At 40.6% G+C, this 471,471-nt stretch overlaps 27 protein-coding genes, 2 long non-coding RNA genes and 8 other non-coding genes across 54 annotated transcripts; 13 read left to right on the plus strand and 24 right to left on the minus strand.

Annotated features, from left to right (window-relative positions):
* Positions 1–9,814: 9,814 nt before the first annotated feature.
* si:ch211-51c14.1 (protein kinase C and casein kinase substrate in neurons protein 3) lies at positions 9,815–27,108 on the minus strand. Of its 3 annotated transcripts, none has more exons than XM_049561314.1 (10): positions 26,863–27,108; positions 23,018–23,083; positions 16,013–16,169; positions 15,570–15,805; positions 14,351–14,506; positions 14,054–14,229; positions 11,467–11,587; positions 11,250–11,320; positions 11,028–11,107; positions 9,815–10,774 (listed from the first exon to the last, which is right to left on the minus strand). In XM_049561314.1, exons 2-10 carry the CDS (start codon positions 23,075–23,077, stop codon positions 10,665–10,667), a joined length of 1,167 nt encoding a protein of 388 aa, XP_049417271.1. In that variant the 5' UTR covers positions 23,078–23,083; positions 26,863–27,108; the 3' UTR covers positions 9,815–10,664. The 3 variants fall into 3 exon arrangements, with proteins under 3 accessions (XP_049417271.1, XP_049417270.1, XP_049417272.1); XM_049561313.1 differs by lacking the exon at positions 26,863–27,108 and adding an exon at positions 26,396–26,796; XM_049561315.1 differs by lacking the exon at positions 26,863–27,108 and adding an exon at positions 26,403–26,795.
* A 4,009-nt stretch (positions 27,109–31,117) lies between these two features.
* On the plus strand, positions 31,118–33,284 carry LOC125879382 (uncharacterized). Its single transcript, XR_007447861.1, has 3 exons — positions 31,118–31,384; positions 32,173–32,217; positions 32,890–33,284. It is a non-coding gene; the product is annotated as an uncharacterized LOC125879382 (long non-coding RNA).
* LOC125880223 (small nucleolar RNA SNORD88) lies at positions 32,015–32,106 on the plus strand. Its single transcript, XR_007448035.1, has one exon. It is a non-coding gene; the product is annotated as a small nucleolar RNA SNORD88 (small nucleolar RNA).
* Positions 32,717–32,808, plus strand: LOC125880222 (small nucleolar RNA SNORD88). The gene has a single exon (XR_007448034.1). It is a non-coding gene; the product is annotated as a small nucleolar RNA SNORD88 (small nucleolar RNA).
* LOC125880224 (small nucleolar RNA SNORD88) lies at positions 32,985–33,074 on the plus strand. The gene has a single exon (XR_007448036.1). It is a non-coding gene; the product is annotated as a small nucleolar RNA SNORD88 (small nucleolar RNA).
* Positions 33,285–34,663: 1,379 nt separating the features above from the next.
* Positions 34,664–133,839, minus strand: shank1 (SH3 and multiple ankyrin repeat domains 1). The gene is made up of 27 exons (XM_049561711.1): positions 133,453–133,839; positions 106,243–106,812; positions 87,799–88,002; positions 86,888–86,959; positions 85,862–85,970; positions 82,559–82,713; positions 81,578–81,745; positions 79,406–79,522; positions 78,364–78,441; positions 77,593–77,659; positions 77,129–77,298; positions 75,493–75,614; positions 73,743–73,891; positions 71,299–71,412; positions 69,286–69,361; positions 55,915–55,997; positions 55,658–55,782; positions 54,348–54,483; positions 54,155–54,235; positions 50,542–50,550; positions 50,204–50,230; positions 50,035–50,091; positions 49,704–49,819; positions 48,395–48,518; positions 44,192–47,702; positions 41,751–42,641; positions 34,664–38,112 (listed from the first exon to the last, which is right to left on the minus strand). Exons 2-27 carry the CDS (start codon positions 106,759–106,761, stop codon positions 38,025–38,027), a joined length of 7,368 nt encoding a protein of 2,455 aa, XP_049417668.1. The 5' UTR covers positions 106,762–106,812; positions 133,453–133,839; the 3' UTR covers positions 34,664–38,024.
* Positions 133,840–142,198: 8,359 nt separating this feature from the next.
* kmt5c (lysine methyltransferase 5C) lies at positions 142,199–157,971 on the minus strand. Of its 2 annotated transcripts, none has more exons than XM_049561215.1 (9): positions 157,623–157,971; positions 156,441–156,573; positions 154,691–154,856; positions 154,334–154,443; positions 154,038–154,201; positions 152,131–152,150; positions 151,744–151,880; positions 151,445–151,605; positions 142,199–148,808 (listed from the first exon to the last, which is right to left on the minus strand). In XM_049561215.1, exons 2-9 carry the CDS (start codon positions 156,551–156,553, stop codon positions 143,437–143,439), a joined length of 6,243 nt encoding a protein of 2,080 aa, XP_049417172.1. In that variant the 5' UTR covers positions 156,554–156,573; positions 157,623–157,971; the 3' UTR covers positions 142,199–143,436. The 2 variants fall into 2 exon arrangements, with proteins under 2 accessions (XP_049417172.1, XP_049417171.1); XM_049561214.1 differs by having other exon boundaries at positions 151,433–151,605.
* An 8,525-nt stretch (positions 157,972–166,496) lies between these two features.
* On the minus strand, positions 166,497–178,115 carry ppp1caa (protein phosphatase 1, catalytic subunit, alpha isozyme a). The gene is made up of 8 exons (XM_049561465.1): positions 177,957–178,115; positions 177,554–177,663; positions 169,815–169,946; positions 169,353–169,583; positions 169,155–169,259; positions 168,838–169,061; positions 168,413–168,547; positions 166,497–167,445 (listed from the first exon to the last, which is right to left on the minus strand). The coding sequence occupies exons 2-8, from the start codon at positions 177,606–177,608 to the stop codon at positions 167,329–167,331; spliced, it is 999 nt and encodes a 332-aa protein (XP_049417422.1). The 5' UTR covers positions 177,609–177,663; positions 177,957–178,115; the 3' UTR covers positions 166,497–167,328.
* A 3,311-nt stretch (positions 178,116–181,426) lies between these two features.
* cldni (claudin i) lies at positions 181,427–185,373 on the plus strand. Its single transcript, XM_049561176.1, has 3 exons — positions 181,427–181,568; positions 183,211–183,343; positions 184,058–185,373. Exons 2-3 carry the CDS (start codon positions 183,212–183,214, stop codon positions 184,556–184,558), a joined length of 633 nt encoding a protein of 210 aa, XP_049417133.1. The 5' UTR covers positions 181,427–181,568; position 183,211; the 3' UTR covers positions 184,559–185,373.
* Positions 185,374–185,425: 52 nt separating this feature from the next.
* On the minus strand, positions 185,426–194,998 carry coro1a (coronin, actin binding protein, 1A). Its single transcript, XM_049561175.1, has 11 exons — positions 194,857–194,998; positions 193,375–193,578; positions 191,190–191,312; positions 190,902–191,031; positions 189,272–189,453; positions 188,191–188,310; positions 187,469–187,573; positions 187,237–187,382; positions 186,930–186,987; positions 186,606–186,821; positions 185,426–185,795 (listed from the first exon to the last, which is right to left on the minus strand). The coding sequence occupies exons 2-11, from the start codon at positions 193,570–193,572 to the stop codon at positions 185,703–185,705; spliced, it is 1,371 nt and encodes a 456-aa protein (XP_049417132.1). The 5' UTR covers positions 193,573–193,578; positions 194,857–194,998; the 3' UTR covers positions 185,426–185,702.
* Positions 194,999–197,112: 2,114 nt separating this feature from the next.
* paqr4a (progestin and adipoQ receptor family member IVa) lies at positions 197,113–208,430 on the minus strand. The gene is made up of 3 exons (XM_049562116.1): positions 207,339–208,430; positions 203,923–204,141; positions 197,113–201,995 (listed from the first exon to the last, which is right to left on the minus strand). The coding sequence occupies exons 1-3, from the start codon at positions 207,610–207,612 to the stop codon at positions 201,562–201,564; spliced, it is 927 nt and encodes a 308-aa protein (XP_049418073.1). The 5' UTR covers positions 207,613–208,430; the 3' UTR covers positions 197,113–201,561.
* A 5,956-nt stretch (positions 208,431–214,386) lies between these two features.
* Positions 214,387–223,621, plus strand: LOC125879733 (perforin-1-like). 4 transcript variants are annotated; one of them, XM_049561767.1, is made up of 5 exons: positions 217,817–217,948; positions 219,651–220,227; positions 220,350–220,488; positions 220,587–220,798; positions 220,901–223,621. In XM_049561767.1, exons 2-5 carry the CDS (start codon positions 219,695–219,697, stop codon positions 222,051–222,053), a joined length of 2,037 nt encoding a protein of 678 aa, XP_049417724.1. In that variant the 5' UTR covers positions 217,817–217,948; positions 219,651–219,694; the 3' UTR covers positions 222,054–223,621. The 4 variants fall into 4 exon arrangements, with proteins under 4 accessions (XP_049417726.1, XP_049417725.1, XP_049417724.1 ...); XM_049561769.1 differs by lacking the exons at positions 217,817–217,948; positions 219,651–220,227; positions 220,350–220,488; positions 220,587–220,798; positions 220,901–223,621 and adding exons at positions 214,387–214,953; positions 215,084–215,222; positions 215,334–215,545; positions 215,742–217,096; XM_049561768.1 differs by lacking the exons at positions 217,817–217,948; positions 219,651–220,227 and adding an exon at positions 214,395–214,953.
* A 350-nt stretch (positions 223,622–223,971) lies between these two features.
* On the minus strand, positions 223,972–247,214 carry LOC125879347 (uncharacterized). 4 transcript variants are annotated; one of them, XM_049561181.1, is made up of 26 exons: positions 247,189–247,214; positions 242,569–242,670; positions 240,625–240,672; positions 239,856–239,882; positions 239,267–239,326; positions 239,144–239,176; positions 238,502–238,576; positions 238,257–238,340; positions 237,296–237,325; positions 236,964–237,008; positions 236,523–236,573; positions 234,022–235,080; positions 230,382–230,444; positions 230,223–230,270; positions 230,086–230,121; positions 229,349–229,402; positions 228,146–228,181; positions 227,976–228,035; positions 227,611–227,655; positions 226,615–226,656; positions 226,346–226,405; positions 225,714–225,788; positions 225,321–225,353; positions 224,980–225,018; positions 224,404–224,460; positions 223,972–224,189 (listed from the first exon to the last, which is right to left on the minus strand). In XM_049561181.1, the coding sequence occupies exons 2-26, from the start codon at positions 242,633–242,635 to the stop codon at positions 224,185–224,187; spliced, it is 2,232 nt and encodes a 743-aa protein (XP_049417138.1). In that variant the 5' UTR covers positions 242,636–242,670; positions 247,189–247,214; the 3' UTR covers positions 223,972–224,184. The 4 variants fall into 4 exon arrangements, with proteins under 4 accessions (XP_049417138.1, XP_049417137.1, XP_049417139.1 ...); XM_049561180.1 differs by lacking the exon at positions 247,189–247,214 and having other exon boundaries at positions 242,569–242,708; XM_049561182.1 differs by lacking the exons at positions 234,022–235,080; positions 247,189–247,214 and having other exon boundaries at positions 242,569–242,708.
* Positions 247,215–254,250: 7,036 nt separating this feature from the next.
* Positions 254,251–256,398, plus strand: LOC125878961 (cytochrome c oxidase subunit 6A, mitochondrial). Its single transcript, XM_049560505.1, has 4 exons — positions 254,251–254,409; positions 254,742–254,817; positions 255,137–255,279; positions 256,154–256,398. Exons 2-4 carry the CDS (start codon positions 254,742–254,744, stop codon positions 256,241–256,243), a joined length of 309 nt encoding a protein of 102 aa, XP_049416462.1. The 5' UTR covers positions 254,251–254,409; the 3' UTR covers positions 256,244–256,398.
* Positions 256,399–256,521: 123 nt separating this feature from the next.
* Positions 256,522–264,357, minus strand: armc5 (armadillo repeat containing 5). The gene is made up of 7 exons (XM_049560501.1): positions 263,379–264,357; positions 263,261–263,291; positions 263,010–263,120; positions 261,235–262,132; positions 260,328–261,136; positions 259,545–259,677; positions 256,522–258,996 (listed from the first exon to the last, which is right to left on the minus strand). Exons 1-7 carry the CDS (start codon positions 263,769–263,771, stop codon positions 257,499–257,501), a joined length of 3,873 nt encoding a protein of 1,290 aa, XP_049416458.1. The 5' UTR covers positions 263,772–264,357; the 3' UTR covers positions 256,522–257,498.
* A 236-nt stretch (positions 264,358–264,593) lies between these two features.
* si:dkey-66i24.7 (uncharacterized) lies at positions 264,594–266,374 on the plus strand. The gene is made up of 2 exons (XM_049560503.1): positions 264,594–264,815; positions 265,131–266,374. Exons 1-2 carry the CDS (start codon positions 264,722–264,724, stop codon positions 265,733–265,735), a joined length of 699 nt encoding a protein of 232 aa, XP_049416460.1. The 5' UTR covers positions 264,594–264,721; the 3' UTR covers positions 265,736–266,374.
* A 1,102-nt stretch (positions 266,375–267,476) lies between these two features.
* On the minus strand, positions 267,477–269,895 carry LOC125878957 (uncharacterized). The gene is made up of 3 exons (XM_049560502.1): positions 269,361–269,895; positions 268,451–268,682; positions 267,477–268,332 (listed from the first exon to the last, which is right to left on the minus strand). The coding sequence occupies exons 1-3, from the start codon at positions 269,667–269,669 to the stop codon at positions 267,614–267,616; spliced, it is 1,260 nt and encodes a 419-aa protein (XP_049416459.1). The 5' UTR covers positions 269,670–269,895; the 3' UTR covers positions 267,477–267,613.
* A 783-nt stretch (positions 269,896–270,678) lies between these two features.
* On the minus strand, positions 270,679–276,019 carry elob (elongin B). The gene is made up of 4 exons (XM_049560504.1): positions 275,932–276,019; positions 273,743–273,877; positions 272,413–272,521; positions 270,679–272,208 (listed from the first exon to the last, which is right to left on the minus strand). The coding sequence occupies exons 1-4, from the start codon at positions 275,932–275,934 to the stop codon at positions 272,096–272,098; spliced, it is 360 nt and encodes a 119-aa protein (XP_049416461.1). The 5' UTR covers positions 275,935–276,019; the 3' UTR covers positions 270,679–272,095.
* Positions 276,020–277,401: 1,382 nt separating this feature from the next.
* Positions 277,402–284,567, minus strand: zgc:153292 (uncharacterized protein LOC100003014 homolog). Of its 2 annotated transcripts, none has more exons than XM_049562242.1 (12): positions 284,225–284,567; positions 283,067–283,268; positions 282,844–282,876; positions 282,583–282,695; positions 281,425–281,536; positions 281,210–281,242; positions 281,073–281,105; positions 280,741–280,974; positions 279,499–279,602; positions 279,031–279,196; positions 278,874–278,936; positions 277,402–278,688 (listed from the first exon to the last, which is right to left on the minus strand). In XM_049562242.1, the coding sequence occupies exons 1-11, from the start codon at positions 284,287–284,289 to the stop codon at positions 278,892–278,894; spliced, it is 1,140 nt and encodes a 379-aa protein (XP_049418199.1). In that variant the 5' UTR covers positions 284,290–284,567; the 3' UTR covers positions 277,402–278,688; positions 278,874–278,891. The 2 variants fall into 2 exon arrangements, with proteins under 2 accessions (XP_049418199.1, XP_049418198.1); XM_049562241.1 differs by having other exon boundaries at positions 277,403–278,675; positions 284,225–284,565.
* Positions 284,568–284,846: 279 nt separating this feature from the next.
* Positions 284,847–289,750, minus strand: rusf1 (RUS family member 1). The gene is made up of 14 exons (XM_049560850.1): positions 289,426–289,750; positions 288,320–288,397; positions 288,118–288,232; positions 287,996–288,041; positions 287,833–287,865; positions 287,627–287,732; positions 286,575–286,676; positions 286,215–286,285; positions 285,920–286,104; positions 285,757–285,814; positions 285,609–285,673; positions 285,392–285,505; positions 285,230–285,295; positions 284,847–285,125 (listed from the first exon to the last, which is right to left on the minus strand). Exons 1-14 carry the CDS (start codon positions 289,573–289,575, stop codon positions 285,040–285,042), a joined length of 1,275 nt encoding a protein of 424 aa, XP_049416807.1. The 5' UTR covers positions 289,576–289,750; the 3' UTR covers positions 284,847–285,039.
* Positions 289,751–295,542: 5,792 nt separating this feature from the next.
* On the plus strand, positions 295,543–299,116 carry LOC125879380 (uncharacterized). Its single transcript, XR_007447860.1, has 3 exons — positions 295,543–296,052; positions 297,437–297,645; positions 298,184–299,116. It is a non-coding gene; the product is annotated as an uncharacterized LOC125879380 (long non-coding RNA).
* A 149-nt stretch (positions 299,117–299,265) lies between these two features.
* On the minus strand, positions 299,266–312,308 carry prr14 (proline rich 14). 2 transcript variants are annotated; one of them, XM_049561227.1, is made up of 11 exons: positions 312,200–312,308; positions 310,758–310,786; positions 310,482–310,591; positions 308,623–308,785; positions 308,471–308,536; positions 307,830–307,870; positions 304,525–307,485; positions 304,278–304,419; positions 303,564–303,673; positions 302,088–302,156; positions 299,266–300,542 (listed from the first exon to the last, which is right to left on the minus strand). In XM_049561227.1, exons 3-11 carry the CDS (start codon positions 310,577–310,579, stop codon positions 300,251–300,253), a joined length of 3,942 nt encoding a protein of 1,313 aa, XP_049417184.1. In that variant the 5' UTR covers positions 310,580–310,591; positions 310,758–310,786; positions 312,200–312,308; the 3' UTR covers positions 299,266–300,250. The 2 variants fall into 2 exon arrangements, with proteins under 2 accessions (XP_049417184.1, XP_049417183.1); XM_049561226.1 differs by having other exon boundaries at positions 310,482–310,661; positions 312,200–312,301.
* A 1,514-nt stretch (positions 312,309–313,822) lies between these two features.
* Positions 313,823–318,968, minus strand: cd2bp2 (CD2 (cytoplasmic tail) binding protein 2). Of its 2 annotated transcripts, XM_049562121.1 has the most exons (7): positions 318,879–318,968; positions 318,492–318,570; positions 316,675–316,804; positions 316,298–316,455; positions 315,632–316,214; positions 315,462–315,547; positions 313,823–314,112 (listed from the first exon to the last, which is right to left on the minus strand). In XM_049562121.1, exons 2-7 carry the CDS (start codon positions 318,564–318,566, stop codon positions 314,002–314,004), a joined length of 1,143 nt encoding a protein of 380 aa, XP_049418078.1. In that variant the 5' UTR covers positions 318,567–318,570; positions 318,879–318,968; the 3' UTR covers positions 313,823–314,001. The 2 variants fall into 2 exon arrangements, with proteins under 2 accessions (XP_049418078.1, XP_049418079.1); XM_049562122.1 differs by lacking the exon at positions 318,879–318,968 and having other exon boundaries at positions 318,492–318,865.
* Positions 318,969–323,555: 4,587 nt separating this feature from the next.
* pheta2 (PH domain containing endocytic trafficking adaptor 2) lies at positions 323,556–328,626 on the plus strand. The gene is made up of 4 exons (XM_049560619.1): positions 323,556–323,973; positions 326,151–326,239; positions 326,352–326,655; positions 327,395–328,626. Exons 2-4 carry the CDS (start codon positions 326,159–326,161, stop codon positions 327,802–327,804), a joined length of 795 nt encoding a protein of 264 aa, XP_049416576.1. The 5' UTR covers positions 323,556–323,973; positions 326,151–326,158; the 3' UTR covers positions 327,805–328,626.
* A 6,516-nt stretch (positions 328,627–335,142) lies between these two features.
* Positions 335,143–339,179, plus strand: mylpfa (myosin light chain, phosphorylatable, fast skeletal muscle a). The gene is made up of 7 exons (XM_049560620.1): positions 335,143–335,293; positions 336,049–336,147; positions 337,501–337,576; positions 337,666–337,770; positions 338,171–338,249; positions 338,345–338,393; positions 338,850–339,179. Exons 1-7 carry the CDS (start codon positions 335,291–335,293, stop codon positions 338,949–338,951), a joined length of 513 nt encoding a protein of 170 aa, XP_049416577.1. The 5' UTR covers positions 335,143–335,290; the 3' UTR covers positions 338,952–339,179.
* Positions 339,180–340,148: 969 nt separating this feature from the next.
* Positions 340,149–352,653, minus strand: LOC125879850 (TBC1 domain family member 10A-like). Of its 2 annotated transcripts, none has more exons than XM_049561956.1 (10): positions 352,181–352,653; positions 350,091–351,119; positions 349,155–349,254; positions 348,932–349,039; positions 347,401–347,507; positions 346,664–346,778; positions 345,314–345,379; positions 345,043–345,232; positions 344,166–344,320; positions 340,149–344,020 (listed from the first exon to the last, which is right to left on the minus strand). In XM_049561956.1, exons 2-10 carry the CDS (start codon positions 351,101–351,103, stop codon positions 343,091–343,093), a joined length of 2,784 nt encoding a protein of 927 aa, XP_049417913.1. In that variant the 5' UTR covers positions 351,104–351,119; positions 352,181–352,653; the 3' UTR covers positions 340,149–343,090. The 2 variants fall into 2 exon arrangements, with proteins under 2 accessions (XP_049417913.1, XP_049417912.1); XM_049561955.1 differs by having other exon boundaries at positions 350,091–351,122.
* A 1,459-nt stretch (positions 352,654–354,112) lies between these two features.
* hsd3b7 (hydroxy-delta-5-steroid dehydrogenase, 3 beta- and steroid delta-isomerase) lies at positions 354,113–365,110 on the minus strand. The gene is made up of 6 exons (XM_049561960.1): positions 364,873–365,110; positions 362,776–362,931; positions 359,972–360,080; positions 357,871–357,970; positions 357,145–357,307; positions 354,113–355,107 (listed from the first exon to the last, which is right to left on the minus strand). The coding sequence occupies exons 1-6, from the start codon at positions 365,030–365,032 to the stop codon at positions 354,695–354,697; spliced, it is 1,101 nt and encodes a 366-aa protein (XP_049417917.1). The 5' UTR covers positions 365,033–365,110; the 3' UTR covers positions 354,113–354,694.
* Positions 365,111–370,084: 4,974 nt separating this feature from the next.
* setd1a (SET domain containing 1A, histone lysine methyltransferase) lies at positions 370,085–393,742 on the minus strand. Of its 3 annotated transcripts, none has more exons than XM_049561950.1 (21): positions 393,710–393,742; positions 392,043–392,187; positions 391,439–391,537; positions 391,070–391,340; positions 390,405–390,541; positions 389,939–390,195; positions 387,853–389,569; positions 385,845–386,834; positions 384,625–384,792; positions 384,229–384,313; positions 383,996–384,138; positions 383,802–383,835; positions 383,463–383,655; positions 383,267–383,310; positions 381,759–383,062; positions 380,275–380,623; positions 379,899–380,080; positions 375,086–375,196; positions 372,759–372,878; positions 372,361–372,498; positions 370,085–372,209 (listed from the first exon to the last, which is right to left on the minus strand). In XM_049561950.1, the coding sequence occupies exons 2-21, from the start codon at positions 392,178–392,180 to the stop codon at positions 372,036–372,038; spliced, it is 6,654 nt and encodes a 2,217-aa protein (XP_049417907.1). In that variant the 5' UTR covers positions 392,181–392,187; positions 393,710–393,742; the 3' UTR covers positions 370,085–372,035. The 3 variants fall into 3 exon arrangements, with proteins under 3 accessions (XP_049417907.1, XP_049417909.1, XP_049417906.1); XM_049561952.1 differs by lacking the exon at positions 393,710–393,742 and adding an exon at positions 393,370–393,696 and having other exon boundaries at positions 389,984–390,195; XM_049561949.1 differs by lacking the exon at positions 393,710–393,742 and adding an exon at positions 393,370–393,696.
* A 3,174-nt stretch (positions 393,743–396,916) lies between these two features.
* On the minus strand, positions 396,917–403,893 carry ccdc47 (coiled-coil domain containing 47). 2 transcript variants are annotated; one of them, XM_049561957.1, is made up of 13 exons: positions 403,783–403,893; positions 402,117–402,415; positions 401,882–401,983; positions 401,354–401,528; positions 401,109–401,230; positions 400,962–401,027; positions 400,724–400,825; positions 400,522–400,632; positions 400,292–400,377; positions 400,127–400,185; positions 399,934–400,043; positions 399,670–399,837; positions 396,917–397,588 (listed from the first exon to the last, which is right to left on the minus strand). In XM_049561957.1, the coding sequence occupies exons 2-13, from the start codon at positions 402,405–402,407 to the stop codon at positions 397,508–397,510; spliced, it is 1,473 nt and encodes a 490-aa protein (XP_049417914.1). In that variant the 5' UTR covers positions 402,408–402,415; positions 403,783–403,893; the 3' UTR covers positions 396,917–397,507. The 2 variants fall into 2 exon arrangements, with proteins under 2 accessions (XP_049417914.1, XP_049417915.1); XM_049561958.1 differs by lacking the exon at positions 403,783–403,893 and having other exon boundaries at positions 402,117–402,427.
* Positions 403,894–405,338: 1,445 nt separating this feature from the next.
* dcaf7 (ddb1 and cul4 associated factor 7) lies at positions 405,339–410,518 on the plus strand. Its single transcript, XM_049561961.1, has 7 exons — positions 405,339–405,715; positions 406,038–406,196; positions 407,507–407,618; positions 407,714–407,832; positions 407,920–408,129; positions 408,306–408,423; positions 409,287–410,518. Exons 1-7 carry the CDS (start codon positions 405,578–405,580, stop codon positions 409,457–409,459), a joined length of 1,029 nt encoding a protein of 342 aa, XP_049417918.1. The 5' UTR covers positions 405,339–405,577; the 3' UTR covers positions 409,460–410,518.
* A 1,185-nt stretch (positions 410,519–411,703) lies between these two features.
* On the minus strand, positions 411,704–411,775 carry trnac-gca (transfer RNA cysteine (anticodon GCA)). The gene has a single exon. It is a non-coding gene; the product is annotated as a tRNA-Cys (tRNA).
* Positions 411,776–412,319: 544 nt separating this feature from the next.
* On the minus strand, positions 412,320–448,858 carry kcnh6a (potassium voltage-gated channel, subfamily H (eag-related), member 6a). Of its 2 annotated transcripts, none has more exons than XM_049561954.1 (16): positions 448,327–448,858; positions 444,636–444,866; positions 441,800–441,949; positions 441,380–441,483; positions 440,307–440,616; positions 438,192–438,394; positions 426,312–426,737; positions 423,708–424,125; positions 421,995–422,194; positions 420,307–420,559; positions 419,515–419,708; positions 418,790–418,889; positions 418,403–418,690; positions 417,575–417,755; positions 416,773–416,980; positions 412,320–413,801 (listed from the first exon to the last, which is right to left on the minus strand). In XM_049561954.1, exons 1-16 carry the CDS (start codon positions 448,400–448,402, stop codon positions 413,520–413,522), a joined length of 3,624 nt encoding a protein of 1,207 aa, XP_049417911.1. In that variant the 5' UTR covers positions 448,403–448,858; the 3' UTR covers positions 412,320–413,519. The 2 variants fall into 2 exon arrangements, with proteins under 2 accessions (XP_049417911.1, XP_049417910.1); XM_049561953.1 differs by having other exon boundaries at positions 417,575–417,758.
* Positions 417,482–417,553, plus strand: trnac-gca (transfer RNA cysteine (anticodon GCA)). Its single transcript has one exon. It is a non-coding gene; the product is annotated as a tRNA-Cys (tRNA).
* Positions 420,961–421,032, minus strand: trnac-gca (transfer RNA cysteine (anticodon GCA)). The gene has a single exon. It is a non-coding gene; the product is annotated as a tRNA-Cys (tRNA).
* On the minus strand, positions 421,710–421,781 carry trnac-gca (transfer RNA cysteine (anticodon GCA)). Its single transcript has one exon. It is a non-coding gene; the product is annotated as a tRNA-Cys (tRNA).
* trnac-gca (transfer RNA cysteine (anticodon GCA)) lies at positions 441,984–442,055 on the minus strand. Its single transcript has one exon. It is a non-coding gene; the product is annotated as a tRNA-Cys (tRNA).
* Positions 448,859–455,701: 6,843 nt separating the features above from the next.
* LOC125879852 (glial fibrillary acidic protein) lies at positions 455,702–464,539 on the minus strand. The gene is made up of 9 exons (XM_049561959.1): positions 463,951–464,539; positions 461,996–462,056; positions 461,804–461,899; positions 461,535–461,696; positions 461,302–461,427; positions 458,910–459,130; positions 458,772–458,815; positions 458,218–458,300; positions 455,702–457,997 (listed from the first exon to the last, which is right to left on the minus strand). Exons 1-9 carry the CDS (start codon positions 464,469–464,471, stop codon positions 457,956–457,958), a joined length of 1,356 nt encoding a protein of 451 aa, XP_049417916.1. The 5' UTR covers positions 464,472–464,539; the 3' UTR covers positions 455,702–457,955.
* Positions 464,540–471,471: the final 6,932 nt, after the last annotated feature.

Here is a 471,471-nt window from a genome sequence, read left to right on the forward strand (position 1 = left end):
CTGAGAAGGCTGGGTTTATGGGAGGGGCACCACCCAAATATAGAGAACCTGCCAAATGCCAACGGGTGTGGGCGAGAAGGCTGGCCTTTCTGATGTGTGTCTGCACATGTGGGTGGGTGTTTGTGTGCGTTATGAGGATTTCTAGGATGTGTGTAAAAGAGTACATATGCCTGTTCCTGTGTGTGTGTGTGTGTGTGTGTGTGTGTGTGTGTGTGTGAGCTTCTGTGCACATAATCTGCAGGCAAAGAAGATACAGTGGAAAGAGATTACGCAGTAAACATTTTGACGTTAAATATATGAGTTTAGGGAGAATAATTATCTGCACATTACGCATGGATGGATTACTGAACGGGACTATGGAGAACAGGCCCAGGGGCCCAATTTGTTAGGGCCCCCCTAGTCTTCACCTGCAAATTGTGACTCAAATTAACACATACCACCCAAGAAGAGACGCAGAAAGACCATAACAAGATGCAAGGGAACTGCAAAGAGACAAATAATAACTACAGAAGAGGCAAAACAACCAAGAAGAAATTCAAAATGAATGAAAAAAGACTCAAATCACTAAAGACAGACACAAAATAGTGCCTTAAAGAGACACAAAACAACTACAAAGGGACTAAATAAATACAAAATGGGGCAAAACAACCAAAAAGAGACATAAAATGACTTCAAAGAGACACAAAATGACCACAGAGACACAAATTAAATATAATGGGGCAAAATGACAGACACAAAATTTGCAAAATGACAAAAAGGTAAAAGAGAGATAAAAAAATGACAAATAAAGGACACAAACTGACTACAACAAAAAAAGATGCAAAGGAACTGCAAAGAGACACAAAATAACTACAAAAGGAGCAAAATAACCAAGAAGAAATTTAAAATGACTAAAAAGACACAAAACCGCCAACAAAAGACACAAAACTACATTAAGGAAAAAATTGCCTCAATGAAACACAAAACCACCCAAAAAGACAAAAAATGACTCCAAAGAGACACAAATTAAAAACGAAAGGGGCACAACAACAAAAAAGAGACACAAAATAACAACAAAAATGATGCAAAGGAACTGCAAAGAGACACAAAATTACTACAAAAAGGGGCAAAACTATCAAGAAGAAACTCAACAAGACTACAAAGACACAAATGACCACAAAGAGACACAAATTTAATACAAAAAGGAACAAAACAATCAAGAGACTGAAGCTGACAATGAGACACAAAACCACCAAAAAAACACACAAAAGTACTTAAAAAAGTACCTTTAAGAGACAAAGAAAGACTACAAAGCAACAAAATAAACACAAAAAGAGGCAAAAAACCAAAGTAAGAACAGACTCAAAATGACTACAAAGAGAAACAAAACCACTAAAAATACATGAAATTACCCCCCAGAAACATGAAACTACCTCAAAGAGACACAACGTGACTAAAGGAACAAAATAAATACAAAAATGGGCAGAAAAAGACAAAAGATCAAAATGATACAAAATGACTACAAAGAGACACAAAAAGAGGACAGCAGAAAAAAGGGGCAAAATCACCTTAATGTCTGTGTGTGTGTTTCCAGTGGGAGAGGTGGTGGTGGTTTTACATGTATGTAGTTGTATATAATGTTTTATAAATTAAGATTTACATTTTATATTTTGTAGTATGGCCTTTGTGTTACTGTTTCCTTGTGTATTTTTTTCCTATGTATTTTATTGAATTATTTCTTGTCAGTTGTTTCACCACCCTGAGGGGTTTAGATGGTTAACCACACCTGCCATCATAGAGCTTGTCAGCCTATTGGTGTGCATTATGTGTAAATATAGGTGGTCATAAACATTGTGACCTGACAAAGATCCATGTAGGGTCAAAATGTTGTCTTGATTAGACTTCTATTAATTTGTGGCTGTAGGTTGTAGGTGTTACTTTTTTCCTTCAGGTACATTAGATAGATGAAAAGACATTGTTGAAAACTGGTCTTAAAGTGAAGGTTTGAATTTTCACCATGCCATGTGTAATGTGAAAAATTTCTGTTTATTTGGTTTGGCACTGAACTCACTCATCTCTGTCTTTCAGATGTTTTCCAGTTCAGGGTGAGTGGAGCGACAAAGTGAAAGATGAAGCGACAAACAAAGGCAGGTGATGCGCAGAAAGCCACCGGAGAGAGGAGGGGGATGACTTGGAATGGGAATTGCGAAAACATAGCGCAGAGCCGAGTGAGAGCCGGAGGAAGGTTTTTGTTTGCTACGTCTCACATGTTTGGTTACTCAAGCTAATGAGCAGCAATTAGACAGCAGCCAATTAACTCTGGCCATCAGACTGAGACCGAGGGAAATGAAAAGAGGAGGAGCGAGGAAGTGAGAGAAGGGGAAAAGAGTTGAGAGAGAGGGGAGGGAGAGGAGATAGATGGGTAAATGACCTGGGAATCACAGCCGCTGTTATCTGCCAGAGATGTTCACGTGTGCATTTGCATGCAAATGAGCTGTGTGCGTGGCTACTGATGGGATTGTGTGTGTGTGTGTGTGTATGTGTGTGTGTTCCAGCAGGGGGAGCTGTGTAGGCCCATGTCACTGTAAGTGCTCTACATGACCATCTGGCTCTCACCGTCAGACTGGATGCTGAACTTACGCTTAACTCTCTCGCTGCCAGCATCTCCGTCACAGCTATACGATTAAAAAAAAAACAGATACCACCTTTGTCTCACTGAGGACAGTTATAGACAAACACACATTTGGTCGGTATTATAATATGAACTGAATGATTGAACAATTCAGACCACAGAATCTAGAGATATAAATGATTGATGACAGATTGATGGAGACGCTGTGTGACTCTGCATCTTCTCTAGCAACCAGTATGCTGACCAGATTGTGTATCTGCTTCAGGCTGTGGAGGGAAGAAAGCAAATGGTTAATTTCTCATTCTGACTGCTGATGCAGTGTTCCAGCTGAACCCCTTTGAGAGCCTCTCGCTCTCCCTCACACACACACGCGCGCACACACACCTACAAATACACGCTGTACTGTAGTGCTTGCCATTCTTCTGAGTAGCCCGTTGCCCTCTCTTTAATTAGGCTAATTGAAATGCGAGAATAACCATTTTCTTGATTGCTCATTATTTTTGGGCAGTTTAGAATAAAAAGCATGCTTATATATTCAGAGGCCAAGGGAGGCGGTCCTAACTCTCTCCTTGGTTGACCCTGTTGCTGATGCAGATGAGTTTGGCCCTTGCAGGATGGGGTCTGAGGACCGTGCCCCTGGCCTTGGCCAGTCTGCAGCGTAGCCTAAAGTCCACTTACTCGCTGTACCCAGTGACTCCGTGCACTTTTGGCATTCTAACCAGTACCTTGCGTCTGCATTTCCACAGGGAGCACCTCCCCCCGGTGGCCTTAGTGTTGTTTAAGCAAGAAAGTCAAGTGGGATTTTCCAGACATCCTTGAGACAAATTGTGAGGGACTGTTTGAGCTTAAGAGCACTTGGCAGGTCTACAGGTGGTTGGGCGGCTTTCCCTGTGTTCTTAGCTATTCTGTTAACCCCCGAGCAGGCCCACTGTCGGCCCTCAGCTGCGACAGGAGCCTCCCCAGGGCAGCTTGGGCTTATGGAGAGCAAGAGAGAGGATTTAAGGGAGAGAGAGATGCCAAAGTACATCTGGAGCAGGGAGCTGGAGAGCATACAGTATGTGTGTGACAACCTGAGAAAATGTTCATATGTTTTGTGTCTCCCTGACAAGGAGGTGAGTCATTTCTTCAACACACTCACACATAAATACCCACATATTAATGCACCCACCCAACCATGCACACACACACACATATATACACAAATACAATCTCACACGCACACATCCAGTTCTGACTAGACTGCACGGGGGCAGATCACATGCTCATCATTAGCCCTGCAGAACCGGCTGCAGCAGTGTACAGTAATGTTCACCTCATGGTGGGGCTTCAAACATTTATCTTATGTACACATTACACACATACGGAGTCATTTGCCTTCGAGGAGCTGTGTGATTTCCTCATTAACTTCTTGAAATGTAATGAGTCATTGAACCAAGTTCTGTGGCTCTGTTAATTATGGCCCCGTTTCAGCAGCTCTCTCCATGGCAACCTAAAGTTCTGCCTGTCACCACATGAGAGATGAGGGAATAAAGACATTTTCCCATTATGCTGCCACCCCAGCGTGCATATTTCTCCTCAAGACAGGCCTGCCGAGGGTTATGCTGCTGATCTTTTAGCTCCCTCTGCTGGAGAACAGGATAATGTCAAGCAAGTTGTTTTCTTGTAGCAGGATGCAAAAAGATGTGACTCAGGTGAGTGATGACCATTGACATTAGCAGTAAAGATCAAGCAATGTTAGCATAAGCAGTACAATGTTCTGGGTTCATGAACACTCAGGAAGTCTTACGTGATCAATAAATTTAAGAGGTCAGTGCTCCTGCATGGAGAGTGGATGTCCACATGTTGACCTCGCTGAAATCAATACCTGAAACTGTTGAGCAGTTGGTATTTGAAGCTCCGTGGCATCAAATTGAATATCATGAGGCTATTAGCATGCAAATGAGCCATTTCCACTCATTATTGTTCTGACAAACAAGCGTCTGTTAATGGGTGTGTGTTTACATTGCACCTACAGTATGAATGAGCTTGAGCTAATGAATTTAAATGAGCAGAGTTCAGAGTAGACTTTAGTGTGGGGCAAACGATTCACTCTGAAAAGTGTGATTGGATACGGAAAGTCAAAATGGATGTTAACAGAGCATGTCAGAAGTAAAAGAAGTGGGTGCACCATTTAAATTGCAAAAGTCTCCTTCTTTCATTAGTGCTTGTACCCTCATTAAACCACTTGCTGTCCCTCAGTTCTTGCTCTAATGTCACATTCATACCAAGTCCCATCTGAGTTGGGCAACCAGGTGCAGCCTGACTTATTTCTTCAGAAATGTAGAGTTTGGGTCGATGATGGGCCATGTCATTTTTTATAACAGCCAAGTGATGTCAGCGACAGCAGCCGTACTTGAGCTAGTTTATGTGGCTCGATTCCGGGGGTGTCATTCATAACGAGTCTCGACTTATTGCTCCCAGTGTGCTGGGCCAGATCATTTTGGCTACCTGAGAAGTAGAAGAATTTGGGTACATGATGTGAACCGCAAAATTCACCTTCTTTCAGTATTACTCATACCCTTTCACTGTTCCCTTGTAAAATAACTGAAGCATTAAAACCACTTGCTGCCCTTCAGCTCTTCCTCTAATGTGACAGAAAAGACATTGAGCCCTGGACACAGATCAAATTTCTGCACAACCAATTACAAGCTTCTGTGCTGTGTTTAAGTGGCCCACAGGTGAAAGTGCCAAATAAAATGTCTTGAGAGAGCTCATAACTTTCACGCTGTTTGTTTCTTATCATGTCTTGTTTAATTTCTGCATTCATCTAAGTACGAACGAGGGTCACTTTGATCATGAAAGGCTCATCCCTCACCAGCAAAGAAGTGCTTCTTTGAAGACGATCACTCAGGATTTGCTGTGTATTTACTGATAAAACCTTTTTTCTTTTAAGGGGTCAATGGACCAAAGCCAAGACAGAATACAGTCAACGCCATAACAGAGCTGGCAGGACACTCCGCTGCGGGAAACAAGCTCTCAGGTCATGGACTCGGTTTGTCATTCCCTATAAATGAACTCTTCAGCTTGTTGAAAACAAGATGAAGGATGACTCATGACAAAGTGACTTTTTCCCACTTGCCAGTCGACCAATGCCTGTGGCCTTTGTGCCACTTCTCTCACTGAAGTGCATTTTTAGGTGTCACGAGGGGTTTAGTCATTGGTGAACTCCTTTTTGACGGATTGTTCCAGGCGAAGCTGCCTGTTCATTCCTTGCAGCAGCCAGCTATCTCTCAGTGTAGTCAGGGCATGCTTAAATGAAAGAGGTGAGCACCAGGGATGATCTATAAAGACCTGCAATACAGTGTCTGTTCTTTTCATTTCACTTCACTTTTTAAAGTGGCTATAAAGTTAAAGTTGATGATTGATATCGATACATGATATTTAATTGATATTCTTATGATGACAATGGTAAAAGACAATGTAAATGTGAATGTGTAAGGGTTTCTCATTGTGATGAATCCACAGAGAATTATAACCAAAATCTGCACCTCTGTTCAGCTTTATATAGCTTCATATTGAGTTTCAGCTCATTGTTTAGCTGTCTGGCTGCAACTTGACTGTTCTGGTCCACAGTGACAGCTCAGTGGTGTCATTTCAGGCCACAGCAGGCTGCAGTTTTCAGCGAAAATCTCTAAATACCAACTGTACACTACCGGCTCAGCAGCAAACAGCACACAGACACAGAGACTAGCTGGTGAACACAGCAAAGCATTTTAGCAGCTTAAGACCCAGATATGTCCCTCAGGATACAGTAGAGACCAAAGGCATTGTAACGTTACAACAACGCTCAGCAAGTTATTTTTAGTAAAATTGTTTTAAGCATGGGTAACTGCACTGGGTTATCTCACAACTGAATCTGGAACATAACTTTAGCTGTACGTGTAGTCAACTCATCTGACTGTAGGCTAAGTTAGCAAGTAAACATGACGTTAGCTAACATTACTTGGGGCTATTTAATTAGGATGAAACAGGGCTGTAGTTCTTGAGTCTGTTCTTGGTCTTGTGCCTTGTGGATTTGATTGTCTTGGTCTTGGGCTTGGCTCTTGAGAACTGGTCAAGCAGTCTGGCTGATAATTTAGGATCAGTTTTACAAGTGCTTGCCTGATTTTACCGACATCATGCGTGGAAAGAAAGCCATTTGCCTCTTCCTCTCAAGCATTGCCTCTGAGCTTAGCAGTTGCTGCCACAGTCCACTAACATTAACATCACTTACAGTAAGTCACTAGCTGACTACCTCAGCTAGATGGCAAAATGTCTGTGAACTCCACCCTAAGTACATTTGGTTTCCCGAGCACATTTCCATATACTCTGGACTCAGGCTTGGCATGTCTGGTCCGCCCTTGGACTTGGCCTTGACCCAGACTTGACTGGACCTGGTCTTGGACTTAACTTGGACTTGATTAACTTGGTCTTGACTATAGCCAAGGAATGAAATGCCATAACATGAAAAAACATGATTAAACGTAACATGTATTAAACTTTAATACATTTTCCTGCTGTGAACATGATTTCTGCCTGAGTCACATCAGATTGATTTTCATCTGGAGAAATGGTGGCTGTTCAACAACGATAAAAACAGCTCTCATGATCCCAAACTACTTTATGACATCATCAGAATCTGTCACCTTGTATTGTTGGACTTACATTCACTCGGTGACCAGAAACATGACTCCAAAAGGCACATTTACAGCTTGTTTCCACTGCCCCCAAATAGCTAGAAAATCAGTTATTGCAGATGTAAGTGAAATGTTAATGGCCCTGTACAAGAGTATTTTTTACATTATATGGCCATTTGTACTAGATTAAAGCATCTGTTTCTCCATCTTTTGAAGGTTTTCCAGTACTTGGTTGGAAATGTTACAGGCAGCAGAGGCAAGCATGTCAGAGCTCAGCTGAGGCTGTCTTTACGATTGCAGATCAGTCTGTGTCTGCTACAAGTACCAAATCTGTCATCAGGTGAGGAAATTCCTTCCAGGGTGACATCATTATTTCCATTACTCCTGTGGAAACAGACATTCCTACGTACTCCTGTCTGTTTGTATTTACTGCAAAATTCTGTGTGTGTTTGTGTGGACTGTAACCATATACCAGAATTTATCATTGCTATAGGCCGGCTCAAACATAAACACTGTAGGACACTTTGCTTGGCTGATGGCCATGTGTTGATGTCTGACTGCATCTGACTCTGTGGTGGCATCAAGATAAAGAGCAGCGTTTGACCTGGATACAGTTCTCTTGACACAGACACAAGGCTTACAAGTGACTGTTGTGAGTATGTGTGAGTGTGTGTGTGTGTGAGAGTGTGACAGTACTTGTAATAACATCCAAAGGCTGGACTTCCAGAGGATGATGCTATAGTGATTCACAAACTCAGACACACGCGTACAACAGCAATCTCTCCCTCTCTCTCTCTCTCTGTCGCACACATACACATACTCAATAATACTTTTTTGTGTGTAACAGTTTCAATTTTATTTCCAAAAGACAGGCGGTTTGCAAAAAAGGGATTGTTGGGAGCAAATGAATAGTTTTTACATGACAAATAAAGACAGCACACACAGAGATACTGAAGAAGGCTCAGGAGAAGAGGAAGGCAAACCAGGCAGTCTCTGGAAGCCCTTTCTTTACTTCGGTAAAGATGCTCTCCTGGATAAGCATCATACATACATACATACATAGCGCCAGATGATTACAGACAGACAGGAAAACTATTTGTTCCCCAGTACTTATCTTAAAGGAACAGTCTGACATGCTAAGAAATATGAAAAGTCTGGCGTCAAACTGAGAATCTGATGAAAAAGCATAATATCAGTTACATCTCTAAACATTCTGTGCAGAGATAGCTTCATGCCTGGGATGTGTTTAGACCTGGGCCCTGTTTGTCAAAAGCATCTTGACGCTTAGATGATCCCGAAATCAAGATCATTTTGGCCTTAAGGTGTTCTTGGATAATGGGTCCTGGTTTAAGACTGGCTACAGGGAGAAACTCCTAGCCCCGCTCCATCAAAATTGACAAAATGAAAAATGCACTGTACTTATATAGCACTTTTCTACGTTAGTCGGCAGAATGCTCCACAATTTTCCCCTCATTCACACAGCTGGTGGTGGAGATGCCACGCAAAGTGCTGGTCTGACTATCAAGAGCAATTTTGAGGCACAGTGTGAAACTTAATGTGAACTGCTCTTCCTCCTGAGCCCCAACCGCCCCAACACATGCCAAACTTCAGAGTTATCTTATTCACTCATAATGTCAGTAATAAGGCACAACAAGGTCTCCAACTACAAGAAATTAATTAAGTGGAGGCATAGAAGGCCACAACCGACTGTAATCAGGGGTAATGCCAAGTCCATCATTCACTATCAGTACCTTAGAGTGCATTATTGTCATTGTCTCGCCAAATGAAAATATCATATATCATATTTTTTGTGTTCCAGATGTTTATGGGCATGTTTATGACACAGCTCCAAAAAACGCAAACATTGCAAGGCGAAAAACAAGAGTGAGTCTGGGTTGTCCTTTACTTTCACTTTTGCTGGTGAGCGTGACAGACAGTCCTGCATAATATACCTTTAAATTTTCCATTTATTTTTAATGTTTGTGATGTAGCTTTAATAAAAAACTATTGTTGTCATAATTACCTGAACAGTAAGCATTTTGGGTGCTTTTGAAATACAGGGTTATAACAAGAAGCTTTTGAACGTTTTGTTTTCACATGGATGTCTGAGCTGCTGTGTGCAGTCTCTGGGTCAGTTTGGCAGCTCTTAGGAACATGGGTGCAGATCTGATGACAAGTTTGGGAGGGGCACAATCAGTTGTGATTTTTTTTTTAATTGCACGCGTGCAAATCATGCCCACAGAGCACTTGAGATGGCCAGCATATGTCACGATTTCATAGAGGCTCATCACCATCACCAAGTCATTCAAAAAGCAGTACAAAGAGAATCATATGCTTACCTTTACTGTTTATTTCTCTTAAACAGCCAGTAGTACATGAGGCCAGCCATCACCCTCCTTTTTACTGCTTCACTGTTAGTTAATGCTACTTCTAGTTTCAGGGTCTCAGGCATGTTATGTCCACTCACGTTCTCATCTCTCGCCTCTCACAGATTCCCATTTCTCCTCATCATCCCCCACCCCCCACCCCCCCCACCCCCCACCCCGGGATCTGCACCCATGCTTAGGAGACCTTTTAAATAATTGTCATAACATAAGTTTTTCATATAAAAATATTGATTATATTGGATACAAAATAAGACCGCAATAGAGTACCTGGAATGTGTGTTGATGCTGCTAGGGTAACAGTTTCCCCCTGTACCTGACGCATAAAGATGAAACTAATATCAGTCTCCTCATCTCATTGTGAAATTGACAGCAAATCATATTCCTAAAAGAGTTGAACTGTTCCTTTAAACCACAAAAACAGAAGAGAAATACAGGTCATATAGCTACCTACTTCTATCAAGCTGACTCCACTTGTGCTTTGCTGCTTTGGATTAATTATAATCACAGTATTAGCATCACTTTCTTCATATGTTCAGAGGCTTTGTGAGCATTTTAATAGCAATGTGTTGAGGTGCAAAGAAATAAAAACAGCTCAAGTACAACGGCAGTCCTGTAATGCAGTTTCAGCACCAAATGGCTATGTGTACCGTAAAAGCACTTTTAAGCACTTTTTTTTTTTTTTTTTAACATTAAAGCATTGTTTATCATATGGCTTCAATACAAGTGGTCTATGCATACTGTATATATATTAAAACATTTCTTAAAATCCTTCAAGAGATTACACAACCTGGATAGCTTTAAAAGATCTCTGTTTGCTAAAATATTCTCTTAAGTGTGATCATACTCTCATCACAGACCAGCAGAACTTTGGCTAACAGCTACTTGGTGTTGTTCTTTACAGCATTGGTTTTATGTTTCTGACATTTAGACGTTAAACCGGGTCGTGACTTCCACAGTGAAACGAAGCATGTGATGTAACAAGATCTTTCGTTTTCGGCCTAGACGTGCTAACTACACCACCTCGACATAGTTGGCTGGGTAAAGCCCCTCACCGCCGCCGTCCTTCATGCCCCGACACCAGCCCTGATCATCCTCATCCTCGATCTTCAAAAACTCCTCACCTGCAAGGACACAGAAACTTTTAAATTACAGTTATTTTGCCGATTAACTAAAATGCAGATTCATTTCTCTATTGATAGTTTGGTCGACAAAATGTCCCAAGACTGCAAAAAAGGAACATAACAGTTTCCTGGTGCTCAAGTTGACGTTAACCCATTTACAATAATTTCACATGGTAATATAGACCTTTGCACACTGTTTATAGTTAATGCAATACACAGTACATTCAGCATGATTTGTAGGGTGTGTGTTTACCTGCTTTAAATGACAGCTCATCTGTCTCTTGGCCAACATAATCATACAGAGCTCTTACTCTCACCCCTCCTATCATCACACTAGAGGAAGAAAGACAGAAAGAAGAGACAGAGAGACAGATGGTTGTCTGATGAGCCGTGCACCAACAGCTACACAGCATCAGATCACAGTGAAAACACAAACTTGAGCCAGAGATTTTTTCTTTTGGATAAATTAACTCACCTCCTCTCTATTGTTTCTTTCTTTTCTACTTCTTTCTTCCCTTTTTTGGTTTTCTTCTCAGGTGTCCATTCCTAAAGGAACATGTAAACAAAATAATGTAATAACAAAAAAAAAACAAAAAACAATTAAATCAGAACAAAAAACAGCCTGTGAAGAATTGAACTTCACATCAATTTGGCTAGTGGAAATAGCCAGAGACGGACAAAAAGTGAAATACCTCAAAGTGAGGCCAATCAGTGGGCATGCCCGGCCCGTGAGTGTTTTTCCACCAGCGGAGGTCCTCGTGCTCGTCAATAGCCATCAGTGTGTTGTGGAGCTCATTGTACACGGCCCTCACACTAAATGAGAGGTGGAGAGTAAATGAGAAAACCCAAAATTATACACATCCAAACCGACCTGTAATCCATTAGCCATTACTTATTTAAAAAAAAAAAAAAAAAAATTCACTTCACATTTCATCCTATTCCAGCATTTACACGGCAACCAACAATTCAACTATTTCTTACTCTTCAACTGAACCCTGCACAGAGCTAGTTTCGAACAGCACAACCCGAGGCGCGCTCAGTTTGGTAGTTTGGCAGACCGGGGTGTGCTGAGATGGGTGTGGCGGCGCAGCAGGGGGAGGTGTCGACAGATCCAGCTTGGCGCAGTGACAGTTTCGTGCCAAAAGGCTTCGCCAAAGGTGCGTTAAAAGCTCACCAGCTGAAACCAGGTCTACTGTCAGCGCAGGCGGAGCGCAGACGGTGTAAGCCGAAGTTTGGCTGACCGGCGAACCTCACAGGCAGGTTTCCAGAATGTCAGGCACATTAACGATGCAATAAATACCCAAAAAAACACTATCCAATGCAACTATCTGCAATCAGCACATAAATGTATCTCTATATCGACTGTCCCGTCACATCTGATGTCAGATCAAAGGGGATTGGCACGTTTGGCACGCGTAATGGAAACCCAACCTGATTTGATTAACACAGCTGCAAACTAATGAGTTCACATCCCTCTCAGCCAACCACAAACAGTCACAGCATCAGATAGGGAGTATATATTCAGCATCTGTCATCTTAGAAAAGTCAAAAGAAAAGAAACAGAGTGAGACTGCGAGAGATAAAGAGAGCGCGCGAGACAGAAATGCAACATTGATTTACAATTGTGGTGACCTCCTCCCGGGCTACCTTTGCATCACCAGCCCATGGAGGTCTTGCTTGCAGTTTCGTATATTCGGACACTGCGAGCTTGGACCTCCCGGACCAATCAGTTTCCTCCTGGGAGAAGTTTGGCCGTCTGACGCTGCTGCTCTCTTCTGCCATGGCGAATTGAGTAAACTCTCATCACGCCTTCGCGCAGCGCATTTAAGGGCGAGGAGAGGGGCTCATTTGATTGGTGTGATGTGTGTAAAACCCACTCCACGTCTTCTCTCCTCCCTCTTTCCGACTTGCGCAGGTAGGAGGGACGGAGGTGGGAATGAGGAGTAGCGCCAGGCGCACGGTGTGCCAAACTTGCAAAATCCGTCTGGCCACACCCAGTTGGCGAAGCGCAGGTGTGCTGCGCCTCCACCTCGCCCAGTCTGCGAAACTAGAGGCCTAAGAATCATTGTGTTTTCTTTACCTCAGAACCAGCGGTTTATATCTACATACAGAGCAGTCCTCTTCCGTGGAGCCCACCATGTTGTTTCTACAGTAGTCCAGAACAGACAAACGCTATTTTCCTGTTTTTGCATTTCCACATAGGCCACTGTAGGTCTTCTACACACTTGGCACACAGGAGGAGTTTCAGTTGGTTGCAATGTTGCAACCTCACCACTATATGCCACTAAATCCTAAAAACTGTCCCTTTAAAATGCTTTTACTTCAACTGATATTTCCCATTTTTGTTATTGCTTAGACGCTGACTTCCACTGATATTTCAGCTGCTTTTCACCTGTTTTCAGTTCTACCTATTCAACTGTTGGCTCAACTACTTTTGGCATTTGCATAAATACATAATAATTCAACATAATTCAACTGCCCACAGGGCTTGAACTTAAATTTCAAATGCTTTCAGCATTCGGCTTTCTGCTCATACACTTCAATACACACTTCAAACCCTCTCAGTACTTTAACTGAAACTTACATTTTAAGAGATTTTGAACATGTAATTTTCAGTATAAACCAGCAGCATAGCTAAAACTCAGTCAAAAAGAGCAGTCCCGCTTCACTAAATACCAACTGAGAGAAATTATTTCTGTCCTCTGGTAAATATTTTGATTTGGTTTTTTGTTGTTAACATTATTTTCTATACTAAAATAGTCAATCAGCTAATCATGCATTGTGAGAGTTTTCTTAAAACGCTGTGAACAAGGCTTTACAGTGCATCAGAATCTGGGCATACTAAACACAACATGCAGGAATGCTGGAGGTTCCTCTAATGTTTATAGTGTAACTAAAATTTATTGAAACTTCTAATTGGCACATAATCCGCTCAGAGCATTTTAAGTAAAGTGTTACCCCAAAATGAAGCAGATTAATAGAGTATATAATTTTCCTCATCTACCCTATATCCCCCTGTGGCCCCTGCAGAGTTTATAAAGTAATTAAGTTGCTGTCTTAGCTATTATTTCCCTGATTAGAGCAGAAGTGAGTCACCGAGAAACACTCATGTGCCATATGTAGGCAAACAGCTTTTAATTAGGGCAAAATTAAGCCAAATGATTAATTTTTACATACTTAGCTCTCACTGCAGTGCTACCTGTTTCACCACACTGATCTTCAGCTGATCATAAGAGACAGCACTTAACACACACACACACGCAGGACACTGTGGTTCACCTCTCGTTGTTGGTGATGTCCAGGTGTTTGTGGATGGAGAGAAAGGCCTGTTTGAGGAAGACAATCCTCTTGCGCTCCTCGTCCTGCGATTGGTCAAAAATGGACTCCATCTCCTCCATGTAGCGTGGAGCATAGCGGTTCACCTCCTCAAGGACTTTCTCATAGCGGGCACGAACCTGTAACCCATTTAGACACATCTTTAAACACAGCTCAGGCACTCACTGGGTCTCATTGGATTTACATATTAATACACACTCACACAGAGGTATAATTGATTATTAGGGGTGCTATCCTTACCTTCTCAGCCTCCTGTTGAGCCAGCACTCTCTCCTCTTGGATCTTCTTCTGTTTGTCAATGGCGACGTCCGGGTTTCCCTGAGCATGTATCTCTCGCTCTCTGGCTGCTTGCTCCTTACGACTCACTTTGTGGTACGCCCTCCTGACTTTATCCAGCTGTGAACAAACCAAAACATGTATTATTACATACAGCTGTGATCAGATGAGAAAAATTCAGGACAGCGTTCACAAAGGAAGGTGTGCCTGTCTACTTCCATTCAAAAGCAATTCAAACTGAGATGCACCTGGCTTAAAAAAAGCATCTTGCCGATGCCCTGAATAAAATAATAGTGCATTAGCTCTCTGGAGTCTAAATATAGACTTTGAATTGAGGCCATTTACTTAATGACTATCCATTTGTGATGCTGCAGTCAGGTTTAGTGTATGAAGTATTGATTCCCTGAGGGGCTTGTGTATATTTTTAATGCAAATATGTTACTCTGCTTTTGATGGATGTCCTCGTGTCCTTAGCTGCTCTCCAATGACAGAAAAGCAGATTGTGTACCTACAGATGTTATTTTATAGATCTTATTTTGTTGTTAACATTTAATGTAATCAAGAAAAATAATTTAAAACCAAGTCTTCGGGGGCTGTACTGTAAGTATTTTTTCTTCCACATATTTCTGTTTGCATATAACACACAGTGGTGGCACGGTGGCGCAGTGGTTATGATTGTCACCTCACAGCAAGAGGGTTCCTGGTTTGGACCTTGGGGTGGGGGAGCCCCTCTGTGTGGAGCATGAATGTTCTCCCCATGTCCTTCCCACAGTCCAAAGACATGCGGTTACTCTTGGCCATAAGTGTGAATGTGTTTTTGTATGTGTGTCAGGCAACTGGCAACCTGCACAACACCCCTCAGTGCAATTGTTCCCCCTTTGAATTATCCTTTTTCTATTTTGTTGAATTAATGCCAGACTATGGGGTGCTATCCCTAGAAAAATAAAAATGTTAAAAATAGATGCCTCCCTTTTGGTTTCAGATTTTTTCCTCAAAGGAGAACACAAATAATTTATGGAGCAGATGCTCTAACAGACAAAAAAATGCAATGTCATCCTTGAATGTGACTTTGACGTCCCAAAGTGAACCCTGATTGTATCTACTTTATATCAGCGTTTCAGACTAGAGCTTTAGATCATCAGTATAACACTAAACCTTTTTTTTAAATCTAAAAAATTCAGACCTTTTTCAGCCTTTTGGCCCACGGCTTCTGAGCACGTGCGAAGCCCGTCTCGATGTCCTGGGACTCCTTGAAGCCTCCAAATAACTTCTTGTGGAAGGTGTCCTTCTGCCAGGTCCTGACCCGGTCTCCATCCTCCGACACCAAGGAGCGACAGATGGAGGCATGTAAGGAGGCCAGCCGGTCAGCTGAGGACAGAAAACACTGCCAAGCCTTCACGAGAGACCCATATAAAGGGCCTGAGGGAGGAAGATGAAGATCAGAAAATCATAAATCCATATAATTTTCTTTGCGTTTTAGAAACAATGCTGGTGACCAGCCACTATTTACATAAAACAATAACAAGAACAAACTTATTACAATCTCTTACCACAAAAAGGGGAATTTATGATCATAGTTTACAGGCTGTAGACAAAGCTAGCTGGGGATGCAGCTGCAGTACTTACTGGAGTCCACTACTGGCTTCCACTTGTTGCTCCATTCACTGAGCTGCTGGGCGTACTGCCTCTCCACGCGAGCTCTTTCTTGGAAACACGCCACTATGTCATTACAGGCCTGGAAGGCATCTTCTGTTCGCTTCACAGTGGGCTGATAGTTCCCAGGCTGCCAGGACACAAAGAGAGAGGAAGATCTACTGTTCACACAATATAAACACAGAGAGGAGGGAGGTTTAATGGACTTTGTGCTTTAAAACCTGAAACTTATACCCAATAACATAATCATTTTTTGGATTTAAGAGGCCAAAAGGGGCTTATATTTTTTGCCAGTGTTCAATAATACACTCTTTTAGTTTCTTTTCTTTTTTGTTCCACCATTTCAATGCCAGTGAATACAACATTGTGCATCTGCTCATAGTTTATTCCTGGCAGACAGGCAACAGCACGAAGACAGAAAACTCATTTAGACAAACTCATTTAGAAACTAAAACTGAACACTTAAACAGTTCACGCCAGCATGACTCTTTTACTCTTACTAGGCTACCGTACTACTTCTACTACGACAGATACTACTGCTCATCCACTTTATTCCTAGCCTGGTGATGCCTTGAATGCATTATGGGTGTGATTTCTGGTGCCAAACTGGAACCAGCATTTTTCAGTGGTAGCCTAATGGTAATGATAACATGGACAGCACAACCAGTACCAGAGCGCCGCAGGGAAATTTTAGAGCATGCTAAATATTGTTAGTAAAATTTCCGTTAACAAACACAGCAGAATTTGCTCAATTTAAGCCAAATTACTTTTGAAACAAAACTGTTCTATGCTTGCAGTCTTTATGCTAAGCTAACAGACTGTTGGCTTCAGCTACATAATAAGGCCCCGATCACACACACAGCGCACTTTAGCATCCTGGGGCGGCTTTGTTATGTTTTGCGTTTTTGCAGAAGCACCCTGAATGCCTCAGGGTGAAAAACACTTAAGCAAACTCAAAGCAGAAAAAAACAGGTGACATAATTAGCATTTTTTTTCCCCATTGTCCAATCAGGTGAGCTGAGTGGTGGACCTTCAGTTGTGGCAATGACAACAAGTAGTAGCATACATGGTTTGTGTGAGGCTAACGTTAGCTCACTTTCAATTTTGCCCCATAGCTGCCAGACATATCTGAAGAAAAACTGTAGCCTCGACTACTTTCTAAAGTTTTACCAACCAAAATTAGGCCGATAGACAGCAGATTGTCAAACTGTCCCTGACTCATCCTAAAATGAGCCTTGAACTGACCATCATCCAGGCGCGACACCATCTGTCATCTCTTTTTATGCAAATTTTATGGTACAGATCTGTGAGGTTATGTCACTGCACAGGCTGTTCTCATAAACTGTTTGTACGTTTTCCTATTAAAGTGATGCGCCTAAATTCGTACATATCCCATGTATTTTGAAAGGTTGTGATCACGTGACCAAGGCGCTGACAGGAGTAAACAAGGATGCAATCTTGAGCAGTCTTGTAAGGAGGCAGGCTGGAGTGGTATATAGGTCACAAAAATGCAGACTTTCCCCTAGAGATAGATAGCAAACTTATATATTTTAAGGTATGTTCTCACCATGTTTGTTTCCCTTAACATAATCACAGTAACTGTACTTGCCTAAACCTAACCTCTGTGACTTTATGTTAATATAGTTAGGGTACATTAAGGTGACTGGTTGACTAGCAACAATTAAAAAATGATGCAAGCTGCAAAAAGCGCTCTGATTAAGGCAGGCTTAAAAAAATAAAAGGGCAATGCAGTGCATTCATCTTACTAACCCTTATTGTTCACGCTTGAGAGCGATATGGATCTTCTCATCCAACACTCGGCGAGACAGTGATTAAGCATATTTCCCAAAATGTTGAACTATTCCTTTAATTATTGCTCTGTTCCATTCAGGTGTCCCAGACAGTTGTGTACAAATCCTTAAACTAGAACCGGTACAGCTAAATGGTATGTAGCCATTAATAATGTTATTAGTCACACCTTTCTAGTATAAGAGCTGCTACCTGTTCAACATTTGGTCTGTGTCACATTCTCTGATCCGTCAGTCATAACAAGTTACAGCTTGTATCCTCATCCACAGCTGAGACACTGCTGCAGCTGTCTAAGGTCAACCCCCACGTGCCACAAGTGACACTTTACTGGCTTTAGGTTTCCTGTGGTAAACTCTAATGCTGACAGCAGCGTGGGGTGTGGTCCGCGGACACGAGGACGAGGCCCGACCATAAAAAGCCAGACGGAGAGGGAGAACAAGAGGGCAGCAGAGGCAAGGCCCTGAGTGTAATAACATATCTGAAGCAAATGTGTTGTTTGTGGATGTGGTATTTGGAAATCTCTGCAATTTTCCTGGCAGCCGCCGTCAGCTCCTACTCAGCACTCACTCCTACTCTCTTTTTTGCTTTCTGTCAGACTCTATCTGTTAGTCACTGACACATTTAGCCAGATGGTTGAAAGTCTCTGGACACCATATATGCTGTCATGTTGTGTTAAATCATCTGAGATAATGCACTTATTGTTAATGTCATAAAATCAACATAAAGTAACAAGAAAGAGACAAAAGTGAACAGAACTTTCTCATGGCTGACATTTTTCACTTGTCAAACACAGGTGTGGGTCTATCTTATTATTGATGCTAATACGTTGTGCATGCTTTTCATAAAGACTACAGTCACAGTACCCCGTGTGAGGCTTTTCAGTTCCTTGATGCTCTATGATCCATCTTACTTTTTCTTTGGCAAATTCTCTGAAAGATGATATTTCAATCTTCACAGTAACAGCTGCTCACTCTCAACTGTGAGCAGACTTTTGCTTCCCAGAGTACTCCACCAAATACCTAGTTCTTTATTTTTTTCCGACTACTGACAAAGTCTTTGAGCCTAAAGGGAGTCTTAATTAGTGGTTAATTAAATGCTGCAACAGAAAGGTCAATCACTTAAGTCTTTATATGTCAAAACATGTCAGTAGTGCTAGCAGCAAAGGTAAGGCAAATATATTTTCTGCTAGAGGTGGCTATTAGGTGTGGGACAAAATAGTGATTTAGGAATATATCGTATTACTTACTCTTGCAATATGATATTGATACACTGACTGGCGTGAAATATCAATATATTTATTTAAACATGCAGGCACTCTCTGCAAATTTGCCTAATCAAATTCACTACTTTATGACTCCTCATAGAGGGGCTCATCAAATGGATGAGGGTGAAGTGAAGTGAAGTTAATTGCAGTGAAGAAGAAACTCTAATAGTGAAAAGTCAGAGTTGGACAGCGGATGAAAACTAATCAGAGAGGCACAGTCATCTTTCAAGTCGAAAGTGTGGCCCCACTTTGGCTTTTTTTTGTAATCAATAAATTACGTGATATGCAACAGCTGTCTTGTGAAAGTAAAGCTCACAGCCAACCCAATGAACATGCATAGCCATCGGATTCATCATCATCGTGATAACGTTGCGGAGAAAACAAATGCCATAAGTCAGCCTACAATGTATACAGTGTGTGTGCGTGTCTTAAAGAGGCACTAAGCTGAGAATCTTTGTAGTTTTATTTGTGCATGGTTTCATTTCAGTTGTCAAATTCTATGAGTGGCAACACAATACAGTGAAAAATTCATAATTTCTGATTATTGCCTTTTAGGGATATTTTTTCTTATTCAGTTACACAAACATTGTGATGTATCATAGATGATTGTCTTGCGATGTATCAAGTATCTCTGAATCACTGTATGGTGATACCATCATTATCGTGGTAGCAAAGTTATTGTAATAGTATTGTATCGCTGTGATTTCCACCCATAGTGCCTATATGGTTAGATGAATCAATATGCAGGGCATCTCCATTAAATTATACAGTTATTAACATTTCTTATTTCAATTACACATATTCTTTTCAAATTGAACTACTTGTGTGACTGTAAATGTTTATTTTAAGGTTTCATTTTCTTTACTTCAAGTGTCACGTGGTCGTCATATAATTTAGAAAAGTTTAAAGTGCGCCGCACGTGCTCTGAGACTGTAAAAGTGATTTATATTCATACTAACAGCCTTCAAAGAAAGCGCAGCACTCAAACGTGCTTTTAATGAAAAACTAGTTTCCTCTTGCCCTAATCAGAATCAATTGGGGTACTTCTCATCAGTGACCCCCTGTTTCTCCCTCTTTCTCCTCCTTCCTCACTTTCTTTCATTCTGCCTCTGTTGTGGTTTGCACTGACTCTGCTCACTCGTCTGAGAATTAAACAGAAACAGCTGAGGAATCTAGTTTGAGGCCAACGGCAACGCTGCAGAGACCCAGTTGGCCAATCTCTGAGGCAGATGCAAATCCGCTACTAGAGAGTCTGTCCAAGCAACAAAGCGCAGTATCAGAGAAAATGGCCACGGGCCCCCATTGAAAAATCACATTTCACGTATATAACTGATCCAATCCAGACTATAAAGCATGTCAGTGCACAGAAAGAGTGCCGGGAACTACTGGCAGAAGTAGAACACCATCAGCATCAATACTAGCAGTTATTGAGCTGGTAATGGTTGCAGCAAAAAAGTACTAGCAGCAGTAGTAGCAATGATACCAGAAGTGGTAGTAACAAGGGCACCAGTGATAGCTATAGTAATAGTGGTTAGAATAATAATAATAGTAAAGAAATAGTACGAGTTGGAGTAGCAGTAATGCTGATAGCAGTAGTAGTAATAAAGTAGTAGTAAATAGTAGAAGCCAGCTTTTATATTTATGTCTTTCCAAAGTGCTTTTAAACCAAATATAGATCAATGCACTAAACAAAACAGAGATGCTTCACGGCATTAAACAACAGATTAAAAGAGCACCTGACAGAAATGTTTGTCTTAAAAAAATAAAGAGGCCAATCAGTCCAGTCAAACATTTACAGAGTCTGAGTCACAGATTTAAAAACACCATCATCTTTTCTTATAACTCAAAACAGCAAAGGGGACTTGTTTAGAGAGACAGCATGTCGGTGATCACAGAATGTCTATATATAATCAGTAGTAAGTAAAGAAGGCAGTAAGAGTGTAATATGGCATCCAGGAATGAGCCCAGCAGCATGTATCTAATGTGTGACTATAGTACACTTGTATAGCCGACAGAATGCACCGTAATTGCAAATATTTTAAAGTGCTGATGACTTTGCTAATCCAAAACAAAAGAGCTTAAGTTTGCAGTATAATGACAGACAGCCCTTTAGGTATGGCGGCGGGATGACACAGACGAGAATTGGCCTGGAAACACATCCAACACAACAGGAGGTTGCCAAAATTACAGGAGGGGAGAGATGAAAGTGGGGCAGCACATCGAGGCCAACGGGAGACAAAGCCAATATTAAAGCGGCAGCGCAGCGCACTCAAATTAGATAGTGGGCCACTCTGGATGTTGGAAGTGTTTACAGCTTTAAAACATGGTGGCGAGGCAGAACTGTGTCGAGTAAACAGAGTGCAGAGCAGTTCACAACACAGAGAAGTTAAGTGAGGTAAGTTAGTGGAACTGAATAGGAAAGATTTGGGCAAGTATTGTTTTACTGTCAGTGTAATCCATCATGTGTTATAATGTCCTGTGAGTTACTGCTGTAGATGGAACAATGTATATCCTTGCCAGAAATAGCACTGTGGTTATACCAATACATGTTACACGCTATTTGATAATACAATACTACTCTTAAAGGTTACCTAACGCAATGAGGAGAAACCCCCTTTATTTGATATACACAGAAATATTTATTTTTTTCAAAACCCTGTCAAATATACTTCTTTTGAGGTACTCCTGCACCTCACTGGATTGTTTACAGACATATCATAACACGCTGTCATGTGTGGCAATGGAAAAAAAGTGGGGGAAGGGGCGAGGAACAAAAGGGTGCTCTGTTTCCCGAGGACACCGGTATGCAGTACAGGGTTAACAGTGTCCTGTCAATAAGATACTGCACTGAGGGTCTGAGCTCGGCCCTAGGTTTGCACTTACTGTAGCAGTCTTTGTTCTGCAAGTAAAGTTCACCACTTACAACGATCTAAATCTGTGGGGGTTTTCTTGACTGTGGTTTTATGCAACATTATGGTCGAGATCTTATTTTAAAAGAACAGTTTGACACTTTGGGGAATTTGCTTGTTCACTTTCATGCGAGAGTTAGATGAGAAGGTTGATACCGTTCTCACATCTGTATGGTAAAGCTATAGCTGGTTAGCTCAGCACAGATAACAAAATCAGCCCAGCACATCTAAAACTCACAAATTACGTCCGCCAAGAAGATTATGTTTTCAGTTTTTCTGGTTGTCAGCAGTATAACAGAAAAAATGTCCAGGAAACTTGGTGGAAGGGTGTAGCATGCATGGGACAAGGAGGGACCCATTACATTTTGAGACAGGGTATTTGGCCTTGATGGAATGCCTTTCTAGTAAAGACTTGTCATCAGTAGAGACTTCAGGAAGTCACTGTCAAAAGTTTCCTTTGAGTCACTTTGGACAAATTGTAAAATCAGGAAAAAAAAGGTGAAGGATCTCTCATCTCTTTATATGAACTGACCATTTTTCCTTGTCCAGTAGAAGAAAGTACAAATTAAAAACATCATGCAGCAGTGCTGTAGCAGAACAATGATGTCGCAGAGAGCAGTGAAAATGGGAAAAACTTGTCCTGGATCCCCAGAGATGCGGCCCCTGCGCTGTACAGTCTACTTTGTCGAGTGAGCACAGACAATCAAATACCTAATGAGCTGAGCACTATCACAAAAACCTTCCCGGAGTATGGTTAACCCAAGCAAGGCGATTCAGAGTGTACAATGGTTACTATTCACATTTAAAAATGAAAGCACAGCCTTGTTCACACTGATACGCAGCCTGAACGACAAAACTGTTTAGTCTGTTTTGACAGGAAGGTCATCGAGACCTGAGAGACCAGGGGAAAAGCTGTCTTGTGGATCAGTCTTTTTCTCTCTCTCAGAGGACAAACAGACAAAGACAGAGACGCACACACAAAACACGTGGTCTTACCATCCAGAAGCTGCGACTGCTTGCATCTTCAGGGCTGTTGTCTGATGGTAGCGTTGACATCCTGTTCTGTGAGAGAGTAAAGAGTGTATGATTAGTTCAGAGTGGTGTCACTCTGCCTTGTAATCTGCACACTGACCTTTGTGTAATCAGCTTTTACGTGTAGATAATGAAAGCTCTGGGGCTTTGTAGCTACAGTGGAACAATAAAATGTTATCTGAGTCAGACATATTGTATAAATACACAGGCATAGATTTCAGGGGGATGCAGTGGATTTGTCCATCTCAGTATCTAGAATATAGGCCTATGCACCTGACAAAAAACACAAAAGTAGATGATTCCTCCAGAAATGAATGCAGTAAGGGCATAAACTGGTGCATGAGAATTCACTAGAATGCAGGAAATGAAGTGTTTTTCCTGGTGGGCCCCCAAACCCTCCAATGTTGAAATAAAACATGCATCTTTGTACATTTATAATTGTAAAATGAGCCATTCTTAAAGGATTGTGAAGACCATGATGTTACATTTCAGTTCAGCAGATGTGATCGCAATTAGAGAAAGTATGCGACTCATTATTTCTAGATTTTATTCTCACATGATTTTGTCCTCATCTACATTTTGGACAGTTTGATATATCATTTCAAAACCACCAGCAAATACCCCACCACACAGTGCTGGACCGAGGATATCCGTCACCCTAAGTAAGGTTCCAGTGCCCCCCTTCCAACAAATAAACAACTTAGTTAACAAACAATAATGCAATAATAATAAAATAATCATTTAAAGAAACAGTATGTGCAAATTTCATCATCTTCTTTCTCTAACTCTAATGCTGTCCACATACACTCCACTCCTCCACCTATCAATGCGCTAGCATGTTCTGGCTGTGATGATCACTCACCGACGAACACATTAAGGTGAACTGCACTGCCAGGACTAAAGGTGCAGCAGCCAAAATACACATGTCACGGTCACGTCATATCACATCACATAGGTAGAGCTGAGAGGGGATTTTCACCTGCTATACTGACTCTTTGTCTTTGCAGCGTGTGCTTGCTGCCAGCTGTGTATTGAGTTTCACCAAGTGATAATGCAGTTGTTAGTGCAGGCTTTGGAGGCGCACACTGCATTAACTGATTAACTGGATCGTTTTAACTGCATGACGCATTGATTTTATTTATTTATTTTTTATTTAAATGTGAAAAACACAAAGGGTTGCTCTACTGCTTCGCATTGCCTCTGGTACAATGACATATTCATTTATATCATTTTTTAAACAGGTTGTATTCATTTTTTTATGTAGGTTTTACTTGTTGGAGGACCAAAGAGCTGCATGTAAAGAAGAAAAAATAGACTAGCTGCGTAAAAATAACGTTGAGCAGCATGCCCGTGCAGTGGTCAGTGTAACAGTTTCAGTTGATTATAATGGATGTACTCTGTTGTGAGCCATGGCAGACATGTCCTGTGTATTTTGGCTGTAACCCTACTACAGACTGACTGTTAGCCTTACATCTTTGGGTCATTTTGGCCCTATGTTCAATATTTTTAAATCTTTTTATTTTTTAATTTTCTGCCTATGTTGCTTTTAGCAAGATCTACCACTGCCTCTCCATGAGAGTCAGTGGAGAACCACATTTTCCATTAAGAAAACATATCCTTTCAACTTTTTTTTTGTGAGACATGCCCCTCAGCACTGTCAGAGGGAATCAAGAACCCATCACTCATAATCACTCATGGTACAAATGTGTTTATTTAAATTACTTTTAGAGTAGATATTCAATCATTAATGAAATAGTTGATGTAATGGTGGATGTTAACATATTTTCGTCATACAAATTAACCATGAATATTTAGATTAGTTTAGCTAAGGCACTTGAGGTTACATCTGCAGAAGTATCCCCTGTCTTAGAGGTACCTCTGGCTGGGAGTGACTGCTATAATGTACAGTATATCTATTTGAGGGTCTGTAATATGAGAGTATTTGATATCCCTTCAGATAAATGACTGGTGCCAAGATATAGAGCAGGTGCAGAGTGTCAGAGACTGAGTCATATAATGGAGGTTCTGTAAAGCCATTAAAGAGTTGTAGTTGCTGTTGGAAGATGACGGTACTGTAAATTTGAACCAGGGAGTGTACAGTAAATCGAGGCAGCATCGCACATGCCATTATAACAACATGGAGTATCCTCTCCCAGCTATCCCAGCTTTGAAACATGAGCCATCCTAAAATAAACAGAGGTTAAAGGTCGACACACATCATTCGCACTTGCTCACAGACGAAACACCGGCACACACTCAATCTGCAGTGAGCTCTGTCTGAAGCAAAATCAACTGATCTACATAAAGGATTTGGAATCTTTGACTTTTACTTCTCACTTTCAAAAACGAAACTTTTCCAGTTAAATATTTAGACACACAGCAGTTTTGCCTTCTGGTGTTTCAAACCGTCGCTATACCCGGAGCTGAACTCCACCCAGACACAGCCTTCATGTCTTGCCTGTTTTTCCTCCCTGCAGTCATCTCTCCCCATGGCTCTGTTAGGCGCACAATTAGATTCAATGATTTTCCTCCACATCCTGCTGTTCACGGGGCATCACATGCTCCACTAAGAGCATCATGCCATGCCTCTCCCTGCCTGGGTCTTCCTCAGCTTGCTTTTGTCTCTGTCTCTGCCGTGAGGCCTTGTAGATTGCACAACCCTGAGTCCTACAGGAGGTCAAAAAAATAATGAATCGCCTCCCTTTTAACCTCTGACCTGGACTTCCTGTCCTCCCGCTGGCTGGCTCCCCTCTGGATATGACTGTGTCCGAGTTTTCAGAGGATCGTGGGGGTGGGGCAGCTCTGCTGTCCCTGCCTGTATCAAATCATTTGGTGCATTCCTGCAAATTTATCTAAGAAGTCCCCACCTTCATGACGCAAGCAAACTCCTGAGTCTTAGCTGTGATCTATTTGCATGCCTCTTTATAATATAATTTCATAGTCTTTATGAGCATTATGAGCTGTCTGCGTGGAAGAGAAAGTGTGCTGTGCAACTCTATCTCTACTGGAATCAGTTTGATGGCACCAAATGTCATTTGGTAGACTTTATAATCGATTTAAACATTCTCTGAAGAGCTGGGATTGGCCTCAGATTTGATGTATCCTTAAATAACCTAAGTCTGAAATCTTTAAAAATATATATGTAAAGAAAATGAAACCAAAATTATAGTTATTAGAGCTTCAGTGGAACTTCAAACTGGCTTTCGGTGTTGTCTCTGATATTTCTGAGGAATATATTCCTAACTTGCTGACTTTCTCAGAGCCACAGAAGTACAACAGTACTGTAATATGTATCATGTACTTTCGCACTGTCTTTTAAAGTAAGTATATTATATAACTTACCATCTACCAGTACAGATGGAATTCCACCATGGGTCCTCCAGACTCTAAATCTCTTGGCAGGTCAGACAGGAAATTTGTTCCCCCACTTTTCAAAAGTCCTGCAGCAATCCAGTAACTTGCGTTCCCCCAGTCTTCCCAGCATCTAAAACTCTAACTCTCCATGTCAAAAACTTTATAACTAACTAAAACCTAATGTAATTTGAGTTGTAAGATCCCATCTGGAGCTTTCGACCGACCAACTCTTTCACCCCAGTATCCTGCACCCTCTCTGGCACACACACATTCACTCACTCCTCCCCCTGTCCCCGTTTCATCTGTCACACATAACTCACCGCACACACACATTGCATAGAGGAAATATATAGTAACAAATGAACACACAGAGCAGAAATAGGAGCTCAATCACTTCATCAGACATCTCTGAAATGCAACTTACACAGGCACGGAGGGCGATCAGAGTTCCTTACCTCTCTAAATGTTGGGGCCCTCTCTGCTTCAACCCCCTTTTGTTTGGCAGCTTCAGACTTCTTTTTTCCAGTCCGATCTTCGTGCAGACTCGCAGTCTCTTTTTCTGTCTCTGTCTTGTCTTCTTTACACTTCTCCTCGTCTTCTCCAACCTTAATTTTCCACTCGTTCTGGACACTGCTGCTCCTGCTCTTCCCCTTTCTTTGGCCCACTGTTTGTGTCAGATGAGTTGGCTTCTTTTTTTTTTCTCTCTCTCTCTTCCCTCCTTCTCCTCCCTCACACCCTCCCTCCCTCTCCTAGTCTCTCTCTCCCTCTCTTCCTTTCTCTATCCAAAACAGCTGCAGGAAACTTGCTCTCTTGTTCTTTGTTCTTCACCACTTGTTGAATATCGTCTCTTTTTCTATTTTGTTCACTCGCTTCACCTCCCTTGGAGTAGCCGTGATGATATTTGCTTTATTATTTGGTGTTTGTGTATGTGTGTTTGCACGTCTAGGTGAGTCAGACAATAGCTGAGTCATCCAGCCAGAGTCTGTGTACGTATGGGTGTGTATAAATTGGCCCATTAACTGTGTTTTACTATTTTACAAAGAAGCGCGAAGCAGCATGACCAGATAAGGAAAACTCCATCCCCTTGTGCTTGTCTTTATACCCCCTCTTTCCTTTCCCCCCAACACTCCCCCGGGATACTTCTGCAGGCCTGCCTCCACAGCTGGAGGACACATCCGGTGTGTGCGTGCATGTGTGCGTGTGTCTGTGTTAAAGGCAGAGATTCTTTGAAGTCAAAGACCCCTGAAGAAGAATTGTTCACACACTCACATATCCTGCTCTTGCCTCATGCTATGCTGCACTTGTGAAACTTTGCCATGCCAGAACATGTCATGTAAATAACTACACAGCTGTTATACGTCGCAGAAGTTTACGCCCAGCTACAACCTGCTCTTAGGAAGAATCAGTAATCCTGCGTTAGTAATCCTATAATCAAATCTGGAAGGATAGTAGACAGATATGACAACACTGTGGGATCCTGTGATTAAAATGATAATAGGCGTAAGAAACAGAAAATGTCAACAAGTGGAAGATTCACCCTGCAGCAAACTACTGTGTAAATATTAGAGTGACTCCAACACCACTTCAGCCTTCTTCTACTTGTCAGTTTCTCAGATAACGAAAGGCAAAGAAGCCTGAGATATTTCAGTAAAGTAGACACATGTTTACTTTATTATGTTGCATCGCTAAGGAAAAAATGATCTCAGTACAAAGACACTTTGTTGCTCTTACAACAAAATTATGCTTTACTTTGAAGCACTCCTTTTTATTGTATATAGAAAAGTGAAAAAAGTGCATTATAAATAGTGTTGTTTTTTAGATAAGTGCACTCAAGAACATTAACCTTTATTATTTGATGGCCTTATGACACCAGATATCATAAGGCATAATCTTAAATCACCCTTTAAACAACTGGGTTCCAACTGATCTAAAATGATCTTTAAAAAAAATATCTCTCATCTGCTCTCACATCTGCATGTGTTAAAATTATTGACTCCGCCAAGCCTTCAACCATGTGTAATTGTGTTTAAAATTATTTATTTCCAAGATTTTGACATTCAAAGCACAGATCTGCTGCACAAACTTCTGTACTGCATCTGTGAGGATGGATTCAATGCAAGACAATAAAAACAGGTAAGTCAAAATGTAAATGAGCTCACTGTCATCCTTGATATTGTGTTTAATTCAGGTCATATCATATCAACTGATCACTTTGAAACAGAGTTCACAGCTCTTATTTCAAATATTGAGGCAGATTTAAAGCCCATACTTAAAGCCAGATAATCCGTCTGGTCCAGGTCCAACATTGCTTATCATTTTGTAAAGGTGTTTTCTAGGTCTAAACCTGTTTTTTTATTTTCATGATTTTCACCCAAAGTGCTGTGCCCCCCTGTGGTCAAAGTGAATAACTTCTTTTTTCTTTTTAGTAAACATGTGTAGTAGTGTACGGTGGCAACTAGAAGGAAGAAATACACATGATTTTAAATGAACATGTCTGGTTCATTGATTATTTGCATTTGTGCGATGAAAAGGTAATGCCTCATAGACTATCTGTGCTGTAAGAGGGTAATTCATGCATAAATGCACAACACAGCTGTCATTTTAAAGTGACTTTCCAATTCAAAAAGAAAAATTTTGTAAAATGTGATAAGCCTGTAGCGTTTCACTTTTCTCTTGCCTCAATTAGGCCTGACAATAGAGTGGTGCAGGAATGAGTCGCTTAACACTGATGATGTGTTAGCATTTCATCTCAAAGTCAATGGGATTTTTGGTTAGATGCCTGAAATAAGGTCTGCAAGTGTTTGTCGGTTTCTCTGTGACGTCAGTAAATACCCCACTCCTAAATTTTGAGGCCTCATGTGTCCTAAAAAAAAGGCGGTTGCTAGCAAGAAGCTAAATGAGACTACAGAAAGTCATCATGTAGGCCATGCGGCTTTTCAGACTCAATGTTGTGGTGACATCAAGTCATGCAACCATGGTGTAGTTTGTTTATAGCCCATGTTAGCATTTTACTTCTGGTGACTGCATTTATGCTTACAAAAATCCTAAAAGTGGTGTTCATTTGTGAAGATTATTTTGCTGAACAAAACTTTCGTTTGCCACAAAGTTTGTTTTTTTTTTTTCAGTAATCCAAATTCCAGTAGGAAAGTCCTATCCGCCTTTTGATGAGAAAACCAGGGCAATGCTAACTTCAGCGTCAGCCTGCAGAAAAAAGTCATCCCTGCAGCACTCTGTGTCAACACTTGTGTAATTAAAATTCATATTATCTGTCTTTTGTAAATGTTTAAGTTTATGAGTACCATAGGGAAGTACTATGTTGTGTTGTGTTCAACCTATCTAGTAAAGTGCAGTTGCTGTTCCTCATTGTAACCACTAGAAAAAAGAAAGATTTGTGATTGTAACACACAGGTTGTTGGGCTCATAGGCTGGGTTTGTGTGCAGTAAAGGTGCATTGTAAAGCTGGAGTTATACTTACTTTAACTATGCATTCATGTGCGCATGATCCTACATCCTTTTGGACCGTAGGTTGCGTACTTCCTTAGAAAATAATGTGACACCATGTCCACGCAATGCAATGCACTCTAGAACAGTAGGGGTGAGAAACCTAACTGTCGTTGTCACGTCCTTGATTCAGGGGCACTTACAAACCATCTACAATGGCATCAGTGTCTTTTTTTTTTTTTGCTATGATCTTAGTATTAACAATGGTAACCTTGTTCAGTGTCGCCATAACGCAAATCAGGAGGGTTCTTTATGGTCTGGGTTCTCTGGTGTGCCCTCAGGTGGAATCCACCAGTAACACACATAGTACTGTACATAGTGTGAAAACAACTCTATCCATGATGCAGCAGGTTGTCTAAGTGAATGCATGGTTACAAATCAAGTATATCTCCGGCTGATGAAGCTAATTTGTGAATAAGTTTACAAAACAACAGTGCTTGAGAAAAATGCTGTAAGGTTTGTTTAACCTGTTGCTCCTCTCTTTTCTTTTACCTCAATTCAGTTCTGACCCATCTCTACTTCTTGAGTATTTCTGTTCTGACCTCTCATGGTCTGCATGACTACTTCTGTCTATTGTAAATGTTTTATTTTGGAAGTATCATAAATGTGGTGCGTTTGACCTTACTAATAGCATGTAGTTGCCATTTGTCATTGTAACCACTAGAGGACCTTTGTCTTTTTCTGTTACCTCAAGTTGGTTCTGAAATGAGTGTGTTTACATGAACAAGAATAATTATGATCAGTATTTTGGAGTACTCTGTGTTTGAGCATGTTAACACCATATTCCCTTTAAGAAAACCTGAATATGCTAGCTGAATGACACCAGGATGTATACGGGTAATGTGAATAACCCAATATCTCTGTGCTCATGTAAACAACATATTCCTAATATGATCACAGTCAGGCTGAGCCTCATAAATGGGTTTTTTATTGGTACTTTCAAAATATGACATTAAAAATTTGTAGTCAAACAAAATAAAGTAGTATTTTTTCGAGGTGATGATTTTAAAATAACATATTTAGAATGGTGAAGTCAAACACAATTAACATCATATTTTTTCCGGTTGATACTTTCCAATTGCATTTAAAATTGACCTGTACTTGCGCAGTGTGGCCACCAGAGGGCAGCAATTACCTCTTTTTTTTTTAAGCATCCCTGTGTTACCTGTTATTTGTTTGGTGAAGCCTCTCTCTGGGTGTGAAGACTCCCTTTATTGTGCATCTAAAGCTGAAGCTGACATCTTAGTTTACTCATCGAGTTATTTGAAAATGGCAAGTAAAGTGGATGATAATACCAGGCCCCTGAAAGGGAAGCTGGAGGTGAAGCTCAGTTCTATTTTACTCCAGTCCAGTAGGGGGCGGTAATCTTCTTATTAGTTGGCTTCCAACCGCCGATATAAAAAAGCGAGGGAAGCAGGACCAACTGCAGTCACTTGGTTGCTGTCTGCTGCGACTGAAACGTCATCGGTGAAACTGGTAAGATTATATTTTGTATTTCATTAATATGAAGTTTAGTTTTGTCATAAATTATAGATTATTGAAATGATAACTGCTTTAACACCAGCTTCTGCAACCTACCGCTGTCTTGCTAATTAACGATGTTATAATTCATTGCTACGAATTGTCATATACTATACGTTAAACTTTAATTCGGTTCGACTAACGCTTTGAGTAACAAACTGCGGGAGCTGTTTGTGAATTTGAGTGGTTTATTAAAATTTTAGACCCCTGTGGTGGCTACATGGTATGCCGAATTCAACACTGTGACATGCGGCTACGACTGAAAGCACGAGGCCTCAAACAGGGCACATACTGTCTACTGTTGAACATGGCAAATTTTAACTCACGCGTTTCTGAGTTGGGTTTGGTTGTCGACCGTCGCCGCCGTTTGCCGTAGCATACACCAGCAGCTGATGTAGGCCGACAGTGTGCGGCTATCTCCACGTGGTAAGGCTACATTAGCATTGTAGCTAACAGTATGAAGAGCTACAGAAAGTCAGTTATCAAAAGCTAAGTAGCAGCCCAACATTAATCCATTTTATAACGCGTATAGTAAATTAAATGTCCATTATATATTATCTAAAACCGTATGTGTATGTAGCTGCCTATCTCCCCTGATGACTTGCACTGGGCTCTGAGTCTGTCTGAAGACTAACGTGCATCTTTGGCCTTGACAAGCCAGAGTTTCTGAGGAGAAAATTAATTCAAGTTGGTCAAAGTTTATGGTGATGACAACACAGTAACACATTTTTTTGTGCTTTCAGGTCACAAGTGGAGCCACGCCTAGACTGGACTCTACTACAAACAAAGTATGTAAAATCAAAGTATTCTCACAATTAGAAATGCTGTCACACAGCTTTCTCAACACTTTTTTTTTTTAATAAAATGTTCATAATTATGAACTTTAACCACTGGAGGGCAATGAACACTCATTTTACACTTCACTCTTATGAACTCTGAGTCAAACAGGCACAGCTGCATCCTACATTAATAATAATACTTTAAAATTGGCAATTGAATAGCCCTTGTTCGGGTTGGTCGAGGGATTTTAAGTGTGCTGTGCAAAGCATTGATGCAATTTGCCAGTTTGTCTTCATTGTAAGTCAACTCTGTCAAGTAGTCTGCTTTGAGTGCAACATCACTATGGAAATAGTAAGATGATTTAACACTTATATACTAAATGTGAGGTTTGTTTTGCTAAGAGCTAGGAAACTATCAGAGTGAAGCCAGATAGATTTGTGCATGTCGGCTACTGCAACCAGTGCCATTTTTCATACGTTCCTTCAAACTTGAGTGTATGTAGCTGTCCCTCTCCCCTGATGACTTGCACTGGGCTCTGAGTCTGTCTGAAGACAAAAGTGCATCTTTGGCCCTGACAAGCCAGAGTTTCTGAGGAGAAAATGAACTCATGGTGGTCCAAAGTGAAAATTATTACAAGACAGTAACTGTTGCTTTGTATTTTTTTTTTTTTTTTTTTCCAGGTGTTAAGAAGAGAAGCCACTCATACAGGATTTGCATCAGGTTTGTGTTTTAACGCTTCATCTCTTGGCTTTTAGTAGCAGACACTGTGAATGGTGATCTCTTGTGATGGATAGCACTGGGCTCAGAAAATCAGTGGTGACAGAAGTGCATCTCTGCCCTTGACAAGGCAGAGTCTGATGAGACGATGGCTACTTTTTTTTTTTTTTAAAACCTTGTATGATTGTGACTATTCTGACTGCTCTTTGCTTCTGTTACAGGTACTGGTCCTCCCACAGACATCACCTGCTTTTATAACCATTTTATGTTTCAGTGTTTTTTTTTGTTTGTTTTTTTTGTTAATTTTCAAAGCTTAATATTCTGTATTTGCTCTGATTAAATCAAATAAAACTCTGCATCTTAAGTTGTTTCTTCACTTTTGTACAAATACACTGAGTAAGGGGCGGCAAATTATTGATGTGATGACTTATGACCCTTTCAGCTGTTGGGTTTGTCACTGTGACATGATTCAACTGCAGCATTTATGAATGTGTTGCAGTTTGACTATTCTGTAGACTGACTCACAGTACTGACAACCTCGTACTGAAATGGACTGATTTTGATCAAATGACAAATCCAAAACTTGTGAAGATGAGATCCGCTGTTATGAGCAACACTGGGTAACTCTAGTGTTTTGTATATTCATACTTTATGGGTACCTGTACCAAAGTAAGTAGGAGGGAGGAAGACAAACAGCTGGTAATTAAGGGGCTGACAACTTTGTTTGAGGGGGACTTTGAAATGAAATAATTACTTTTCAGGATACAGTGGAAACAATGTTTATAGCAATAAAATCATATTTTAAAATCGTGACCTACCAAAACATAAAATCAAAATACGAAGACCATAATGTTGTGTACATTGTTACTGTTGCTAGAGAAAATCCTTAAGCTAACCTTTAATGTCATTTTTATACCTGTGGCTATGGAGTAGTTGTGTTTTTAATGATCTAATACTGAGAAACAGTTCTGCAGTGGATCCAATGTGACCTGAAGATCAAAACTTATTTTTACTGTGTAAATCAGGCAGTATAGTGTATGAACAACACTGGCAAGCTATTGAATGTATGCATAACATCAATTATTGTACATGAAAGTTTAGATTTTATATGAACTTATATTTTTAAGTAAAGTTTTTCACACAGTTCGGCTTCTTTTGGTTAAGTAGCTACTGTGAAAAGAGAGACTAAGCTTGAAGGTTTACTGTACCCTGAAATTATTAAGAGTAATTTAAAAATGACAGGTTGTAATTTTTTTTCAAGGTCCCTCCTTAACACAAAATTGTTACCTACCAATAGATAACTATTAAGTATATCATTGGTACACTATCTACAGTGTACTCAGTGGGATGTAATCTTAAGTATTACTGCAACACTGTCAGCCCAAATAGCTTAAAGGAATACTTCACCTACAAAAATGACAATTTTTATATATATAAAAATAGATTTGAAATCACCTGAGTAACCAATTTGACCTCAATCAGTGTTATTTAAAATGGTACAACAGTACACCACACCCAAATTTGTGAACCTACAGAGTCAGTCAGTCAGTGGCATATGTTTAGACACCATAGTGTTGCTCCACAGGTAAACATCAGTGTCCAGATGGAGATTAAGCATAATTCAGTCAAGAAATCAGAAAACATAAATTACAACTTTGTTTCTGTATCTTTATTATAATTCTAACAATTTATTATCTCTTAAAACATTTGAAATTCATATATGTTTATATGAATGTGTGTATATGCATATCACATATACATATATATTCTGTAAGTTACCTTTCATCAGTTCATATTCTCATTTTTTAAAAGATCTCTTAAAGGAAAAAGAAATGCTTTCTATAGAGTCAGACCGATTCCCTCTGATTTTTTTTTCCTCCTGACAGCAGTGGCGAGCCACCATATCTTGATTATAACTTCTAAATGCAAAGAAAGGATTAAAAACAATTCCCCAAAAACTGTTTCTCGGCGGTCACTTAACGAGAACATCATTGTAGCAGTAAGAGATGTTTTCAAAATGTCTTATCCAAAGTTATTATGGGCCCTGTTTACACTAGCAAGCGTTTTAGAGACCTGATAGAAACAAGGAGAATCTGGGAGCCACATTCTGCTTGTTCACCATTTCAGAAACATGCCCCCTTTTTGGCTGAAAATGACTTCAAAACCTTTAAAGGGAAATGTGAAAAGCCACAGTTGCTAATGGAAATAGGGTCATTGCATAATATGCTGGTAATAAACAATGAGCTGTGAGCATACTGGCACATGTCAGCGACTGCAGAAGGTGCTTTGTACAAACAAGGAGATGCAAATGATGAGCGAGAACAGACTGGAGCTCTTAATACTGTCAGGCTATTAACAGTGGAAGGGAGGAGATGTAGAGAACGGGTCGAACTGTATAGAAAGCAGAACAGTTAAATAAATACATTGTACCTTTTCATGTTAAACATTATTTGGAAGACAGAGATTCTTTAGAACTTTTGAGACTTTTTTCTTTTTTTTTTTTTTTTACATCTTAAACCATAATTAGATGACCATTGTTTTCATCGTCCTTATTGCTATTTCCTTTGCATTCAAATATAATCTCTCCTTGACCACCAGCACAAAGCAAATACAGAGACAAATCCACTTTTACTCATTCACAAGCCTGTGTGTGTGCACTTTGAGCAACGCTATCTATGAAATCTTTTATCTTTTTGCAAAAACAGACTGAGGAGTAGCAGGGCCGCAAGGGGAGTGGACTCCCCCATCAATGCCCCGATGTAAAACGCACGTTTGATATGTGTTCGAGGACTCAAAAGCAGCAGGAGAGGTGAAGCGTTGTTCAAGGTAGAGAGGTCATGAGAGAGCCCTTATATTTGATCTCAGCAACAGTGAGAAAAGCAGGACTGAGGTTTTAATGAGATGTAAATGTGCAGTGATGGCAATATGGCACATGGAGACATGGGAAAAGCATATTTGTGAATGTTATCAATCAAAAAAACAGGGTTGCCGGAATTCAAAAATACATTTAAAGTTAAATAAAGTGATATATAATTTTCACTTATGTGTATCATGGGCATCCCCTAGAGTAACACTTGCTACACACTCAGTATCTGCATATAAGTGCCGACTAACTTTTTAAAAGAGTGAGAAAATCATATTTTGAGGCCATACACGTGTCATTTTGATTAAAGCTTCACAGTCTGACAAAAAGAAAAACAGCAAGGAGAAAGGAAGTGTTTCTAAAATGTGCTTCACATTAAGTTGCAATGCTTCTCGTCATACAGAAGCAATGTTAAGGGTACCGTGCACTAAATAATATGCATCTTTCAATTCAAAAATACCTATATATACATATATATTTATCTATATAACCAACACGATTATCTTCATCACACAGTCAGAAAATGCGCCGACTGCACACGAGCGCCACGTCAGCGACCAGAGGCAGAAAGCAGGAACTCTCTGAAGCTGTAATAACAGTAAGGACGATGAAAGTAATGATAAATAGTAACAATAAATCTCTTCATATCAATATCAGTATTCCAGTATTCCCATTTAAAGTTTAAAAATTGTAAGAACAATCATAGTATTAAAACTCGATATAAGCGTTTTTCTGTCAGATCCCCTCGGCCCGGTGGCTGCTTGTTTCCTCCTGGATTTTGTCGAGAGAGAGGGGGGGCCACTCCTGGAAGGAGCAGGGGGGGGATTGGGTGGGGAAAGAGCAAGAAAATGGCAGTTTTTCCTCTTCCCCTCCCCCCTCTCCTTTCCAGTCTCCCTCGGTGGATGGAAGGTCTCAATGGTTGTACAACAGTTGCCTCGACGCTGAGGAAGTCTTTCTCAGGAAAATCGAATCCTCGGGGGGATTTCTCTTCGCACTGTCACGTGTTCCCGTCTAACAGTTGAAAGCACAGTCTGTCTCCTTTTGTGGATCCAAACATATAGTGTGTCTATATATAAGGTGTCCCATAAACTCTAACACAATCACTCGCAAGTGCTTGTGTGTATGTGTGTCTACATGTTGGTGTATGCATGCAGGCATGTATAGAAGTAACTCGGGTGCCTGTGTGTGTGTATCAGTGTTTATTTTTTTTATATATTTTGTTGGTCTGGGCACTTATTTTTGCTACAAATTTGTGATACAGTGACCAGTCTGTATATATGTCATTATAAGACTTAAGATGATAAAGAGCTATAGAGAAACACAGAACATCCTGATCACAGGACCTGCAGTGAAGACAGAGCCCTACCAGTGGTGAGGTAAAAACAAGACGTAACCAATCCAAGCCGAACACGCAGCTGGCCTCCTCGGTTTGAGCCGAGGACACGAGTTTTCCGTCTGAGCCCTCTTCACCTCTAAAAGACATGGAAGCTGTCATGATATACTGCCCTGCGTCGTCCTACGTTCACCATGCAGACAGACAAAGCCTTGCACCTGCAGACACTCACCCCCATTCACACTCAGATATTCATCGATGATATTCAGACACGGTTAAAAACTAGCATCCACTCACACGGGGAGGGGTTGTCATTGATTGCACTCTAAATACTCTTGGTGGGTTCCACTCTTAAACCTGAACAGATTTAACCAGCCAGCTGAGGGGTAAGAGGACTATTTAACAAGATGGCTGCACGATGAAGGACACCGCTATCTTCTCTAGCTCACCAACAACACAACTTGCTCAATTTTTTTTTCAAAAATCGAACTGGCTTTTGTTTGTTCCTCTCAAGTATTTGGTTCGGTTTCATTCATGATATATGCTGCAGCCATGGTGTTTTCATATGCATTTTGGATGAAGGTGTGTTTGTGTTGTTTGTCAATTGGTGTGACCATGCATGCATGTGGGGAGTGTACTTGTGTAAATCAGCCTGCCACAACTGGGGAGCGCCAGCCGGTGTCTTTATGGATCGTCAGCCCTTTTTCCATCCCTGTGTTTCCATCTCCCTTTGGGACTTGACTCCCTCTTTCTGTCGCTCTCTGTGTGAAATCTGTTCCCCCCTCATTTGTTGTGTGAATCCACCATGGATAGCAGCAGTTGTGTCTTCCTCCCTCATTGACTCCAACCCCTCCTTCTTTCTTTCTCTCTCTCTCTCTCTTTCTGCCTCTGCGTTTGCAACCTCAGCTCCGACTCCCGTCGTCCCTCCTCCTCTCTGTCTGTCCTTCCCGAGGTGAGAGAACAGAAATGGGAAATGGGCTGCTGGAAAGCCTGAGGACAGAAGAAAAGACATAGGACACAAGTGATGTTTTTTTTTTTAAATGATAATGAATGGTGTTTGTTGCTTTGTAGCACAGTTGTGCTCTTGTGTGAGTCTTGCAGGTGTGAAGAATTCTTTGTTCATTAGGAGAGTATGGTGACTCTGTGTGGTTTCATCACATGACTGATTAGACTTGGAAAAAACAGGTCATCACACACATGGTGACTGACAACAGCTGGGTTTATTTCTTCAGCTGCTTTGCAATGCTATACATGCCTATATAACATTTATCTTGATGTTTTATGTTTTGCCCTTTCTATGGAGGCATGCTTTCCCCTGTCAGACTGTCCAGCTCTGCTCTGATTGGTCCAGTTTGAGAGCAGCTTGACCCTCAAACATTCAGATCACAACCACCTGAGTGATGGATGTGTTTGTTTCTTTATTGTCTTTTGTATTACAAATTTTATGACAATTTTATGACATTCCATATCAACTTTTTTGTCATACTATGTTTTTATGACATTTTGTGACAAATTATATTATGATTTTTTTATGGTATACTATACTATGACTTCTTCTGTAAGTTAGCATTTTAAAAAAATATATTTTTATGACATAGTGGGGGGCTGAAGTGGGCCGGACCAGTAAAACCACTGCATCATAACCTATAAATATCAACCACTTCAAAAATTTCTTTTATTCTGCAAAAAAGAAGAAGAAAGAACAAATAAAAAATTATGTGCAAATTCTACAGTGTGTCTTAGTATTTCCACATCCAATCAGTCTACTAATCACTTTCATTACATGACTTTTTTCATATTTTTCCACTAAAGTTGAAGCACTGAAGAAGCAGGTTTAGTCATCCTCTGCATTACAATCTTAGGTTTTGTCAGTGCCTCAGCAGCAGGGTTCCACTAATATTGTTTAAAGACAGAAGTCTGATACAGATTTTTTTGCACTGAAGCTGCTGGTTGATAATACGTTGCACAATGTTCAATATCTTTAAATATGACCATAGAAAGTACTTATTGTTATTTCAGAGAGCTGTGTTCTGGTCAGAGTGGAGAAGCCTCTAAGGCAGTATTTTACATTAAGTGCCTGGTCACTGTTTAAATTGTTACTGAAACCTCTCAGCCTTCACATGTGCATCAACATTATGGGCTCTAGTTTCCCGGCGCGGCGCAGGATGGCGCAGGGTGGCGAACTCCACACAGAGCTAGTTTCGAGCAGCACAACCTGAGGCGCGCTCAGTTTGGTAGTTTGGCGGCGCAGCAGGGGGAGGTGCCGACAGATCCAGCTTGGCGCAGTGACAGTTTCGTGCCAAAAGGCTTCGCCGAAGGTGTGCTAAAAGCTCGCCAGCTGAAACCACGTCCACTGTCAGCACAGGCGGAGCGCAGACGGTGTAAGCTGAAGTTTGGCTTACCGGCGGACAGTGCGCACACGTCACCAAAACCTCACAGGCAGGTTTCCAGAATGTCAGGCACATTAATAATGCAATAAATACCCAAAAAACACTATTCAATGCAACTATCTGCAATCAGCACATAAATGTATCTCTATATCGACTGTCCCGTCACATCTGATGTCAGATCAAAGGGGATGGGCACCGTTTGGCACGTTTGGCACGCGTAATGGAAACCCAACCTGATTTGATTAACACAGCTGCAAACTAGTGAGTTCACATCCCTCTCAGCCAACCACAAACAGCCACAGCATCAGATAGGGAGTATATATTCAGCATCTGTCATCTTAGAAAAGTCCAAAGAAAAGAAACAGAGTGAGACTGCGAGAGATAAAGAGAGAGCACGCGTGCACGAGAGAAACGCAACATTGATTTACAATTGTGGTGACCTCCTCCCAGGCTACCTTTGCATCATCAGCCCGTGGAGGTCTGCTCGCAGTTCCGTATATTCGGACACTGTGAGCTTGGACCTCCAAGACCAAAACATTAGTTTCCTACTAGGAGAAGTTTGGCCGTCTGACGCTGCTGCTCTCTTCTGCCATGGCGAATTCAATAAACTCTCATTACGCCTTCGCGCGGCGTGTTTAAGGGCGAGGAGTGGGGCTCATTTGATTGGTGTGATATGTGTAAAATCCACTCCACGCCTTCTCTCCTCCCTCTTTCCAACTTGTGTAGGTAGGAGGGACAGAGGTGGGAAAGTGGAGTAGCTGCGCCAGCGCACACAGTGTGCCAAACTTGCAAAATTCGCCTGGCCACACCCAGTTGGCAAAGTGCAGGTGCGCTGCGCCCCCGCCTCGCCTGGTCTGCGAAACTAGAGCCCTGAGTGTGCAAAGTCATCTAGTTGGCTGGACCCTTTGGCGGGCCAGTTCTGGCCCCTGGGCCGTATGTTTGACACACCTGACATAGTGTATAATGAGATTTGACTTTACTATGTCTTTTTTATGTTTTTATGGGATACTATACCATTACAAAAACCAGTGTAGTGTGTATTGGTATTAAAGTTATTGTAAAGTATGCCATAAATAAAATAATTTAAAAAGTATTACATGTCATAAAAGTCAAGTCATAATATACTATGCTATTCAAGTGTCATGAAAATGCCACAGTATGTTATGTCATTAAAAAAAAGTCATATAAAGTCATGGTGTAGTATGCCATAGAAAAAATAATTAAAAATGGTGGTGTAGTATATCATTAAAAAGTCATTATGTTGTATGACGAAAATACTTTTTGTTGTTTGTTTTTAAATAGAGTATGCCATTATGCCATTATGACATATATGACATAAAAAGATCATACCACAGTTTGTCGCAATAAATGTCAGAGCACACTATGCCATAAACTAGAATTACTGCCTGACAATTGTACTGTAGGCCTCCACCGACCTGTGAAGTTACATTTTACATGCATGGCTGTCCAAGCTTATATGTAGTTAAGACTTTGAAAGACGGCAGTAAGGTAGTAAGTGTATTTTTTTGGCTTAATTGACATCATCACTATATTAACAGGGATAATTCCAGTAAATAATTTTCAGAGGGAAACATGCTGTCTTCCCTTGAAGCCTGTCTCTATAGAAGAGTACAGAGGACTGACAGGGAACCACTGAGCTTGTAGTTGACCATCAGCAGAACATTATAGAACACAAAGTTCTAGCTGTGACAGAAGACAATACTTCAAATGATGCTACATGTTTAAAACGATGCTTCACACACATCCTCAACCCGGCTGCAGAGAATATCTATACAATCACCACAGTTTAAAATTAGTGTCACCAATTCAGTATCCAACCAAATGTGCTCCCTTCTGTTCCTGAGTTATGACTTTGAATACTGGTCAGAAAAGTGAAGTTGAATGTTATCCTTTGGATATAAAATGTCATCACTTCTTCATTTTTTATTATTACTATTAGCGATTTATGTAAAATGTTGTCATAACCAGCGTGTGAATTTTTGAGTTATGGCCAAAAATGTGTTTTGTGAGGTCATGGTGTGATGATATGCAGTGTTGTAAACTGAAGAGTAGCAAAATAACCTATCGACCAGTGGTGTCCAAACCTTTTTTGAATGGATTGGATAACGTGAAAACACCTGGGGGCCAACTGCTTCTCACATCATATGGGTTATTAAAAAAGCATGTACAAATAAGACTGACTCAACTGTTTCATTTTCTATTGAGTTGCAGCCCTACCTGTCCATTACGGTCCTCAGGGCCCGTTCTATGTTCATGCGGTGGCCTACACGCGTCACACCCAGATCCAAATAGTCGTCCTTGGTCAGGGAGGGAAGGTGAGTTCCGTCAATCTCGTTGTCCAGGAAACGCTCTCTGTGCTCACCCAGGTTCAGGTATCCTAGCCAGTCTGCAACATCATACTTGGTCCAGTAGGGCAGCGGCTTGGAGGCAAAAGGCTTTGTAGGGGAAGGGGGCGGTAGATGGGGATAACTCAGGCATGTAGGTGGAGGGAGGGGGTGCAGGGGCGGAGAAGAGGTCCCAGAAAGGAAGTGAGTTGGAGAGAGGGATCGAGAAACAACTAAGGTGGAGTTTGGAGGAGGAGGGGCACCAGAGGGGGCAAAGAGAGGAGGAGAGGGCGAAAAGTAAGGATCTCCGAGAGGGTTCCCAGGTGATGGCGGGGTGATTGAACCTCGGAGGTCGTACATGGCACTGTATAGAGGTGTGGTGGGGAGGAGCGGAAGAGATGATGGCCGTGGTGGACCCAGCTTGGGTCTCTCTGATGGGGAGATGAGGGGGCTGGGTGCTCGCCTACGCTGGAGCATGTGTGATTCTGCTTTGCGAGATTCGCGACTAGGGATGAACTGGAATTCTAGGGCTTTGGTCCGGTAGACAGGTCTGTGTTTGGGGGAAGTGGGGTATGGGGAATAAGATGTAGGGGACAGCGGGGAATGGGAACGTGGAGGCTGAGAGGCAGCTGGAGGTTGAGGAGATGGGGACCGTCCCCAGTTTGGGTACTGGGAGGCAGGGGTGGGGGACGGGGATAACGATGGCTGCGATAAAGAGATCGGAGATGGTGACTGGGATCGGGCTGAGGGGGGGCTCAGAGCTGAGGCTGAATCCTCTGAAAATCTGTGAATGGAGAGGGAGAGAAATTGTTAAAAGAAAAAAACATGACAAAAAAACATGCATACACATTAATGACCATGTTTGTAAAATACTGTCCAGCCATTTTTAGAACCTGTCGATTAAATGATTTTATATGGTCAACATCTTAATTTTGTACAGTGTAGGGGTGGGGTGGTGGTGGTGAGGGGGGTGGGTCCATCAGTCTTGACTGATGTATCGATTCAATGATCAACAATCCAGTATCATTGATGCAAAGTGAAAACATCGATCAATATCATCATCTTTAGGTTAAGCCTGTATTTTGAAACTCTTTCACCATCAAACCGCAGCAGGCAAAATAATGCCAAGCAGCCAAGAAAAAGACATTTTTTAACATCATTTACTCAGGATTAAATCAGCAGCATGGAAATATTTTGGATTTCAGAGAAAACACCAGTCAACAGACAAAGCACATGTCATATGTAAATTATGCTGTTTTAAAATAAAATACTATAATGGATCTGCCTGGCTGGGCATCTCACTCCACTAACTTCTCACTGCTGCAACATTAGCTGCTCTGTTTCAAAAATGTTTGGCTGAAAAAACAAGCATGCAGGCTGATATTCAACCATGCTGCTCTGTCAGGACACTCAGTGACTTAAACCAACGGTGAGTAAGTATGTAATAAGTATGTTTTAAAGCTGTTGGGAGAAGTTTGACTTCAGGACTTTCCACCAGATAAACCTGAAGTTTTAAGAAAAAGATGGCTTGGGTTGAAATGAAAAGATTTCTTTCAGATATCATTTTCTGACAGAAAGCCCTGAAGGCTGACTTGACCCATGTGCTGTTTTATGTGTTTTGGTGGTGTCAGTTTAAAGGAAATCAGCTACAGTTATTTATCATTATTTCTATGTTGTCTTTTATGGCCAAAAAGAAAAAGAATGGGTGGCAGTTTTTTCTGTAACCGACTGTGATATATGGGCACATGATATCATCACATATCGATCACAGGCCCCTGAATAGAATCAAACCGAAATCGTATTGTGGCAGACTATTGGCAAATATTGTATCATTGTCCAAAGAATCAATATAATATCGTACCATGACGAAAATAGTGATTTATACCCCTGCTACAATCAAGTCTATCAGTTAACATTATTATGTTTCACGTTTAACAAGGTTTCCTCTTCTTCCTTACTGTCTCGCAACAGGTTGTAATTTCAAGCAGGTGTCAAAGTTGTATGTTCTTCCTGACAAAAAAAGGAGTGTGGAAGTGGCTATATTACCTGTGTCTGCTTCTGAGAGAAACATGGAAAAAGCCAGAGAAATAAAAGGAGTGGTTTACACTGCATATACACAACACTTACACAAGACATAAACAGACAGTACACAATCTTTTACAGAAGACTTGAACATCAATCGTGGGAGGTAAAGAACTCACGGGGGGCACACTGATACATTCACACAGGCGCAACATGAATACAATGACAATGTCATGCATCAACAACAACAAAACATGTAGTTCATGCTGTGACACTGAAAAACATGAAGCCAAAGTTTTCACTGATGTGTACCTGTGTCTACTCAGCGGTCTCTGGCTACTCCAGCTGTCCTTGGTTCTTTGCTGCAGTTTACTGCTCAGCTCATTGATGATGCTGGGCTTCATACTGGACGCAGGAGGGTAAATCTTCTTCCCCTCTAAAAGTTGCCCCGACTGGTCCATCTGCCCCTCGCCCCAAAGAGGCTTCATCTCAGGAGTGCGGGGGCGATCAAAGTACGGTGAAATAGGACGTCCCAAATTCTGCACGTCCCTCACCCCATACCCATCCCGGCCACTTTCATCCATTCCCTCCTCGGCCTCGTCCTCCTCCTGCTCATCCCTTCGTCTGTGGGAGTGGAAGGATGCAGGAGCGGTGCTGGTCTGCCTGTGTAAATCACCAGTGCGACCTCCCTCTCTGAACCTGTTGGTTTTGGGGTAGGTGGAGGCTGCTGCTGTGGCATTCTGCATCTCAAAAGTTTGTCCATCCAGGTAACTCATGTAAGACTCCAGAAAATCTCCTCCCCTGTCTGATTCCCCTGTTCCACCTCCCCCTCCCATCCGTCCTCCTCTATCACCTCGGTCCAGCCTCTCGCCCCGGACACCAGCCAGGATGCTGTCCAGGTGGTGGTCACTGCTGCTTCGGCTGTCCAGTTCCTCAATTCCAGAGTCCACCACCGTCTCCTGGGACTCTCCTTTCTTGGCAGCGGGGGGAGGACGGTGGTGCTCCCCTGTTCTGCGACTGCCTGCAATGGCGGAGGAGGATGTTGTATGCGTGGTGTGTGTGCGCTCCTGGTAGAGCTGAGTGGAGGTGCTTGTTGTGGTGGCAGCAGTGGTGGTTGTAGCGGCACAGCTAGCGGTCGTGGCATGTGAGTCAGTGCCCCTATGTGGAGCAGAGGTGGCAGCGGTGGAGGTGGGCGCTGGGGGACCACGGTAGGCTGGGGGTGGCGCGACTGTGTGTGGGGGAGGTGTGGGGGAGGAGCGCCCAGGAGTGTGAGAGCTATTGTAAAGGTGGTGGGGGTGGGACATAGAGAAAGGTCTGTGATAAGATCCGGGAGGAGGTGGTGGTGAGACTGACGGGGGAGGCGGAGGTCCTGCTATCGAGGTGGGCTGCAGAGTAGAGGGCGAGTGAGGGGGTGGAGGGTTGGGCGACGTTTGGGAGGGAGAGGGAGCCGACTGAGTCAGGTTAGCCACCTCACTGTCGTAAGATGTGAGGCTGGAGGCAGTGGAGTCCCCTGCCTGAGGTGAGGGCAGGGGTGTATGAGCAGGAAACCCGCTTGTAAATGGTTCTTTTTGGGGGGGCGGAGGGGGTGGTGGTGGAGGAGGAGGCGGAGGTGGAGGGGGTGGAACCTGCTGTTGGCGGGAGGCCAGGCTGTTGGGGCGCATCCCGTGTTGTGAGTACCCTGACATTGCCCCAATTCCCCTGTCGAAGCTGTTGGCAAACTCTAATGGAGGTGGGAGAGGGTCTGCGTAGACAAACTCATCGTCTGCATCAACTGAGGGAGCAGGGGGAGGAAGAACCATCAGACCAGTCCCAGTGCTCCCAGTAGTGTTCGTTGTCTGCTGAGTACTGGTAGGTGGAGGAGAGGGAGGGGTGAGGGACAAGACATAGGCATCAGATTGACTTTCCATCCTAAGAAATGAGGGCCTCCGAGGCGGCTGAGACTGGGATGCCTGCTGAGCAGCGCTTTCAGCGGCTGCTGCATTGGCAGCAGCCTGTTCTGCCCTCCTCATGTAACCCTCTCTCTCTTTGTCCCTCTCTCTTTCTCTCGACAGTTCCCTCTCCCGTTCCCTAGACCTCTCCCGCTCCCTTTCCTTATAGCTTGGCTGATACGGCTGAGACTGGTAGTGGTGCGTATGGACCGTTTTGTCCTCAGAGAAACGAACTCTTAGCCCCTCACGAGCCCCTCCTCCTTCCCGTTCCCTCTCTCCTCCACCACCTTCCTCACTCCACACACTTCCAACTCCTCTGAGGATTCTGGGCGAGGGCGGGCGGCCAACAGTGGCCGTGGTGGCAGCCAGAGAAGACGAGGTGACCAGGTAAGAGGAGCTGGAGGACTGAGCGGCGGATGACACCGGCTGAGAGGTGACAGCAGACGAAGGGAAAACCACACTCGACATCTGGCGGGTGAAGTGGTGCTCTGGTCCCCTCCTTAACCTGTTGTCATCCCTCAGAGCACGCTCTCTGGCAGCCAGGGCGAGACCTAGTGGTGATGTGGGGTCAAGAGCCTTTCCTGTTAGAGGGTGAATGAAGGTGGTGGAACTGGGCGGTGCTTGCTGCCTACCTGCTGCTGTGTACAAGTCAGTAGGCACAGACTTAGGCTGATAGTCTAGGGCAGGTGATGAGTACTCAGGTAGGCCAAAGGCTGGAGGCATACTGCGGGTGTGATGGATAAAAGTGTCCCCAGAGAACATGCCCTCATCGATAGACTTGGACGGGCGCAGCCGTGTTGATGAACTCTCAGCCTGTGTGCTAAGCTGTTGCTGTGACACTTGAGTCCTTGTTAATCCATCACTCACTCCTCCAAGACTCACATCCTCCTCAGCAGACATGAACAAGGAGGCACTCTTTCTGCGGGCTTCATGAAACCGTTCCCTGTCTCGACGAGCTGCACCAACAATGGCAGCCCCAAACTGGCTGGTAAAGTCCAGATTATCCTGGGTTCGCATAGAAGGCAAGGATGGAGGTGGCGGAGCTGGGATGGAAGGTGGGGCAGGGGGCTGTGGAGCAGGAGTGGAGGGAGGATGGGGTGTTTTGGCATCATCTGTCTCCCCTGATGCAGGAACATCTGCCTCCACACTGCTGCCCTGGCTGCTGCGTCCACTGCTGCTGGTTGAAGGGGCCTTGACAATAATGGTGGGGATGGGGATGGAGCTTTTCTCCATCGAGCCTTTACCCCCCAGTGTACCCTGGCCCATGCGCAGGTCCTCTACCTTGGATTGCTTCACAAGGGGGCCCTTACCTCTCCGGGCCCCTCCTTTAGGACCACCTGCTCCAGCCCCAGCTGCACTGCGGTCTGCTCGCTGGGGTTGACTCTGGGTAGTCTGTTGTTGCTGGGGCATTACAGTGGCTATGCTGGATGGGGGGACAGCGGTGCTATAACCTCTCCTAAGACCGGCTGCTTTGGCCCCTCCACCAGCCCCTATGCCAGCTCCAACAGGCTCCCCAGTATAGGCAACCTTCCGCGAAGCAGTCCTGCTTTGAGCAGTATGGGCAGCTGCGTGTGCATACTGGGTTGTGTGGTCCACCGCTCCACCACTGGGGCCAGTGCTGGGACCACCTGCCCTTTCCCTGCCGCCATGGGTGAAGTGCACTGACTGGGCGTAGGGCTGATAGTGCGCAGAGGTGGATGTGGACTGGGACACCGAGACAGAAGGCTGCTGAGATGACTTTGCTCTCCAACCTAGTGGTGGAGCAGAGGAAAATGGAGGGTCTGGTGGAGCTGTAGTGGGAGGAGGAGGGATGTCGTCTGGGCCAGGCACCGACAGACTGCGGGCAAACTTCACGGCTGGAGGATGCAGGTACTGCCTCTCCTCCTCAGGCACCCCTGCAGTACGGCATTCACAAATGGAGAGAAAACAAATTGGATTGAAATAGGGATTTACAGATGGTGTAGAGTGAGAATAAGAGAGGCTGATGAACAAGAAAAGAAGAAAAGTTCTGGGGCGAATAAGAGCAGAGAGGAAATGGAGCCAGAGAAAAGGAAAGCTGAGGATAATCTATGAGAGTGTCTGTCTAAATCTGACTGCCCGTCGACCTGCCAGCGAGTCTGTCCTCAATTCTCATGTCTGTTAGTAGGTAAGTCAGTTAGTGCTATATATTCCACAAACAAGTAGCAACTGGGCAGCATCACACAGCAGCATTTGTTTAGTTGGTCACCAGAGAGCACATTACTATTTCAGGAGGAGAGTTAGCAAAGCCTTTGTAAGCAAAAAAACAGAAAATAATCCACCAGAATAAAACAAGGAGATTAGTGGCACTACTGTCTATAACAAATAGTAATAGGGTGAGTGTAAGACAAACATCTTATTTCTATAGTACAGGTATATTTAGTGAAACAGGTAAGAGTATAACATACGATAAGCTACAGATACAGATACAAAGTGCGCACAGTTTTGGCCGCAGACAAGACATTGTTGGCCACAGACAAACAGGTCAGCACAGTGTAGACCTCAACTGGTCCAGAGGACAGACAGACAGGCGAAAGGAGGGGCAGACAGAAAAAACAGACAGCCTCACCGATGGATTTCTGCCGCAGCATACCGTGCGGTGGGCCGTGACCTGAGGTGTACTGGCCACGGTCATAGCCAAGGCCCAAGCCTGACGACATCATCCCCATCCCAGACTGATCCCCGTAGTTTGTCTGAAATGCCAAAAAGGAGCATGTGAAAGAAAGGGGAGAGTAACATGAGAATCAATTGTACATGGACGGGCCCGAGAACTAAAACAATAAGCTAGAATTGGTATAAAGCTGCTGAGTTTGGTTTAAATTCTCAGTGGTTTTGTGACCCATTTGTATGACTGGTTAATTGTTAATGTAAAAATATCACTTAAAGGAATACTTCACCCACAAAATAACCCTTTGTATATCAATTAGTGATGCCTTCTCACATGCCTCCACAGAAGACAACAAGCATATTGATTTACTGACTGACTGGGGACCATGTTTAACAAAAGCAGAACTATGTCAAAACATCTGTTTATAAACTCTTACACAACTTGTGCAGTATAACCCAAGTCCCATTTATCCAGTTGTATGAACTGAAAGTTAAAGTTATCAGTGCTCTCTTCAAAGCCAGACTCCAATTTTATTGAAAATTACTTTACTGCACAAATTTTGTGAGAGTTTGTAAACAGTTAAAAATGGTCCCCAATTAATCAGTAAGTCAATATGTTTGCTGTTTTCACAAATTCAGTGTAACACAGCATCACTTATTAATACATAAATAGACATTTTGCCCATAAATGGACATTCTTTTAATGCAGGTTTAAATGAGTCAAGATAACTTGTTAATGTAGAAATGAGGGGAAATTTAAATAAAAAGCTTGCCCATAAACTGTATAGTAAATACGGACAAACATCTCAATTGCACCCTGGCGTATGGCTGCATTATAGGCCATAAATCCCATTATAAACCCCGCCCCCTCTATGTTGGTGGATAGGACATGGGCCTTCAAATGAAATTTACCAAAGATGTTTTTTTGTCATTCAAGTCAGTTCTTATGTTGATGTATACTCAAGTGTTTTTTTTAATATATATTTGGTTTTAATTAGTTATTTGATGTTAGAAAATGGAGGCGTGGTGTCATGATTGACAGCTTTGTGTGCCAGTCAGTGTGCTTGTGATCAATGGCACTGCTTGCAAATGGTTGGACGGGTGTATGGGCAGGAACCCAATACCACGGAGATCAATACTGCGCAGGCTCTAGATCCAAAGCACAGCAGGTGCACACACACACACACACACACACACACACACACACACACACACACACACACACACACACACACATATAAATATGATGTAGTATGATTTAGGAGACACACCTCATTGCCATAGAAACTTCGTCCCCTGTCTCTTTTTGGCCCCTGTCCCCGTGTCCCCGGCGCCTCATTGGTGCTGATTGTCTGCTGAGCTGCTGCAAGAATTTCATCTAGTTTATCTGAGAGAAAAAAGACAGAGAAGGAAAGAAAGAGAGAGAGAGAGAGAGAGAGAGAGAGAGAAAGAAAGAGAGGGACATACAGCAATGAAACAGAAAAATGGACAGCAACAGAATGAAGGAAACAATGTGTGGAAAGGGACACACTTGATGAAGGTGGATGAGATAGAGAGGAAGAGATTCAGGAAACATCCACTGACAAACATGAGCTCCCTTACTCAAAGCCATCTGATAGACTGTCCTCTTCTTCTCTGTAACTTGTGAGGATTCGAATTCTAAAAGAAAAGAAACTCAGAATAAGCCCAATAAGCGACTGAGCTGTGAGTGCCAAGTCATTTTGGACAGACATAAATACAAAGCCTTAAGCGAGAGTGTACCAGAGCATACCTGATTTTTTTTTCCAAGGGGTAGCAGCTGGAAGGAGGACAAAAGGAGACTTAAGTTTTGGCAGGAGCGAAAGTGCGATAGCGCTGTTACAGTGAATACTAATCATATTCCCCGGAGCCTGACAAACTGAGTCACCTCGCCAGTTTTTTTCGATCTTCGATGTAAAAGAACGTACATCACACCCACGCTTGGAGACAGCTGAAGCATGCACACTTATGTTACAGTAAATATGCTGCAAACACATACAGTATGCTTCTTGTTGTTACTCTCTAAAACACGAGAAAACACACACACACACACACACACAAATGTGGAATTAGTCTGAAGCAGACTCCCACCTCTCTCCACTGTGAAATGGTTAAGATCCGGCCAGCAGTGAAGAGGGGACAAAGGGGACAAAGAAAAGACAGAGTTAGTGGTTAAACCAGTGAACAGTAAAGGGACAAGTCTACAGGGGAGTAAAGAGGAGGAATTAAAGGTGACCCTTTAGTGTTTGCATCCATTGGTGTGAGTGAGCTTGTGTGTGTGGACTGAATAGGAATAGGGTTATCTGCCATACTTATGCTCAAGTCGTTATATTTCATAATGTGTAGTTTATTGAGCTTAATTAAACAGAAATTAAATTTTAATGTCTGATGGTTAAACCAAGCATGAAAGGGTTTTGAACTTGTCTTCATTTCATCTCTCGCTTACAACTGCACTGCACAAATCCTTTCAAAAAATAAGCCACAGTTTTGTCGAAACACGTGTCCAAACATATTTAAACAACACTCGCGTGAAATTAGTGTCAGGAAAACAACAATTTGTGGACTTAAGTGCACCGCAGGATCATTTCCATTTTAATGTCCTTGTTATCTTGCAGTATGACTTCTAGGTGAACTGGGACACTGCACCAATCACAGAGGTGAGATAGTTTAATAGGCGTCACAGCTAAATGAATTCTAATGCATTAGAATAAGCATATGGTAGGGGCTGACATGGCTTCATCACACACTGTGCTCCTCTCACCTTGATCCAGAAGGAGGCAAAAGCAAAGAGGATCCAAGTTATTAGGTGTGTGACTGCAAATTAAGCACCTGCATCTCAAGAACAGTATGTTTATTGATAAATGCAGTTTATATTGCATCAAACTGACCCTTTTATTTAAAAGTATAGTCCGACCAATACTGATATTTTTGAGGCAGACATCGATACCGATATTGGGGATTATTTGGGAGAATTTGATTTAAGAATTGTGACCAAGATGCACACTAAGTGAGGACACAAGTGAGGAATGTTAATCAGCTTGTAAATGTTTCCTGGTGGATAAACTATGTAATGGTGGCACTGTTTCTGAATGACATAAAACCTTGTTTGGCATGTCAGTACTGCAATTTTTGGTTACTTATTGGCCAAAATACACATGATACAATACATCTCCAATAAGCTACCAGAGCCTGTCTGATTCAACTCTTGTACTGCGGTACTTTTACACCTGTATATCACTGTAGTTACTTTCAGTACCTTGGTATGATGAGGATGAGGCTAGTCTACACAGTTTTATAAAAAAAGCAACATAGTTGTTGCTATTTTTTTTCCTAAATAATGAACACATTTTCTCTAAAAACCCTGACTTCCTTTTGCAGAGGATGTAGAGATTTGCTTGATTTGCGGTGGAGGAAGAGCACCTTCATGTTTTTTGCTATGAAGCAGTCCAGCAGTCGAGATACAACATCGTATCATCAAATGTAGGTTTTATTTGTAGCACCTTTAAACGGACAGTTCACCCAAAAATACATGTTTTCCTCTTACCCGTAGGGCTGTTTATCAGTCTACATTGTTTTGGTGAGAGTTGCTGAGTGTTGGAGATACCAGTTGTAGAGATGTCTGCCTTGTCTCAATTATAACAGAACTAGATGGAACTCGGCTTGTGGTGCTTAAAGTACCAAAAAATATATTTAACAAACTCAACAGCAATGTCTCTTTCCAGAAATCATGACCTGGTGACTCAAGATAATCCACAGACCTTGTTGTGAGCAGTTTCATGGCAGAGCTATTTTCCTTTCTATTGAGCTACACGAGCCAACTGTGTCACTATTCACGAGGAAGCGTGCATTCACTCGTGGATGAGAGGCTCATGCTCATGACAGCACAAGATGTAAACTTTAATGGCCCCTCCTTGGCTGAGCTATAACATTAGCTAGCACAGTGGTGCTAGCTGAGTTAGCAGTAGGTGCACACTTCCTCTGCATGGTGATGTGGTTGGCAGTTGTAATACAGGAGTGAGAAAATAGTTCCTACTTTTTGGTGCTACAAGCCACAAGCCAAGTGCCATTTAGTTGCATTATAGTCAAGAGAAGGCAGAGATTGTTACAGCCGATATCTCAAACTGCACTGCAGGTAAAAGGAAAAAAAAGGATTTTTGATTTTGGGGTGAACTCTCCCTTTAAGTTTGTTGGAGTGAGACTCTATGCATTGAGATAATGAATACAGTATCACTGCATACAGAAAGTGCTAGTAGTAAGATAATAGTGTATATAGTGAGCACTGAATGGCGGTAAGGATGTGGGTCAGGGGTTCAGGGATCTGGCACCTGTGTTTCAAACTGGGCGCTCATGCTTTGTGCTGGTCAGGTGAGGTCACACCACAGAGAGGAGGCAGGTGAGGGGAAGAGATGGGGGAGGAATAAAGCAAGGGGCTAACGTCTACATTAAGGATAAACTAAGTTAGATCCTGGCTTACAGCAGCAGGGCAGGACTCATTGTAGGTGCTGTTGTTTACCGGTTTGGGCAAGTTTAAGCCGTCGTTTGTAAGATAAAGTACTGAATCCAGATATAAGATCAGCTGACGAAGCCCTGCAGATTCCCCTCCCCTCCAGCTCCATATGTCATCAGCCTTCATACATCATCAACTGCTCGCTGAGCATTCTCAGAACCAGACAGCAGCTATAGCAACGGAAAACACCATAAATGTTTAGAAAATATAAGCCAATCACCAATAAAACAACATTCTGATCTGCAAATGGGGGTGTTGACCCTCACCATGCACTCTCCTCCCACTATTTTGCCTCAAATAGAGATGGCATAAGCATAGCCACACATAATGCTGTTACCATAGCAACAGACCTGGAACAAAGTTGCTTTTTTCTCAAAAAATTACTCATCTCAATAATTTTATCCTGGGTGTGATTTCTTCCAAATGAATCAAAGATGTTTTCAACAAAAGATCTCGGCAAAAATAATAGTAATAAAAAGACATATTTTGCAACTTGCTCACTAATACATGAAGACCAGACACTTAGCCGTGATGTTTGTGGCACCCGGAAAACTTCTCAGGTGACGCCCATTCCCCTGCAGTGTTACCTTGGCAACAAATACTTGCTGAGTGTCTCTGTGAGTGCGTGTGTGTGTTGAGCAGAGGGGCTGGTAGACTGCTCTGTGGGCGCTGGGGTTAAAGCTGTGGGCGGGCCAGGGAGCAGTAGGGGGTGCAGGGGGGTAAGAGGTAAAAGAGGCGGGCAGTGAGAGAGGGATCACAGGGTGGATGGCGACACTTCTCCGGGTGGGGTTACCTGTAGTGGGGGTGCTGGTAGTGACAGTGTGGAACCTCTGAAAGAACAGTGAAATGCATTGAGACCGTCATCCTTGGCGGTAGCCAATCTTCTTTTTTCTTTCTCTCTCCATTCTGTCTGTACCTACACTATCTCCCTCTCTACTTTCTTACTGTCTAAATTTAGCCCTCCATCAACTCCCCTTCACACTTTCAGCATCTGTAGCAACCCCCAAACACTCTGGTTTCACACTGTTTCTATCATCCCTCATCACCTCAATCTATTTTTCCCAGTAACGTTTTTTTTGTGCTCTTCAGCTTAAAACACTCTTCTTATTTCTCTACATCTCCTCGTCTGTCTGTTTCTTCATTCTTTGTAATCCTTCTCTTTTCAACCCCAAAAGTTTATCCAAGTCAACTTCTCACCCATCTCCTCCAGTTCTGAAGTCATGGATTTGGATCGTAGGGCGATAGCCGGAGTGCTCAGCCTCTTACTCTGCTGGGGGACTGGAGGGGAAGGAGCAAACAAAGGCAGTAGTGGTCAGTCAAGCCGTTCGGTTCAGTTACTACCAGCATTCGCCTTCAGTAGCACCCTAGGGTGCAGCAGATAGACTCTTACTTTTCTTCCTCGTACCCTCGTCCATGTCAGGGTTGCGAGTTACCATGACAACCTTAACCATGAGGCTGTTGCCACCTTGCCGGATCATGTTGACAACCTGCCGGTGACCAACCTTCACCACATTCTGACCATTGACCTGGGACACACACACAGACAGAGAGGGACGGAGAGTTTAATAACACAGCTTATTGTTATCTTTATCATCTTTTCTCAATTACATTTATGTTGTTTGGTGTCATGTATGTCAATAAAGGAGATGGAAGTGACAACTGATAGGCTGACAGTAAATATAGAGTGAAATGATTACTTGTAGTTCAGGGTTCTTGAACATTAGCGTCAACTAAACTTTATTTATAAAAACAAATGTTACAATATATAAAATAACAATGGATCTATAACTTGCTGAATGTTTAAATCATATGTGTTTGACTAATCCCTCAGTCTTCTAAATCAGAGTTTGGTTTCTAAGTAGGCCTCAGTGTACCCAGGTCAAATACTGAATGCAAATGGCACTGCACTGCATCCTTTTTCTATATAGTATGATTGTTTTGTTGTGTTTTTATATTTTTGTATTTATATGAAACAATGCATGCCTTGACACGCAAGTTAAATTTTGGAAAATATTTTGATAATAAAGAAAAAAACATGAGTAGAAGTGAGTATCTCAAAAACCTACAAATAGCTTTCAATGCAATTTGGTAGAGAGTGAGGCTTTGGGCCACAGAACAAAATATTTTGCTTTGGTACAGATCTGAATCCAGGAGTGAATCCAGAAAAATTAACATCCAGATGCAATTTATTCTTGAAACTAATCGGAAATCAGTCTGGCGATGATAAACCACTGGGGGCAAAAGCAAAAATTTCAGGCTGATCCAGTGTAGCCAGCAGATATCTGAGCCATGAGTTTCTCTTCTGTGCACTGCTCATTTCGGCTAATCTGAATAAACATATATATGCATAGGAATGCATATAAATACAGAAAAAGCAATGCAAAGCTAAAATGTTGCACAGTAGCCAATGGGTTCAGAGACTGCATTCCAGCCAAGGTGTTCTGCCTCTTCACATGGACTGTTCTATACTACTTGGACTTCAAACGGAAACCAGAATGCTTCCGATATTAACATCTTGTCCTGTTGCCTACCGATTCTGCACACATATGCAGATATCTGTTTATGGAGATTAGATGCCGATCAACATTAGTGGACTGTACATCTTTGCTTTATTTTCCATATAGGTTCAGAAGCCTGTACATAAAATCTGTCAGTGCTTTCACTTCCAACCCATGATGCAGCGGTAATTCATGGCAGCACCTCTATCAGGAAATCCCCCATCCTGAGACCGGCTCTCCAGGCAACACCTCCCTCGTCCACTGACTCCAGGTACTGCAAGGCAGGGAAGGCCGGGGTGGGGGTGAACTCCTCGATAGGAGTCTGAGCTGGAGACACCATGAAATTATGAGAATGCATTAGCATTGCATGTGATGACAGTATGTGACTTGAACTATCATACCTACACCAATAAGTGTGGTTTCAAGGCAGGATGTTCATGTTTATTTCACATTTCTTACCTTTGGCTCCTCTCAGCACAAAGCCGAAACCCTCGCTGTCTTTTTTCTGCAGAAGCACTGTCTTCTCCTTTATTATATAGTCACTAGCAGACAGGAGACAGAGGATGCACAACAAGAGAGAGTTAGAAAAAACACAAGATCGAAATGAAACACAGAAGACAAGGAGGACATGTACTGCACATCCTTGCACATCTGCATTCAACCGCTACCTTAATCAATAAAGATGATGGGAAAAGTCAAGTTTTCAAATCCATAAATCAAAATATGTTTTCTGCTGATGCTACTTTTCCCTTCCCCAACTACACCACTAATCTCCACTGCTGTCTGCTTCCTACTTCCTGTGTCCCTCTCTGATGACATCACCACCAGTACTAAGCACAAACTCATCTCAACTGCACTGGATTAAAACTGGATCCCCTGTGTGTACATGTGGTTATTTGCATATACATGTGGTTATTTACATATACGTGCATATACTTACCCATATACATTCACCCTTTATTACATTCATATTCAGGGTTTTTTTTTTGTCAATGACTTATCTTCAAATGACAATACATTGTGAACTCCTGTTCAGATTACTGCTTCTAATAATTCCCCTTTACCTTCTGTTATTTATACATTGTTAAAATATTTGACAATAAAGTTTATAAAAGGGTACTGTAATGACATACTATTTGTCTATTAAACTCCAAAATAGGTGATTATCATCCAACTCTAATACAAGGAAGATGATAGAGTTAATTTGATTTACATTTTTAGTGTAGAACTCATCTTTACAACAATAGATTAAGGTTGTGGTGACAATTTGAAGCCTGATTTCACAGATATTCTATGTACCATTTAATATGTTACTGTTCAATAGTAATTTATTATTTTTTATCAGAAATAGTAGCAGTCATATTAATAGCAGTAGCAGTAATGTAAAGTGTCCCATCTTTGTTGAAGTGAAAACTGTTGTTGTCTGAAATAAAAACTATAAATACTTCAGAGTGGTCAAATGTAAAAACTGAATATTGATTTTAAAAATACTGCAATTCCAATTTAAAACCACTGCTATCAGTCTTTAAAATTCTACATCAGTCAAACTCCAACCAACACCAACTGTGATTTATGCCACATTCCCGACAGTACAGTGGTGACTTAAACAGTGTTTTGCTATGCTTCACTTTGCTGTATGTTTTTGACAGTGAGCCCAGAGCTTGTTTCTATCAGAACCTCACTGAAGAAGAGATGCTATATACAGTATGATGGCGCTGCTTGTTGCCTAAGCAACAGCTAGATCTGGACGCAGGGAAACTTGGTTGGGTAGGTCCACACCAGAGCCAAGCCATGAGCTGGTACGCGAGTAGTCAGTGACAGCAGAGAACAGGCACTGTATGCTCACACGTCTGTACAGTGTAGTAGACTTTCTGGGAAATATGCAACTGCTGGTTAAATGTTACTAAAAATATTTAATCAATAATTGTACTCAAGCACAATTTTAGGGTACTGGAGTATTTCCATATTATGCCATCTCTTTGCTCAGCTGAATTTCAGATGGAAATAATTGCAGCTATAGTTGTAATTCACTGCTGGGATTAAGATTTTATGTTAAAAAGATTATAAAATACAATGTATTGTTTAGGATTAAACCCGTGGTTCCAAACAAATTTGGCTTGGGACCACTTTCACAAAGGCCTCTTATCATGTTTCAGATGTCTGTGTGTTGATACCAAAGGGACATTCACCTCTAAACTTCTTGGATGCTTTTAGTTAAATAACCATCCAAAGTTTATATAGGTAAATGTATCCAACAATTAAAAAAAAAAAGATTAGATAAAAGTCAAATGCAAATTTGTGTAGTAAAACTTTCCATTGATTTTATCCCTCAGATGTATCTTGTAGCCCCTTGAAGGAAACTAACCACTAGGTTTAACTATCTAACTGTATATAAAATGGTTAAAACTCTCAACCAGCTACAACTTTAAAATAATATTTATGCAAAAATGGTTATGGCTGCTTAAAGCACTTTTACCTACCTCACATTCACCCATTCATGCACTGGTGGCTGAGGCTACCACACAGGGTGCTACCTGCTACTCAGTTAAATCAGTTTAATACTCACACACTGATGGCTGCCTACGCACTCACAATGTAGGGTTCAATATCTTGCCCAAGGACACTCTGACATGCAGACTGGAGTAGTCAGGGCTCAAACCGCCAATCTTCTGATTAGTGGATGACCTGCTCTAACTCCTGATTCACAGCCTGCCCAAGCCTGGTTCAGTAATAACAATCCAATAATGTCACATAATAAGATACTGGTTGCAGGAGCCATTTTCCTGCAGAATGAGTATTTTTACTTTTGTTTATTTATTTCATTTGCTGATTTGCTAATAATGCTTTTAACTTATATAGGGTGGGATAGGGTGCCATCCCCCTGAACCAAGCAGGCTGAAAGATCATGTATGCCTACCTGTATTTTACTGTTTATCTATCTATCTATCTATCTATCTATCTATCTACCTATCCTACAGATGTTCAGAGCATATCTATGATTCAGGATTGCCTGCACACAGCTCTCAACATGGAGGTGCAGCCATGCACCATTAGCTGCTAGCCGTCGCCTCAGCGTACCAGACTTTGAATACAGGACTATTTTTACACTGTACCTCTTCCATCAGTGTATGCAACTCTACAAGACAAGTAAGGCAGAAAAGATTGAATTACAGTATTTCAATTCACACATTTTGACTGGCTTATGCTACATTTAAAAACAAACATAAAAGCTACCATTAAATGCTTGAGAAGGTGTTCAAAAATATTTTGTTGTGTCTTCTGTGCCCACGACAAGAGACTTTTCTTATCCTAATAGCATGAGAGATGAGACACGTCACACACGGTTGGTTTAAGTTCAGTTTAGACCAGTTTGGTGTAAGAAACAGCATCCCCTCTCAGGGCCGCTGACCTCTAATGGACTCCTGTCTTGTTATGAATGGAAAGAACCTCTAAACAACCGTTCAGTCAGTCAGTGAGTCAGAAGGGTATATATACCGTGTCAGCTGTAGCATACTGTAACCACACGCTGATAATCCCATCGTGCACCAAAATAGTCCCAGCCCACTCCATCTGTTCATCCCTCTCTTTCTCTCTTCACTGGCTTTTTTCCTCTTTACATTTTTCTATCCTGATGGCCCCGCCTACTCCATACCACTCATTACACCGGCTGCCTTCACTTGTTCTTCAAACTTGTACTCATTTTTCTCTAATCACATTTCCCCCTCATGATCTTTTTCACTCAGTCTATTGAGTGTATGATGCTCTCCACAGGCTGTGAGAGCCTCTCTGTCTCTGCCAAGGCTCGGTCTCTTTGTTATTCTTGTCCTCTTCTGTCCATCTCTGTTGCCCAGCCCAGACCTCAAACGCTCTGAGGAACCAAGCGAATACATGAGCAGAGACTGTACATACAAACACATTCACACAAATTTCAAGGCATGACTGAGCAGTGCAAGTACATGGGAATTAGGTACAAAGTGCTGTAAACACACACGTCGCATTCTCCCTGCAGCTGTTAGTCTGCCCTGTCTCTGCAGGCAACACAAGCAACAAGTTGCTCCATGAAAGTTCAGCACGTGTGCAGGCAGTGAACATAGCAGCTCAGAAAACCTAACTTTAATATCAGTGTACATGTAATGGATTATTACTCCAATATGAAGCTATGAAGTTTCCTAGTTTTAAACAACCTTTATTTGAGGTGTAGCCTGATTAAATGCCTTAAACAAAACACCTGAAGAACTACTACATCCATCTCTGTTGTAAATGATAAACTCTGAAGTCGTCGTCCTGACTGTTTTTTTTTTTTCTTTTTTTAATTTCAAGTGCCTGGTCAGCAATATGAACTCATCAGAACGACAAACCACCATGAGAGGTGATACCAAAGCAGCAGAAAATGCAGAGTGCCTGATGAAAAATTTGAGGACCCCTACATAGATGCAACCAGAGCCTTTTCCACAGCCAACAATCAGCGAGAACAAAGTGACACTCGCAAAGCCAAGTCATTCGCGATACGAACAAATTAATTTTGGCAACCACAGGAGCCTGTGTTATGAATATTGGTCTTTGTAAGATGTGTCAGATCATATCTGTCATGTTTATGCTGTACTACATATCCATATTCACTCACTGTCTGTCTGTGCCTGTGTGTCCACATACAAAGCAATATTCCCTGGATTCCCATCCAACCAGCGCCAGCAACTAACTCGGGCTTTGCTTTCTCCAAGGATGTCATCACCTTTATGTGACGTGAACTGTGTCCCAGTTCAGTGGCTGGATCTTCTGAAGTCCACATAATTTCTGGATTGAATGCCCATCGAATCAAGTGAAGACATGCAGCCTTCATTTGCCTGTGTGCATCCTCAGAAGCCCCCATTGTCGCTAAATCGCCAAATGTCGCTAAAGTAGCCAATGTGGCTATTCACACCTGGGTGAATATAGCATCATGGTAGATGCTGTTAGCACCCAAGCATTCATAGCAACGATGCTATTAACACCAGGCATGGAATAGTTGCTATCTAAACCAGGGCTAAATTCCTGGGTGTCCTAGCAACATCGAAATATAGCTTATACAGCCCAAAACTGAAAGTAATAAGTCAGCTAAGTCTTACAACAATAAGCCAATGCTGACACACACACAGGGCTTAAACCCCAGTCTCCTGTGTGAAAGTCCTGTGCTTGCCCTAATCATCCACCACATTCTACTCCTTCCATGGACTGTGTCACTCTCTATTCTATGTCACTGACTTTCTGGCAGGACATTTGTGAGTTTTTTCTCATAAATTTACCACCTTAATCACAGAGAATATCTGAGACTGTCTGGTACTAGCCCCAACCATGACCTTTTTGCCCTAAACCTAACCACTTCCAACCTTGACGCATCAACATGACGAGTATAAGCCAATCAAAGCATGCAGCGGGCTCCTTAGTAGTGCGTAATAGGGATGGTCTGTTCTTGTTAGGAGCATGCTCATGTCACAAGGTATTACAGAAAACAAAATCTGAATGTTAACGTTATTTGCCTGGCAACTTGTAATACAACTTTGGGCATCATTAAACCTATACCAGTGTATTGCTTTGTTGGATGTTTGAGAGAAATTTACTGGTGACAACCTTTGAAACTTGTTGTCTTTGTAAATTGACACCTAAACACACCATTAGTTTTGCTCTTATTGATCTCATTAAGAGAGAAGAGCAAGTCCAGCTCCTCAGGTCCGCCTCTGTGGACTGGATCCCTCAGAGGATCCAGCCATTGAACTGGGTCCCAGTGATAGTGTCACTCAGTGTTGCTTCCTGAGTATTAGTGACCCAGTGTTGTCATGAGTAGCTTAGATGCAAGAGACTGAGCTGGACAATCCAGCAAAGCATACAGTGAGTCTCATACTGCATACGTAAGAAGCCAAGACATTAAACAGGTTTGGCCACGCAGGTCTCCATAGAGGTGTCAGAAAGAAGCTGGAACTTGTCATGCATGCTGCATCGTTAAAACTCTCTCACCATGCGCTGTTTCCAATTTGTCGGCACTGTCCCTCCCTCTCTCTCACTCTCTCTCTCTGTCTCACACACACACACACACACACACACACACACACACACACACACACTGGTAAACATAAACGCCACACATTACGCAGGACACAAGAACACATGCAATCAACCGGCCAACAGAGGAAGAGAAATGACCCTGCCATACCTTTGTGTTTTTGATGGACAATAGCAAACACACCTTCCATGCACACAAACACACACAAACATAGGCATGCATTCACACAAAACACGCAGTCAATCTGCACATCAGTAAAAGCAGCAAGCATCACTTGTGCCGGTGCAGCATTGCTAGAGGACGTTTGTTCAGAGAGCGATTCAAAGCAGAGAGAACGACACACTCACATGTTCATACAGCGAAACACACAACGGCTGCACTGCTCATACACCGGGCTGTGCAGCAGCAGCTCTCGTCCGTCTTCACACACATACATCACACACACATACACAAGCACACTCACATTCACATTGACACACACTGAATCAAACACATCCGTCTGCAAGCATGCACTGCAACATCTGTCAATCTATCTAATCGATCCTGCCCTGCCATCCATGATGTCCACATGCATGCATCCCTCCCTCCGCCCCCCATCTCCCCAGGCAACTGGAGGGAGAGAGGGAGAGAGAGAGAGGGAGTGGAGGGTAGGGGGGGTATAAAAAGCCATGGCAGGTACCTGTAAATGAACCAGACGCTCCTATTCACAGGGCCGAGCGACGGCCAGGAAGAAGAGAGGGAGAGGGAGAGGGAGAGATCCTCCTCGCCGCATGCCCCCATCGCCATTTCCTCCCCTCCCTCTCCTCCTCCTCCTTCTCCTGCTCCTTCTCCTTCTCGTCTTCCAGCGAGACAGCAGCGAGCGCGAGCCGCGAGAGAGGAGGAGGAGGAGGAGAGGAGGAAGAGGAGGAGAGAGAGATGGAAGAAGGGAACGGGAGAGGGCCGAGCTCTCCCAACCCCTTCATACTTAAGACAGAGAGAGAGGAGGAATGGGAGAGAGAAAGAGAGAGAGAGAGAGATGGAGATGGTTCATTGTGACTGCGACACAGAGAGAGAGAGAGAGAGAGAGAGAGAGAGAGAGAAAGAGAGGGAGAGAGGAGAGGAGCAGGGGGAGAGGGAGGGGGAATAAGGTGGCTTAAGAAAAGGAGAGAGAAATGAGGTAATTTAGAGAGTGAGAGAGTGAGGGGTGATTGGGTTTGTTCGCCGGGGGTTTCATGCACAAACACACAGTCCAAACACACATGCATTCATGCTATTAACTCATACACAACCACCAACACTACACACACTTCCTCTTTCCCCATTCTCCTCTTCTCCTCCTCCATCCATTCTCTCCACTCCTCCCCTTCCTATGGTTTATATGTATAGTATTCACTCTGCCCATCTGTCACTGTCATGACTTCCCATTCATAAAAACGGATGTGACTGAGATAACTCTTTGGTATACATTCTTATCTGAAATAATGAATTCACAGGGAATGATATGAGGATCTTGAAGTTTAAATGACTGAAGACAAGGATAACAGACAAGTCAAATTATTATGTAATATTACAAAGCTTACAGAAGCTGATTTGCTCCTATTGGCATAAGAATAAATCTGACTTTGTGCAGATCCTTCTGGAGCCTCTGATGCTGTCCTTCCCCTGCTGTTATTGACCCCATGTGCCTTTAAATCACACTTAACTAACCTCGTCCACCCCTTTTTTTTCTTGATTTCTTTCCAACCTCTGACATGCACACACACACATGGACATGCACACAATTGCCTCACATTTGCTGTAAACAAAGCATGAATGAGAGGGTAGAGCAAGGGAAAGGGGGGAGGAGGAGGAGACGCATCGACGCAGACAGGAAGAGGAGGACAGAGAAACAGCTGGCGGGTGAGTGGCGGAAGGAGGAAGAGGAGGAGGAGAACGAGAGAGAGAGAGAGAGAGAGAGAGAGAGAGAGAGAGAGAGGGAGAGATTCTCTCAAATAGGCACTCACATCATCTCTTAGTCAGAGCCTCCTTCCACGTATGTCGAAGCTGTCCTCCGTCGACTTGCCCTCCCTCCCTCCTTCCTTCCCTCTCTATGTCTCTCTCCCTCTCTTGCCTCCCTCCTGCATTCGAGGACGATCACAGCTCTTGTCCCCTCTCTTCTCACATCTCTGCCTTTTTGTTTCTCTCTCTGCATGTCAGGCTATACCGCTGTGATTCTGTGCACAGTATGTGTGTTTGTGTGTGCATGCATGTGTGATGAGAGAGAGAGAGAGATGAAGCGAGGCCATTAAAGAAAGAGAGAGGGAGAGAGAGATGGGGGAGGGAGCAGGAGAGCAAACAAATGTTGACAGAAGGTCCACATGATTGTGTGATTATGAGTATCTGCATGTCTGCCTAATGTGTCCTGTATATGTGTGTGTGTATCTGTGTAATTATTGTACAATGGCCAAACCTTAACACACACACAATTCAATGCTGTTGTCTCTCTTGTTGCAAATTTCAACCAAAAAGTCGAGTGATGTGAAGTCATACATGTTGGAGAAATCTGAAAAATCATATCAGACGACTTTATGCTGCCTATGCACAAGCAAGCAGCAATGGATGTGTCTTACAATACACAATAAAATCCCACCACAGCAGTGTTTAGCAAGGTACTCTGCCTCTCTCCTCCAAACTGTGTGCACTCCCTCGTCCTCATTTGACCCGCTGTTGGCCAAAAATCGGTCTCATGTGGGCTGGGAGAGGAGCAGCAGCATGTACAGATTGGTAACAGTTTAATCAGTGCATGTGTGGCAATGACACAGATCGGATCAGCTCTCATTCCATATCTTTTTTATCTTTTTTTTTTTTTTTTGAGAACAGTAATGTTACAAGTGTTTTGTAAGCTAGCACATGCTGCTAAAATAGCAAAGGTTAACCATTTCTTAACAACCAAATGCTTTCAGAAAAGGCCAGATTTGTAGAAAACATTTTCACTGTGATGAAGTTTGATACAGAGCTATGATCAGGCCTAAAAATGATTAGGCCCAACCTACATGAACCCATGTAGTTTCTGTCCAAGTCTGACCTGAGCCTGAAGCACAGTAGCAGTTTTGGGCCCAAGCCCAATTAAAAACTCAATTTTCTGCCCCTCCCTCAAAAAATTTAACATTAAAACATGTATTACAGGATAAAGTCAAATAAAGACTTTTAAGTGTGGTAATTACATTACACAGACTACAAGGTGATCTGATGTCCTGACCAAGCTTAGTGGGTCAGGTCAGGCCCAATGGGTTCACGCAGAGAATCAAACCTCTAATTCAAGAGCGCCCAAATATTAGAGTGTGTCTTCTGACTGACTGACCAGAATTTGGCTGTTGAAGATCTTTACCACGGTAAAAAAAAAAAAAAAAAAAAGAAGAAGTTGTGAATTATCAATACAGCCATTTAAGGGTAACAAAAAAGTCTGTCATGGTTACAGGAGGAGTAGACAGGAGAAAATATGTAAAGTAGGATGACGGCAAACATGCAGGGTCATTAAAAATATATTTGACATGGAGGGGTACAGCAGCCATATATAAAAATTCTTAATTTGTTTGTCATTTGTCACCACTAGTTCCCAAGTCATCATACCCCTCACTGCTTGTGTTCATTTTAATGTGATTTCCACACCACATTATCAACTTAGAGCAGTTCATCTTACTGACTGCTGGGTTTCGGTTATCATGCCTTGTTATATTATCACGGCTTGTCCCGTGCTGTAAAAGCAAGGCTACAAAATTTATCCAGCTGTCAATAACGGGTCGTGGGTGGGACAGAAACTGAGGATCAGAGAATGGCACATAAGATGTTTATTAGGGACAGACCAACATGTGGGGCTACTATGAGGCATTTGTCAGTCGTGTCCATTACAAAACTCTTCCAATGTAACTATAACCAGCTTCAGGACTTGAAGCGACACTAACTTTCAAAAGAAGAAATACAAGTTTTGGTTTGATGGCATTAGATGAAAAGTCAGGGGATCACAGATATCATTAGGATTTCTGTACAAAATTTGACATTGGCAATCCATTAAATAGTTTTTGATACATTTCATTCTGGACCAAAGTGGTGAGCCAAGTGACCAACACTGCCATCCTTAATAAAACAAGCCAGAATTCACAATTTGTAACCTCCATGCAAAATTTCAGCCTCTCAGGGCAAAAAATGTGCCATCAGGGTGGGGAAAGTTTTGTGGACTGACCAACCAACGAACCAACAAAGAGAGCTATAGAGCTGTTGGTTGCAGCTGAAAAATAATCAGCATCATCAAATGTAGGGAAAAATGTAGAGTGTCGGTACTAAACCGAAATAACCCAGTGCCAAGTAGTCTCAAAACATCTCAAGTTAAACGATACCTACATTAAATCTTTTTTGTATCCAGATCTAGAAAAAATCACAGTTTGTATGGTTTTGTTTACAGCCAATCACGGCAAGTGTTATGACTGGCCCTCTATGATAGCAGCTACAACCCCTACAGTCTGTGGTGGGGTAAAGTTGAGTGCAGTGTATCTGAAAGAGTTGGCAATTCAGCATGCTGAAATGCCACCAAAACATTTGAAATTATGGCTATACTGCACACCTGTGGTGTCTACTGGCATTTTGCACAACTGAACACTTCCATTCACATGAGGGGTAGATAAACTAGGATTACCACTTCACCATTGTATGCCTCCAAGAGCCAATCACGTTGCACTCACAGTTTACATCCATGCCAATGAAAACATGGATGCCTCACACACATCTTCCCCCAGCAGCAAAGAAGATCTAGACTATCAGCACAGTTTCAAGGTGGACACTCAAGATTAGTGTCACCAATTCAGTATCTGACCAAGTGTCTCCCCTTTTGTTTCTGAAATATGATGTTGAATGATGGCCAGAAAAGTGTTTTTGCAGAACATTATGATGTCATAGTGAAGTTGACCTTTAACATTTTCGATATAAAATGTCATGACTTCATCATCTTATCCTATTAGACATTTGTGTGAAATTTTGTTATAATTAGCATAAGAAAAACATGTTTTGTGAGGTCACAGTGACCTTGACCTTTGACTACCAAAAGCTAATCAGTTCATTGTTGAGTCCAAGTAGACGTTTGTACCAAATTTGAAAAAATTCGGTGTTATTAAGATATCCTGTTTGAAGAATGGGGCAGACGAGATGGCAGTGACCTTGACCTTTGACTACCACAGTCTAATCAGTTCATCATCGAGTCCAAGTTGACAAATGTCATTTGTACCAAATCTGAAAAATTCCCTCGAGGTGTTCTTAAGATGTATGGATGGACAACCCGAAAACATAAATCCTCCTGCCACGCCTGTCCCTGGCACAGAGGCATTAAAAGGTATAAAATGAAGTACTTTGGTGTTGGTATTACTTAATGGCTATACTGGTATTGGTACTGGTATCATAATTTAGCCAACCATAATGGTATGAGCCTTGAAATATTCATATCAGCCTTGTTTTGGCAGTCAGAATGAAAAAAGTGAAAACATGGCAGAGGGCATCCCCCTTCATGCTTTTTACTAACCTGTGTTGCCCCCCTGTTGCTTGCATACACACAAAAAAACAATGCATATGTCTCTTTTCACCCATTTATAAACAGAGTGCCCTTCTTCCTTCATCCAACCTCTTCATCCTTCTCTCCAACCCTCTTCTCCCTTTAGAGTGCCCTTCACTGTCTGACCTCCAGATGGAGACACCACAGGGGAGAGAGGGTGATAGAAAGAAAATTAAAAAGTACAGGGGGGTTAGCAATATAGTGATGAATAGAAAGCGAAGGAGGGATGCTTAGATGGTCAGGAGATGTGGCCAAATATAGAGGGATGAAAGGAGGGATAGGTGAGATATTACATGTAGTGATAAAGACTGGGAAAGTAGGCCTATGTGAGGGCGGTTCTGAGTCAGCCATGCCTGCCTGCCTGCCTGGCCAAACAAATAGTCTCAGGCTCCGTCTATACTGCAGTACACGGCTTTAATTATCCATGATGTGTGTGTTAGCGTGTGTGCACAAACATATGTGTGTGAGCTGGCATGGCTGAGTGCGTTGCTTACATTAAATGTCACTGTTGATGAAAAGCATGTTAATAATAAATGATACTGTGTGCATTTGTGAGACAGAAACAGATACAGAGGGAGATAAAGAGAAAGGAAAACATGAAAAGAAAAAAATGCAAGCCTGAGAGAGAAAGTTGAGGGATGATAAAGAATGATGATGAGTGAGCGAACGGAAAAGAGGGAGGGAAAGAGAGAGGCGTAAGGCGGGATTTCGTGTAAATAATACATGCGATTGATAATGGCTTTATTTCTATGTAAATAATTCTGTCTTTGCTCAGTCCAAGTCATGGACACTGAAATGAGTTTGCCTCAAAGCAACGCCGTGCTCGGCATGATGCAGATGCAAGGCATTAAAGGGAATGACATTATGTTAGGCTGCGTTAATGAGGAGAAGTCACACTCCCAAAGTCAATACAGGAACAAGCTGTTTTCCCCACTCATGTGTCAACAGATCACCTCCACAGAGAATCCAGAGAAGTTTCTGGTGTATGCTGAAAAAGCTGAATAGGAACCATTTTCTGCAAATGTTTTCATGCTGATGAAGTTGCAGTCGGTGCAAGAATGACCTTCTATCAAAAGTTAAAGATCTTAGCTGCTGTTTTAAGATTATTTACAGTTAGTCCCATGGCACATTACATATGCTTCAGTTCAGATAGTTTGGTCATCAAGGACAGTAATGATTATATAACAGTCAGTCGACACAAAGAAACTACAGGCTTAGTCATCAGAGTGGTCTGAAAGCACCTTCACAATCACCGCCAAGTTCAGCCCACCTAAAAATTGCAGCCCGGCAACGCAGCTTTGCACCTCAAGAGCCAAAAGACTGACATACAAGGGAAGGAAGTTACTCTAAAATCCTGATATGACAAAAAAATCTGCCTGTCTGCCCAGGTTAAACTCCGCAAAACCAGCTAGTCAAAACATGGCTGGTAAACCTGTGCCTCAAGGATGACGCCAGCATGAAAGCAGGCGGATCAGCTTCACGACCTAAGGCAGTGAACCCTCACACATCGTCATCCCACCGCATGAATCACTTGCAACACATCACATCACACAAATCAAAGTACCGCTGGAACGTATGAATCATTCACCACATGAATCATCTTATCTGGGTAGATGTATACAGTATGTTAGCATACAAACAAATCCACTCTCAACATGTGCTGTGTGTCAAAACACTGGAGCAGCAGGGGTCGTGATGAAAAGGTTGTCAGTTTGATTTGGATTACCCACTGGGTGGATGGACAAGATACATCATGCTCTTTAGCAAAGGCACTGAACCCCTTCTTGCCTCAGCAGAGCTGCTCTGTGGCTGATGATAGAAAACAGTGGTAGTTCTCACTGACTCTCAGGTGGAGCAATAATCTGAATGTCAAGCTGCCCTTCTCTTAACCTTTATGTAACCAGGATATGTCAGTGTCATAATGGCATACTTTCATGCTTCATTCAGGTCCTAATGTCACACCACACAGGCACTGAAGCATCCAAATGCCTCTTTTGTCAACCCAAGTGGCCCGAAGCGCCCTTGTGTTCAGCTCCTCTGGCAGGTGAAGTACAACTCTGGTGTGACCTTACCCTAAATGAACCCAACCCCTAACCCTGTGAGCTGAAGCGCAGCCCCTTTTTCACTTTTTGCCCCTGCTGCTTAGAGAATCTGTGCAGGCCTCTGTGTCTTTGGATAAAACTGGCATGTGTTCAGTTTGCTGTACATCAGTGACAGCTAGCGGCAAGGTAACTCTTACCTGGGAGCGTCAAAGCTGTCGTAGGATCCCACAGTGTAATGGCGGAACAGCCTTTTGGCTCGTTCTCCACGGCTCTCTGAAACACAAAACCACAGGGACATCAGCATGGTTGCACCTGCATTAAATCTATTTGCAAGGCTTATTATACAGCACGTACTGTTCAATTACTGTATTATCATTACTAATATACTGGAATTTATTATAATATCTTCTTTTTACAGGTGACTTTTTTCAGTTATAAGACATTTGAGCTACTGATCAAAATCAACTGACACCAGACCTGTAATCTAAACCTTAGACTAAATTGCACATTGATTCGGCCCTTTAGGGTTTTGCAATGTTGTGATCGCAACTATTAACTTAAAAGTCACAATACACAAATCATCTTTAATTCTGCGTGACCTTGCAATTTTGTCCAATCACTGCAACTTTGCACAAATTTGACTATTTAAAAGGGATAAAGTCTCATTTCATTATAGAGCTGCGCAGAGTGTATTGATTAGCTCAGCCCCGTTTATCATGAGACTGCTGGTGCAGGATCTGAGCTCTGTGCCTGGAGTCACAGACACACAGTGACAGGTCTGTTAAAATCACACAGCTAACACTACCCAATGGTTATCAACAAGTTTAATGACAGTTGAGCCGTTTTGCTGTCAATGTGACATTAACGATGGTCGATGTTAGCTGCCGCCAAAGTGGCAAAATATGACGAGTAGCGATGAGGTCACATTGTGATGTGTTAGCTCATGCTATCTGGGCAGGAGGAGTGTCTCACAGGGACAGTCCTTCAGCGCTGCCACCCAACCATTACAAATAGATTCTAATTCTGTGAGAGACACTGGGAGCTCATAATAATATGCTCCCAATCGATCACAGCATCACAACTATATTTGCAGTATTCAGTAGTCCCTGCAATTTCATAAAACATCATAGCATGCATCGCAATTTTTTCGGAAAGCTGTTTCAAATCTGTTATAGGCTGCAACAATCACAAAAAATGCCCACAAAATCCTGGAGGGACTGCTTAAACAAAGACTCACTTGATTAATATAAAGTCACTTCACAAAATTAATGGATTAATAGCTTGAAACATTTGTCCAAAAAATCCAAATATTAGCTTGTTTTATTGTCTCAAATGTTAGGATTTGGCCTTTTTCCCCTTTATTTTATGTCATTATAAATTAAACAGCTCTGTGTTTTTGATTGTGGGTGGCACAAAACAAGAAATTTGAAGATCTGGACTTGGAGAAGTTGTGATGGGCATTTTAATTATTTTTTTTAGCAATTTTATCACTGGAAACAATCAATCAATCAAGGTAATAATTGATAGATTAATCAATAAGTAAAATTCTACTACTTTGTTTATACAGACCTGATGCTTGTAATGCTAAATGTATTGCAGAGCTTATTTATACTTTAAAGTAATAGTCTGAAATTGTGGGAAATGCACTTACTCGCTTTCTTTTCAAGTAAGTAAGATGAGAAGACTAATATACTTAACTAATGTCTATGTGGTAAATATGACGCTACAACCATTTGCCAGTTAGCTTAGCTTAGCATAAAGACTGGAATCCTAGGTAGGCTAAACAGCTAGCATGGTTCTATCCATAGGTGAGAAAATCTGCCTCCCAGCCATCTCAAGCTTGCTAATTAACAAGTTTTACCTTGTTTGTTTAATCTGCTGAAGTGTAAAAACAACATGTTGTGATTCTACAGGGGGTTGTGTGCTGGACCTTTTCTTGGCACAGAGCAGCGACTTCCTGAAGTCAGTGTGAGGTGTCCAATCAACCAGCGGAGTTAATGTAACAACAAAGTAGCTTATTGCCTTCAATCTATATTGTTGTATAATACCAAAACTAGAATCTTAATCTATCGTCAGGCTTTCGTGAGGTTAAACATGAAATGCTAATGCTAAAAGTGATGCTAGGTGTTTTCAGTATGAGCCCACTGTGTGTGTGTGTGTGTGTGTGTGTGTGTGTGTGTGTGTGAATGGACATGACTAATGGTGATCACCTGATCGGTTCTCTTGGCTTCGAAGCATCACTTCCTCCACACAGTCAGAGGGGAACCAGCCTGTGCGACCCCTGACCGTCCCCTCCCAGTACCCACCCTCGCCAACACTCAACACTAGAGGGGGGGCAGGAAAGAGCAGCATATCAGGAAAAGGCAACACAACATGCACGAACACTCACACTCACACATACAGATACCAATGAGAAATGAACCCACGCAAAAAGACAACATTGTACAGACAGAAAAAAATAATGCAGACAGACACAGACGGACATGCAAACCTCCTACATACTCACCAAGACATACATACCTGGCGACACCTTAGACTCACTCACAAACACACACATATTCATACCTGCAGACATTGAATACAAACATATATAGAGACCTTACACTCATGTTAGGACATGGCTATTTTACAAACTCATCTGAAGACACTTGGAACTGGCCTGGGTGTTGATCTGTCTCTGAGGATGATAGGACCCTCTTTACGGCTGGTGTTAAAGGAACAATTCACTCCAAAATCAAAAACACACATTTTTCCTCTTACCTGAAGTGCTATTTATCAATCTAGATTTTTTTGGTGTGAGTTGCCAAGTATTTGAGATATCACCCATAGAAATCACTGCCTTCTCTCAAATATAATGTAATTAGATGGAACTCGGCTTGTGGTGCTCAAAGCGCCAACAATACATTTGACAAACTCAACAGTGATGTCTCTTTCTAGAAATCATGACCTGGTTACCAAAGATAATCCACAAACCTTGTTGTGAGCAGTTTCATGTAGGAACTATTTTCATCCAGCAACTGTGTCACCGTAGGAAGCGTGCATCTACTCATGGATGAGAGGCTCATGCTTGTGACAGCATGAGATGTAAACTTTAATGACTGAGCTGTAACATTAGCTAGCTCAGCAGTAGATGTGCGCTTTCCTCTGCATGGTGATACAGCTGGCAGGCGTAGTTCAGTAAAAACAAAATGGTTCCTAAATGAAACTTCTCACAACAAAGTCTGTGGATTGTTGAGTAACTAGATTATGATTTCTAGAAAGAGACATTGCTGTTGAGTTTTTCAAACGTTTTTCTTTTTGAGCACCACAAGTCCTGGGCCATCTAGTTGTACTATGTTCGAGAGAGGGCAGACATCTCTACAGCCAATATCTACACTCACACCAAAACAATCTAGATTGATAAAGAGCACAACAGGTGAGAGGAATTTGGGGATGAACTGCCCCTTTAACGTGCATCTCCTGTCAGGCTTGAGTAAATAAAAAAAAAAATGAAAGTAATATTTTTGGTGTTGTTTCTCAATGCGAGCCAAGTCACTGTTTTCTCAAGAGATCCTTAGAGTAATAGTTTGACATTTTGGGAGATTTGTTTATTTGCTTTCTTGCTGGGAGTGACTTGAGAGGATTGATACCACTCTCATGTTAGAGGGTAATATCATTCTTCTCACCAAACTCTCAGCAAAAAAGTGAATTTCTAGTATGACGAACTCTTGATTAATCTTTGTACACTGGAAGTCAATCCATATGTAGTTTTTTGGTGGGAATGCTCTTAACATCTCTAGGCTTGAGAGAGTCTGGAACTGCATCCCAACACAGCTTTAGACCACTTTTACTGTTTTGGTTTCCTGGTCTGAACTTGTCGTGGATGGTTACGAGCCACATCCCCATATAACTTGAGAAATGAAACACAGAAAAGCTGTACCAGAGCTTAAAGGAGAGTGAGTATTGCAATTACATGAGTCAGGTGGCTATAAATAAAACGTCAATGGAATGCTCACATGACATCCTATGCCCTGTGTCTCTGGATGTGTAAGTAGGAAAGACGTTAGCCATAACACCTCAATAAGTCAATGGCATCAATAGGCTGTATCTATTTTGGATGATACTATTAGCTATAGTGTTGTGGTCAGTGGATATTTATCAGTGTAGTTCATGTCATGTAGATAAAGAAAATCCTCTTGTGATGCAGTATCTCACTTTGGGTCTAAAATATTTCTTCAGTTAGCTTAATGGTGTTAGCCTAAGAGCTGCTAATGAAACCTCAACTCTGGAACTGATAAATCCTGCAGTCAGCAGCTTACATATTATTAGGAACTTTCTGGGTCCATGCCAAAGCCCCAAACAAAGAGGGATTCTGTATGTGTAACCTTTGTTACATTTACATCTTTTAAATGTGTCTGTAATGTTGCTTTGTGTGTTTTTGAGTGTGCATTTAGTTCACTTTAACAAGTATATGTATGGGCATCAATGATGCCTGTCTGATTCATGTGGAGATTAGCCTAAACAGCATCACAAACACTGACACCCAACCAGACAGACACTTTGAATTTATGAGGAGGACAAAATGCAGTATTATGCTCAAGCACACACACACACACACACACACACACACACAAACACACACTGTGTATCATGACATGAAAATGCACATACTCACCTTTGACCCTGTCTCCCTTATTGAAGCTGATTTCTCGCTCTCCCTGTGCAGAGTGTGATCGAGTAGCTACAAAGACTCGTCCTGGGACAGCGCTGTAGAGGCGTCTCCGCTGTCCTGCAGTTTGTCCAGTTGCGCTGGTAGGGGCAGGTCTGGGTGGGAGACAGCAGAAGGTAGAGTTGATGATATGAGACTGAAGTTTAAAAATCAAAGCTTCCTATAGGCATGGCTGGCTAAATTACTGAATGCCATAACTACTTTTGTTTGTTTGTTTGTATTTGAGAGAAAGAAAGGGAAAGTGTCTGCCAAGCAGGCTACTACAGACTGGAAATTTGAGAATTTTGAAGACTTTGTCAGACAAAACGTTATAGCCAAGACAACCTAAACCAAGTCATGATCAAGACCAGTGTGTATCGAGACTGAGTTTAGACCAAGACTAGTTCAGTGTGAGTCCCACACTGCATGAATGTCTTACAATAAAAATGTGGAACATGAAAACCATAAGCACTCCTCAAATTGATCTGAAAGATCCACAATTCCATAAAATAAAGACTGAAAAAAGGAGTATTGTGTTAAAGGGATAGTGCATCTGTAGTGATCCAAGTGTCCTGAGCAGTAATTGAAACCACAAAATATCTCCATACTGCTCAGGACACTTGGATCACTACGGATGAGCAGTATGGAGATATTTTGTGGTTTCAATCATGTGTTTTTGGACGTTTGAATCTGGGGCGCCGTAAGCCTCCATGCGGTGGATTTGTGTTGCTACCCCCCCTCCCCTGGGATCTCCACAAGTGTTGTGAGGACTCTAAAACTTCACCTGAGCCTCCATCAGCATATGGGTGAGTAGATAATGGCAAAATTTTCATTTCTGGGTGCACTATAACTTTAACACAACACTCCTTTTTGCACAGGCAATTTAGTTAAATCCCTGTACTTGTGGTCATGACCAGTCTCGAAATAAAATCCAGAGTCCTCTTGTCTGAGACCAAGACATGACTGAGTAAAAATGCGGGTGAGTCCGAGACAAGACTGACACCTTCAAAAAGTGATCTTGAGACTAACCTGGAGTACTACAACACTGGTCAGTGAGTTCTCCAAAAATTTGTCTGAACATTTTAGGGTTCTGTATTAGGTCACGTTTTAAAGGTTTAATCGATGACCTCTGTAGGTCTGTAAACTTACTTAACAGATATTGAATTATCCTTATTTGATCTATTTAATTTTACTGTTTATATTTACAGGGACAGTGCACAATTAAAAAGTAATTGCAACAGAGTTACCTAGCAGCTAATTTGCATCTGCCGTCCCTGAGTGGTTAGACAAAAAAAAACCCATCAGAACAGCAAGTATACACCACATAAAACAAATAAAACAAGACAATACATAAAAGTCCATCAATGTGAGAAACTGTGAGTGTAACAGAGGTAATAATGTAACTTATTCTAAGTCAGACAGTGATTTTTGTGTTTTGTTTCTGAGAAATCTTAATTCTCCTAAAATCCTAATTACCTATTGCAACACAAAAAACATTTGGAGACTAAAGAAACCATGTGACTTAAACTTAAACATTTCATACCCAGGTAATTCACTTAAAAACATTATAAGGTCTCTTCTGGGACCTGCAGACATTCAGTAGAAGGTCTCAAAAGTACCTTAACCAGCCCAGATGTACCGACTGCACTTAGCAAAGTGGAAGAGAGATTCTTGAGCAGCAGCATCTTGCTCCTAGATGTCAGCCTTTGCCACTCACCCCTGTCTCCGACTCTGCCTGCTCCGGTCCTCCTTGTCTCCAATCCTTCCTCGGGACGGGGAACGCGTCCTCGCCCCTCTGGGACTGCTGGAGCTCCGAAGGGTTCCTGTATGCTTGTAGCCCTGAGAGAGACATATGTCATTTCATTAAAGATGTTTATGACCACAGAATATATATATATTCATTTTTAAATTTATATCCATGTGTATGATCATTTCATAATATTGTAGCTGCATACAATATTCTGTGAATGATACTGTATTACCATTATTTGAAATTTGATAACTAGTTTAACTAACATGAGGGGATTTTCTATTGTGCTATTCATTTATTTTTAACTACTGTGTCTTTTACTACGTTAATGTGACAATTTCATATTTTTTCTGACTTCCATAGCTACAATTAAATTACAAAAACTCACCTAATGCCATTGATTTTTGTACTCGTAATGTTAACAGAAACATTTGTAAAATGATAGTAATGATAGTTTTATTCCGTGATGCTTGTTTATGGGGTATCACTCATCATGATCACTCATCTATCAGATGCTAAGTGAAATACATGTACATGGATGGCTTTTGTGAAGAAAGATATAAGTTGCTGCAATGAGTTCTGTTCACCACTAGAGGTTGATAAAGGTCATCCATTACATTGTTTAATGTCCCTCCTAATTGTATAATTTGTATATGAATTATTGGGTTGTAGCTGCTCAAGCCTCCACCTGTGCAATGGAAATATTCATTACCTGGGTATTAACCATTTCCCCAAGCTGTCAGGTTAAAGGTCAATCATACTGAAATGCAAGTTAGTAAAAAACATTCAATACTTTGTTTAGATGACTTCTGAAGAAGTCAATAAAACTCAACAGCAGTTTAAACGTAAGAGTTAAAATCTACAACATTATGTAAGTTATTTTTGTACCACAATCAATATGTGTGTAGGTGGTAATTGGGGAGTGACTCTGAAGTCTTTTGAGAGGTCAAAAGTTCCAGAACACTTATGAAATGGACCTTGAGGTGAGTTTGTTTTTCCACGGTCAACATGAGTGAGAAGTTCTGGACGTGCTCGGGATCATGGACGGCTTTAAGATGTACATTTCCATGGCAACTTAGTTATTCAATCTGCCCGCAAGGACTGTGTGATTCATTTGAAAGCTAATAAATGGACTGAGATTCATCTTCTTCATCTTCTAACCGCTTCATCCTCTTGAGGGTCGCGGGGGGGCTGGAGCCTATCCCAGCTACATCGGGCGAGAGGCAGGGTACACCCTGGACAAGTTGCCAGACTATCGCAGGGCTGACACATAGAGACAAACAACCATTCACACTCACATTCACACCTACGGACAATTTTAGAGTTATCAATTAACCTAGTCCCCAATCTGCATGTCTTTGGACTGTGGGAGGAAGCCGGAGTGCCCGGAGAGAACCCACACTGACACGGGGAGAACATTCAAACTCCTCCCACGCCCGGGATTGAACCGGCAACCCTCTTGCTGTGAGGCGAGAGTGCTAACCACCACACCACCGTGCCGCCCTGGACTGAGATTATGTTGTGCTGTTTCCAGTGTAAGGAATTTTAATTTTGAACCTCATTTTTCAGAGAGAGAGAGACACACACACACATACACACACACCTGTACAGAGACGATGTTGGTCCCTGGGGCGTTCGGCACCGCCATCCAGTCTGGCAGGTTCATGCTGCTGTCACTGTTGGCCCGGAGGAAGGGATGAGGGTGGGGTATCGCCAGTGTTCGGGCGCTCTCCCGCCTCTGGGGGGCGTACTTTGGAGACTCCACAAAAGGAACTGGAAGGTGAGAGGAGGCAGGAAAGAGTAAGAGACCACAGGTGAGCATAACATCAGTTTACTTTGTCACTTACTTTACATCCTCATGATCTACATACCTATCCAAACTTTTTTTCTTTATCATTTCAATTCCAACATGCTGTTGAGTTCTAAATGCTGCTAAAGTATATTCCTTATACAATACTTTTGTTTTTTTCATGGCTGCTTTCTTAAGTTAACAAAATGTCTGACATTATGGGATGTTTACATCTCCAAACTGGCATGCAAATTTCAGACCAGACCTCAGCTACTTACCCACATCTGTATCCCTGTGGTTTTTGATAATTTCTCCGAGCTCAAAATGACCAGACACGACAGCCACCTGATAAAAACACACATATACTTGTTTTGGATGCAGTTATATGGCAAATAAATGCACAAAATGTAAGGGTGGAAAAAACAGTTTGCTTTTTCTCTTGTAATTAAAGAAGCTAGTGTTATGGGTGCTTTTACGAACAGGATCTTCTTCCGTATTTTCAAAATGGCCCCACTTTGTAGGTGCTCCATATTTGCACCTCTAGTGGGCAAATTCACAAGTGATCAAAATCAAGAGTGGCTGTGGCATGCATAAAATCAAATTTACACGGGATGTAGATTTGCTGTCGCCTTGATAAAGAATAATACAGCCAAAACATGTTGAGACCAAATTTTTGTATTCTTTCCACCGTTGCACAAATGCTTTTGACCTTTTTTTTTTTTTTTTTTAAATAAACTACACAGGTCAGCACACAATCTGGCCAATTTCAATGCTGTCTCCCTGTTGTCTCCTCTCATTTTCTCTCTCGCACGCACACAAACACAACAGATTGTCTCAGCTGGCTTTTTCTGCACTGACAGAGTTAATATATCCAGATTAAGGGGTCACACACAACCCTGCCACCTGGGACCTCTGTGCGTGCATCACAGCACAATAATGGTTTAAAGTGAAATAGGCCCTGGCACTTTCTGCTACGTTAACTTAATAAGACACTAAACCATACAACCACCCAACATGCATAATTACCCAGCCAGGCACTCAGCCATTACCTGAAAGGGGGTCTGACCATTGTTGTTCTTCACGTCTTTATTTGCTCCCCGGTAGAGCAGAATTCGTGAACAGCTTTCCTGCAACAAATAACACTGATTAATGTACATTGATGGTAAACTATAAATTATGTAATCACTGCGTAATGTAGAAACGCATGTAATCTGTTATTATGTATGCAATGCTTTTAGGAAGCACATTCTTCTTTTGACTTAATGTGCATTTTCTTGTGCTTTAATGTTAATGCAAATGTGTTGAATATTAAATATTCTATGAAACATGCCACACCCACCAATCGCATCACTGCACAGACGGAAGCATGCATCTACTCATGGATGAGAGGCCATGGTCGTGACAATATGAGATGCAAATATTAATGAAATCCTCCTCAGCTGGACTGTAATGTTAGCTAGCTCAGTGGTGCTATGTGAGCTAGCAGTAGATGCACGCTTCCTTCTGCATGGTAATACGGTTGGCAGGTGCAGTTCAGTAGAAAGAAAATAGTTCCTACATGAAACTGCTCACAACAAGGTCTGTGGATTATCTTGAGTAACCAGGTCATGACTTCTGGAAAGAAACATTGCTGTTGAGTTTTTGTATTTATTTTTTTTGGCACTTTAAGCATTAAAAGCCCAGTGCCCTCTAGTTACGTTATATTCAAAAGAAGGCAGACATCTCTACAGCCGATATCTCCAACACTCGGCAACTCACACCAAAACACTCTAGGTTGGTTATTAGCACTAAATGTAAGAGGTAAAATATGCTTTTTGATTTGGGGGTGAACTGTCCCTTTAAAAGAAAAACGAAAGAAAGTTATGTAAAAATTAAAAGCTGTCAAAATCATAAACCAGTTTGTTGACAAGAAGTTTATAATATACAACGTCATTCATACTTTATCTTTAGGTAAAATAAAAAATATGCAGAAGAGACATATTTCAGTTGAAATTCAGGACTGGAGGTGTTTCAAGGTTCAGGATGCTGAACCCACTTAAAGCATGTGCTCTATAGAAGCTGACATTTCATCTCTCTGAAAAGAGTGTCTACCTTGTTGTATAAAGCACAGATGTGCAAGGCAGTGTTTCCAGAGGCATTCTGGGAGGAAGAATCCGCCCCGTAGAAGAGGAGGTGCTCCAGATGCTGCGAGTTACCATTCTGACAGGCCTGAGAGAGGACAAACAGATTGTGGCGGAGCGATGGAGAGAGCGAGAGAGAGGGCAGGTAGAGTTTGTTAAGGAGGTGAAAATACAAGATGTACCGGAGAGTAAAGAAAAGGACGAATTCATGTGGTTGTTTAATAAAGAGAACAGAGAGGCGGAGAGGCAAACAAGGATGAAGAACAAACAGTGACACAGGGAGAGGAACAAGGTGACAGTTATTAAGTGACACCACATTTAATTAACGCCACCTCCAAACTCAGGGGGCGAGAAAACAGAGAGAGCAGAAGTGAGATCCAATAACAGTAATTGTACATATATCATCATATGGACACACACCTACAGCAACATCATTCACTGGAAATCAAACCCTTTACATGCTATTATTACTGAGTCATAGGTGACTTATTATCATTTATTCCATGGCTACATTAAATGCGGATTTCAGAATAGCTGGCAGCCTTCCACTGCAATCACACATCAGGAGGCTTTGAACTTATTTTAGGCCAATAACTTAGCAATAGATGTAAATCAATTCTGTGGGGAATGGATATTACACTGCAGGTTATCATAGCAACACTACTTCTGTTTTATGCCGAGTTACCAGTTAACTCACTGGTGGACTACAATATTCCGATCCTCTGCCTTTTTACAAATGAGGTACTCTCTGACTAAAACATGGAATATGCCACTGTAATTCGGATTTTAATAGCATTCTTTGGACTCAGCACATTTGGAACATGTGTCTCTTTGGGGTTTTTACTGCAGTTTGCAGCGCACACCCTGTGGCCTGTTTACAGTCAGCTCTGTGAGTTGTCATGGATATGTTGTACATAAACCAACCAGCCAAACTGTTTGCAAGGCTGGGATAGAGATGCATGCCCCCCAAAAAACCCATTTTTTCTGGTTGGAAGGAGAAACACACCAACTGTTGAACATTATGAAAGACTTAGATATCAACAGCTTATATCTTCCATATTTTGATGCGATAAAAGACATGTTTGGGCATGTTAATCAGAGTATGCATGGCTGCATGTAAAAGAGAGTATTAGTAGAAAATTCATTTTCATTAGTCATGTTAACAACTTAGTAGGAATATTGTCTTTTTCGGAATACGGGCAAAAGCCTGAATATTCTGTGCATGTAAACGTAGTCCTTGAAGTGCAATATCATTAACATTAGTAGCCTACAAATGACTGGCTGCTTCAGTATTATATGCAGTATGTTCAAATGAATCTGAAAAAACTCAACAGGGCCTCAAAGCTGATTCAAACCTGCCAAATACAAACACTGAATATTTCTATTTTAGGGGGCCATGGGAAAATCCAAATTTAAAGATACAGATTTTCAGTAAAGGAAATGCAGGCTTCTGGTGGATCTAATAAAAAAATATATATATTTAGGCCTAGAGTCAAAACTCACTCAACACACACAGACAAAATAAGATGGAGGCCACGAGGACAGCTGAGGAGACAGATACCGATGAAGTGTGCGTGATCACACTGAGACAAAGAGGCTGATACCTTTTATTTTCCTGTCCACTTCACTGCTGGAATATAAGGCCACAGAAGCAGGGTGGGTGGGATGAAGGGTGAAAGGTGTCCGAGATAAAAGATGAGAGGTGCAGTGTTTCATGGCATGAATGGTTTTTGACGTAGACACAGATGCTGTACATACGCAGACACTGGAACACAGAGTACACTGGTGCATTACAAATAGGATGCACACTTGTGCAAGACAAACAACAGAACCTGAAACTAACACCTCCAGGCAGGACTTTTTTTCTGGTGCTGTCAGACCAAAACCCCCAAATAGACACAAATTAGGACACTGACCCCATTAGATTGAAAGATTTTGCCCAAAGCACCCCCCCCCCAAAAAGGTTTTGCTGTTTAGTATTAAGTATAGAATTAACTGCATACACAGAATATGGGAGATTATACACAACAGAATGAAACCTGTCTTTAAACACTTTCTGTATTTGCATTCATCTAAAATCTCTGGAAATTCCATTCAAAGATCCCTGAAATCTTAAGGGGCCCAATAATGCACCCACTCGTACCTGATGTGTCTCATCCCAGCCGTTCTCGTCCCTGATGCCCAGTTTGGCGCGGTGGAAAAGCAGTGTTTCGCAGCAGGAGGTGTCCCCCCCTGTCAGCACAGTGTGGTAGAGCGGTGTCAGCCCTCGCCGGTCCTTATAGTCTGGAGAGGCACCCAGAGACAGCAGGACCTGCAGGAAGACACAGCACAGAAGATAAACCTGATACAGGCCATTCTCAAGTACTGGCAGCAATGACAACAGTAAAAGAGTATCAAAAAGTTTGCAATTATTACTATGCGGTAAAATAGTCAAGACTTTTATTAGCAGATAATATTACAAAATAGGCAGCAAAGAAAAATATCTTATGGTGGTTTCCAACTTCAAGTTGAAGAATATTCATGGAATTTAAAATCAGCTTGGGAGCACATAGCCAGGGGTTCAGAGAGGTCATCAAAACCTCAGGTTGGAGAGCATTATGTATTCAATCAGAGTCTGCAGTGAATCTTTATGCGGTTTAGCAGCTGTTTCTTTCCTTTGTGGGAAACATGGACTCTGACAATGTAACACATGCAATTATCTCCCCCTGAATGAGTTCTCTCCTCTACAGGTACCATCTTCTTAGCAATTTGGGAGCTGAAGTTCTGGACAAATGCCTAAAATGTAAATGTGCTAACACCTTTAAACCAGGCAATCTGAATTTTAATGTCATTTTTTCTCTCTGGTTGAATAAAATGAAGAATTTTTCTTTGCATTTTGTGTGTGGGTGGGTGTGGATTGCTGCGTGGGAGGGTCTGTTTATTCTGTCCTCAGCTTGTTTACTTAGACAGTAACACAAATGAAGACTGAAGACTGCATCAGTTTCAGGGCAGGTATCCATCTTGCAGATACATACGCTGGTGTAGGTTGGATTTTCTCCTTTTATGGCATAGCAATGAAAACACATTACTTGTGATTAGATAACTGCATTTTTGCATAAGGACAAGAACGTGTGTGAACGTTTACCAGCAGGGCTGTATGGCGGTGGCCTCGCACAGCTTTGTGTAACGGTGTGAGTCCATCTTTGGCGCGGAAGTCAATGTGAGCCCCTCCCTCCACCAGGACCCGGATGGCCTCACCTCCACCCGGCTCACACTGCACCGCCAGGGACAGGGGGGTCTCTGGCGGACACACACATACACACAGATTCAAATAGAGTTTTTAATGGTCAGAGGGTTTGGTTTGAAAGTCAAATTATTTGGAGGGCGCTGGCCAGATTGTTTGCTCCCAGGGGGCCGACTGAATACTCAGTGGGAAAACAATAAATCTCAACTATTTACACTCAAACTCTTCTTTACTTGCTTTGAGGTCATGGTCTTGAACACCTGCAGCGTTCTCCTTGATGGTTAGACAAAAAAAACAACAACAATCACCTGTCCACCTCTCTTGTCTTCATTCTTTTATGCTTAAAAAGAGACATTCAGGTGTCAGATGCACGGCAGTAAATCAGAGTTCTGTTGACTGTAGCTAATGTGTTTATGTTACTGCACAGTTCGCTTTATTCAAGACTCTGTGGAGTTTTCTTGTAAACAAATTATGTTTATGTTCCTTGTTTCTTGCCAGAACATATTCTGTGTGTCCTTGAGATCTAACAAACATGTTGAATTTCCTTCTTCACAAAAAATGTGCAAAGCCGAATAACACAACATTCATTTTGCACACAGCCCACGTTAACAAATACATCCATGGTACACGGTTGTAAAAACATTGCTTCATAGGGCTATTAGGGATGAAATGTCCACTTCTTTAAATAAAGCCATGTTAGTGCCCCATTTCTGTGGTTTGGCACAGCAAATGTGTTTCGTGCTAGATACAGATGACAGCATGTAATTAAGTGCAGTAGTTGAGTAGATGTACTTAGTTACTTTCCATTACTGGGGATAATGTTTACCATGTTGACCATCATAGTTTTATTACGTCAACATCTGTTAATTAGCACAAAAGGCAAAGTACAGCAGAGGCTGACGGACAAAATTTAGTGCTGGACAAATTGAGACTTTGACCAGATGGTGAGAAGTCAGAGGATTACCAAGGCGATTACAATTTATTGTGAGGGGAATATGCATATCCATGTCAAATTTCATAACAGCTTGACGGCTGACATTTTACTAAAAACCACAAATACCTGCTCATGGTGGTGCTAAAAGAAAAAGTTCAGGCTGATGTACTGAGGTATCATAAATAGTGAGGATCTAGACCTGGTTCCAGATCTGAAAACAGAAAAAAGTTGCTAAAGGCTTCTTCAAAAAAACAGATTTAATAGAAATTGAATTCTTCCTCTTCTTCCAGTTGTTTTATACTTAAATCCCACCATTCTAGCTGGAATTTATAAATGAAACAGGTTTTATTCTCAGGTTACTCGACTGCACACTCCTGAGACAATTCAGCCAGCTGTTAAGTTTCCTGCAAATGTTAAAATTCACCTCTACTAAAATGTCAGGAAATTTAAAGCTTCTCTATAGATTTAACTCTCAAGATTTGTTTCATACCTGTAGCAATGTTAGCTTCTAAGTAAATGCTAAAGCTGTGATTCCTAACGATACATGAATACTTTGCCAGTTATGCCAACTTATAATGAAGCAACAACGAAAATCAATAAAACAATGTCAAAATAAGAGCAATGCTGTGTCACAACACTTTCAGCCTCACTTAACACACTTCAACTAATTCAACAAGAAACTTCAATGGCACCTGGAAGAATAAAAGCATTCAAAGTGTTCTCAGCGAAAACAGGGTATGAGTGCTGGCTTCCATAGCGACAAGAGAGTTTTTGGCAAAAAGGAAAACGACTGAGGGGCTTTTCATCCTCGAACAGCTTCTGTAGAGCTCAGGTACAAATAATTTGGGGGAATGTTTTCGCTGCACTTCCTCTGAAGTTGCCATGTCGGGACGACTCAGGGAATGCCCATTAAACGGTTCCCTTGGCAGAGATGGAAGTGAGCCCCCACTGACAGGAGCCACGCTGAATATGGCAGAATCATTTTATGTCCTATTAAAGGCACTCAGTGTGAGCCTTCTGCTGGGTGGGGAGGCATGAAGAAAGAGTTTCAGAGAGACAGGCAGGTCAAATGCAGAAAGTGTGGTGGGGATATCTTCGTCCCAGGACCACAGAGCAGAGTGTTTTTCTAAAGGGCTTTTGATTACCTCTTTGCCCTGCACAGGCCTTATATCTAAGACCTAATATTGAGTGGATTAACTGTCAGAACACCTTGACACGACCTCACAGTCAATTAAGAAGAGGAAGCCATATAAAGAAATGAAAATGAGTGACTTTTGATGTTTTAAATCTAGGTTAATAGAGCAAAATAATTCATTTAATACAATTAATTAATTGTATTATCTATATTTAGAATGATCAAATCATTTTCTGCACTTGGTTCCACCATATTTTGTTGGCATTATGATGGTTTAGTACAGAAGCATAAAATCCAGGGTGTAGCATCAAACCTTGATGTCCAAAGTAGCAATAACCACCTTAAGTAACATTTTCAGGTCTAAGATGCATGCAGTGTGTCTTTCCCATATGATGTGAGCGGAGCATGTAGGTGAGGGGGCTTCATCAGGGCTCTCTGTTGCCCCCCGGTGTTCAGAAGTGGAAGTGTGTTTCACACCTTTGACGACAGGCTGCATTTTGTGTTGTGACACATTTCTCCCTCAACGGCTGGAGTGACACAGAGCAACACACCCAAACTGTAAATGAGCCGTCTGCTGCTCCCCCCAAGCACTAACAGGATCTGGGAAAAGACACCAAATTGTGAACAGCACTGGCCCAGATCCTTGACAAAGTGGTAGGCCAACATACTGCAGAGCTGAGGGCAGAAAACGGAGGGAGAGAGACGGGCAGAGCCACAGGTCACAAAGCTGCTGGCCGCAAGTGTGCTAAGTTAGCTGAGAGAGATGGTTAACTGCTTGTTGAATCTCAAATACGTGTTCATATGGCTGAGGGAGAATAATTCAATAAATGAGAAAGAGACAGATGAAGGCAAAGATTTACTGATATGTGGGTGTGCAGATGGATGGATGTACAGTGTATATGGATGGATGAGATGAGCTGTAGCAAGTGAAATCAGTAACACCATTAACTTCAACCTTATTCTTGTTTTAAGCCTTTTTATTCATCTCATGAATGTGATGATTTTGATGTGTCAGAGTGTAATTGTTATGGGTAGATGATAGAGAGCACTCTGTGGATGAAGTGGATGGACCTGAGGAAAATGCTAAATAACAGAGGGGAAGTGAGAGTTCCTCAGGCTCCGAGGCACTCCTTACCACCGGTGTCAGCATCCTGGTAGTTGGGATCAAGACCTTTGTCTAAGAACTTGCTCATCTTGTCCACAGCGCTGGTTTGGATGTAATCCATGAATTTCTTCAGGCTGGCCTGCATGCAGAAATAAACATTCAGCTGTATTATGCTGTGTGACCTGCTACATTATCGCCGATGATTGGTCGGCGCTTTACCACATCACTGGAGCACAAAAACAGTTGAGGCCAACTCAACTTTGATTTCTAGCTCGTCCTGCCTGTCCTCAGCAGCAAGTGTCGATGTCAGGTTGTAGTTTCGTGTCACCAGCTCTGATTAACCCTTTGGGGTCAAGGGTATAATTGGCTGTTTCTGACTACTTTTGATTTTAACTGTTTACCTTGCCTTGTTTGGTGTCATTTTTTTCAGCACAACCTCACCTTTGTGACTTTATGGTTATTTTCTCATTTTGACATACTGTATTAACACATTGAACCTAAAATCACACAAAAAACACCACAAATAGGAAAGGGGGTGTCATGTTTTTTTTTGCTTGCAAGCCCTTTCTGTTTGCGAGCACATTCCTTAGAATAGCCCGTGTTTACCGTTGTGACGACAATATTCAGGAAAAAGCATGGTGTAAATTATTTATCATAAGTCTGGTTTTACTTGGCCTATCAACACAATTTAAAACTGGTATATAGTTTGAAGTTTGCACTTTCGCCACAAGATGAAACGGAGACTCAGCGAGGCTGCGTCTTGTGTCATCTTAAATCAATCATGTCATTTGGACACACTGGCACATTCATGGACTCCAGAGGGTTAAAAATGACTTTTAGCTTGTTTCTGTGTTGCTCATACTGTGAACACAGCATTCAAAAGGAAATATACACAGATACACATGCAGAAATGCATGTATGCATACACTCACACTGACATGCATACTGTACAGGACTGATTTAAGCTAACTAACTTTGTGCCACTACATTTATATGATTGAAGCATGCAGCTGAAACCCTTCAGATATCCGACACTAAGACAAAGGGGTTACATACCTTAGTGTGCAGTTTGGCCAGTTGCTTCTCATCCAGATTGGTCTGTTTGTACACCCTGGTCTTGTATCGAAACTAAACCCCAGAGAAAAGAGGAGAAAAGATATGAAGAGTTAATCCTAACACAGAGGGCGTTTGTCCTTAATTCTCTTAGCTTTTGGCATAGATCCACAAAATGGGGCCTGCAGATTTATTGTAGAAGAGGAGCTTTATCTGGTTTGCTATACAAACCCCCTCTTCCACTCCACTGAAGACAAGAAATGTAAAAGAAATGGTCTTGCTTTACAGCAGTTTAAAGACGGTTTAGAGCCTCCACTGGGTCATAATACAGCATGAAAAGAAGGTGACTGCACAGACTGGATAAGAGATTAGCAGGTGTTGCACTAAACAGAGCAGGGAAGCTGAACAGTTCTGGGACATTTCTCGAAGAAGTGTGTATGAAACTTCATTCATAAACCAGTGGTTTTTTTTATATCCAGGTATAACCTTAGATAACACTAGGAACATTCACAGTAGATGTAGTCATAACTGCCTTTAAGAGCTGCTGCTTTTATTTTTTTATCACTTCAGTCATTTGGGATCTGGATGCACAATATAAGAAGTTGTAGAGAAAACCTTAGACACATGATGGGAGGCAAAAATCTGATGGTAAAAACACACAAAACAATCATAATCTACTGCATTGTTTTTATATATCGTGTAAAGCATGACTGATTGGTCCAAAATCACCTACAGAGTACGACAAATGGCTGATAGGCTAATTTAGAAGAAAAGAAAGCCACCACATTGGATTCTGATTTTGACCATTGCATTGTTGAGTAACACTGACATCTTGAGGACATGAAGGCTACGTCACTTCTCTATTGTGTAGTACTGTGTCTTAGAACTGTGTCAAAGGAAGACTGGAATCGCACCTCCAAATATGGTACCCCTTTCTCAAAGGACTGTGGGTACTCTCTCAGCAGCCTCTCCTCCTCCAGGAACTTGGCATCATGGCCGTCCGTGGCGGGCTGGAACAGACCATAGTTCAGGACGTCCCGAAGAGATTCGGTCAGGGAGCACAGTACCTGCTGCTTGGCCTTCCACACCGTGGCGTCTGGGTTAAACCGCAAACATTTCTGCAGTAGAAACAGAGGGAGATGTAGCTTAGCTTTAACTCTATAGAGCAGTAAATGGACCTTTATCTTTCATGGAAACTAAAGGAAAGAAAAGAAAACGTAATTATGGACAAGCCACAATTATTCTAAAACTAGATATTTAAACGTCTAAACCAAGCGCTGTCTGAGGACCTCAGGCTGCAATCTGCCTCATATGGAGTGAAATGATCTGTAATATTTTGATGGCCAAACCATCTGTGCCTTAAAAATGAACTGTAACTAATGCAAAGATGCTAAAATTAGAATGTTCTGAACTTTCTGTTGCAAAATGAACCACAGCAGTACATTTCATGAACAAGACTACAGCTAAGCCATTAGTGGAAAATGGTGGAATGGTACGTTTCTGCAACATGTTACATTTACACATTTTATACAAACTATATTATCGTTTCTAAAGTGACATACTGTATGAGCTGACTTTGTCACTAGAAGGTGGAGGGGATGGTGGATGTCATGACACTTAGGTGAGACACCTGTCAGGCTGCAGAGCACTGTTCTAGATCAACAATCACTAAAACAGCTTTTAAGCCACCAAATATGCGTGATTTTTTTTATCCAGACATGGCTGTGTTTTCTTTCGGGATAGTCCTGCAAAGACCTGTGTTGTTTATTACCAAGACATTGCTTAGACATTTCTTAGTGCCATCACTAAGTGCTAAGTGCTTTTTTGCAACTAGAAACAGGTATTTTCAGCCAAAACATGATATTCTCCAAACTATATCAAAGTGTTTTTTTGTGCCCAAACCTAAGGCACAATAACTACATGGTATCCATAGCATTGCCGAAACCTAAAGTTTCAACTTATCTGCTACATAACAACATACAAATGTAACATATCCATTGTTTGCACGTATTATGCCAACATTTATTTAAGCGTTTGGGTTGTAAACTAACTCTCTCTCTCTGTCCTAAAGCAATGGTTTTTAATTTTTTGGGCTTGTGACACCTTACTAAAGAGCACTGTCTAGTTGGGGCTCTTAGTTGCCATGTTTCAGATCTTGTTTCAGTCTCTGAGTTGTTAGCAGCTCTACCATAGAGAGCTTTCTTCTTTAACCTTGTCAGATGGTTTTATTTAAATAACTGTTCAAAGCTGTTATCTTCAAAACATAACTTTGGAGGGAGGCCAACTCCTCTGCAAGAAACCTCAAGACTAAAACACGTATCTCCACCTCAACCAGCTGCAAACATTAATGCATCAGTTTTAAGGATCAAATATGCAATGTATTATTCACAGATACATTTTTTCTGCATCTGTGCATTTTAGTAGGATTTTGGCTGTTACACTTTTACTTGTGATAGAGTATTTTCAGAGTGTTGTAATGGCAACTTTAGTAAAAAACATCTTCCCCCACTGGTTTCATTTTAATATATGTTGAAATTACGAAACAGACATTGGCCTTTTCTTAAGGGAAGAAAAATGTTTTACATTTTACGTAGCAGTGCAATATTTTTTCTTTATTTCCTGTCCCACAAATCATTTCACCATGACCCCTAAAGTTTATCTTTGGATTCTTCGGAGAGGTCACCACTGTCCCAGAGGCAATCCTGTGGCAGCGGATGGTTCCAACCTTTATGACTGCAGCACACTGAGGCTGTCCCCCCTCTGAACCAGCAGGGGGAGACAGCCCCAGCGTAAAGTGGGTGATTCCCAGTGGTCTCAGTCAGCAGAGAGGATATGAATGGCAGTTTGGTGCAGCTTTAAGTGTCTCCGGTGGGGTCGTGAATGGCCAAATGCATAACGGCTCAGAGGCTCACTCAGCAAAGTGGGACGTAACTCACAACACAGATGGCTAACAGAAGGTTTTTGGCAGTGCTCTCTCTTCCTCTCTCTCTCCCTTTCCTTGCCCAGAGTTGGAGTCAGGTTGTTCTCTGACCTTGAGGCAGCAGCAGGAGGATGACTGGCCCATGTACAGTACAGCCAGCTGCAAGGATCCCTGCTTCTTACTGCATTACTGCACAAGCTCTTGTCTCCAGCCAATACGTCTTCTATCCCAGAACATTCGCTCAGTCATTGTCACTCATCCTAATCTCTTACATGCATACACATACGCATGTTTCTGTGTGTGTGCGCGTGTGTGTGTGTGTGTGTGTGTGTGTGTGTGTGTGTGTCTCCTACAAAGGCAGAGATAAAACCCTGCACGGGGGTTTTGTGCAGAGGAGTAACATAACATTTTCTCCCTCTATTTTATTCAGTGTCTCCGTTCGCGCACAGCCAACCCGGTTGCCACGGCAACCGGTTCATTAGTGGAGCAAGCTGCTTGTTGCCATAGAGACATCCCTGTGTTCCCTAGGAGATGGGGTACTGGGAGGGTGTGCATGTGTTTGTGTGTGAGCGTGTGCATCAGTGTGGATGGATTTGTGTGTTTGTCTGTGTGTCTGTGTATGTGTCTGCGTGTCAGTGTGTGTGTGTGTGTGTGTGTGTGTGTGTGTGTGTGTGTTTGTTACATGGTGTGGCGAAAGAGCGTGGAGTAAAAGGGAGGGGAATGTCTAAGACTTTGAGTATGAGAGCGAAACAGGATGAAAAGGTGTGTCTGTTTGTATTAGATTAGGTTTCACACATACAAATACACACCCTCACACACAGAGAGATACACACACAAGCCTACACACTGCACTTACAGTCCCAATAAAGGATGCAGGCAAACTCACTCTATAATGAATCACAGCAGGAGAGAATGAAGGTTAAGGATTTAAATATCATGCTGGAGGAATATTCCCACAGTCAACCTGAAACAATTAAAAACACAGATGATTATCATAAAATAACAGAGATTAAAATGTGTGTAATAACTTTGCTTTCAGCTTGAGAAGCCTCAGAGAGTTGGAGACTTCACTAGAGCAGCCATGCTGCTTATTGATCTGTATACCTCCAGGAGTAGGATTGATCCCACAGCTTCTAACCGTCCAGCCAATTAGGGCTCATCACAGATTCCTCGTGCCTTCAAAAGGGCCTTCGAAATACACCTTGGTTCTGTAACAGTTTTCCCACTGATTCGCCCTATTACAGACATTCTTGTACTACAACTGTACAGCCTATAAGCTTTGCTTTATTGAAATCATGGCCATACAGTCACAGACAGCCCTGCAACTTGTTATAAACCTCAAATGGTACACTTGCAGTTGGGTGTTTGTGGCACCCTCCAGTAGTCAGACTAAATGGCAGCTGAGTTGTTGGTTTGTAGAATATCCATATACAATGACAATATTGTTTCAGTGTCAATATATATATATATAACTATAAGTAGTTTTTTCCTTCAAATTCATTATTCTTGTTCATGCTAGTATTCTGGCTAATTAGTGCCCATTGAGCAAGTTACAGAAAGGACTTACAACACCAAGGGGTACTCACTGTCTTTCAGTGGTACTCGTAAAAGCGCCATTGCAACAAAAACATCCCTGAAATCGCCATCACCAAACCCACCAGATTCTATTTAAATAAACAGCAGTTTTATCATAATAAATCTCACTTCATTCAGAGATGACAGAAGCAAAATGAACTCACTAAAGCCGTCTTGATTCATCTTTTCACTGTTCCAACAATCACCAACTCCAGTTTGATTGAAATAAACCCTTAAAACATGCAGTTAGATGTGAAAACACACTGGCTCTACACCTGCTAAAATTACTGTTTATTTAATGGAGTGTGGTGGCTTTGGCGATAGCGACTTCAGGGCCATTTCTAGTTAAACAAAAGGTCTGTCTCTTAAGAGAGCCTTTCCATAATGTTGTCAGACACTTAGGGCTCTAGTTTCACAGACCGGGTGCGGTGGAGGTGCAGCGCACCTGCGCTTTGCCAACTGGGTGTGGCCAGGCGGATTTTGTAAGTTTGGCACACCGTGCGCCCTGGCGCAGCTACTCCTCTTTCCCACCTCCGTCCCTCCTCCCGGCGCAAGTCGGAAAGAGGGAGGAGAGGCGTGGAGTGGGTTTTACACACATCACATCAATCAAAATGAGCCCCTCTCCTCGCCCTTAAATGTGCCGCGCGAAGGTGTAATGAGAGGCCCAATTCCAATCCGGCCCCTAAAGACTCAAGCCCTGAACCCTCACTGACTTAACTGACGTCAGCTGTAAGTGATTGAGTGTGAGAGTCTGAAAGGGCTCCGTATGCTACAAATAGGATCTAGATATAGATATATAGATAGATAGATAGATATATAGATATATATTCTTTGTGTGTGGAATATAACCACTGGTATTCCTCTGACTTCATGTGTGTTTATGTACCATATTAAATCCTTGTTAATGTAATGTTTCATTGTTTATCTATCTGTTTTTCGCTCTCCTTCCATAACGTTTGCATGTCTGCCGACCGTGTTTTCGGGGTTTTTTTATAACACTTCCGGTGTTCCGAGAGCAACCCCTGTATTTAACGTCACAACGCTATGAACTGTGGATAATTTCCTTACCGTAAGTCCGCATCGATGCTGACCTACGGTAAGGGGGCATAAAGGGCTCACTCACTGACTCACTGACTTGAAGATTTGACAGTGGGACAGCCCTCACACACTCACGCACTTAACATGAACGCGCCTCTAAGTCAGTGAGTCTGTAAGGGATCGGATTGGAATTGGGCCAGAGTTTACTCAATTCGCCATGGCAGAAGAGAGCAGCAGCGTCAGACGGCCAAACTCCTCCCAGGAGAAAACTTATGTTTTGGTCCGGGAGGTCCAAGCTCGCAGTGTCCGAATATACAGAACTCAGGTATAAATACAGCCTGATTTGCAGCAGCCCCACTAGAACCACAATTTAATATGCATTGCTATATCAAATTTAACTTTTGAAGGTAAATCTGTCAACAAATTGCATCACAGTGGATCATTTCAAGGTTGCGCTACACTGGCAAACATTTGACATGAGGCTATATAGCTATATCACTAAGTATATTACAGAAAGCACTTATAACACCAAATAGTTCTCACTGCAGTGTAAAAATACTCTGCCCTTTAAGTGACATGCTATTAATGACATTTTTAGATTTCGTCATATCACTCTAATCTTTATTTTTGAGGCAAAATATTGTGTAATACGATCTCCTTGGGCCTCAAACAGTTATTTATATGAAACTAATTTAGAGGGAAATCTCTGTTTTGTGGAAAGGGGCCCAACAAGATACTCCAGGATTAACACTCACACCCAGCCAAAGTGTTAATCATGATTGGCTACGGCTTGTATTTGAGAAATGTGATCATTCATGTCCCTGTTTATTGGATTATAACAGTATCCAGGTTTGTGATCATTTCTGTGCAGGTGTGCACTCACCACTATGCAGGATTCAGCTTCTCCATCCAATCATTTGTAATGGAAAACAAGCAGTAATGCAATTTATGTCAAATCCGACCTTCCATTCACTTTAGCGTGTCTGTCAGCATTACATCATGTAACATCATATCCAATCTAGACAGAGTGTATACATGCCACAATATCCTGGTTTTCACCAGAGTACTCTGGCAAGCAGCATGTCCCAGTTTAGCATTTTATGCTACCCTATTGCTTCTAATCCACATTTCAGAGGAAACTATTGTACTTTTCATTTCATCACATTTATGTGACGGCTAAACTTACTAGTTATTGTGCGAATTATCAATTAACATCATATCATATACAAAAATATGATCAGGTAAATGTTAAATTAAATTAAATATGGTTTGTTGCTGTAGATAAAACTACTAGATAGTATTTGAATTAGTTAAAAGTAGCTGCACCTTGACCAACTACAGCAGTAAAATATCATTTAAACTAGCACATCACTGTACAAGCCAGACACCAGAATAAATGTTTGCAATGCATTTACCCACAGTCCTTTGACCACCATCCAGACCATGGATCCGTTACATTTAGACATTTCATACAGAAGATATGTTGAACCTTTATGGTTTTCATTTTTCAGTTTTTATTTCATGATGTGACAGCGCTGTGGTCAATGTGTCATTAATGTTAGGAAAACATGTTTTGGCTTAAACATCCGCGTTTGTCACTACACACACGGCTGGACACGTCCAAGCGTGTTGTTAAAAATGACACGGTTTTGTTGCCACAAAAACAGCTGGAAACATCCCAACCCGTTGTTAAAAAATACCCTCTTTTGCATCTCGAATTGCAGTCAGCTGCTGTCTGCTGCTTGGCAGCCGTCTTTCCATCATGCTATCCACCATCCATTCCTCCGCCTGATTAGATACTCAGCTCATATACATGTAATCTGAATGACGTCATATGTGTGAAACATCCAAACATATCCATGGTTTGCAGAGACGTATATATGCTATGACACTTACAGGGGCCATTTTAAAACATAACAAGTACTTTTATCTTTAATACTTTAAGCACACATAACTTATAAAACTTCAGTATTGTGCTATTTAGTATTCTGACTGTGTTGTATTGCTACTTTTTTTTTCTTCACTAAAGTAAAGGATCTGAATACTTCGTCCACCACTGTACGTGGGCGAAACATAACCAGGCTATTGCACCCCATAACCATGATATAGTCACATATAAATGCACTAAATGTTGCAGCTTTTTCATAACTTATAACCTTTATATGATTCTCAGTTTTACATTAAAATCTTAATGCAGTTTTCAGCCCTTCTGTTTCTCTTGTGGTTTTATCATTATGCAGACCAAAAATTCTGTCTTGTCTCCCGAAGCTGTGATCACACTTTCCCACTCGCATACGCCCACTCACTCTGTCCATGCTGCTCTTTATCTTCCCCTGCCTATCTCTATATCTTATTCTCCCTGCTCCTTCCCTCTTTCTCCATCTTTCTGTAACAGCTCTGTCACTTATCTATGCAGAAATAAGAGTCGCTCCTCTCTCTCCCTCCTCGTTCCACGTCTAGCCCTCTCTATCTTTGTCCCTCTGGCCTTTTCCTGCAGGCCATGTGCAGGGGGACTTGAAGCCTTTAATGAGATCCACGGGGAAATAACCCCCCCACTAAACACACACACACACACACGCCAGCCATGTCACCATTTAAGTCAACTTCCTCTCCATATCCCACTCTTCTTCTCTCTCTCAACCACTCAAGCCACCCCCTTCCTCTCTACAACAGTTCAAGAGAGCGAATTAATTTCTTTAAAGCATTTCTGTCATCCCCGCTCTGCCTTGTTCTCTTCCCATTGTCTTTCTCTCACTCCCTCCTCTCCTCCCATACTTCTCTCTCTATTATCTCTGTCCCTCTGTTCACCTTTGGGGCTCACCCTTTCATTAACATACAACCGGTGGACACCATCTGTGTCTTGTAGTCTGAGAAGTTCACATATCTTAAGTAGGTGCTGAAGTAAATGTGTGTGTGTGTGTGTGTGTGTGTGTGTGTGTGTGTGTGTGTGTGTGTGTGTATCTGTGTTTCAAAGTGGAAGTGTTTGTGAGGCCAAATCCTGCCTGAGGGGCTGCTGCTTATACTTCAGAGTTTGCACGAATTCAGCTCAAGTCAAACAGCGGAGGAAAAACTCATTTGTTTCACGCTGTTTAATGCACTCGGCAGGCAAATGCAGACTTGACTGCATGTTCGTGAGTTTGACAATCTAATAAACCTGCAAACAAAACTGCCTCAGCCTCCTGCTGCGGCAGGATCATATCAACAACTTGTGATACACGTATCCGACTGTGGCTGTGCGCACAAGTGAGTTAATGGAGAAAAGCCTTAGTCATCATCAGCCACCAGCAGAAGAGGAAGGATCAGAGCAGAGGGCACAGACACAGCTAACTCAGAGATCCCCCTCATCAGCGTCACCACTGAGGTGTCACTGAGTTGGTGGTCAACAGATGTCTACACATGTGGGTTAAAACTGGGCTACAGTGAAAAGTGTAGGTGTTTTAGAAGCATTTCATTTCAATGACAATACAACAAGATTTGACATAACTCTGCTTTACTGCATGTCACTAACTCGTCTTCTTCTCAGGAGCCTTTGTGCTCTCTTGCAGGTTCCCTCGAATCGCAGCTACGCTTGGATCGTGTGTCGTGGTTGCACTGCTGCCGTGGTTCTGCCTGATGCCTCCCACTACTGCTGTTATTATTAGTCATACTTCTACCATTATTATACACATATGATTTATTGTCACATACATATACTATCATATATCAATATATACTCACAACATATGCTACGAAAATTACTGTTTTCATTATCATAATATTATTACTAAAATTATTACTGCAGCTACTGTCATTACTTCTTGCCCTGCTTCTCTCTCTGTCTCTCTCGGTCTCTGTCTGTCTTTATGTATCATTTTGTCATGGATTACTGTAAATTTATTATGTTGATTTGTTCTGTACGACATCTATCGCACGTCTGTTCGTCCTGGAAGAGGGATCCCTCTTCCATATTTTTCTTCCCGTTAAAGGGTTGGGGGGGGTTTTTTGGGAGCTTTCCCTTATCCGCTGTGAGGGTCCAAAGGACAGAGGGATGTCGTATGTTGTAAAGCCCTCTGAGGCAAATTCTGATTTGTGATATTGGGCTTATAAATAAAGTAGAAGCAGTGTATTTATCAGCATAGTCAGTCTTCTGCCTGTATTTCCTGATTTGTTGTTATTTCGCTGTAATCTTTCTAAACAGATTCTGCGAGTGAATGCAGGCGACGGGACAAGATATTGGTATTTACAGTGTTCCGGTTTCCATTTGTGGTCCGAGTAGTATGAACCAATAACATTAGAATGGCAGGCGAACAGTCAGTTTGAAGAGGTGGAACGCATCGGCCAAAATCCAATCTTAGAATCCACTAGCCATTAACTGATGACAATTAAGCTTTTTAAATATTTTTATTTATGGGAGACCGATTTTGCTGTGCTTGGGAAGTTTTTGGTCGTTTAGCCACCAGCCATAAACAGGTCACAGATAAGGCTGCTGCTACTGACCAAGTAGTAGCAGCATGCATTCAAGAGAAAGCTACAAAAATCACGGACACAGCACAGAAGAAAAACGCAAATACTGTATAGCGAGGCAAAAAGCCAACTGGACAAAGCTTGTTCCAAAATTAGAGTGAATCTGGGGTTGGCTTTTACTTTCACTTTTGCTGCTGAGAGGATGATGAGGGACGAGAAGTTGGCCCATTTTCTGTTGACCAGGTAGGTGTCCAACAGAACTATTAACTAGCACCTTAAACTGTCAATTAAGTATTGTTGAGAAAGAAGTACACAACAAATTCTCACTTCGACCTTGTCACATTTTGATGTTTTGGTCATGTACTTTCCACGTCTACATATGCTGTTCATGGTACCCTAGGTGCATTGGTTGTTGACGTTCTGGGACACCGTGTCAAGTTCTCTTATTTCAAGATACACCTCTGTTTTCACAGGAAATTTAACATTTACATAGAGTCTCTTTCAAAATAAAATCACTATGTCAGTATAACACCCAAATTGCCGGGGCTTTTTTTCCTTCAACAACAAAAGCACATGGTTAGCTTTAGGCTAGTTGGTGTTTATTGGACTGATCCACAACCCCTCCTACCCGCACCACCTTCAGATTTTCGCCACCTTAACTTTCGTCCTTGTCCTGCTGTGTTTCCCCCTGCCGCCACCAGGCGCCATTAAACTATAATGGCAACTGGCCGTGTATCATGCTGACATTAAAAGCACTCCTTTTCCGTTGGTTTCAGACACAAGACACTGACCAAGTGTTGGATTTCGACAACTTCGGAGTGAGACTGTGCTCAAGTTATAATATTGAATTTTTTTAGAAAGGAGAACCTCTAAATTGTACTTAAATACATTGCATTAGTAAAGGTACTTAGCTACTTTTAGTAGTAGCAGAGTGTAATTACACAGTAAAACAGTAAAAATTCTTAACATACTTTTGGGGAGTTCAAGCTATAACAATAAACCATTCAAGCACTGTGTGTTATTACCCAGCAATAACTGAGTTAGGGATTTGCTGGTCAAAAATTTAATAAACTAAAACTGGGCTACACCTGGTAAAAGAGTGTTTAAGCAGAGTAGATGACATAACAGTATTTAACTACAGTAATATTGTCATTCAAATGCTGTTCAACAACAGCTGTGTAGATGACAAAAGGACATACTACCAAATGTAGCCCTGTTTCTAGAGATCATTTGAGGATAGTGATAACTGGGTACTCTGAGGGTTGTATAAAAAGTTTCTTGAACATGGTTTCGATATGCCAGAAGTGCCCTGACCCTCTGGAGATAAAATGGGACAGGACATCAACTGTCACAGTGCAAAATAACTTTCTACACAGCCTCCTGATCAGTCTCTCCCCGGCATGAGATGACAGAATCCATCCAACTGAATTTCCGCTTGACCTAAAAAAAAACTACTAAACCCCAGATTCTTTCCACATGTAGCAATGGCCCAAATCTCCTCTTGACAAATGTAGCAGACTGATAGTAGAGCTCTAACTTGCACTGTCAGTGTCAGAGCACCAGCGGTGCCATCTTGATTGACAGGGCCTTGTGAGAGATCCCTGCAGTAGGCTTGTACAGCTTCGCTGAGAGAGGTTTAAAGCAGCAAAGGTAAGTCCCACTGAGGGGAGGCAGGGAGCATAACCAGATGTTTGCTCTGAGCGCTGTGTAAAAACATTTCACGAAAGAGTAACAAACATTCACCTCTTGACAAAGGAATTAGCATTTGTCACAAATGTCTTGCAATCCATAAAAATGAAAATGAATGCAAAAGAGTGAGTCTGTCTGCTCAGTATGTGCACTAATACAGGCACTTAATGGCATGAAGAACACGGAAAAAGGGTTGGAATTAAAACGCTGCTATCTAGAGAGGCTGCAAATGCAAGACTTTCTGTGTTCTTCATGCCATTTAGTGCCCGTATTTATGCACATATTAAGCAGATTAAGTGTTCTCATTTCCCTACCTTTGTCTTTGTAACAAAATATCCTGCTTATCTATCGTCATCACAACTCTGTATTAGCTACAGGGCAGGGGTGTCAAAATCATTTTAATCCATGGGCCACATATAGACAAGTTTGGTCTCACGTGGTCCAGACCAGTAAAACCATTGCATAATAACCTATAAATAAAAAAAACACCTCCACATTTTTCTTTTCTTTTAGCATAAGGACGTGCATTCTGAAAATGTTCATCCATTTGTAAAACAGATGATGAACAGCCTGAGATGTCGTCAGATAAAAATTGTAATTTCAACAATACGTTGGAGTTTTTCCGCATTCACTCAGTCGACTGCTCACTGTCATTGCATTTTTTCATACATTTCCACTCCTTTGTAGTAATGCTGGGATCACCACACAACGTTAAAGGCCAGTTCATGGATTCCATGTCCATGTCCACTCCTATCAATCATTAGTGTGCAGCTCATTTTTTGTGACCACACATACTGGATGCACAGCAAGTGCGCTGGCTGTGCATTCTCTGATTACGAAATAGAATTTCTTGTTCCATACTCCAGTCCAGTTCAAGACACTGCAGTCAAGCCAACTGCAGCCACTGCACCGTGGTGAAGTTAGTTCCAAGTTGGATATTCGACAGACAATGACTGTCACAGCAGCGTCTTCTTAGTTTCAGTTTCACCTGATGTGGGTGGTAGGATGACTGTAAGCTCACTCTCAAGCCCTCCTGTTTACAGCTGGGGGCTGACACGGACCCTAAATTGTCCTATAAATGAAACCAGGTGAGCGTCCGCGTGACCACAGCTCTCCACAGACGTTCAGTGTAGAAAGTATGTCCAAGGAAGCATTTGAGGAAGCAGGTTTAAGTTAGGCCCTGCCTTACAAACCATTTACAAATCAAACCGTAGCATCCTTGCCTTAGCATTAGGATTCTACTGATAATGTTTTAGGATATAAGAGTGATACAGATTCTTTTGTAATGAAGCTAACATTGCACAATGTTTAAGATTGTTAAATATGACCACAATAAATATTAATGGTTTTTCAGAGAACTGGTCAGGGTTGCAAAGCCTCAGAAAAAACATTTTACATAAAGTAGGTTACTCACTGTTTAACTTGCGTCAAAACCTAACATCACAAGTAAATCAATATTAGGCGTGCAAAGTCATCCAGTGGGCCAGATTGGGCCCTTTGGCGCATGTTTGACACCCCTGCTGTTGGGATCCCTGCCAAAAATAATTGGTTACAATATGTTTGAATGTTAAAAAAAAAGACATTTTAGTGTCCAAAAGGGATATTAGAGGATATATCATTAACAGATTTCTTCTTTTTTCCCCCCTCATGTAAGTATCAGCCCCAAATATAGTTGTCCTAAATGCAGCCTGGTGTGCAGCAGTCCCACTGGAACCATAACATAAATTGCCATATCAAAGTCAACTGGCAGAGATAAATCTGTAATCAAACTGCATCAAATTGGATCGTTGCAAGGATGCGCAACACTGATTAGAGAACATCTGACACAGAGCTTTACAGCTATATACTCTGCCAAAAAAGGTAGATATAAAACTAATTACCAGTGTTTATGTGTTAATGTGTATTCTCTGCATTACTGGATTTAAGTACTCTTTTGTCACTCAGCTTCCTCCTCCCCCAATTCATAACATTTGCATTTGTGTGCTACAGTCACTCCCTCATCTCATTACAACACAATTAACAAGCAATTAGAGTTTATTGAGAGTGAATTAGCTGACATGTAGAACAGACCTAATGTACTGGGAGTGTAAAGTGATATTACCCAACACCAGTGAGAGAGAGAGAGAGGAGGAGGACAGGAGATGAATCAGTGGGAAAAAAAAATATATGTGGCGAAGATCAGAGGGTTTTTATTCTCAATGTGCAGGATGCGAATGAGAGGGAAAGTGAAAATTTGCCTGGAGAGGTTGAGTCAGGACAGGACGAGAGTGAGCGAGTGACACAGTAAATGTCAAAGTGATGGTCGGTTATAACTCTTGTGACCTTGGGGAGTAAGACACGATAGACTGAGCGAGTAGATCTCGACAGGAAGTCTATAAGGTCATGTTTTAATGCTTTCATATGTTCATGTTTATCTGCATGTCCGAGTGCGCCAGTTTACTCAAGTCGTGCGTGCAGAACAAAGAAGAACATAAAAGAGATTAAAAAAGATCAGAGGAAAAAATATTTAAAATACAATACTGTACAGTTAGACTGACAAATTGGATCATTATTGCCCTTTATTGTGGGGGTAAAACTTGCATATTTTCTCGTCAGTGTCATCCACATCTGCCAGCCAGCCTAATTAATATGATTATACTTGTCAATCTCAAGAGTCCACAAATAGAGACATTGTGACAAACAAAGAGTATACTTGGGAACATTTAAAGATCCTGACATTTTATAAAACTTTTTAGTTGTGAGTCAAACCCTCAGCATTGAATTTTTTGGATTTAACTTTAAAATACATATTCATTATTTCATTTCCACCTCCTTGCTACTCACAAAGATCAAAATGATTTGCATAAAAATCTCTCCCGCTAAAAGACTCAGAGAGAGAAAGGTGAATTTGTCCTCCCACGTTGACAGAACTCCTTCATCAATGTGGTATCTGTATTTTATTTTGTAAAGTGATCTAAAACAGCAAGTATAGAATATGAGTGCCTTGATGTTTTTGCATTTCTCTTTCTCACAGTAAATGAAAAAATCTGACAAATGTTACACATTTATCATCAGAGATGTATACTGTGCTGAAGGTCTATGAGGTTAAGTTTTCAAATTTTTTTATTCTGACGGATACTGAGCGCAGTACTTGAGACACTGACTGTAAAACAGACAATACTTACAAGGACATTAACATAAAATACTGCTTGCAAAAATGCATAATGTTATGCTTACCTGTAGTGCTGTTTATAAATCTAGATTTGTTTTGGTGTGAGTTACCACACCAAGTGGAACTAGATAATGGAACAAGATGCCTCTTGACTTCTAGTACCACTGAGCTACCTAACAATACAGCTCAGCTGAGGAAGATGGCATTAATGTTTACATCTTACACCTCTTTCTAACTGGATGCGATGTGATGCGAATAAGCAGGCAAGCAAAAATCAGATTGTTTTGGTGTTTTCTAGTGAAGATGTCCTGACTTGCTCAGTGCGTTAGCAAACGGACTAAACGAGGTGTCGCTTGTTTGAAAAAGCACTCACTCTGGCTCTGTTTTGGCAAAGCTTTGTGCACCTCCAATCTTTTTCCAGAGCAACAGCAAGCCATTGCTCAGTAAGGGCTCTATAGGCTACCTGAATGTTGCTGTCGCTTATAGTATATCTATAGCAACTGGCAAGCTCTGGGGCTGAAAAAGCCAACACAGAAGTCCCAAAAACTGCAGTTCTTTGAACTTGAGTTATCCCCATAGAGCCCCATGTTAAAATGCCCAACCTTACAGCAGAAATTCATGTTTACAGCCTGGTATAAAAAATGATTTTACAGCTCATCTCAACTGGCACCTTTTATTAAGGCTTACAGTTACCCATATTTAAGGGTTGGCTGCTTTAAGTGACAGGCAGGTTGTTAATAGTGTCCTCAGCTTCTCAGTCAGATCCATCCCTCATTCTTCCACAGTGCCAGCCTCTCGCCCAAATATGGTTAGGCAACATCCGAAATGCCAACTTGGGGCTTCAAAGCAGGAGTCCACAAACCCAGTGGGTGACGTCACTGTAGCTACGTCCATAATTTTCACAGTCTGGACACTTTTTTGCGCTCCTTCCCCCAGATTTTGCTCGCTCCCTGTATGTTTGGATGAAGTGTCACACCGTCATGAGACGAGCCTTTTGTCCAGAAAGTAGATGCACACTTCCTCCTCTCTCTTTCTCCACAATTTGAGTGCCATGTGGTTCCATATATATACATATATACTGTATAAGGCGGACATCTGTACAGCCAATACCTCCAACACTCGGCAACTCACAAGAGAACCAGATTGATTAAAAGCACTACATGCAAGAGGAAAAAAGATTTATTTTTGATTTGGGGGTGAACTGTCCCTTTAAGTCAACTGAAAATGTCAGTATGAATCAGAAACCAAACCCTTTCTGTACTCGCTATTTCTATTTCTATGTACTTCAATCTCATTCCACCTTTATTTATGTCTGTCTTCTTCACTTTATCTATCTGGATCTATCTCTATCTAACTCTGTCTTCTTCGATCCACCTTTCTCTCCTTTCACCTGACTTTCTACATTGATCTACTTTGATCTGCTTCTATCTGTGTCTACCTCCATTTACCTTTATCTCTATCCTCTTCGTAGTGCTTTTATCTACTCTGTCTCCACCTCTTTCTGCCTCTACTTCCAAAGATCCAAGTCCATTTGGCACATCTACCTCTATTTATCTCTATGTGTTTTTACGTGACTGTCGAGCAGTTTCGGAGGTTTTGACCCCAAGCTTGAGTGAACATTCTCCTCCCAAGCAATCCCATTTATCCATCTTTTTACAATTAAACTTTGATGCAGATTTGTTAGAATAAATAGGGAGTAGTAAATTATTTATGGTTGGATTTAAAAACACTGAATCAAGCACGCTTGTGTATCCCCACACACACACACACACACTGCTGAAAACACCCATGCACAGATCAATAATAAATCACAAGGCAGCAAGAGGGAGGAAGAAGCGTTGAGCGAGGCATTTATAGTGCGCTGGGATGGTAAATATAAAATATGGACACACGTACACACAGGCACTCTGAAATACATTTATTTAATTTGCAGTTTCATTCTTGCTGATGATTTACAAAGCCGACACATCACAGGAGCCTCAGTGGCCTAATAGAAAGGAGAAAAGAGGACAGACCGCTAATGTTTAAGGGAAACGAACGGCCTTCTGTTTGTCGAACACAAAGGCAGTCTGGTTCAGCTTTAATCTGGCAGTGAGCAAAGATGCACACTCTTCTCTTCGTCTGTGTTTTTTTCACTTCAGCACAAAAATACACACTTGGATGCAGCCTCAGTCCCTTGCATCCTCTGCTCTTCATAATTCAATTATTAGTACAATTGAGTTACTACTGATGATTCACTTTAACAGATCACTCATCAGAAAAACGCAGAGGGAAGAAAAAAAAAAAGACAGAAGAAATGCTGGTGTCTAGCAACCGTCTAATTTTTCAAGGGTGGGAGAATGACGTACTGTACATGGAGGCAGCTACATCTTCAGCCCGTGAAGCCTATTTAGACACACTTCTGATGGAAGCTTTCGCACCGATGTGATGTAAGACTGCATCTGGGAAATGGAAAGCGATGGTGGATCGGTTTATCATGATTCTGGACTGCCCTCTTAAAACCAGTCACACCGAAAAGGGCTTTTCACGGCATGCTTTATCGCACCATTTAGAAGCTCTTTGGCAACATTAAGCCACAGGCAGCACTTCCCCCCCGTTACCCTCCTCTCCTCACTTCAACTTCTCTCTCTTTGACTCTCTCTGAATCCTTTCTGGCTTCTAGTGTTTTTAAAATCAAATTCATGCCCACATATTCTCATCGTGATTGCTCTTGTATGCAATTTGCTCTGACTCTCTCTCTCTTTTTCTCTCCAGAGCTAGGTCACCTTGAAAGTCTCTCTCACCCTCTCAGATCAGTCACTTTGCTGACGAGTATTTGCACTTCTCTCAGTTTTCTGCCGGTGATGCAGAGAGAGAGAGAGAGAGAGAGAGAGAGAGAGAGAGAGAGAGAGAGAGAGAGAGGAAATCTAATCGATATAATACGCCCAATCCTTGGAGACATGCAGTGTTTCTGGAGCAATGTACATTGCAGGTTTTAACTGAGCTGACCACACACACTGTTATACTGCATGATGTCAGTATGGAGGCATAAACACCCACTCCTTTTGAAAGACAGGAGGCAGCAGCTCAGTCCGTGGAGACTTGGCTTGAGAACTGGAGGGTCGTCGGTTCAAGTCCCCACACAAACCGAGCATGTAGACTGGCAGCTGGAGAGGTGCCAGTTTGCCTCCTGGGCACCACCAAGGTACCCGTGAACCCCCCAGACAGGGGGACCGTGTTATGGCTGACCCTGTGCTACTCCTCCAAAACTGTAATTGCATATGTGTGTTGTGTGTAAAAGTGGGATATGTCAAAGAGTGACATTTCAGCTGCCTTGTGTGGATAAACAAATAAAGAACATAAAATTAAAGTGGCATGAATGCAAAATGCTTAAAGGTTCTGTATACAACACTCAGAGCAGTAACGGCAGAAAATAACTATTTGCAATGTAAAGATAAAGAAGAGTAATGGTGTCCTGAGCAGAAAATGAAGTCACACTCCTTTGTGTATGTTGTAATCTCAACTTCTCTGCTGTGTGTTACAGTATAGAATCTGGCTGTGCATGCATGGGAGTCCTTGTGTGTGTGTGTATCGCCCAGCTAGCTTATCACTGCAACTCTATCACTGCACTCATACAGTGGTTAGCGGCAGCGATGAAGCTTATCACCCACTCTCCGGTTACCTCCAGATTAACACAGTTAGCTCTGCCAGCACTGTTACTGTTGTTAGCACCATTAGTTGCTAGCTGCCAGCACAATCACATCCACGTTGAAAACTATAAGTGGACGATTCACGGCTCAGACTCTGAATTACAGATAGAGTTCCTTTAAAGTGAAAATTAGCTGTTCCTTCAGTTTTTCTGGCAGATTTTGACCAATACCTTTTACTCTGTAACAAGAAATCCTTCAACTCATCCATTTTTTGAGTCACAAAAATGATGTCAAACAAAGGGTCTTGATTAGGGGTGCCTGAGCACTTCAGGCATGTTTTAACACAATGCATGTTGACATACTTTTATTTGCTTTCTTCCAAGAGTTGGTTGGGAATATAGACACCATTCTCATGTTTATGCAGTAAAAATGAAGCTACAGCCAACAGACAGGTAACGTAGCTCAGCACAAAGACTGGAGACAGGGGGAATACCCCCCACGTCCTCCCAATAGCCTTCCCATCTCACTCTCTGCCAGAAAGCGAATTCACAAAATGTCAAACCATGACACTGTCTTCAAAGACAACACCAACTGATGCAAGCTGTGATGCATATGTTGTGTTTTGAAAAGCAACAAAAGCTAGACAGATATTTGTTGAAAATGACCTACTTTAGGAGCATATACAGGTATGTGTACACTTATGTGAAATACAAAGATCTTTCATTCTTTAGATGGTGAAACTGGTAATCAAAACTGGTTTAAATGATCATGACTGTGTTAAGAAAAGATGGTGTTTAAACTAATGGGAGAAGAGCAGGTTGGGATTAACGCTGTTTGTGTCTGTGAACTTATCAGAAATGATTGCCATAACGCTGGCAGATTTTGTGGGTGTGTGTGCAATGACAGCACTGACCGTTTGCTTTATGTCTGGGATGCCGATGCGAAACACCATCATGGCAATGTGGGCGTCCTCAGATGGCACGGAGCCGGTGCTGCGCTCCTTCAGCCTCCTCTGCTGCTGCTGCTGCTGCTGCTGTTGTATGTGATTGGCTGGCTGTTGGTGCGTGGGTGCAGGATTGGACGAATAGGGGTTTGTGGTGTGTCCAGGGTTCCCTGACCGGATCTGTCTGTCCCCGGTGGTTCGTCCAGCCAGTTTACCTGACTGCCTGTGTCCTTCACCCCTGCCCCCTCGTGATAGGCCTCCTCGCCTGACCTCCTCCACCATCTCCTCCTCATCGTCTTCCTCTTCCCCCTCCAGCTCGCCATTCTCCTCCTCCTCCTGGTCCTCATCACGCTCATCTTCTTCCATTTCCTCCTCTTCCTCTTCTTCTTCCTCTTCCTCGTCCTCTGCCCCTGGATACAGATGTCGATTGTTTCCCAGCATCCTTTGTTGCTCCTCGTCGCTGGACAGGGGGCTGAACGGCATCGTCATGGCGACAGAGAGGGCGGCACCTGTGGCAACACCATCATTCCCAGAGAGACACTGCAACGTGGGGAGGAGAGAGAAGACTTGATCAGAGCAGAGACAGAAAAACTACAGCAGAAGTTTGTAAGCAGAAAGTTTCTTCCCTGGCCGCAGGTCTCCATACATACTCTGGTCTCTATGGGAACAGACTGCTGCAGTTACAGATATGCAGTGCTTCTAACCCTTACCGCATGATGACATACCAGACACACCTCATGTATAAATGAACCCACTGGTGCCGTTAATTTTCAGCTTCCAGACTCTCACCATAAATTCTGACATCCTTCCCGTGCTGCTAGATTCAGGATTTGCCTGCAGATGACGGATCCTTCAGGAGCTCTCTGTGTCTGACGCCTGAAACATATCAGTATTTCACTCTGAGCGATAGAACTATGGCGGGTATTATTTCACTATATTGGAACATGCCTCTATGGAGAGTACTCCTATGACATGTACTAGTTTAGAGGGCACTATGAAAAAGAAAAGTATGTATAGTAGCACTATCTACAAGTAGGCCTATAAAGAGAAGCATAATTGAGGTTCTAGTGCCATCATTACCTTGAGAATAAAATATTAGAAAAAGAAATTATTCCTCTGCAAATATGAAAGACATCTGAGAAACTGTTGATACCGTCTATTCATATGATCACAATTTTAAAGTACCCAGAGGATGAATCAATTTGTTTTGGTGACCTTCTGATCTTTTGTGTAGCACAACCATAAGACAAAACTGACCCTAAGGCCAAAATATGTGGGACATGGATGTGGCGCAATACATCTGCTGCAGCAGAGTGTGTCCCATTTTCATCAACTAAAGCTGCATCACACAATTCTTCTTCATCTTTAAGCAGCTGGACTAATTTTTCTTCTCTGCGTGTGGCCCCGCAGCCCTCCAACAAGTAAAAACTTGTGTAAAAAACAAGTACAATCTGTTTTAAAAGGATTACAATAACTATCTCATTGTACCAGAGGCAATGCACAGAAGCAGCGCAACCTTGTGTTTGTTTTTACATTTCAAATGAAAATAAGTCAATCAAATAAATTAATCTTTTTAGTCAAAATGATCCAGGAACAGTAAATATAACCTACTCTTCCAAAATCTGCATAACCAACTGGATAATCACTTGGCAAAACTCAACATGCACACGGTGAAGCTGAGGAAACCACACGCTACAAAGATGGAGTCAGTGTAGCAGGTAAAAAATCCTACACTGCCTTTGTGATGTGTCATGTCCATGCTCCATGTATTTTAGTTGTTACTTTTACACAAAGAATATTAAAAAGTTTTCATGACCTTCAATGAGTGCATCTTAAAATTTACTCTCTCCATTTCGGACACATGGAGAGCCAAAAATACCAACTTCACGACATAATCTTATGATGACATGAACAGAGGTTGATTTTAATTACTCCACAACTTTTCTTCTAGTACTGTGGTCAGGACAAACCTAACCTCACTACTGGGAAAACTCTGAAAAAATTAAAAAACAAGCTGTGGTTTCTTTGTTATTTCCAGCATGTTGTATTGTTTATTTTGCACTGTCAGTTGTAATTGACAAAGATGTCAGACCTGTCTCATTAGACCGAAGCTGCTGAGACCAATCACCATCCTTAAACAATTGAAATTCCCAAAGCAGCATTCCTCAGACCAAAACTACTTACTTATTCAGTTCATTTTCGCTGTGTGAAAAAACAATCACATCATCCTCAACAAACAAATATACTGGTCTGACTCTACACAGCAGACTATTTGTCACCATCACATCACATCTCCTATAGAGACACTCGTAATGGCCAACAGCTCTTCATGTGATAAACCATACACTCTCTTGCTCTTGCCATTGCCCCTGAGAGAGCCGAGAAGCCACTTCAGAGCATCAGTGATGCAGCGCTGTACTCGAGTACAAGCTGAGCAAGATAACAGATCTGTCCCTGGTGGCTCCTGGTTGGCTCTGTGAGCTGTTTCAGGATTTTCAGCACCACTACATTCTGGACAGCTCCACACAGAACCAAACAGCAGAATAACAAACGGCGAGAGAGACAGCGCTCAAATTCACACCAGAGGACTGAGCAATGAGCAGAAAAGCTGTAGAAACACCATTTAAACGTCTGATGTTAAAGTTAAAAAAAAATCTACTCTACTACATTCAAGACAAAAATGTTAGGTTTTACTTTGCACATTTATTTGATGGGTAGTTACTTTACAGATCCAGATTTGTACATACAAACATTTAATCAGTGATTGCACCAGTAATCTGAACACTACACAAAAAATGTGCAAAACCAAATTTTAAATTATGCGTCTCATCTAAACGCACACTGGGGGAAGAAAAATCAGTATCGAGTTGCTGTTTGTTTTCATTTTACTTCAAATGAATATCAACTACAGAATAATGAGGCGACTGAGTGTGTGAGTGTGTGAGTGTGTGAGTGTGTGTGTGAGATAAAGCAGCTGAAAGACACGGAGAAATCAGAGCCATGTTGTGAAGGGGAAAAAAAGTGTCAGATACATAATGTCAAGACCTCTCTCATGGGACACTGAGATAAAAGTACCAGCTGTCCAGTTCAACAAGAAACAGGAAAAAAATGAGGAAGTGCGACAAGAGCATGAAACATAAAAGGGAAGGATGGACAACAGCACGTGGCAAAGAAAATTTCTTTCATGTCAATTAGGCTGGTATTAAAGAAGTATTTCAGTGCTGGGAAGAAGGTCTCTTTATAAACTCGGCTGTCTGTGAAGTAGAAATACTTTTGAAACTGGTGCTTTATAACCAAAGAAAACCGAAAAAGGGCTGTGGCATTTGCTTTCGCTCAAGATGTGGAAAACCAACAACTACCAGAATGCACTGCACCACACCAGACCAATAAAGGCGCCCCCTGATAGATGAGATAATGCGAGCTTTTCCATCTTTCCACAAGAAACAAAATGGCAGCTGGCTGGTAACCCAGTGACAGAATCTTGGTTTATATTTGATCAGCACTGCCTAGTTTTACAGTTTGATCAGAGTTTTGTCTGAATTTGAGAGCGAAAGAAAGAAAGGCAGTTGTTTTTCTCGATCTGTTTCTATACCCTTTGTGTCTGTGTTGGCCGGCATCCAAAAATGTGGAAGTACAATCTGTAGTTTGAGCAACAGCCCTACAGCTAAAGAAAATTATTCAAGCTGAGAGATGAGCAGGGAGATCTAGGTGCTGGTAAGATGGAGGGAAATTTACCATATGTGGTACGCCACCCAGATTGTTATAATAAAAGCTGGATGAAAATCTGCAAAGTATCCATTTAAAATACTTGAGAAATAAAAGAATGGCAGGAAGAGGCTTTCTTTAAATGTAACTTTTCTTAAATTAAGTGTCATTTATTTGATGCCAGTGAAGCTACTGTGTGCCATTTGGATGCTATAGCTAAAATAAATGAAACTGCTTTACAGAAATTTTGAATCAATGCCACAGTCTTTCACTCTGTACAACAAAACCCCAAATTTAAGTCAGATTGTGAGGCTAAACGGCTTGTTAAACTTGACTGTTTTTCTGTTTGGAGAATATATATGTCAGTCTGGTCTCTCTTTCAATCTCTCCTCACTTTTCACACAAACAAACACACTGAGTGCAGGACTGATTGTGACAAATACTGACTCTCTGGCGACGTTTCAGCCTCCAACTTTTGAAAGCCTATTAGCAAGCAAACTTCTGTTCACAGTCACGAAGAAAGACGGAGATGGCAGACGAGTTTGCAGCAAACTGTAGAAGTTTAACAGACACAACATCCAGATTGTGTCATCCAACCAAGACAACCAAGGACAAACAATGAATCGTTCTAATACTTTGCATCTTATTATTGATGCATTAAACTGTAAGTGATCATTTAATTATTATAGTTACCACTACACATGCACTCTTGGACTGTTAAATCCACATCAGTGTTTCATTTTCTCATTTTTTGTATGTAAAACTGTATGTCTAGTAGTGCATAGTAACTACCACCAATAAGATAAATGTAGTAGAGCAAATTGTGCAGTATGTCAAAGTTGCACAAAATGGACGCAGCCAACCTATAAATGCAAAATGTACTTTATGGTATTTGAGCAAATATAAATTTAGATATGAACTGGGCTTTTGTTATAAAGTTGTAGTGTTATAAAGTCAAGGTGGAGCTTGATAAATTGCATTTTTAAAGCTTTGGAAAAGGTTAAAACGCCTCCCTTAAATATAAATTAAAATCAATGAGGCCTTTCATGCAATGCTGTTTTTGACAATTTAAAGGAGTGCTGGAGAAATGGAAGAAAAATGACGACATTAAAGCAAGTTGTGAGACTAAATAGAGAGAGAGAATAGATGACAGGGGAGGAGAGGAGGGCTGGAAACCAAATTGTTGGAGAGGATTGATGAATAAAAGAGACAAGGGCACAGAAACAAAGACGGAGGGAGAGGGAGAAAGTTGCAGCGTTAGTACAGTCTTGTCAGAAAGCTGACCAACCAGGGAGGGATACCTAAAGCAGATATGATAATAAATGGAAGTGAGCAATCCATAATTTTGCATAGTGCTGAGTAATCAAAGATAGGGGAAACTAGAAAGGAAGGAGAGGGAAGAGGACAAAGGGGGGAGCAGTCAGGTAAGAGGGTGTGATTAGAGAGAGAAAAGACAACAGTAAAAGAGATAAAGAAGAGGAGAAAAAAGGGGAGAGAATAAAGATATGAGGGGTTTAAAAAAGTGGAGTGGAAGCACATTGTAGAGAAAACTAAAAGCTCAATGCTAACACATCTTAGTTGAGTGTGTTACCATGGTATCATAATCAGGTGCCAACTAGGTTCTTACGTACAAGAAATTCATTTTAATGTTTTGGTGCATAGACATGAAACATAAATATAGAATAGAAAACAAATGCAATCTAAAAAATAAGTACAATGTAAGTGTTGAGAGTGAAATAGCTAAGCAGGAATATGTAAAAATATATTCTAGGGGATGTGCAAAGGTTCACCTCAGGGTCCTGGAAGCATTCAGGTCCTATAGGGATGCCAGAGCAAATGATACGCTGCAATCTGCCCTAGTCCTTGGCAGTGGCAGCAGCGTACCAGATGGTGATGGAGGAGGTGACGATAGACTCAATAATGGCAGTGTAGAAGTACACCATTATTGTCTCTGGCAGGTGGAACTTATTCAGCTGCAGCAGGAAGTACATCCTCTTGCTGTGCTCTCTATCATTTCATTTGTGTTAATTGCTGATTGGCAGTAATCACAAATTACATCTGAAGCTGATGGGAATGTCATTATTTGCAGATCATGAACCAAATGTATGGACAAATGGCCTGATGCTGGCACTAGAGGAAAGGTTAAGGGATCACCACCACTATGAAATCATGGTCATGAATGTGTGCAGTTTCATGCCAATACATCCAATAGCTGTTGAGACATTTTGCTCAAGAAGATGACCAAAGTCAGTGGGATTTGTCCTCCGAGGACCTTGAACGTCTGTACAAAGTTTCATGTCAATCCATCCAATAGTTGTAAAGATATTTCAGTTGGGACCAAAGTGATGAACGACTAAGCGACAGAGCGATATTGCTCTCCACAGAGCCATGCCTCCAGCATGGCTAAAAATATGAAGGGTTTAGCTGAGGGGAAAGAGGAACACATCGCAAAGGAAGAGGTGCCAGAGAGACAAGAAATGACACGCATGGATGAAGGAGGGTGAGTGATAGCAACTCAGAGAGCGGAGAGGGAGTATAGAAAGGAACAAAAAAACAGCAGAGATACTGTGATGGAACAAGGAAACAAAAGCACACTGAAGAAGAACAACGTGAATAGGAGTTGAATGTGAGAGGTGGCTGTGAAATCAGAGGTGTGAACAGGGCTGGTTGGTGAAGAGCAGAGAAGAGCAGAAGGCAGAAAGGATGAAGGTGGGGTCATACCATGACAACAATGCCAAAATTTTTTGATTGAAGTTGCCAAAAGCCAGAACTAGAATCCACATTCACTGTATTTAGATTTGGCCTTTATCCACATTTTCATGCCAAAAAAATCGAAAGGAGTCCCTCTTTTTTGTAGCAAAGGCTCTGAAACAGCAAATAGACCCACTGAAGGCCATAATGAAATTTGTTTTACAATGAGGAGTTCCTTAAAGTAGGCAGAAGTAGATTTCATTGCAGGTTTTATAGACTGACACCTTGAAGCTGTTGAGTAAAATCCACCCACGCCACATAGCAATCATCTGCCTTCTGAAAGTAGCTGGTGTGACAGACCTGTTTGTCATGCATTCTTGGTTATCTTTTCTTTTTTTTTTCAAGGCTGATTTTAGCTTGATATTTACTGATCCTCAAGGATGGAGAGGAGAAAATGAATGTGGAGTTAAAAGGCTGAATCCAAACTTTTGAGAGAATCACTCATCGTCAATTAAGCTTGAACAGGTCAGGACAGAGGGAAAATTATGTGAGAGAAAAAGTGATAATCAGTTCCCGAGAGAAAAGTCATGACTCACACATAAAAGACCTTCATAATGAAAGCTCTGTGCGTGTGAGCTTATGTGTGTCTATCTGAGTGAAGATGAAGAGGGCGACGGAGCGATTAGATATTGCCTAATGCCAACAAGTGATAATAATCTCCTCCGCTTCATATCTCGCTGTCATAAATCTTTATCTCTCGTTCATTCTCTATCGTTCTCCTTGGAGAGCTGTTTCAGTTTCAGGTCATGTCATTAACACTTTCAGTCAGCTCGGTAGCTTAAAACTATATTAACCTAGCTAACCCTCACCTTGTCGAAGATGTTGGCTCCACAAGGAAAGTAAGAACACCCTGTATGAATAGCTGGCTAATTCAATCTATTTTCAAATTATAAATGTTCCAGATGCACAAAGAAAAGTGTACCAGATACGCTTTACACAATATTAAAGGGATACTCACACTGTAACTTGTTGTTAATATGTCATATTTTACACATAATTTTGTGATGGTTGTTTTGGTATAGCCAGTTCTCCTCAAGCTGCCCTGGTACCTTAAATATATCCCATACCTTAAAACCAAATAAAAGACACAATCGGATATAGATTATACATTATTATACATCTCTCCTGTGCTAGGGCTGTACCTGACCTAGAATTGTGTCAAACAAATAAGACTGATATTCAACTGTATGTTCCTTTTTTCCATATAGAGTTTGGACGGAGTTCAGCCGAACAATTAGGGTGACACTAAGGTTTGTGCAACAACAATTTTTGCTCAGACTAGATATCAAACAAACACTAGAGCCTGTATCATAATAAGCTGCTGAGCTGTAAATTCACCACTTCTACGTAGAAATCAGAAGATAAGGTTATTTCAGAGCCTTACCGAGCAAAGTTTCTCACCCTCCAGACAGCTGCCTCTGAGTCTGCAGCTGCCTGTACTGAAGAACAGCATGAAAGTTGGAAGCACTCACTCTGCAGCTACATACGTGGACCGAAATGTCCCCAGAAGTACATTGCATACTGACTGACAGAAAAAAAAAAATGCTCAACTTGAAGGAATCTTAGTCACTCAGCTGAGAGGTCTCTGTTGCTGATTCATATCTGCCATCTGCCAGGGGACAGCCCTATCATGTACATTATACAAGATACAAATGGCTGCACTGTGCTTTATTAATTTAAGGCACCGCGTACTTCATTCAGTGCACAGTCCAGCCTAAAAATGTACTGATTCAATAGAAATAGAGATAAACGTTTCAGGAAATGCATTTATCGACTTCCAAGCCAAGACTGATAAGATAATAAGACTGATATCACTCTAATGTTTGTCCAGTAAATATGAAACACTGCCCAATGTGCAACTTTCATAAGAATGAATGGAGTGCCATCTTGAAACATGATTTTGAGTTTTTCTTAATTCATTCATGGTGGAAACAGTTAGCCTGGCTCCATCTAACATAACATAATCCATCTAAGAGAACCTCTAAAGCTCACTAACCAAAATGTTATATGTTTTTTGTTTAATCAATGCAAAAAGCAAAGTGCAAATATAAAAGGTTAGGGTTTTTACATGGTGTTGGACTCTTCCTTGCCCGAGAGCAGTGACTTCCTGGAGTCTTGTCATTTACAGTTTTCTTTTAATAATCTATCAGTTCTGCTGTTGTTTTCAAGTGTACTGAGACACTTTCATGTGGTTATGCACTTGAAATTAACCTTGACTTGAATTTTGGTACTGATCGGCAGATTTTGTTACCTCTAGACAGAGCCAGGCTAACTGTTCCCCTGTTTTCAATCTTTGTGCTAGGCTAAGCTAACCGGCTACTGGCATAAACTGTACTTACTGCACAGATACATTACAAGAGAAGTATTGATCATATTGTTCTTCTCACCTAACTCTTGTCAAGAAACTAAATGCTTATTTCTTAAATATGTTGCATCCTGCTACTACAAATTAAAAACACAGGACATCAACATTGCTGGGTGCACACTGCCAAAAAGCCAGCCAATTTGCCAGAATAAAATGTTGGCATTGTACATTTCTGCAAACCATGGATAATACATGCATACATATACATACAAATATACATATCATATCAAGATCCCTAAAGCAACGTAGTTCTGATTACATGCATATCAGCTGACTCGCATCAGGACAAGGAGGGGATGGTATATGATGTGATACCTAGGTAGCTAAGAGATAGCAAGACAGTGAGATAAATAATAGAAGCGGGTGTTTTTTAACGAAAGCTTGGGACATTTCCAGCCATTTTTGTAACAACCAAACCAAGTATTTTAAGCTAAAACATGATCTTTTCCTCACTCTGTTGGTGGTATTGGTGCCTAAACCTGACGACATTAACCACAGCAGTGTCACAACATAAAATTGAAAATTAAAATGTAACATATCCACTACATATGAAATGTACAAATGTGCCATATTTGTGGTTTGCGGATATGTACAATGCCATCATTTATTTTGCCATTTGGGTAGGAAAAGCCCCTTGAATGCCTTGAAATCAGTTATTACTAAACATAAGTTTGTTGGGCAGAAAGGAGACAGGGAGGTAGAGGGGCTCGTCCACTAATCGTGGGATTGGCGGTTCGATAACGGGCTGCTCTAGTCTGCATGGCGAAGTATCCTTGGGCAAGATACTGAACCCAAAATTGCTCCCGATGGCTCTTCCATCGGCGTGTGAGTGTGTGTAACTGGGTAGCAGGTGACACCTTGTATGGTAGCTTTGGCCACCAGTGTGTGAATGCGTAAATTTGACGTAGTGTTAAAGCACTTGGAGTAAGACTAGAAAGGTACTATACAAGTGCAGGTGCAGGTCCATATCCACTTTATCTGAAATCTAGTAATGTAACATATCCATGGTTTGCAGAAATCTACAATCTGCAGCATTTATCTTGCCGATTAGATAGGAAAAGCACCTTAAATGTCATGAACTCGGTAATTGCTGTATAAAGTGTGTTTTGGGCAGAAAGGGGACGAGGCAGATCTCCAGAGCTTAATAAGCATGCTAAGTTATACAGAGTAGGCAGTTAATGGGCATTAGGAGATGGAAAACTGTATTCATTTTACTAGCAGTGTTGTGTTTGATTGCATGCCCCTGCCTTGGCACATTTGCTGTAAATTCACTTGTATGCTCACAAACATCAGCTTTTATATTTATCTCTTCAGTCGGCAGTGTTGCTTTCAATGCTGTTTGTTCTTGAGTCTAAGATTTAAGACACAGCAGTGTGTTGTGCACCCACAGGCTATGTCATTCTTGCTTTTTATAATGTGTTGATATGCTGCTGTGTTGTGTATACAGTTAAGTTATTTCTGAATTTTAATCACTGACTAGAAGCCTTTTAGAGCATGTGAAACAGGGTTTTGGTCACTCACTGTAGCTCAGTTGGCTGTAAAAATCTATATATGACACACTAGTAAGGGATTTGTTTTCTGTGTGTCCCCACAGACACCTCCAGCCCGCCCGCCCATCAAATTCACCCTGGTAGTAACCCTGACCTAGAAAGGAAAGACACACCACCACTAGCCACGTTTTGGCTGTACTAAAATGTTTTAGGCTGTGTTAACATGCAGTGTGCATTGTTATATTGTCATCATTTGGAGTGAATTGTGAACTCCAGTTGTGATTTACGCAGTATGCACTCAAGCTCATATCAAGAAATGAAACAGGTGGCTAGCGGCCCGGGTGGTAACACGCTTGTCAAAAAAAGGAAATGTTAAGATATTCATGGATGGGGAACAAGTGAGATGAGCCATTTAACATCTGTTTTAAAAGACGCAACACTCACAGGAGAAAGTGGCATGTTTTGCTAATCTGTGTTTTGGCAAGGGAAAGGTGGATGTGATCTCTGTTTGTTAACTCAAGACACAGTTGCCAGGTGTAAATGTAATCCAGATAAATCCTGTTTCATACACACACTGCACTTGAACCTGCCATTAGTGGCAGAAGACGATGAGCAGAGGGAAATGGGGTTATGAGGCAGCATTTCCACTTCTACTTGAGGGGTTTTTATGTCACAGAAGTGAGAGGGAAAATTAGGTAACTTTGTTGGGTGACTTGCTGGAGTCTTGACCTGGTTTTACTAAGCTTCAATCCATCTATCTGTGTGATGCCATCAAAAGACTGATATCCCACCAGCACAGTGACATTTAACCTCCCTCCCTCTCTCTTTTTATCTCTCTCAAACACACATGTATCTTCATGTGCTCTCTCTCTCTCTCTCTCTCTCTCTCTCTCTCTCTCTCTTCCTCTCTCTATCTTCCTCTCTGGTTCACCCTCTCTTTTACAGTATGTAGGACATTGCGTGTATATAGATAGATATTTTCAGTGTCTTGGTCCCCAGGAAATTTCGCTGGGAAACTTCCAAAGAACAGATCGCCCCACTTTCCTGCCACTAAACTGGAACGGCCAATTTCCTTCCCTCCTTGTCTGACATCTACACACAAAATGGCACTCTGTTGCGCACAAATGGACACAAACCTCCTGTACAGCCTGTTGGCGCGCACGTGAGCGTGCAAGTACTCGCAGCAATTCCCGATTAAGCTGTGCATACAGATGGATAAAGGCTAATAATGTGTGTAATCTTTGACCCTCAGGTCAACTGAGCACATATGTAATCATCCTCTAGCAGTAAGGCGTCCACATGGGAGCTTTAAGTCACAGAAAATGTCAATCTAAACTGTGAGGACCCAAGAGAGCCCGAGTGAAGCAGAATGAAGCCACGTGTTCTACACACGTTCTGATGTAACCATCCCTTGTGCTATTAAACTAGGGTGAGCGCTGGTGGAGGAACCTGGTTTGAGTTTAAGAAGAGAGGGTGGGGTGTACGACAGCGTCACTGGTGTTCTCATTATGGAAATTTTGTATAATTAGGCCCAGGAAAACTCTGAAAAGAAGACCTGCACATGTTGTGTCCCAGAATCACCCCTCTGTACACCCTACACTCACCCCTCTTAACATACAGTATCTACAGTCAGCATGCCAACATGAACACAAACAGAGATGCTAACAGCTCTGTGGATCTGCGCTTAATACAGCAGTGATTTGAGCTAAATGCAGACATGTGCATGCTAAAATGCTCACAATGATAATGCTAATGCTAATATAATATTACCATGCAACAGCAAGGATGAGGCCTTTGTACATGGGGTCGCCTGCTCTATCCACTAAGCCACAGACGCCCCAACAAAATGACATTTTGACCTGAAGATGGCACTAGAGATAATCTTAAGGGATCACCAAAATTCTAACATTAAAGATTCATCATCTCAGAACCATAAATGTCCATGCTAGTGACAGATTTAAACTGCTGGTGGTGCTAAAAGAAACAAAAGCTATTAGGATTCATCGTCTGGGCTCTGTGAATATCTGTACAAAATGTGATGGCAATCCATTCAGTCATATTTGAGATATTTCAATCTGGATTTAAGTGATGGACAGAACAACTTCTCTGGGACTATAAAGTTACTTCAACCCATGTTGTAATAGAAAGGAAGGCCAAAACACCCCAACTGCACACACTTACCAACACATTTGTGCTTACAAGAAATCAAAAAGCTTTCACACCGACAATAAGCCCAAAGACATCTATCCATTTCTGTCTCTCTGATTTTTGAGCATCAAAAGAAACGGTACTGTAGTACAGGAAGAGGATTTAGAGACATGTTGGGGAAAAGCAATAAAACAAACTCCTGGAGGCCTCCCTATATATAGACAACAGTGGATTATAGAGAAGATGTGAGTGGGCGGTATGAGGCTACATGAAGACACAAGAAAAAAATGAGAGTGTGAGCTCTTCCTAAGGGGCAAGAGTGACCTCATAGCCTATTTCCCAATGGTTCAAATTGGTGTTTACCTCAGGCTACCAAACATTTCCTCACAACACAATGACTATTAAGGTATTTTCCGCTCAAAATAATGTTTCCCAGACTATTAAACTCAATCTAATAAATGTTAGCTGGAGGCAGGGCTAGTCAAATCTGGAAAAATTATAGAAATCAGCACCAGCAATTTACAAAGATTTATCTTCCTCTCCTGCCTTTAAGCCTCTGTTCTCTCCCGCTTTTATGCACTGCATAGGTCACCTGCAATATTAATTTGTATACAAATGTTACTACAAGGTTGCTAATGTCCTCTGAGCCAGAGGATAGCTCATTTGCTTACCTATTGATCACACAAAGGAAAGGTTGGGCTGTTTACAATGAGCTGTCAACCCGTGACAGGTGATGAATGTCAGACCCACACACAAAGTAACACCTGTCTGACTAAGCAACAAGCAACAACAGTGGACAAAGCAATTTTATGTTACAAATCAGTGTTTTTCTTACACTGATGGCTTGTCACAGATGGGCCACTTGCCCAGCGCCTGCTAATGTGCGTAATGTAATGCAATTTGTAACTCATTACCCTTTACTCTTTTCAAAAGTACTAACATTACTTTACTTATTAATCCCTGCCAACAGTACTTCGTTACATTATCGCTTTATTACTTTCCCGTTACACCCCATAAAATTGGGAGCCTAATTGCTTATCTCCCCAAAATTGAGATGTGTGCCTCTGTGTGAACGTCAGGGTAATGGTAACTTAAGGTAACTTAAGCAGTTAAGTGTGGCTAAGGCTATTTAGCTTCTATTTCCTTGGGGGCTTTCTGTTTCCTGTGACTGGTACTTTCGCGAGGCTCTGCCTGAAAGACGGAGAGTCACTCATGGAGCAACATTTCATCTACAACATATCCATTTCTTTGTAGCTGCAGCTGTCCATGGTTAAAATCCAGTTTTGGTTGTTTAGCCAGTGTAGCGCTCATAGACTGTATAAAATAAGGTAGCGCTACAGCTAACCTCCGCAGCTGAGGAGGGCTCACCTTTGGTGGGGTGTATTTCCTGGAGCTTCACGTCGTTGTGTTGACGGTCCTAGTAGCCAAGTGTTTCAGACTGGAGGTTTGAGGACGTGTTTTTTTTTTTTTGCAGGGGAAAAAGTTTTAATCCGACTACCTGCAGCAGCAGTGTTCTTGTCATCTTTCCTCCTGACAAAACCAAAGTAATGCGAGACAATTTCCAGCCGCTTAGCTAAGTGTTTTCAAACGGCTTGCTGCTTGGTGATGTGTGTGCGCAGCATAACGTTTACAAAAATGAGTCCACTGATGTGCCTTGTATTTCAAGTCAGTAGTGATGTGATTAAAAAAAAAAAAAGTAACGCTGTAACGTGTTGTTCGGTTTTCGAGTAATTGTAAAATTATCGCTGAAATTTCTACAGTAATTAGTTACACTACTCGTTAATGTAATGTAATTACTGCGACCACAGAAGTCTCCTCCTCACCAAAACAAATGGACCTGCAATTCAAACCAGTAAAAACACAGAAAAAGCAGTTCAACATTAAAAAAAAATCTGTTTTTCCAATTTTAGCAAAGGGACTGGTAACTATAGTGGCCGACACGAAACAAAAATGGCCCTATCTACAGCCAGTGTTTAGTTGGTCCTACTGGGCTACTGTAGAAACATAGCGGTGCAACGTGGTAATCTCTGTAGATATGGACCCACTCCCTGAGTAAACGGCTCATTCTAAGGTAAAGAAAACACAGAGATTCCTATTTTCAGGTGATTATACACTGAAGAAAACTTTTTGAGCTGTAGACCTTTCATACAGCCATTCTTTTCTTACTTCTGTCAACATAATCCTTCAATCCAAATTTTATCAAGTTCCCTCCTTGATAGCTGCTTCTTGCCTTGGCCTCTGCTAGTCTGCTGTGTCCTAGTTACATTGCCAGGTATGCGAGCATCGCAATAGAAATCATCCTGTTATGTCTCAAAAGCTAAAGGTAACTTCTCATTATTTAGAAAAATGAAAATATTTGATTTTGTTTTTGAAGTGAAGAGTCAGCTTTCTCAAGTCCAAGTCAAGTCTCAAGACATGACCATCAAGCAAGGCCATAGTCATGGAGTCAACACTGAATGGACCAAATCTGCCAGGGGTCCCCATTCCACCAGAAAAATTGTCAAAATTTGAAAACTTATTTCCTACTGTCTTATATTATTTATCATAAACAAGTATGATAAAATAATACATGAAAGCTACTGTCTACATAAATTACATATGCAGTGTAACATAGATGATTGACACTTAACTCAGACTTCATGTGTGCTATCTGACAAATGTAATATAATACAGACATAAACATAAGTTGAATACGCTGGTGAGCCACTCTCTGCTGGAGTACAGCAGTGCCACTTTGACAAACCTCATGCAGAACTGCAGCACACTGTAATATTAAAACCAGTACTAATAATAAAGGCATTTTGTTAAGCTTATTTACAATTATATTTGCCAATGGTTAATACGTAAAATAGCTATTTTTAATTTGTATTTTTTTTTACTAATATATTAAGAGCATATTTCAATATTGGGGAAAATGTGTGCTCCCCAGTATATATTATAATTACTGCCTTGATACCAAGTAAAAGTCAAGGCTTTTATAAATGTTAGTCAAACAGGTCTCAAGTCATGAAATTTGCAACTTGAGGCTGAAGTCATGTGGCTTCAGTCCCACACAGCTAATATAATTGTCAGTCTGTGCAAGCGGCATGCATATATGAAAGTATCACAGGTTGTTACTTGCACACAATGGCTAGAAATCTCAACATGTTAGCCACAAATCTTCACATTCATTCCTCTCTTGCACACAGATGATATATTTGATTGCATGAAGACACACTTTGTGTTACTTTATAATAGGACAATTGTTGATTTGATTAAGCAATTAATGGCTTGCCCTGTAAAATGTCTGAAAATAGTGAAAAATGCTCATCTCAGTTTCAGTCAGCCCAAGGTCACAGATTCAGATGTCTTCCTGAGTGTGGCCAGCAGTCCAACACCAAAATACATTTAATTAACTTTCACATGACAGAGAGAAAGGCAGCAAATCCTCACAAATGAGAAGCTGAGACTGGAGAATATTTCTTGGTTTTGCTTTAAAAAGGGGATTGAAATAGTTGTTGATTATTTTTCTGTCAAGTGTCTACTTGATTAACAGACTAATTGTCTTGTACAAGCATAAACAGTATTTCCCTGCTTGCATTCGAGAGGCCACAGAGTTTGTTAAAGCTTCTCTATTCTCCACAGAAGAGATGAAGACAGTCAATCAGCTGGGGATCCAGAGAGCCGAGATCACATTCAAATAGCCTGCTAATTAATCAACTTTATTTGTCATCGCCACAAAATCTCTGTGGGACTGCTCAGATTCTTTACTTGTTTTCTGCAAGCAGCTACATATGCTGCGTATTTCAGAGAGCTGAGTAATATCCTAAATCACACGGACTCATCGCTCTTGTCTGGCTGAGGAGCTGAAGTGGTGGCTCGGCTCAGAGTGGCAGGACCCACTTGCTGCTTATCTAGGGCCATACTGAGGGCCAAGTTGGGACTATTAGTTGGCAGCGCATGGGGCACTCATGAATAAATAAGCCACAACGGGAGTAGCTGTAGGGGAGGAGACTGCCTGAACATACGAGGGGCTGTGAAATATTAAAGGTGGATGCTGTTTCATGGCTGCAGGCGCCAAATGGGAGCCTGACCATGTGGCAACCTCCAGGTCGTCCCTTTTTGTTTTCTACTGGCCAACAGGAAGCAAATCACCCGTCGAACTCCACATGTCTCACTGGTTCACATTCACAAGAGCCTCTGTTTTGCTTCTTTCCTCAGAACAACGTCCTTTGAAGTGCTGTCAGAAAGAACCGACCGTCAGCAGAGCTGGCGCAATGCAAGTTTTGATCCTGACCCGCTGGGAGTTGACCGAAGCTGGAGTTGTGATGAGCATGCAGCTCTGACAAAAAAAAAAAAGAAGCCAATTTTTTTTATGTGATGGTTGGAATTAAACACCTTGAACCAGTAGACATGATGAGAGCCATGATTCACTCATACACTGTCTAACAAAATGAGGTGGAACGAGCAGAGGGCCAAAAGCAGGACAGAGCTGTCATGGTTTGAGAAAGCCTTGTTTGACCAAGTGAAGGCAGTTTTTGAGCTCCCTGCGGTTCAGCAGCAGCTGAATCAGCACTTCTTCCAGCAGGATCTGTGGTTTCACGTTTCAAGGCTTTTGAATGGAAAATCTATTTCCTCAGACAGATACAGCATCCCAAATAGACACATCACTTAAACACTTCTTTCCCCCACTCTATACTTAGCAAATCTTGGGGATGGGAATCTTTTATACAGACTAAAGATATGCCAGTTAACGGTCAACACTGAGCTGACATTAAAACATTCAGCGACGGAAAGTAACTGAGTATATTTACTCAAGTACTGTATTTAATTAGGTTGAGACGCTTGTGCTTTAGTAGCGTATATCTGTTTTTTGCTTCTTTATACTTTCAGAGGCAATTACACTGTACTTTTTTATTCCACTGCAGCTGTAGTTGTTAGTTATTTTGCAGAAGATTTTTTTTATACTTTTCTTAACAGATTGATTTAAAGTATTCTAACTAGGATAGGATGTAAATTATATACAGAAACGTTCATGAGACTGGAGATTTTGCAGATTAAACTGATAAACAGTGTATCAGTGTATATAGAGTAGATCAATGCTCACTGATTAAAAGGCTACTTACACATTAATGCATCAGTAAAAATAATTACAACACCATCAAAAAAGCCATATTCTACAACCAAATAGTTCCTTTTAGAGGGGCTCTTACTTATGATACTTTAGGCACAGTTGACTAATAATAACTGTGTACCTCTACTTAAATACGTTTTTAAATGTAGGGCTTTAATTAGTATTTTTACATAGATGTATCTCTTTACTTAAGGGGTAACTTTTGTATTTTCAACCTGATCCTATTTTCCCATGTTTTAGTGTGTAAATGACTGATGGGAACAACAATTTTTGTAATTGGTCCAGTATTGAGTGAAAGGGCTGCAGTCAGCAGCTGCAAATAGGCAGCAATGTAGCCACTCAGGGCAATGGCACGCTGTCAAATTACGTCCACTAAAAGTGTTTTTTTTTGCCATTGACAGGCTCAGATTGTCATTTTAAGTGTCTGAAAACATTATGGAAAGAATCAATGCAAAAATAGATCTTTTCGTTCAAGAGTAAGGTCCTTTTGTTTAGCCAGATACAGCCCTGAAATCAACATCGCAAAACCTGCCAAACTCCATTTATTTTAGTATGCGTAGAGCCAGCACATTTTCACATCTAACTGGGTGAATTAAGGGTTTATTTCAACAAAACCAGAGCTGGTGATTGTTGAAACAGTGGAAAGATGAATAATTGTTGTCCCATTAGTCACTTAGACACCAAATCACTGGAAAATAGGGTCCAAGTTGAAAAATACTGAAGTAACCTTTTAAGTAAAGGATGCAAGTTCTTCTTTCAAGACTGATCACAGAGCTGAGGTCACACACGTCATGGGACGTACAGTTGTTGTTGCATGATATCACTGTTCTTTATTGCTTTACATCCCTGCTGTCTTGCACAAAAAGTAGGTTCACCTCCATGTCCTCCATTCCAATAATCCACTGGAACTGGGCCACTTTGGATGTGCGACTGTCATCTGTGTTTCTTGTTATCTGCCTTTAAGTGACAGATAAGTAACAAAAGAAGCCGAGGAGCCGAACGACTGTGAGCCACAGATTCAATCAGACTTCACAAAGTCCAACCGCAGAGGGGGGAAGCCATTACATGTTCACAGTTTTAATCTATGCTATGTAGGCCAATCAATATGGCTTCAGATCAAACGTCTCAAAAGGCTATATCTCCTTTGCCTCTATCCATTTGTTCCTCCCTCCATTTCCAGCTTGTGTCTACTTCTTCTTCTCTCCCTCCTCTACTCATTCTCCTCCTGACAATCTCAAGAACTTTCTGATTATCAGCGGCACTTTTTCTTTTAGTTCTCCTCCTTTGATAAACACCTGAACTTTGCAGAGATCAGAGGATGTGTTACATTGTGTGTAAATTTATGCACACTGTAAGTCTGAGCATGCAATTGTGTCTGTGCACATGCCATCAGATCCCCCCTTCTGTCAGCCAATTTCACATCCAGCACTGCGTACCGTGAGGGAACTCACACTGTCTGATGTCCAAGCGAGCTGGCAGGATGTACTGTATCTCATATATCACCTCCCATTCATGCTGCCACAGCCCCCTTCTACTGTTACTATAAATACTGCCAGCTGTGCTTCCATTATTAATGCAGCAAGACACCCAAATCTTCCCTGGCCTGAACATCGCCGATTCATCATCTCGCATAAACTTTAAAACACCCACTGCTGCCTACTGCTGGTGCAAAGTGACACACATAAACAGGCAGATAAGGTGCATGCTCATACACCAACACACACTTCTGTCCATGACAAGTTCATTGGTGGAGGAGGAGGCAAGCAGAGAGGGAGAATCAGCATGAAAACCAGAAATAACACATTGCATCCTGATGACAGATCGGTTGCTGTTTGAAAAAGAATATGGAAGCAGAGGACTGCAGCTCAGCGGAGGTGAACTGAATTAGGCCTCGTTCTTTTTTTTTTTTTCTTTTTGCTGAGATGCACAAAGAAATTGAGGCGCAATACTGTTTTTTTAATGAGAATGCAGAGAGAGGGAAAGAAGAAACCATAAATTGTTTTTGTAATGTCAAAGCTAATTGCTACATTAGAAAATGTAGAGTCAAAAGCTAATCCCCGCAGACTGCATTTTCCATCAGCTGCAGCTATTTCCCAACAGGGTTTGCTCTGTGACAAAAACAAAGAAATGCAGCGCGACACCTTTCAATCACAAGCAGCAAACCTGACACCAATTTGAGTTTCACAAAGCGCCGAGTCACACACAGTGACAGTAACATCAGCAGAAATCACAACAACACCACAAAGGTCCTGGACTGAACCGACAAGCTAGCTGACATCAATTTTAGCATAAGGACCACTTTAACTACTGACTGAAACACTCTGAGATCTTAATATTGATGAAATGATGTGGATCACGACAAAGAGGCTTTGATTTGCAAGAATCTTCATGAATATCTATTTGAGAGTGCCAAAACAGATCACATACTACTCATAAATGATGTAACTTCAATATATGGCACAATGCCTTCTACAGCTTAGACAGATCTGTTTGGTTTGAATCAAATGAGCCTCTCACAGATAAAAGAACATGAAACACTCGCTTTGGTTGGATACTCTTTGAATGCTGCTCACGATCATATCAGCCTGTAGTGCTGCTTTCAAGGCATATGGGAATAACAGTGCGAACAAATACAGGATTTCCAGCAAAAAAGGAAGTGTTTATGTTTGAACTCATTTAAGGTCACAAAAAGAATCAAGAATTGAGCTTTTGTGGAGATTTTAACAGCGAATGAATCATTACATTGCAAATACACCTACCATAGCATTTAAAAATCAATGATTCAAAGTAAAAATTCTAAGACTAATGGTCTAAATGCACACATTTCCAGATTGTATTTACCACCTGAAACCAGAAATGAAGAGTGCTTTCAAGTAAGAGACTCATATCTCCCACAGGACCTGAATGCAGCATTAGATTCTGCAGCTGATGCTTATGCTACTGCCTTCAATTCTGCACAAACACACGCGCACACAAATCACACCCCACCCTACACTCTGAACATCATCCCGGGCCAGCACTGCTCCACTGCTGCCATGCATCTGCTGCTGCTAAATATAGCAACTCCACTTTGATGATGCAGCGGTGACTGTGGGGAGAACTCAAAATTCCCCCTCTACCACCCCTCTCTGCCTCTCAATGGCGCAATTAGCCCTAATAAACTGAGAGTGAATTCATGATGCATGGAGGAGTCTGGCCAGAGCTCTCGGAGTCCCCCCCTCCGAACCCCCCCAGCCTCCCCTCTAATTACCATGAATGGAGTCTTTGCAACGGGACAGATGTGATCTGTTTGTGAGGAGACGAGATAGGAGAAAAGGGGACATAGCAACATAGCATTAGAGATAAACGACAGAGATGCAATGAGAAAGCGTGTGTGTGTGTGTGTGTGTGTGTGTGCATGAGAGAGAGATGGTAATGGGAGGGGATATCCCCTTGGGAACCAAAGCCTGGCTGGGCATCGTTTCCTCTGGGACAAAATACACACACTTATGGATGTACCAACTAAAACACTTAAAGGGGAGGATTCATATCTGTGCTCTTTTAGCAAGTACACTGAAAAAAACATGTCATCCACCACAAAAAAACACAACTTTCTTTGATTAAGTAAGTTGCAGTGTCTCCCTTTGATCATTTGGAGTAATTTGGAAATTGGCTTAAGAATAAAATGTCTGTTATACTTCATGTGATCCCATATATATCACTTTGTGTCATTTTGTTCTGTTAGTAGCATTAGAGTTGTATTGATTTGTGAACTTATGGGGCTGATCTCATAACAATATTGACAGAAAGGAGGCTTTCACGTCAGTGACCTGGACCTGGATCCCAGTGTGCTTGACCATAAAGTTCAGTTTGTTTGATTAGTGTGAACTGTACCCGGGCACGGTTTGTCGATCCATCCTCAAGTCCACTTGAAAAGGTGGTTTTGAGCAGTTTATGTGTACTTGGGTAAGGTTTGCATCAGGTGTAAAAAGCGACTGTATTCAAACACAGACGTGGACTGCTATTAGTCCTATTACTATTACTAGTGCTGGCACTAGTAACGCCCTGGGCTTCTCCAAAATCTACACACCCACTGGTCTCATCCTCTGAACCGCACGGCCATGGGTGATAAAGTAGGAAGGCAGGTGAAAGGGTCGTTCTTGAATTCGTTTCCAAAATATAAACCATAGTAGGCATACTGTGAAGGTTGACTTTATTGTACAGGCTTGGAATCTTGCAATTCGTGCTCTTCTACGCTGTAGTGACAACATAAATAGCTGTTCAGTAGATGATGACACAAGTATACCCAGGATGGAACATAGTGATGTGAAAGCTAAGAGGTGGGGGAGTAGAGAAGAGCAGCAATCATTCTCCGGCACAGTATGAATCAGTCATAACTGATATGAATATGCCCGTATCCAAAAAACTATATAATATTTAAAATTCTAATTAGCCATGCTAGTGACATGGCTCTATGGAAATTAAAGTAGTTTCTCCAGCCAGTCCACCATTTTAGTCCAGATTAAAAACATCATCATCAAATTACTGGGAGGTTTGTCATGAAATTCCCTAACGATGTATGCTTAATGACTTTGGAGATCCCCTGGATTTTTCTCGTGGTTCAGAGTGCCATAACTCCACACTCCTCAAAAGGATTGCCATGATACTTGGCACAGACGGTGGGAATTCTAATAACTTTGGTGATCCTCTGATGTTTAGCGCTCTCATAAGGTCATACTTTGACCAAATACCTGCATGAGGAACAACATTTCTTTCCATCAGCCTCAGCTGTCCACCTCTGCCCAGCTATTCAGTGCTAATTAGCAAAAGCTGGAATGCTAACATGTTAAACTAAGATGGTGAACATGGTAAAAATAACTGCTTCACATCAGCATGTAAGCATTGTCTCTGTGGGCATGTTAGCATGCAGACATAAGCATTTAAATCAAAGCACTGCTGTGCATGCGTAAAGCCTCACAGAGGTAATGTGTGGCTGTAGACTCTTTCTCCTGTTTTAACACAAATACTTTCAATGACCTTTCCTAAATTTGGTTATTACTGTGACCAATACAGGGTAGCATAATGCAGGATATTTTACAGTAAAACAATTACTAGCAAAGATGACAGTAATAGCTAAACATGTCAGTAAACTTCAGTGGAAATTAAAACATTATGAATAATAACTAATGCAGTAATGACATATTAACCTTAACCCTAAAAACATTGAACTGTAGCATAAAACAGTTCTGTGCTGCAATTTCTATTTGCATATCTGCCAACATACACACACACATCTCTGTGATAAGCCAATATCAAACCATGATACTGGCCATATTGTTTGAGCTCTACTTTGCAGAGAAGTGACAGCCATCACTGCACTATAAAAAGATCAGCGTCTGCAGACACTCCAAGACAATCAAGAGAAGAGTCATCATGATATCAACTGAATTTTACAAGTCTGCTAACCAGGAAGTTGGATTACCGTGGCCGATGGGTGATTTTGTGCTCTCACTCATACAAACACTCTGGAGCTACATTTACTCCTAAACGCACCTCCCTTCGAATCAAAGGCGAAATGTTTTAATGGCATCAATTTTCTACATCACACCAGGTAGAGAAAAATGCACTGTTGGTAATGATGGCACCTCTGTCTCCCAAACACCCTGACAGCCTATTAACACCAGACAGAACCATCATTCTGGTATGATGAAGCAGTTGCAGACACTGAAATGATTAATAGAGACTGAGACAGAGCAGCTCGCTAAGAGATCGAGGTGGATAGAGGTAAACGAAAGAGGAAGAGGACTAAGGAGAAACAAGAGAGAGGACAACGCTGAAGTAGGACAGAGCGCATGGGAGGCCTGTCTGTCCCAGATCAGTCGTCTACCGCCGGCAAGAGAGGGAGAAGGAATGAGTGAGATATAGGAAAAAGAAAGAGAAAGGAGTGAGAGAGTAAACGAGATGGCTAAATCTGGAGTTTTGAACTACATCCCCCCTGCCTGAGCAGCGTAGCAAATATTGCAAAGAAAGTTAAGCTCTGCTCCCTGCACTTGGGCAAATATAACAGGAGTATACAGGCACAAAACTGCAGAGAAAATAAAGAGCTAACAATGGACAAGTTGTCAACATAGCAGCAGGTGAACAGAGGGATAATCAGTCCAAAAGACACAGCATTTACCTCCTGTCTCTCCTTCCCCTGTTGACGATGAGTCTGAATAAACGGTTGGTTAAAATAATCCAATTAATTCCAGTTAATCAACACGTATGTTCGTCAAGGCCTGTTTTTCCTCTTCTGGACAGGTAAGCTCTGCCCTAGTGTCCTGATACATTGTCTTTTTTCCCAGCTTTGTTGAATTGAATGAGTGGCGAGAAGAGACTACGGTCCCCTGATCCCCAAAGAGGGAACTGCACAGGTGGAAATGTCAACTGTGTGATGCGTCCTCTGTGTCTGTAGTGGAACTAAAGTGTGGCGTTCCATAACACTTTCCAACCAAGAAGGAATTAATGGTATTTTTCTGATAACGTGGGCTGAATGCTAATTCATCTGCTCGGGTGGCAAATCATGGCTGTGTGCTGGACCTTGACTCATTTTGTGCCAGAACAACATCGGAAGTACAAATGACATGACAGTCAGTTAATCAACACTCGACAGCAGCTGCATCGGCCTGTTGAACCAGATCAACTTCACTTTCACAGGCCAAATTAATTGAGCTCCCAGGGAGTCAAACAAAACAGATCTGGACTCGGCTAAACTGGGTCGAACCTCTGAACGTCATCACACTGACAGACTCCAGTTTGATGCTGAGTTTCGTCTGGTTCAGCTATCATTCAAAGGCATCAAACAGTGTAACAATCTGACCAGCCTGCGGACTGGCGACATGAAAAGCTCGACGTTCAGCATCATACTGGGTTATAGTGAAGGTTTTATCAAACAAATTAATTCATTGACAGGTTGCCTCTTGATGAGGCACATAAGACGACATAAACCAGGTGTAGACTCCAAAAGTCAAATTTCCTTTCTTACTTTCCACCAGAAAAAAATGTGAGAGAAGTTTTTCCAGGTCAAATGGTAAAAATGATCTGGCTAGCTGACGTTGTGCCGCTGTGGTTGACTTCAACTGGATGTTTAAACCATAAGGTAGCCTTTATACTACATTTTGTGAATTTTCCTCCTTGCATAACTGGACTGGCTACTGATGCTGGTAAAATGGTGCAGGATAGGGATGTTCTAAAGACGTGTAGCAACGAACAAGGTGACGATAACTACGCTCATGTATCATGAAACACAACATGAACTGTTTCATACCTCACAATGGAAATTTAGACAAGAGGTAAACAATGTTGGTCTTGACCCCTTTCACAAAGATGTTGGCATTGTAGATTTTTGCAGGCACAGATACGTTGTTTGTTATCATACCAATGTTTCTCAAGTGACATAGTTCGGATTGTGTATGAGCTGACTGTCATCAAGAGGTGGAGGGGATGGTGGATGGCATGACACCTAGGTAAGACAGCTGTCAAGCCTTTTTTTGTGACCAACAAACAACAAAACTGGTTGCTTTTAAGCGAGACACTGCCATCATATCCATGTATTTTAAGCCAGAACATGATCTTTTCCTTTCATAGCCAAGTGTTTTTTGTGCCTAAACATGACCTCATGAAGTGTTATGCACGATCTATAATAACGCATAAAAGGTTACATATGGTACCATGGTTTGCAGAAACGTACATTGCCAACATTTATTGTGGCAACTGGATTGCAAAATTGTGTGTTAAAAAGGAATAAATAAAGCTCTCAAAGGTATACAAAAGCAAGACGAGTAAAAAACCCCTGGTAAGGCAGTTCAGTCGATCTTTACTCCAGCCTCCATCAGCAATCTATGCCTTAGAAACTACAAAATTAATGCAGAATAAATGTGAAACTGGTTACACTGCTTTCATACAACATGTGCAAAAAACTGAGCCATGGAGAGCTGGTAGCAAAAAGTCAGCGTTTGGCGACTGCTTGACATCAGTATATGATGAGTGTGTTTCAACTTAGAGCACCACTCAAAGCAAAGACTGACTCATGCATCTGCACCAATGCTTAACAGAGTAATCACTACACATTGTCAAAAGCACTTCACTTTTATACATCAATACAGACTCTACGCTTCTCCAAATCCACCATTAATGAACTGATGGCGGCGTTAGAAGTTTCCACTGCTACAAATTGCCCTCATGGTGTGTAATGCTGGCTGTCTTCTCTCATGATCCGCTCTGCCATCCTCTACCTCCATGTCCCTGAGGCGACACATCACATACAGAGCATGAATAGCATGTGTGAGTTACTATGACTGTGTGTGTGGGCGATGTGCCCGCCGTACGCCATTGTCCAAGCCTCTGTGAAACCAAAACTGAACACACAGCCATGTCTTCTGCGCTCAAACGCCTCCGACAAGTTATTCGCAGTTTAACTTCCAATTCTGCCACATTATACTGAAACCCTCTTAGCCGCTCCGTGCAACACTCTGAAATACAGAAGCAGCTTGTGTGCAATTATATGTGCCCTGTAAAGTGACCCGCCGTCACCTTCTTGAGGGCTGTGTTCAGTGGAGACAAAGGCATCTATAGATAGACTCAACTCAGGTGGTGAGATAATGACAGGGGCAAAGCAAACACATGTTCCCTGCTGGCAGGGTGACCCTTTTCTTGTAGAGGCAGCCGCTCAAGTGAGAAGACAGCAGTCTGAACATCCGCTATGAAATTCATCTGCTGTTTTAATGCATGGCAAAACATTTACTCTATGTGCTCCTGAGCGCATCAGTCCACACAGTTTTAATGCTGAGGTGCATCTGTGTCTATGTTCATCCATCCATGCCTTGCCTTACATGCTACAGTCAATATGTCAGGGAAGCCAAAGTGTGATTTAGTGGGTGATTTTATGCACTGGTTAGCTGTTTAATATGAGCTGTGCACCAGATCATCAGTAACCCTTGGCATGCATGGAAATGTATGTGGGAGGGATTATCAATTTGACATGCTAAATCCAAGAGCTCATATCTCTCATACCTGTATCTCTATTTTTATTGATGGTGCTACATACATTGTCTGCTTCTGTCATGCCACATCTACAAATCTGTGTCCCTCCACTGCTACCTCCTGCTCTTTTTATTTACCCACTTCCTCTCTTGTCCCCTCTTCTGCTGCCTCTCTGTAAACCCGAGGTGGAGTATTTATCTTCTGGCATCAAGGAGTAATCCACTGCCAAACACTGCTTGGTTTGCCTTCCTTGTGTCTGTGCGTCCCCTCAGCGGATCCATTCAAAGATCCATTTGCTTTTCTTGCTTTTTTTTTTCATTTCAAGTGTTTATTCTGTGCAATTGCTGCAGATCTTAACCTTAACAACGCTGGGATTTTCCTGCCATGTGAGAGAGTTCATGTGTTACATCAATGCAGTAAACTTGAACATGCAAACCCCCTCCCACCCCCTGCTGCACACACACATACACCCTTTTGACTCCAACGCTATCCCTCCACAAACATATAATCATATTCTCCTCTGCTTTGCCATGCAACCCCCCTCCATCTTCATGCATGTCTCCGTGAGAGAAAACAGAAAAAGCAGAAAAGACAGAAAACATTCTTACTGTTTTCTACAATCCCTGATGAAATACAGAAATCCCTCCTCTGGAAAAAAGGGACAGAAGTAGAAAAGAGAGGAGGAGGGGAGGGGGGAGCCCAGCAGTTGCCAGTTGCAGAGGAATAAGGAGTGAGGAGGGGCGAGCAGGAAGATGATGAAAAAGACTGTGGTTAAAGGGGGTAGAAAAAAGAAAAAGAAAAGACAATCACTGCTGCAACAATGAAGACCCTCCTCCTCCTCCACAGCCGCTGCCGCCGCCGCCACGAGAAATTACAAGGTGTCCGGCGTGCTGCTGTACGCTGAGGGATGGAGCATTATCCTCGGCTCCCAGCCCGTCCTCCAGCAGCAGCAGCTCTGTAGTAACACTTCTATCCGCTCAGTCCGGCAAGCTCCCCATCCCTCGCTTGCTATCCTCCCCTCCTCCCTCCCTCCAGCATGTTCACATCCCTCTCTCTCTTCTCTCTCTCTCCTTACACTGGTTGGTTGCTTTCTCTCCCTCACCCCCCTCCCATACCTCTCTCTCTCTCTCTCTCTCTCTCTCTGTCTTTTGCCCCCCCCCCTCCTCCTCCTCCTCCTCCTCCTCCTCCCTCCATCTCTCTCCTCCATCATTACCCGGATACAGGGCATACCCCTCCCTCCCTTTATCTCTCTCCCTCTCTGTGTGTCTTTGATGTTTTGGAGTTAGACTCTTAGCTGTGAAAAACTCTGTGTTTTTTTCCCCTGTCTCACAGAGCTGAAAGCACCATAGAACACAGTGGGATCCACCCAACGGTGCGGAGATACATACACCAAGCACACACACACACACACACACACACACACACACACACACACACACACACACAAAAGATTATCCAATAATTACCACGCAATATCAACAACAAAACCACACTCATCAATTAGAGCAAAATTTATCATTTTTAAGGGATTCTTTCCATAATCCAACGATTATATCCAAATCAAAGATAGAGAGCAGCGCAATCTGCAGCAGTGCAGCCAATATGTGTATTCTCTCTCTGTCTCACACACACACACACACACACACACAGAAATATGAATTAGGAATGAAAGAGATGTGTAAAAGAGGATGAGGGAAGCCACTGCTGCAATGCTTATTACCATACGTAGAGGGGGTTGATGGAGGAGAGGACTGTGGGTGGAGAGGGAGCCTTCTACTGACGAGCTGAACTGAATAGCAAGTAGAAATCAAGTCCATTATACCAATCAGTGATGAGTGAAGCATGTCAAAGTCGCCTCATGGCTTTGATGAGCTAACACCCCTTTAATAGATGGGGGTGAAGAGGAAGGTGGGGCTGGGGGGGGGGGGGGGGGGGTCATCATGGTTGTGCATAGAAGCAGTGACAACATGTTTTTCAGCAGTCAGATCACTATAACGTCTGTACTGCCTGCTGCCTTGTTAGTCAGAAGCTCGTGGATATTCAAGTGAGATCCCAGAGCCCCAGACCTACCCCCTAAAAAAACATCTGTTGGATCAATTCCCCCGGCAGGAAACCGTCTGGTTACAGTTGATGTTGACGACTGCTGTGCTGCATGTCAAATGTTGATGAAATATCACTGGTTCCGAATCCAGCAATGAATCTAACAGGGCAAGCTCTCCTGCATCAGGCTGTTTCACACTCTTACATTATGAAAATATTATTATTAGACTCTGAAAAATGGCTCCTCTAACAGAAACCTTTTTGGATTCATTTTCCCTGTCTCAGTGTGCATTCTGATCAGCATTTCTTTCACACCTTGCCTTATTTTCCCGACATCCAAAATTGCTTACATGATTTTTAGTCTGCTGAAACCTTTTCCAGAATTGTGCTGGTGTACTTGATCATGCAGGTCATCCCATAGCTGTGATACAGCAGTTACATTTTCCCTGTTTGTGTATTCCTCTCTCCTCTAACAAAACAATATTTCTAGGAAGTCTAGTATCTATCTTGTACTATGGTGCTGTTTTATTTGTTTTCACACCATTTGTCATGTTGCATTTTTCATTTTCCTAACAAAGACTGTTGGATTGAAATGTTGCCTTTAAGTCTAATAAACGTGCACAAGCTATAATTCAGTGGGCTGACATTATTAGGGCTGCAGCTGACAATTTGATCTTTATTGATTTATCTGACAATATTTTTTTTGATAAATAGGTTTAATGTTTGGTCTATGGACATTAGAAGAATGACAAATGTCCAGCAGTGTCAAATTTACTACAGGCCTCAGTATTCAATTCTCTAAAAGAAAAAAACAAACTAGAGAAATGTCACAATCTAACAGCTGGAACATTAAACATTATACCATACTGCATGTTTTACATGATAAAGGAGTTCTATGTGACATTCAGAGCATTAATACAGCTGCTAACAATTGTCTGATATGCACAGATATAGTGGTGTAATGGTGTCCTGAGCAGAGAATGAAGTAACAGAACCTCTGTGCAGGTTGAAATCCGAGCTTCTCTGTTTTTTTGTTGTTTTCCAGCAGCTCATGTTAGTACATGTGTGCATCCCACTGGCTATCACCGCCACTCTGCAGTTACTGCTGTTACCACTGATATTGGGACAGCAAAGCTGCAGAAGTTCAGGTTCCTCCTGGTTAACAAGTTAGCCCTGCCAGCACTGTTGCTGTTGTTAGCAATGTTCACGCTGCTAGCACCATTAGCTGCTAGCCACCTCCATGTTGAGAGCCACGTGCAGACAATCACTGAATCATAGATATGCTCTGAATAATGTGAAGAGATCTTTTAAAGTTCCTGTCCCGGCATTGATGATGTTTTTTTCTGCCAGAAATCCCTTCATGCCTTAAAATAAATTTGACTACTCCATACCCATTGGTAGCTTTGTCACCTTCTACCTATGCCAATCCTCAAAGCCTATATGCAGTTTCACATAGATTGACCACGTCAGTGAAAATGTGGGACAGACAAAATAACTGACTGACAGAATGACACACTGACAGTTTCCGTGATTATGTACAGCATACCATACCATGACTTAGTCACATCAAAAATTAAAAAAACCAAAACAACATTCGGCCACAGGGGGAGCCACAGCGATCGGTCGCATTTTAGCCATTTTTAAGCATTTTTCTGTTGTTATAGCGCCACCCAGTTGCCAATTAGAGTTTCTCCAGTCACCTTGAGGCGTCCTGTTCTACATATCTACCAAGTTTAGTAAAAATCGATATGCCGGTTAGGCCTACATAAGAAATTAGCTCTCTAGCGCCCCCATTTTGTTTGCTCCTCAGATTATGTGAGGTCATGTGCCTACAAAGTTGCGTGGTGATCGGTGAAACCCTTGAGATGTTATGCACATTTACGTGATGAGCCACGCCTTATAGAAGCTCAGTTTTAGTAAGTTTTCCAACTTTTGCCAAGAGGGAACTTTAGATATTGGTCCCTAGATTATGTTCACTGAGTTTCATGCAGATCGGTCAAACTTCCTAGGAAGAGATCGATTTGAAGTGTTTTTCAAAAAATTCGAAATGGCAGAAAATCTATATAACCGGAAGTTATGGGTTCTTGGGGCAAATTTGTTCTTCATGAGGACAGGCATCTCTGTGCAAAGTTTCATGTCTCTATGACATATGGGGCATGAGATAAGCCCATTCAAAGTTTGCAATTTCAATTGATTGCGCCCCCCTTTGGCCAATTGATGTAATATTTGCATCCTCCCATGACCCTCTACCACTGTGCCAAATTTCACATGGATTGATCAAGTCAGTGAGGAGAAAAATGTGGAACAGACACACAGACACACCTAGAGACAGAGTTTTCCTCATTATATAGTAAGATTTAAATCTATACCTTTGCCTCAATTAGCATGCAAATTAGTACTGCCCTTTACCCACTGTCCTGCAGCTCAAGCATAACTGCTCACCTCAAACGGTAACAGATAATATTAGCTTTTGGCTTGGCTATGTTAGCAAACAGCTAATGTGTTGCTAATGTCAAGTTGGAATGAAAGTGAAACCTAACTTGCAAAACACCAACAGTAGCTTCACCTGCTTCTCCTCTGATAGCCTTTGTTTCACAAGTTGACGCGATTGGTTCCTTGAGTTTGTGAAGCAACAAACCCTGGAAGTCTGAATCCGTGTTTTTGTCATTGGTATACTGCAGTTCCAAGGCAAAAATGCTCAGCCATGATGTTGACTGCTTAGTTTGCTCATGATATGTCTTGTAGCATATAAAAACACCATATGGACATGTTCATAAGGTTAAAAACTTGATATCACTGGGAGGGGTCTTGAACTTGAGTGAAGCAAATGCCATGCCATGGAATCATATCACAGGCATGGTGAGGCAGTCTGTGCTTCAAAGCAAAGGTCAGGGTGACAGGCAAACCCTGACATCTCAGCTCTTGAAGTGGTCCTAATAAGTATAAACATTACCAGCCTTCACTGTATTTTCACTCATTAGCATTACATCCATTAGCTCCAAGCTGTGCATTCAGAAACTGATGTGAATGAAATGAAACCTTGCACAGCGGGGGCTGTCCACCTCTTCACTCAGTCGGTGACTCATGCGGAGGTAACTTTCTCACACAGTATTAAAAGTATTACACCATCTGATCTATTGGTTTCTTTAAATTAGGTTTGCATTGATTAGTCAGCCTGCAACTGCCAGCGCTGCTGCTTTGACTGATTGAGTCTGTATGTATCAGAGGGAGTGTTTAACAGGTTTTGTTCGTCAGGCTCAAGCTGGACTGACACTATTAATTGGATGAGAGCAAGCAAGCGCTTGCAGTAAGCTAAAAAGGATTGCTGTGCTTCATCAAAACCACACAAGCAACTGTGGCTTGTACACGAAGAGGAGGGAGTTGCCTTAATAGCAGACAGTCAGACTTAATAAAGAAAGATAGCCATAATAATGATAAGAACAATATCCCTGCTTGTGCAGCTGACGTGTTTATTCAGCCCCCTCTGTCACACACACAGGATTTTGTTACAGTCATAATTTACACTAATGCACTGACACCTCAGCCAGTAGCCAGTCATTTGCAGCCTCTGCCACTTGTCACCTGGGAAATAATGTGCATTGCCAGTGCACCTTTCTAAAGCTCTCTCCTCCCAGACAAAGATTGTGTCTCAGGGTTACAGAACGTTTGTGTTTCTTTGCTCCTCCACCGCAAGGGCGACTGCTCTACTGCTGCTGACAGTGGTTCAACCACTCCAGAACAAAATCCAACAGCAACTCAACACTGTCAGCCATTTCACAGGGCTGCTGCTGCTGCTGCTGCCGTGCAGCGCTCACATGACAGATTATTATCCCCAGAGTCCTGAATATGAGGAACATGGAGGCAAGTGGCTACATGCATACATGTAGTTAGAGTTTAATGGAATTGTGATGTACACAAGACAAGGAGAGAGTAGGGTGGTGATTTAATGAATTAAATATGTCGAAAAACCAGCGCAGTTGAAAAAATATTTCATGTTGCACAAAATGGAATTCTGTTGTATTTTCTTTAAAACAATGCTACATGCAGTAAAAGAGGTTAAAAGCAGGGAAAGACAGTCACTAAGTACATTTACTCAGGAATTGTATTAGTGCAGTTCTCTCAAGGTATTGTACTTGACTTGATTATTTCCATTTAATTAATTTCATATTACTTAACATTTCAGAGGGAAATATTCTATGCTTTATTCCAGCATATTAATCTGAAGGTTGTTACTACATTATTAGAATTTTAAGGCAATAAACGTGCATGATGATGAGGTAAAATGCAACATTTGTAATATACAGAAGAACTTCATTGTAACACCAAGGCATTTCAGTATATGGCCTTCATCAATGTCATCATGAAATATACTACAAACAAAATTTAAATAAGATAGGAATGAAGCAGGGAAAAGAATAAGTGGCGTAATTACAAAGGTGGGTTAGGTCTATGGTCATGTGGCTTCAGGCCAATTGCTGTCCCTGATGGGCAGATAGGCAAGGCGAGTGTCCAATAAGGGACATGAGTTGTTGTTGTTGTTGTTGTTTTCCCCCTGCTTCATGCCTATCCTTGTTAAATATTGTTTGCATTATGTTTCATGATGAACCTGATGAGGGTCACAAGCCAAAACATGTTGGTCTTACAGTAGTTTTTCTTTACCCTATTAAGTGTTGCTGGAGTTTTGACCTCTTTCCACTTCTTTCCTGTCTCTATGCAACTTGCAAGTAGGTGAAGTTGTGCCAGAAACCCCCACCTGCTTAGAAAATGTCCTCATTAATAATGTCATGACCCCTCAGATTTATCTTGTGACCTTTTAGATGGGCCCCACCCCTAGGTTGGGAATCAGTGGGCTAAATTTACACAATGTATGCTAAGTACTTCAGCTCCACATTGACCAGCTGAAACATTAAATCCTGCTTACAAAAACAATTTGATAACATCATTTATAATTATCAGTCACAGGGGACCTTTTACCACAGAACCAGTTGGTTCTAAGTAAATGGTCCTTTCTACCACCGCTTTAGAGGAGATAAAACTGAAGGAGTCACATTCTGATTATTGCTGCAACCAAAGTAAAACGAATGTTTGCTTAATAAGTGTGTGAATCGCAGCCGAATAAACCTGTGTACTCTGTTATGATAGCTGAAAAACACTAGGTTTAAATATTAATATTCGTCAGTTTTTCTCCCCTACTTTCTCCTGGTTGTTCTGTCCTTTTAACTTCACCATCCACCCTCTCCCTAACTACAATAAGGGATAATCTCTCCTTCTCTTTCTGTCCTCATTATGAGAAAACTGTTATACTTGGCATCAGAATTAACTGCTCCACTGCTACTGAGAGCTAGAAAGAAAGGCAGAAGTGGGTCATATGCTGCAGGAGATGAGGAGAAGAGGGAAAGAACACAAACACTGGCTGAGTAGGATGAAAGGACAGGTAGAGAGGAAGGAGGTAAAGGCTGAGCACTAAACCAGGAGGATGAACATTCGCCCCGAGCTTTGAAATCAACCACATGAATACATTAGAATGGGAGGAGAGAGAATATGAAGTTAAACAGAGGCGGACAGAGTAAATCTGAACTGACAGTAAACAACTTCCTCTGCACACTTGACTGTAGCTTCGAACAATGATGTCAGGACCATATCTTGTTCCTCTGACTGTATGCTGTGGTGGACATACCCACAAATTCTTAAACATCAAATTCAAGGAGCTTTCAAGGACTTCATAGGCCAGTTTTCTCAAATCAAGGACCCAACACAGCACAGTTTCAAACATGGATCAAGGTAAATTAGTTACAACACTGAGAATTATTACTAGTAAGCATATATAAAGAGCATATATATGTATATGTATATATATATATATATATATAGCTAATAAGTCAGCGAATATATATATATATGTTCTTGCACAAAATATATAAATTAAAGCACTTTTTAATGACCCATGTCTATTTGAGTATCTATTTTCAAAACTTTTTTTTTTCTCAAATGCACAAACTTTCAAGGATTTCAAGGACCTGTGGAAGCCCCATCTGAATGTCTCTAACAGGGGCAAAAGTAGCAATACCACAGTTTGGATATGCTCCGTTGCAAGCACAAGCCTTAAAGTACCAAAAGTAAAAGTACTCACAACGGCCATTTTAGAATCATACATATAACTGGATTATGCCGATGGATGAACTAACTGCAGCTGTCAAATAAATGTAGTGAAGTGAAAAGTGTATTTACGTCTGAAATGTAGAGTAGTATAAGCACAAAGCAGTGAAAAATTAAATTACTGAGGTACAAGTATCTCAAAATTGTATTTAAGCACATTAATTGAATAAATATTCTTAGTTACTTTTCACCATTTAATAGTTTCATAATAATATAATATCCATAATAAGCTGATTATCTTTGGGATTTTGAACAGCTGTCGTATAAAACAAGCAACTTAAAGGAAATTATACAGCACTTTTCACTACTTCGTGTGACAACACACACATAATCAAGAAACTAATCAGTAGGTTAATCAATAATAAAAGCAATCATCAATTGAAGCTCTAATCTGAATATAATGATGATAGAGTGAGGTGTTTAATTATGAGGCGCATAATTATATAGAAAAGAAAAGTATGCCATTAGGAATGACATCATATAGCACAGGCTTGAGAGGTAGTACAAGTAATGTAACGGATGTCTTAACCTATCAAATCAACAGGCTTTACACAGGGTTCCTACAGCTTAAGGCAAATCAGGTTTAAGACTTTTAAGGACTTTTTAATGACACTGAGAATTAAATTCAAGACTAATTTTACAATAATCAGTATCGAAGGAAAAAAAGAACTGACTTTAATTTATTACTTGAGGTGTTTATTTTTACTTTTATGTCTCGTGACAGAGACATGGGTAGAGCGGAGCTGGGAAATAAACTTGTGGCATCTGTTGATGAGTTTCTTGGTGATTTTGTGTTTCTCACTTTGCATGCGAGATTCTACTGATGATCACGCTCAGTTTGAAGAACCTTTTGCAAAAATATTAGTGTTGTTTGTTCTGCAGGCCTGATTGTGTCACATTAATGTGAGGCATTCAGTCAATTATTTTTTAAAAAAAAAAAAAAGATGTTAACAATTATTTTGAGATTTACAATGCAGAGTCAAAAAAGCTGAATAAAATGTATCTGTATGTATCATGTTTTAGCCTTTTTAAGATTTTCTTATGGTCCGCAGGAACCCTGTATGTAACACTGCAAAATTACAGAAGGAATGTTACATAAAAGATAAAAGTTTGTGGTCTCTTGGAATTAAGTGTTAAAAAGAGAGTCAAAGACAGAAATGCAAAAAAAGAATTAAGTGTCTTTAATGATATAGGCTACATTTGTACATTTCTACAGCAGACTTTCAGTAAGACTAACTGCCAATTAGAAAAAAGACAGAGAAAGTTTTACTTGTAACAACTGAAAAATTGAATAAGATGTCAAAAGGCTGTGAAATTAAATACTTGATGTAAATATTCGGTTCAGTATTTTGTCCCATTAAATAATAATAAAAAACATTTAATAGTCTGAACAATCAACGTGAAATATAAATTACATGAAAGCACCATTTCAAGGATGAGGATATTAAAATAAATAATTGGCCTTTCCATATCAAGACAGTACATTTTCATGGTAGTAATGTAAGGCTGTGCAGTCACACTGAACGCTCCTGCCCACTGATGTCTAATGGGTTCAACATACAGTACATCATTACATGAGGGGAATGCTCGCGTGACTTCCACAATTGACAGCAAATAACTCTGCTTACAATATAAACACCTATAAACGTGTAGCTCCATCAGTGACAACATAACTAACTATTGCAGGTGATGCATAACTTATCCTTCTGGTTTCTGTATAATATTGATTAACTCCTTAGAAAAAAAAGAAAGACCAAATAAATGACAAAAGTGAGTTACTCTGTGAGAAGATTGTCACTTTTCGTGATGTAAAATGGTAATATCTAAATGTTTCCAAGTGGGAGAACTCCCATCACAAAGAAAAGAAATTCACGAGAACATATCAAAGACTGAGGCACAAAGCTGCCTTCTTAAAACCAACCAATACAAGTACCAGCAACCACGATGGTGCTCTTGTCTCTACCGCCATACATGGTATAGAAAAAGTCACACAGCTATGTTACAGTACAGTAAGAGGGCTTCCATTGTTTACAGGGTCTGTAAGGTCAAACTCCTACTCACAAATATATTTAATGCTTTGTTTTCTTTCTGCATTTTTAATTTGGTATTCTCAGCAAATTGTAGCGGATATTTATTTATTTTTTAAAAATCATACAGTAGTTAAAACACGCTGATGCGCCCGCTTTACATAAAATCCTGTACAAGTCATTCATACATTAACAGTCCATCAAAATAATGATTTAGAAAAGTGTCAATCAGTCAGCGGGCTTTAATAACTGGTAGACTATGAATTACAGTGTTTACAAAAACATCTTGTGGCAGATTCTATATAATCCCCATTGAACAAAACAACATCCAAATGTATTCTGGGATCCAGCGACTCTGGTGGGTATAAATCAATCCGAGTACTGGAGATCTAAGTCCACTGTTCCATCTGTCACAACTAACCTCACCCTCTTGGGTTTTGTGGCACCCACAGAGTGAGACGATGGAACAGGTCCGTAGTGTGATGCTCCTTGGTGTTCCCCGGGCTGGCACTGCTGCTGCATGTCCTTCCTGCAATGTTCCTCCTGACCTTTGAGCCCTGAAAATCCACCCAAGGAAAAAGACGCTGGGTTAGACATCTGGGGTCCACAAGGCTCGAGAACCAGTCGCCCTTGGGTGCCTGAAGGTTCCATCAAACAATGGTAGGTGTAGTTAGTTGAGCCTAATCCCGAGTAACCCTCAGCCCCATCCCTGAGACCCAGGGTCAATGAATGATCTCCACTGAAGTTTAGTACGTAAGGAGGACCTTGATAGCCGTAAGGTAAAGAGGCTGTGGAGGTTGAAGACTGACCCTTGTTTGCTGGTGCTGGCGTACCAGGAGGTGTACTATGGGCCACTTGGGGGCTGTTGTGCTGAGGCATGGGTGAAAGAGACGAGCTGAAGCTATAATCAAAAGGGTCTTGCTGAGTGTAACATGGCTGGTGCTTGTCTGAGGTTGTTGGAGTGGATTTCTTGTCTTGTGGTGATGAATAGCCATCAGACATTTTGCTAGGAAAGAAGAAAGGCCTTGGCAGCGTTGAAAGATTTTTGTATGCCATGTTGGTTTCAACACTGTCATGTTTGTCAGATAACATCTTATTTTTATGAAAAGACTGAGGGAAAGAGGAGCTGGGTTTGTTGAAATGAGGGTTGGACCTGTTGGGGTTGCTGGAGGAACCAAGATGGTTGACATCTTTTCCAAACCCTTGAATGTTGCCTTTATGGTGGCTGTCTGTACCAATAGCTAGTTTCTGACTCTGCTGGGTCTTCTCAGTAGCACCTGATTTTGCAGCGAGTGTTCTGGACATGACGATCGGGCTGCCAGCAGCCACAGCGTCTCTACAAGGTGCACTATACAAGTTCTGACTCTGGTTCCCGTCCTGAAACTTAAGCACCCTGTGAATAACTGTCGAGGTTTTCTCCTGGAATTTGAATGGGTTGTCAGGAGGATTGGGAGTTTTCACAGTGAAGAGCTGAGGAGAGAGGAATTTGTTGGACATTTGCGATGATGGGACGGATTTAGTCAAGCAACTCTGGGGCACTCCTCTGACTGTGTTTGGCTGACTACTTGAAAAAGATTGGGATTTATTAGGAATGGCCACACGATGGAAGGGGCCCTGGGTTTTGAGGTTTGACTGAACTTTTGATTGGCTGGTGCTTGCCTTGACGTTGATGGGGGGCTGGGTTAAAGTAACAGGAGTGTGAGATGTAACAGAAGATGGCGTTGCACTTAACAACCGAGGCTTGCTGGCAACAGGAAAGGACTGAGTTCTGTGGTCTTCTTTGGTCAGCCTTGTTCCTGGATTTTTACTTAGAATTCGATCCTTAGCAGTGAAGTCAGAGTTGCCAAGAGCTGAAAAACTGAAGTTGGGGTTGGGTGGGTTTCTGTCTTTGGAGGTATCCTTAGCTTCACATTCCAGAGGAACGGAGTCACTTTTGGAAGAAATAAGACCTGGAAAAAACTGCAGATCCTCACTGGTAAAGTTATTTCCTGGACTGGGAGGGCCAAGGTATGGCGTCTCAGTGGTCCATGTGTCAGCTGGACTGTGAGAGAGAGGACTGCTGAAAGGATCTGTGGGTGGGTCCAGTGAACACAGATCTGATGGGGAAGATGGAAGTATGTTCTGCGGCTGATAATAGCCCTCAAAGTTGAGACACTGAAAGTCCAGAATATCGTCACAGCAGTTTGTGAAGCTGGGCTCACCGGAAAGCATGTTATCTGCAGTTGTGAATGGAGGAGACTGGGACGGGGGCTGGATGACAGAATTAGCAGCACTGGAACATGCTGTTGGTTTTTCCAAAGTCTGAGATGAACACAAGCCCTCGGAGAGCCTAGAGAGACTGTTGTCAATTTGTTGGAGAGTGTGACTAAGACAGGGGGTGGGTGTTTCTACAGGCCCACACTTCCGTGTTCTCTCCGTTTTATGCCTCTGTTTCCTTCCTCCGCTGTTCATCTCTGGCCTTTCAGTGATTGCATCTGCAGCCGAGGATATAACTTCAGTTTTATTGTCATTAAGAGGGGAAGACAGCGACAGCGGTGACAGAGACAAGGAAAATGGTGGCGGCTCTGCTTTCAGGAGGGCTGGGTTGCTGTTCACTCTCTGTGAAGGCGGGAACTCTTCTTTTAGCTTGCCAAAATCAAAACATCCTTTCTTTTGTTTCCCTAAAACGTTACCCTTCATCTCATTCTTAACTTTGGGCTCTTCTTTAAGTTCAGTTTGTATGAGCTCCCCTTTGCTGTCCACCTCCCAGATATCCTCTGTCTTTCTGCGTAGTTTAATTACTGGTAATGGAAAACCATTTGAATCCAGTTCAGGCTCGAGTTTCTGTTGTGACCCAGTTTCAAACAAGCAGCAATTCTTTACAAAACGATCTTCAATTTTCGTTTCTTGCCCTGCAGCTGACATATCACTGACATCTTTACAACTCTCATTTTTTTCTGGCAGCACTTTGAATCCATCTAGAAGTTCCTTATCAAGCTTCTCTTTAATTTCTACTTTGTCACTGGGCATTTCACTCGCCACACACACATTTTCAAGGTCTTTGTCTGATTTTGCATCTGAGCATGCACTTGTAATTTTCCTTTCACTGAGCCTCTCACCTCGTTTTTTCAAACGATGCAGTCTGTTCTTTGACTTCTTACTAGCCTGCACATGAGCCTGAGCTGCCTCCATCTCCATGTTTAAAATTGACACAGAATCCATGATGGCTTTGAAAGGATCACATGTCACCAACTCGTCTCCCTTTTCTGTTTTTAATGCCATATTTTCGAGTCCTGCGTTTTGCATCTCCCATACTCTCCCTCTCCTCCTTTTTAAACGAATCTTAAAATCGAGGCCCGGCTTTGTGTCCTCCGAATCACTTTGCTGGATTAACTCTTCCACCTCATCCTCATTTTCAGATTTATTCGGAGTTGGATTTTTATCACTCTGCTCTTGGATTTTAGAAGGACCCTCAGCTTGTTTGTCCTCTGCAAGCTTATCACTCTCTGGTGTCTGAGCCGTGTCGCTATCACCCTCATCTTGCCTCTCCAATTTACACTTTCGAACTTTGCTCAATAAATGGCTTCGCTGCTGCACTTCATTAGATCGGGACCGAAGAACTCGCTTCAAGGAGTTCTGTTTTGTGATTCTTTGGGGGTTTAACCTCTGGACCTCTGTTTTTCTAAATCTACCTTTACCATCTCTTTTCACTTTGCCACTCTCTCCTGAACACGTGGTAGGACCCTGTCTCAGCTCTGTGGATGACTTTAACTCAATTCCTTCTTTAGATGCTTTATCTGAAGCAGAATTCACACCTTGTTCAGGGCCTATTTCCACAGAACTGCGAAATGTACGTTTCTTCAGAGGTATGTTGGACTGAATGTGTGCCTGTGGGTTGGTGTCTGGGTGCAAATTAGTCGTAGCTTTTGTTGAAATCAGTGACTTATGAGGTAGTGGGTTGAGGCAAGGAGCTTGAGGGTAATTTTGCCCCTGTGGTGACTGAAGCTGCGAACTATCCTCACTCAACTTAGTCGTCACTGTAGCTGGAACTTCTTTGCTCAAGTGTCCCTTGGTGCTTTGCTTAGTTTCTGCTTTTGTTTTCACTGCTCTAGGCCTCATCTTTCTTCGCCTCATCATCCTCCGCTGCACCGAAAAATGGTATCTGCCTCCATTTATTTCAGTTGTTTCTTCGTCCTTCTCAGCACTTTGCATTTCTTTAGAGGCTGAGGTAGAAAGCCCTGCAATATCTCTGTGTAATCTCTTATCTATTAAGGTCTTATCTTTTCTTAAAATATCAGAGAGAAGAACCTTCGCCTGCTTTATAACAATATCTTCTTCATGCCTACTTACTGGCCGTTTACTCACACTCCGAGTCATTTGCTCTGATAGTTTAACAGCTCTCTCCTCGACTTTATTTTTAACATGCTGTACGTTATTTTGTCCTCTAGTTTTTTCTCTGGGTACTACTTTACAATCTGACTCTTTCACTTCTTCCAGGCCCTTGTTACTCTCACATTCCACAATTGCAGATGCAGCATTTTTATTTTCTTTCTGCCCTTCAATTTTGTCTTTTAAAACGTCCTGCTGCTCCTTCTGTATATCATCTTTTTCTTCTGACATTGTTTGTATTTCAATAACCTTGCCATTTCCCCCTTTCACACTGTGGGACAAATTACCAACAGATTCAATTGACTGTTGTTTCCTTAAATTTACTTTATCAATGGCCTTGAAAAACATCTCCCTTACCCCTCGATTACCTTCAGCTGTGCAGAGCTCTGAACCTCCTCCCTGCTTCTGCTGTGATCTGGACAGTCGTTTTACTGTCAGAGGCGCTGGTTTGGGACACTGGCTCGGCCTCGCCCTTCCTCTTATTGCAACTCTGCCTATCCCTTCTTCGGAGGTCTTTTCTGCTCCTACACTCTGTTGCACTGATAACCTTGTTAGGTTGACTGTAAGATATTGCTTCAGTGATATTAGTGGATTGTCTCCAGCTTTCTTCTCTCCATCTGTGACACTCTGACAAACTTCTAACAGGGACGAAGCTCTGATGGTCCTGTGCTCTGTTTGCTCAGCGGCTGGGGTTTGAGCCGTGTCAGTGATGCAAGACTCAGTGCTCTTGTTGCTTTGACTCTCTGTGTCTGTGTTTTCAGTCTTCCCTTGTTTTATTGCACTGCAGGTTTTGCCATTTTTGACGGGGTGACAAACAGCTGTAGTGTTGGCTGTGTCAATGGACCCTGTTTGATGTGCAAGCGTGGTGGTGACCATGCTTCTTGTTCTTGAAGAGTACTTCTTAGGACCTGCCCGCCTCTCCACCACTTTGACAGACTTTCCATTGAGGCCTGCGCTACTTTCTGCAGGTCTACTTTCCTGATGAGCTGGCATGGAGGAATTAAGTGTGAAAGGCTTCAGGTTTACCTCACTGTTGTTATTTTCCTCCCTGGTCAAATTCAGTTCACTCAGCCTGTTATCTTTTGGCTTCACTTCCTCCAGTTGTTTCAACAAAGCCCTTTCTTTGCTCTTTGGATCCTTACAGTTGAGTAAGAAATCCACTGAGTGGCGCCGCACTCTGATTCTAAGGTCCCTCAGAGGAACTTGAGACAAAAGTGAACCTGTCCAACACTGTTTCACTGCCGAGGATTTCAGAGGGTGCTTTCCCGATCGTCTGTGCTTCTCTCGTCTCCACTTCTTTGTTTGACAAAATTTTCTGTTCTTCAAGGCATTTCTCCTCATCTGCTGGGTAAAGGAATTCCTTGAGGGGATGGCTATGAATAAAAGACAACAAAGAAACAGTTGAACTTGTTTGTTCAACATATATTTTAATTATAAAACAATAAAAACACTAACATTATACTGTATTCAATAATTTTAAAAAACTCTAGTACACTAATAATGTCGGTTTAAAACTAAATGCCAAGCAACGGATATATTTGAGTGACAGAATCCCTGCAGAGATGTGACTGTGGAGAAACACTGTGATTTAAGTGACCAATTTTTTTAAACTGTGACCATTACCTTTCTATTTAGTTAGCTATTTACTGCACAGCAGATGCCAAGGTATCCTGTGGTAATCATGCTCACAAAGGTGAGGGACAAAAGTGTTCAGGGTGTACAAAGACACTCACTGTGAAATATATTGAACTAGTTCTAGGATATTTTCTCTTTAACAGGAAGCAACCAATCATTCCTATGGGCCCAAAACACATCACAGCAACAGAGGGGCATATTACAAATGCTATTGTTCTACCATATTTTATCCATAACTTAATCAGAGTGAAGAAGTATATGGACACTGAATGTGAGCAAGAGAAAACATAAACTTTAAATTATCTATCTATATGTGTATATATCTATATCTATATGTGTTTACTATGGTCATTGTGCTGTTCTCTGCTACTAACTAAGAAAAGTTGTCATTGTCATGTTACAGCCTTGTTATATTTAGCTTTTAACTAAACTGTACCCCATGGTATCAACAATGATATTGAATATTAATATTTTTCAATGTATTTTGTCAAGTTTCATGATAACATTAACATATAAAACCTAAAGTGGCATTACAACTCCTTGCAAACTGACAGTATTTACAGGAACACCCCTCATGCTTGAAAAGCTCCATGTAACTGCTTCTCAAAGATATAGGGAGGGCATGCCACCTAATCAAAACTATATCACCTACATGTATGCACACACATACATTTGAGTAACACATGTAGGTTAAAAATCTAACCAAATCCATTTAAGAGTTTAAAAGTTTTTGTATATGGTTCAGATGTTCATGTTGATAATGTCTTAATGTTTTTGCTGTTTGTTTCTGACGGAGATGTCATAAAATGATGATGATGTTAAATCCTTCATGATAAGTCATTTGTTTTGCTTTGGTTACAGAAGCCCACACATGGAACTTGCACTGCTGAAGTTTTGTATTGTCTTAACCACACTAATAAAGACAAGATAAAAGACAAATGCTTCAGGATTATTTAACAATTAAGTACACTGTGTAAGTTAACATGTTTGCAGATTCAATGTTACAATAAATCCTTAGATTATGAGGAGGCAATACTTTCTGCTTTCTAAATCGAGGCTCAATGTGTCTGTAGGGCATATTTCAAACATGTATTAACAGTGCTTAGAGAGCAATTCAACCCTCCCGTTTGTTTCCAAAGAGTAACAAAAAGTTCATTTGACAGCTGACTCGCTGCATTAGCCTGATCTTTTTTTAGGTCTTACATAGCACAGAGATGTCTAGTGGACTGGCATTATTTTTTTGCAGCAGATAGTGCAAGTTTCAAATGAATTAAAAAGGTCCCATTGATGACTTTCAACCCAAATTCTTTCATGTTTGACAAGTAAAACTGTTCAATTTTGTAATGATACTATTATCATAGTAGGGCTACTAATATGGTGACATGAGATTAAATAACATCTTATATTTTGAATATCGCAAGTGTTTTCCTGGTTTTAAAGGCTGCATTATGGTAAGTTTTCTGAACTCATCAGAATTGTCTAGCTATTGTATTATTTGTTATCCACTAAGTGATTATGTCCACATTACTGATGATTATTTGACTTTTTTTTTTTTTTAACTGTGTAAATATTTTGTGAAAGCAAAAAATAGTTAACCCCACCATATTGTCAAAATATCAATAGAGGTAGTTGGTTAGAAATGTATTTTTTTTTCTCCACATCACCCAGCTCTTATCATAGTTTTATAATTTTAGCATGTAAAAAATTTAAATCCCAACATGATTACAACTGACCCATAACTATTTGCACACTGTCTCAGAAATTGGTCCAGTGATAGTTTTGGAAACAAACACAACAAAACAAAAAAAGAGAAACATTTCTCCTAACTATTCCTCAATCATAATAAATGTTCTCAGACCAGCGGGCAGGTTTCACTCAGCAATAATTCTGACATGTGAGTTGTGAGTCTCATAATGTTAGGTTATCTGTATGAGGCAATACAAGCAGTACATTCTGAAATCTGACTTTTACAAAGAAATATGAATTGATGAGGCGAATTGATTGATGTATGACCGTTTTAAAACTGGAATTCCAGCCAAGTTTATACAAATTTTACACTGAGTGGACCTTAATGAATGAGCAGTGTTGGTTGTCCTTAGCGCTTTAAATTTGATGGGGCATTTAACAACCACTGAAGGGATAAGCAGTCTGTCGAGCTTTTAGTATCACAAGCAGTTATTCTTGACATTACTGCTGTATAATTTCATTGTGCAGCTAATATTTCTGTTTGTTGGTTTTGAGCCACTTCAGTGGTGCTGAGAGGGCTTTTAGGAAGCCAGCAATGCAGCTCTTCTGTTTGAATTAGCTGAATGTCAATATTTGTTACTTTTATTTCAACAGTACTAAATCCTAGAGCAGTTACCTTTAAAGATACCTGAGTGTATTCCTGGTATTATCGGCCTTGTAGGAAAGTGACCCTTCTCTCTGTGATGACGAAGATATCGCTCTCTCAGGCGGTACTTTTGCCCCACGGGGTCCTTTGTTTCTTCACAGTCAGGCTGCTTCCCTCTGTGTTTGAAGTGACCCTCTCCGTTCCTAAAGAACAGTTAAAATAACACAATGACATTCAAGTTAGTAATTATTTTTCATATCTGATAAAAAAAAAAAAAGTTCAGTTCTAAGCAAAAACCAAGCAATGATAAAAGACAGCGTCTGATCAGATGATGGACACACCTCTCACAGGTGCAGCATTCACACATTTCATTGCCTTCCCCAAAAAAGCTGGCACCATAGTAACACGTGATCTCCTCCCCAGGTGAGATGGGTCGAATCACTTCAACACATGCGATATTCTTTTCCCCAGGGATGAACTGGGCGGGTGAAAAAGGGAAAGACAAAAAAAAAAAAAAAACAGAAGACAAAGACAAAGCTTGGTTGGCCCATGGGATACATAAACACAGAGCAGTTAGGAAATAGAAAGAGAGTGCAATTCTGTGCCTAAAATACAATTTTCAATATGCAAAATCTCACAATATGTAAGCATCTGTCAAAGTCATACATCAATCATTTCACTTTGTCAAATCTCTTTACTGCATATGATAAATAAATGTAGGTGATTACCTTGCAGTTTGGTTTGCAGTCTTCGACACAGGAGGACAAACAAAGAGAGAAAAACAGATAAAAGATTTCAAGTTATTAATTCAATCACAGTGACGAATAAAGGACTTGACTTTTTGTTGATCAGATGTCTTGTACTGAATTCATTTTTGCAAAAGGCTCAAAGGCTAAGCTGATTAACTCTCAAACATTATTAACAGATCTTGTCAGAGGCTGCCCTCTGAGTGGACTGAAGAATTAACTCAAATTTCACTGGACCTTTTGAACACATTACAATTCATTTCACACCACAGCCTGACACAAGGTCTGTGGAGAGCACTCTGCTTGTGCTTATCTGTTGTAATGACTTCTGTGACTGACTAATGTTTGTGCGATAAAATTATGAAATAATTAAATAAATTAAATAAATATTACATACATGGGCTGCAACAAATTTTTATTGTCTATTAATCTCAAAATTCCTTTCGCAATTAATCATTTGGTGTAAAAAATGTCAATCAGTAGTGAAAAATGTTCAACACAATTTCCCACAGCCCAGCTGGCTCAGGACTAAATGTCTTGTTTTGTTTGACCAACATGCCAAACCCAAAAACATTCTATTTATTATCATAGAAAACCATGAAAACCAGCAAATAATCACATTTTAGAGGGTGGAACCAATGATTTTGTTTTGTTTCAGCCATTAATTAGTTACCAAATTGTTGTTGACTTATTTTCGACTGATTAACTGCTCATTTCAGCTCTACACAGGGCTGTTTTTGATTTCACGACAGTATTTTTGATTCGGATACAGTCATGGCTACAAAACGTATTCACCACTACCCTTAAATTAAAGCACATTTTCTCTGTGGTGCAAAATTAGTTTATGAAATACCTGTTTTTGATGTAAATAACACACTTGTTGCTACCACTTCTGCAGGGAAAGGTGTACAAAGGTAGTAAAATTGAAGTTAAACTTCAAGCTTAAAATTCAGTAAGTTAAGGCTTGATCTCAGTTTGAGAGACACAGGTAGGTTGCTGAGATTTTTAACAAAAATTCCAAAATAAAGTGCTTTATCAGCAGAACATCATGTACAAAACAATAAGCTCATGTTGAGAGAAGTGATGCTCATTAAACATGCAGAAATTAAAGATAGAAGATGTAGGATTTTCCTTAAAAAATCAATGTATTGACTCATACACAAGTAATCCCTTTCAGTCATCACTTACAACCAACTACAGGTGTGTGGCTGTGTATTTATCTAGAGAGACTCTGCCCTCTGTCTCGTTATTTTCTTATTTAGTCTTATTTTGCTGTGTTTGGGAAATAACTAGAAAAGATGGAGTTTTTTTTATGTTAATCTGGATTCTGATCAATGCAGGAATACAAAAACAGACCCCATGTCTATATTTGAGCATCTGATCTAGCTCCTAAGTATTTCCTCTATGATGAACAAATTAAACTTTCACAAATGTGCATGTTTGTAATACTTACATGACGCACAAAGTCATTTTGACCGAATAAATTGCAAAGATATTTGAAATAAAAGGTTTGATTTCACATGAAAAATCAGCATTTTGTGTTTTACTGACAGTATCACAATTGCAACGATAGGCCTCTCAGGCTGTATGTCAGTAATCAAACATTATCATAAAACTTAATTGCTGTGTAGTGTGACCGCATGCAATAAAAGGCCTGTCAATCAGTTTGAGACCAACAGCTGCTTCCAATCTTGTGTTTTGATTGTTTGTATTTGTTTGCCATTTGGATCATGGACTGCGCTTTAAAAACGTACTCCTGGCAGGTGAAAATGTTCTGCCGATTAAACTCACAGTCAAGAGCTCCAATCAGCTATGAACACTATGAATTGGTAAATCTGTGTGCGTGTGTGTGCTGGGAAAGAATGAGTCATGAATGCAAACAAACTCACCATGGTTAATGAAAGCTGCAGGCCCGAGCCAGAGCTGAGCGCAGCGTTTGCGTGTGGAATACATCACACTGAAGTCATTGACTCCTGCCCTCAGCACAGCGCTGTCAGCGGGGCTCAGCTCTGCTATGCAGCCCAGCAGGACCTCTACTCGCTCTCCTGCAAACCTGCGGAGCAACAATTCAAGCATCACATATCTACAATTATAAAAAAAACAAACAACATAGTCCAGGAAATGCAGCAGCTATTGTTCAGCTATATACTGTCTGAGCAAATACAATGTTTGCATGAGTGATTACCAATGCCTTGTTGAGGTTATCTTTGCGCCGTTGGTCTCTGAGGAGTATCTGTCACAGGACTCTATCTTGATGCCGCTATCCAACAGGAAGGCACCAAGATAGCGATAGACCTGCAGACATCATAGATGGTTTACATTGTGTTCTCACATTCAAGTGACAAATTAAAGAATCTATGGTAGCTTTCTATGAACCTAATACAGACACTAAAAGCAGCAGACTTTGTGCACAAATGTCATGATGGATTTTAAATGCGTTGTGTCTTAATTCATTTAATTTTAATTAGTGATTTTGCGCAACATTTTTCTATATCTATACTTATTATTTGTAATCTCTTATTTGTAATCTTCTTAAGCATACATGTTGTCTCAGCAGCTCCTGTCGATGGCTTCCCAAAGCATTAAAGTAGTCACCAGCCGGTTCACCCACTGTCAGCGCCTCAAACGTAGCATTGAAATCATGCGTACGCTGAAAGCGCAGCAGGGTCTCTTTGAGGTTACCCCATCGCCGGATCTCTGGTGGGGGACTAAAGAGGAGAGAAGAGGAGAGAAAAGCAGATGATGGCATATAAGAAGAGCAGAAACAGTCATAGGGCAAAGTCGAAACACAGTCTATGTTAGTCTAAGGCGTGTCTGTGTAAAATGCCATTTTTACAGTAGAATTTTAAATACGGATTTCAGGAGATGTCATCACCATGTATATTTGAAATCATCAAAACATGTTTGAGCTTAGACTTGTCTGTTAACACTTCTAGGCATGAGCAAAGGAAGACACAAGGTTAAAAAAAAATACACTTCACAAGATATTTGGATTTTTATGAGTGTTACTAATTTAACATTTCTATTCTTGATGTGCTTGAAGAACATTAAATCACAAAACACCAAAAATCACTCACCACTCTAAATAGGGCTAAATGATTATCACATGTATGTTGTTGAAAACTGCAATAATGACTCCTAATTTGTGCATCTTTCCCAGTACAAGTATTTAAGTATCCTAAATTTGACAGAAAAGTTGCATCAACTTTCACACTGTATTTAAAAAACATATAAATTATTAACAAATCTGCCAAATAATATGACAAATAATAATAAAAATATGACAAATAATATTTTATTGTGCTAAGTATTATCATGAAATAGTAGATATTCCCCTTAATAGAAGATCCAGTTACATCATTCTTGCAGCTGGCCATTTGCCACAATGCTTTGGAAGCAGAGAGCATCAATCACAGCATAATCAAAACAAACTTGTGATATTGGTCAGATGGCTTACAAGTGAAAAGAAAGGGCTCGCATTAACATCCTGTAACATCCTGTCTATTTCATTGAAGTCAAAGTTTCAAAAGCTATTACAGTGTGTGGACTCTGACTGTTGTGTTGAGCAAGGGAATAGTTTCCAATACACCTAAGTTAAGTGTAAACAGAGTTGAGTGTGTGCAAGTCTGTGTTAGACTGCAGATCAGCTACCGGACAGGAAGTAAACCACTGTTCTTTGATTCCACAAACTACCCTTTTCTGATTGAAGACATGTTTAACTTATCTGTATATAGACACCTCAGTTTCATGGCATGCTCATACATGTCCCAGTAAACATACAAATAGTCAGAAAGAGAAAGGAAAAATAACAGTGTACTGATGCAGAAACCCCTTAAGAAATACCCTATTTATTTAACAAATGATTAGCAACAGATGTGATCATGTGTGAATTGCAAGTGTAATGATGCATCGATCTGGATTGATAAATGAATCCAATGAACAACGATCCGATATCATGAATGCAAAGTAAAAACATTATACATATAGTCATTTTTAAGATGTGCTTTTATTTAAAAAATTCCCATTAAAAAAGTCTGTGTCACAATTTCTTTCCTAGTGCACCTCCCTCCTTAACATTCAGATGGTGCTGGTGGCCTAGCACCAGGCAGATAATGGCAGCCAAGAAAAGAAAATAAGCATACTTACTGATTTCCAATTAAAAAAAAAAAGAAATTAAAAAAAAAAAAGAATTTTGTATCATGGTGAAACTTGTGATTTACGCTTCTAGTTTAACAGACTCTAACATTTGTTGTGTTAATATTTATATTGACATATCTTGTGCGACAGATTACCTGATGTTCATTTTGTGGGTGCTGAAGCCCAACAAAGGGTCCAGCACCAAACCGGTGGCCAGGTCATCGGTCTCACACAGCTCCTTCACACTCATTCTAGTGCATCCATCCATTGCCTCCCACCATCAGCATGCTGCAATCACAGGGTCAAAGTATGACTATGACAACAACATACCACAGTCATGTATTAGTTGTGCATCTGAGCAGGCCCAGTCTGCAAATGACTTAGTTACTTGCTCACTTGTGTAAGTGGGCTCACAACCCTGTCATGCAACCTGGAGTTTATTTGTGTTCTGTGTCCTATCTTAACAAAAATCAGTAAATGGGAATGTTACATGGAAGTTAAGAATATGAGCAATATCTACTTTACCAATTTATTATATTTTTATGGTTTAAATACACACTGTAAACATGTAAGAATCTGTCAAACATAGTCCAAGCATGCTGTACCCCTTCATCTGTTTGTAGCTTGTACATTGTAATCAATTGTTTATGTTTACCTTGTGCAGAACCTTAATTAGCTTTATTGGCCAAGTAAGTGTGTACACATACAAAGAATTTGACCCCAAGTTTTGTTACTATCAACATACTTCCATATAAATAGACATAACAGCCGAAAACAAGGGCAACAAAACTGAACAAGGTAAACATGGACATTCCACTACTATGTGAATATATATAAAACAACAAGACAAAAAAATGTCATTATTCATTTCTCATGTTGCTTTACATGCAAGAGGTAGTTGGATTTGACAGTATACGGCGTGCTTTTACTCATACTGACAGTGATGATGTACACATGTTAAAAAACAGTGAGTGTAAACTACAAAAACATGTAATTTGCAAGTACAGCATTACATTAGTTACTTGACCCACTATAAACTCACAAACAGGTCAAGGATTCCCGTTCTTCTTATTATTGTATTTACTATGTTTTCATTAGCTAGTATATGGTAACGTTGCGTGTGTTAGGAATGTAACTGAGCGCACATTAGCCTAGCTTGTCAGTTTGCTGGGAAAATATACGAGGTTATCAGCTGAGGACTGAGGAAGCTAACATTATGGTAGCACTAGCAGGTCTGCAGCTAACGTAACATGACTGCATCAGATCGCTGCCCAACTATGAAGCTACATGCTCTCACGGTTATGCATTGTGACAATGTGGTGTTCGAGAAGAAATACCTGGGAGTCTTTTGTAGTCAACGAAAGTGTCGTCAGGTAGACAATTTATCGCCTGGCTCGGGAAAGTTAGCCTAGCAACACAACCAGCTAGCTTTCCGCCGTCTTGCTGGCTAGCCCGGGCAGCCGCGTACGAAAATGGAGTCTCCTCGTCACTTATGGAATTTGTTGGTTTGTTGACGACTGCGAATTCCAGGCTGAATTACAAAAAGCAGAAATGCGCCAGACACGACACCAAACTATCTTAAAAAATGAGTATGTTATATCGCTAGCTAAGTAGCTTTGCACAACGCTCAATACGCTGGTCTAGTAGCAAAAGTTGATGGGGAACGTCCAGTGCAACCGAACCCTTGTTGACCACGCCCACACATAACGCTATTTGCTAAGCTCAAGGTCAATTTTACAAATCAAGTATTTTATACTCTGTGATTGGTCAGCCGTTTTTACTGGGCGGGGCCATGTGGTTAGGTTTTCTCTGTTGATACAGAGCAGAGGTGATTATTTCCCTCAGTACAGTGGCCTCTATTTGGCTGCTACAAAGCGTCTCACATAATCACTCACACTAGCAGCTACCACTACAGAGTAGGGATGCTGTTACCAGGAGCAGTACCAAAACCTGCCTGCTACTATATGATACAAACGTATTTATCGCGGTAAATTACATCTGTCATTGCTATTATGCAGCAACCTTTTTGTCCCCGTGAATTCCTTTCACATATATTTGAATTTGCAATGTGTCTAATACTTACAGCAAATGGTTTAGATTATAGATTAAAGTCTTCTGTGCCACATAAACACAGAATAATGCACATTAAAATATAAATATATATTTTCAACTTTACAGAGCTTTTTTTTTGTATGTGCTCGGTTTCTACCATCTTTAAAATAACTAGGCTTTAAGATACCTATGATTTCATAAAATACTCAAGATATACTTCAATTATTTTAATAACTGTCATCATATATAGTATAACATAACATAACATAACATAACAACATACCAGAATAGAGTATATACAGAATAGAGGAAATAAAACAGGAGGATTAAGTGCTAAGTGTCAGTGATGACTGAACTGGATTGTCTGAATGGAGCTGGCGTCTGATCTGGATGTGATCACATTGCAGCCGCCGGAGATTTTATGCCTTGGCATTGATGATTTTATGCCTTGGCATTGATGATATGCCTTGGCAGTGATGATTTTAACAAATATATATATATATATATATATATATATATATATATATATATACACACACACATATATATATATATATATGCACAACATAAACTTTGTCTGTCTCTTTTTGTGTCTTCATGTGTCCTTATGTGTCAGTACACATTTAAGAATTAATATTTGAATGCCTCAAATTGGCAGTAGTTTTCCTGGACTCAAATGAGTAATGCGTCAATGCGTGTCAATCAGCATAAGGATTAATATTTGACTGCCTCGGCTGGCCAGCATTTTCCTGTCAATTAAACATGTCAATATTCTTCTTCTCTTTTTTTGTCACCAGGCAGCAACGTTGCAGTGTAACAGAAATGACCCAGTTGTCTAATGATGGGTTGTTAAGAACAGTTATTATTTACCTAAAATTGTAATTAGTGAGAAACTCAATAAATTGGATTTGTGTTTCAGAGAGGTGCAATTTAATTTTGTATACACAATTTATTACAATTTACAGACTGTAATTAAGGGTGAAGCGATGAGCTTTTTAATAAGTCAGTTGTAATGATGAGTGCAACATGCATAGCTTTGTGATCCAAGTTAAAGGGCCAACCAGTATTTAAGGGAAATGGTAATGGTTTAGGAAGTCATTTTCTACATTTCTTAAATTCAGTACAGTTCAGTATACAAGCCTGTGTTTGCAGGTCTGTCCAAGCATTTACAAAATCAAAAACATTATAATGAGAGATTGAGTTGTTGTCTAGTGTTTGTATTTGTTAGATGGCTCACCAGTTAATTTTAAAGTGATAAAATGTTCAAATCTCCTGGTCTGAGTTTGAGTTTTGTTTACATTGGGTAGATGTTCATGCCTTTAATGATTCAGGGTTCACTTTCAAAGATCACATTATCTCTCAAAATGTTTGCGATGCACATATCTTTGAAACCTAATGCACACCTTCCCATCCTTAAATGAACCTTTGTCAAAGTCCAGGCTGATAGATCCTGACTGCCTTTTTAAAATAGACATAAAAATAGTTTCCTTCAATAACTGTATGAATTAGTGATATGTTGCTATGTACTGACCAAAGAGACATTGTTTTGCATTACCACTGTGAAGCAGGTCAAGACTTGTTTTCTTAGTCACATGCTACATTTTTGCAAACCTCTTTTCAGATGTACAAACGCATACATCCACACACATTTTTTTAACAGTGAAACTATGTAAATTGCTCCACCTCCAAGGGAAATTTTACCCACAGCAGCCAAGTAAGGAAAAGTTGAAAAATGGGATTTTGCCAGCAACTCGTCTTGAGTGTTGTAAGTTCTTGGAAATCAAGCAGTCCAACTAGAAAACAATCCAGACTAGTGCTTCTGCATACTTTAAACAGCATCGAGGCATTTAAGCTCCAACAGACAGGAATCTCCAAGGACTTGAAGGGAAAGTAAACACCAATCTGTTATCACAAAGGCTTAGCTGAGGTATTTCATGTTGCCAAATGAATTCATTCATCACAGATTATGAACTAGTTTTACACAGTTATCAGTGAGTCCCAGGGCGTACGTTTTATTTCATTGCTGAAGGGAACATAGACTGTAAAAATAATGGATGTAGCTTCCGTGACGTCACCCATTGCTTTGTGGAGCCCTGTTTTGAAGCTTCTAGCGTTTCGGCCGTCGCCATCATGGCTGTTTGGTGCTAGAAGTGACCATATCTGAGTGAAAGGGTGGAGATGTGGAGAAGCCAAGGACACTATCAGCAAACAACCTGTCACTCAAAGTGGCCCTGTCCTTAATTATGTGTAACTTTGAGCCAAAATTCACCCCCACAGTTGTCATGAATGGGGAAATCTGTCATAGAGACCAAAACTGTTCTTTGTAGCAGGCTATAAACATGTTTATTCTGCTGTGAAGTTGGGCATTTTAACATGGTGGTCAATGGGGACTGATCGGTTTCTGGAGCCAGCCAGCCAATGGATGTTCAAAGAACTGCACTTTTCAGCACTTCCATTTTGGCTTCATTATTCAGCCCTGGAGGCTGTCATCTGGGGGGTTTAGGGGTCATCCACCACTTCATTTCCTGCATTCAGATGAATATTCCCGCACTTAAGGTAAATCGGATTTATAAACCGGATTCTGATTGTCTGACCTCCTTAGTACAGAAGGTAGTTGGCTGCATCCTTTAAAGCCTTCATCCTAGTTAACACTTTGTCCAGGCTCTCCTGGCAATCAAAAAACAGTCATTGTCTAGAAACTCTTGTTTTGTATTTTTACCTGTTAATACATCAGTGTAGTTGGCTAACACCACCCACGCTCATTTCCAGCTTTTTATTTCTTTTTCTCTTGTAGGAACACTGCACACACAGGACTTGATTTTGATGCCTGGTGAAGACTCGTGCACAAGTCTGATTCATAAATCAGCAGGATGATTTATGAGCTGACAGGTGGTGACTTCACTGTAGAGAACGTCGAGCTGCACCGTCATAAATCTGCAGGACCATCACGGGCAACACTCCGCCACCTCATGTCAATGCTGCAAGTACGACAAGTTACACTGTAGCAGGCGTTTCATCAGAAACTAGTGCTGTTTGATGTGCTGTTTGATGTTTCCTATGCATTTGTTGTAGTGACTTCTACAGCTTTCTTTAAGTATACATACTTACTCATAAATATCTCTGTTTTCTATTTTCACACTTACGGTATATCACTGTATTTTGTTGTATTATTACAAACAAAATCTCCTACCTGTTTCCATTTGTAATTTGTCATTTTACCACATTAAACAGATTCAGAAATTTGCTCTTGAAGACCTGCATGAGATGAAAATATATTTTCCAGTGAATTCCTTTAGACTGTGGTCTAATTTAGAGTAACTATTTACATGGGCAGATTATGAGACAATGGGGCCCTGGGCAAAGGCATGCAAGAGACCCTTAAACATCTATCTGCTGCTTTGTGTCTCTTTGTGTCATTTTGTTAGTTTATTTGTTGAGATCCCCCATTAGTTGGACCCTAAAGCAAAGACGGTCTTTCTGAGGTCCACATTTAGAAACACACTTTTAACCTTACCATATTTGAAACCATGCATTAAACATTACAGTCAACAAAAATGGCAAACAAAAGACATTAATTATGAACTATGAACATAAATTATGTCTCTTTGTGGTCATTTTGTTTCTGGCTGTAGTTGCTTTGTGTCTTTTCTGCAGCATCTACTGTAGTTGTGTAGCTCAGTGTTTCTTTGCTGTCATTTTGAGTTTCCTCCTGGTTAGTACCAATGGTGGATTAAGTACCTGAAAGCCAAAATTTAGTAAAAGTATAGATATCTCACCAGAAAATTACTTTGGTAGGAGATAAAGTCACCTGTTAGAAAACATTAATTGAGGACACGTCTTAAAATATCTGATATTTTCTGTACTTAAACATCAAAAGTAATTTTATGATATTAAATTTAATATTAATTCATTTAATATTAATTTTAAGTATTGAAAGTAAAATGTACAAGTTGATGCTGTTAATAAAAAAGCAAGCAGTCTGAGTTTTAAAAAAATTACAAGGTTTATTTCTTCTTAACATGTACACCACCTTAAAAAGTGAGCCTACTTTAACTAGGGAAATAATGAGGTTGTCCTCACAACTTGAATGATGTAAAGAATAAAATCCAGTTTTTCATTCCCTCCTATTCCTTCATTTATTCATCCGTCCCTTCGTCTCTCCATTCCTACCCTATTTTGTAGTAAGCGACAAAGATGCTAAAAGTAAAAGCGAAAGTTGACAGAAATATAAAAACTTAAGTAACGTTAAGTTACGCCTAAGTATTATTACTTTTGAGTAATCCATCCATTTCTATTTTCCATGTTTTAATGCAGTTGTTTTGGCTCTTCTCTGAAACTTACTGCCACCATGCTCCACATTTTTTATTCCAGCACATGACAGAAAACCATCAAAGATAAGCAAAGGGGAAAAGATATACTGCAACAGACACAGAGATGGAAGCATACCGCCAACCCCCATTTTTAAAACAGAGGAAGGAAGGAAGAGGCTGGCAAAGTGTATAAAGAAAGACTGTGTTGTGTGTCTTTCTTTTTCACCAGCCAGTTCACACTGAACACAGTCAATTAACAGTCTCTTTGAAATCAGTGAAGCGTCTGTGTGCTGTCTGAGACAGGTGATACCTGACAAATAAATAAGTAAATGCACACACATGGATAAAGAGGCCACCCATGCTACTGACTCATGCAGAACTGTTTGACAGACAGTAGAGGCAGCCTCCGCAAAAGCAAAGCAGTGAAAAAAAAAATCTGCCTCCAGGCAAGAAAGACGTGTAAAAATTACTACACTCCCTGTGCCAATGTATGAGTCTTTCCCAACAGCTTACGCTGCATTCACTTTTTATGAGGAAGTGCAATGTTAAGATTCAATGTCTCATGGATGTCTTCTTTTAAATCTGGTAGTGTTGCTGATACATTCAAGGGCAACTAACAACAACACTAACTAACATAGCTTGACATAATCTGGGAGCCAGTGAGTAAAATAGGTGGATTATGTTTAGTTTTAAAAAAAAAAAAAAAAAAGTCCTATTATTTTTTTAAATTTTTATTCTATTTACTCTTTTATAAATGTGCCTTAGACGTGCCTTACACACAGTATGTTTATAGTATCTAGCCTGTGGGAGTGAAACAAAGTGGGGGTGGGAACACAGGGATATATGTAGGTGCTGGGAAACTGTTGTGTGAATTTGCAATATTTATTTATCTTTCTTTATCTTTTCTTTCCTGTTTTGTTTTTTAATAATTTCTTCTTTAACATACTTTTACTATCTGTTATTATATGTACGTATTACTCTAGTTGTCATGGTTTAGGTTTCTGTAGACATTTTTTCCTCAAGGAAACAATAAAATTCAACATCTCAGGTTGCAGTCAGAAACACGTGGAAAGAAAACCCAGACACAAATATACAAATTCTATGTTTTATTTCTACCTTGTAACAGAGACAATTTGTGATTAATTCAAAAACAAACAAAATAAAAAATACTGTTAATTTCTGTCGTTTCTTTTTATTTGAATTGTAACAATCTAATCATTTCATATCTACCCAGCGACAGTGCATGGTGCAAAACATCCCTGATTGATTAAAAAATCCTACACTAATAAGCTTGCAGTATCTAGCGTTAAATTTGTCAGTAAAAACAATATTAAACAAAAAAGACCAGATTCTTAGAGGTAAAAACAACAGTAAATATAGAGTAACAAAACATGTCGTAAGCAGAGGTTTGTACAGCTATGGAGATGGAAATTAAAGTGGCCTTTATTGGACCTTTTATTCAGAAGACAGAGATCTACAAGTTCCATAATGTTTATATTATCTCTTACAGGAACCACTTCATTGTTTTGCATTGTTGAGGACACGATATACCCTTTGGACACAGTCTCCACAAGATCATAGCGCTCAAGCTTTAACTTTTTTCTATTATCCTAAAAGACTGAAAAACATTTCTGTACATTTTCAGATCTCTTTCTACATCATATCAACCAAATGAAAATGACAGATCACTATAACACTGTTCCCCACCAGCATGTTGGGCTCAGCTCATTTCAGTTTGGCCACCTTAAAATGTGAGCAAAGACTGCAAGTTATGACGTGTGAATATCCTGTAATAATGATTATTGATGTATTTTTCTTAGTAAATGAATATAAATGATTTCCTCATATATTCCCATTTATTTAAATTTATATTTCACTTCCTGAGTTGATCTTACTGGATGTGAATTGATCATGAGCACACAATGAGGTCCAATGATTTTTTTTTTCTTTTTTTCCGCCTGCCCTCTCCTACACAGTATCTGATGCAGTTAGTTGCACTGTATGTAATTTATTAGAAAGCAGGCAGAATTTTGGATAAAGCTTACTTACACTGATTTGATTAAAAAAAGAAAAAAAACCCATTTATTTTCTGAGGTACTGAGTTGAAAACCTCTTGCTGAGATAATGGAGGGAGGACGGTGGTGCAGGGTGACAGCTGAATTCCAGCCTCCCCACCCTCTGCTTAAGTATGTGCTGATGCACTGCACTTAACTCGACCAATATTTACTGCCTTAGCAATGTGAAGAGCTGCATGTGTTCATACTTGGACAGAGGGCTGAAGAATGAGGACAGGCAGCAGACAAATCAAGCCAGACACACTGATTATGTAATCGGGGGAAAGCGTGTTTGGGGTTATTAGAAATGGGCAGTGAGAAAACCTGAAACACTGTGGAAAGAAATATTTTTTCACCAGTTGCAACAGCCTGTGGACTGCGTTCACTGGGGACACCCTGTTTGCCAACATAATGCACGGTAAAGGAAATGCAAAATGGCCCATAGGTGACATTACTGTATGTGTTTTGTGGAGATTGGTCTTTTTTTTAAAAAAAAAAAAAAAAAAAAAGGGGTCCATATAAAAGAGCAAAAAATGTCTTTTTGGATGTGAATCCAGTCAGGGTGACTGTGTTCTTTGAGGGTTCACAGTTGTCACAGGATCTACTTTAATAGTCTTTTAAAAGTGATTTATTTCACTCTATGGCTCTTTATGCTTATTTCAACAGCAGGCTGCCAAAACAAAGCAACTCAGAAAGATGACTGCCGTCACAAGCGATGCAAGCACTTCTAAATTCTTGCCGATATATTTTACATAGCACAATCTAAGAAGCATACAAAAATTATTGACTAATTGCTGTACAGTGGTAGCTGTTCACCTAGTAATTACCTGAACGTTAAGGTAGATTCACTGGGACTTTGCTATACATGATTACCTTGAGTGTATTATCTGTTTGTCTCACAGTAAAACAATGAGTTTGTGCTCAGATTCTCCATCAAGGACAGCTGTCAGACATGTGGTCTATTACTCATTTCCATCCAAACAGAGCTGTCTTTAGTGCTCGTGTTCCTCGCTGTAGCCTGCATGCAACCCTCAGTCAGTGTGGGTTTAGATTTAAAGAAGCCCACTCTTTGTTTCATGACGGGCTCAAGTGATCTTGTCTAGAGCACTTGGAACCAGAAAGTTTAGAGCAATGATTCACCGTGCATCTCCCTTTAAGAGTATTCGCCTTTGATCACAGAAGAATGTGGAAAACCTTCAACCCACTTTCTCTATCGAGTATGCAGTGTTAAAGTTCAATACAGATTAAATGCCAGCTAAATAGTGGTATCTACTTGTGCAACATATCGACGGCACATGGTGATACAGTATTATGTGTGAGGATTATTGAACAACACAAGCTCAGTGACAGAGCCATTCACTTCCTGTTCCTGCAAGTATCCCTGCTAAGCTTCGTTAACGTGTACTTCATAATCATCCAACTTCATTATAAAAAATAGACATTTTGCATTGAAGGGATTCCTAATCAAATATCTATTTTTTGTGATACAAACAGGTAACCTCTGGTTCTGAGAGCAGCTTTTGGCTGTCCTCGCTTACAGTCACCTAACATCTTCTTTGGCTAAATCACACTGAAGCAACACATGAGATGCCCCTTTCTAAGTATAAACTGGGCTAAAATGACACTTTCCAGCTTTTACATTTTAGTGAGTCCCTCCTATAAGACATCTCTTTGCGCTGCTGTATTGCCAATTCAAGCTTTCACACTTAAAAGAAAAAGCGCAGCCACGGTGCACGGCAAAGGTCGCTGACAAACATGACAAAGCAATGGCAAACACAAAGTGATGATGGCATGATTCAAATAAATGGTTATTTTTATTCATCTTCAGCTTTCAGTGAACTAAAAACAAAAACAAGAAAAGGAAAAGAAATCAAACCATGTTGATTTCATGTATCTACAAAAAAACCTTCACATCCATGACTGTTCTTAAATCATTGGCTTTCAAAAAGGAAGAGAGAAAAAAATATTTTATTGTGAATCCATTTGATTCAGGGATTCACCTGCACATACTGTATATCCGCCTGTGTGCCCAATGTGTGTGTGTGTGTGCGTGTGTGTGTGTATGTGTGCGCGTGTGGTATGTGCCGTTACCGTTTGACAGTGCAAACCCCCCCATCCGTCCGCCCCCTCCCCACCCATCACACAGACATACACACAGACCTCCGAAACAGGATGTACAAAAGCTTGTGTTTAGCATTAAACAGTGCAGGGCCTTAACATAAACAGCAAAGGCTCCTCTTTCTCTCTGCCCCTTCCCCTCCTCCCCTGCACCCAAGTTGGAAATTACATCACAGATGGGCACAAAGCCATCTCTATAAAATGACAGGAGAACAGAACAGAGGGTACAGGAGGAAGAAAATAAAAACATACATACAGAATACAGCAATTCCCTCTGTATCATTCTCACTTTTTTTTCTTTTTACACACTCTCAAAAGTGCACGCAAACAGCCAAACAGTTAAAAAATAGTTTTCGAGCGAGAAGAAACATGATTGAACCCTGGACACTTGTCTGCTTTGTTGCCGTTTGGTGACGAGGGAGAAACAAGTTTGGGAGGTAGAGGAAAAAAGAGCGTTGGGCGGACGGGGAGGGTGGGTGGCAGGTTGTGGGAGGGGGGTCCAGCGGCTGTTATTTCTTGGCCTTGGCGGCCTTGGCTGAATTTCGTGGGGGGGTGACTGGCCTCCCAGATCCCATTCCTGCCCCTCCGCCATAAGGATACAATTTCTTGTCTGCTGGCTTCAGAATCTGTGGGAAATAAAAAGAAATTCTTATTTAGTTTGGTCGACACAACCTTGGTAATGAGTGACAATAGAAACCCATCTGACTTTTTTCTAATCATGGTCATTCTAATTCTAACTTTGGTCATATGTGTTGGAGTCAAAATGCTATTTCCCCAAACCCTTCTAAAACCTTTTTCAGAACCCCCCTGAAACATGATCTGAAATAGGTTACTGCACGGTGTTGCTGCTACATATAAACCTGTGTACTTGGTTCTGAAAGTCACACAATAATGCAAACAAATTATTGAGTTGGCGGTTGTCCAGCAACTCCGCAAAGTTCCTGTTTCTGAGTGTGGTGGTTTTGAAGAGGGTGATTTAACAGCTTCAGTTTCGGATCATTAAGGGCTGTCTTTTTTAACAGAAACCGTAATTTTTACATCACAGAAAAAAGGAGTCTCTGCTTTTTGTTTTGTGAGTTAGTTTGTGCTATAGTGTGACTTTCAGAACCGAACTAAAGAGGCGTCCACAGCAGTTCACTGCTTACATTCTGTGCCCTGGTACTCCTGTCTGCTTCTCCAAACTTGAGGTGTGGAAACCACATCTACTGTGAGTAATACACTGTGGATCTACAAATGTGTTTATACAGTACAAATGTATTATAATGAATCTCAGTGTGTCTTCACCTGTTAAAATAAAGGTTTAATAATAATAATAATAATAAATTAGCACCATCTTCCACCTCGCACTGTCAGCGAAGGGCAATGTGGGAGAAGTGCATCTGCGCTGTAACCTACGTCACTGCTTTTTGCTAATAGCTGTGTGGGAGTTTCCATTTCAAAGAACACAGATGGACCCACCCTTTAATGCCCCGTAATGTATACGTTTTGTTTGACACTGGTCACAACAAAACTCATGTAGCAAAAACATACAGCAGATACAAATCTGTTTCATCACAAAATAAAAAGTACAAACGCAGGCTCTGTTTTACACACCTGGAAGGAGCACATGAGTGTCTCATCCACACTCATCATGGCACCGGCATTGTCAAACTCTCCACAGTAGTTGGGAGCAGAGAATAAGGTGACGAGTTGCCTCTTTGCAAAAAACTCATAACCGTCTTCTACCACCTGAGGAAAAAAAATACCACAGTCAATACCACAGACAATAAAACAGAAGCAAGAAAATGAACAAGTCAGTCAATGACTTGCTTGTTGGTATAAGTCCAAGCAACACAGATTCAGATTTTCAACTAATCTTTCTATCTTGAAATGAATCTTTGATGTTGTTTAGCTTAAATCTAAAGAACTGAAATAAATACTGGTACACTACTATTTCTGTCATAAGCAACGAAAGAGGACAAATGCACGTCCCACAGCCTCAGCTGGCAGGGGCACAAGGCCTCCTGGCTAAACATTACCTGATGTGCCCTGCATATTAGGTCCATGTCGTGTTTGTGCAAAAATTTGGCCACCACATCTGCCCCGAATGTGAAGGAGACACCACGGTCGTTTTCACCCCAGCCCAGCACATCTTTGTCTGGGTCTGCCCACAGCAGGTCGCACAACAAACCCTGATCAGGCACGTCTGTGGGTCGCATTACTCTGCGGATCTGCTCCATAGACTGAAGATCAGGAGAGAGGCCTGGAAAGAAACCATGCACCAAGCTTAGTCTGGTTCTTATTATCTAATATGCATCACTTCATGTTCATAACACCTTATATTAACAACGCCTACCTCCATGACAGCAAAAGATTTTTTCATCTACGATGGCAGCCACAGGTAAACAGTTGAAGCAGTCTGTGAAGGTCTTCCACAGTTTAATGTTATACCGTCGCTTACCTGCCAACAACACAGGAGACATGAGAATTTAGTGCAACAGCTAAGAGAAAAGATTTAGCATTTTTCCAATGTACAAAAGCACTCTGCACTTACACTCATCATAAAAACCGTAGATTCGATTAATAGAAGCGCATTCGTGGTTCCCACGCAGCAAGAAAAAATTCTCTGGATATTTGATCTTGTAGGCTAGAAGCAGGCAGATAGTCTCCAGTGACTGCTTCCCTCTGTCTACATAGTCACCCAGGAACAGGTAGTTGCTTTCTGGGGGGAAGCCTCCATATTCAAACAGCCGGAGCAGATCATAGTACTGGCCATGGACATCACCTGCAGAGGGCAGCAGAGGAGTGCAATCAAAACACCACACTTACGCTGATACTGGGTGCTTATCAACTGATACAACCGGCAATTACAGATGAGCAAACTGTCTACCAAATCATGAGCAAAACCTCAGGTGATCATCTTCTCTTGCATCAGTCAGTCTGAGGTGTAACATCTTAGACTTTATGGTATTTTAAACTTGGTCGTGATGCATTATTGACGCTCATTAAAACTCACCACAGATTTTGAGGGGTGCCTCTAGTTCAAGCAGGATTGGCTGGCTCAGAAAGATTTCACGGGACTTCAGGCAAAGGCCACGGATCTCACTCTCTGTCAGCTGGACATTCTTCCCTGGTCGAGAGCCCTTGACTGAAAAAAAGGGAGAAAAAGGGGACAGATATTTATGAAGGATGAAGTAACACCACAAAGACACACCTGTGCTCGGGCCTGTAAGAAAGTCTGAATGAAGAAGGGCATTAGGCACAGCAATAAGACGTGATCCTCAGATTTTAAGCCAGACCATCAGACTGGGAAGTAAACACCTCCCACCAGCCACAAGCTGGCAAATTCTGTTAGTAGACTGGTCTTACAGCCACTTCAGCAGGTAACCACGTTATTCAGAGGTCATATTATACATTGCACACCAAGTTTTGGAGAACATAAGTTTCTAATACTAGATACATTTTTAACAAACCACAAAACAAGATGAGTCTGTGCAGCATGCCGCATCTGAGAAAACCTGATCAGTGGAAACTAGCCTGACATTGTCAGCCTCAAAGGCCTGTCTTTCTGTTTAGGTGGCAGTTCAGACCCAAGCTAGGAGAAAGCATGAAACCCACATCCCCCTTCTAGCCAATATAGCTACTGCAAAGACATTGCAAACACGTAATTAGGACTCACTTAATATGCACTGTTAGGAAACAAAGAATGACACACCATGGACTGTAATAACACTGTTCCACATATAAAATAAAGGACAAGAAACAGGTTGTAATATATAATTAAATCAACTATAAACTGTACTTATCATGTAATAATGAAGATAACATTCTGTTTCTGGCATCCGGCTACTTTCACGGATGCAATCTTAAGAATTCAGCAGGTTTGTCAAGTCTCTCCTTGTCATGCTTTTTCACACTTACCACACACTCTAAATGGAGCCAAACACAAATCATGATAAAGCCTTGAACAAGAACCCTGCTTATTTTCCTGACAAATTATGCCTTACATTCACACATGTTGTCATGGCTCTAATGCTAGAAAAGGTAGGAGTGAGATGTGAATGACAGCAAGAGAGAAATATCTCTTGGAAAAAGGAGCTGGTAGTCTCGCAGACATTCTCAAATTTTAATTACACTGAAGAACTACTTAGTTTGGCAGAAGACTGAGGATTTGTTATCAATAAAATATTGCATTTTTTGTTGCTGTGTTTGCCAGGTATATGTAGTAACCATCTTATAAATAATTATACAACAGTTAGTTCCGGCCCTGCAATCTGATTGGTCGAGAGACAGTAAAACCGTGATGATATTGGAGTACAACATCACGGTTTTTTCACTGTGTATGTATCACTCCGCCTCACAGCTGATTGCAATCAACAATCAAATCAAAACTGACGGTTAGTGTCAGTTAGGTCAGCAGTTGCGTTGTAGGCTAATTAATTCATCCACTGTCAAACAGCCAAAAATATGGATTTATTTTCTAAAATAAGTTTTGAACTGAACTATGAATGGTCATCAGAGGAAGATGAGGGAGAGGAGAAGCTGAATCCATCTGAGCACACATCCAGGTTTGTCAGTGTTTCATCAGCGGAGCTCAATGACTTGGAGAAAAGCAACATACTGTCAGATCAGAAGGCAGAGTCGGCTGTGCCTGTGAAGCGACAGTCCACCATGCAGTCACCAGAGACGTATTTCACCGGCTGCACAATTAATGGAAATGTGCAGATAAATGTGTATAAAGAGTAAGTGCCTGGCGCACCATGTTTGCGTTACATAGCAACGGTGACAGCGGAGTCCTGAGGGAACTATTTTTGTTGGCGGAAGACAAATAAAATGCTTAAATTATCTATTTTGTCCTCATTTTTCAACATTTCTTAATCAGCCTTGCTTATTTAATTGTTGAACTGTTGTATAAGGCCTGCGGCCTCGTGCCTACGACCGAATCACAGCCGTGACGATATCACAGTACAACATCACTCCCTCTCGTGTGATATTGCTTAAATATCGCTTAAATATCAAAGTATCACTACTGCTCAGTGGTGTGGTGGAGGGTATACACAGGTATACGGGGTATACCCACCTCATTTTCTCTGTGTTTATTTTATTACACACTGCCAGGTAAACGTTGTGAATGTGTTTAAATATTGTTTGAATATTTAATAATAAGTATCATGTTCAGTATTCAGATAAAATATTTGCACCGACAGGCCAGCTGTAGGCTGTGTACATGATGCCATGTGACTACATCTCAGGGACTGTGTGTCTGCTGCAGCCTTATGCAAGACTGCCCCTGATGGAGTTTGGAATTTGGTTTGTTTGTATCACTGACAGAATCAATCAGACCCCCATTCCTACATGTGCTGCTGCTTGATGCCAAAGCAGATCCCAACACAAACTGTACAATCCTACTAATGAGGAGTCTCATTTCCAACCAACAGACCGTATCACAGCCTACAGAACAGGTAATGTACATGAGGTGGAGAGACAGACCTGCCAGACAACTGTCTCAGTGACAATTTTTTTCAGGCTGGGGTGTGAACAGAGCACTCTCTTATATATATGTTTATGGGACTGACTTGACAGTTGTTAGGTGTTCACCAGTTAACACACCAATAAACGGACAACTGCTTCCACCTACAAGTGACAATCAAAGTGACGCAGATCAAGGGTGAATAATGATGGCAGAATTCCAGTTCTATTCAATCTAGATTTGTTTCGCAACATTAGGTCTTGTAATTGTCCTTCCTTCTTCCTGCAAGATTCGGAAGCACAGGCAAAAATTAAGATACCAATTACTCATGGTAGTTGTCCAACCCATAAACAAGATATTCCAGTTCAACACTAACAAAAAAACAACCCCCACTTTCACACTGTAACTATGCAACACTAACCTAAAACATATTTCAAATGTACCCTACTTCCTTCATTGGAAATCTGTTTAACCTCATCACAAGGTGGCTACACACTTTTATAAAATCAAATGAAGACTTTTTAAGACCTAAACAAAGAAAAAAATGAATGCCATTTCCACTGCACAACAAACATTGACAGAGGTGTGGTATATGTAGCCATCCATCCAATAAAAAGAATAAATGCAGATAAGACACCTCAGTACAGAGGACGAGAGCTGAAAGTTACTAAGTTATTAAAATGTTAGAAAATGAAAGTTAATCAATAAAACAAATTCCCAAAAGGTGTCTGGAACCCAAAGATATGTCTTCAAACTACTCTGACCAACAATTAAAAAAGAAGTCAATATAATTTACAGCAACATGTGTGCAACAGGTAAAAATATCAAATACACATACTGGAGGAACTGCAAGTTAACAATTTTGTTTTGATCGCAATGCTCAGTTTTTATTGAACTTTTATAGAGAGGTGTTAGATTTTATGATCACTTTCGATGCTGTAGTTTGGGGCAGACAAAATTATAAAAACACCCTTCAGTGCAACGCCACACAATTCCTCACCAGTGTAAACCACGACCTCCACCTCTTTAAAACAGCTGCAACAAAAACTGAACATTATTTCATGACAGTGGCATTTATTGCAGGACTTATAAACTTGCAACTGAGTGTAGACCTACCACACCATTTTAATGGCATGTTACATGGTGAGCTGGGTTCCAGCCTGGCATTTTAGCAGTGAAGTTACACAATAAAATAGGCCACACTTACTGTTTACTATTAAATAAAACACACTTTTAAACAAAATTTACTTTTAACTCATCGTTTCATGTGTAAATCAGTAAATCACTATTAAGTAAATTAAAAGTAGTAGTAGCGTTCTGATCTGATAACAGGCTTTCTTTGCTTGACATAACCTTAAATCTATCTAATAAATCCTCAGCTGGGGAGTGGCGAATAGTGAAGGGAGTAAGAAAATGTTCCCGTCTCATTGGTGGTCAGGAAACACTTGGTCTGGCTCTACCAGTCTGTAATCCGACAAGAGCTGACGATGTAGTGGTGCTGAATCTTTTCCAGAGGTGTCAGTGCTTATCTGTTTTTATATGGAACTGCTTTAACTCCCATTGTCACAAGTTTAAAAGCTTTGCAGCACATCTTGCAAGTCACCTCCAAATCGCAACCTCCTACAGCTGACCATTCCTGGTACTTTTCATCTAAGAGCCAAATTTCTTCAAACTTTGCCCAACTGTGACAAGCAAATCCACAAAAATAATAGGAATAAAATAAACAAACAGTAATAAAACATATACTGCTTAGTAGATGCAGTAATACAGGGTGGTTTGATGTGGTATTCTTATATGTCTCAGATAGTGAGTGTCATCTCAAAATCCAAGACCTCTTACAAGTAAAAATAAGACTTTAAAAAATTTTACGACCTTAAATTTCTAGAACCAAATGTAATACTTTAAGGACTTTTGAGAAGGACCTGCGGCCACCCTGCATGAAGCAAAGTTTGACTAAAATGATTACACTACCAGAGCCAGTCACCAGAGCAGCATTCACACAAACAAGGATTCAGTCTCTATGTACAACATGCTGCTTCATTACACTTGCAGGTTTCCTTTGTGGTGAAAATGCTTTTATCTCCACGACAACTGTGAAGCAGGGAGCCGTCAATAACAGCGTGCACGAAAGAAACACTTGCGACTGATCAGACAGTTTCCGGTGATTGGTCAAGCAGTTTCCATGTGAATACAGAACCCTTGATTTCATGTACCAGAGAGAGTACTTCCAACACAAAACACCAGTTTTGCAAGTGATCAGATTAACTTGTGAAATACAAAGTCCTGATTTAATTTATTACAGTTATTATACAATTAATGACACTAAATTACTGAGATGGAGGATGATTTAATGACATGTAAACAGTTTGGGAATCGACATCTCACGACTTTCTGCAGGTTAACTAGATAAACTTTGATTGTCTGTATCACGGTGTTACTGAAAAATAATTGTCAAACTAACATTTGCTTGTATTTATACGAAACAGGTGAAGTGATCAAGTGTGTCCGAGCAACAAATCATAATTTGAGCAAATAACAAATGCCCTTCACTCCTTGTGAAATGTGATGACAAGCAGAGAACTTGGCACTTAATTACAGACCATCTCTCAGGAAAACAGATCCAGTTTTAGTAGTGCTTGCAAGGCACTTGGAGAGGGTGGGGGAGAGTCGAAATCAACAAATGGATGCACTATACTAAAGCAGAAACTAAAAGCAAGTGAAAAGTAGGTATAAATAAATACGGCAGTGCTGCTTGTCACTTTAAACCTGGATTACAGAAGGCTAAGCCCTGACAGAGCTTACTCCAAAGTTAGCCATATAGCCAGTGGGCAACAGCAAGTTTAAAAAGGGGTACAGACAAAAGGCTTTCCACTAGACTGATCAGGGGGCAGAAAACAAAGAGCTGGACCAGCACAACAGTAAAGCCACTGGGTTGCCGGGAGTGCTGGAATCAACAGTTGGTTTGGTCCTGCACTCCTGACTCAGTGCTGGGTGTTCTGACTGAGCTTATGTGATGTCACGCTCTCCAGACATGCTATTAGCAACACACACTCCCAGGGTTCACGTAGCTCTAGCTCTACACAAGTAATCCAATTGAAACTGCTCATTATCCAAACACATTTAATTGGCTTGGTCTCGAAACACAGTCAGCAAGCACGAGGGTTACCTTGGTGTCTCCAAAGGAGACTGAGCTGGTGTTGGATATACAGTAATTTATCAATCTTATGATGCAGCACCTATAAGGAGGCAAGTGTTCTTCACAAGTGTTGAACAGTGTAGACGAATACAATAGTAATGTTAACCGGCGAGTGGTTATTCTCAGCAATAAAACCACAAATGCAGGCAAAAAAAAGGTCAAGTGAGTTACATAAGAGGATATAAATACTGCCACTATCAGGCTTGTTTGTCTTCCCCTGCATTTGGCAGACAACCTTATCACAGCCCAAGTATAACAATCCATGTCCAAAACACAGCACAGCAGGCTGGGTCCACAGTCAAAGTCAAACTCCCAAGAGGCACATGCATATTTGCAAATAATTCCAATCACCTCCACCAGCTCAGCTTAGGCCGATCATGAAGGTCCTATATTTGCGAATGTACATAAACAGAAGGCTTACATCAAATTTGTGTTAGGCCCAAGAACATTTTCTGTACCCAAACTTTCACACCCAAAATATTTTCTGATACTGTGACTTAAGGCACAATTTTTATGAATCACATTTTGTTAAGGCCACAAGTCCCCCACCCAACATGCATGATGCTGCTCCTGGGAAACATGCACACAAATAAGTATGTACACCAACTGTTCCATAGGGGAAAAACACATCAGTGTGCAACAGCCCATTCCACACCCCATACCCTGTGTACTTGCTTCACAAGGGCAACTACAGAGGTCACAACATTATTTCTTGTGCTCTTTAGATGAACTGTACAGTTGGTTCTGAAGAGATTTATGCTTCTGTTTGATGTCCACAGGGCTCCTGTTACACAATCATCATGTGGATATGAAGATAAAACAGCCTTGTTTTCTGTCAGACACACACACACACACACACACACACACACACACACACACACACACACACACACACACTTCCAACCATAACAAATCTGTCTCCACACATTGGGCATAGGAGCAATAGTTCGTGTCAGATTTGTACAGCCAGTACAGATTACCAATCACTCCGAATCTGCCTACATAATGTTAAATGTTTCTTTTTTACAAAATCATACTGTTGTATTTTTTTTTAAAAACGTCAATCATTTAGGCACAAGATGCTTTACAGTTACAACATAAAAATTAATTATAGTGTCCTAATATAGGCTAGGTACTTACGTAAATGTTATTTTTCACCGGGAGCACACAAAATGAAAAAGAATGACGTAAGCAGTCTATATATTGCTTAAAATAAACACTGGTGGAGGAGCCTAGAGGGCCAAACAGCAGTTTCACACAGTATTACAGTGAGCTATGCCAATCAAAGCATCTTTGTTTGTACACCTCATTAACAAGTCACTCTGGGGAAGGTTGTGGCTGCAAATTGTAATCAGATCCTCAGCTGCAAAACAGAGCACAACAACAATCCACCCATGCAACTGACAAGCTCTGGTGGGAAAAGGGGGCTACAAATGGGGTTGAGAAAACTGTGTTTACAAGACTGTTCTTACAGTAAGCCAGTGTCAAAGAATGCAAACAGCAACAAGTCAAAGCAATCCCTTACTGCCATACTGCAAATAGCCACTTTCAAATCCCCCAACTAATAACAGTGATTACTCAAACAGGCTATTTCTCTTATTCTGAACTGAAAAACACGTAAGAAATCATTATCTCTTTTATGAAAAAGCTAATGCATCAAATATAATACACCCTAAGCCAATAATGGATGGTGTAAGGTGTCATTTGCGTAAAATATATGTGTGATGTGCCTTCTTTTTTGGTGGTACTTCACTCTCTCACGTCACCGATTTCCCTTTGATTTTCAGACAACACGGTAACAGTGTATTCTAATGAAAACAGAAATAGGCGGCTATAATAAAAATGCAATATGCACATATAACGTTGGCTAAACAATGTGTGAAGAGCAGGTTTGATTTGGCTAAGATTTTTCATCCATATCCAACCATCGGGCTGGAGAGCACAGGAACCTTAAGTAGGCTAACGCTTCTACAGCATACCTTTAACTTTGGCCGATTTACCTACTATATATTACCCATCCCACTACAAAGAAAATACACAATAGTGTAAATTAAGTACATTGCTACACAGTGGGTTTGATGCTCCTCACCTTCCAAGAGACGCTGAATTATAGAGTCGATGTTTAATTTGTCTGGCTCCGCCATTTTCTTTATTTTCTGACGTTCTCGGGCAGTCAAGACCTTGGTTTCCGTGTAGCACCTTAGGTTTAAAAAACAGAGAGCAAAAGAGACGGACACTGGTAATTAGTCATGGTGTACGTTTGAATTCACATGGGTTAGCTAGCGAGCGCCTCGCAATAGCTAATCGAGCAATGTTAGCAGAATCTAACAATGAATGAGCTTCTGCGAGCCTGAGCTAACCAAGCTAACTAGGTAGCTACTAGCCAAGTAACGTCAGCGCCCCATATAAACTAGCAGGAGCATGACTGAATGGCTAGTTAGCTAACGTTAGGTATGTAATATAACTTGTAATCAAACATAATGTCCCCGAACCTTGTCTTCGGTTTAACGGCAGTCCTCCTGGGTAAATAATGTATGAATAATTATCCTTTGAGCTCAATCTTGGCCCCTTTCCTTCGGTTTGTCCGGTTCCCTTCACTCTTCCCCCAGGAACTTTAAAAGAGGGCCGTGTCTACCGAAGAGGCTACGGTAACGTAAGAGGCTGAATCAAACGGAGCTCCGCACACGTTTCTCAGAAGATGATTGGTCCATCCTGGGGGAATCTCACATTTGATTGGACGCGTGTTGGGTCCGTCTTTTAAGCACCTCCCCCAGCCGTTTACAACAGTATCAATGGAGACTGAAGTGAGAGCTTAAAGTGCACCGCCAAGTGTTTAGAAATGGAACTGCAGCGTACACCTACACAAGCTTATACATCTGACCTTTTTTTTTGAAAATGGGCTTTATTTAGGCTATTTTTTCATTTTCATATATATATGTAATTTTAGTTAGACTAAATAATGCTGATTCAGTATACAGGAAACAGTATACAAATAGAACAACAACAAAAGAGCCAGGGGTATATCACACTAGACAAAAATATTATAAATCATAATTAGAATCACTTTTGTTGGATGCCTATGTGTTGGTATACATACAGGGGCGTAGCACCAAAGTCTGGTCCCTATGCCTAAGCAGTCTCTGTGGGCCCCCTACCCTTCCTCTCTGGGTCTATGTCTTTCTTATGCACCTTTTGAAACTTTATTTTTACAGTCAGTTTGCGTCCAGTCTTTTTCATTTACTTTTTTCTGTTTTGAAAGTTACCACAGTGTACATTAGTGCTCACGATTCCTAGTACAGGGGCAGACTAAACCATTTTGAGCCTTTAAAGGGTGAGAGGGTCCTCAGAGAGCTTTCACTATTTTTTTAAATACAAAGTTTAATCCTTCGACCAAATTACTCAGCCACATGTTGTTAAGTAATGGCACTAATTACTTAGAAATTTAAAAAAAAAAAAAAAAACTGCAAACAAAAACAACATTTTCATTCCAGGCTTTTCAGGGCCCCACTCCCAATAACTCCAGTTTCCCCCCACTACGATTCCCCTGGGTACAATGCAAGGAATTTGATTTGGTTTTTGGCATTGTACTTACACATAAACAGACATAACAGGAGGACAAATAAAGGCAAGATACAGACAGGACTATTATGCTCTCTTGCAGGCTATGTGAAAGAATAGCTGTTTATATAAGTATTATATAAATATATATAAAAAGCACCAATGGCCAACAATAGAAATACAATAAAAAAAGAAATGTCTGTGTGTTCTGTAGGTTTTAAACCATACAGTTGGTGTAAAGAAATAAGTACTAAATGAATATACATAGGCTGGGTGATTATGTACAGCATGTGCATGTACAGTATGCATGTTTATTTACTGTACAGCATGCTGGATTTACATTGACATTGACAGATTATGTAAAGTAAAAATATGATCTATAATATCGGGGCAGTGGATGTTTGGTGTTACAGGGTTATTGACAGTGTATGACTGATTTAATTGCTCATCAGAGTGATGGCCTTGAGAGAAACACAGACATTAAGTGTCTTGACAGCCTTTTTGTTAGCCGAGATATTAACCTGCCCACTTGAAGCTGAACACAGAGCAGCACCTGTACAGCCAAAGGAAATCTAACTTAAAAGCTCTGTAGTTAACACATTTGGCAGGTTCATAGTTTTCAGTTTAAATGAAACTCAAAATAAACTTCAAATCTGTAATTATTTTTGATAATTTTGGTCATAGTTGCTGATAGAACAAATGAATAATGTGCATAATTTCAGACACATTTCCCTGTTCTTTGCTGGAATCAACAGAAACTTTAGTTCTGTGGGTTTGAACAGGGAGAATGTATTGATAGACAATGTTACATTTCAACACTAACATCTGGATTAAATTTGTTCAAGTAATCACAATCAGCTTTACTGGACAAGTATGTGAACACACACAAGGACTATGACTCAGTGTTTTTTGTTGCTCTCAGTATAGACATATAGCTAAAACCCAAGACGACAAAGCTGGACAAAGTGAAACATATTAACAGATAAAAATATATGTGAAAACAACAGTAAATGTTGCACCATATCTGCTAATTAAACAAATATGACAAGAAACTAGAAACTAATGAGGCCAACTGATCTTCAGTTTGTTTTAATGGCATGAAAGGTTCTTGACTGTCCAGTTTATTTGACATATAAATATGGATCATCAGCAGGTAGTAGTCACCTTAAGTACAAATTTGAGGTGCTTGTTATTTCATTCAGTATTTCCATTTCATGCTGCTTTATAGTAGAGTAGTGAGTATCACAAGTATCACATTTTCTATTACGCTCTGTTTATCTGAAAGCTTTTATTACAGTTATGGATACTTTTACAGATCAAGATTTTACATAGACAGCACATAAAGAGCTAAAAATAAGCTTTCTTTAGATTAATATGCCCAACAGTATCTCCACCTCTGCCAGCTAACTAATAATAGTTATGATCCAATACTGTAATGTAGTATAATTATTTCTAAATTATAAGAACTTTTAGTTTTAAAATTCTAATTTCATTTTGATACTGCGTCTGTACTGTTACTTAAGCAACAATTACAATGCAGGACCTTTACTTGTGACCTAATGGAGTTTATTAAGTGTGCTGTTACTTTCACTTAAGTAGCTTAAGTAAAGGGAAAAAAGAGTGTTAAAAGAAGTCAACAACTGGTCATTAAACAAATTTAAAACACTCCATGTATTTTGTGGAGAGAACTATAAAATAGTAGCAGAAATAACTCCTAATTGTTGTTGAGAATATGGGATTATTCTTATTATCTGTTAAAATACTGTTCATATCCATGTACAATTTCAACAATATGTGTGAGTTTGTGTTGCCCTGTCTGAACATATATTTTTGTTATATAGGGGAAAAATACCATGTGTGCCTCTCCATCACAGAACTAAAAAATCTAAATGTTTCCTTACATCATTGTGTGTGAGTGTCTCCCTGTCTGTGTTTCTGAATGCGTTGATAAAGGTTGCACGTATTTTGTTTCCCAACATTCTTTTCATTTCTTCATTGTCTTTCCATCCCATGATCCATGAAACTCCACTTATAATCTTACGCAAATCCTAAACCAACTCTGTCTCGGTTTCCTAAATTAGTCTCCTTACGCTCACAGTTTCGACAGAGGTAGGTGTGTGTGTGTATGTGTGTGTGCGTGCTTGGGGGGGGGTGATGGAGAATGTGCAGGCATGGTAGCCATGGGCTGTATGACTCACTTCTCTTTTTCATGGTATCCTGTGTTGATTACAACCAAAATGATTCACTTAGCAGCACCACTGAGCTCCAAAGCATGTCTAAGGTGGAAAAAGAGAGGGAAACATACGTATAGGACAAGTCCAGTCTGGTCCTGAGGTCCTTCCCTTCTGTGTACTCCCCCATCGGAGCTCAGCCCCACCCTACACCTCACATTCCTCTACAAAAACCCCATCTTATCACACAGTCTCTGCACAACACTGGTGTATCAGAAAAGTGCATCTTCAAAATAACTCACAGGCAAAGAGAAAGAAGGAACCTCAAGAAACACCTAATTTTTCAATTTTCCCATCAAGTTCAGAGGGAGAAAGGTAGGCATCTTTTTTATCCACTTTTTATTCAAATGAACTGAATGAGCCTTGAAGAGAGACATGATTCTGCAAAAGCTTTAAGTGACAGAGGATGAAAGGGCTGGTTTAGGATTGGTTGAATACCTTTTAATGCACACCAGCAAAAATCATGGAAAGTGCAAATCAACAGCTGTGGGAGAGGAAAAGAGAAATGGCTCAGCAGCATGTTTGTGGGTTTTTAACAAAAAATGATTTTGTTTTCTGTGATCCATGCTTTGAGGGGAATTTGATAAGACTTCACATGCATCACTTAATTAAAAACAAAAGTGTAATAAAACTATCAGTAAGTATGAGAGGAAAATTATTTTCAGAAACAGGAAGACAACCATTTGATTTTAAATCCACTGACCCAAATTCAATTGGTTTCAGTGTTCAATCTCCTCTGAAAGTTTGTGATCTGGGTCGGGTCACATATACTTAAAAGTAAAGATATTTTGGTCCTGCTCTAAATTCCTCTAAAAGTTACCCTGTTCAGCCCTGCCTGTGATACTTTGTTATTTCACAACACGACTGTTTGTGTGCATGGAGAACAAAGGGAGGGATTTTTTGTGGCATGACAATTATACATAAATTCTATAAAAAATAATCATATATCTACAGAGAATATAAGCATGCTTCATTTTTCAGCTTTACTTCAGTTTTCGAAACCAAATTTATGTTATATTTTCTTTAAAGTTTTAATTGTGTTACATTTGTTTTCATTATTCCATTATCAAAACACACCATTTATTAATGTAAAGCAATAGCAATTATACTGTTTAAATATTTTTTTTCTAATATATATAAATAATTATAGATTCTCTGACTTGTGGTTGAAAGTACTTCCTTAACCTGCATCACTTTCAAGCAAAGAATCTGCATCTTTCCTCATCGTTCACCTGTCAGATGTGATTCATTTCAACCTTCTGCCTCTTTTACGCAAACTTTAAATTTCACCTGTATCAAGTTGAATCATAGATGAAGTGATCCTAAAATAAATAAGGGAGGCAGATTTTCAGTGTAGGAAGATTTGAGGGTGTGGAAGGAAGCCAGGGCCTGTTGGGACATGAGTTTGTCTTAAAATGTAGCCCAGAGCTACATAATCCTGTGAAGGCCTGTCAGAGGGAACTGGTGTTTGTCTGAGTGTGTGCTCAGCTATGTGATCACACAAAAACCCCCACAGATCAACAGTAACACCACAGTAACAGCAGATAAATAGCTCTTACATCTTGGATCAGTGCAGGAGATTCAGCGACTCCACCTCTATACACAAAGGAGGGAAATACAGAGAGTAAAAAAAAACAACAACTAGGAATTCAAAGCAAAAGTTTAAGTTGCAATGAAACAAAAATAAACAAAATTATTTGTATATAAGTGGAAAAAAGGGAGAAATCTCATCTCGGGAGAACCAATTAAAAGGCACCCCCTGCCTCCTCAGATGGAGGGGGGTGCAAAGTTGTCGAGAGAAGAAGCCAATTACAAAAAATAAACAGAAATGTTAAGATTAAGTTGAAGGCAGAAGACAAGTTGAAAATTACACAGAGTACTAGGAAGATGTGGCAACAGCTATAATGATCCCCCTCATTCTTCTAATTTGTCTCTCTTTCTTGTCCTTCTTTTACAGAATGGGATCTGTCGGCGTTCAGATTGTATGTGTGGCCCTTGGGGTCCTCGGCCTGATCGGGGCCATTGTGTGCTGTGCTGTCCCACGCTGGAAGGTGTCCTCCTTCGTGGGATCCAACATCGTGACTGCACAGGTAATGAAAAGTGTCAACCTTTTGTTATGAAAGGTAGTGAACGGGAAGGAATTTTGTAGGTTCGACAAGGGTGTAAAAGCAACAGCCCAGCATACCCTGCATTCTTCTGACTGTCCTGGAAGTGAAAGTAACCACATTAGTAAAATGCAGGAAAAACACAACCCTAAAACATGACTGAAACCTGCTATCACTTCCAAACTGAATGGCAGGTCTGATAATATGGGGATAAACAATACACAATAACTAAATCCCAGGTGAAAGGGATTTCTGATACTGTTAGCATACAAGAAAAAGGCAATAATCAGGATATAGCTACATTTCAGTCAGCATCTGATGTCAGTTGGACCACACAAACACATACACAAAGTCCCGATGAAGCACATTAGCTGAGTGTCTAAGTAAAGTAATACTTATGGAGGTTAACTTTGATTGTTGCTTATGATGTCATGAATATTTAATGGTATAGAAGAGATTTGAAGCCCAGTTTTCAGGGAGGTTTAAATACACCAGTGCATCATATGTTATGAGCTCAGGTGTCAGATAAATTTAGCGTAAAAGGTTTAATTTTTTTCTCTGAATTTTCCTCTGAGTAGAAGTATAAAGTAGCATGAACTGGAAATACAAAGTTGAGTAGGATATGTGTGTGTGTCCCAATATATATCATAATTACTGCCTTGACTGAACCTTTCTTTTTCTGTCTGTGTGTGTGAGTAGAGCACGCAGGAGGGCCTGTGGATGAACTGTGCGGTGCAGAGTACCGGCCAGCAGCAGTGCAAGAACTTTGACTCCCTGCTGGTGTTGCCCTCTGACCTGCAGGCCGCCCGCGCCCTGACCATCATCTGCTGCCTGCTCTGCTGCCTCAGCATCCTTATCCTGTTCTGCGGAGCCGACTTCACCACCTGCATAGAGAACGAAGACGCCAAGCCCAAGATCAGCCTGGTGGCCGGGGTGGGCATGCTGCTGGCAGGCCTCTTGTTGATCATTGCCGTCAGCTGGTCCGCCCACAATATTGTGCAAGACTTCAACAACCCCTTGATACTTCCTACCCAGAAGAAGGAGATAGGGGCATGCATCTTCATAGGTTGGGGGGCCGGCGCTCTGCTCCTTCTGGGTGGTGGTCTGCTCTGCTGCTTCAGCAGGCCTGGATCTGGCAGCTCTGGGGGAACCGTCAAGTATTACGGCAACAATGCCGGAGCCAATAAAAACTACGTGTAGTGGCTTTATGATGGGGACTGGTGTTTGGGGGGGCAGGGGTTTACTTGGTCAAAGACCGGGGAGCAAGAAAGTAGCTGACACCAGGGGTTGTTTTGGGAAGAAAAAAACAGAAAACATCTCTGTATATACTGAATACTCTGATTTCTTTTTAGTTATGCTGGTGATGTTTTAAAATTTAGTTTTTACTATTGGGTGCTGGGTTATGCATAAGCTGTTTAAAATTAAAAAGAAAACAAATGGTATACATGCCAAAAATTACACAAATTTGTCATATTAGAATTAAAACTGTTTTATTTGGGTTTCTGCTTTGACACATACAAAATCAGCTAGAATATCATAGCTGCAAAACTTCTGCATTTTCCTTTTCTTAATGTTTGACTTCAAAAGTACGTTTGATATAACAACACGAAAAAAATCAAGAATATGAAAATGTGAAAAGTGTATTTGCGGGAATAAAAACGTACCCAGCATTTAAATATAAAAGAGCCACCCGGCCTTTTAAAACACACTAGAGCATCATATCTTACATGTAACTTGGATCAACAGCTTTGTCTATATTGCATGTTTCATCACTTGTCTGTTTCTCTTAAGTCTTTCTTACTTCTTTTACTTCGTCAGAAAAAGCTGCCTAAAATAGGTCTTTAACCAAAGGCACCTCAGCAGGCCTCAGGGAGCATTTATGTGCACTTGTTTCTCTGATGATATACTCTTAAACGTCCACAGGACATTCAAACATTTTCTGTAACATTTGGTATTGCTCATTTTGTTTTCTCATTTTGTATGACGATGAGTATTAAAAATTGGTCTAATTCAAACCTGTGTTTCATGTGTATTTCATTTCACCAACAAAAAAAAGCCAAACCAGCATTTTGAAAATACAGAGGATTTTATTTCAAACTAAAAGCATATATTAAAATAGGAATTTTTAAAAACTGATCAAACCAAATAAACAAATTCAAGCTTCAAGCCAAAGAAAAATGAAGTTTTGCAACAACTGTAGGTTTTGATCTCTCCCTTTGTCTCACTACAATCAGATTCACAACCGTCCTCTGTCCTCTCACTGTCGTTGTCTTCCGTTGCTCTGTTGTTTCTTTCTCGACTTCTGCTTTTGATTCATTTTTCCTGCTTATCAAACTTCTCTAGTTTAATGCTTGCTCTCCAGCTCCTTCACGCGATTGGTCAGCTCCTCTATCGCCGCTTTGAGGTCTTTCACCTCCTTTCTCAAGGACTGAACCTCCTGAGAGACAGAGAGACAGACAGACAAACACAGATAGAGTTACAATGTGATGGAGCATGTTTGATTGTACATATACTGTAGAGCTGGTTATAAATAGTAGATTTGTTGTATAGGTTGCAGTTGTGGAACAAATTTTCAAACCAATGATTCTTCTATGAGTTAGAGGTTGTCTGCACCCGGGTCTCAACATGGAGATGGATGAGCTGGTTAGCAGCTAATGGTGCAAGAATGGTACTAACACTGGCAACAGTGCTGACAGAGGTAATGGTTTTAACATTGGAGGAAACTAAAGGGTGGGCGTTACACTTTAGCGGGAACTGCAGTATGAACGCAGTGCAGAGCCATGTCAGTTAGTTAGCCAGTAGTATACACACACGCACTAACATGCATGTGTGGCTGGACCGTCCACCACAACAGAAGCTTACAACACACACAGATAATGTGACTTTAATCTCTGGTCAAGGGACCATTGTTCCACTATGTCTTCACATAACTTAGAGTTGTTTGCTGTCACATTAATGCTCTAAGAAGTGTATGCACCATATTTTATATTTAAGTTGAAATTAAGTTGATCTTTGTTTGTAAAACATTATTAAGCAAAAGTAACTGGTGACTAAGGCAATGAAAAAAAAATATTTCCCTTTGGAATGTAGTGTAGTAGAAGCATAAAGGAGGCTTAAATGGAAATACTCGAGTAAAATTTCTTAACTACAGTACTAATGAATGTACTTAGCTATATTCCACCACTGCAACCTTGGAAACATATTTGAACTCTAAATATAACATGATATTTTGTTTTTAATGTCTCACCCCGCTGTTATCCTGTTGATTTCCAGCAGAGGCAGTCGTGGTCTTCATGAGGCTCTTGTGAACTTTGAACTCCTTGGCTTTGGTGGTTGCTACAAACCCGTCTTTTAGAGAGATCAGAATAGGCTGGCCGTCTTTTCCTTGAAACCACTCGTCAGCTTCGACTGAAGGCTCAGGGCCGATGGTGTCTGGGTACAGGTCCTCCTGGAACAGATCAGACTGCACAGACACAGAAGGCAAGAGTGAGCTGGAGACAGAAATGTACAAATTAATTGAAACCAACAAACTAATTTTGACTGATTAAAGTACATATAGTGGATACTGTACCTTGCGTGGCACTGTCATGACTATGGGCTCACATTTCCTCTCATGGAGTTTGTAGAACCTGAAGGTAGAAATATTTATATGGATTTTAGACTGTTGTACTAGATGGAAAGTCAGACAATCAGAAAGTCAAGAGGACTAATGGTCCAAGGAACATAAATCTCTCTAAAATAAATAAGGTGTTGACATATTTCAGACCATTGTGGTGGACTGACCGACTGACCAACAGATATTGCCATCCATGGAGCCACACTGTGTAGCCATAAACACTGAGCTACTTTTAGTCTTATAGAGACAGAAATATCTTTACCTGGCAATTTCGCATTTGTTGACTTCCAGGCCCCTCTTGGGCATGTACCCCATCCCCTTCTGGCTCTCCTTGCTGCTGTACATGGACAGGAAGTGGACATAAGGAGCTTCATCTGTCACCTCAAAGTAACGGATACTGCTGTCCCCCTGTGAAGAAAATGTAAGTCAGCTGTGTGTTTCCATGTGGGTGAGACAGATACGGAAAGACAGTTATTTCAACATCTAAATCTAACCTTGCCACAGAGGTAGACGACACCAGTGTCTGGGTCAAAAAATGGCAGAAGGACGCCACTGCTGGTGTCCAGCTCCTGCAGGTTCAGCGGCTCTCCAAAGTTCTTCTGTTAAAAGAGATTCAGGTACAAAGAGTTATAAGTTTGATTACACTGAATGTGATAAAAGGCTTCTGGAGTAGACTAAAGGTTGGACAAGGAGTTATTCAATTGAGCGTGATGTGGGATATTGCAGAGTAACACCACCCTTAGTGCTGTAAGTTGGCAGTTGTGAAACAGCACTGTTGAAAGCAAAGTAAATAACTCCCAGGAGATATCCCATGTAAAGCTGTTAAACTTTTTGAATGATTGATTCTGAGAGAAGGAGATTTTACAAATACTTTACAAGGTGAATAAAGTTGTGGTGTTGTTGTTCATGTTGCCAGGATACTGCGTAGTCAAATCTGATCAGACCACACCCACAAAGTCCTGATGACTGTTTGAGTTCTAAACCTTTTATAAATAATACCTAACAATGTGGGGTTTTTCTTTCCAAATAATAACTTTGCCTGTAGACGGTCAGTAACAAATATTCCATATTGCTGCTAAAGATTTAAATACATGTTTTCAGGGGCTTTAAGGATAAAAAATAAGGATCATGAATCTTAAAAACATGAAAAAGGGAGACAGAAGAGACCGTAGGAGACATAAGTCTTTAAGTTGAACATTCCATACATGACACTTACTGGATCCCACAGCGCCACCTGTCTCTCACTCATGCGACTGAAGCCAGTACTGAGGATCTTCCCGCCAGACACAAACACTGCCCTGACAGGCCTGGAGCCCTCATGAGGCTTCTCCTTCTCCTGCAGGTGAGAGAGACAGAGCAGAGTTGAAGCAGTTACAAACAGAGCTGTTGAGTCCAGTTCAACACTACTCTGTATTTCTTAAGTGCACTCACCAGAGCTACTTTCTAGATTAACATAGACCTACTCATTATCAGAAACAAAAACAATATATTACGGTATTACATTTTTTTAAAAAAAAAAAAATCTTTTTTACCCTTCTACTTCTACTTCTTCTAATTATTATCTTATATATTATGTATATTATTAATATATAAAAAATCATAATACAAATAAATTAAGACATTATGAATAATGAATAAGATAATGGCAATTAAAAATGTCCCTTTCAGTCTCATAACTTTTTTTTTTTCAAAATTCCTATTTTGCACCGAATTTCACTAAATTGTTTCATATAGAAGCAGAAAGATTAACAAATCTGTAAGTAACATGCAAAGCTTGAGAGTGAACATTGTTATTCATTATTAAATGTTTTATCTTAGACTTACTTAAAGACAATATTAATTTAAATCTTGCTCACAAATTATAGAGCTGTAATTCAATATCATTGTGAGAGCTGAAAAGATTAGTCAGTTAATCACTTAGTCAACAGACAGACAATTAATCTGCAATTACTTTAATGATAGATTAATTGTTTCAGCATAAAGGCCAAATATTTACAGCCTCTAAAGTCTGAGACATTTTTGTGAAGACAAAAAAGACAATTTGGAGACGTTAACTTGAGCTCTGGGAAACTGTGAGGAGTACTTTTCATTATTTTCTGATGAAATGATTAATTAATTAATCAAGAAAATAACTGGCAGATTAATAACAGTGAAAATAATCCTTAGTCGCAGCCATAATCATTAGACTACGTCCTGTGAGGGAAATGTCACAGTGTCCAGGTGTTTGAAGATAAATATAATTTAAGACTTGTTTGGTAAAGCTGCGGTGCAAAGGGCTGTAAGAGGAGGAAACCTACAAAGATGACGGTGCCCTTGCGTGGGTTCAGCACTCGCAAGGTCTTGTCCTTGCAGGAGGTGAGAATCTGGGAGCCGTCCCGGTTCCAGCAGGCGCTGTAGATGAGGTCAGTGTGAACAGTGTCGATCCTCACCACTTCCTCCCCACGAGCCACGTTCCACAGGATCACCACATTATCACAGCCTGCATGGACACAACAGTGACAACAGTGGGAAAATGTTATGAGGTTTCACTGTGGCTCATTGTAAAGCAAATCATCTACAAAATACATGAAGTCCAAGTATTACAGTTATATTTTACATGTTGCATGTTTCCCGAGTCTTTATCATTGACCAGCATGAGTGATTCAACCTATATACAAGTAATGAAATGCTTTCACATTGACCTCCCGAAGCAGTCAGAGGCTCTGTGTTTTTTCTTGGAAAATATTCTCTGATACACATGAAGTGACACATTTGTCATTTTTTAGCGTGCTTGGGATAAACAACAGCAAAGAAAGCTTCCACATAACTAAACGTTATTTAAAATAAATAAATAAATAAATAAATAATCAAATGAAAAACTCTTGAAATTTCTGGATACACTAACTGGTGAGTGGCTCCTGCAGTGGCTCCTAACCATTCTGGGAATTTACCACACTTGTCCTAGACTTAAAGGGACACTTCGCATCAAAATCAAAATTAAATATTTTTCCTCTCACTTGTAGTGCTATTTATCAATCTAGATCATTTTGGTGCCGAATGTTGGAGATATTGGTCGTAGAGATGTCTGCCTTCTCTTGAATATAATTGCGAGCTCAACCAGCCCCACTGAGCAAGCTAAAGTTAAGATGGTCTTAATGTTTACATCTGTCGAAAAGCACAGGCCCCTCGTTCACAAATAGATACATGCTTTCTTTTGCAAGGTGAGACGGTTTGCGGGTGTAGTTCAGCAGAAAGAAAATAGTTCCTACTGTTCACAACAAGGTCTGCAGATTATCTTAAGTAACCAGGCCATGATTCTGGAAAGAGGCACTGCTGTTGAGTTTTTCATATGTGGTTTTTTTTTGGTGCTGTGAGCACCACAAGTCGAGTGCCATCTAGTTTATTATACTGGAGAGGAGGCAGATATCTCTATGACCAGTATCTCAGTGGGCAACTCACACCAAAACAATCTAGACTGACACTACAGGTAAGAGGAGAAATATGTATTTTTGATCTTAGAGTGACATCTCCCTTTAAAATCTAGAACATCTGTAAATCAAAAGATTGTCGTGTATATTAGCAGGAGTTACAGTTGGGCAATAATTCAATTATTGTTCATCTATTCAGTATCAGTTTTAACCATATTGCCTTCATAGCTCTCAGCTGTTACTGGTATTATTTACTTTGCTGTCTCTGCACAGACAGACTGAATGGTTTAAGGAGTTCTGATAATGCTGTGAACTTAAGCGTCAACATGAGTGCAGATCGGTGTTCAGAATGAACAAAGTGAATGGAAACTATGAGAACTTCCTGTTCAACGAAGGTGTGAGTCTAGTTCAACAAAACATCTGTGACACTAAACCACCCTGTTCCTCTAACAGTCTGTACAAGCTAGGAGCTCTCAGTCAGATCATGTGAATGCAGCTCCGGAGGGAGGTGGTATAATACCTGCACTCAGCAGCACATTGTGGGCAGTGGGGTGCCAGCTCAGGATGCCAACCCGTTTGGAGTGGCCGTCCAGCTTGACAACAGGATCTGTGAGTGACGTGGTCAGTCCACCGTCCGGGATCTCCCAAATCTATTTACCAAGGGAAAAAATTTAGCCTATGCATTCAAACACATTACAGTATAACATTAAATACTGTGTCATGTCATGCTTCAGTGAAAACAGTCATGCACAAAACATCAGGCTGAAAGATTCTGACGTATTTGCTGTAATAATATAGTGATGCCTACCATGACACTACAGTCCTCAGAGCCACTGGCAATGATGTTGTCATTGTGAGGACAAAACTCGATGTCCAGGACTGGTCCTGTGTGGCCACACACAGTCGGGTAGGACATGTCGATACGTCCTGTCTGCAGAGACAGAAACATCAAGAGGGATGGTGAATACAGCTCTCAAAAAACAAAACTCATCGTGTGAATAGAAACATTAGAGCAACAAAAGGCAACTACAAGGGCACTTGGAAGTTGCAAACATCTGCCAAGGCCAAATGCCCTATCTTGCAATGGTAGCAAAAGTGGAAAAAAAAATTAGTGTAGCTGCCCTATGATTCAGATCCACTCCAATATTTAATGGGTTCTACTTGGCCCATGCTAAATCCTTTCACCAAGTGAGTGCTTTTTTCCATAATCCTGCTGACAAACCAATAAACATACTAAACTGAAAACATGACTTTGAAGTAATGAGAGCAGGTTGAAAAAAAGCAAAGGGACTGAAAGGTTACACTTAACTATGATGGAGTAAAAAACATGATGGTTTAATCAAGGTGGGAGGACAAAGTTGATAATCAGCTGATACAAATTCCACAGTTATGCCTCCAATTACTCCTAATGTCTAGTAAATGGGTTAGAGAGGAGATCAGAGCAAAAATCCCATGGTTCCTCTGGTTCCCTCTTCCATGGCCCAATCTGCCCTCCCTCGAAACTTCATGTGCTCACCCAGGCTGTCATCACGAATCATTCAATGTTTTATCTGTTCTAATAAAACATTCTCAACGGACATTTTTTGAGCACTTTTTCTACTTATCAAACACATCTGGCTCCACAAGTTTGTGCAGCTGTTTATCAGTGAAAAACTGAACAAGTTGTTGGCCCTTACAGCGAGATGAGACAAATATAATAGTACCAATATTCACTTCAAAACAGGACAACTGTTTCCATGTATCCACAGTACATTTCTCTGGAATTTCACGCCCACTGGTCCCATAACTAATTTTTTCCCCTTGAGAATGGGTATACTACACGAGAGACAAGACCGTGAATAATGTGGATTCTGCACGGTTCACCAAGTTGAATTTAAGACTTCTCACTTAGAAAGCAAATGAATATCCTTTTCAGTCATACGGGCCAAAATGTGAAGGCATGATGGAAAACCAGTAGGAGCAATATGGACTAAAATGATTTATTATTATATCACATTTTGTCAGTGCTTCTCAGCAGTATGAAATAATATTTCCTTATCATATAAATGATTAAATGAACCCTTGACTCGGATACTGTAAGTGAAATAAATTAATGGATTAGCCAATGAAAAATGTCTTTCAACAGTCTGCAATCACAAACAAAAAATATTTTATACCTAACACTACTGCTGTAAAGAGAAAACACTGAATTGACTTTTTAAAAGGGAACTACACCCATTTTCAAAACTCATGTGATGTCAAAGGGTATTAACTGTGGAGCTGCTCCATATACAATGAATTGAGAAAGATGTTCTAGATGACACTGAGAGCTCCCAGGGGAATGTTCTGAGTATTTCTGTTTCAAAACTGAGAACACTACAACAGAATAAAGCTGATTTGGGTATAATAGGTGGTGATGTTCCCCTTTAATGCCTCCTTTTGAGGACACTAAATCCAATTCTATTTAAGACTTTTAAACACCTGCATATATCCTATGCATATAAAAATTCACACGCCTGAGGGAACATGCAGGTGATCCAAAGCAAAGCTTCATTAAGTTAACACACTTTGACAAATTCAGATACTCAGGTGGTCAAAAGCAAAGCCACAAGGCTTGCAATTTTCCACTTTGTCTGGCACATAAAATGCAATAAAGAAGTTTGAAGCCACCTAACATACTCCATAAGTGACTGCAGAATAACTGGGTTGAAGCCACATCCTGCCCTCACTGAGCTGACAACAAACTCCTAATATGGTAAACTTCTCAACAGCGGTGCGAGTGACGTGTAGAACGACTCAAAGTCGGCATCAAACTTCCTTATTCAGCTAAATGTGTGATGGTGACTGGCAGGATTCAAAATTTTAATTGTAAGCATGGTGTTGAAAAAGAAACCATCACACCAACTTGCATGTGTCATGTTCAACACATCCAAACATGGTATTGTGAGAAGTAGAAGGCCCCAGAGAGCCAAGCAGCACATATATGCTTCTTCTTTGTGTTTCCTTTGACCCACCTTGCTCAGGGGCAGCACCATGAAGGCTCCTCCACCACTAGCGTCCACAATCATGGCCACAAACTTGGGGTTTACAGAGCAGAAGTTGCTGTCCCATGTCATCTGGGAGATTCGGATGTCATCGTAGCATTGGTCAGCTTTCACAGCCTGGCCAAAGACGTGGCGGAACTTACTGGACCTCACAACCTTCCTGGACATGGTGAACTGGAAAGACAGAAAGGGTTAATGTGAGGACAGGCTTAGAGTGAAAATAGCAGACTTCATGTGCAGGAAGTCTGTCGAAAAAATAGTCTCAGATATTGGAAACAGATCCATCACTGTGCTTTGTAAAAGCACACCAAATGTCATCATTTCAATGCATATAAAACTAGCCATGTCAAAAACAGGTCACCTGCAGTAATCCCCTTTATGTTTATGCTTGCTGATTTCATGTGGAAATAAACTGACAGATGCAAAGCTGACGACACAGATGAAGGACACGACAGAGGAAAGCTACAAAAAAAAAGAGGAAGCAAAAGCTTTCACAACTGCTTCCTCTAGTCTGTCTGTGAGTGCTACTTTGTCCCCTTATCTCTCTTTAATTTGGGATTCTGCAAGTTGATTAAATTATTGTGCATGCTGGGGACAACTGCACAAGAAAACAGTGTGAAGATAACAATGCTATTCAGCATCAGTTAAGCTACACGTGCTGTATGCCTAAAGAAGGTAAACGAGTTGCCCAAAGCGGCAGTTACACCACATCCTTCAGAGTAAGCAACAAACCCACCAACCTTTCTTTTTTGCGATATTTGTCGTTCGCATGCTTGTGCTCTAATTGACTTTCCCACAGGTACACATACTTGGCAATGGATATTATATAGCAAGCCACAAGTTAAATGAAATCCTTTACCAAAGCAGAGATCAAAACTGAATGAGCAAGATGTATGTTAAGCCTAAAATCAAGCACAAGTTTAATATCGGCTTCAAAATAAACACACTTTGCATTATATAGCAACATAACCACCAATTAAAAAAACGTATTATGGTTTGCTTTACCTCCATTTGTAGTTTTGTACTTCCTGAAATCTGCAGCCGCGCCTATGCTCAGACTCAGAAGCCTACAACAGCTTTGCTGCATGTGCATCACAAGACCTCTCTGGCTGTTCTGCACCTAATTTAATAATCCTTTATAGAGTGAGCTGTAATTTTATCAAGAGCCTAAATGCACGTCAATAATCTCTCTCTACTTCTGTCTCTCTCTGGTGTGATGGAAAACACTGGCCGGTACAAAGCAGGAAACAATTCACTAACTTGAAACAGGAGAAACTCAAGCCATGAAAAACATGAGGGTCACAGATGCTAGATTCAAATCAATGATGTCCGATAGTCGTTATTTATCTACCTTATGATAAATGTACTTATTGTATTCAAATTATATTTGCAGATGTTTTGCAGGTGCAGACAAACTGTGTAACAAACTGCAGACAGATGTTGCAGGCCTACCTGGGAGTCGTGTGGGGCGATTCAGCTTGAGGAGTTTCAGAGGAGCACCAAACACCCTGCCACCAGAATGAGGACTTAGAGGAGACGGTAGGTTAAAGTACATTACAAAACAGCATGGAGGAAGTGAGAGTTTCAAATGAAGGTGGAAGTGGGAGGTGTCTCGTGTGACATTTCGGGGGTTGAAAAACTGAAGACAGCATGAAGGGAAAGGCAGTGCAAGTTCTATGAGATCTCTCATAAGATTAAAGGACAATGCTCACAGTGATTTTGTGAAGCTCAGACGACTGCAGTCGTCAATAAATGACAGCAGGCCATCACTGCTTAGAATCACTACATTTCTGAAAAGTGCAGCAAACATTAAGAGGCTTAACAAGCATGAACAGGTCATAGAAGCTCTGGACTTAATTGATGCACTGAGATGGAGAGTTGAAGGTGCCATTTAATTTGAAATCTGAGACAAAAAGTTTTGATGAGACAGCTGGAAAATGGTCAGGGGCTTATTCTTGATTATCTGTACTCTTATGCTAATGTAAAACAAAACTGTATACTGGAGGTCTACTGAGGAAAAAGTAACACGAATGACCATAATTCTTGATTTCTCCTATTTGTTACCATATTTGTGAGGACCTTGTATCTACTGGACTTTTCCCCTAACCCCCAATCTCACCAGTATCACACTAATTCTGATATTAAACCCTAACGTAAAGGACATCTATATGATATTATGAGCATTAATATAGCAGCAAACAACTATTTGCTATGTAAAGATATAGTAAGATCACATCATCCTGACTAGAGAATGAAATTACCTACCTCTCTGCGTGTTGCAGTCCAAGCTTTTCTGTTCTTTGTTGTTGCAGACGATCTGGCCGTGAGTGCATGTTACTGCATGCGAGTCCCTGCTTGTGTATCCCACTGCCTAGCTAATCGCTGCCACTCTGCCCTATGCTCATACGGTGGTTACCACTAATATCAGGACAGTGTCATTGCAGAAGCATGGCACCCACCCTCTGCATAGCCAACTCCATAACCTCTGTCAGCACTGATGCAGCTGTTAGCACTGTTTGCTCTGCTAGCTTCCAGCTCAGCTACCTCCATGTTGAGAGCCGTGTGCAGACAATGTCCAAATCATAGATTCGCTCTAAATAGCATGTAGTCCTAGTCCTTAGCCCCGCTCAGTCTTCTGTGGCTGTGGAGTCAGCTTTGTTGTCTGAAGTCAGACAGGGAAGGTCAAATGAAGGTCAAATCAGTTTGATCCATATTAGGAACTATAAGTTAGGATATTTCACCCTCTGATGTGTCAGTTTAAACATTTTTTTGTAATCTGTCTCTTGTGAGTTCCCCAACTTTTTGGACATGCAACACTAAAACGCAGAGACACCCCTTTAAACCCCTCACCCTGAGCTACAATCTTTAAATAACCTGTGCAATTACAATAAGAAGCTCTAACCTACTCCTTAATGAGGTGAGATCAAGTAATTTCTTATCGCTATTGTAAGGTCATTAATACACATGCACACACACTTCCATACTTAACCCTATTTGACTTAATGCATTTTCTAGCTCCTATCTCAGTTGTTTAACAGTATTTCTGTGGACCTCAAATCTATTTGATTTATTTCCTAATCTTACCAATACTGCGTAATCCTAAACTATAAGTGTTAACTAACATTTTCTATCACACTAACAAGGTCTTCCCTTGATTTATGTCACTCAAGAGCTGAGGTCAAGTAGTGTTATTGCCTTTTAGGATTTCCATCATTGTGGGTTAACATTTGAACCTGGGTACACATGAACACATGCATCTACACTTGTGAGTTCCCTCACTAACATATAGCGCTCCCCAGCCAAATGTTGACCGATCTGTTTTCCAATGAGCTGCTAAATCAGCGCCTCTAACCTGCCCAACTGTCACAAAAGTAGACCCAAATCCAGTTAGTTATAAGTTTTTTAGGCAGCATTATGGACAAAATGTTCAATTAAATTAACAAATGCTTTAACAAGGTTTTTGATTAAAGTGCTTAAGCCTAGTTGTAATAAACTTTAATGCCATTTGGCCCTGTCAATCTCAGTGATAGCTAATTATAAAAGAGGAGGAGCCTATTACAAGTAGGCCAAATTATCAAAACCCAAAACCACTTGTATCCATGTAATCAGATAAATGCTGCTGAACTAAGCAAATAACCACCCAGTCAGGAAACACAGCCCTTTTGTCCTTAGTACTAACATCAGCTGCCACAACCACATGCACAACTTTAACCTTTAACCTAGTCGACCCTAAAACCAAGTCAAAAGCACACACACACATATCTCAGTCAAAAAAACACAGAAGAAAGGGATGACCTATACGCAGTTTTAAAAATATAGACTTCAGTTTATTGCACAATCGTTGCTGGAGACTGAGGAGTGTGAGAGCCTGTCTGTTACACAGGACACTAATGTTGGACAGATGTGTGAACTACAGCACAGGAACAAACTGTGTGTCTGTGTTCGTGCACATTAATTTGCAAGCGCACAGACTGGATAATGAGGCACTCTGGGGATGCAGTCAGCAGCCCCGTCAGTGCAAAGGGAGAAAGTAAATTTGACAACGTACAGATTTCATGCTTGTATGGGTTCTGCGGGAGATCTCATACACACATGTGAACACACACGGCCTGCAAATTTAAATAAACAACGCTGGAGAATAACTGCAAACCAGCGCTGACAGTATCACAAGCTGCCAATTATTTTCATTTGCCTGCAGTGTGTATGGCTACAGTAACGCCTGCATCAGTGCACATGAACTTCCACTAGATGGAGCCAAACTTGCTCCTTTGTCGGTTTAAAAATGCCGTGACATTGCAGATATGAAGAGACGATAACAGACAGACCCTCCAGAAAGCTCCCTTCATCCTAAAGGAAAGGGCTTGTCTCATTATCTGTACACATAAACCAGTGTCATTATTAGGATCCACAGAATAACAGTAATCATAATAATCAGTATATAACAATACAGGTAGTCCATTATAAACAGGTCATTAACAGGCTATCCGGCACCTGTGTTATATTAAAAAATGAAATTTGTTTTGTTAGTGATGTGTTCATACATCATGTCTTTTTTTTTCATTTAACATACAGACAAAAAGACAAAGACCAATTTTTCTGGCCTGGTTCCACTCCTGTAACATGGTTTTTAGAGAAATGCCCCCTTTCCACCTTCTGTCTCCCTTCTGTCCAATCTGTTTCCCAGTTCATAGCATGAACAGACTGGACAAAGAGGGCAGGTGGAGGTAGATGAAAGTCTCGCAGCCATGTTTCAGACAGCAGAGGTCAGGCCTTGGATGTTACAGCTACTGTTATGGCACCCTGAGAAGTGGGAGACCCAGGATGTTGGAGCGAAAAGCCCTCCGTTACAGCAGATCAGAGAGCTGTTTCTTGAACAAACACAAATCAACTTGACTGTTACGTATCCTTCGGCTGATAATGCATAGATAGACCAGTGGTAGTCACGAGGTATTCACATGCCCGCCAAGATTCCCCACAATGGTCACAAATCTGTGTTTCCCACACGTCTAAAAAAAGTGGATACATTTAAATGATCAAAAGCATTCTTAGTTTGGGTCACAAAAGGTCAAACAACTCTACATTAGCACTGAAACCAATTTCAGTATGTTTTTTACCTCCATGTTGTTCACATACATATGGACATAGCTAAGCAAACACACATCTTTGATATTAACCTGAAGCACCGCACCGAGCCCCGTCTGCTTCCCTCTCTCATAATTTGCTTTGGCTGTGAAAGAGAGCAGCAGCTTTTATGTGGCACACCATTACTTCCATTACTTCTCATCCCATATTGTCTTTCCGTAACATATTGGGTATGTATCAAAAATGAATTAGGGTATATCATTTTGCACTGTATGTATATATAATCTACATACATGTATTTACATTATTTATATGGACTTTCAATATGTTTCAGAATTATAATTTACTTTAATCCAAAGCCCTTTTGAGAATGATGAACAGTGCAGTTTATTTGATAGTGATAGTGTCTCTGATCTGTGTTCAGTTATTTTCCTGTAGTGGTGATCCGCCTGCTCAAACACTCCCCCAACCCCCCTGTACCCACACAGTCAGTTCAGGCCTGTGTATGGCTACGATGAATAAACGATGAGCTAACGCTATGAGACATCTGTTTCTGTATTACAGCTACTTTCATGCATTTTTTTTCAGTTTCATTCAGTGGCCAATAATACATTAGTTTCAGCTTTTACATTGTACCACGGTCACAGTAGGTAATAACCGCTGTGTCAGAGTGAGACTAGCAGACATAAGACTCTTTATGAAGCAGAGGGGTGGGTAGGGGTGGGGGGACGCAGTCTGAGGCTAGTGTACGTGATTAAGACTGTGGGAAATCCCTCTTCACCTATGAGTCAGTGTTAGCACAGGAAGCAGAGGATGTGCTACACCTCAGACGCTGCTAATTTGGCAAGATGAAGTGGGTCTGACGGGATTGGCAACTAGTCAGTGGGCGGCTGTGACTGTTGGCATGGGAAACAAGTGCAATGTCATTAAGAAAGTAAAGTCTGCCTGTGGAAAAAAAATCACACTTCAGTCACTAGTCTTGAGCAAGACAGAACGGAACAACAGTTACTTTAATTCAAGAGTAGTGACTGAAATACGACAGAAGAAAACAGTGGCAAAACACCCATCGACATTCACACAGAACTGTTGTCACTTGTACATAACAGGAGGGCAGAGGGGTTCATTCCTGCTTACCAGCTTAACAAAATACTACACTTTTAAAAAAACACAGTGTCTAACCTCTATTTGGGTTAAAAAGGTGCTTTTTACAGGACATAAATCCAGCTGCAGAGCAAAAGTGATGCATTTAAATAAGACAGCATAAATAAGAGCAACAATGTGCCCCATTCTGTGGCAATAACGACTGACGGTGCACAAGTAAACATCCAAATACAGTAAAACCGTTTTCTTTCAAGTCTGAGGAAAAACTGACATAAATAAGATCTTGAGAAGAGGCCTGCACAAATTTTAAAAGTCAAATAATGTTTTGTTCTTGCCAATTGTTGTGAATTGAAATGCATAGAGACTGATCTTTTCCTACATTATTACTGTGTGACTGAGGAGTCAAAATTCGCTGGGAAAAAAGTGTGTGGGGAGAATATGAGAAGCTAATCCTCGGGATTTGCAGGGTTTGAATAAAACAAAAGATTTTCTGTGACCTCTAACTTGATCTGTCAGCCAGTGATCCTGCACAGCAACAACGTAAACTGTTCAAGCAGCTGACAGGAACACAGTGTTACCTGTATCAGCAAATAAATACAACTGAATAAAAAGCATAATAAATATTATTATTTCATTACAGTGTTATGTGTAAATTGTGCCAATATGCAGGCCAGTTATATCTGTACTTACAGTGCAAAGATAATGAATTGTTTAGTTACAAGTTAAAACTTTGTTAAGTGGCAAACTTTCAGTGTGTCTTGCTGCCACATGTACATCACAATCAAATGCGCACATGGTGGCATTTCAGTGTAAAGCTTGTTATCATGTCTGTTCTGTCATTTCATAATGTACATTTGAGGGCATTCCCTCCATAAAAGCAAAAAGTGGTGACAACCTTCCTTACAATGGGAGGTTATCATAAATGTGGAATCATAAATAACCTTGCTTATGGACTCCCATAAGCAAAAATTTGGCAAACAGTACCGCCACTGAACACAGTCTGTAAACGTGTGCACTTTCTTTTCTGATTAAAAATGCCTGAATCTCATTGGCACAGAGCTCAGGTGCACACAAAGCCGATAACACTGCGCGATCGATTGCTAATGTGTGGTCCAAACCACCTAAAGCACGTAAACTCATTGCCAACATGCTAGCACGCTCAGGAATGAACCCCCTCTCCCGTTTTCATTTCCTCGTCATCTTGTGACAGTAAGGACAAATCAGACTGACACACACGTAAAGAAAGAGGCAGTGGCAGGAAACAAGGAGACACGGACAGAACAACCAGTCCAGTAAAACTCAGTCAGTTGGACGTAGAGAAAACTCTGAGTGCTTCATACAGCACTCACAGTATGTACATGTAGTATAAAAATATAGGTGTGAGGGTGTCTGAGTGTGTGTTGTGTGTGATGAGTTGAGATATGGATGTGCTGCATAGGTAGCAACAGTGACATCTGAGAGGACTTGAGCATGTGATATCGTCTAGCCACAGACTGTCTTAACCAACCACAACAAATGCTCAAGTAAAACTTCTATTGTTAAGTAAAGGCTTTAAACTCAGCAGTAACATTTTACTAGAGCCTTTACTTAAGACTTTATATTGTTCAATACTCATTTAATTCATCGCTCAAATATATCCATTTTGCTGTTTATGTGTGTGTGTGTTTGTGTGTGTCCGTATACTCCCGTGTGTCCATGTTGAGAGCGACAGAGTCAAAATGCTTGTGCGTGTTACTTGACATACTTTTGCCTGCATTCGCACAAAGTACCACGATGGACGTAGATATGAACATTCTGAGTTTGAGTGCTTGAGGTGAACACATGCACAGACAACATATCGTCTCACCTCACGCCATCAGTTCCCCCTGATTTCCCCTCCTTCCCCTTCCCTCTGCAGGCACCCCCCTCCCCTCAGAGGTCCTTTCACCTTACATCCCAGTGCTCCTTGTGAGGGGGTGGGGGCCGCAGGTGGGGTCAGTCTGAGGGACAGATGTAGCTGTTGATCCACAGCAGGTCGTCCAGCACACCCCAGTGCAGGTAGAGGATGGAGCCAACCACCAGTACATGCATTATTTGGTGGCTGTTACACCAGTAGTCAAAAAGGCCCGGGCGGAATCGCTCCGGGATGCGTGTGATGTTGATGACCCCGCCCAGCACGGCCAGCGCATCCATCATGAGGAAGTGGCGTAGTGAGGTGGGGCTGCCACCACCTACACCCACCCAGCGGAGCAGGAAGAAGGAGAAGCGGAACAGCGCTTGCCAGGCGAAGGAGCGCAGCCGGCGAACGCTGCTCCGAGCCGTGACGGCGCAGTAGATGGCGTGGCTGGACAGCAGGATGTAAACTAACAGGGCCACAGTGCGGATGAACGGGTAGCACAGCAGCGTGCTGTAGACAATGGGCAGCGCCCCTGAGACAAGGAAACAAACAAAGGAGAGTCAGCACAGAGATGAAGCATTGATGCCCGACTCAGCAGCAATGTAACGCACGGTGCAAGCCACAGCGCACAGAGGTCAGATTGTTTGAACCTGGTGTGACAGTGCTCTTTCAGAGTGACTGAGCAGCATTCAGATCATTTAATGTCAGTCATTGCCTGACTGTGTGAAATGTGGCCCTCAACTCGTGAAAGTCATGTGAAAGCTCCTTAAAGGTGCAATGTGTAATGCATGACCAAAGTTCCAAAGAAATGGGGGACAGAATTTCACTGATCTACTACTGGGGCCATACAATATAGATTTACAGTCATCTGTTCTACAGAAAAGGTCAGTAGGGCAAAAATATGCAAATTCGATGGCAAATGGCCTGTAGTTTATGTTGTGGCTTGTTTAGTTTAGCTTTTAGCATGACCATAGTAGCAAAAAACAAACAAACAAATAAAAACAGCCACATCAAAACCACCTATCAACGCCATTTGGATGTTTTTCAGTACTGCAGTTTGTATTGTCATTAATTGCACTAAAGATACAGTATGTTTTGCTAAAAAGCCAACGTTAGATGTTACTTAATAGTTTAAAGGCGTAGACACAAAATTGCCAAAAACTTGCACCAAAGCTATGGCATGTACGTTACACTCCTGCGTGAGAGGAAATAACTCTCCATAGCAGCAGGCATTCATCATTAAAAAAGGGAATTCAGCAGACCCACAGGACGGGTTCAGGATGCTAGTTAGCCAGTTTGTATGTTAACAACACAAGCCGATGTTGAAAGGACAAAGGGTATTTACCGTGCGCAAACAATAAAACAAACAATTGTAAACTGTTTCTGCTAAAGAGCCCAATGGCTAAAAAATAACCTTACCTAATATAACAAGTTTGTTTTGACCTCACGCCCTCTGGACTTTAGTTGTTGCACTGAGTTGAACTGCCAAACAGAGTGATTTCTCCAACAGCTTGCTGACCTGATTAAACATGCTGACTCAGCCAAAAAAAGCCGTCAATGGCCGACTAGTGATAAAAAAACGGGTGTCAGATGCTCACTAATAGCCTGACATTGACCAATGGCAAACTGTTGGCTTGGTGTGTCAAGGTCCTAAAAGAAACCAAGAACTGATTCCAGCTGTGAAAAGCCTCGCCAAAATTTACTCTTGTTTTGCTTTTTTTTTTTTAATGTTAAAATACTAATTTCTTCGCTCGCGAACATGGTTTTTGGGCGGGAGCGGGTGGTTGGGATGACGAGGTTGCTTGCCCAAACCTTCATCCATCTTTTGTGTTATGAAAAGTTACGCGTTTTAAAATGAAAATGTTATTAGTATGGATTCAGCCTTTGTGTTTTACTATGCCACTACCCGGGGGCTGTACTCTAATTATTCATCCTATCAAATAGGACAGAAGGCACCCGGATTCTGCAGTGACTCTCTATCGCTTATTGAGCTACAAGGGGTATTACAAGACTGGACTGGTCAGCTAGCTGGCCGTATCTTACACACAGTGCTTTTAAGAAACTAAACTTTCCAGATGCGGAAACTTGAAATAAAAATAAAAATAATTCAGTTGGAGCAAAATGTGCTGTTTTGTTTTCTCAAAGAACATTAGCACATAAATAAATACAAAATATTGCACTTGTCATTTTGGTTTTAATTGGCTAACACAGGCAGCAAGGACAGATCAATAATCATTTTAAAACCTGGATCATTGCTTATATTGGCCAGTTGACTCAGTAGTCAAATATGTTCTGATAATTCAGTGCTGGTACACCTCCAAGCAAAACACGCCTGTGGTAAATCATTGACGATCAATAAAGAAAAGTTCCACCCTCAGATTAAACAGACCAGCAATAACAGAAGGCCGGCTGACGGAGAATTCAAAATAATAAACAGCGAAGAAATCTGCTGAGCTTACCCAATGTGTTGATCATGCAGATTCCACACACGTCGAGTTTGAGGAGGGTGTGGTAGACCGGCTCTCCTCCCTCGTGGTTCATGAAGAGGTGGTACAGCACAGAGCCCAGCTGGGGCGACAGGCAAGCCAGGAAGTGCACCACGCCCAACCACGTGACACTGATCTGAGACCAGGGGATGTTGAGAGGCAGCAGCACCAGGAAGCAAACCAAAGGGATGCCTGGAAGAGGAAGAGGGGAGGGAAACAGAGGCAGCACAAGTTGTTAGAGGAGGTTTTACCTTAGCTGTAATTGAAGTTGAAGCTCCTGTCAAGGCTCAACACAAACAATCCTGAAACACTTTTAAAATGCCTTTGTTGCACTCAGTGTCATGCACTTGTACAAATGAAGTCTATTTTTTCTGCAATCACTTTGTAACGTCTTCTGCATGTACTTACATATCGTTGACAATAACATTTGTAATGCAACAGATCTTTAAAGATTATCTACTGTTATTCTTGTGCATCCATTGATTGACAGAAACAGCCTGAGGTAGAGTGCACGCTGGTATGAAAACCATCAGTTCAAGCACAATAGAATAACACAGCAACTTTGACAAAACCAAATTAAGGTGTCATGTTTATTGTGATGGATTATCCAGCTCCGGACTGTCGAGGCCTGTGGAGGTTATTTTTCAAACTGTACAAGAATGAGTGGCCGCGAAAAGGCCTCCAACATTGCTGAGTGTGTGCAGACACCAGCAAGAATAATGTGGAGGAAAGCGGAAACCTACATGATTGGCACAAACGTATCAGTGCTACTCTTTGGGGGACAGACGAGGCTCCCGCTAAATTCTTATTTTGATGCAGCGAAGGGACATATTTCAAATGGTTGCACAGCTCCAGAGGAAGTTTAGGCAAGCAGGAAGGGTTCACTGCTATGTGAGCAAAAATCCAGACCTTGAAATTTGATCTACATTCAGTTGTTACGATCATTTATCACTCGACTCGCATATTGCACTCCCTTACCGCCTTTTTTTTGCTCACTCTGCCTTTCCCAATGTCAAGGCATTTGTCCCAACCAGGTGATACTGGCAATGCCGTCTACTGTAACACATCTATTTTAAGTGTGTTATCTCTGCTCCTCCCCCTGCTCGTCCTGAGCCGACCGGTTGTACTCTCAGCCCCACTCAGGGTTGAATACAGTGGAGAGGACCTCCTCTGAAGGCCAGAGGCACGGGCACGGGGAAGTGTCTGAAAGCTGAGCTGCAGGCAGGATGTTTTCAGATTGTATGCAAAACAAACCAGTTCATGAAATTTACCTGAAATGTAACAACACAATAAAAAAGCACAACAATGTTCCACCTGAGTCACAAGCACAGCTCGGCATCTTTTTTTTCTAACTTTGGAGAATTAGACAATGGCTCATTGGATTAAACATCACTGCCTTATATAGGCAATGATGTTAAGGGTCTATGCGAGGTCACATGCTCAACTGACGTCACTGGAGTGTAATAAAGACTTCCAGGGCCACTTCCCTGATGATCACTACTGCAGTTTATTCTGTGACTGCTGGCAGAACTGGAAGTGAAGCGATGACCTTCATAATGAGGAAGTTGTCAGAATCTCAGAAGTCTGTGAACACACAGATGATGTACTGCATTCTCTGTGGCTGTAGGATGTGTTTTGATGGTCATAAGAGGTCATGCTACTGTGTACCATGCTATTGGCAGTCTAATTATATCGGACTGAGAACAGAATAACTCCATGCAGATTGCTAACAAACTGACACATCAGTCTCACCTCTGGCTGCACAGATTAACACATTACTGCAATTAATTTTGGCTTGCGCCAACCTATTAAAAGAATGGCATATTGTTGTGTAACCTGGCATATTGGACCAGATGAAACAGCCACTGCTGGCAAATTTACGTTATGTGTAGTTCAATTGAACAAACAAAATGTCAAATTTCTGCTTGTTAGCAGAGAGACGTCGCTTGTAAAATTTGGCTGTTCATAAGAAATTTAATTATGAATCAAAATTCACTTCCCAATTTGGCACACTTACAATATACAATGCATGGTGGATTAATTAAAAGAAAACATCCTTTTAAAGTGGTTCTCTACACTCGCCATGACCTGGTTACTTTTGGTGGAAAATTGTGGCAGCTTTTAAAGTGACTGTCTTATGACTAACACTGGTGGAAAAAGTATTTATATATTTTACTTAAGGAAAAATACAACAAGATAGACATACTCCATTAGGAGTAAAAGTCCTGCATTCAAAATCTTATTGTAAAAGTACAGAAATGCAGAGTAAACTTGTAATGCAGACAAACAGCCCTTGCAATTGTTACATATCATTATATTGGAAATATGTTACTGATGCATTACTGTAGAAAAAGCATTTACACTACTTGTTTTCCTGTAGCTGATTGAGCTGGAACATATTTTAAATGCATAATAGAGCTCAAATGATGCATCTATTAATCGATTAGTTTAAAGACAAAAGAATTATTAGGAACAATTTTGATAAGCCATTAACCGTTTCCCTCATTTTTCAAGCAGCAGTGGAAAAAATGCACTTTCTGTTTCCAGTTTCTCACATGAGAGGATTCACTGTTTATTACATACCTATAATTAAAATCTAAATATCTTTGGGGTTTGGATTGTTGGTCAGCCACAACAAGACATTTGAAGGCATCACCTTGGGCTCTGGAAAGTTGTGATTGGCATTTGAGATCAAATGACATTGATTAAATAAAAAAAAAAAAAGAAAAAAGCAGAAAATAATTGTTAGTTGCAGCCCTTTTACACTATACACTGTTAGGTAGCTCAGTCTTCAACAGTGTGATATATTTTATGAGCTGATCATGTGTTTTGTATGTGAAATCATAATCTAAACTAGTACAGCTGTCTAATACATTGAGTATTTTCATCTTGACTGTAGTGGTGTAGGATTATGACACAATAAATACTCAAAAATGTACATTACATTATCTGAGTGAATGTAATTAGTCACCCAAACCAACCTGTTATCACTCTGATAGGCACTTTAACACATGGACAATCACTATACAACAGATAAACATAAGTTATCAGTGTTTTCTTACTCTCTTTAATAGTTTTATGAACCAAAACAGGCTTATATTTTATTTTTTATTCCTCAAATGAGGATTTAGCTCAGATATATGTGACTGAAAATGAAAGATTTAAGTCATGTGTGGCATCCTGAATGCAAACTGTCCAGGCTCTGGTACAAAATCTGGCTTAGCATCCTTCTGCAGGTACAGTGTGTGTACAGTATCTGTGCACTATCTGTACCTGATACTGTACAGGTATTGTACTGTACAGTATCTGTGGGTTAACACTCAAAGTCACACCAGCTACACAAAGCTCATCTGCTGACTAAGCAGTCCATGTGGGATTTTTGTACTCACCATGAGTGTATATGTTTCCAAGTTCATTGTGCAGGTAAAACAGGCTTCTGATGCAGTCTTGCACAGAGGAGATTGGCCGGTATCCCGTTAGGACGTATTTGTTAAACTGAAGATGTGGAGGTGAGCTCGCCCAGTCCAGCAGCCTGGGTCCATTTAGAAATGCCATAGCAAACAGGACCGTTAAAAGGACGCCGCCGAATAAGTAGAAAACAGACTGTACACCTATATACACATTTAGTAAGATTATTGCGACTAAAACCTTATGGGATACCATTGGTGTTGTTTATGGGTTTCTATATTGTGCTGTTAGCCTCCTAGCTTCTCTCAGCACTACCCGGCGACGGTGTATCGGCGCTGCCGCTGTTTGCTCTGAACCGCCGGTACCTGTGTGAGTGTCATCCGCAAGGCTGGAGACAGACACGGCCAGCCACATACATGGTGCGAGCTCGGGTTGGTCATTACATTTGGCATTTAAACAATGTCTGTGTGGCACCTGACAGCCTTGAGCAGTAGGGAGACCAGATGTTTCTCGTCATGTTAAAGCCACTTCCTCGTTAGTTAGCATTCCGGTGCAGCAGCACGGGCTTGAACGCGTCCCGGGCAGGGATGCTGCGGGTGGGTGAGTGCGAGCCGCGCGTCCATCCAACTCCAGATGATGCTAGCTTGATCCTAGCGGTCAGATCTGCAGCAGAGGACTAGCAGGTCATACCTTTACTTTGATGAAAGCAAACAGGCGGCATGTTCTCGGGTTAGTTCCGTGTGATGCTGGCTAGCTTTCGTAACGCTGTTGAAAAAAAAAAAAAATAGATGAGATCCGTGATTCCGGAGCGGAGATTTTGGGAAGGACTGCGGGCTAGCAAGCCGGTTACTCGGCTACCGATGTCCTGTGAATGGGGATGAGGAAGCAGATATTTGAGCCGGGTGATTCCAGACACACACGATGCTGTCCGTAACGCTTGAATTCACTCCCTTCGACATCTGTTGTATCCAATTGTTTCCCACCATTATTTCTGGCTGGTTGTATTCCTTGAAATGCGGAGTCTTCCCTGGCGGCCTTTAAGTCCCCTGCATCGCCTTTACACAAGACTGTCAAGTTACATGTAACAACAATAACGACACTTCCGGTCTGTGGTTTCAAACTAAAAGCTGCCTCTATGAACGTACCACTTTTTTCCAGCTAATTAATTCAAACATAATAAAGATTTCGTTTTGTTTTTGTCCCCACATTGCAGGCTGATTACTTGTATTATTTTTTATACTATAATTTAATATTTAACACATCATACCACCTAGGTGTTGTTGATACAACCTATTATATATCATACTATTTTTTTACTAGGCTATATCATATTCCATTATACAGTTATATTTCACTTACTATATTAAACATACTGTATTTTACTTTATCACACTCTCACTATACTGTTTTTATACTCTCATATTTGATACTCTTTTCTATTCCACCCTATTTTGCTGCACTACACATTATAGTACTACCTTTCATCTGATTTTGCATTTGCAGGAGTAAAACGATCAAATATATACACAACACAGTGAGAAGTGAGGTAGAGGTTGTAAAAAAAAATGTGCAGAATAGCTAACAAGTGTGCAGTTACTGATGACCAGCAGAGCAAACAAGTTGGTTGGAATGCAACTATTAAGCTATATTTCAAAGTCCATACAAAATAATTTATCATATTACCCCTGTAATATGTTAATGTGTTCTGATTTCTAATCTTTGCATCATGTTTATATTACAAACAAACACCAGATGTCATTATTTAATCATATCATCAGTCTGGTGTACACTGTTTAAATAGACTTGCTGACTCTGCTGCGTTCCGTGGTCACTTTACCTTGCAGTTTCTGTCTCCATCTGTTCTTGTATAGTTCCTCTATTTTTTATTTTGTGCTATTCTTATTCTAGTTTAGTTTTTTTTTAGAAACCTCATTTTATTGATTATTTTATTTTCTCTATTCATCTGTACCATTGCTATCTTTCTGTGTGTCTCATCTTATTTTCACAGAGGTGTTGAAGCAAGGCAGTGTGCTCACTAAGACCATGCATGTTCATTGTTTGCGTTGAGTCTAGCTAAACACAGTTAACATCAGTATGCTGGTGCTGATTCCTTTAGGGAGGCCTTGGGCAAATATTTGCTTTTGGGCCACTAATGACGCTCCATTTCTCTACTTCCCACAGATGTGTACATTGTGTATACACTCTTTCAACCGATACTCCTGCTCTGGAACAGTAGCTGCTATCTAGCCTCAGGTTTTCTTTGTGGTGATTTAATTAAATACAACAACAACAACAATTTCTTAATGAATGTGCACCATGTGAGAACAACATGACCTGAAAATAAATGAATGCAGGCAGGGATCCTCGACAAGTGCAGGACCCATCTTTATTGTTGGTGCATATTCCCTAACAGATTTGCAATTAACCAAATTACCCAAACTGACACACAGTGAACCAGAGACTTGTATGGCATCCTAAACCAGCTGCCAACTGTGCCCACTTGGTAATCCAGCTTTCACTTAAAAAGTTTATAACCACCTCATGGTCGCATGCCTCTGAAAAACAGTCAAGTTACTTTATATCTTTATCTTTATCCAGACTCACGTAATATATCGAGTAAAAACTTTTAGAACTTAAATAAAACGTATTAAATGTATTTTTTTTTTTGTCTAAATGGAAGCTATCAGTATATTGACATGTACGATTGCAGTGAATAATTTCCAGTGAAAAACATGCTGTCTTCACTCAGAGACTATTTTTTTACAGAGGAGGACAGAGGACTGATAGAGAACTTCGTGTTGCAATGACCATCACCTGAAGGTCAATATTAGCAGAACAGTTTACAACTACCAGAGGAACAGGATAGAAAACAAGTTGCCACAGCCCGCCCTGACCTAAAAAACGAATACATAGGTTGTCTGCACAAGCTGCCTGTTATGACTCATATTTAGGTGTATTGTTAGGTGGTGATTATTAGTATTATGAAGAGGCAAAGTCTGCGTTCATCGGAATTCGGGATGGTGGACTGTCATTGCCCGTTAAATACTAGAGACACGATCAGCTCAGGTCCTATCCTCTGCCCAAAAGGCTGTCCTGATCCTAACTGTTTAGGGTCAGTGCCTAAGCCCAACCATATTTGCACATGTGTAGAACTGATCGAGTTTCTGGTGCAGATTAGACAGTGTCAGTGGATAGAGCCCCCGGGAACAGCATCGGCCTTAGAAGCTAGTTTGACATAGTGGCCAAACATTATGGCATTGGGTACAAAACGACTTTTCCCCATTGACTTACGTTGTGTAAGAGACGTCTATAAATGAATTAATATTTTTTTGTGACATACATCAACTTACCTCTATGAACACTGAAATAGCCCTGATTTAAATCATCATGTCCTGAAAGAAAATTCACTAACTGCCCAATCCAGAGATACTTTCTGACTGTCGTTAATGTAAGCAAGCCAGAGACCAAGTGGGCAATGTGGCAAGGAAACACTGATGTGCTTGCTCTATGAGCCCATGAATGTGGAAGATCTGGGTAGTTCTACACCTGGAAATTAATTTTTTTGGCTTTGTGTGCCACTGAGCAGCTTTCATAAGAATGAATGGGGTCCTGCCTCCAGCTCTGCATCCTGTTCTCTTTATACATCCATGTGGTGGACAGGCCAAACAAACACAGGACCTTCACCCAGGAAGCCAGTGTTTGTGTCCAACCAAAAGTCAGCGTAACAAAGATATTTATTTGAATCAAAACCATGATCTTTCTTCTAAACCTAACCACGTAGTTTTGGTGCATAACAGCAAATGTTTCACAAAATTAACCCTGTTTAAGACTGCAAACATTAGTACATGCGCCTGTTGCCAGTGCTCTCCCATTTTGGGGTGTCATATTTGGTTGCCAATGACTCCCTTTTGGGAGTAGCAAACAACCTATTCTGCCATTTAGATATGAGAATGTATTGCATAGCCAAGACAGCACGCAGTGCTTCAAATTCGGATGTTGCTGCAAAGAGGCAAACATTTTAAAAGACTACACACACATATCTTCAACCCGGAAGCGCAGAAGATCTATATGAGCAGCAGTTTTAAGGTGGGCACCAAAGAAGGGTGTCAACGAATCAGCATCTGACCAAATGTCTCCCCTTCTGTTCCTGAGTGATGGTGCTGAGTAATAGCCTGATAACATTAGGATGGCACAGTGAAGTTGACCTTTGACCTTTTGGATTTAAATGTCATCACTTCATCGCTTTACCCTTTTAGACATTTGTGTGAAATTTTGTTATAGCTATCGTATGAATTCTTGAGTTATGGCCAAAATCTGATCAGTTCGTGCTTGAGTCGACATGGACTTTTGTGCCAATACAGGGAAATTCCCTCAAGGCATTCCTGAGATATTGTGCTCATGAGAATGGGATGGACTGACGCTTTGATGGATGTACACACTGGAAACAACTCCTCCAGCGATGGCAGCATTTAAAAAAAAAAAAAAAAAAAAAAAATCAATAAACTGACTTTTATACAAAGATCAAATTTTATTTTGAAGGTGGACTCTTTTAACTTCTGGTCTTATTTTCCTTTATTGGGACTTGTTTCATGTTGCTTGGCGCTACTTGACAGCGTAAATGCCAACACTGAGTTAGAGCGCCTTCAGTACCACCGGAAATATTGCAGAAACCACCTGAGCTCACTTGCTAAATATAAAGAACATGATTATTTTTTTAAAGTTACTAGCAAACATGTTCATTACAACAACAAAATGTGTTTTTAATCATAACTACAGATACAAATTTGGGTCAACCAATATGCTGAATCTTCTGAAAACTATGATTATACCAGAGAGACAATATAGCCCACTGTTCACAATTACAGACTATGCATAGAAATTACGGGAGCCTCAGTATTTACTCGTGAGAAAATCTGTTGCTGCAGTAGGTTAATAAATGAGTCACTAACCACCAGCCACATGACAGTTTGAGTGCAGTGCTCAAGTCTTATATATGTGACGTGTTGTCAATTTCAAGCAACAAAAAAAATGTCATAACTGGGTAAATTTTGCTGTTGTCACTCAACAAAAGCAATAGATGCACTTGGATTTCGATGTTCCCGAGGAGCACTTGAAGGCAGCAGGTGACGTGCTGGAATTCTCTAATGGAAGAGAACTGTTGATGATCTAGATGAATCACACCCATGATCACACAACACAACACCACCTTCACCTTTCGCCCGACTCTGCTGCTCGGACTTCATGACATGTTTCCGCCTACAACCACACTTCTGTGGGACTGTGCCTACTTGCTGTACATGCTCATACTGTTTTAATGCTGCATAGGTTTTATATTTACCCCTTACTAGTTATTATTTATATATATACTTCTATACATGCACATTAGTCTGTACTTCTTTTTGAAAATCTGGTTAGATGCTAAACTGCATTTGTCTCAGTACTCTGTGCAATCACAATTAAGTTAAATCTAATTTAAAAATTAACAGTGTCTTCTCACTCAGTTTCAAACATGTTAAAGGAGCAGTTCAACCCCAAATCAAAAATACATATAAAACAAAACATTTGAAAAACTCAACAGCAATGTCTCTTTTCAGACAGCATCACCCGATTACCCAAAGTAATACACGGACTTTGTTGTGAGCAGTTTCATATAGAAGCTATTTTCTCTCTACCAAACTACATCCAGCAACAGTATCACCACACAGAGGGAAGCGTGCATGTACTCATGGACACTGCTGTTGAGTCTTTCAAAGGTTTTATTTTATTTTATTTTATTATGGGCGCTCTGAGCACCACAAGCTGATTACCATCTAGTTACATTATATCCGAGAGAAGGCAGATGTCTCTACGGCTGATATCTCCAACACTTGGCCACCTACACCAGAACAATATAGATACATATATAGCTCTAAGGGTAAGAGGGGAAAAAATATTTTTGGCTTTGGGGTGAACTTTCCCTTTAATTTCTCCATATTAGATGTACTTTTGTTGGGTGTGGAAACATAAATGATATTTTCTAATGTGTAAAAATGGTCAAAAATCACTCTATTTTTGGGTTTATTTAAATGTAGATTCATTTTCTTTTCCATGTCAGTGTTTGCTGCTGAAACAACCGAATTTTCTCAAAATTTCTCACTAAAATTTGATCCTAGCGCATCATAAACAACTACAACAAAATTGGTTGTAATATTCTTGAGAAATTTAGTGTTAGAATCACAGTCTCCTAATGTCACATAGTATGACCAGACTGCAGCATCCCCTCAAAGAAGTGAAAGTTTATTCTTCTTTGATCAAACTGTCAACTTTTTTCCCCCCTACTGCTCTCTCAAAGACCACTGTCACCTCACTCCCCCACAACGCCCTGTCCTGCCTCCTTCTATTTAAAAACATAGAGTTCGAATACTGATGCACACAGTCAGATTTGCATTTCCACGTAAGAAAAAGGTGAGTCTATGCTTATCTGCTATTTTTGAAATATTCTAAAACTTGATGTAAAAAATACATAATATTCAGTAGTCTGTCAAGAGTGTCCCTATTCACTCTGTCACAAGCTTTATGTTCCTTTCTGACTGTTAGAGACTAAACATGTGTGCAAGTTGATGGATACAATCCTTACATGTGGTTTGTCCAGTTTTCTAGGTTTTATAGTCTTCAGATTTGTTTCAAGCTTTAGAGATGCCTCTAAAATAGTTGAATCCAGAGGGATCCAGAGAAGGTTTATTTATGAGCAGGTAAACAGTGGCATGTTTAAAACTGGAATAAAAAATATCAGTAGACCAACTGTCTAAAATTTTGCTTTTAAAAACAAAGTGGGATGCAGTCAGATGGACAGGTGCATGGTTTGAAAGCGCAACAATGTTTTGACATAAAGATTTCACTGAAGTGATTTTAACTCATTTATCATGTGGTAGAAAAGGTTTATTGCTGCTTCAGTTCGGCTTGGTCCTGTCCAACCACTAACTTTTAGTGGTGTAGTAATAAACGGCTTCACTTGCTCATGAATCATGTTTGTCTTTCAGGTTTAACCATCAGTTTCTATCCGTCACCCAAACTTAAAAGAAACATGTTTCTCTTGAATATCTGCATCTATGCCAGCCTCATGCTGTCCCTCCCTCAGTGTACATATCAGTCATGCACAGAGGGGACACCCAGACAGTGTGTAGATGCAGAATTTGCTCCAGGTACCAATTTGGCCGGGGAAGGCTTTGATATCACCAAAATGGAACGTAAGGGGGCCTTTGTGCTTGACATGAATAGGTGGAAACGCAAGGACAAAACATGCACCCTGTGCAGCAACCCCTATCTGGAGAACAAAAAGCAAAAGCTCCCCTTGTCAGTGGTGGACTGGAGACCAAAGCAGTCCTGCAACATGAAAGTAGCCAGTGCGCTCCACCGGTCCAGTGAGTCCCTGGTCAGTTCCAGCACCTCTTCTGTGGAAAACAACTGGCAGGCCAATCTAGACATTAATGTGGGTAAAAAGGGTGCCTCGTTGATGATAGCTGGTACCCATTCTAAACTGGCTGAATACTCCATGGAAAAAACAAAGAATGACAAGTTCAGCTTCACAAGCCTCAGCATGTCCTGTGAGTACTACAGGTAAGAAGGACTAGGATAAAACTTTTCTCCACACACTCTCCTCATGCAAAGATAAATGCAATAAACAAAATGAATGAACTTTGATGTTCAAATGCAATACTGTTGTATTCTCTGGTCTCATTGTGAACAGCTACAGAGTGTCCGGCACTCACAAGTTGCACAGAGAATTTTATAAAGCAGTCAAACAGCTCCCCAAAATCTACAGCCCTGAATCCAAGCAACAGTTTTACAAACTGATAGACAACTTTGGCACCCATTACATCACCAAGGTAAAACAAAATGATGGTGTGATTATAACAAAAGAAAATGCACATTTATGAACAAATTCAAGCGTAACAAATTTGCTTATGCAATTTATGTGTTTAAATATATAATTCCAGGTGAAGTTGGGAGGAAGAGTTCAATCTGTGACCAGCATCAGGCAGTGCCAGGCCAGCCTGCAGGGCCTCAGTGTGGAGGAGGTGCAGATGTGCCTGGAAGCTGAGGCGTCAGCCAGCATCAAAGCTACAGTAAAAGCTCAAACAAAACACTGCCAGAAGGACATGGACAAGATGGAAATGAAGACATCCTTCTCCGGCCTCTTCAATGACAGGTATAGGACATTTTGTCTCATATTCTGTCACATTTTCTACTGGTTTGCACTTGAAGTGATGATTGTAAACCCTGGAAACGTTTAACTAATTAAACTGCAAGAATTGAAATGTATCAGATTTTAAAGTCTCACTTTCTGTTTGAGAGCTTTTGGTTTCTCTCGCGGCTCTGTTATCGGAGCAACTCTCTCCTCTCAGGTTCACAGAAATAAAGGGGGGCCATACCACGGAGCCGGACCTTCTATTCTCTGCTGACAAGGATCCATCAGCCTACAAAGAATGGCTGAACACACTACCACAGAATCCAGACATAGTCTCATACTCCCTGGACTCACTGCATGAGTTACTGCCCACTAACAGCCCTGTCCGCAAGAACTTGCGCTCAGCCATTAGCCATTACATCCTGGAAAGGGGTCTGTGGAAGAATTGCAGTGACCACTGTCAGGCCGGCATCAAGAGCGACCCACGAGATACCTGTGTCTGCCAATGCCACAATGACCCTGCTGTAAACCAAGACTGCTGCCCAACCCGTAAGGGTATGGCGCGGGTCATCATAACTGTACAACGGGCCTCTGGTCTGTGGGGAGACTACTTCACAGCCACAGACGGCTATGTGAAGGTGTTCTTTAATGGGCTGATGTTCCGGCGTACTCCTGTCATTCACAACAACAATAATCCACATTGGGCCACGATTGTCGACCTGGGCACCCAGGATTTGTCTTCAGGAAATATAGTGAAATTTGAAGTGTGGGATGAGGACAACAAGTGGGACGACGACCTGCTGGGACAATGTGAGCAAGTTCTGTCTGCTGGAGTCAAAGAGGATCTCTGCAACCTGCATCATGGCCAGCTGTTCTACAAATTGGCGGTGAAATGTGCTCCAAGTCTGAGTGGAGCTACATGCAAAGATTACAAACCTTCACCTATGAGTCAAAGTCTGAAGAGGCTGTATGTGTCCCGTCATGCATATCCTGTTCCAAAGGCCATCCTCTTAGAGATGGGTGTGTTTGTGAATGAAACAAGTTCACAGAGAAATCAGAGTCTTACTGCGGAGACTCAGAAGTTTGATTCCATATAATTGGCTTTACTGATGCAAAACATTAGGAATCTTTTTTTAAAATGTATTGATATGGTGACATTAATCTAAGCAAAAGGCATCATTCATGACTGTAATTCCCTATTAAATCTCTCCTGATAACTGACAAAATGGCCTCAAGTCATATTCAGGATGTTTGAGATTTGTATTTGACAGAAGTCTACTATTAATAGAGGCTAGGTAGAAAAGATAGTTTGATTTGATTTGCATCATAAAGTCATAGTTATACTGCAGACACTGGCCTAGTCTTTAACAGGACAGCAAAGCATATGCAGTTGATTATCCTAAAAAATTCTGCAGTTACTGAAACATGAGTTTGATTTAATGCAGCTTTCACCAGTCTTTTTTGTATCTGTGCATTTTCAAAGCATTTTATTGTCTTTGTACAGGCATTTGAAACAGTGTTTTATACATTTTAATCACATTATTACCTTGATGATTTTTGACATGTTACTTGATGCCCATTTCTAAAGCGAGAAGTGAAGAAGAGAACACATGCAGAGTCCATTACACATGTGGTGTCATCATATTATAAATGTTTTTTTATATTTTATAGTCAGTTTCTCTCCTACTTACATGTTTTTTCTACATATCCTTAATGCTTAAAAGTGTTTTTTCATGTATGAATCCATGCATCTACACTTTGTTCAATGATTTTTTTTCTTGTTATCTGTAATTGAATGCACTTTTCTCTGTTCATTTCAAATATGTCAATTTATCCATCTTTAATTTACATTTCAGTATTCTTTAATATATGGCTTTTATACATATGCACAGTACTTACTCAAATTACTATAGGTTTTTTGTGTATTTTAATTTAGATTCATTTTCTTTGCTGTCTCAGAGTTTGCTGCTGAAACAGCCCAATGCTATATCAGAGCTCATTAAAATGTTTATCATGTACAGCTGTTGAGTTACTTTGTGTTTGTGATAAACTTAAGAAATTATTCATTAGAGTGTGACAGTCTCTTAGTCTCACGGAGTAAGGCCACAGCCCACCACCACTTCAGAGAAATGATAGGTTTGTGGTCTCTGGTCCGTTACTGACTGGAAAGCCAGCCTTACTTTTATGCTGTCACTATGTGTTTGAGTTCATCTGTAGACCAACAGCTCCTCCCCCTCGGTGCTATGTCTGTTCAGCATCGATGAAACTTTAAAACCACATTTTGTTCCCCATGCTTTCATGAGACCACCACCACCTCAACACTTCACCCCCTCACCACCTGCTTTTTTATCATTTGAACGCAAAGCACTGATATTCATGCTCACAGTCAGTTTCTCAAGTGCAGCGTGAACAGGCAAGACGAGGGTGAGTCTCAGCTCATGTGCTTATATTTAAATGTTGTTTTACTTTATTTGAATATACGTAACTGTCTGTGAGTTACTTACAGTTGTCTGAAGTATTTAGCATCTGTATAAAATTTTCTTTAGTGTCACTGCTGTATCAGTGAGCAGTTCTATAATATACTTTAGTCCTGTCCCATTTGTGAGAGCAGTTAAACATTTAATGAGCTATAACTGCTGAGTCATTTCTATTTATTTATAGGGCAAATGTTGACCAGAGCAGTTGTGTAGTCATGACTGTAGCCGAGACTCAAGTGCAGTTATAAAAAGATTGGTCTTAAAACTGAATTTTAAAAATGGCGATGGACTAGAATGGCGTGACAGTGAGAACTAAAATGTTTCACAGACTAGGAGACAGCAATGAAAACAATTTATCACCTTTGGGGTTTAACTAAAAATGTAGAACGGAAAGCAGTAATTGATCAGGACATCGAAGAAGTTTTAAGTCGGAATAGGGACTAAAGAGATCTGACATACAAACTTGTGCCAATCCGTACAGTGCTTAAAACACAATTGAAGAATTTCAAAATCAATTCTATATTTCATTAGTCTCTGTTCTTGGTACTAGTGAGGTGATTCTAGACAAACCGCAGGAAAGAAAAGGATAACTGACTCAAATAAAGAAAACTACAGCAGTCAAGAAGCAAGGAAATAAAAGTATGTACAAAAGTCTACGGATTCCTAGGAGACAGATAAGGTTTTATTTTCACAATAGACCTAACATGGCAGAAAGCTACCACTAATGACAGTTTGTCAAATTTTAAGGCAGATTCAAATGTGACATCTAGACCGTTGCAAGTTAAAGGGAATTTGTCTTAATGTCATTTAGCCCTTCCTTTAGACATCCAGTGTTTGACACCCTTGTGGCAAATGAAAAGAGATTTAGAAATGCCCTGCTGACTTCTCTAGTAAACAAACAAAAGTTATGTTTACATTCCATGTTTCTCATTAAAATGCATTTTGCATATCCTTGAGGATCAACATACGGTGTTGAATGCATTTCCCTCCTCATAAAATATACATGAAAAATCTTGGGATGGCATGTTTTCTAAAAGTAAACCCAAGTTAAAGTACAATAGGTCCCAAAATAGAGCCTTGAAGTACACCACAAGAGGAAGAATCAAAGGAAGATAAAGATGTATCACTTGCAACTGAAACCAATCTGCTGATAGGACTCAAACCAAAATAGTATCGTCTAGACCAGCTTGATATAGAGAGAAATAACTTTTGATATGATTTGGCGCTATATACATAAAAACTGACTTGACTTGACCACAAGGCCTGGAAATGATTGACATGATTGAGATGGCCCAAGAGGACAGAATGGTAAACATTTTCAAAAGCAGCAGAGGGGTCTAACACAATTTAAATAACGTAATTTATTTTTACTTGAAATTTATCCAAAATGTTGGTATGGTCTACAAAGGAGAGGCAAGTTAGTGGCAAGTTATTAAGCACTGTTAGAGGGTTTTGTAACTGCATGTTAGAGGGAGGATGGGACGATCTACTGACTTAAGGTGTTTATTATGGATAAAATGCTGAGCCAAAAATGTCACTTCTTTAAAAAGGAGTGACAGAATTACTGTATGTCCAATGACCAAGTAGAGGTGTATTAATGAACTGCTTTACTTATTCATGTTTGTTCAACAAAACTGTTTCTCTTTCAGGATAAACCTTCAGTTTCTATCCGTCACCCAAACTTAAAAGAAACATGTTTCTCGTGAATATCTGCATCTATGCCAGCCTCATGCTGTCCCTCCCTCAGTGTACATATCAGTCATGCACAGAGGGGACACCCAGACAGTGTGTAGATGCAGAATTTGCTCCAGGTACCAATTTGGCCGGGGAAGGCTTTGATATCACCAAAATGGAACGTAAGGGGGCCTTTGTGCTTGACATGAATAGGTGGAAACGCAAGGACAAAACATGCACCCTGTGTAGCAACCCCTATCTGGAGAACAAAAAGCAAAAGCTCCCCTTGTCAGTGGTGGACTGGAGACCAAAGCAGTCCTGCAACATGAAAGTAGCCAGTGCGCTCCACCGGTCCAGTGAGTCCCTGGTCAGTTCCAGCACCTCTTCTGTGGATAACAACTGGCAGGCCAATCTAGATGTTAGTGTAGGTGAAAAAAGCGGCAAAGTGATGCTAGCTGGTACCCATTCTAAATTGGCTGAATACTCCATGGAAAAAACAAAAAATGACAAGTTCAGCTTCACAAGCCTCAGCATGTCCTGTGAGTACTACAGGTAAGAAGGACTAGGATAAAACTTTTCTCCACACACTCCCCTAGCTCTGAAAATAAATGTAAAACCTTTGTACACTTGTTTCATATTGCTGTTGTTTTTGTCTGGTGTGTCATTATAAACAGCTACAGAGTGTCCGGCACTCACAAGTTGCACAGAGAATTTCAAAAAGCACTGAAACAGCTCCCCAAAATCTACAGCCCTGAATACAAGCAACGTTTTTACAAACTTATTGACAACTTCGGTACCCATTACATCACCAAGGTAAAGCAAAGTGATGAGGACAAAAACCGATAAAAAAAATTAACAACAAAGTAACAAATTTGCTTATGCAGTTTATGTGTTTAAATATATAATTCCAGGTGAAGCTGGGAGGAAGTGTTCAATCTGTGACCAGCATCAGGCAGTGCCAGGCCAGCCTGCAGGGCCTCAGTGTGGAGGAGGTGCAGATGTGCCTGGAAGCTGAGGCGTCAGCCAGCATCAAAGCTGAAGCAAAAGCAGAAGTAAAACACTGCCAGAAGGACATGGACAAGATGGAAATGAAGACATCCTTCTCCGGCCTCTTCAACGACAGGTATTTTCTCATACATTTTGTGATGTTTTGTAATTATTTTAATACTTTTACTGAAAGAAAAGCCAGATTGTCTCAGATATTAAAGCAACTCTCTCCTCTCAGGTTCACAGAAATAAAGGGGGGCCATACCACGGAGCCGGACCTTCTATTCTCTGCTGACAAGGATCCATCAGCCTACAAAGAATGGCTGAACACACTACCACAGAATCCAGACATAGTCTCATACTCCCTGGACTCACTGCATGAGTTACTGCCCACTAACAGCCCTGTCCGCAAGAACTTGCGCTCAGCCATTAGCCATTACATCCTGGAAAGGGGTCTGTGGAAGAATTGCAGTGACCACTGTCAGGCCGGCATCAAGAGCGACCCACGAGATACCTGTGTCTGCCAATGCCACAATGACCCTGCTGTAAACCAAGACTGCTGCCCAACCCGTAAGGGTATGGCGCGGGTCATCATAACTGTACAACGGGCCTCTGGTCTGTGGGGAGACCACACCACAGAAACGGACGGCTATGTGAAGGTGTTCTTTAATGGGCTGATGTTCCGGCGTACTCCTGTCATTTACAACAACAATAATCCACATTGGGCCACGATTGTCGACCTGGGCACCCAGGATTTGTCTTCAGGAAATATAGTGAAATTTGAAGTGTGGGATGAGGACAACAAGTGGGACGACGACCTGCTGGGACAATGTGAGCAAGTTCTGTCTGCTGGAGTCAAAGAGGATCTCTGCAACATGCATCATGGCCAGCTGTTCTACAAATTGGCGGTGAAATGTGCTCCAAGTCTGAGTGGAGCTACATGCAAAGATTACAAACCTTCACCTATGAGTCAAAGTCTGAAGAGGCTGTATGTGTCCCGTCATGCACATCCTGTTCCAAAGGCCATCCTCTTAGAGATGGGTGTGTTTGTGAATGAAACAAGTTCACAGAGAAATCAGAGTCTTACTCAAGGTTTTTCCTGCATTGAGAATGACAAGGCAGCTGACTCTGTCAAATTTCATGGTGCCTCCAGCTCTCCAGAAAACTCTGAATGGTATCAGAATGGAAAACAATGTTTTCTGGCAAGTGTTGCGCTTGGTGGATTTCTATCACTTCTAACTGCAATCGCAGCATTACGCCGATATAGTGGCACTGTCGTAATTCGCACAGTCCACTGGGAAAGCACCACCAAAACTGCAAAAGACAAAGAAAAGATCAATCTGATTTGGACTGCAGAAAAGCAGGGGCCAGTCCAGTTCGGTGCACCATAGTGTTTCCGCTTATAACATTTTTGCCACCAAAAAAAAAAAGAAAAGAAAAATGTCACTGAAGAAAACAAAACTATTTTTCCTGCTGTTTAATGATAGTTTTATATCATCAATTGGAGTTTATTAATGCCATTGCAAACAGCAGCCAAATTCCGGGTTTCTTTAGCTACTCCACATGTCTCTACAAGTGTGCCTGAACGTCTTGTACCGAGACTATAATGTCTAACGACAACTGTAAAACATTATTCATTATAATATATAACAGCATGACTGCCACCTATACTGATAAAAGCAAATACATTTTACAGAAGGAAGTAAAATTATCAAATTAAATTACAGAAAAAAGGACAGGCAGTCTTATAAAAGTGTCCAGTAAAAGTGTGTGAGAGGGGATTACTTAAAATACAAATATTTTTACAATTATTTTTTTAAATGCTTCAAAAATAGGAGCTCTTTGTTTGTGTAAATAATATTTTACCAGCAGAATAAAATTTGAGCTTATCAAGCCTTTGTGAACTGCTACTTCAGTACAAAAAAGACTATCACTGGGACAATAGAAAATTGCAGATGAACACTTAATATCCAGGAATTCACATTATAGACACCACTGACTATCCATGTAACAATTTGGCCACAGTTTATTCATAATTATATTTTTTTTCCAATCATGTAGTTATTAGAACTCCTAAAATGTGTTGCTTGTAATAAGTGTTTCCTTGAGCCAGCTGAAGGCACAGTACACATTATCAGGGTGGTACCACCTTCACCTCATTTTGAGCCAGGAAAAACACCCATTACTGCAGAAACTCAAATGTAAGATTCGATACAACACCCATGTTTGGCTTTTCTGAGGCTTACATGATCTTTTTACTAGGTGTATCGATGAGGTTAACTGAAGCAAAATCTTTTAACATCCATTGTTAAATCTGTACTTGTCACAAAGGATGAGAAGTATGTCTGCTGGGGAAGAATGTTTTATGTGCTGACAAAGCGGCTGAACTGAATTATGGAGAATGTTACTATGGAGAATGTTGCTATATATACTAAATAATTTGTTTGAAAGAAAAGTTATGTTAATGTAGGCTCTCAGAAATCAGCATCCACAAATGATCCAGCTGACTGAGATGTACTTGTAAAATGTTGTAACATATTAAAAATATTAATAAAAGCAGTGTCAGACAAGATACTTCTGTTTTATATACTACATCTGCATGATGTTTGTATCATATAGTACCCACTGTGCTTTAGACACTGGCCTGGTCTGTCACAGGACAGCACAGTATACGCAGCACATCATCTAAAAGTTCTTGCAGCTGTCAAAATATGAATGTGATTCAATGTAGCTTTTACTTATGGACTTATTTATGCCTTTTTTTACTCCCATACCTTTAGATAAAATTGAAATGTTTGCAGATTTTATGTATTGTGCAATCACTTTGTAGCATTTTCGAATCTATATAAACATATATAACATATATATATTCAAGTGTATTTTATGTATTTTAATCACATTATTATTTTGTCTGTTATGGTTTCATATGTTTATTCATATTAAAGGCATAATTTCTGAACTGTTTGTGGTATTTGATGTTTTATCTCATTACTTTTAGTTTTGATGTGAGTGTGTTTAACTTAGGTGGTGTTGTCTGACATGAGAAAGGAAGTGGTAAAACTTCCTGTGTACGGATGAGGCTTCGCTGACACTATCACAGAGAACAATGTGTGCAAGTAAACACAATGGTTTTGCTCAGAAGCTTCTATTCAGCATCATCTGACATATAATTTATTGGATTAAAACAGTAAAATCATCATTTTAATATTTATTTTAAAACATAGAGGCAAATATCTTGCACTTAACAAATACTTATGTTCATCAATCACCACCAATTTCTTCAGTGTTGACAGAATAAGACTGGTGGGGCACTGCAGGTTTTTCGGACCAACAAGACAAACAGGAAACAATTGTCCACTTACAGAGAAAGACAAGGGAGGGTCGGAAAAATAAAGCAAAAGACAAAACAGACAACACAGCAGGACAAAATTGAGTGAAACACACACAAGAAAAGCTTTAAAAACACATTACACTGAACACATTATGGAAATGGTCCATTTGAAGAAGTCCAGGTCATCTGAATTAGCCTGGTTAAAGAAAGAGACAAGAAGGACAGGGGGAAAGAACACAAAAACACCAAATCAAGAATAATATATTAATGTGAGTGGTCGAGAAAAAAAAAACACAAGGCTACAAACGAATTTATGTAATGGTAATTTCCACTTGGTGGAAGTTTTAATAGTTTTATTGTGTTTTAACTGGGCCTTCACGCACCAGTTATAAACCTCCCTTCATTCTCACCTTTGTATCCATTTCCAAGGGCACCATTCACTCCGCCATATTTGCCAGTTTGCTCTCCTGTGAAAGGATCAACCCAGTTCAGTGTAATATGTGTGCTCAGAGAGAAACAGATGTAGTGAGAAAAAGAGGTTTGACAGCTAAGTTAACTCTTGCAGAAACGGGTTTAGACTTTTACTAGAGGACTCAGCCAACTCACTCTGCAGGCTCCATACCCTTGAGTGGGAAAATAATCTATAATGCATGCAGTTGTATTTTTGGCGTGACAGCAATTTAAGCAAAAGTATGTTCAGAGCATGTAAAAAGAACAGTCCATTTTCCAAAAGTAGCTGTAACTCATTTGTTTTTCTCAGAGAAACAATGCGCATGTGTGAAAGCACAGTAATATTTTGACACATGCAAAACCGCACACTAACAATTAGATGTGATAGCTATTTTGTAGCACAGGGAAATGTGCACTGCACTCTGTGCTGCCAGTGTAATATTATGCAAGAGGACATGACTAATATGGTCACCAGAAGCAGCAAAGTGAGTGGAACTTGGTCATAAATGAGGAAGTCTGGGGGGTTTCTTGCTTACCCAAGGCATCTTGAGTTGCTCCTAGCTGTGCACCATAACCTTATCAAACACAAGCAAACAAGTTACATTTTTAAAACAGACAAAATGCACAAAATAATATTGTAGTCTGATTTTTGGGGAGCTTTGGGAGTAGCCGAGAAATGTGTACAGCTGAACCGTGTACTTAAACTCTCAATTATGCAAGACATACGATACTAAAAATACTGTTATGCTCACACAGCAACTTCTGTGAATTGCAATGTGATGTACTCGTGTGACAAAAGACACACAGCTTTGTGTGAAAGGATGTGTGTGTGTGTGTGTGTAGGATTTTTTGGGTGAGAGAATGCATGGAAATTCACCTGTTTGCTGAGGTCCATATCCTGCACCAGCTCCTGAAACAACACAAAACATGTAGATACTTGGACTTCAATAGGGGCAACAATTATGAGTCACAAAAGACAGAGATAATGTACACACAGAGACACAAACACATCTGCTGTCTGTCCCACAATGCAAAGACAGAGATGGGAAAGAGAGCATTCATCTCTGGCTGAATTCATGGCAAATTAAAACTGGTAAGTGACTCCTTTGCTTATTGTTTGTTTTCTTAATTAATTAGCATAGTTATGTTTTCTCAAATGACTGTCTGACTGAGGGTTCTGACCTCAGCGGGACTTGAGAGAAACAGCTTCACAGTTATTTTCCATCAGACTGTTTCTCACACTTTATAGCTCACTAACGCTCATTCTCACCATATTTGTTAGAGGTTTTGGCACCTTCAGCTGCAAGGTTGAGCTGCTGAGCGGGATATGGGTAGCCACCATCACCTGAGGGGGTGACAAATCCGTTAAGTATTTAACTGTTCTGGTAGCTATGATGTTTAGGTACACGAACAGGATGGGTGGGTGTGGTGCAACAAAATGAGAATATCGTTTTTATTTCATAGTTTAAGTTTATTCCTTTAAACCAGCGACCAGTGTTGTTGTTGGGTTCATTTTTGTTATTGTATCATACAGCACTTTGAGGACATTGAAACCAAAATCTGCCTACCCTCTGAAGTTATCTTATTAACGTGTTATATTATAGTAGTTTAAATGACAATTTGCTGTTTGACAAGGAATTACAAACTGCTGCATTTTCCAAAATGTCAGACTATTCCATTAAATTTACATTTCATAATAAAGTTGAACAGGGGTCTAATAGCTACAGTATGTTGAGCTGTCTTTGACTTTAATAGACACCAGCTTACCAAAAATGTCAATGGCCACAGTAGAAATGTGTTATTCTATACATAATTGATGTAACTTTCTATACTCTGTAATACAAATGTACTCTATTTTAGATTACAGTCGCAGCTGAAGTTGCAAACACATGCAGCTCTTACCCTCCAGTCCAGTAGGAATCACTGGAGCATTACCATAAGGGACCTGAGCAGCTCCGCCTCCTGCAGGGAAAAAAATAAATAAAAAAATAGATGGGCAAACTTACTCATGTCTATTCTCTCTTTTAACCCTTTTTAACCCCACATGCTATAAACTGCTCTGTGCTATCTACTGGTTCAAATCTGACTCATGCATGGAAGGCCACATTGACATTGACTGAGGCCTGACTAATTATGCAACAGAAGGATGAGGTCATGTCATCACTGCTCACCATATTTGCCAGCAGTTGGGTCCAGTCCTGTACCAAGTGCTCCTGACAGAAGACAAGAGGGGCTTCAGTGACACATTGAAGAAAGTACATTCATACAAAGCTCTTACTGGTGAACTGGAGGAGGTTGTTCTCTCTCCAGCATGATACAACAGTTTCTCATAGTCATAGATTTGACTGAAATGTGTTCCACAGATATTTTTAGCCATCAAGTCCTACAACCCATATGACCACATTTGTTCCTACCGTCTGATATGACCCTCAGGTGCATTTCCTAAATTAACACCCTTTTCGATGGCAGGAAATCACCACGTCCTCATACAAAATCTAAGCTTGTCTATGACCGTTAATATACAGTTTTAAACATGTGGTTAACATTGTGAGATGGTCACAGTTGCACCAAAACTATTTGGTTAAGTTTAGAAAAAAAGATCATGGTTTGGCCTAAAGTAAGTACTTTTGCTACTAATGTGTATATACGTCACATGACACATGATGTTATGTAGTTAAAAGGACTCAGTGTTGACTTTTGGTTTCACACGTCACATTAACAGTGGTCTCATGGGTGAAAGTCCTGTTTGTTTGACCCACCCATCCAACCCAACCACTTCCCTTTGTGGACTTTCTACCTCTTTCTACTATATCACCTGACTCCCTCCTTTGCTCCCATCATAATTACCTGCAAAGTGGTCATAATAAACTGTATGAATGACCCATGAGGTCATATTTTTGAAGACGACAGTCACTTTCTAGTTCCTTTTACGTTGCATTTGACTGAAACTCTGCTGCTATGGATTATATAATCAACTCATAAGTTACTATGAACAAACTTAAACCATCACAGCGCCTGCAGCTTTAGGTGTTTGCTAATGTTATCTTTTCCACTAGTTTCATAGGGTCATTCATACTTCTAGTATATATATATATGTGTGTGTGTGTGTGTGTGTGTGTGTTAGTAACAGTGTTTGGCAGCCAGAGGACATTCCTCAAATCTCTTACCATACGCCCCTGGCACTTGCCCAGGGTAGGCTCCTGTACCGAGAGCTAGAAAAATAAGAAATATATAAACAGGCAAGTGAGACACTGTTTATCCATTGACTGATTCACACTTTTGAATAAAACTGTGTGAAAAGCATCTATGTGAGCAGGAAGTCAGAAACCACCAGATTAAACTGGTCAGCTTCTATAAGTAAGAGACAATAGCTACACCCAGTGGATAAAATACCACACTGGACATTTTCAGCAGAGGAAATGTGCTTTCTTGTCGGCCTCTTATTTTTTCAACTGGAGGTTAAAAGCATCTACAGGTTAGTGACATCATCCGTTATGGGTTTGAGCAGGTTATAACTCCACAAAGTTGTTACCTCCATGCTTTCCTGCTTTTTTCTCAGCACCATCAGCTAACTCTGAAGGGTAACCGAGCCCTGAAACATAGTTCTAATTAGCATTATAATTGAGTTTGTAAATTAATGACTCTTTAAGTAGACTAAGTTCTCCAAAACTTTCTGTCTTTTTATCTTTAAATGACACTCACCAGCCCCTTGACCATCGCTGTAACCATTCCCATAACCTGCAAAGAGAAGGAGCTGTATGTTAAAACATTTAAAATGAATATCTATATATCTATCTACATATATATATATATATATATATATATATATAGTTTTTACATAATTCAAAGCTAATCTTTTCAACGGCATTTGACATCTCTGACTGTACCTGGAACCAAAAGAAAAGAATATCTTCAAGAAAGCCTTCTACATGCATGTGAAATACCTGTAGACAAACCTTCTGCACCAGCATCTCAGAGAAAGAACAAAGAGAGTCACTAAAGACAAAGGATCGGCCTGTCTTAACTAAATATCATCACTCCTGTCAGTGGCGGCTTTGATGCAGATTCCCCCTGACACCAAACAGAATGAAGGGTGATCCATGGTCAGAGGTGGCAGACGATTCACATTTCAACGATAAAGTTTTTATATGTATATATATATATATATATATATATATATATATTTAAAGGAACAGTGTGTAGGATTTAGTGGCATCTAGCGATGAGGATTGCAGATTGCAACCAGTTGAAACTTCTCCAAAGCATGGACTCAAGGTTAGGATTTCTTCAGTGTTGTTCAGGAGATTTTTATCGGGAGCTGAAACATCTGCAGAGGTCTCTTCCTCTCTAAAGCAAATGGACCAGGTGATTAAAACTGTTAAAAATGCTGAATGAAGCAATTTCCTGGTATAAATCAGTGTTTCTCCTATGCTGCTCACCTCGTCGCGCATGGGTCGCTAGCCCAGTGCCTGCTATTGTGTGCTCGCCCTTTTTCTTTGATAACTAACCAGACATTTAGGAGGTTTTTACCAGGAGATGAAGTATACTTCCTCTCCAAAACAAGCAGACTCAGTAATTCGAACTGGTAAAAACACTGAATAAAGCAGTTTCATGGTTTCCGCTACTGTAGAACAACATGGCGGACACTGTGGACGAGGCCCTGCTCCCTATAAAGATATAATTGGCTCATTGTAAGGTAACAAAGACACAACAATTCTTATTTTCAGGTGCTAAAGAAAACGTACTTATTATAGTTATCATTTTCCATTTCTGCCAACCCCCCCCTAAATCCAACACACTGGACCTTTAAATTGTCTTGTATGTTGCCTCCTGTAACTCAATGTACAAAATTTGTTTGGGTGAAATTGATTTTCTTCGTGCATGTAGTGATGAGTTTTTACTTACCATAGCCATTGCCCGCCATGGCACCCAGGTATCCTGTTGCACCCTCACCATAGCCTGGGATAACACACATTCAAAACATATTGAATGGGACACAGACTCATGCTATTTCTGCATTTGTTTACCAAAACACATCAATATATAACTTGGGACAAATCTGAAACATGGAAAGCCACTACAGAGAGGCAATATCTTGATGTTCAGACTTCTATTCGTACAAACGAAGAGGAAGGGCACCCAAAGGAGTACAGTCTGAAATGGTTTGTGAGCAATCCTTTATTTTTGTTGTCATGTCTACTTCTTTTTAAATCACTATCAATTATTCACCAGAAAGGTTAAGGAAAATACTGAAATAGCTTCTCCTCTGACCTTTAAAGAAAACTGAAGATGAACTCGAGCACAGCTTAGGTTTTTTCTAGGAAGACTCACAAGCAAATGATCCGTTTACAAGGCAAAGTAGGTACAACAGCTGATTTTCTGCTGTGAGAAACATGATCTACTGTGTGTCCTCAGCTCCCTTCACATCCTGAGCATTAAAATTTAGGTGGAGAAATCCTGATTCTCTTAAGTCAGTGTTGTCAGACAGGTTTCTATATTTGCATACAGTCAATGGGTTTGTGGAGGAGGCCATAATGAATAAAAAGAGTACAAACTGAGATTGAATGGGCTTCAGAAAGGTGACAGATTATTGAATCATTGAATCATTCAACCTCACCGGGTGACTTCCCTACTACACTTACCGTGGGGATACCCGCCCTGTCCAAGAGCACCAGCAGCTAAGATTTATTTTGGAGACAGAAAGAATTAGAGGTTAGTACTTGGCACAAAAGGACACCTAAATAAATACAAAGACAAGAAAAAAGGAGTAAACTTTTACCTCCATGTTTGCCAGCTGCACCACCCAAGTATGCTCCCTGTCCCAGACCTGTAGGCAGTGCATGGGAATTTTTTTACCACAGGTAGTCATATCTCTATCAGCATCTCCATCTGCGTACAGGAACTGTTTCCCTTGTTATGTGTCAGTGCCAAACATTACCTGCTCCGTAGCCTCCAGTGCCCAGGCTCCCTCCCAGATAGTTTCCTGGACCACCAATATAACCTGTAGAGGAAGTTAACACAAGCTCAGAAAAATCACCTGTGATTTCGTGTGGGCTGGAGGGACATGATCCCTGATTTGTTTTTATAAAACCAACAGTAGCAACATTCACAGAGGAAAACATGAGTATGGAACGCTCAGTAGCCTACTGCTTTTGGCTGAAAGTCAGGTTTAAATCTAAATCACGTTTTTAAACACATGATAGACCTGGGACATAATATCCTGCCTCATTCACTTGTTTCCATATACAAAAGGTACAGAGGCTGCTGCTGATGGACTGTTGGACATGTGCAACTGACAGCGGAACAAAAAACTAAATATATGCACAATGGATTTCGACATGTTTGCCAGGGTTGGATGGTTTTTTGCACCCTCTCCACTGGACACTTTCCTGGACTGAATCCCAAAAACCACAATACCAGATGCTGAATCTTCTTCCAACATCGCTTCACAATATCTCTTTATAATGTCTATTTTTAATGAGTCATACACTTATGTCTCCTCATTTCCTTTGCCTCTTACATCTCACTCTTTCCGTTTTCATCTTTAAAGCACTTTGTAACCTCTGTTCTGAAAAGTCCCCCATAATTAAAAAATTAAGGCACAAAATAAGACACAGTGATATTGCTGGAGGTATTCAATTTAAGAACTACAGTGGGAGTTAAAGAACTGTGACCCAAACCTTTGTCCTACAAACTAGATTAGTGATTAAGAGATCATCACCTGAATCAACCCAAAACAAAGTAGCCTTTAAATGCGCAGCCCAGGGTAATAGTGGATACTACAAAACTCTCCACAAACATATGAAGCAAGAACAACAGAAATGTGCTGCTGTTTTTGGCTCTGGGACTTTGAGTTCTTGAAAGAGGATGTAACCTTTGTAACAACAGAAGACTTTCCTTATTTTAGAAAATTCTTCAAAATTAGGACAAGTGCACGACTGTATGCAACACGTAAACTATGTAACTATTTGGATCTGAGGCTGTAACAAAAGCAATATGTGGCATAGCACATATAAAATTATATTTTTTAGTTTGATACACAAACAGATATCACTTAAACAAGCACATCTTTACTTTGAGCACTCAAAGGTCCTCTGAAAGTTGATTTAGTGTAATCAGAAGCCACGCCCATCCTGTTACCAAGAAGGATTCAAATCAACATAATCTATAATGTCATTAAATGTAACCTCAGAATAAACATTTGCTTATAAATTACTCACCCAGTTTCACCTTGCATTTGTGAAGGAAACATTGTTTTTCTAGAATGTCTCTGGTGAACAAAGCTTCCAAAAATGGAAAAAAAATTCTTGATGAACTGAAGTCATAGCAGTCCATTCTTCATTACAGCAAGACTATACAAAAAGATCTGTTTACAAATTCTCACATAACTCATGCGGCATATTCCAATTCTTATTTTTCCAGTCCCTCAGTACTTCTCAAACATGGGCATTTTTGCTAAAACCTTACTATTTAAAACTCAGCTGAAAATGAAACTTCGTTATGCTCTCAAAGCCAGACACCATTAACAAAAACAATCATTTTACCTTGCTGAACACGGGAGTTGTTGGTCTACCACTGCCTCGATCAGTTAGTTATGTGTTATTGTGTGGCTTCAGTGTTTTAAAGGATTATTTTGGATTTACCAAAGTCACACAATAATAGGATCGAGGCAGGAGTACACCAGCAGCTCCCGTGTTCAGCAAGGTAAAAATAATGTTTTTGTCAATGGAGTCTGGCTTTGAAAAGAGCATTAGTTTCACTTCGGTTCAGTTTCCCACCAGAAAGGGCTGGCGGTTTGGGAAGTACTGAGCATACGACTGGATAAATGAGACTTGGATTAGACTGCACGAGTTGTGTGAGAGTTTGTAAATGGATGTTTTGCTGTTGATAAACATGGACCCCTATGACTTTAATTCGTCAAGAAGTCTCTCTGTTTTTGGATTCTTTGATCATTGTGGAGATGTGTGAGAAGAATTAAGTTCTTTTCTTTGACTGCTATGATCCTCCATCCATGCAAAGGTGACATTATAATTATAAATGACACCACACAGCATGCCAAGCAATACACATACAGGCTAATGGTTTCACCATTTGAAAAGCCACTAGTCACTCCAGCTGCTGGCCCATGACCCTGAAACTACAACAACTCTCATAAAGCAGCATAATCACTGTAGTTACTTTTTACCATATCCTGAAGACTAGTATGATATTGACAGGCTCAGACATAGTAATCAGCTCTGTGTCACTGATCAAAGGTTACAGACAAATGCACACAAAGACAATCCATATGTTGTAGCTTCAAGCTGTATACTGTAGGTGTGTGTTGGTTTTCTAACTGGTTTGCTGGGTGTGCACCACAGTTGGAGATAGTGACGCACATGGGATGGAAGCATGTGAAATGTGCTTGAAGGTATGTGTAGCTCAATTATGGACTCAATTACTTGATATGGAGGACAGCATATAATTATACCAGCTAAGATCTGGTATTTCACTACTTCCTGTTGAAACTCGATGTTATGTCTTGTGACTCCATGTGGGATGGGCAAGATGTTTGGTGTGACACGGAAATAATTATTTAACTAAACGCTAATCATGGCCTAAAAGCACAGCAGCACTAAAGAGACATGCAAACAATCCTCAACGCAGCAATAAACAAAATGACTAAAGACAAAACTGTTGACAGGACAACAAGGCAGCAGCTACTTCTTTAACTTCAGATAAACAGGATAATATACAATCAGCATGGGAAATGTTCCCAAATGTTAACCACATACACCATTTATCAGATAATAAGCTAATCAGATATTTACTGCATATTCCTAAGCATAAAAGTCATCAAAGCTGTATTAATGAACAAATTATGACAAATTTAATCTTAATCACTGAGCAAACAATGCCTGTATTTCACATGAAGCACACCATGATGTGGCCACAGATTATATTTATATACTTCATTTTACCCTCTTCATCTTTGTCCTGTCTCCGTTACCCAGATAAGAAGTCCAACTGTGAACATGAAAATCTGAGTAAACACTAACACACTCCAGTCCAGGAGGTGTCTGTAATGTACCCAAAGCTCTTTGCCATCTTCTGAAGATAACTTCAAACAACTAGCAAAACACACAAACACATGGACAAACTATTGGTAAGACAAGGGTTTGCTTGTCATGCAGCAGTCAGACAACAATCCACTTCTAATATTTCTTGTTTGCATTTAAACTTTAAAGACAGCAGCCAACCTGGTAAAGACTAATCTCTAAGCAGTGTTGAAATGAGGAATTATTAGTTAGATGTCCATTAAAAACAGGGATAACACTTCAGTGGAGATAGATTCCTAGAGACACTACTTTCCTACGACAGCAAGCACCTGAAAGAAATGATGTTACTTAGTAAATCAAGAAAGAAATTCAAACAGAGGTAGAGAAATACAGAAACAAATGAAAAATAACTATTTCATTTGTAATTAAGTATTTGAATAACTGATAGAAGGTGAATTTTGGGGAAAAAATAAAGTGTAGATCTCAAGAGTGAACAAAGAGATATTACGATGGCATATAAAGACAAAGCTTTGCTCTTACTTGGTGCCTGGTTATTCCTCCCAGTCTGTCCTGGGATACTGAGAGCTTCTGACTCAGTGACATCACGTGCGCCATGAGAAAGGTGTTTTGATTTCTGACCATCTGCAGTAAAGCCTTTAGCTTTCTGCCCTTCTACTGGGGCGATGCCTAAACTTTGGGTTCCACCTGCACCTGGGATCACCGGTCCATAGCCACCCCTTCCTTGTCCTTGAAGATTTACAGAACCATGACTAGGATTTTCTATAGCAATAGTACCATAGATTCTAGGCCCAGATTTGTCTTGAGCCACAAAGTCTTTGATGGCCTGTCCATCTGCTACAGCAGACAAATAGCCTCTGGTTCCCTGACCTTGTGGAAGAGACAATATATTGCCTCTGCTGTCTTGAGTTTGTGAAAGAGGCTGGTGATAGGTTGTCTCTGATTGTACTTGCAGATGTGCATGTCCAAGATGTTTGCCGTCTTTACCGACATGTGGCTGGTGCACTAAACCCTGAGTCCTCTGTGTTTCTGAACCCAAAAGCTCATGATTGATTCTTAATGTATCTGACAAATCACGGGTGGATCCACAGTTTGGGCCTCGCTGATTTTGTTGGATAGATGAATCATAGTCTCTTGAACTCTGAACCTGAGAGGAAGAAGAAGCCAGACTTTTGATTTTGTCTTTATCAAGAGGCAGTTGCTGTCTTACACTGCCAGCGGCCAGTGCAGCTCCGTGGTTAGCTGTGCCTATTCTTTCTAACATCGTAGGCTCATATTGTTCTACTCCTTGTGCTTGTGAAACAGCCAGACTAAGACCTTTATTGTGTTTATCATGGGGTGTCATAGGTCCAAGACTTGATGATTTGGCTGCTGGATCAAGGCTTTTGATGTCTCTTCCATGAGGCAGTAGAGCAGGTCTAAAGCCAGTTTCTGCCTGTAATTCAGGAGCAGTAAGTATATTGCTTCTCCTCATGTCGGGTATTTCAGGTCCATGAGGTTTGCTCTTTTCTCTCTTCAGATCTGGAACAGCTTGGCCCAGATTAGCCATCTGAGGTCCACCCAGATCTGCTGCAGACACACCTGGCAGAGAAATATCATCATGCATTCACGACTTCTTGGTGGTTCTGAGACAACAGTGTTTCTTTGAGGGTCAGCAGTACACTGTAAGGCCAGTGGCAAATATATTTACTGTTCTGTATTTCAACTGATGTGTGTATCAGGGCATTCAATGCAATATAACACATCATCCATAGAGGAATCAAATGAAGGTATTTCAAGACCAAACAGAGACAAGACAAAATCCATTATGGCCTGAAATTAGTCCAGTTTCACAGGACAGAATCATCACCATAATTTGCAACTGAGACAACAGAGACAACACACAACTGAAGCCACACTTTGGAAGGACACACACAGTACTTCTCACTGAGTCAGAGCAATGACATCAACACATGGCAACACAATGTTGCCACCCCAAATTGTTGAAATGCCATAAAACACACCAGTGTTGCAGCACAAAACAAGGACACCACTTGAGGCACTCAGACAGCATCAGTGCGTGACAAAGACAAGGGGCAAACAAAGCTTAGTAAAACACTGAGAGGACATGAAAGCAGAAACCTACAGTGAACTGCAAAAGTTTTAATTGTGAAAAATGTTTCACTCATCAGACTATTCTTGAAACTACAGACGTTTGCAAGCATTCTATAACCCAATTACTGTGAACCAGAACTGTGCTCAGAGTATTTGTAGGGGGTGTATAAATAAAGTAAGTCATCAAAATAATGGTGCAAAATACAGCTTTCACAATTATTACCTAATCTTAATAAAAATTAACTTGTTAGTGTCTTGTAGTCTTGTTAACTACTGCACTAAGTACTCCAGACATCAACTCTGATTAACTGTAAACTGTGGTAATAGGAGTTGGGGAACTCATGCAACATGCAACACAGATGAAAGACTGATAGACAAACACAGTCAAATATCAGCCCTGTGCACACACAATGAAACAGAGGAGCTGATAATAATGGTACAGTAGATAGATATAGGGCTGGGCAATATGAAAAAAAACATCAAATATTACAATATTTCTCACCAAATACCTCAATATTGCACTTGTATTCTGGGGTTGACTGTTGGTGCTTTCACAAAATATCTACACAATTAGATTTTTGATTAAAAAAAAGTAGTAGCACATTTGAATGTAAATAATATGATTCAGTGAGTAATGGAAAAGAAAAGCTGTTACAGTCGAAGCTGAGAAAATGACATCACCTTACAGTAACGCAGGCTTTAAAACCAGGACATTTATGATATTACAATATCCAAAATCTAAAACGATATCTCGTCTTATATCACAATTTCAATATAATATCCATATTGCCCAGCTCTAGATGGATGTGATTTCATGCAAACAAAGGCCAGCATGAACTCAGAGTCAGTGAATCACAGACAAATACAACACAGAACAAAGACAGACACAGACTGACAAACACCACAAGTTGCTGTGGTGAAGGTTTTACCAGGTTTCTGTTCCTTAGCCTTCTGTCCGATGGGATACCCAAGTCCAGGTCCTAATAATAGCAGACGGGGGACTGTCATTGACTTCGATCAACATGCTAACTGAAAGAGAAACCCAGGCCAACGCTGTGGCTGGATAAGTCTTTGACTTGTTTGCAAAGAGCATCTCTGTAACAATGAGGAGCTCAGTTCAGTGGAACAGGACAGAGGTCAAATATGGTTTTGCAAGACTATCCAGCTACCCCAGAGCGTGACAATAAACAATCTAAAAATCACATTCTTTTTTGTGTAATCCGATAAACCTGATTTTATCCATGACTGACAGCATAAGTGTGTGTTTGTGGCAGAAACAATGGTACACAAGAAAATACCCTCCGGCAGACAAATCTGGGCTGAATGAAAGAAGTAATGGGTTCTTAGGTAAGACTTGATTCATCACTTACCTGGCCGGGCTCCAGGATAGCCGATGCCAGCTAAAGTCCCATATCCTGGCAAGAAAACAAAGAGCCGAGTTCAGAAGACATAAAGCAAATCTGTAACTCCGACAAGCACTCTGATTACGTCACTTCTGTCCCCGGGGTTTCTCTGTTTTACAAGGACATATCATTTATTCACTGAGATGCAATCTGCCCCTTATATCATGTTCACAGACAATGGCAGAGTGCCACTTAGTTGAGATTTATCAAGCAAACAAGCACAAGAGAGTACTATCATTGTGTATATTCTCATTTTGGCAAACAACATAAGGAAATCATGGAACTATATAATTACTTACCTGGCAGAGTGCCATGGCCTGCACCATAAACTGAAAGTCAGAAATACACAGAGTTAATTTAAAAAGACTTCTACGGTTAAAACCCAACTGTTTATGTGAGACTTGCCCTCGTCCTTGCCTTCCTCTTTTTCCCTAAGATATTACACAGACTGCTTCAGTGTAATGCCAACAAAAAATACAATCAACCCTTGTCAAGACAAAGGTAAAGATAAAGACATACAAAAGGGAAGACATGCATAACTAGGCTATATGAATGCCTCTTTAAGAAGAAATAACATTCAGGACAAAAGTTTCATGTCTCTCGCTCATTGAATTAGCACCTGTCATATATCTGATTTCATTTTAGGTTTCACAGTTTGCTGCCAAAATCTGAACCAGATTACAGCTGTTAGGGGTAAACACAAAAGTTTAACACTTACATATTACACTAATCTGCTTCATCTGAACCGTTACTTAGAGCTGTCATCTGATTTAGATTCAAATGTAGCTTAATGAAGCTAAAACTAAAAAGACAAAAACAGGGATGCAAAAATCTCTCATGTGAAATGACGAGAACTGTTGTAATTATGGCAAAACATAGTCAGATATTCATGTAAGACCCGGCTGCTTATAGTAAGAGGCTGAGAAAATAGGTTTTCAGGGCCTTTAATATCACCACGATATCACAGCTGGCAGCTTTTCAAACAGCAGTGAGTCAGGCTTTTATCTGCAAGTGCTGAACTGCCAATGAAATTCATCAAACTTACACTGTGTTTTATGAATGTGTTACCTATTCTATGAATGTATCCAGCAGGTTTGGCTGCCACTAATGGTTGTTTATGACTGTTTTTGCTTTTAAGGATCCAACATCTATCTCCATATTCTGGGTTTGAGCATGTTGACTCATCATCAGTATCTATATACCTATATGAAATATCCACTGGCCCTGATTATGACATATTCCTTTAAAGATCAGTCTTACCACGTTTCCCTCCCTGGCCCAAACCCAGTCCCAGTCCATTTGGAAGGCCAGTCCCTAGTGCCATTCCTGTGCCCAGAGCAGCACCTGCAATCACGAGAAAGTTATTACACCAAAATGTGCAGTATTTTAATAAACCAATTTCATTAGCTACATGGAGCGAATCAGTAACCTACAAGAGAAGCCAAGAGAAAATTATAAAAAGCAAATAGGCTGTGAGAGTTTGATAAGTGGTTATATTGACGTACCATAGCCTCCCTGGGCTCCATATCCACCTTGCTTCAGTCCTGCTTTACCTCCTAATCCGAGAGCTCTATAACCACCTGTGAAAACAATCAAACGAACACATCTCACATTGTTGTTGAACAGAAGAGTCTGCCAAAAGGTATCATCATCCAGGCTTAAATACATAGATCTCTCTACATCACGACTGGCAGGACGTTTTTTCTTTTTGTTTGTTTGGTTTTTGTGCAATTCATCTCAAAGGATGGAAAAACTTTTGCACTCTATTGGTTTGATATTCATTAATTAAAGCAGTCCTTAATATTTTGCATTTGAATTTGATTAAATGTCTTCCTTTGCCAGCTGGCAAACTCTGTAAAACTGTTTTTGGCTGCATCATACCTATGTGTATAACTCAACAAGTGAAGAGTTCATTTGCAAAAACAGATAAAAGCCATTCTTAAAATGAATAAACATCACCAGTTTGACTTTGATTTTCCCTGGACTCCAAAAAAGAACAGCATTTAGAAACCTAAATAAAAAAACAGAGATTTCTGTTTTTGTTCCCTTCAAGTGTTGTTATGTTTGCCCTGCCTCTGAGAACTGATTGCAGGATTACTGATGCTGCCACCTGCATTATATAAGGATTTGTTCTTAAGACGACTTACCAACACCAAGCTGAGCACCTGGATAACGTCCAACTATGGTTTTAAAAAGAAAAAAATACAAACATTACTCATGTGAAGTGAAAGTAATATAACACAATGCTGTGTGCAGAAAGTTAAACATACTTCCAGTCTTCATTGCTTTGGTGCCGTATCGGCTCCCCAATGCTCCAAGGGCACCTGCAACTGAGAAAGAGTAGAAAAAGAGACAGTTAATCACTTTTATGGCAAACTTTAATGTCCATCACCTGAGTCTTGGTCCTTAATTGAAACAAGACAATGGATTTCCTTACATTCATTATGTAAATATGTCAAAAGCCCATTTAACGTGATAACTAGCATTTAATTTAAATCTTCAGGACATGTCTGATACCTAACTTATTTCACATGCTACAACATCCAGGTACGTTACCTACAATACCTCTATATGATGCCTTACACATGTAAGTTTGATATGTTATGCACATTACAAAAAATATCACATCTGGACATCTACTCCTTATTTATTCTCCTGACTTGTCTGTAACATTAAATCTGCAGGGTTGCACATCCAACACAACGTCCACAAACTTATAAATCAGTCGGTGAAGGTGAGGATCATGGGGTGCAATTTTTTCTAAGTAATTACATGCACTGTAGGGTATCTGTACTTAAGTCATTAGTTAACAATTTGGTGTAACGCTTATGGTTCATGCATGCTTAGAAAACCACTGACCTCCAGGCTTTACTCCAACGCCAACACCTGCCGAAAACCAAAACAGAGTCAAGAAAAGAAGAAGCACAAATTTTTGCTGATATCCAATATGCCGATATGTAACAATTCATTTGTTTGATAACCGATAACCAATATCTATCAGTATGTCCACTTTTAATTTCAATGATCATCAAGTCTTTTCTGTAGTGGAATTAACACCATGTTATGCATGCATACTTTTGTCGTGATGGCCCACCAGCAGATTGAGACATGAAATACAATAATTTTCAATGTAAATAGTATTAATTCATAGTGCAAATTAAGAAAAAGCATGTCGGCCAATTCTGATATTTTATTCATTCTTTATTTCAGACCCAGGGGGATCCATATCACAATAAAAAAACACAGTAAAATTTCATTTTAAAGCCAATATTGGCTGATACCAATGACATGCCGAAATTATTGTGCATCCCTAGTGCTTGTTTTGTTATTAGTGTTTCCAGGCAGGGGTTAAAAATATCATGAAGCCTTGGTCTGTGGCTACAAACTAAGACAAAAGTGGACAGTCTACATCAGCTAGTAGCCTAACATTAGCTAGTCTTGCTAACGTTCCAAGCTAACGAACCCAAAACTTCAAAACTCAAATAGTTGACCTTCAAAGAGGGTCATGGTCATGAAAGGAGAAAAAACTACCATTCTCCAATTTCCACAGTGATTTAAACACAAAGACATGTTTGAGTAACTTAAAAAAACATATATTTCAAACAAAACATGCGTAGCTTAATGTTACCTCTGGCTGGCAGCACTCTCCCCCAGGATACACTTTGAGGTTTAACCCCTGAAAAAATAGAAAAATAAAAAAAGTTACATATACATATAAAATAAAATTAAAAAAAAAAATTACTAAATAAAAGACCAAGAATTATTCAAAAGGGCTTATGCAGTGTACAATAGACCATAAATAAATAAATAAATAAATAAATAGAAAGTACACAAAAGCTCTTTAAAAATGCTCAAATTTACAGACAGACTAATAAAAACACATGCTAACCCCAGTGGTGTTAAGTAACTAAGTACATTTACAAAAGTACTGTTCTTAAATAGGCTACAAGTTGTACTTTAGTTTAGTATTTCCATTTTATGCTACTTTATACTTCTATTCCACTACATTTAGTTTAAAGATTTATTACTAGTTACTTTGTATATTTAGAGTATTATTGCAAAAGACAGGCTAAGTCAAGGAATACATTATGATTATTATAGGTTAAAGTACACAACAGTGTATTAAGTCATCAAATTTAGCTCCACCTATACCCCCTGCAACATGTAGGCATACCCATTCATTGGGCCATTACAGATAGGCCTAATGAGTACTTTTACTTTTGGTACTTTAAGTAAATTTTGATGCAAATAATTTTGTCATTTTAAATAAGATTTGTAATGCAGGACTTTTACTTTGTAGTATTGCTACTTTTTAAGTTAAATATCATATTATTTCTTCCACCACTGATTAACCCTGCATTCACTGTATGGAAATGATGATAATAATGCATATGATGAAGCTTTTATGATGCACAGTGTGAACAAACAATGTGCAAGTGTAGACAAAACTGAACATGACAAAATAATTATGTGAGTCTTTTAGTTAGTTATTTGTCTTCAAAAATAATTTCAGTTTGGAGTGAGGGTACAGTGATTTCTCTGTATAGTAAAGATTCCTGTTTACTTAATAGTTTTTTTTACAAAACTGACATGCTGTATCACACAACTCGCTGGAGACAGTGTAGTGTAACTGTAAGTAATTTGAATCTTTTGACTAACTTTAGCTCCTTAAAAACTTTCCCCAGTAGGGTAAGTACTTTGAGACACTGATGACATATCTTTGAACAACTGAGTATTACAAATGTCACCATAGTGTCTCATAAATACTGCATCCAGACCTGGCAACATTTGAGGAGAGAAGAACAGATATCCATTGATGGAAACAGAGGATGAGACAAAATGGAGCGACAGTGTGGAGTCTGTTTTTCTCACAATTGGTTGTCAGATTTTACCCGCCTCTGCCACCTTTTCATCGCATCCTTTGATTCAAAGAAATTAGATAATATAAACCGCAGTGACTCACTGATGGTGGAGCCCACATAGTCCACTAGTTTTTTTCTCTCTCTCTCAATCTCACAGACATGTCATTTAGCAAGTAAGTGAGAGTGAACAGCTCAAGATCCATCTGAGTTTCAAGGTAAAGTCATACTATATATTAAGCTCTTTGATAAAGTGACAACTTATCCTGAAACTTATCAGTGCTAACTAACTAAAATATTCCAAGTTTGTGCAGAAATAACCAGACTGTGCTATACATTTTTGATTAAGTCATAAAGATAAAACATGTTTCTTAAACTACAAAAAATATATCAGTTTTGTGGCAATATTATCTTTTTGAACCTGATGATTACATCTTTTTCAACCAAAAAGCTAAATTAAAGATTACACGAAGATGGATAGTATCCACAAGAATCTGAAAACTTCACTAATTAAAACACATACATTTGATAATTTTAAGTGATTATGCATAATACTTGTACTAATGAACATGAGAGGCTAGTAGAGGAATTAAACAGTTCAAATAATAACCCAAAGTTTGACAAAAACTGAAGATTTTTTTTAATCAAACTGTGATATTAGTATACAACCAGAGCTCTGTCTTTACTTATAAAATCCCCATTTTTTTTCTTACCGCCTTGCAGAGTTTGCTGAGCCAACCAGAGAACCAGTGAGGTCTGGAGTAGAGCTTGAACCAGCATGATGGAGGAGACAAGCTACTAAAACCTGAATAGTACTGATGGAGAGCAGAGGGACTAATTGATGGACCGATGAACAGATGGATGGATGTTTAAAGCATGACTACCCCTGATGTCTTATATATGGTATTCTCTTTGATACACTCCCACTGCCCAGTCCTGCCCTCCATGCGCACACACACACACACACACACACACACACAGAGGTCTGTTTGGGCAAAGTCGAAGGCCCATTTTGGTCCATTTCCATTAGCTGAGAATGCACACACACACACACAAGGAAATGAGAGTTTGTATTTTGTCTTCTATTCGGAAATTAACCAATTTCCTTAATCTCTGTGACTGACGTGTTGCCCTTAGAAAATATGAGATTTGTAAGAGTCAGATTGCACTTGAGCAAATGGTTTATTATTCACATTTTTCTAAAATGATACCTTTGACTGTTTTAACTGCCACATTAACAGGAGGAAAATAGACAAAAAAAAAACAACAACAACAAAGCAACTGGGTTCAAAAATCCCTTTACTAGTCTAAAAGCCAGAGAGGAAATTCTTTTCTGAATACTGTGCTAAAAAGGAAACACCCAGTGTGTCAGGGCAATGTGCCTGTCTGACTTTTCTTCCACTTACTGCACTGTTAAGAGGCTTTCATACACATAAAGTCAAGGAATCAGGATTCAATGGTTTATATGTCACATACTCAAGTTATATGTGTGGCGAAATGCAGTGAAGCGTGCTCCCAAGGTTGTGCTAAAAGAGAAGTGTGGAAAATAAGGATTATAAAAAAATAAATGTAAGAATAAGATTTTTTAGTGGAGCACAAATATGCAATATGCAGGGTCAGTGTATTGAGCTCGCCATCCTGTTGGCTTGAGGAAAGAAGCTTTATCTTAGTGTCTCGACTAAGAAGCTGGAAGTCTTTTGCTGGGGTGGTGAGGATGCTTCATAATCTCAGTAGTGCTGGTTCTGCATTTTCTGGTGTGTAAGTCCTGCACAGTGAATGTTGATCCGATGGAACGCTCTGCTGAGTGCACCAATCTCCTTCGGGCTATGTCGTCTGGCAGAGCAGTCCCCAGACCAGTTAGTGATGCCCTTTATTAGGATGATTGCCACAGCACCACAGTGGAAGGCCTTCAGACACACACAACAGTGTTTTCTTCATAATTACATTCTTGTCATGTTGGAAAAAATTAGCAACCGCAGTTAGCAGTTCTAAAAAGGCGTGACAATGACGTCCTGCACACACATACGTACACACTCATACATAACTTATCAAGGATGTAAGTTGTCACTGAACAGCCTCACTGACACCCATAATGCAAATACACTGTCCTTGCCCAATAATAAACTTGAGCAAAATGAAAAATTATGTTATGATTTTTTTTGTTGAAAATTAGGTTTTGACAAATGTGTTGAACTCCACCCCTCCAAACAAAGTTACCTGTGTACAAGACAATTTAACAACAGACATGTTTTTCTTGGGTTTTGTTAATAGAGTAAACATTACACCTCTTAAAACAAGGAGGGGAAAAGAATGAGCTAAAGCAAACAATCACTTTAAGAAAGATAAATACGCCAGTAAAATGTGTACTCTGTAAATTGCAAAGCAAACATTACATCATTTTTGTGTTTATGTGTGTGTTGGGCATGTAACAATAAACAAACAAACACAATATCACTGTAGAAATTACCTCAATTTCCTCAATTAAAACGCCATTTTCAAGGAGTTTCCATAGTTTCTACAGAAGAGCATTGTAACGTCAAAAACAGGCTCTCGGCTGTCACTGGGCTCTTTGGGGTAACACTGTGTGTTGGTACAGTCTGTTGAGACTGTGTACAAGAAGCATTAGCCCATGGTGGCATCGACACCAAGCTCCAGGATCATCCTCATATCCTATAGTGTGGGAGGTCCCCCAGCCGTTTCTTAAACTAATGTTTAAGTTTATGTCTTGACCTCAGGCACGGCAGCACTCAATGCAAACGTCTGACTGGAGAACCACATATGATGTGTATGCTTTGAGAGAAGACCACTTGTTTTTAAGCCACCTGAGGAAAACTGAAGTCACATGTGCAGACCACCACATCGTCTTCTCTGGTGGTACTAAGCGTAAGACAATAACATAACCCACGTCTGACTCATGAGTCCTTCACCCATGATTCACCTCTAAACATTTATCTGTCTGCATGTTTGAGAGGTACCTATTAAAAGACACAATCGGGTCAATAAGGAGAGTGTCAATTTTTCAAGACGAGATGTCAAAGATTTGAAAGGAAGATCTGATTGTTGTCAGAGGTGGCGCATACTGTATTGGCTCATTTTTACCCCGTATGAGAACAGTGCAGTGTCTGTGGAGACACATCTGGATGACAGTTTCACTGTGGTCTGTCATATTAGAAACAACGTGTGCCCCACTATATACATACAAATTACATTCTGTGTGTGTCCGTGTGCTGTCCTTATGTGTCCTTTAAGGTCAAAAGAGGAAAAACTAAAGAACATCTTGCAACAGGATCATACCAGCCACGATGCTGATCCACAACAGTAGCCTCCTTCCCTACATCAAACCCCTCTTTTTTCTGCACTGTTGCTTGGCCCACACCTGTCTTTGCTCACTGCATCTTGCATGATTGTGATGCTACTGTGTTGACCAAATCTGTCCACTGGCATATAAACACCTGGCAAAATACTTAAAACCACTTCTATGGTAGTCTGGTGTCTCCACATTTTGCCATGATCACTCACACACTCTCAAGGTGAAAATAATACCAGTCCTGCTGTTGTGACTATAAAATCTCTTTCGTAACAATTCGGATGATAACAGTGATACTGAACCAAAACAGCCAACTTGCCAATCAGAAAGCCAAAACAATTAGCTGAAAGATGCTATAAGACTCTGCAGAGCTGTGAGGAACTGCGGAGTTAAAATAAAAATATTGATTAGGCTCTTGCTTCCTCTGGCTGCTGTGTACAGGCGCATCCTGATTTTGCCAAGTGGTTGTTGTCCTGAGAACAACATTTTATATGTTAGCCCTGGGACAACAACTGCCTCAGCCAATCAACATTTGGGATGTCATCAAAGAGAGCCCTGCAGCCAGTGCCCTGCAGTTTGCACTAGTCTGGTACTACAGACATTAAAATATACAGACACCGGCTACTTAATTAGATACACCTGTTCAACTGTGTGTTGACACGTACAGCTAATCAGCCAATCACGTGGCAGCAACTCATTTAGGCATCAAGATGACATGCTGAAGTTCAAACCCAGCATCAGAGTGGGGAAAAAAAGTTGATTTAAGTGACTTTAAATGTGGCACAGTTGTTGGTGCCAGATAAGCTGGTCTGAGTATTTCAGAAACTGTTGATCTACTGGGATTTTCACTGAAAAACTCAGGCTACAAATCACACGGTCTCATCAAAACTGGACAATAGAAGATTGGAAAAACGTTGCCTGGTCTGATGAGTCTCGATTTCTGCTGCGACATTCAGATGGTAGGGTCAGAATTTGGCTAAAACAACACAAAAGCACGGATGTATCCTTGTATCAATGTTTTTTTTTGTTCACATTTTATTAAGGTCCGAAGCTGGAGCAGCTTGAGTTACAGGCTATTTGTAAGATGTGAGATGCCTTTCTCCATTACTTCAAGGTCCACGCAGTTAAATATATTCAGTGTCATACTTGCATTTGACCATGTCATCGAGCTAGTTTGCTGTCACTTTGAAGTAGCTGTCTATCAGTCACTCACACTACAGCAGGAAACAGCACTTAAAAATAAAAGCTCTTTTATTGATTGAATTATCGAGTCAAGCGTGTTTTTTACAAACTTGACATGTTTGCAAGTCACTTGTGGACCTGCGGCCTTGTGAACATACATGAGGTTGGGTTACTTTTTAGGGCAACATGGCATTACAGCAGACTTGCTAACAGAAATTAAAGTGAGTTGTAGAGAATACATATACCATATCATGAATCTGTGCCACAAGAAATGGTAATATAAAAAAAGAGTGTCGACACATCTGCTGTTACAATATAGCCCAAAAATTGTCTGGAGTATCCCCAGATATTTTGCTAGTGCCTTTTAAATATGGGAATTATGACATTTAGAGTAAAGTGGAAGTCAAGAACCTTTTAACCAGCTAGCATGCTAGCTAGCTAGTTAATGCTATTTTACTTATAATTGCTTGATCATTTAAGTTAATAACTTCCCCCACTGCTCATTTAAAAAGGCCACCATAGAAAAGGTGTTCTTGTTTTACCGTGCACTTCAGATTGGTTCCCCATAAGCCTCACTTCCATTATGCAATACTTTCTGTCGGCTACAGGCTAGTGCGCTAAGGCTAGCATGTAAGTGTTAGCATGCTAATGCTAATGCGCTACAGCTAGCCCACTAACTCTGGCAGCCAGAAACAAACATCTATGACTGACTGTCCCTTTGACAGTCTTAACAAAGAACACATTTTCTTGTCGTGGCCTTTCTAAAATGAGCAGGACTTAAAGTTAATGTTACTGTATTCTGTTATGATCAAGGAAATAGCTAGCTAGCTAACTGTTAGCTCACCTTTGCAAGCTAATGTGGGCTTGTTTCCATGGTGGCAAAACACTAACAGTGAATCTAAAAAGAAAATATATATTAATGTCTGTAGTAGCAGACTAGTGTAAACTTAAGTAAAACTTTCAGGTTGGGTCTAATCTTGTAATTTGCACCTCTTTGCACAGCATCTGATTTAATACTTTTTCGCTATGTCTCGTGAAACTCTTGTGGTTTTATTTCTCATATTAATGGTACCTTTGGCAACAGGAATAACCCCCTTTTCTTCTGGTTACATGTTCAACACACAGTTGCTGAAGACAAAAATTAAGCTTAGACTGGTTGTTAGTTGTTACAGGCACAGACAGTGCAACAGGTATCAGAGCTCTGCAAAGATATTTTTTTTTAGAAAATGCTAAGTTAACATTAGTTAAATATTTGTTAAAAAAGTAAATCAGTTTTGCTAAACTGAAGGCAGATTACTTTTGAAAAGAACCAGTGTTGGCAGTTAGCCACCAAGCCACTGGGACTAACCACAGACAGTCTATGGGAATAACTAGCTTACTGCTACTTCCTCTATCTCACAGGAAGTTGCACACGTCATCATTTCTACAGTAGTGCCCTCAGGATGGTGGATACAAAATATTGTTCTCAGGACAACAACTACTTGGCAAAATCAGGATGTGCCAGTACAGTTCCAAAGTCAGTTTATGCTGATTGCCTAAGTTAAGAGGACTGGAAACACAAAGTGGTTGAATCTGACAATTTTTTTTTCACACTTCAAGGTCACTGAGGGGCTGCTATTCTGTAAAATTTACTTCTGATGTTTGCTTCATTTGAAGTGTATCTATCACCAACAGTCAGAATTATTATATAGTTCAATACAGCTCACCAGTTGCTGTTGCAGTGTAAATCCATTGTTTCCTTCTCACTTAAAATAAACCAAAATATTCCACAGACTGCAAAACCACAGATTTGGGCATAAACACAGACTGTGGCACAACACAGCAGGAGCACAGTCAACAGACAAAGCAGCAACACCTGCACCTGATTACATTTACCTCCTCAATAAGTCTATCGACAGTCTCAAAATACACTCTGCGCCACTTGGTGGTGAAAGGTGTAAATACAGAAATTCTCAACTGAGTCTCCATACTTTCATGCTTCCATGATAAGCTTCACACTGGTTAAATTAACTCTGGTAGGATCACTTTCAGTCCTAAGAGAGGAAATCCAAAATAATTTCTGTCTTGAATTTTTTATGTCTTGTTTTTTTTTGTTCTTTACCCTAGGGACTGGAACAGTTGTGTTTATTAGCAGTTTTATGGTCTTCTTCTCTCAGCTTGTAAGCCACTGAGGGCCACCTCCAGGGGGCTTAATATTAGTGTTAAGCTCCATGTAGCATATACACATTACGGGAAGAACACAAAGACCTACAGGGTGATGGTGCTGGCTCTCTCTTCATGCAGGTCCTACAGCTGAACCTGCATCTGACTGAGAAGGTTAGGTCAGACAGCGTCCAGAAGAAAAAAAAACATTTGGGTTTGGAAGACATTGCAACCTTAGTCAATCAAGGAGTCTATGATGAAGTGGGATTTCACCATTATTTAAAATATAGCCAGAACTTAAAAGTGGCTCTTTGGACAAAGGGAGTCATGAGTGGAGGTGGAAGGCGTTGTGTAGAGAAACTTGCCTGAAGACTGAAGTCAAGTGGAAGAGTGTGAAGCAACCAGCTGGCCTAGTTTTATGATATACGTAATCTTTTCCCAGGAGTCAGGCAAGATTTAGGTATATTTGAGAATAAAGTTGGTGTCACAATACCTTTTTTATTTTCAACAAAATCCATGAAAATAAAATAAATAAATATAATCATAAAGTACTTCATCTGTATGGCTCTTTTATGTGTTTTTAATACTAAGGATGACAAGAGTGTTTAACATAGTATATAAAGGCCTGAGTTACATCTGGCGGTAGCTAAAGAGTGATAATTATCCTGTTCACAGGTTTGGAACAAACCCAATTATTTATAAGTTAACCTCAACCTTGTGCTTTAATGCTGGCTACCAGAGAAATGATTAGAGCCCAGTTTATGGAAATACTGCGACAATAAGTTGTTGATCTTGTAATTAACAGCTGCATGGGTCAAGTCTGTTTGACCTGTTAAATAACAGGTTGTTTTCAGTGTCTTTGAACCTGCAATAACTGTTTTATTGGTCACACAGGGGCAGTGGCAACAAGCTGTACACATACAGACATTTTTTCATGTGTTAAGTCGATCTGGTGTAAGTCAGTTATACAGCGGTAAAACATCTATTAGTAATGTGTAGTATTATAACTACAAAAAAATCTGCATAAATAGTTATAACCTGACATTTTAGGTCTCAACAGTCAATATGTGGTTGAGACGTTTCTGTACACCTACATTTACTTCCTTGAGTCCCTCCTTAATGTCTCCTGCCTTTACCTCTCCCCTTTTTGCTGTTGTACTCCTTGGATGAGGTAAGTGACACTGTGGTCATAGAAATTTTGTTTGAGCAAAAGGTGTTTTAGCCTTTGTGTTGAACGACATAAACTCCATTCTTAGGTTTATCTGCTAAAACTTATTGTATAGCACGTTAACGCATTCCTGTGTCATTTAATTTGTGCAGGGGCTCAAGTCACACAAATGACGACTGACAGAGAATTTTGTCATTTACCTCTTGTATCAAAATAAACAGAGATTGGCTCCAAAGATATCTTGGTCTGGGCTTCATCATGAAAACACAAGTCTAGTGCAACAGTTCAACATTCACATTGTTAATTTACGTATCTAACAGTTTCATTGAGACATCAGCATTAATTTTGAGTCATGTTTCTGGCCACCTTGTGAAAATGTCCAATATTCACTCTCCTTTAAGCTCAGTGTTTGGTCTCAACCAGCTCCTGAGGAAAATATTTAGTTGCTTAGCAGCTAAATGCTCCAGTTTGGTATTAGGCAGTATCGTGCAAAAACAGTAAAGTTGTGAGGTGAAAACCACTCTACAAAGCTGTGAGTACATGCAGGTCATGTGATCCGCTGTTAATATAAAATTTCTGATTATAGCCACTTCGAACTGGCTTCTGACTGCCACCATTCATGCCCAGCCACTAGCAGCCAGTCAGTGGTACTGTGCATGTTAAATTGAAAATTGAAAAATACCGTGCACTTATCATTTAAGACTTGTTAGTGGCACTTAAGCCAAGTGTCAAGCTTACTTGCTGTGTAAGGCTGTAAGTTAACATAGACAGTGAACTCTCTTTCCAACTGCTGCGTCTGCACTGGAGCACCTGATGTAACAGTGTGCAGAAGTTTCCACCTTAGATTAACGTCAGCCCTCACATCACTTGAAATCCCATGCTGTCTCAGTGCGACTGGGACAATATTGATGACAGATTCTGATGGTTTGTTTAAGTGCCTGTTCCCAGAGTTTTCCTACAGGCAGGCCCCAGTCTCACTCACTTAAAATTAGAGATAGCATTCCAGTGTATGCAAGCACATTATCCAGAGATACTTTCCATTACTGTATAGTCCTACATTGCAGAAAGAAAGCAGCAAGCCATAGTTTAAAATCACTACAGTTGTGGAAGTGAAAGTGCAGGACAAAGTTCAGCATTAAAATATTATTTTCTGTCTGGTTTGTATTTTCAAAACTATATCAAACATCCTGCAACGGTCTGCACGAAAAGCAGCTCTTTGTTTAAAAGCTGTATAACTTCAATAAAGAGCTTGCTCTGAAGTGAATGCAGCAGTATGGTAGCCAAGTGCCCAGAAAAGAGAAAGAGTCACACAGCTTTATAAGGCAAAGATGGGACAGACTGTTACAACCAACTGCTCTCACCTCCGTCCAACATCACACACACTTACTGCATCGCACACAATCCACAGCTGTCTTTCTCTTGGCATGAAGTATACACAGACAGGGATTGTGTGGGTGTTAAGGGATGTTGTGGAGGGTAAACTCATTTGAACTCAGCTTACACACTGTACCCGCACTTTAGGATGACTTAAATCCCTCATTCTGTAAATTAAAGTGGTTTCAAAGTGATTATAAGAGGAAACAGTTAGGAAAGATATTCTGTAATACTATTGGAAAACATATATTTTTTATTTACACATCATTATGTGCCTGTGTCCATCCTGTGCACTTTGCTGTGTTGAGTCTACACTACTTCCTCCAGTTGCTGTGTATAAACTACACCCACCGATGGAAATGAACCATTAGGTTCAGGTAGAAAACCTGTTGAATCTGTTCATTCTGTATGCGGCTGTTCATCATCCTGGCAACAAAAAAGCCTTGAATGTCTGTACAAAATGTCATCTCGATCCTTCTGTAGTTGTTGAGGTATGTCAGTCTGGATCAGGTGGACCAACTGACAGACCAACGTGGCCACCCTTAGAACCACGTCATAAACATAATGAAAAAAAATACAGAACAATATAAATTTTTTTTAAAAAAAGTATTACACAGACCTAAGGTCCAGTGTGCAGGATTTAGGGGGGCATATTGGGTATGTTTTGTTAGAGTATAATCACCTGAAAATAAGGATTGTTGTGTTTTGTTAACCAAAACACAACAAAAACAGAATGAGCTGTTTATACCTACATAGGAAGCAGGTCCTTGTCCATGAAGTCCACCATGTTGCACCGCCATGTTTCTACAGTAGCCCAGAGTGGATAAAGACCAAACCAGTGACTCTAGATAAAGCCAAGTGTGTTTTCAAATTTTCTTGTTTCACGGTGGCCATTGTAGCAGCCTTGCGGTGATGAGAGCGTCATAAATACATTAATTTGTATCATGAAACTGCTTTATCCAGTGTTTTTAATGGTTTAAATCACCAGGTTTATTTGTACTGAAAACCTCCTGAAAATCTGGATCTTAAATTGTCAGAGAAAAATGTGAGCACACATTAGCAGGCATTGGCCAAACAGCTCATCTGCAACATGCCCAACAGCATAAGAGAAACCCTAAATTGTAATGTAAAACTGCTTTACCCAGTGTTTTACTGGTTTAAATCACTGGATTTATTTGTTTTGGAGAGGAAGAGACCTCTGCAGGTAATTCAGCTCCCAGTAAAAACCTCCTGAGCAGTAAACACTGAAGGAATTCTAATCAGGAGAAGATCCAGCTGGTTGAAGTCTGCAATCCCCACCGCCAGCTCCCACTAAACACTGTTCCTTTAACTGAGCTCGGAAATTTCTGCAATATATTCCATACTTGCCTACAGACACATGTTTAAGTTAAGTTCTGCCTTATGTAGACTGTACATTGGAATTCAGGCATTCAAGCCATGATCTTAATAATATGTCTGCAGGTTGAAGGGAGGGAGTGTTGGCCTCTCCCAGCTCCTGCAGCACACCTGCAGCACATGCAAAGCTTTGTGTGTCTACCTGCCTGTACATGTCTGTGCACAGATTCTTCAAACTGAGATGGTATTTAACCTCTGCCCACAATAACACAAGTGCGAGACGTTCAGACTGGCTGCTTGCATGACTGGCTGACATCACTGTTGGCTCTGGCTGCTGTTTGCACTGCAGCCTGAAGCTGCCCAGACAGACGACACAGGCTATACTAATATATCCTGAAAATCAAGAATCAACACGTAACAGTGGGGAGTATACAGTATAAAAAATAATAGAGTTCTTTTTTGATAACTGGCTAGGAGGAGTACTCAGGTCCTTTACTTAAGTAAAAATAGAAATACTACAGTTTAAAAATACTTAATTAATTAATTTTGAATTCAAAGTGTCATATGTTATGACATATTGTATGACCATATCTAATGTTTTTAAAGTAAAAAGTAACAGGTAACCAAAGCTGTCAGATAAGTAGTAGAAGTAGGAAATAGAATACAATAGAAATACTCAAGTATGTCAAAATAGTACTTAAGAACAGCACTTGAGTAAATGTACTCAAACTTTAAAGTTGTAAAAATGACCTTGGTCTTTAAGTCAAACTAAAGATACAGGCTCTGTGCAGATACTTCAGCTAAAATCCAGTACTTTTATTTTAAAGGTTATACAGTGTTACCTCAGCAGTCAAAACAACTAGCCAAGAGGAGGTAACCTTACTGCAGAGGTGAACCTGCCTAACACTAACACAAATGACCAAAGTAGTCTGAAGGAGCATTTAAGGACAGTGTACTCATAGCAGCACTACCCCATCTGGTGGACAGTCTATCTTAAGGTAAACAAATGATATGAGGCTGTGTGATTCAATATCTTGTACAAATGCTTGCAAGCTTTTCGTGCTCCGTCTGAACTGCCAAATGAAAGCCCATCTACCTTAAACACTTCGTTTATATTAATCTATATTTAAGATTTAATTTCTGTTGTTTACTCACATGTAGGTCTACAAATGTGCACATAATCCACAGTCATTTTGGCTTGGTGGGCATCAGTGTAATGGTACAGGCTGTATTAATAAAATGAATAGATCTGCTCAGTTTCTCCTAATTTTTCTCAGTATGTTTGCATATATTATAATATTTAACTAATAAATGTTTCCTGTTAAAAGTTGACAAGTTAAGTTGATCTGATATTATTATATGTGTGAAACTGATGTTACATATGACAGCCAAAGTCTTTGGAAGCCTTGCAATTAAAAACTTACCTGACCTTTAAACTTATATAAATATTTGTATACTTACACTTACACTATTAATAATATGAGGCTCAATGGCTTCAATATTTCACCTCTTCTTCAGGATATCAGTGTTCGTCTGTTCTAATCCTGGGACAGACCAAAAAGGACTTCAAGTAATAGATTATTAATAAATTAAAAAAGAAAAAAAGTTAATAAACTGGAGGTTACTCTGCAGCTGAGCCACAGGTGTTTTCAGTGAACTGACTGGCTTTCAGTAGCACTCTCAAAGTGAAACAAAAATGGAAACCTAACACATTTTTTATGGCAGTTAATAAGGATTAATCAGCCCTTATTTTAGTCTTTGTAATGCAGGCTTAATGTTCTGCGCAGGACCAACAACACACCTCCTCCCCAATCCTCTTCCTCTTCGTCACATATCAGCCACCCTTTGCACTTGCCCAAATATAAACTCGGTTTCCTGGTGCATGGACATATTGAAATGGGGAGGAGTCTGACACACTCTGAGTTCAGCTCAGGACAGACTGAAGGACAAACAAGCAGGAAGGAGAAGAAAATACTACCAGCAACGACTTTGCCAGAAAAACAAGAGGATAATAAAGCATATTGAGTATTGCTTGATTGAATAACAGTAAGTATTTGACCTTATTTTGCTTACAGTAGGGCTACCGACACCCTTAATACACAGAAGCTCGAGTAGGCCCAGCCTAAACTGCCTGTTGTTTATACATGTTGTTTGTTTGTACAGGGCCACATGACAGATTACCTCTTAATTCTGCAAATTACTTAATATGTTAGAAAAATAAGATGTTTAAGGCTGTGTTTGGCTCAGTGTAAAGCTTATGAATGCTCCCTTGATATTAGGATAATAAAAAATAATAATTTTAGGCTGGTGTGCAACATTAAAGTATGCTGCAAATGTTTCTCAATCGTCTCCTTTTCTCTCTCTCTCTCCCTCAACAGATGTCTGTGTCTCCTGCTGCCTTAGCTGCTCGTCGTGTGCTTGCTGCAGCGTCACAATCAAGCCATGAAGGAGGAGGTAAGTGTTATTGCTATCACTCTCAAACCAAATACAACCAAAATACATGAGAGCCTCCAGATTCAGAGCCTCTGCATGCTACTACAGCATCTCTGAGTCACGTACTGCAGGAGCCTTTTGTTGAACATTAACTGAAATGTCTGCAGAGCTGGCAGCCATCCTGCATGCTCATGGTGTTTGGCAAATGATCAGGAACTATATTTTATTATTGATATGAACTCTGTAGAGAGAAAGCTCCTGTAATTTTACTTTCTCATTATCTTCATGCCCTATTTTTGTCTTTAGTCATATAATTTTACTGGTTGTGTTTTTTCCTCAGCAAGGACCTGGAAGATGCTGACCATTGTGTTAGCTGTTCCTGGTGTGGCAGTCTGCATGGCCAATGCCTACATGAAGATGCAGGCGCATTCGCATGAGCCACCAGAGTTTGTGCCATATTCACACCTGCGTATCCGCACCAAGGTGAGTCTCAGGCTGTAGTCTATAACATGGGGAAGTGGCTTGAACATGCATTCTTTCTAATGGCCAGTAGGGGGTGACTCCACAGGTTGCAATCATAAGTCTCTTAAGCTGCCTCTTCAAGGCGGGAATTTGATGCAATTATGCCACCTCACTGTTCTGTATAAAAGGTACAAGTGCGGAATGGGGGGAAAGAGTAGTCTCACCTTTAAGCTGGTATCGGGGATAATAACAGCACCGAAATTTGGTCTAAATTATGTATAAACAGGACAGCTGGTAGGATGGGAGAATGTGTGGCACAGATGTGACGCTTCTGACGACATGTTATGCGTGGAACATACCATGGGGGATTTTAAAAAGTAGCTGTTAGCAGTTAGCAGCTAACTCGAAGACGAACGGTGGACGAAAATGCCCACAAACTGGGAAAATAATTAGATCCTGGAGCTCCTTAATCTCTGAGCAGAGGACAAAATCAGCCGCCATATTACAGTAAATTACTGTTGATGTCATGTAATGCCATTGTTTATCACTGTCAACATGTATGTTATATGTTACACTAGAAACTGACACTGTGTTACATTACGCCTGCCACGCCTATTTTGATTCCACAATGCTGACATGCTGTCTAAAATCACTCTGGAGCTGAATGATGCTGCCGTCATTTGGCTCTGTGCAAAAACGCAAAAGGTGGCATAAAGAAGGGACCTTGTATTGGCCCTATAGTGTGATCTCTGTGTAAAAAGCACTATAATGGCCATTGCCTTCACCCAAATACTCCTACTCTTTCAGCAAGATTAGACAGAAAGAAATTGTATGGAATGAATAGTTTCTCCTTCTGTTGTTGATTTTACCTATATGTTCATATGTCTCCATCCAGAAATTCCCTTGGGGCGATGGAAACCACTCTCTGTTCCACAACCCTCACACCAATCCTCTGCCCGATGGCTATGAAGACTCCCATCACTGAGGGAATCAGTCACCTTTCTTAGCTGTGTTTTGCTGGCTACTGAAAACTCCAGTCCGCAGTGTAATTATACTGCCTTAAATATTCTGACTGAGGGTCCAAGCAGCATCGTCACTGAGCGGTGCATCCTGACATAAATAAAACCACTTTATGCTGTATCACAGTGAGTGCCATTATTTTTGTTTACTTTCGTGTCGTGTTCAATATAATCAACCTTCTAGACAAGTGTTTTCACATTTCGTCTGAAGTTGTCTTCTTATAAACTAACACCAGGGGTCAGCAAAGTTTGACTAGTTCAAAACCTGCACATACAGGCTTAAAAAGATAAAGAGAAGGCTTAATGTCAAAAAATTCCACGAAAAGACCAAAACCATCAGTGAATTGATCCAAACAAATATCATCTGTGAAGCCAAAGCCTTTGTAGCTAATTCCAGTGTGCCATAGCTTCATTGTTGTCCAAAAAACTATTAAAAAACACATCAATGAGTCACATTGCTGCTCCTGGGGATACCAAACTAATCACGCTTCATCTTCTTGAGACTATATCTCCAAATTTTATGGCAGTTCAACCAATAGCTGTTTCTATCGCTCTGCTGTGTAATGGAATTAATAAAACTGAGTGACATTCCCTAAAGCCACTCAGTTAAATTACTGTGACCACTCTGCACATCAACAAATACCAACAACAAGGAAGCAAAGGCAAAGTGATGTTCCAACATTATATTCAGTGGCTTAAATTTATGGGACATTTGGAATCTATACACTATATATCTCCTAATCCATATTATTTTTATGTACAAAATAAACAACTGGCTTCTAGACCAACCCTGATAATTCCAGTACTTCCAGCTAAATGACATTTATCAAATGATAGCGGACACTTTCTTTGAATTTTTTCAGGGAAAAAAAAAAAAAAAAAAATCACAATACAAATGTCAGTAAATTATAATACAATTATGTCATGCTGGGACGGCTACAGTTTATATCAGATTACATCAAAACTAAATTTTAATTTATGCTTCCAGTTTATGAAAATAAATCAACAGTCAGTCCTGTTAGTGCTTGAGAACTTCATAAAGCAGTTTATGTTGTTTTTTAGGTAATCGTGCTGTTGTTGTAACTTGCACTTGAACTTTCCATACATTATACAATGGCAACTCTAGAAGCTTAAAGCAAGTCTCAAAGTTTACTCTCACTGAAATCTGTGCCCTCTGAATTCATGCCATAGTCTACCACACTCAACGTTTCCCTCCCTAGTTCAGCTCAGAGCTACTGTGGCCAGACTTAGTAGATTCTGCTTTAGAGTCTCTGTACAGTCCGCCTGTCTGGCAAGTCTGCGAAGGCAATCTCCAGCAAGGGCAGAGGACAAGAAGGGCTGAGGACAGTCCTGGAAGCCCAGCAGTAGAGACAGGCAGGCCCGACCCAGTGCTGGGTAGCTGTAGCGCTGAGAAAACCAGTATACCTGGGGGAGGAGAGCAACCAGGTGTGTGTTGTCTCCTGTGCTGGCTTCTGAGGAAGAGAGGGAGTCCTGAGTTGCTGATTTTAGACCCTGTGCTGAACTTTTCATCAAGTTCTTTGGTCTTAACCTTACAACTTCCGGGTCACATGATTTGTCCACCACTGTCACACAGCTTGATTTGGAAACCAGGGTGATGGTTTTGATTGTCTTTTGGTTGAAAGTTGTATTGAGTGCTCTGCTGGCCTTTTGAATTGTTCCAGCTGAGCAAGTTTTATTACTGTCTGTCAGGTGTGGGAAACTGTTTGGTTTCTTCGTCTGTCCTGGTAAATTTTCTGTTTGCACCTCAAAGCCAGTCAACTCTAACTCCGATGTTCGATTAGCCAGGTTCTCCTTGGCAGACTCAACGCATTCTTGGTCCATTTTAGATGCAGCCTTTTCCACCTTGTCCACTGTTGGGGCAGCCTTGGTGGAGCAGGACAGGAGAAGAGACACACACAGATCCTCCAGCTCTCTCTTAAGCTCAGTCACCAAAAATCTGCATGCCCCAATCATCATCTCGCCCAGAGCTGATTTCTGGAAAGCAAAGTCATCTGTTGAGCACTCCTCTGTCTCTTTTTGGCAGATCCCCAGTCCATCAAAGACTAATTTGTCCAAGACCTGACACTGTCCTCTACTCTGTCCCTCATCACATTCCCTTGTTGTTTTTGTGTCCTGTGTGAAGCGACATCCATGCAGGTAATGCAGCACTGGTAGCAGCATACCTGTGCTGACATCTTTAATTTGGATGGCTTCACCTGCATTACCCTGAGCTTCTCCAAATCCACCTCTCAACAGAGCCCAAAAGTATTCAGAGGTGACTCCGTCTGTCCCCTCCACCCCAGTCACAGCCTCCCTGTTGGCTCGGACCTGAGTCCCGTCATCCAGCAGCAAGAGGAGGTCAAAGTTCGAGACGCCATAAGGACAGGTGTCGGCCAGGCGAGGCCTTTTTGAGGGAGGAGGTGAAACTGGGTCAATTTTTTCGACTGACTGCGTCATTACTGGATTTAGATGTTTTTTGTTAAGCTCCATTTTGATGCCAGCAGTCAGAGTAGACAGGCATCCAATAAGGAGGGAGGAGAATAGTGAGTGGAGCTGTGAAGTCAGGCCTGAATGTGGTGAATTAAACCAATCAGAAAGCAACTTCCCACATTCAGTAGGCTGGTCTTCATCCACATCGTCGTCGTCGCAACCAAGAGGCTGCAGAGCCAGGAGGAGTCCACCGCTGTCCAGAAGAAGTTTCTTCAACAGGGACTTGTTGCTGTTGGAGAAAAGGAGGGTTTGTAAAGCTCAGATATGGTCACTTACAGTCATTATTCTTACAGATCTAATAGAGGTGTTCCATTTTTTACTTCCCGATAATGATTCGAACACCTGCACTACATGTCAGCCCATACTACTAACCCATTTCTATGTCAATAGGCCAAACAAAACGTGTAAAAACTGAATAACAAGTATAATATACTGTATATTTATCCATTCAACATGGATAAATTGATAAATAATCACGGAGGTCATTCATTGTTGGATTTATTTGTTTTTAAATGCCTCTAAAAAACACTGCTGTTCAAGGCTGGATTATAAAGCTTCTTAAGGAGACTCAATCGCATCAGAGCGCTTGCTGGAAAGCGAGAGTGGTGACGAGGCTGAGACAATTTAAATTAAGTTTAAAGTTTATCTTAAAAATTACATCAGATCAGTGCACAGATGCGCATACTTGCCAATACCCGAGCCAGCATTTCAGGCAGTATCAGAGGCACTTGCAAAACTGTTATTGGAATCGGAACAACTCTAAGATCTACTACTCACCTGCAGATTAATGGCAGAGACAGCGCACAGTTCACCTTGTCTGTCTCAGATCCTGACAGCATCACATGGGAAACAACTCCAGAGCCAAATCCAGACTCACACTGGATACGCAGATTATTGAGAAGAGCAGAACCTGCAGAAAGTCAGTGCACAATTATAAACTACTCTGGTAAAATAAATGATGCTGAAATTTTATAGAAGCCAATTCAGTTTCATTTATGCCAGAAGTAGAGATGCACCAATCAAACAAGTTGGATTAAAAGTGAAGTGCGCATTATTTGGTGGGATCTAGTGGCGACTAGCAGTGAGGTCTTTTTCTCTCCAAAACAAATGGACCAGGTGATTTAAAGCAATAGAAACACTGAATAAAGCAGTTTCACAATACAATGTGTAACTCCAGCACTACTGCTGACTCTGTTTCTAGTGCCACAGCTATCCCTGGCATCATGTTGCATTAATAAAAATATTCAAATTGCACACAGTCAGGTAAACTAATTTTAAATCTGTGAGAAAGAAAGCACTTTAGATTGGTAGTTTTAATGGCTGAGTTAAGGTATCAGAACATGTAAAGCTGAATGTGTGCATCCCTCGTCAGAAGAATTAAGTTTAATGATTAAAGTGATAACATACATTATATTGCTAATAATGCAAGATTATGATAAGAGATTACTTAAATGTGAATCTATAATGAGCAACTGTAGATTGTGCTATAAATTATGCTACTTTGCTGCTCTAAAGTTACCGTGTTGCAGATGACTGATTTCGCTCAGATCTTTATCTTACCAAGCTGTTTAACTTTGGCTTTCACTCGGCCCGTCTGCCTCTCCTCTCCCTCAAATCCTCCCCCTCTCTGGCAGAGATGGTGACGAATCAGCGCGACCGAGCCAGTTCGGACCAGCGCCTGCAAACAGTTTGGGTTACAGCTCAGCCGGCAAAGCATACGGAAGCACCTGCTGCTGGGGTCCTGGTGCTGGGTGAGGTAGTAGAGCAAGCCGGACATGACACCTGCACTGACCAGAGCAGCACTTGGGTCGGTGGCGTGGGAAAAGCGTGACAGCAGCAGCAGGATGGGTGACTCTGGCGTCCAGGGTTCGGGGTGGTAGGGGTGGTGGTAGGCCATTGTGCGGGGCACAGAGGGAGGGGTATCGAGAATAACTTTAGTCAAAGAAGCTGATGAATGAGGACGTGGCCTCCTTTTGTGAGGGGATGAGAACTTTGATGGAGAGACTGGTGTTTGGGTTGTTTTCGTGGGAGAGGAGATAGTGTTAGAACTGGGCTGGGTTTGGGGTGTAGACGCAACTGCAGGTTGAGGACTAGATGGAGGAGGATCAGGGATTTTACATGAGGATGATAGCTGGGGCTGCGCTGAAGAGGTAATAAGGGAAGGCTGAGCAGCTTTTTTAGAAGAGGAAGAGGTAGTAGGGTTGAATGGGGAAGAGTTTTTAGGAGAGGAAAGGGAATCAGGGTTTGGGGAGGGCGTTTGAGGGGACGAAGACGGTGGGATCTGAAGACTTCCCCATTCCCCTTCAACACCAGAGGAATTCAGTAGGTCCCCCTCTGAAGAGATCAATCCCTCAGACACCAACCAGGACCTGAAGACAGAGCAATAAGCATGTTGATGAACAACAGAAAATAGTGTGATAAAATTCACATGGAAAATAAATAAACCTGTGCTTTTCATTTTCCATACCTGAGACTTAAAAAGCTTGATGAACATAGACCTTGCTCCTTTTCGGCTTCCTGCCTCTTGCAGCTCTCAGGAGGAGGAGGAAAGTCAAAAGAGTCAAAATATGAGGAGGGCAGGAGCTCCGTGGGAGAAATGCTGGAGGAGAGGCTCACGTCCATCTTCTCAGCAGATTGTTCCTCGCCTCTGGTGAGCTCAACCAGTCGAGCAACAAGCAGAGGGACCAGCCCTAACTCCTGAAGCTGCTCCATAGCAGATTCATCAAAAACAAAGTCCACACAGGCCAGGATGACAAGTCGGGAGAGGGGGTGACTCTGATGGGCGGCCAGAAAGCCAATTAGCGCCTCCAATCCACCACTCTCTTTCACCTTGGCCCGGTTGACCGCCTCCTTGCAGCACAAGCACAGTGCCTTGAGGAAGACTCCAGACTTCAGTGGGTCCCTCTTGACCTCCTCAGTGAACTTCTGAATAACCCCCAGTGACCCCACAAGGGGGCGCAGGCAGCCCTGGGAGCACAAGTTGGCCAGGGTCTTCAGTGCCAGCTCCTCAAAAGGTTTACCAGACTCCCCAGATGCCATGACACCAAGCTGAGCGAGGACTCCAGAACGGGACACCTCCCTGGCACATTCAACACCACAGCCCCGAGTAAGCTCGTGGAGGGTCCTGAGTGCCGCCCGCCTCAGCCCCTGGGGATATTCTGGAGCAATGAGAGGGGCAAGAAAGGATAAGGTCCCCTGGGTGAGCAGCGACAGGCGGTTAGAAGGCGTATCTGAGAGGTAAAGGAGAGCCCGGGCAGCCGACTGAGCGCACTCCAGTTTAGGACAGGACTCTTTGGGTGGAGCAGCAGTAGGGGAAGACGGGCCAGAAGAAAGAGACACACAAAGGAGGAGAAGAGGAACACCACCTGTAAAGAAAAAGGCTGGTTTTTAATCTGAGGACAAATAATACATCTCCACAAAAACATTTCACAGATCATATACACAGTTTCTGAAGGATAATTGTTTAATCTGACGTTGCCTGATATGTTTTGGACCATAAAACATCAGAAAACTGTGAAAAATGCCCATCACTCTTTCCTAGAGCCCAAGGTGATATCATCAAATGCCTTATTTTATGGGAACAAAAATCCCAAACCAAAAGCTATTCACCTTATAAAGTATATATACTCTACTACCATCAAATATTTGGCATGTTTGCTTGAAATGACCCAGATCATTGCAGATTCTGTTGATTGATTAATTTAAAAAAGTAAAAAGTAACACTCTGTTTTTTTTGTGGCTTAATAATATGTCATTTTATACGTAGAGAAGAAGTAATTCCCCAGTATGAATGGCTGTTTACTATTAATAACTCCCAGTATATAGAGACTCCACTCTTTAATGTTGGAATATCACACCTTCCTATGAAAGCAGAAATCCAAAATGTACAATGTTTGAGTGAGGAAACATCCTATAATTGTATATTTAACCAATTAAAAGAGAATCAGTAACTCAGTGTAATCTGCTCATCCTTTTACCAAATGTCAAGATGTAAGATGGACATCCTGCTGCACACCTGTTCTTTTATTCTAAAAGTGTAAATATCAACCACAAATACTGACAGACCTGTCCATCAGGCAGGTGATTATTCTTTAAAAGCAACTGTAATCAAAGTTATAACAATTACAACTATTTTGCTGCTACTGCAAAAAATCCTTTCCATTCAAGTTGCATCTCATTTTAAATGCTGAAACCTGGCAGCTAAAAATTATGCAGTGGGACAAATTTACATTTAAGACTTACCAGCAGAGTGGATGAGTGCAGAGCTCTCGGGATCCATGGCCAAGTTTCCCAAAGCCCGGGCTGCTCGGTTCTGGACCGTCTCCAGGGCCATATTTTCCTTCAGGATCTCCACTGACACAGTCAAGTTTTTCCAAGATTACATGCCATTGATTGATTGTGAAAATACAAATGTTTACCAGTACTAAAAGTTTTTTTTAAAAAGTTGTTATTCTTAGATCAAATTTGTCACAAGAATGTAAATGACCACTTACCTACAATATTTATTCCATCAAGCTTACGGACCTATAGTGGCGACATTTAGAGCAGTTTTAATGGATGGTTTAATAAATAGAGCAGTCAATGCTTTTACAATTATTCCTTTCAGCTCACCTCTATGCGTGTCTCCAGCTCAGTGCAGCAGTTTGCCAGGATGCTAAGAGCCAGGTCCAGGGTTTTCCTAGAGCACTCTGGGTGTTTGAGTAGCTCCAGCAGGGGCCGGAGACCACCTTGAGTTCTGAATCGGGCAATGCCAGCCTTGTCACCCTTGATGTGCTGGGTCCGGATGGAAACCAGGGCTCGCCACTGAGACATTCTGGATCTCTTGTCCCCTTCTCTGCCACCGCCTGAGTCAGCCTTGCCATGCCCGTGATGTTCAGCCCCTGATCGGGGTTTGGAGAGGTGAGCTAAGCACCAGGTCAAAGAAGGCTCTGATGATGATGGGTGCCCTTCTCTGGTGGGTGCTCGAAATTGTTTCCGGTCACCTTGCACAGGTGATGCAGCCATGGTTCCTCTGCCTAGCAGGCACCGGATCAATTACCCTAATTTTCCTCCTCTCAGTTTAGACAGATATAATACACAATGTGCAGCCTCACTGGACGCTTCCAGTGAAATACGGAGAAATTAAATAGCATGTCCTTTCACTTTAAACTGTTAGCTCATTCACTTAACTGGTGAATTTGTGCTCTTAATGAGTTCATTCATATTTTTCAAAGTTTCCACAAAAACAACAGTCTGGTGCGCTCAGAAAACTACAGTTACCATGGAAAAGGAAAAGTTGTACCACCTGACGCCGCACTCGCCGACGGGAGTTGGAGTTCCAACAGCTTCGGTCCACTCCCTAAAAAAACAGGCCTACATCGTGAGAAGGCCGAACAAGCATTATTCTACGTGATGGACGTGTATTATCTCAATGTAACGTATTTTTAAACATCAAATGACGGATTAAAGCTATATTTGATCAATGTTTTGTCACCACTGGCCGAATAATTTTGGTTAAACAAAATGCAATCGCCTGTGTTAGCCGCTAACGCCATCTTTAGCCAAACAACAAAACAGGGGCGGTCGAGGGAGGGAGCAGGGAGTGAAGAGGTGGGACGGTTAGATATACGTTGGGACTTGTAGTTCAAATTTCGCTGCCTTTCACCTCCCCTAGTGCATTTCCTCCTTTAAAAAACTACATTCCCCATGACAATGATAAAGAGAGGCTTGTATTGAGAGCTCCACAGCGTTTAGGGATTGTAGTTTAGTTGGTACACCAAAGAACTTAAAAGCCCATTTGTATCAACTAAAACGGACTACACGTCCCAAGCTGCTACGTGACGTTGTTATAGTCATCGTTTTACTCGATGCGAGAAAACGCATCGGTGCCTCTGAGATGTTGTTAAATTCCACGATAGATACACACAATAAATAAAAAGAACTACCTTGGCTGCTGTTTAAATGTGTTTAACACCATGGAGGTTATCGAGACAATTGTGATACAAAGTACTGAAGTGGAAGGAAAAGAGACGGTCGTGTCCAGTGTGGACACCGATAAAACCAAAGCAGGTCAGTACACGCAACATTAAGTTACACAGGTTTCATCCAGTCACCGCATGAAGCGAGGAGGACCCGATGAGTGCGCAGTCTCTGCCTATTGCAGTGATTATGATCATAAACGGTGACTCATTTAATAACAGTGACATCAACGAGCATTAAAGTCAGTTACATCACCGAGAATTATATGTCTTCTGAAAACTTAATTCAAATTGGACAAGCTGTCTCAAATAAAATTAATAAACTTAAAAAACAGGTGAGAGGTTCTGTGCAAGGTCATATGATTTTTCAACCAATGACATGATGCACTTCTGTTTTCCTCTCTAGAATTTATATGGACACTACAGGCTACATGGCACCTTGTCAATACCAGACTTGAAATGGACCAGGCTTTTGACCAGCCAGTATGCAAGAAAAAGAAACTTTGGGAGATGGTGGCAGAGAAGGTGAACGCCAAACTAAGGGAGTCAGAGGTCACTGATGTCACTGTGAAGGCGTACGAGTGTGACCTCAAGTGGAGAAACATGCTGGCCACATACAGGAAGAACGCAGAAAGGGCCAAGAGGCTGGGGGTGGCCAGCGTCCACTGGGAGTTCTTCAAGGCCATGCATGAGGTCCTGGGTAAGAGCAGGGAGGAGATCGAAGCCCAGCGAAGGGCCAAACTCAGTGGGACGAGAGTGGGCAAAGCCATAGCCAGCAAGAGGTTTACCCCAATCCTCCCTACACCTCCTGTGACGGCTGCTCCCTGCACCGCCCGGCCTCCACAGGACGTCCTGCAGCTGTACATGGAGCTGCAAGAGAGGAAGATGAACATGTGGGCCCAGCAGAAAGCTCTGGAGGAGAGGAAGATAGAGGCTATTAACAACCTGGCCCAGGCCATCTCCAGCCTAGCTCAAAAGAACAGCACTCAGATGACAAAGGATGGACATTAGGCCAGAGGAGACATGAACTTCCATGTGTGTTGTTTGCACTTACCAAAAAACTTTTATGATACAGCACGAGGATAACTTAGTATTTCGTTTTTTAGTTGTCATGTTGGCACGTTTTTATTGTTACAGTTTTAGGAATAGTTCGGCCAGTCTGACCTCTGTAGAACTTGACACAGCAGGTAAAGCAGTTCAGAAACGAACTAACTGTAAGCAGATTACATGACTCCTCAAAGTTGTCCTTTCTGTTGATGTCCTAATTGTCACTTATTTTTCTACCAAAAGAGAGGAGTGAATTATGGTTGGCTGATGTTGGAGAGTAAGAACAACTAAAATGTTACTCACAAGGCACCCTAACATCACTGTACCAGTTATTATTATCAGATGTCAACAACCTATGCAAGAACATGTTATTTTTTATGCGGGCCCCATGACTGAACAAACTGACGCAATGATTATGATCGTTGTTCAAGAGAAGTCAAAGTCAGACTTAAACTTCTATATTATAAACTAGTCTGATAACAGTATTCATAGACAGATGTACTTTCACTATTACTGTATTAATCACTTACACATTATCAGGCAGTATGAACAGCTTCACTATGTAGTGTATTATAATAAACAGCCCTGCAATAAATACTAGCTTTGTGAACGTTATGTCCACTTTCACTGACCTATTTGACAGTGGACAAAATATTAGAAACACTATTTCCTTTGACTGTTTTATTGTGAAAGTTTTACCAGATATTGGGCGTCATGCAAGAAGCAAGATTCAAACAAATTTTCTTTAATTTTCATTTGTATACACCATTTGTTCTTTTTTTGTTGTTAGTCACCATTGATTTCTTGGATTTACCAGTGTTTTCTTACATTTGCTCTTCTCTGAAATAAGAGAAAATTTTATGAGTGGTCGGGAGCACTCTTGTCAAGATAAAGAAAAATTCATTTTCACTGCCCACTAATTGTAAATGGCCAAAAATGCACAGAAATTACACAGTAAATTCAAAATGGCTGACTTCCTGTTGGATTTAGGGTACAGCTCCAAAAGACTACTTGGTAGGTCTGGACATGATATATGTGCCCACCCAATTTCGTAATTTGAATTTTTTTTAAATTTTATATAATTTATAAATCCCCCTGAGGGGACTCTGTTTTCATTAACACTCAGGTCCAAAATACACACGTATGCATAAACAGGACCAATACATGCACAAAGTGGTGAGATGTCGGAGTGAGGGGGCTGCCATAGACAGGCGCCCCAAGCGCTTGGGGGATTCAGTGCCTTGTTCAAGGGCACCTCGGCAGTGCCCAGGAGGTGAACTGGCACCTCTCTATCCACCAGTCCACACTCCATATTTGGTCCGGACGGGGACTTGAACAGGCAACCCTCCGGTTCCCAAGCCAAGTCGCAATGGACTGAGCTACTGCCACCCAAAGTAAGTGAAACAGACCGTGGAGGCTATTTTGTTTCAAGTTTTGTGGGGGTGCTACAGAACCATTTTTTTTTTACAGACCCATAAAATATTAAAAAAATGTACCTGGTTTGTGTGCAAAGTCTTTGAGTTTTCGAGCACCTTTAGCCCCTCAGCAATGCAATTCATTTGAGAGAAAAATAATTCCTCCACTTTGGAGAGGGTCCTCCTCGCACTGTTCAGTGCTCAGGCCCTCACTCCGGATTCCAAATATTTATTGTGGGAAAACTGCTAATTCACACAATGTAAATATTTTAACAGCAAACATATCCCTGTTATCTGATAGTAGCAGTGAAAGAGTTTTGAGTGCAAACAGACTCAGACAGTAGAGATTCTGATAAAATAAACCTTTATATAACAAAACTGTACATTTACCTCCAAGGACACAAGCTCCCTGACAGACACTATCGCATCATCTGCTTATAGAATCAACAGTTTTAAACAACAAATCTGAGATGGCGTCTCGTCTCTGAATGCCCTGATCATCCACCTCCCCCTCTACCTCTCCAGTTATGGCTTCCTCTTTCTCAACATCCCCTTGAATCACTTGTCCCACGTCCAAAAACACATTGTGCAACACACAGGCGGTCAGCACAACAGCTCTGGCTCTGTCATAGTTTCCAATATCCAAATACTTGAGCCTTTGAAATCTGGCTCTCAGGTTGGCAACAGCCTGATCCAGGATGTGAAAATGTCCCTCAAGCATCTTGTTAAAGAGCTCCTCTTTTGGTCCTTGACTTCCTGAGTATGGGGTTAAAATCTGAGCAGTGAGCGGGTAGCCCGCTCTGGCCACGAGGCAGGAGCCAGAGGGCATCAGTTCAGGATGCTGTTTGAGTTTGTCTCTCAGAGTGATGCCTCTGTCCACATCTGATCCTTTACTGATTCTGCAGTGTAGGAACCTGCCTTTACGATCACATATAAGCTGCAGGTTTAGCCAAGAGTCAGGATGGGCCTCCTTCTTCATCCTCTTCACCTCAGGCACTGTGCTCTCCACATCATGTTTTCCTATAGGCAGGCGGATAGGGATGCGAGTGTGTCCCAACACTCCCAGGACCTGAGGCACACCTGGCAGCTCCTCCTGCTCCTTCTCTGGACTGCAAAGTGGGAAAAGGGCCTCTAAAGCCTCGCTGTCTGGAGAGTAGAAAGGAAACACCCCCACCATCATTATTTTAAGCACCATTTTTTACACCCAAATCACTGACAACATTGTGCTCATCATACCCCACAAACAACATTGAAGTCTACCCACCTACTGGCCATCTGATTTGCCTCTCTTCCAGCGAGTTTATGCGCTCACAGAAAGAAAAGAAGATCCTGTGGATGTTTCCTTTTTCCAGGTGGAAGCGGCGGGACACAGAGCGGTAGCTGACGCGCTCAGAGAGCAGGGTGAGGGACAGCAGGACAGTGTGGGACAGGGACAAGCGAGCCCGTCCGGCCATTCGAGCCCTGGATTTGGAGCTTTGAAGCAGGTCTGTGATGTGCTGATGAGAGAGAAAAGTCAGTCATTAGATTAAGTGGGTATTTCAGGTTAAACTGATTGTAAAAGTACCATAATGTGTTCATAACCATGATGAAAATAGTGACGATGCTTAATTCATCATGGTTACAACAAAGAGTGTGTCCTACAGGTCTGACAGCAGAAAAATGGAAGAGCTCTCATATTTATCTCAAAGATAGTTACTTTAATGATTGGAATATTTAGTTAGAACAGTGGGCAGGTATAAAAACCTTTAGACAAAGCCAAGGCATACACTGTTAAAATTTGGTCTAAATTAGGACAAAAGACGAGAGTTTCATTTTGTTAAATAATTGTTAAATGTGATGAAATGTATGTTCATCTCATACAGTCTATGGTTTATCTACTGTACATGTGCATGTGTATTTATTTGTGTATGCACATACTGTAGATATCTTAGTGTAGGTATAACTTTGGGAGGGACTTTGTCTCTGACAGTTTTTGTAGTCAATGATTGTAAATTAATTATTCAGGTTTTTTTTTAATTTCTAATATCATGGTGGCCTTAGGACAATTCCTCTTATCCTAGCAAAACAATGTAGATCTATAACTTAAGAATATCCTAGAACTGTGAAAGTACAGTCAGTAAAATGATCGTACCACCCTTTAACAGATCAACGGATCACTGAGGACAGGCTGATACCTTCACTGCAGCACTGTCCACGGTCTCCAACGGTTCCCGGGGCTCTGGTGTCTCTTCCTCCGGGGCACTGCTGGATGTTGTCGTCTGTAAAACTTGAGGCTGCACATTAGTTTGACTCTGCAGGAACTGAACGTAAACAGTCGGATGAGGCTGAGTTTTGAGTCTTGCTATCAGGTCAGCCTCCAGGATCTCCTCCACTGCCTGGTCCAGCCGCTGGTCCAACTCGGTCGGGGAAAGCGGCTGCCACTCCCGCTCCACCATGTCCAGCACGGCTCGGCCCGCCGATAAAACGTGCTCGCTGACCTCCATTTGTTGTGGGCTATGTTCGCTTAGTCAGTGTTAAGTTGTGTGTCATCATTTCTTCGTGCGTGTAACGGTTAAACAAGTTACGTGTTGCCACTACGGATTACCGTCCCTAGCAATATGGGAAGCTAGCCTGCTAGTTAGCTTAAGCGTACGCTGCCTTCAAGTGCCTTCGGGAAGTTCAGTACTTTTAGAACAACGAACACAACTTTTAGCAACGTTTGTAGAGTGGGGTTTTTTAGACTTTTATTTGACGTATGTTAAGCATCAACTTTAGACTCCATAAATATTGAGTTTTGGAGGTGAAACATTCGTCAATTAATCAACTAGTCAACCAGTAGAAAATCTATCAAGCAAAAATGCCAAAGATCTGGGTTCAGCCTGTCAGATGGGAGGATTTGATGCTTCTTTTATGATTGTAAATTTAATATATTTTCTTTTGTACATTTAGTCGGACAAAACAATTGATACAAAGACGTCATCTTAGGTGCTGGTATATTGTGATGGGCATGTATCAGTATTTTCCGACATCTTATTTACCAAGTAAATATTGATTTAGGAAACAAATTAATTGGAAATTAATGTATTGCAGTCCCAATTAAGTTACACTTTCCACACATATTTTCTACTAGCTGTCCCAATATAACGTGATAAACACGAGCAGAACAAAGCCACAAGTTTTCGCCTTACAAACTTTGAGGTCTACACACCCCAGTGATAGTACAACTCAGCCCAACCCATGTGATTGGCTGCCGTTTTAATTCATTGCTGCTCCCTTCATCAAGCTGCCATGAACCTTTGTGCTAGCTCATGTTATTGAATATAACAGTGACATTTAATCTGCACTTGAAGAAAATGCCAAACACCATATGATCAACTGCTGTTAACAAATGCAATGCATAATCAATAACTGAATTCCTGTGTTCTGAGTGTGCACGACATAATACAATATTGTGTTAATACATTTACCTTTGACTAACTACACGTAAAAAAAAAACACCACAGTGCACAGGGGTGAAAAACAGTTGTTTTAATGTTAAATCAGTTACAAGTGCAACTTTGATCATGTCCCACTGTTTAACAGCCTCAATTTGCAAATGTTAATGTCAACAATTTCATTCAACACCCCCAGGTCAGAATATACTTTCCTCTTGTAACTAATGGAGGGTTCTTTGTTTTTAAATTTTATTATTCTAGATTGTGAGATCCAGTGCTGTATTTGAATTTTCTGATGTGCAAATGAGTTCATTTTTAATTCATTTTTAATTTTAGAAAAACAATGTGTATTAAGGTATTAATGGGGTATAATACAACACAAGTTGCAGCATGAACTAAATGTAAAGGGGCAGTGATTTTTTTTTTTTTTTGGATAATAGAGAGTCAAATGTGCAGCCCACTACTCACAGACACAGTTCAAAACTCAGCATGTAACAAACTACCTGTTTAACTTAAAACTGTTTACTGGAAACATTTAGGCCCACTGATTCAAGTCATGAAGATTTCATCAACATCTCCAAGATGTCATTGGCTACAATCAAACATTGGAGAGAAAAGTTGGTTAGTCCCCACCTTCATAAGTAAGGTAAAAAATAATCAACAATCACTATTATTTAATTTTTGATTGCTGCTCTGACTGTCAGACATTTCATTTTCAACACAAGGTCAGTGTTACATGTGTTGTAGATACACACAACTGAGTGCAGTCAGTCTCAGTAACTTCTGTGAGCAGCTACAGTATGAAAACTACAACTACTGATTGGTTAAGTACCAAGAAATGTTCATCTTAATGCCAGATCTCCTGCCAACAAGTGAATCTATTTTATTTCAGATTCATACTGTTCGAAAGTTTTTGAAATACAGATAGTAACTTAGAAATTCACAAACTCCTAGCTATTGTCGCAACACATATCCAGGCCAAAGACCAAAAACATGTTAAATCCTAGTAATAGTTTAATAAAGAAACACACAAACATAAAGCCTAAAAATGTCACACCTTATCAACTCCCACATTTAAGCCAGCAAAATAAAAAACACAAGTAAGGCAGCAATAACCTTACCCCAAATAAAGACTAGAATTAATTAAATACGAGGTACAATTTTTTTTATGTTCAGCCGTTACCAATCCCATGGATGACTGACAGTGTCGTGACAAGTCCGTCAGGTATCTCTGAAGGGTCTTGTGTGAAATTATCAATTTATCTAGCATGCGTTCACTGATTTCAGGACAAATGAACCACTTTGAAGCACCCGCCATCACATTTACAACAAGGGGAATCCATGTTTGTAATTGTTTATGCCCTGCTGAAGATCTGTCGTCGGCAAGGTAAAACTCACCCGCGGAGGCATCACTTCCCAAAATTAATCCCCTCCCTCCCCCCGTGCATCCTCCCTCCGACCCCCTGTGCGTCCCTCTAGTTTTGCAGGCCCCTCCCTCACTGTACAGCCTGCTCGTTGGCTGTGCTGCCCGAGTCCTGGGGCTTCATGACGTCAGGGAGCTCTGGGGGAGTGGAGAAAGGCTCGATCCTCAGCTGCTCAAATGAATCATCTGAGGGAATGACAGAGAAAGTGACAACAGTGAAAAGAGAGGAGGAACATGACAGAGTAAATCTAAACACAAAAAAATCAGAGTTACTACAGTTCAAAACAACCTGCTCAGCTCAAAATAACACAAGTGAATGGATGGTGCCACGATGACAATACTAAGTGAAAATGGTCTAATATGGAGCCGATTAAAAGGTGAACTACTTACCACTCAAACGGAAAGCTAATCCCACTGTGGCTGGGGCCTGAGGTCGGGCTGTTTGATTTGTAAAGCCACAATTTCCAAGAGTTTGACCATCATTAAGCATCACGTCATCCTGGTGAAGAACATTTTAAAAAGATAAAAGTAGCAGCTATTCATTCAATACATTTTATTTTCCATGTTACACAGTGCACATCTTCAGCCTTTTCAGAGATGGTGTTCAAAGCACTTGAAGAGATTTGTGAGACCAAGTTGCCAGGTCAGTGAGATGGGTGAGAACTCATCAGTTTCACATGGTGCTCTCTGTTGTGAAAACGACTTGTGTTTCTCTAAGCCAACAAGTTTGTATCAGTGTCAGTTTAGTTTTAAACTGGATGGTGAAAAACTCGTTTAACTGTTGGCTAAATTACATGATGATAAAACATCGTCCAAGCTCTGCATTTGGCTTTTAAACACTTTCTCACAGGTGGATGATATGGTAAGATATTATGTTGCAACATCAATATATAGTATGATATAACAACCTTAATTAAGAGTGTATTATAGATAAAATAGACAGGGATGTCTCTTTTTAGTACTCTAGTGAACCTAAAAAAAACAACACACTTCATAACATTGATGAAATAATCACATAAAAACACAACACTCTAAAACAACCAGTGATACTTTGGGGCTCACTAACTCATAAACGGTATTAGGACTGCAAATAATTTCCATTATCAATTGATTTGCCAACTGTTTTTGATTAACTGTCAAGAAAATAAATAAGGAAATGGTAAAGATTTGCCATTTATGGTTTCCCCAAGGTTGTTTTGATGTCTTCAGTTTGCTTGTGTTGTCTGACCAAAAGTAATGTGTGGCATTTTAGCTTGCAAGTGGCTGAAACAATTAATTTTTTTATCAAAAGTTGCAGATTAATTGTTGACTAAGTGTTGCAGCTCTTAATGGTATAGCTAATTCTTTGAATGCAGACTAATTCATATCATTTCACCTTAATCAGACAGTGTTACAGTATGAATGTAAATACCAATACTGCTCTCAACATTACTCAGGTGGGTGTGAGCAACGACGACAAACAAAGAAGCTGTTAGCTATATGTATGCAGTTCACTAACTGGTCATGACATTAGATAAGACAGATAAGATCTGTTTAAGATAAGTTAAGTTCACAGACAGGGCACACAATGGAATAGTGCAGAGTTTTGAGTAACAAATAATTACAATTTTGTAGGTGATCTGTTAAAATGTTGTGGTAATTTATAAATAACTGTATTTGTTCCCAAGCAACTCTCTGAACAGGGGAAATTCTGATCTGAAAGCTGCTTCATGTAATTTACCTTATAAAGCCTCTGATCTTCAGGTGGCCTCTTTAAAATGCCTTCCACAATGCGCTTCAGTTCATAGACTGTGGTAGACTCTTTGGCATCTGTGAAGATGGTCGTCTTGTGACGTCTGATCATTAGAAACACATCCTGAAATAAGATAAGTAAGAAACAAAAAAGTGGAAATGAGACACCAATGACTTCCACCAGTATTCACTTCAGAATAAGTCCATTGTCGACCTTGTAAATGCTGTTTATTCAAACATGACCCTGTAAACCTCTGAAGGCACACTTCACCCTGTAACAACTCATTCATGTTGTGGTGTTTTAATCGGGTTTGTCCAAAGCTAGAAAAACAACCAAGATTTGATGCAGATAGAAGCTTCATAAAGTGCTCAGTGGTGGAAGACATAATATCCTTTACTTAAATAAAAAGTACCAATACTTAACTGTGAGAATACTCCACTACAAATTAAGGCCCTGCATTCAATCCCTTACTTAAACAAAAGTATGTAAATGTTATCAACAAAATGTACTTTAAGTAGCATAAGTAACAGTTCTCATTGGGTAGTAAAGTGTTACCTGTCAGTGTTTTACTTGTATATATGTTTTGGATTAAAGCTGGTATCAGTGTTGCATTTTACTGCTGCAGATGTTTAAAATTGTGCTTATTTTAACGCCGTTATATAATTTTGGGTAGCTTCGACTTCAGCAATGATCTCTAAGATCATTAATAGTTTGCAGCATCACTGTCCTGTGGGAACCATGCATCTCTAAAAAGTCAACTTTTCATGGTGTCAGGAAAAACTGTTTTTCAGCTTTGTGACAGTGCACTTACCAGCTTATCCAAGAAGTTTAAGTTTAACTAAAGGAGCAGAATGTTGATAATCTATAAAGAAACTAAAGCTGCCAGATAAATGAGGTGGAGTAAAAAGTACATTTGTCCCTAAGATGTTGAGAACGAGAAGTATAAAGTAGCAAAAATAAAAAATTCATCAAGTTCAAGTACCTTGAATCTGTAAAGTACTTGAGTTAATGTACTAGGTTAAATTTCCACCACTGCATTTACAGTTATTGACCAAATTGAAGCAAAAGCATGGGTTAATGTGAAACTTATTGAGGGCGGGATTTGATCAAAACACCTGCAGTACAGTGAACCACAACACAAAAGTAACCAGGGGAAGCCTTGACCTAAAGTATAGATACATTTGAATGTCACAGGCTAATGCAGACAGACATGTGGCAGATGTAAACATGGGGGTACATAAAGATGCAGGTTAAATAAATACTAACTTTCTAATTAATCACAGAGTGATAACCATTGATGACTGAGGTTAAAGCAAATTGGGCAACAGATTGCCTCTTGTTTATGTACCTCCACTGCCTGTATTAGCCAGGTTATAACCACAGGGCTAAGCTGTGTGGCAGCAGTGGTGGTGAGGCTAACAGTGACAGCAGTTTGGAGAGTTAACTAGTTGATAAACTGGTTAGGTTTACATAAAAAAAGCAAACAGCTTCTCTCAATAACGTCACGCCAATCTCTACCAAGGCGTCTGAGGACACACGGTGCGGCAGCTGCTAGCTAGCTTAGCTGTGGCTACTAGGTACTCGTTCAACCAACTGTTAGCTGAAGTAGCTTCTTCAGTAAACTGGGTCTGGAAATCGTGCCCCCTTCTCCCAAGCCACCGCTTAACGTTACTAAACACACTGTTTTGCCTAACGATAAACTACCTGCATTAACTGTTAACACCAAGTTTTTTAATCTCTGTTGTTACATACACCATAACGTTAGCCGAACTGACAACTTGAGCTAGTTAGCTTCTTCGCGGCTAGTTAGCCATTTTATCAAAAGCAAAGTTTGTTGGTTGAGCTGTCACTTATCCAAAACAATGTTAATGTATGTACCCTTTCGTGTGGACCCTCCTCCATTAACCTTGTTATCGATTCGAGCATTATAAAACAATGTCTAGCTAGCTTGAGGTGCAATGTTGACGTTAACCAACGTAAGGAAGCTAACCCACATTAGCTAGGGTTAGCTAAACAAAGACATCAGCTTTTGGGTGGTCGCTTTTTGTGACAAGCTTGGTTCAGCTACTGTCAGCATACATTTTAACACGTACGGAATGACTTAATGATTAATTAAGTAAGGTTTGGCCAGTAAACAGGCCACTGCATTTTGTGCTGTATCTGTTTTCCTCACTCACCATTTCTTGCGGTTGGTTGCACGCAGAAAAAAAAACGCCTCCACTGCACAGCGACAACTGTGAGATCACAGCAGCATCAGACAGCCACACCTGCAACCCCCAAATCAACCAGCAGGGGGCGGTGCATGAACTTCTTTATTTTATTCTTCTTTTAATGGCAAATTGTTGTTATTGATACGATTATTATCATGCCAATTTGGTTTTAAGGTCCGTGTGTTTAATCCAGAGACGTCAAACATACGGAAATGGCCCAGCAAAGGGCCCAGTCCGGCCCACTGTGTTACTTTTCACACCTCATATTGATGCACTTGTGGAGGCCAAGAGGTGCCAGGTTTCAGGAGCAAGTTATACAGTAAGTGGCCCATTTCAGTCAGTTCAAATAATGAATACTTACTGTGGTGACATTTAAAGATATTGAACACTGTGCAGAATATTGTGAATAAGCAGCTGTATCAGACACTTCTATGTTTTAACAGTATCAGTGGAACCCTACAGCTAAGGCACTGCCAAAACATTTAATTTGTAAATGGCTGTACAGCAGGGGTTTATTTAACCTGCTTCATCAATAGCTTTCACTTTAGTCAGGTTTGGTGATGCCAGTTTTAATACACAGGAGTGGACATGTATGCACATGTGAATAGTAGACTCACTGAATGTGACTTGTTTTTCTTAAGATATCCAAGGCTGTTTGTCATGTTTTGTAAAAGCATGTTTCCAGAATGTACTCATATTTATAAGTTATTCTACAATTGTTTTACAGCCCCGGCCCAATTAAGATCAACTTGGGCTGTATGTTGCCCATGGACCTAAATGGCTTTGACAACCCTGGTTTAATCCCTTAAACAGTTACTGTCTTGAACATTTATATTTAGGACAAAAAACACGACATGATCCACAGTCTCCATTTGATTGCAGACTTAGATACTTCCCAATTAGGTAGTTTAGTATATCCCAGTCTAAATCAAATATTGTTCTTTTCTACTTTTCCCAATTGACCTTCCCACTCCCGACTTCTTGCTGGATCTGATACAGATGCCCTCCTCTTAAGCTCTCCATCCCATAACCTTTACCCAAGTGACTTTACTTAATTCCAAATTAAAGATTTGTTCTCTGCCTTAATTTCTGGTATTGGCAACTCAACTTGCTATAAATCCATATGGGGCAAATTGATGTTCCTCTTTCCTTCCCTTTAACGTCTACATGAGCTAGTAAATGAACTAATTTTGATACTTTGGTTAGGATACACAATCTCACAGTTTTACGTGGCAGCAAATATACCAGCACAATTCAACCAAAAACGTATTTGTCGAGATATGATTTTTCATAAAGCCTCACACCTCCCTTTGAGCTCAGCAGCAGTACACCTCTGCAGGATCAAAACCATTTTAACACACTGAACAGAGTTTCACCATCAGACCAATTATAAACCTTCATCATGTCTTCTTCCCTGCTGAAACAAACAGGTGTTTTCTTCTCACTGGTTGGTTCTTTCATGTGGGAGGACATACTTCCTCCTCTCAGCCTGATAGCAGCTGTCACCGCACTGAGTGGGACAGCTGAGCTGACAGCAGCTGAGAGACACAAATCAAGTAAGGTGCTACGAGCTGTGGAAGATCAAGGTTTGTTTATCCAGTTGTGACATATATGTGACATTGTGGTTTTGCTGGCTGGGCAGCGGTCACTATAAACGGAAGAAAAAAATATAGGAAGAGGTAAATCATCTAAAACATACATAGATAGACACACTTGTCATACAATTTATAGTTCTTAAATTTTTTTTTTAAAAAAGACTTAAATTAGGTACAGATTTTTATTACCATACGACTGTAATCTGTAAACAAAGAGGCTCCAATTTATTGCCTTTGCAGATGCAGATGCAACTCAGACATAATATAACAGACGTGATTCTTCTGTTGCAGATGCCTTACATACTGCACATGTGCACCGATCATTCGTCAAAACCAACATGGAACACATTAAAATAGTTGAAAACACAGCATGGTTCTGACAATATGTGCTGCTGCATTTTCACAGTCTTAATTTGCTTCTTGCATGCTTAATCAAAGCACTTACTATTTAAAGCAAGTTTATTTACATGTTTTACATTCTGTACATATTAAACAACAATGAGGCACAGCGGCCTTAATTTTGCCCGGACTATTCTCAAAAAATATAACTTAAAGGCATTGGAAAAAGGGGGACAGATTACAAATTGAAAAAAAAAAATCCTGATGTAAAGCATAACAATGTTATATATCCATCAGACTTATATGGCTCAAGCACAAAACTAACGTCATCGCTCTAAACTTTTAGTCATTACTCAGACTGTTCAAGACTTGCATTTACTTTGTCAGGAACCTGGCATTCCCTCTGGTGCCAAACTGCACACTGTGATGTTTTTTTGTATTTCAAGACAATATTCTACTGAGTTGGACAAAAAAATGGGTTAAAGCCAAAACATGGACTGAACTAGCTGAAAATGATATTAAGTTACTGGACAAGTGGACGATGCTGTAGAAATCTACAAGTATTTGCCACACCTGTTCAGTCGACAAAGTCCCCATCCTGATTAAGCTATCAGGGTTACTACATTCCCACTGTGTCTATGAAGTACTGGAGAGTTCCAGCACTTTTCCCTTGACAATAATTGACACAATCAAAGCACTTCCCATGGCCGAAAAATACACTTCCTCGCGGGTTCTGTCAAAGAAACCAAGCCCAGCTTCATTTCCACATCAGCCGACCTGAAAAATAATACTGAGTGAGACAAGAAAATTTAGAAAATTTATCTGAGATTTTTTCAATACACCAACTTTCTCTTTCTGTAAAACACCTTGTGAAAATGCCAAAATATTCCACAAATTTCAAGACACCATGAAGAAGAACACGACATTCAAGTATGATGAACTCTTACACAAAAACCTAAAATATGTTCAACTCACCAAATAAACTTTAAATATCTATCTAACGACGAAAGCGCTCTCTCGGATCTTGGAATAAGCATACTGTGGGACAGAGAGGCAAGAACACCAGAGTCATTTTACAGTATATAAAAAACAAAGGCTCATCAAAATTCAAAAGTCAAAAACCTAGACTTACATTTAGTCCTCTGGGGGATTTGATGGGCTCCAGTCCTGTACAGCAGAGCACGGAGAAGGGCCTTTCCTTAGTCTTTGAATGCTCTTTGAAACACAGACTGAAAACCTTGGCGGGCAGGTAGACATCCCAGTCAGCTGCATGCTCCTCTATTAGATCACTTACCATCCTGTTGGGGAGCAGCGGAAAGAAAACATGTAGTCATGATGAGAGATATTTCAGCTACAGGAGTGTCCTTAATGCATTTATCAGTTTAAAAGGAAAAATTCACAGGATACACGTTGGCACTGCTGAGAAGAGCGACAATTTCAGTTTTGTACAAACACCTGACCTCTGTGCTCATTTCTTGATTGACTGTATTTTTCATGCTCATCTGCTCTGGCTGACAGGCCAACATGAGCTACAAGATGCATCAGTGCAGTGCAGATATATTGATACGAGAACACATATTGACTGGGATACTGTACAGACCTGTCAATTAGCTGCTGTGTGACCAGATCCACAGTGCCAGTCTGTTGATGATAGATGACAAGAGCGACGGTGACCTTCAGCTGCTCTTTCAGTTCTCTGTTGATCTAGCATAGGGATACATTCACACAGTATGTTTTTGTGAGATACAAAAATGTGCATTATGCAGCAAGCTTAAATCCCACCCCCACTCTTTGCTAGCATCTGTCCCACTAACATCTCTTACTCAGTGGAATTTTAATTCTTCAGCCTTTCTGAAAAGCTTAACTGGTCCCTGGAGTTTTATGTCCATATTCTCAGCTACATGTCTACTGTTGAAATGGATATTGAGACCCAAACACATCGTTATTTTAACTAAGTTAAAATGACAATTATTTTGTTATTTTGTCATTATTTAACAACAACAAATCTTAAGCTGCTTTTACATTATATAAGATAGATGGAAAAACACTGTCATGTTTACAACCTGTGAGCATAGTTGTAGTCTTTTGGGGGTTATAAATACTGTGCATGTACAGTATACCACTATATACATTCAATTTTTAATTGAACGTTCAATGACAGTCTCTGGCTTATAAAAAGCATCTTTGGTTGGGTTTCCAGGATTTCAGACTGAAATTCAGATTGTCTTGTATTGTATTTTGATTTGAAAGCTATTTACTAGTCATAAAGGGGACATATTCGGTTTCTACTGGAACATGTTTACATGCTTTAATGTTCAAAAAATACTTTATTTTCCTCATACTGTCTGTGCTGGAATACTTGTCTGAAACACTCCATTTTAGCCCCTGTCTCTCTAAGCCCCCTCCCAATAAAGCCCATCTGCTCTGATTGGTCAGTGTTTCTGAGTCTTATGTATCTCAGCATCTCTGCACCATAATTGCAGTCGGGGAATAAGTCTAACAGAGTATAGCGGCACTTTTTATGGTGAAAAGTCACCAATAAAAGCTTCTAAAACCAAAATCTTTATAATCAGACATGTTCTAGGAGGAATGTTATCCAAAGTTGGGGAGAAATTAACAACACCAGCAACCAAGATTACATGATTATCTGATGGTAGCATGTAGCTACATGTAGCAGGGTAGGCTATGTAATGTAAACACTTGCAGTAGCATGACTGAAGCAGATGACCATTTAATCTGTCATGAGTTGACAGCAGCTTGTCATGAAAGAAGAAAAAAACGTTGGAAACAGAATATTCAGAACGGTCTGAAACCTGAGCAGTTCAATCAGCAAAGCACTCACTTTGTGGACTATGTCATGAGGCAGTCTGGAGAGAATTCTGAGCGGGTATCCAAAATGGGCAATGATGTCGGTGATGTGCTGTGCCACATCTGAAGGGAGGCACGACTGCATTGGCACAGCTTCCACCCACTTGGAGTAGTAGTCTGTCACAGTCAAAATGTATTTGTGTCCGTTGAGAGTTTGGGGCAGCGGTCCTCTAACATCCAGACCAAGCCACTGCCACGGCTCTTTCACCTGCCATCAGAAATACAATGTGAATGCACTAAGAATCCCACAAGGTTTAGCTTGTATTTAATGTTGCAGTGCACTCAGATAATCCTGTTGTAATTTACCTCTATGACCTTTTCAGGATCTTCACACTCTGTCTGTAAACGTTACAGAAGAGCACTTGATTAAAATACCTCATAATCACAGAAGTCAAAGTACAAAAGACAAAATATTGTAGATTACAATCATGAGAACAACTTACATTAAAATTATCATCTGGAGCCCACTGAATATCCTGTTGGCGAGTTTCAAAAATTACAACTTGGGTAACATAACAGTATTTGATAATAATGTGCAGTAATAAAAATAAACATCAGACACAAAAGACTTTTGATTAGCCTAATGTCATATCATAATTGCCATAATTTATGCTCAAGATGAACAAAAATAATGATATCACAAAATAGTACCGCTTACCCGTGGTGCACAATAATCTCCATGGAAGAAATGTGGAAATGACTCTATCTTCATCAACCCTTCATCCACTATAATCCTCCATTTGTCATTTGACTTTTTTGGGTCTTTGTCTCTAAACATAAAATCAGAAAAGGTCAACACGTTAAAGAGGCAACAATCCAAAACGGTACAAACCGAATGCAAAATGTTATACTGAAATCTGGTTCAGACAGAAACTGCTTGTTACTTCCTTTGATGCAGACAATCAAAATAATGCAAGAATTTATCCAATACCTGTAGAACTTACATACTTGTAATAGACCATCACAACGTGTGAAGATAAAACTAATCACCTGGGTTCAGGTTAGGTGTGCAATAAATTCTAGACAAGTCACAATTAATTCATTAATCAATTAGTCAATATTCTGGAGTTACAGCATTTGAAATACAAGGATTTGCTGCTCTTCTTTGTTTTATGTGACATTAAACTTCATATATGGAAATCTAAAGACACTGTCTTGAGCTTTGGGAAATTGAAAAGGGGCATTTTAAAACTACTTTCTGGCCTTTGATAGACAAAACCAATCAGAAGAATAATCCACAGATCAACTGATAATTGTCTCACTGTGCAGAACTCTAAAGAAACTGGTTAGTCAGAGGATAAACAACATCTCTCTTGCTAATCCTGTTTACCTTACGTAGATCTGTGTACAAAACCTTCCCGAAACATTAGGCTTGCAGCCATGAAACTTACACTTACATAAACTTGTATAACAAAGTTTAGAGGCAGAAGTCCACATGTTCATGTTTAGTCTTTGAAACGTTACGATTACACACACAAACCTGTACTATACAGACTTTATATAATCACTTGCAGTGTGACAGTAGAAATGTACACCGAAACTGAGTTGACAGATTTATGTATTTACATCCACATGTCACTTGTCAGCATGGTTGTTTAGAGTTTTCTGATTGGCTGATCAACTTAGGGAATCAGTGAGATAATGACAGTAGGATGAGCAAAACAAAAAATGACACGCACATAATTGATTAGCATGGTCCAGGTCTGTACGATATTACAGAGAAACTTTATGTCAACACAGTAAGGAAAAAACACTGAGGGCTGATAGCAAAGTAACAGTGGAAGGTCAAGAAACTTCCCTGTCTGGAGTCACATACCCCGCAGGCTCTTCTTCTGTCTGGCTGGGCTCTTTGTTCTGGACTTTTCTCTTTGCTGTGGCAGGAGTGGTCGTCTGAGACTGAGCTGGACTTGTCTGTGAGGAAGCAGGTGGCTGGGTTGACAATAAAGTGCTTTTGTTAATATCTCCCTGAGCAAACAATGTTTTATAAGTACAGAATATGATCAAACTAGCTTGCGAAAATGACAACTGAATCATGTAACTATAGCCTAAGTTAAATATCAATACAATATGCTCTCACCTTGTTTCTTTTACTTCTTGGGTTGATGGAAGCCTACATTGGGGAAACAGTGACAGTAATTGCATATGCAATCTTTATTTTAAAGAATATCACAAACAGATTAAGATTATTTTAATGAGGTCTGGACTTTTAAGGGGTTTTACTGTCTTCTTCATAAACTACTTTTTCAACTCAATGAGGCAGCGTGATCCACTGACACTGAATAACTACATTAACTACAAACCTTTCTTTTCTGTGCATCACCAGGGGATGAAAATATGGTGGGAACTGCATCTTCTTTGAGTTTCACACATTTGCCTGTTCTGTCAATGTACTGGTCCTCAAAGTGATTGCTGCACAGCACAGAGAAGCGAGATGGGGTCCAGTCCTTCCACTTCATGTTGATGAGCCATTTCTTGAGTTTTCGGGGATTGTAAAGGGGAAACCTGTAGTAGCATAAACCTTATTAATATGGTGATTTGTGAGGGAAATACAACACTGAACTCCATTTAAAAGCCAGTACTATTTGCCTATTAGTTCTTGATGACATTTATTCATAGTTAAAGATTACTTTAGGCTTTTTCTAAAATGCTAATGTTATATGGAAAAAAAATCACATGCACAAGGAAGTAAGTATTGCACTTCTGTAAAGTTTTAGCTTTTAAATTGTCTTACAAACTTTATTACTTGTGGGAAGGACATAAGCCAAATACATCTAAAAACTAATAAAAATACTTTAAAAAGTCTGTCTGGATCAAAGTCTATTTTGTTTCTCTTCTCTATTAGGCTATATTTCACTGCATTGGCCATTCATTTCAAAATCCCCCCCCTCCTAAAATGCCCATTTTGTTTCCTGAAAGTCTCAAGTCTTATGGAAACCAGTGGTGAAAAGTTACTTAGTATATTTCCTTAACTTTACTTAGTATTTATAAATATTGTACTTCAAACGATTTAAATATACCTTTGCTTTACTGGAGTAATACAATTTCCTGTTACTTGATAATTCTTTTGTACTTTATTTCAGCGAGAAAAAAAAATGCACTTTCACAGTGAGCTGAAGTGCATTTCCATTATTTAATACTAGCTGCATGACTGCCTCCAGTTTGAACTCTTGCAATGAAATAAAACAAAGAGAAGTAGCCAAACGAGAAGCTCAAACCAAGCAATGGTTGGTATTTTAGCTTTAGATTAATCACTTATCAAAACAGTTGTCTGAATCATCTCCGATACTTCTTTTTAAATAAAAAGTGTAGTTAGATAAAACTTTAAACTGAGCTTGAAAACGCAGCCAGCGAAAACCAAGAAGTTGCTTTTGTGATGTTTACGTTAGCTAGCTTGACTAACGTTATTAACAAAACTGCCCGCTATTCCCTATTTTTAGGTAATAAATGTTAATACTCACTTAAAATACTTCACATCTGACTCGCTGGAGTTTTCACAGTTGTAAGCACATGTATACCTTCCCATTTAGTTCACAATTTCGTTCAATTTGCAAACACACAAGCTAGTTCTGTTTGAGCTGTTGAAGGGTCCAGTCAAGTTAGCGTCAATACAACGCAACATCCGCCCAGAATTTTCAAAATAATAGCCTCAGGGCGTGTTTGAAAAAAAGAGTAACAACAAGCCGTAAAATAATTCTTAATAATTATATAGTATTCGGCAGTATATCAAAATATAGTATTACGTTACTTGTATCAAACCCTGTTAATGAAAAAATTCAACGGCATTTGTAAATTGAGAAAGCGGGAAAATCTTGCTAATTTGATAAAATCATAGAATTAACTTCACCAACGGATGTCGTTTCTTCTTCTTCGTGGCGAGTTAATTTCGCATTTATGCTCTGCAACGCCCCCTCGTGGATAACAGATAGAAGGGCTGTCAGTCAGGTTTTTTGTATGACACATTTGTAGACAGGTAAATGCAATGTCGTGTACAGTTAAAGAAAGAAAGAAAGAAAGAAAGAAAGAAAGAAAGAAAGAAAGAAAGAAAGAAAAACAAAAACGTGGAGCAAGTCACTTCATTCAGCATTGAATTTTATTATGCCTGTAAAAATCAAAGTATTCCCATACAAATATAGATTTTTTTCTCTCCTTGTACCATACATATTGAGATTTGAAAAAAAAGACTCAAATGAGGATACTGAAAAAGTATCACTGTTTTATTAGCATTTTAAAAAGTGATATAAACAATGTGGAATGGCTGCAAACGTTTCACAGCTCAGTTAGTTTTTGTTTTCCATTCAACCCTCCACTCATCCCAGTCCAGCAGAGTTCGTTTTACGTCCCATCCAGCAGCTTCCACACCTGAAATTATATTAGCAACAATCACGTTTTCTATTGGTAAAAAACACACAACCTCTAGTTTAAGTTGGTGATTGGTAGGTTTAAACAGCTTCGTGAGTGTTCACCTTTGAGAAATGGATTGAAAATTTTGTCCATCAACTTGTGACTTTCGTGCACAATTTCCCAGGGACCTAAAATAAAGTAAGATTTTGTGTCACAGAGGAGAGCCCCTTTAATAATGTGAAGTCAGTAAATGAATGGAAGTAAATGAATGAATGAAGGCTCACTTTGCTGTTGTTGGGTTGGAGGGCTCAATTTGTTGCTGAGCCACACAGCTTGGCACATCGCTCTGATTTCGTCACGCACCGATGCCTCTGGTCCCAAACAAACACAGACGCAGCCTGGGAGGAACACAGCTGAGTTTTTAAAAAAAAACACTCAAAGTATTTTATATGGCTCTTGAACACATTGTATTTCTGTGGAGGAAGACGGAAGATGACATACCATTACGTACTCCTAATAGGTAAGGCATGTTGTTTTCCTTCAAAGCCAAATTCAGTTCCTCTGGGCTACAAAATAGGCAAAATTAAATTGTTGAACTTGTATTTTGTATAATTTTTCATCATGTTACCAAAATGGTTCATGAAATTACCTTTGTACAACCTCCTGCAGCCTCACTCCAAGTCTGATTGGCACCGTTTTCCTTAACTCTGGGGGGGAAAAAAAAAAATACATTTTGAATGCACAGAATTAATTATGCCCCAAAGCTGATACTAATGGAGAAATTAAACTGTCAGCAAACTCATGATTCCCACCAAAGAAAACTGGTTCTCTCTGATTGGCCTCTAGTGGACTCAGGATCTGTCCATCTCTCACGTACTGCTGCAGCACAATTGAAAGCCGTGCCTCATTGAAGGTTTCCATGACGACTGAACGCACAGCCTTGTAGTTGGCAAAGAGGTGGAGGATGGTGAAGAGGAAGAAGAGGCTGAGAGTCAGTCTGAAGGGCAGAAAGAGAGAGGGGAACGTGACGTGGCAGACTCTTCAAAAATAAGTCCCTGCATAAGATTCTTGTAGTAATTTAAATACATTCTTTATAACCATACTTACACTGTATTATCAGTGACGAGGGGAATGAGCATCAAACTGACCAGCAGTCCAGCCAGATTAACCAAAGTCTCCTGTGTGTGTGAAAATTATTAATGTTATTAAGAACTAAAATGTTGTGTGTGAACAAGGTCTATTGTACTACTTTATGTATATTGTGATATGCCACAGCCAAAAACTATTAATATGGTTAAATTTTTTTTGTTTCTTCGGTATATTAAAAATAGAAGATCACATGGATTGGTACAGGAAATACCCCTCCATGCCACAACTGTGAGCAACGTTATTCATCACATGCAATCATATTGTTTACCACGGTTTGCTCCACACATGGCCTAAGGAAAACAGAGGTCAAAAAAGTACCTGACTGCCATCTTTGGCAGAGATGTCAGCCATGTTGTCTCTGCGAGCTTGATGAACAGTCAGAGCAGCTCTGGTCGCACCGCCTGCCACTCCAACAAGGGACTGGAGAAGACCAGCACACGCAAGTCAGCTTCTATTGATCAATAAACACCCAGCAGCCCAAAACTTTAAGTGTATCAAGTGTTTAATAGGTGAACAACAGAATATTTAGAGAGTCAGTCAATTGCATCTTGACAAGAACTTGACCCCATTTCAGTCTCAGTTTCATAGTCTGTAGTCTGTGCACTAATAACAAAACTCAGCAGGAGCCTAGCTTTGAAGAGAGTATTGATCATTTTCACTTTCAGTTTAGTTTTGAGTAGTAAGGTTTTAGCAAAATGCATGTGTTTGGGAAGTACTAAGCAAATGACTGGATATGAGACTTTGATTAAATTGCAAAAGTTGGATGAGAGTTTGTAAATAGATGTTTTGATATATTTTTGCTGTTAGTTTGCTGTTTGCAATCGATCAATATGTTCCCTGTTCTCCAAGGAGGCACGTAAGAAAAACGTTTTCTTCATGAATTCTGATACACATACTGTCATTTTGTGGGTGAAGTATTCCTTTAAGAACAGGGTCTGTTAATTATGTGATGAGGAGACAACTGTGTGTCAAACTACTAGTGAATAAGTTATGAGCAAGATGTCACTTTAGAATAGGGAACATATTCTGAGTTAGAAAGACTTAATTTAGAGTTATTTGGACACTATTAAGGGAGAATGACTATTGTTGCTGTAATACCACCTTATAAGGCCTACACTGAGCAGGCATGTTGAGATCGTAATTCATGCACAACGGCTTCCTTACTTAGTATTAATAAGCAGTAATTAGGAGGTTATCGGGGGGAAGCTCTTAGTGGCCTTGTAGGATATGGTCATGCAGAATAAGGCATTAATAAGTGCTTTATAAGGACTAATAAAGAGCCAATATGTTACTAATATGCATGCTAACAAGCAGCTAGTTAATGGTGAATATATGTGCCCATATAATGTGCTGCCTTTTTTTTTTATTACCTTGAATACCCCTGCAGTACACACTATCAGGGTGAAGAAAGCAGGAAAGTATGGAGCCAATATTTCCATGAACATGGCAATGTCGTTGAGGACATCAGCAAAAAGTCTGGTAAAAAAAAAAAAAAAAATTATTACATCAGATGGGTCATGATAATGACTACACTGACCATGTAATTTTAAATTCAGTGCTTGTGCATAATGCATACCTCCATTTTTTGGCCTCAGAGTCCAGTTTACTCCTGGAACAAAGACAAAGAAACTGATCATGAACAGGAGTTTCAATCAGTGAAATCAAAGCGAGTACCTGTACACTGATTTAAAGCTCCGAAAACTTTGAGGCACTGTACAGTAACCAAACAATGAGCCTACCCTTTATGCCAGGCGAAGAGAATTCTTCCCAACATACCAGTTCCATCTGCAGGGGAAACATTAGTTTGCACTCACCATGCAAGTATAAATGTACATTTTCAGTTTACTTTAAGGGATCACACCTCTCAGTATCCAGGTAACTGTGGCTGCAGCAACTGTCGCCTCTTGGTTTCCAACACCGACACCTTTGAGAGAAGCCTGAGTGGCCAGAGTCCCTGAAAGAGAGCTGGAGAATGCCTGAGAGAGAGGGAAAGAGTGTGAGGGGAGAGTTTCAGTCTGGATATATGCATTATCTTTATAGTTTTGGTGCATCAGTTACTGTACCTGCAAAGTATCCCAAAACTGGTACTGTAAGTAGTCATCACTGACGCTCTCTGGATAGCCTTGAGGCAGGAAGACAGTCTGAAATAAAATGTTAAAATGTGAGTTTGAGGGGGGGAGTGTATGAGCAAGTTACAAATTTAATTGCAGCTTTCAACTAATATTCCTATTTAACTACCGAAAAAAATCCCTGAATGTGACATATCAGTCTTCCATGATGTGTTTATTGTGCTAGTTGATAAGCTCGATGATGATTAAAAAAGCGATATACTGTGCAGCCAAAGTTTTAACAGATAAAAACGCTATAATTCAGACATCTAATGTATTACCTACATTTGAATTCCCCAAAAGCATCAGACTTAAATGATTTAAATGTCCATTTAGTCGATGACCCCACAAAACATGTTAGGGGAGAACACTGTTTGAACTTTGATTTTGAATTTGTTTTCAGTTCAGTAAGGTGCATGTGAAACCTTAATTATTGTTAAACCACAACAGTGCACCCGTGCCCTAAAGAATTTTGGGAACCTGTTTTTCTTTGGGCCCTCTGCCATCTACTGATTGCTTAGATTGAACATGGTTATTAAACTGTGGTTTGTCAGTCTACAGTATGTTTACCTAATATTCTCTGACCCAGCTCCAACAGTAATAACCCTACACTAACCTGTTTCTATTATGAAGTTTGAGTAATAGCTTTGCCAAAGCAACACACCTTTTAATATCAGCGTCTTATAGACATAATTGTGGGTCTGACACTGAAACATGACACTGTGTCTATCTTAATCTGCACACATTTTGATGCTAAGCTTTCAGTTTCTTTTACCAATGCTGGTTTCTTCTCTTCTTACTGAACTGTTGCTCAGTTGTCTCTTTCTGCTTTCTTTCAGTTGTCTGTTAGCGTGAATCACTGAACAGCGTTTTGTTCTCCATGGGCATACAAATGCACCCTAATTTGTATAGAGGACTTTCTACAATCTGAAAGCATCAGAGGCCATTCAACAACATAAAGTACTCCTTTCAGCCATCTGACTTTACCCAAGTGAGCTTCTGTGGCAGGAGATTACAAACTGTTCAAAGGTGCAGTGCAGGAAAACATTATAAATCCTTACTTTAAAAACTGCAACAATAGAGTTTCCTCTTGATTCACCTTCCCTCCCATCTCTTCTCCTCTCCATCACTTCATCTTTTGCAAAATACTTCCAGGACTCTGCACTACCATATCTCTCTGTGGCCAAAACCACACCTCTGTCTGTCTCCATTTAGGCTGTTAAGAGCGGAAAAACTAACCACACTAACAAACAAACAATACTGCAGCCTGATATCCGCTGGAATGTGTTTAATATAAATCCATTTTGGCTCAGTATAGCATGATATTTGACCCAGTCTACGTGTCGTCCGCTCCTTTCTTTAATGTGCTGCCCACTTCCGTGTTTATTTCCGCATTCACCGTTTGGGGCTTTCTCATTGGCTGATTGGGAGTTTAAGGCGGGGCTTCGAACAGAGAGCCGCACTAATAACCTAGGGGAGAGCGGGACACAACCAAACACATTTCAGTTTGGGCTGAACAGAGATGGGACCAAGTCACACATGTGCAAGTCTCAAGTAAGTCTCAAGTCTTAACCCTCAAGTCTCAAGTAAGTCCCAAGTCATTTTTTCTTGGGCAAGTCAAGTCAGGTCAAGTCACAGGTTATGTCAAGTCAAGTCAAGTCAAGTCAAGTCCTGTAATAGGCAATAGTATGTCTCTGCAGACCCGGAGACTGCAGATTCAGACCCGCAATTCTGGACCCGCAGTTCTAGACCCCTTGTTTTTCGTCCCCTACTGGACGGCTGTATAACTGCAACTAAATCAGCGTCTCACCCAAACACCACTGTTTGAAAGAAGTTGGTCTTTTAATGCTTTATTACAATTTACAATTTAAAAATTTTATTACACCCGAATAAAAATACCAAGATTTAATTGTTGATTTATGCCTGGGTACTGTTCTGCATCATTATTGTTTGCTGGTTGTTCTGTATGGTTTGATCCAACTATTTTAGTTCTTTATTTCTTAATATTCATCAGACTGCTCTGACTAGCACGCCAAAAACTTGCACTGCATTGATCAAACCCACTACAACATATAATAGGAAATGTCTGGTCTTGGGTGTCCAGTGCTCACTTTTGTTGTGGGAATTTGAAACAAAGGCTGTGAAATACTGAAATGGTTTGAAATGTTTTATTGTGTGCAGTGGTTGCATCACACATCAGGGAGATCTGCAGAGGAAAAAAAAGAAATCAAACATATCACAAAATTGAAAACAGAAACACTTAAAAAAAATTAAATACCTATCACAGTCTACACTGAAATACTGAAGATTCTAGAGCATAGCAAATACATTATTATATCGACATATTAACAATAGTGCCCCTTCCTTCCTCATCTGCCTTTGATCCTCCACAAAACTCCTCCACTTCACTGTGGTTTCCCCTTTCTGGATTGTTATGTGCACCTTAAAAAGAGAGTCCCTAATTAGTCAAAGTTAAGATTTTTCAACCGTTTTACACACATAAACAAGGCCAAAACCTAATAATAGACAAAAATACATTTCTGATCATCTGCGCTGGATGAGCTTAATTTTTATCCACAAAATCTCTAAATATATGCTATAGAGTAATATCAGTGTAGTGATATAAACACACGTGATATATAATATTATGAATAATAAAGGTGGAAAAATAAAGGTGTATTACATGATATACATGAATACAAAATTAACTTTCAGCATAAAGTACACTAATTGCCAATATGTAAACAGTTTCATGCTTATTATGAAAAGGTAAGCCTATACACGTTTTTCCCATATCATCCACTTCATTACTTCAATCATTTATTCATGTTTAATTTAAAGCACATGCTGAAATTATTCGTCATCGCGCTTCGGTTTCATGAAACAAAATGTGCAGGTCAAACAGTTCATTGCTAACAAGCTAAACTATTATCTACTACTTTAACCCATATTTGACGTGCCTTTCAGACTATCGTGCTAAAGACAGTCATATCATTTTAAACGTATCACTGTAAAACATGAAGTTCGCTCTCTAATTCAAGTTAACAAAATAGTTTACACAAATAATATGATTCACATTCGGATCATCGTCGGCCATATTCAATAGTTGTAATAGTATGTTGGCTTCCAGTGAAATAGAGGGCGCTGTCGCGAAATACAAGGTGTCCAGAACTGCGGGTCCAGATCTGCAGGTCTGAATCTGCAGTCTCCGGGTCTGCAGACACATCCTCCTCGTAATAGGTCAAGTCAAGTCACCTTATTATTGTAATTTTACCTGGAGAATCTGATCTTAGCTATATATACACCTCATTAACTCAGCTGTTAACCCAAATCAACTTCATATGCTGTTTTTAACTAAAAGTTACTTCATTTTAAAATCTTATTTATTTCATGTACTGTTTTAACATATTTATTCCATTTTAAATTATATTTACTTACTTTGCTAAGTTTTAAACTCATATTTAAGTCATGATCTGTTTTTAAGCAATATCTACTTTGTTTACTAGTGTTTTAGCATGTAATGCTATTACTCGATTTTAAAACCATTACTTCATTTAGTCCATCTCAAACAGTATTCATTCAACTTTACAACCTAAGTTACTTGGGTTACTCAGTTTTAACCAAATTTTAGGTGACTTCATCGCTGCATTGTTTACTTTGCAGGGACAACCCCCATGCGTGCATGCACACACGCACGCACGCACACACACACACACACACACACACACACACTAACCAAGGCAGCAGCCAAAATCACCCATTTAGCTCATTTAACCCTGTGTTGGTCATTCATAAAACGTCCAGCCGGTCTTGTGATGAACCGGTCAGAATGTTCGCTCACGTTTTCTGGGGTTAATGTTAACAAATAAATTAGAAAACAAGTTCCACCAGTGAATTTATTAATTTTATGTTCAAACTGAAAACATGATGCGAATAACACTCAAGTCATTCAAGTCATCATGTCTCAAGTCAAGTCCCGAGTCTTTAACTTCCAAGTCCGAGTCAAGTCTCAAGTCTTTTATTTTTTGTCAAAGCAAGTCACAAGTCATCAAAACAGCGACTCAAGTCGACTCAAGTCCAAGTCACAATGACTCAAGTCCCTATCTCTGGGGCTGAATGCTATTAAAACTGTTTGAAATGAAAAAAAAAAAAACATGTTTGTTTGTTTTAATCTAAAATCATGCACATCCATTTAATCCATCCTACTTCCTTCTTGCTCTTCCCTTATACCCACCTAACTTTGTATTGTCAGCACCCTTATTTGTCTACAACCTTGTCTATAACTAATGCACTCCTGTCTGTAATTTTTATCCTCTTTTGTCTGCTGATTTGCACATTGGATTGTATTTCCCTGCACTTTTTTATGTCTGTAAAGTGTCTCTGAGTTTTTGAAAAGCACTCTATAAATAAAATGTATTATTGTTATTATTATTGTTATTATTATTATTATTAGTTCTGCTACAAATATACAGTTATTGTTTTTTTCTTGTACTTACCTTTCTTCTACAATTGCACTGAGAGGTGAAATGCTGCAATGGACTCCATGGGTGGGGTTAATTGTAACAGGCAGCTGTTAGCGGTAACACGGAAGAGTCTGTTTAACACAATGAACTCAATACAATTCCATCTATATTCTATAGGTCTCTACATCAGCGGAAGGATAGGTATTCATACAGGTTTCCATCCATCTGTTAGTCTGTCTTTGATATTCAATGGTTGGACCAATAGATGTACACAGAATGGGTAACCTAGATCCATATGGCAAAATATGAGTATTAAACATATCAATATTGACAAGACTGTGAAACTGTGTCTCAGTAAGATACCTAACAAATTAACACACACAAATAATCATATTAATTAGAATAGAATAGAAAATAATAGAACTTCAGTTATCCCCGTTATAGTACGCAACAGCACTCACAAAAGACTAGAGTCAAAATTTATGTTTTAATAGGGTTAGGGTTAGTGTGTTGCCCTATTAAAACATAAATTTTGACTTTGTGAGTGTTGTTGCCTACTAGTTTCCTTGGAACACAGTAGTATTAAAATAGACAGAAAATAAAATAAGTTAAAATAACTGCATAAATAGAAATTAAATTAAAATAAAATTGTCCATTCCACAGCCCAGCCAGTTGTGGCTAAGGTGATGTGTGTTAGTGTGTTAGTGTGTGTGTGACTGGATTCAGGAGATGTTAAACAGTCTTATTGCCGTGGGGACGAAGGATCCCCTGAAATGCTCCGTTCTGCAAGCAGTGAGATGAGCCGACTGCTGCAGCTGCTCCTCTGTCCCTCCAGGAGGCTGAAGAGGGTGTCTGCTATTGTCCATTATAGCTTTCAATTTGTTCGATGTGCCCCTCTCCACCACAGTTCTTAGTGGGTCCAGTCTCCTGCCGAGCACTGAGCCAACTTTTTTAACCACCTTTACCAAAGGCTTGGTGTTCTTGCCTGCCAAGCTCCAGCATAAAGAAGTACACTGGCCACCACTGTGCAATAGAACATGGTCAACATCTCCACACACACATCAAAGGACCTCAGTGTCCACAGGAAGAACAAAATACACAGGAAGAACAAATATATATATATATATATATACACACACACATACATACATAAGAAATTAAGAAATTTCGTGTCTTCAACCATTGGACTGTGCTGTCCTTACGCAGGGGTGTTTCTAAGATTTGAGGATATTTTCTTTGACATTTTTCATGCTTTATTTATAGTGAGAAACAGCTATGAAAGGAGAGAGAGGGGAGGACTGCAATACAACAAAAGTGCAAAAAAAAAAAATGCCATGAATCACTTTATTTTCATCATGAATTACAAAGTGGTTGGCAAATCACCAGGCACCCTATCACAGGCCAAATTTGTCTTACGGGTCATAAGTTGAGTATCACTGCCCTAGAGAAAAAGTCAGGAGATTACCAAGATAGTATGATTCATCCTTTGGGAAACATGAATGTTTACAAAATGCTATAGTAACCCATCCAAAAGATGTTAAATATTCTTAGTCTGGACCAAAGAGGTTAACCCACACAAATCAATTGACTTTGTCATGCTTGGATCTTATGTTCAGACGAGGCTGGGGGAGCGGGGTGTGATAGGGAGGAAATGGAGGGATACAGTTTTTGAGCTGTGGTCATTTACATTCATTTATTCATTTATATTTATATTCATAAGTGATGGCCCCGTTAAGAAACTGTTAATGAATCATGGTGTTGAGTAAGGATGTTCCTGTATACTTCCTGCTGGAAGATTGAAGAGCAAAGAGATGACCGCTGGCATGAGTCAGAGACCTGCCTTTATGATATTCATGACCCTCTTTGAGCATCCTGTTTGTTTAAGCCAACACATTTAGATCATAAATCTCCATCAGTTCTTCTAACTCTCATTAGAATGACCAAACTTTATTATTACTTTGAGGAAGCACCAGAAATTTACAGATGCAAGACGAGGTGAGTTTGTTTTTGCAGTTGCAACACAAAATCAGTCGTAACAAGATTAAAAGATCCCAATTCACTGAGGTCTGACATGCATCCACAGCTAAAAAACACATTTTCTGAGAATAATTTTGTACTTGTTGCTCTGAGGGCATCACTTATCTTTGTTCTACTTTCGTTAAACACAGAGGAGTGCACCTGTCATGATGATGAATAATTAATAATGAGCTTGTGAGCCACAGTGACAGAATGAAGAGCCACAACTGATGCCATGCACCTTTTCCACAATGAGGAAAGATTCAGCTGTCTGTGATGACTGGTAGAGTGTCCAACAGGTAGCGTCAGCTCTGCAAAAATGCAGTCAGGTAGTCATCAGTCACTCAGCCAAGGAGAGTAAATATTTCTTATCTCTGGGTCATAGAGCAGAGGGATGGCAGGAGACTAGAAAAACTACTTGAAGAAAGAAGAAACCTGTTCAGCCCAAGAGAAGAGTGTAAGTTTCAAGATGAAACAAGATGCTGTGATGGGGCAAAAAGCTAATGAGCTGTTGCAAGAAAGATAAAAATGTAAAACCTGTTTATTCTTCCAAGATAAATTTAGAAGACAGTGAGGTCGCTTGGAATCTGTGGCTGTTTCACCCTGAGGCGATACAAGTGCTGACACACCTTTCCCAAAGTCCTCTGGAATGCTGCATGGGAAATAAGTGAAGGGAGGGTTGTTGCACTGTACTGTATGTGACAACTGTGACGAACGAAGAAGAGAGGAAGTCCAACTTGCATTTACACAGAATATGAGAACTAATGTAACCAAGTGAACCAAAGGGTTTGACGACTGTGTGTGGGAGGGCAAGGCAGAAAAGAAGGCAAGAGCCTGCACAGGATGGGCGTGGAAGTTTCACACTGAGTTTCACTCCTGGCTCGCAGTCCTGTCATTCAACAACTTATATGGCACTGGGGTTTCACAGGGACAGGTTGGGCTGCGGAGCTGTTGTCTTTTGGACTACAATGTCAGCTGTGGTGTTTGGATGACCACGTGTGGAAATCTTAACAGAAAACATCATATCCAAAGGAAGAAGCTTCATGTGGCAGCTGTCGCCTTGAACTGGAATTTTGTTTAAAGGACAAGAAGACAACACATTTTACTGAGACTTCAGTATCACTTTGAATCTGGACTAACTGAGAAATCACTTGTTTCACTGAAGGAGTGTTTCCAGATTGAGGAGCAGTGCCTTTTATATTTGATCAGGTTTGTAATTTAAAGAAAGATTTTAACCCTTAAATGAGGTTTAACTGTCTTAAAAGTCTGTATTTCGGTCAATTTGATCTTTTTATTTAAGTTTTAAAAGCTCTTTGGTCTTTGAGAACCACCTTTTACAAATGATTCACAGGCCTGTGCAGCAATACATGACTAACCCAGTCCAGCTCCCTGCTTATGCATTTTCCCAAAGTAACAAACATGCAGAGTACACTGGCGTGCCGCATACCGCGCTTTGACCAAATCAGAGATAATATTAACTACATTTCATATCATGTCGCCATGACAACTTGCCAGCCAAGCAGGAAGTTTAACATTTTTTTTTAAGTGTGATCATACAAGTTTGTCAAGCTTTTTTTGTTTTCTTTTCTGAGAAACACTTGACGCTCTGCCCCGTGTTACGTCATCCAAAGGGTACTTTCTGTTTATTGTTGGAAATACCCACTTCAGAGAAATTCCCATGCTCACTAGAGAGAACATACTGGGTGAATATTTTTGAGGAACATGTTTCAACTTGTAGGAAAACATTTATGTGGGGTTGTCTTGTCAAACTGCTCATGGTAAAAACATCAAGCCTTATTAATACAATGTAAACAGGGACCGGAAGGTCAACTTGAGAACACATACCTCTGTTTATAGCATAAATCACAGCAGCAGTTTCCACCACCTGGGCAGTCACTACCGGGAAGTAAAGCGTTATTTACATGGAGATCGAGTTCAAACCTTTGAAAAACCTTTTAAACGCCTTATATTCCCTGTGGGCCATGATGGCACCCTAATTACACCGGCTGATTCTGGCTTTGTCATCATTGTGATTTGAAATATGTATACGCCTTAACAAAACCATGCCTCTTTTGGGGTTTTGTTACTGTATGAACAGTCATAAAAAAAATCAGGGTTTCCAGCTGTGTTTTGGCAGAATATGCCTTATGCAGGTCAGACTGTGGCATGGTGACATTAAATGGAGTCAGTAATCGGGTTATTATTTTCAGAATGTAAACAGGAACACAAATAGAAGAGAAGAGAAAAGACCAAATACAATCTGTGTGGGCACTGAAAGTCTGTCCTATTGTTTCTGTACAATATTCTAAATTCAAAACATGTGTTCCTCACCTAGGACATTAAAGTATACAAATTTTAATTAACTAAACATTTACCTAGGCAGGGCTTGCCCTTACACAAAGGGTAAAACCAGTTCCTTACATGTTTGTTTATCTTGGAAAACAAACAATTCTATCAACTGTGAACAAACACAAAGCCGTAAAGCGGCCACTCAGACTAATCCTAAAACTTTCTTTTTCTTTTCAGCCCTTATTTGCACATTACTCACTTAAAAGTCGTTTTAGTAATGAAGTTAATTTCTTATGTTTTGCAGAAATGTCTGCGTCACCACATGAAAAGGTGGATGAATTGGACCCACTGAACGACATCCCAGAGGCAGGTGACACGCAAAATAATGACACTAGAATTCAAATATGCAATGCCTTCTGCAACGACGACCCATACCACAGGAAACTCGCCATCTGCAGCATCATCTGTGGGATCTCCTGCATTGGAATCAAGGCTCTGATACACTCAGTCAAGGTATTTTAGCATCTGGATCTTTTCTTTTGTGTCACCTGTAAGCTAAACTGCATCAAAGTGACACTTTGAAAGATGTAAACTCATTTGTAAGAATGAGTTATGGTGTCTGTGACCTGAACATGGCATGGTCATCATGTTTCCAAATACACTGCTGTGTTGTCTGTGGCACTTAGTCACAGACAATCCACATCAAATGCATCAGCATTGTAATGACACCAAATAAGGACATATTTCATGGCCATTTCAGTGTGACCTAATTCAAACTTTAAAAGCCAAATTTGGGGAACCTTGTTGATTTTGCAGTAAATATTTTAACACACAGACACACAGACACAACATCAAGGTCTGTGGGACCTCAATGAAGGAGTGAAGGCAGTGTTAACACAACTCAAGGGTTTAATTGTGTCCTTTAAATCACAGAACCAAATTATAAACTATATTATTGCTTGCCAGTGGTATTAGTTTCATTATGTACTCGCGTAATATTTTCCTGATTAAAACCTTATTTCGAAATGTTATATTGTCCTCACTTCCACAGGCTGAGATGACAACAGATCCAGAGAAAGCTACAGAGTTTTTAAACAAGGCAAAGAAAAATAGCATCATCTCCATTGTGACATTGGTTTCCATTCTGGCTGCAATTCCCATTCTGATGGCGCTGATCTCATATCTCCTCACTCTGCACGACTAATCAACATTGATAAACCTCTACAGAAGAGTAACAGAGGAGTGACTTTTGGATGCTTATGGAGACAGACAGCAGACAATACAAAGGTGCTTATCAACAACTAAAAGCCATGAAGATATGAAGAGACTGGTGCTTCCATGGAGAACATAAAGACTGGTTTAGTCTTTCTTGTGCTGATAAAACGACGGCTGTCCCAGTTTACACTTTTATACTTCCTCTTAGACATTTGTTTTTACACAAAGGAACAACCACTCTGCAAAACAGTGTCAAAAATTTGGATGTCTTTTTATATGCTGTAATATTTATTTAACAATATACAATAGACAATTCAAAATCTAAATGACCATATAAAATCCAGCATTGACTATAGTTGGAGACATGACACTACCTGACAAATATACATTATATATTAAAGATTAGAACTGTCATTCCCCGGTAATGACCCAATCCTTGATGTTTCTGAACCATAAACGCCATTACAGTTGAACACATTCATTGTTAGATATTATATATGCTTGCAAATACTACAAAAGTTAACAGATTATTTAAGCTGACAATCTAAAAAGGAGCAACATAAACGTCAATCAAGGATTGGGTCTCTGCTGGAAAAAACTGGCATGGCAGTGCTTCATCAGAACAAGATCCTGCTCTTGTTGCCAACATTACCTTGGCACTATTGCATTGTTACCATATTAGCTTTATCATTGTCAAATGTATCATTATGTTGTCCTTTTATACAAACATATAAACAAACGACTTAATAATAAAAACGACAAAAACGTTTGTGCTTTGAGTTGCTTGAAGGATCTTATTACACCCTCATAAAAACGGTAGTTAAGGCAACCTCAGAAAAATTTGGCGAAAAAAGAAAAGTACATACATAGGCAGTTTATCAAGAAGTTACACTTGCAATACAAATATAGACACCACAGAATAATCCAGAGAGAGCCACAGGGAATAGAGAGCCAACCAGCAGTGGAATCTGGACACCTCCACTCTTGACTAGTAATGCTCTCTGGAGTGCCGTATTGTTTCTAAGTTATACTTTATACAACTAAAACCTCTTCAGCCATGAAATTTACAAACACAAATAATTGATAAATGAGTAGAGAACAGCCGTGTAAAATGATTAACACATGCTGCTTGCAGACACACGTGACTGTACATAGAGTCCGTGGACAGACACCTGTTTGTGAAATTAGCTGCGGCTAATACAAATCTCTTGCTGGCATGTTTAAAAGTTATATTCAGCACTTAATAAAAATAGCTGCCTTTATGGTCTAACTTACAATAATGCTGCAAGATGTCTACTCATGTCATGCGCCTTCTTTCAAACGTGACAGTGCAAAAGAAATGATGCATTCTGCAGTAGCATTTTTAGAGAAGAAACAGTCATTGTAAAGAAAACAGCGTCATCACTCTGGGTACATCTGAGGTTAAAAAACTGAGGATACAATGTAAATGTTATGAAACTATACAAGTGTTTAAATCAAAAATGTCAACTTTTTACTTTTTTTTTCTTTTTTTTTTTAGACAGTTTCACTTATTTTAGATGGAAAGTGGCCGGAGGAAAAATGGACGGCAGAGGTTTGAGTGCAGTCATGACAAAAAAGGAACTTCCTGTATAATGCGTTTAACCACTATATCTATAACCATCTTCTATGAGGCAATACACTGATGCTATGATGTACTGTTCTTCAACTTGTAGGCTACAAATGCTACAGAATGAAAAGGTAACTCTTCAATAGTAACTTGTCACCACAACAATCATACACAGATTGTGCTCACAAAAAGAGCTAGAAGAGTCACATGTGAATCTTCGTATTGAAAACACATTAGAAACAGTCTTAGAAAGAATTGTCTCTTGCAGTGTTTGTTTAATGGCTGCCAAAAAATCACTGTTTGAGGCGGCATCTGTCAACTGTCTTTCTGATCGTGTATCAACCACAAATTCAGCTGCTCGAGCTTCTCACAGAGAAGTGAGTCCACATCCTGCGCGCTGAGGGATGGCTCGTCTTTAGGAGAGCCCCCACGTCTCGTCCTGGAAGATGAAGCTACTGCCTTTCCAATGCCAGCAAGTGGCTTCTTTGGTCTTCTGGCCTCACCCGCTTCCAGGAACTCCAAAAATCGTTTGACACGTCTCTGGCCAAACCAGGACTCAGAGCCATTTCTGCGATTGAGAGGCACCTCGAATATGGTCTCCAGCCGGCTGAAACCCATAAATTCCAAGTCAATGAGCAAATTCGGGTAGTTCAGGGAGTGCAAGTAATTTTTAATGAAGCACAAACGTCACTTTTTCATTCCAGATAAGAGAGCACAGAACATTAAATATCACCTGTGACAACATTTCCTCTGGTGCCACCCTCTGGTCAGACTTTGCTTTACTAGCAGCAACATTCTGAGTGAGGATGGTGAAGCTGTGTCCCAAATCTTTACTACGTGTGTATTATGTTCACACTGGATAAGTGACAAAATAACCCTAAAGTACCCTAAAGGCACTCGCACAATGCAATGCATGAAAGAAATGAAGAAAAGTTTTTTGGGGAGAAATTGTTTTGCTTGTTGTTTGTGAAGTTTAACTGGCAGTGGCTTTATTAAGGAATACCTCATCTGTAAAATGACCATTGGTAAATCAATTACTCATCACATGTTAACTTGAACTCAAGGAGAAAAAAATTGTTTTTCCTGCATGCTTGTGAAGAATCCAAAAAAGCTGAACGCTCTTTATGAATTGAAGTTATCAGAGTCCTCATTTAACAACAGTAAAACCATATCAAAACATCTGTTAAACTGTCAAACAAGTATTCAAGTCTCATTTCACATGCACTTTTCCAAAAATCTTACTATTTAACACAATTTTCAACATATGAGCGGTGCCCTGAGCACGCCTGGGCATGCCAGCGCATTTGAGCTCAGAGTTCAGACATACTTACTTGTCTGTGCATGAGACTTTGTACAAAGTGATTTGTGTCTAAATGTTTCAGCAAAAATGCATGTGTTTGGGAAGTACTGAGCATACAACTGGATAAATGATTATATTGCACTAGTTGTGTGAGAATTTGTAACTTGATGTTCTGATATTGCTCTCCTTTTGTTAAACGCAAAATCCATTTTTTTTCAGTTCATGAAGAATATTCGCCTTTTTTTGGATTCTCCGTTCACTGTGGAGGAACAGTGAAAAGAGTTTCTTTAATGCAGTGAGTAACTGATATACAGTTTTACCATTTTGCAGGTGAAGTATTCCTTTAAGTTAAAGTTTGATGGCCAACTGCACAAGTACTACCATTTCCTGTTAGTATAAAACAGCTAATGTTGACATCCTGTAAACTATGTGCAAAAACAGTATACTTTAAAGAATAAGTATATTCTGTAAACAATCTGTGCGAAGTATGAAATTGGGAAACAGCATGTGCCTCCATTCTTTCATCCATACTACTGTTTTTTGTAGTGTGTAATGAGCACAGGTTTCCTAGTGTGGCTATAGAGTTTCTCTTAGCGTTGTCTATAGCGTGTTAACAGCAAAGCTTCACCCAAGCCTCATATGTCCAGGATCACAGCATAGAGCCATAGATAAAGTTTTCTGTTCCAAAGTCTAAAGGGATTATGGGTTGAAGCTCAAGTTTATGTTGTCTGATATTATTTATATTTGTTTAACATTCATGACTTGTTAACCTTTATGATATACCTATCGTGTGAGTGTTTATATGCGTCATGTAACACGTGTTTACAGTTAGTGTTGTAATATTGCCCTTACCTTTCAGGGGGTTTGCTGAAATTCTTATTGGTGTAAATTTCTTCCAAACTGAACTCCTTCTTTTTCAGCCTGTGATGTAACATAAGAGAAAAAAAACACTGTTGCAATAAATCTGAATATTGATCAGTGGTCAATAGACGACAGGCATGTATTGAGACTGATACAAATTCATTTTCCATGTTAGGGCAAAGTGTGACGCCATAAAATTTGTCCTACTTTAATCACTAACCTAATGTAAGGCAGAGTGTTGCATGTTTGCAGAAGTACTTTCATTTAATGGCTGTATCTATTAAGACTTTAGATACCACTGCGATTGACCCCGTGTTTGGTTATCAGCCAGACAGGTTGCTTAAAATTTCCCTTTGAACTTGCTGTGTGTTACTCTTTACCCTCCAGGTAAATAATCCTACTATTTATTTAGATACTATGGCAACAAAGCAATTAACAATACTTTATTTTTGCCATGGTGACCTTTTTCTTTTTTTTTTTTTTTTTCTTAACAGTTACCTGTACCAAGTACAGCCATACGTAACTCTGTCTGTCTACCTAAACTTCCTCATCTTGCTTATGGGCAAGGAAGTCAAGAAGACAGAGACATCTTTTTGATTTACTGAGGTAAACAATGAGGCGAAATACAGTAAGTAAAACCCTTTGATAAGTGTTGAGTGCATGCATAAATGCAGCATATTCAGTCATTACAAAACAAATAAGTGTAAGATGAAAACCCTCCTGGCTGCAACAGGAATAACAAATAAAATATATCTGTTGAGCACTGAGCTGGTCAGTACTCTGAAACTGCAGCAAAACACCAATGAAAGAACATTAACTCTTGACCAGTCGACACCTGAGCCAGCTCCATTCACCAATGAACCCCGAAACATGCATCTGAAGTACCAAAAAACATAAATAAATAAAAATCACTGAGTATGTGGACCTTTGAGTTGAGATTAATTTGTTGCAACTTCTATGCTCATGTATTTGGATATTCACCCAGTCTCACATAGCCAGACCTACTATGTCTCCACACTTCGTTTAAGTGCTCTGTCAGCCCTGGAGAAAGGTCTGGCTGAACCAATCAAAATGCCACACTAAGGGAAAAAACACACTCTGGGTTCTTTATACTTCTTTGAGTCGATCACGATTGTCTTAGTGGTGCTAAGCCCCGGATGCAACAAAGAGGCTAAATCCACACAAAACAAACAAAAAAAAAGACAAACAAGAGCCACATAAAACATTAACAGCCGTTTTAGCGTCTACATTGCTAGCTCAGGGGTTGTTGTCGTTGTTTCATGCGTAGCACAGAAACAAAGTGTGGAGATAGATCTGGCTACGTGAGACTCATTTCACCTAACACCAGCTTTGTTTGAAAACCTGGACATACAGATAGTGCAAGGGGAGGAGAATTGATTCTGAAACAGGCGACCAATGGCAGAATTATACTCACAAACTCCATCTTGTGGAGAGACTAGTATTTACCTGATGGGTTTGGGCAGGCCCATGGGTGTCAGGTTGGTCTGAGGTTTGGGTAAAGTTTTCCGAATTCTAATTGACGACACCTTTCCTCGTTCCTCATGCTTTTGCACCACCTGTGATGATGAACAAGCGGATTAGTAACCTAAATCATTCTGAAAGGATTACGAAATGTGACAACAGTGTAATTACATAGTAATAAAAAAACGTAAAACTAACAACAAAAACATTGCAAATTAGCTCCATGGTTACCAACATATCAGTTCTGACAGAGTGACCATATGGCAAGAGCTGTGACAATGTGACTTTTCTAGGCTTACTATACATATGAAGCATGCTAAAATCTGCATCAACCTGTGACTAAAAATGTATGACTTTTAAAGGTGTGCTAAAAGAGAGTAAAACGGAGCCAATCTCTCTATGAACCACAGTCCCAACCAGAGGTTCAGCCTGCAGTCTTACCAGGGATGCAGTGCAATTTTATATATTTATACATTTATTCTGTATTAAAGGGTGCCGACCCGTCACATGCTCTGTCAGGTGACCTGACCTAGTCGGTATTTGATTAGTGTGTCTCTACATTGTATGTTGTCGGATGAAGTACGTGAAGCTCAAAGCTCTAATGACAAATGCCAGTGTCGGGTCTTAAAAGTGCTGTTTTTAGTATAATAGACAGTCCAAAAGTATGCACAGTAACAATCTGTGTAAAATAATGTATACCTTGATTTCAGAATCAGACAAAGCCTTTTCTTCTCTCATCCCAACATCCTCAAACTCCTGACTGGATGAGCTCGTATCCTCGCCGTCATCCTCTTCTTCACTCTGCTGTCTTCTCTCCATCTCACACTCCAAGGGATTTCCACTGCAAAGAAGCAAAGAGCTAGTATCAGCAAAGTGCTAAAAATATCTGAACATCATCGGCATTATCATAAAACATCTTATTACAGATTTCAAAAAAGTTAGTTACCTGCTACTGTAGTCCAACGTAGCACTGGAGGAGTCATTTCTTTGGGGGAATAACAATTGTGATATTGAAGAAGAAGAGGAGATTGGAGAGGAAACATGACTGGAAGTGCTGGGGCTGGCAGAAGATCCTCTACTGTCAACTTTCTTAGAAAGGAAAGCCAGGGGGCTTGAGAGGAAACAGGACGCAAGCACTGAGAGGGAAGTGCTGGGAGAAAGAGCAAGACTAGGACACAGGCGTAGGGTGGCTCTGTCATATGGGAGGGATCTTCTGGATGGGTACACCTCCTTACGAAGGCAGAGAGGAGCAATCTCCCTCTCCACCTCCACACTGCAGACTGTGTGCCGACGAGCCCGGCGCAGGGATTTGTGGGCATGGTGGGCAGAGGGAGTGTGGGAGGACTGGTACAGGTGTGGTGTGTGAGTCCTGCTGTGTTGGGGTGAATGCAAAGTAGGAGTCCAGGGCGTGTCATGGTGACGGAGGGAGGGGATCTCTGGGCAAGAGTAGCTACGCAACAGGCACCTTGACGAGCCATTTTCTGCTGACTGTGAACTTGCTGTAGCCAGGTCTGCATCATCCATTGTGACGGTGTTTGTCGCCTCTTCATCTTTACATGTCCTACTATGCAAAACCCTGCATTTCCTCCTTTGGTTATCTGCTCTCCTTGGCCTAATGTTAGCCCTTCGTGCACTAGACCTTAGTCTGGAGACACTGCTGCTACTGTAGTGACTGGCTTCAGCGTCAGTGGAAAACACCTCATCTGACACAGAAGTAGCACTCAATTCTTTCCCATCTATGATATGCTTAATTTCATGATCTAATTGTACATAACAGTCTAATTTAGGTTTGGAGGGTGAAGGACCAGGTTCCTGATTACTTTCAAAAGGTGTCATTTCAAAATATACAGGGTCCATTGAGTGTTTACCTTTGCCTTCTCTCGGCTTGTTTTCTTTGGTTATCAAATGGAGGTTATCCATACATTGTTTTGTCTCTTCGCTCCCTCCTGACGCAGATGATTTAACAGCACCTCTAATACTCTTCCTGGGTCTCTTGAACGGCTGGTTCACTTCCTTTTTCAGGCTGTCCTCTTTTTGAACACGCTCAGAGGTATTAAAATCTGTGGATGTGAGTTCTAGTGGCTCTGTTGATAGTGCTGGTGAGGTAGAAACCAGAACGCTGTCCGATTCTGGACTTGAACTCACTTGGTTTGGCGATTTCCGTTTCCGTGGCTTTGTGTTGATATTCTTCTGCTTGCTTGTGCTTTGGAGCTGCTTTATATGAGGACGGACAAGGACTTCTGATAATGGTGCCTTCTCGGCTTGTTCTGTGGACGTGATTGCCACGGTGGTTTCCAGATCCATACTGTTATCCATGTTTACATCAGGTGCACCAAGACCTGTTCTTGTCTTTAGTCTTTTGCATGAAGCACCAGGCTTCATCTTGCTGCTGCTGTTCTTTTGTTTGTCCTCTGAAATCCCACTGCTTTTATCCAATGAGCAAACCAACATCGCATCAGAGGAACTTTCGCTCTGTGTGTTCAGCACTGTTTCATTTATTGTAGCGAGCATTTCTTGTCGAACGTTTTCTCTCTTATTTGCTCTTGTTGAAACAGGGTGTCTTTTTGGAGGTGGCTTCAGCGTTTCTTTCTTATGGACGATGGTATTTGTCAACACGTCTTTTATTGGTGGCCTCAATATGCCACTATCTGAGGCCACATTTAATAGCGCTTGTGTTTTTGGATCCTTTGTACATTTGTCTGCTGTCAGTCTCTTCCTCTTTACAAAGTCTTGGGAATGACCGTCCAGTTTCAGCCCCCTCTTTGCTCTCCCAGCACCTGCAGCTGAATAAGTTTCAGGGTTTAAGTGACACTCCAGCTGCTGAGTATCCAAAGTAGGCTTCAGTGTCCTTCCATTAGTACTGGAATTTAAGTTATTCTTGTGACTCCTGCGAACCAAAGTTTTCTGAGTGACTTTTTTCCTGCTATCACCATCATTAGGCTGAGGACAGTCGGTGTCAGGCTGCGCATAACAGACTGAGGAAGATAATGACAGCATTTTGTCAGTGTCACTTGAATCAGCTTTGTTTGATTTGGCTGAATTCATGAAAGAAACCTGCTCATCATTAACCTCAGGATCAGACTCTTCCTTTTTGACTTTAGATGAAACTTTCTTTACTCCAGATCGATTTCCTGTACATTTCCTTGGCAGTGGTTTCAGCTGAACAAATGGTCTGCCTTTCTGGTCCTCCGTAGCACCAGAAATCATTAACTTTGATTCAAGTGAGGCACTTACAGTGACAGAAGGCTGTAACAGCATAGAGGACCTAAGGACAGACCCAACGGATTCTGAAACTTCCTCAGAAACAGTGCAGGGTAAGGGACTGTGATGCAAAGGCACAGAATCAGGTGAGTGCTTTCCCTTCTGACTTATTGCACATTCATCTGCCCATTCAGAGCTGTGTGTTGGCAACTCCACATCAAATGATAACTTTTTTGAATATCTAAGAGCAACAGTTTTTGCATTTTGTGCACCTTCTACTTCACTGAGCCTCTGCTGCTTTGCTTCAGTGTCCTGATTCTCATTCTCACTTTGTGCTTCTGGATGAAACATATCGCCTGGCTCTGAGTGTTCAACATCAGACATTCCATCGGCCTGTGGCTCACACTCATCAGGTCTGTCTGGATGGTCCATGAATGGTGGGGGGCTATTTGCTCTGAAGAGTTTAACAGGACTCATGACTATCTCTGTGAAACTGGCCATCTTCGATCTGAGTGACTGAAACAAGGGGCCGATCACCCATCCCTTCGGGGCAGATGCATTTTCGACAGAGGGTCCAACAGCTAATCTGCCCATGTCAGATGTGGTTGTGTCAAGATTCGGCGTGGTATCGACAGCAATCTGCCCCACTACATTCTCTGCAGCAGAGACATTTGGTTTCTTCTGTGGTTTTTTCTGGTCATTTTGCCTATAACAAAAAAACAAAAAGAGAAATTAGGCTCTTAAAGCACAGGCAGAAAACAGTGTCATTATTTTCTTGTGAGATCATCTATGCATGGTGTCAATACAAGATCTTTTATCTGGCATCCTAACAACCCTCTAATTCTCGGTTTGTGAAAACATGCAAACATCTATGCCCCCTTTACACTGGCTTGGTATTGTAGGTCATATGTAAAACTACAGGAACCATGCCTGCATCACAAACACAACTGTTCTTTTAATACAGTTTCATAAACACCATATAAACTGTTGAATAAATGATGAATAAAAATGATTATTATGCATACACATGCTAACAAAAATTACACTTACTTATTTTGGCGCTCTGCTGCAAAACTAATATCAATTCCATCCTGCAAAATAAACATATAAACAGTTGCTTAAATTAAATTAAACAAAGCACTGTGCGTTCACAATCACATACCTAAACTACAATTTGTGTCAATTTAACTAATTCCTTTCTTGCAAAAATTGGAATTTATCTGCACTAGCTTCAGATCTGAGAAAAGGTTTGGGGAGTTTTGTACGCACAATGTGTCGTTTGTCATTTGTGTTGATTCTGAAACACTGGTACTGGTTTAGCTCTACAATTTTGCACGACAAGGGAGAGACAATGAAGACACATTGCACTTTGTAAACTATCACATTTATGCATTGCTGGGTCACATTAAGGCGCTCGATTGCTTGTCTGTGTCGGATGCAGCAGACCGTGAAGGAGGATTAAATCACTCAATTAACCCTCACGCCCGTTCACTGTACAGGTCTACAGTGTTGACATACACAGCCATACAGTACAACTGCTGCACAAACAGATTAGACTCTGAAAGCTTCATCACATGAATAATACCATCAAGGGCATGCAGACAGACTGAAAGACAGTGACTGAGAGACCAAAAAAGACAAACAGCAGGTCGAGGGTGAGAACATTTAGAGTGAAGAAAAATGTAACTGACCTCATTCTGTTTCTCATGCACATGTGTGCCTTGAGCTCTTCGCTGCTTGGACTGCGACAACCGTACCTACAAATCAAAAGGGATATATGAGCAGTAACTCATTTGTTTTTTGAAGAGTATCTGAACAAGATTTTTTTTAGCTTAACTCATACCATGTTTGCACTCTCCCTTTGTCTCTTGGTGGGGGACGGATTCTGTCTGGACTGTCTCGGAGCTGCTGCACTGACTGTATTGCTCTGCTTTTTAGGAGTTTGTGCTCTGATCTCTTGAATGCGGCCACTCCTTCTGTGCCCAGATATTCCATCTTTTGCACGGCTGTGAAGATTAAAAAATTAATATGCAGCATTTTTGTTTCAAATACAGCAAGAAAGAAAAAACAGCACTGTGGATCTTAAAGATACACGATGCATCAGTATCTGTATTAGGGATGTCCCGTGTTGTTGTTTTTTAGCTCTTTCATTTACTAATGGACGTCTGCCGATACACTAATGAAGATTAAGTTTGTATCTAACGTATTTTAAAAAGCTAACGTGGTCTTCTAAATTGGCACACCTTATTCTTTCCAAGCTACATGATCCAAATAGTGAAGGTGAGTCACAGCCTGAATCAAAGCCATAAAGTTGATGAGTTTAAATTATTGAACTCACATGGATGAAAGTTTAACTGGAGGAGCACTAATTCTGAAACTGATGTGAAGCAATCAGGTAGACAGAGGACGCATGACTTAATTGGATTCTTGAGATAACAGAAACACTCAATCCAATAGCGGTTGCACGGTTACAGAGCGACGCTTCTTCTACCTCCTAAACATCGTTTGGATGAGTACAGACACCGGCTGCAGAGAGCACATAAACCAGACAACAGCCAAGTTTTATTTTGGTCAGCCATCAAGTTACAAGCGGAATTAATGTTAAGTAGTGACAGCAGATATGACCTGCCGCCACTTGTCACTTTAGCCGACGAAAGCGATGGTCAGTCCCAGCTAAAAATGAGAAGCTGCTAGCTAAATGTTTTGTACACTGCTCTTTGCTAATAAGAGAGAAGAGATTAGTTACCATCACAGCTTACTGAATCTGTGTATTTTGCCAACCTGGGTGTCAGAACACAGTTGCTTACAAGTAAAACCAAATAATTTTTTCACATTCACATGCTGTACTTTTCGTTTGGATATGCAATCAAATGCTGCACTGCAGAGCTTGGCTTTTATTAGGCAAGCTGAGGTGGACAAAAAGCTCAGTTCAGTCAGTAAAGAGAGGATTGGATTTTGCTCAGCTTTATTTTAGCTGATGCTGATGCTTTTGGATCGGCTCGGGACATCCCTAATCTGTATAAGTATTAGCAGCAAAATTGTTTAAAAATACATCCTCACTGGAACCAACAATGATCCTATGACAAACACATATTAGTGCAAAACATCAAGCATAAATATGATAATTAAAAATTTTGATACCCTGATCTGCTTAAATGTGATAATCACTAGCCAACCAATCCAACATTCTGAGCATTTCTCATATGAGTTTTGTGTCGACTGCAGTGGAGAGATTCACTTAAACATTTACAATTATTTCTTTCCAGCTGAGGTGGGACCAACAACATCTACATTAACGCTATCAACAATCCACCTGCTGTTTCACCATGTTATTTAAGAATAATTGTTCAAGGCTCTCTGCATTTCAGGTGAGATAGTTTGTGTTGCTCATCTCCATTTGTGACTAAAAACACTTGAGAAAAATGTAGTCTTTTGTAATCAGGTGCTAACACCACAGTGTTTTGTAGACTTCTGAATCTGCACAATGCATAGCAGTACACCAGATACATTCAAATTAAAAAATTAATCTTCTGATATCAGCACTGATAGAAATGATCATTTGTCGGATATTGGCTAAATTCCTATAGCTGTGTCTAAAAGTCTTTAATTGTTCCATCCATAAAGCGAAAAGTGTGCCAAAAAGCAAGGAGGGGAAATTACACCTACATCAAAAGAAAGCAAAAGGTGCCGGGACAACTATACCTGGGAGTGATGGAGGAAAAGGGGAGGAGAGGTGGTGAAGGTTCACTGTGGGGAGGTGCACTACAGAAACTGTTTGGGGGAATAGCATCTTCATCCATTGGACAAACTATCTGAGGGAGTGAGTCAGAGGGATAAGTCAACATCCCCTTGCTCTCTCTTTCTCTCCTTGTCTGTCCTTCTCTGTAAATAACAACGAGGGGAAAAAACAAACATGCGGGGTATCATATCAGTATGAAAGTACTTCCAAATAGGTCTTAAAAATGAAGCATCACTTACTTTTGTGATCACTGGAATTAAAGTTTATTCTGAAATGACAAATAGTGACAATAGTTTTTAATATTTTCCTCATAGAAATTGAATATTTTTTATCATAAACTGAAATAATAATAATCATTTCTCTCAAGTAATTACTTGGTATATAAAATGTCAGAAAACTGTGAGAAAATGGCAATCAGATTTTTTTGAAAACCGAAAGTGACTTTTCAGTGTCTTGTTTTGTCCAAGCAACAATATTCAGGTTATCACACATAAAACAAAGTAAAAGCATCAAATCTTCCCAGTTGAGAGACTGGAATTAGAGAAGGCTGGCACAATTACTTGAAAAATGACAATGGAGAAAACAGTGTCTGATTAACTTTTTGTTCATCAACTAACTGTTTCAGCTTTAGCAACATCAACACAGAGAAAGACAGATTGATCTAATGTAATGTGACATGGGTTAGGAAAAAAGAAAATCATTAAGTAAAAGATTTAAATAAACATTTAACAAGTGGACAAGAGTAGGACAGCAGCTGAGATGTATTTGTGAGGAGTATTCATTGTGACTTTTACTTATTACAGTAGGTTAACAGACACAGCCAACGTGGTCGAGAGGAACGTCTTTCATGTAGTCATTAAAAAGGTTGCAGTATCTTGTGAAAAGGATTTACACGCGATTCTCACGCAAAATTTAATTTTCCCTCATGGTATAAATACATTTATGGCAGGCCTATACGTATGGTTGAGGTTATAGGAATTCGTGCAACTATTGGCTTTAATCAGTAACGTTGCTTAAGATTGAAACGGCGATGTAAATCGAGGCACAACCTTTACAATCACAATCAATGCAGTTGTTAGGTTGAAGGGAAAAAAAACACTCGTGTTCTGAATTTGAGTTCTCGGTCTTTGCCAGTCGTTGATACATTAACGTTAGTCCACTCACATCTACAGCCCGTTAACGAAAGGTAGGCTACATCTAGATTAATAACATTGCTACGTAAAAGGATAAAAATAAACCAAGTTTTAATGGCTAATTAAACAGAAATGCATTTCGGTCAACGTTTTCAATCAAATGAAAGCGGCGGTTCGTTTAAAGTGAGATGGGTCTAAATGCTGGAACGGACAATGTTTCATATTCAAACTTTTAAATGTGAGCAAACGAATGTCAACATTTGCCAACGTCAGCCAGTATCATACAACGCTTATCGTAAAAAAAAATAGTTTATGTTATACATTTTAGCTACGTCTGAGCAGAGCTTTGTTGTAACTCCGTCAACACTGCATGGTTTGGCTAACGCCGATATTCACCCAGTGTGTAATATACAGTTTCAGCGCCGGGGAATAGCCGTAGCCGGGAGCTGTCATCTCCCCTAACGTTCAATGGGGTAACTGTTCATATTCTCGTTTCGTAGTTAAGCTGTATGGGGATGTACTGGCTAAATCACACAAAACACACTTACCAAAAACGTTTAGCTGAGCCGTAGGATAGTATTCCGACCTCACCGTAAACAAGGCATGCCGGACGGCGCCCTACAGCGACTGGCAAATGTATCCGTTTTTACAAATCCAACAACCAGACAGGCGGATTATCCAATCACAGTACGGGTTATTTTTCCGCCCGGTTGGCTCGGTTGAAAACTGACCAATTAGAAAAGGTTTTGAGACGTCGTCGGTAGGTGGGCAGCCAATAGGAGAGCGGAGACAAATGGTTCATAGAATATGATCGTCTTCTTTTATGTCCTCGGGTGACCTAGTATCTTCAAAGAGAACCTAAGTGGAGGTGTTGAAATTACGGGTAATTTGACAACATGACAGTAACGTTACCCCAGTTACAGTGGAGTTTTCGCCAGTGAAAATGTAAAGATCCGTCACACTGACACGATATAGTACAAGTGCAGTTAAACTAGAGTTGCATTTTGAAACACAATTTTATTGGAACCTCTGATATAAACAAAATATCTTATATTTACACATTCAACATTTTTTATATTCCATAAGTCCTGGTTCTGAGCAAATTGTACTTATAATTTTTTTTCTCATCATAAATTAATCTGCCAGTTCTTTTGTTGTTTAATAGTCTAGTCTAGTCTAGGTCCCTCTGGGAGTCCTCATATAAATGAGGAATAGTTTATTTTTACTATTAAATTCACTACAGAAGTAAGTCCAATGTGAGTAGAAGTCATAAGAGCGACTATTCTGATCATAGGTTTCACCTCCTTCATGGTTATCTCCTTAACTGTAGTTACAACTGGTTTTAATTATATCTGCCATCAATATCTTTAAACATGTAGGTCTTTGAAGGAAAATCTTAGCAAATGTAAGTCCATGACCAAATGTGTATCAGTCCCTGACACGAAAAAGTTTGAAAACCACTGTCCTAAAGCACAAGGTGGTGTCACTGATAGTCCCAAACCTAAAAACATACAATTTACTATCGTGTATGACCAAAAAAAAACTGCAACCATCTAACCTTGGTCCAATTCTTGCTTGAAAAGAGACTGAAATACAGGTTTATTTTTCTTTTGATCAACTAATTGTTGAACTCTAAAACATACTGCCAAAATCCAGCATCTTCTCTTGTCACTTTTAACAGTAAAACATGTCCAGATTAATCTTTTGCAAACTCTGATATGACAGAATATACATAATTTTAATGTGGCTCAATTATTTGTAAGTCTGGGAGGTAACACTGATGTATTAGTGACAACATGCAAAGTAGATAAAATCTAACAGCTAGCCATGGTATCTAACTATGACTACTTGTGCAGTTAACATCTCCATAATCTACTCAACTGAAGACATGAATTTCTTCACAGCAAAAGTGCCATTCAGTACTGAAGTCTGGGATAAAAAGCTGGCTGAATTGCCAATAAAGTACAGCAGTATATTCTCATCTTAACAGTAGTAAGTGTTCAAGTGTAAAATACTGAACAGTAAAAAAAAAAAAAAAAAAAGATTCAAATAATTAAATGTAAAGTGGGATGGCCATGTAAACTTCACTAAATGAGAATCATAATGGTTCTCACAGTGTCTTAAAATGACCCCACATGATTTGAATCTTAAGAAAACATAACAAAAACAACTGATAGCAACAACACATACATGAGTTATTTATTTAAAACCAATGCACAGAAAACAAAGCCCCTGTTAAAATGATAGATCTGACACCAAAGCCCTGGACAAAAGACTGAAGACAGATCGAGGGCAAAATGTGACTGCAGAGAGTGATCATGGTGGTTATGATTCATTTATGGGACACTGATCATGTATAGAGCTCAAAGTCCAGTCTCTTTGAGTTGTAGAACTGAGCTCCCTCCTGGTCGACCCTCTTGCAGTAAACACCCGAGCTGAAATAGCCTTCATCCACCCAATCCTGGAAAACAGACAACAAGAAGATTATTTAAAACCCACCTGGCCAGATTGAGGTTAAAGGTAAACCAGCCTGCAGCCAAATAATCTAGTAAAAATAATGGGATTTACTAATAGGTTTGCAGGTACATTAGTTTGCAGGAGAAGAACAAAATAATTGAGTAAATGCCTACATAAATTTGATATTTAATTTGTTAGTATAAGTGCAAGTTATACTTGTGTAGATACTTGACTATACTTTAACACAAACACTTCTAATATGACAATAATATGATGTTATGTGTCAAACACATACCTGAAAACAGCACACATGAGTGAAATATGTTCTTCTGTGTTCTAAATATGTTCTTCCAGTAATCTACCCCTTAATGGATTGGTATTCTGAGCCCTTGTATACAATAAAATCCTCTATTATTTATTTACTATCTTCCTTCTTAATCATGTATTGTAAATTGAGATAACAGGCAGAGTCCGAATTCCAAACCCTATATCATTTTGTTGTCATCATTCCAGTAAATTCTTGGTTTGGTGGGTTTGTGAGTGTAATAATCAGCCATCATAGCAATCATACTATGGTATAGAGCCATGATCCAGCCCAAAAAGTCAGGCTCAACCCTACATGAACCTGCATATATTTCTGCCCAAGCCCAACCCGAGCCCAAATTGCGCCAACAATTTAGGTCAAAACCCAGTTAAAAACCTCTATTTCCACTGTAAAAATAGTAATAGTAAATAAATAGTAATAATAATAATATTAAAACATTTATTTCAAGCTAATGTCAACTCAAGTCCCTTTAGTGCGGTAAAAGACATTTGTGACACAATCTCCAACATGCACCTTCTCCTTGCGAATGTTTAGCACAGCCCAAAAACATATGCCATATGAATCAAATAGAGATTAGAGATTGAGATTATTTTAAAATGTCTCCTCATTAATGCGAGGTGGAGGACAGGATAGATTGATGGCAACACAGCCCTTACATTATCGTTGATGTTTCACAGACTATAAGTATGTATCTACATTTAAAAGAAAATCAACATCATGTAAATGGAGCGATCATGCAATTCGAGCCCAGGGAAATTTGGATAAATTACAGCCCTGCTAGGCCCAGACTGAACCCAGCGGGTCGGGTCAGGCCACATTGGGTCCAGGCAGAGAATTAAAGTTCTACTATGACATGGACCAAATTGAATGTACTGAGACGATCTTGGGACATAAACCCATGATTGATCCTTTAGGTCCAGTAATTCTACCTCTGTCATCCCACCACCCAAACTTATCACTTCTATGTTTGTTCTGATCATTTTAACGCTTGCTAACAAAAACCACCAGTTCAAAAGTGAGGAAAATACCTGCATCTGCTGACTGGTGAAGGGGCCAAAAACTTCAGAATCATCCTTATTTTCCCATTTGTACTCCCACATCACCTCATTGCTCACTAAGGAAGACAAAAAAACATGGTTAAACAAAACAAGATATTTTGTACTAATGAAGGGAATGTAACCAAGTAAGATTCAGTAACCTTTATTGACTTCTGCTTCCTTTTTATCCGCTGTATGCGACTCGTCAAATTTATCTGCAAACATGTCGAGTTCGTCTTCCTCTTCATCACCATCACCGCCGTGTTCCCTCCCCACAGCTGGTCGGGTGCTGCTCATGCTCTTCAACAAATAGGCCAGTTTTTCATATGTTTGCTGATAGATCTCAAACATCCCAGATCCAACCAATCTGTCAGCTAGTGCTGTGAGCCTGTCGAGCTTTTCTGTATCCCTTTTGGTCTCCTCCGTGGGTTCACTCTCTTCCCTCAGCTTCCCCTTCTTATGTCCTCCAAGGCCTCCTAGCCGACGGAGCGCTTTGGCAACTGTCTCCCCAGGAAGCAACAGTTCAATCACAGCTTCAGTGAGCTGGTGCTGCGTGTAGGATGCCAGCGGGTCCTCTGCGGGCTCCACCTCCTCCTCCTCTTCTTCTTCATCATTTTCTTTGTCTGCCTGCTTCTCTTCTCTCTGTTTCTCTTCCTCAGCCTCATCCTCATCACCAACTCTGCGTTTCCGTTTGGCTCCAAGACCTTTTTTCTTTTGTTTGAAGGGCTGTTCTTTAATTCTCACCTGGAAGAGGTAACTTATGTTATTTTACATTGCTTGAAAAGTTTTCAGACATGAAGCAAAAGTCCCTAAAATACAAATATTACCCAGTCAATGTTGTCAAGCCAGTTGTCTCTAATCTGTTCTTCCTTTTTGATGAAATAGTTTCCCTCGGAGTCAAAGTGTCCTTCCTGCATCTCCTCTTGCAGGTTGAAAGGTGTAATAGAGACTCCCTCGTCAAAGTCAATTGTTGCTCCCTCTTGGCCTGGAAATAGTTAGCATGGTCTCAGGTGACATAATTACTGATACTTCATTTTTAGACAAAAGACAAAGCACTTAATTCAAATTCTCATCATGTGGAAAAAATGTAGCTTCATACCTGTGAAGAACATGTAAATGTATACTAAAAATGTAAAGTAAGCAAGATGACCTCTCTACCATCTATCAATTCATGGTTACAGTTCAAATAGTAAACTAAACATACCCTCCACGTCATCACTGGCCAGAATATCATATTTGCTGCTGTTTTTCTCTTCCCCTTCATCCTCTTCATCGCTATCAAGGGAATGTTTGCCCTTAAACCTGGAGCCTGGTCCACTCATGACCTCAGCACTCTATTTCAACAGTAGAAGAAAGAAAAAAAGAAAAAAATTACATATACTATTATTTAACATCAAAAGCAATACAGGCAGTCCTTTTCTTGCTGGATTTAGTCACTTATTTCCTCATCCTAACAACACTGTCACTGATTTAGCTCTATTGCAGTACACCTGTCTATGTATTCATTTAAAAGACTTAAAGTCTGACAAGTAAAAAGTGTCCTTCTGCACTTTTAAGTCTTAAGGTAAATTGTGTGGTATATATGGTAGATAATGTTCATAATTACGTTTTCATTAGTTTAAAGTCACCTGAAAATATGAATTGCTGGGTTTTTTTGTACCTTAAATTGAGCCTTTTATATCTACATATGAAGTGGGTCCTCTTTCACAGAGTCCAACAGTAGCTCTGAAAGGACAAACCAAACACTGGCTCTAGATAGGGTATTTGCGTTTTGGCGTTTTCACTTTGGCCACACTTTACTTCATGTTTCAGTTTCAGTTCTGCATCCTTACCACTAGATGCCACTAAATCCTACACAGCCAACCTTTAAGGGATGTGTGCATTGAAAAGACCCTATAGAGGACAAGTTAGAACATTTTATAAACAGGCAAACACATGTTGACAGACTCCTCTTTATAAATGGCTTTGCTTACATGATGACCAAGTAAAGCTTCAGAAGACTAGTCATTAGGGCAATAGGTACTGTCATCACTTAACCAAAGAGATGTGACTTAAGCACTGTTTGTTACTGTCTTTGGGAAGAAAAAAAATAATAATTTTTTTTTTTACCTGTGACCATTAACTTGCAAATTATATGGTTGCAGTGGTGGAATGTAACTAAGCCTTGACTAAGGTACTGTAATTGAGTACAAATTTGAGAGAGTTGTACTTTACTTGAGTATTTCCAATTTATTTCACTCTAATTAACTACATTTTGCAGACAATACTGTGCTTTTTATTCCACTACATTTGTCTGACAGCTTAAGTTACTTTCAGGTTAAAAAAAATTCACCCCTTCTTGTCCAGTGAAAATCACATATCTTCAGATGTGTCGATGTTGAATGCTTGAGATAAACTGAGGAATGTTCCTTTATGTGTTGAGAAAAATTCACCTTTTTCTTCAGCTAAATAAAGTCTTAAAAAATCCTCTTGGATCAGCTGGAAAATGCATCATCACAAAGCTGAAAATAGGACTGTTTTTCTGACACAATGATAACTTGACTTTTTAGAAAAGCATGGCTCTCACAGGACAACCACACTATAAACACATGATGACTTTAAAATATGATGCACTGCTGTAGAGTAAATTTCCAAACAGAATATAGGAGTTACAATGAGCACAACCTTTAAGATCTACAGCAGTAAAATGCAACACACACATTAAAGCAGCAGTAATATTATTCCAAATACATAATAGATAATAGTGCACACAATGACTACTTTTAATTTTCAAACTTTAAGTACATTTTGCTGATAATACTTACATACTTTTACTTAAGTAAAGTTTCCATTGCATGACTTTGACTTGTAGTGGAGTATTTTCGCATTATATTAGTACTTTAACATAACTAAATGATCTTAATACTTCTTCTGTACTTCCACTGTATACTTGTTGGTTACATCTGTGAAGCCTTTACTCGCTAACCAGTGATCTTATTGATCTTTAGTGTCTAAACAAAGGTGTGAAGAGGACAGTGCTACCTTTTTGTTTGGGAGGTCGTCATCCAGCTCAAACTCCCCGTCCCCGTCCTCAAACGTAACTTTCCTCTTCGGCATGGTGCTACAGAAGGTAAGACAGTGACTCTTTTATTCCTCTATAACCCTACTAGGTAGCTTTATAACACTTTACAGAGTAGATTATGAGCGGTTACCACACTGCTCATGTTAGCTTTGTTGCTAAAAATGTTAGCCAACAACAGCAGACACACAGCGCATGCAGTACAAGTAAACACTTATCACAGTCCAAACTACTGCTAGAGGCAAAAATACACTTAGTTAACTACTACAGCATAACCTGTACATGGCGTTGGTGAAAACATATACAGAACCGCTACTAAATTGAGATTTAGCTTGAAAATGTGCCAAAACCTGATAAAAATAATTCAAGCGACGTTCGTTTTCGTGTCTTCTTCGCTCGTTTTCTTCTTCTTCTCTTTCTCTGTATGTAGGCTGGTAAACAACAACACGGCACATCACCGCCACCACCTGGTGAAATGTCATATGTACAACAATTCCAGAAAAGCAGTTGTAGGTAATAAAAATGTTATACAATAGCTTCCCTCAAATAATGCTCAAACAAATGGGGTTATGTGTAAAAAAAAAAAACAAAACGCGAAAGTGAAAACGAGAAACTAAGACTTAAAATGGTGCATCTGGATAAACTATAACGTATAAAATTAAATCATATATATTTGTGGTAGGCAAGTGTACATTAATTGCAAGGTGAATACACTGTAATGTAAACATTCATGTAGTCATATATATATATATATAGTGACAGTAAATCACTATGTTAACAGGTAGTAAAACAGTGAGTAAAAGTAGGCTACATAAAGATAAAGTGATATATTTGTTATTTTACTTAAGTAAATAATACCACACTATAAAAAAAAATCACAAGTAGGTAATGTATTTACATTTTTTCCTAGGAAGGCCTAGATATGCATAAGTTTTAGAAGGAAAATATATTCAAAGTATCAAAAACAAAAGTACTCAGGCAGCAAACAGCCCTCGTCAAAGTTTTATACTATGTCAATAAATTATTATCACTGATGCATTACTGTATGAGCACCACTATAATGATATAGCTAGTTGAGGTGAAGCTAAATGTAGCTGCTTTATACTATTAGGTGGTAAAATTACAGTTAATCATATTTTAGAATTTTATATTTTTTTCTACTTGTATAGCTCTGTTCTGTTTTAGGACTAGATGAAACAATCCCTAGATTGGGGGGGGGGGGGTTGGAAGCTTCATTGGGGTCATCAGGTGGGCACCCTCCTTCACTGGTAACGCCTGGCGTCCCAGGTGTGGCCCCCTCTGCTTTCAACCCTTCTAAACCACTGGTGTTATTTTGGGGCCCAGGAGGTGTCTCGCCTCTTCACCCACAGCCATCGGCTTGCTTGCTCTGCTGTTCCTGAGAGGGCTTTGATGGTCTGGCGTTGGGCTTGGCCTCGAATTCCAAGGTCCCTAAGTAGCCTGATGGTTGACTTACCCACGAAGCCTCTGCAACCGACTTCCACTGGGCAAATCTTAGCTTTCCAGCCGCGCCATTCAGCATCGGCCGCCAGCTCCATGTACTTAAGGCTCTTGCGCTCGAAGGCCTCCTCCACAGTATCCTCCCAGGGAACAGTAAGCTCTATGATGTACACAGAGCGGAGTGAGGAGGACCAGAGGATGAGATCTGGTCTGAGGTTCGTTGTGGCAATCTCAGATGGGAAGCAGAGCCTTTGGTTCAGATCTGCCACCAACTTCCAGTCTCGTGCACCTCCGAGCTGACCGATGTCCGATGTTGTAGGGGCTGTGGCTGGCTTCGCACCTTCACGGACGAACACTCTAGCAGATGCTGGATGGAATGATGGAGGAGGCGAGGCATTGATTTTCATCCGCCTGGTCTCCAGAGCAGCTGCTAGGCACTTTAGGACGTGGTTGTGCCGCCAGGTGTAACAACCCTGTGACAGGCTTGTTTTGCAGCCAACCAAAATGTGCTTGAGGTTTGCTGGGGATGGACAGAGGGGGCAGGTGGCGTCTTCTCTGTACCATTGGTTGAGGTTAGAGGGGGAAGGCAGGATATCATATGTGGCTCGTAAGATGAAGCTGATGCGAAATGCTTCCATGCCCAGCAGCTCCCTCCAAGAGAATTTCCTCCTCTCAACTCCCTCCCATCTCATCCACTGACCTTGTTTCGATTGTGAGACAGCCTTTGCACATCTTGCTGCCTGCTCTTGTCGCCGCACCTCCTCAACAACCAGAGCTCGGCATTGAGCTGGAGCTGCCTTATGCCAGGATGGTCTGCTCTCCCCAAGGCCGAGGCCTCCCCTCCCCTGTTGCACAAGGCCAACGATGTCTCTGTGCCTGAGATCTGACTTCGCCTGCTGAGTAGCTGCAGCTAGGGTCCATTTCCTTCCAGTCACAAGAGTAGGAGCTGCTTGGGCTACGCAAGGGTCACAGGATTCCCTAAGTGTCATTTCCAACCTTACCTTGGAGCATTTGAGCTCCTCTGCGAGGCTGGACACAGGAAGCTCAAGTATGCCTCTTCCATACAGCCCGATGTTACTAAAGCATCTCGGGAGTCCCAGCCACTTTTTGGCAAATGAGCTGATCAACCTCTCTAGTTTTTCGACCATTGAGATTGGAACCTCGTAGATGGTCAGAGGCCACATCAGCCAGGGTAACAGCCCAAAATGAAGGCACCAAAGCTTCATTCTGCCTGGGAGCATGGTCTTGTTGATACGCTCAAGGCCACTTATGGTTTCCTGCCTGAGCTGGTCCACTTGCCCTTTGTCCTTGAGGGTGGCATCATACCAACGTCCGAGACTCTTTACTGGCTTCTCTGACACTATTGGTATAGGTTCCTCATCAACGCAAAACCGGTGTTCTGACAGTTGTCCCTTGACGACTGAAACGCTCCTGGACTTACTCGGATTTATTTCCATCCGGGCCCACTGGATGTTCTCCTGCAGCTTGCTCAGCAACTGTCTAGCACATGCCTTGGTTGTGGTGAGTATGGTCATATCATCCATATACGATCTGATGGGAGGGAGACGAAGACCAGTTTTGAGCTTGAACCCTCCAACCACCCACCGGGAGGCTCGGATGATGACCTCCATCGCCATGAAGGCCAGAGGCGAGATGGTGCATCCTGCCATTATCCCTCTTTCCAGCCGTTGCCATGCTGTGGTGTACTCTTCTGTTGTCAGGCATAGCTGCACATCTTGGAAGTAGGACTTAATAAGGCTGGTGATTGCTTCTGGTATGCTGAAAAAGTCAAATGCTGTCCAGAGGAGACTGTGAGAAACAGATCCAAAGGCATTGGCGAGGTCCAAGAACACAACATGGAGATCTTTTCCATCCTTTTTGGCGGCTTGGATTTGCTGCCATATCATGTATATAAAATTTCTGATATAATCTGATGTGATTAATCTGATTTGGTAACAACACCAGTAAATGTGTTGAATAGATGTAGTGAAATAGAAAAAAATAGAAATACCCAAATAAAGTATGAGTACGTAAAAACTGTACTTATGTACACTAGTTGAGTAAATTTAGTTACATAAGTTCCAACACTGTATTCAAATAGAAAGAGAGCTGCAATAATGACAGATAAATTGATTAGTCGATTACCAGAAAAATAACCAGCAACTAAACAAATATTTCAAAAAAATTATGGTTACCTGATAAAATTTGAGGATTCATTGTCTTATATAAAAAGATGAGGGGGAAGTATGTAAGCAGTAAGTAGTCTGAATGTCACCTTCGAGTCTAAGAATCAGCATTTTCTGACTTATTTTTTTTTTAACAAATCAATTGATTAAGAAAATACAAATCTAATACTAATTAGAAATACTCTATCTTAGTTTTTCTAAGATACTTAGTATTTGTAAAACCTCTGTGTGTAATATCTTGGATGCAAACCTCCCACATTTGGCAGCACTTTTTAAGAATATATATATCATTTTTCATTTTCTAAATTTATCACAGAAGTTTCCATAATGAGATCGTCTGACAGTTAATAGTTGTGAATGAAATCATAAGATACTGCTGTTGCTGGAGATCAACATACTACAGTTTTTTTCTAGTCTGACTTCTTCCACCCACTGCAGTCCTAAAATTACAGCAACTGTCTCAGCAGTGCTGAGATCACCATATCCAACTGTGAGGCTGCATCACATTCAGGGACTTCCACTCCTGATCCTCCTGACGTGTTTTTTTTTCATGGAGTTTTAAATAATTGTTTTACCACCTCAACAGAGATACTAAAATTATTAACAACTTAAAATAATATTAAATGTTTCTGTTCTGTTAATTTTCCACAGATAAATAACACATACCTGGTGGACAGGTGCATGTGAATAAGATAGTGTTTAATTCTCAGTTTCAGGTGTTTGTGTTATGACTCCCGTTTTGATTTGTTACAGTATAAAGTACAATATAGAATAAAGATGTTACCTCATATTGTGAATGTGATATTTGATGACCAAGGTCCATCGCATTTTTAAAATAACATAAATAAACATAATGACTGTGCAAGACTTCAACACTTTCTTTAACATGAATACAGAAAATTTGCATTCAGTTTCTGCACTGAGGTTCAACCTATGACAAGTTGATTGTGACACTTGATTCAGACTGTGTCTTTGAGCTCGACAGTATGACAGACCCTGTGAATCTCTTCGCCTAGAGCTCATTTAGATTTTGAATTCCTTGGAGGTCCTAAAGGATAAAAAGGATAAGTGTGTGTTATAAATAGACACATCAAGCAAAGAAATGTTGAGGCACATATTCAAGAGGTCATGGCTGCCTGCATTTACTTTTCATTGATACAAAAATGTTTCTTAGATATAGATTAATAAAGAGAGACAGACTGGGACATGAAATTGCATTAAGAGCAGAATCTGACACACCTGATAATGTCATAAACAATTATTTATCTGAAAAGAAGCTGTACATCTCACTGAAGAATCAACCAAGCACGAAGGGACACTTTCTCTGCATGCCACAAGAGATTAAAATAAAGCTCATCTGAAAAAAGCAACACAGAATGCAGAACCGAGAGAGCCGAGGCAAATACATCAGCCCTCAAACTCCACCTCAACATCCAGCATCTCATTTCCAGGTAGCAGGTCTTGTCAGCGACTGCTTGGTTCAGCTGATCCACCAGCTCAGGGTAGACTCAAGCGTAGAGGAGAGAGAATATAATATGTCAGGATTTTGTTACCAGGAAGTGGGTCGAGTTATTTATATTTCAACACTCGTCCTCGTGTACCCGAGGGAGAACCAGTGGTAGTAACCTGAAACTATATTCAAACATTGTCTGGTTCTGGATGCATCGAACTGATAGAGAACAACTGGCTCCATGTTTAGGAACTCCGAGGACCCAGAGAAGGAGAGATCTGTAAATGTGAATAATGTAAAAGCTGTGTGGGAAGGTAAAGTGACCCTGTGAGGGATTCAACATTGGCAGAGGTGAGTCTGAGTCACTGTTTTCTATTCTGCCTGAGTCACTGTATACAAGAACTGTGGAGGGAGGACGAGACAGGTTTTTACTGGTATTATCTCGGTTATATCACTGTTATTGTCATTATTACTTATAGCTAAATACAATTTGTATTATTTGACTGTAGCTCTATTAATTCTGTATATTTGGAGTAACAGTAGGGTCCTGGTTGTCAGTTCTTTTGGGGTACACCGACAGCTGCTTTCAAACCTCGTGTGTAGTGGATATCAATATTTTTTCCTCAAGATAATAATATATCCTTTAATATATATTAAAGGTCTAAATTAAAAGTGAAAACCTTCAGTGGTTCTTATTTAAAATCACGCTGCTTGATGATTACATGCAGTTTTAAGTATAGTTACTCAATGGGGGAAGAGATATCAATGTTTTAATGGAAAAATACTTCATTATAAGCAGCAAAAGTACACAAGGATTACAAGCAAAATGTAGTGCTTTAAGTATCAAAAGCAAAAGTACTTAATCTGCTGAAATGTGGTCACCGTGTATTATTTAATATATCACATTAATCGACCCTTAAAACTGATGCATCAGTATGTCAAGACATTAGTATTGTACTGTTGAATCCAATTGAGATGGTGTTAGTTCACCTTTTGTATACAGTTTCCAGTGGTTTTCCAACCTAGGGGTCAGGCCCCTGTAAAGGGTCACCAAATAAATCTGAGGGGTCGAGAGACGATTAATGGAAGAAAGAGGAAAAGTTCTGCTTAGGTCACGTTACCTCTTTGATCTTCAAACAGTTGTTCAAATGAAATAATCTGTTAAGTTTACGGAAAAACGTCTCTTTGGCAGAACTGAAAGCAAATCACACACATGCTGGTGATCAGCTGGAAAGGTTGGAAACCACTCATCTTTAATAATACATTTTATTTAACACGCTTGTCATTTGTCTTTAATGTAAAATCATCATCCAAAAAGTAACTAATTGCAACTGTCAAAAGCCAACAAATGTAGTGGCGTAAAAATAATTGTACTTCTCTCTGATTTAGTGAAGTACACACTAACATGGAAACACTCAAGTAAAGCTGAAGCACTTCAAAGTAGGCTTCAGTACTTGAGTAATATACTGTAGGTATATTATGTATAGTTACCTACATGGAATGATTGCTGCTATCTAACCTTATGCGAGAGAATAATTGGAGGATATTAAAGATCTACTGAACTGAACTTGAAGGGACAGTTAACCCCAAAATCCAAAATACATATTTCTCCTCTTTCATGTAGTGCTATTTAGCAGGCCAAATTGTTTTGGTGTGAGTTGCAGAGCATTGGAGATGTCAGGAGACATGTCTGCCATCTCTCCATTGTAATGGAACCAGATGGCACTCGGTTTGTGGCGCTCAAAGCGGCAAAAAATTTGATTTGAAAAACTCAACAGTAATGTCTCCTTCCAGATATCAAGACCTGGTCACTTAAGATAATCCACAGACCTTTGTTGTGAGCAGTTTCATATAGGACCTATTTTCTCTCTGCTGAACTACACCCACTAACCATTATCACCAAGCAGAAGGAAGTGTGCATCTAATGCTAGCTCACCTAGCACCACTGAGCTAGCTAACAATACAGCTCAGCTGAGGAGGACACCATAAACGTTAACATCTTGTGCTGTACATGCATGCTTCCTTCTCATGGTGATTCAGTTGGCGGGTGTAGCTGGGTTGAAAGAAAATAGTTCCTACATGACACTGCTCACAACAATGTCTGTGGATTATCTTCAGTAACTAGGTCGTGATTTTTGTTGAGTTTTTCAAATGTATTTTTGGTACTTTGAGCACCACAAGCCGAGTGCCATCTAGTTCCATTGTATTTGAGAGAAGGCAGACATTTCTGTGGCTGATATCTCCAACACTCAGCAACGCAAACCAAAACAATCTGATAAATAACACTGCATGCAAGAGGAAAAAATATATATTTTTGATTTTGGGGAAAACTGCCCCTTTAGTAGAAAAGTGATAACAAATTGTGGTTTGTAGTTACCGTCAAATCAGTGAGGTTTTGCTAATATTTTTTGTTTTTCTTTGTTTTCCATATAGATTCTGGATTAAACCATTTCTGGAACGTGTTACTGCTTCATGTCCCACAGTTAGTGTCTTACATTCTGAATGTAAAAGCACTTTCTCTTCTGTAGGTGTTGGAATGAAGCTCCATGAGAAGATTTTGAGCCACTACCTATCGTGCACCTCTCCAGTAGATAAAGAGGGATATCTTTACAAAAAGGTTTGGATAAACATAAGACACAAACAACGTGAAGTAACTGAATCTTAAGCACTGATTTCCATGTGATGACAAGTTCAATAACCCTGATTTACGTTGACATCTGTCTCCATAGAAAGAGAGAAATGCCACCTACCAGCGGCGGTGGTTTGTCCTGAAGGCAAACCTGCTCTTCTACCAGGAGCGCCCAGCTGACCGACACCTGCTGGGTGTCATCGTGCTGGAGGGGTGTGCAGTCAGGCGGTCAGAGTCTGATGGACAGTTTACCTTTTCTCTGGTGTTTGAAGGGCCTGGACTAAAAACTTACAGATTTGCAGCAGTGGATGGTCAGACTCAGGAGAGCTGGGTGAAAGCTTTGCTCTCAGCCAGCCACTGTTACCTCTCCCTGCTGGTGAGAGACTTGGGGAGGCAGTATGAAGGTGTGTTGTGAAGGCTGTGACCTTGTTATGTTATTTTTTCTTAATTGTTAATTATCATACTTAGAATATTTAAAATATAGGCCTCATTTTAATATAATTATGATGCATTATAATTTGTTCATCCTCTCTTTTATTATGTCTTTGATATTATTTAAAAGAATAATTCAACATTTTGGAATTTAGTCACTTTTTGGTAAAGTAAAGGTAAAAAAAGAACCTACCAGCACCTCTGAAGCCATTTTAAGTTGATTATTTGCAGGATTATTTCATAGCTCTAAGCAGTTGTGAGGAAACAAGCAGAGACTCCAGGAAGTTACTGCCCCCAGTCAGGAAATAGTCCAGCACATAACCTGCTGTAAAAATGCAAATTGTTGTTTTTTAAATTTTGGCTTTTGTACAGATAAAACAATCAAGATATAAGATACCGTTTGTCTGGCATGATCAAGGTCTGGCTCGGGGGCCAATCATGGCCAACAGATTGATTTTAAGCGGCCCACACTTTGTCTTTTAAAATGAATTATATGTGGCCTGCCACAGCTAAGCTAAGCTAACCAGCTGCTTATTGTACCTAAACAAGACAGTGGTGGGCTATCAACCTTAATTAATGCCAGAAAATAAGCATGTTCCCAAAATGTCCAAGTATTCCTTTAGAAAAGGTACCATATGTTGATTTTTTTTTATGATTAATTACTTTAAGTAGCCATAGACATCTTTATTAATTTCCTGTTTCCATCTGCAGAAGCGAAACAGCAACAAGGCTCTGGCGAATCCAGCCACCGCTCCTCTGTCAGTGCTCTCAGACAGTCCACCACCACCTTTTTCTCTCCTGTGCAGGGGCCAACAGCAGTGGTTAGAGAGGGGAGAAGCTTCAGTGCCGGCACTGTTTTACAAGCACCTTCAATACCTACTAAAGTGGTGGCTAAAAAGTCCCCTAAACTGTGGCACAGGAGAAATGCTTACGTCACACCACTTAATGGACCAGCACCTTTGTACGGCGAGTGGCCTCTGTTGGGTTTTGATCCGCTCGAGGAGTTCAGCAAACTTCATGATTATTATGGGCAGGAAGTGAAGAAAGCGAGAGAGGAGTGGCTGAGGAGTCGTCGAGCAGAAGAGGAACACGGTGCTCGAGATCTCATTGACTTGGGGTGAAAGAAATCTGACAGTTAGAGACCATATAAGGGGAAGTGAGATGGAGTGGTTCATGTGTGTTGAAAAGGAAGTGAACCTGAGGTGCTGTGAGTCTAACTGTTTTTAAGAACATAATGTTTGAGGCCCAGACTCCTGTAAATGTGCTAAATGTTCCTCTATTTCATATAATGGGTTTAGATCATTTCTATATTGGATTTGTTTCACAGAAAGTTGTTATTTTCTTGAGCCAAGACGGCCTTAAAGTGTTCATGGGATGCAAAAAAGACAAAGCAAGAGGTCTGCACACAGAGGATTGAAAGTGCAGCTGGTGTCTGCACATCTGCACATGTTGTGCAGATTGGTGTGTTTCACAGGTATGTTCTGTTTGAGCGTCTAAGTATACTGTGACAGTGAGCCAGCATGCACAATAGCAGGACCCTGAAACTGAAGCAGCTTAATGGAATTTAGTTATCATGAACTATATTATTCATGCTTGGTTTCCTACTGTGGATGTCAAAATGACTTGCATAGAAAGGCATTTTCCTTATTTGTTCTTATGTCCTCTGCTAATTGGAACCTGCACAACTCCTACTGACTACATTAGTATGCATAACAGTTCCCTGAGCAGATATTCACACATGGTGCAATTAATGATTTCATCCATGGCATAGAAAGGCTGTTTATTGCAGTATTAAGCAAAGAGTATTATATATTTTTCATTGCATGAAAAATAAAATCAGTCTGTTGACTTAAATTTCTCATAATCAGTTAGTTGAAAGTAGTTGCACAAGTATACTGTACATTTGTGATACAAAATACAAAGAAAAACATAATATTATTTCACATTTTAGTCAAGACTGTGAAGTGTGATAATGGCAAAAATGCTGGTATATGTACTACAGGGCTGATGAGGAAAACAGGTCAGCAGGTGGGCAGGGAAAGTGATGGGAATGGCTGAAAAGGCTTATTGTAGGGCAGGAGGGAGTGGCTGGATGTGAGAGTCAGGGGACTGGGAGAGATGAGAAGGTCAGGGGGCATCTGCTGGTAGAGTAGAGAAATGGTGGCGAAGGGGAAAGTTGAAATGTGGCTGGCAAGCTGGACAGGAAGACAGAATGTGACATGACACATTAAGAATTTTCCAGCAGGCCTTTGTCACTGTAGACATGTTGACCTGACAAAGCACAGGTGTTACTAATGACATTATAGATGGCTCCATACCTACCGAGTCCCAGTATGCCATCACAGTGTAAGAATAAGCCAGCACAATCACTACCAGGACCCTGAACTTGAAGCCACTAAACCGAATTCAGCCATCCTTCACTGAGTGCATTTACATGGACATGAATAACCTATTTATAATCTGGTTTTTGAGTTCCAGTACATGTGTTTGAGCATGTAAACACCATATCCCATTCATGAGAAAACTGTATATGCTAGCTGAAGTGCTCGGAAAGCAACCATGATGTATACAGGGAATATTCATATTTTTCTGTGCTTATGTAAATACTGTATCATAACATGATTTTAGCCACTGGTTATTCATGTCCATGTAATTGTACACATTGATTCGGCTATTAACTGCTGAGTTACATGTCTCATAATTAGTTTGCTTCCATATTAATACACAGTCCTAGATCACCTATAAGTATATATAATGTATGCTGATACAAAAATTACAAACACAACACTGGTTCCTGGTCCAGTTCATAAAGTTTAGAAAAAAAACATTTCCACTAGAATTACAAAATAGCATATGAAACAAGCATGAGACAGATATAGTTTGTCTCTTTTACTGTATCGTGTTTGAATGTTTCTCACATTCAAAGGCATGATGTTTTTAGAAGAATTCTTAAGCATGCAAAAAAAATAGTGTTTGAGATCTGTAAAAAAAAATATATATATTGGGGAATTTGTGGCCAACACATGAGAATAATCTGTTTGTGAGGCTTATCCTGGTTATGATCATATTCTGGATACAGTGTTTACATGAGCACAGAGCAATTGGGTTAGTCATATTCTCCTGATACATCCTGGTTTCTTCCGGAGTGCTCCAGCTTGCATATTTCCCAAAATCCGATCATAAATGGGTTATTCATGTCCATGTAAACGCACTCACAGTGAACACTGAAGCTTGGGAAATTTATTTGCCCTCCCTTTTACTGGAAAAAAAGAAATCACTGATCCTGAAGCATCAGAAACAGTGTCAGTGCAGGCTAGTAAACAGCAGAGGGCGCTGCAGGCAAGTGTGCTAGAGTTAACCACCTGACTAAGACAGTGTATTCTTAGCAGTATGATTTAGTCAGAAATAGCACAGTGATTTATAAAAGTATGCAAGAGACACAAATAATGCAGCTGGTGTTAAAACTGACAGGTTAAATATTTGTGGGAAATGAAGTGCCCTTAATTGAGTTATCTGCTCATTTACTCAGATCATTACAATGTGTCTGACTGTCATTTCAGTTAAAGCCACTGGATTAATTAAACAAAACAACTGCTCATGAGGCAAAACATGTTGACGTTTAATAAGGTTTATAATTAAACACTTCATTCAGCCTCCTCCACGTTCAATGCCAGCAGACTGAAAAAAAGAAAGAGCTGACACCTGACCTTACAGTTAAAATTTACTGTTCAATCCTGCCGTCTATGGAGTCAAATAACATAACAAGGCAACTTGAAACTGGTAAGTATTCAAACATACCAGAGTAAAACATACATCTCTGACACCTGACATGTCATGAAGGTTCCTCTGAGGTCTTCTTTCTACTTAGTACAAACTGGGAGCGTCTTCACATTCCTGACCCCACACACAGACATACCAATCACCTAAAAAGTGATAGATGGCTGCAGAGGATCGTGACACGTGTCACATTACAGCATAGACCCCCTGAAATGTATGGAAACACTTCCTCACAATAGCAGCCTGTAAACACACTGTGAAATGAGACCATTTAATTTATTTTACAGCTGTGTATAGTCAGCAAGCTGCGGCAGCTGACACGTCTGTGAAAGTTTGAGAGGCCACAGCTTATTTTCAATTAATAACTTTGACTCATAACATTTAGAAACAGGTGGACCAAATCTTTAAGCAATAAATGCAGGAGTTAGGAGTAAGCTATTATTTCTGTCTTTTTTAATATATTAATTTATTAATTAAGACAGATTTAAAAAAAAAAAAAAATTAGTGACATTTTTTGACAACCCTCCAACAACTTCAAAAATAAAATTGTAAAAGGAAAACACAGGAACAGTTCAAAAAATAGTACGCATGTCTTCATGTTTCAAAGAACATATTTGCTTTATGTCTAACATGTTGAACAACGAAAAGACAAACCATGTAGAGGCTTTGTAATTGTGTTGATTGTTTTTTATATAATGATGAATTAATTAAAGGCTCAATATATGACATTCAGAGAAACTATGAGCTATGTAAAGATGTCGTGGAGTACTGGCATCCTGAGCAAAGAATGAAGTCATGCTCTCTCTGTTTGTAAAGTAATCTGAGCCTCTCTTTTCTTTGCTGTGGTGCAGGTCCAGCCACATGTGCATGTTAGTAGGTGCATCCATCTGCTAGCTAACCACTGCCACTCTGCACTGTGCTCATACGGCAGTTACAGATGGTTACCATTGATAACAGCGACAGCGTTGTCATAAGCATAATGCCCACCCTTTGTTTCCCCCAAGATTAAATAGTTGTGCTAGTGTTAGTTGGTCCTTGGCTGTAGATTTTGTGATGTGTTCAAAAAATGCAACTTTTTGGCCAAGACACAGCGGACGTGAGATGACGCAGCAGTTCGCCTTCGTCAACACCAGTTCTTTGATAATGGTTTGTTGTGTTGGGCCTTTAGCTGTGTTAGCACTGTTGCTACTATTAACTGTTTAGCTGCCTGCTCAATCACCACCATGTTGAGAACCGCATGTAGACAACCCTGGCCCACATGCTGAATGGTAGATATACCACTTGACATTCATCTCCTTTAATATATCACATGCTACAAGTACAGAATGAAAAATGGCTGCAAGAAATGCTAAATAAACTAAAAAAACAGCTAGAGTTGTTCCAGATAGACATAATATGCTATACATTATATTGTTATGATCTAAAATGTTTAGCCAGTAAACTAATGCCAATTGCTTTTCCTTACTTTGCAGCATTAGGGGACTGTCTATTTGATTTAGCCTTAAACTGAGATTTTAAGGCACTGAATCATTCATGTAAGAGCACATAAGGAGCACAAGCAACATTTCAGGCTTGAATCTGGTCTGTTAAAGGTTACATTTGGTCATTTCACCACTTAAAATTATTGCTTCAGCAGACATTTGCCTTGATTTTAATCTGAAAATTCAAAATTTATTTTAGTTATTTTAAGTTATTTGTTAAGTTATAATTCAGGGTTTTTTCATGGTGAATGTGAAGCCAAAGTGCAAAAATATATCATGGAGTTGATCAGTCTGAGCCATCTTTAAAAGTAGAAATCACAGTCAGAACATGTGGTATGACATACAGTATTTCATGCCTGCAACAAGGTGGTGAGAATCAAGTGAGCCTGGGATCAAAGGTCAGCTGGATCACAGGGGAGGTCTGACAGCTAGCATCAGGCTCTGGATGTCCTGAACACCAAAGATAAACAAACGTCTGTCTGATCCAACTTACCGCAGAAGTGGAAACCAGTGAAGAACAGAGACATGACTCATGATTGAGAGATCAATGGAAACACAAACAATCAGGACCAGAGAGCTGAGAGAGGGGCCAGAAATAAAGTCCTCCAATAGAGGAGATTAACAAAGCTGTTAATGAAATGAAAACAGATTATCTCTGAGGTAAATTTGGATATAAAACCTGAAAAAACTAATGAAGGAAAGCATTTTGTTCTCAGGGCCCAGCACGTTGGCAGACTGTCAAGTTTATTTAGCTATTTTGGTTGCACTCAGCTGTCCCTTTTATGTTCTTCTGGGAATGTCTGCTGCCATCACCCCGCCAAGTAATCCCTCTTATATTTAAGGGGGGAGGAATGGCGGGCAGATGATGCGAGAGGGTGGTCGGGAGGACAAACAGGTGGAAAGTATTCATGCCTGAGGCGAGTCACTAAACACACACCTTTGTGGTGATGAAAAAGGTGGATTGCTGCCAGGGGTTAATGGTGCTTTCACTTGGCTGTCATGTTGTGGGTAATTTAACGCTGACAACAAAACTGATCCTCAGACAGAAGCAAAACTAAAACAAACAAAACAGGAAACAGACACAAGGAGCTCACACTTGCAAAAACCAAGACTGAATTAGAAAACATGGCTTTCACTGATGAGATGCTTTGAAAAATAAGATCATAGATACATAAATGCCTTTATGCAGTAGTGGAAAGTAAGGACATTTATTCAAGAATTGTACTTATACTGTGAATATTTTCATTTCATATGTCTTTCTGCTTCTACCCTACTACATTGCAGAGTGAAATATAATACTTTTAACTCCATTTATCTATTAGTTAAAGTTACACATTATTCTTTTAATGAAAAAAAAAACATTATATAAAATACAAAGAACTGTTAGATATAAAACCCTTTCCTCAATGTCACATTTCTGATGTGGCAGGCATGGACTGCAGAGGCAGGGTTTGGGGGTCACGAATTTTGGAGTCTGCTGAATGAATAATTTATGAACTCAGTACTCACACATCGGTGATATAAGCCCGTGTCTGTTTCGATATATGTCCTTACACCATCTGAGTGCCTGGAAACTGCAACACCCCCTCCCCTTCAGTTTCATTCCATGGTTTATGTTGACATGTGCACTAATGGGTAATGTCCCATTTCAACCTCTCAGATGGTCTCATATAAATTATTATTATCCAATATTTCACAAAGAAAGCAATAATCAGAGAAAATCTCAAAGAAAATCATACAAATTTAACTCATATTAGTAGCAGGATGTTGTTCTTCTATCCACCAAAATTAGCTACAAAAATACTTTTTATTAATCAGTATTAATAAACTAATGATGTCATATATAATCTAAGTCACAGAAGCCATTTTTCAGCAGGGCACCTACTTTTACTTTGAGCACATTTAACTGATAAGTGCACACTTAAACTTATGTAGGACTTCAAATGCAGGACTTTTGCAGGGCTTTTTACAGGCAGTATTTTGATACTGTTGTACTGAGTTTTGAGTAGTTCCTCCACCTGTGCTTCTATAAACACAAATAACAAACAAATACACACAAATAATTAATATTTTATACTTCATTCTGAGTATCTTCTAAATAAGTTTTTTTATATTATTATTTAGTTAGTTATTTTATTGATTAGTGTGCTTACATTGCTTTTATTGCTTGCTGCCTCTTGGATGTTCATGTACATTACTTATTTTGTGCATCATAATTAAAGATACTGGTGTTATTAAAAACAACAATACCAAAGATGGTGATGATTATGGGCAGTATTGTGAGATGTTTAATAGTAAGTCATTCTTCATTTATCAGTCACAATTAAATCAAGTTTAATAGTCACTAATAATAGCATACTCATTATTAAGGTGAGATCATTGGATAGAAAATGCTCTGTACAGATTTTTTAAGCAGTCACAACTAAAATTATAAGTATTTTCTAATTTTTTTAATTCTTTTTTTTTTCATTAAGTCAATTATAAACTATGTCAATACCCTAAATTCATCATAACAGAGTAAAGAAATGTTTTTAAAAGGGGGGAAATGAATAAATAAAGAAGTGTCTTTAATAAAGTGAAGCAAAATGCATCAGGACAAAGTATTACGGTATTTAATTCTTATTTATACACACATACAATTCAGTGTGAGCATGTAAATCCAAAGTTTTTCAAATACATGCAAAGAAAACTGTTCTTCCATCTTGTTTGTTGTGTGAGGAGATATTTTGATTGAATATATAAATGAGCCAGACACCTTCATGCAGCAGTACATCTTACATTACATTAGAGCACATTAGCATCATTACAACTTAAAATAAGCTGTGCACATACAGGGTAAAAGCATCAGTCACTGAGTGTATGGAAGGCTTGTATCTCAGTCCGTAATATAGCAATGGACATCACAAACCAAAAATAAAGTGGCTGCTGTGCCTCTATGCAGGCAGATGGAGGTGGTCAGAAGGAGGGTGGAGAGATACCGTCCAGTGGTCCAACAAGCATCTAATGTCCCGAATGTCCTTATTAGTCCACGTGGGACTGCAGACCTGCAGCACAGTCCCTTAGATATCAGGTTTACTTAATTCCAAGACTCCTGGGTCTATTTCTGATCTCCTGTAAGGTGATACGATGTACCGCCATTCTGTCTCCTCCACTTTAGCCATCAGTTCATCCTTAACCATCCTTTCTCACTCCCTCCCTCTCTTTTTTATCCCCATCCAAACTTGAGGCTGCGGCTAAAGTTAGATTGGCCGGCGGAGGGGTATATAAGCCCCCGGGGATGTACGTATAACGCGGCTTCACACTATCTTTCCTTCTTGATCAGCCAAACCTCCACTGATACCGTCTCAAGATGGTGAGTACCAGGTCTCCCACACTTCTGCACTCTTCTGGTGGAAACATCTACAGGGGAAACAAACCAACCCCATGGATTAAATCTTCTCGTTGATGACTTTTTTTTTGTCAAGTCTTGAAATAATTATATCAAATAGATGGGAGCATGTGTCATCACTTCCAGTAAACCAAGTCATTTTGGAATTTTTTTGTGGATTTACAGTTCTCCTTGATGCAGTTTTAAGGATGCTTGGGTACCAATGTGTTGTTAAATTGCATGCCAAACATCTGCAGGACCAAATTCAAGAAAATGATTTTTTTTTTTTAAAAAAAAAACTTCAGCCCTGCTCACAAACCAAATGCATGTCATATTTGTAGTCAGATCATCAGATTTACTAACCTGATGTTTGCACCTGAACATCTCATCTGCTAGAGCAGTGTTTCCCAACCTGGGGTCAAGACCTCTTTAGCAGGTAACAACATAACCTGAAGGCTTATGACATAGTTGATGGGACAGGAAAAAAAACAAAAATCTGCAACACAAAATTTATGTCAGCCTTTTTTTGTTATCTTTGTTGCTGTAGTTTTATCTGAAAATGAAAGAAGTTCATAGAAGAAAACTACTATTTTTGGGTAGATAAATGCACGCCCACGTTACTTAACTTTAATGGGTCACAAGCCAAAAGGAGGTTGGGAACCTCTGCCTGTACAGATGTGAGTTTTAGACAAAATATAACTGACTGACCTGAAGATGTCACTCATGTGTTTGTCCTCCAGGCACCAAAGAAGGCCAAGAGGAGGGCAGCAGCAGGAGATAGCGGCTCCTCCAACGTGTTCTCCATGTTTGAGCAGAGCCAGATTCAGGAGTACAAAGAGGTGAGGTTTGTCCGGCCACACAGTGATACTCCATCCCCTACAGGAGCCCATTTTCCCCTATTGTTTCATCATGGCAGCCTCAGGATGCATTAGACATCTGTATAACTTCTGATAAATAAATGTAAACCACTTTCGATTCTGAATTCACGCTGGTGTGATTTGAGTTTGATTTTTTGGAGCCGGTAACCAAAATTAGAGTTTGGTAATTAAGCAGCTCTTGGATCCATTTTCACAGCAGTTGCTATTTTGCCGTCGCCCCCTCTCCCCTGACAATTTAATCAGTATGAGAATGTCATTAGGAGGAGCTCTGAAATTTCTGTCACCATCTGAAGCTCTCAACATTTTGTTCCCCTTTGACCTCGCCCCCCCCCCCAGCTGTCACCCAGACTTCTCCTTAAGGCTTAAGGCTGTGAGGCCAAGCAGAACAACTGGACCTTGTATTGTAGTGCAGAACAGAGGACATGAGTAGAAAAAGGAAAGAGCATGTTTGATATATTCAATAGTTTTAACTTTTATTTGTGTCCAATCAGAGAATTACTTTGATGAATGGAGAAAGAAGGACCAAAAAGCAAAGGGAGAAAGCATGAAGTGTGAAGGGCGTGTGGAGTTCAGTAAGGTCAGGGAGATGGAATTTTATAAGAGCAGCCAAGAGATTACATGATGGTGTTGGTGTTTTTTAATGCGTTGTCAAGGGATATGTGCTGCGAATAGAGGAAACATGCCTCTTGCGATAAGTGATACAGGCTCCTTGAGTGCCACTTTGGGAATGTTCAACATGATGATTAGGGTGATCTTAACACGTTACTCAGATGGAAAAATAGATGTGGGTGTTTTGGATTAGTCAGAGCGAGTGCAGTGTGTGTGTGTGTGTGTGTGTGTGTGTGTGTGTATGAGAGATAGAGAGAGAGTAAGAAATAAGAAGGAAGGGAGGGAGATGAGCAGCACGATCAAGTCCAAGAGGTCATCTTAAGTTTCATAGATGTAAGTTGTGCGGGGTGAGCAGATCAGACAGCTGTTCCCTAACGTTACTTTCCTAAATTAACATGTAAGAGAAGACTTGGGGCTACCTTAAGTACCCCCACCACCCCCCTTAACCCCCCTTGAACCTCCTCAAGGCCATGACAGTGAGATCTGCCTCTTTGGGTGCAGCCTTTCTCTTGTGCACTACCCTCTAACAACATTTGTAAAGCATTGTGTCAAAGATATTTGCAGCTGCTGCTTTCACAGACAAAGTGATGACAGAGGAGTCCCTGAAAGTGTTAAGGGGTCTCACCCCATCCATCCACACAGCCCGTCTCCCCATCTGTCCTCAGTGCTTCCTTCAAGTAATAACCACAGTCTTCCTCTCTATAGGCTTTCACAATCATTGACCAGAACAGAGATGGTATCATCAGCAAAGATGACCTGAGGGACGTGCTGGCTTCATTGGGTGAGTGCTGATGGGATCAATCTACAGTGGAAAAGCACATGTGTTTCATGGTTTCTTGGACTAATATGATTTTTTTTGTGGTTGTTCAGGCCAGCTTAACGTGAAGAATGAGGAGCTGGAGGCCATGATCAAAGAGGCCAGCGGCCCCATCAACTTCACTGTCTTCCTCAACATGTTTGGAGAGAAACTGAAGGGTGGGTGTCTCATTTTCACTGACTGTTTCTGTCACACTGATGTGTGTTTTAGATTATTTCCATCATTTCTTAAGTTCAAATTTCTGGTATGTAATACATAAACCCCCATCAAGGAAACACTAGATGAAACTACCCAACAGTGTATAAAGGTGTTAAAATTAGCTTCACCTCGAACAACTCCATCACAGGGTGCTTATATATCAGTACATCAATGACACTGTCCCACTAATGTAATAATATAGCACTGATTAGGGCCATTCTGTGTAATGAGTACTTTTACTTTTACTGTATACTTTAACACACATTGTTGCACCCTGAATGCAATTACCCATGGAGCATTTCCGTTGTGTGTCACTGATAGATTTACTCAGTGTTTTTCTCTTCCTCCTGTCCTCACCAGGTGCTGACCCCGAGGACGTTATTCTTAGCTCCTTCAAAGTCCTGGACCCAGAGGGTACTGGAACCATCAAGAAGGGATTGTAAGCAAATTTAATAGATTATTTTTAACGTTCTCTATGCAAGTCCAAATCGGATCAATTCAAATGTATGACCAAAATCTGTTTGCGCATTCCAGCCTTGAGGAGCTCCTGACTACTCAGTGCGACAGGTTCTCCAAGGAAGAGGTAAAATCAGCAACCTGTTAGAGGAACACTGCATGTTTTTGGCAGACTGGCTCATTGGTGTTATTGTGTACTGTTATTCAACACCTCCTGTCTCTATATGCAGACATGATGGCGACTTTCAAAGTGTCCTCATTGTTTGCAGATAGGATGACCCCTTTCTTTCATTTTCTGGAAGGGTCTCTCCCTTATTCCACAGGGAAGATGTCAGATTTTACTATATCCACCCAATGTTCGAGGTTCCTTTATTATTGGTTATCAAAACTTTAAAGTTTAACCTGGACTAAAATCCTAACAATGTGGTCAAGTTAGCTGAATCTAAAGTGTGAGCTTAAAATGTGAGCGGGTTTTGTAACTTGATAACGGACCAGTATCTCAAAAACATGGTGCATTCCCTTCCAAAACATTGAGATCATACATCCCCTGCCAAGCTGAATTTCCAACTGTTTTCCCCCTCAGATTAAGAACATGTGGGCCGCCTTCCCCCCAGATGTTGCTGGCAACGTAGACTACAAGAACATCTGCTACGTCATCACACACGGAGAGGAGAAGGAGGAGTAAAGAGAAAGCAAGAAGACACGAAAAGACAGCAATCCCTTCGCTATTCTGCCTTCCCTGCCCTTTTCTTTCCTCCTGGCTTCCTTTTTGTGTAAACCCATGTGCTCAGCCGTTCATGTTCGAACCAAAGACTTGTCACACCTACACATGACAGGGCTGATGCCCGTGGGGTGTCTATGTTTGCTTATGGGGAATAGGGGTGATTTTCAATAAAATTATCCTGTAACATCATTTCCATCCACAAGCTCCAAAACCTTTTCTTTCCTTGCAATCATCTTCTGTCTTCTCACCTCTACATCTCTGTCTGCCCTGTCACTTCCTCCTCTGAGGTGTTTGTGTGAATGAAACTTTTCACCCTGCTTCCTGTAGTATCTGAGGAAAAGACAGGTTTATTACTGAGAGGGGGTGCACATAAAGTGGGAGGACCTCATTCCAAATTTTGAAGATGTCCTCTTGGGTGGAGAAGGTGAGAGGACGAAGAGCATTTGCAGGTTAGAAAGGAAAAAAGTTGTCTCCTTAAAGTGACGACAACTTTTTTCCATGCGAAGTGGGAAAAAAAAAACACTACCGAAGGAGGGGAGAGAAAGGGCCGAAAGAAAACATTCAAATCTTCGTTTTCTTTCCCTCCGCTCCTTCCTCCATCCATCCATTAAATCATCTTTTTTTTCCATAAGCTGTCTCAACCTCAGTGACCTTTCCTCTGTAATGAATAAAAGGGACAAACTGTGAATAAAATCTCTTTCCTTTTGTACAATAGTGTCTCTCTTCAGTGGTTCTATGGGACAGGGTTCAAGGGAGGAAACAAGTATGGAGAAATTCACAGCAAAATCTCTCATGAACACACAGCTAGTGACATCTAGTGGAGCAGCTTTACATCTGCATGTACAAAGAGGAGCCTGAGAGGTACATCTAATCCACACAGATCAGCACCTCCTGTGAACTTCTGCACAGAGGGCAAAGAAATGACCAAACTACTTTTATTATAGCAGTGACAGGTGGTTTTCCGTGGTTAAAAATAAATGCTGGTCATATAAATCCAGCCAGATTCATATTGTTTCCAAGAATATGTTCAACAGTTGCAAAAGCAGATATGATCTCAAGGATGATTTCTTCATCACTACTCTCATGAATTTACCACAAAAGTAATTCAAAAAACAGAACATCCTCCATGTTTCATCAAGAAAGACAAAAACACCACAGTGATTTAATATATTATGGTTTATTACTCATCACAAATGTCATTATCATCATCAATTAAATACATCAGTTGTAGATCTGAAGGAATGAATTCAATTAGCTATGATTTTATTTCACTTTCACCAGAGAGAGTGACAATGTAAACTTAAAAACACAAAAGACATAACGGCATGGGGAGAAAAACAGCTGAAACTCTTCTTCATATATTTGCATTAGTGGGTAGTCATTCCCAATCAACTGTAATCAAGAATGACAATTTCAGATCAATGCAGAAATGCACAAATGACCTGAAAGAAATGGATTCCTTGATTCATCCTCAATATTGCAGCGCTAGGTGCCGATTCCACAAGCTAGTGAGAGATTAAATTGATCATCACGTTATCTAGAGCCCTCTGAAGTAAGAGAAATGACATTATCATCGAGACATGAGCTGCGAGAACGTATTGCTCATAAAATATTGAAGTCCACGGGCATGAGTGTGTGCTCAGTGAAACTGAAGCACAAATTTCATTTTCCCCATGGCACCAATCTGACCATCACGATCAGAGGTGAAATCAGTGCTGCTGTTACCACACACCATCAACAGTCATGATGGAGGATGGTTTGCATAGATGTGTTCAGGCCTATCCTCACTAACACTACACTAATCTGTGCCTATGAATGCACTGGCGTCAATATCGGGGGAGGGAGGGAGGGAGGGAGTGTGTGATATTTATATATTTAATGACAGCCACGTAAAGACCTGAAATAAGTGAAAAACAATGAATATGTAGGACATGTTGGCTACAATTACACGAAAGTCCCTCTAATCCTTAACTACAAAAACAGTACAGTTAAAGAGCATCAATGTTTTTTTTGCCATCAAATGGTTTTACACTAACTACCTGGCACTATTCATCGTATACTGATGGGGTTCAGTGCAGTTTAATGTATGCATAAATATGTTACAGTACAGAACACTGAGTGTAAATAGGTTAGGGAGTTAGTCCGTAAGTCATTATGAATGTTACAACACAATTTGGTGAGACAGACATACTTAAGATCTCGAATTAAAGAACTATTCAAAGCTCATAAATCACCTCTTGTTATATTATACAGTACGATTAAGACCTTCAACTCCCAAAGCTTCTGTCTGAATCACTCGTCTCAGTTTGTTCTGTCGGAGGCCCATTTTTCCACCCAAATCTATTTAATACTGCACTTCAGTAAACTGGAGACTCGTGAACCTATAGTTGACCAAACCAACGGTGACAGTAAACTTAAATAATAGCAAAAACATGCGTCAAGTCTGTTGTGTAAAAGCAGAGGACTTAGCGTGCAAAGAAAAAAAAGAAAAGAAATTAAAAATAAAACACTTAAATGATCACCCTGCAACTACACTGTGTGTAGTCGGCCATCGTTCCAGTCAACCAGGTGTCTCTTACTCACATAGAAAAATAGTCAGATCCAAAATAATAATAATAATAATTCATAATATACTATATTTGATTAAATTAACCACTTTGTACATAAATACATCAGAGCCCAAAGGTCAGAGATCAGAGGTTAATGCTACATTGGCACACCTGGCACCTCCAGTCAAGTGGCTTCCTATAGGTCCTCGAGGCGAGATTTCAAACTAAGAAACCGGCCTGCTGAGACTCTCGTTTTCTACGTCACTGCACTAATGGAGTGGTCGACTTCAATGGTACTTTGTGACAAAATCACAAGTGCAAAAATCATCCTTCATTCTCTTAAGATACTTGAAATCACATTCTAATGGGTTCGTGAACTTAAGTTCTTACCCATCCTGAAATTTGGCTAAATAAAACACACACGTAGGATTTTGTTTGCAAATAAAAGCAAAATAATACTAATTTTACAGATTTGGTTTGCAGGACTCGTGCACAGTCACTGCTGTGTATTGCATGTTTTCACGCAACCACTTTATCAATAATGTTGCACCCCACTTTTTGCCAAAATCGACCTCAGACACAAGAAATTTAAACTGAATTAACTGAAATAAAAACAATAAAATGCTCCCCGTGTGTCGTTTGTCAGAGACAAAAACAAAAACACACATAAATGATTCATTAAAAAACAACCACCACTGCATAGTGGTCATATGCTTAATCGTCTCCCTCTTTTCATCTGTGTACATCCCTCCAGTCCCCCTTCAGATTTATTCCACTGACTAGAGAATTTAGGGAGAACCACACAGGATTCAATGGTTTGACTTGAGAGAAAAAAAGCAGCCAGAGGGAGACTGAAAACAGGGAGGCCACACATAGAACAGTAACACATTTCACTACACTACTAAGGCACACACTCACTCACAACATTTAACATGACAATAAATACATCCTCAACAACATTTCTAGCATTTCTGCCTTCAGTGCCTGTGTTTGAGACGACTTCAATGGGTTTTCTTTTCTTGTTGTCACAGGCATCCAGATAGCCTGTGCACGTATGAGAAATGATGGGGCTTGTGAAGCGCTATCAGGATACTTTTTATTTACATACTCTATGGCACCGGAACTATTTCTGCAACCCTTCAGCTCAACAGTCCCTCGAGCTTTTCTAACCACTGCCTTCAATCTGATTTAAAAAAAAAAAAAAAAAAAGACAAAAAGAATTTAAAAAACTAAAAGATAATGACTGCGTTCAGATTCACAGTCCGTGCTCCAGTTGTAAAAGGAAATTTGTCCCATCATACTAAAACTCGGTGAAAAAGGAAAGCATTGAGCAAAGGGCTAAAAGCCCCCCGAGGTGCTATTAAAACCATGATCCAGTTTTCTCCACCATAGTCCTGGGACTACATTAAGTCTTTGAAATGATGCATTATACAGGAAGCCATCCCATTTTTTTTATTAATCACTCTTCTGTTTCTGGGGGTCTTTTGTTCCCCTGACCTCTTTTTTTGTTCAGTGTCCCTTTTCATTATCCTGGAATGACAGGGTGGGAAACTAGGCCGAATCTCTTGCTGCTGCAGCTCCATTTTTGTCCTCAGCTTCTCCTCCCCCTTTGTCCTTTTTCTTCCCCCCTTTCTTCTTCTCTTTTTCTAGCCTCTCCTTCTCCTTCCTGAGCCTCTCTTTTTCAGCCTTTTCCTTTTCTTTCTTTTCCTTCATTTTCTTCTTCTCGTCTTCCTTTTCCTTCTTCTTGTCTTCTTTGCTCTTCTTCTTCTTCTTTACCTCTTCCTCTCCAGTTGTAACATCGGCTGCGGGCGCTGCTTCTTTTTTTGAATCTGAAATTAGTGGCAGAGGGGCGTTGTTTGCTGTAGGAGAGGGGATAGTATGAGTAATTTGCTCTGAGACGATCTTAGGAGAGGGGGACAGGGTGCTGGGTGGTGGTGCTGTGCTTTGCGTTGAGGCCGCAGCAGCAGGCTGGTCCTGTGCTGAGGTGTCTTCTGAGGCCTGAGCAGCCCCACGTGATGAGCCGGCTGCACCCCCAACTAAGGGGCTCTGAATGTGGGGTGCCTGTGCCCTCTGACCTGCCCCTGGAGGAATGGGGGGTTTATGGCTGGGGCCTTGTTCTGGGCTTGATGTTACTGAAGGCCGAGACTGAAGCGGTGGGCCTTCGAATCCTGATGGCCCTGAGAAGGAGCCCTTCTTGGTTTGGGAGTGGAAAGGATTCTTGGACCTACGGAAGCCAGGGAGTGAGAGGAGGCTGGAAGAGGCCCTGAGGGGTCCTGGTGGAGGGACTGGGCTTCCCAGGAAAGAGAAGCTGCCGCCGGAGCTGATGGAGGCGGCACGGCGTTTGTGCTCGTAGATGGCCCTGGTGCCATGGAGGCGGCGGCCTGGCTGGTGTGTCAGCTCCCCTCTAGACTCCCTCCACTTCCTCACCTGGATGCTGCACTCCCTCTCTATGAGCGACTCCGTCACCGGGAGCGTGATAATCTGGACGACACATCAGACAAGAACGAGACAGACAGAGGAAGTGAAGATTACTGGGCTGGGTACTACAGGACAAAGTGAGTCATAACTCGTGTCCTGACTAAAAACAGAAGCGTTTTGTTTATGAAGCCGAGAGAAAGAGACCTACCTCCTGTACCAATATGTCTTCTCTGATAGTGTCAGGTGAGATGTTCCTTAAACGTTCCATGGTTTCATACATGCCTTGTAGTTCCCGAAGTTTATCCACTGAGCCGAGCATCTGTTTCAGGAGAACCAGGCCCACACGAAAAACTATCTTCACTCCTACGATCAGAGACACAAATCAGTTTTTCTGTTAAACTACAGGCCAAAAATAAAACTGAATTCAAGAAATACTTAAAGGGACAGTTCACCCTAAAATCGGGACTACACATTATTTATTTATTTCAGCTAGCAACTATGAGCGAGCTAACATTACAGCTCAGCTGAGGAGGACGCCATTAATGTTTACACCTGGTGCTGTCGCAAAAACATGCCTCTTGTTTGTGAGTAGATGCATGCCTCCTTCTATGCTGTGATACAGTGGTGGGTTTAGTTTGGTAGGAAGAAAAAAGTTCCTACATGAAATTGCTCACAACAAGGTATGTGGATTATCTTGTACAACCAGGTCATGATTCTTGGAAAGAGACATTTCTGTTGAGTTTGTCAAATGCTTTGAGCACCAAAAACCAAGTGCCATCTAGTTCCATTATATGCAACAGAAGGCAGACATCTCTACAGCCAACATCTCCAACCTTCAGCAACTCTCATCAAAACAATCAAAATTGATTAACAGCACTACAGGTACAGGTGCATTTCTGATTTTGGGGTGAACTGTCCCTTTAAAACTGCAGAAAAGTTTCCAATTCAATCAATTTATGACGGAAAAAATGTTTCCGATTTCTTATGAGATCACTGTAATTCAACACCAACTCGAGGTAAACATAGGTGAACAATTAAGTTATAAACTGAGAGAAGCGCTAAGGGCTGGTGGATATGAACGTTACCTTCACAGAAGAACATGTCCCATACACGCAGTACACTGGCCCATGGTAAGGTGCGTGAGAAGATGCACATGAACCACTCAGTCATGTAGAGAATCGGGTCAATCTTGAACTTCTTAAGATGACGGTACGCCATTGGACATGTACGCCGTAACAGGGAGAAGAAGATCTCACCATCCAGCTGGATTGCTTCCTAGAAGACAGAAGTGATGAGTCAGTAAAGCCGTGAAAACTGATACGAAGGTCTGACAAAAGACTTGTTTCATTCACTCACCAGCCCAGCGCTGTAGTAGCCAGGAAGGTATTTCTCGCATATCTGTACGAGGCACCAAAAAGCTTGCTGTGAAACAGAAAAAAATATATAAGTTGAGGCTGCCAATCAACTGCAAATGAGGCTAAAGAGTTTTCAGAAAGTTGTGAGTTGAAACACAATTACATCACTTTGTTTCCCAATTCTTTTTTGGGCTCTTTTAAAAATAGAACAATGCGCACATTATTGATTCATCACATCTTCTCATGCTTCCTTCTTTCTGTATCTACTGTGTGTAACTGATGGCAAGCCTGCATTATGTGATGTGGTGATATGATATATAAAAAACAATTATATACACAGCCTTTGCGCCCTTCTGTTAAACACAAAGCGTCTGCAATTGAAACTGTAACACTTCACAAGATAAGAAAACACTTTCTTTTCTTCTATTGGACCTCAGCGACACTCACTGTCCCAGTGCTATTAGAAAATATCACACACTGCTACTTGACTATCACCACATCACAACAAAACACCCTCACACTGACATTCTGCATACGACCATTTATAAATGGGACTGACTGAACTCAGGTTTTAAACTGTCAGAATACAGATTAGGCAGATCGGTGTGGTCACCTTGTTGCAAAAAGGTCAGCCCCCGCTTTAACTGAGCAAAGCAATTGTAACTGGAGTACTGTCTTTATCACACACGCTTGATATTTGCAGGACATCTCGTCTGGTCAACAAAGATTCAGCAGTGTCACCAGTCTGCAGTCTGCTACTATTTTTAATTTTGTACTTTGTTTCGCTTTTTTGCACGCCCACTCAAGCTTTCTTATGAGCTCTCTCTTGACGAATGTGTCCAGTGAGGAGGGATAAACAGATAGAAAGATGATGCTTAAAGGTATACTATGCAGGGTTTTCCTAAAAACAATGTACAGACTCATACATAAGTGTGTGACGGTGTATTTATCGGCAGAGATTCTACCCTCTGCCTGTATTTTTTTATTTTCTGTGTTTGAGACATTCCTGGGCATATTGCGCAGGTGAGGTTGGATTTTATAAAGAGGTAGCAGCCAGGTGCCAGACCATGAGCAGCACACATCCAAGAGGAAGCTACAAAACTTGCAGACATCATGGCAAAAAATGCAATTACAGCAAGGTGAAACGCCAAGCAAACAAAGCTGGGGTTGATATCAAGTTGGAAATTATAACAACAAGTAATAACAACAGACTGTAATAAATTGAATTTCCCCAATAATGGATTATTAAAATACTTCTTCTGTCAAGTAATCATTACAGAACTGACACTGATGAAGCATTTTTCATATACCCTCGAATGAGAACAACTACCCCAAAGTCTCATGCCCTCACCTCAGCAGGCATGTGCATGAGCAGCACTGCAGCCACTGGAGCCTGGGCCTGGCAGTAGCCCTCGTCAGGCTTGTAGATGGTGTAGGCCTTCAGGATACGGTACAGATCCTGTTGCCTGCAGGAACAAACAACAAATTATCTGGTGGCCAAATCCACCAAAACGCTTCAGCAGTTCATGCACCTCCTGTTGACTCATTACGGGAATCATGCAAATCAAACTAACGGGGATCCAGGGGAGAAACAGAATGCAGACAAGTGCCTCTGAAAACACTTTGAAATAAAAAAAAATTGACACTCATTTCAATCAGTTATCTTCTAAAGGAAAACATATGATTAAATTTTTAAAACATACCCTGATTATATATATTGCATGAATATCCTCTATTGTCATCATTTTCTGTATTAAATTGATGGAATTATTCATTGTTCTGCTATTGAATTTACACAATTTTCTTGGTTGTATCCTGTAATCTGTTACTCCAGCTCCACTTTTCCCATGGGAATATGTTTATTTACTGACAGATATATGCACATTGGTACAGTTGCCAGGCTGTTACAAATCAATTTGACAAGACACTGACCTCATAAAGATCCACCATGGATCAAACATTGTTTGTCCATGGTTACATAAAATTTGAGGATTGCAGTCAGTGTGCAGGTTTTACTCTAATCAATCATGTGTGTTTATTCTGATGTAAAACAGAATGAGGTTGTGTGTGCTTGTTTTGTTTTTTTACCCATGGCCACCACGAGCAGCAAACATCTCATGGAAGGGAAACTGTCTGTGGAGATCCTTCTCTATAATGTCCAGCCATTTAGCCTCTCCCTGCTCTCTCTCCAGCTCCTGCAGTTAAAAAAACATAGATACAAGTTTTAGAAAAGTTCTCATTAGCTCCTGGAGTCGGTCTCTAAATTAGCCATCAAAGTGGATTAGACTGCAAAGTCCTATATAAAACCACATCTGAGAGTCTTCTTAAGTCAACACAAACAACACTAAGCAGACTGCTGGGACCCAGGCCCGGCCAAGGCCAGACCCCCCTCCGGCATGGACACAGAGGAGGCAAGGCAGGCAGGATTACCGGTCCTGATAAGAAGCTTACGGCCCACTAGGTCTGCGCCTGCGCCCCTTCAGCACCCCCGGAGTTGGAATTGCCCTACTCAGCCACAAATTCCCATTACAGTGGTCCACACTTTGAGCTAATCAGTCAAAGTACTGTGGCTTCTTCACTATAATTAAAACATCGTCAACATCACACACAGACAGGTGACAAATTAAAAGAAAAACCTGAATAAATGAGTAGAGAAATGTAACAAATGCAGATGCTTCCACACAGATGCACTGCATGGTACAAGTACATAATTGCAGAATGCTAAAGCTGAGCTGAATCTCACATCACTGCTGAAAATGCAGAAATATGAAACAAAATGCCTGAAAAATCTGAAAGCTGCTGAAAAACTGAAAGCTGAAAAATGTAAAAGTGGCAGAACTGCATTACATTAAGAACCGAAGAGTTGAAATACATTGCTAGAAAAGCTGAGAGCTTAACTGTTATACTGTAAAAGCTGGAACCTGAAATGAATTGCCTGAAACAGCTGGAAAAGAAATTATTTTCTACTGATATCAGACACATGAACTGAGCTGAGAGCTGCAAAGCATTACTGAAGATGCAAAAATGTTAAATAAAATGCCAGAAGTGGAAACAAAACTATGTTAAGATAAAATAAGAATCCTTTATTGGTCCCACAGTGGCCACTTCCTTATCGTCATTTCATACACACCTAATTTAGTTCAATTTAAGTCTGTTAAATAGACTACTGTGGATGTCCTCTGAGCTTCTGTTAAAGGTCTGGGGCTTCAGTGTGCCTACCAGTAAGCAGATGTCTATATTTGTGTATGGCTGAGGTAATTTTTGAACTATGTACTGCCCTGAGAAAAAAAGAAAAAAAATGCTGAAGAGTTGCCCCCTCTTTTCACACAAATTCAGTTGGATGAGCTCAACCCAACTCACTGTCCCTGAGTCCACCCAGTTTATATTCAATCACTGGGGGCATTTACTTTGAAAAATGTCAGTAAAAATCCCCCACAAAGATACACACATCCACACACATTTGTATGATGTATGTATGTACTTGCATATTGGTCTGCGTGAACTGATGACGGCATCCTGACCCGCATGTTTTTCTTATACTTTTTAGCTTCTTTCTTAAATTTTAAAATGTTATTAAAAAAATGAAGTTTAAAAAAAGACAACGCGGCCACGGGGATACCTCAAATTTTCCATGGTTTGCTTCTAGCAGCTCTTGGCTGTTGGACAGCAGCTGCCAGGCTTTGGCTCTGAGAGAAGATGGAATCCCCTTCCTGCAGCGCAACTTCACCTAAAAGGCACAAAAAGACACATGGGGTAATTTAAGTTTGGCATTATTCCAGGTATGACCAGTCCAAGTACTTCTAAAACACATCCAAACACATCTGAAAGGCTGACATTCATACCTTCTGGAAGCGATGTTTAACCCATTTATCCCAATGGTGGAACATGTCGAGCCATTTTACCTCCCTCTGCCTGGCGACTTCAACTCGAACTTCCTTTTCACTGTAAAAGTGAGTAATATAAGATGACTCCATCATTGACAGAACTGGGAAGTGCTCTTTTTCTTTTCACACTCAGATATGTTTAGAAGTTTGTAACTCTAATCTAATGGCACAAATAAATTACCTCACTTTCTCTCTCACATTTATTTGCACAACATTATGCTGCATTGCTCAAATACAGAACATGCTAATTCACCAGAATGCACTGCCTCTACTGATGGTAAATCAATACATTCTTAATTATTCAACAGTGGAAGAGCAATTAGCTTGTCAGAAAAGTAGAAGCAAATCTGACAGAAAAGAGAGGAAGAGAGCAGATGGGCATGAGAGGTGATACCACAGAGACACACAGTCAGTACATATTGAGTCACAGAAACGCTGTCAGCATTATCTGAGTCAGACCAAGGGGAGATAAAGGATGGATGGATATGTTTAGAGCAGCAGAGAAGAAGAGGAAGAAAGGAAAGAGAGGGTCAAACTGAGAAGAGAGGACTATCTCTTTGGGGCAGATGGATGACAGAGTGAAGAAGATGTTCGGGGAGGGCAAAGTGACCGATTAAAAGGAAGATAGGCAGGATTTACATTTATCTGTATAAGCCAATTCTCTGGCCATAATCTAATGATGTCTCAAATTACAAATATTGAGCTGTCTGCATGGAACCTTAAAAAAAGAGAAGTGTCTATTTTCCCTCCTTCAACCGCCATACTGAATATGCATCTTTAAGTTCAGAAAATCTTAGACCTATATGGTAGGCATAATGAAATCACACAGTGATCAATATTTTGCACAGTGGACGGGGTTGTGAGTAATTAATTAATTAATGTTCTAATACTTACCCGCTTTCACTATACTGATTTCCACCAAGGAAGCCATATTTATCAGTGCGTCTGACAGCCATGCCATTGATCTCTGAGTCTGAGCCCACAGAGCTACCATCCTCTCCAAGCCCAGATAGAGACTCCAATGTTCCCGACATCAGGCTGGCTGACTCTAGGTAGCTAAGGGTGTCAGGAGCTGGCCGTGGGTTGGGGTTGGGCAGCGGGAGGGCAGAAGCTGGCTCGTGGATCAGTGGGACAGTGGGGCTGGGGTGTTCAGCTCTAGTGGGGGTGCTGGGCAGTTCTGCTTTCCTTACGTCACTGGGAGTGTCAGGTTTTGGGGAGAGAGGAGGAGGCTGACTTTGAGGGGTTTGTGCTTGTTGAAGTGGCTGAGGTTTCTCCTCTTCAGCTGTTGCTGCCGAATCGGTGGTAGCTGGCGGAGCAGGCGTGGGAATGGAAGCTGTATTGATCTGGGGTTGGCCCGCTGTAAATTGACCATCATCCATGACAGGATTTGGATTGTGGGTGACGTGCACATTGGGGTAGAGATTAGGACCAGGATTGAGATCAGGAGAGGGGGATGCCTGTTGCACTTCACTCTGAGCTGATGGCTCACTTGACAGTGCTGGGGTCTCTGTTTCAGTATTCAAGAGCTCTGCAGCTGGTGTGTCACTGGTCATTGCTTCCTGCTTAACAACATTAGCTCCAGTCTCTGTATCTTTCCCTGCTGATTCCTCTCTCAGAGGAGCAACCTCGTGTACCAATAATGTAAGGGGTGTCTCAGCAGTGAGTTTGGGAGGACTCAAAGGTGGGTGGGATGTCACAGGTGAACTCCCTGACTGTGCTGTAGGAGTGTTTCCAGTTAAAGCTTTGTCATTGTAGAGGGAAGACTTGGGTGTAGGCATCTCCCTGATAGACTCTGGAGCAGGGCTGTTGGTAGCAGGGAGTGCTGACGAGGACGGAGGGATGGATGGAGCTGCATGAGGATCACCCAATGCAGGTGGTGATGGGGTTAAGGTCGAGAGTTCAGCCATGGTTCCAATCTGATCTCTCCTTTACAAACAGAGAGAAAATGATGGAGCTGAGTTTATTTTGCCAAAAAAAGCAGCTATCAGTTCAGTCATAACAATTGTCAGAAATAAAATCTGCAGCTTGGATCATAAATAGTGTCTTTAATAGTGGATAGAGTTGCAACTCTTCTCAGCAACAAGTCACAACCCTGGCAAGTTTGAGGGTCAACACCTGAGGCAAAAGATGACTAATATTGTCTACGAATAAACAGACTTACAGCCATTTGCTATAAAGCACGAGCAAAGAGTTCATCTTCTTAAAACTTGATGAGATAATTGGATTGAAAAAGCAGTGAACCATATTTAGAAATCATGGAAATTCTTGGGAGACTGTGCAAACATACACCCGCCTTATAACACCAATCCACTTTCAGCCTTAATTGGTTACAGTTAGTATTTACTGAATGTTATGTATTTTGAATTACTTGCAACTCAAAATGTGACATTTTGGTATATCATTACTGTACATAGTAATGCTTGCAGCCATAAATGTCTCGAGCTATATTTACTCTTTTGCTACACAAGCGCCTGTATCACAAAGTAAAAATGATTTTACAAAATGATTACATTTACAACAATTATAATACCCCACTTTAACACAATTTCACTTCATGAGCGGGCTAGCCAGGCTGACAAAAAACATTTCTGTTGACAGTCTAGCTGCATAAATTGTTTTTTGGTACTGATGTAATAGTGCAATGTAAGTGACATGTAACTAACGTTATCAACAAAGCGCCCCCGACAATCACAGTGATCTTGTATTTTGCTGATGAAGCAGGTTAACGTTTGTAGTGGTTGTTCCAGACAGCTATGGTTACATGCTAGCCGCTAATAACACCAGCCACTTTGTTGTCATATCCTCTCTAGAGGCCTCTCTCGAAGCGACTCAACTTCCCGATTCATCACACAGGAGCAACGGTTCTCTAATGGCTAATAGTCAACACCCTCCCTGCCTGCCAGGCCCTGGCCGTACAGCGTCCACGGCCTTGTTCATCCCGCTGCCCCGGTCAACTACAACTTCAGCTCCGCTGCTTAACTCACCCACGACCGGCGTGTCACTGTGATCCGTCCGCCTGGAGAGCCAGGGGGTTCCTATCCGTACGACGCCCCCGCCACAGCTCCGGTTCCGCAACCTCCTCCGTGAAATGACAACACGAAAGAGCGAGACCGGGACAGGAACCGCTGAACAGACTGAGGACCTGGAAGAGCAAACGTCCCACAATCGGCGAGCTAGCTAGCCAAGTTACCAGCTAGCCAAGTTAGCTTATTTTAGCCTAATTAGCATTAGCGCCGATAGTGTTCTGTTTCTGTTAGCCTAGCTTGCTAGCTGAATGTTTCGGTTACCTCCGCTACACATGTGGGCTCACTGCGACCACTCTTGCCAGATTCGAGCAACCCTCTTAGTGATAGTTATCATTCCGAAACAAAAAGGACTTTCTTTGTTTCATTTATCCAAGCACAGCGGCAGAGATACGTCCAACACCAGGAGCCTGCATTTCCTACTGACAGCTACGTGCGTGTTCTCGTCATTGTCGTCGGGAACACGCACGCACACCCACAGGAGCCTCCCTTCCACAGCAGAAAAAGTATATTGTACATTATAGGCCTACTTAATGCATGAAACATCAGTGCTTCTTGGCATAAGTGTTTTTTTTAAGTTATTTTTTAATCAAATAGGGTTATTTGTAAATCACTCTTAACGTACTTTTTAAAATAAGAAATCAATAACCAAGAAGTTAGTAAAAAGGAGAGAAGAACAAATAAATCCCAAGTTAAATTAATGATGTGAGGGTAAATAAATACACCCTATTTATAAAAACTAAGATTTTCCTTTTCTTTTTATTTATTAAGTTTTATTTAATTAAACCAAGGAACATAAGGCAGATTCTATATGCAAAGGATAATATACATACCAAAAGGAAAAGAGCCAGGGGTATATCACATTAGACAAAAATACAAAACATACAAATATTGAGTGTCTTGATAATCTTTTTGTTAGTCGAATTAGAAAGTTGTTTCACATGTTGCTCAACATCCTTCAGGAAAACAACAAAATAAGGTGCTTGTTGCTAAATGTACATTCATAGATAAAAAAAAATGCCAGGAAACCAAACATCACATTTACAATAATAACGCTAGTCTTTAAAGATATGGTCAATGATCTGGAAATTATTATCAAATTATTAGTCGTTTTACTTAGTTGATATGTTGTTGTTACACCAGTAGATGGCGCAATCCGTTTAATTACAAGCAACCTTGAAGCTTCAGAGTTGGTTGCTCCTCCAAAGTATATTTATTAAACACACGCAGGCATGCTTACAGCTGTTTGATAATTGTTTGTATCCAACCAGACCAACCATATCTATCATATTATGCAGTATTCAACATTATACTGTAGGCATATGTTGGAAGGCAAATCAGTGGTACTTTCAAGTTGTGTTGCTTTGTTTGGGGGAAGCCATCAGGAGTTCTTTGTGGGGATTATGAGTCATTCTCTGCCTTTCATTTCACACTATCATGCATGTGATTGTTGTGAGGATTGCCATGGCAAAACCACAGGAATGGGGGACACCCAGAAATGTTGTAACAGTGTCAAAGCTATTCTACAAGGGAACTCCCATATACTTTGTCTTGCTTGTACAAATGCTATCCAGCTGGTTGTCAGTGTCTGACAACAAGTTTCCACAAGAGTTTAGGGAGAGAGTGGGCCCTTAGCACTGTGGGTAAACAAAGTTTATCGTCTCCATAGAAATCCAGAGGCAGAGAACTACCATTAGCCATGAGGATATGGTGAGGACACACACTGGAATGAAACCAATGACTTAAAATCATGAATCAGGTCTCCAGGCTGTGCAAACTTCCATTATGAGGTGCACTGCATATCATCATAAAATACATAAATGACATTAGTTATGGAAAGAAAATGTAGCCTCTAATGTAAATCAAGTGCAAAATCACAACAAAAAAGCCAGGTTAAAATATATTAAATAATCTTTATTAAAAATTACAAAAAGATAACAAATGTGATACATTTCATCGACAATATAATTGTAAAAATATTTAAATTATGCAACATAAAACATTACTATCAGCAATATATATTACTACAATATGTCAATATAAAGTCCAGTAAATGCTTGTAAATTGCGTTTACATTTGTCATAATTTACATAACTACAAATACTGATGTTAGAAAATCTCCGATGTAGACATTTATTATCTAAATTCTACAGTACATTCTTAAAAAAAGGACGATCCCCTGGCTACTGTACCACATGAGCTGATATCAATGGAATTCAATAATAAATCATTCTTAAATGACACTGAATTAACTAATGTGCTCCACCTGAACAAATGTTGTCATTATGTTTCCTTTATAAGTGAGCAAAAAGTACTAAGACTTAAACAAATACAACAATGAATCTTTTTAATACTGTAAAACAGTTTGCTTTTCATTGTTTTACTGTCATTTAACAGCAGGGCAGTCCACACAATGTGTATCTGGAGTCCTGCGTGTGTGTTTAGCAGCTTCTGATGCCTGTTGCAGTAGTCACATTAGGAGTTTTTGGGGTCTTCCAGAGGGAATGTGTCAACCCATTTCTGTGTGCGGGCTCGGCATTGTTCCCAGTCGTACAGAGGGCGGTACTGGAAGTGGCGCTGGGCTTTGTCTGTGCTGACAGTGAAGGAGGTACTAGCTATGGCCAAGGTGTAACTGTTGAGCAACGGAGTGTAGTTGTACCAGGGGCTCAGTATCCAGCGAAGCAGATCATTAAACATGGCCAGGAACCAGATCACCAGTGAGGGCATGCGGACCCTTCGGAACTTAAATGCTGAGAGGAACTGCATGTTGAAATCCTCGTAGTTCTTGTAGGGTGAGTCATCATAGCAGAAGAAAGCTTCACCTCCAACTGTCTGCGGACGCTCTCTCAGGGCTTGGGCTGCAAGTATATGCATCCACGCCACATTGCCTAGAAACACAAGAAGTGGGGAATTACCACACTGAATGATGTGACTCACACTCAAAACATTTATCTTAGTAGAAATAGTTGGTGAACAAAAGCAACAGGTTAACAGTAAAATGATGATGTCAGTATGAAGATTGATCCTCAATTTCACCTCTGTTACTTTACAGCCTTTTACATGTCTTTTTACAAACACTTTCATCGCCTTCATTGGAACTTGTGTTTTACAGAGTTCTTAAAAATAACATTTGCTATAAGAAACTAAATGTATGGCTGACACCAAATACTTTATTAGTTTAAGAGATTGAATTAATCCTGTCACGGCCACGTTATTGATGTATGAGCATGTACCTGCTATATGTTAGTTATCAACTTGGAGGTTTACCCAACAACATCAGTGTTTTATGCCATTAATCAAAGCTGAATATAAAATCATAATCTTCACTTGAAAGGCGCACTGTGTAGGATTTAGTGACATCTAGCGATGAGATGGCAGATTGCAACCAACTGAATACGCCTCCTCTCACCCCTCCCTTCCCAAGCGTGTTGTAGAATCATAGATTGTGCCATAAAGATGGACGGCATAACAACTCCCGAAAAGTGAAGCCAAAACATCTCAATTGCCCCCTGGTGGCTGGCTGCAGTACAGGTCTTATCACGTTGATGTTTAATTAGTTATTTGATGCTATAAAAAGGGGGTTTGGCATCATGACTAACAGCTGTATGTGCTCACAGTCAGCAGTGCTTTTTGCGATTGGTCGGACAGTGGGAACTCAATGATTGCTACTGTGCAGACTCTGGCTCCAAATTACGTCATCAGCACAGGATGTCAGCAGCCATAGGACATTTTGGCTTTATTTTTGTACAGCGGGAGAAAGTGGAGATGCGCTGTCCATCTTTATATACAGTCATTGAAAAGCCCTCATTGAAAAACGTAAGAAGCCCTCTATATCCCTATGTAGATATGAAAGGCTTGTTCTAAGATAACGATAACACAGTAATTCTTAGTTTTAGGGGATTATACACTAATGAAAACATAATTCTGATTATTATATTCCATTCTACCAATAGATGTCTCTAAATCTTACATGCTGCATCTTTAACTAGTGACATAAAATCTAGTGGTGTGAAAGAGACAATACTTCCCTTACGTCAAAATTCTACGCAAGTACAACTCGTGAGAAAAATTGCTTGGTTGCTTCACACCTGTGACCACATTACACTGACATCATCCTTAACGTAAGCTGAGCTCATGCTACCAATTACAAAACATCTACAGCGTCTGATGTTCTAATAGTGAACTTGCATCCTCGACATTTATCAGCTGTAGATCCTTCTCATGTTCCAGTTCTGCGACATCAGCATCTGCTCGATTTCTACAAATGTCATCCTCTGACACTCGATGACTGTGAATCATTCTCATGTACACGAGTTGTGGTTACTAATACGGTCACAAGCAACAGCTGATACCATGAGTGAATAACAAAACCCCACGCATCAGCACTGAAACCGGCATGTTGAAACTGTTCTAAAAATGTCATCATTATTTGTGGAAGAAGATTTATTGAATGACATGTTCACATGACCGCAAAGATTTATGATGTGCTGTACTATTCACATGCTATTGTTATCACAACCAAGAAATCTGGATTGAATTATCCTTATTGTTCAAGTTCATCATGTTGTACAATCTGTCTTTTGATGTTATCTTGCTTGTGCCTTTAACTGACTGACGAGCAGCTGTTGAGGAGTCAGCTGAAGGGATCATCATGACTGGTGGCACTGTAAAACTTAAGTCAATATAAGGACACTTCCTGTGAAATGCAGAGGAAGTACTTTTGCAGAACAACTGCACTTCTGCTTTGGTCCTGGTTTAGCATAGGTCATGCTATTCTTTACTCTGGTTCTCCTTTGCAGCTTGGTTTACACGCCTTGGTTGTCAGAGTTAAAAACAGAACAGAGGCTGCTCAGGATTTTCAGGCTTCACTGGTTCACTGACGTGTCTTTAAGGTTGTGATAATGACTAAAAAACAGTAATTTTACCTGCATAGACCCGTCCATGTTCAGAGTCTTCTGGGACACCCCCGATTACCAAGCCTCCCCTTTGTACACTTTGCTTGTAGAAATCCTTAATTAGCTCGTGCCCCTCGCCATAGATCCCCGTCGGCCTCAAAGAGCATGTGTATAAACACTTGCCACCCTTCACCTGGACAGGAGACAAAACCAGGTTTCAGCATTGGGAAATCAGACAGGAGGCATACATAAAATATAAAAAACATACACAGAGCAGTCCAAGGGTAAATTTTTGTGGATTTTGAGAGTAAACAGCAGGAGTGACCCCACAGGGAAGCCACAAGAGGATGATCTAGAATTTTGTGGCAAAGTTGCACAAGAAATTTCCTCATAAAGTTTTTCTAGGCTTAACAGCAAACAACATCCACAGCTTTCAGATTGTGTAACCCAGTCTTAAGCTAAGACAATACAGTATAAAATCTAGTCAGCATTTTAGTACTCAGTAATGTTCAGCAGTAAACATAATACACATATCTGGATGCCAGTAAAAACATTTATTCTACATCAGTAGCTTTTATCAATTCCATTGCATCACTATGGTTTTATTATTCCTTTTTCAGCACTGTTTTTTTTCTTCTTTAGTTTTCTAGGTGTGTCTGTAAAGTTAAAATGTGCTTTCAATAAATCTGCCTCAATGAAACCACTTGAAGCAACAACTATTTATTTGTGAAATGTGTATTGTTGGACATAAAGTACCTTGGTGCCATTAGCTTCAAGCACGATTTTCTCTGCCTTTGCCTTGCTCTTAGGATAGGCCATAGTGTGCTTCACTTGGTAAGGTGTGTCTTCATTTCCCCTGTGGAGAAAGAGTCAAACGGTCAGAGGAGGACTCAGGAGAAAGTAAGCAGGTAATGTTTTCTTGACCTTTCGGTATGTGTGAGAGGAATGTGGCTGAACAGACGGAGAGAGGATTTAAACACAGTGAGGGAGAGAGAGATAGAGAGGAAAAAATGAGCAGTCAGTCTTTCCAACAAGAACAGACCAGGGTTCATTCTTTTACTCTGACTCCTCTGAAAGAGAGACTGCCAAATTTTGTTCTGAGCTACAGCTGTAGCCATGTACTATATGTACAAACCCAAAGAACAAACACATATACACACATGCACACACACACGCACGCGCGCGCGCGCACACACACACACACACACACACACACACACACACAGGCAGAAATGTGCAAACACACACACACATCTGGAGGAATGTTAGGATTCACTCTAATAGCAGAAAGACAGAGTTTGCCACTGCAAGTATTTTTTCCATCTCCTGCCTTTAGCATTCAAGATCCACATCACAATTACTACTAATCATGTATATTTTGATTTACCGTACTGCTAACCAGAGGTGTGGACTTGAGTCACATGACATGGACTTGAGTCGGACATGAGTTAAAAATCTAATGACTTTGCACTCAACTTGACAAATTAAGAAAAAAGGCTTGCAAGTCAACTTGGACTTTTACACCAATGACTCATGTATTTACTTGAACTTGAGCCTTTTGGTTTAAAAGAACCTAGGCTAATATTAACATAGCTAGCGAGCAACTGCTTAGCTAATGTGATTACTCTGTTGTTAACATAGCATTACACTTGGTGAATGGTGCATTATGACTTGTCTGGGAAGTGAAGCCCAAAGTTAAAGACTTAGAACTTGTCTGTCTTGACTTGGGACTTAAATGCGAAGACTTGAGACTTACTTGTAACTTGCAAAACAACTACTTGGTCCCACCTCTGCTGCTAACCGGCTTTCAAAAGTTACATTTGCATTTTAGATTTTTCAGTGTGTTTAGCCGTTGGCTCCCACTGAAAATCAAATTTCAGATTCAGACACATGAAACATGCTTGTGACTGGTAATCTATCACAGTAAAGATCATTAATGTTTGATAGAGATATACAGATATATGTATTTTTTTCTAATCATGCCTCTGCACCAGGATATAGATGTACTTACAGTAACACACAATAACGCACAACAATTTTTACATGCATAGAAATAGACATACAGCTAAAAAAAGGCAGCTGGGAATAGTCTCACAGTGTATATTTACACTATTCCGGTACCTACACTAAATAAGCACAGTGCCTGGAGACAGAATGACAGTGTCAAATAGTCATGTGGCTCTGACTCACTCCTGATGAGTGAACTCTTCTTGTTTGTCATCTCTGTTTTCATTTATTGCACAGCTGTTTTTGTCGCGGTTGTCATGCATCCTTGCACAAAAATATTTTTTTAAATGTCCTGACAAGTGGTTAAGTGCATTTTGAGTTAAAGATGCAGACATGTTGCTGGCTGTACAGCTGCCTTACATAATGTGCGTCTGAAAAAGCAGACAGTCACATGCAAAACATCAGAGAGTGATAGCGTAACAGTGAGATAAAGAGAACTGTGGATGGTAGTTCTTGTTCAATGTCTTTTCATCCCAGATTCTTTCTATCTGGAGGACTTTAAAAGAAACCCTTGAAAATACCACTAGGGTGGTAGATTCTGTGTGTTGTGTACTTTTGTGTCCACCCGATCATATCTTTTCTGTACAGGCCTCATGTTTTCCATGATGGTGCATTCGAGATACACATAATAAAGAGAAAAGACAGAAGCTAGCGACCACAGAAATGTAACTGAAAGAGCCATGGCGCAATTTGAGAGTGTAAGAGCCAAAGCAAAAATGTGTAAGAGCCAAAGCTTGAGAGTATGAAGTGCACCCATGTGTTCTCAGTGAGGACACACTTGGACGTGCACACTGGGTAACTCTTAGCTTAGAAATGAGTCAACACAGAATTACATTTTTTAAACCTTCACCTGACAAAGTGGTCTCCGTTGATGTTGGGCCCAATCACTTCCATGCTGCTGGTGTAGATCAGGCACTGGATGCCACACTCCACACATGCGTTGATCACATTCTCTGTTCCTGAGAAGAGAGAAAATATAGTCATTTAAGAGATGGAGAATAGGTTGACTGAATTTACTGAGTAACACAAAAGCTTGTCCATCCTCCAAAGCCACAGGAATGACTTTGACACAGTTGGATTTCTTCAGTAAGCTGCAGTCAGCCAGTTTTGAAAGACTTAAATCACACAATAACAGGAAGAGGATGAAAGTCTTGAAATCATAATTGGATGCCTACGTACAGAGTCAACAGAACATAATGCAGCAGAGCCATGAGATTCATATGTGTTATATTTAGCTGATAGGAATCAAACATGTTTTTCTAAAACCTGTTTTTTGTTATGTAACAGTGGACGTGCAGTGGCCATTGCAAAGTGGAGGAAATAAGACCTCTTTTTGTTGTATTTAATACTTTTAAGGTCTTTCTAGTTTTCCATAGTGAGACTTTTTTAGGCCTTTGACCTTTGGTCGTAGACTGAGCAGAGGAGAAGAGGACACACTCCACAGACTGCACAGTTGCATCTGTTCCAGTTTTCCAGAGGATCAAAACAATTCCTGACGACTGACTGTGCTAAAATATGCGCTTTAAAAAGGAAGCCAAGTTACCTAGATGACAGAAAATGTAAGATCGCCTTGACTGTTACAGAAACAAAATTAAGCAATACAGAAATATATAGCACCTATCTAAAAGCAACCACCTACTAGTGAATTAAAAAATAGTACAGGTACTCACGTACATATGTTCACAGATCACAATCAATACTTCAACTGAATTGCAGCCATTGCAGCAGTAAACATTTGAAAAATAAAACTGGTCTAGCAGGTGCACTCCAGTGCCCAGGGGCTCTGATGGTTCAAATTCAGTAAACATCTGTTTTCAGGAGTGGCAGGCGTGAAGATCTGAGGCCACATGCTGGCACACAAGTGGGTTTAAAATTCCTGGTATGTACTAAATCTGAAGGCCAGAAAGCACAGGGCATCTTACGTCATCAGTAAAATTAATTCTAACTGGGAACCAAAGTCTAGATAATGTTCTCAACTCCACTACTGACAGGATTAGAGGGAGTTAACATGAAACCTTGTTGAGACAAACACAGGGGAAATAATATCAAATTCTTGTCATATTTGTCTGCCAGAGGAATCTAGACTGGACCTTCAGAATCAAACCACTCCCTCTGTTCCTTGACTTCATGCAAGACCACAGACTTGTAAAGTTGCTAGAACTGAATAAATAATTTACAAGTCCTCCTGTTTGGGAGGAACTGTTTAAAAAGCCCACGTCTCACAACAAAAGTGTGTTTTGTCTATTTGCTGAATCACTGCAGACTACTAAAGGCCAGACATTGACCCTAATCTCAACACAACCCACAAACATCATGATGCTCTCACCATGTTCCCAGCTTAGTCACATAAAGCTCATTGTCACAAAGATCCATGAATTCGTACAATTAAGTCACAGTATTTCCTGTACACATTTTAAAGAATAAGTCTAACAATATTCAGGAAATATAGGAAATTGTTTTGGCTTAATGTTATTAAATGAAAGCATGTATTTGTGACCTTTCTTTAAAGATTTACATTTCAAGTAGGAACTGGTGGGCATGGGACTGAAGGCCACAGACAATCTGAGGAAATCAGAAAGTCCTGAGAGAAGGACTAATCATGGGCGGATTATGAGATAATGGGCCCCTGGGCACAGACGTGCAAAAGGCCCCACCACCTCAACATAGGAGCAAAACACACAGACTTCGTAGTGGTTTTGTGTCTCTTTTGAGTTGTGTTGTGTCCCTTTGTGGAAATTTTGTGGTCATTTTGAGTCTTTTTGTAGTAGTTTTGTATCTCTTTGGGGGGGATTGTGCATCTTTGTTTTTTGGGTTGTTTTTGTGTGTCTCTTTGTGGTCATTTTTAGTCTCTCCCTGATTGATTCAGATTCAGTTTTATTTGTGCCCCCGTATGGCAATTAGTGTTGCAGCAAGTAAAAAAAGACATAAAAAATGTACAAGACATACAATTAAAAGTCTAAGAGGAGGGGATAATAGAGTGTGCTGAAACAACATCAGCAGCAGCGACTCAAATAGCCCATACAAGATAGGGAAAGATACATTACATTTTGTAGCTGAAGGCCTGGGGGCCCCCTTACACTCTGGGCCCCTAGGCCTGTGCCCACTAAGCCCATTGAATAATCCATTCATGGGGCTAATGCATTGTCGAGGTTGTGTTTTTCCATTGGATTTGCTGACACCTGACAGCTGATACCTAGATATGTTATCAGCAGCCTTTTCCTTTAAATACATCACCATAAATTTCAATAGCCGTAAACCAAACAATCTAAATGTAGTGATGCAAATAAATTAAACTACCTCTGTGATCATTTCTTCAGTATTTCGATACCATTTGTTTGTGTTGTAGTTGTTGTAGTGAACTGTATTATACAGAAAGCAGTTTATGTTATTTTGTTTGGTTCAATACAACATGCCTGGCTAACAATGGCCAATATTGTCTCAGTAGTCAGTACAACATAATTATGGCCAACATTTTTTAAACCATGAATGAAGTCACGTCCTTGAAAACTATCCAAAACAGGAGAGGGTGTGGGTTTCCTCTGTTTTTCTGGTTTCCCACAGTAAAACATTCATTAAACTGAATCACCCATTGACGCTTCCTCCCCATCCCTTTTCCCTGTTATCACACGAACCACCACTCCCTTGAAGTCTCACCTGTGACGTTGACAGAGAAGATGAGAGTCTCTGGGATTTTGTGCCAAACATCTACCAAGCTGGCTGAGTGGATGACGACATCGGCCCCTTGGGAGGCCTCCAGAACACTGCTGTAGTCTGTGATGTCCCCCTGTATCACCACCACCTTTGTTTGCTCTGTGGGTGAAACAGGAAGACATTTTATGTCTGGTCCTGCAGCAGGGTTGCTTTCCTAAGAATCCAACAAAGGCTGGCAAGAGATTCCTCACTCTGTTTACGGATAACATAACTTTCTTTCGGTTTGACAGAAGACAAACACTGCCCTTCTTCAGCAACAACTATTTGTGTCATACTGCAGATTATCTGGATCATCTTTCCACAAGCTCTTTTCTGTCATTGTAAATGTAATTCTATTTCAAGTAAGAAAGGTTACCAGGTAATTAAAAACCTGACATACTCCCGGACTTTGTCACAAGACACAAGACAGATAGCTCCCTTAATAGAAACAATATCGCTAACTCTTTGCCAAATGACAAATTTAAATTATCTTTCAGTATATATCATGGTCACACCCAACTTGCCCTCACACTGGATGCATTCTTTGTGGGATTTCATGATGTTTTTCACTCAGGCACCAATGCTTATCATTTATGAACGTTGGCTTGACTTTGCTCTCACACTGCCCTTGCAACACTTGACACTGATAGATAACAGGAAAAGACGAGAGTCTTGCTTACATGGAAAGGGGCCAGACTTTTGAACATGCAGTCAGAGATCCTGTTGCTATTCAGACCCTAAAGTTCGCAACCCCATCTGTAATTTTACTAATTACAGAGAAGCTTTTAATTACAGACATTTCTACTAATTCAAGCCAGCCTAAATACCAACCAGATAAAACCACACACACAATTAAACGTATCCTTTTCTGTGGGGCCTGCATTGGGTGTTAGTGAGACTGAGGTCTCCTGTTACTGTTAGCTGATCTTTTTGGGGCCCAATCTAACAACAGCATGCCTCAGCACTGGCTGACAATAAATAATGGAAGCTGAGCGAAGCAGATTCTACTGTGGATAGAGGCATCATTTGTGTTTTCAGTGCATTCCTGACGCTAACAAGGGACAAAGCTTTAAAAGAGCAGTTGTTGAATGTAACTTTCTATATTTCATGTAGCTTCTAGCATGCTTTCTCACCAGCAAAACACTCCTTGACCTTGATTCATTTTAATAGTTTTTTTCTTTCCCAGGAAGTAAAGACTAAACAGAAGCAGAAAGCATGCAGTCCACATCAGGTCACAGCACGCCACAACTACAACACATCCCACATTCATGTAATACAAAAGTGATGACAGTAACTGTAAACGGCTATAGGTCGTGAACAGGACACGTCAAATCACACAATGACAGGTTATAACATCATTATCCTGGCACAGGATATAGGGAAGTTGGCTATCCCGGATTCATAGCCCAGCTGTCGTCTGCAGATCGACCCAGTGACCATTCAACATGTGAGGGAAATTATGTTGGGAGTTTTTCCATAGAGAGACACAAAGTTCAGCTGTACTCAAACTTTCCAGTATCTCCTCTTACACTACTGAAAAAACTAATCTTCATTTATTAGGCCTATATGTTGCATAATGATTTACACCCTGGTGATCCATTCAAATAGCTGATGTGTAAATAGCTAAACCTGCCTTCATCAGCACCATTTTCAGAGGGGAATAACCCAATAATGAAATCCATGTGGTAACACCATAATATGCAGGTTCATCAGTAACCTATAACAGTTAACTTCAGTCTAACATCCTACAGACTATCAGAGGGAAATGTAAGGAGAAACCATGCAAAGGAACACTGGAGGTAACTGGCCTTACACCAGAAACATGCACAGAGAAAAGTTTCAATAAGCCAAGAACCAATGATGTTTTCTAAAATATGACAGAGATACTCTTATGAATTTTCAGACAATCTTCAAGCAGAAACGACAGATTGCAAATGCAGTTATAAAGGCTGAAAATAAATGAGAGCAAGAGTTTTTCAAGGGTCACTGGCTTCGCTGAAATTAGCTAAATCTTCAAATTATCAAAAACTGCGTCGCAACAACACCTTCAGGTCGTCTTACCTGTGCTGAGTCCATTCAAACTTGAATCTATGTGCTTGTCAAACACCCGGACCTCCGCCAGTTTGTCCTCCTTCTCCAGCAGGAGCCGCAGCAGATGCCTGCCGAGGAAGCCGCAGCCTCCGGTGAGCAGGTAGACGAGACCCCGCTGGTTTTCAGACATGCTGTGGAAGTGCTGTACAGTGGGGACGTGCTCTGACGCGATATGTCACGTCTTTCTGTGAACGTTAAGCTCTGCACGGCAGCTTTAGGAGGAGGAGGAGGAGGAGGAGAAGGAGGAGGGCTCTTTTTTTTTTTTTTTTGGTAAACCTTTATTGTTGCAGACAGACGCACTTGCACGTACAGAGCAGCAGTCAGTGATGGTGCTGGTAAGTACGTTTACTGAAGGTACTTATATTTTACCTGAGTATTTCCATTTTCTGCTACTAAATTCTTCTACAATTCAGAAGGAAATGTGTATCTTTTACTATACTATATTTATTTTAAATGACCTTCCAGATTCAGGTTATAGTGAGGTACAAAAATATAAATTATGATATAGGCCTACTTGTGGATACAGTTAAGACTCTATCCTTTGGTGACATTCACATGATAGGCTTTCCATCATAAAGTAAAAAAAATAGCTCCACCTTTACCAGCTGCAACACGAAAGCAATGTACATATTAATGTACATTGTACTACAATTATACAGTGCAATATATTATTCTGATAAGAGTCACTCTGCATAATGAGTACTTTGATGCTAATACTTTTTTACTTCAGTTATATTTTGAGTGCAGGACTTTTACTTGTAACAGAGTATTTCTACACTGTAGTATTGCTACTTTTGCCTAAGTTTACCATCTGAGTACTTCTAACAAGTCTGATAGCAGCACTAGAATTAGCAGTTAACAGAAATCAGGGACACAATAAACAAAACAGTTTTTCTATTTTTGTTTTCTATATATATGTATATATATATATATATATATATATATATATATATATATATATTAAATATGCCTATACACACACACACTATTGATCATAACATCATAAACAAAGTAACAAACAAAAAATAAATGAAAGAAAGAAACGTAAAATATTAAAATTGTTCCATCAGGGGTGGAATGCCATCACCTGATTATTTATCATTAAATAAAATAAAATATATTTTTGTCATTGAAATGAGCAAGGTTGTAATCACAAGGGTGTCTGAGTGGGATTACATTAGTTATAATACAAAATGATAAAGAGTAAATAATTATTGGATGGATTAGGCCTACAATGAATTGGTTCCAATTAGGCATATTTTAAAGAGGTTTTAAAAGTTTTACTTAAAATATTTATGGTAATAACTTATACATTTTAGTAATCCATTCATACTTTTCCATAAGTTATCATCAATCCAACTTAAAATGGTATCAGGGAGAACCTCTGCTTAAACTCACCTGACTGTTTTCATGTTAATGAAAACATATGTAAGCATTATGCATGATATTGTGGAGAGTGTGAATCTAGTTGAAGTATGATAATTGATGTTAAAACATTTCATTTAAGATGAAAAGCTGCGAATCTCAAAGCAGGTCAATGACAGAGTGATAAGCTTTCATTACAGTTTTCCAAATGAGAAAAACAAACCCAGTGTCATTCCTAAATATAGAGGCCTGCTGCATGTCATTTTGTAGGGCTTCGGCAGTGCTCCTCCTGTTTCTCCTCACACAAAGGAGCAGATAACGATCCTGCTGCTGGGTTGATGCCCTTTTACGGCCCTGTTCAGCTTTCCTCGTGTGATAGCGTGGTCTCCAGTTATCTCCTCCATGCTCTTGAGACTGTGCTGGTAGACACAATAAACCTTTTTGCAACCACACGTATGGATGTGTCATCCTGGATGAGCTGGACTGTCCCAACTGTCTGTGGCCACCTCATGCAAAACCAATCCCTTTTTGGGGGTTGTCTTGCTTTTGCCTCTCCATTGCATCTGCAGGTCAAACTGATTCACAATCACTTGTACTTCCTAAATGGACAGAGTGATATCCCTGAAGTTTAACTAACTTGGTGTTATACTGTGATCATTAAGTGTTCCCTTAAATGTTTGGAGCAGAGTGTAATACCCTGGTCTTAGTCATATCTAAAAAAACAAACAAACAGAACATTGGATAAATCAGCTTACTTAATAATGAAATGGCAAAATGAACAGAGACAGACATGTTTCAGCTACAACACGATCATCAGCATGACAAAACAAGCAGGAATGACAAATTATATAACCAGGTGGGGTTCAGACAGAATGTAATTAATTGATATGCTCCTGCTGTGAATGACTGACATGCCCCGCATTGGCCTCTCCCAAGTAGAGAAGGAAGGAGTGTCTATAGTAAAAGACTAAAAAGCAGGGCTTATTTTTGGATCCTTTCCATATTGTTCAAGATTGTGCAGGCTGCTGTTTGACATGGTATTTAATCATATCTAACAATCAAATTGTTTTCAGATGGAGGTCCCTGAAGTAAGATCTTATCAAATGGGGGTGTGTGACTAAATGTGCATCATTCAAGGGGTCTTGAAACAAAAGACACTGACAATCATGAATATGAATATTAGTAAAAATCCATTAATAATCATCAAGTCTGCAGTTGTTAAGTGTTACTAAATTGTTGATGAATAGATTCAGATTGTCTGCAGACCTTTTTAAGATAAGTGGTCAAACTAGATTTTTCACAACCTGGCAACCCAAAGGTTTTTCTTTATAATCACTGATAAACTTTCTATAAAGCATCAGTAAATAATTTATTAACAATGTCAGTCCAAACATTATTGTCAATAATAAGCCACTGAATTTTTATGCATACTAAAAAATATTTGACTGATATTAAACTTGGGTTTTGGCAGTATAGTAATCCACAAGTTAGACTAAATTTACTGATGTAGACTCTAATTGCACCCAATATCTAACCCTTATCTATGTTCTTGAAGTGTGCAGTTGAAATTCACTGTCAAGGCCATTACACACCATCGTATCAAGATCACATGTTAACCAAAGAGGACTGGTCAAAGGGCAGTCTTTGTTTTTACTGTGTTGTACTGTATAACAAGGATTTTTATCAGTTTGCCCGACTTTGTAAAGCTCACTGTGGAGCCACAAAAGGCTCTACGCAATGTCTGTATGCAGGAATACCTGTAAACATACTGTGTATGAATTATATCAGTAGTTTTCCTTTGACTAATCTGATGTCTTTGTGCTGCTGTAAAATTTGAAAAATCTTACCTTCCCGTTTCTATAATTCATTCTGGAAGAGATCAAAACTACACACAACAATAAGGCAATAAATTGTTGAAATGCTGAGCTCTATGGTGTGAATGTGACTAAAGCAATATCCTGCCATTCCAGTTTCAGCCAGCCTCCTTCTGACTAAGAGGGAAATCACATCTTACGTTCACCCACAAACAATTGAAGGCCTGCAAATCATACATCACAGAAATCAGCTGTACGTGCTTTACTGTTCTATTTTTTGTTGGAATGTTTGCAGTGTAAGTGAATGACATCAGCTGTCAAGAAGTAAGCAGTGACCCAAGCTGTTGACAAGCAATGCACTTCCAGTAAAACAGTCCATATAATTAGCAGGTTCTAAATAAAGCTCCCCTCCCTGAAGGACTGGCAGTAGATGTGTCTTCTAGCCCAAATCAAAACTATGAATACCAGATGAAAACCGATATATTCCCGACAACTGCATTAACTGTAACAAATGAAATGGAGCTGTGTTTATTTCTATGTGGGTATGTCAAAAACTCGTCCTGGAAATAAGTTCTTGCACTGATTTCTAAATTGAGAGAAAGTGTTGTTCCTGTTGAAGCCAAAATAACTCAACTGGAATAGAGGATTTTCCAGTTAATGTTAAGAAAAACAGACAGATTTGTCAGTTGAGTAAATGTCTGATAAATCCTGTCCAGCTGTTAAGCATGGGGTTGGATCAGTCATGCTTTGGGCTTGTGTTGCAGCCAGTGGCACGGGGAACTTCTTACGGGAGGGAGGAAGAATGGATTCAGTTATATTCCAGCAAAGTCTGGAAGCAAACATCACACCATCTGTAAAAAAAAAAAGCTGAAGACAAAGAGATGATGGCTTCTACGATAGGACAATGATTCATAAACATGTTTTGAAATCCATAATGGACTACCTCAAGACACGCAAGTTGAAGGTTTTGCCTTGGCCCTCACAGTCCCTGACCTGAACATCATTATAAATCTGTGGATAGACCTCAAAAGTGCAGTGCATGAAGACGGCCCAAGAATCTCACAGAACTAGAAGACTTTTGGTAGGGAGGATTGGTGACAATTCCCCAAACAAGAACTGAAAGACTCTTAGCTGGCTACAAAAGGCATTTAGAAGCTGTGATACTTGCCAAAGGGGGCACTACCAAGCTCTGACCATGCAGGGTGCCCAAAATTTTGCTTCAGGCCCCTTTTGCAACTGTATGTGCATGTTGTTCTGGGTTTTTTTCCCCCTGCTCTCTTCTTATAGTGATTTGATATTTACACTTAATGTTATATGTTTTGGAATCTTTTTACCAAGAATGTTGTGTTATTTGGGACAGGAGGGAGAGTCTTTGTTAATGTTTGTTATGTTTATTCAAAATGAACATAAAAGCCAATAAACTTGGTGTAGAAAAAGGTGAAGTGCTATTTTCAGGTCAGCTCAGTTCAGCTCTGGTAAAAAAGTGCACCTTCATACCACCAATACCACTACAGCTGATTTCAACAGAATAACGTGTTAAGCAGAGCAGGGGCTTGCCAGATGTTCGTCAGCTTGATTTTTTAAAAATTCGGGTCACCATTTGTGCAGTGAGCTTTCCAAATCTCCCTTTTCCTATCGTCATCTGGTGACTTATGAAATCCAGTCTCTGCCGGCCAGATTTCAGCACTTCCTCTCTCATTTCTCTAAACAGGAAATATCACAGTTGCAGGTGCACTGTCGGTGCTGATTTCAACTCTGTCAAGAAGGAAATGGGACTTTGTAGTTTCTGCTATGCATGCAACTTCCTGTTGAACACTTCATTTTATCAGCTAGTTATTTATAGGTACCTTCTATCTAGCACGTAAAAAATACTTGAGTTGTCTGGTTCCTTCAGACACTGATGTCTACATAATCCTCCCACGCTTGCTGAACCTCAGTAGAAGGACACAAAGTTATTGAAAAAACATGACGTTTCATTTGTTTAAAAAATATTTTAATGCACCATTAATAAAGGGTCCAACGCATTAATACAAGAGAAATATTGCAAATAATATTAACATAATCATCAAATTAAAAGGAAAACCAATAAAAAATAAATGAATGGAAGGTATGTACATGTTTCCTCCTCATGGAGAGAGGAAAAGGAACGACATATTTACAGCTTGAAATCAGTGTGTTTCTACGAGAAACAAACACCTCTACAATATTTACATGTACTTCTTTGAATTTTTTTTTTTCCTTTCATCTTTTTGTCCTGTAGTAAAGAGGGTTGGTTTGTACTGAAAGGCTGTCATTGCAACAAGAAATATCTTACACATTTTCCTGTTTGGGAGGAATCTAAATAGAAAGAGTTCAAAATGAAAGATAAACTTTGGACGGCCATAGCCATATGAAAAACAGAGACACAACACGAGGGCCATATACGTACATCCTGCCATCTGAAGCGTGTCACAAACCTGCTGAGGCCTATCTATATATACCTTCCACCCATCTACAGACAGATCGTAAGCAGGACATCTCTTTGCATTAAGCTGATTCAAATTTTTAAGGGAGGGATGTTTTGTATGGGGCAACAACTCCACGCTTTCAAATAAAACACACAGGCCTACTAGTGCATTCTGGAAAGGCCCACAAAACGGGGGGAAAAGAAACATTACAAAACTAAACCTCTGAAGAGACCTGACCTCATCAAATAAATGTGCCTTTTAAAATCATGTGCAGCACACAGATTGACAAAGTTAATCACTGACTACACATTTTAACTAGGACCTGCGTGAGTTTGGTGGTAATCTTTGCTTTAAAAGCTTAAGAAAGAAAACCTTTGCCAACGGTAGAGATAGGAACTGCCAACATTTGCTTCCAAAGAACTAAACACAGACAAACAGACAGACAGAAAGATCCTACCAAATACTTGTCAACCTCAAAGACTGTTTGTTAACATAGCTTTAACTTCCAGGGAAGAAAGAAAAAAAAACAGGCCAATTCTCTGTTGTGCTGATCCTGCAGACAAATATTCAGCAGCCATGTAAAAATAAAACACACTTTTAGCTACAACCGACATATTTTTCACGGTGGGTTAAAATCAAGAGCTCAAAAGGACTTTACTCTCATCCAGACAGAAAGTTGTGGCGAATCAGGAGAGTAACAAACAGTGGAGGAGAGAAATGACAGTTTTATGGTTCTGGTGAATCACAAGCCACTAAGGACAGTGGGTGGGTACACTGAAGCTCACTGTAAGATACTTACAGCTAATGCAACTAAATAACAATACCATTAATAACAGCAATAGTAATATTATTATATAATACTATGAAATGAAATAAAAAAAAGCTTCAAAACAATCTTCACACTTGGAAATCTTGCATAACTGAAGACCAAATTGATTGAACTTTGTCATCTTAAAAGTACGCCCTTAACAAGCGCTTTTTAAAAACCCTGAATTTGTCGGATATTCCTGTGCGTCTGTGTGCGGATCTGAGTGGATGGGTGGGTGCAGGGAGGGATTTGACATGGGAACAGTGATCCGGGCTGTTTAGACATAAAATACTGGTGTTTCTTTTTAGTTTTTATTGCCTTCCTTTAAATGGATATTGGCATGGTACTAGAAGGACTTTTCATGCCAGGCCTCATGGAACCCCTTGATCAGAACATTTAACCAAATGGAGTCCAACAATACTGCCACAGGAGAGCTAATGCTGAAGCGGAGGCCCCCCTCATTGTATTCACATGCCAAGTGACACAAACCCCTCACACACTGGCTTGTGAGACTGCCAAGTGAATGAAAAGTGTGCATGAAAAGTGCAAATGTGTGTCTCTGTTTCCTGGGTATTGTGAGGACGGGGGGTGGGGAATCAGGAAGGTGGCTTTGTTTTGAGGTACACTCTGAGGAGGGTGAACCAGGCGGGTGTTCAGGTCTGGCTGGCCGTTGGCAAGTGAGAAAGAGATGCGTGTCCACTAGTTTAGTGTTCCACGGCAGTTCTCTGTTCCACACAGGCAAGGAATCTTGTTCTCCTCCAAGGGGAATTTGTAGTCATAGGTGATCTCTTCATTGACGGCGATGGCCTGTTTCGAGTAGATCACAATCTTTTTCTGGGACTCTATGGTGATAACCTTGGCGTAGCAATTTGGCTGGAAGAACAAAATGATGACAGACTGATAAGGAGCAGCTCCAGAAATAAATTATGATAAAATCAGTCATATGTCAGTGCCTGTTAGCTATGACCAACATTTAAAACACGTCAGATATGAAATGAAAGTGACTGAGGGTGTTTAGACTCACAGTGCAGCAGTGGTTGATGAATCGCGCCAGGTTACCACACTTGGTGGCATCTATAATTGTGTCGTGGTCCACTCTGAACAGGTAGCTGCTCCCGATGCCCTGCTGTGCGTACCGCTTCTCTCGATTGTCAGCCACCATCTGGACGCACAAACAAATATTTGATTACTGTTAACACTGAACCAACCACAGTATAGAGGCATCTAACATTTAATTTACTGCCATATTCACAGTTCTTTATATTAGAGTGCACTGGTGAAGAAATAATGGAATTTTGTGACTGGAACTGTATTATCACTGCATAGGACTGTTAATGTTTGGACAACATTCTAACTGCATGGTATGTCTAAAAAATACTGCTTTAAAATCATCAGTCGCTCAACACAGACTGGGGGCAGTACCTGTCTGATGTTTTGTCCCACATACTCAATGACCATCTCATCAGCAGCAATGGGCTCCATGGCGAACAGGCCCCACTCATGGATCCTACTGCGTCCAAAACGAAGCCTCTTCTTGCGGTACTGCATAAGGACAGACAAGAGTCACTGTATCAAAAGACTTGATTTTTTTTTTTTTTTTAAGATGTTTTTTTGGGCATTTATTGCCTTTAATGGACAGGACAGTTAAGTATGAAAGGGGGAGAGAGAGAGAGGGGATGACATGCAGCAAAGGGCCACAGGCTGGACTCGAACCCAGGCCGCTGTGGCACACACAGCCTTGTACATGGGGCGCCTGCTCTACCACTAAGCCACCGACGCCCCAAAAGACTTGATTTTTAAAAGAAAATTACAATGCATGCAGGCTCTCAGATGAATATGCGTTGAGATTTTAGAAAACTCCAGCCCTTACATGTACAAGCAGCAAATATAGATTTAAGTATGTAGGCTTTTAGGTGTGGACATGGTTTGTAAGTAGATTGACACTGCATTTATCACAGTTCCAGAGTAAAACCGCCACCACCCAAACCGCTCCACCACCACCCTTCTTTGGGGTGTTGCTGATGAACTTGTTTCCTGTCTGCGTGTTCAACAGAGTCAGCTGTGACATGTTTAGCCCTGGAGGCAGGAGAAACTGGCAGGCGGTGAAGGATTAACGCCTTCCTAGCGAGGAGGCCAATCACTGATACATCCATGACTCAAGAGTGTGTGAAGTTAGTGACCTTACTTTGAATACAGGAACTGCAGAAGGCCCCAGGTCCAACTTTTATTGGTCAAGGCATATAGCTCTAATGTGTAAACAAACTGGCATTTAAACTACATGAGTAAAACACAAATATGCAATTTCAGCTTAAGTAAGATAGCTTTGAAGTTGTCAAAAGTCACCAAAGTTAGGGTAGCAGTTTTTCCATTGCAGTGTTTTCTTGGTGTTATACTCAGAGCAATGTGCTGAAAAGCGAAGATGGTTTGTGCCTCTGTGTGATAATATTATCACAGAGGGAAATCTTGTATATAAGGGGGTGAGTGCCTGCTGGTTGCACTCCTGTGGCTCTACACGCTGTGGGTTTGTTGTGGATAACTGAATGGTATCATGGCAGCTAGAGGAGACAGGAATGTTTAGTCAGTACAGAAAAAGGTCGAATCTGTTAGGCAAAAGGTACTAAAAGAAATGAAAGGGCAGCATCTTAACCTCAGGATTTTCCCTGTCCGTCCGCACGAGTTATCACCAGGCCTTGGCATGTGTGTGCGGGTGACCTTTGAGTTATTGGCCGCTGCCTTGGTTGAACTTGCTGACGACAATGCAAAGGCTTTTTCCCACCACACCTTTTTTTTCTTTGCAATTGTGCCTTTTAACAGCAAATTGATACACTTATAAAAAGTGCACATATGTTACATCAGTCTGGATCGCTATATTAATTCAATGATGAACGATCATCGAAAAGTGAAAACATCGATACATATCATCATCTTTTTTTTTTAATTCCTGTGGCACGCCTGCCACCATTTCCGTCCAAGCACACCTCTTTCCTGAACTTTTATACAGCACTTGAGGCATTGCATCAGGCAGACGATGGCAAGCAGCCATGAAAATGACAATAATAATCTCAAATCAGTAGCAGGCCCCTGAACTGAATCAAATTGAAACTGTATTTTGGCAGACTTCGTAATATCAGTAAAAATCTTACTGTTGTCCAAAGAATCTACATTTTCACGCCTATTCAGCTCAGCACTCGCGTGTTGAGGGAAATGGGAATGACACACTAAGTAAGCAATAAATTGATGTTATTAATAAAGCAAACAAATGTGTGTTTGTATGACAGCCAGGTTGACTTAAGTTACAGAATAGAACAGGATATCGAGCCTCACTATCGTACTTTTTTAAGAGGCAGTACTTGACAGATCATTTTAGAAGACTGAAATTCCCAACGTATTTGCCTCCAATGCCTGGAAGGGATGCCACGCCTAATGGGATGTTGTAAGTACTCTACAAAAGACACACTCCCTGATATCATGTTCATTTTGTATCTACACATCTCTGCCATCACCACCAGGCATTGTGTGGTGATGTTTTAAAGTCACTGAAGTATGATGATTTCATCTTATTTCTGGGATTACTGAAATAATATTCTATATCAAGATAACTGTATTGTGAAATTTGAATACCAGCAAATACACTATCAAAACTCTGTCTGGAAGGACTTTATATGAAAAACCATAATGCACAACAATGCCTTATAACTGTAATGCGACTCAGTGGATATATGAGACACTATGACTGTAGCTGTTCATACCTTAAGCTGGTTGAGTTTGAGCAGGTCAGAGTCCATGACAGCTGTGGCACCGATGACGGTGAGGAGGCGGCGCTGCTCTGAACGTCTCTCTGATAGTATCCGGTTGGCTCCCTGGAAGGAAATAGTCAGACAGTAGACAGGTAAAGAGTCGTTGCCACAGTATCACTTTATCACATAGCCTTGAGCTGGAAATCAATGAGAAGGCAGATAAGGCTGTGAGTAAATGATAACAGAAGAGATAGAGGCAAGATTTTCTTCTGCTTCTACAAAGTATGTTTTATCATTGCACAATCTGTAATTAAGCACTGGACAACCAGCAAATGCAGGATGTCAATTCTGAAGCCTCTGAATTGTGTTTCTTATACACAATATCAGCCATTATCAAAATTTGTCTTTAAACGAACAAACGTCAATAAAAGACTACAAAGAGCCGACAACTCAAAACAAAATGAACTATAATTACTGCCCTGCAGTTGTATGCCTCTGCACACCAGTCAAGTTTCTCTTACAGTTTACTTCCATGTCTGTGAAAACATGTCTGCTACACACACGTCTGCGTTCCGCCAACCAGAAGATCTATACAATCAGCATCGTTTCAAGGTGGGCACCCAAGACTAGTGTCACCCATTCAGTATCTGACCATATGTCTCCTCTTCTGTTCCTGAGATATGACGTTGAGTATTTAGCAGAAAAGTGTTTTATGCAGAATATTAAGATGTCACAGTGAAGTTGGCCTTTGACCTTTTGGATAATTTTTTTTTTATCCTAATAGACATTTTTTGTGAAGTTTTGTCATAATTAACATAAGAATGATTGAGTTATGGCCAAAAACATATTTTGACCTTCAACCACCAAATTCCAGTGAGTTTATTCTTCGGTCCAAGTGAATGTTTGTGCCAAATTTAAAGAAATTCCCTCAAACTTTTCATGAGATATCGTGTTTACGAGAATGGGATGGATGCAAGGTCATGGAGACCTTGACCTTTGACTCTGGACCATCAAAATCTAATTTGTTCATCCTTGAGTCTAAGTGAACATTTGTGCCAAATCTGAAGAAATTCCTTCAAGGTGTTCTTCAGATATTGCCTTCGACCACAGCTATTGCACAGAGGCGTAAGAACTATAAAGAGGAACAAAAGTTGAAGCTAACACTGCTCAGCAGCACAACTGTAGGATACATGTCAAACCTACATCAAAGAACATTGAATGAGTATGAAATGTTTCAGCAGTAACTGAAAAAATGACACAGCTTCTGTTAGACAAGGGACATATTAAAAAAACGAAGGAGTTCTGTCTTTTGTCTTAAACCTGCTATTTACTAGCTGCTGCAATGACACGACGGCTGGTATTGTTTATATCATGTGAGTGTGTGTGTGATCATGGCAACGTGTTGTCATGGTGTGACCAACAGTAGTGGAACTACCGCGGAAGCGGTTTTGAGTATTTTGCACTGTGTTTATATGTCTGTCTAGCTCATGCCTTGTTGCTAATAATGAAAAGATATATCCTCAATAACCATTATAAACCTTTATAAGTTGTGTTCTTTTTTTCCAAATACGGATTAAATGTGTAGATTTAATTACAAACCAACAGTGTGTGTCTGCGTTTTGTGTATACATGGCTAAAACCATCCATCTATTCAAAACATCAATGTTTCGAGTGGTTAGTAGCAAGTCCGAAAAGGTGAGCTTAGTTGAAACTAGTAGAGCTGTCCAAAAGTATAGAAACAACAATGTTGCTAATGACAAAAAAAAGATGACTCCCATTAACTGTGCAGCTGACTAAACATGGTCACAAACACAATAAACACTGTTTTTGCTTTGCTGTGTGTTTAGCTTTTTCAATAGCTGAGTCAGCTTTACTTACGCAAAGTGTTGAAACAATAACTTGACTGACTGAAGGATGGTGTCATTAACAATTCATTATGGTCAACGTAAATAGCCTTTTCTGAAGAACATGATCAGTCTGTGTTATGAAAACATTTCCACTGAACTCCTCCACAGTCACACCAAACCACATCACTGTGCACCTGGGACAGGTGCTCGGTTACTTTGATCAGGACATCAAAGATGCTGTTTGCTGTTGTGTTCAGTTACATCTTATTTTATGCTGAGTCAGTGATATTGTACCTTTAAAACACTGAGTCTACATCAAAACAATAAGCCACAATAAAAATTTAAATTGTGTGTGCCCTGAATATCAAGAAACTTGTTTTTCTCCTTAGTACCGGTGAAGCACAGCACAAAACCAGAATGGAAAACACATAACTGGGGAATCCAAGTGTTGCTCAGAAACACAACACTACTTTAAGCCCATTTTCCAGTGAAAACCACACGAACACTAAAATGCTCCTACTTTCCCTAACAACAAGCTGGTGTTGTATGGAAGCTATAACCCCTGATGTGACCCAGTACACCTCATTTCCACCAAATTATACAAGGGGAGCAGATATTTTCTTAGAGAAACCACAAGGAACTACATGCTTAAAAATAGCAAAACACACGAAAGTGACCAAATTTGGGAAGGATGTAAAATAAATCCACTGGCAGGAGTGACTGGTGTGAAGTTCTGGAAGGTTTGAGCATTACTGTGGTTGTAACAGACAACTACAGATGGGTGAAAATATTGATTCAAATAAGAATCTTGAATCTAATCTTCTATGCTTCTGAATAAATTCACACCTTTAAAAAATTGTTTTTAAAGGGATAGTGCACCCAAAAATGAAAATTCACCCATTATCTACTCACCCATTATCTACTCACCCATATGCCGAGGGAGGTTCAGGTGAAGTTTTAGAGCTCTCACATCCCTTGGCACCGTAAGCCTCCATTAAGCGGAGTTGTGTTGCTACTCCCCCTCCCCTGGGATCTCCGCTTTTGGTGCACTATCCCTTTAAAGGTGCCGTTTGGCAATATTGATTTTTGTGAGCATGACCTCTCTGGTAAATCATGACCACAGTGTTCTTCAAATAGTGTTTTTCAAATGGTGTTTTTTTTAGAGCGCTTGAGAAATCTGTCAGCACCCTGTCAAACAGGGTTTTAACCTTTGATTTCCAATAACGTCACATTTTATTTTCTAATTAAAGTGCTTTAATTAACTTCCTTGCAGAAATGCAGCACTAAGGGCTTCACAAAAACAGAATTTAATCTGAGGCTATAATTAACGTTTAATTAAGCTTTTTTTAAAAACAAAACAAAACAAAACAAAAAACCTTACCCTTGATTAATACAAGATAGTATTTTAGCTTTTCTAAATACTTTAAATAAAAGAAAATAACCTTAGATAGTGTACTGCTGGTTTAACTAACAAACTGTATATCCTACTGTAGATTTAAACGATCTCAAAAACAGCATTAAGGTGTTGCACAGCAATCAAATTCCTGACCATCGCTGCTGAGGCAGTCTGAATTCAGGCTCCACTTCAGAAAATTGCTAATATGTGATTCTGTAAGACTAATCTTTAAGGTAATTATGAAATTTGCTGTGTTCAACCATAAGTTACTGTATTATCTATATTAACAAATTGTCCAAAACCTCTAGACTTCACAACACACATGGTAAAGTTATGAAGCTTTGTGCTCATCAGCTATTTGGAAAAGCTTTATCACAGTTCCACAAGTCCATCAATTCAATCTGTTTGAAATCCTCTCTTTATCCTAGCCCCTATTTAATTCCAAAGTGTCACAATAACCATCTATAATAACCATAGCATATACAGCAATGAATGGATCCCCTGGAGTTTGTTTACTGAGCCAGCACAGAGCTGGAATATATGATCCTTTCCGCAGCATTGTCATCTGCAACCACATTTGGATTTTTTAGAGCACTTTGAATTTCCACACAATCAGACCCCCACCCTTACTTCCATAGCAACTATCAAACATTTTAAAACTTGCTGCAAATTGTATTCAGTGGGTTTTATTTTAATAACCAACATTATAAAAAATGAATGGTGAATAAACATTAACTAAGACATGACAATTCTGATTCTGATCTCATTTTTCTCAGTATCAACACTATTTATACTAGTTTCTCGCTCTCTCCAATCTCCAAGAGTGAGTTGACACACACACACCCACACACACACCACTCCAGAGCACGGATAGTCCCGTTTCCCACTCACTCGTACTCACTTCTTGTCACTCGTTTCATTTGCTCCAGTTTCATGTTGGCTTTTGCGGCCAGGTTTTATATTTCACTTGCACTTTGTAACCTTTCTGATGTGTGACAACACATTGTGCACTACCACGGGAAAAATATTGTTTTAATTCATGTATACAGTTTTAACTATTGTTAATGTTTATTAGAGTCCAGCAGTTAACGGTCCTAACCCTGAAAGGAATCGTTGTCGTTGTCATGTTATAGCCATGTTATATTTATATTTAAATACAGTTTTTTAATTGTATGCCCTCAATGTCAATGTTTCCCTGTGGTATCAAAACAGTTTTGAATATAGATATTTGTCAAAAGTTAGAAAATCTAGTATCATGACAGCACTAGACTGACCAAATTCAAAAATAGAGCAATAAGTGTTTCTTTACAGCTAAGACTATTCTTTCATTGTTTTAAAAGCCATCTATTGTATCTTCAATATTTAGTTTCTTAATTGTTAGTTTGATAATGATAGAACAGACCTAAACAGGCTATTTTTTCTTAAAATCAATTGGCAAAATCATTGGAGAACCACAGATTCAAGTACATCGCTGTTAAACAGATTCTTTGAACAGAGTGGCGGTAAAGAAAAAAAAACCTTAAGGATACTGCAGGGATGAAAGGACTACAGAGTCACATAATAAAATTGGAAGAATGCTTACTGAGGTGTCGACATTCTCCACCTCCCGTATGACCTGCTCGGGCAGGTCCAGGTCCAGATAGACATCCTTCTCCTTGCGGCTGATGGCGTAGTAGCCCTCACTCCTGGCACAACCCGTCACATGCTCACGAAGCTGTCCACCTGCATTCTTCTTCTTACGCCGAGGGTTTGGCAAATTGGTTAGTGCAGCTCAAAGGTCAAGGACAATAGCACAAAAGCACACAATGATATGAAGACATAACATATTTGACCCAGTAAAAAATGTGGGCTACTTATTGATTCAAAACAGCCACAGATTGTTTGGACATTGGGAACTGGGGTTAATTTGGTGATCACACACACATAATTAATGCAGAGGTCTGTGTTGATAAGGATATTTGTGTGGTTGACCCAGTGTGTATCATTGAGCCAGTCAGAGCTGTGGTCGTCCTGTAGCAGCTTCTCATAAGTCTTCTTCAGCAGATTCAAGTCTTCACCGTCCAATCCGGAGTTCCAGATGTCATACAGGATGGTCATCTGCTCAAACTCACTGCGGGTGTCAAACTTCATGGCTGGTGGCTCGGGTGCTGGGGCAGGTTTTGGCCAGCGCTGGGACGATGTTATCCCTGCCTCCTGCAGAAAGAGGCGCTCGCTCTTCCTCACGTCTTCAACCATCTCATCCTCTGTGTCTGAGCTGGATAGCTCCCCAGACTCGAGCTCCTCCACGTCCACATCTTCCTCAGAGTCCTACACAGAAGAAGAATATTAGTACAAATGAACTGTGAGTGACCACAACTATGGACAAGCACTGAGTCTGTGTTCAGACATACACTTCAGTTTCCATTGTCTAGGTTCAAGTGAAATTTGTCATCCATTGTAGCCTTTTCGTTAGTTTGTTTAATGTTTATACCTTCACATCTTGTGCACATTAAGTCACATGGACATGGTCACATATTTATAGAACAGTTTCAGTCAGTACCTTGCTTTAACTTACCAAAATGTATGTATATATGCAGGATCATTACATTTTTTCCTGAAATACAAAATTAATTTTCATAGAAACAAGCACAAGTGCTGTTCTACCAGACATTCAGTGAGGTAGGCTATCACCTTAACTTAACTGATTAAAAGAGAAAAGATCCCTTACAATCTCTCTAACTTATTCAGAAGATGACACCAATAGATATTATCCTGTATGCTTGTTTTCCAGTCCTTCTGAGTGTTTTTCTAGTCAAAATCAAACATCTGAATCAGTTACATTCAGCCTGGCATGTATGAGGAAAAATGCACTTCACATCCGTCGCAGCCTAAACATGTGGTTTTTGCTGGTGGCCGAGCATGATGGTGACACTAGCAAGTTTGATAAACATAGACTGAACAAATTTAACTAAAACACTGAGGCAGAGCCAGTTGCTCTGTGCTGACGCAGTGACTGTGATTAGTTATTGTAGAGAGGAGCAGAGATCTGTACCTCGGCCTGCTCCTCCTAAAACATCCATGGGCCAGAATCTACCACAATACAATGATGGCGATATGAATCTGGTCATGCCAGTATACAAAACAATGTTTTTACTTTTTTATTATATCTACATATACTGTAGTTGTGCAGTGTGTTTGTATTAGGCCCACTTTCATATTTTCCGCAGATTTTGTAAGTGGACGAGACGCAGGATAAAAATTAAGCCAGTCATGTCGTTTCCTTAGGAACGTGATGACATTACTAAAAAATAATGTGCCACCATTACAGAAACCTACACTTAGACCGACAATGAGTCATGTTTTCTGCGTCAGACACATTGTGACAGCCTGTTACCTATGACACACTATTTATGGTTAAGGCATTCACAAACGTTTACAGGAACAAAGCAGAAGTCCTACGCACCTCTAGTTTCCGCTTCCTCTGTTTCTTGCCCGGCTGCTCCTTCTCTTTCTTTGCGGGAAGAATCTCAAGGTTTTCTTTGTCTTTTCTTCTCCTCTTTTTGTTCTTGTCGTTTTCAAGTTCGAGACCTTTGCTGACCATGATCTTCTTCTTTGACGATGGAGGTAGAGCTGCAGCCTGGCCAACGTCCTCAGACTCACAAAGCACTCCCATTGAAGATAAGTACTCTCCTGTATCTCCTCTGGATGGTAGCGCCTCTCCAATAACCTCCTCTGGTGCTTCAAGCACCCCAGAAATAGTGTTGAGGTCTGCTGGGAGCAAAACAGAGGAGTCTTGTTTGGAGGAAGTCCTTTTGGTACCGGATGGTATTGGGAGAACTGGGGGTTTGCAGTAGTTGTGCTCCATAAGGACAATTACACCCTCTGGGCTCAAAACCAGAGCCAGTGACTCTGGGGAGAAGAGATCCTCTTCCATCTTCTGCTCCTCTGCCTCATCAGATGTCTCTGTCTCCTCTGAGTCCCCTGCATCAGGGTCCATTTTCAGGGCTACGTCAGCCAACACAGACAGGTCAGTGGTTGACGCCGAGGCCAGCTGCAAGAGGCTTGATGCCCCCAGCTGCTCTCTAAGTCTCAGCCTCTGCTCACTTTCTTCTTCATCCTCGTCTTCCTCTCTGAGGGAATGACAGGAAGACGCAGAGAAGCTGGTTGTCCGAGGCCTGCCTCTGGACCGTTTGTTGACGGGAGGTGGCGGAGGAGCCTCCTCGAAGGCCATCCTGCACATAGAGGCATGGTCCAATGGCAGGTTTTGCACAGTGCGGCACACCATAACAGGAGGGACTGGAGATTTGGGGGACTCTTTGCCTGCACCCCGCTTTCCGGGGGATTTGACAGGGGTGATCTGAGGAGAAACAGGTGGTCCCTTTTTGGACTCATCGGAGTCTGGTGTCCGCCCAGATGGGGGCACGATGAGGGCATTGCCTTCCCCTGGTTTGGAGGCAAAGGGGAGCAGTTGGATGCCCTGAGTAGGACGAGCCGTGGGGGATGGGGAAGCAGTGACGGGAGAGTCTGGGGGCCTGCTGGGGGAGAGGAGGGGAGATTCACCTGACAGTTGTGAGGGAGATGGAGATAACGGTCCAGTAGGGAGCTGTGTTTTGCTGTCGTTCTCGACTGTGGAGAACGAGACGGTCTTCCTGCGCTTCTTGAGAGGGGGCACAAGGACAACAGGGGACGATGGACGCGGGTATGGGGGCGATGGAGGGCGCTTGTTAGGTGCTGCTGTTGTATCTGCCTTGCTGTCCTTGGCTTCACCTGAGAGGAAATGAGAGTTTTTAAAAGACTGATCTGAACTAAACACAACACACTTTATATAGTTTTTCCAATTGTTGCACTATTTTAGGTTTCCCCTCTGATCTTCCTATAATGGTTAACCTCAGTGGTTGATGCTGATGATTTTTATATTTGCATTTGTTGATTTGTGTTTGTTAATGATGTTGATCAGGACTTCTGACTAACCTGTTTTGACCTCTGTCTTTGAAACAGCAGCTGCATTATTTTCCCTGGAACACAAGAAAAAATAAAATTGGAGCCGGCAATAACACATGATGAAAATGACATTCATTTAAATAAAGCTGGCGACATATATTTCCGAGGACAGATGTCAGCAATGCACAAAGATTAAATAGTGAAAACAGAATTTCAAACTTCATACCTGCCGTCCTCTTTCTCAGTTGTGCTGTCCATGGTTGACTCATCCATGGTGTCTGGCCCTTCGCTCTCAGCCCTCTCTCCTTCCTCTTCATCCTCATCTTCAGAGGAAGATGAGGATGAGGAGGCTGAAGAAGAAGAGCCCTCAGAGGATGAAGAGAGGCTTTCATCATCGCTATCAGCACTAAGGGCGTCATCTGAAAAAAAAAAAAAAAGAAAGAAAAAAAAAGATATTTGTTATAATAACTTAATTAATTAATTTAAATTTTAAATAATAATATATTTGTTAGAATTAATGCTTTAACTGAAAGAAAACACATTAAAAATATGGGTTGTGATTTACCATCAGACTCCTTTTCACTTTCCTCTTCATCCTCCTGCAAGTAAAAAAAGGTTGAGGTTAAAACACTAAAAGATCAGAGTGAAATGCTGCCATCTAGCAATCAAAAAGAGTGAGAACAAGATTCATATCAAACTTCACACAAAACAAATGAGAAATCTTGCTCTCTCCTTCCTCAAACAAACAAACAAACAAACCTTTTCAGTCGAGGAGCCATCAGATGTTTCCTCTCCCTCACTGTCAAGCTCCCAGGGTTTACGATTTCTTGGCTTCTTTTTCCTCCTCTTGTTGTCCCTTTCAGCTCCATGTCTGTTTGCCTCTGGCATTCTCCCCTCAGCGGCTGTAAACAAGACACCAGTTTAAGAATTATATTCAGCAGGCTTTTTAAACCGACCTGTCTTTTAAAATGTTCAACATCTTCTCAGCAAACCTTCGTCATCCTCGTCTGGTGGGGTAGAGGGTCGCGGCCTTTTCATGTCCCCTTCTTCAAGCTCCTGAGGTTCTTTCCTCTTCACCTGAACAATTGGACACCAACAATATTTTTTAGAAGTCAATGCAACACAGCAAATACCATAATTTAACAAAATCAACATATTTATGTTCTATGTCTATATAAGAATAGACCTGAAGTGTGTACAACTCTAATTCGAGGCCTGTACTGTGGAGGGAATGCCCTCTTTTAAAATGTAAATAAAAAAACAACAGCTCAAAACTGAGGGCATGCAATGATGATGATACACTGCTTGGTGAATGTAAAAAAAGGTGTATCTGTAGGAGCTGTCAAACATGGAGATACTAAGATCTGCCACAGTGTAGTTCTTTTTACCTTGAAGGAAGGCAGTCGTAGGGCTCCTCGGAGAGACAACCCCTCCATGCCACCGCTCTTTGCCCAATCCACAAGAGACATGAGAGGCTCTCGAGGACGGTTGACCTTTTCCTCTTTCTTCTCATCATCTCGTAAACTAGACACTCCTCTAACCATTGTCTGGAAAGGCTAGAGTAGGAAAACATTCACAGGACAATTTGTATTTATTCCAGTTTCACAGTATGACAGTGCTCCCTGGCCAATGTGGTAAGGGAAATTCAAGCTGCCATCAAATGGTAAAACCAGGGACAGCTTTGGAAAGCAAAACGTCCCCTTGCTAATGAGATCCTGTAAGGTTATCAGGTTTTCAGCTGGTTGGCAGATTGCAACCAGCTGAAACTTCTCCCAGTTAGAATTCCTTCAGTGTTCATTGTGCAGAAGGTTTCTATTGGGAGCCAAATTATCGGCAGAGGTCTCTTCCTCTCCAAAACAAACAGACCAGGTGATTCAAACCAGTAAAAACACTAGATGAAGGCATTTCACATTTCAAATCAGTGTTTCTTCTACACTGTTTAGCATGTCGCATGTGGCCTCCTCACCCAGCACCTGCTATGTCAGCCCCCCTTTATTTTCTGATCAATAAATGTGTGCTCACCTTACTTCTGATCCAGACATTCAGGAGGTTTTTTACCATGAATTATCTGCAGTCTCCTCCTCTCCAAAACAAATGGACCCAGTGATTTAAACCAGTAAAAACACTGAATAAGGCAGTTTCAGGTTAAAAAATTGGTGTTTATCAATGTCTCTTGTTGTGGAGGGGCTTCTAAATACCATGGCCTAAATGCATAGGCGAATGACCCTATATAGAGCTAATCTAATGACTGATTTGTCCATTCTGGGCTACTGTAGAAACATGGTGATTATACAGCAAGAATATACTCCATTTAAATTCCATTTCTGCCAATATAGCCTCCTAAATCTTACACACTGGACCTTTAAACTGAAAAATGGAGAAAGCAAAATTTGTGGCATCAGCGCATATAAATACTGACAGTAGTTTTTAATCTAAACATTATCAGCTTGAAGTAAAGGACATTGTTTGAACAGATTTTGTCTGAGTTTAATAAAAGAAACCCCAAAACATGAACAAACAGGTGAATAAAGCAATAATTCTTACCTTTACAAAAGGAAAAATAAAGCAAGGTTAAAACCAGACCACAGCAGAACCGATTCTTCCTTACCTTGGCCTTGGTCTCTTTCCTTTCCCACCACTCGTCAAAAGTTGCAAATGCAACGTTCTCCACCATTTTTCGGTTCAGGTCCCGCTGCATGATGTTTTTCATTTCCTGGATCAGAGTGGCCAGGACCATCTGCACCGTGGCTTCATGTGGATTTTCAGCCAAAATGGGCATCTCTTCTCCTGGAGCCCTGTACTGGTGTCCCTCCCCAGGCAGCATAGTGCCATAACCAGGTGGGGGCATGTAAGAGGGGTAATGTGGTGGTAAGACGTGTGGTGCCCAGCCAGTGTGAGGAGGTGGGATGCCATGGTGTGGAGGGGGTGGTATCTGAGTGCTGTGGGGGTCTGCGTAGGGGTAGGGCATGTGAGGGGGCATGTAGCGGTGGTCCTGGTCATAATGAGCGCCTGCCCCGCTCCCCTCTTGGTCCATGTAGGGGTGGTGTGTGTGGGGTGGCGGCATAGAGTGGAGATGGTAGGAGGTGTAGTCTGCAGTGGCTGCCTCACCTGGCCCTGGGGTGCCGTTGGATGACGACAAGCGCAGCTGGTGTAGGCGACTTAGCATGTGGGTCTGCATTTGGAAAGACATAGGGGCTCCACCGCTGTACTGGTTCATCAGCTCCATGGATGTGGCATAGTCGTACATGTGATGGGGCATGGGGGGAGGATATTCTGGGTGCAGCTCCATGTGGGGCAAGGGAGGGATCCCCGGGGGAGGTGGGGGCTGGAGGGAGTAACCTGGGGGAGGTGGAGGAGGCAAATGAGGAGGGTAGGAAGGTATGGGAGGGTGCATGGAGCTGCCAAAGTGCTGTGCAGAGTCAGAGATGGGTGGGGGCGAAGATGAGGGGTCTGTTGTTTGTGAAGGCATGGCAGCCTGGGATGAAGAGGGTGAGGAACCTGAGGTGACCGAGGGTTGGTGGGTGGTCACTGTTGTTATGGTGGTCTCCTCCTCCTCATCTGAGATCTCCATGTCCTCTCCTGAGGAATGAGGCGAGGACTGAAAGAAACAGACATTAAGTGTTTAAGCACCATCAACGCTTTTAAAAGAGGGGCTCTCAAAATAACTTAAAATCATAGAATCAGGAAGTGTACTGTGAAAGTATTATAGCCACAAAAGCAAATAACAGAAAAATTACAAAAATTACAACGAAGGTTATGCTTAGTTTGTACCCAGGATCCCCTGAATCTTTACATTTTTGTTGTGCACTGATGTTATTTCTTCTATCCTGTCTGTTTCTTTCTTTGCACAAAACTTTTTTTTGTTTTCAGACTTTTATGTACATATACTTTTGTGGGTATGCACGTTTAATAATAATAAAAAAAATCTTTCTATTGACAAAAACAGTTTATCATTGGGTTGCTCTTTCCAAAACAATCTGCTGTACACCCCATCCAATTACAGCCCCACTACAAAAAATAACATGCCTACAAGCATGAGGACCATGCAGCTTTTATTTGTCAGAACAAAATGCAGCTCAGACAATGAATAAATTTCAATATTCAACAAACGATTAATTGGTCGCTGAGCATTTGATCAAACATGAAATGAACTTCATCAAATAAAAATTTGATTCTGAAATTTAAACATTGTGTAGTCTCCTTGTACATGCCAGCTTTCAGCAGGATGGTGTATTTCGAAAGGATGTTTTAATGACTAGCATTAGCAAACAAAGAGCGCAATATAACTACTTTATGACAAGGCAGCCATCTCAGGGTTTGGAAGAAAAGTGCAGCGGCAACACTGGAAAATGAAGAGGGCAAAGCAAAGCATTATGTTTTGTATGTCTAGGTCTCTACATCTCTCTATGTTTCATGGCTATGTAGTGCTGCCAGAGAATATGTAATCTATTGCAGTGAGCTTTGATTGAGGAAAAAATGCATTTGGTATTGGTTGATATAGCAAAATTTTAATGCTTTTAATTGTTGATGTCACCAATGATTGATTACAATTTGCGACCCTAGTTGAGACCCAACAGTCTGAGGCCAAAAGCTTCCTTAGGGACGACCGATCTTACCTGACTCTGTCCATTGTAAGGTGGCGTGTGTGCTCCTGTCCTGTTCTGTGTATCAGCAGATCCAGCCTGTGAGGATTCCTCCTGCAAAGCTCCAGTCCCAGTGAGGCCCACCTGAGGCTGGGGTTCCTCTGGGGGCAGGATGTGAGAGGAGTAGGTGGAAGAGGATGGTATGGTTGCTGTAAGCACAGTGGGACTCTTCCTACCTTCTCCCCCCTTGCCCCGTTTCCTTCCCCTGTGACCATCTCTGTCTCTTTCCCCTTTCCTCCTGTGGTCCTTCTCCCCATTGTCTCCCACCTGATTACCACTTGTGTGCTCCCCAGTTACATCGCCTGATCCGCCTCTTCGCTCTCCTCCATCCCCACGTAAGCCCCTCTGCTTGTCCTCTTTCCTATCGTCCTCATCTTCTTCATCAGAGGCAAGGAAAGAAAACTTAGCCTTCTGTTCCTTTAGGAGCATCTCAATACGAGAGTCGAGGCTGCTGCTGTGGTAGACAAACGGTAAACTCTCATTGGTGGAATCTGGTTCTGGGGAGGAGGAGTCACGTTGAGGGGGCGGTGGGGAGGTAGAGGAAGAGGGAAGATGGTGGGGGAGGGAGGTAGAGGAAGGGGAGGTAGAGGAGGAAGCAATGGAGGGGTGGGGTGGGGAGGAAGGCGGGGGAGTCTTCGGCGGTGCGGGTGGGGTGCTGGGACGGCGTTTGGGCTTTGTCCACTGCTCTTCACGGGCCGGACTATCCTGGTTGAAATCCAGTGTTCCCAGTGTTTCAGCTACAGCTGCTGCAATGACTGAGGCTGGCGGGAGGGGAGGTGGCGGCGGTGGGGGAGGTGGAGGCAGAGCACTGTGGTGACCAGGATGGTAGTCTTTGTCAGCACCTATAGAAGGCAGGGAGCCCCTCTCTGTGAGGCCTGTGCCACCGAGACGGGTGGGAGTGTCCAATCCCTGAGGAGGGGCTGGGGCAGGCTCTTTGGAGGAAGAGTATGCAGAGTAAGAAGAGGGAGGAGGAGACATGCTGTTGGAGGAAGAGCGGTAGGAGTTGGAATTGTATCTGGGGTCAGAGCTGTTGGAGTAGTCACTGTCTCTGTCCCTGTCTCTATCTCGGTCTCTGTCTCGATCTCTGTCTCGATCCCTGTCCCGGTCATGGCTGCTCCGTCTGCGGCTGCTGCTGCCATGATGGTTGTGAGAATGGTGGTGGTTACGGTGTCTCTGGTGGCTGTGCTCACCTGGTCGGGAGCCCAGGCTGTCGCGCCGGTAACCCCTGTCATCCCTGCGCTCTGAGTGGTGATGGGAGTGATGGGAATGGTACTTTGTGGAAGAGTTTGTGTCTTGCTGGTGGTGGTAAGATGACCTTCTGGAGCCAATCCCTGCTGCCGCATAGCGCCCCGAGTCTCTGTCTCGGTCGCGGTCTGACATTGGGGGCTGATCATATTGGGCGGCAAGAGGTGGCGGAGGCATTGAGGAGTGGTGAGCCATGTGTGGTCCAGGCCCTCCAACACTAGGGTAAGGGGGGTAGCATGGCGGCTCATTGGGACGGTATGATGAGGTTGGGGGGTACATAGGGCGACCTCGATGATACATTGAAGGTTCCTGTGCATCCTCAGAGTAGCGAGCCACTTTGTATCCTCCAACAGTAGATGAGACTGCAGAAGACGAGGAGGAGGATGGTAGCATGTCCTGGGGAGGGTAGCCGCTGCCCAAAGTGCCAGTGTTGTAGCCAGTATGCCTGCAAGACACAAATAAGATTTTTAATTATTATTTTACATCCTAAGCGTGATTGACATTCACAAACAGGCAACTACAGACTACTGTCACCTACTCTCCTAAACTGCTGTGTGAGCTGAGACTAATTTTATTTGAACAAAACCAAAGAATTATGAGAGTTGTGTAAAAATACACAAATAAGATATGAAGACTTATAGCTAATGATTCATGAACTGATTTCTTGAGGTCTCAGACTATGATTTCATGATGTATGGATGAAGATGTTGAGTGTCTCAGCTTTGACTAAAAGACCTGAATGATAACGACAGCACTAAGGCACTGGTAAAATGTTGACATGAAACTCTCTATGTGTCCAATATCAATAACTAACCTGCCACCTGTGTAGCCCGAGTCTTGTGAGAAAGGAGTCCCAGACCTGGAGCTGTAAGGTGTTCCTCCACCCCCCTGAGATGAAGCAGAGGAGCCTGGTGTGAAGGGGCCTGACATGGAGGAAGGGGGCGTGTCCAGACGCTGATCACTGTACCCAGCATCCCCAGAGCATGGGGTGACGTTTCCTGATGTGAGGGCCTGGACCCCCGCTGCCAAAACCGCAAGCTCACTGGAGAGCCTCCGCCTGATTTCAGATGACTGTGCAGAAAAAAATCTATTAGAGTTTAGAAATTAAGAAAGTATCTGTTGTTCATTCTATAATATGCTTCATTTGATTGAGAATGGGTGCAGGTAAAGACTAGTATTCATGCTGCTTAAAACACTCAACGTTTTCTTAATATTTAATATCCATATCGACTTTGAATGATCATTAACGAAGTGAAGTGACATTTATGCTGTGGCAATACCGTGTCAGGCTGTGGTTGTGGCTGTGCTGGGGCCTGAGGCTGGAGCCTGTCTGTCAAAGCCTTGCCTCCCAGGGGCACAGTCTGAGGAGTGTAGGACCCGTTTACTATCAGGTCATAATACTTCTGCCTCTGCTGGCCTGGGTAAAAAAACAAAAGCCGTAGAACAATAAACACAGGTTGTGAAATGAGCTCATTGAAGATATAAACAGTATCTACTTCTAATGAGGTTTTCAAGACAAACTCCATTCGGTTTAACTGTTTCCGCCAAAAAAAACAACAACTAATGTATGTTTTTTTGTTGGTGATAAGGACTACTTAAAAGCTTGTTAACCAAATTCTGTTAACGTTTGGAAGGGAAGTTGGGGAGGTGGAGCAAGGAACAAGTGACTCACTTTTGGTCAGACTTGGATAAAAAATGCAAATTTTGGAATTCCAACAATATTTTCAGTATTTTCTCATAAGGTCTACCTCATAATTGTATTTCCCTCTGTGTATTACTGTGTAAAAAACTGTGTATACAGATCCATGTACATGATAAAAAATTCCTAGACTTTTCAATTGTAAAAATAAATCCCCCCAAACTTGTCTGAATCATAACTGTGATAACTTGTATTTTACAGCCAGCTCCTACTTTAAAATGCCTCAGATTAGGTGATGCAGCTTACCTTTTATATCCAGTTGAGCATGGATGATGTTACCCATGACAGAAGTATTGTGCAGATGCTTGACTGTGTCCTTGGCTCCTCTGGTGCTGGTAAACAACACTCTAGCTAGGCCCAAGTGCTTCCTGGTCTTGGGGTGAAACAGGATCTCCATCTCCTCAACCTCACCAAACTTGGCACACATTTCTGCCAAGAAGGGCTCCTTGATGTTGTCATTGAGTCTAGCAAAGGTCACCTCTTTGAGGGGTATGGGACCCACATAGAACTCATCAAGCTGTGAAGAGAGGTTGCAAAATCAGGGACAAGAACTTGTCATTTTAATACATGAAGCTGGCGGGATGTGTGAGGTTAATGTTGACCAGCTATTCTCACCTTAAACTTCGGCACTGGCAGGGACAGTTCTGTGTACCTGGACCATAGTCTCCTGGGTCTTGGATCCCGCAGTTCACCCACAGGAGGAAATCCAGAGTCCTGGAAAAATTAAGATTTGATTTTCCTTCCTTCCTGTGGCAATCAAACATTACAACTCATCTACCTCACACAGAGAGGACAGCAGAGGCATGGGATGCTGACGTGGCTCCAGCCTTCTTTAAGCTCTGCCCTGTTCAGCTCTGTTTGGATTTGCACCCTACCATCAATCTGTTTTTTTTTTCTATGACCCTTACCATTAACTGTTCACTTTTTGGCACATTTCCTGTATATTTTGAACTGCACCTTACTGTTGACAGCTTACATTTGTGACATTTACCATTAACATGTTTACAACCTGTTCACATTTCTGGCTTTGTGAACATTCAGTTTTTACATCTTTCTGATATTTTTAATGGTTTATGTTTTGTTTATTTGTGCTTTAAGTACTGGCACTCTTTCCCCACTTTGTATTCCAACAAGTTTATACAGGTCGTAGTTCAAAGATAAAATTTTAGGCGCACACACGCAAACCCATTATAGAATAAAAACATGGAAATCAACTCACTGGCACACTGAAATGCACTCCATCATATCTGTAGATTTTCTGGGCAACCCGTCGAATGGCTGGATCCTGGACAAGTTTGTAGCTCTTCCACTGCAAACTGACAGCTTTTTGTGAATCTGCCCCACCGTCTGGATCCATCCTACAACTGTGTGTCAAAAGACAACCATGATTTCAGACATTGCAGCAGCCACTGTTTTGGGACAAGAGCACTTCAGAGCCACCACCACCAAAACCACCAGAGAAGCAAAGCTTTGACAAATTAGCTGCGGAGTAGAGATATACCGCTGAGAAATGCTGCAGTAATTACAGCCAAAGTATATTTGGCTGCTGGCAGTGGGTACACTTTATGGTAACCTAACAGAACGATGAGTTGCAGGGAGCATGTCTGTGTTCCCAGGGTTCTATGTTCCCCCAGCTTTATATTCTCTGAATATGACCCGATAGGAATTTTCTTAGGGTTTATGCTCTCTGCAACATTGTTTTTCCACGAGTCAAATTTTAAATCTACGTTTTCCTGGGTCAATATGTTTAAATCACCCACCTACATTTACAGCTGCCTGATGTTAAACCTACGCCCTCGATCTGCAGGAAACAGTTCTCTTGAAAGAAGACCTTGATATCTCCAGTGGCTGAACATTTCTACCATTCAAACTGCACTTGGATCATCCATCCCCTCTCATTCATTAGCAAAACGATACCCCTTACTAATCACTTAAAGTGCAAGTTTATATCAATGATAATTTTAACAGCATACCTTTTAAATCACTAGGAATTCGAATGTATAGGATCTGGGGATCATAACATAGGGCCCTGCGAACATAGGGATGACCCCGAGCTGCGTCACATCAGTTAGCCAAACATTAACTTTTCTGATCACTGTCTGTTAACAGTCATATTCAAAGCAAAGCAGAAAATAAATTAAAGAAGATAATAATAAGGACGTTCTCAGCCTCGACTAAGATGCTGCGTGCTGTCAAAACAATGACCAGCGTTACGTCACTGAGCAGTTAGTTCAGTTAGCAGCATGCTAGCTACACCAACAAAATGCAAAGAAACTGTTTTCCAACGTCAAATGAGAAATCATATTAAACGCATATTAATTCGGGTGCCGAAGTATTCTGTAGGAGCAACATAGCCGGTTTCTCATGCATTAGATAACGTTCAGTAATGTTATTTTACTTCTCGCTTTAGCTAGGGCAAGTGAACGTTAACGCTGCCGCTGGCTAATGCTAACTAGCAAGAACATCAAGTTGGGAGTCAAACTCTGATCTTGTTACCCCTCCGCCCACATCGATAACATTTTATCAGTCACATTCATGTTATGCACCTCTCGTAGACGCTCTCCTGACTGGTTTTGACCTCCTGGTCCGCCTAAATTCAGACCCCACCTCTTCGAGACCTACTGCCCGCTCATCCGAAAGTAGCAACCGCCGCTACAGTGTAGGCAGCTACATCCAGGCCCGGGAGACGAACAAGAAAAACACTGAACCCCCAACAGAAAAGGGACACCTCCGACCCGGCGCTAAAGCTATACTGACGAGCTAAAACGATACCGCTATCATTCCGGTAGTTAGTCAAGACAACAACACGCCTCTCCGAGCGGTGAAGCCATTGTTTTCGCTTTAAAATCCCTATATTGTTGAGAGAGCGGCCATCGCGTAACCAACCTGAAAGCCTCGCCTGTTCTCCATCAGTGTATGCGAATGCAGCTCTCCATTCCTGATCGGCACTTTCTTCAAACACGGTGACTTGAAAAAAATACATACGGAAGCTACTACATTAACACACAATGTAGATATAATTGAAAAATAAAAAATATTTTATATGAATGAACGACTGTATTTTATTCACGGTCAAATTTACAGTTGAAAAATTATGTTCGAATCTGCTCATACAAACCCAAGCCCAAGAAAGTGATCAACGCGCCCCCTAATGGCTGATCGGTGACAACTCAGTATTATTCACCAACATTTGATCACATTTCTGAACCAAGGAGTGCAGTTCTAATACTTAATATGTATTATCAGCAATATGTATATGAAGTAGGCCTATCAACATAAAATAACTAAATAAGCAGCATTTGTTATTATTATTATTATTATTATTATTATTATTATCATTACCACACACATTGACTAAAGTTAAAGGGATAGTTCAGTTTTTTTGAAGTGGGCTTGTATGAGTTACTCATCTATAATCAGTGTATTACCTACAATGCATGGTGGTCAGTACACCCCTCGTTTGGAGAAGCAGGCTGAAATCCAACACGGAAGCTAAGCAATGTACTATTGTGGATGGGGTCAGCGTTAAAACGCATTGTAGCCACCTAAAAAAAGTCCCACCTAAAAAAAAAATCGACATGACAAATTAAGTGCAACTATCTGTTCCACTTGGGAGGCCATTAAAAGCTTCAGTTCCACATCTTTGCTCTCAAAGCCACCAGACTCTATTGATAAAAACAGTAATTTTGGCTCACTGAACACAGCAGCTGCTGGTCTATCACATGCTCCATCAGTTACTTAGTTTGTGTTATTAAATTGCATTGGTGAATTCAGACTTACCACTTTAAATGCCAAAGTCACATAGCAACACACACACACACACACACACACAAAAACACAACTGATCCAGGCAACAGTAGAGCAGCAGCAGTTTTTTTCAGTGGAGCCTGACTTTATAGAAAGTGATACAATGCCTTCGGTTACCCGTTGGAAATCGCTGTCTAACAAAAAGGTAAAGCAGTAAAAATACTCTCAATATAGTGTACACTTAAACTGATGTTGATTGTTTTGGACAGGACTTTTTTTTAGTTGGCTAAAATACATTTTATTGCTGACCCCATCCACAGCAGTACAATGCTTAGCTTCTGTATCGGACTCCAGCCTGCTTCTCTAAACTGGGGGCATGCTGACTACAATTTACTGTAGGTAATACACTGACCATGGATAAGTACCTAATACAACCCCACTTAAAGAAAACTATCTGTTTCACTAATTTTATTACTACTATACACCAGTCTACCACAGTACAATATATTATATTACATTTTTTATTCTATTTTATATATTTCATTTTATTTCTTGATTTTAACTTCTACACTATTTTGCTTAGCTTAGCTTATTATATTTATTTGCTTGATTTTCTCTTTTTACATATTGTATGTGTTATGAGTTGTTAGAGGGAACCTGAGGGCAAAGAATTTCATTGCCAGTGCCTTCACTTCGCCTCACTGGAATTGTTGCGCATATGACAAATAAAGAACTTAAACTTTTTAACTTTAACAAAATGGGCCCTGTCAGTGTTTTATTCAGATGTTATTGTTTGATCACTATTACTGATTTATTAATGTGTAGGCTGCATTTTTAATGTTGTAGCTGTTTGAGGTGGAGCTAATTTTAACTACTTTATATTATTAGGCAGTTTAATCCTAATCCTTTTCATCACATTTTTTTTCTCAAGTAAAGCACAACTGACTAAAAACTGTACTTAAGTGCAGGTACTGAGTTACATTCCACTGCTGCATACTGAACATTGTTGTGGTTAACTACTGGCTATTTTGTACAGAAACTAGCCCAAAATCAACACCTCTTGCCATCTGGAAAGTGGCCAGTATTGCGCACCATAAAATAATAATCAATGTGAAAGCATTGCTGGAGAAGATTCATATCATTTTGTGACTGAACTTGAAAATTTAGATGCATATCAATTATAAGAACAAAAATATCTGCAATGTCACAATTTAAACACTATTTGGTAAAAGGTTAAACAAATGGTTTCCAAAAGAGGGCAACCATTAAATTTTCTAATTCAAAGAATTTCAGTATGGAAATCCAATTACAGGTCAAAATCCAGATTTATGTCTATACATCATACTGAATCATTTGCCCTGTTGGATCTCCAGATTACAAAGTGTGGATACTATCATGCCATTCATTTAAAAGTCAATCCCATTCCGAACCCCTAAGTGCAATGCATATTTTGTTAAGTGTATGTTATTTCCTGACATATTTATGCTTCTATAAAAAAGGTTAAATGACATTTTGAGATAGTGTGGTAAAAAACCCCCCACAAGATTCTTGTGTTTTCAAGGTGTCTATAGGTATCAGACACTAAAATTTAATGCTTTTAAAGACCTTTTCAAGATACTTTTTAGCCAAATTTATGACTGTTGTTGATGTATTTTTTTCCATATTCAAGCATTGCAGGTTCAATTATATCCATGGCCACATGCAGAGGTAGGTCTATGTAGGAATATGGTTCTTAGAATGAGTCTAGTCAATCTACATTTTGCCAAAAGTGCAAGCATGAAGTAAAAAGAGTTACTAGGTTCAGTGGTAGGTTTTTTTTTTTTTTTTTTTTAAAGATTAGCAACATCCGAAATAAGTACTTGCACACAGAAGAATCTGACTCATTCTGACAAAGCAAAATTAAAAGATGGATGAATGACATTAGATGTTAGTGGCAATTAAAAAAATTCAAATGGAGAGCTATTTAATGAATTTTAAGTCCTAATATTTATATAATTGAATTTAAGAGATTTTAAGACCTTTTAAGGACCCGCAGACACCCTGCATTACTGAAGGGGATCACAGGTTTTATTATACCCACCCTTAAATCTGGTTAGACTGGGTCATTGTATCCATTTTAGCTTGTGAACTACACTGATGTAACCAAATCTAGTTTGGAGATTGCTGACACAATCTCACAGTTAAATTTAGCACCAAGCCTCAGCCATTCTGGTCCCTGTTATAGACCCTCACTCTTTTAACTGCTGCTACCCAGAGGTCCGTGAATCTGTTTCCATATCGTTCATCGATTGCCTCATAAATTTAATCAAATGCTTGAAATTTAGAGAAAGAGGACAGAACAATACGTTTTCTAACAGACTCCAGTGCATTTTATTATGTTTGCTCAGATATTCATAAGAAACAGCCTGCAAGAAACCAACCTCATGGCAGATATAAATTAAAATTTCATTGACAGTATCATAAGATTATATTAATGCTAATAAACTTCCAATGAAACCACAGCGATGCTTTCATTCATTTTAAAACCTGGCTCGATACCACCAAATAGCGTGTCCCTTCCCGGCAGATGAAGTTTAAAAGCTCATTAAGCTGCACAGCTTTCAAACAGAGCTAAGATTAATTTTGAGAAAACAGTTGGACAGAAAAAGACAAAAAAAAAAATATATATATCCTGATGTGAATTGTGGTGATATGATGGTAAAAAAAACAGTCCCTGTCAATAGACATGGACAGTTCACTCTCAGTCATTTGGGTTCAGCCGCACCAAATGGAGCAGGTGTTGACAGAGACAGCAGAGCTTGACACACCCAGAGGCACAGGATGTCTGTTTAGAGCAACTGTGAGCCAGAGCTACGGACAGAGGTGAGAGAAGCTGCAGAGAACTGTCTTGAGCTGAGCACTGCTTTCATGTGTGCTTGTATCCCCCGTGGTGATCTTTCACATGGCTTTCACTTTGATCTGCTTCATCTTCATCTGCTTCTTCTCAATCTTCTTCTGCTCACGTCGCTGGGCTGCTTCCTGAAATAAGGACCAAAGAAAAACTGGAATTACGACCTTGTGTTTGTATGCCTCAGTGAACCAGTCAAGTTGCATTTACAGTTTACATTCATGTCTGTGAAAACATGGATGCTTCACACACATTTTCCCCCGGCAGCACAGAAGAACCATACAATCAGCACAGTTTCAAGATGGACACCCAAGATTACTGTCACCAGTTCAGTATCTCATCAAATGTCTCCGCTTTTGTTTCTCTGAGTCATGACTTTGATGGCTAGAAAAGTGTTTTTGCTGAACATTATGATATAACAGTGAAGTTGACCTTTGACCTACTGCATATGAATGATTATCACTTCATTTTATCCAATGAGAAATTTATGTAAAATTTTGACAAAATTAGCATATCAATTTCATGGCCAGAAACATGTTTTATGAGGTCACAGTGACCTTGATCTCTGATCACCAAATTCTTATCAGTTCATTCTTGAGTCCAAGTGGACATTTGTGCCAAATTTGAGGAAATCAAATCAAAAAAGATGTTACAGTCACGAGAATGAGACGGATGCAAGGTCACAGTGAGCTTGACCTTTGAACTCCAAAACCTGATCAGTTAATCATTAAGTCCAAGTGGATATTTGTACCAAATTTGAAAAAAATATAAATAAAATTCCTCAAGGAGCTCTTGAGACATCGCGCTCACAACAATAGGCCCGTTTCCACCGCAGGAACTTCGGGGTAAATTTATGGGGCCGGGGCCGTTGGTGCATGTCTCCACCGCAGGAACCACCCCCCAAGGACAGAGTTCCGGAACTTTTACAGGGGCTAAACAAGTCCCTGCCTCGGGGTAGGTACTCAGAACGGCCACGAAAAACTCCTGGCTGGGGCTTGGGGATTACTTGGTGCTGACTGGATATACTCAAGGCGGAATGTGACATCAACAGAAAGCAACAAAATAGCCGACATTTTTAAAACTCAGCAGACGAGGGTTAGCTCGTTCATAGCTTCCACCGCTATGTAACTCAATAAATGGTCCGTGAAAAACATATTTTTTTCCGGCGGATATCTTAGTTACAACATGATTGAGCTAGCAAAGCAGTTTTGTATTGCTATGTGTGGTATTTATTCAGTTTTGGGAAATCACGATGTCTAGAAAGCGTCAGCTGACAGGGACAGCTAACAGCAGCAGCAAAGCTAACATCAGGACGTCATCTGTTAAAAGCCTCCCGTTGCCGGAAACGACATGAAACTACTCCAACTCACTAAACTCACAAAGTGGTCCATTACAGACACCGCTATCGGCTAACAGCTAACAGCGTCCCTACGTCACCCCGGTCAAAATGGTTGCGCAACGATTACATCACATACAGAGCCCGGTAACTTTACAGGAACCTTCCTACTACTCCACTCTCTCAGTGGAGACACGGCGGTTGAGAGGGCCGAGCGAGGGGACGTTCATGTAGTAGTTCCTGCCCCCCAAATAGTACCAGGAACTTCTTCAATGGAAACGGGCCTAATGAGACAGGCAAAGCCAAAGTGACCTCGACCTTTGACCACCAAAATCTAACCAGTTCATCGTTGGGTCCAAGTGGACGTTTGTGCCAAATTTGAAGTAATTCCCTGAAGGCATTCTTGAGATGTTCATGTTCACAGGACTGGGACAGACAAATGGACGAACTGAAGATAGATCTAGATGAGTAAAATTGATAGGACTCATGTCTGTACTCAAAATATGAACATACTGGTTTAGTTTAGCGGAGCATAGAGACAGGAACCTGACTACCTGCTACCTGACTGCCCAAAATCTACCTACTAACAGGTACCCTCAGAGCTTAGTTAACAAGTTACATATAAAAAAGTGTAACAAGACAAGTTATGATTTAACAGGGAGGTTTTGTGGCTAATTATTGTTTTCTTTTACGGCTTTGATTCTGTACAGACTAACTGGCTGCTGTCTCCAGCTACACATTTATCATAAAGACTTGACAGTGTTATCAATTCTCTCATCAAACCCATGGCAATAAAGTAAATAAGTAGATATCCCAAAATGTTAAGCTATTCATTTAAGGATCTTTTTTGTGCAGTTCGTTTACGGCATTCCCAACCTCCAGACGACGCTGTCTCTCAGGGTCCTCCTCATTCATGATCCTCTCCTTCTCGGCTCTCTTCTTCTCCTCTCTGCGTGTCTGGGCTGCCTCCTGACGCTGAGCATGAGTCTGCTTCAGGAAGTTCTCCTCCACACGGGCACGGTTTCTGTCAGCTTTCAGTTTGCCCTTAATAAACAGGGAGGATAGAAGGGACTCTTAGCTGCACATTCTTGAAAAGCACAGCAAACAAGTGGGGCACCAGAGCACTTAAATCCTGCTCACCTCCCTGTTGAGACGGAGCTTCTTGACTTTATCGATGCTGTAGATCACCATGTTCATGAGAGGGAGCAGAGAGTCCATGTCTTTGGGAGAGGTGTTGCCCATGCCAGGCACTGCGCACACACACGAAGTGTTCATTAAACATCATAGAATCAAATTATGGGGTCATAGATAGTGGGAAAGACAAAATACTCACCATTAAATGTAAACAACAGCGTCTTCTTGGTCTCAGGCAGCTTTAAGGGCTGACCCTCCCTGAAAAACGGCACGGGAACTTTCAGCACCACGAGGAAAATATTAACATTCTCAATAAATTCCATTTGAGAAATTCCAAAAATAAAGAGATTAAATAAATACTTACTCTTGCATAACTTTTGGACCAGAAAATTGGTCCGAGAAATGGATGGACTCGATCTTGTCTGCATGATTGGTGATATAATGCACCATCTAAAAATATCAAAAGCAGATTCAGAGGCATGAGAGAGCTATATTTTAAGAGTGGAAGATGTTGTCTGACAAATAAAAAAAAAACCCTGTTCAGTATTCTGAGACTCTGCAGTGCCTTGTGAGATAGGCATAAGAAGACTTTACCTTGTTGTCCATCACCCCATCCGTGACCTCACCCATCTCACTTAGAATAGCAAGGGAGTCTGGGAGCCCATACTTAGCCCCGGACTTAGGCTTATCACCGCAGAACTCACTCTATGGAAAAACAACAAAAACCAACACCATTATAACAGTACTGTATAAAAAAAACACAGCTTAAGACTGCATCCGTTTGATATATATTTACCAAGTCCTGCATCTCCTTCTGAAGCCTGGCCATCGCCTTCTTGGTGCCAACAGCAAACACAAAAGTGTCCATGTCCTCATCATTAAGCGTCACTTTGATTTGCTACAAATAGACAGATACTCACAGTGAGACAATGACTCTGACTATTACTACTACTTTTACAAGCACAAGCCAGGGCATCTATATTTTGTGTTCCACTTCACAGACTTATTTGAACTGCTATTTGGCTGCTACGTACCACTTGATCACAGGCGGGCCTCATCATCCTGGCCAGAACATTGAGCAGGTCCTGCCTCTTCAGAAACTGGCACAGACCACAGGGAACATTACATGACTGTATATTTAACAGCAACACACACCCATGCATAAAACACACTGTCTATACCTTGAGTTGGATCAGCATGCCTTCACAGCACACACGCCCGGAGCACCACAGGTTGTAGATGTGTTCATTTTCCTGATTCAGCTTCCCTGTGCTCACTGCTTCTTTACTGGTGCCATCGTCACCTATACATACAAATTATTGACATTAACACAAGATCTGTTCCATAATAACCGTCACCATTTTGTTCATTGCTTTCTCACACTGCTGCTGTGTATAGGAGGCAACTCAGAGGTGGAGGAACTCACCCACTAGTGCAAAGTTGCTCTCTAGAAGCTCCCTGTGTGAGTTGAACCAAGCCTGAGCAAGGCGACTGTTCTTGTTCTTGCCGATGATGTAGTTCATGATGTAGGCCAACAGGCCTGTCACCATCAGGATCTCCATGTAGTAACTCTCCCAGCTGTTCTGCAGATGGGCAGGAACCTGCAGAGAAACAACAAGTGGTCATCAGTATGACAGCTGGACCGATAGTAAAGTTTTGTTGGCCAGTGCATGAAAGCGCAAGGGGAACTTAGTCTTTTTCCAACTGAATATAGTTACATAACATAAACAATTTTAATGTGAATGTTAGATTTGGTTATGTTTTTTTTTTTTTTTTTTTTTTTTAAAATTGCGACCAGGATACACGCAGTTGACAAAACAACATGTAACATCATATTTTTTGCAGTCAGCAGGAACCATGTGCCCAGTCAGAGCCTAAGCAGATCACAATCAGCAGGGGACAGGAGAGTGTGAAACTTGCCTCTGAGAAGATTTCAGCAATAAACCCAGCTTACCGTGTGGATTATGAGGGGGTCCTTCATGGAGTGGCTAGGCTTGTCCATGTCCCCAATCCCCTCAAACTCTTCCTGGTCATATTTGCTGTATATGTCCTGATCCTAGAGAAACATAAAGTTGAATCATCTGTAGATTCTGTGTAAATCTGTATAATGCCACACATATAGATAAAATAGTTATTATAAAAGGTGTGCTAAAATATTATGCTGTAGCCAGTAAGACAAGGCTGTGTACCTGTGTCTCTGAGTCTTCAAAACCATCCATGCCATCCTCCAGCTCCACAGTGGCTTCATCTTCATCTTCATCGTCCTCAGGCTGCGAGGACGGCGAAGCCCGAGGCGGAGGGGCAGTTTCTGCCTCCGGTGCTGGATCGTCATTCATGTCCTCAAACTCAGCAAAGTCATTGTCATCAAAGTCTGCAAGGTCCTCGCCATCATCAAAGTCATCATTGTAGCGTCCCCTGGAAACAGGAAGGGCCAGGAGGAGCAGTAGTGCAGGTATCAGGAGGAGATGCGCGCTACGCATGGTGGGACCTGCACCAAAGCAGAAAAACTGAGTTAACATTAGTTGGCACAACAGACAGGAAAACATATAAATAGGGGTGGTTAAACAAGTTAAACAAACAGGGAAGGTCAAATGCAGAAGTTTATCATGTCTACATAGATAATAAACAATAGGAAGGATAAAGCTTGCTCAAACTTTAAAACAAGAAGTGAAAAGCCAAATCAGTTCAGAAATCTGTCAACTACTACATGCTGCAAGGTGCTTATGTATTAGTCATTTTAGATTTTGTATATCTTACTTCTGTACAGGTTGTGTCTTCCTGGTTTTAAAGGCTGCCATTATATTAAAGTAATGCAATTTTCTGAACTTACCAGACTGTTCTGTTGTTTTATTGCTTTAATATTGTGTAAATATCCAATAGTCCAATAGTCAACTCTACAATATCCTTATCAAGGTATTTGGTCATAATATTTTGATTTTCTCTGTATCGCCCAGCCTTACTTGGAAGCATAACCTGATATAAATCCATAAAGTGTGGTGAATGTGTCAACCTACTACAATTATTCACTCCAAGCTGCCAAGGTTACACATGCAAATATTTAACATGGTAGTCCAGACTGGGGCCTCTGTAGTCAACAGTTATATTTGTGACAAGAGTCCACGTTTATTAAAATGGTTCACGTTTCAGAAATCGAGTCAGTGCCTGCTCACACACTGGGAGTCCATGTGACAAACCCCAAAGAGAGACTAACTAATCTCTAAGGACAGAGACTAGCTAGAAAACAATGACTAAGGAAGAGAAGGAAGTCCAGTGAGCCAGTGTTGGGAAACGTTTTAATCTCTGCGTACGCTGTCACTTTGTCATTGCGAATAAAACAGGATAAAGCTACAAAATACCACAATAAGACATTTTAATGACAGACTGCGACACTACCGGGGCAACATAAAGGTCAAACTTAGGACGCTGTACTAGCTGGGGGTTGAATATTCAACCAGAAAGCTGTCGCGAGCCCAACTAACTTTACCCAAAGACCCAACGTTGCTACCTTCCACGCTTGCTAACGGGCTGAAATAATGGGATATGTCTCACTTACTTTAGTGGCATTCTAGTAAAAACTATCACTGTGGACTTGTGACATACGTAGAATTAAACCACAAACCGTAGTCATAATCACAGTACCCGCCCCATCCCCCAGCACCCTCTCACTTTATCATTAGCTGTTAGCAAATCTGACGTTAGCATGCTAACGGTGGCTAACTAGCATGGCACCTTGTTGCTAACGCTCACCCCAAAACCTGTACGGAAAGCAGCGTTTTTTTCCCTTTAACACAACTCGCTACGTTAAATGGGACTTATTAAAACAAAATAAGTGGACTAACCGGATAAGGAGCTTACCTGGAGAGTTACAGTGACAATAACCGTAACGCTGGTTGAGCTAAAGCAGCCTGAACCGTCCTTGTAGTGATGTTACGCCTGAAGCAGTGGAGTACTCGACACGGGGCTGACCTTTCAAAATAAAAGCATCGCAACAGGATGTGACACTGACCCCCTTTACATTATTCCTTGTGTATCCCTCTCATTAATTCCTTACAGCAAGATTCAGTTTTGAAAGTGACGTGTGTTCCTTTTGCAATACAGGTAGTGATACCACGGAGAATTAATTATTTTCTTGTCAACTTTATTGGAAACAAATGGAATAATGATTTAATTAAAAAATGTTATCTGTCCAGTTTAAATCACCTGTTAGTGTAATGTATGGACTTGTTAAGACAGAGGCTAGAAAATCAGCAGCAATCCTCATAATGGCATAATATTATATGCACAGAGCCGAATTCATGAAACCCCACCTATTTGAATGGGTTTTTTTTGGAATGAATTTCGCCTAAATTGTAAATATAGGAGGTTAAAATCTGCAAAAGAACAGCTAGGGTGTGTAAGATTGTACAAATTGATAGAGTTTGAATGCACCAACCTTTCATTCAAAATGAACACCATTTATATTTAGATATTTATTTGTATTATTTACATTCTTCTGTGTCTATTTTGTTATATATATATATATATATATATATATATATATATATATATATATATATATATATAATAAAAAAAGCTCATCTATTTTGAAGTTACAGGAGGCGTGTTTGTGTATACAACAGACGGCTTTGATTTATAATCACGTTTTGCTTCCCTCTAGTGGCGATACCGAGTAACTACAACTATCCGTCAAGTTAGACACAATACACTAGGTATATTCCGGTTCGAACTTCTAAAATAAAACTTTTTTTTCAACATTTCTAGTTAAATTTCAATACTAGACAGTTGGAAATGTGGTTAAAACCACGAGAACGGGAATATTAGTAATGTTTGGCCCAAAATGTACCCAGAAATTTAATGTGAAGTACGTGTGATGTAGTCACTGTATTCACATTTATGCTCACTGAAAATGCAATTGTTGGTGTCATTATTGGTTTTACTTTTCTTTTTAAGGCAGGCAAAAGAATAAGAATATAGTAGTGTACAGAGTCAATTGTTTTCTTTGCATATCAGTCATAATTATGCAATGTATTTATTGCGGACATTGCGAACAAACTCATAGACGTTGAAAAATTAAACGTTTTAGATTAAAATGAAAACTACAGATGAATATTCTAACAATTTTGTGAACAAATACACATAAATATAAACCATTTGCCGACAGTGTTTTTAATAAGAGCCTTCAATGTGTCTTTATTTTTTAAGTTTTTACAGACAAAGTATGACGTAAATCACAAATAGTGTGAGATTTGGTAGAAACTCACAAAGTCTGGCTTAATGGATGTATATTTTTGTCAAAGAAACAGTTATTTAAATAATAAAATCATACTTTGTTGTTAAAAAAAAAATCATTTTTAAAATAATGACCTGCTTTTATTCTTTGTAAATAATAACCGGAAGTCAGTTGTGTTTTGTTGGACTTGACAGCGCTATAGATCGTAACGAGCAATGCTACTCTTTGTTAAGTAAAGTGGTGAGAAATCTTGCTCGAAAACAACATCTATTTAATTAAATGGTCATTACCACCACACCTGCTGGTATTTGTTATCGCAAGTTAAAGTAACTGACAATTGTTGGCTTGGAGGACTACTTATTTTGTAGTTAGCTAACGGTAGCGTGTTAGCTGCTCGGACAACAGCTGTAGGTCGGGAGGATGTCGCTTCACGGCAAAAGAAAAGAAATCTACAAATACGAGGCGCCATGGACGGTGTACGCGATGAACTGGAGCGTCCGTCCAGACAAACGCTTTCGGTTGGCGCTCGGGAGCTTTGTGGAGGAATACAACAACAAGGTGCGTAGTGTGGTCATGGCCATTCATCGGCTAACAGTGGAGGTGGTAACGTTAGCGAGCTAATGCTAATGCTAATGCTAGCTGTCCTGCGCAGCACCAAGAAATAAAATTACTGTGTCTATTTTGTTGTCAGTCCTCAGTGACACACAAATAACCAAAGTTCCTGTGTAGATATTCTGCAAGAATGCCGTTGTGTCTGTCATATCAATGTTCCTCAGTAAAACTATATATAGCTAAGTCTATTTCTAACCCTTGTTGCTCTGTAAACAGCCATTTAGCTGCCTTGCAGTAACAATTAATGTGTGTGTTTGCTCCTGCACAGGTTCAGCTGGTGGGTTTGGAAGAGGAGAGCTCCGAATTCGTCTGCAGGAACACGTTTGACCATCCTTACCCCACCACCAAGATCATGTGGATCCCAGACACGAAGGGGGTGTACCCGGACCTGCTGGCCACCAGTGGAGACTACCTGCGCATATGGAGGGTAGGATATTTGATCTCACAGGATGAGTCTGATGATATGTCTGTTGTTTATATGTCATCAAATTCCTTGTTGTGCAGCAGTTGCTGTCAAAAACTGGTGCAGATATAAAATATCTATAAACAGATCCTTAACTAATCCAAAATATACATGAAATCGAGGTCCATTGTTGCCCAAATGCTTCACTGTTATAAACACATCAGTGTGTGTCACAGTTGCACTGGGTGATATGATCCTTCCTTACAATAAATAGGGGTGCTGTGATTATGTTTCAAGTCAATTCCACACACACACACACACACACACACCATCCTGCCTCTTACTAGAGCAGGGGTTCCCAAACTTGGGGTCCTGAGCCCCACTACGGGTCACCAAAGCTTCATGGGGGTCATGGACTTGCTTGATTTTAGGGGTGTAAGACAACACAAAATAATTAAAAAATGATACTGCGGGACTATATCTCTGCATTTCATTCATTGCTGTTAGAAAAAATAAAGTTTTGATTATTGTTCCAGATTTAATTTTGGGTAAAAATTAATCTTAAGAGCACGGTGAAGACCTGAACACAAGCTATAGTCACAGAATCTTCACTGTCTGCTAAACAGCCTTGTCCTACATTAGAAAACTACACTGTTGAAACAACCAAATAACAAACAATAAAATGTCTCAAAGGTTTGTAAAATAAAACACATAAGACAGATAGAGAACTTAATTAAAAGTCACTAAAAGTGAAAGGAAAAACTCATCTCTGCAATCTTTACAGGACATCCTTTGCTCAAAATCCAAATCACTTGTTTTACAAGAACTTTATGTAGGTATCTCGTTCATTATTTGGGTTAATTGTACAATCTATTAGTTGTTCTGTACTATTATTGATATGCATTGAATTTAATATGAACTGCACTTAAAATATTTCCCTTCGTCAGGGGTCATTGGTTTACTCAGTGATAGAAAAGGGGTCCTATTGGAACCACTGCTGTAGGGCACCAACTGTGTATTGATCCACAGCTAGAAATAGTTCCCAACAAGTGCTCTTTTCACTCCTGTTTAAAACAATGTCCTACAGCGTTTAAAAAAAAAAAGACACTATATATTTGTAACAAAGTCAGAAAGTGTTAAGAGATGAACATTACTGATTTTGCCTTTTGTCTGGTTTTGTCTGACTCGTTTTCAGTCTTACTGCTTAACTCCCCGCCTGTCCCTGTGATCTACAGTTGTGCATGATTACACTTCAAGAAGACATCTGTATCTGAATTTAGCGCTTGTTTTCAGAAGTCTGCTCACTGACAAATTCCTTTACATTTATCACGCAGGTCAGCGACACAGAAACACGTCTCGAATGTTTGCTGAATAACAACAAGAACTCCGACTTCTGTGCTCCCCTCACCTCCTTTGACTGGAATGAAGTTGACCCCAATCTGCTGGGTGAGAGATCCACTCTGATAAATAGTTTGGAGGTTATACATCGGGCTTTGTTGCTCTTTCAGTTGTGTTGTTCAACGTGTTTGTTCATTCTGCAGGAACTTCCAGCATCGACACCACCTGCACAATCTGGGGGTTGGAGACCGGTCAGGTGTTGGGACGGGTTAACCTGGTGTCCGGACATGTAAAAACCCAGCTGATCGCTCATGACAAAGAGGTCTGTGTGTACCTGTGCTGTGAAAAAGAAGCCCTATGTGTTTTTGTACACAAAAACATTTAGATCAGTGTTGGTGTGTCTGTGCAGGTGTATGACATCGCGTTCAGCCGTGCAGGAGGTGGCAGAGACATGTTTGCCTCTGTGGGAGCTGATGGATCCGTCCGCATGTTTGACCTTCGGCACCTGGAACACAGCACCATCATCTATGAAGACCCCCAGCACCACCCGCTGCTCCGCCTCTGCTGGAATAAACAGGACCCCAACTACTTGGCCACAATGGCCATGGACGGCATGGAGGTCAGTTTGCTGTGGATCCTTCACTACCCATCTTTCTGCCCATTGTTTTTTTTTTGTATTAACATTGATTGTTAATTGATTCCTGAAGGATTTTGTGTTCCCTTTCCAGCTCCATAAGCACAAGAAACATGAAATATTAAAGTTTATGGACACTTCACCACTGTTCTGTTTGATAGGTGGTCATCCTGGACGTGCGTGTGCCTTGCACTCCAGTGGCTCGGCTGAACAACCATCGGGCTTGTGTAAACGGCATCGCCTGGGCCCCTCACTCATCATGTCACATCTGTACTGCAGGTAAAAGCACCTACAGATAGTGGGATATACATAGTTGAAAAAAACAGATGCTACCATAGACATGTTTTTAAAATGAAAAAACAAAACAAAAACAAGTCTGGTCATTGTACTGGCATTTTTAATTGTCAAACGCCTTAAAAGAGAGTGTGGGAAAACAACACAAAATGCCAAGTTTTGAAAGTGAGTTTGAGGTAAATATGTACTCAGCAGTGCTCTCTTGTTTAATGCCTCAAAATTCAGCCTTTTAAACATGTTTTTCCTCACAGTAGCTAACTTTCATCTGAAACAGCCCAAACTCCTACAGTGTTCAGGGACATTAAAGGGACACACTCCCCAAATGAAGTGTGCATCTACTCATTGACCAAAAGCTTGTGCTTGTGACAGCTAGAGGTGTAAACATTAATGGCGTCCTCCTCCGCTGAGTTGTAACATTAGCTGCTCAGTGGTGCGAGGTGAGCTAGCAGTAGATGCACGCTTCCGTCTGTGCTGCAGTAATAAGGTTGGTGGGTGTAGGTTGGTAGAAAGAAAATAGTTCCCACATGAAACTGCTCACAACAAGGACTGTGGACTATTTCAAGTAACTGGGTTGGATTTTCTGGAAAGAGACATTGCTCTTGAGGTCTTTTAAAGGTATTTTTTTGGTAGAGAAAAGGCAGACATTTTTACAGCCAATATCTCCAACACTCAGCAACTCACACCAAAACAATCTAGATTATAAATAGCACTACAGGTAAGAGGAAGAAATTGTGTTTTTGATTCGGGGGTAAACTGTTCCTTTAAGGCTTAACTTTATTTGTAATCTGTATTTCTCTGCTCTCTGTCCGACACATCTCTTTTAATGCCCTCTCTGCACGTCTTCTCAGCCGATGACCACCAGGCTCTGATCTGGGACATCCAGCAGATGCCGCGCGCCATTGAGGATCCCATCCTGGCCTACACTGCCGAAGGGGAGATCAACAACGTGCAGTGGGCCTCCACGCAGCCGGACTGGATTGCCATCTGCTACAACAACTGCCTGGAGATCCTGCGTGTCTAAAGCCACGAACACTTAGACCACGAAGAGAAGGATTGTTGTTTCAGATTTGGACTTCATTTTTAGTCGTCGTCCCACTGCTTTCAAGACCAGGACGATGTCACGAGTGAACTTCCTGAACGTGTTTGGAGTATCACACACACCTACTCCACAATAACCTGGTTTACACTTTCTCCCATGTCTTTACTCCATTGTTCTATTAAACGTGTTTAAGCTCTTATTTATTTTGCTCTCAAGGTAGTGTTCAGAAGCTTTGGACTCTGAGCAGTTGTCTATGAAATTCAGATTTTTATACTTTTGGTGTGATTTCAGCCAGCTGTGAGATTATGATGAAGGGTTTAGATGTTGTGTGTTTCATCTGTTTGAGTTGTAAAGGTTGATACAAACTACTGTAGATGGCAGAAGATGACCTCTCTAAGATGTAGTGATATGTCGTAGCCTTCTTGTGGACTCATACCATATTATTGGTGACTCAAAGTATATTATAGTCTTGTTTACCCCCTGTGGCAATTAAACCCATTTCAAATGGGTGTGTGTCCTCCCACAGTATGATGGTACGAGGCTCAAACTTGTGACCTGTGCAATTTTTATAAATCGTAAAATAACCTGAGAGGGATTCGTATTGTCACTGCAGTGGTGTTTGTCATCATACGGTGTGTTTTAGTTTGGCTGGTGACACTGTAAGGCAGCCATGTACAGCAACACTCAGAACCTACCAGAGCAACGTCGTTCAGCCTTTTTAAACTCCCTACTTATTCTCTTCTTCTTTATTTGTAGAAGGTTGTGCATTGAAAGCTGCATTTTCTTTGTGTGTTAGAGTGAGTTGTGGAATGGCAGGAGAGCGAAGCAACTTCCTGACTGTGTCTGCCTCTCTTTTTGTTGTTTTCAATAATTAAAGGGTCATGTCCTTGTAGCATGCCATTACAAGGCAAAAATGTACATACATATAAATATATCAACTTGAGATGTTGGTAAGACAAGTGTTCATGTTGTAGCTTTTTCATAAAGTTTATTATTGAATTTGCTCTAATAAATTGTATTCCTCCATGTCCTAGGAACAAACTTGTTGATGTCCATGCATTTTTTTGTAACTGATTATCCTCGTTAAAAAGGTGTGCCTATGGATGTACTCCCACAGGCAATTTAAAGTCACCAACCTAAGAGGAAGGTGGAAAACCCACAGAAAACCCTGCTAACAATCATGCTTACTCCACAGTAAGACTGTCCTGAATATCAGTTTTTTAGCATCCAAGTTTCACTGAGAAACCGCTTTTTTGAAACATCAGCTAGACATAAAGAATACTTGGCAAGAAGGCTAAGCTATTACAGTTTTGTGCCAAGCTCATTGTCGATTTGTGATATGTCAGTTTCCTTATGCATATTTGGCACTTGACTTTTTGGGGGTTACCTTCGCAAATCTTTGAACCAATTCCAGATGTTTGACTTTCTTAACATCTTGCTAGTGTGTCACACTAGCTTGTCACGTGTGGTCACACTGTCGCAGTCAAAGTAACTCTGGAGTGCTGGTGACTGATGTTAGATGGGAGCGAGTAAGAGTCACAAAACTATCACTAACTTAAAATGTCCTTGTCTGAGAATAACTAAAATTAACTACCGTTGATGCACAATCAATAATGTTGGATTACTATTTCTTAAATTATAGGCTATTTTGTGGGTATGTACAGTATACATATAAACTAGAGTAACTGCCTCACAGCTGTATGCCTCCATGCACCTGTCAGGTAGCAGTTACAGTTTACATCTGTGTCTGAAAACATGGATGCTTCACACAAAACCTTTCCCTGCAGCACAGAAGATTTATACAATCAGCACAGTTTCAAGGTGGGCACTAAATTATTAGGACACTTTTCGCACAGTCCTTAAATATGTGTAACTTTAAGCCTTAATAAAATGTAAATGGGTGAAATCTATCAAAATTTTAGATCTGGCATTCATAGATGGACGGTCATCCTGAAAACAAACCCCCAGCCATGGCTATCGGTGGTGTGGAGGAATAAATACAGTATTTTCAAGAGCTACTTTGGAAGCCAGTTACCATGGCACCAATCAAAGCTTTGCAGCACTCACGTCAGCTCTCCCACACAGAGAGGTCCATTTGAACACACACCATTTAAACTCTAAGACCACAGTGCCCCTTGTTGTTTTGTTTGTCTAGTTGCAATTGGTCCACTGTCTCCTTGTACTATTAGTTCATGCAAAGCCAATTGTCACAATGTGTGTATAAAGAGGGGGCACCCGGATTTGAACCGGGGACCTCTTGATCTGCAGTCAAATGCTCTACCACTGAGCTATACCCCCTGATACAGTTCAGTGTACACAAGTGTTGATCATGTAAAACTCTCCCACCATTTTTGTTTGCATAGTGACTGCTTGGGTGGTGCAAATGTGTATGAGTGCATATGTTTGTGTGCTGTATAGACAATATGGCTAAATTTATTTCTTATCATTTCCCAGAGCTAAAAATGTAGCGAAAGATAAATGCTTATGTTTCATTTCCCAGGTCTGACAGGTCGTGTGTGTGTGTCTGTCCATTTAATTCCCTAACAGGCTGCTTTAACACAAGGGTGATCACTTTAATTCATTACCTAATTTCCAGACAATTTGACCTCTTAGGGCCTCACTTATTCAAATGAAACCACCAAGTTTAGAGGCGAACACTCTCTTTGATGGAACTGCTGGCAACTCAGACACCTTAAACATGAAAAGAGACCCTAACTGGACGCTGCTTTTTTGTTAGGGGTCAGAATTCAAAATAAATAACCACTAGGTTGAGTAATCTGGATAATAAAAAGCATATCAGACTCCCAGGGTAACTCTGCAGTGTGTCTTTAATCTAAAAAAGATAAATAACAGGAATTTGTGCTTCAAGAAACATTATACAGAATTATAAATGCTTAAAAAGTCATTACATTCACCTTGTGGTTGTAACTGTGGATTCATCTCAACAAAGGACGCCTTGAGACGACGTCACTGTGACTGTGTGACTGACCGTTACCGTCCACTTCACTTGTCACTCAGTTGATGTGAAACAGCTGTCTGCAGTTTAAGTATGTTAACTGTTTAAGTATCACAGGCTAGAGGACGGGAGAACGAGTCCTCTAATGTTGGCACTTTTAGATAAACACATCAGGTATATTATGAAAGCATGTGACCATGAAAAGTAGCTGACACATGTTTGAGTTGAAGAGTGTAGATGTACAGAAACAGGAAGAGGAGAAACCAAGCAAAGCAGTCATGCTCAAAACAAAATTGTAAGAGCTACGTGTAAATGTACAAGAAACTATGAAGTTATTCTGCTCTGCTTGGTTGTGTATGTTGTAATACCTTCTCATGATCAAATGTCAGAGCATGAAATATGAGATGAACATTACACTTTATCCTTGAAGCCACCATCCTTCACAGTGCGCCAGACAGCTACAGAATGCCTTTTGATATTTTTCCAACATACACCAAAACAATAAAGTGAGTCTCTAACTTATAACACTCATAATTTATTACATTTACTAGGTGTATCGTTCTTATCGTGATCAACACATCTCTATTAGGAAAATAAATTCAATTCCAAATAAATGATTACATTTTTCTAAGCTCAAGTCTAAATGTGCAATTCTTATACAAAGTGAATGCAGATAATTTTTCACATGTGAAACATATTAGTAGTCCTTGACATTTCACCTCTCTTCAAGGAAGCCTTGGACTGGGATGCAGTTTGCGTAGCCTTCAGATCCAGTGAATAACACATGTATATGTTTGTATGTATTAACTGTCAACTTGTGTTTTTGCCCACCCTGCTGGATAGGAATAATCTCTTCATTGCACAGGACCTCGGGTGTGAAGTGACGCTGGGGCACGCATCCACAGCAGCCTGTGGGGGCGCCGTAGAGTCTGTATGTAGGAAACAGGAGGCACTCTGAACTCTGCATCCCACATTCTACAGCAGCATCTGAACAGGACAAAGGAGGTTTTAAAGGAGGAAAGTCGGGAACATACGACTGTCCCGTCCAAAGGACCAGGCTTTAGGGTGGAGTTGGTGATTGGTTCTCTAGCTGCCTGGCAAGATAGGGTCAGAGACATGCCGCTGGATCTCCTGCATCTCTGTAGAGGTCTCCAGGTGCTCAGGGAGGGAGGGGAAGCGCTGGCTGACACATAGCAGTCCAGGAGGCTCTAGAGCCCCTGACAATTGAGGAGGGGTGAGGCTCACAGAGGGCAGATGTGGCGGGTCAGCGTCTGGCGACATGGACACGGTGTCATCGGAGGCCACAGTGAGATGGATCCCGCTTGACAGGGAGTCCTTGGATTTGTGGTTGAAGTCAGAGTCTGGACTCTGGAAAGAGAGAGGAATTAAGTGTAACTCACACAGAATTGGTTTGATGTAGGGAACCCTTTTCAGACTTCAGTGTTTAAAGGAGTAGTTGAACATTACATTTATTTGCATTCTTTCTGAGAGTTAGATGAGAAGTCTGATACCACTCTCTGCAAAGTCAATATTCTGCTAGGGCTAGCAGTAGGTTAGCTTAGCTTAGCATAAAGACTGGAAACAGGGGCAAACAGCCAGCTTTACTTTGTCCAAAGGCAACAAAATCCACCAGGCAGCACCTGAATCTCATTCTGTCAGGTAACCGGTTGACACTGTGGGAAGTTACTGGCTAAAGTAATACCAAGAGGCAACATAGGTAAAATGAAGTTAATGCAGAAGTGCCAAAAACTGCAGTTCCTTGAATGCCCACTTGAGGCTAGCTCCAGAAGCGAGTGAATTCCCATACATATCCATTTTAAACTGCCCAACTTTACAGCAGAAATAAACACCTTTACAGCCTAGTGAAAAAAAAACGGGTTTTAGTCTATATAGCTAATTTCAACCATCGTGACAACTGTACAGGCTGAGAATTTTTATGTATCTCATGCATTTACATTTATCTAAGGCTTAAAGATACACATATGCGAGGCATCACTCAGTCTTTTAGTCAGATCTGCCCATTGCTCCAACACACCTCCAACCTCTAATCTAAATTTGGCTCCACAAACACTGAGATGGTGATGGCCAACGGGCCAAACTCGAGGCTTCAAAACAGGAGTCCGCAACTCAGTGGGTGATGTCAGGGTTGCTACATCCATCTTTTCACATTAGGGTGACCATATTTTGATTTCCAAAAAAGAGGACACTTGGCCAGCCACGACATAGCCTACTTTAATGATACTCGCAGTTTACTCAAAGATGCCTTATAATTTTAATATATTTAAAATTAATATGTATGGATAGAAAATTCAGTTATATTACAAAATAATATCTCTCAAAGACAGAAATTCAGATAGGCCCCTATAGGGGACACATACACACACTAGAGTGTGGCGATCCGAGCCCGATGGTACCCGACGGGTCGGGCGGGTTTGGTCAAAAATGTAGCTATAAATTGTATTCGGGCTTGGATCGGATTCGGTCAGCTTTCAGTGAAAATGTAGTGTAAAAATAAATAAAATCCTATTGTCTGTCCTGTTTATTGCTTGGGCTCTGTTATTTACGTGACAACACCTGAACATAACACACACACACACACACATTGGCTGTTTGTTTCCACCTCTCTCCTCGCTGGAAGTCTCGGACCTCCAGCCGCCCGACTCCGCCTTGATTAAACGCTGAAAATAAAATAAAAGAGGGTTTTTCCTATTTTATCTATTTTGTTTTATGTCTCCCTCTCCCCTCGCTAGAAGCTTCGGACCTCCCGCCGCCCCCTCCCGTCTCAAACACGGAGGTCTCCCTCTCCGCAGCTGAGCACCCACAGTGCACGCCCGGCCTGTTAAATAGCCTGTAACCACTGTGTGACACAAACTCAGTGCTTTGGTCATTAAATAATGTCGGGCTCGGTTCGGGTTCGGACAGAAATATGCTGCCCGTGCTGCACTCTAACACACACACACAAACACAGAAAACCGGACATTATCATCAGTTTATAAAAACCCCCGGACACCCCGGACAGGACGTGAAAAGTGGACATGTCCGGGCAAAAGAGGACCTTTGGTCAGCCTATTTTACATAGAATATGAGTAATACACATTTCCCACCCAAATTAGCACACATGCATTTGCTGACACCTGCTTAAAATAGGTGACAGACCCCTTTTTTCCCAAATCATGTTAAACTTCACGAACTTGTTGGAAAACAGGTAAGTAAACAGAAGAAAGCAGCATAGAGTGAAAATGTTGTGATATTTACTTCTCTTTTATATCTGTTACTTATTCAGTCTCTTTTTCAAACACTGTGCTGAGTAATCTATAATGACGCTCATCACAAACGATGCTCAAGATGGACAGAATTTGTTGCTAAGATGACAAAGAGTTGCAGAAGTTACCCATGGTTGCACCAGAAAAGGGGCAAAATTAGTGTGTCCACCTAAGTATCATGTTTCCATCACTGACGATGGGAGCTGGAGATGGTAAATACCTGTGACTACTGCAGAGTCATTGTCATCTTTTTTAAGGGTGCTGGTAGTTGGTTTGTGTTACTTTTGTGCAAAGCCAGAATTCAAATAACCACCTCACAGTTGTGTGCCTCTGCGAACCAGTCAAGTTGCAGTTACAGTTTACATCCATGTCTGTCCGGACTCATGTGTAGCCATGACAATAGACAGTACTTCATAGACATATATGGATGATTCTGCAAAAAAGCTACAAATTATAAAACATAGATGCTTCACACAAATCGTCAACCCAGCAGCACAGAAGATCTATCATTCAGCACAGATTCAAGGTGAACACCCAAAATTAGTGTCACCAATTTAGTATTTGACCTAAAGTCTCCCCTTCTGTTCCTGAGTTATGACATTGAATAATGGCCAAAAACTATGATTTCACAGTGAAGTTGACCTTTGACCTTTTAGATATATAATGTCATCACTCATTCTTTTTATCCTGTTAGACATTTGCGTGAAATTCTGTCATTATTAGCACATGAATTCTTGAGTTATGGCCAAAACCACATTTTGTGAGGTCACAATGACGTTTAACCACAAAATCAGTTAACTATTGAGTTCAAGTGGAAGTCTATAGATATCACAGTCATGAAAATAGAATGGATGTAAGTATGGGAGCAACCCCCAAAAAAATACCTCCAGTAAGGCTTTTACCAGCGCAGAGGCATAAAAGCGAATTCCCCGAAATGTCAAACCATTACTTTAATTTAAAAGTCAAAGGTTTTTTTTTCTCAGTGTAACTGGAATTAGTCTATAAAGATCCCAAACTGAATGACCTCAAAGCGTCAAATGTCTGATAACTGTTAGTAAGTAAAGTGAACACAACACCTGCAGCAGTGAGGCAGTGCTGTCGATCTGTACTGGCTGGATTGCAGGGACAGTGTGGATTGTGGGTGTTCCTGTGCTGTACAGGGTGGTGGGGTGAGGCGGGTGAGGGCTTGGGGACACAGCGCTGTAGGCCGGAGGCACTGGGGCCATCTGCCTCTGGAGGAGCTGCAGGATCACGTTGATGTCTGCTGTCATACGAGTCTCCAGCCTTGGCAGGATAAAGAAAGACATTAGGAATTTGTCCTCATGAACAGAAAAACACGCAGCTTTAAATTACACTATTGCTGTTTTGATGGTGGATGGAGCGTGTCATAATCTTTTTATAGAGTCCTTTCATCTGCTTTTTCAAAAATGTCCACTAGGTTTCTCTCTTGCTCTCTCTACAGTTTCTATCACATGCATATATGAGGACAGGCATGTAAAAGGAGGGAAGGAAGCACATGCATGACTGACTTCATATAAAATGTTTCTAAATTTTTTACTCCCACCTTTGACCCTTTCTTATCTCTGTCTTTCCCACCTCCCCTCTCGTTTCCCTCTCTCTCATACATATGCTAGTCACATTAACACCATGCACACAACCAGCTGGGAACTGATATGTAAACACAGCAGGGGAGGAAGGGAGGAGCTTTCCTAAGTATGACGTGGAGGTAAAGACAGGCTGTTGGTAATAATAGAAAATGTTAACACCCATCCTTTACACTCAGAAGGGGGTATAGCTCAGTGGTAGAGCATTTGACTGCAGATCAAGAGGTCCCCGGTTCAAATCCGGGTGCCCCCTCTTTTCATAAAAACAACCCACCTGTTCAGCTGGGACTGCAGCAGCTCCAATCTGGACTCCAACTCACTGGGCCGATCCTCAGCACAGGGTGGAGGATGGAAACTGGCCCTGACAGAGGACGGTCGTCCCTGGCTGTCCGAGAACTGGCTGGCTCTGCGATCTGGCCAATAGCTATACAGGCCAGACATGCTGATGGGGGCTGCTGCTGTGCAGAGGAGCAAGAATCTGCCTTGAATTTCTGAAACACTTTATTGTCTGTTGTTCAAGAAAATCATGCAATATGTGAGTATGAGATGACAAGCAGACAATTTGTACTTTTTTTAATTTAGTCTTTATGTTCATATCATTTTCAATTTTTTACGATGTATTTTTACTAGTTTTGGTAAATGTTTCATTTCAGTTATTCAGATTCTGCTTGTTAGTTTATTTTTGACTGTTGCTTTTTGCAGATGTTACTTTTACTTTTCTTCTTTTAGTTTCAGTTCTATTTTTACTAGTACTGGAAGAACTGAAATTTTAAAGGTATAGTGACACATTTGTATCTGTGTAACAAGTATTCTGTATTACAAACTACAAGTCTAAATCAGATTTTATTATCGTTGTATTATTTCGCTTATAGTCACTGCCACTTAAAAAATTTCACACATAGAAATACACTCTTTGGTTGCACTTTGCAAAACAATATTAACTTTTCTTAAACATTTCTTTTTGGTTCAAATCTCAGATAGGAGGCACTAATAGAAGTGTGATTTAAAAATTCCTCTGACCTCTAAAATGTTTAAAAGCTTTGTCTAGTCTATTGGAGACTATCCTGACATGACTGGTGACGGGATTGTGGGTAGTTTTTACCTGAGTATGGTGGACCACCGAGGTCTACAGGCGGTCCCATCCCTGCTGAGGGTCCACTGTGAGGCAGGAGGTTGACCACAGCTGGGGGATAGTCTCTGGTGTCACCCCCGCTGGGATACAGCTCCCCCTTGCTGTGCCCCATGGGCTTCATCTCCTCATCACTAGACTGAGAACAGATGCTTGGGCTGCTGCAGAGGTCTTCCCAGTGGGATCCTGCCATTGTGCCTTGGTGGTGGTTTACCATTGGACAGGACTGATCAGGATAAGAGTCTTCACGGTCCATGCCGTCTGTACAGACATTGTCACAGGACAACCAGCATGAGGCAATATGGAGATCCGACAGAATAGAAACATATGAAAATTTTTAAAGCAACAGCCCTCACTCACCCGGACGGTTTCGACGACGCAGGGAGCTTCTGCGATGCCTTGTCCGGCGGTAGCCACATTCAGAGTCCTTGCTCGGGGTTGGCTGGTGTATTCTATCTACCTGATACATATCAGCTTCAGAAATTCAGAAATACACACCGGATCTCACACAAACAACAGGCCAAGACATGGTAGATACATCAAAAGTAATCTTTCAAGGATAATCACGTAATCAAGGATAGGGATACGACATAAAGCTGAGAAGAGATCGTCTAAGCAGGTATGACCAAGAGATGTCATCTTTTTGATTTCACATCTTTAAGGTGCCCTGTGGACTTTGTGACTGACCACCTGTGGTGTTATAGAGCAATGCTTTGCTGAGTGTGCTGTGCATAGAGGCAGTTAAGTACCATAAAGGTTGAGACATGCCAGTAAAAGGGCATTTTAAAAAAAGGAATGCAAGCTGATCTAAAATATGTAGGTTTCAAGGCATTTTTAAAAGACTTTGCAAATGTTTCGTGGGGTAGGAATGAATTTAGGCATGCTTATGACGGCTAACGTATACACACAATAAATCATGGTCGGAAATGTTGAATGTATACGCACCATGTTTGTTTATAAAACTGGTCAAAACTGGTTTTCTTAGGTTTCAAGGCAAAAGCAAAAGCACAGATTATGCAAAAGGTCTGTGACTGTTAATAGGATGGTGTTTTTAATGTGTGACATCGCCCTCTGGTGGCACTCACATCTCTCAGGTTGAAGGTGATCTCCAAGTTGTTCCAGAACATGTCAGCGAAGTCGGGATACATGTCCAGCACTTCCAGCAGGTCATCTCTCAGGATCTTGTGAAGGTCGCAGTAGGTCAACGCCCTGACATCAGCGCTGGATTTACCTGGCCTCCCATACAGACTGATGGGCTCACCAAAGATATCGTTCTTTCCTACAAAAACATCAGCAAAAGGAAAAAAGAGGATGGGAAAACACAAAGAGTTTATCAATAGATATTTAACCAAGTGAGCAAGCGACTGCTATTAATAGTTAAGAAAGTTAACTGATAACATTTTGATGGATGAATCTGATTCAAAACAAATGAGAAACAAAGCAATGGAGTGACATTAATTCTCAGCAGCTCTGCTCTTCAAAACAAATTAATGATCCCCCCAAACTCAGCTAAAAAAGAAATGACCTATGTAGGCCTGGATGTGAGTGCTGACCCTATTGATGATCAATGCCACTGCGAAATGGAAGTGGAGCTCTGCCCAAACACCTCTGGCAACACACACACACACACACACACACAAATTAGTGACACACTGTGGTAACAGTGTGTCAGAAGAGTAAAATGAAGATTTTTATTGCAATTTCAAGATTTCATTTTATAGTTTGGTTGTCACTGGTCATTATTTTTGACATTTTATTAGTGAAATAATTTGTTGAATATTTAAATGAGTGACTGATAATAAAAATAATGACCGATTTGCAATCTTACAGAAAAAAGGACACAGTAAACAGGAACTCCACAGTGGTTTGCAGCTCACCTAGTATGGCCACCACTATGTCGTCCCTGAGGATCTCTATAGAGCCTCTGGAAATGAAGTAGAGGGCGGTGAGAATGTCCCCACTGTGGACCAGAGTGTCACCTGGTGGAGCGTGGGTGGTTTTGAATCGCATGGCTAGAGCCCGCAAACAGCCTTTGTTGGCACCTCGAAAAGCTTTGCAGTTCTGCAGCAAGCTGCGGTTCAAATGGAGGCAGATGTCAGCCTGTAGACACTCAGGGAAACCCTTTAAAACCTGTGGGGCAACAGAGAGCATTGGGTGAATCTACTGTTAATAATTCTCCATGATATTTATACATTTTTTCCTGAATCCATTTGTCGTGTATCTTTTAAAACCTTGTAACCTAAAAACAGAAAACTGAATCTGAAAGATACATAATAAAGAAACATCAGGGTGAGAGGAGGAGAGCAGATTGTGTCAGATTGATTCGGGGTTGGGGGGGACGCAATGGACAGCGGCTCCAAGTGATTATCTATTCTCACATTGAATTGGCAGGCGCTAATGCTGCTCTCAGGCTGTGTCATGCTTCAGTGCTGATAGTAGCCTAAGCAGCGATATGACGCACATCATCACTAAAAATGCCATCTCCCAATGCTTCAGCCTCACTGGAAACACTCATCCATGTTTAAATGAGAAGGGGGCACCCAGAGTTGAACTGGGGACCTCTTGATCTGCAGTCAAATGCTCTACCACTGAGCTATACCCCCTACTGATTTTATAAAACGTTTTAGTTCATGTTCACAGTAGCATATATGAATCCCAACATATGCTCAAAGAATAGGTAAAAAAGCTGACTGTGATAAAGGTTTTGTTGGAAAATATGAAAACTATAAAAAAACAAATCTCAATTCTGAAAGTGAATCCACTTGCGATGCAACATAGTGAAAACCTGCATTTATGTTAATTAAAGTGTAAGGTTACATGAGAGTTCAATGTGGGAAAACTGGGTCATTGCCACAGCAAAGAACAAGGCAAACAACCAATGTAGGTCAAACAGAATATGTGAGGTAATGCTGCAAACGTCAATGGGATATATAAAAAGACAACCAGAGGAAAACGAGAGTGCCAAAACATCCTGGTATATCATAAAAGTTTTGTAAGGATGCTTATTTTTACCATCCACTTCAGTGCCTAGGAGTTTTTAGGCGTGTTCTGCCAATAATTTATTTTGAGACTAGCATAACAAATGCATGTATAGTCCTACAGTATATGGTGATGACAAATCTAAAAAAAAAAAGAAAAAGTACACTACATGCCCCGGGGTTTGATTGAGGCATATTTTACACAGATATTTAACATGCATCATGAGTGCTCAACATTTGTTCCAGCTGAGTGGCCAGTACAACAGTTGTGGTTTGGGATTATGTACACAAAAGATGGAGCTAGGGGGCACCCAGATTTGAACTGGGGACCTCTTGATCTGCAGTCAAATGCTCTACCACTGAGCTATACCCCCTCACATATTGTTGCTTTTGAAAAACAAAACTGTAATTTGTAATTTAAAGTCTTTATATGAATATTTAAAGTCTTTATATGAATATATAAAGCAACCATTCTGTCTTTCTAAACTGTCTCAACATCCACTGTTCAACAAAAAAGTGTTTCTACCCAAATAATATGTGAACTGGTGCAGGACCACGTATGTGCATGAATATCTTACTTGACCTACAGCGTTCATGTCGATGCCGTTAGTGTAGGACCAGGCATGTTGGAAGTACTCCTCCAACCTCTGTCTCAGGCCTCCTGGGATCTGGTGGAAACGGATGAACTCTTTGACCCGCAGCATCTGAGTGTGGTACCGGGCTGTCCCTGAATACAGTCTCTGAATGATGGCCGATACATTACCAAAGATACTGGCGTACATCAGAGCTACATGGGAAAGACAACAGAGATACTATATGTCAGAGGAACTGATAAATGTACTGTTTTCTATTTCACATTTTTAAAACAAGTGGCACAATGCGAACAATTCTGTATTTTAAATTAAGTCCTTTGGCAACATGCTGATATCTATGTTGTAAAATCATTTCAGAAAATAGATAATTTAAACACAATATTGACGGATGAAATTCATTTAGTTATTTTTGTTTGTTTTTGTTTTGTTGCAAATATTTAAGAGCAGTATGGGTGTTTCATTGAAATAATAATTTAACAAAGCTGTATAAAGTGTTTTAAACCTAAAAAAAAAAAAAAAGAATTGCCTCTGGACGTTTTTGAAGATTAATGCCTGATTTTAAGAAAGAGGAGTCTACTCTACCAGAGTTTAATGTGTAAGCAAATACATGCATAGGTCACCTGGCCTTTAAAGGATAGGGTTTGATATATTTTAACTTGGACCCTATTTTTCCATGTTCTTGTGTCTAAGTAACTAACATCCATGTTTAAAATTGGTCCAGTATCGACTGTGAGTGCTGTAGACAGCAAGCTGCAATGCACCCATTTGGGGAATGTTCGCACCATCAATGCATGTCCACTAAAAGTGCTTCTTTTTGTCACTGACAGGTTCAGATTATTATTTTAAGTGTCTGACAACATTATGGGAAAAAATAAACCTCTTTGTTTGGCCAGAAACATCACTGAAATCGCTACCTCCAAAGCCACTAGACTCATATGAATAAAAAATAATTTTAGTGTGTATAGAGCCAGCATATTTTCACATCTAACTTGATGAATTAAGGGTTTTTTCCAACCAATCTAAAGCTGATAATTGTTGGAACAGTTGAAAGTAGAACTGAGACAGTTTTTGTGAGTTTCATTTTGTTCCTGTCAATTCTGAATTAAGTGTTTTACAATGTAAAAATTACTGTATATATAAATGGAGTCTGGTGGGTTTGGAGATAGCGATTTCAGGGATGTTTCTGGTTAAACCAAAAAGGACCTTAGTCTTTAACAATAACATCTATTTCAGTCAGGATCCTTCCATAATGTTTTCAGACACTAATAATATAATAATCTGAGCCTGTCACTGACAAAAACAAGCACTTTTAGTAGACGTACATTCAAGGTGCAAACATGCAACAGAGTGGTTACATTGCAGCCTGTTTCGGGCTGCTGTCTGGAGCTCTCTCACTCAATAATGGACCAGTGTCATGAACTGTTGTCCCTATTAGATACTTTGACACAAAAACATAGAAAAATAGGGTCCAGGTTGGTAAATACCAAACGTATGCTTTAAAGGGTGTGACACCCTGAAGAATTCAGTAATTTCTATATAAGAGTTTTAGTCTCACACCTTGGTGACCAAGGTTTTGAATCTTGATTCTGCCTCTCTCCTGCACATGCAGACAAATATTAACATTCACCTACAGCTGCTTTAAAAATAGACATATTATATTTGTTCAAGTGGGTGCTCTGATATCAGACTCATTCCCATTCTACTCACAGCCTATGAGCATGACACAGATGGAGAAGATCTTCTCTGGGTTGGTGTTGGGTGAGACGTTCCCAAAACCCACACTGGTCAGGCTGCTGAAGGTGAAGTACAGGGCTGTAACATACTTGTCCTTGATGGAGGGGCCTGAGGCTGCGTCACTGTCATTGTACTGTTTACCAATCTGTTCAGCCAAGTTGTCCAGCCAGCCGATCTTCATGCCTCCAATGCGGGCAGAGCTGGTGCGCTCCACGTTGCCGATGGCATACCAGATACAGGCCAGCCAATGAGCGATGAGGGCAAAGGTACACATGAGGAGGAAAAGGACTGCAGCTCCATATTCTGAGTAGCGGTCCAACTTCCTGGCCACTCGTACCAATCTCAGCAGTCTGGCTGTTTTCAGTAGGCCAATCAGAGTGGTTGTCTGAGGCTGGTGGAGAGAGAGAAGAGAAGACCTCATGTTAGTGATATTAGCAAGCTTTTGTTCCAGTCTAAAATGACGAGTAACATTAATCACTGACTTTCTGCTGCAGTTATAAAGTGTACTGAGACATTAATGGAAGGTTCTATCGTGCAACACATTGGCACACACACACACACAGACCTGACACTTAACATCCCATACTTCACCACTTTGTTGGACAAATCAGTAAACTATGCAAGATGTTTAGACAACAAATGGATTAACTGTATCTCAAAAGTCTAAATGTTGCTAACAAATATTTAGACTAATTGTTGTATAAATTAACAATGATTCTGCAACTGCATGACCTATTTCTTTTTTCCAGATAATTCAATAACCAATTTTGGTCGATGGTATGAAGGAAGTCTGACACTGCCTGAGTAGCTGATGTATTTGCAAGGAGTGTGCTTATTCAAATGGGGTCAATGTCTCAGCAGAGTATCATCCAACTTTGAATGTTTTAGCAAATAGAGAGCGGGAGTCCTACCTACTTATTTAGCCTCTGTTCCTGTAGCATCTGTAACTCAAAGGGGTTTCTTAAAAGGATTTTTTTTCATTGGTCTTTATGAAAAACTGTAACATACTCATTGGGTCTTCTGTCCTTGTTATCTACTATGGTACTGTCATTTTACAGTGCCATATGAGTGAGCACCTTATCATTTATACCCCTGTTTCATAGGGACATTGGAGATAGAGACAGAAAACGCAGGGAGAGAGGGGGCTATGCAACAATGTCCAAAACCAGATTCAAACTGATGACTACAAATGGTCCGACACCATTTTTTCCTTCTGGTGCCCATTCCTATACCTGAACTTGCGTATTGGCCAATACCAAGTACAGATCCAATACTTCAGATTTATGACATTTTTAAACAGCTAACATTACACTGTTACCAGAACTCAATTCCTCTTCACAGCTCTAAGGGCCCTAACACACAAAGACAATGTTCAGTCATTGGTTAATATTGGGCTGTCAGTGAGCGTCTGTCACCCTTGTTTTTGCAGTGTGGCCCATACTGTTGGCATCTTTTCGGCCCTTGTCAGTTTTTTTTGGCCAATTTAGCATGTTGATAAGCATTGGAGACAGTGGAACCATTTGTGAATGATATCACTCTGATTAGCAGTTTAGCTCTGTGAATGGGAAGAGAAACAGAACTGAGGAAAGCAAAGAAATGACTAGAGGCATGTCAAGTTGTTATATCATGTAAGATTATTTTTTTAACCATCATTAAGCTCTTTAGCAGAAACAGTTTGTAGTTGTTTGTGTTATTTTTTTGCTAGCACACGGTACATATCCTTTGTTCTTTCAATATAAAGTTGTGTTGTTAATGTGCTAACTGGCTAAATAGCGTCTTGGACCTCTCCTGTTGGTCTTCCAGTTTCCCTTTTGAATGATGAATGCAGACTTAGAGACGGCCTGCTAGTATGGAGAGTTATTTCCTGTCACGCAGGTGCGGAATGTACATGCTAATTGGCCATTGGCTGTAGTGGTTGCAGAGTGTTCAAGTGCAACTTTTTGGTCAAGACACAGACTTCTTGAGGCAACACAGCTGGCCTTCATCGCCACTGGTTCTTTGATGTCAATTTCTTGTATCTGGGTGTTAAAACAGTAGTCGCCAGTGGCTGCACAGTGCAACTTGCTGTGTAGGCTACCGATTTAGAGCAGCAAAGAAGAATTGACTTTCAGGAAAACAGCCATTGTATCTGGGTGTGAAACTACTTTAAAGTTTATCAATAAGTTATGTGGTATCGGATTGGTGCATGGACTCATGTACTCACCAATACCCAATCCATACTAAGGACACTGTGCTTATATAGTATACGTCTTAAACACTAGACCCACAAGACACAAACATTTTGTCATTGCAGCCAAGATAGAACCACACTACTAAATACCTGCTAAATAAAACATAGCTTTTCACAGCATTTTGACATTTGTTGTGGCAGGAAAAGGACGGTGTAACTGGTAATATGACTGGCATAACATCCTGAAAGGTGAAGCGGAAGGAGCCATTATTACACACCATTTTGATGTTTGACCTTTTGTCTGTTGTAAAAAAAAAAAAAGGCATTTTTCTTGTTAGAAAACATTGGGAGATTTGATTTTGATGTTGTGATGCCACTGACATCCACTGTGTCCCCTGCTTTCTCACCTCCTCAGAGCCGGAGCGGAATATGAGCAGATCGAAGGGGATGGCAGCCACGATGTCAATGAGGAACCAGCCCTTGAAATAGTGCTGTGCGATGCGTCCCGGGTGGCTGACCACCTCGTCATTGTGGTTGACGTAGGTGGTCCTAAAGTTGATGAGGATGTCCACGATGAACATGACATCCACCACCAGGTCCACCACATTGAGCGGATTGCAGGTGTAGCCACAGGTTCTCCTCCGCTCTTCCTCCACCTCGTTGAGAAGGAAAGCGGCCGAGTACGGTGTAAAGATGGCGGTGTAGATGACCAGCAGCAGAATGACCCAGTCCCATACTGCTTTGAAAGGGCTGTAGTGGAGGATTGTCCATTTGTGGATGCGTGGGGCCTGGAGCTTGTACTCTGGTAGCACGTCAGCACCTAGAGACAACACCTGAGGAGAAAGGGACAGGATGGTGAGGATGTTCTTCATAATGGAGATAGGATAGTATGACAAGTGGGATAGAGGTAACTTTACAGGGACTGGGTTAAAAGCCAAGAGTTGATTTATCCATGAGGAGATGAAAACATGGAAAGTGCTCATTGCTTATACTTAAGCAAACACCATAATAAGAAAGAGCAAGATACATTAGCCAAAAACATACAAGTAACTTACTTCTTGCGATGAGGATTAATATTCATGCACTGCTACGCTATTCACCCTCCACTTTTCCAGTATATATTTGATGAACAGAGAAGATACTGTGGTTTTTAATGATTTAAAACAGCAACATGTTCTTTCTATTTTAATATTTAATTTACACACAACAGCCAACACTCATTAGAACAGCTATAAGTTCTTATAGCATTACATCAATTTCATAATGCACTGGCTCGTTCTGACAACAATAATCCTCTGGGGGAAATGGGCAATTTTCCACAGACCTGGTGTAGCAAGCAGACATGCGGGCCAAAACTTCCTTTTTTGTGTGCCACACGTTTCAGCTAATCTCTATACACAGATATCTACATATAAATGCATATATATTTTTAAAAAAGCTAATACAAGGCTAACTTGTTGTCAGACCATAGCGGATGAGTTCCAAAATTGTGTTTCGGCCAATACTTCCCACCTCTCCATACAGACTTTTTACCTGCCACTCCATACTACTCAGACTACAAATGGAAACAAGAACACTTTTGATACAAAATCTTGTCCCACTGCCAACAGATTCTACAAACACATGCAAAAATCTGTGTCTAAAGATTATTGTTACACCATCAGGCTCTTTGCTGCTCCCAGCCTGCATTTAGCAACATAGGAGCTGTGCTGTGGCAATTTCTGATTCTGTTTGTGTTCTCTTTGTGTTGCCCTTTCATGTAGTGTCCCCTGGATAGCTTACATAGTGCTGCCAGCGGCCCTGGATAATGTACTTTATTTCAGGCCATTATAAATTGCCCAGAGAACCCAATATGGTGAGGGCAGAAAAGAGAATGGGTGTAACACCGAAATCTGTGACCCATAAGATTCTGTGACTCCCAAAAAATCATTGAGTTTTGGGAGTTGTTGATTGATGGTACACCAAATAGTAAAATGTAGGAGTGCCAGGTCTGCATGTTGGTGAGTACCAGCTCACTTTCAGCACTGCTAGCAGTAGTTTGTCCTAAGTTACCTTCGAAATTGGTATAGATCAGTACACATAACAGAATACATCCCCAACTTAAAAAGTAAAGCCTCATGTGAGCACTGACACACAATTTTCCCTTAAAAAAATCATTAATTAAGCAAAACCAAACCAAGCACTTGCATTAAGTTGTTGTTTAAAACAAAGTAAAATGACTGTCACTCCACTTGACGCAAGGCAACAAAAATATCCTGATTAAGTCCAGAATATTCATACAATAAAGTAGCTGTTAATTTAGACAGAGAAGTGTTTATGCATACATTAGTGACTGCTGTACACACTAATGAGTGCGGTTTGGCAATCAAGCCAATCAGGCTTTATTGTATAATAATTTGTGTCTGAGTGGCAAATTACAACTTCCTCAAAAAGACTCTCACCAGGTTTGGTAGGAGAAAAAGTCGCAACATATTCACACTCAGTGAGTTTCTTAAAATGCAGTTTTTTTTTCAAATGCAGCAAAAATAACAGAAACGACCCCAGCCTTTAGCAAGGCAAAGAACATCAATACACAAATCCCCATCCAGTGCTACCACCACTCCCTCAGTGATTTGTCTAATAGCATTAACAGGCGGACCAACAAAATACAGTAAGTTAACTGTAAAGGCATCAGACGTTGAGCATTAAGATCCCACTGACCGGTACAACAATTAGGGCCTCCATGTCCAGGTTCTCCTCATGGTGACGACCACAGCAGCAGAGGAGGAAACTTCTCCAAACCCTTTGCAGCCCTGCCTGCCTGCTGCGTAGTGGCCATCTCCTCTCCTGCATCACTTTCTAGCAGAATAAACACAAACTTCTACAAAAAAACCCAATCTGAGCTCTGACAGAGCCTCTGTGTGGCTCTATCCTCTCTCTCCAGGCGCTCCACTAAGTCAAATCACTAAGTGCTGTTTTTAAAAAGCCCACTGCAGCCTCACCTGCCTCTGTTGCACCATGTGATTCCCATTTTATGGAGACCATGTGACCCCTTCTACCAGCGTTCTGATCGATTGTCAACCCGAATAAGTGCCTGCATTGATTGGGAGCCACGCAGAGGAGTGATTTCAGTTAATTCTGCAAGGCTGGGACTCTACGTGGCTGATTTAACAGTCATTGCTGGTGTGAAATTGCTCTCCCCAAGGTGTGTATTCCTGATGCCCTGCTGTTGACACCCATATGTACACTATTGCTCTACGTGCAATGTTGTCTGTCTACCTCCTCACAAACCCTGCAGTGGTTAGACCCTCATTTGCATTTCAGTTTGCATAATTAGGACCAAAGACACCCTGACAAAAGACGCTGGACCTGTATAACGAGTAGCTGCAGTGCCAAACACTAAACTCACAAGAACCATAAGAAAAGTCTAGCAAGATATTTTCTTAGAATTCAGCTCTTCAAACATTCCCTCCAAAAAAAGCTGTTTCTTTCCACTTTCCCAGGTTAGATAAAACAGTGGTCAGAAATAGTCAAAGTGAAATGCCTCTTAAGGACAAAGTACTACATTAAAAAAGTTACTAAACGTGATAATGGCCATATTTGGTTAAAAAAGCAGAAGGCAAATACAAAGTTCAAGCTTAGATTTAACCAAGGCTTGTATAGTTTTCCATTATAGCATGCAGTGGCCTTTAGTAACTGAGTGAATGTTGGCTTCTGGTCTTGCTCCATAAATCTGTGTTTTTTATGACCTATAGACAGCATACAGTATTTGGAAACGAGGTTAAGATGGGAAACGACACAGGACTTAATGAACACAACAACTTCTGGCACTCCTTTGTGTGTCAGCAGCAACTGACCACAGAAGCTGTACAGATGTGAAAAGACAACACAGTAATGAGAATGTAAACACACGAGCAAAAGTTCACTCATCCAAGAAATGCTAAGTTATTGATGTTGTGCACAGCTCTGTGTCATAATGACGATCAGAGAGCAACTGCCACCACAAGTTCGCACGCGAACAGCCTTCTGTTGCTAGTTGCACTTTGTAATTAACACAGCAAGAGTTCACTGTTTTTACTTTTTCACTTGTATTAGACAGAAAACACAGTTGAGGTGTGAAGTACAGGGGAAGCTTTTAAACTGAACAGGATATAAATCATGAAGGACAGTGTGATATATATGATACTGCTGATTTTATGGCATTAAAAGTGGGCTTGAATACAAAATAACCACGATCGTAAAAACACAAACATGATTGTGAATTGTAATTTATCTGTTGTGAAGACAAAAAAATCCTACCTTTATTCTTACTGTTGAATAAAGACACAATGCAGAGTGCAAAATCTTTCACGTATAGCTCATTTCAGTTAATCTTTTCTTCTTGCAAACTTTAATAAACATGAATTTCAACTATTCAGCCAGTGCATGCTCCTCATCCTGCCTTATCCCACTCTAAACATGAACACATATTTCTGTACTTCAGTAAACCCACCACAGAAGCGACTCAAAAGCAAAATAAGCTGCAAGATTCTGTGCACAAAATGTGTGAAAACTGTGCAAATAGACAGACAAGTCCTTGTCATAGTAACGTGACATGGCATCAGCTTAACCTGCATAAAGCTAGTGTTGCTCACCTGTGGAGCTACAGTAGGTAAGCAGAAAGAGTGAGGTGCAGGATGAGGACAGAGAGAGGGAGGAAGAAGGAGAAAAGGGAACAATAAACAAAGCAGGGAAGTGGCGCTGAAAAGTCAAGGGAGAGTTTGAGGAGGACACCAGGGAGCTTGAGAGACCCAGTAAGGCTGAGGTACTCACAGGCTGCAGTTTATGCTTGAAGCTCATGCTGAAGCGCACCACAGGGTAATCAGCAGGAGAAGGCTAAGAGACTGCAAGAGAGAGTGAGAGGGAGGAAACCCCTATCCATCTGTCTGTATTTCCCTCCCTCCTGCTCTCTCCTCCCTCCCTGTGGCCCAGCCCTCATAGCAGGATCCTCCTTCAGACATGAAAAAAATGATACAGTGGCTTTATGAATGATGCTGTCTGCCTCCACCGCTGGTACTCAACAAGCAATAACTGCTAAAAGACAACAAAGCTTTTCTGATTATATAGGCAGTCTGGTTTATGGTTAGCTATTTAGAAATAATTATGTAAATGTTTATATCTCTATGCAGTGAGTTACAGCCATGTCTATTTATTTTGTGGTTGCAGTTGTTTGCATAATCCTTTTATCAGTCAACAAATTGTTGTCTATATGCTCACATGGACGGGTGTATCACTCATGTTGTGCTGTTTCTGAGGTCATGTGCAACACATTCTCCCTCCAGTCTCATCACATATCAGTGTTTGGTCATGGACTATCCATGTCCAGATACAACATGAGAGGTACCCTGGATGCGTTGGTTGCTGACATTCTTGGACGTCGTGTCAAGTCAAGTTCTGCCTGTTACATGTATTGTCTTCTTTCAAAATACACTTCCGTATTCACAGGAAATTTACTGTCTCTTTCAAAATAAACGCAATACATCAGTACAACACCACGAATTGATGGTTTTTCCTCCAACAACTAATGCACATGGTTTGGTTTAAGCAACAAAAGCATGTGCTAAGGTTTAGGAACAAAGAACAGGGTTTCGCTTTATAATTGTACCGGGTGTGAACACCGCTCTTGTCCCACCGTGCACGGAGCGCTGTTAAACTGTATGGCGATTGGCTGCATATCACGCCGACGTCAAAGGACAGCGTTTTTGTCAGTGTCTGACGCTGCAAGTTACTAACCAAGCACTGGATTTCGACGACTTCGGAGTGAGACCATGTTTTTGTAAGTTACTCAAAATCATCAATCAAGTATTGTCTCAAAAAGTGGCAGATTAAATAAATCAAACTAAATACACTGAACTTTTTAGAGGAACAGTTCACCCCAGAACCGAAAATACATATTTTTCCTCTTAACTGTAGTGCTATTTATCAGTCTGGATTGTTGACTAGACATTTTTTTGCTGTGTTTGTTTTTACATTTTTGTCAAGTCGCATGGCTAAAAAATTAACTGATTGTATTTCAAGAAAGTATAAACCAATGTAGCCAAAAATGTTTGAGGGAATTAACACAGTATCTTGGAGGACAGTCACGCAACCTCCTCAATTTATTTTGATTACTTGCACTTGTTGACTGCTCTTTAATAATACGTTTGATCAGATTGTAATACTTGGGAAATTCAAATCAGATAAACAAATATACTTCAACTGTGCACACACACACTCTCCTGCCCACAAAATTTAAAAATCATGGCGCCACCTTTATAAAACAACTAGGAAGTTCTTGTCCATTCAAACTGAATTCCTCTGCAGCCTCATGTTGTAAGCTCATTGACAGCCAGGGGGCACCACATAAACACATTTCTGCTTTCCCAAAACACACACTGGTTAGTGTGCTGGGCCTTTTCTACAGTTACCAGTCTTTTACAAGCTGCAGTCGAGTCAATCACATTGTGTGCTTCATGTTATGCAGCCAAATCAATATGAACAAAGATCAATGACAGCCTTCATTTCCCTTTTTGTAAGGTGCCAATCGAAATCCAATTATAAAGGCGGGATAATCAACAATTTTATTGTATAATTGCAAATATCAAAAAGTAAAGGTAACATCTGCTAATAGATTTAGTTCAAAGAAAAACAACAAACAAACAGTTGTCTAGAAAAACTTGTTCTTGGTATGCTTATTGACCGTTGCTACAGTTTGTTCCTACATGACAACAGAAACGATTACTGTGACCTAAAACCTGACCTTCAGAGCTTCACATTTATATTTGACCCAGCGACTATGATGCCACTGCGAGGAGTCAACTTCAACTGTTTTAACAGGACCAAAGCTCAAACTGGCACCAGCATGAAGACAGGAGGAGGAGATTGCAGTGTGATTTTTTAGGGCAGTTGGAGGTTTGGCAGATGCACAGAGAGCATGCCCTCCACTTCCATTAGCTCCAGAGGCCAAGGTCACTGGCATCAGCATCAAGCCACCCAGTGCCGCTCAATAGGCTCACAGCCATCGCCCTTTTTTACTCGCTTTCATAACTATGCACAATTCACCAGAACAGACAGCTTCACAGACAGTCTGTGATCCCCCCACACACCCACACCATCTCCACATACATCCTCACACACTCAACAGTGAGTAACACATATTAATCAATTAAATTCCAGACACGATTTTAAAACAAATATTTGTACAGGCACAATACTGGCACAATATTGATTTAGTTATCGTTGGTTAATGAAATTTCACATCTCTGCCCCCAGAAATAATTTAGAATTTTGTTGGAACAAGAAAAAGAATCTACGCAAATGGACAAGCACAGACAACCACCACGACTGATCGGACAAATAAAACTACAAACTTAAAGTCCCCCTCCGCTCAAAAATGTGTTTAATTATATTGTAAATTTACTTGTGCAGAGTTCAACACCAGAAGTCAGTTTTCAATTTCATTTGCTGAAGGTGGTAAATTTCCCTGTGCTAACCTTTAAACTCACATACGAGCAGAATCTTGTGACATCACAACTACTTAGGAAGCTAATCCTGGTTCAATATGCAGCTTACACAAGTGTGATGTGGAAACTTAAAGCTTTCAGTTCAAGTGGAGACATCTTGTGTCCAGTAGTGAACTTTCGAATGAAATGTTTTTACATATTCATAGATTATGGGTTTTTTAGTGAGGGAGAAGGGACAAAGTGGTAGAACTTTTTCTGTGGACATATTCATATGTCCTAATAAATGTCTAGAGGAGATCTTTCAAATTCATTCACTGAAAATCTAAAGAACTTCAGGAGATATAATGTTTGACAGTTAAAACACCAAAGCATAACCAATGCAAAAATAATTTACATAGAATATGCTGAAAACCCATCACACTAAAAACACACACAAAAGATAATACTCAAAAAGCATAGTATTTTCCATGAAACAAGAGATTAAATATCTGCAAAGGTATCCAGATAATTAATCTGCCATTAAATTGGTGTATATGTATAGTGTCAAGAAATAATATCACAAAATGAGGGAGATTCATAAATTGCCACTTGATAGTTCATTTAAACATGTTATAAAACAGCTAAGCAAGTTGAAACAAGTTGATATACAATGCAAACAAGTGGAAATAAATAGCCCATTGTTTTTACTAAAAACAAGATTTAAAGACACAGTTCTGGACTAAAGTTTTTGTTGAGATGAAGACACGCTGAGGAAGGCCATGTGTGGTCTGTCAACAGGAGACATACCAGAGACAGATAGCTATAATAACTGCTTTCTACCCTCTAAGGGAAACATAAAGAGTAAGACAAACCCTACTCTACTGCCATGCTAACATAGAGAAACACTCTTCATCAAAACTTGAAGCACATGACGTCAGTGGAGTCAAGATAACAAGTTAAGTGTTCTGCCAGGCATTTGAGGAGGCCTTCTGTTCGTCCTGTCAGTTTTTCAAGGGCCACAGAAGCCACGTTGTTACCGCATTGTGCAGCAGGCTGTCGATACCACTCGCCTTCTCTGGTGTGAAGCAGTAAGATCTCACCATCACCAAGGCAGCAGGAATTACATAGGATAATACAAATGTCAGGCAAATTTAGGATCCATTAACAATAAATAAACACACTATCAAGTCTAATGCCTGTGTTATCTATCAGTGTAGTGCTGAGAGTTATCACTTCTATCTAAATCTGTTAGCATTTGCACAGCATGTTCACTTTATTTCAAATCAGCCATGAATATAATTACAGAAAAAACGTATCGAATTTAGATAAAAATATAGACAACATTTTGTAGACTCATGCTGATATATTGTATAACAACTTTTGGATAACTGCATGGTCCTTGATATATCTTGATCAAAGAACTAATAACTAACTAAATAACTTTGGTTGCTCTTGACCACGAAGTTCATAGAAATTGTTCAATGAAGCAGATTTACTGAGTAATTTGGTTTACACTGCTGAGTAAAACCTGGACCAGTAATGTTTAATTCAGTCCATGTCCCACATTTGAAAGGATCAATCAACACTGTGATTGAAAACAAAGGCATGAGGCACAAAGCAACTTTGATGGTTTGACAGGGGGATGAACGGAACTGGGCCGGTATATGTAGTGAGAGGCTGATGAGAGAAAGAGATGCAGATGAGGGGGTGGGCAGGGAAGGCCTGGGAATTGCAGAGCAGATGAGGGGAGTGGGAACAGGTGTGAATGTGGGCTGGGCAGTTAGGTGATGGGGAGAGGAGGGAAAGTCTGAGGGTGTCTGGCGGGTGGACGGAGAAAGGCAATGAAGGGACCTAGGGAATTCTAAATGTGGATACACAGACTGATTAACACCGTCAGCCAATCTGCTTTGTGTAAAAGGCTCTTGGGGTTATGGACCTAAATGTAAAGTGTTTTACAAATGGCCTCATGTTGACACTACATCACTTGTTCCTTGGCCCACGGCAAAGTTTTCTAACAAGTTTATTTGAGATCTGTTGGCAGGTTTTTTTGGACTGTCCTGTTAGATAACAAACCAAAAGCCAAACAAACAAATCAATTGGGCCAAACACTGCCTCTTTGGCTCAGGCTGGATGGAAAGAGAGTCAACTGACCACTGTGGAAGCCCCTCGGATAAACTGGGTTAATGTGATGCACTAAGGGAGCCCCACAGCATCTGACTGCCAGCTCAATCCTGCACCAAACAGGCCAGTCCATGACATTTTGTCCGTGTGTGTGTGTGTGTGTGTGTGTGTGTGTGTAAGGTAAAAAAAAATCCACTCAAGTTCTTACAATTATGATGTGCTATTTCTTCGAATTTTACGATTATATTGTTATCAGTTTCTGCACTTTCTCTTCACTAAATTTTTGAGGTTAATATTGTGGTTAATGTTTCACAGCTTTTATCTAATGGCTTCCGTTAAGAGTATATTGCTGATTCAGATTTAATAAGCTCATAAAATATGTACACATTCTGAAAAATAAAGTCTATGTGCTTTACCTCAGCAAGACATGGGCATCATGTAGCAACATTCTATGGACTGATGACGGACTGAGAATTTAACAGATGTTAACAAAATAAGATGCAACAATTACTGTAAGAGACCTGGGGCAGGGTAATATGTCAATATTATATCAATACTGTGTTGTAAGATTAGATATCGTCTTTTGAATATTGTAATATCTTAAGTGTCGTGTTTTCCTGGTTTTAAGGCTGCATTACAGTGAAGTGTTTTATTCTTTGAGCTTATCACCCTCTTTTTCTGTTTTACAATTTGCCTTAACCCACTTAATCATTACATCCACATTACTGACAATTATTTATCAAAAATCTCCATGTATAAATACTTTGTGAAAGCACCCTACAGTATTGTCACAATATTAATTTTGTGGTATTTGGTCAAAAACATCGTAATATTTGATTTTCACCATGTCACCCAGCCCCAGTGACTCCAATGTCTCTGAGAAATTAAATAAAGGGTGTTTAAAAATGTTCTCAAAATACAGAGGAATATTTGATGCATAAATTGATTTAGCTGGTTGACCTACACTTAATCACTTCTTTATCTCCAATTTTCTGAACTAAACACTCACACAGAGTATTTTTCCATTGTGGCTTTTCCTCCACTGCTGTGTGTGAGAAGCAGCATGCCAAAATGTGCACACGCACACCGTGGTGTGATGACAGTTGGCTGATGAAAGTGTTGAGCTGCTGGTGCCATAGATGTCACACCTCAGGTGAGATTATTCTTTCGCACCATCACCCTGGGACTGCAGATGTCTTCGAGTATCTTCAGTGAGTCAAAAGCAGTAAACATTTATAGACATCTTTGCCTGAACTATCTATGTGCAGAGACAATGACTGGATGTGGCAGTGTGGAAAGATCAACTGCAATTATGGCCAACATTCTGATCCTATCAAACAAGGTGACAGGAAAAGTAACAATATGACTGATATTATTTTTTTTCCCAGAATGAGTAGCGTGACAAATCTTTAAAACTGCTTGCAGGAAAAGCTGAAACTTTATTACCTCTACATATGAGGCTTAACTTTACTTGAAATTATCCAAAAACATTAATCATACACTGCAAAAAACACATCCATCAAAACAAGCAATAAATAAATAACAGTCTTCAATCAGAAGGGTAACCAGAAAAAAAATACACTGATACCAGAGCAACGGGAATCAGAAAGACTGTCTCTATGCTCTCATTTCATTCACAAATCTCTCCACCTCACTCTTCAGCTTCTCATCAATCAGCTGACTGTGGGCATCACTGTAAGTTAATCCAACCAATCATGTCTTTGCTATCAAATTTTAAAACCATCTCCTCTCTGCTGCTGTCAGTTGCAATTTCAGGACAAACAGATATGACTCTCTTCCATCTCATTCACCTCCAGTCTTCATCACATCCAGTGCCCAGTCCTGCTCCACATCTCACCATCCTCATCTTCAGCCAACTCAATTCACTTCCACCACCAGTGTCTTGAAGCCTTCGGGGGAATATTTCTAAACCAGCGTTTGCATCTCTACCCCCTAAACATACACATCACGATGGGGTATATTCATCTTTATCCTGCACAATAAATTATTGTTCACGCTAAATTAAGCTTCCCCTGATTGAAATAGAATTATCTCACCTCATGTATTATATTTACATAAGAAAAATAAGTCATGTTAGGTTCAGTCTGGTTTCAACTGACTTCATCGGTCGCTCTGTGGGCACAGGCACATCCATTATTAACTTTTCATCAAGCAAAAATGATGAAAAGAACATAGAGCACTGACCCTTTTTTGATTACAGGCATCCAGCCATTTAGCTCACAGACAAGAAATTTAAAAATTGTGCAATGATCACAGCTCTCAGAGTGTAACTATGAAATAAAGAAATAAGAAATAAATTGTTGGGGTATCTGTGGCTTAGTGGTAGAGCAGGCGCCCTATGTACAAGGCTGTTGCCGCAGCAGCCCGGGTTCGACTTCAGCCCGTGGCCCCTTGCTGCATGTCACTCCCTCTCTCTTCCCCCTTCACACTTGTCTGTCCTATCAAATAAAGACTAAAAATGCCCCAAAAAATATCTTAAAAAAGAAATAAATTGTTTACTTTAATTGAACAGAGTGAGAACTTCAAATTAGTGCATAAGTAGAACCATCTTAAATTCCTTAAAAAAAACGTGCAAGCAACCAACAATCAGGAATACCAAATTTAAGATCCCAGCTTCGACCACAAGATGATTGAATTATGTTTGAAAAAAAGATGAAGTGCAAAGAGAGAGAGAAAGAAAGATGAGATTTAAAGGACTCGTCCTACCTGAGTGACGTGAGTGACCTTCTCTGTGACATTCTGGGTTCGGTCTTTTATCTTGCTGGGTGCAATGATTTCAATCTCGGTGGGCGAAGGAGGTCTCATCCTGTCCGATCCGAAAGTGAGAGTAACCTGAGGGATGCGGCCGATGGTCCTAAGTCTCATAAGGTCCGAGTCTGATGTGGAGTTCAGAGCACTGGGCTTCAGATCTGCAGCCGAATGCAACAACATCAGCAATCAGGACTCAGAAGCACATCAAGGACAATAATGAATGAATGGTGGTGAGATGAGTAAAAATAAAACAGAGCAGAAAACTAATATCTGAAAATGTATTTGAATGCATTCTCTATGATATACTCCGAAATCTAAAAGTGTCCAGGTTTCAAGGCCAAATCATGACCAACATTTAAAACAAATATAAACTACAGTTCAAATGTTTTCAGAAACAGAATGCTTCATCCACTATTTCTTGCTTTAAGAGGAGAATCAGGACAGACTGCATTTTCCCTCAGCCCCAAGGACCCAGATGGATGTACAAGTCTGATGAAAATGACAGAAATTGTGACATAAGTGGGAGTCCAGAGTATGATTGAAACCTTAACGAAAAAATACAGTTTCCTCACACAGTACTTCCCCTGAGGGGAGAGGAGCACATATGTTCACTAATGTGCAATCTAACCACAAGTGGACCACAAAACCACACACAATCAGAAACACACACACACACACACACACACACACACACACACAGTGACAGAAAGATTGATTGGCGAGTCTCTGCAAAACAACCATCAGCCGGCTGCATGTGCTCAGAGCGACACTCTCTGTGTTATGGATGATAGAGATCTGTGATCTCTGATCTTTTGTCTATTTCTGTCTTTTCTTGTCTGATAGAAAAGTAAAGGTTATTTGAGTGAATCGTGGTGAGAAATTTGTCGTGAGCTAGTTGCAGAATTGTGTCTTGTTGGCCAATATTGGTGACAATATTATACCATGGCTATGGTATTCCTTTCCTTTCTGATCAGGAGTGTGTGAATATCATACTACAGGGCAACTTGTGTTGCCATCTGACTTATTGTAATTGCATTGCTTTCTTCCTATCGTCTCTCTACTGTCTAATATAAAACATCTTAAAAATGCCCAGAAATCAAATGTAATATGTCAGCTCAAACACATGTAGTTTCAGTCAGCATTTCAGCCACCACTTTGTGCTAGCTCTATTAAATTGCAGGTAACTGTAGCAATAATAGTCATACTTCTTGACCTGGCATGGGCTACACTGGCCACAGATGACATGTTATTGAATACACCCAATTTTTTCCTTTACCCTTGATTCATGGCCTTGGTATAGTAATGGTAATGTATACTGAGGTATCCTTACACAGAATATAATGTCTTGGTGTGGGGAGCCCCTTTTCTGCCTTCATTACCCAACACTGGCAAATCTCTTAATGAAAATGATCAGTTTTTGCCAAATGATTGCACGCAAAACCCCACTGAACCAAACTACATTGGTGACGTGTGTGTGTAATTTTCAGTTTAATTTCCCCTTTTGTTTCCCATCTCAATGAATGTTACTACTGGTTTATTTTGAACAACATAGATGCAATGTGTATTCAGACAAGGTAAACACACACTTGCAAAACATACTGTGAATTATGTTCCATATCATTAGTAAGATTACAAAAATGATTTAACTTACATCATTACGACTGTTGTTTGTGTTCACAGAAATTAAGCAACCATCTTTAAATAAAAGTATGTTAATCATGTTGAAATATGACTTGTGACATCAGTTTCTATTTCACACGAGAGGCTTTGACTGGCAATCATTCAGTGTTATGAATTGTTGACTAATAATGTCATCATCAAATGTTGCATGCTTGGTGTAATCTGGTTTAGAATGATCGTGTTATGTTTCTGTCTGAAGTTAAATTTGATAAAATGAGACGTTAATAGACATTCATATTTCACTAATGTAACAACAGTGTGTAGATATTTTAGTTTCTCTCGGACACAAATGCAGCTCTGATAGCCTCCTGTGATAATCCTACTATTAATTCTGTATTTTAGCCATAAATTCCCCCTGAGACGTTCACAGTGTCCCAGTCAGACACTCACTGCTGTTGGGTCGGGGGTCTCCAGGTCGACTGCTCCATTCTGCCCTCATGCCATCAATGTCATCCAGTGATGAGGCGCGTCGGAGGCTGCGGACGCTGTCCCGAGAACAGCTTCGAGGTAACGTTCCCCTGGGGAAGGCACTGCCAGGGTCCAGGCGGTCTGTCAGTAGGGAGCGCCGCTTGGTGGAGGGCTGGGCTACAGGGGAGGGAGGATCCAGGTCTTGTTCTATCAGAGCTTCTGTCTCAGACTGCATGCAGCTCTCCTTGGATGGGATGCGAAACTCTTTGAGGGGGACTTCCTCGCTGTTGGGCTGTCAAGGACAGAAAGCAAGAGGCCATGTCTTAGATGTACAAAATCACATGCTATGAGTATTTCTTAGAAAAAGATAATCTGTCTGCAGTCACAGCATTTTAGACAACAGGACTCTTTTCATTAAAATTTTGTTGTTTTGCTTATAATAAAAGTAGAACTTAAATAGAAAGGAATGTTTCATTGCTGCCAAAGACTCTCAACATGTAAGTTAGCCTAACTTGGTCAAATACAGCTCTGGTGTCAGGTATGAATAACGTCAGGAAATGCTGTCACACTAGGAGTGATTTATCAAAACACAAGAGAACTCTAAACAGAAGTAAAGGAAGACTCTGAGAAAAGACAGATGAACTCAACAACAGAGCTTTTTCCACTCATTCTTCCCCTTGGTGTCCTCTTGGCTGAGAAATCAGACCCTGAATTTCAAACAATTCTTACTGCTATTTGAGGAATGTGAAATAACACAGTGCGTACTCAGTGTTAGGAATTTGGTTGTGAAAAGCCTACAAGAAAAGTTTGTCTATAAATAAATTGAGTGCAGAATATTTCATGATCTTCGTACAAGCATAATCTTTTGTCAGTAAATTCAAACAATAAGTTATTACAAAGGTTATGCATAGCAGATATGTAGTATTGTTGTTTGCATAGATTTTGGCAGCTGTCACATCAGTACATATCACAGCAGAACACAAGGCATGCAGACACATAAGCATTCAACACTGCATTATCTCTTGTGTGTTGTGAGTGTGTGCATGCCACCTCACCTGCAGGTAGTCCACTACCACTCCTTCAAACTGATCTTTGGAAAGTGAAGGTCGTCGCATGGACCGCAGCACCGGCAGCCTCATCTTCAACCTGCGATTCTGACCTGAGGGGGAAACTCTGTGTTCAGCTTGGCTGTTACCAAAACTTTACCCACTACAAATTATGTTCATATGTAATTATTTTTGTATTAATAATATGTTTTAGGAGACAATTTTGCTTTTTGGTAATTTCTACTGTCCATGACTCTAAATGTCAATGTGTGACACGTGACAAAAATCAATTCAATTGCATGCGCAGGTGCAAAAAAAAAAAAAAAAAAAAATCACTTATATTGGTCTATCTCTGGGGCAGAGAAAGCTTCTCTGAACTGGAATGTGTATCATGCAGGTAAGGTATGAGACAAATGTCAAAGGCCTTACAGTAAATCCATCCTTGGGCGACTCTCTGCTTGAGGCCTGACTTCTTAATTGCAGGATCAGTGAGCTCCTGGAAGTCGAGGATGAACATGATGACAATGCCTTCCTCACTTTTTACTGGGACAATGTCCACCAGGCATGGTCTGCAGGTTCCTTTAAACACAGAGAGAGAATTCAATAGGAAAGCAGGGAGCACCTGGATTTGAACCAGGGACCTCTTGATCTGCAGTCAAATGCTCTACCACTGAGCTATACCCCCTCACACGTGCACAGGTGGGTGGGAGAGAGAGAGAAAGACAGAGAGAGAGAGATTGCGAGGGGTAAGGGAGAGACAAATTGCCAACACTGAAAGCTAAAAAAGGCCAAATGAGCGACACTTGCGTCAGGTCTAACTTCACTCTGCAATCAGCGTGGTCTAAAAATAGAAACAGGGGAGAGGGCACATCACACAAACACACACACATACACATACATACAGAGGACAATATATCCACACACACACACACACACACACACACACACACACACACACACACACACACACACACACACACACACACACACACACACACACACACACACACACACACACACACACAGAGTTCCTGCATTCAATTCTAGTCACACATCCAATCAGAAAAACACTGACAGGAATTTAGTCTGAAAAAAAAAAATCAGCCTGTGAGAGCAGCTGAATCACATTGTGTCCACTTGTTCGCAAAATTTTCTGCCTGTTCAGTCTGGAGGCACAGTAGGAAGCAGGAGACAAAACAAATAGATGCTTAGCGGTTTTAAGCTGGCATGCTGATTGCATTTCCATGACAACAGCACTCTAGACTGCACGCCCCATGCCCAAATGTCCAAAGTAACAAAAGACACGTGCATGTCTGTGTATGTAAGTAGACTGAGACTATATTGTGTTTATGGTGGATGTCTGTAACCGTCCTAAGCCTGGTGTGTTTGCTTGCCCCCATCATGTGTTTCTGCCTCATTGTCTCTGTGCAAGTGACAGATAAAAAGGTGAAGAATGAAGGTAAGTGACAAAGATCAGGGAGACAAAATGCAGACCTTTGCACAGGTCAGTATGCAACCGAAGGTGACGTTAAGATTTAGTCAGAGAGTCAAGAGGAAATAAAGCTTTGAGAGGAAGGGGGGTGATCAATAAAATGCCATGGTTTCCAAGTTTAAATGTCTCTTATATCTTTGTGTTCCTTAACTCTGTTCTCTCATAACAATTCTAATATCACCATTTCTACGTCTCTACACTTTTCATTCCCTTACCTCCCCACCTGTGATAATTATGCTTTTGTTTGTACATTTTCTAAAATCAATGTTTTGCACTAAATATAAATACAGGTTGAGGTCTGATTGTTGATTGTTGAAGAGGGAAGAGAGCAGGGATTAAGGTTGTACCAACAAACCATTATGGCAGAACAGGAGAGGCAAAACAAATGTGCATCCATAGGAACAGGTCTTATGAAGAGATTAAAAATATGATGCTGAGTGTGCCTGCCTGGTCTCACTGGGGAGGCGACTCAGTGCCAAGTACACACTATGGGATTTAAAGCCTGATAATAAATCTCTGATTTGGTCGTTTTCAAGAACACAGAGCGTCTGCAGTGGTCTATAAAAAACAAGGCAGGTCACTGTGAATGCTCACCACACATGGAGGTGCAAGATTAAGATCTTCTTCTTCCTGATAAATTGTGTGTTTCATGTTTGATTTTTATGGCTAGAATCTAGGAAGATCTGAATGTGATTGTGTTCCAACTAATTAACGACAGAAATGTGAAGGGGAACAGGCCATTACAGAGTCATTTAGGATTTTCTGCATGTTCTTGAAACAAGGCTGATTGTCTTGCTGGTCATAATTTATTAAATTACAAGATAATTTATTCCCAGACAATATATCCTAATGACTTCAGAGATCCCCCAACCTTTCCTCTTCCACCACAACGGGGAACTTTTTTTTTTTTTTTTTTTTTTTTTTTATTATTTTCCAATACTATTTTTGACTGGTTTTTGACCAAAGATTTTCACAACTAATGTCATCCCCATCAGCCTGAGTGGTATGTTTTGTCTCTGAATTGGCCGTCCTCAACAGAAAACAACAGCATGTTCCAACACTGAAACAAGGTATGTATATATTTTCCTAACAGCCATCTTCCGAATAATTACTGTTGTCTTTCTGCATCCACATCAATTTAGAAACTACATCCTGCAAATTCAGGAACATTATTTACGTACTATCCTAAAAAATCTGTCAGGCCTAGATCATTTGCCTTGTTGGCCAGGTCGCTCTTGAAAGGAGATTTTTTTGTTTGTTTGTTTGTTTGTTTCTTGTTTTTGGATCCACATCACTTTAAAAACTACATCCTTCATATTCAGAAACATAATCTTTTATCCTAAAGTTTACACACTATCTATATCTATACTATATTTTTATTCTCAATGAGACTTTTACCTCATGAACACAATGTGTATATGAGTTAAGATGATTTAACATTTAGACTTGGCTGTTGCAAATTTTCTTTCGGAGGCAAACAATCTGTTGGATGTAATTTATTATTACTTTTCCCATCCATATTCCAGAAATAAAGAGCAGTGACTGACAGATGTTTTAAATGAACGAAACAGGAGCAAATGCCTGAATAATGGTAAGGGAATTAGGATCTGTCCCATCAGGTTTCTTGTCAGAAGATGGATGGCAAGACAGTGGAACATATGGGTGATTATGTTAACTGTGTTTTCATAACAGTCAAGCTGTCCAACAGGACAGCCAGAAGGCTCCTACCCAGGGATCTGAGGTTGCAAACACTCCTTCCTTCTTGTGCCTTACCTTCCTTATCGTAGTAGAGGATCTCCACCTTGCGCTCCTCTGAGCCAAGCAGGGCCTGCGCCAGCTGGGCCAGGGCGCTCTTCATGGTGCCTGGACCCACTAAGAACTGGCAGGTACAGGGCTGCTGCATGATCTCTGCCCTGGCGAAACCAAACATCTGGCAGAAGCCTTCGTTGCAGTAGATGATGCCACAGTTCTTCATCTGGGCATTGGCAATCAGAAACTTGCGATCTGAAGGGTGAAAGACACTGTGTGTGTCATATTCCAGTTTTAAAAGTCAAGAAGTCTAAAAGGGAACATGTACAGCAACTGTGGGTCGAAGTTACACAAGAAGCTATAAACAATGTTCACCTTCAAGACGCCTTATAGTGGAGTGTTCCTATAACGTAAAGTATTTGACTTTAAATATCATAAAAATTAATATTAGATAACCAGTATGGGTATCAATTAACCACATTACTCCAAGTATCATGAAGTATTCAGTGTGGTTTACACAGTGGTAGAAGATGCTTTACCAAAAGCAATTTACTATAAACATTAAGAGAAAGAGTCTGTCATAATGATATTTTAGGTAAAACAAATGTCAAAAAAACAGATTGTGGTCTAAATTCAATTTTGACTAAATATATGCTTACTGCTTTTTGCTGTTGTAGGTTTAGGATATCTATAATACAATTACACTTACACGGTTGGATTTAATCAAACACTCTAAAGTACAGGGTGTTCAGAATCTCCGGCATGGTCTCCTCTTAACAATCAGCTGAAGTGGAGCTAATAAGGTCCAACTTTCAGCGGTGCTAATGTGATAAACGTCACAATTTCTCCCAAGTGGACTGAGGAGAAGCAGATGGGCACTTCATCATGAGAGCCTCTGTGCTCACTCAAACCTGCTGCCACGTAACTTGTGGGAATTTACACGTTTTGATCTGTCAGGATTACTCTGTTAGATTTTAACTGACATTTTTTAATTAGACTGTAATCATCCACCTGTTTGCAATAATTGCATGGTCCTGTCATTATACTGCTAGAATATGTTAATGTCTACTTATCATGATAGATAGCTATTTTGTGTTTCCTTGTCTCTATTTATACCGTCAGGGGTGAAGGAAGTATTCAGATCCTTAATTTAGCTAAACATATTAATGCCACTGCAAAAAATACTCTGCTACAAGTAAAAGTCCTGCATTGAAAATTAAGGTATGTGAGTTTAGTCAGGAAAATGTTCTTAATGGTGGCTGTGTCTTTATGCAATTATATCATAAAATTAATATTACTCATGCATTAATGTAAAAGCCAGATTTTACTGGAGTAGCTGGTTGAGATGGAGCTGTCCTTTTATAAATTGCTGGGAAATTTTAAGTTCATAATAAGACACCATATTTTGTAAGCTCTCTGTATATTTTGCATGCAAAAATCTTTATTTGGGAAGTAACTAAAGCTGTCGGATATATGTAGTCAAGAAAGAAATAGAATGTTTTCCTCTGAAATGTAGTTTAGGCTATTTGCTTTTTTTGTTTTATCTGGTTTTGGATGTGTTTTAACGTGTTGTGTTTACACTTTAACCAGCAAGTTATTTATGTTTTTTGATCTTTGAATGCCATTTTATTCTACAGCAGTGTTTCCACATATATGGAATTTATGTCAGCCCACCCAAGAATATTTCCCCCGACCCAAATGCATAATAATTTTCTTATGTTCAGTTCACTACTCTCTGCTTGAATTGTAAGCTGAATGAAAATTACTTGTCTAACTGAATAATCTAAATGTATAATGTTGGGTTGTCTATGGATATGAAATGTGCTATATAAATAAATTTGCCTTGCCTATATAAGTGGTTAAAATCTAGTCCCACCCTTGAGCAGCTACAACATTAATGTTGCTTACACACTGATGCATTAACAATGATATTTATTATAATGTGTCAGTAACAGGGGCATATATGCTCATAATACTTCTGTAGTAGGATTTAAATGCAGAACTTCTACTTGTAATTGAATATTTACATATTGTTGTATTGGCACTTCTAATTCAGTAAAGGATCTGACTACTTCATCCACCAGTGAAAACTGGACCACAGTAATGGTTTTTCCTGTGATGTCAAACCGTTGATACTGAGTCTGCACTCAGAAAAAATCCTTAATAGTAATTCCAACCTCATAAACTATCCAGTTCCTGTTATTGATGATTGTAATGTACGTGGCATCCGCAACACCACACCAAAACACAGTTTGCCATGAAAGTGAAGTAGGACAGTTTTGTTCGAAGGCTGCTAATGGAGGAGTTCAATAAGCTGAATGAAAAGTACATACATATCCTCCGCCACCTCTGCCTGGCCCTTTTATTATCCTGTGGTGGAACTGGGTTAAACAGCTCTCTCTGTCTGCTGCCCACACAGATGAGTGGAGGGGACTCTTCCCTCTCTTTAAAGTAAATGGGTGAGCTCCTCTGGTGGAAAGCACATCCTGTCCAAAGTCATTATCTGGGGCTCAGAGCGGAAACACTGATCGTCACACCGTTGCTAAGCAGCACCACTGTGGCACGTGCACACACCTGGACGTGCATGTGCATGGGGCTGCGCGTGCACCCATACGCATTTAGGGACATACAGTAGAGGCCTTACATAATAGGTTAATTTTTTTTAAAGAGGCTTCAGAGATTCAAACATTATTGACCCCAGATGTAATCAGACTAAAACTGTGTGAGAGCAGTCAACTAGCTTTTTCTCCATGTTTGGTCAAAATCCAAGGTTATATTCACTCTTACACACCCAACACACTATTAGTGGTCCATAGTGAAGTCTAAGTAGGCAAAGGGAATATGGAAAAACTGACTTGAAAGGAAGACTGAAATGCAGACTTTGCATGACTATATTCTAGATATGTATCATAGCATTTTTAGACAGGAAATTATACTTGCAAAAAAAAAAAAGACTGATATGTAATGTTTGATGTACAACATATGAGCATAAGGTGAAATAGAGACACAAACAGTAAAAAGAAGGCATGTTCTTTGTCAGTGTGTAAGAGGAGGTCTCTCTATGCAGCCAGTGGAACATGTGAGCTAATATTAGGCATCAGGTGAGCACACAAACAAATGAACATGCAGGTGCAATGACACCTACAACATAAAAGGAGCAGCAGGGAGCTGTCAGCATCACAGATAGAAATAAGATAAGATTTTTTGAAAAAAAGCCTGCCACCTGTTCAGGCAATGAATGAGTCTAAATTAATAAGAGTGACAAATCAAATATGATAAATACAGCATATGGAATGCTGTAGCCTTTCTTGCCTTTTTGTAATACTTTAGGTGAAATGAATCAACACAGAAATATGCTTTGGCACCAAATTAATAAGGTTCATTACTGTCATTTAAAAGTACACCCATCCCTGTTCCATTCACAACAATTCTCTATTTCAACCACCCTGACATGAATATCCATGTACTGTTGGCCCACTACTCCCACTGATGGTAACCATTAGCTGTCAGAAATCCGTCCCCCCCCCCCCCCCCCCTTGGGACGGAGAAGATTATTACTCCCCTTTAAATGCCAGATGTTTCTAATGGAGGGTAAACTCCTTACGCACTTTCTCTGCACACCTGTTTCGAGCTGTCATCTTAATCGGATCAGCTAATTGAAAGCATTTAACATTCATTACTTACTTGAGCAAGAGTTAATTTCACATTCACTTACTTTGCTCGTCGAATTTCCTGATGATAGTGTCCAGGTAGGTGTTCTGGAGCGCAACATGACCGCGTCTCACAGGCATTTTGGTGCTGAGAGAAAAGATTTCTCCGACACATGAACCTTACTGGTTAAAAAAAAAAAGAAGAAAAAAAACAGAGTTTGAAGAGCCACGTGTGAAGAAAACAACCTGCTTCCACTTGAAGCACGAGCGTCAAAAGCAGATATTTTGTTTTTGATTATATCTCTCGGAGGCTGATGGTGAGGGATGAAGCGCCTGAGAATGATGGAGAGGAGGTCTGGTTGCCAGGGCGATAGCAGATGCAGGATGTTGCACGCTGATAATGTGGAAAAAAAGTAGACTAGGATACCGCAAAAGCCATATGCAACGTTTCTTAACATTTACAAAGGAAAGCAAACAGTACAAAAAAACCGGTTCCCCACGTTTTGGTGTCCTCTGGGCAGAGAAGGAAACCTGGGAGAAGAAGTTGGGAAGAGAAGCTTAAGGATATCTCAGTTTGTTAATATAATCGCAGCCTTCTCCCGCAAGTTTGGACACTGCACGATAAGGACGGCGGAGAAGAAGCTCCTATCAGCCAGATTCCCTGGATCCACTCCCCTTCCACCGCCCCCCCGGCTCGACAGGAGCAGCTGTCAGCAGCGGCAAGTCAGTCTGAGTTAACCGGCTCAGAAACGGAAGTCGTTTTGATAGACTTTCAAGATAGAAGCAAGGAATGGCTTTCTTCTTTTTCCGGAAAACAAGCACACATTAGGATTGTTTCAAGACCTCTTCAAGGTAGCTGGAACACGCTTTATGAATGAATATGTCCTCCTACGCCCTAATTTGGAAGCCCAGAATTAGTTATAATCCCAAAATTTGTTACAGCCCCCCAAATACAAACACTTGCAAAAAGAACAACAAAGATTTTAAAAATCTATTATGATTTAATATAGTGCTCTCAAATACTTGTTTTTCTCTCATAATCATTTAATGTGTTGTACTCATGAAAATCTTTTGGTAATAAGACCATCTGATCGTTGTTTTAGTGCCCTCAAATGCCCCACAAATCTCCTCCAGTCCTCCGAAAGTTTAAGATGTATAGGCTATAATACATTGAGGAAAATTAGGACCAAGGATTTGCAATTTGGAGACTTTGGATGACTTAAAAATACTTTAACACAGGGTATTTCTTAATAACAGCATGTTTATTTTGAAATCCATGTCCTGAAGTGGTGTTTACTCTGTGGTGTATGACTTGATGGTGGTCTGACACTGATAGAGTGCAGACCCTCATCAGTCTGCTTCACTCCACATCACAAGTCTCTGAGCTCAAAATAGCAGCATCCTCTCTTTCTCTGCGGCTGCCATCACACGTCTGGAGTATTATATCAATCTATAGTGCTGATAAGCTTTGACATGGTGTCATATGGTCCTGTGTGTGTATATGTGTGTGTGTCATGTCCCCTTTAAACCTCGCAGAAAAGAAAGATTTTTGGTATGCAGCTATATGGAAGCAGCTTATTTCTCTGTTCTCATCACTTTAAAGGATTTTTATCTTCTCCTTGAGCCCAAAGAGGAGACATTTAGCCGGCACAAGCCCCATATAATGAGACACAGTGGATATTCAGGCCAGAGTTTCAATTGTATACTTTCTTAAAGGTCACATGGAGAGGCTCCAAGTGGCTTCTTGACACACTGCACATTGTTAGTTTTGTTTTGGAAAAAAACTGCCACGAAGAGTTTCATTGACCAGCTGAACTGAGTGATGTTTACTGCTGAGTGGTATTTACGGGTCAGTCCATCACACTTCCTTTTTCTCACTATGTCTCGAGCACCGTTGCATACACTGGCATGGCACCTGCAATGATCTGAACCCCTTAAAGGTTCTGTATGTGACATTCAGAACATTAATACAGTAGCAAATAACTATTTGCTATGTCGATATTTGGTGGAGTAATGGCATCCTGAGCAGAAAAGGAAGTCATGTTCACTCTGTGTGTGTTGTAACCCAAGCTTCTCTGTTATTTGTTGTGGTAGAAAGTCCGGATAGACATGCATGAAAGTGCATGTTGTGTCCCACTGGTAAGCTGGACCCGGAAAGGCATCGTTGCTGAAGCACAGCGCCCACCCTCCAGTTTTCCCCCAGGTTAACAAAGTTAGCTCTGTCAGCACTGTTGCCATGCTGTTTATTGACTTAGCACCGTTAGCTGTTAGCCAGCGGCTCAGTCACCTTCATGTTGAGAGCTGCATGCAGACTGTCCTGCCCCAGACTGTGAATCGTGAGGCGTTTTCAGGCCGCAGGAACTTTGTTCTAGTTCTAAGAACTCCCCTTTTTGTTGTGTCTATAACATAAGAACTAGGAACAATCATAGTCCTTTGAACACTGTTTTGAGGGGCTTTTTAGCTACTATTTCAGAATGGGTACTCTTCCAGCACAAGAGGACCCATGCGTGACGCAAGAGTAGGTACAGTGATTGGTCTAGACAAAGACAAATGGACCGACAATATTCAGGCTTCACTGAGCTTATATGTGATGGTGGAAATACAATGTGATTTTGACTCTTTCAAGTGACAGTGCTTTACCAATGCCAGCCAACTTATAGTGCGTCACTTCAGGGTTGCTATTGTTGATGCAAATGCAAACAAAAATTAAGACCTTGAGGGTAGTTCTTGGATGAGCTCCCCAGTGGGCCGTTTCTCTCAGGGAGTCCTCATAACAGTTGAGTCCAAAAATGCCTATAGATATGCAGTGCATGTCACATACAGCTCCTTTGACTATATTAACTCCAGTGGATATCTGAGTGTTACAGAGTCTTGATGTGACCTATTGTTGTTTAAATAATTAAATAGAGGCTATTAGGAGACCATTAATGATCCTCTAAGTTGGCAGATTGGTGACCTTTACATCTAAAAAGTAATCACCCCACTTTGTCCAGAGAAAAGCAGTTGGTATGAGCACGTGTTTGCTGATATAGTAGGTTCAGTCTATAAAGGGTGTTTGGAGATCAGAGGTGGCCTCACGGTCCCAGCAGATGGGCTGAGGTAGTTGCTCTCTGTTTCGTTTCAATGGCCTTGATGAAATGAGGGCTAAAATTAACCAAGGAGCACACATGCCTTCCCATTGTGACCCCTTGGTGTGAGAGCCAAGTGAGACAGGAATGTGCACCAGAGAGAGCAGCGAAAGACAAAGAGCACGAAAGACAAGGGGTGTTGGCTGCAACACTGGGTGATACGTGTCAGTTTGTAGGACCTGCTGCAGCATCCCACAGATTGTTTCCTTGTATGACAACTGAAAAGTCAAACATTTAAGTTTAATTTTTGTCACCATCACCAAGGATGTTGTTTTCTGTTGCGTTTGTCTTTTTGTTTGTGTGTTTATTCATCTGCAAGTAGGTGATCAAGAAATATTTAAAAATGATTGTAAGAGAGTGTATTTTGTAAAAGAACTTTACTTACTAAAACAAATTTGTGTTCAGGGGTGTTTCAATATCAACTGATCTTATTTTCTTAATTAATTGATCAAATTAATTTTCTGCCAAACAATTATCATTTAAGTATTTTGATGCAGGTTCTGATCAGATGCAAATTTCTAAACAATTGCAATGATTAAAAACAGCCTTGGTGATGGTAGAGCATGTGTTTTACCATGCTGCAACTATGAAAAGCATCACCAGAATTCATTAAGGAAGTGAGGAATGACTTGATGAAAGAAAATTGTTTTGAAATGATTCCTAGGGTCAAGTTAAGTAATTTGAGACACTTTTTGGATGTAATATTTCTTAGTGGTACTACCAAGAAATCCACCTAAAATGCTGAAGACTACTTGAAGTGTTTCTTTTAAAGCTTATCATGTATCCTGGTTGTATTTCTATATAGAAGACGCTGCCAGATGTTCACGATGTTGCCAGAAAAAGTATTTTAGAAAATTTGGACCATCAAACACTTCAAGAACCCTGACCTTACTCTGATGACATGTTCAGGTGAAATGTGACTTTGTAAGGTTAAATGAGTCATATTTTCTTAAAAACATTTATCACCTCAGTCATTGATTCATTAAATCATTAATGTACCCTAACTATTAATTGAAAAGATCATCTCTCAATCTCTCAAATCTTTCTGCCATCCTTCTCCTGTTCTTTTGTTGCCTGTTTCCTCGGTGGTGTGTCGTCTACAGTGGACATGCATGTGACAGCGATGGCTAATTCTGGACTATTGTGGCTGATATAGACCCACCATTATCTTTAATCCTTTTAAAGTGACAAAAATACTCAAAATGTCTATAATATTACCAGATGACACACAATAAGTCATGATTTTATGGCACCTGGTAGCTTAAAAACATTTTCCTCCAGTAAAATGTCCCATTTTAGCTTAATTTTTTGTCCTTTTTCCACCCAAATGCATTACTTATTCAAGACCCTTTCCCATAAAAGTAAAGTGTATTGTGAAAATATTAATATTAAATAGATTATAAGGTAAGAAGTTTTAAAATTGAACATTGTACAACCAATTTCTGTTGTTATAATTTAATCATTTAGCTGTAGTATTCTTACTACCAAAAAGAGAAAGTCAACATGGTAGGCTACATGACTCACCTTGCAGGTCCTGCGACCATTGATTTTTTTATTCTTTTAATCTCTAACCTGCACATTGTAGTTATCTTAGTCCAATCACAATGAATGTTTCAAGTAAAGCACATTGTAACAATGCATTAACATGGTTGGTGGTTAGCTGGTAATATGTAAAGAGCCCAGAATGTAAAACCTAATTTGTCCTATTTTACCTGATGTCCTATTTTACCAGACTTCACCCTATCACAATTAAGAGTATTTGTATCATGCCAGCACTTTAAGTCCATTCTTGTGTATTTCAACAAAAAGAGATGGCATTTTCTAACGGGACTGGGTGACTGTGTGTATTCATGTTTTCTATAGCTAACATGACAGCTGTTGTCACCTGGCACCCGCTGTGGAAAGATAATGAGCTTAAAAATGCCCATCTTTGCCCCTTCCTGGCCCTGTGGAACAACTCTGGATGGGAAAGTGTTTCAGAGCCAGATGTCAGGGCCAGAGCCCCGACTGCCTGAGAGTTTTATCTGCCTGAAATTCCTTCAGCTCATAGTCGACTTCTGTACAGACCTGAGACCCACCATTCCTCTGATAAGAACGGGGCAAAACAGATACATACTGTACTTTACACACAGTCACACTTCAGTACACACATCACCCACATTTCTCTCGAATACACTGTAGCTCAGAATAAAAACATGTTCAACATGATGACTTAAAAAACAAAAATGTTTAGTTAACATATTAGCGACTAATGCAACATTCATGTGCGGGTGGAAAGCTAAGATATCCTGGACTTCCATGTTAGGTCTTGAAGCCACTTGTAAGATGTTGTTATGTTTAATTTGGCAAACTGTAATCATGCTGAGATGTGCTTGTATGAGTATTATTTGACCATACTGAGAAGATTTCTGATGTTGTCAAGCCTTCATTACTTTGTTGTGAAATGTCTCAAGTAACAGATACTCATCAGAAAACTAAATAGAGAGGGCATAGTCCAACTATCTGAGCTATTCATGCTGCTTGAGGAAGGCAATATGCTTTACATCTGATTCTTACTCTTTATAATTTAGATTACGTTCTGAGCCACTTTCAAATTTCCTTTTCCGGCTGTTTCCTGCAATTCAATTGTCAGTAATGAAAGGATTTTCACAGTACATCATCAAACACATAAATACAGCTCGAATCCTCACAAATATAACATCATCATACTGGGTGTTTTTAGATGGTTCAAGTTTTCCGAATTGGGAGAAATTCCAGTATTTGTTGTAGTGAAGAGAGCCAGTCAAACCCAACATGACTCAGAGAATGCAACAGCTCTTTACATGGATGTGTTTATGAAATGGCGTGACATAAAACTTAAAGGATAGGTTCTCATTTTTCAGGTTTGCCTTCAAACAATGCTCACGTTCCCATATGTACAGTAAAGCAGGTTTTGCTTGCTGTAATCATTCCTCCCTGCTGGCTGTTAAGAAAACCCATCTCCAGTGAAAGAGATGTGTCCTTGTTTGATGCAAAAATATACTCCAGAGTTTATGTGAAGTTACAGTGAGGCTTCAGCAGTCTCAGTAAGACAAATCAAGTGTACCTTCCTAAAGTAGTCTTTTGAAATTTGTGTTTCCCCAGACAATGTGTCCTTGCTGAGCAGTAAAACAATTTATTTGTTTTACTTCAGACTGCTGATGTTACACATTGGCTTTCAGCCAGGCCTCACTCCTCGGGTGTCAAAATATGCTGCTTGGGCAGTGCCCCGGCATCACTACAATGACGCCGTGGGCACTCTTTAGCATCTCTATGAAACACACTGGACTTTGAACCAACTCCACTGTAAACCCATTTGCTTTATTAGTAGACACTCCAAGTAACAGCCGTAGTGTAATGAGTGCAAAGGTCTGCTTGGATGGGTCCAACAATCACAGGACTTTAACCCAGGAGACTGGTGTTTGTGTCCCGCGAAACTACAACACAAAAGGCTGTTCCTGGCATGATTGTAATAACACCGAGAGCTCTTGTCTAAACATCAAGATATGACAAGAAGAGAAGAGATCATGTTGTGGCTTTGGCTAAACTTTCTGATGTATTTTTGTATAACATGACAGCAATGATGAATCTTATTCCCCCATCACTTATTTTTAAATGACTTACAGCAAGCAAACTCTGTTTCATTACATATGGGGCGTCGGACTACTGTTTTAAGACAAACTTGAAAAACTCGAGCTCTACTTTAAGCACTCAAACAAACAAAATAGAAAAAAGGATGAGGATGTAACAAACTATATTCTTAGATCATGATCCCTTGAAATGTTCAACATGGAGCACTTCTATAATATTTTCTGTTAGTCTCTTTTTGAAGACAATTGTTGAGGTGACATTATAGGTAACAGACTTCTTTTTTAATCTTCAGGTCAGGTGTTTAACAACCCGGTGCAGGTGTTTATTTGCATCTCATGATTGCCTTCAGGCAACACTATTTTTGGCTACAATAGGCTATCACTCAGCCTGCATATACAGTAACACTCATACTAAGCCGTGATCTTACAGGAAGTGAACCCATCTGCTCAGCATGATGGGCTGGCCGATGGGCAGAACAATCAGTTCTGATGAATAGTGTTTGTCAGCTGCTGTCATTCCTCCAGTAGCCTAAAGTTAAGTCTCGGCATACATAACACTAATGTCATTGAGATGGCAGCTGATATACTGTATGTATGTGCAGTATTGAATGAGAAGCAAAGGAACATGACTACAAACACATGAACTATCATTAAAAATAAATGCAAAGCTTTTTAGAAACAAAACAAGAGGCATCAACTCTGACAAACAAAATGTTTTATTGGTGTTAACATGATGTCACAGCATGTGGCACTGGTCAAAACTAATGTTATATTCACATCTGCAGAGGTTTCTTCCAAAAAAGCAGGATTTATCTGCATCTTTGCTACAAGACTCAGGAGTCAGATTCTATCTGTGATTGACATTTTAAAAAAATAACTGTGAATACAAGAGATAGCTGCATGTTATTGGGAGAAATGGGAGAAGGGGCTGAGTGACAGGAGTGGAAGTTGCGGAGGGGAGAAGGTGGGAGGCACATGGGAACACAAATTCACAGCGTGTCCTTGGCGACGGGCACAGCGACAGCCAGCTCCGGCGTAGCACCACTCTCATTAGTGGCAGGGCCTGTCAACACGACTTCAGTCAGCGGGACTTCCAGCAAAGCAGGAGGCTTGGATTGCAGTGTTTGAGCTGCAATGTCCATTCATCAATCCTTCATCCCTGCCCTCTTTTCCTTTTTACTCCAGCATCCTCTCTTTCAAAGTAGAAAAATAAGGGTTTGTAGTACTGTGGGATTTGTTGGAGCTTATCTCCGCAGCCCTCTCTGCCATCAGTCACACACTCCAGAAACTGGGTGGTGAATTTGAAGGAGGGAGGCTGGTGGATTAACCGGAGGCTGGAGGACAGCTTCCAAACACCTCCTCCACACCTCCAACCTGGCTCTGTCCCTATCACCCCTGCTGGATAAGTGGGCATGTCCGGACTGACGCATCTTGGTGTCAAAAAATGTCTTACCAGGTTGTGTTCAAGAAACAGAGGACGCCAAGAGCGGAGTGTGCGATGGATGGAGGAAGCAGAAGAGCAGAAATAAAGTGATGCAAGAAAGTTGCTCTTGTATATTTTGGCTCATTAAACCTCCGCTAAGGACTGTGTGGGTTTGGACAGGCTCTTCGGACTTTGTTAATTTTGTTGCACCTGTTGATGGGGTGGATTTTTGTAAACTGTATGCATGTGACAGCACTGTAAAGGTTGCCATGGTCACTGCCCTCTGAGTGGAAAGCATACAAACATTAAGCATCTGCTGTTGGTGCAGCGGCGTGGAAAAAACACACACAGCTAAAATGGGCTGTTATGCAAATGACTGCACAAGTAGATTAAGACAGAATTCAGGCAAATGTTGTTGTTTTTTACAACAGCTGAGTGGTGCTGCAATTTCAAGATAATTGGGATGCTGACGCCAAAACTCATACATCAAACATCACACCTTTGATTAATTTGGACTCTGCAGAGATTTCATCTTGATTGCCTGTCAGCTATCTCTGTATTTCTGATGTCCTCAGGATTTTTATTTATTGAGAAATCTTGCTTGATTGGTGTGCCTTTGGGCTTGGTGTGGTGCACTTCCTTGACGTCAGTAAACGTACATGTCTGCAAACTCAATTCCTGATTTTAATGTCTATAGATCACTGACTGCCCAGCATGCCATCGATAAATTTGCTGTTTTATCTCCTAATTTTGTAGTTTTACGTGAGCAATTGGAGGTTGTTTGCCCACATACTAGATTGGGTTTAATGATTTCCACTAAACCCCAATCTGAGCACACATCAGCCAGAAGTGAGACAGGAATGCACTAACTGAAAACACCTGTACAAGAGGCAACACACAAACAGAGGTGGCTGTTGCAACAAAGGAACAAAATGTAAAATAGCACCTGACAAGGGTTAAAAAACAGCCCATATTCACCTGTCGTTCCACCAAAAACTGCTCTAACATACACACACCTCTCATCTCCCGCCTAAATCCAGTTCTGATGTCTGCAAAACCTGCAACTCTCTCTCGTACTTCCCTTGCAACATTTCACATTTCACATACACATAACCAAACATCAACCTCCACCACGCTACATATTAGCTGAACACAATCGCTATGTTTCAAGGCCTCATCTATGGCAGCTAATCTGAAACTACAAATCTGTTTTGAGTCAAAATTAAACAGGTTACCAGTGACTTCCGGTTGTTTTAACTGGAACAAGCTACGGACCATTTAAGATAAGTTACCTACATCCTACTCACAGCTGTACAAAAGCTCAACTTAGATGTTTATGGGAGAAACTCTAATGAGGGAGTCTAGGAGTATTTAATGGGTATGTTATTGTCGCAGGGCAGTGAGCAAATTAGCCGGCACGTGATGAAAAGAGAGAAAGTAAGATGATGACTCTGGCGGAACAGTGCTGGGGGTTTGGTAAACACAGTAAAATTGTAACTGTTGAAAATCTTCAGATGGCAACTGAAGACGTAACTTCAAGGAAGATCTTTGTGTTCAGTTGTTGATTCCTTAATGATCTGAAAAGATAAGACACCAGAGTTAAATATAGAAACAAATAACAAATCCCTTGTTGTCCCTGCATCATGGCACCAGGTGTGCTGAGCGTCAGTGAGCAAGTGTGAAAACCTGCAGAAGGGTTCAACAATGCCCTCCAGAGGTAATGGGTGAGAGGTGCAATGTGCTAATTGGCCCTCAGTGTGAGGGAGTTGAACTGTGTTGTTTTGTAAAAGCACGTACCTCCCCGTCTCTGGTCTCCACAGTTCGGACCAGGATGCTCCTCTTCACATGGGCCTCTGGGGTTTTAGTGTCCAGGTTAGTTTCTAGAAAAGGAGTAGAAGGAGAAAGTAGGAAACAGTCAATACAGTCCAAGAAATTCAAGTTTATTACCCTCTGTTCCAAATTGTGACATTCAGGGAACAAAAATCCCATAGGATGCTTAGGGTGATATTCTTACCACCACCCAAGAGAGATAGCCATGTTTATGTTTTGTTTTTCAAGCAGTCTTCTTTAGTTAGACAACAGTAGATGATATGACAGCAAAAGTTGGGGAAGAGAGATGGGGAATGACATGCAACAATGGCCACCAGCACACCCTGGACCCCAAATGTCCTATGAATATTCATGGTGCCTAAAGCATGATTACTAATGATTTTGGTGACCCCGCCATCAGGACAAAATTTCTAGTTGTTATTAAGAAATATTCAAATCTTTACATGAGCACTGCCCAAAAAGCAAAAAAATCCAAATCAATAAAAGGAAGAGAATACAGTGAGTTCACCTTTAATACTGACCTCTAAACTGCAGGTTGGAAAAGCTCTGAACTGGAATGGTGATCCTGAAGGAACAGAGGAGGAGGAATATTCACTATCAATGATGTTCACATTTTTTGCTTGTGTCAATCCCAACTGGTCTGTCGAGCTTTGGCTCACCTGCTCTCCTCTCCCTCAAGCAGCTTCCTGTAGGTGGCAATCTCGATATCCAGGGCCAGCTTGACATTGAGAAGGTCCTGGTACTCCTGCAGGTGTCTCGCCATCTCCTCCTTCAGTCCATGGATGTCCTCTTCCAGATGGCTCACTGTATCCTGGTAACCAGAGGTCTCCATGGCAAAGCGGTCCTCCATGTCCCGGAGCTGGCGTTCCAGAGACTCGTTCTCAATGAGAAGAGACAAGACAAAGTGATGAACACCAACATCTAATGTAGCAGACTGTGGGCTACAATTTAATATTCTACTGAAATCCAGTTCAACTGAGTTTTACAGTTACATCTACTTCTACTACCACTGACATTACCACGTCTAGTATCATACAACTACTCCTGTACTACCACTCTCCCAGTGCTACTATTTTTGAAGTTACTGCCACTCCTGCCACAACTTTTATTTTTATTATTATAAACCAGTACCAGTACAGCTTTTCCACTAAAAGTACAGTGCAATAAATTCACATTATCTCAATAAATTCAGTTTTAAAAAGTGTAATATTTGGGATTGTGCATGCTTTTACCTGGTCATACATAGTGTGTTTACACGCATGTATGTCTGTGTATGTGTGTACAAATAATCTATGTCTGACTCTTCCTCAATAATTCAACAAAATATTTCCTGCCTCACTGAGTGCATTGAGTTCGCTGAAGGATGGAAAATGGTTGATACTGAGAAGAGTGTCCCCCAGTAGGACATAGTTTAGGCTTTTAAACTCTCATTATGACATAATTAAGACTCTGGCAGATAAAAACACCATCCTTATGAACAACAGACACAAGATTTTTATAAATTTGATCACTATTCTCCCTTATTCCCATAAAAAGTGTTTGCTGTTTGCATTTCCTCCCTTTTTGAAAAGACAGTGTTTTGTTGGTCACACTGCCATGTGTGTTTCATCACCAGAGAGCCCAGGATGTGCTTTTCACAGCACATTAGGGCTCTAACAGACTGCATGTAGGCTGGTGCTTGGAATAACGGCCTCAGTGTCATGTCCCCTACAGAGGACAAATATGAATTGCCATGTCTCAGGAGGATAATTTTGCTATTTTTGGCTCTCAAGTATTAAGTGATAGGGTTTAAGGCAGTATGAGGGTGTTAACATCCATCTTGAGTCCCTCAATAGGCCTATTTGGAAAGTGCAGCTGCATAATGATCCTAACAGACAGACAAGACAATTTTAATATTTAATAACAATGTGTCATTATCCTACTCTCTGTGAAGATTTTAATGTTGTAAATGGTTAGCAATATTAACTAATGCAATGTTGTCATGCAGGACAAAAAATGGTGCCAGCTAGCATTAGGCTAACGATATATACTGTATATTACAAATATTAACATGTCTAGCACACCTGTGCAGTTTAGTGAAAACAAACTTAGCTTTACTATCATTTTTGCAAGTTCTGTTTAAACTAGTGAAATTATTATATATGCATTCATTCAATACTTTTATACTTAACTTAAGAGATACAAATGCATGATTGTCAAAAGAATGTATGATTTATCAAGATAGTCTGACTTCAGGTCCAAAGCTGTGGAAGGCCACTTCTGCCAACGTGAGGAGAAAAAAAAGGTCCTGTAAGTCACTGTAATGAACACTCTCTTGAAATAATGACTTTGTATCTCAAAGAAATGACTTAGTTTCGCAAAATAATAAGACTGTCTCTCATTATTATGACTTTATTTTGACTTTATTATGACTGACAGGATCTTTTTTTTTCATCACATGAAATCACATTTCACTTGTTGAGGAACCACTGAAGACAAAATGTACCTGAAACAAGCAAGAATTGAAGCTGGCTACAGTACAAGCTTGGCACACATCTCGATGAATGTTCTTATAGTGTCTTTGGGTCACAGACATCTGGCAAACCATTTGCAAACAGATATTAAAAATTATTTTTGTGCTGGTTTATTATTTTTCTTCAAATGCTGCTCAACAAATATGACCCCAATTGGCCTGATGGGGGCACTATAATTGAATGTCAGTTTTGAAAATTCGCAACTCCTACACTGTAAGTCTGATTTACACAAAACTTGGTACAGACATCCATAAATGTCATTTTGAAGTTTTTAAAAATAAACATCTTTGACATGTCCTCCTAAACTGTAGGTCAAGAGTGGTACCAAATTTTCTGTGGATCATTATTGAGCCAAACTTATCAAAGGCTATGTGAAGCTTTTTGATATTTTGTTTAGTTTTCAAGATACTGACCAATAAACTTTAGAATTGCCTGGTTTTACCAAAAGAAGCTGCATTGTGTCCATCTTATCAGAGATGAATTACACTAGCCAATATGTTCACAACACACAGTGTTTTCTGTGGCTTAGTGGACTTACTGTACCACGGAGAGCCTCAAGATCACAGGTCACAGCTTGGATCTGACGCCGGTATTCATTGGCCTCTTGTTTGGCTTGACGCAGGGCTTCTGTGTTTCGATTGGCTGCATCTGTCAGGTCAGCAAACTGTGTACAGAGGTAAACAATCCAACAGCCTGTAAGCATCTCCTCACAAGGACATTTTAGTCTACTTCCCAGTACCATACACTTTATAAAAGGCATATCTTTCTCACCTTGGATCGGTACCAGTCCTCCGTCTCCTGCATGTTTGAGGAGGCCATGGTTTCATACTGGACCCTGATGTCCCTCAGAGCAGCAGTCAAGTCTGGTTTAGATACATCCAGGTCAACATGCACTTGCTGGGCCATGATCTGCTCCTGTAACTCACGCAGCTCCTGAGAGCGGGAGAGGTAGTGGGAGAAGTGAAGTTCAAATGAAGTGGTCAAATGGGTTAAAGGTTTAGGTGGTGATAGTTAAAGTTGATCTTTCATTTCATTTTTACCTCCTCGTGAGTCTTCTTCAGGAAATTTATCTCATCCTGCAGAGCTTCGATCTTCCTCTCTAATTGGACACGATTTAGAGCCGCCTCATCCACATCCTATGCAAAGAATAAGGCACATAGAGGAATGAGGCCAGACAGTCACCCAGACAGTCAGCTTAAGTCATGAATTCAGAGAAATATCAGCAGAATTACCTGTCTGTAGGCATTCAGATTGTTCTCTGCATCCTGTCGGAGGCCAAGCTCATCCTGCAACCTGAGTAAGTTAAAAAAAAAAAAAAGAATAAGTGTGAAGTAAAATTGCTTCACACAGCAGGTGATCATGAGGAAAATTACACGTAACTACAGCTTATTTCCCTGCTGTCTATCAAAGAAAAATTATTTTAACAACACTACAGCTTTTGTAGATTTATATTAGTATTAACAGCAAAAGTTAGCATGTCTTTTTTTATGATTGTTGAATACATTTGTTGTATATCATAACATACATTTTAGTAAAATGTGTTTTGGGGTATTTTTTTAACAACAAAAATCCCCAAAACAATCCCAGCAATTTTCCATTTTGCTCTTATGCCTGCTGATAAAAATTCTTCTTCTGGTTGCTTCATGGCGCAGCATCAGTAAGAAAAAAAACAAGCATTAGGTTTTCTGTGATTCAAATAAGACCTTCCTGTTGATATGAGTCAAACTATGGGGGACCGAAAATCTATTTCAAGCACTTTGATCACATTTTCACTGTGAGCTTCAGGGCTGCTCCTCGTGCTTCAGGAGACGACCGGGGCTCAGCTGAAAGGGCAGCTTATGCATCATTACACATTCGCTCCAATCTAACAGCCAGAGGCCTTTCCCACGGGATGGAGCTCACACACACACATACACAAAGGATGCATGTGTGTATTGCACAGCCCCACACGCAGACACACACCACCCTGCAATCCATCTGAGGCATGGAGACATAAACGCCCAGACTTGAGGTAACATCTGCATAGCTTCACGCAGAGTTTGCTGAATGGAGTGCTTCGAGAAAAGCAGCAGAATCACAAAAGTGACCTTTGACCCTCTCAGTCGCGGCCATCACTCTTCACTCTGCGTTCTTTCAGGGGACCAGGAGCTGCGTGGTAATCAGACAGAGGAGTCTGAAGGAGACTTTTCCACCCTCTGGGACATTTAATCACTTGTTCTTCTCACTAAATTACATTATAGATTCATGCCACGCGTGCACCTTAAATAAAATCAAAATTTGAATATACAACTGCAGTGAATCAGTGTTTTGGAGTAACAGGGAACAAGAGAACATCTGCCCGCCTGCCTGCTTCCTTTGTGGAGGGCTGCCATTGTGTTTGCCTCATTCCTCCGCTCTCACTCAATGGTGATGAGGGGTTCAGTCAGGATCAAGTTTGTAAAGAGGGATCCAGGAGTAAAGCTTGGGCAGAGCACAGCGGTCAGCATTCCAACGAATTGGAGACAAACTAATCTGCATATAAATGCATCCGTAATTAAAAAAAGAAAAAAAAAAACATCTATGCAACCAACCATGTCTCATTTTGTTTAGAGAGAGACCTCAAATCTAAATTTCTTTGTCTTTTCCTAGTATTTTAAAAACATTCACAAAAAACCAAGTTGACCAAAAGTTGTTTGTCTCTTGATAGTGACAAATACATGTGAAAAGATGCATAGAAAAGGTAGCTAAACACAAAAACACAAAATTAAACTGATATAAACTTAAATGTAGTGTGTCTTAAATGTAGTAAATAAAACCCCACATATTCAGAAGAAAGGAGATGAGTTAGATGTTTTTTTTTTTGGTTAATCTAAATTTTAAACTTAAGCACCCCCATGAAGGCATCTTTCAAAATGTTTTTATTAACTTAAAATGTCTATTTTTGATGTTCACAAAACTGCTTATTTACATGTTTGCATTTAAGTTGTTTTTATGTCTTCTGATAACTTATTTTCACAAGTGCCAAATTCAACATTTTTAGTATTTTTATCATCAGAAAGTACAACCAAGAGAAATAGGCTGCAAAACTCAGTCCCGTTGTGCCTGTGATTTGAGCAATCTTTTAGGCGAATAACAGGGTGGTGCTGCTGTGCATCACACAAACATGATCCTCCACCCACAATAGTCCCACCCTGCTTCTTCCTCCTACCTCTGCTTCAGCATGGCCAGATCTGCAGCCAGGTTGTCCTTCTCTATCTCCAGCCGAGCTTTGCCAGCAGTGAGACCATCCACCTGCCTGCGCAACTCCCTCAGCTCCTCTTGGTAGATGTCTCCCAGTCGGCTGGGCTCCTTCACCTTCAGCTGGTTCAGCTCCGCCACCAGCACCTTGTTCTGCTGCTCCAACAGGCGCACTTTCTCTATGTAGCTGGCAAAACGGTCATTCAGGCCCATCATCTCCACCTTCTCATTGGTGCGTGTCTCCTTGTACTGGGCCTTCATCAGAGAGTCAGCCGAGAAGTCCAGCCGGTCCACAGGGCTCCCCAGGAGCAGGGCAGCATTGGTGGAGCCTAAGGAGATCCGGGATATGGGGCTGGAGTGGGTGAGGTTGCGAGGGGTGCCATGCCAGGAGAAACGGCCAGAAGACAGGCTCCCAATTCTGACTCCTGTGCCGCTCGAGCCCTGAGGCCCAAAACGCTTCCTGTACGAGGACTGGATTCTCTGACTCTCCATGTTGGGGAATGGAGCTCACTCAGGGCACAAACAGAGCTTTTATAGAGGCAGGCGAACCCCCAAAGTCCAAAGCAGAGAGGCCACAGGGTGCGGCAGAGAGAGGGGAGGGTGGCAGGCAGTGAATGGGACAAAAAGAGAGAGCGAAGGGGTGGTTTACATGACACTCAAAGAGCTGTGTGCCAGGGATTGTCTGTGCTCGTCCACTCAACTACAAATGTCTCTTGGCTTTTTCTCTCTCTCTCTTCCCCCCCTCTCCTCCCTTGTCCCCCTGCCTCTGACTCACTCTCTCTCTCACTCTTACTTTCACCCCCTTTTTGTCTTTCTCTCTTTCTTTCTGTTCCAGCTGAATGAAAAGGAATTTGTGTGACAGGGTCTGGCCACCAATTCAACCTGACCACACATACGCTCTCACAAAAACAGAAAACAGAAAGTTTGATCGAACAAAGGGATGGAGCTGCTGGGAAGAGATCGTCACTCTCTAATCGGAGAAAGCCACAGCAGATTAACAGATGAAGCAGATAAATTAGACACAGAGAAAGTGAAATATTAATTGTTTCGTACATACAGTATAAGCCTGCAGGATTTGGTGGAATCACACTTTGAGTCTCACTGAGGAGACAAACAGCTTGTAGGACAGAACCTCAGAGCTGTTTTGTCGCCTTTTTGGATCACAGTTTATAGTACAGTTACATAACAAGGACATACAAGGCCTACGATTACTCACTAAACACCTGCTTACTCGAATGTGAGCAATTGATTAATTTTGGATTAAATCCACAATTTTCAGTATTTGATTTAAAAAAATACATTAAACGGGCATTTTCAAGGAATTATGACATGTTAGATTAATACTGACTTAATGAGACTCCTTAAAATGTAAAAGCAAAATAAAAATCCTCACATTTGTTAAAGTGATAACCACCCCCACTTAATTCCCATTTAAAATAAACTATTTACTGTACTTGTTGTATTATTTGATCAGGTGTTTTACACTAATACTTTTCATGCACCTTGTTGAGTGATAGTAATCCTTTCATTATAAAATAAAACTCATGGCTGTTGAAATTAAACAAAACGTAATCTGAAATGCAACTGATCACAGCTACAAAAACTTCACAGAAGATAAATGTGTGGCTTCTCAATACACAGGTTTAAAAACAATGCCTCATTCATTAATTTGTATGTCTTAAAAACTATACCTAAAATAGAACTCTCCTACTATGGATATTAATGTTACTCACCTACTCTCCTTGACCACAGTATTAAATTAAATGACATATTGTATTTTGTGTTTTGTTGTGCTATGAAACAGACTGTATTATCTGAACAATTTATATGCACTTTTGTGCCACGAGGCAATGTTTAGAATATCATTAGAATGGGATTATCATCATTTGTTTTACTTGAGACAAAATACACTTTTTTTCCCTCTCAAAAATGTGTGCTGTGTATGAAATGCACTTTACATATCTTTAAAGAGTCATTCATTCAAATTCAATTCCTGTTTACCTAATTTTATGGCATAAAATATATTTGGTTATATGACAAGTGATATGACTATCAAACTAGTTTCAAAGTGCGTTTGCACATAATGCATTCTGCAAACTTCATGGCATGGCAACTCAATTTCATGGCACACGAATAACTCTGTATCCAAAACTAAGCATGTGTACCTTGGCATTAAGTAGCATAGTGTATGCCAACGACCCAATTGCCAGGACAAATGTTGGCATTATAAGCTACGTTTTTGCAAATCACAGATATGTATCATTTGTATGTTTCATATGAGGTGGATATGTTAAAGGCGTGGTTATGTTTAGGCACAGAAACCACTTGGTAAGGGTTTGGAATAAATCATGTTTTGGCTTGAAATACCTGATTTTGTTGCTACAACCACTGCTGGAAATGCTCCAAAAAAACAGCCAGTTTTGTTGTTTGTTGGTGTCAAACTGTGCCCTGCAGTGGTCTGCTGCTTGGCAGCTGTCTGGCCTAGACTTTCTACTTTCCACTCCATCTCACAATGACAAAGTCAGCTCATACATGCAATCTGACCTATGTCAGTGTAGAAATGTTGATATAGTATGTATGAAACATTTCTTATCCATTGTTTGCATGAACATACTTAGCCAACTTTTCTTCTAGCAACTAGGCTGACACCAAAGTGTGAGCAAAAAAGCACCACAGCCAATAACCAGCAACACATGGATGATTCTGATGTGTCCATGCTCTTTGTATATACCTGTATATTTTTAATGACATTACATATTGTTTCTCATACACATTGCACAGTTGGTTGGCCCCCATGCTGCAGGAGCAAATGCACACTTTCATTATAGCAGAGGTAGACTGTATCTGAGGTTCCTGTGAGACTGTAGGACCCTGGGGTGCTCACTATGTTCAGGTTATTAGACGTCCTGCCAGCTCCAAGACAGATAGATGGTAAAGCCAAGGAGAAGTGGGATATAAGGAGGGAGGGAGGGGAGGAGTGGTGACTGCAGACCTAATCTGAACTCCACGAGGACTAACAGAGGCTGCGTTACAAAACCATTTTCATCCATTACCTTGACAACCGTAGGGCTGGCGACGTCAGGGCACTTCAGCTGGTCTTTTTCTTGATTTCTTACTAAAGAGAATAGGATAAGTGGAGATGAGATTGTGACTGACTGCCTGCTGCCCTTTTCCAAGCGTATGTCCCTGGAGACAAAAGAATGAAACACAAAAACACTGTCAGTTATGTTCTTACAAACATGTTTTATCTCATATACAACAGATTTACCAGCCTTTTTACTACAAATACTTTATGGTGTCACTTTTAAAGTATTAAAAGGCTGTTAGACAAGTGAACAACATAGCTAAAGTATCTCTAAATAATGCTGACATTTAATAATAAATGCTGAGTGTAAAAGGAAATACAGAGCTTTATTTTTTTCCTTTACCACCAATCAGTTGATGAAATAAATTAATTCATTTGACTCTTCTTTGTTCAACACCTTCATTTTCCTATTTTATGTCAGGCTCCATATAGGCTACTAAACACCACAAGAGTTCTCAAAAATGAATAGAAACCAATGGCTGCCTGGCTGTGGGAAACAGCGGGAAAAAAAATGTACAGCATGCATCTGAAAATTTTCCAGCTTAAATTAAAGTTGAATTCAAACATTATTTGTCCTTAAGAAGATAAAACAGTGGTATAGTAATTCAACTGTGGTGCTGCTACAGGTAGTAAAACCAGAACAGCAGTGGGACATAAAGGACTTCCTTGTTACTGGGTCATAAAATCACAGGGAGTGGAAACCAGTGGTACTGGGAGACAGTGAATAAAGCACTGTATGACTCTACTATCTGGCCTTCGAGTGTTGTTGCTGGTCAGGAAGAAAAACAACAACACAGTGTCTTGAATTCCAATTGGTCTCTTGTTAATGGAGGTTAAACAAGATGGCACACCGTAAGTCTGGCAGAGATTTGTTGATTTAAAAGGTTCCATCGCTAAGGATTGATGCTGGGGTTGCATCATTAACGTGACACTAATTGTTTCGGCTCTCTGGATTTTTTAGAAAACCACGGCCGTTGCCTCAGATCTGGTCACTGAGGTAATATGTCCTGAAGATTAAACCTCCACAGACATAGAAGAAAGGGGTGGCGCAGACGGTCCCTCTCCTCCCTCCCTGCTGCTGGAGTCACTGGAGGGCCAAGTCAAACAGCTGATTCATGTGTCCAACATGGGGAGACCATTTCATTTGCAGGACTTACAAGGAGAAAGGGGTGCAGGGTAGAATCTTAATGCTGCTGGACTCATTCTGATCTCAGGCCAAGGCAACATGGCTGCCAGCTAAGTTTGACTGCGTAATACTCAACACTTGCTTTGTGCACTGGCATTTTACGCCCAGAATCCCCCAGTGTGAACCTCTCTGCCGCCATCCCTCAACTTCACTGATGGCCACATACCAAATTGAATCCTGATTAACGAGCTGGAAATACGACTGTCTCAGCCCCACCTTCATCGCTACATCAAGGCCCCGTTCCCCAGACAGGGTGTAAATTACAGGAGGAGTAGGCCTTGATTCACAGAAATTTAGACTTCTTACCATGAATTCCTGTACTAAATAAACAAGATTATTTTCCACCACCTGTGTTAATGTTAGTTTTCATCAGTGAGGCCTGAGGGAGCTCAATAAACTGCAACAGATCACAAAAAGCACGTCATTAAGTAAATACAGCCAAAACAATGGAAGCAGATTAAAGAGCACCCTCACAAACAAAAAACAACTTGATGCCAAAAACCTTTAACTGATCAGCATTTGGAGAGAAAGTGTTGTAGGCTTTCCTCTGTGAGAAACAGATGCAAGGCTGGGATCCTGCAGTGAAATTATCCCCATCTATCCACCATCTTTAAGGCTTCATCTGGATTAACTCCAGGATACTGGGTCAGGTGGGTGAGTCACAACTTTACCAAGTCTAGGATTACTCGGAATCTTGTATAGGAAAGCTTTTTAAATCTAATCTGGTTTGATTTAAGTCCTAATCAGTTCATTCCCTGTGTTGGAAACAGATCTTGATTGTGTGTAGCTAACTCTTCATGTAAAGCTCTACTTTTTCCACGAAAGTATTCCTTTTATTCCTGGACATCCTTGTGTCCAGAGATGGAAGACATATTCAGATCCTTAACTTAATTAAATGTAGAGAAACTGAATAATAAATAGAATTAGCTGGTGATTAATTTAGTAGTCGACAACTAACCATTTGACAACTTAATGAACCTACCTTATTTGTGCACTATGCTGTTTCACTGATAAAACAAACCTGTGGCTCATATGTGCTGCTGACTCTCAGGTACATTTCTGAACCCTGAGACATAACAGCCAAAAAAACAACGCAGCCAAATGCTTGGGTGATACTGAACCAGGATGGCCTCATGGGAATGAGCTGTGATAAAAATCAGGGGGGCTTAACTGGGACAGATAAGCGGGCCGTATGACTCGGCACCACTGGGTCCAAACAGAGCGCAGCCACAAAGAGGGCCAGCGGAGAGCCAGTTCAGGCCTCCAGTCTGCCTGTCAGCAGGAATGCTGGGGGCCCAAATATACCATACAGACAGAGCTGCATACCACACAAACACAACACACAGCACAGCACTCAGACACAAACTCCGACTGTTCAAAACATATGGATGTTTGGATGTTACACACACTTTAAATCTGACTGATAGTAGGCCAGAAATGAAAGGATATCCTAACACGTAAAAGGATATAGTTAAATTATATTATATTTACCTGCGCTAAATGCTAACATCAGCGTGCTAATATACTCACCAGACAATAGTAACATGATGTTTAGTAGGTTTAATTTTTTTTTTAAAAAAGTATTGGACAAACTGACCTTACTGATGGTGCTAGAGGAAACGTTAAAGGGAAAGTTCACCCCAAAATCAGGAAGACGTATTTTACCTCTTACCTGTCAATCCAGATTGTTTTGGTGTCAGTTGCCAAGTGTTAAAATTTCAACTGTAGAGATGTCTACCTTCTCTCCATTATAATGGAACTAGATGGCACTTGGCAAGTAAATGCTGCTTCCCTCTGCTCAGTGATACAGCTGAAGGGTGCAGTTAGACACAGGGGAAATTGTTTTTCAATTGTTTTATTTTTTTCGTGCTTTGAGCACCACAAGCTGAGTGCTAGTTCAGTTTGAGAGAAGGCAGACATCTCTATGTCTCAAACCAAAGCAATCTAGACTGATAAGTAGCACTACAGGTAAGAAGGACAGTGTGTACTTTTAATTCTAGGGTGAACTGTCCCTTTAAGTGTTCACCAGTGTGATTACAGTTCATCCTGCGGGGGTTGCCAAATTTCATGGGAGTCCATCCAATATTTGTAGAGAGATTTCACACCTGCTGTTGGCACTAAAGAAAAAGTAAGAGGATTACCAAAGTCAGCTGGACTCATCCTCTGAGGACCACGCCCATTTGTAACAAATTTCATGGCAATCCATTCAATAGTTTTTGAGATATTTCAGTCTGGACCAAAGTGGTAGCTGATATTTCATCACAGAAATGTAACATGTGGAATTCAGGATGAAACTACTCAAACAAATCCTTTCTGACATATAGCATCTAAAGGTTAATGAGTGAGAGGGAAGTAGAGAAGGACAAAGACATTCACAGTGGCCTTGAATGTTAAACAGCTGCAGCTTCCTCTGTTCTGCCTCAATATAGCGGACATTATAAAACCAGACCGCTGTACTTTTCATCCTTTGGAATGTTGGGTATATACTTTTCTGAAAAAGCTGCTTTCAAAGTTAACTTTTACCAATTAGTAGAAAACAAAGAAGGTGCTTTTACAGTGCAGATCCTCTGTACTGTACCGTCTCCTCGTAAAGTGACCTACTCTGTTATTATTCACTGTAACCATGTTAACAGTCTCGAATCTTTCTTTGTCTACTGTGAAAAAACCCAGGGCAAACTAGAATGAATCAATTCATAAAAGGCAATAAAAACCAAACCTGTCAAAAGCAATGCATCTCTGTGTCACGCCAATTCAAGAAAGAGATCCTTTGTTTGATACAATCTGTTTTACCATCTCACAGCCAGACACGCTTGTACGAATCTCTCCTTCCTGTGTCTGCCTCCTGTTTTTCCTTTATGAGAGAAAAAACAGAGGAGGAAACAAAACGAGGGAGAGACAGAGAGAAAATGAGTGCATTAATCAAGTAGCTTCTTACTGCCAACAATGAGCTCAGTCAGCCCTTTATTTACTGGACTCTCTGAGTCTGGACAAGCCACAACCAGTGCAGGACTTAGCACATTCAGCACCCTAGGTACCCCTGCCCCCCAAAATAAACAATTATTATTAATACTATCTTATATTTATTGTATTTATTTCAAACAAGAACAAGTGCTGATGAATTTAAAATTGTAATCAACACAATTGCAATTCATTTTCTCGTATACTTTAATGCTCTCCATACAAACTCCATTCCACCATACCCACCAGTGCTCTAGTATGTT

The sequence above is a fragment of the Epinephelus fuscoguttatus genome, linkage group LG19, assembly GCF_011397635.1.
Source record: "Epinephelus fuscoguttatus linkage group LG19, E.fuscoguttatus.final_Chr_v1".
Lineage (NCBI taxonomy): Eukaryota > Metazoa > Chordata > Actinopteri > Perciformes > Serranidae > Epinephelus > Epinephelus fuscoguttatus.

Excerpts from the sequence above, each read along its gene's own strand:
- si:ch211-51c14.1 (XM_049561313.1), bottom strand. Across the intron at positions 14,230-14,350 it reads CTCAACAGGAGGCTGAGAAG|GTTCGTGCCCGCTATGAGAA; the intron begins GTAAGGATAGCA and ends AATGGGTTACAG. Across the intron at positions 10,775-11,027 it reads TGAGCTGTCATTTAAAGCAG|GTGAGGAGTTTTTGAAGATC; the intron begins GTAAACACACAC and ends GTGTCCTTGCAG.
- shank1 (XM_049561711.1), bottom strand. The coding sequence starts at position 106,761 with ATGACGATGCCGTTCAGCCCCCTGTCCAGCGACGAGGAGCAACAAAGG. Across the intron at positions 48,519-49,703 it reads GAAGTTTCTATGGCAATGAG|ACAAACTACGGGGATCAGTC; the intron begins GTGTGTCTCCTA and ends TTGGCATTTCAG. Across the intron at positions 47,703-48,394 it reads GCTGCGGCAGAAATCCATCG|GGGTGCCTGAGGAGGAGAGG; the intron begins GTGAGGCTGTCT and ends GCCGTACTGCAG.
- kmt5c (XM_049561214.1), bottom strand. The coding sequence starts at position 156,553 with ATGGATGGATGCACTAGAATGAGTGTGAAGGAGCTGTGTGAGACCGAT. Across the intron at positions 154,444-154,690 it reads AGGAGCTGCTGAGACAACAT|GTCTATCGCTATCTTGGTGC; the intron begins GTATGCTTAAGA and ends TGATGTCTGCAG. Across the intron at positions 148,809-151,432 it reads ACACTCAGGTATCTTTAAAG|CCATCCCCTCAAGGAATTCC; the intron begins GTAACTGCTCTA and ends TTTTATTCATAG.
- ppp1caa (XM_049561465.1), bottom strand. The coding sequence starts at position 177,608 with ATGGCGGAGCCAGACAAATTAAACATCGACTCTATAATTCAGCGTCTC. Across the intron at positions 169,584-169,814 it reads GGCACCCCTCAAAATCTGTG|GTGATGTCCATGGCCAGTAC; the intron begins GTGAGTTTTAAT and ends TGCCCTCTGCAG. Across the intron at positions 168,548-168,837 it reads TAATATGCAGGGCACATCAG|GTGGTAGAAGACGGTTATGA; the intron begins GTAATGTTTAGC and ends TTTTTTCCTCAG.
- cldni (XM_049561176.1), top strand. The coding sequence starts at position 183,212 with ATGGGATCTGTCGGCGTTCAGATTGTATGTGTGGCCCTTGGGGTCCTC. Across the intron at positions 183,344-184,057 it reads CCAACATCGTGACTGCACAG|AGCACGCAGGAGGGCCTGTG; the intron begins GTAATGAAAAGT and ends GTGTGTGAGTAG.
- coro1a (XM_049561175.1), bottom strand. The coding sequence starts at position 193,572 with ATGTCCAGGAAGGTTGTGAGGTCCAGTAAGTTCCGCCACGTCTTTGGC. Across the intron at positions 191,313-193,374 it reads TGGTGCTGCCCCTGAGCAAG|ACAGGACGTATCGACATGTC; the intron begins GTGGGTCAAAGG and ends CTGTCTCTGCAG. Across the intron at positions 186,988-187,236 it reads AACAAATGCGAAATTGCCAG|GTTCTACAAACTCCATGAGA; the intron begins GTAAAGATATTT and ends TTCTACCTTCAG.
- paqr4a (XM_049562116.1), bottom strand. The coding sequence starts at position 207,612 with ATGGTATCCCATAAGGTTTTAGTCGCAATAATCTTACTAAATGTGTAT. Across the intron at positions 204,142-207,338 it reads TGGAAACATATACACTCATG|GCATCCCTTTGGTTTGCTTC; the intron begins GTGAGTACAAAA and ends TTCCTCTTCCAG. Across the intron at positions 201,996-203,922 it reads CTGCATGATCAACACATTGG|GGGCGCTGCCCATTGTCTAC; the intron begins GTAAGCTCAGCA and ends TCCTTGTCTCAG.
- LOC125879733 (XM_049561768.1), top strand. The coding sequence starts at position 214,421 with ATGTTTCTCTTGAATATCTGCATCTATGCCAGCCTCATGCTGTCCCTC. Across the intron at positions 220,489-220,586 it reads GTACCCATTACATCACCAAG|GTGAAGCTGGGAGGAAGTGT; the intron begins GTAAAGCAAAGT and ends ATATAATTCCAG. Across the intron at positions 220,799-220,900 it reads TCCGGCCTCTTCAACGACAG|GTTCACAGAAATAAAGGGGG; the intron begins GTATTTTCTCAT and ends CTCTCCTCTCAG.
- LOC125879347 (XM_049561181.1), bottom strand. The coding sequence starts at position 242,635 with ATGCTGGTTCAAGCTCTACTCCAGACCTCACTGGTTCTCTGGTTGGCT. Across the intron at positions 230,122-230,222 it reads TGCAGCTGGCAAACATGGAG|CTGCTGGTGCTCTTGGACAG; the intron begins GTAAAAGTTTAC and ends AATAAATCTTAG. Across the intron at positions 229,403-230,085 it reads ACAGGGCGGGTATCCCCACG|GCTATGGTGAGGGTGCAACA; the intron begins GTAAGTGTAGTA and ends GTGTTATCCCAG.
- LOC125878961 (XM_049560505.1), top strand. The coding sequence starts at position 254,742 with ATGTCTGTGTCTCCTGCTGCCTTAGCTGCTCGTCGTGTGCTTGCTGCA. Across the intron at positions 254,818-255,136 it reads ATCAAGCCATGAAGGAGGAG|CAAGGACCTGGAAGATGCTG; the intron begins GTAAGTGTTATT and ends TTTTTTCCTCAG. Across the intron at positions 255,280-256,153 it reads ACCTGCGTATCCGCACCAAG|AAATTCCCTTGGGGCGATGG; the intron begins GTGAGTCTCAGG and ends GTCTCCATCCAG.
- armc5 (XM_049560501.1), bottom strand. The coding sequence starts at position 263,771 with ATGGCTGCATCACCTGTGCAAGGTGACCGGAAACAATTTCGAGCACCC. Across the intron at positions 263,121-263,260 it reads TGATGGAATAAATATTGTAG|TGGAGATCCTGAAGGAAAAT; the intron begins GTAAGTGGTCAT and ends TGACTGTGTCAG. Across the intron at positions 259,678-260,327 it reads AGCCAAAGTTAAACAGCTTG|GTTCTGCTCTTCTCAATAAT; the intron begins GTAAGATAAAGA and ends GACTTTCTGCAG.
- si:dkey-66i24.7 (XM_049560503.1), top strand. The coding sequence starts at position 264,722 with ATGGAGGTTATCGAGACAATTGTGATACAAAGTACTGAAGTGGAAGGA. Across the intron at positions 264,816-265,130 it reads CACCGATAAAACCAAAGCAG|AATTTATATGGACACTACAG; the intron begins GTCAGTACACGC and ends TTTCCTCTCTAG.
- LOC125878957 (XM_049560502.1), bottom strand. The coding sequence starts at position 269,669 with ATGGAGGTCAGCGAGCACGTTTTATCGGCGGGCCGAGCCGTGCTGGAC. Across the intron at positions 268,683-269,360 it reads TGGACAGTGCTGCAGTGAAG|CACATCACAGACCTGCTTCA; the intron begins GTATCAGCCTGT and ends CTCTCTCATCAG. Across the intron at positions 268,333-268,450 it reads GCAAATCAGATGGCCAGTAG|ACAGCGAGGCTTTAGAGGCC; the intron begins GTGGGTAGACTT and ends TCTACTCTCCAG.
- elob (XM_049560504.1), bottom strand. Across the intron at positions 272,522-273,742 it reads AAGATCAGAGGCTTTATAAG|GATGACGTGATGCTTAATGA; the intron begins GTAAATTACATG and ends GTTCTTCACCAG. Across the intron at positions 272,209-272,412 it reads ATTAGCTTTCCGTTTGAGTG|ATGATTCATTTGAGCAGCTG; the intron begins GTAAGTAGTTCA and ends TCATTCCCTCAG.
- zgc:153292 (XM_049562242.1), bottom strand. The coding sequence starts at position 284,289 with ATGGGAAGGTATACATGTGCTTACAACTGTGAAAACTCCAGCGAGTCA. Across the intron at positions 281,537-282,582 it reads ACAGAAGAAGAGCCTGCGGG|AGACAAAGACCCAAAAAAGT; the intron begins GTATGTGACTCC and ends TTTTATGTTTAG. Across the intron at positions 279,603-280,740 it reads CTCATGACATAGTCCACAAA|ATCAACAGAGAACTGAAAGA; the intron begins GTGAGTGCTTTG and ends TCCCTATGCTAG.
- rusf1 (XM_049560850.1), bottom strand. The coding sequence starts at position 289,575 with ATGGAGACAGACAGAGGTGTGGTTTTGGCCACAGAGAGATATGGTAGT. Across the intron at positions 288,398-289,425 it reads CTATTGTTGCAGTTTTTAAA|ACTGTCTTCCTGCCTCAAGG; the intron begins GTAAGGATTTAT and ends ATTTTATTTCAG. Across the intron at positions 286,677-287,626 it reads GTACTGCAGGGGTATTCAAG|TCCCTTGTTGGAGTGGCAGG; the intron begins GTAATAAAAAAA and ends GGTCTTCTCCAG.
- prr14 (XM_049561226.1), bottom strand. The coding sequence starts at position 310,624 with ATGTTGACTTATCCCTCTGACTCACTCCCTCAGATAGTTTGTCCAATG. Across the intron at positions 304,420-304,524 it reads ACGTTGGACTACAGTAGCAG|TGGAAATCCCTTGGAGTGTG; the intron begins GTAACTAACTTT and ends GCTTCTTTGCAG. Across the intron at positions 300,543-302,087 it reads TTCAGCAAACCCCCTGAAAG|CCGGCTGGAGACCATATTCG; the intron begins GTAAGGGCAATA and ends TATGGGTTTCAG.
- cd2bp2 (XM_049562121.1), bottom strand. The coding sequence starts at position 318,566 with ATGCCGAAGAGGAAAGTTACGTTTGAGGACGGGGACGGGGAGTTTGAG. Across the intron at positions 316,456-316,674 it reads GGCCAGTGATGACGTGGAGG|GCCAAGAGGGAGCAACAATT; the intron begins GTATGTTTAGTT and ends AACTATTTCCAG. Across the intron at positions 315,548-315,631 it reads GGAAGCAGAAGTCAATAAAG|TGAGCAATGAGGTGATGTGG; the intron begins GTTACTGAATCT and ends TGTCTTCCTTAG.
- pheta2 (XM_049560619.1), top strand. The coding sequence starts at position 326,159 with ATGAAGCTCCATGAGAAGATTTTGAGCCACTACCTATCGTGCACCTCT. Across the intron at positions 326,240-326,351 it reads AGGGATATCTTTACAAAAAG|AAAGAGAGAAATGCCACCTA; the intron begins GTTTGGATAAAC and ends CTGTCTCCATAG. Across the intron at positions 326,656-327,394 it reads CTTGGGGAGGCAGTATGAAG|AAGCGAAACAGCAACAAGGC; the intron begins GTGTGTTGTGAA and ends TTCCATCTGCAG.
- mylpfa (XM_049560620.1), top strand. Across the intron at positions 336,148-337,500 it reads AGATTCAGGAGTACAAAGAG|GCTTTCACAATCATTGACCA; the intron begins GTGAGGTTTGTC and ends TCCTCTCTATAG. Across the intron at positions 338,394-338,849 it reads ACAGGTTCTCCAAGGAAGAG|ATTAAGAACATGTGGGCCGC; the intron begins GTAAAATCAGCA and ends TTTCCCCCTCAG.
- LOC125879850 (XM_049561956.1), bottom strand. The coding sequence starts at position 351,103 with ATGGCTGAACTCTCGACCTTAACCCCATCACCACCTGCATTGGGTGAT. Across the intron at positions 345,233-345,313 it reads GCTACTACAGCGCTGGGCTG|GAAGCAATCCAGCTGGATGG; the intron begins GTGAGTGAATGA and ends TCTGTCTTCTAG. Across the intron at positions 344,021-344,165 it reads AAGACATATTGGTACAGGAG|ATTATCACGCTCCCGGTGAC; the intron begins GTAGGTCTCTTT and ends TGTGTCGTCCAG.
- hsd3b7 (XM_049561960.1), bottom strand. The coding sequence starts at position 365,032 with ATGTCTGAAAACCAGCGGGGTCTCGTCTACCTGCTCACCGGAGGCTGC. Across the intron at positions 360,081-362,775 it reads CTTCTCTGTCAACGTCACAG|GAACAGAGAATGTGATCAAC; the intron begins GTGAGACTTCAA and ends CTCTCTTCTCAG. Across the intron at positions 355,108-357,144 it reads ACATGGACGGGTCTATGCAG|GCAATGTGGCGTGGATGCAT; the intron begins GTAAAATTACTG and ends TTGTGTTTCTAG.
- setd1a (XM_049561950.1), bottom strand. The coding sequence starts at position 392,180 with ATGGATCCAGACGGTGGGGCAGATTCACAAAAAGCTGTCAGTTTGCAG. Across the intron at positions 391,341-391,438 it reads TGCCAGTGCCGAAGTTTAAG|CTTGATGAGTTCTATGTGGG; the intron begins GTGAGAATAGCT and ends CTCTCTTCACAG. Across the intron at positions 383,836-383,995 it reads ATGGCTCCTCGACTGAAAAG|GAGGATGAAGAGGAAAGTGA; the intron begins GTTTGTTTGTTT and ends TTTTACTTGCAG.
- ccdc47 (XM_049561957.1), bottom strand. The coding sequence starts at position 402,407 with ATGCGTAGCGCGCATCTCCTCCTGATACCTGCACTACTGCTCCTCCTG. Across the intron at positions 400,186-400,291 it reads GGTCCAAAAGTTATGCAAGA|GGAGGGTCAGCCCTTAAAGC; the intron begins GTAAGTATTTAT and ends GCCGTTTTTCAG. Across the intron at positions 397,589-399,669 it reads AGAGACAGCGTCGTCTGGAG|GAAGCAGCCCAGCGACGTGA; the intron begins GTTGGGAATGCC and ends TCCTTATTTCAG.
- dcaf7 (XM_049561961.1), top strand. The coding sequence starts at position 405,578 with ATGTCGCTTCACGGCAAAAGAAAAGAAATCTACAAATACGAGGCGCCA. Across the intron at positions 407,619-407,713 it reads AGTTGACCCCAATCTGCTGG|GAACTTCCAGCATCGACACC; the intron begins GTGAGAGATCCA and ends TTCATTCTGCAG. Across the intron at positions 408,424-409,286 it reads ATGTCACATCTGTACTGCAG|CCGATGACCACCAGGCTCTG; the intron begins GTAAAAGCACCT and ends ACGTCTTCTCAG.
- kcnh6a (XM_049561953.1), bottom strand. The coding sequence starts at position 448,402 with ATGCCTGTGAGACGCGGTCATGTTGCGCTCCAGAACACCTACCTGGAC. Across the intron at positions 444,867-448,326 it reads CAGGAAATTCGACGAGCAAA|ATCGCAAGTTTCTGATTGCC; the intron begins GTAAGTGAATGT and ends TTCACCCTTCAG. Across the intron at positions 416,981-417,574 it reads CTGCAGTCCCAGCTGAACAG|GCTGGAGACTCGTATGACAG; the intron begins GTGGGTTGTTTT and ends TATCCTGCCAAG.
- LOC125879852 (XM_049561959.1), bottom strand. The coding sequence starts at position 464,471 with ATGGAGAGTCAGAGAATCCAGTCCTCGTACAGGAAGCGTTTTGGGCCT. Across the intron at positions 458,816-458,909 it reads CTTGAGGGAGAGGAGAGCAG|GATCACCATTCCAGTTCAGA; the intron begins GTGAGCCAAAGC and ends CTGTTCCTTCAG. Across the intron at positions 457,998-458,217 it reads TGGAGACCAGAGACGGGGAG|ATCATTAAGGAATCAACAAC; the intron begins GTACGTGCTTTT and ends TTATCTTTTCAG.